Source organism: Schistocerca nitens, chromosome 11 (genome assembly GCF_023898315.1).
Source record: "Schistocerca nitens isolate TAMUIC-IGC-003100 chromosome 11, iqSchNite1.1, whole genome shotgun sequence".
Classification (NCBI taxonomy): domain Eukaryota; kingdom Metazoa; phylum Arthropoda; class Insecta; order Orthoptera; family Acrididae; genus Schistocerca; species Schistocerca nitens.
The window spans coordinates 157,872,974-158,423,714 of record NC_064624.1 but is presented as its reverse complement, the minus strand read 5'-3'; the positions used below and the strand labels follow the sequence as shown (position 1 = coordinate 158,423,714).

The 550,741-nt window shown below is 43.6% G+C and overlaps 3 protein-coding genes and 1 non-coding gene across 6 annotated transcripts; 2 read left to right on the top strand and 2 right to left on the bottom strand.

Moving 5' to 3' along the window:
* The first annotated feature begins 93,531 nt into the window (after positions 1–93,531).
* On the top strand, positions 93,532–502,387 carry LOC126213281 (neprilysin-2-like). Its single transcript, XM_049940942.1, is given in 17 exon segments — positions 93,532–93,839; positions 306,919–307,024; positions 384,240–384,373; positions 398,072–398,200; positions 399,868–400,116; positions 413,671–413,885; positions 421,977–422,153; positions 442,513–442,730; positions 446,794–446,952; positions 454,866–455,009; positions 467,314–467,410; positions 476,910–477,078; positions 480,304–480,422; positions 486,852–486,925; positions 486,927–486,966; positions 490,668–490,849; positions 500,962–502,387. Coding segments are annotated over 15 exon segments (2,238 nt in total). The 5' UTR covers positions 93,532–93,839; positions 306,919–307,024; positions 384,240–384,270; the 3' UTR covers positions 501,125–502,387.
* On the top strand, positions 318,287–318,903 carry LOC126212736 (prostatic spermine-binding protein-like). The gene is made up of 3 exons (XM_049940146.1): positions 318,287–318,377; positions 318,491–318,715; positions 318,764–318,903. Exons 1-3 carry the CDS (start codon positions 318,287–318,289, stop codon positions 318,901–318,903), a joined length of 456 nt encoding a protein of 151 aa, XP_049796103.1.
* On the bottom strand, positions 376,712–376,785 carry Trnan-guu (transfer RNA asparagine (anticodon GUU)). Its single transcript has one exon. It is a non-coding gene; the product is annotated as a tRNA-Asn (tRNA).
* An 11,951-nt stretch (positions 502,388–514,338) lies between the features above and the next one.
* On the bottom strand, positions 514,339–549,046 carry LOC126213277 (putative ankyrin-containing lipoprotein Lxx09580). Of its 3 annotated transcripts, none has more exons than XM_049940939.1 (4): positions 548,943–549,046; positions 521,051–521,624; positions 515,780–515,926; positions 514,339–514,909 (listed from the first exon to the last, which is right to left on the bottom strand). In XM_049940939.1, exons 2-4 carry the CDS (start codon positions 521,455–521,457, stop codon positions 514,423–514,425), a joined length of 1,041 nt encoding a protein of 346 aa, XP_049796896.1. In that variant the 5' UTR covers positions 521,458–521,624; positions 548,943–549,046; the 3' UTR covers positions 514,339–514,422. The 3 variants fall into 3 exon arrangements, with proteins under 3 accessions (XP_049796896.1, XP_049796895.1, XP_049796897.1); XM_049940938.1 differs by lacking the exon at positions 548,943–549,046 and adding an exon at positions 544,028–544,367; XM_049940940.1 differs by lacking the exons at positions 515,780–515,926; positions 548,943–549,046 and adding an exon at positions 544,028–544,368.
* Positions 549,047–550,741: the final 1,695 nt, after the last annotated feature.

Genomic DNA, 550,741 nt, shown 5'->3' with positions numbered 1-550,741 from the left:
GATTTCAATTTTTTCGGTTTTAATCTAATACGTATATGGGTGTTGTATTTCATACTAGAATGTCATGTTCCCAGTTTGGCACAACTTTGCCACAGGAAACACGAAAGAGGCCAAAGACGACTGTCTTCTGGTCAGCTCCTGATCGTTGTCAGGAGGAGGCTAGTTTTTGATTACGCAATGACTTCTATTATTTGGAAAAGAACAACCCGGATTCCTTTTCGCAATCAGTATGAATTTTATGATTACCTAATGGACTTTTAACAATGAACAATAAAAATTGCATTTGCAAATGAAATCATTAATAAATGGAGCAGCTATGAGTTGTATGAAAAACAAGGAACCGCCTTCTGTCTACGACCAGGATGCAGCAGTATTCTCTGCTGTAGTAAAGGCTGATTGATATTTATAAAAATAATACGACATGGAGGTAAGAAAAGTAAAGAATAGAATAAGAATTCTAGTAAACACTCAATATATTCGAATAATTCTCACAAACAATTAGGGCTTATTTATAAACAGTATAACTTACATCATTAATGTTGGTGCGATAAGATTTCAGCCTGTCCTGTGATCGCTTCTTGGTTCACATCTATATCACAAGTTACACTCATTATTTATCTTTCTTTCGGTGCAATTCTTTCATTGTTTAACACTTTTATAACAATAACCTACCGATTTACACTACCGAACATAAATTACTTTAATTTTACCTATTAATAACTGTTGTCTGCACGCTGACAAGACCGCGTTTTTATGGCTCACAATCGACCTTTTTTACCCTGTCACATTACAAGAAGTAGTGCGATAAAATCTGAACATCTACAAAAGTTTTTACCGTCATATTTTTTATTTAGATCGAAGCAGAATGCTCAGTTTAGCTTCTGTTAAAATGCTTCTCTGACTGTGGAGCCAATGTATTAGGTTTAGCGCTAGATGCACATTTTTACGCTTATGTAAATTATGTAAACCAAATGTCTTTCAAAGAATAGGTCTCATCTTATACGTTGATGATTTAATACATAGCCTATCCAAGCTGGTACTGACAGCCCAATAATATTACAGAATCTAGATCTTGTATGTTCACCAAGTACTCAAACTTTGACATGCAGATAACAAACACATATTTCAAAAAGAAAACATACATTGCTTGTAAAATAATGATTATTTAATACTATGTGTCATCCTCAGGTTATGTAGTATTCTGCAGATTCGCATTCATCAAAAAGTGTATGAGCCAGGGGTGGACATTGAACACAGCAGCATCCTCAGATGTCTACAGAAGCTGGTGGGTTTATGGTCCACACCTTATCTCTCATATTTTTTGGTGAATCCTTCTTTGGATAATACTACATAATTTGATGAACCCCAACAAGGGTGAAATGCGTTGATTTAATAATCATTATTTTGCAAACAAGACTGTTTTCTTTTTTAAATAACTTGTAATGGTAGCTGTACCTGCCAGCTAATGGAATGGAAAAGATTTTACATACGTCTCCTTGCCTAAATGATGAAAGCGTCCTCTTGGGTAAAATATTCCGGAGGTAAAATAGTCCCCCATTCGGATCTCTGGGCGGGGACTACTCAAGAGGACGTCGTTATCAGGAGAAAGAAATCTGGCGTTCTACAGTTCGGACCGTGGAATGTCAGATCCCTTAATTGGGCAGGTTGGTTAGAAAGTTTAAAAAGGGAGGAACAGGACTTTTGGTCAGGTGAATACAGGGTTCTAAATACAAAATCAAATAGGAGTAATTCAGGAGTAGGTTTAATAATGAATAAAAAAATAGGAGTGTGGGTAACCTACTACAAACAGTATAATGAATGCATTATTGTGGTCAAGATAGACGCAAAGCCCATGCCTACTACACTAGTACAGGTTTATATGCCAACTAGCTCTGCAGATGATGAAGAAATTGATGAAATGTATGATAAGATAAAAGAAGTTATTCAGATAGTGAAGGGAGACGAAAATTTAATCGTCATGGGTGACTGGAATTCGGTAGTATGAAAAGGGAGAGAAGGAAACATAGTAGGTGAATATGGATTTGGGGTAAGAAATGAAAGAGGAAGCCACCTGGTAAAATTTAGCACAGAGGATAACTTAATCATAGCTAACACTTGGATCAAGAATCATGCAAGAAGGTCGTATACATGGAAGAAGCCTGGAGATACTGGAAGGTATCAGACAGATTATATAATGGTTACACAGAGATTCAGGAACCAGGTTTTAAATTGTAAGATATTTCAAAGCGCAGATGTGGACTCTGACCACAATCTATTGGTTATGAACTGTAGATTAAAAATGCAGAAACTGCAAAAAGGTGGGAATTTAAGGGGGTGGGACCTGGATAAATCGACTAAGCCAGACGTTGTACAGAGTTTCAGGGAGAGCATAAGGGAACAATGGACAGGAATCGGAGAAAGATATCCAGTAGAAGAAGAATGGGTAGCATTGAGGGATGAAGTAGTGAAGGTAGCAGGGGATCAAGTAGGTAAAAGGATGAGGACTAGTAGAAATCCTTGGGTAACAGAAGAAATACTGAATTCAATTGATGAAAGGAGAAAATATTAAATGCAGTAAGTGAAGCAGGCAAAAAGGAATACAAACGTCTCAAAAATGAGATCGACAGGAAATGCAAAATGGCTAAGCAGGGATGGCTAGAGGACAAATGTAAGGATGTAGAGGCTTATCTCACTAGGGGTAAGATAGATACTGCCTATAGGAAAATTAAAGAGACCTTTGGAGAAAAGAGAACCACTTGCATGAATATCAAGAGCTCAGATGGCAACCCAGTTCTAAGCAAAGAAGGGAAAGCAGAAAGGTGGAAGGAGTATATAGAGGGTCTATACGAGGGCGATGTACTTGAGGACAATATTATGGCAATGGAAGAGGATGTAGATGAAGATGAAATGGGAGATATGATACTGCGTGAAGAGTTTGACAGAGCACTGAAAGACTTGAGTCGAAACAAAGCTCCGGGAGTAGACAACATTCCATTAGAACTACTGACAGCCTTGGGAGAGCCAGTCCTGACAAAACTCTACCATCTGGTGAGCAAGATATATGAGACAGGCCAAATACCCTCACACTTTAAGAAGAATACAACAATTCCAATCCCAAAGAAAGCAGGTGTTGACAGAAGTGAAAATTACCGAACTATCAGTTTAATAAGTCATGGCTGCAAAACACTAATGCGAAATCTTTACAGACAAATGGAAAAACTTGTAGAAGCCGACCTCGGGGTAAGATCAGTTTGGATTCCATAGAAATGTCAATACGTGAGGCAGTACTGACCCTACGACTTATCTTAGAAGATAGGTTAAGGAAAGGCAAACCTATGTTTCTAGAATTTGTAGACTTAGAGAAAGCTTTTGACAACGTTGACTGGAATACTCTCTTTCAAATTCTGAATGTGGCAGGGGTAAAATACAGGGGGCAAAAAGCTATTTACAATTTGTACAGAAACCAGATGGCAGTTACAAGAGTCGAGGCACATGAAACGGAAGCAGTGGTTGGGGAGGGAGTGTGACAGGGTTGTAGCCTTTCCCCGATGTTATTCAATGGGCAAGCAGTAAAGGAAACAAAAGAAAATTTCAGAGTAGGTATTAAAATCCATGGAGAAGAAATAAAAACTTTGAGGTTCGCCGATGACATTGTAATTCTGCCAGAGACAGCAAAGGAACTGGAAGAGCAGTTTCAGAGAATGGACAGTGTCTTGAAAGGAGGATATAAGATGAACATCAACAAAAGCAAAACGAGGATAGTAGGATGTAGTCGAGTTAAGTCGGGTGATGCTGAGGTAATTAGATTAGGAAGTGAGACACTTAAAGTAGTAAAGGAGTTTTGCTATTTGGGGACCAAAAGAACTGATGATGGTCGAAGTAGAGAGGATATAAAATATAGACTTGCAATGGCAAGGAAATCGTCTCTGAATAGATTTAAGTGTCAGGAAGTCGTTTCTGAAAGTATTTGTATGGAGTGTAGCCATGTATGTAAGTGAAACATGGACGATAAATAGTTTGGACAAGAAGAGAATAGAAGCTTTCTAAATGTGGTGCTACAGAAGAATGCTGAAGATTAGATGGATAGATTACATAACTAATGAGGAGATACTGAATAGAATGGGGAAGAAAAGGAGTTCGTGGTACTACTTGACTAGAAGAAGGGATCAGTTGGTAGGACACATTCGGAGGCATTAACGGATCATCAATTTGGAATTGGAGGGCAGCGTGGAGGGTAAAAATCGTAGAGGGAGACCAAGAGATGAATACACTAAGCAGATTCAGAAGGATGTAGGCTGTAGTAGGTACTGGGAGATGAAGAAGCTTGCACAGGATAGAGTAGCATGGAGGGCTGCATCAAACCAGTCTCAGGACTAAAGACTACAACAACAACATAGTTGCCTACTTTTTGAACAATAGCATTAGATCACATGACCTTCCTCAGTACATCCGTTGTCTCGCCACTTAAAGGACCTAAGCATTAAATTTTTATTTTTATTTATGCAGTAAAGAAACTCTGCTAGCAAATGAGTGCTTCATAAAGTATTATGAAAACATCACCAATCCTGACCTATACACAGGGTGTTACAAACTTCTAGGACTTGCCGAGAGTAGTAAGTAGATATTATTTTGAATCAGGACCCATATCGAGAAGTGTACCATTTCTGTGCTAAAACCATTTGAAAATTATGTTGTTAAAGCAGCCACTTTTACAAGTAATTGATGTTGCATGACCCAATACATCACTTGTTCTTCAGTTCCACTCATTAATAGCCAAAGAAATTGGTCTTGCAACTGTTGACAGGTTCTCTTCAATCTGCTGCAGTATGGCTTCTTCCAGTCTGGGTCCTTGGAGGACCACAGTCAAGCCTGCTGATGGTGAAATTTACCGTTTCTTGAAGCTGTTAGGTAATTGTGCCAATGTAGGCAACGAGCAGCTCTTCCATCACCGTGAGCTTTAGCTTCAAATGTATGCTCCATCATGTTGCTGTAACACTCACAGGCACATAAATGAGGCTCAAACTAGGTCAGAGATGTTGGATGGACATCATATGTCATATGCCAATCTGACCTAACCTCCCTCCCACCATGACTACACTGTTGTATACCTATCTAACAAACATGTTTTCAAATGTGAACCTGAGTTTCTCCTGGCGTATACAACTTTCAAATAACTTCCAGGAATTCAGCCAGGTAACACTTTCAGCGACCGCCGATATTTCGGCGGGAGAACACCCCGCCATTTTCGAGGCAAACTGCAACGGACAGGCGGCGTACATGCAAATTTAAAACCTCGGTTCTCGGACTGAAGCAGGAAAGATAACACACACACTGAACACTAGTGCCACCAAAGATGACCAAAGTCAGAGCTATCGATAGTGAGACTATGAAATCGCAGGTGAGGTAGCATTGACTCTGTCCCTCTGTTTTTTGACAAGGGAGAGACCCGGATTCCAAACAATGCTTAAACAGAAACCTCCATCCCTGTTAACGAGGTTGCTCGATAATTTAATCTCAACTGCCTCCCTAATGACACTGTCCCAATAGCTGGACGTGCATGCCAATATCTCGGTGTTGTTATATAACATGGGGTGACCAGTATCCAAGCAATGTTCGGCCATAGCAGATCTATTTGGCTGCTGTAATCGTGTGTGCCGTTTATGCTCAGTACATCTGTCCTCCACGGTCCTGATAGTTTGACCAATATATGCCATACCGCAGCTACAGGGAATACGATATACACCCGCCTTACGCAATCCAAGATCATCCTTAATGGAACAAAAAGTGCCCTAATTTTAGATAGATGTCGGAAAACATTTCACATCGTATTTCCGTAAAATACGACCGGTCTTGTTGGATGTGTTTTGTACGTAAGGCAGAAAGGCAGTAGACTTAGGTGTTGACTCAGAATTACCATCAATCACTCGATGTACAGTTGGTCGATAGCGCAACGCACGTTCAATCTGTCTATCACTATAACCATTTTGGCGAAATGTAACTTCAAGATGGGACAGCTCAGCTGGCAAAGTTGCAGCGTTTTGAAACGACATGTGCCCTTTGTACCAAGGTACAAAGTACCCCTTCACACTGAGCCGGATGGTGACAACTATTAGCCTGTAAGTACAAGGCGGTGTGAGTACATTTCCTGTAGACTGCATGTCGCTGAAAGTGTCACCTGGCTGAATTCCCAGAAGTTATTTGAAAAATGTTTTCAAATGGCTATAGCATGTAAACAGTGAGTTTTTGGACATGGGTTCCTATTCAAAATATTATGTACCCACTCTCCTCTACAAGTCCTAGAACTTTGTTATGGCAATTTATGGTTCAAATGGCTCTGAGCACTATGGGACTCAACATCTTAGGTCACAAGTCCCCTAGAACTTAGAACTACTTAAACCTAACTAACCTAAGGACACCACACACACCCATGCCCGAGGCAGGATTCGAACCTGCGACCGTAGCAGTCCCGCGGTTCCGGACTGCAGCGCCAGAACCGCTAGACCACCGCGGCCGGCTATGGCAATTTATGAACACCCTGTATATCTGAATTCTACTGCTATCATCTACTGTAATCTATTATACTTTTCTGTCAACAATCCTGCAGTTTTACCAGAAGACACGGCACATCTATAAGCCCTTCTGTTTGATGTGTATGACACACACAAAAACCTGTGCAGCTACATTGTTAGTGAACATGTGCTTATGTACATTTTTTACTTTGCAGTATTTATCCAAAAGTAGGCATACCAAATATTTTGGGTCCGACCTGCAGCATATTACTTAAGTGTTAACTGTGTACTTAAACATTACACTTTATGTATTCACTTGTATTTCTCCCTAGACATAACATTACTTCTCTCTGTTTTGGTCCTAGCAGATGAAAATTATGGGTTAACAAGGTCAGACATGCAATCTGATGTTTTGAAACCGAGTTCATGTCTAGCAGCATGGTATGAAAATGTAGCAGCACATTCCACAACACTGTTATTTCTGTTTTTGGCTTTAAAAATATATCTTATGTTTGGTGAAGCAATCACTTTATTAGCATTCCTACATTTGACTGTTTTCATGTCGTCTGTAATGCCACCCATTTATTTATTATCATCCCAATGATCACATTTGTGATATAGGATTTGTCATGATAATATTTAAAAACTATATAATATCTTTACAAAATTTGTATCTATGCTGAATTCATATGAATCTATCTTATGTGTAATACAATATACAACTAATAAGTATTTTTATAACATAATTTGTGATGTGCTTGACAGACATATTCACTGATGTAATTTTATTTGTCACATTAACTTAAACATATATTCTTATACAGTTGCGCAGAGATATTCACTTATGCTGTAATAACATTTGTCAAGCATGTGGTTCTTTATATTCTATACAGTTAAGCATTGAAATTCACTTACACTGTAATAACATTTGTCAAGAATGTGATTCTTTATAACAGTTTTAAATTTATCCTCATTTTCCAGCTCTTTGATATGTTTTGGTAGTGCATTAAAAAGTTTGATGCCTTGATGACATACATATTTCTGACTTCGGGTCCTTGTTACAACTTGTATGTGGAGATCTTGACATTGTCATGTATCTTAATTATGTAGTCTGTATTGGTTTGCATTTTGTCCTGATTTCCTTTGATCACTAACAGACATTTTGGAATGTATAATGGGATTGTTAAAATTTTGAATGCTTTGAAGAGGGGCCTACAATGTGTCTGAGGTGGGCTCTGGGTCATTATCTGATTAGCGCGTTTTTGTAATTTGAAAATCTCATTTAGATGACAATTTGTTTTCCCCAGAATACTATCCCATAGGATGCAATGGACTGAAAATAGCCAAAATATACTAATCTGGTACAGTCATTACTACAAACTCTTGAATTTATTCTAAGTAGAAAACATGCTGAATTTAGTTTTAGTGCTAAGCTCACCACATGATCCTTCCAGTTAATCTTCTCATCAATGTGCATACCCAGGAATTTTGCACGCTGTACTCTTTCAAGTTGTTTGCCCTCCATGGTGGGATTTAGGTAGTCCTGTTCTCTTATTTTTCCATATTGCACATAATTGTTTTTTTTCTTTGTTTGCATTCAGTGTTAGTTTGTTAGCACTAAACCATTTTTGTATATCTTGTAGGACATGGTCCACAGTACTGTGCAATGACTGCTTCATATCACTAACTATTAAACTAGTATCATCAGCAAATAACATGATTCTAGATTCTCTCTCTGACACCTGAATATCATTAATGTAAATGAGGAACAGCAAGAGGCCTAATACACTTCCTTGGGCTACTCCTACTGTGACCTCCCTTTGATGTGATCGTAGTTTAATTTTTTGGTTAGTGTTTGGTGCTGTAATTTCAACCACCTGCATCCTCTTTTCCAGATAAGACTCAAACCACTTTTTTACTGGTCCTCTGATACCTATAGCTTCAAGCTTTTCCAAGTGTATGCTGTGGTCAACAGTGTCAAAGGCTTTTGACAAATCTAGATTTATCCCAACTACACTTTATCCCTCTTCCAATTTACTAATTATTTCTTTTGTGTATTCCAGTACAGCTGTTTCGGTACTTCTCCCAGCTTGAAATCCATGATGATTACTGTTTATCAGATTGTGGATATTAAGATAATGTGTGACTCTATTTCATTAGTATCCCTAAAACCTTACAGAAAGTTGGGAGAAGTGAGACAGGTCTGTAGTTTTCTGTTTTAAGCTTATCACCCTTTTTCACAGGTTAACGACTTTAGAAACTTTCAGTTTCTGTGGAAACACGCCCTCAGCCATTGAAAAGTTTGCTATGTGCGCCAATGGTTTCGCTATTTGATTAGCTGTTTTCTTTACTAGTATTATTGGCACCTCATCTACTCCAGCTGACATCTTGGACTTGAGACTTTTAATTACTTTTAAAACTTGCTTTTCATTTGCTGGAGCTGCTATCATACTCCTGGCTGCCTTGGGTGCTTCTATCTTAATCTGCTCGCCAAAATTCCTGCTTAATGTCTGGGGTACATTTAAAAAGTAATTATTTATATTATTAGGCATCTCCTCATCTGTTAGAATAATTTTCTTGTCTTTGATAGGTACCCCGGTTTCTTTTCTCACAATTTCACATGCTATTTTAGTTTTATTTCTGGACTGTTTTATTTCCATATCATTACTTAGTAACTTTGCATTTGCAATTACTCTGCAGTATATTTTCCTATACCTTTTTACATATTCTATAAAATCAGTATCTCAACTCTGAATTCAGTTTTTTAATGGTTTCACATGATTTCTTAATGCCAAGAGTCATCCAAGACCTTGACTTTATGTGTCCAGTAGACTTGATTCTGGTCAGTTTCTTTGGAAAACACATCTCAAAGTTCATCATATAAATCGATGCAAATACACTATATGCCTCATCTGTACTTGTTTGTTTCATAACATCTAACCAATTTTCATTTTCTAGGATACTTATGAACAGATGACAGCTGTCCACAGAGAAGTTTCTTTTGTAAATATTATTTAAACCTTTATCTTCCTTTGACCTTAAATGGATTTCAATGGTGAGAGCATTGTGGTCAGACAATCCTAAATCTATGTTTGTTACCTCTATGTCAATTGTTGACATATTTGAGAAAATGTTATCTATGAGGCTATTGGAGGTGTTTGTTATTCTAGTTGAATTGTTTATATGTGGTGACATGTTGAAACTCTTTAATATGTCCAAAAATTGCCTTTTTTGTTGACTTTCAACTAGAAAGAAATCACCACAACGAATAATCACAGTTTCTTTTTTGTACAAAGTATTTAGCAACAATTCTAATTTATCAAAAAAGACATCTGTATTTCCACATTGTGACCTATACACTGCTATGACTATGACTTTTTTCATCAGGCCTATATAGCTGGACAGCACCTGCTTCAAAAAACTTTTCAATACTTAAGTTCTCTGTTTCACATCTCTTTTTAAATTCTAACTCTTGTCTAAGGTAAATACTGACTCCACCACCTTTTGCAATTTTCCTACTATAAAGATTTGCCAGTTTAAATGGATTAATATGAAAACTACTAATTTCATGGTCCTTACACCAGTGTTCAGTAATACACAAGACATCAGGTTTGGTGTTTCTTACCGCTATTTCAAGTTCATAATATTTGTTCTTGAGGAACTGCACATTTAGAGTCATAGTCTTTAGAACAGGGGAGTGAGCACCGATGGTATTTCTCCTTTCGTTTAGCACTGTTAACTTGCAGTTTTCATTAAGGCTGGATTCCAAAAATCCTGTTGTACCACAGGTTTCTTGTTTCTGTTGCTTTTCCTACTTGAAGTGGATGATGCTGATTGATTGTTTATACTAGTTGTGGCAGCTGATGACATTTTAATATTCACAATAGCAGATGTTTACGTTTTTAGTGCTTCAGCAAATGTTGCTCTTGTTAAGGTTTTCATTTCTTCTGCTTGTGCCCTCATCTGGAGTGGGATTTTAGGGAACTTTTCTATTGATATACAGGTTATTTCTTCTAGTATCTTTTCACCCATCATCTTTTTTCCATAATTGTTCCTGTGCTGTCCATGCCTCGTGAAATGATTTCTCGCTGAGCTGTTTGCATCCACAAAAGTTGTACACTTAAAAGCACAGCAGATCTTCCTAAATTTATTATTTGTTGACGTTATTTCTTTGTTTACACATGATTCCTCGATTAGATCATGTCTATGTGGCACACTTACAACGAGAACCTTTAAATTTAGATCTGACAGCTTTTTTAGAGTTGTCTGAAGTGCCCTTGTCGCTAGTTGGCTTTTATTATTGTATATGTCATTTGCTCCACCTATTAGCACACAGCATGTTCCAGTCTTAACTAAATTTTCACAATTATTTACTATTTCATTGAGGGGAGCACCATGTTTGACAATGTCTGTTACTCTAAATTGGGACTGCCGATCATTTATTATTTGTGCCACACCCTTTGCAAGACTATCACCTAATACACAGACTTGATATTTTTTGTTTTCCAGGTGCCCTCGTTCTGCTGGTTTTATAGTACTCTTTGAAGAAACATTTCTCTCGTTAGAACACACAGATGATCTAGATTCACTTTCACTTGTCTTGTTGTTTGAGTTCACATTTCGTCATGTCATGTCTTTATTACCCGTTTTCCTTTGCACTCTATTTACTGACGATTTCGTACCGTCAGTAAAGTGGCCGAAAACACTCTAGAATGTGGTGCTCAATAGAAATGTTCATTGTTACTGTCACTACACGGTTCCAAAATTTTGTATTCCCATTGCAGATTAATATTAAATGCAAGACTTTCTTTTGCCTATTGCTAAGTAACAAAACAGAAAATGAAGAGAGATTAAATGATCAGAAATGTGTGGACAAGTTGCTTGACATATGAGAACATTATAAACATGTTGCTCCATTGTGTTGCCAAATGGCTAAGTAAAAAGCTGCGGCAGAAATGGTAACCACATCTCACCAAGGATAGCTGAGAAAGGCATGGCCATAAGAATATGGTTAAAAATTCAGTGTCACACATACAGGTTTAAATTTTTAAAAAACCTCACTAGTCATAAAATTCTCAAACTCTGTACATTTTTGCAATCTCTGGACAGAATTAAAAATGAGGACGTTTCAGGACAATCCTCGCCATGTGGTAACTCTATCCATAAGCAAGCGAAAGTTTCATTCTTTCACATGTGTCTGTCTACAACTCAAAACTTCTGGTATTTGGTGAATTGTCAGTTACACTCCAACATCATTTATATTCTGCCAAAACTTTCCATACTATATTTGTATATTGAAATGTATAGCCAGTCTTAGCAAATACAACACATACAAGAAAAAACTGCCATCACTGAATGAAGCTTTAACTTCATGGTACCAAGTATAATGGTGCCATGTGGGCATTCAGAACCTCCCAGCCATCTTGGCTGTCAGAATGAACAAAGATTATGTTGAAAAACATGGGGGGTTTTTACCAGAGAAGAGGAGAATAATGTGGTATATTGGAATCCTGAAAAAAAAAAAGCGATCTACTTCCAGAAAAGAACTTGGTACATTATTTATTGAATGTGCCTCTTACATCAAATGTGACACTAATTTGGTAGGTGACTGCACTGATCTACATTTCACACTCCTCCTCAATTAAATAGTAATTACAAGAAGCTTCCAATAAATTTCACCTCACGGAAATGGTGTGATAGAAAAAAGTGAAATACATAAAGGGGGCAACAACAGTTGTGATAGGACTTACTATGGGATAGAGCAGCGTTCTGGAGGGTGTAGGGATGGTGAAGGGATAGCAGTGTATGGGTGGGGAGAGAGGAACGCTGTCTGGCTGTGTGTGCATGGACTAGAATGCCAACAGGCACAGTGTTGGAAGGCTGTGGGGCAGGGAATTGGGAAGGTGAGGAAACAGCGCAAAAAGAGAAAGGAGGGAGGGGGAAAGATGGTCAGATTTGTTGGCAGAGGGCCCACAAAGAGGGTGGGAGACAAGAATGGGGAGGAGCTGACAGGATAGGTGAAGACTGTTGATTGGAATGTGTGGGGACAGTACATTACTGTAGGCTGATGCTGGGATCATTATGGGAGCAAAGAAAGTGTTTCAAGGATTACTCCTACCTGCACAGTTCAGAAAAGCTGGTGGTGGAAAAGAGTTTGGTGGTGGCCATTCATCGCTATGGACTGCTGACTGGTAGTCACACCAATATAAAAACCTGTGCAGTGGTTGCAGCAGAGTTGGTATATGACATGGCTGCTTTCACAGATGGCCTGAGCCCTGATGTGATAGGATAAACATGTGACAAGACTGGAATAGGAAGTGCTGTATGGATGTGTTGGGTAGGTTTTGCACCTGGGTGTTGCACAGGGATATGATTCTTATGGCAAGGTGTTGGGGTTGGGAGTGGCATGGGGACGGATCAAAGTGTTGTGGAAGTTGTGTGCATGACAGAATACCAGTACATTGCTGATATTCCTACCTGGGGTTCCCACTGTTTGATCTGTCCCAGAAGATAATTCTATAACGCAACAGGAAGGCAAAATATGCAAAGTGAACCAACACTCTTGCATTTGGGCCAATACAATGGGAGACGCTTCTAAGAGCATAGTGTACTGAACTGAGTTTCTTGATTAGTTTATTCATGTGTTGACACCAGTTTGACTTATCCATCTGGAGCCCATGCAATTTTATGTTTTGTGCCTCATTCACTGTAGGACCTTTAATATGTACTTCTGGTGTTGAAAATATTTATTGTTTGTTGAAAATTTCCTAATGTGTGTCTTTGTAAAGTTAAGACTTACACTGGTAGCTGCTGGTATGCAGGTTAAGGTATCATTTGCATTCTGTTTACCAGTGTCGAGTTTGGACTCTTGATTAACATGCTTGTGTCATCAGCAAACATTACAATTTTGAACTGCCCTTTAAAGTCATTGAAGAAGATTACAAAGAAGTGTGGGTCCCATAATGATCTCTGTGACACTTTGCATGTTAAGTTCCCCCATTCTGCTTTCATGCCTGTGGTAGAGTCTGTAGCGAGACCCTCTGCTTGCTGTTACAGACAGCACTGATGGAAATATTGTAAATTGCTCCAGTATAAGTGAAGCAACATCTAGTAATAATTGTAACTAACACTAAAAGGAAAGGTATCCAATGCAAATGTTATTTAAATGGTGGTTACACAAAAACTGTTGCAAAATAAACATAAAATTGATAACTGTTGACTACTCACGAGTGTGTGATGCTTGTGTAACAAAAACGTGTGAAAAAAAAGTATATTATCATTACTAGAAACAGGGATTCAATAATATAAGTGTTGCTGGGTGACAATGAAGCATCACAAATAAAATGTGGTGCTTTAGAATACAAATGCAAAATAGTTTAAAAGTGGATAAGAATAAGTGTTTCAAAACATCTAGTTCATGTATAATCAAGAAATGTTGTCGCATCCTGGACAGAGATCTGAAAACAGGACAGTAACCTGTGACTGCACAACCATGTGGAGAGCTCATGACCCCTTCAGCAGCTGCTAAAATGCCTGAACAAAGAATACAATAAGCAAAACACTGCTAAGTTTTTCTCAGTTAAGGAACTCGGCAAGTTACAGGTAAGGGATGGAATTCAAGTCCATGGCGAGGTGTAGCGTTACAAAAAGACCACCTGAGGCACTCTACTTGATTGCTACTAGCACCTACTCCTCCTCCATCATGCAGCGATTTCTCTTCCAAATTCTTCACTACTGAAGAACTGTGACAAGACAAGCGGTGACTGCAACTGACTCAGGCTCCAAATGACTCAGAGTGACCCTTGGGTCATTACAATGCTGGGTATAAATACTTTCCAGTGATGTGCACTTCATGTGTCACCTCCCAGGGCCCACACACTCGTTTCTCTTCAAGAATATTGAGCTGTGTGTTCAGATCACATGTGCATGATCCTGTGACCTCACAATTTCTTTTCTAGCTACTCCTGGCAAATGTGTCCTGGTGCCGTTGCCATGCAGAGGGTGGCACGCCAGTGTCTCAAGATTCACGTTTGTCCGTATCCTCTTCTTTGAGGGCGGCATGCCTTGGTAGCACTAACAAGTACTAAGACCCATATCACTGTCCGCTGCTTGCTTAAAGGTTTGACTATTCCCTCATAAAATTGATTTTAAGCACTTTTTCCTGCTTTGAATCCCTATTCACAAAACCTGCCATCCCAGTGGGAAAATTCAGCTAATCTTTGCCCTAGAATTACTCCCAAAAATTTCTTCTCCCCCTAGGTTTACTTTTCAAGTATTTCCTTCTTATATACATGCCAATCATTTTGCATATTTTTTTGTAAGCGTTTCCTCTTTGTGTAACATCTTTAACACTGTAACATATAAACTCTCATAGTTCTTGCAAACAAGGTGCACTTCTCTATAACAATACATAATGTTACTCAACCATTTCTTTTTACCATCTCTTCTGCTTCTTACATCTATCATGTTTCATAGCCTTAAGGCTTTATTTACACCAGTATTGCTTTGTATCTGTTCCAAGTACAGAGCTTAACATATCTACATCATACGTTTCTCACTTACACACACCTTGCCACAGAAGTCATCGTTAAAAGTCCTTTGTACTAGTCTAAAACAGTCTTCACAACATTTACAATACCTGCATGTACAACCAATTACTAGTATTATGACTGTACCTGAGCCTGTGTATCCCCATACTTGGTGACAGGTAAGTGATCAGCCACCAAACACAGTTGCCTGTTGGTACTCAATCTCATCTTGGAATGGATCCAATTTATGGCCAGTCATTTTCAAGTCACCCAGCTGTCCCACTTCACATTCAATAGGTAAATTAAAACTGAGGTGGGATATATTTTTCTTTTCCTTGTGTAAAATACAACAATCTAAATCTAAGCTTAAATAAAGTTGATTTCATATTTTTGTATGATGGTTCTAACGGTATGTTCTGACTGGAAAAGTATCTGGGCTCTACAGCCTCCAAATTTGTCTAAAAACTTTAATTTTCCTGTACTTCTAAAGAATATCTCATATGGCTTTCCTCAATTTCAGATTATCATTAAGCTATCATACTTTTGGGGCAACAGAAACCCATTCAGTGCTTTGTATTTGTGTCCACTGACTTTCATCTAGTTTAATTACTTTCTGTGTACAATCCTGTGGTATGTCTCCAGTTGGCTGCAACACTTGCCTCACACAATTCGTGGTCATAAGTCAATAATAATAGAAATATTTGCTTACATATCCTCTGTTTTACACCTGTCCTTTTGCAATCTAACTGGTCGTTACTTAGGCTGGCATACTGTTGTTTAACACTAGCTGTTATTAATATTACCTTTTCTGGAGTAATTCATGTGAACAAGGGTTTTGTAGACTCTATTTCTATTGGTAAAGGACATATTTTATACATATTATTTTACTTGCTATCACCTATTGGAATACTGAAGACACTACTCAAGACATTAACCACTATAAATACATCTAAATCAACTAGTTGCAATAACTGATACCTGTGGTCTTTCTTCATCCCAATGGAAAATCTTTTATCTTTTACATCATTTTTAATCAGCTCTAGGTAATTAGCAGTTTGTATTGGATTGATTATGTGAGCCTCAAGGATTTCCTTCTGGGCATTTACAGTTGATTTTATTTATTTAGATATTTTTTTGCTTGGAGTAATCAATATGATGGTCTTAACAAATAGCTGTGATTGACAAACCAAGATCACTTTCTAACTTGTTAAAGATATCAGTAAGCTGGATAATTCACTCATTCACAGTGATTAGCTTGATGGCCCTTATTCTCCTATTTGTACTAGTTTTAGATTATGTTATATGCTGCCCTAACTTCTTTATGCTCTCTGCAATGACCTCATTTCTTTCTATTGAGCCCACCAATTGATTTATACTGTTAAGGGTTGTTTCCACAATTGTTGGTTGTTCCTTACATAGTTTTAAAAAGCTCATTGCTGTTCTTCCTACATTTCTATTTTGGTTTTGAAATATGGGGCAGGCTCCTCATCTCATGTTACAAACATAACTTTACTGGCCTAACATACGAAGTTCAATACACCTCGCTTGTGTCTGTATAGGTGGCCAATTACTCCTTGGGATCACTCTATTCGACCTATGTGCCATTGTGGTGCCTACCTCATTCTGCTACATTCTCCCTTACCCATGTTAATGAAAGTAGACTTTTGTTCACAAAATATGACAACTTGCTTGGCTATTTATTCAAGCTTATATTTTAAACCCTTAAGATTAATATAACTAACTATACATCAAGTGACTATAGTTAGCTTGTCACACACATCATAATGAAGACCAGGCAGTGATTAAACTTGTCAAGTTATATTTTGTGATGCCTCTCCAGAGCACGTACCTGTCATAGCCAAACCATCATTGTGACCATCATGATGCACATCATCTTTGTAATTTTTCCCTGTTTAAGGCGGATATGCATGTACCTTGATGTAATGCCTTCCTTTTACATTTATACATCGTGATTGTTTATCTCCATTACTGAGTACAGACCTCTCCATTGGCTATCTAATTTATGTAATTGTTCTCTGCATACACGCTCATCGCATATCAGTACTTTATCTCATGGTCTAAAATTTACTGGATGTTGGTGTGTATAATATTGTTATTTATATTTCTCCTTGCAATTTATCTTCTTTTTTGCACATTGGCACATGTACTGCATTTGGTATTTCAGTTCTACGATATAATCATAGTAGTTAAATCACACATCTGTGGGATTCTTTTGCAGTGTTTCTGGTGCACTACACATTTGGCCTAAGAATAATTTGGATGGCATGTGTCTCGTTGAGCTATGTGGTGTGTTGTTATACACAAATACAGTACATGGAATTAAAGTGTACAAATCTGTGTCCTGTTCACAAAATGTTGCAAAGTCTGTGTGAATGTGCACTGAGTTCTTATTAGTACTCCATTAGTTTGCAGGTGATAGGCAGTAAGTACTCTGTATTTTCTCTATGTGTAACAACTTGCAAACACAGTTCACTGTCTCTCCAATTTAACTGTTGCCCATATCACTCAGCAGTACTATGGGAATACCAAACTTCAGTTTTATTTTCCCTACTACTAGATGCACAATGGTATCAGTGTCGTGATACTCTATCAGTTATGCCACTACAAATTTTGTCAACAAGTCTTGGAACCTTAATGAATAGTGGTTTCAATGATTCATGACATTTAAATGACTGACAGTGTCAGTGCCACAAAATTCAAAAACCTATTCAAATGTCATCATCAGCTCAAAAGGCATTTGGGTCTTGACTTGTGCGATTCAAATTTTCTGGAAACTTTCACAGTTTCGAACCTTCCAAAGTATAATACTTTCAAATTCTTTTATAAGTACATGTCTTCCTATTGGAAAATTATGAAATTCTTTCAGAATACTTTCCTTTTCTGCCTTGAATAATTCCTTTGCCAATTTTTCCATATTTAGCTTTTGTGTACCCACCTCACAGGTTTTTCTAATGGTCTTCTCTCTCATTTACCAGTTGTACCTCTCATATTCTGGACAAAGCATCTGCTACCTAGTTTCTTTTCCCTCTTTATACAAAGATTCATGGTCATACTTCCCCAATTTCAGCTGCTATATCATTAATCTTCATGATGGATTGGACACACTACTGATCCATGTCAGTGTCTTTATTGTTAGTACATCCTTCAAACTTTCTACTGAATAGATAAGGTCTTAAATATGTCACTGCCCAACATATGGCTAGAAATTATTGTTCTCTTGTACTGTATCCTTCTTCACAATTATTTGAAGTTCCTGGAAATATAAGCCACTGATAAGCCTATACTAAATTTACCTGGACTGAGTGCAGCCCCATCATGTCCTGGCTTGTGTCTCTTGTTATGATAAATTCTTTACTGAAGTCTGGGTATTGCAATACTGGTGGCATAATTAGGTTTTCCTTTTCTATGCAAATGCTTCTTCCTGTATGGCATCCCAATTGTATGTTGCTCCTTTGTTCAGTAGGCTATACAATGGTTTTGCCACTTCACTAAAATGACAGATAAACCATCCATAGTAGCTCATAAGTCCTAAGTGTGCTTTTAATTGCATTGTGGTCTTTGGTTACAGATAATTCTCTAACACAGACAGTTTAGTGACGTTGAGTATCGACCCAGTGACTGTCACTACGCAACCCAGAAATGACACCTAATTTTCACAGATGCATGCATTTGATTTGCTTGTTCAAGTTCAGTAGTCATATTCTTACATTTTTAAAAGCTTAGTCATGAGTATATTTTCTGTATTGGTAAGTTTTTCCAGTCCTTGCTTTGTTTAACCAGAAGACGTGGTGAACTTCCCTCATGTGTATGTATTTCATTTTGTCTACTTCTCATCTCATTTCAGTTTTAAGATTGTGTAGCTTTGCTTGTGCCGTGTGGTGGTAATTTCACTGTGTGTAATTTTTAGTACCGTCTTGTATAAGTTTTACTTTGTCGGGAAGTGTTCTGTAATATTTGCATTCAAAATAATACAATCACAATGATGGGGATGAATTTCTGAGCCTTTGACTTATTGTCATGGGCAAAATTATTTTTATCTCTATTCTTGTGTGTGTGAATTACATAGTATGTTTGTGTCAACTTCCCACATGAAATTCCCATGCATCCCTAATGTTTGGTTTTTAATTTATCACTGCAACATACCTCAGCAATAAGTATAATAATAGTATAAGTGAGTTAAATAATTAACCTTTAACAAACATAGTGGCAAACATGGAACATAACACCATGGTGCAGTCAATCTCACCTCTTAATTATAGGTGGGTGTAATTTCAACAATTTAAATCCCTTTGAAATTCTCTATTTTGCATATGGCAGAATCTGTAATACAATGTAAATAAACATGAAAATACAAAACATTAACATTAAATAATTATTGATAAACTGGGATTCAGATATGTTTACTGCACATATCATAAACTAATACAATTATATGTTTTTCGTAAGCTAATAACAAAATTAATGCTTCAGTACATTTCATATTTCTTCTTTAACAACTAAAGGATCAAAAAATGTAACGTTTTTAACCTGAAAAGTACCTCATGCAAAATCAGAGCCCTCCAAATCACAGTTTTTCACAACAGTGCTTGCAGACCTGGGAACAGCAATGCATGCATATTGGTCTCTTGCAGATGTAGCAAACATGTGAAGTCTTTCTTTCTTGCTGCCTGGTCAAATTCTGCATGTTTTTCTATTCCTAGGACCTAATTCGGCTTCTACTGCTTCTTCTGCAGGAGCATCAGGGCCTAAAATTCAGCAGGCCATTAGTCGTAACTCCTGTGGAAGTCGTGGGTTCTGAGCTCGCTTTTGCATATGTTTCAGGACAAGACTACAGGCCAGCTCTTTCAGGAAGATACCTCTGCCAACAGGAGCTTCATCTGATCTGCTCTTCTGAAGAACATATTCATTTACTGTGCTGATGTCCAATAAACAGTAGAATAAACACATCAGCCAACGTTGGTTCTTTGACTGCATGAGTATATGGGGCACTTTTTGTTTATTCATCAACACCTCCTTTAGTGGCCTTGTAGTATGATATTATTTCTGGTTTATAAGAAGTCAAATCCTCAGTGAGGCTATGAGGCATGGAAGAGCAAGAAGAACCACTGTACAGAGAGGAACCAACTGGCCTATGCTTATTTGGTTGGAGTGCTTGTGGAACCTCTCTCTTATTCTTTTTTAGAGTTCCAACAAAGTCAGTCCTCTTCCTTAATTCTTCTAGTGCCTGTATTGAGCTGAACCAAATGTCTGCAGTAATGTTGCGATTACTGCCATAGATTGGTTTACACAATTGCAACAGAGGCTTCATTGGTATCATCAGTTTCTTATCATTGTCTGGAAAAGTATTCATCATCAGAACCTTTTCCAGTGTACATATACCCATTATAAAAGTAACTGGTCCTTGCATCACACAAGGACATTATTTTTAAACTGTATTTACCGACTTTCTTTGGCATGTAGACCGCAAATGAGCATTTACTACGACAGGAAAGGAGTTGCTCGTCAGCAGTAGCACATGTGCCTAAACTGAAATATTTTTGGGAATTTTCCACAGTTTTTCTAAGGAGAAAAGAGGCTGCTGTCATTTTGTCAACTTTGAGACTCTTTTATAGTTCAAAAGTCATCAATCTGTAAGTAGGTCAATAACATTAGGAAACAGTTCCTAGACATGACACACTTGAAAATTTCCCAACCTGAACCATCAGTTGCAGATATCTAATTTACATTTTCGTGGTTGGATTTAAAAACAGAAGAATATATCAGAAGTCTTAAAAAAGCCAAATGTTCATCCAAATTCGGGTTCTGTAGTTCAGCTTTGCTTTTGTCAGAGTACTTCTGCCTGATGCAATCTATTTTACCATTTCCCCATAGTAGGATGTGATTGAGAATTGTGTCATCAAAATGAGTCTTTTGGATCTCCTGTAGTCAATGTGGTGGATGGAAATTTCATGATGTTATGGAAAGGAGTTCTAATAGCTTTGGCCCGTTTTTACTCAAGAGGCAATTGTGAACAACATTGCTGGTGCTTTGACCCAAAAGATTTTCAAATAGCTCGTACAAACAGATTATAAACAGCTGATTAAAGAACTCTAAGAAAAGTTGAAATTGTCAAGGCAGCCTAAAAAAATTCATATTTTGATACTAGTACCTCAAAGCTACAATAAGAGAGACAGTGCAAGAATCTGGTGCTTCAGAGAGGAAATTAAAGGCAGAAAATGGTGTATTAGTGCTGCTAACCAACAGGTGTGGCAAGAAGATTCCAGGTGCTGTAAAGGAAAGAATAGTAACATTTTTTAAAAATTAAGATTTTAGCCAAATTTGCAGAAGTAAAAAGGACTGTGTATTACGTTGAATAGATGGAAAGAAAGTTTTGAAGCAAAAATACCTTCTCAATAATTTGAGGAAAAAAAAGAAAAAAAGTTTGCAGTATATTGACTTCAACATGGGACTGAAACTGGATTTTCCAAATTTTGTGAATTGAGTCCAAAATGCATCACTCTGTTTGTACTTTACACCAAAATGTAAAATTGATATTTGCAAACAGTTGAGTTAAAGAAAATTACAAGAGCCTGATTGGCAAAACAGTGTGTGATTTGGAATCTAAAGACAGCGTTCTTCATTGGTGTGAAATCTGTCCAAGTCTGCAAGAGATTTTAGAAAGTAATTTTGAAGACAGTGATCCAGTCGATACCATTGAGTTCACACAGTGGGTGCACACTGATAGAGGTACATTAGAAACGAAGCAGATGACCACTGAGGGTTGTATTGAAGGTCTGATTTCAAAAATTGACAAACTTTCTCCCTCATCATTATATTTTAAAGCACCATCTCAGACCAACTGAGCTAATCGTACTAATGGATTTTTTGGAAAATTATTTGTTTATTGTCCAAAATGCTGCTCAAGATTTTCACTGGAATAACAGCGAAGCAAATTTACACCTATTTGCTGTGTACTTCAGAAATAAAATGGACATTAACAGTGTCAGATGCTGTGTAATAACCGATGGGATGAAGCATGATGTAACCACTGTACATACTTTTATAGTGAAATTAATACAGTGGTGGGTCATTAGACAGTATCAAAACTTTGAAAATTTTCTGAATCTTTGCCACATTCTAAATGATGATGGGATCTCAGCTGAATGGAACTTTTTTACTACAAGCCATGGAAAATCTCCATGTGATGAATTTGGAGGAACTGTAAAGTGCCCAGCAGGAAGAGCGAGTAAGCCTTCAAAGGCCAACTGAGGACCAGATTTTGATAACAACCGATTTGTTTTACTGCACAAAGAATATCAGTGGAATCCAATTCATTTTTGTTTCAAAATAAGAAAGTCAAGCATCAAAAACTCAGCAGCAAGAAAGATTCAAAATGGAATATCCTTCCTTGTTAATTGTCCAACTAGAATAACAAAATAATCTTCCTCATCTATAGATCATGTAGCTACAGATATTGATAGTAAAAAATGTCGTATTGTTGTCCAAATCTGGGCCTACCAGACCACCTCTGCCAGTTCTTAAAAACTAACATTCATGTAGAAACTCCTCCTAAACTGTCTACATACAAAAGAATGTTTTCCAAATCAGCCCTGTACGAGTTTAAATCCCAGCTAGAATATGAAGATTGCAGGGAAGTCTATGCAGAAACCAATGCAAATCAGAAATTTATCAAGTTCATGTCCATTTTTAAACTCTGATTTGGAGAGATGTTTCCCAAAACTCTTTATCAAATTAAAACTACAAAGAGAAATCAATGGGTGACTCCAGGTACCAAAAAATCCTCAGAAACTCTTAGATATCTCAACTCCATAAAAAATTATCAATCTAACCCAGAAGTGCTGCAATTCTACAAATAGTACAGGAAAATATACAGGAAGGTGCTGCTAGCCGCAAAAAACTTTCAAACAACAAAATATTACTTGAAGCTGAAAACAAGAGCAAAGCAGCCTGGAACATCATCAAACAGGAAACATCTAACTCTGCTAAAAAGGACCTCAATTCACATATTAAAAACAAAGATGTACCAGAAGGTAACCCTAAAGAATTAGCTGATTTTGTAAACTCATATTTCAGTAGTATTGCAAAAAAATTACAACAGAAATTTCCAGATACGTATGATTTACCTACTCAGAACCAGCCAACAAACTCAATGGTGCTCTTGCGAACTACAGAAAGGGAAGTGGCACTAGTAGTACACCAACTAAAAAATAAAACTTCACTTGGACTTTATGAAATCCCAGTCTGCGTAATTAAAGAATGTATAGACTACATAAAGGGCCCATTTACAGACATAATTAATGAATCTTTCGAATCTGGATACTTTCCGGAGTACCTAAAACAAACAAAGTTATACCTATCCTTAAAAACGGAGATGTGGAAAATGTAGAGAACTACAGGCCGATTTCTATACTGTCTATCATTTCTAAAATAATAGAAATACTAGTCAAAAAGAGACTGCTAAATTACCTGAATAAATATAACCTTCTTTCCAATGACCAATTTGGTTTTAGGCCCAGAAAAGGCACATAATCTGCTATAGCACAGTTCACTAAAGTAATTTTAAAAGCACTGGACAAAGGTGAAAATGTAAGTGGTATCTTTTTAGACTTGTCCAAGGCCTTTGATACAGTTGACCACAAAATCTTACTTCATAAATTAGGGCAAATAGGAATAAGAGGTGTGACAAAGAAGTGGTTCAAATCGTACTTGGAAAACGGAGTTCAATGAGTTGAGATATCACAAGTTTCAAACAATTCCCCTGTAAAACACCTGTCTGACCCAGAACATGTGAATATAGGCGTCCCACAGAGAAGTTTATTAGGCCCAATATTGTTTCTTATATACATTAACAACTTCCCACAAAGTATCAGACATGGAGAACAAATACTTTTTGCTGATGCCAGCAACATAGTAATAACAGGTGAAAATCCAACACAGCTGTCAGAAAGAGCAAACAAGGCTCTCAATGATGTCCACAACAGGTCATAAAACAATAAAGTAACCCTAAATGTAAAGAAAACTAACTATATTAACTTCCAATTGAACAAGAAACACAATGCCACTAGAATAAAAGTTCATAATAATGAATTAGAATGTGTAACATGTACCAATTTCTTAGGGATGAACGTAGACAGCCAATTGAAATGGACAAACCATGTCAACATTTTGGCAAAGAAATTATCCACAGCATGCTATGCTCTTAGAATCCTTGCACCGGTATGCAATAATACCTGTCTTAAAATAACATATTACGGATATCTATCTACACTCTCCTCAGCTATGGGATCATGTTTTGGGGAACGAGTGACAGTAACATACAAACTGTGTTCAAAGTACAAAAATAGAGCCATAACGATAATAACAAACAGCACCAACAGGGCCCACTGCCTACAATTATTTACAAAGCTAGGAATTCTAACTGTTTCTTGTGGGTATATCTTTCAGAACATAATGTTCATTAAGAAAAATCTCAACATGTCCAACACAAACAGTCTAATACATGACCATGAAACAAGAGGCCGTCGCCACCTCCATCTGGATAGAAAGAACTAGGCAAAGACGCAAGAAGTATATTTTATAATGGGATAAAACTGTATAACAAATTGCCACAGGAAATCAAAGAAATAAATGAGCCCCTCACTTTCAGACAAAAGCTTAAAACCTTCTTAGTAAGTAAAAGTTGTTATGCTGTAAAAGAATATTTAAAATAGATGTAGATTATTAGCAACATGACATTATCACCAAAATATTATGTAATTATAAATGTGTGTATGACTAGTTATAAAAACTACACAAAATATGAGAAATCTGTTTCACTGTAAATGTAAATGTGTGCTCATGTATTATAAACTGCTGACATCCATACAATATTTATTGTTCCACGGATGAATAAATAAATAAAAAATCAGCTGCACAGCATCAGGAACAAGAGATAATCAAAACTTGGGGCCATTAAGTGAAAAGCAAGTTCCAATGATACAAATGTTGTATGACAAATGTTGATCAAAGTCGAACAACAGTTTCTCACAGAAATATTGCAGCCTTACAAACAGGCCAATATATTGCCTGTATTTACAATGGAAAATGGTGGATTGGTAATGTCACTGACATTTCAGTTGAAGAAAATGATGCCTTAGTTGTATGCATGCCAATAGACCTGCACATTCATTCTATTGGCCAACAATGTATGTTTGTAGTATTGCAGATCAACATATTTCTGTCATTCCAGCTCAGCAACAAGAATGGCCCAACATTTTTTACTGTAATTGCTGATAATGAGACATTTCAGCAACTGAATCAACTAACTGAAATATTATAGTTTTGGAACTATGAAGAGTAAGACTAGTAGTGGCAAAGCCACCACAGATCAACGCAAGTATGTGACTGTATTTTTCAATGTACCAAAAATATAAGCTTATTTATTCTTAAATGCTATATCTAAAAGAAATAATACAACTTTTTCTGATTCAGCAAAGTTGTGCCAGAAAAAGTGTATTTGAGTAATTCCTTTTGAGGTATAACATCTTGAAAGTGAGCAAAAATTGACTAATTAAATTTTGTTGTATACTTTGAATGTATATATATATATATATCATTATTTGAGCAATCTAGATGCCACTTGCAGATCTTTTAGACATGCTGACAGGATGCAGATGAGTAAAGAATCAGCTTCAGAAAGTTCTTCTTCCAGTAGATACAAGCCAATGAAGTGTAGTCAAAATTTGTTATGACAAGATTTATGAGCAATTTTGATAGCACGTTATGATAATTTTACTTTTATTTGACCTACAATGGATTATCTGTGTCATTGCTCACTCCTCGAAATATATGTTTTACATGGAAACCCTTTCACATATACATTTATCGCTACTTTTTTGTGCCTGTCATTATTTTCCTCTTGGCTGTTGTTTTCTGAGAGCTAACCAGAGGCTCACCGAACACATTCAAGCAGAGTGTCCCCATTGACCACATTTAAATTGTGGTAAGTAGTACATTGTACATTTTGCTGGTACTAGGAGTGGAGTGGCCTTATACAATTTTTTATCTATTGGGCCTGGGTTTTTTTCCTTTCCAATCCTAGATTTGCTTCTACTGTGCATACCACCCAGCCATTCTTGCACTCCCCCGACATGTGGCCTGGCATTCTGCAATTAAAACATTTCACGGATTTATTCCTTAACTTGTCATGGTACAGTATACCACTAGTTTGTATAGCGAGAGACTGAAAGGTACTTTTTTGAATTTGATTTTTTTTTTGGGGGGGGGGGGGCGCACAATGGCACTTTCTTCTGCAGATGTGATATGTATCACCTCAGATAAGGTGATTTCCCTCATACTAACTAAGGTTTTTATGTACTCATCATAAAACCCCTGTACGAACAGATCTAGACACAGCTTCTCGATTAATTTGTCTCGTCACTGTAAATTGGAAGCCTCTAGTACTCTTGGAGTAGCTTCCTTGAATTGGAACCATAATTAATTAACCCTGGAACACCATTATACTGTCGTTTCTGATTTTCCCTGCTGACTTGCAAACATGTTGCAAGCATATTAATCAGTTGCTGGTCTACTTTGATAATTCTCAACAAATACTGTACAGAAGCCCTGGTGGAGATCTACACTGCTACTCGTGAAGGTCTGCACTGCTTTTTGTCAAGATCTGCATTGCTGTTTGGGAAAACTGGCTCATAGCTACAAGTCTCAAAAGTCTCTACCTCAATTCAGACCGGGTTTTTACAAAAATTCCCTCTTTCGCCTATCCCATTAACTCAGAGGCTACAACGGACTGTAATTGATGGACACTCTCTCAATGAGGGTTACTCTTTAATCAACCTACCCAATTTCCTACAATGCCGATAGTTAATTAACTGCCTCATTTACTGCACAATTGGCCTCAAAAATCTGATTGCCCCTATGTTATGTCCTTCAGAGGCAAGTGGGAATGAGAATTACCTGCAACTGCAGGGCCATGTGGAAAGGTTGTAGGTCCATTAGCAGCTGCTAAATATCTGAATGAGGAAGATAATAACCAAACACTGATAGATTTTTGTCAATTGAGTAACTTGATAGGTTACAGATAAGGGATGGAAGTTAAGTTCTGAGAGAGGTGTAGTGCTTAAAAAATTCCATCTCAGGCTCTCTACCAAATTTCTACTAGCAACTACTCCTACTCCATCACACAACAATGTCACTTCCACATTCTTTGCTACTAAAGAATCGTGATTAGATGTCTGATGGATTGCTACTGACTGTATCTTTGAATGACCCTGAGTGACCCCTGGCTCACTACAATACTCTCCAGTGATGTGTACTTCCTGCATCACCCACTACAGCTGACACCCTCATTTTTCTTGGAAAAGATTCCACTGCTGTGTTCTTGTGATTTGAAGTCTTGTTTGACCTGGCATTTGTCCTGGGACTTGTTGCTGCCCAGGAGGCTGTATGCAGTGCCATTAGAATTGGGTTTGTCTGTACCCACTTCCTTGAAGGCGCCTGCCCCCGCAGCACCAGCAAGTACACGGCCCCGTTTCAGTGTTCAGTGCTTGCTTGAGAGCTTGGCTATTCCCTCCTAAAATTTCCTTTAAGTGGTTTGTTCCCTTTGTTCCCTATTCTTGACAATGTGCTACACCTAAAAAAATAGGAGAGGAGAATTTAGAAACAAATTGTGTAATAATAGTAGGTGAAGAATAATGCTCTAAACATATCTAAAATGTAACTAAAAGAAATGATCCTTCAAAAGTAAACGCAAAAACTGCAAACAGCAGTTCTGCAGTGACACAAAAATGAATATATGACCAAGCTCAAAAACTGAATGAGGGCCATGCACACGATGTTTCAAATTTTGTATCAAAGACTGCTAAAAATATCTTTAGTATCCCAGCTGTTGTTAAGCCTGGGGCAAAGTTCAAAAACGTGATAATCAGCATAGAAAAAGAATGTGCCAATTCTCATAAAAGTGACTGTGTTCTTTTCAAAGTGGACTTTGCATTGAACATTATTAATGATACCAATCCATCTCTAAAAGAAATCGTAGTTATCTTGCAGTCGCTGTCAAATAAAAATGTGATAAGAATGAATCCACCTATGAGACTTGATTTGGTGAACTGGTCTTGCATGATTAGTGAAATTAAAGAAACAAATCCCAGATTAAATTACTTCTGTTCAAAATTTAAAAATCTAAACCTTCTTCATGACAAAATTTATGAGAATGCTAGTTTCCCATGTACAGACAACACCTTGATAGATGTGGTAAGATGAGACATGCACCACATGCACACAAAGCTCGTCATGAAATACTGTCTGAAAATAGCTGTTTACAAAGAAACTATTTTAAAGACACTCTTCGTGATAATGTTAACAGGAGTAATTTCATTATGCATTTGAACATTGGAGGTCGGTCAGAAGGAAAAATCAGCAAGCCTAATAATATGCAAATTGAAACAATTACCAAATGTAATATGTTTAAATGAACAATGGTCTAAAATTGATATTTTTAATTTTCTTTATAAGCTTACAGGCTACAAACTGGCTACAGTTACTATAGAGCAAATGGGTATGCATACACTTGCATACCAGTTCAGCCCTTGGTGGACTATGAAATCAAACAGAATTTTGGCCACCTAAGTGTAGAATTTGCATTTGAAGGTAGCTGTATAGAACTTAAGTTTGTAACATATTAATCATCAGTATATATAACATCCCTGGGTACTATGTAAGCTTGGTATTCTTAGATATTTTAAAATGTTGTTACATAAACTAAAAACTGTGTGCGAATCTAGTCATATGTGCTGAATTCAACATGAATGCAACAACTGGTGACAAATTTGCTTCAATTTGAACAACTGCAAGGACAAATATGGGTTAAATATTAATTTCCACCAATGTACAAACAGTTAGAGCAACTGCTTTTACATGTCTTCATAATATTGTAAGTATGTTCATAGAGACAAAAAAAAAACACACAAAGACAAATTCCAAGCTTTCACAACCCAAGATTGCTTTATCAGGAAAGAGGGAAAACAAACACACACACACACACACAGTAAATGCAAAGATGCTGGGCAGAGATGTCAGCATCCCCGTCCCCGCACCTCCACCCTGACCGACATCTCCGCCCAACCTCCCCACACCCACATATGTCCGCCTGTGTCTGCACATGTGCAGATGGACATGCATGCATGTGCGAGTGCACACCTGTCCCTCCCTCCCCCCCCGCCTCCCCCCCCCCCCCCAAGGCAAGTCCCTCCGCTCCCATGACAGGTGAGCACTCGCACACTCATGCATTCTAGATTTAAGAGTAATCACTCTCAAAATTAAATTCCAGATGTACATCAAAAAGATGTAGAAAGTTCAGTCAAGAAAATGTACAGGTGTTAATTAAAAATTAAACCAATACCATGTGGCTGGTCAGTGAAAACACTTCAACAAAGGACTACTACAATCAAATTTGTGGATGTATTCACTAGATGCTTCCCTTTTGTAAAAGTATTGACTGAGTTTCATAAAAGCAGATCATGGTTTGAAACTGGAATTAGACGGTCTAACATTAAGATGAGGAGTTGCATATGCAGTCAAAAGCTAACCAAAGTCATGAATTTCTTAAGTACATAATCACATACAAAAAAACTTGGCAAAGTAGTTAAACTGGCAAAGTTTACCACAAACAACAGATTGACTTCAAATAGTGATGATGTTGCCACCGAAATGGAGAGATGATGCCCCTCTAGACTAATGATGAATGGCAGAGTTGTTACAGTGCGCAGTGCCAGATTCAAATCCACCAAAGACTTCGTGTATTGCAATAAAAATCCTTGACTGTTCACTACCTAATATGAATCCCAGTATGCCAGAGAAATAGCTCAGGTTTTAAGTTTTCTCATTTATCAATTTCAGAAGAGAAACTCCCCATCGTAACCCCCAACCCACCTGCCTCCACCCTTCCTCAGAGTTAGTGGTAGAATGACCCAGTGGATAGCCCTTCAAAAGCTGAATGTAGATTAAGCATGAAAACTGGAAGAAGGTGTGCTGAACTGTGAAGAAAGAAGCAAAACAGAAACAGTGAAGCAAAATAGGAACAAGCTCAAGATGTGCAACAACAAGTGAACTGCAAGGAGAACAGCATTGCGATTGTGTGCTCATGATGTTGGACTGAAAAGTTGGAGATATGTGTTCAAGTACCTCGTGACCAAGTCTTATTTTTTTCACACAAAATTATGAACTGTCTGTCTGGTTGTTGATGTGTTTCTTCTCCTTCTGTAGTCTTGGCAGTTGCCATGGTTATACAATATGAGTCATGTGAGAAGAATATATTACTGTCACAAGTAAATGATCAATAGTGGGAGCAGGCTAGATGCTGCATAGGCCTCCCACAGAAATGGAAACAACAAATAAACAGCTGTGAAGTAGGTTGCAACAAAGGAATGCAAGAGTCAACACTTCCAAAATGGAACACAAGACTCATAACATGTGATACTCACATAGAAAAAATAAGAGGTACATATGTCTGGAGGCTGCTTCCTTACGCCTCACTGTTACAAATGGACATTGCACCACGACACAGGCACAAATCAGGATACAGTGAGCAGACACATCAATGACTGGATGGACAGCCCATAATTTTATGAAAAAAAAATCAATAAATGTGGTGCATAAGGGAGATATGAACATGGATTTCCACCTTGGAATTCCAACACAGTTACCACATTACCATGACACTGTGGTTGTTTACATCGGCATGATGTTGCACATCTGACTTTCGAGCATTCACTGGATATATTCTGCTTCTTTCTTCACAGTTCACTACATATTCTTCCTCTTTTTATGCTTGATCTGTGCCCAGTTTTTGGCAGCCTATCTATTATCAAAATCATACTGTCCCTACAAAAATTTTAAGTGAGTGTGTTGGGATGAGTTTCGGCTAACAAAGATCGTCTGTCATAGTATTGCACATCCACTGTTCTCATAATCAACCAGTCTTTTGATGGGCTACATTTTACAGATTTATTAAAGTATACTGAAGTTTGACTGTAAAAGTGGAAAAAGCGTGAAATGGGGAACTGTGGACCTATCTCACAGTTACAAATGTTTTTTTTTAAAAAAAACTTTTTAAAAATCTGCATGTGAGCTTCAGTTAATCCCAAGCATTATTTTATACAATCAGTACAGTTTCAGGAAAAGTTGCAGTACATCCACAGAGAAACTGTTGAACTTCACCATGAAACAATCTGCTCAATGTATTAGCAAAATAAGCTACAACAACAAAAGTTTGAAACTGCAAACTGTATCAAACTTGGTGGTGTATTAGTGAATAAAGATATGTCGTGGAGTTATCATGTGGGTAACGTACTGAGCTGATAGAAGAATCACAAATTTATCATAAATGTTGAATGTAATATGACTGATTTAATTGTAAAGGAAACTATTCTATGCCTGTTATGTTTCCATTGTTAGGTATAGAATAATTTTCTCAGTGTTGAGAAGGCCAATCTACTTAAAGCTTTTAGTCTGAGGGAAAAAACTGAGCTGTGATGGGAGCTAAGAAGAAACAGTGTGGACATAAGACTGATTTGAGACAAGATGGAGAGCAAGTTACATATTACCTAGACACAGACTAAAACTATATGTAGAAACACCACATTATATGAGCATGAAATTTATAAACATAATTTGGAAAGATATGTATGACTCAGAACTAGAAAATAGTGAAGGAGAACTGGAAAAATAGGTGAAGAGTAACAGGTATTGTAGTATAGAAAATTTCTTAAATGAAAGTCACATAAAATAATACCTGCCTAAAAGAATAACACCAAATGGATTATAGCAGAGATTATTTTTTAACATGGTAAGTATGCAAAATAATACCTGTCCAAAGAAGTAGCAATGGATATATTATAACCTTAGAGAGGTACACTATATTGTAGGAGATCACCCGCCTGCTTTGACCCGTGACATAGTTGCACTATGCCTTGATATGTGACATCAAGGAGCTGTGATGGATTTGTTTTGGAGTGAAAGTGAAATATTGCTGTGAGGGTATGGTATATGAAGAGGTGGCGTACTCCAGCTGCTTAATTATATGGTGGTGATGTGTTTGGGATGTATGATAATGTGTCATTTGGTGCGCTACAGCCATCATGATGTGCAGTGTCCAAAATTACATGGTGTGCAGAATCTTGTCATATAAAACAGAATATGTCATAAAATGTAAACTGTACTCTTAAGTATCCATGTAACCATTGAGTAAGTTATTCAACATTTTTAATTAAATCGTGGGAGAAAGCTGGTGAATCAGTGTTTATTAATATATTGAATGTGCAACTCTTATCAATAAACATTGATCCATAGACCTTCTCTCACGATTTAATTAAAAATATTGATTGACCTATCTCCTCCCATGGTTTCACTAACAAACACTGATTCAGCTACTTTCTCCCATTTTCCATTTTCTCATGGGTTCTGCTGACTCACCACTGTTAACTGAATTTTTACTCTAGGATTGAACTGTATAGGTAAACTGGGCATTGGGATACTGGCTTTTATGGGGGTATAGAGGGTGGTTATTAGAATCCTGTCTAGTGTTGAGCCATACAGGTGAACTGGAGATTGGGAGGGGTGGAGATGGTTATTGATATCCTGGTCTAAGGTTGAGCTATATAGGTTAACTGGAGGTTTGAGCACTATGATCCTATTGTGTGTTTTGCATGATTTTACTGAACAGTTTTTATTACTGAATTTTTAGTTTGTTCCCACCCAAAACACCATTTTTTGCTTTGGTTCTCCCACCAAGTTCATTGGTTTTAGTCAATATATTGGTTCACATGGTATTTGTATTTTTTCAGGTTACAGTCAATGTTTTGGTCATTATGTTGGATACACTTGAAATATGGCTGTTCAGCGCGGTGATGATGTCACTGGTCAAAGAAGACAGGTGGTATCCCAGTCTCTAGAAATCCCCATTAGATCCCATTTTATTAGTCTGTATCCAGTGTGAGAATTGACAAGTCATCCATCACACAATCTGATTACATGAGATATATTATGTGATGATAAACATTTGATTTCCAACAATCATAACATGAAAGATATGAAATGAAAACTAATGACAATACTTGCAATTAGAGGTCATCAATGCTACAGGAACTTTTAATCTTAGCCAGTTCTTGAGTTTGGTTTTAAATTTTGAAAATCTTTCAAGTATCTTGGTAACTCATTATATGATATTTACCCTATCATGTATGGGCTAGTTATAGTATGGGTAAAACTACTTATTTTCAACAACCATTCTTATGTCTATCTTTGTATTTCTGTACTTGACTGTTGCAGTAAGGTCTGTATCAAGTGTTCAGTTAGTATAAACTCACTAATTGTTCATATTACAACATATATAAGCTCTTGTATAGACTGTCTTGAGTGCTCAGCCCGACAGAATGTCAATCCAAAGGGCCCGGGTTCGATTCCCGGCTGGGTCGGAGGTTTTCTCCGCTCAGGGACTGGGTGTTGTGTTGTCCTAATCATCATCATTTCATCCTCATCAACACGCAAGTCGCCGAAGTGGCATCAAATCGAAAGACTTGCACTGCTGGGAGGCCCTCGTCACACAATATTATATTAGTGGAACATGGTACACATAAAACTTTTAAACGTAACAGCCCATTTAGACTCACTTAGAACATACATTCACCGGATGAATTCCGAATTACACATGCATACAAAAAATGTAACTCGTCTAGAAAAAATTATAACCGCAAAAAAAAAAAAAAAAAAAAAACACTGATTTCATTTACCTCAAAGTGTAGAAGCTCTGTAAATGAAGGGAACAATTAATATGTAAATGCATTATTGTAATTATGTATTTGAGAAATTATACTCAAATACACTCCTGGAAATTGAAATAAGAACACCGTGAATTCATTGTCCCGGGAAGGGGAAACTTTATTGACACATTCCTGGGGTCAGATACATCACATGATCACACTGACAGAACCACAGGCACATAGACACAGGCAACAGAGCATGCACAATGTCGGCACTAGTACAGTGTATATCCACCTTTCGCAGCAATGCAGGCTGCTATTCTCCCATGGAGACGATCGTAGAGATGCTGGATGTAGTCCTGTGGAACGGCTTTCCATGCCATTTCCACCTGGCGCCTCAGCTGGACGTGCAGGCCGCGTGAGACGACGCTTCATCCAGTCCCAAACATGCTCAATGGGGGACAGATCCGGAGATCTTGCTGGCCAGGGTAGTTGACTTACACCTTCTAGAGCACGTTGGGTGGCACGGGATACATGCGGACGTGCATTGTCCTGTTGGAACAGCAAGTTCCATTGCCGGTATAGGAATGGTAGAACGATGGGTTCGATGACGGTTTGGATGTACCGTGCACTATTCAGTGTCCCCTCGACGATCACCAGTGGTGTACGGCCAGTGTAGGAGATCGCTCCCCACACCATGATGCCAGGTGTTGGCCCTGTGTGCCTCGGTCGTATGCAGTCCTGATTGTGGCGCTCACCTGCACGGCGCCAAACACGCATACGACCATCATTGGCACCGAGGCAGAAGCGACTCTCATCGCTGAAGACGACACGTCTCCATTCGTCCCTCCATTCACGCCTGTCGCGACACCACTGGAGGCGGGCTGCACGATGTTGGGGCGTGAGCGGAAGACGGCCTAACGGTGTGCGGGACCGTAGCCCAGCTTCATGGAGACGGTTGCGAATGGTCCTCGCCGATACCCCAGGAGCAACAGTGTCCCTAATTTGCTGGGAAGTGGCGGTGCGGTCCCCTACGGCACTGCGTAGGATCCTACGGTCTTGGCGTGCATCCGTGCGTTGCTGCGGTCCGGTCCCAGGTCGACGGGCACGTGCACCTTCCGCCGACCACTGGCGACAACATCGATGTACTGTGGAGACCTCACGCCCCACGTGTTGAGCAATTCGGCGGTACGTCCACCCGGCCTCCCGCATGCCCACTATACGCCCTCGCTCAAAGTCCGTCAACTGCACATACGGTTCACGTCCACGCTGTCGCGGCATGCTACCAGTGTTAAAGACTGCGATGGAGCTCCGTATGCCACGGCAAACTGGCTGACACTGACGGCGGCGGTGCACAAATGCTGCGCAGCTAGCGCCATTCGACGGCCAACACCGCGGTTCCTGGTGTGTCCGCTGTGCCGTGCGTGTGATCATTGCTTGTACAGCCCTCTCGCAGTGTCCGGAGCAAGTATGGTGGGTCTGACACACCGGTGTCAATGTGTTCTTATTTCCATTTCCAGGAGTGTAGTATCACAAATACGACCGAACACAGAATTGTACTTGCTGTTCTGGAGTAAACATACGTTTATATGTATTTTCAGTTTTTATATGTTAATTTTAATTGTTAGTAAATCAAACAATGTTTCTAAACATTGCTGAGGATTGTTTGGAATATATTACAAATTTTACAAATTTCTGCCAGTTAACTTACAGCAAACACACACGTTCACAAGGGAGGACTTGCAAACCTTTGCAACATTCTACTTTCAAGGCAACAATTTCTACCCGTAATGAAAAGACAAACTTTTGCATGGCAAGAAAACACACTAATAACCAACTACCTGTATAAAACACATAAGCACATTGAGTAAAAGAATTAAAAGGTATTGAATTGGAAAAACACACAACAGTTTTTGCTGACTAGAAACAGTATTTAAAAAAATCCACTACGGTGTACATTAACAACCTTGCTTATATACATAAACACAAATTTACGTAAGTTACAGCTTCCAGATGAGCAGGAATTCGTTACGCAATCGACTAGTTCTTACCACAAGGCAGAAGGAATTTCTCTTCTTTCTTAGAGTACCTTTTACACGTGAGTCTAGTAATACTAGTTATAGCAGGCGAGAGAATGGATCAGGTCTTAGTGCCTTACATTTTAAACAGTACAGTCATTGGTGCCTTAGACTTTCACAGAGATGGCAGAGGCCAACAGTCGAATAAACCCGTAGGTAAGCTGGGAGGGGAATCCGAACCACAGATTTACTCTGACTCCCTCCCCCCCCCCTCCCTGTCGTCCTCAAAACGGGACAAACGGACTACCCTTTCTAATATTACCACCTTCCTGTGGGTGGGCAGATGAGAATGACTGGCATGAAACACCCAAAATATACGGCCGGTATAATTAACAAGACTAAGAAAACTGAATTCAATTAAACATAAAATCTGTTAACAAGCAATACTTAACTTCTGGTGCGTTAAGACTCCCAGGACTGAACCAACGCAGCACCTCCAAATGCTCTGCCAAACCTCCCGCTGGCAGCCGTTTCAACGGACGCAGGAAGGCGCACCGATTTTCAGAACATCCTCGCCGGTCGACAGCATACGAACTGCAGATTAGGCCCCTCGCAGACCCACGCTCAGGAAGATTCCTTTCGCGATGAGCAGTTAATGCCCCAACCACGGAGCCACTGCTCGCGTCGCTTACGCTGACGCCGCGGTCTGCGTGCTGTCCCTCCAGCACCAGCAGAGACGTCGCTTCTTGATGGCCCGACTGCCAACTCTCCACGAGAGCCCATACAGTCACTTCTTAAACCCACGCGAACAGCCCACTTTTCCCCTTTCCCGCTAGAGGGAGACACCGAAGCCTTCAATTGCGACAACGGCGCCACCGCCAGAAAACGGAGGGCGACTGCTTTCCGCTATGCGCTGCGGCGCACATTTCAAAGGTTTTAACTTCACTACGGCTCAGTGCTGACCACACGCCCATCCTATCGGCATCCTCATCTGAGGATCACCCGTTGGTCGGATGGTCCCGGTGGGCCACTTGTGGCCTGATGAAGGAGTGCTTTATCTAAAAAGACCACCTTCGTGACTACTGGGTGTACTGACATCGTCGGTTGCACCACTGCAAGTGTGCCTCTCCCTACTTCTGCGCCACAGGAAGCTGCAGCAATGACCACCATGCTGTCAGTCTGTGTTGCTGCAGACACCACCGCAGCGTCCATGGGGATACTCGTCTTGCTGGAGACATTTCCTTACTCACGTCACACTGTTGTACGCTGCTGCACAGTCAAGTGAACGATACAACTGACCTCTCGAGCGCTACTCGCGTGTGGCTGTGGGGACTTTGAGGTCCTGTACAGCACTGGCTGCATCCTTCCTGCAGCCGTCGATTCCATATTCACATGACAGTCCCTAGATCTCGGCCAACGTTAACGGCAATATCGCAGAAAGATAAAATGTAGTCTGGACAGAACACGATTCTGCTGCTGTCGATTTCTGACACATGCTGGAAGACGTTTCTACTGCTAGCACAAACATTACCACAAGCTCTTCACAATGAGGCTGATATTGTCCTACTCAAGTCTGGATTTATCTTTAAGTAGGAATGGGAGTGAGAGGGCTAGGCCAAGTTCTGGGGGATCGAGCAGTACGGGATCCGACAGAGGTAGCGAGTGGCGCTCCTCAGAATAGGCAACTCTCTCAACCCAAATAGGAGCCCGAGGTACAGGATACAAGATCATGTTTGGGTGCGGAACATCGGAAACCAATGTCGGCCCTGCAATGATCATAAATACCGACTTTTCTTGTCGTCCCAAACCTTAAGTCGGAAGATTGTATATAAAAGGATATACCAAAATTATGGTCACTACGCAACCGGGACACACACACAGATTATATATATATATATATATATATATATATATATATATATATATATATATATATAGTACATGTATACATAAAACTAGAAAAATGTAATAAACCAAGCAACAAGCCCAGAACAGGTAAATCTGCTGCGGGAAAGACTATTAAATGCGCAGCATTATTTTTCCTTTTAAATATTAAGACATAGATAAAGGACTACAACAAGACTATCGTTGGAGCAAAAAGTAGCAGTTGTTACTAACAACAGTAATACTTAGCCGCCAGACCTGCTGCGACCCAGCATATACATACATTAAAAATAAGGGATTTTAAACAGCAATATATACGAGGTGCGGCTAGAAAAAAAACCGGACTGATGCTGGAAAAAACATTTATTTACAATTATTTACAATTTCATGTTATCTCCTTCAATGTACTCTCCTCCTCGGTCTCTACACCGCTCCATACGAATTTTCCACTGTTCATAGCAATGCTGCAGATCATTTTCGGTAAGTCCATACATTACTTCCGTCGCTTTTTCTTTTATGCTTCAACAGTCTCAAATCTAGTTCCTTTCAAAGCTGACTTGACTTTAGGGAAAAGAAAAAAGTCACAGGGGGCCAAATCAGGTGAGTAGGGTGGATGATCTAAGATGGGAATGTTGTGTTTTGCCAAAAACGTCTTCACTGACAACGCACTGTGAGCTGGGGCATTGTCTTGGTGAAGGATCCATGACTTTTTTCTCCACAAATCGTTCCGTTTTCTCCGTACTCGCTCACGTAGGGTAGCCAGGACCCTAATGTAGTAATGCTGATTCACTGTTTGTCCCTCTGGTACCCAATCAATGTGCACAATCCCTTTGATGTCAAAAAAAAAAAAAAAACAATCATCATTGCCTTGAATTTCGATTTTGACATTCGTGCTTTTTTTTGTCGTGGAGAACCAGGAGTTTTCCAATGCATCGATTGGCGTTTAGTTTCGGGATCGTAAGTAAAAAACCACGATTCATCGCAAGTAATAACATTTTGTAAGAAGGTGGGATCACTTTCAATGTTTTCCAGGATGTCAGAACAAATCATTCTTCGGCGTTCCTTCTGTTCAATTGTGAGACACTTTGGAACCATTTTTGAACACACTTTGTTCATGTTGAAACTTTCATGAAGAATCTGGCTAACACTTTCCTTGTCAACTCCTGTTAACTCAGACACTGCTCTGATTGTTAAACGGCGATCTTGTCGAACAAGTTTACCGATTTTTTCAATGTTTGCATCAGTTTTTGCTGACAATGGTCTGCCAGTGCGAGTGTCATCACTGGTGTCTTCGCGGCCATCTTTAAATCGTTTAAACCACTCAAACACTTGTGTTCGCGATAAACAATCATCGCCGTACACTTGTTGTAACATTACAAACGTTTCACTTGCAGATTTTCCTAGTTTGAAACAAAATTTGATGTTAACACGCTGTTCTTTCTGTACACTCGACATTTTCCGACGCACAGACAAAACGTCAACTACTTAAAACAGACGCCACGGGCAGACTGAGTGCAGGAGGCAGATGAAACTCGAGCAGTAGGCGGAGCGAGAGTCACGTGACAGGCCACGCGACTTTCAGCCTTATTGCATTCGTTTTATTGTTTCAGCAGTACTAGTCCGGTTTTTTTCTAGCCACACCTCGTATACAGGGTGGTCGGAAATCACCGTTACAAACTTCTAGGACATGTAGAGGGTAGTGAGTAAAGAACAGTTTGAATAGGAACCCATGTCCGGAATCGTACCGTTTCCGTTCTACGACAGTTTCAATTCAGATGTGTACCTCGTCAACGTCTGCTTAGGGCAAGAGAAAAGTCTCAGAGTTCCCTGCCCTGGTATGCAACAGGGTAGACACGATGACGTGTACTACGTCAAAGTATCCCCAGATGTCACTTATTGTCCGCCCTGCTGTGAGACCGAGTCAATACCTGTGTACCAGCGACAGAGGAAACGTTTGCGGAATGCCCAGACATCCTCCTTGTGTATGGCGAAGCTGGAGGTAACGGGAGAGCTGCTAGTCGGCTGTATCACGAACGTTTACCACACCGTCACACTCCCTCGCACAAACTGTTTGCCCAAGTTACACAACGGCTACGAGAAACGGGTAACTTCACCGTGAGGAGGCAGGACTGTGGTGCTCCCCAGCGACGCCGCACACCCGAATTTGTAGAAGGTCCACTGCGTCGCATTGAAGATAGCCCGGCAACGAGTTCGTGAACAATTGCTCGTGTAGTGGCTGTTAGACACAGTACCGTCTTGGACGCCCTGCATGAGCAAAAATTACATCCATACCACTTACAAAGGCTACACACTATGGGTCCAGTAGACTTTCCACAATGCGTTGCCTTCTGCACACGGTTCTAGGACCGTTGCATCGATGCGCCACTGTTTCCACGTCGAGTTCTCTTCACAGATGAATGTAGGTTGACAAGGGATTGTGCTCTGAATGCTCGAATAACCGTGTCTGGGTGAACGAAAACAATCAACCCACGCATGTTCAGGGATTTCAAGACAGGTTTGTAATTAACGTGTGGGCAGGCATTCTGGATGGTCACGTGATTGGACCATAGAACTTTCCATCAAAGCTCACAGGTCCCGCAAACTTAGTCTTCCTATGACACGTACTGGAGCTGTTCTTGGAAACTGTGCAATTGAACGTCTGTCAGGAAATGTAGTTTTAGCCCGATGGAGCACCACCTCACTTTTCACTGGCTGTCTGGAGACATTTTTCCAACCCATGCATTTTCAGGGATTTCAAGACAGGTTTGGAAATAATGTCTGGGCAGGTATTCTGGACGGTCACGTAAATGGACCATACCCTCTTCCATCAAAGTTCACAGGTCTTGCAAACTTAGTATCCTACGACACGTACTGGAACTGTTCTGGAAACCGTGCCATTGAACGTCTTTCAGGAAATGTGGTTTTAGCACGATGGAGCACCACCTCACTTTTCACTGGCTACCTGGAGACATCTTCCCAACCCACGCATGTTCAGGAATTTCAAGACAGGTTTGGAATTAACGTGTGGGCGGGTATTGTGGACGGTCACGTGATTTGACCAATACCCCCTTCCATCAAAGCTCACAAGTCCCGCAAACTTAGTCTTCCTACGACACGTACTGGAGCTGTTCTTGGAAACTGTGCCATTGAACATCTGTCAGGAAATGTAGTTTTAGCCCGATGGAGCACCACCTCACTTTTCACTGGCTGTCTGGAGACATTTTTCCAACCCATGCATTTTCAGGGATTTCAAGACAGGTTTGGAAATAATGTCTGGGCAGGTATTCTGGACGGTCATGTAAATGGACCATACCCTCTTCCATCAAAGTTCACAGGTCTTGCAAACTTAGTCTTCCTACGACACGTACTGGAACTGTTCTGGAAACCGTGCCATTGAACGTCTTTCAGGAAATGTGATTTTAGCACGATGGAGCACCACCTCACTTTTCACTGGCTGCCTGGAGACATCTTCCCAACCCACGCATGTTCAGGGATTTCAAGACAGGTTTGGAATTAACGTGTGGGCAGGTATTCTGGACGGTCACGTGATTTGACCAATACCCCCTTCCATCAAAGCTCACAGGTCCCGCAAACTTAGTCTTCCTACGACACGTACTGGAGCTGTTCTTGGAAACTGTGCAATTGAACGTCTGTCAGGAAATGTAGTTTTAGCCCGATGGAGCACCACCTCACTTTTCACTGGCTGTCTGGAGACATTTTTCCAACCCATGCATTTTCAGGGATTTCAAGACAGGTTTGGAAATAATGTCTGGGCAGGTATTCTGGACGGTCACGTAAATGGACCATACCCTCTTCCATCAAAGTTCACAGGTCTTGCAAACTTAGTATCCTACGACACGTACTGGAACTGTTCTGGAAACCGTGCCATTGAACGTCTTTCAGGAAATGTGGTTTTAGCACGATGGAGCACCACCTCACTTTTCACTGGCTACCTGGAGACATCTTCCCAACCCACGCATGTTCAGGAATTTCAAGACAGGTTTGGAATTAACGTGTGGGCAGGTATTGTGGACGGTCACGTGATTTGACCAATACCCCCTTCCATCAAAGCTCACAAGTCCCGCAAACTTAGTCTTCCTACGACACGTACTGGAGCTGTTCTTGGAAACTGTGCCATTGAACATCTGTCAGGAAATGTAGTTTTAGCCCGATGGAGCACCACCTCACTTTTCACTGGCTGTCTGGAGACATTTTTCCAACCCATTCATTTTCAGGGATTTCAAGACAGGTTTGGAAATAATGTCTGGGCAGGTATTCTGGACGGTCATGTAAATGGACCATACCCTCTTCCATCAAAGTTCACAGGTCTTGCAAACTTAGTCTTCCTACGACACGTACTGGAACTGTTCTGGAAACCGTGCCATTGAACGTCTTTCAGGAAATGTGATTTTAGCACGATGGAGCACCACCTCACTTTTCACTGGCTGCCTGGAGACATCTTCCCAACCCACGCATGTTCAGGGATTTCAAGACAGGTTTGGAATTAACGTGTGGGCAGGTATTCTGGACGGTCACGTGATTTGACCAATACCCCCTTCCATCAAAGCTCACAGGTCCCGCAAACTTAGTCTTCCTACGACACGTACTGGAGCTGTTCTTGGAAACTGTGCCATTGAACGTCTGTCAGGAAATGTAGTTTTAGCCCGATGGAGCACCACCTCACTTTTCACTGGCTGTCTGGAGACATTTTTCCAACCCATGCATTTTCAGGGATTTCAAGACAGGTTTGGAAATAATGTCTGGGCAGGTATTCTGGACGGTCACGTAAATGGACCATACCCTCTTCCATCAAAGTTCACAGGTCTTACAAACTTAGTCTTCCTACGACACGTACTGGAACTGTTCTGGAAACCGTGCCATTGAACGTCTTTCAGGAAATGTGATTTTAGCACGATGGAGCACCACCTCACTTTTCACTGGCTGCCTGGAGACATCTTCCCAACCCACGCATGTTCAGGGATTTTAAGACAGGTTTGGAATTAACGTGTGGGCAGGTATTCTGGACGGTCACGTGATTTGACCAATACCCCCTTCCATCAAAGCTCACAGGTCCCGCAAACTTAGTCTTCCTACGACACGTACTGGAGCTGTTCTTGGAAACTGTGCCATTGAACGTCTGTCAGGAAATGTAGTTTTAGCCCGATGGAGCACCCCCTCACTTTTCACTGGCTGTCTGGAGACATTTTTCCAACCCATGCATTTTCAGGGATTTCAAGACAGGTTTGGAAATAATGTCTGTGCAGTTATTCTGGACGGTCACGTAAATGGACCATACCCCCTTCCATCAAAGTTCACAGGTCTTGCAAACTTAGTCTTCCTACGACACGTACTGGAACTGTTCTGGAAACCGTGCCATTGAACGTCTTTCAGGAAATGTGGTTTTAGCACGATGGACTACCACTTCAATTTTCACTGGCCATCCGGTGACATCTTCCCAACCCACGCATTTTCAGGGATTCGAAGACAGGTTTGGAATTAACGTGTGGGCAGGTATTCTGGATGGTCACGTGATTGGACCATAGCCCCTTCCATCAAAGCTCACAGGTCCCGCAAACTTGGTCTTCCTATGACACGTACTGGAGCTGTTCTTGGAAACTGTGCAATTGAACGTCTGTCAGGAAATGTGGTTTTAGCACGATGGACTACCACTTCACTTTTCACTGGCCATCCGGAGACATCTTCCCAACCCACGCATTTTCAGGGATTCGAAGACAGGTTTGGAATTGTAACAACTAAAACGGCTTCTGATACCAAATGTAACAGTTGTGTTACTAAATGTGACACTTCTGTCACTAAATGTAACTGGGTTTTCTCTTTTGATGCAATTCAATTGTCAGGATGAGCATTCTAAAGCATTCTGTCAGGGTGAAAATATTAAATAAATTAACTTTTCTCTCTTAACAACATGTGGGCAGGGTGGGTTCTTCCTTGGCTCGGGTATGAGGTCGAATGAAACATCATTTTTACAGAAGATAACTTTAATTGAAGATTTGTACAACTGTATCTTACGGGATGTTCTGGTTCGGAGAGCGGCAGCTGTGTCGTTTGTGAAGTCTTCTGCTGCGGCAGCGGCGGCGGCGGCGGCGGCGGCGGCGGCGTCTGATTACGCGTAGCGGTGTGTATCTCTTGTCGCCGTCTCGCCCAGCTGACTGGAGACGCGCAGCGCGAGGTGGCCCGTTTAATTATTGCGAGCGAAATCGTGCATCGGATGATATCTTGGGTGTCGCGTCCCAGTGTTTCTCTTCTCTAAGCGGCCGCGTGTGTTCTGCGTCGGCCAGCGGAGCGGCGCGGCGGGGGAAGGCAAGTGTGGCGGACTCGAACCACGGACTCCCGCTTGCCAGTCTTCGGCTGTCAGGTCTTCATCCCAGCTCACAGGTGACTACTGATGTGAGGCCGTCTCCTTCCCGTCCTCACGAGTCACCCGGGTATGTAAAAACCAGACTTCAAATACCTTTTAACTTCTGTCTTCTGGAGCCGCGGCTGCTGCTTGCTATTCCATTACAGCGGCGGACTTGGTGCGTCTGTGCATGATGCAGTCTCTTCTTGCATGACGGTCTTCAGCACCGAAACTGACTGAAAACTTCTTCGTCTTCTTCGTCTCTTCTCTCCGTCTCCGTCTTCGTCTCCGTCTCCGTCTTCGTCTTCATCTGACTTCATCTCTCTGGCCCACTGCGTCTCGCGTATTTATTCACTTCAGTTTACTGGAGGTGAACGACTTCACGGTCATTGCCTCGTCTGTCACGTTGAAAAGCTTCTCGAAGAATCTTCTTAACGTCGGTCGTTGGCTCTTGGAATGTAGGTGAGGGCTTTTGATCCCATGTGACGACTGAGAAACACGTGAGCCGGTCATTGCCTCTTCTGTCACGTTGAATAGCTTCTCGAAGAATCTTCTTTACGTCGGTCATTGGCTCTTGGGATGTAGGCGAGGGCCTTTGCTCACATACGACAACTGAGAAACACGTGAGCCGGTCGGGCGATGCCCTGACGGTTGAATCGACAGCGCCCGCTTATGTGGAAGTTGCTGACTTCACGGTCATTATCTCTTCTGTTCTGCTGTTCGGCCCGCTGCTTGCGAGTATGTAACTCTCTAAACTAAACCAAGTTTTTCATTTATATCCTAATTTCTAGTTCACTTTGATTTCACTAATTTATTTACTTAAGTACCACTCAACAGAATTAACGTGTGGGCAGGTATTCTGGATGGTCACGTGATTGGACCATAGCCCCTTCCATCAAAGCTCACAGGTCCCGCAAACTTGGTCTTCCTATGACACGTACTGGAGCTGTTCTTGGAAACTGTGCAATTGAACGTCTGTCAGGAAATGTGGTTTTAGCCCGATGGACTACCACTTCACTTTTCTCTGGCCATCCGGAGACATCTTCCCAACCCACGCATTTTCACGGATTTCAAGACAGGTTTGGAATTAACGTGTGGGCAGGTATTCTGGATGGTCAAGTGATTGGACCATAGCCCCTTCCATCAAAGCTCACAGGTCCCGCAAACTTGGTCTTCCTATGACACGTACTGGAGCTGTTCTTGGAAACTGTGCAATTGAACGTCTGTCAGGAAATGTGGTTTTAGCACGATGGACTACCACTTCACTTTTCACTGGCCGTCCGGAGACATCTTCCCAACCCACGCATTTTCAGGGATTTCAAGACAGGTTTGGAATTAACGTGTGGGCAGGTATTCTGGATGGTCACGTGATTGGACCATAGCCCCTTCCATCAAAGCTCACAGGTCCCGCAAACTTGGTCTTCCTATGACATGTACTGGAGCTGTTCTTGGAAACTGTGCAATTGAACGTCTGTCAGGAAATGTGGTTTTAGCCCGATGGACTACCACTTCACTTTTCTCTGGCCATCCGGAGACATCTTCCCAACCCACGCATTTTCACGGATTTCAAGACAGGTTTGGAATTAACGTGTGGGCAGGTATTCTGGATGGTCAAGTGATTGGACCATAGCCCCTTCCATCAAAGCTCACAGGTCCCGCAAACTTGGTCCTCCTATGACACGTACTGGAGCTGTTCTTGGAAACTGTGCAATTGAACGTCTGTCAGGAAATGTGGTTTTAGCACGATGGACTACCACTTCACTTTTCTCTGGCCATCCGGAGACATCTTCCCAACCCACGCATTTTCACGGATTTCAAGACAGGTTTGGAATTAACGTGTGGGCAGGTATTCTGGATGGTCACGTGATTGGACCATAGCCCCTTCCATCAAAGCTCACAGGTCCCGCAAACTTGGTCTTCCTATGACACGTACTGGAGCTGTTCTTGGAAACTGTGCAATTGAACGTCTGTCAGGAAATGTGGTTTTAGCACGATGGACTACCACTTCACTTTTCACTGGCCATCCGGAGACATCTTCCCAACCCACGCATTTTCAGGGATTCGAAGACAGGTTTGGAATTAACGTGTGGGCAGGTATTCTGGATGGTCACGTGATTGGACCATAGCCCCTTCCATCAAAGCTCACAGGTCCCGCAAACTTGGTCTTCCTATGACATGTACTGGAGCTGTTCTTGGAAACTGTGCAATTGAACGTCTGTCAGGAAATGTGGTTTTAGCCCGATGGACTACCACTTCACTTTTCTCTGGCCATCCGGAGACATCTTCCCAACCCACGCATTTTCACGGATTTCAAGACAGGTTTGGAATTAACGTGTGGGCAGGTATTCTGGATGGTCACGTGATTGGACCATAGCCCCTTCCATCAAAGCTCACAGGTCCCGCAAACTTGGTCTTCCTATGACACGTACTGGAGCTGTTCTTGGAAACTGTGCAATTGAACGTCTGTCAGGAAATGTGGTTTTAGCACGATGGACTACCACTTCACTTTTCACTGGCCGTCCGGAGACATCTTCCCAACCCACGCATTTTCAGGGATTTCAAGACAGGTTTGGAATTAACGTGTGGGCAGGTATTCTGGATGGTCACGTGATTGGACCATAGCCCCTTCCATCAAAGCTCACAGGTCCCGCAAACTTGGTCTTCCTATGACATGTACTGGAGCTGTTCTTGGAAACTGTGCAATTGAACGTCTGTCAGGAAATGTGGTTTTAGCACGATGGACTACCACTTCACTTTTCACTGGCCATCCGGAGACATCTTCCCAACCCACGCATTTTCAGAGATTCGAAGACAGGTTTGGAATTGTAACAACTAAAACGGCTTCTGATACCAAATGTAACAGTTGTGTTACTAAATGTGACACTTCTGTCACTAAATGTAACTGGGTTTTCTCTTTTGATGCAATTCAATTGTCAGGATGAGCATTCTAAAGCATTCTGTCAGGGTGAAAATATTAAATAAATTAACTTTTCTCTCTTAACAACATGTGGGCAGGGTGGGTTCTTCCTTGGCTCGGGTATGAGGTCGAATGAAACATCATTTTTACATAAGATAACTTTTATTGAAGATTTGTACAACTGTATCTTACGGGATGTTCTGGTTCGGAGAGCGGCAGCTGTGTCGTTTGTGAAGTCTTCTGCTGCGGCAGCGGCGGCGGCGGCGGCGGCGGCGTCTGATTACGCGTAGCGGTGTGTATCTCTTGTCGCCGTCTCGCCCAGCTGACTGGAGACGCGCAGCGCGAGGTGGCCCCTTTAATTATTGCGTGCGAAATCGTGCATCGGATGATATCTTGGGTGTCGCGGCCCAGTGTTTCTCTTCTCTAAGCGGCCGCGTGTGTTCTGCGTCAGCCAGCGGAGCGGCGCGGCGGGGGAAGGCCAGTGTGGCGGACTCGAACCACGGACTCCCGCTTGCCAGTCTTCGGCTGTCAGGTCTTCATCCCAGCTCACAGGTGACTACTGATGTGAGGCCGTCTCCTTCCCGTCCTCACGAGTCACCCGGGTATGTAAAAACCAGACTTCAAATACCTTTTAACTTCTGTCTTCTGGCGCCGCGGCTGCTGCTTGCTATTCCATTACAGCGGCGGACTTGGTGCGTCTGTGCATGATGCAGTCTCTTCTTGCATGACGGTCTTCAGCACCGAAACTGACTGAAAACTTATCCGTCTTCTTCGTCTCTTCTCTCCATCTCCATCTTCATCTCCGTCTCCGTCTTCGTCTTCATCTGACTTCATCTCTCTGGCCCACTGCGTCTCGCGTATTTATTCACTTCAGTTTACTGGAGGTGAACGACTTCACGGTCATTGCCTCGTCTGTCGCGTTGAAAAGCTTCTCGAAGAATCTTCTTAACGTCGGTCGTTGGCTCTTGGAATGTAGGTGAGGGCTTTTGATCCCATGTGACGACTGAGAAACACGTGAGCCGGTCATTGCCTCTTCTGTCACGTTGAATAGCTTCTCGAAGAATCTTCTTTACGTCGGTCATTGGCTCTTGGGATGTAGGCGAGGGCCTTTGCTCACATACGACAACTGAGAAACACGTGAGCCGGTCGGGCGATGCCCTGACGGTTGAATCGACAGCGCCCGCTTATGTGGAAGTTGCTGACTTCACGGTCATTGTCTCTTCTGTTCTGCTGTTCGGCCCGCTGCTTGCGAGTATGTAACTCTCAAAACTAAACCAAGTTTTTCATTTATATCCTAATTTCTAGTTCACTTTGATTTCACTAATTTATTTACTTAAGTACCACTCAACAGAATTAACGTGTGGGCAGGTATTCTGGATGGTCACGTGATTGGACCATAGCCCCTTCCATCAAAGCTCACAGGTCCCGCAAACTTGGTCTTCCTATGACACGTACTGGAGCTGTTCTTGGAAACTGTGCAATTGAACGTCTGTCAGGAAATGTGGTTTTAGCACGATGGACTACCACTTCACTTTTCACTGGCCATCCGGAGACATCTTCCCAACCCACGCATTTTCAGGGATTTCAAGACAGGTTTGGAATTAACGTGTGGGCAGGTATTCTGGATGGTCACGTGATTGGACCATAGCCCCTTCCATCAAAGCTCACAGGTCCCGCAAACTTGGTCTTCCTATGACATGTACTGGAGCTGTTCTTGGAAACTGTGCAATTGAACGTCTGTCAGGAAATGTGGTTTTAGCACGATGGACTACCACTTCACTTTTCACTGGCCATCCGGAGACATCTTCCCAACCCACGCATTTTCACGGATTTCAAGACAGGTTTGGAATTAACGTGTGGGCAGGTATTCTGGATGGTCACGTGATTGGACCATAGCCCCTTCCATCAAAGCTCACAGGTCCCGCAAACTTGGTCTTCCTATGACACGTACTGGAGCTGTTCTTGGAAACTGTGCAATTGAACGTCTGTCAGGAAATGTGGTTTTAGCACGATGGACTACCACTTCACTTTTCACTGGCCATCCGGAGACATCTTCCCAACCCACGCATTTTCACGGATTTCAAGACAGGTTTGGAAATAATGTCTGGGCAGGTATTCTGGACGGTCACGTAAATGGACCATACCCTCTTCCATCAAAGTTCACAGGTCTTGCAAACTTAGTCTTCCTACGACACGTACTGGAACTGTTCTGGAAACCGTGCCATTGAATGTCTTTCAGGAAATGTGGTTTTAGCACGATGGAGCACCACCTCACTTTTCACTGGCTGCCTGGAGACATCTTCCCAACCCACGCATGTTCAGGGATTTCAAGACAGGTTTGGAATTAACGTGTGGGCAGGTATTCTGGACGGTCACGTGATTTGACCAATACCCCCTTCCATCAAAGCTCACAGGTCCCGCAAACTTAGTCTTCCTACGACACGTACTGGAGCTGTTCTTGGAAACTGTGCCATTGAACGTCTGTCAGGAAATGTAGTTTTAGCCCGATGGAGCACCACCTCACTTTTCACTGGCCATCCGGAGACATCTTCCCAACCCACGCATTTTCAGGGATTTCAAGACAGGTTTGGAAATAATGTCTGGGCAGGTATTCTGGACGGTCACGTAAATGGACCATACCCTCTTCCATCAAAGTTCACAGGTCCTGCAAACTTAGTCTTCCTACGACATGTACTGGAACTGTTCTTGGAAACCGTGCCATTGAACGGCTTTCAGGAAATGTGGTTTTAGCACGATGGACTACCACTTCACTTTTCACTGGCCATCCGGAGACATCTTCCCAACCCACGCATTTTCACGGATTTCAAGACAGGTTTGGGATTAACGTGTGGGCAGGTTTTCTGGATGGTCACGTGATTGGACCATAGCCCCCTCCATCAAAGCTCACAGGTCCCGCAAACTTGGTCTTCCTATGACACGTACTGGAGCTGTTCTTGGAAACTGTGCAATTGAACGTCTGTCAGGAAATGTGGTTTTAGCACGATGGACTACCACTTCACTTTTCACTGGCCATCCGGAGACATCTTCCCAACCCACGCATTTTCAGGGATTCGAAGACAGGTTTGGAATTGTAACAACTAAAACGGCTTCTGATACCAAATGTAACAGTTGTGTTACTAAATGTGACACTTCTGTCACTAAATGTAACTGGGTTTTCTCTTTTGATGCAATTCAATTGTCAGGATGAGCATTCTAAAGCATTCTGTCAGGGTGAAAATATTAAATAAATTAACTTTTCTCTCTTAACAACATGTGGGCAGGGTGGGTTCTTCCTTGGCTCGGGTATGAGGTCGAATGAAACATCATTTCCACATAAGATAACTTTTATTGAAGATTTGTACAACTGTATCTTACGGGATGTTCTGGTTCGGAGAGCGGCAGCTGTGTCGTTTGTGAAGTCTTCTGCTGCGGCAGCGGCGGCGGCGGCGGCGGCGGCATCTGATTACGCGTAGCGGTGTGTATCTCTTGTCGCCGACTCGCCCAGCTGACTGGAGACGCGCAGCGCGAGGTGGCCCGTTTAATTATTGCGAGCGAAAACGTGCATCGGATGATATCTTGGGTGTCGCGTCCCAGTGTTTCTCTTCTCTAAGCAGCCGCGTGTGTTCTGCGTCGGCCAGTGGAGCGGCGCGGCGGGGGAAGGCCAGTGTGGCGGACTCGAACCACGGACTCCCGCTTGCCAGTCTTCGGCTGTCAGGTCTTCATCCCAGCTCACAGGTGACTACTGATGTGAGGCCGTCTCCTTCCCGTCCTCACGAGTCACCCGGGTATGTAAAAACCAGACTTCAAATACCTTTTAACTTCTGTCTTCTGGCGCCGCGGCTGCTGCTTGCTATTCCATTACAGCGGCGGACTTGGTGCGTCTGTGCATGATGCAGTCTCTTCTTGCATGACGGTCTTCAGCACCGAAACTGACTGAAAACTTCTTCGTCTTCTTCGTCTCTTCTCTCCATCTCCGTCTTCATCTCCGTCTCCGTCTTCGTCTTCATCTGACTTCATCTCTCTGGCCCACTGCGTCTCGCGTATTTATTCACTTCAGTTTACTGGAGGTGAACGACTTCACGGTCATTGCCTCGTCTGTCGCGTTGAAAAGCTTCTCGAAGAATCTTCTTAACGTCGGTCGTTGGCTCTTGGAATGTAGGTGAGGGCTTTTGATCCCATGTGACGACTGAGAAACACGTGAGCCGGTCATTGCCTCTTCTGTCACGTTGAATAGCTTCTCGAAGAATCTTCTTTACGTCGGTCATTGGCTCTTGGGATGTAGGCGAGGGCCTTTGCTCACATACGACAACTGAGAAACACGTGAGCCGGTCGGGCGATGCCCTGACGGTTGAATCGACAGCGCCCGCTTATGTGGAAGTTGCTGACTTCACGATCATTGTCTCTTCTGTTCTGCTGTTCGGCCCGCTGCTTGCGAGTATGTAACTCTCTAAACTAAACCAAGTTTTTCATTTATATCCTAATTTCTAGTTCACTTTGATTTCACTAATTTATTTACTTAAGTACCACTCAACAGAATTAACGTGTGGGCAGGTATTCTGGATGGTCACGTGATTGGACCATAGCCCCTTCCATCAAAGCTCACAGGTCCCGCAAACTTGGTCTTCCTATGACACGTACTGGAGCTGTTCTTGGAAACTGTGCAATTGAACGTCTGTCAGGAAATGTGGTTTTAGCACGATGGACTACCACTTCACTTTTCACTGGCCATCCGGAGACATCTTCCCAACCCACGCATTTTCAGGGATTTCAAGACAGGTTTGGAATTAACGTGTGGGCAGGTATTCTGGATGGTCACGTGATTGGACCATAGCCCCTTCCATCAAAGCTCACAGGTCCCGCAAACTTGGTCTTCCTATGACATGTACTGGAGCTGTTCTTGGAAACTGTGCAATTGAACGTCTGTCAGGAAATGTGGTTTTAGCACGATGGACTACCACTTCACTTTTCACTGGCCATCCGGAGACATCTTCCCAACCCACGCATTTTCACGGATTTCAAGACAGGTTTGGAATTAACGTGTGGGCAGGTATTCTGGATGGTCACGTGATTGGACCATAGCCCCTTCCATCAAAGCTCACAGGTCCCGCAAACTTGGTCTTCCTATGACACGTACTGGAGCTGTTCTTGGAAACTGTGCAATTGAACGTCTGTCAGGAAATGTGGTTTTAGCACGATGGACTACCACTTCACTTTTCACTGGCCATCCGGAGACATCTTCCCAACCCACGCATTTTCACGGATTTCAAGACAGGTTTGGAAATAATGTCTGGGCAGGTATTCTGGACGGTCACGTAAATGGACCATACCCTCTTCCATCAAAGTTCACAGGTCTTGCAAACTTAGTCTTCCTACGACACGTACTGGAACTGTTCTGGAAACCGTGCCATTGAATGTCTTTCAGGAAATGTGGTTTTAGCACGATGGAGCACCACCTCACTTTTCACTGGCTGCCTGGAGACATCTTCCCAACCCACGCATGTTCGGGGATTTCAAGACAGGTTTGGAATTAACGTGTGGGCAGGTATTCTGGACGGTCACGTGATTTGACCAATACCCCCTTCCATCAAAGCTCACAGGTCCCGCAAACTTAGTCTTCCTACGACACGTACTGGAGCTGTTCTTGGAAACTGTGCCATTGAACGTCTGTCAGGAAATGTAGTTTTAGCCCGATGGAGCACCACCTCACTTTTCACTGGCCATCCGGAGACATCTTCCCAACCCACGCATTTTCAGGGATTTCAAGACAGGTTTGGAAATAATGTCTGGGCAGGTATTCTGGACGGTCACGTAAATGGACCATACCCTCTTCCATCAAAGTTCACAGGTCCTGCAAACTTAGTCTTCCTACGACATGTACTGGAACTGTTCTTGGAAACCGTGCCATTGAACGGCTTTCAGGAAATGTGGTTTTAGCACGATGGACTACCACTTCACTTTTCACTGGCCATCCGGAGACATCTTCCCAACCCACGCATTTTCACGGATTTCAAGACAGGTTTGGAATTAACGTGTGGGCAGGTTTTCTGGATGGTCACGTGATTGGACCATAGCCCCCTCCATCAAAGCTCACAGGTCCCGCAAACTTGGTCTTCCTATGACACGTACTGGAGCTGTTCTTGGAAACTGTGCAATTGAACGTCTGTCAGGAAATGTGGTTTTAGCACGATGGACTACCACTTCACTTTTCACTGGCCATCTGGAGACATCTTCCCAACCCACGCATTTTCAGGGATTCGAAGACAGGTTTGGAATTGTAACAACTAAAACGGCTTCTGATACCAAATGTAACAGTTGTGTTACTAAATGTGACACTTCTGTCACTAAATGTAACTGGGTTTTCTCTTTTGATGCAATTCAATTGTCAGGATGAGCATTCTAAAGCATTCTGTCAGGGTGAAAATATTAAATAAATTAACTTTTCTCTCTTAACAACATGTGGGCAGGGTGGGTTCTTCCTTGGCTCGGGTATGAGGTCGAATGAAACATCATTTTTACAGAAGATAACTTTTATTGAAGATTTGTACAACTGTATCTTACGGGATGTTCTGGTTCGGAGAGCGGCAGCTGTGTCGTTTGTGAAGTCTTCCGCTGCGGCAGCGGCGGCGGCGGCGGCGGCGGCGTCTGATTACGCGTAGCGGTGTGTATCTCTTGTCGCTGTCTCGCCCAGCTGACTGGAGACGCGCAGCGCGAGGTGGCCCGTTTAATTATTGCGTGCGAAATCGTGCATCGGATGATATCTTGGGTGTCGCGTCCCAGTGTTTCTCTTCTCTAAGCGGCCGCGTGTGTTCTGCGTCGGCCAGCGGAGCGGCGCGGCGGGGGAAGGCCAGTGTGGCGGGCCCGAACCACGGACTCCCGCTTGCCAGTCTTCGGCTGTCAGGTCTTCATCCCAGCTCACAGGTGACTACTGATGTGAGGCCGTCTCCTTCCCGTCCTCACGAGTCACCCGGATATGTAAAAACCAGACTTCAAATACCTTTTAACTTCTGTCTTCTGGCGCCGCGAATGCTGCTTGCTATTCCATTACAGCGGCGGACTTGGTGCGCCTGTGCATGATGCAGTCTCTTCTTGCATGACGGTCTTCAGCACCGAAACTGACTGAAAACTTCTTCGTCTTCTTCGTCTCTTCTCTCCCTCTCTGTCTTCGTCTCCGTCTCCGTCTTCGTCTTCATCTGACTTCATCTCTCTGGCCCACTGCGTCTCGCGTATTTATTCACTTCAGTTTACTGGAGGTGAACGACTTCACGGTCATTGCCTCGTCTGTCACGTTCAAAAGCTTCTCGAAGAATCTTCTTAACGTCGGTCGTTGGCTCTTGGAATGTAGGTGAGGGCTTTTGATCCCATGTGACGACTGAGAAACACGTGAGCCGGTCATTGCCTCTTCTGTCACGTTGAATAGCTTCTCGAAGAATCTTCTTTACGTCGGTCATTGGCTCTTGGGATGTAGGCGAGGGCCTTTGCTCACATACGACAACTGAGAAACACGTGAGCCGGTCGGGCGATGCCCTGACGGCTGAATCGACAGCGCCCGCTTATGTGGAAGTTGCTGACTTCACGGTCATTGTCTCTTCTGTTCTGCTGTTTGGCCTGCTGCTTGCGAGTATGTAACTCTCTAAACTAAACCAAGTTTTTCATTTATATCCTAATTTCTAGTTCACTTTGATTTCACTAATTTATTTACTTAAGTACCACTCAACAGAATTAACGTGTGGGCAGGTATTCTGGATGGTCACGTGATTGGACCATAGCCCCTTCCATCAAAGCTCACAGGTCCCGCAAACTTGGTCTTCCTATGACACGTACTGGAGCTGTTCTTGGAAACTGTGCAATTGAACGTCTGTCAGGAAATGTGGTTTTAGCACGATGGACTACCACTTCACTTTTCACTGGCCATCCGGAGACATCTTCCCAACCCACGCATTTTCAGGGATTTCAAGACAGGTTTGGAATTAACGTGTGGGCAGGTATTCTGGATGGTCACGTGATTGGACCATAGCCCCTTCCATCAAAGCTCACAGGTCCCGCAAACTTGGTCTTCCTATGACATGTACTGGAGCTGTTCTTGGAAACTGTGCAATTGAACGTCTGTCAGGAAATGTGGTTTTAGCACGATGGACTACCACTTCACTTTTCACTGGCCATCCGGAGACATCTTCCCAACCCACGCATTTTCACGGATTTCAAGACAGGTTTGGAATTAACGTGTGGGCAGGTATTCTGGATGGTCACGTGATTGGACCATAGCCCCTTCCATCAAAGCTCACAGGTCCCGCAAACTTGGTCTTCCTATGACACGTACTGGAGCTGTTCTTGGAAACTGTGCAATTGAACGTCTGTCAGGAAATGTGGTTTTAGCACGATGGACTACCACTTCACTTTTCACTGGCCAACCGGAGACATCTTCCCAACCCACGCATTTTCACGGATTTCAAGACAGGTTTGGAAATAATGTCTGGGCAGGTATTCTGGACGGTCACGTAAATGGACCATACCCTCTTCCATCTAAGTTCACAGGTCTTGCAAACTTAGTCTTCCTACGACACGTACTGGAACTGTTCTGGAAACCGTGCCATTGAACGTCTTTCAGGAAATGTGGTTTTAGCACGATGGAGCACCACCTCACTTTTTACTGGCTGCCTGGAGACATCTTCCCAACCCACGCATGTTCAGGGATTTCAAGACACATTTGGAATTAACGTGTGGGCAGGTATTCTGGACGGTCACGTGATTTGACCAATACCCCCTTCCATCAAAGCTCACAAGTCCCGCAAACTTAGTCTTCCTACGACACGTACTGGAGCTGTTCTTGGAAACTGTGCCATTGAACGTCTGTCAGGAAATGTAGTTTTAGCCCGATGGAGCACCACCTCACTTTTCACTGGCCATCCGGAGACATCTTCCCAACCCACGCATTTTCAGGGATTTCAAGACAGGTTTGGAAATAATGTCTGGGCAGGTATTCTGGACGGTCACGTAAATGGACCATACCCTCTTCCATCAAAGTTCACAGGTCCTACAAACTTAGTCTTCCTATGACATGTACTGGAACTGTTCTTGGAAACCGTGCCATTGAACGTCTTTCAGGAAATGTGGTTTTAGCACGATGGACTACCACTTCACTTTTCACTGGCCATCCGGTGACATCTTCCCAACCCACTCATTTTCAGGGATTCGAAGACAGGTTTGGAATTAACGTGTGGGCAGGTATTCTGGATGGTCACGTGATTGGACCATAGCCCCTTCCATCAAAGCTCACAGGTCCCGCAAACTTGGTCTTCCTATGACACGTACTGGAGCTGTTCTTGGAAACTGTGCAATTGAACGTCTGTCAGGAAATGTGGTTTTAGCACGATGGACTACCACTTCACTTTTCACTGGCCATCCGGAGACATCTTCCCAACCCACGCATTTTCACGGATTTCAAGACAGGTTTGGAATTAACGTGTGGGCACGTATTCTGGATGGTCACGTGATTGGACCATAGCCCCCTCCATCAAAGCTCACAGGTCCCGCAAACTTGGTCTTCCTATGACACGTACTGGAGCTGTTCTTGGAAACTGTGCAATTGAACGTCTGTCAGGAAATGTGGTTTTAGCACGATGGACTACCACTTCACTTTTCACTGGCCATCCGGAGACATCTTCCCAACCCACGCATTTTCAGGGATTCGAAGACAGGTTTGGAATTGTAACAACTAAAACGGCTTCTGATACCAAATGTAACAGTTGTGTTACTAAATGTGACACTTCTGTCACTAAATGTAACTGGGTTTTCTCTTTTGATGCAATTCAATTGTCAGGATGAGCATTCTAAAGCATTCTGTCAGGGTGAAAATATTAAATAAATTAACTTTTCTCTCTTAACAACATGTGGGCAGGGTGGGTTCTTCCTTGGCTCGGGTATGAGGTCGAATGAAACATCATTTTCACATAAGATAACTTTTATTGAAGATTTGTACAACTGTATCTTACGGGATGTTCTGGTTCGGAGAGCGGCAGCTGTGTCGTTTGTGAAGTCTTCTGCTGCGGCAGCGGCGGCGGCGGCGGCGGCGGCGGCGGCGGCGGCGTCTGATTACGCGTAGCGGTGTGTATCTCTTGTCGCCGACTCGCCCAGCTGACTGGAGACGCGCAGCGCGAGGTGGCCCGTTTAATTATTGCGAGCGAAATCGTGCATCGGATGATATCTTGGGTGTCGCGTCCCAGTGTTTCTCTTCTCTAAGCGGCCGCGTGTGTTCTGCGTCGGCCAGGGGAGCGGCGCGGCGGGGGAAGGCCAGTGTGGCGGACTCGAACCACGGACTCCCGCTTGCCAGTCTTCGGCTTTCAGGTCTTCATCCCAGCTCACAGGTGACTACTAATGTGAGGCCGTCTCCTTCCCGTCCTCACGAGTCACCCGGGTATGTAAAAACCAGACTTCAAATACCTTTTAACTTCTGTCTTCTGGCGCCGCGGCTGCTGCTTGCTATTCCATTACAGCGGCGGACTTGGTGCGTCTGTGCATGATGCAGTCTCTTCTTGCATGACGGTCTTCAGCACCGAAACTGACTGAAAACTTCTTCGTCTTCTTCGTCTCTTCTCTCCGTCTCCGTCTCCGTCTCCGTCTTCGTCTTCATCTGACTACATCTCTCTGGCCCACTGCGTCTCGCGTATTTATTCACTTCAGTTTACTGGAGGTGAACGACTTCACGGTCATTGCCTCGTCTGTCACGTTGAAAAGCTTCTCGAAGAATCTTCTTAACGTCGGTCGTTGGCTCTTGGAATGTAGGTGAGGGCTTTTGATCCCATGTGACGACTGAGAAACACGTGAGCCGGTCATTGCCTCTTCTGTCACGTTGAATAGCTTCTCGAAGAATCTTCTTTACGTCGGTCATTGGCTCTTGGGATGTAGGCGAGGGCCTTTGCTCACATACGACAACTGAGAAACACGTGAGCCGGTCGGGCGATGCCCTGACGGCTGAATCGACAGCGTCCGCTTATGTGGAAGTTGCTGACTTCACGGTCATTGTCTCTTCTGCTGTTCGGCCCGCTGCTTGCGAGTATGTAACTCTCTAAACTAAACCAAGTTTTTCATTTATATCCTAATTTCTAGTTCACTTTGATTTCACTAATTTATTTACTTAAGTACCACTCAACATTCCTCCACCCTTCGGAGAAATTCGCCCTCGAATTTACCACTCAACATTCCTCCACCCTACTTTAATAAAGAATGAAGTACAATAAACAAAATTAATACACTAGTGCTGAAAAGTAACTACTGAAGTACACCAGTTAAGAGTGTGGTATCCAGGTAACAGGGATTTGATGAAGTGGTATATTATTATTTGGCTTCTTTTTTCGTCTTAGATAAAAGAAAACTGTACAAAGTAGAAACACCAACACAAAGGTTCCAGCTATACCCGTTCCTAGCATTATAATTTTAGTTTTGTGTTCACCTTTTAATTTTAAAACATGTTGCATCATAACATTGGCATCAATTTTTCCTTGCTGTGAGTTTATGAACATATCTAATGACTTCAGAAGGGAACTGTCAAGGGAGTCATTGAGGTAGGACAGGTTTTGTGTAGGAAATGCTTGCATGGCGTTTTCTGGCCAATAAATTAGAGGGAAGGATGAATTAACATTAGTTGTACCAGTGATTGTTGCGGGTAAATGAAAATTCGCTCCTGAGATGGAACATAACGTGCCGTTAATTATTAGCCCGCTTCCGTGAAGTTCAAAATGTTGTAATGTTGTAGCTACACCGTTCTCGTAACATTGTGCAAAAATATCAGTTGGATTGCTGACTGCATATAACCAATGATTTTCTACTTGCTCGAAAAAACATGATGTGGAAGTTAATATATCGCGTGGGCAATTGATGGCGTCAGATTGTTCGAAAAATAATTGAGATTCACAACTATTGGCATGTAATTGGATTGCGCGAGATGGACATATAATAACTTGTTCGAATGTGCAACTATTTAATTCAGAAGTTGTCATTACCGTGCTCGTATTGGTGGTTTGGGAGATTAAAAATACTTGGTGTGTCCGGAACTGTACAAATTTATTTATTTTGCCCCACTTTACCGGAAATGAGTGTACTCTGTAACAGTCATATATACCCATTTTATCTGTAACCGGGAAAGATATACGAACTCGTATTCTTGCATTATCTGTGTCAACTAGTACTGTAGCTAAGTGGTAATACTGTGGTAAATGTTTCTTATCTGCAGGAAATATTAACTTTAGTGAATCTGGCAATTGTTTTTCAATTTTAACTAATAATGAGATGAATATAACCGGCGATAGTAATGTGGGTGACAAATGTCCCTGTACTGCATAGTGGATGTCTTCCTTTAATTCCTCCGCTGCTAGCCGTGCATCTATCACTTGATCAGTGAGTAGCCTAAGCGATCTTGCTACTGCAAGTTTCTTATCCACAATATCGAGCCTTGTTTGTATGACCTTTAGGTCTTTATTCAGCGTAGCAGTAGTACCTAGAAGATAATCGTTTAATTCTTGGGTGAGGTTCCTGATGACCTTGGTATTAGTAAAAACTGTTTGCTCCAATCCGTTTAATCTTGTCGTGTGCCATTCTATAGTGCCTTTATTTAATTCCGCGGTACTCTCTATGTTCTGTAATGAATTATTTAACTGATTAATATCTTCGTTATGCGCTGTACCGAAAATGGTCTTTAGTAGTTTACCTCCTGCGTCCACCCATCCACGTTTAGCTCGTTTAACGGTCTGCGGAAGTATATCTTGTAACTGACGCAACTGTCCTCTCAACTGTTCGTATGAGTAGTGTAATGTTTTAAATTCACTGGATATTTCTTCAAAAATCTCTGGTGAACTTGTCCTTTCATGTAGCGTATCAAATTCTAATTCAAGGTTCTTAAGTTCATTACGTAAGGCCCATAAATTATACTCTAATGAAATAGTCCACTTGTGGTTGGTCAGAATTACAGTACCCTGTTTTACAAAAATTACACCACTCATCAACTGATTGATCTGTAGTCCGTTATTCGTATTAGTCAATAATGCAATTATGATGAGCAGTACAGTCACAATGTAGTTGTCCATTATGCTAGAGGCGTTACCTGAAAAAGCTAACAACATGGTTATGGACCTACCAACCTAGTGAAAACAAAAACAAAGAAAAGAAGGAATACATTGTTAACTACAAGATCTTCATGTTTCTTAGAAAATAAACCATTATCATGTATTAATTATTTACATTTGTATATTATCCACAGTCTACTAAGATTCCCTTAGGACATTCGTACTCTTGGTCGAAGATTGTATGGTGCCATGTCTGTATGTTGTGCTGGCGTGGCCACTCTTTTTCCTTTACGGGTACTTCCTCCACCCTTCGGAAAAGCAGACACTATTGTTGAAGGAATTACATCTGGAGCGCCCTTGAAAGGTTTTAAACGACTTGCATGCACAATGGTAGTTCGGGTGGGCAGTTGCAATTTAACGTTGACTGGTGACGTGATCTCAATAATTTGATAAGGACCTCTGTAGTTTGTTACAAATTTCTTCGTTTTTCCTCTCGCAATATAAGGAGTTGAAAGCATAACCCACTGACCGATTTTGTAATTTGGATATTTACCTTGGGCATTACCTAATCTTTCCTGTCGTTCCAAAGCCTTTGTATTAGATTTTTGAACCTTTTTCCATACTTCCTTCATCATTCGACTGAAATCTCTTACTGTTTCTCCGACTTTTCCGTTTTTCTGCCTGATTACATCGAAAGGGGACGGCATTTTTCTCCCATAGACCACTTCATAAGGTGACATGCCAGTTGCTTCATGCGTTTTAGCGTTGTATACCGACACGATTATTGGTAAATACGTATCCCAATTAGAATGTTGTTCGTTAATATAATAACTAAGCATCTTGCCAATTGTCCGATGAACTCTTTCTGTGCGTCCGTTGCACTGAGGGTGTAACGGAGTTGTGCGTAATTTACGTATTTTTAGTAAGTGGCAAAGCTGTTTCATTAGTTCAGACATAAAATTAGATCCCTGATCTGTGATAATAGCTTCAGGTACGCCAAATTTAAGTATCCAGTTGTTAACTAAAGCTTGGGCAACTGTATTTGCTTGCTGATCTGGGAGACTCACCATAGCTAGATAGCGTGAAAAGTGATCTATAATTGTAAGGACATACTTATTACCAGCAGGTGTTCTATGATATGGCCCGTGGAGATCCAGTCCACAGATTTGAAACGGACATGAAGCCTCGGGGAGCCTCTGTAAGGGTATTTTTGAACGAGAAAGTTCAGCTCGTTGTGCGCACGCAATGCAATTACGAACGTACTGCGCAACATCCTGCTTTCTGGTTTGCCACCAAAATCGCTCTGCTACACGTCTTTCGGTTGTCCGCTGTCCACCGTGTCCTGCAAGGATATGATCGTGGGCCTCTGCCATTATTTCTTGTCTAAGGTGTTGGGGAACAACCATTCGCGGTCCAAGTTTTGTTTTACGGCATAATACACCATCTTCAAAGCAAAATTGTTTTTGAGTTGCGTATTTTTTGCATTCTGTATCCTCATCTTGTGCCTTTCTCCAGTCCTCAGTATCTCGGCCTGTTGCTTCCAAAAGTGCTATTTTCCGACTTAGACAATCTGCATTTGTGTGTTTTTTGCCTGGTTTATGGATAACTTCGAAATCCATTTCGGAAAGACATAGGGCCCAACGGGTAAGACGACTAGATGGATCCTTTAATCCAAGCAACCATTTTAAAGCTGCGTGGTCTGTAATAACCTTGAATTTCCTACCATACAAGTAGCATTTAAAGTATTTGATACCATAAATAACACTTAACAATTCTTTCTCCGTTGTGGAATAATTTCTTTCTGCTGTTGTTAGTTGTCTCGAAGCGTAGGCTATGGGGTGTTCCGCGCCGTTAATATTCTGACTCAAAACAACTCCTACTGAATGACCACTTGCGTCACAGGATAAAATAAATTCTTTATTATAATCTGGGTAAGCTAATACTGGACTGTGTGTTAACTTATCTTTAAGGGTTTGAAATGCTGATTCACAATCTTCAGACCAATGAAATTTTGCACCCTTTTTCAATAATTGGGTTAAGGGTCGTGCAATTTCAGCAAAATTTTGAACATATTTTCGGTAATACGATGCAAGACCAATGAAACTTTGTACTTCCTTAACGCGTTGTGGTGTTGGGAAGTCCTTAACTGCCGAAATTAATCGAGGATCTGTTTTAATTCCTTTTTCACTAATGACATGCCCTAGGTATGTAACCTCTGTCAATGCAAAAGTACATTTTTCCATATTTAATGTTAATTTAGCTTTTCTAAGTCTCTGAAAAACATTACGCAGACGCACAGCATGTTCATTAATGTCTTTGGAGAATACAATAATATCGTCTAGATATACACAACATTGCTGAGTTTTGAGTCCTCGCAATACTCCATCGAGTAGTCTTTGAAAAGTTGCTGGTGCATTTTTCAAACCGAAAGGCATTCTTTTAAATTGCCAGTGACCTCCAGGGGTAGAAAATGCTGTTTTATGCCTATCTTCAGGTGCAACTTCCAATTGATGATATCCGCTACGTAGATCGATTGTTGAAAAGTATTTACTGTTACCCAAACTGTCAATGCTATCTGTAATGTTTGGAAGAGGATAAACATCTGAGATAGTTTGTTTGTTAAGGTGTCTGTAGTCACAACAAAATCTATATCGTTTCGTACCGTCGGGAGACTTCTTTGGAATAATTACGATATTTGAATTATAAGGCGAATCAGAATATTCTATAATTCCATCTTTTAGATGCTGTTCTATAAATTCATCCAGTACTGGCTGTAAGTGATGCGCAACTCTATAAGGCTTCCTATAAACTGGGGGGCTATTTCCTGTTGGGATCCTATGCTGTGTGATATCTGTTGCTGGCAGTGGACCTTCTGCATTAAATAAATCTTGAAACTCAACTAAAACTGCTTCTATCGTGTCTCTATCATTTCCTTTCAAATGCTCAATCTTCTGGCGTAATGCGGTTTTATAGGCGTCTGGTTTCTGACCATCGTTAGTATCTGACCAAATGAAATCTTCTTCTTCAAAAGTACTGACTGTAGCTACTAATATTCCCTTATACAACTCTTTGTCCTCCACTCCGAAATTGTCAATATGTACCGGTACTTTTCTTTCTCCCTCAACGTCTTGAACCCGTACAACACTTCTACGTACAAAACAATGTGATACATCTAATTCCTCATTTTCCTCTAAAGGCTCTATTAGACACACTGTATCTGTAGGTACTTCGGGGTCAACGGTCATCCATAAAAGTTTTCCTGAGCCAGATGGTATCTGATCCCGCGAATCAACCTTCAAGGACGTTGCACGCAGTATAGTTGATTTCGCCTTCCGGTTAGGGAAATCTTGCGGCAGAGGGCCCTTTGCAGCGGTGTCACCTAGCTGAAACACTATTCCGCTAAGTTCGACAGTTTGCCGTCTGAGGTCGATTTTAGCGTGATGTTTATTCAGGAAATCCAATCCTAGGATCGCGTCGTACCCGTCAGTTACCTTTGTTACCACTTCTACATCTTCCTGAAATTGTACACCGTGAATATAGAAAATCAGTGATGTACATCCTAATGACTTCACTGTACCTCCTCCTACTCCACTCAATCTATACCTTGGAGGGTCATATTTCTTTTCTCCAATACATTCATTACTTACTATTGATACGTTTGCGCCTGTATCCACTAGTATTCTTGCCTCTTTATCCTGTATGGTAGCAGATAACCAGCATTCCGCCTTCACATTCGCCTTAATGGCATGAAATTTTATTGGGAACGCCTGGCGGCGGTTCCGACATTCCCGTTGGAGTTTAACTGATTTCTATTTCCAAAAACTTTCTTAGACCTGCATTCCTTGAATGTGTGACCTATTCTTTGACAATTAGTGCATTGAGGTTGTCTGCAGTTTTTTGCTATATGTCCCTGTCGATCGCACCTAAAACATCGTACTCCTGCTGAAAATACATTTCGCTTCTCCTTGTATCTGGTGGCAATGTCTATTTCTTCGAAAGCTGTCGCCACAGATACAGCTTCTGCTAAATTTTTAGGAAACTCTGCCCTGACACGACGGGACGTTTCAGGAGGTAACCCACGTAAAAATGTATCCAGAGCTCTATTTTCTGCCTCTTGTAAAATAACTTTATTTGCTTCATCACTAGTTGTCAACTGATAGGTGTTAATATTAACTTTTCTAATCCTATCTACAAAACATTCTAACGACTCGTTTTGCCTCTGAGTGATAGTGTTTAACTGTTCCCTATAAAATCTACAGCTGTTCTGTTTCTGAAAACGTTTAAGGAATCCTTTCTTCAATTCCTCAAATGTTAGAGCATTCCTTAATTTTTCATGGTATAAGACGTGTGCTTTAGCCTCTCCTGTCAATCGTAACTTTGTCATTTGTAAGAGCTGTTCATCTGACCATGATCCTAACTTTGCAGCTGCTACTAAATCATCAAAAAAGGCTGTTATGTCCTCGCCAGGTTTACCTGAAAAAGGAGTTACTAAGGCCGCTGCTGAGGAATCTAGGGTGGGAGGGGTGAACTGGTTTGCCTAACCTCACTCAACTGTTTAAATAATGCATTATTATCATTTTTAAGCTCTGCTATCTGATTAACTAAGCTCTGAATAGCTTCATCAGTAGAAACCGCTTGTGGTGCTGACTCTGACTTTGTACGATTTCGTGTCATCATTTTACAAACTATTAGTTACACAATCTTACCACACTGAATAAAAAAGATGTTTAAATATTTTCGACAAACTCTTAAGATCATGAGAGAAAATACACTTCTAAATAAAGAAAATATTACGACTGCTATGCAAACCTCTATCCTTTCACACATTAAACAATACTAACTGTGGACCTTTAGTGACTGTCACTCACACCTCATATTGAGCCAAGGGTTTTTTCTCTGACACCAAATGTAACAACTACAACGGCTTCTGATACCAAATGTAACAGTTGTGTTACTAAATGTGACACTTCTGTCACTAAATGTAACTGGGTTTTCTCTTTTGATGCAATTCAATTGTCAGGATGAGCATTCTAAAGCACTCTGTCAGGGTGAAAATATTAAATAAATTAACTTTTCTCTCTTAACAACATGTGGGCAGGGTGGGTTCTTCCTTGGCTCGGGTATGAGGTCGAATGAAACATCATTTTTACATAAGATAACTTTTATTGAAGATTTGTACAACTGTATCTTACGGGATGTTCTGGTTCGGAGAGCGGCAGCTGTGTCGTTTGTGAAGTCTTCTGCTGCGGCAGCGGCGGCGGCGGCGGCGGCGGCGGCGTCTGATTACGCGTAGCGGTGTGTATCTACCACGGACTCCCGCTTGCCGCTCTTCGGCTGTCAGGTCTTCATCCCAGCTCACAGGTGACTACTGATGTGAGGCCATCTCCTTCCCGTCCTCACGAGTCACCCGGGTATGTAAAAACCAGACTTCAAATACCTTTTAACTTCTGTCTTCTGGCGCCGCGGCTGCTGCTTGCTATTCCATTACAGCGGCGGACTTGGTGCGTCTGTGCATGATGCAGTCTCTTCTTGCATGACGGTCTTCAGCACCGAAACTGACTGAAAACTTCTTCGTCTTCTTCGTCTCTTCTCTCCGTCTCCGTCTTCGTCTCCGTCTCCGTCTTCGTCTTCATCTGACTTCATCTCTCTGGCCCACTGCGTCTCGTGTATTTATTCACGGTCATTGCCTCGTCTGTCACGTTGAAAAGCTTCTCGAAGAATCTTCTTAACGTCGGTCGTTGGCTCTTGGAATGTAGGTGAGGGCTTTTGATCCCATGTGACGACTGAGAAACACGTGAGCCGGTCATTGCCTCTTCTGTCACGTTGAATAGCTTCTCGAAGAATCTTCTTTACGTCTGTCATTGGCTCTTGGGATGTAGGCGAGGGCCTTTGCTCACATACGACAACTGAGAAACACGTGAGCCGGTCGGGCGATGCCCTGACGGTTGAATCGACAGCGCCCGCTTATGTGGAAGTTGCTGACTTCACGGTCATTGTCTCTTCTGTTCTGCTGTTCGGCCCGCTGCTTGCGAGTATGTAACTCTCTAAACTAAACCAAGTTTTTCATTTATATCCTAATTTCTAGTTCACTTTGATTTCACTAATTTATTTACTTAAGTACCACTCAACAGAATTAACGTGTGGGCAGGTATTCTGGATGGTCACGTGATTGGACCATAGCCCCTTCCATCAAAGCTCACAGGTCCCGCAAACTTGGTCTTCCTATGACACGTACTGGAGCTGTTCTTGGAAACTGTGCAATTGAACGTCTGTCAGGAAATGTGGTTTTAGCACGATGGACTACCACTTCACTTTTCACTGGCCATCTGGAGACATCTTCCCAACCCACGCATTTTCAGGGATTTCAAGACAGGTTTGGAATTAACGTGTGGGCAGGCACTCTGGACGGTCATGTGATTGGACCATACCCCCTTCCATCAAAGTTCACAGGTCCCGCAAACTTAGTCTTCCCACGACACGTACTGGACCCGTTCTTGGAAGCTGTGCCATTGAACATCCGTCAGGAAATGTGGTTTTAGGACGATGGAGCACCACCTCACTTTTCACTGGCTGTCTGGAGACATCTCGACAGACAGTATGGTGAAAGATGGATAGGCCGTCGTGATCCAATGGCGTGACCGCCATGATCGCCGGATTTAACCCCTATGGACCACTTCTTGTAGGGTCATATGAAGGTCCTAATTTATGAGACACCTGTAGAGACAGAGGAAGATCTGCTGGCACAAGTTCTGGCCGCTCCACAACACACTGGAGAGACACCAGGTGGGATGGAGAGAGGGTACCATAACATGCTTCAGAGGTTCTATGAGTGTAACAACGTTGGTGGTCGCCACATGGAGCCGCTGTTGTAATGCATCGGTACGTTGCGGCTGGTGCCGTAGGTGCTGGGTTCTTGTTGTTGTCGACTAATGTAAACCATAAGCTGTAAGTTGTAATGCAAATGCGTAAGTAATAACAGAACGAGTCAGTAGTCTTTCCAAATGGATTACAAGAATTGTTTTGGGTCACGCCTAAGTACATCCCCCACGTGGGTGTGGATGAGATAATCATCTGCATTGAAACTGTCGTAGAACGGAAACGATACGTTTCCAGACATGGGTTCCTGTTCAAAGTGTTATGTACTCACTACCCTCTACGTGTTATAGAAGTTTGTAACGGAAATTTCCGACCACCCTGTATAACACAACAGAACGTTTTATGAACTTATTTTTTCATCAAAAACTTTACTTTCCTTGTGGAAAAAGGAAAATGTTAATTGTCATTTTGCATGACTCTTTAGTTGCATAAAATTTTTCTGTCGATTTTGAAGAAGTAAATGATTAAAAAATTTGATTTTTTTTACATGTGATGCTTTGGAATTTTAGGTTCTTAATAAATCATTTACCTTTTCATGATTCGTAACAGACACTGTGAAATGACACCAGCTGTGTAGCACGTGATTTGATTTACAACCCTTGTGCTGAAAAAAATGTGCTAGTGATCAGCTAGCCGATTGCTACATTTTAGACCATACCTCACTGAGATTTAAATACAAGTAAACCTCCAAAAAAAATTTTTTAAATGGTAATGCCACTGATACCTGTCGTCTTTCGCAAGTAAATGCCACTTATTATCAGATAATTCCAAATATACAGGATTTTTTTTTGCTTGGAACTACTAAATATCTTGAAAAAATACGCATGACACGAAAAAAATGTTCCAGGTGACCGTTTTTTTTTTTTTTAATGCGGACATCTGTGTGTGCCAAAACTGCCCATCCATAACCCACCCACCATCCGTGAGGTCAACTTTTTATTTTCGAATAGGAGCCCCCCATTTTTATTGCAAATTCAGATTCCGCGCCAAAAATATGTAGAGTATAGGCCTACCTGCAATATTTTTGTCCATTCATGGTAAATGGCGTTGTCATTGAACAAATTCAATTTCTCCGGTTGTTGTTGTTAATAACCGACTCATTTTATTCTGCTTTACATTTTCGAGAAAAATGTAAACTATTTGTGTTCTAAACAGTTTAAAAAGTTTTTAAAGTTTAATCTAGTTTTACATATTTTATTGTAAAATAAAAGTTTTACGTTAAGACATTTAAAAGTGTGGCAAGTACGTTACTTTTGACATAACATTGTTTTCTGTTCCCTTCAGGGTTGATTGTGGACAATCCCCACACCATTAGGATAATTGATTTCAGTGAGTCCCCTGGAAACTCACCGTCAGGGGTTACTGTTTTCGATATGTTCTTCCTCCCAACAGGCATAACTCTCGCGAAAATTACTGTTCCATCTACGAATGGAAAACATTGTTTCAGATAAACGCTAGGTATTTTTGGCCCGAAATCCGAATCAGCAACAAAAACAGGGGGTTCCCTATTCAAATTAAAAAGTTGATCCACCTTGTGTGATACTATAAAAATTTTCTTCTATTTGAAGTAGGTAAGACACAAGTTCCTCTTCCAAATCTACACCAAATACAAGTTTTCCCCAATTTTCCATTAAAGTATTTTGAGTGGAGAACTTCAGCTGAACTAATTGCTTGTAAATTCGATTACAGGACTTTAAATAATTTAGCCAACTTCAGTGTCAAAAATGGTTCAAATGGCTCTGGCCACTATGGGACTCAACTGCTGTCGTCATCAGTCCCCTAGAACTTAGAACTACTTAAACCTAACTAACCTAAGGACATCACACACATCCATGCCCGAGGCAGGATTCGAACCTGCGACCGTAGCAGTCGCACGGTTCCGGACTGCGCGCCTAGAACCGCGAGACCACCGCGGCCGGCACTTCAGTGTCCATTTAGTTTCATTTCATACTTCTTTCGTTCCATTTCTAGCTTCTTTCCTTTGTGCCATATTTTGATTTCTCGGCATTCTAGAACAAAAGCAGCACAGGTCAGTTATATGGACAAAGTGGTCCAAAATCTTGCTGCAGCCTAAATTTAGACCATATGTAACAGCCCAAATGCAGACAAGTTTTGTAATACGAAATGTCTTTAATTGTGTTTTGCTCTTAATATGTTGTGCTTTACATACCTCCATCCAATGGGGAAATTAATGTGAGAAAAGCACTAATGAAACCGCACTTGAGTTTAACCTTATCTCTTTCCAGTTGTTGCATAAGAGAAGCAACTTCGACGTATTGTCTGTATTAGTCTTTGAATTTCTTGTGATGAATATAATTGAAGTTCTTTATTCAACTGTTGTCGGTTTGTTATCTGGCACTTTTTGAATGAAAATAAGTAAAAATTCAGTGGAGAGAAACGCTCTTCCTTTAAATTTCGGAAGATGTGTGTACTCGTGGCACGTTCTTCAAGGCAATCTGTCACTCACAGCATCAGAAGAAGTTCTTAGGTTAAAACTTGAAATATTCAGTCATTCATAAACTATACAGAGACTAAATACAGAAACAGTTTTCCATTGCTGATTGGGAAATCGGAAACGTGGATTTCAGAGCTCAACTTTTTTCATTAGAGATAAGAACGGGAACTTGATAAATGACAAGGAAAGAATTGTAGGAAGATGGAAAGAATACTTCTCAGAACTGTTGAATCGCCCATATCAAGAAGGGATATTATCTGCAAACACTGCGGAGGAAAGGAAAGATGAAGAAGAATGGGACGTTAGTGAAGAAGACGTGAAAATCGCAATCAAAAGACTCAAACATCAGAATTAATCAAGGATGGAGGTGAGAGCTTAGACTTAGAGATATATAAACTGATCCAGTTGATATGGGAGAAGGAGACACTGCCAGAAGGATGGATATTGGCTATAATATGCCCAATATACAAGAAGGGAAGCAAAATGGAATGTGGTAACTACAGAGGAATCAGCTTGTTGAATGTAACGTATAAAGTTCTGTCCATCATTATCCTCAGAAAATTGCAACTATAGAGAACAACATACAGGAGTACCAAGCTGACTTTCGACCAAATCGTTCGACAATAGATCACATTTTCAATTGTTTGAAAAACATTGGGAATATGATAAAGATATCTACAGCCTGTTCGTCGATTTTCAACGTGCGTATGACAGCATCCACAGGTATAGCCTATACAATGCAATGCAGAACTTCAGAATCCCTGAGAAGCTAGTGAGAATGGTGCAAGCTTGTATGGAAGGGTCGAAGGCAGCAGTACGGAGCCACATCAGAAACATTCAAGATTGAGACAGGCCTCAGACAAGGGGATGCTCTCTCATGTGTTCTGTTCAATGTCATCTTAGAGAAAGTTCTGTAACAAAAGAGTGTAGGCAACAGGAGTGGGCTGGAGTAGAGATGGACGGTAACTTCAATTGTCTCCCATATGCAGATGACATAGTACTATTAAGTGAGTGAAAGCTCGAGTTGAAAGAAATGTAGCAGAAAATGGACAATTATGCAGGGAAGATAGGGCTAAAAGTGAATCGAGACAAAACAAAGTTCATGCAATTAGGAAGAAAAGAGCAGGTAGAATTTATTGAGGTGGATGGCAAGAGGTTCAAGAGAGTACGCAGTTCAAATACTTGTGATCTTGGTTTACCACGGAAAACAACATAAAAATAGCAGTGGGAACGAAATGCATGCATTCCCTCAGAGAGACGCCTGGCTCTAAATCGATCTCAGTGAACACTAAGATGAAACTCTAGAACACAGTGATATGCCCAGCAGTAATGTACAGTTCAGAAACATGGAGCATGGTCAAGCGAGAAAGGGAAAAACTATTAATATTTGAAAGAAGAGTAATGAGGAAAATATGGGGACCAGTTTTAGATAATGGAGAATGAAGGAGGAGGAAAAACGAGGAAATCTAGATTCTGATGCAACAACCAACTATCCTGCAGAAGATAAAGAGCAAAAGAATACAATTGGTGGGTCATGTAGCCTGTATACCAGATGAAAGAAAGGCGAAGATGGCACTAGCCGAGAAACGAAACAACGAACGCCCCATTGGATGACCATGGCAGCGCTGGATGGACGACCTGGCGAAGGACCTAGCAGCCCTGGGAATTGAAGACACCTGGAGGAACCGAGCACAAAACAGGAAGGAATGGAGGCAGTTTGTGGAAGCAGCGCATGGTCTGCAGGGCCTGTGAACGCTGAATATCTGTCTGTCTATATCGATTGGGCACATGAGACAAGATTTCTCCACATAAAGTATTTATTATCTGCTTTTGTTCGAAAGTTCGTTTGTTAAAAGATTGACTACAAAAAGTTTGCAATTTCGTAATCCTATACCTATTTCACATCAGTCCGCTTCATTCACGCAAAAGACCAAATTTCACACAAAAGACCAAGCTTCGATTGTAAATTAAAATAATGTTCACGAAACATACTTTATAGTTTGAATTGATTCTGAATATTTTTTCGAGGTTAAGTACAGCCTTTTACTTGTATTTCTCTTTACATCTACTTTTCCTTCTGGCTGATAAGTACAACTCCAGTTCGTAAATTCACAAAAATTAAAGGAAACTGAGTCACAGTAATTGTTTTTACATTTATCTCTCCCGAGACCGTACTTCACCGTGTCTCACTAACCTGAGTCGCACAGCAGCAAAAAGCGACTATAGTGCGCACAAAATACTGTGGCCACTATATGGGCTAGGGGGAGAGCAGTGGCTGGTGGTGGGGGTAGCGGGCAGGTGCTGTAGGGGAAATGCCGAGCGCTGGAAGGGTTGCGCCGTTCTGAACTGAAGCCTACGTTCGCATTGTTTGTAATTATTAAGTGGAACCCCCCTCCGCACCCACACTTGCACGGTGACCATTCAGAAAGTGCAACTGTCACCTCTGCTTTCGTTAGTATCCAAAAAGAATCCCGCCGAAAATGCAGTGATCTATTTTCTCCTGGCTTGTTAACCATTCATAACTTTCAGAGAGTTGTCCAGAGTAAAAACCCACACATTCCTCTGGCTGCCATGACAAAATTTGCTTCTTTTGCCAAAGCACAACGGAGTTTATACTGTCTCACCTCACTAGAATGTTCTGCAGTCACAGTTGCCAGAGAATTCTGAAACAGAAGATTATTAAGTGAGGAACTAAGGAAAAGTAAAGTCAATAGCTCAGGAAAAAGCACATCCTTGATGCAAAAAAAGTGAGATGTCTTCGCATATGTTGTTCCAAACCCCACAGTATTTCTAATTTCACCAGCAATCGATTGTCCTTATTAATGACGTCTGTCACAGAAAAAGCCTGTAGTTATTGGAATGACAGATGATTAAGTTTTGCACAATAACAATAACGATATGGTAAAATACTCTCTGTGCATATATATGCACAGAGAGTATATATATATAATTGTACAAATTGGTTGTACTATTGGCATATTTGATTTTTTTTTAGGATTTTTACAGCAAATAAATTGTTTTTCACGTTTAGTTCACAAATCTTGTAAATTGTGAGCCATTGGTGTAATGAATTTACGTCTGGTATTCTTGTTTATATTCGTCTTCTTCCACCATAAGTATTTATCTCTTGAACGTGTGTGCAACATCAATTGTTGATCAGACTTACTCTTCTGATGCAGGCCGCTTGTTGACCTGACATTGAGTTAATGCGTGGAAGGAAGGAAAACTTTCGTGGTATTGCACAAAAATGAACTTTGAGACTCAGTATTTTCATATGATTATTATTCAGACTGCGCATTGATTTACAAGAAAAACGTCTTCTCTCCACGAGAACTTAAGACAGTCTCTGTAATAATTGACAAAAAAATTGAAAGGAGTTTTTTTTATCATTTATTATTCGCCTTCTGGCGTAGCAAAATATGTCTTTATCGACGCTTACAGCGGCCGCGATAATAATTATTATCACTGGTTTCAGATTTTTGTCACAGCTTGTAGGGGCTTTTCCTTGTGTACATATACATCTCCTCTTTGTGTACTATTATTTGCCAAAATCTCATTTCGCTATCTCAAACCGTTTATGAAATATGAGGAATGTTGTGCATTTTCCACTCTGCATTTATGCTGGAGCACATGGACCGCAAATGGGTGCAGTGCGTCAGATCAATTTTCTCGAGACTCGTGACAGATAGAGACCTCTACCCAACTCTAAAGAAAATTCAATATGCATCAGACGCAAAAATCATTGTTGTTGTTGTGGTCTTCAGTCCTGAGACTGGTTTAATGCAGCTCTCCATGCTACTCTATCCTGTGCAAGCTTCTTCATCTCCTAGTACCTTCTGCAACCTACATCCGTCTGAATCTGCTTGGTGTATTCATCTCTTGGTCTCCCACTACGATTTTTACCCTCCACGCTGCCCTCCAATGCTAAATTGGTGATCCCTTGATGCCTCAGAACATGTCCTACCAACCGATCCCCTCTTCTAGTCAAGTTGTGCCACAAACTTCTCTTCTCCCCAGTCCTATTCAATACCTCCTCATTAGTTATGTGATCTACCCATCTAATCTTCAGCATTCTTCTGTAGCACCACATTTCGAAAGCTTCTATTCTCTTCTTGTCCAAACTATTTATCGTCCATGTTTCACTTCCATACATGGCTACACTCCATACAAATACTTTCAGAAACGACTTCCTGACACTTAAATCTATACTCGATGTTAACAAATTTCTCTTCTTCAGAAACGCTTTCCTTGCCATTGCCAGTCTACATTTTATATCCTCTCTACTTCGACCATCGTCAGTTATTTTACTCCCCAAATAGCAAAACTCCTTTACTACTTTAAGTGTCTCATTTCCTAATCTAATACCCTCAGCATCTCCCGACTTAATTCGACTACATTCCATTATCCTCGTTTTGCTTTTGTTGATGTTCATCTTATACCCTCCGTTCAACTGCTCTTTGCTGTCTCATGGGGACCCCTATATTTTATTGCAAACTTTTTCGAATTCCGCGCAGTATCTTATTTTCACGTAAGTATCACGATAACTATGACCATTAACGAAATGATTGGCACATCATGATGGACCTGACATATAGCTCTAGAAGTAAAGTAAAAATGAAATTTTTTTACCGAACTGTTTCCGCAAAATTGTATGAAAAAGATTGCAGTGTGCGCGCGCCTTGACTGTCATCGCTGACCGGCCTAAAGGCGGCAAACACTTGTCGGACTCCCCTTCCGAATAAACGAATGGACTCGCCCAGCACTTTTGACGATACCAGGTCACTGTGCATCGGCTACCATGTCCTGCAGGCGAGCTGCAGTGTTGCACAGACTAACTACTCGCGCTCGCAGGCAAAAATAATTGCTGTCCGCTACACGTATCCATTTCTCTTGCGTTAACTCGGTCGCTGCAGCCACATGAAGTCTCTTTTCTACTTATTCCCATTCAATGTGATATACCACACTACTGCTAGATGATTTTTAGGCCAATTACGAAACGACTAAAATAGTTACTATCAAAACTAAAGCTACCGCAAATGCTAAGGTAACCCTTAACACAATGTACTGCACAGAGACGACTTTTCGTAAATACACAAACTACACTCATACTCATAAATTAAGGATAATGCTGATACACGATGAAACAACGCTCTGGTAGGCGGTTTGCGGGTTTAAGTCACCTCGGGGTATGACCATGAGGTGCACTTGACTGCGGTCATCGCACGATGGCATGTCAGAGTACGGTGCAGCGAATAAGTGTTTTAATGGTGACTGTGTGTTGAAAATGGCTCGGAGAACACATATTGATGACGTTATTAGTGGTAGAATAGTAGGGCGACTGGAGGCTGGTCAAACACAGCAGGTCATAGCACGGGCCCTCCATCTGCCACAAAGAGTGATCTCAAGATTATGGCAACGATTCCAGCAGACAGGAAACGAGTCCAGGCGCTACAGTACGGGACATCCACAGTGTACAACACCACAAGAAGACCGATATCTCACCATCAGTGCCCGCAGACGGCCACAGAGTACTGCAGGTAGCCTTGCTCTGGACGTTACCGCAGCCACTGGAACAGCTCTCTCCAGACACACGGTCTACAGACGACTGAACATACACGGTTTATTCACCCAGAGACCCGCAAGGTGCATTCCACTGACCCCTGGTCACAGGAGAGCATGTAAAGCCTGGTGTCAAGAACACAGTACATGGTCGTTGGAACAGTGGTCCCAGGCTATTTTCACGGACGAGCCCAGGTATAGTCTGAACAGTGATTCTTGCCAGGTTTTCATCTGGTTTGAACCAGATACCAACCCCTTAATGCCCTTGAAAGGGACCTGTATGGAGGTCATGGTTTGATGGTGTGGGGTGGGATTGTGATTGGTGCTCGTACATCCCTGCATGTCTTTGACAGAGGAACTGTAACAGGTCAGGTGTATCGGGACATCATTTTGCACCAGTACATTTACCTTTTTAGGGATGCAGTACGTCCCACCTTCCTCCTGATGGATGTTAACTCACTGCCCCACTAAGCTGCCATTGTGGAGGAGTACCTTGAAAAAGAAGATATCAGGTGAATGGAGTGGCCTGCCTGTTCTCCAGGCCTAAGCCTCATCGACCACGTCTGGGATGCTCTCGGTCAATGTATCGCTGCACGTCTTCAAACCCCTACGACACTTCAGGAGCTGTGACAGGCACTGGTGGAAGAATGGGAGGCTATACCCCAGCACCTGCTCGACCACCTGATCCAGAGCATTCCAACTGGTTGTGCGGCCTGAATACATGTGCATGGTGGTCATATCCCATATTGATGTCAAGGTAGATGCACAGGAAACGGTGGCGTTTTGTATCACAAGTGTTTCGTGACGGTTTTGTTAACTTATCACCAATACTGTGGAGTTACAGATCTGTGTCTTGTGTGTTCCCTATGTGCCTATGGTATTAGCGCCAGTTTTGTGTAGTGCCACGTTGTGTGGCACCACATTGTGCAATCATCCTCAATTTATGAGCATGAGTTTATGTCTCGATGAGACAGAGAACTGACTTGGTAGTTTTTCAGTGCAGTTGACGTGTGCTATGCTTAACTATTTCACTGTTTTCTTTGTCGTCTAAAGCATTACTTGTAATCATGCAGGATAATATCTGTACAACAAAACTAAATTGATATGGGTGCAATTCCATCAGCTGGTGGGAATATATCAGGACCAATACCAGGCTGTACACGCACAGCTGCCGTGACAGCTGTAACATCAGGTTCTCAAGTGCACCAGGCCGGGTGGCGGCTGCCCTGCATTCCCCTCAGTGGCCCATTCGACCACAGGCTGCCCACTCCGAGCATTCGTGCCCAAAACGAGCCACGCCTGAGCGCAGTTCGGAAGCAAACAAAGTCCCCAGTACGCAGACCTCTAGTGTGCATGTATTTTTGGACTATGAGTTTGCATGATGTTATGTATTTTCACCAGTGTGTATGTATGTTTGTGTGGTATGTATTTTTGCGTCTAGAAATACGTAAGCTTATGATGTGTGACTTTATGGCTGTGTGATCCTCATATGTGATGTGTGCAATTACCATGATGTACTTCCTGACAAGTGAACGAGTTGTCTTGCTGTGCAGAGTGAGTATCTCATAAAAATATTATTGTATAAATATAGCTCAATTTTAAATTTCTTTTTGCAATCAAAGTTAAGGTTTAATTCCTCATATTTAATAAATTGCTAACATATTTTATCTGCGTTTTTCTGCCAGATTTGAAATTGTCATGTGAAGAGTGGTACTTACCCCATTTGGGGTAAGTAAGCAACAAGAAAGGAAAATATGACGGAGTAAGCTGTCGATTTGGCAACTGTAGAAATAAAATGGCTTTGAGGTGAGGAACTCACTGGCCCACGTTTGGAGCGCATTTTCGTCCGGAAGTCTCTTGAAGGCTGTTCGATAGAGTGTGGAAAATGTGAAAATCTGTGGGGCGAAGATCAGGTGAATAAGGCGGGTGCGGAATGACTTCCCAACCCAACATCTGTGTACCACCTTTTGTCAGTCTAGCTGAATGCGGGCGGGCGTTATCGTGGGGTAACACCACTTCACGCAGTCTTCCAGGTCACTGTTCCCTTGACTGCGTCTGAAAGACATCTCAGTTGTTGGGAATAAGTATCAGCAGACTGGATAGCAATCTGTAGTAGTACACCAAATCGACACTGTCCCACCAGATGCACAGCCAGCCAGAGTGGCCATGCAGTTATAGGCGCTACAGTCTGGAACTGAGCGACCGCTACGGTCGCAGATTCGAATCCTGCCTCGGGCATGGATGTGTGTGATGTCCTTAGGTTAGTTAGGTTTAAGTAATTCTAAGTTCTAAGGGACTGATGACCTCAGAAGTTAAGTCCCACAGTTCTCAGAGTTCGAAACGGTGTGTTACATTGCTTTAATGAAACAAAAAGCAGAAAAATGTGCGAACATGAAAAGAAGACTAAGTCATGGGGAATTCGCTTTAACTAAGGAATTTGATGATGAAAAATTCACGAACTATTTTAGATTAAACCGTGATCAATTCCAAGAAGTGCATGGTCTTATCAAGAATGAAACTGACAGACAGGCATGCAGCGCTTCTATGCTATATTGATATCAAAGACGTGGTTAAATCCATCTATTCCGTTTTTAGTGGTAGATATGGAGGGCTACACGCTAATAGGGAATGATTTTGTAAGGAACCTAGGCATCTTTCTTGATAAACATTAACCAGGACAGAGCACATCACGAAAATTTGCTACAGAGTTTTAACAATGTCAATGTAAAATGTTAAGAAAGACTTACAATGCAACGTACCATTTCGTATGTCCGTTTCCTTGGCCACTTCCTCCCACTTCTCAGCTTTCAGCTTAGTTTTCAAGTAATCTTCATGGCTTGTATCATACAGAACTTTGCGAACACGTATGGCTTCAATTAGCTTTTCCTCCATTTCGAACTACCAACAGCCAGAACCGCCGTGAGCCTCGCAGTAAGGCTGGCCGCAAGATGAGACGCAGGTCCGTGAGGTGACGCAGGGTGACTCACAGCGAATTTTTGCGAACCACACAACTGAGTGGTCCTGCGCCCGTTAGAGCGCAGCGTGACGTGATGCAGTTCCTGCACTCGGTGACCCTGCGGACCGCAGTCTCCTGTACGCAGTTTACTGCGAGGCTCACGGTGGTTCTGGCTGTTGGTAGTTCGAAATGAAGGAAAAGCTAATTGAAGCCGTACATGGTGATGGCAATATTACACTCCTGGAAATTGAAATAAGAACACCGTGAATTCATTGTCCCAGGAAGAGGAAACTTTATTGACACATTCCTGGGGTCAGATACATCACATGATCACACTGACAGAACCACAGGCACATAGACACAGGCAACAGAGCATGCACAATGTCGGCACTAGTACAGTGTATATCCACCTTTCGCAGCAATGCAGGCTGCTATTCTCCCACGGAGACGATCGTAGAGATGCTGGATGTAGTCCTGTGGAACAGCTTGCCATGCCATTTCCACCTGGCGCCTCAGTTGGACCAGCGTTCGTGCTGGACGTGCAGACCGCGTGAGACGACGCTTCATCCAGTCCCAAACATGCTCAATGGGGGACAGATCCGGAGATCTTGCTGGCCAGGGTAGTTGACTTACACCTTCTAGAGCACGTTGGGTGGCACGGGATACATGCGGACGTGCATTGTCCTGTTGGAACAGCAAGTTCCTTTGCCGGTTTAGGAATGGTAGAACGATGGGTTCGATGACGGTTTGGATGTACCGTGCACTATTCAGTGTCCCCTCGACGATCACCAGTGGTGTACGGCCAGTGTAGGAGATCGCTCCCCACACCATGATGCCGGGTGTTGGCCCTGTGTGCCTCGGTCGTATGCAGTCCTGATTGTGGCGCTCACCTGCACGGCACCAAACACGCATACGACCATCATTGGCACCAAGGCAGAAGCGACTCTCATCGCTGAAGACGACACGTCTCCATTCGTCCCTCCATTCACGCCTGTCGCGACACCACTGGAGGCGGGCTGCACGATGTTGGGGCGTGAGCGGAAGACGGCCTAACGGTGTGCGGGACCGTAGCCCAGCTTCATGGAGACGGTTGCGAATGGTCCTCGCCGATACCCCAGGAGCAACAGTGTCCCCTAATTTGCTGGGAAGTGGCGGTGCGATCCCCTACGGCACTGCGTAGGATCCTACGGTCTTGGCGTGCATCCGTGCGTCGCTGCGGTCCGGTCCCAGGTCGACGGGCACGTGCACCTTCCGCCGACCACTGGCGACAACATCGATGTACTGTGGAGACCTCACGCCCCACGTGTTGAGCAATTCGGCGGTACGTCCACCTGGACTCCCGCATGCCCACTATACGCCCTCGCTCAAAGTCCGTCAACTGCACATACGGTTCACGTCCACGCTGTCGCGGCATGCTACCAGTGTTAAAGACTGCGATGGAGCTCCGTATGCCACGGCAAACTGGCTGACACTGACGGCGGCGGTGCACAAATGCTGCGCAGCTAGCGCCATTCGACGGCCAACACCGCGGTTCCTGGTGTGTCCGCTGTGCCGTGCGTGTGATCATTGCTTGTACAGCCCTCTCGCAGTGTCCGGAGCAAGTATGGTGGGTCTGACACACCGGTGTCAATGTGTTCTTTTTTCCATTTCCAGGAGTGTATATTGTATACAGAAGTATAGGCAACTAGCGGACCCGGCTATAATTCCGCAGTTGCCAAGTATGGATGGGAAATGTGTATACATCCTACACTATCGTCAATGGTTTCGACTGGGTGTTATGAGTCAATCACTCAGTCAATCAGGACAGTGCCTTTTATATCATATAAAGACCTCGTATGTTCTCAAATCTATGAAAACAATTAATACAAATAATAGTTACTTAAGAAAGTTGGAGGAAGCGAGAAATATGCTTTTATATTTATATATTTAAAAAATTAAGCCATTGAGTTCACATAAAGACTGTAATACCCTTGGTTACTTCATTTGGGTATACAGTAACCCTAGTTCCAATGCTTTGAAATTTGGACACAACGTTGCACTGGACTACGCGTATGTAACAGTAATATATGAATTTATACAAATTTTATAACAGGGAAACATTGTTACGAAAATTCGTGAAAAATTACATGTATATATCCAGAATGAAATTTTCACTCTCCAGCGGAGTGTACGCTGATATCAAACTTCCTGGCAGATTAAAACTGTGCCCGACCGAGACTCGAACTCGGGACCTTTGCCTTTCGCGGGCAAGTGCTCTACCAACTGAGCTACCGAAGAACGACTCACGGCCGGTACTCACAGCTTTACTTCTGCCAGTACCTCGCCTCCTACCTTCCACACTTTACAGAAGCTCTCCAGCGAAACTTGCAGAACTAGTGTGGTGTCACAGCCAGACACCACACGTGCTAGGTGGTAGCTTAAATCGGCCGCGGTCCTGTAGTACATGTCGGACCCGCGTGTCGCCACTGTGTGATCGCAAACCTAGCGCCACCACAAGGCAGGTCTCGAGAGACTGACTCGAATTCACCCCAGTTGTACGGACGACAGAGCTAGCGACTAGACGTACGAAGCCTTTCTCTCTCATTAGCCGAGAGACAGAATAGCCTTCAGCTAAGTTAATGGCTACGAACTAGCAAGGCGCCATTAGTCTTACAGTGATTGTAATTAGAGTCTCACTTGTGTTCACCATAGAGATGTACAAGAAGAAATTAAAGATAAGTATATGAGAAGCTCCGTTCTTTTCTTCATAGCATTAATTACGTATCCTGTTCCAGTACTTCACGCCCGTCTGCGTTAGTCTCGCGTGCCCGTTAAGCCACCTCTATCTACAAGGTGTTGGCCCAGCTGCCGACACATCACATGGCGACGAGTCTACAACGGATCTTGTGTTTTACTTTGCCCTAATTTCTTTGTGTCATGGCTTCGTCACAATCTCCAGATGTACTGTCCGAATTTTATCGCTTGCAGAATCAGCAGACGCAGGCGTTATTGGATGCTCTTGGACAGCTCGTCCAGGGTCAACGTGCGCTGCACACCGATGCGGCCGCAGCCGCTTCATCGCTACCGCCGCCACACCATGCTGTTGCACCTCAATTCAGACCCTTTGATGCAACCCACGAGACCTGGCAAGAGTGGTCCCGTCAATTCACCTTCCACCTCGCCGCCTACAGAATTCAAGGTAATGAGCGGCAGCCGTTTTTGCTTTCTTGTGTCGGTGTGTCCACCTACCGAGTGATAGTGAAGTTGTTTCCCCGGCGCGACGTAGCAACTCTGTCCTACGAAGAACTTTTGTCTGCTTTAGATGCCTATTTCAAGGAAACAGTAAATGTCGTTGCAAAAAGTTATACGTTCTTTCGTACAAAACGTACGGCCGGTCAGACTAATAGGGAGTGGGTTGCGACATTGCAAGGACTTACTAGGGATTGTGACTTTCAGTGTGAATGTGGCCTCCCTTATTCAGATACTATGGTGCGTGATGCCATTGCACAGAACGTTTCTGATGTTCGCATACGGAAACAGATTTTGAAACTAGTTAATCCCTCCCTTCAACAAGTGATAGACATATTGGACAGGCAAGACACACTTGACTTTGCTCAGGACTCGTTTGAAACTTCGCCAGCAGTGTGTCACATTAACCGGCCCGCCGGGCCCGCTGCACGGGACGCTAGGCGGCCCTCGCGCCCGTCAGCGCAGCAGCAGCCTAGCTCGCAAACACGTGCGCCGCGTAAGCAAGCTAATGCAGTGAAATCATGCCCGCGGTGTGCAACTCGACATTCGCGTGAAAATTGCCCGTCACGCCAAGCTATTTGCTTTTACTGTCATAAGAAAGGACATGTCCAAAGTGTTTGCCAGAAAAAGCTCAGATCAGACACTCACACCAATTCCAGGCCCTTTGCTTCGCGCCTGAATCGAACCAAGGAAACTCAGGCTTGTGAACCTTCGCCCATGGATATTCATGTAGTTCATTCCACCCCGTCCGGTGACAGTGTTCATTCCACAAAAAGTGTGCGTCGACGTCGACGGAAGTCCCGTCACGTCGCACGTGATTCTGTCCCAGTGTCTGTTCCAGTTGCACAACACAGTCGCTTTTGTCGTCAGCAGGACAATAAACTTTTTGTAGACTTAGACTTTGCAGGCAAAGTGATACCATTCCAGCTCGATACCGGAGCTGCAGTTTCATTGCTCAATCACGACACGTACAACCAACTGGGCAAACCTCCGTTGCGTGCCGCCAATGTTCAGCTCAATAGTTACTCAAGCCAGAGAATACCAGTGTTAGGACAGTGCAGCCTTCTTGCAACATACAAGGGACAAACAAAACTGGTGTCATTTTACGTTCTTCGTTCTTCTACTGCAGTGAACTTGTTTGGTTTAGATTTATTTCAGTTGTTTAATTTGTCTATAGTAAATCAGGTCCTCTCAGTGATTCAGACTGTGCCTTCCGCCAGTGTTTCTAGTCTATGTGAAGAATTTGCGGACATTTTTGCACTGGGCCTTGGTTGCGCTAAGAACTATGAAGCACATTTGGAACTGAAAGCAAACGCGCAACCGAAGTTTTTCAGAGCGCGCAATGTTCCCCACGCATTGCGTGATGCGGTCGCCAGAACATTAAACGATTTAGAATCTCAAGGTGTAATTGAACGTGTGCAGGCTTCTCTCTGGGCCTCACCCTTAGTAATTTTGCCAAAGCCTTCCGGAAACTTGCGACTTTGTGTGGACTTCAAGGCAACTGTGAATCCACAACTTGTGACTGCAACTTTTCCTTTGCCCCGCCCGGAAGATCTTTTTGACAAACTGTGCCCGGGAAAATATTTTTCAAAGTTGGACCTAGCAGATGCGTACTTGCAAATACCGGTGGACGAAGAATCCCAGCGCGTCTTGGTGGTAAACACGCATCTTGGTTTGTATCGCTTCAAAAGACTGCCATTCGGGTGTGCGTCCGCACCTGCATTGTTTCAGCAATATTTACAAACTGTTTGTGCGTCGGTCCCTACTGCTGCGAACTATCTGGACGATATTGTGATCTCCGGAAAGACAGAAGCCGAACATTTGCAAAATCTCCGAACATTATTTCAGGTCTTGCGACAAAATGGTCTTCGCTTGAGGAAGGACGAATGTGTGTTTTTTGCTCGGGATTTACCCTACCTGGGCCATGTCCTCAATGCCCAAGGAATACATCCGAGTCCAGAGCACCTCCGTGCCATACAGGATTTGCCGTCACCGCAGAACTTGAAACAGCTGCAGAGAGTGTTGGGGAAAATTAATTACTACCATAAATATGTTCCCCATGCCTCTTCCATTTCAGCTCCGCTTCATCGCTTACGCCGTAAAGGTGTTCCGTTCGTCTGGACGACGGAATGCGAACGCGCCTTTCGCCAGTTGAAATCGGCGCTACTTTCAAATACTTGCCTTACGCCGTTCGATCCCCAGAAACCCCTTTTGTTGATGGTAGATGCATCGGATTTCGGGATCGGTGCTGTGCTTGCGCACAACGATGGATCGCATGATCGCCCTATTGCCTTTGCGTCAAAATTGCTCTCATCTGCGCAAAGAAATTATTCACAGATAGAGAAAGAGGCTTTAGCTCTCGTGTTTGGTGTTACTAAGTTTCACGATTTCTTGTATGGTCGTCACTTTACCATCATCACGGACCACAAACCTTTGACATCACTTTTTCATCCGAACAAGCCGGTACCTCCGCGTACGGCGCAGAAATTCATTCGCTGGTCTCTTTTCCTCTCGCAGTACCGCTACGATATCTTGTATCGGTCCACTGCTAAGCACGGAAACGCTGATGCGTTGTCCCGTTTGCCTGTTGCTGAGGATACAGCGTTCGATTCTTCCGAACTTGCTTGCATGTTCATTGATGCGGAAACCGATGACGTGGTCGAATCGTTTCCGATTGATTTTCGTCGTGTAGCTACGGCCACAGCTGTTGACCCTGTCCTTGCTACTGTTTTGCGTTTTGTTGCTATACAATGGCCCACACTTCATGTCCGCAGAATTTCAGTCCTTCTGCAAGGCCAATGGTATTCAACATCTGACGTCCGCGCCGTTTTCGCCTCAGTCAAACGGTGCCGCGGAACGATTGGTCCGGACTTTCAAGTCACAGATGTTGAAATTGAAAGAGTCGCACTCTCGGGAGGACGCATTATTGCTCTTTCTGTCCTCGTATCGCTCTCAGCCCCGCGATGGTCGCTCGCTGGCTGAGTTGCTCCATGGTCGTTCTCATCGAACCTTGATGTCTTTGCTGCATCCGCCACATCAGGTTCCTGTGCAGCGGCAGACTCCTGCTTTTGCTCCTGGCGACGTTGTATTCTATCGCAACTATCGCGGTTCACGGCGTTGGCTCGCAGGGCGCATTCTTCGCTGCCTCGGTCGCGCGATGTATTTGGTTTTGGGGGCCTCTGGTGAGGTGCGTCGGCATCTCCATCAGCTGCGCCTCTGTCGTCACCCGGGTTCTGCCGCTCCCCATCTGCTTTCAGCGACGGAGCCGTCAGGTCAGCGCCCTGGGGACCCATCTACTGGCTCGCCTCATCCCCAGGTGTTACCGACGCTGCCTTCCATTTTGCCTCATGGCGTCGCGCCGCCGCCGCAGCCGCCGCAGCCGCCTCTGGCGCCGCCCGCAGTGGACGCTTCGCTGCAGCCGCCACGCGCCTCCCTGGGTCCCGCGCCGCCGATCGCTTCCCGTGACCAGCTGTCCTCCGCCATGGAACTCTTGCCCGCTCCGGACCAGATGTCGTCATCACGCGTCGGATTCTCCGACCACATGGAGGTCGACCCTTCGGCCCCTCCTGTCTCTTTACGGGCGCATACACCGCATGTTGACGTGCACCCTGGACTAGGTTTTCAGGCGTTTCCTAGCTCCCCTCGGACCGAATGGCCGGGTGCGGGTGGCACAGCCTCGCCTGTTGTTAGGCTCCCCACCTCATCGCATACGTCAACATGGGGTCCTCCCCACGGCGGGCAGAAGCCTTATCTCACGACTGTTCGCCGATTTGCGGGGGAGGAATGTGGTGTCACAGCCAGACACCACACGTGCTAGGTGGTAGCTTAAATCGGCCGCGGTCCTGTAGTACATGTCGGACCCGCGTGTCGCCACTGTGTGATCGCAAACCTAGCGCCACCACAAGGCAGGTCTCGAGAGACTGACTCGAATTCACCCCAGTTGTACGGACGACAGAGCTAGCGACTAGACGTACGAAGCCTTTCTCTCTCATTAGCCGAGAGACAGAATAGCCTTCAGCTAAGTTAATGGCTACGAACTAGCAAGGCGCCATTAGTCTTACAGTGATTGTAATTAGAGTCTCACTTGTGTTCACCATAGAGATGTACAAGAAGAAATTAAAGATAAGTATATGAGAAGCTCCGTTCTTTTCTTCATAGCATTAATTACGTATCCTGTTCCAGTACTTCACGCCCGTCTGCGTTAGTCTCGCGTGCCTGTTAAGCCACCTCTATCTACAAGGTGTTGGCCCAGCTGCCGACACATCAACTAGCACTCCTGAAAGAAAGGATATTGCGGAGACATGGCTTAGCCACAGCCTGGGGGATGTTTCCAGAATGAAATTTTCACTCTGCAGCGGAGTGTACGCTGATATGAAACTTCCTGGCAGATTAAATCTGTGTGCCCGACCGAGACTCGAACTCGGGACCTTTGCCTTTCGCGGGCAAGTGCTCTACCATGTATATATGTTATATATAATATATTAAAGAAACAGGTACCTAAAAACCAGCCTGTATTAGAATGCAATGTTGTGTCAAAATTTCAAAGCAGTCGGTCAAGAGCTTTTGGAGGTTAGTGGCTATACACAAACCATTTTGATATATGGAGATATATGTTAATCATAATACCTTACCTTAAAAACACAGCTAGTTTCTCCTTGCTTCCAATCGGCCTTGTAGCGTTGCATCCCTGTCTGTCAATTTCATTCCTGATGAGACCATGCACTTCTTGGAATTGATCACGGTTTAATCTAAAATAGTTCGTGAATTTTTCATCATCAAATTCCTTAGTTAAAGCGAATTCCCCATGACTTACTTTTCTTTTCATGTACGCCCTTTTTTTGCTTTTTGTTTCATCAAAGCGATGTATCACACCATTTCGAACTCAAACTCAGAATCGGAATCCGATTCTGAACTTACATCTATTAACACAGCAGAAGTAGTCGCCATCTCTGCCAGAGCCAAAGTTCCTCAGCAAACTGCGTGTTGAAACTGCGATCCAGCTTGCGATGACTGTCGCCGTGACTCACGCTGCCGTGAGGAATTGGGCGTGAGCCCCCCTGCGTCACCTCACGGGCCCGCATCTCATCTTGCAACCCGCCTTACTGCGAGGCTCACGGTGGTTCTGGCTGTTAGTAGTTCGAAATGGAAGAAAAGCTAATTGAAGCCGTACGTGTGCGCAATTTTCTGTATGATAGAAGCCATGAAGATTACTTGAAAACGAAGCTGAAAGCTGAGAAGTGGGAGGAAGTGGCCAAGGAAACGGACATACAAAATGGTACGTTGCATTGCAGGTCTTTGTTAACATTCTACATTGACATTGTTAAAACTCTGTAGCAAATTTTCGTGATGTGCTCTGTCCTGGTTAATGTTTATCAAAAAAGACGCCTAGGTTCCTTACAATATCATTCGTTACTAGCGTGTAGCCCTCCATATCTACCAGTGAAAATGGAATAGATGGATTTCACCACGTCTTTGATATCAATATAGAATCGAAACTGTCGTCAAAGTGATGACACGAAGTTCTATGAGCACTGTTTAAATTGATTTGTTGTTGGATAGTCCTTATGACTAATAGGATTCTGTTTCTGCTACGAAAATACGGTTTCTGTTAATTGATAATAATTAAATTTGCTCACTTCTCGCTATATACAGGGTGCTACAAAAAGGTAGCACACGAATAAAGAAATGTGGACATTACTTGAAAACGAAGCTGAAAGCTGAGAAGTGGGAGGAAGTGGCCAAGGATAACGTTCTACGAATCAGGGCGTGGAATGTCAGAAGCTTGAACGTGGTAGGGAAACTAGAAAATCTGAAAAGGGAAATGCTAAGGCTCAATCTAGATATAGTAGGGGTCAGTGAAGTGAAGTGGAAGGAAGACAAGGATTTCTGGTCAGATGAGTATCGGGTAATGTCAACAGCAGCAGAAAATGGTATAACAGGTGTAGGATTCGTTATGAATAGGAAGGTAGGGCAGAGGGTGTGTTACTGTGAACAGTTCAGTGACAGGGTTGTTCTAATCAGAATCGACAGCAGACCAACACCGACAACGATAGTTCAGGTATACATGCCGACGTCGCAAGCTGAAGATGAACAGATAGAGAAAGTGTATGAGGATATACGGAGATACGGGCCGGGAGATACGGGAAGATTTCAATTAGATTACATCATGGTCAGACAGAGATTCCGAAATCAGATACTGGATTGTAAGGCGTACCCAGGAGCAGATATAGACTCAGATCACAATATAGTAGTGATGAAGAGTAGGCTGAAGTTCAAGACATTAGTCAGGAAGAATCAATACGCAAAGAAGTGGGATACGGAAGTACTAAGGAATGACGAGATACGTTTGAAGTTATCTAACGCTATAGATACAGCAATAAGGGATAGCGCAGTAGGCAGTACAGTTGAAGAGGAATGGACATCTCTAAAAAGGGCCATCACAGAAGTTGGGAAGGAAAACATAGGTACAAAGAAGGTAGCTGCGAAGAAACCATGGCTAACAGAAGAAATACTTCAGTTGATTGATGAAAGGAGGAAGTACAAACATGTTCCGGGAAAATCAGGAATACAGAAATACAAGTCGCTGGGGAATGAAATAAATAGGAAGTGCAGGGAAGCTAAGAAGAAATGGCTGCAGGAAAAATGTGAAGACATCGAAAAAGATATGATTGTCGGAAGGACAGACTCAGTATACAGGAAAGTCAAAACAACCTTTGGTGGCAATAAAAGCAACAGTGGTAACAAGAGTGCAACGGGAATTCCACTGTTAAATGCAGAGGAGAGAGCAGATAGGTGGAAAGAATACATTGAAAGCCTCTATGAGGGTGAAGATTTGTCTGATGTGATAGAAGAAGAAACAGGAGTCGATTTAGAAGAGATAGGGGATCCAGTATTAGAATCGGAATTTAAAAGAGCTTTGGAGGACTTACGGTCAAATAAGGCAGAAGGGATAGATAATATTCCATCAGAATTTCTAAAATCATTGGGGGAAGAGGCAACAAAAAACTATTCACGTTGGTGTGTAGAATATATGAGACTGGCGACATACCATCTGACTTTCGGAAAAGCATCATCCACACAATTCCAAAGACAGCAAGAGCTGACAAGTGCGAGAATTATCGCACAATCAGCTTAACAGCTCATGCATACAAGCTGCTTACAAGAATAATATACAGAAGAATGGAAAAGAAAATTGAGAATGCGCTAGGTGACGATCAGTTTGGCTTTAGGAAAAGTAAGGGGACGAGAGAGGCAATTCTGACGTTACAGCTAATAATGGAAGCAAGGCTAAAGAAAAATCAAGACACTTTCATAGGATTTGTCGACCTGGAAAAAGCGTTCGACAATATAAAATGGTGCAAGCTGTTTGAGATTCTGAAAAAAGTAGGGGTAAGCTATAGGCAGAGACGGTCATATACAATATGTACAACAACCAAGAGGGAATAATAAGAGTCGACGATCAGGAACGAAGTGCTCGTATTAAGAAGGGTGTAAGACAAGGCTGTAGCCTTTCGCCCCTACTCTTCAATCTGTACATCGAGGAAGCAATGATGGAAATAAAAGAAAGGTTCAGGAGTGGAATTAAAATACAAGGTGAAAGGATATCAATGATACGATTCACTGATGACATTGCTATCCTGAGTGAAAGTGAAGAAGAATTAAATGATCTGCTGAAGGGAATGAACAGTTTAATGAGTACACAGTATGGTTTGAGAGTAAATCGGAGAAAGACGAAGGTAGTGAGAAGTAGTAGAAATGAGAACAGCGAGAAACTTAACATCAGGATTGATGGTCATGAAGTCAATGAAGTTAAGGAATTCTGCTACCTAGGCAGTAAAATAACCAATGACGGACAGAACAAGGAGGACATCAAAAGCAGACTCGCTATGGCAAAAAAGGCATTTCTGGCCAAGAGAAGCCTACTAATATCAAATCCCGGCCTTAGTTTGAGGAAGAAATTCCTGAGGATGTACGTCTAGAGTACAGCATTGTATGGTAGTGAAACATGGACTGTGGGAAAACCGGAACAGAAGAGAATCTAAGCATTTGAGATGTGGTGCTATAGACGAATGTTGAAAATTAGGTGGACTGGTGAGGTAAGGAATGAGGAGGTTCTACGCAGAATTGGAGAGAAAAGGAATATGTGGAAAACACTGAAAAGGAGAAGGGACAGGATGATAGGACATCTGCTAAGACATGAGGGAATGACTTCCATGGTACTAGAGGGAGCTGTAGAGGGCAAAAACTGTAGAGGAAGACAGAGATTGGAATACGTCAAGCAAATAATTGAGGACGTAGGTTGCAAGTGCTACTCTGAGATGAAGAGGTTAGCACAGGAAAGGAATTCGTGGCGGGCCACATCAAACCAGTCAGTAGGCTGATGACCAAAAAAATGTGGACATGTGTCCGGAAACGCTTAATTTCTATGTTAGAGCTCATTTTAGTTTCTTCCACCTACACTCAATGGAGCACGTTATCATGATTTCATACGGGATACTCTACCTGTGCTGCTAGAACATGTGCCTTTACATGTACGACACAACATGTGGTTCATGCACGATGGAGCTCCTGCACAGTTCAGTCGAAGTGTTCGTACGCTTCTCAACAACAGATTCTGTGACCGATGGATCGGTAGAGGTGGATCAACTCCATGGCCTCCACGCTCTCCTGACCTCAACCGTCTTGACTTTCATTTATGGGGGCATTTGAGAGCTCTTGTCTACCCAACCCCGGTACCAACTGTAGAGACTCTTCGTGCTCGTATTGTGGACGGCTGTGATACAATACGCCATTCTCCAGGGCTGCATCAGCACATCAGGGATTCCATGCGATGGAGGGTGGATGCACGTATCCTCGCTAACGGAGGACATTTTGAACATTTCCTGTAACAAAGTGTTTGAAGTCACGCTGGTACGTTCTGTTGCTGTGTGTTTCCATTCCATGATTAATGTGATTTGAAGAGAAGTAATAAAAAGAGCTCTAACATGGAAAGTAAGCGTTTCCAGACACATGCCCACATGACATCTTTTCTTTCTTTGTGTGTGAGGAATGTTTCCTGAAAGTTTGGCCATACCTTTTTGTAACACCCTGTATACAGTAGCCCTGGCGACAGCAACGGCTTTTCTCACCAGCTACTCTGCCCCTTCTGACTCACGCCATATGGTCCTCCTCATGCCTTCTTCAGCGTGAGAACCTGTAGCCAGTTTCATCAAAGCGATGTAACACACTGTTTCGAACTCAAACTCAGAATCGGAATGCGATTCTGAACTCATATCTATTAACGCAGCAGAAGTAGTCGCCATCTCTGCCAGAGCCAAAGTTCCTCAGCAATCTGCGTATTGAAACTGCGATCCAACTTGCGATGATTGTCGCCGTGACTGACGCTGCCGTGAGGAATTTGGCGTGAGCCCCCCGCGTCACCTCACGGGCCTGCATCTCATCTTGCGGCCTGCCTTAAAGGCCGGTTCCCACTAGAGCGCGGCAGCGCGGCGTGAGGCAACGGCAGCGGCAAGCGTTTTCTGCTTTGACGCGGCGGCTCGCGGAATTGGCGTTCCCACCTGGAAGCGGCAGACGCTAGCGGTAGCCAATGACGGACAGCCACTGAGGTACGGGGTGGGACCCACCGAAACGACCGGTGTGTTTGAATAACTATATCTTACACCTACGTGAAGGAAAGACGAAGTTGGGTGAAGACATACCAATTATTCATTTTCTGTACAATGTACTCTTTCACATATTTCATTAATCGTGTTTTCTCATTTCAGCATAAACAGATTTCATGACTACCGTTCATGATTGCTCACTATCTCCTAACACATTGAAACAATGTACGATAAAAGAGATTATTCAGATAGTTAAGTGAGACAAAAATTTAAAATGTGATACGGTAGCGGGTACACGAAAACATTAAGAACACAAAGGCTAGGTGGAAGGGATGAAAGTGGAAACCACCTGATAGAATTTCCCACAGAGCATAGTAATCATCGCCAGCACCTTGCTTAAGAATCACAAAAGAATAATATATATTTGGAACAGAGTTTTCGAAACCAGATTTTAAATTGTAAGGCATTTCCTGGTGCAGACGCAAACCTGACTGAAGACAGTCAATAGCAAGAAAAGCGTTCTGAAAAAGAAAATTTGTTCACATCGAATATAAATTCTAATGGTTGGATACTAGTTTACAAAGGTATTTGTGTGGAGTGCAGCCTTGTATGTAAGTGAAACGTGGACGATGAACAGTTCTGTCAAGAAGACAATGGATGCTTTCAAAACGTGGTGATCAATAAGAATGCTGAAGATTAGATAGGAGGATCGTGTGGCTAAAGCAGAGGTACAGAATTAAATAGAGCAGGAAGAGGAAATTAGGGTACAACTTTGACAACAATAGGGGTTACTTGACAGGACGTATTATGGGGTGTCAAAGAGTGAGGACAAAGGGGTTGGGTGATAGTATTCTGATAATAATCTGTTGAAATACTATTCTACTATTTTATCTATTAATGTAAGCAGTGAATTTGCTCTTCCATGCACTCCTCCACAAAACATTTAAACCAAAACTGAAATCAGCTGAACACCAAATCTTTCAACCACTGTCTGACAACTACTGGATTCACTTTCAACATTCTATAACTATCACTGGCTAGCAACACACACATACAGATATAAGGAGAACAAAAATAAACAAACATTAGTTTTCAGCAATAATTCTGCAGGTTGGCAACATGTACATAAACAAACCAGACAGGAAGGGACATGAGGTGAACAAACTGTGGTTACGACCTCAAATCAGAGTTTTCGGTAAAACGTCTACTGCTGGTGACAAGAAAAAAAGAGCGAACATGAAAATGTGCTTATGTTCCATAATCAAAGTTTTAGTTAAACCTCCAGCATGTGACCAGGTGAGGGGAAACGTATATGTACGCCAAAAACTCGATTCACTGTAAGTAATCAGTCATTCACGTAAAAAAAAGATGTGAACTTTTTTATAATCTGCAAGTATCACACTGCCGGGGCGGTGGTCTCGCGGTTCTAGGCGCTCAGTCTGGAACCGCACGACTGCTACGGTCGCAGGTTCGAATCCTGCCTCGGGCATGGATGTGTGTGACGTCCTTAGGTCAGTTAGGTTTAGGTAGTTCTAAGGTCTAGGGGACTAATGACCACAGATGTTAAGTCCCATAGTGCTCAGAGCCATTTGAACCATTTTTGCAAGTATCACATATCAAAACAAACCTGAATCATTCTAGATTACACCGAAGATGCCTTAAATTAAAAGGCGAAATGCGTCTTGAATCAGTAAAGTACACTGGATAAAGAAAAAACAGTTTGTTACTTACCAAAGGAAATAATCAATAGCTGTAGATATTTAGTAAATTACATCTTATGACATCCCAGCAAATTAGTTTCGGTTTAACTTCTCATTCCACATGCTATTAAATACTGTTTAAAAAAATTCATCTATCCCTTCCGAAAAACTGTACTTACTTTCATATTTCGGTAGATAAACAGATTTAGGATATTTATCATGCGACGAAATACGTGACTTTTCACAAGTTATCGTTTGCAAAAAAACAAGTTTCGATTTCTTGAACCGTTTGCGAAATTTGCGGTTGATAGAACCACACGGTTTACGACGAGCAGGACGTACCGGTCGCGTCGCGAGCAACCCGCGCGCGGTCATGGCACAGCCCGTCCGCCGACTTATCATTCAATATCTCGAGAACGGTGATAGCTATCGATCTGCTCTCAGCTTTAAAAACAATTTCGATATGTTGACTAAATTTCATATGCAATAATGTACTACCTAAAATGAACTGTACGCAAAGTCCTCACAATGCGTTTTTACCTCTGCACACTCATTAAAATTTCGCGTAAAGGTTTACGTAAATGCGATACAAGAAGTAACCACGACGAATAACGAAAAGAAATTCGGTCCTTTATCGAGAGAAGATATCGGGCTGTAACATGCCCAAGAATGAAATTTTTCTGCCGAATAGTTTTCTTGGAATCGGATGATAAGTATTTCATAGCTGCCGCCGCATCCGCGCCAGCGGTTCGGCGAAAGTTCTTGTGGCCCGGGGTTCCGTACCTGACGTCACGCTCAGCGCGTTCTGTGATTGGCGGCGCGCACCTGGAGCGCGTCACGCGGCAGCGGAAGCGGTTCGACATGGGCAAACCGCGACGCAGAGCCCGCCGCGCCGTGCCGCTGACGCCGTTTCCATGGCAACCACGCTGCTGACGCGCGGTTTTGACGCGCGGCAGCCCTAGTGGGAACCGGCCTTAAGACCTGCAGTGTCACGTGACGTGACGTAGGCGCCGCGGGCTGTTTTCCTCGTGCGCCACGCTGTCCGCGCTATCTTATCTGCGCGGCTTATCTATGGCTGGCCCTTCTTTCTCCACACGAGCGACAGCTGTCAACACTCGCTGGCGCGCCACTACGCCAGTGCTGCGTCAGCCACACTGCGACACGCCAGTGTATCTGTGCTGGCGTTCCTCAGTCGCCAGTCGCGGCTTTACGTGCAGACGTCTGGGGTTCGCCAGCGTCCAGGGAAACCACTCTCTCCCCTACACTTGCCATTGGCGTCGAGCCGAAGTTTGTGTCGAGTCTTCCGCCCAGCTGCTGGCTAAACAGCCGGTGTCGTGTCGTGTTTGTGTCAACCCACGCGGGATCACACTATCTCTACCTCGCCGCACTGATAACTACTACGCCTAGCCGCTCAGCTCACGGTAAGTACCGACTCGATCCTTATCTGCGCCATCTCCTCTCTTCCTCTTTACTGGCAATCTAATTCTGTCTTTTTCTCTATTAATTGCATTCGCCATATCCCTCTTTACTTATTTCGAGTCCGCAGCTCGTGGTCGTGCGGTAGCGTTCTCGCTTCCCACGCCTGGGTTCCAGGGTTCGATTCCCGGCGGGGTCAGGGATTTTCTCTGCCTCGTGATGACTGGGTGTTGTGTGCTGTCCTTAGGTTAGTTAGGTTTAAGTAGTTCTAAGTTCTAGGGGACTGATGACCATAGATGTTAAGTCCCATAGTGCTCAGAATCATTTGAACTTATTTCGATAGCTGGACATCTGAGCCACATTTATTTATTAATCACTGTTTACCATAATGAGATTTTCACTCTGCAGCGGAGTGTCCGCTGATATGAAACTTCCTGGCAGATTAAAACTGTGTGCGGGACCTTTGCCTTTTGCGGGCAAGTGCTCTACCAACTGAGCTACCCAAGCACGACTCACGCCCCGTCCTCACACCTTTACTTCCTCCAGTACCTCGTCTCCTACCTTCCAAACTTTACAGAAGCTCGAGTCTCGGTCCGGCACACAGTTTTAATCTGGCAGGAAGTTTCATATCAGCGCACACTCCGCTACAGAGTTAAAATCTCATTCTGGAAACATCCCCCAGGCTGTGGCTAAGCCATGTCTCCGCAATATCCTTTCTTTCAGGAGTGCTAGTTCTGCAAGATTCGCAGGAGGGCTTCTGTAAAGTTTGGAAGGTAGGAGTCGAGGTACTGGCAGAAGTAAAGCTGTGAGGACGGGGCGTGAGTCGTGCTTGGGTAGCTCAGTTGGTAGAGCACTTGCCCGCGAAAGGCAAAGGTCTCGAGTTCGAGTCTCGGTCAGGCACACAGTTTTAATCTGCCAGGAAGTTTCACTGTTTACCATGTCCGCCCCTGGTAGCTGAGTGGTCAGCGCGACGGAATGTCATACCTAACGGCCTGGGTTAGATTCCCGGCTGTGTCGGAGATTTTCTCCGCTTAGGGACTGGGTGTTGTGTTGTCCTTATCATTATCATTTCACCCCCATCGACACTTAAGTTGCCAAAGTGGCGTCAACTCGAAAGACTTGCTCCAGGCGAATGGTCTACTGATTACCATCTTCTCTATCATTTATCGCACTTTTCTTCACTAGAAGGACCTCTAAGCCGAATTTCTCCATTAATTACTGTTGATGAACTTCTCTAGCCTTTCTTTTATTCACTTCAGTAGTCCTCGATCTGAACCAATATTTTCTATTGCTCTTTTTTCATTACATTCTCCGTCACGTATAGGCGCAGTAACCGGCGTCTCCAGGAATGTTTAATAACTGCCACACAAACTGATCGGCCCCATGCCTTGTTAATACTCTTAGCGAATACAAGCTGCATGTGGAAAATGCCATTTTGTGACTTTTCTTGCTACTATATTACGACTTGTAACCTCCCGTCCCCTTCCTACTAACAGTTATTGTCCACATTAAACAATGTTCAGTCCAAGTAATTAATAAGCAAAGTCCTCATAAAGATTCTGAGAGGTCTGCTTCTTGAAGCTGAATATCTCACATTTGGTTCTCGTGGTTGGTTCAAGCTAAATAAGTTTGAAGACTGTTGTTGCAGAATTTTTTTTTTACGTAACGATATATTTTCTTACATTTTAGTACATCACACAGTCTTTTGATATTTCACATTAACAAAGCCAAAATTACGTAGTTCGCGCTTATTATATAAAAATACGTGCGATCACATCAGAGGTAAGCTTACGATTCTCTCAATCTGCGGAAGAAAACAATATTCCAAAGGTTTTACAGTTTTTTTAACAAATGAATTCCTGCTAGCAGTTGGCAGTTGTTGTTGTTGTGGCCTTCAGTCCTGAGACTGGTTTGATGCAGATCTCCATGCTACTCTATCGTCTGCAAGCCTCTTCATCTCCCAATACCTACTGCAGCCTACATCCTTCTGAATCTGTTAAGTGTATTCATCTCTCGGTCTCCCTCTACGATTTTTACCCTCCACGCTGCCCTCCGATACTAAATTAGTGATCCCTTGATGCCTCAGAACATGTCCTACCAACCGATCCCTTCTTCTGATCAAGTTGTGCCACAAACTCCTCCCCAATTGTATTCAATACCTCCTCATTAGTTATGTGATATACCCACCTAATCTTCAGCATTCTTCTGTAGCACCACATTTCCAAATGAGTTATGGACATTGAAGAGGAGGTAGATGAAGATGAAATGGGAGATACGATACTGCGTGAAGAGTTTGACAGAGCACTGAAAGACCTGAGTCGAAACAAGGCCCCGGGAGTGGACAACATTCCATTAGAACTACTGACAGCCTTGGGAGAGCCAGTCCTGACAAAACTGTACCATCTGGTCAGCAAGATCTATGAGACAGGCGAAATTCCCTCAGACTTCAAGAAGAATATAATAATTCCAATCCCAAAGAAAGCAGGTGTTGACAGATGTGAAAATTACCGAACTATCAGTTTAATAAGTCACAAAATACTAACGCGAATTCTTTACAGACGAATGGAAAAACTAGTAGAAGCCGACCGCAGGGAACATCAGTTTGGATTCCGTAGAAATGTTGGAACACGTGAGGCAATACTGCCCTACGACTTATCTTAGAAGAAAGATTAAGAAAAGGCAAACCTACGTTTCTAGCATTTGTAGACCTAGAGAAAGCTTTTGACAATGTTAACTGGAATACTCTCTTTCAAATTCTGAAGGTGGCAGGGGTAAAATACAAGGAGCGAAAGGCTATTTACAATTTGTACAGAAACCAGATGGCAGTTATAAGAGTCGAGGGGCATGAAAGGGAAGCAGTGCTTGGGAAAGGAGTGAGACAGGGTTGTAGCCTCTCCCCGATGTTATTCAATCTGTATATTGAGCAAGCAGTAAAGGAAACAAAAGAAAAATTCGGAGTAGGTATTAAAATTCATGGAGAAGAAGTAAAAACTTTGAGGTTCGCCGATGTCATTGTAATTCTGTCAGAGACAGCAAAGGACTTGGAAGAGCAGTTGAACGGAATGGACAGTGTCTTGAGAGGAGGATATAAGATGAACGTCAACAAAAGCAAAACGAGGATAATGGAATGTAGTCAAATTAAATCGGGTGATGCTGAGGGGATTAGATTAGGAAATGAGACACTTAAAGTAGTAAAGGAGTTTTGCTACGAGGGCCGTTCAGAAAGTAACCTCCGGTTGATTTAAAAAAATACACCAAGTTAAATAAAAATATTTTAATATATACATCTTACAACTACATCTTTGCACTATTTTTCTACATAGTCTCCATAGCGATTGAGGCACTTATCGTATCTCTTCACAAGCTTTGAAATTCCTTCTGCATAAAAATCACCCGCTTGTGCCTGGAGCCAGCCTGTGACCGCATCTTTGAGCTCTTCGTCGTCATCAAACTGCTGTGACCCGAGCCATTCTTCAAATGCATGAAGAGGTGATAATCACTTGGCGCCAGGTCTGGGCTGTAAGGTGGATGGTTGATAACGACCCACTTGAAGGACTCGAGAAGGGCCGTTGTTCTGCGAGCAGAGTGAGGACGGGCGTTATCGTGCAAAAAAACGATACCGGAAGTCAGCATACCACGGCGTTTGTTCTGTATAGCCCGTCGTAACTTTTTTATTGTTTCACAGTACACGTCTTGATTAATGGTCGTACCACGTTCCATGAATTCAACCAACAACACCCCTTTGGCATCCCAAAACACCGCTGCCATCAGTTTTCTGGCAGAAAAATCTTGCGAGGCTTTTCTTGGTTTGGTAGGCGAATTTGAATGTGCCCACATCTTTGATTGTTCTTTTGTCTCAGGGTTCACGTAATTAATCCAGGTTTCGTCACCGGTCACGATTCTGTTTAACAATGGTTCTCCTTCGTCCTAATAACGTGACAGAAAGTCTAATGCAGAGGCCATTCTTTGAGTTTTGTGGTGGTCGGTAAGAATTTTGGGCACCCATCGTGCACAGAATATTCTTTGGCTGTAAAAAACCTTATGACAGCACGCACGTCACATTTGGCGGGGTTTTCTATTGCAGCACACATTTCAAACTGCCACAAAAACTAAACTAGCGCAGGTACGACGTTCACTCGACCACGGCTTGATGCCGACTGACCTGTTGAGTGTGTGAACGCACAGATGGCGTCGCTACTCCCCCCACAACCCGCACTGTGACCAATCGGAGATCACTTTCTGAACCGCCCTCGTATTTAGGGAGTAAAATAACTGATGATGGTCGAAGTAGAGAGGATATAAAATGTGGACTGGCAATGGCAAGGAAAGCGTTTCTGAAGAAGAGAAATTTGTTAACATCGAGTATAGATTTAAGTGTCAGGAAGTCGTTTCTGAAAGTATTTGTATGGAGTGTAGCCATGTATGGAAGTGAAACATGGACGATAACCAGTTTGGACAAGAAGAGAATAGAAGCTTTCGAAATGTAGTGCTACAGAAGAATGCTGAAGATAAGGTGGGTAGAACATGTAACTAATGAGGAGGTATTGAATAGGATTGGGGAGAAGAGAAGTTTGTGGCACAACTTGACTAGAAGAAGGGATCGGTTGGTAGGACATGTTTTGAGGCATCAAGGGATCACAAATTTAGCATTGGAGGGCAGCGTGGAGGGTAAAAATCGTAGAGGGAGACCAAGAGATGAATACACTAAGCAGATTCAGAAGGATGTAGGTTGCAGTAGGTACTGGGAGATGAAGAAGCTTGCACAGGATAGAGTAGCATGGAGAGCTGCATCAAACCAGTCTCAGGACTGAAGACCACAACAACAACAACAACATGCATTACCATTGTTAGCAAAGCGATTATCGCCGAGCGTGAACGTGCGTCGTTTTCCTTTCAATTCTTACTCTGAGGGGGATATGCAGGCTGCTGGCATCTTGATGTACAGAATATCTAACAATAAGTCAATACTTAAATATACAGCTTCTAACAACCCTACCACAACAAAGGTCAAAATTTAATAATGATTGTGGTGTTGCTCACGCTGCTAAATACTCCATTTTCGGGCAACAACAAAGTTATTATGTGGCAGGTTTCATTAGAGCACAGTTAATAAAGTCATTTCGTGTAATAATGAATAAACTAGGCACTCATCTTTTTGTGTTTCCCACGCTGGTCTCGTTGTAAAATCATGGCTCAATCGTCGAAAATCTAGGTGGTGATGATTCCAAGCTCGGATGCAAAGAGGCCTAGGTTTTTATTCTGCTATATTCAAAAGTTTTATAGATGTGTTTCACAAACCATTCTTGAAGATCACACTTTTGCAGGACAATGGTGATGTAGAAAAGGTAATCAGCACTCCGAATTTAAGTTACACTTCCTTTTAATTGCTTTTAATGCAATATCACGTAACACACAAAACATCACTTGACAATACAAAACATACTTGAAAACATCTTCCTCACTGTTAAAGTTCACATTTTATAAGCTGACGACAATATGCGTCTTTCCAACATGACGTCCAAGACTTGACTTTCTCAAGGTCCGACTCTTTAACAAACTGCTTGCGCACCCAAATATCAAGAGTTAAAAGTACGTCAAAGATCATAGCGGCAAAAGAAAGAATATACATAAGAATAATATCATTGCAATACAAACATATCGATGTATCAAAGTACCTCTACATTAATTAAATCAAATCTGAATGCTGTCTCGGAAATATGGCAACTACTTTACAGAAACACAGTAGAATATTGCTGGTATCGAGAGGCTGAGTTGAGGTGCCGTAATGGTTACGTAATTCAAGTACCATTATAACTCTAAAACGAGCAGTATATTTACAATGTGCAGCCGATATTTTTAGAGGCAGGTACATCGACATTTTTTCCATCGGCATGTCTTTACGTCGATCCTTTCTCTCGATATATCCACAGTATATAATTATAGTATATTTTTAAATATCGATATTTCGGATACCCAATAGTTTTAAAAATATCAACAGTCCTATACTATATCCACTACTTGCCTTAGCGTTTGTATACCACAGTGGTTTTTGATTATAAAAGTAACTCTGAAAAACGGAGTAAAATATCTTGTACGGTGTATGTCGTATATAAAACAGCAACTAATCAAAAAATACTTTGAGCTGTCAGATTACTGTCAGATTCTCTAGGTTTCCTCCGTCTGATGGTACCATCGCCAAGACGGGTATCACCGCTGTAATTCAGTCTCGCGATAGGAATTACAGTCGGTGTACCTCGATATACTTCCTTTGTTAGACATTTAACTTTTGCTTAATTATCCTCATAGTTTCATCTGAATCTAGGAATTTGACGTAAATCGGGCAAGAACTTCGATATAAATCGGGGAAGTACTTCTCGAGATGTTTGGTAGCAACGTTTCTCCTTTATAAATTTTATATGTTTATTTATATGTTCTCTGTATTAAAAAATATACAGTTTAGGTCCACCCAAATGTTCATTACGGCATGTAGAGTGCCCTCCGCCACACACCGTTGGGTGGCTTGCGGAGTATAAATGTAGATTTAGATGTAGTACATCCCTTTTCCACTGTTGGAAAGCAGCGATCTGAACACTTCCGCATTCTTTGCACTTGTTTTTATAAACATTTGTACGCTTCGGTTCTGTGTTTTTTAATAGCACGAGTTGACTCGTCTAAATCAGTCAGGCAGTAATTACTGTCATGAGTACTTTCTTTCTCTCTGTTTCCAATCTCTTTTCCTGTTTGTATGTTATCCTCTTGCAATGGAGATTTACTGTGATCATTATCCTGCAACGTTTCAGTCCCTGTCTCACAGCTAACACTCAGTTGATTAATTATACAGGGTGATCAAAAAGTCAGTATAAATTTGAAAACTTAATAAACCACGGAATAATGTAGATAGGGAGGTGAAAATTGACACACATGCTTGGAATGACATGGGGTTTTACTAGAAAAAAAAAGTTCACAAAATGTCCGACAGATGGCGCTGGACAGCAAAACTGCCACCTTGACGGGTGAGAGGTGCGCCGATATGTTACAGAATCGCATCATCCGCAGGCTGGCTGATAAACACCTGCTGGAACGTACGATGTTCATGCAGGATGGCGCTCCACCCCATTTTGCTAGACGCGTGAAAGATCTCTTGCGTGCGTCGTTTGGTGGTGATCGTGTGCTCAGCCGCCACTTTTCGTAATGCTCGGCCTCCCAGGTCCCCAGACCTCAGTCCGTGCGATTATTGGCTTTGGGGTTACCTGAAGTCGCAAGTGTATCTTTATCGACCGAGATCTCTAGGGATGCTGAAAGACAACATCCGACGCCAATGCCTCACCATAACTCCAGACATGCTTTACAGTGCTGTTGCACAACATTATTCCTCGATTACAGCTATTGTTGAGGAATGATGGTGGACATATTGAGCATTTCCTGTAAAGAACATGATCTTTGCTTTGTCTTACTTTGTTATGCTAATTATTGCTATTCTGATCAGATGAAGCGCCATCTGTCGGACATTTTTTGAACTTTTGTATTTTTTTGGTTCTAATAAAACCCCATGTCATTCCAAGCACGTGTGTCAATTTGTACCTCTCTATCTACATTCTGTGATTTATTCAGTTTTCAAATTTATACTGACTTTTTGATCACCCGGTATTTTCGAGGTCATCCTCAGAGTTAATGTTTATCAATGCTTCAGGAAGTAAACTTGTTGAAGACAAACCATGTTTAGGAGGGCAGCCAAACATAGGTTCGTACAGAAATATTTTAATTCCAAAATGTACGGCGCTATTCTTCCTCAGCTGCACAAATCTTAATGCACGGCCCACTCTGCGGTGTTGTGCTCCTGCATCCGTGTGGTTACCATATTTTCTGTGTCCTGATTTACTCGCTCTACGCTGTCTTGGCTCTGACTGTGTGGACAATCTTAAAATTAGGCCATAGTTCAGTTAAGCTGCTCATTATTTGGTTAACGAAATCTCTACCATTGTCCGACAGCACATAACAATGTAAAAATGTCAATAATCACATACCTCTTCAGCTGTTTTGGACTTCAGTGGCCTGAGAACAATGAATTTAGTGAGATGGTTCTGGTAAACCACTACGAATTTGTAATCTCCATTTATTTGCGATTGGAAGTCGATGACATGACATCTGGAATTCAGCTGCTTGAACAGGATTGGCTTCTCTACTACTCCTTTTTTCTGACCTTTTTGACAGTCTGCAACCGCGAGACCGCTACGGTCGCAGGTTCGAATGCTGCCTTGGGCATGGATGTGTGTGATGTCGTTAGGTTAGTTAGGCTTAAGTGGTTCTAAGTTCTAGGGGACTTATGACCTCAGAAGTTAAGTCCCATAGTGCTCAGAGCCATTTGGCCTTTTTGCTTTTGTAAACAAGGCACACGCAAACTAAGATAAATTTGGATATCTTTGTATGTTATATTACAGAACTTTGACTTCAAACATTTAATCATTTGGTGGCGTTCACCGTGGCCAGTCATTACACGAGCATTTGCAGAGTATCATACAGTTCTTCGTCATAAACATAGTATTTAATCTTACCTATTTCAATTACAGGTTGCATTAATTTGGTTCCTCCATTCATTTCCAGCACTTCATATCTCTTCAATAACTTGTAGTCGTAGCTGTCCCTCTTTCGTCCAGATTTTAATGATTTAGCCTTGCTGATAAGTGACTCGTGCTTTTCTCTGTCCATGAAGACAGAATTATATCTGTGATTTAACCGTTTCACTCTAAGATGTCTGTAGAACTTCACTGAGTCAGCAGTAGCTGCACTGATGTGAACCATAACTGCATTACTGTCAACCATAACTGCACTGCCATATAACATAACTGATAGGTATTCCTGCTTAAGGGAAGTCTCTCTAACAAAGAAACCACTTTCGACAAAGCTTAAGTATCCGAGTAATGAGGAAATTAGTATATTTCATCAAAATATACAAGGTATTAGAGATAAAGTTATTGAACTGCTTATAGATGTTGACTCTGAAATTATTGGTATATCTGAACACTTCTTAAATAAGGCTTTCTTTACCAGGATACAGGTTGCCTGGCAGCTTTTCTAGGAGCTCTTTGCGGTGTGGGGGAGTAGCCATGTATGTGAAAAACGGTATCCCATTTGAGTCAATTGACATTTCAAAGTACTGCACTGAAAAGGTGTTTGAATGTTGTGCAGTTGTGGTTAAGGAGTTAACCTTCTAACTGTTGTTATTTATAGATCCCCAGACTCCGATTTCACAACATTTTTGCTTAAGCTAGAGGAGGTTCTTGGTTCACTTTATAGGAAATACAAAAAGTTAGTTATATGTGGTGACTTCAATATTAATTGTATAAGTGATTGTGCAAGGAAAAGGATGCTGGTAGACCTCCTTAATTCATTTAATCTTATGCAGACCGTATTCTTTCCAACGAGAGTGCAAGGGAACAGTAGAGCAACCATAGACAACATTTTTGTCCATTCCTCAATACTAGAAGGGCATTCTGTTAGCAAAAAAGTGAATGGCCTTTCAGATCATGATGCACAAGTTTTAACTCTAAAAGATTTTTGTGCTGCAACACATGTTAAATATAGTTATCAACTTTTTAGGAAAACTGATCCAGTTACTGTAGAGACCTTTGTAAACCTTATCAAGCAACAAGAGTGGCAAGATGTTTATAGTGCTGATACAGTAGACGATGAATATAATGCTGTCCTCAAGACTTTTCTCGTGCTCTTTGAAAGTTGCTTTCCGTTAGAATGTTCAAAACAGGGTACTAGCACAAACAGGCAGCCTGGGTGGCTGACTAGAAGGATAAGAATATCCTGTAGAACAAAGTGGCAATTATATCAAAACGTTAAAAACAGTCAAAATCTAAATGCAGCAGCCCATTACAAACAGTATTGTAAGGTGCTTAAAGAAGTTATTAGGAAGGCAAAAAGTATGTGGTATGCAGATAGAATAGCTAAGTCTCAGGATAAAATTAAAACCATATGGTCAGTCGTAAAGGAAGTGGCTGGTCTGCAGAGACAGGTCGTGGATATAGAATTAGTGCGTAGTGGGAATGTCCGTGTTAGTGATAAGTCGCATATATGTACAGTATTTAATAATCACTTTCTGAATATAGCAGGTGAACTAAATAGAAACCTAGTTCCAACAGGGAATCATACAGCGCTCATAGAAAAAAGTGTTCCGAGACTGTTACCTGAAATGCCCCTCCATGATACTGACAAGAGGGAGATTGAGTTAATAATTAAATCACTAAAGACCAAGAACTCTCATGGATATGACGGGGTATCTAGCAGAATACTGAAGTATTGTTCCACATATGTTAGCTCAGTACTTAGCCATATCTGTAACTTTTCCTTTAGGAATGGTCTGTTTCCTGACCAATTAAAGTACTCGCTAGTGAAGCCACTTTATAAAAAGAGAGACAAGGATAATGTTGACAATTATAGACCTATTTCTATGCCATCGGTGTTTGCTAAAGTTATCGAGAAGGTTGTATATACAAGGTTACTGGAGCATTTAAATTCACATAATTTGCTGTCAGATGTACAGTTTGGTTTTAGAAATGGTTTAACAACTGAAAATGCTATAGTCTCTTTTCTCTGTTAGGTTATGGACGGATTAAATAAAAGGTTGCGAACGTTAGGTGTTTTCTTTGATTTAACGAAGGCTTTTGACTGTGTTGACCACAAAATATTACTGCAGAAGTTGGGCCATTATGGAGTAAGGGGAGTAGCTTACAATTGGTTCACCTCTTACTTTAAGAACAAAAAGCAGAAGGTAATTCTCCCCAATATTGAGAGTGGTAGTGATGTTCAGTCCCAATGGGGCACTGTTAAGTGGGGCATTCCCCAAGGGTCGGTGCTGGGGCCACTCCTGTTTCTTATTTATATAAATGATATGCCTTCTGGTATTACAGGTGATTCAAAAATATTTGTGTTTGCTGATGACACCAGCTTGGTAGTGAAGGATCTTGTGTGTAATATTGAAACATTATCAAATGATGTGGTTCATGAAATAAGTTCGTGGCTTGTGGAAAATAAATTAATGCTTAATCACAGTAAGATTCAGTTTTTACAGTTTCTAACTCACAATTCAACAAGAACTGATATTTTGATCAGACACAATGGGAATATCATAAGCGAGACGGAACATTTCAAGTTCCTAGGCGTTCGGATAGATAGTAAGCTGTTGTGGAAAGCCCACGTTCAGGATCTTGTTCAGAAACTAAACGCTGCTTTATTTACCATTAGAACAGTATCTGAAATAAGTGACAGTTCAACACGAAAAGTAGTCTACTTCGCATATTTTCATATGCTTATCTCATACGGTGTTATTTTTTGGGGTAATTCTTCTGATTCAAAAAGGGTATTTTTGGCTCAAAAACGGGCTGTTCGAGCTATATGTGGTGTAAGTTCGAGAACCTCTTGTCGACCCCTATTCAATAGTCTGGGAATTTTGACATTGCCCTCACAGCATGTATTTTCTTTAATGTCGTTTGTTGTTAGCAATATTAGCTTATTCCCAAGAGTTAGCAGCTTTCACTTAGTTAATACTAGGCACAGATCAGATCTGCATGTGGAATGCACTTCCTTGGCTCTTGTGCAGAAAGGAGAAAAGATTCTGCTGCATCCATTTTCAATAAGCTACCACAAGAACTGAAAAATCTTAGCAGTAGCCCAAACACTTAAGTCTAAACTGAAGAGTTTCCTCATGGCTCACTCCCATTCTGTCGAGGAGCTCCTGGAAGAGCTGAAAAATTAGGCAAATTCCAGTGTTACATTGTTAATTTTCTTTATTTAAACTTACAAATTGTCGCCTGAATACGTTTCTTGTATTTCATTTTATCTGTTTCAACTATCGTGTTATAATTTCAGGTAGTGACTCGTTCCATGACCATGGAGACTTCTCCTTAATTTGGTCCCACAGAACAATATGTAAATAAATAAAAAATAAAAAAAAACGAGCTGACGACAATTGCATTCATGCTGACGTGTGGTAGCATTGTTGGACGTACCGTTAATAGCCTGGGAGCAGCGATGGTACACCTCCACTGGTGGACAATGTGCTACTGTACACTTTGCCTAGCCGAGTACAGTGATGGTTCACCTTCACTGGTGGATGTGTTCTTTCCAGTTTATGGTGAGCTCTCACTCATCATTTTAGTGATGGTGTACATCCACTAGGGATGGTTTAGCCTCCCTAATCTTCCACTTCCACTACAATACATATATCATTAGCGCTCATCCTAATGGAACTCTCCATTAATTATTTTTCATGATCTTCTCCATTATTCACTTTACTTATTCTGTTGCACTAACATCAAAACTGTACTTCTTTATTTTTAATCCTTTCTTTCGTTGGACATCTCTAATTCAAAACAGTCTGCAAAAGCCTATATGATAAGGGCAAAAACAGCTGCGAATATCCATCTTTTTTAGAAAACCGCTTGAGTTGTATGAAAATTCGTTTCATTTGACTCACGGCTGGTTTAGTGGCACAAAAAATTTTTCACGTGAACGTGTTTCTCAGGGCATAAAATAAGGAACACTGGGGATATATGGAAGACCCAACATTCGATGTCAGTCAAGAATCAAAATTCAACCGGTGATGAGGCGCTGTGTCGAAAACATAAAAGTTGCAACGTAGAGGATCCTGTCCTAAACACTTGGAGGTGCTGTCCTCCTGGTCTTATGAGATCGAGTTATTCAATAATTCTACCGGTTTTTGTACAGTGGAAATCCAGCACCGGATGTATAACTCACACCCAACGTTTCTCTTTCGAAAAAGTCGACAGTTACACCATCAGGTTACAACAGATTAATTGGGGATATGATCGCTATGTTCTGCTTTTATATTTTCGACTACCGCCTTTTTAGCCGTTAAGTTTTAATTATAAATTGAAGACTAATAGTGGTTCTTCCATATGACCCCCGCGTCGCTTATGTTGTGACCAGAGCTACATGTTGACCTATACATGTGGTTGTAATGACAGGCAACCGCGAGTCCAATAAAAGGATTTTCACACAACTGAAGTGGTTTTCCAATTTCAAAACGATCTGTTAGTTGTTGTTCATATTCCATTTCTTACTTATGTTATTATTAACTTCGTTGGTGAGACAGCAAGGCAAAATTCTCTATTAATTATTATTTGGAATCTTCTCCATTATTAATATTATTTATTTTATTAGTCGGATGTCGAAGCCAAAATTCCCTGTTAACTGTTGTTCGTAAACTTCTCCTCCCCCCCCCCCCCTGAAACATCCTGGAAGATTAAAACTGTGTGCCGGATCGAGACTCGAACTCGGGACCTTTGCCTTTCGCGGGCAATTTACCAACTGAGCTACCCAAGCACGACTCACGCCCCGTCCTCACAGCTTTACTTCTGCCAGTACCTCGCCTCCTACCTTCCAAACTTTACAGAAGCTCTCCTGCGAACCATGCAGAACCAGCACTCCTGGAAGAAAGGATAGAAAGGTAGCTCAGTTGGTAGAGCACTTGCCCGCGAAAGGCAAAGGTCCCGAGTTCGAGTCTCGGTCCGGCAAACAGTTTTAATCTGCCAGTAAGTTTCATTTCACATATTGATCATTTACCTTTCGCACTGAGGTAAGTGAACGAGAATGGTGAGCCTGTTGAACGTTTCCTTTTGTTGTTACTGAACCCGGGAGTCACATGTGCGGGAACCTAGCTGAGGCCGTACCGAAAGTCCTGTCCACAAGTCGCTTTGATACTGCTGACTGTTGAGGACAGTGGTACGCGACAATGAGAGCAATTTGTCAGGAGCCTACACAGGTTCGCAGACACGCGCTAAGTTACGAAATCCGAATACGTATTCTGTGCCTCGTGCAGCACATTCTTTGAATTTAGTCCGCACCACTGCTGCAAGCTGTTGTCACGAGGCATGTTCATTTTTCAATTTAGTGCAAAACATTTGTAATTTTTCCACTGGTTCCACACAACTCTGGGATTATCTGCTTTCTTTCACGAAACCAGGAAGCAAAACAGTTTATCAAAAACACGTTGGTCGGCAGAAGAGGAAGCATGTGTAAGTCCAAATGAAAAATGGAGAGCGTTATAAGTGGCCTCATACATGTTTACCAATAATACCTGTGAGAAGTCACTTGCGTGATATGAGGCTTCAGTTTTAATTAATCAACTCTTTGTCAGCAGAGCCGATACAGTATTCGTGTTGACAGTTTAGAAGGACAGAGAGATTTTATAGCGTAAATGTGAAATTGCAAAGTGTAAATATTGATACCTGAAATAGGCCATGAATTGTGTAAATCGCTTGTAGGGTCTATCAGCTCTATGCGCGGCATGTTTGACTATTATGGAAATAAATGCATGGAGATCGTGATTGATATGGGCTACGAATGCACCTGTCGGATTCCGAATGTGAACTAATTGAGTATTAAAGAACGGTAAAAAATGGTGATCGGATGCTTTTATAGACCACCTGGTTCCGGGTCTCTAGTTGTAGAGCGCTTCAGACAGAACTTGCTGAATATCATTAGCAATTTCCCTGATCATGCCGTTGTAATAGGAGGTGACTTCAGCTTGTCAGGTATAGACTGGGAGTGTTATGCCATCAAAACTGCTTCCAGAGATAAAGAATCGTGTGGCATTGTTCTGGATGTCTTGTCTGAAAATTAACTTGAGCAGATAGTTAGAGAACCAACTCGTGGCAACGAACAGACCTGATCTGTGACGACAGGCCCTACAAGGAATGTTAAGAAAGATAGGAAGATATATTTGCTCAGCAACGGTGACAGGATACAGATTACACCATATCTCAGCAGTCAGCATCAAATATTCGGCGATGAGGACGAAGATGTGGAGAACAAATGGAAAAAATTCAAAGACATCGTTCAATATGCTCTGTACAAGTATGTGCAGAGAGAGATTTTGTTGTTGTTGTTGTGGTCTTCAGTCCTGAGACTGGTTTGATGCAGCTCTCCATGCTACTCTATCCTGTGCAAGCTTCTTCATCTCCCAGTACCTACTGCAGCCTACATCCTTCTGAATCTGCTTAGTGTATTCATCTCTTGGTCTCCCTCTACGATTTTTACCCTCCACGCTGCCCTCCAATACTAAATTGGTGATCCCTTCATGCCTCAGAACATGTCCTACCAACCGATCCCTTCTTCTAGTCAAGTTGCGCCACAGACTCCTCTTCTCCCCAATTCTATTCAACACCTCCTCATTAGTTATGTGATCTACCCATCTAATCTTCAGCATTCTTCTGTAGCACCACATTTCAAAAGCTTCTATTCTCTTCTTGTCCAAACTATTTATCGTCCATGTTTCACTTCCATACAAGGCTACACTCCAAACAAATACTTTCAGAAACGACTTCCTGACACTTAAATCTATACTCGATGTTAACAAATTTCTCTTCTTCAGAAACGCATTCCTTGCCATTGCCAGTCTACATTTTATATCCTCTCTACTTCGACCATCATCAGTTATTTTGCTCCCCAAATAGCAAAACTCCTTTACTACTTTAAGTGTCTCATTTCCCAACCTAATTCCCTCTGCATCGCCCGACTTAATTCGACTACATTGCATTATCCTCGTTTTCTTTGGTTGATGTTCATCTTATATCCTCCTTTCAAGACGCTGTCCATTCCGTTCAACTGCTCTTCCAAGTCCTTTGCTGTCTAGATTTTTAGGGTTGGGAAAGACCCACCATGGTTTAACAGCCGTGTTAGAAAAGCGCTACGTAAACAAAGAGTACTTCATCTCAGATTCAAGAGAAGTAAGTCCTAGCTGGCAAAAAAAAGATGAACGAAGCGAAAATGAGCGTAAAGTGAGCAATGGGAGAAGCATTCAACGATTTTGAAAGTAAGACGTTGTCAACCGACCTGAGTAAAAACCCTAAAAGATTTTGGCGTATGTAAAATCAGTAAGTGGGCCAAAATCATCTATTCATTCTCTCAGCGACCACACCGGAACCGAAACGGAAGATAGCAGAGAGAAGGCTGAAATACTGAATTCGGTTTTCCGAAGTTGTTTCACCACAGAAGATCGTAACACTGTCCCTCCTTTCAATCGTCTTACGAATATCGAAATGGCAGGTACTGATATAAAGGATCGCGGAACTGAAAAGCAGCTACAGTCGCTTAGTAGCGGGAAAGCTTCAGGGCCAGATGAGATACGTGTAAGATTCTATAAAGCTTATGCGAATGAACTTGCTCCTCTTTTAGTAGTAATTTATCGGAGAACGCTTGAGCAACTAAAGGTACCTAACGACTGGAAAAAAGCGCAGCTCATTCCCGTTTTTAAGAAAGGCCGTAAGACAGATCAACACAATTATAGACCTATATCGTTGACGCCAATCTGTTGTAGAATTATGGAACATGTTTTATGCTCAAGAATTATGACGTTCTTGGAAAATGAACAGCTCCTCTATGAAAATCAACATGGACTTCGCAGACAGAGATCCTGCGACACTCAGCTCGCTCTGTTCCTCCATGAGATCCACAGCACAGTAGACAACGGAGCTCAGCTTGATGCCGTGTTCCTTGGTTTCAGTAAGGCATTTGACACCGTCCTGCATTGCCGTTTAATGATAAAATACGAGCTTACGGAGTATCGGAGCAAGCTTGCGATTGGATTCAAGACTTTCTTGCAGATGGAACTCAACACGTCGCTCTTGTTGTTGTTGTTGTGGTCTTCAGTCCTGAGACTGGTTTGATGCAGCTCTCCATGCTACTCTATCCTGTGCAAGCTTCTTCATCTCCCAGTACCCACTGCAACCTACATCCTTCTGAATCTGCTTAGTGTATTCATCTCTTGGTCTCCCTCTACGATTTTTACCCTCCACGCTGCCCTCCAATGCTAAATTTGTGATCCCTTGATGTCTCAAAACATGTCCTACCAACCGATCCCTTCTTCTAGTCAAGTTGTGCCACAAACTTCTCTTCTCCCCAATCCTATTCAATACCTCCTCATTAGTTACGTGATCTACCCACCTTATCTTCAGCATTCTTCTGTAGCACCACATTTCGAAAGCTTCTATTCTCTTCTTGTCCAAACTGGTTATCGTGCATGTTTCACTTCCATACATGGCTACACTCCATACAAATACTTTCAGAAACGACTTCCTGACACTTAAATCTATACTCGATGTTAACAAACTCCTCTTCTTCAGAAACGATTTCCTTGCCATTGCCAGTCTACATTTTATATCCTCTCTACTTCGACCATCATCAGTTATTTTACTCCCTAAATAGCAAAACTCCTTTACTACTTTAAGTGTCTCATTTCCTAATCTAATTCCCTCAGCATCACCCGACTTAATTGGACTACATTCCATTATCCTCGTTTTGCTTTTGTTGATGTGCATCTTATATCCTCCTTTCAAGACACTGTCCATTCCGTTCAACTGCTCTTCCAAGTCCTTTGCTGTCTCTGACAGAATTACAATGTCATCGGCGAACCTCAAAGTTTTTACTTCTTCTCCATGAATTTTAATACCTACTCCGAATTTTTCTTTTGTTTCCTTTACTGCTTGCTCAATATACAGATTGGATAACATCGGGGAGAGACTACAACCCTGTCTCATTCCTTTCCCAACCACTGCTTCCCTTTCATGCCCCTCGACTCTTATAACTGCCATCTGGTTTCTGTACAAATTGTAAATAGCCTTTCGCTCCCTGTATTTTACCCCTGCCACCTTCAGAATTTGAAAGAGAGTATTCCAGTTAACGTTGTCAAAAGCTTTCTCTAAGTCTACAAATGCTAGAACAAAATCGACGGATGTAAAGTTAATATCCGGAGTGCAACAGGGAAGTGTGATAGAACCGTTGCTGTTAAAATATATATAAATGATCTAGTAGAAAGCGTCGGATGCTCTTTAAGGCTATTCACAAATGACGCAGTTGTCTATACCAAAGTAGCAACGCCGGAAGATAGTAGGAATTTGCAGAACGACGTGCAGAGAGTTGATGAATGGTGTAGGCTCTTGCAGTTGACTCTGAACGTAAATAAATGTAACATATTTCGCATACATAGGACAAGAAATGCGCTTCTGTACAGCTACACTATTGATGACAAACCGCTGGAGACAGCGACCTTAAGTGACCGACCACATAAAACGGATAGTGGGAAAAGCAGACACCAGACTCAGATTCATCGGAAGAATCTTAATGAAATGTAACTCATCCACGAAAGAAGTGGCTTATAAGGCGCTTGTTCGCCCGATTTTTGAGTGTTGTTCAACTATCTGAGATCCCCATTACGTAGGACTGATGGAGGAGGCAGATAAGATCCAACGAAGAGCGGCGCGTTTCGTCACGGAATCGTTTAGCTGGCGAGAGAGCGTTACGGAGGTGCTGAACAAACTCGACTGGCAGACGTTACAAAATGGTTCAAATGGCTCTGAGCACTATGGGACTCAACTGCTGTGGTCATAAGTCCCCTAGAACTTAGAACTACTTAAACCTAACTAACCTAAGGACAGCACACAACACCCAGCCATCACGAGGCAGAGAAAATCCCTGACCCCGCCGGGAATCGAACCCGGGAACCCGGGCGTGGGAAGCGAGAACGCTACCGCACGACCACGAGATGCGGGCACAGACGTTACAAGCGAAGCGTTGTGCATCCCGCAGAGGTTTACTATTGAAATTCCGGGACAGCACTTTTCAGGAGTAGTCAGACAACGTATTACTCCACTCCCCCCCCCCCCCCCCCTCCCCACACACACATCTCGCGTATTCTGACCACAAGGAGAAAATTCGAGAAATTAGAGCCAATACCGAGGCTTACCGACAATCATTCTTGTCACGAACTATTCGCGAATGGAACAGGGTTGGAGGGATCAGATAGTGGTACCGAAAGTACCCTCCGCCACACATCATTGGGTGGCTTGCGGAGTGTGATGTAGATGTAAAAGATCAAGGAAACGCAAAGAAGCAGACGTTGAAGATGTTCTTAGAGAGAAATTTAGAGTACACAGAGTTTTTCCCATTGCTCGACAGATTGTACGCTGAAATAGTTGAGGAGGAAGGAAAGTTATAAAACACCGATAGACTCCATCACAGTTTTCAATTAACTTAACAACAGTTCACCAGACGTTATTTCTGGACGCGCAATCGAAATCCAAGCATCATATCAAGCTACTTTAGAACCCTTCTTCCCAGGCCAGTTGTGGATATTTCGCGGCGCTTTTGAAATCTTGTGACTTTAGTGATGTGACGCGAATGGCCTTGCCGCAGTGGTAACACTGGTTTCCGTCGGATCACCGAAGTTAAGCCCTGTTGGGCTGGGCTAGCAGTTGGATGGGTGACCATCTGGTCTGCCGAGCGCTGCTGGCAAGCGGGGTGCACTCAGCCCCTGTGAGGCAAACTGAGGAGCTACTTGACTGACAAGGGAACATCCCCATCGCACCCCCCTCAGATTTAGTTATAAGTTGGCACAGTGGATAGGCCTTGAAAAACTGAACACAGATCAATCGAGAAAACAGGAAGAAGTTGTGTGGAACTATGAAAAAAATAAACAAAATATACAAACTGGCTCGTCCATGCGTAAGATAGGCAACATTAAGGGCAATGTGAGGCGAGGAACGCCGTGGTCCCGTGGTTAGCGTGAACAGCTGCGGAACGAGAGGTCCGTGGTTCAAACCTGCCCTCGACTGAAAATTTTGCTTTCTTTATTTTCGCGAAGTTATGATCTGTCCGTTCGTTCATTGACGTCTCTGTTCACTGTAATAAGTTTAGTGTCTGTGTTTTGCGACCACACCGCAAAACCGTGCGATTAGTTGCCGAAAGGACGTGCCTCTCCAATGGGAACCGAAAACATTTGATCGCAATGTCATAGGTCAACCGATTCCTCCACAGGAAAACACGTCTGATATTTTGTATACGACACTGGTGACAGCATGTGCGTCACATGACAGGAATATGTTGTCGACCCACCTAACTAGTACACTTGGCGAATGGGTGAAAAGATTCTTCTACCTTGCCCGATTTAGGTTTTCTTGTGGATGTAATAATCACTCCAAAAAAAGTGATGAAAACATAAGAGTTTTTCACATAAACTGAAAATAAAAAGTTAAAATTTTCGGTCGAGGGAAGATTGGAATTGAAGACCTCTCGTTCTGCAGCTGTTCACGCTAACCACGGGACCACGGCGCTCCTCGCCTCACATTGCCCTTAATGTTGCCAATCTTACGCATGGACGACCCAGTTTGTATATTTTGCTTATTTTTTCATAGTTCCACACGACTTCTTCCTGTTTTCTCGATTGATCTGTGTTCAGTTTTTCAAGGCCTATCCACTGTGCCAACTTATAACTAAATCTGAGGGGGGTGCGATGGGGATGTTCCCTTGTGAGAAGTAGCGGCTCCGGTCTCGGAAACTGACATACAGCTGGGAGAGCGGTGTGCTGATCATAATGCCCCTCCATATCTGCATCCACTGACGCGTGTGGGCTGAGGATGACACGGCGGCCAGTCGGTGCCTTTGGGCCTTCATGACCTGTGCGGGAGGAGTTCAGTGATGTACCATTCGAAATGAGTATCGTGTTACGGACCATACGACGCACTTTTTTCTTCGAAAAATTGCTTCCAAAATTCAGGTGCGCCTTATACTGGAAATTAATATAACTATGTCCAGTGTTTCATTTAAAATTCCTGCCAGTCTTAAAAAATGGCCACGCATTTTACGGTGCCAGTGAGCTTAAACTGAAAGTGATTAATGTTATAGGTAGCAGTTCAATATTTTTGTTAGTAGCCAGTATCGCCGCGCAGGATTAGCCGAGCGGTCTGAGGCGCTGCAGTCATGGACTGTGCGGCTGACCCCGGCGGAGGTTCGAATCCTCCCTCGCGCATGGGTGTGTGTGTTTGTCCTGAGGATAATTTAGGTTAAGTAGTGTGTAAGCTTAGGGACTGATGACCTTAGCAGTTAAGTCCCATAAGATTTCACACACATTTGAACTATTTGAGCTAGTTGTTGTTGTTGTTGTTGTCTTCAGTCCAGAGACTGGTTTGATGCAGCTCTCCATGCTACTCTATCCTGTGCAAGACTCTTCATCTCCCAGTATGTACAGCAGCCTACATCCTTCTGAATCTGCTTAGTGTATTCATCTCTTGGTCTCCCTCTACGATTTTTACCCTCCACGCTCCCCTCCAATACTAAATTGGTGATCCCTTGATATCTCACAACATGTCCTATCAACCGATCCCTTCTTCTAGTCAAGTTGTGCCACAAACTCCTCTTCTCCCCAATCCTATGCAGTACCTCCTGATTCGCTATGTGATTTACCCATCTAATCTTCAGCATTCTTCTGTAGCACCACATTTCGAAAGCTTCTATTCTCTTCTTGTCCAAACTATTTATCGTCCATGTTTCACTTCCATACATGGTTACAGTCCATACAAATACTTACAGAAACGACTTCCTGACACTTCAATCTATACTCGATGTTAACAAATTTCTCTTCTTTAGAAACGCTCCCCTTGCCATTGCCAGTCTACATTTTATATCCTCTCTACTTCGACAGTAAAGCTGCATGCCCTCGGGAAAAATTACGGCTCTAGTTTCTCCTTGCTTTCAGCCTTTCGCAGTACCGAAACAGCAAGGCCGTTTTGGTTAGTGTTACTAGGCCAGATCAGTCAATCAGCCAGACTGTTCCCCTGCAACTACTGAAAAGGCTGCTGCCCCTCTTCAGAAACCACACGTTTGTCTGGCCTCTCAACAGATACCCCTCCGTTGTGGTTGCACCTACGGTACGGCTATCTGTATCATCGTTGAGGCACGCAAGCCTCCCCACCAACGGCAAGGTCTATGGTTCATGGGCGGGGGGGGGGGGGGGGGGTTGAGCTAGTATCGTAATGGAAAAAATGGAAGGTATTCATATAATGCGGACTATAAATTCAAAGTAATAGCTTTTGCAGCAGAGCGGCATTTCGGCACTCCAGCAACAGAGAATAACCATTCGCCACTGGCGGGCTAGTGAAGAAGAACTGGAAAAAATGGGAAAGACTAAATGTGAAAATAGAGGACTGAATGCAGAATGGTCAAAACTAGAACGTGACTTATAGAAATGGTTTCAAGGACAGCGTCAAAATAGCATTGGAAGTAATACAAAAGAGATCCAAATACACGCTCATAAGCTAGCGTTACAGTAAGACTCGACAGAGTTTAAGGGCAGAGTTGGTTGGTGCTACATGTTCGTGAAGCGTCGTGGACTTGGCATGCAAATCAAAACCAAATTACGTCAGAAAGAGTGTGAAGAGGCAATATTGTCTTTCCATCTCTTTATTATTCAACATCGATAGAAAACCGGTGTGGAACTAGGCCACATAGCTAATATGGACGAAACTGCTGTGACATGTGATGTGCGGAGTAGCAGAATTGTTGCGATAACAGGTGCTAAAACTGTAACTACAGAAACTAGTGGACATGAAGAAAGGCAGTACATTGTTGTCCTTTCATGCTGCGGTGACGGTACTAAACTTAATCCAACGTTCATCTTCAACCGCAACAGAATGCCAAAACCTTCTGGAATACCGTCGACTGCTGCTGTTCACGTACACGGCAAGGGCTGGACGCACGAGGCTGATACGAAATAATGGGTTAACAGAGAGTGAGAGAGAAGGAAAGGTGCTTTACTGAAGAAGAGTAAACTCTTCCTGCTAGATTAGTTTAGTAGTGGTTGAACCGTGATATTAACTTTCAAAATCTTTTCTTAATGAATTTACTTTATTTACTAGCAACAACGTTAACACATTTAATCACACTAGGTGAGCGTGAAAGTAGTTGCCAGGAAGTAACTGATGGAAAATTAAATTACTTTTAACCAATGTGAATTTTATTCCTAAAAGCTTTCTTCAAAAACAGATTTAAAATTATAAGCAGAAAAGCACCCTCGAAATATCAAGTTACAATTTTATTTAGAGGCAGACAGAGCAATATTAACACTACGAGCCTTCGGGCTGAGAAGCTTGCCTGCTTCCTTTCAACACGGCCGTAGTCATGACCGCTCACAACAACCTCTGAAAGACTACACTGGTGCAAATCTGCAAGACACCAGATCACTTTAAACTAAAAAAATTTTAACAACTCACACAAACACGTTAACTATGCACCCTGTAAGAGGGATGGAAATGGTACAAACACTCAAAGTATTTGCCACCGAAAGTGCAATTTTTTTTTAACTCTCACGGTGGAAGGGTGGCAACCTTATAACCTAAAATGACTATTTAAATAAAACCCATAAAATGCAATGCTACATAAAATGTACAAGATGATCTACATTACACATATACCATATGATAGGCAAGATAAAAACATATTTCAAGAATTCGGCCTTTAAGCAATAAATTCGTTAACACCGAATCCGAAAAACATGACAGAGGCAGCTATTAACGTATGGCAGACCGACAGACAGACACTAACTGCCTAACAAATGGGGACGAGAGACGGACGAGCAAGCTGGGGACGAGAGACTGACCAAGAACACAAGTAGAATTTAACAAGTAACTGAAACAACATATCACTAACCAGTGTACCTCTAATAACTGCGATTTCTCGAGAAGACATGGCGCAGCACCCCCAAATCGCTCTCCCGAACCGTCCGCTGCCAGCCGCTCCAACGGACGCAGGAAGGCGCGCCGATCTCCCGTCTCACGGCGTCGCAGCTCGCGCCGGCCAGACCGACGTCGTGGGTTGACTCCTGTTGCTCTCGTGTCGGCCGCGAAGCCACTACCCCTCGCTATACGGCGCTGCCCACTGGACTCACGTGGCGACCTCACATGCGCCGACGCTCAAGACGGACAAAGCATCTCGTGTCTCAGTGCGCGAACGACCAACTGACTGATCAAACCGCCAATGACCGTTGCCCGAGCAACTCGAGCAGACTGGCGGCCTAACGCGCAGACTCAGATGCAGGAACTAAGCCCCGAACGGGCGACCACTCGCTGAGTTCTCTTACTGGCGGAGTGGCAAGACTCTCATTTTCTGGCTTTAAAGTTTGATCCAAACGACAGACATACCTATCACTCTGACGACAGACAGACACTAACTGCCGCACAAATGCGAACGAGAGACAGACCAGCAACTGGTGACGCTAGACTGACCTAGCCTCACTCCGACTCACCCCTTGCCGAGCTCATAGCGCCCCTTAAATGCACGTGAACAGGCTACCTTTCCCCTTTCCCACCAGAGGGAGACACCAACGCTGCGACTGCCACTGTGGCGCCACCGCCAGAAACGGAGGGCGACTGCTTCACACAACGGGCTGCGGCGCGCTCTTCAAAACGGCAATTTTTTACCACGGCTCAGTCGTATGAAAAAATTCTGTGAAAGAGAAACTGAGACATGGAAATTCCGAGCTTGCTGTTTTCCGGGAGGACTTGGTTCACAATTGCAACCTCTTGATGTCTCGATACATAAACCATTTAAAGTGTATACGAGATAGGTGTCGAACAAATGGATGACACATGAGATTTGACATGAATTCACACCGAAGGGAGCTTTAATACGATCTACAATCAAAGCGGTATGTTCGTGGATAAAACATTAATGGTCTAGATTGACAGAAGACATTATTGTTAAATTTTTCAAGAAGTGCGGCATAAGTAGCACTAGATTGGCAGCGAAGTTCGCCTTATACGGGGTGAGTCACCTAACATTACCGCTGGATATATTTCCTAAACCACATCAAATACTGACGAATCGATTCCACAGACCGAACGTGAGGAGAGGGGCTAGTGTAATTGGTTAATACAAACCATAAAAAAATGCACGGAAGTATGTTTTTTAACACAAACCTACGTTTTTTTAAATGGAACCCCGTTAGTTTTGTTAGCACATCTGAACATATAAACAAACACGTAATCAGTGCCGTTTGTTGCATTGTAAAATGTTAATTACATCCGGAAATATTGTAACCTAAAGTTGACGCTTGAGTACCACTCCTCCGCTGTTCGATCGTGTGTATCGGAGAGCACCGAATTACGTAGGGATCCAAAGGGAACGGTGATGGACCTTAGGTACAGAAGAGACTGGAACAGCACATTACGTCCACATGCTAACACCTTCTTATTGGTCTTTTTCACTGACGCACATGTACATGACCATGAGGGCTGAGGTACACGTACATACGTGGTTTCCGTTTTCAATTACGGAGTGGAATAGAGTGTGTCCCGACATGTCAGGCCAATAGATGTTCAATGTGGTGGCATCATTTGCTGCACACAATTGCAATCTCTGCCGTAATGAATGTCGTACACGCCGCAGTACATCTGGTGTAATGTCGCCGCAGGCTGCCACAATACGTTGTTTCATATCCTCTGGGGTTGTAGGCACATCACGGTACACGTTCTCCTTTAACGTACCCCACAGAAGGAAATCCAGAGGTGTAAGATCAGGAGAACGGGCTGGCCAGTTTATGCGTCCTCCACGTCCTATGAAACGCCCGTCGAACATCCTGTCAAAGGTCAGCCTAGTGTTAATTGCGGAATGTGCAGGTGCACCATCATGCTGATACCACATACGTCGACGCGTTTCCAGTGGGACACACTCTATTCCACTTCGTAATTGAAAACGGAAACCACGTGTGTACGTTTACCTTACCCCTCATGGTAATGTACATGTGCGTCAGTGAAAAAGACCAATAAAAAGGTGTTAGCATGTGGACGTAATGTGCTGTTCCAGTCTCTTCTGTACCTAAGGTCCATCACCGTTCCCTTTGGATCCCTACGTAATTCGGTGCTCTCCGATACACACGATCGAACAGCGGAGGAGTGGTACTCAAGCGTCAACTTTAGGTTACAATTTCTCCGGATGTAATTAACATTTTACAATGCAACAAACGGCACTGATTACGCATTTGTTTATATGTTCAGATGTGCTAACAAAACTTACGGGGTTCCATTTAAAAAAACGTTGGTTTGTGTTAAGAAACATACTTCCGTGCATTTTTTTATGGTTTGTTCGGTCTGTGGAATCGATTCGTCAGTATTTGATGTGGTTTACGAAATATATCCAGCGCTAACGTTAGGTATATGAGGAGGACAAGGATGAAGACGAAGAGGAAGGAAAAGAAGCAGGAGGAGAAGAAGAAGAGAGTTGAGACAGCGATTTTGAGGAATTTTAAAGTTCAGTTCAGTTTGATAAACTGAAAGGTTCTTAGTCTCGCTCTGCAATCTAATAATAAAAATAATAATCATGTTGTTTTTTTAAAAAAAAACGCTTAAAAATAAAGTGCGCCTTATGATCTGTAAAAGACGATGAATTTCCACGAATGGAACGGTTACAGGCCACGTTTCAAACAGTGCTCTCATAATGTTTTTTACGAGGGTTCACTGGAAAGTAATGGCTCCACCTTCGTAGCTCTTCAACAGTTGGTATGCGGCAGGTACTGGCTTGTTCCGTAGCCTCTTCTCTACAGCTCCAGTTGGCGGGAAGCCTTAGCATTGAACGGTTGTGTTGTTACAGTGTTAAGTATGGAACCATGCGCAGACGGTCGGCCAACGTGATTTTAGCAACGTGCAGTCATTGAATTCTTGACAGCAGAAGGTGTCACCCCAAAGGACATTCATCAGAGAATGAAAGCAGTTTACGGTGATTGTGTTGATGTGAGTCTGGAATATCGACACAAAGACTCGCTCCACAAAAAGAAATTCAAGACGCAGCCCTCAGCTGGATTAAACATGGCCACAGTCTTCTGGGACGCAGCTGGTGTTATCCGTGTTGATTTCCTCGAACGTGGAACAACAATAAATTCAGAGCGTTACATCACAACGCTGCGAACTCTGAAACGACGACTCAGATAATTGCAGCATCCAAGAAGAAATCTTGGGAAGACTTTGGAAACAGGTTGGAGACTTTGGGTCAAGCTGCTGGAAAACCGTTCTGGAGTGTAATTAGCAGTCTTCGAAAGGGAGGTAAGAAGGAAATGACAAGTATTTTGGACAGGTCAGGAAAACTGCTGGTCAATCCTGTTGATGCCTTGGGCAGATGGAGGGAATATTTTGAAGAGTTGCTGAATGTAGGTGAAAATACGAACAGTAATGTTTCAGATTTCGATGTACAATGGGATAGGAATGATGATGGAAATAGCATCACCTTTGAGGAAGTGGAGAAAATGGTCAATAGATTGCAGTGCAATAAAGCGGCTGGGGTGGATGAAATTAAGTCGGAACTCATCAAATACAGTGGAATGTCAGGTCTTAAATGGCTACACAGGATAATTGGCGTGGGAGTCGGGACAGGTCCAATCAAATTGGACGAAAGCAGTAATCACACCAATATTTAGACATGGAAACAGAAAAGATTGTAACAACTACAGAGGTATCTCTTTAATCAACGTTGTGGGTAAAATCTTCTCAGGTATTGTTGAAAGGAAAGTGCGAGTATTAGTTGAGGACAAATTGGATGAAAATCAGTGTGGGTTTAGGCCTCTTAGAGGTTGTCAGGACCAGATCTTTAGCTTATGGCAAATAATGGAGAAGTGTTACGAGTGGAACAGGGAATTGTATCAATGCTTTATACATCTAGGAAAGTCATATGACCGGGTTCCTAGGAGGAAGTTATTGTTCTATGAGAGTATGGAATAGGAGGCAAGCTTTTGTAAGCAATTAAAGGTCTCTACATAGATAGTCAGGCGTTAGAGTTGACGGTAAATTGAGTTCATGGTTCACAGTAGTTTCACGAGTAAGACAAGGCTGCAACCTGTCTCCATTGTTGTTCATATTATTTATGGATCATATGTTGAAAACAATAGACTGGCTGGGTGAGATTAAGATATGTGAAGACAAAATAAGCACTCTCACATATGCGGATGACTTAGTTGTGATGGCAGATTCGATTGAAAGTTTGCAAAGTGATATTTCAGAGCTAGATCAGAAATGTAAGGACTATGATATGAATATTAGCATCTCCAAAACGAAAGTAATGTCAGTGGGAAAGAAATATAAACGGATTGAGTGCCAAATAGGAGGAACAAAGTTAGAACAGGTGGACGGTTTCAAGTACTTAGGATGCATATTCTCGCAGGATGGCAACATAGTGAAAGAACTGGAAGCGAGGTGTAGCAAAGCTAATGCAGTGAGCGCTGAGCTACGATCTACTCTCTTCTGCAAGAAGGAAGTCAGTACCAAGACTAAGTTATCTGTGCACCGTTCAATCTTTCGACCAACTTTGTTGTATGGGAGCAAAATCTGGGTGGATTCAGGTTATCAATAAGGTTGAGGTTACGGATATGAAAGTAGCTAGGATGATTGCCGGTACTAGTAGAGGGGAACAATGGCAGGAGGGTGTCCACAATGAGGAAATCAAAGAAAAACTGGGAATGAGCTCTATAGGTGTATCAGTCAGGGCGAACAGGCTTAGATGGTGGGGTCATGTTACACGTATGGGAGAAGCAAGGTTACCCAAGAGACTCATGGGTTCAGCAGTAGAGGGTAGGAGGAGTCGGGGCAGACCAAGGAGAAGGTACCTGGATTCGGTTAAGAATGATTTTGAAGTAATAGGCTTAACATCGGAAGAGGCACCAATGTTAGCACTGAATAGGGGATCATGGAGGAACTGTATAAGGGGGACTATGCTCCAGACTGAACGCTGAAAGGCATAATCAGTCTTAAATGATGATGTTGTTGTTGTTGATGATGATGATGATGATGATGATCCCATCCAAACCCAATTAATGAAGGTGGAGGCATTACTTTTCATTCAACCCTCGTATGTACAGCACACAGAAATTGTTCAGCAGATCGCTCGTTTTCGGCTATTAAAAGGCTTAAATCAGACTTGTGCTCTACCCTGTCCGAGGGGAGAGTGAACGCCTTGTGCATTTTCACATCGAGTCTCGAAGGTATGATTAACGACTTTGCTGACATCAAAACCAGATACAGACTTTGCAGACTGATGAGTTTTGTTTATTTCTTCATGATACTTTAAAAAAATTGTGTTGTAATGTCATCTCTTAGCAGAAACCAAAGTAATTAGGGTTTTCCTTCTTCAACTACGTATAAGTGTTTTACATGCATAAGGTCAGTTACCACATTTATAGATTTGTAAAGTAATCAAACATGTAAAACTGTTATCTACATGAGAGTTCGATTTAAATAGGTTACGAGTAGTGAGCTAGAAGAGAATACAGGGTGTATCAAAAAGAATCAACCCATTTTTAAAAAATCATAACTCGTATGTTATTTGATATACGTGCGTGAACAACGTACTGTTGGAGACAGCAAACTTGAGTTTTACGTGGTTCCCGCGAGATAGCAGCAGTGTGCACCCATTTCTGTTGCAGTAAAAATGGTGTCGGGACAACTGAAAGCGTTTTGTGTTCTACCTTTCACGCAGTGCGGGTCAGTAACAACTGTTCAAATGGTTCAAATGGCTCTGAGAACTATGGGACTTAACTTCTGAGGTCGTCAGTCGCCTAGAACTTAGAACTACTTAAACCTAACTAACCTAAAGATATCACACACATCCATGCCTGAGACAGGATTCGAACCTGCGACCGTAGCGGTTTTTCGGGTCCAGACTGTAGCACCTAGAACCGCTCGGCCACTCAGGCCGGCTAACAACTGTTCAGCGTGACTTTCGCACTAGGTGCGGTGTGGATGCTCCTACAGCATAGAGCATTAGAGAAGATGGCGTGAACAATTCCGAGAAACAGGTTATTCGTGTAAAGGCAAATCGCCGGGCCGTTCCCGAGTGTCTGACACAGACGTCGAACGCATCCGCCATAGTTTCACAAGGAGTCCGCAGAAATCCGTTCGCCGTGCAGCTCGACAGCTCAGCATGCCTCCGACGTCCGTCTGGCGTGTGTTGCGTCGACGTTTACACGGGAAACCACGCAAAATTTAGCTACTGCAAACTGTTCGTGAAGGTGACAAACAGCAACGTGTGGAGCTCTGTAATTTCGTTCTTGGCAAGATGGAGGATGACAGTTTTCAGCCACGCTTAGTGTTTAGTTATTGTTGTTGTTGTGGTCTTCAGTCCTGAGACTGGTTTGATGCAGCTCTCCATGCTACTCTATCTTGTCAAGCTTCTTCATCTCCCAGTACCTACTGCAACCTACATCCTTCTGAATCTGCTTAGTGTATTGATCTCTTGGTCTCCCTCTACGATTTTTACCCTCCACGCTGCCCTCCAATGCTAAATTGGTGATCCCTTGATGCCTCAAGACATGTCCTACCAACCGATCCCTTCTTCTAGTCAAGTTGTGCCACAAACTCCTCTTCTCCCCAATCCCATTCAATACCTCCTCATTAGTTACGTGATCTACCCACCTTATCTTCAGCATTCTTCTGTAGCACCACATTTCAAAATCTTCTATTCTCTTCTTGTCCAAACTGGTTATCGTCCATGTTTCACTTCCATACATGGCTACACTCCATACAAATACTTTCAGAAACGACTTCACTTAAATCTATACTCGATGTTAACACATTTCTCTTCTTCAGAAACGATTTCCTTGCCATTGCCAGTCTACATTTTATATCCTCTCTACTTCGACCATCATCAGTTATTTTGCTCCCTAAATAGCAAAACTCCTTTACTACTTTAAGTGTCTCATTTCCTAATCTAATCCCCTCAGCATCACCCGATTTAATTCGACTACATTCCATTATCCTCGTTTTGCTTTTGTTGATGTTCATCTTATATCCTCCTTTCAAGACACTGTCCATTCCGTTCAACTGCTCTTCCAAGTCCTTTGCTGTCTCTGACAGAATTACAATGTCATCGGCGAACCTCAAAGTTTTTATTTCTTCTCCATGAATTTTAATACCTACTCCGAACTTTTCTTTTGTTTCCTTTACTGCTTGCTCAATATACAGATTGAATAACATCGGGGAGAGGCTACAACCCTGTCTCACTCCTTTCCCAACCACTCCTTCCCTTTCATGCCCCTCGACTCTTATAACTGCCATCTGCTTTCTGTACAAATTGTAAATAGCCTTTCGCTCCTTGTATTTTACCCCTGCCACCTTCAGAATTTGAAAGAGAGTATTCCAGTTAACGTTGTCAAAAGCTCTCTCTAAGTCTACAAATGCTAGAAACGTAGGTTTGCCTTTTCTTAATCTTTCTTCTAAGATAAGTCGTAAGGTTAGTATTGCCTCACGTGTTCCAACATTTCTACGGAATCCAAACTGATCTTCCCCGAGGTCCGCTTCTACCAGTTTTTCCATTCGTCTGTAAAGAATTCGGGTTAGTATTTTGCAGCTGTGACTTATTAAACTGATAGTTCGGTAATTTTCACATCTGTCAACACCTGCTTTCTTTGGGATTGGAATTATTGTATTCTTCTTGAAGTCTGTGGGTATTGCGCCTGTCTCATACATCTTGCTCACCAGATGGTAGAGTTTTGTCATGACTGGCTCTCCCAGGGCCATCAGTAGTTCTAATGGAATGTTGTCTACTCCCGGGGCCTTGTTTCGACTCAGGTCTTTCAGTGCTCTGTCAAACTCTTCACGCAGTATCTTATCTCCCATTTCATCTTCATCTACATCCTCTTCCATTTCCATAATATTGTCCTCCAGTACATCGCCCTTGTATAAACCCTCTATATACTCCTTCCACCTTTCTGCCTTCCCTTCTTTGCTTAGAACTGGGTTGCCATCTGAGCTCTTGATATTCATACAAGTGGTTCTCTTCTCTCCGAAGGTCTCTTTAATTTTCCTGTAGGCAGTATCTATCTTACCCCTAGCGGGACAAGCCTCTACATCCTTACATTTGTCCTCTATCCATCCCTGCTTAGCCATTTTGCACTTCCTGTCGATCTCATTTTTGAGACGTTTGTATTCCTTTTTGCCTGCTTCATTTACTGCATTTTTATATTTTCTCCTTTCATCAATTAAATTCAATATTTCTTCTGTTACCCAAGGATTTCTATTAGCCCTCGTCTTTTTACCTACTTGATCGTCTGCTGCCTTCACTACTTCATCTCTCAGAGCTACCCATTCTTCTTCTACTGTATTTCTTTCCCCCATTCCTGTCAATTGTTCCCTTATGCTCTCCCTGAATCTACAACCTCTGGTTCTTTCAGTTTATCCAGGTCCCATCTCCTTAAATTCCCACCTTTTTGCAGTTTCTTCAGTTTCAATCTGCAGTTCATAACCAATAGATTGTGGTCAGAATCCACATCTGCCCCTGGAAATGTCTTACAATTTAAAACCTGGTTCGTAAATCTCTGTCTTACCATTATATAATCTATCTGATACCTTTTAGTATCTCCAGGATTCTTCCAGGTATACAACCTTCTTTTTTTTTAGTGTTGTTTTTAGTGTTTTAGTTTTTTTAGTTTTTCTTTTAGTGTCGAGGCAATATTCCATTTAGACGGAAAGGTGAACGATCATAGTGTGTGTGAGTATATGGGGTATGGAACAACCCCATGATGTTGGACAACATGAAAGGGACTCTCCAAAATTGAATGTGCTTCGTGGAGTTTCACGGGGAAAGGTGTACGGTACAGTTTTCTTTGCCGAGAGCACTGTTACAGGAAGTACATATCTCGGTATGCTTAAAAGTTTTCTTTTCCGACAGTTGGACACTGATTCGAACTACTCCAGTAACTAACAGGATGGGGCACCGCCACACTGGCATCTGGAAGTGCGGGAATTTTTAAATCGGAGGATTACTGAACGATGGATCGGTAGCACTGTCCCAAATGATTCAGCCTTACATTACTGGCCTCCAAGGTCACCGGACCTGACTGTGTGTGATTGTTTCTTGTAGTAGTTTATCAAAGACTCCGTTTATGTGCCTCCTTCAGCAACAGCAGTGAATGAACTGAGACATCGCATAACAGCAGCTGTGGAAGCTGTAGCTCAAGACGCGCTTGCTGCTGTGTGGGAACAGTTTGAATACTGTGTTGACATGTGCCGTGCATCTCAAGGGGGGCATAGTGAACATCTATGAAAAGGTATGATATAAACTTTTTGAGTTTCCCGTTCATCAAAAAACAAAATTCATTTTTTCGTTTGATAGTTTCAAAATTATACACGTGCCAAATCAGATGATTGCTTTTGATACGTCCTGTGTAATGAGAACGCGAGGAACAAAAACCAAAAAAGGCTCGTGTGACGTTTCCTTGTCGGAGGATAGCTTCTCGTTTCGATTTCTGCGGCAGACAACTTCAGCGTGTCACTAAATATTGTAAGTAGGCTGTTTATGTTTTCTTATTGGCAACGTTACGTAGCGCTCTGTATGAAAATCACTGGCTGTGCTGTGTGCAGTCTGTGGCTAGTTTGCATTGTTGTCTGCCATTGTAGTGTTGAGCAGCTGGACGTGAACAGCGCGTAGCGTTGCGCAGTTGGAGGTGAGCCGCCAGCAGTGGTGGATGTGGGGAGAGAGATGGCGGAGTTTTGAAATTTGTAATACTGGATATCATGAACTGCTATGTATATTATGATTTTTCAACACTATTAAGGTAAATACATTGTTTGTTCTCTATCAAAATCTTTCATTTGCTAACTATGCCTATCAGTAGTTAGTGCCTTCAGTAGTTTGAATCTTTTATTTAGCTGGCAGTAGTGGCGCTCGCTGTATTGCAGTAGCTTGAGTAACGAAGATTTTTGTGAGGTAAGTGATTTGTGAAAGGTATAGTTTAATGTTAGTCAGGGCCTTTCTTTTGTAGGGATTATTGAAAGTAAGATTGCGTTGCACTAATAAAATACTGTGTGTCAGTTTAAGCACAGTCATGTATAATTTTTCTAAGGGGACGTTTCAATATCACAACATCGGTTATTGCTTCTGTTTCCACAGGAAAGTCGTGACGTGCCTAGAGGCGTATAGAGACGGCCGTTGCCAGAGTCAGCAGGCTGCAGGCTTCTGAAGACGACGAGGAACTTCTGGTGGACACGGTGGGCGGGTGAGTAGCCGAGCAAAGATTAAGACTTCTTCTTATTCATCTGTAGAAGGTGCTGCACATACGGGCAGTCCCGTTTATTTACTCCTCGCCGAAAAACTTTTTGACCAGGAACAAAATGAAAAAGGAAATGTGTCAAATAATGGTTGTTGTTGTTGTGGTCTTCAGTCCTGAGACTGGCTTGATGCAGCTCTCCATGCTACTCTATCCTGTGCAAGCTTCTTCATCTCCCAGTACCTACTGCAACCTACATCCTTCTGAATCTGCTTACTGTATTCATCTCTTGGTCTCCCTCTACCATTTTTACCCTCCACGCTGCCCTCCAATGCCAAATTTGTGATCCCTTGATGCCTCAGAACATGCCCCACCAACCGGTCCCTTCTTCAAGTCAAGTTGTGCCACAAATTCCTCTTCTCCCCAATTCTATTCAATATCTCCTAATTAGTTATGTGATCTACCCATCTAATTTTCAGCATTCTTCTGTAGCACCGGTTAGCTATCAGGAACGACATTAGCCAGCATCGCTTCCTATCTTGCTTGCTTTCTTTTTCTTTTTTTTTTAGCAAATTAAGATCAGTAGTTCACTACCTCTCTTCAAGACCTATATAATTCACTGGAACGTGACGCCATTAACTTAACACGGTACTGACTTTCTACATCGACATCTACATCCATACTCCGCAAGCCACCTGACGGTGTGTGGCGGAGGGTACCTTGAGTGCCTCTATCGGTTCTCCCTGCTGTTCCATTCTCGTATTGTTCGTGGAAAGAAGGATTGTCGGTATACTTCTGTGTGGGCTCTAATCTCTCTGATTTTATCCTCATGGTCTCTTCGCGAGATATACATAGGAGGGAGCAATATACTGCTTGACTCCTCGGTGAAGGTATGTTCTCGAAACTTCAACAAAAGCCCGTACCGAGCTACTGAGCGTCTCTCCTGAAGAGTCTTCCACTGGAGTTTATACATCATCTCCGTAACGCTTTCGCGATTACTAAATGATCCTGTAACGAAGCGCGCTGCTCTCCATTGGATCTTCTCTATCTCTTCTATCAACCCTATCTGGTACGGATTCCACACTGCTGAGCAGTATTCGAGCAGTGGGCGAACAAGCGTACTGTAACCTGCTTCCTTTGTTTTCGGATTGCATTTCCTTAGGATTCTTCCAATGAACCTCAGTCTGCCATCTGCTTTACCAACGATCAACTTTATATGATCATTACATTTTAAATCACTCCTAATGCGTAGTCCCAGATAATTTATGGAATTAACTGCTTCCAGTTGCTGACCTGCTATTTTGTAGCTAAACGATAAGGGATCTATCTTTCTATGCATTGGCAGCACATTACACTTGTCTACATTGAGATTCAATTGCCATTCCCTGCACCATGCGTCAATTCGCTGCAGATCCTCCTGCATTTCAGTACAATTTTCCATTGTTACAACCTCTCGATATACCACAGTATCATCCGCAAAAAGCCTCAGTGAACTTCCGATGTCATCCACAAGGTCATTTATGTATATTGTGAATAGCAACAGTCCTACGACACTCCCCTGCGGCACACCTGAAATCACTCTTACTTCGGAAGACTTCTCTCCATTGAGAATGACATGCTGCGTCCTGTTATCTAGAAACTCTTCAATCCAATCACTCAATTGGTCTGATAGTCCATATCCTCTTAGTTTGTTCATTAAACGACTGTGGGGAACTGTATCGAACGCCTTGTGGGAGTGAACATACACGGCATCTACATGGAAACCCGTGTCTATGGCCCTCTGAGTGTCGTGGACGAACAGCGCGAGCTGGGTTTCACACGATCGTCTTTTTCGAAACCCATGCTGATTCCTACAGAGTAGATTTCTAGTCTCCAGGAAAGTCATTATACTCGAACATAATACGTGTTCCAAAATTCTACAACTGATCGACGTTGAAGATATAGGTCTATAATTCTGCACATGTGTTCGACGCCCCTTCTTGAAAACGGGGATGACCTGTGCCCTTTTCCAATCCTTTGGAACGCTACGCTCTTCTAGAGACCTACGGTACACCGCTGCAAGAAGGGGGGCAAGTTCCTTCGCGTACTCTGTGTAACGACTTTAACTGATGATTCAGTGAAAATCACTGAGTTTCAAGTATTGCTGTCAGATGTCATAACTTTTGTACCATTTTTCACATTAAGTGAATATCTGTTCAGCTCTCGTTGCTTTTCCGTACCTCAACAAGCAACTAGCCAGAATGAGATACACTGTACAGTCACCTGTCAAAAGTCCTTTTAACCTCTTGCAATGCAGACCGCTAAGGCACTTGCAGGAAGAGCGTCAGTGAGGTCCTGAAAGCTTCTAACAATCCTACCACAACAGAGGTCAAAATTTAATAATGATTGTGGTGTTCCTCACGCTGCTAAATACTGCATCTTCGGGCAACAACGAAGTTATTATGTGGCAGGTGTCATTAGAGCACAGTTAGTAAAGTCCTTTCATGTAATAATGAATAAACTAGGCACTCATCTTTTCGTGTTTCCCACGCTGGTCTCGTTGTAAAATCATGGCTCAACCGTCGAAAACCTAGGTGGTGATGATTACAAGCTCGGATGCAAAGAGGCCTAGGTTTTATTCTGCCATATTCAAAAGTGTTATAGATGTGTTTCACAAAACCATTCTTGAAGGTTAAACCTGTGACAGTTAGCACAATGGTGATGTAAAAAAATAATTACCACTCCTGGAAGGTCCCGGTAGGGGTGTGAAGCCGTGCCGCATCCAGTTTCATGGACAGCTGCGCTGAATTTGTCTGAGTGAACGGACCGATCTAGGTGGTCGCCACAGATTCTAGACTGGGTTTTAATCCGGAGAGTTTGAATGCAGGGACAGTGTGGTAAAGTCATCCTGGTGCTCTTCCAACCAGGCACTGACGCTGCGAGCTGCGTGACGTGTAGCGTTGTCCTGCTGGTAGATGACACCGTGCTGTGGAAAAAAAGACTGCGTGTAGGGGTGAATATGGTCACCGAGGATAGACGCGTACTTGTGTTGAGCCGTCCTGCGTTCTAGACTCGCGAGAACACTCAGCGAGAGCCACAAAAACAGTCCCCAGAGGAGGACGCTCCGATGAATGTTGCAAACGTAACGTTAGCGACAGCCCCAGACTGTGCACAAGTCCCGCCCAATCACCCCCCTCCACACCAATCCATATCCTAAGTCCGCCCATGGTGTGCTGCATGTTCCAACGTCAAAGTTGTTTGTATCACAGATATGCCAGTCATAACAAGGGAGAAAATCAGTAGTTAGTACGAAATACAGTTTTTCCGGTACCATTGTGAAAAGAATTAGAAATATGTTCATTGGATATGCGAGTTGAAAAATCGTCAGTAAGAAAGAAATATAAAAATGGTATCCACACTGTCTTTTTTATTTCATGAGCTTTCATCTGCACTATATCAAAAAATCTGATATTTGTTAACTGCAGTGAGCGAAAATTTCCGTCACCTCGCGTAGTGTAAGAAATTCTGTTGGGAAATATTAATTGGTAGTATCGCCAAGGATGCTGTCCATTATGTCGATTGTCTAAAGTCAATGTTGTGCCTAAACAAGGCAAAGTCGATGTCTTGGTTTGTTTCTGGGTACCTCATTAAGACTAAAGAATATAAGAGTGGGATAATGTAGAAATGCGTAATGCAAGCAGTCAGACATTTATACAGTGACATTCTTCATTAATATTTGCCTGTGTAATGGGTGAATTTTTACTTGTGAACTCTTATGGCTGCTTGCTTATAGCTGACACAAGATTACTTTGAGTTCTTCTTCAGTGTTTGAGAGCTTTAGAGCTGACTATTGTTAAACATATGTACATAATTTCGTCAGTGTCATTCCAACACATCTTGTTGTTGTTGTTGTTGTTGTTGTTGTGGTCTTCAGTCCTGAGACTGGTTTGATGCAGCTCTCCATGCTAATCTATCCTGTGCAAGCTCCTTCATCTCCCAGTACCTACTGCAACCTACATCCTTCTGAATCTGCTTAGTGTATTCATCTCTTGGTCTCCCTCTACAATTTTTACCCTCCACGCTGCCCTCCAATGCTAAATTGGTGATCCCTTGCTGTCTCAGAACATGTCCTACCAACCGATCCCTTCTTCTAGTCAAGTTGTGAAACAAGCTGTTCTTCTCCCCAATTCTATTCAATACCTCCTCATAAGTTATGTGATCTACCCATCTATCTTCAGCATTCTTCTGTAACACCACATTTCGAAAGCTTCTACTCTCTTCTTGTCTAAAGTATTTATCGTCCATGTTTCACTTCCATACATGGCTACAGTCCATACAAATACTTTCAGAAACGACTTCCTGACACTTAAATCTATACTCGATGTTAACAAATTTCTCTTCTTCAGAAACGCTTTCCTTGCCATTGCCAGTCTACATTTTTTATCCTCTCTGCTTCGACCAGCATCAGTTATTTTGCTCCCCAAATAGCAAAACTCCTTTACTACTTTAAGTGTCTCATTTCCTAATCTAATTCGCTCAGCATCACCCGATTTAATTCGACTACATTCCATTATCCTCGTTTTGCTATTGTTGATGTTCATCTTATATCCTCCTTTCTTGACACTGTCCATTCTGTTCAACTGCTCTTCCAAGTCCTTTGCTGTCTCTGACAGAATTAAAATGTCATCGGCTAACCTCAAAGTTTTTATTTCTTCTCCCTGGACTTTGATACCAACTCCAAAATTTTCTTTTGTTTCCTTCACTGCTTGCTCAATATACAGATTGAATAACATCGGGGAGAGGCTACAACCCTGTTTCACTCCCTTCCCAACCACTGCTTCCCTTTCATGCCCCTCGACTCTTATAACTGCAGTCTGGTTTCTGTACAAATTGTAAATAGTCTTTCGCTCCCTGTATCTTACCCCTGCCACCTTTAGAATTTGAAAGAGAGTATTCCAGTCAACATTGTTAAAAGCTTTCTCTAAGTCTACAAATGCTAGAAACGTAGGTTTGCCTTTCCTTAATCTTTCTTCTAATATAAGTCGTGAGGTCAGTATTGCCTCACGTGATCCAACATCTTATCGTACTTTAATGTCTGTTAGATATCAGTTTTGACAGCAGTTGGGCACAACAGTCAAGATTACGTACCTTGTGTATGATACCTTTATTGAGAGTGCTTATCTGTGTTTCATTTTGACAGTATTACACAAACTGCTAAGAAGTACTAACAGCACAACACTGCTAGTATGAACAACCGCGGTAAAACAAAAAACGACGAACAAAAACACGACAGCGACGAGGACTACCATAGAGTAGAAATATCTCTGGAGTGAGCATTCAGAAGAGCAGAATTGATTTTGTGTTGTCAACATACGTTGCCACAATGGTCACGTGATCTCGGCACGCCGTAGATTTGCCGACATTTATCCTATAAATTTTGAATGTTGTCATATCGCTAGTAAAGACAGATTCCCTTCGTAAGTGCTGTGGATTTAGTATAAACGTTTTGCAGGCACCATAGCAGTTTACGTCTGATGTTTGAAATAAATTGGGCTCTTAGCTTTGAAGAGCAAAATGAACGAGCATGACGTCACAGAAGCTTCACGTCAGCATGTATTTACAAATTATTTCATGTCACATCTCGTCAAGCCGCTTAACACAGTACTGAACGGCGAAATTGGGTTTTTGAGTCACCATCCCTAATATGCATAAAATGTTACAGTATAGTATCAGAACTGAGGAGCTAACAACGACAAAATTTGTCAATGGCCGAAGCAAACTTTATAACCTATGTTCTTGATCAATTATGTTTGGTAAATTACTGAGAAGTGAGGCAATGTTTCAAAACATCGACAATTATTTGCTAGGGAAAATATGCACATTCATACACATCAAAGAAAGCTTCAAACGAATTAATGAAGCCTGTTAAACTTATCCATTACGTTTTTTCTTATGTAATTAATAACATCATTACCAACTGTATTTGACTCCTTCATTAAAGCTGACATTTTTGCTTAAAATGTCATATAGTGGAATTTGCTTCGTCTACTTATGTTCTTATACCGGGTGATCAAAAAGTCAGTATAAATTTGAAACCTCAATAAATCATGGAATAATGTAGATAGAGAGCTAAAAATTTACACACATGCTTGGAATGACATGGGGTTTTATTAGAACCAAAAAAAGTATTCCTAGACACGTGAAAGATCCCTTGCTCGGGTCGTTTGGTGATGATCGTGTGCTCAGCCGCCACTTTCTTCATGCTTGGCCTCCCAGGTCCCCAGACCTCAGTACGTGCGATTATTGGCTTTGGGGTTACCTGAAGTCGCAAGTGTATCGTGATCGACCGACATCTCTAGGGATGCTGAAAGACAACATCCGACGCCAATGCCTCACCATAACTCCTGACATGCTTTACAGTGCTGTTCACAACATTATTCCTCGACTACAGCTATTGTTGAGGAATGATGGTGGACATATTGAACATTTCCTGTAAAGAACATCATCTTTGCTTTGTCTTACTCTGTTATGCTAATTATTGCTATTCTGATCAGATGAAGCTCCATCTGTCGGAAATTTTTTGAACTTTTGTATTTTTTTGGTTCTAATAAAACCCCATGTCATTCCAAGCATGTGTGTCAATTTGTATCTCTCTGTCTACATTATTCCGTGATTTATTCAGTTTTCAAATTTATACTGACATTTTGATCACCCGGTACATATACATTGTGGGCGTCAGCGCCGTTGTGTTATCGTAAAACCTAAATAACTTTTCGCCTTCAGATACACGACCTCGGATGTGTACGAAAGTGGAAAAAATATCCCAGTCGTCATGGTACATCTCCAATTTGTCACTAAAACAAAGCGCTATTATAAAATAAAAATTATGAAGATACAACAGTACAAAATCCACTATTATAAGGAGAATGAGCGCGGCGTAAATAGGTTAACTTAAGATGTTAACAGACTGGTACCGTCAAAATTTTCTTCCCGAGAAACCTTGATGTACCGTGAAATGACTTGACGTTCCGTTGACGACCTGTGCGAATGCCTCCATTGGAAAGATATTGTAGAACGTTTCGGTGTTGTGTGACGAGACGTGACGTCACCTGGTGGCGGACGCAAATTGGAGTTAAACAATAGACGTCGTCCCAGGATCACGTGACAATTCCAGTTTAATGTGTGACAACATGTGCAGGACGCAATGCTCACTCCAGAGATATTTCTACTCTGTGAGGACTACCAAAGATCATATTGATGCGCTCTTGGTTGGTGTGCGGGGGGCAGGTGTGGACGGGGCTAAATGGGCGGGGCTTGTGCAAATGTCCGGGACTGGCGCTAACGTTTCCTATGTATTTGCGACGCCAACGGCCATCTGTCCGATGGAGTATAAAACGTGATTCGCCTGGAAAGCGACCTGTCGCCATTCAGTCGACGTCCAGTTGCCGCACTGGCGTCCAAATTCCAGCCTTCACCAACGCTGAACAGCAGTCATCGAGGATGCACGAAGCAGGTGGATGGAGGCCCATATGCACAGTGTTGTTGAAGGGACGCTGTTGCTAGCAGCACGGGTCATCTGGGCCGTCACTAACTCAACAGGTGCACACGTCTGTTCGCCTATAAACATCTACGCAGCCGTTGTCCACCCTCGCCATCTATGGTCCATAGTGCACCACACTTTCTGATAGCCCCATTTTGACATGAGTGGAGCACTTTAACCGTGGCGACACGCAAACACTTTACAGTCTTACCCATTTCGAAAATGCCTCCGCTTAATTAAAACTAAACTCCTCCCGAGCAGGCCATGAGTGTCCAACGGCACCGACCGGCCGCCGAGATGGGGCCCCTCCACGCCCGCACCAATGTGGTGACCAAACCAAAGGTTCTACTGTCACCTCCGTAAACATGTTAGTTATCTAGTAAGTGGATCACAGGATGCTGGGCTGTGAGGTTATCTGTGCGTCTCGGTAAGACTACGCATTAACACGGTCCATCAGGTGATAGATAGTGGACGAAACGCGAGTGAGGTAGAATTTTGGAACACGTATTATGTTCGAGTATAATGACATTTCTGGAGACTAGAAATCTACTCTGTAGGAATCAGCATGGGTTCACGGTCATGTGAAACCCAGCTCGCGCTATTCGTCCACGAGACTCAGAGGGCCATAGACACGGGTTCCCACGTAGATGCCGTGTTTCTTGACTTCCGCAAGGCGTTCGATACAGTTCCCCACAGTCGTTTAATGAACAAAGTAAGAGCATGTGGACTTTCAGACCAATTGTGTAATTGGATTGAAGAGTTCCTAGATAAAAGAACGCAGCATGTCATTCTCAATGGAGAGAAGTCTTCCGAAGTAAGAGTGATTTCAGGTGTGCCACAGGGGAGTGTTGTAGGCCCGTTGCTATTCACAGTATACATAAATGACCTTGTGGATGACATCAGAAGTTCACTGAGGCTTTTTGCAGATGATGCTGTGGTTTATGGAGAGGTTGTAACAATGGAAAGTTGTACTGAAATGTAGGAGGATCTGCAGCGAATTGACGCATGGTGCAGGGAATGGCAATTGAATCTCAATGTAGACAAGTGTAATGTGCTGCGAATAAATAGAAAGAAAGATCCCTTATCATTTATCTACAATATAGCAGGTCAGGAACTGGAAGCAGTTAATGCCATAAATTATTTGCGAGTACGCATTAGGAGTGGTTTAAAATGGAATGAACATATAAAGTTGATCGTCGGTAAAGCAGATGCCAGACTGAGATTCACTGGAGGAATCCTAAGGAAATACATTCCGAAAACGAAGGAAGTAGGTTACAGTACGCTTGTTCGCCCGCTGCTCGAATGCTGCTCAGCAGTGTGGGATCCATATCACATAGGGTTGATAGAAGAGATAGAGAAGATCCAAAGGAGAGCAGCGCGCTTCGTTACAGGATCATTTACTAATCGCGATAGCGTTACGGAGATGACAAACTCCAGTGGAAGACTCTGCAGGAGAGACGCTCAGTAGCTCGGTACGGGCTTTTGTTGAAGTTTCGAGAACATACCTTCACCGAGGAGTCAAGCAGTATATTGCTCCCTCCTACGTATATCTCGCGAAGAGACCGTGAGGATAAAATCAGAGAGATTAGAGCCCACACAGAAGCATACCGACAATCCTTCTTTCCACGAAGAATACGAGACTGGCACAGAAGGGAGAACCGATAGAGGCACTCAAGGTACCCTCCGCCACACACCGTCAGGTGGCTTGCGGAGTGTGGATGTAGATGTAGATGTAGATTTGAAGAGCAGAGGGAAAAAAGTGCCATGGCTCGTGCCGTGGGAAAAAAACCTCTGCGACACTGGGATGGGTAGTAAGAGCGGTTGTGGCTTACTAGCTGCGATAGCTCATGCAAGGTTGGATTTGTTAGTATGGGTATCATGCATCATTACCGTGGCAAACGATGACGATGTATCCCAGTTGCTGCAGCCCCTACATTCCTGGAACAATCAAGATCGTTATACAGTAGTGGGAGATCAGCCATAGATCATCTCACTGTGTGGGGGATGTGTGGAGTTTGTCTGCATGCAGTGTACGGTACGGCTTCCCTGCGTGGTGCCAGTTATTCGGCAGTGTATTTCAGCTGGATATCCAGTAATGGCGGCTGATTAACAGGGGCTCACCTGTACCGTTATGTTTGCGTATGCTTGGCCATAGATGTTAGGTCCTTACAAGTATGTCTTTTGGTCTTTTATGTTTCCATCTATGGTTGTGGTCGTAGTTCCCCAGATTCAGAATAAACGGGTTCTGCGAATGTCTGGAGTTTCTGTATACTCTTGTGGTGAGTTTGTGGATTACCTCCGTGAGAGTCTCAACTCGGTATTCCCGGTGAAGGTCCGCGATGCGTGTGCATCGTGGAGCATTGCTTATGATTTTGAGTACTTTGTTTTGTGTGAGCTGCAGACGATGCAGGCGTGTAGGCGCAGCGTATCCCCAGACAGGAGCTGCGTACGTCATCAGGGGACGGATAAGTGTCATGTACATGGACCTCGACACCCTTCTGTTCAGTGTGCCGCCGTGTCATCTCCTCAGTCCATAGGCGTCATTGAATGCAGATACGTAGGGGCACGTGGCCATATGTCAGTTTACGAGACCAGAGCCGCTACTTGTCAATCAAGCACCCTCAGTCCGAAACCCAAAGATCATACCATTTTGGACGTCAGATAAATCGCCCCATTTCCCCGTTACAACAATGACTGCATTCATTTCTGCGTCCTCTAAACGACGGTCAACCGACGGAACACGTGCGAACTCATGCATTTGCGAACCAAATATAACCGAATGCAGTTTGCTCATAGTCTCCTAGCTTTGATACGAGCCAGGATTCTCGTTCGCTTTTACAGGGTCGATTGTATTCCCATAGATGTTAAATGGGGTTTCACAGGATAGGTGTCGAGGCATAAAGCGATGTACAGTTTCTCCAAAGATGGTTAGTATGTAGAGCTACGCATCAAAGTCGATAGGAGTTCTGTTTGTGGGGATATGTGAAAGCATTTGTGTATGTGAAAAAAAAACATCTGAAACCTTATATAATGCTGACAACGGACTATTGATCTCTACACTCTATCAAATTCTTGACAACACATCGAGTATTTCCTGCAGCCTTATGGTAAACGGAATGCCCCAATGATCCATTCACTATCTGACTGACCAAAACGTCCAGAAAGGACAGACACTCATTTCACTATAATCACTTCACATTTCCAGTTGTGTTTTTTTATTATTTATTATTTTTTCTGTATTTTATTTATTCATTACATATATTTACTGTCGATGCAGGAGCAACAAGGTTGCACAAGGCTGCACACTGTTATGCAGCAGTGTTTATCAAATGGTCTGTGCTAATGATAATGATGGTGATAGTGATGTTAATAATGATGAAGATAATGATGCTGCTGATGATGAAGACAATGGTGATGATCATGAAAATGATCATGAAGACGAAAATGGTGGTGATTTAAAAATGCATATGATGGTAATGATAGTCGTAAAAGTGTAGCAATGATGATGAAAGTTATGGAGGAGATAGTGCTGATAATGGTAAAAATGGAGATTGGAGTATAGCTGTTAGTCTTTTTCATTTGGCTGCACACAACCATTGAGGACTTGATACAGATTTTTGCAGTTGACATCATCAGTGATAATCGTGAGAAGAAGGGAGGAGAAATAGGTGGTTGTGATGATGCTGATATGGTGCCAATGGTATAGGTTATGGTGGCAGTTGTCATGCTGTTAGTAGTGATGATAATGATGATGATAGTGGTGGTGGAAGTAGTGACAGTTATGACACTTGTGGTAACTGTGGTGATGATTATGTTGCTGATAATGATAACAGTAATGGTTAATGTGGCCCGCCCAGTTGGCCGTGCGTTCTAACGCACGGCTTTCCAGCCGGGAAGGAGCGCCTGGTCCCCAGCACCAATCCGCCCGGCGAATTTGTGTCTAGGTGCGGTGAACTGGCCAGTCTGTGGATGGTTTTTAGGCGGTTTTCCATCTTCCTCAGCGAATGCGGGCTGGTTCCCCTTATTCCGCTTCAGTTACACTGTGTCGGCGATTGCTGCACAAACAAGTTCTCCACGTATGCATACACCACCATTACTCTACCATGCAAACAAAGGGGCTACACTCGTCTGGTGTGAGACGTTCCCTGGGGGGGGGGGGTTCACCGGGGGCCGATCCGCACAATAACCCTGGGTTCGGTGTGGGGCGGCGGAGGGGTGAAGTGGACTGCGGTAGTCGTCGTGGGGTTATGGACCACTGCGGCTGCGGCGGGGACGGAGCCTCTCCGTCGTTTCTAGGTCCCCGGTTAACATACAATACAATGGTTAATGTGATGATGGATGGTTGTGGTGGAAATGATGATGCTGATAATAGTGTTGATAGAGATGGTGTTGTTGATGGTAGTGGCAGTATTGCCACTGCTGATATGATTGTAGTAAAGCCTGTCGTGGTGGTAATAGTGATGGTGGTGTTGGTGATGATAGTTGTGAATGTTAAGATTATTGTGTCGATGGTATTGAAGATGAAAGTGCTGATGTTCATGATGATGATGATGATGATGATGATGATGATGATGATGCTTTCTACATGGTGAAGAATGTGGTAATGAAGCAGATGGTGGATTTGATGGTGATCATGATGAGGTTGATGATAGTGGTGATGGAAATATGGGTTACGGTGGCAGTGATAATGATGGTGATAGTAGTAATAGTCGTTATGGTAGTGGTGGTTTTGTTGATGGTCATGGTGGTTAAGATTTCTGTGGTGATGGCATTGTTGTTAATGGTGATGAAGGTATCATGGTGGCTATGGTGATGCTGGTGGTGATCACAGTAATGACTGATAATGATGATGATGCTAGTGGTGGTGATGATGCTACTGATGACGATCAGAAGGAGAGGCTAAGGGAGGAATAAATTGTCCAAGAAACTGATGGCTAAAACACATTTGTCGTTTCGAGAATGAATGAGGAAAGTTGTGGTGGTTGGCTGAAATATTTAGGAGAGCTGTCAGTTGTACCTGAGTAACTCACACGCTACAGCCCTCTACACGGGACGTGTGAGCTTGCAAGATTACCCATGATGCAGCATTTCCGCCGGCGCCTCTCGTGTAGACGGGGCCACTTCGACACAGAAGCGTACAATGGCTACAAGGCGCAACAGGATGAATCCTGTACGTTAGCTAGAAGGCGCAATGGGATGGATCCTATTCTCACGCGTATGCAGATGCTTCGCGCATGCGCAGAAGACCAAGTGGGGAGCACGTGACAAACGGCGCGAATTTCTACGTGAAATGTGTACCTTGCTCCTCCTTAGTGAAACATAGTACAGTTGGTTGTTCGTCTCACAAAAATTAACGTGTGTTTCTGCAGTTTTCGGTAAGTGTTATTTGAAGCTTTATCTCGGTTATACGATTTATCAAAAGCTGCTGCTATTTTAAGCCATTGCTCTTCAGTTGTTTGAGTCTCTAATAAAGTAGAAGAAAAGTTCTCCCTTTTTTTTTTTTTTGATTCGATAATACAAGAAATAAGTACCTTCAAATACTTAACCCTCAAAAACTTACCGACTTCACAGCATACATCTGTATTATCGGTTTTGACAGACTCGAAACTGAAATACGATGCGCAAACGACAAGCTCTTGTAGGATTCGCCAGTCGCCAGAAATCGCAATGTGTTAATCTGGAAAGGACTTAAGTATGACAATTTTCAGCTAGTACAGTTGAACAAACAATCGTATGAAAAAACACACACACAAAATTAAAGTCTTGCTTTCTGCTTGGCGGGATTGCTTCTCTCAAACGGAGTCTCTCAGGCGAATAATCGGCTCAATGAAGGATGACAGCTTGTTGAAACAAGCTGCATGTATTCTCACAAAATTTTAAACTGTAGTGGATCCTCCAGGCTGAGTTTCTTCATCAGCAGGGTATAACACTCGTTCCCCTGGTTCCTTCTCTGAAGCCACAGCCGAATCCAGCAGTTCTATTTTTGCCACGTCTTTATTCCGATTTTTTCTTGATGCTGAAAGCCTCAGCTACGGTAATAAGACCAAGGAGATATCTTCTTCCATCCTTCTGAGTCTTGTCTTCTGAAAGTACGGTATTTAAAACGAGGGCGTTTACACATGTGAGCGACTTATAGTTTCGTATAAACTGCGTATAATATACTTGTCCAATGAATACCCGTTTATCCTCTGCATTTCTTCTTGGTGTAGGAATTTTAGTGGCCAGTGGTGTAATTTTCTTTGGCTTTGAAGCATGAGTTCATCATGAATTCGTGCCACAGGGAGAAACCGTTAATCGATGGTACTATCGGGACGCGTTATAAATATAAGAAATAAGCGGTCTAAAATGGGGAGAGACAATTAGCGGCTTTTCCATCACGATAACGCACCCGCAGATTCATGCCTGTTGGTGTGTGACTGTTGCACAAAAAACGAAATCACTGAGCTGCCTCATCCTTCGTATTCTCCAGATCTGACCCCTGCGGACTTTTTTTTATTCCCAAAGTTGAAACCCCCGCTGAAATGATGAAGATTTGGAATGACAGACGAGATAATAGAAAATTCGCAGACGTCGCTTCGGGCGGTCCAGCCAGAGGCGTACCTAGACTGCTTGTAGGAGTGTAAACGGCGTTGGGAGCAACATCACAGTGACCCTCTAAAGTACAAATAAGTGTAGTGCCCTTAGAAAAAGAATAAAATACCCGGAAGTGAGCTGATCTCGCCGATTCACATGTTGGAAGTTGTCAGCAAACACAGCAAACTCGCAAAGCAGACGACGTGACAAACACGTACCGTATAAACGCTTTTTTGTGGTTACACGTTCTACCGCATGGAGCGCTGCAGCAGACAACGGCTTTCTTGTGAGAGTCGCACGTGTCGTCTAGAATGGGCTTAAGGACACTCCCTGTGAAACTTACAGTTTGGGGTCAGCCGACACTTTTAATAGGTCACAAATGTTAGTAGCAGCATGCACACCACCCAGTAGTGAATAATCCATTATGTCCGATAGTAAAAGCTACACATGTGATTTGCAAGTGCGTGATGTGTTTCCAATTGCCCCTCACAGCAGAACTTTCCTGTCTCGTCTTAGTAAAACCGTGAAGAGGCGTCACACTCGGGTAGCCTGGGCGCAAATTCAGACGCGTATAGCGCGTGTGGCGCGACGCAGCGCAGCGCGTGTTTTTGTAACTCCACTGGTTCAAATGGGGCCGCGCAAACTGCGACGCGACGCGACTGGGACGCGACACGCGACTGCGCCAGGTCGCGCGGCGTTTTGGTTGGGGCACAGTTTCTCGCCTCGTTAGCACCGTGGGAAATTTGAGGCGGGGAGCGGAAAAGTAGCCCGGCCATGTGCTCACATCGGAACGGCGCATATCAGCAGTGGTAGTATTGCCAATACGATAAATTTTGCCTTACTGTATACTAAATTTTATTGTCTTTCGGTAGTGTTTCGTTTTTCGCCAATCAAACGCTCCAGCTTTCTTCGTTAGTACATTATACTTTTATTTTATTTATATCTGTATTGTTTTGTTTGTTTTTCTTCTGTCAAGAAAAATGCATACTTCAGTAACTGGTGAGACATTGGCCGCTGTGATTGTATCATATGCCTCCGCGATGTTTTCAGATCGCAAGAAGGGACAGAGGGTAGTGAATAAGGAAGCAAGGAATATTATAAAATCATGTGATTAAGAAGCAAGGCAGGAAAGTAAAACAAGGTTATCTTCTCGCTGCCTAGTATGCTGACGTATCTGTACAATATCTTAAAAAAATTTAGAAAATGATAATCTCCACAGGTGTGATCCCTTTGTGCTTGTGGTAAAAAGCGTCCAAGATCTGAAGTATAGAAGTCTCACTGTGATTACTTGGATATGGATGTAGTAATACAATACGACACACTGTACTACATGCATGTGAACATCACATTTCCACTGCAAGCTAGAAACAGTCGAAAAGCAGTCACAAATAACAACGTTTTAATTGGTTCGCCGTGATGAGAAAAAGCATTTCAATTGTTGCATGGACATGATCAGCATTAATAAACTAATTATACAACAAGAGGCTACACAAATGAAGAAAAGGGTCGGTATTATTACGAAAGTAGGAATATCCTAAAAGAGTGTTATGATTAGATATATTTGTTGAAGTGTACTGCTGACAAAGGCAGATCTACTTTCATGACAATGATTTTCGAACTCCATCTCACAAGGCACACATGGCTAGCTTGTGCACTCCTGTCGCGCCCAGTATCCTCCGCTGCTGACAATACACTGACCATTGTGTTGTCCGACAGATCAATTGTTTATTTTTCTCAATACCAACTATTTTATTCGCGATCACGCATTGTCAGTTTGGCAAGCCGTAGGTGAGTAAACAGTATCTGGCAAGTGCCTATCATTCCGCCTGAAGGAACGCTCCTCATTACTTTAATACTACTCAGATCAAGAGAAAGAATAAAATCCTTTCGTAAGTTTCCATTCCAGTCGCTCAGTGTTAAAAATACGATGGGTTACGGGGATTCCACCAAAATTGCAACAGAGTTGACAATCTATTTTTGAGTGAGTTGCTAACTTTTTCTCATTCGAAGAAGCATTACCGTCTGTGAGTAACGGCCACATTTCTCTTCGTGACTGGTTTAATTGTACTTCCTTTGTCACAGTGTAATTTGCCAAACTCCTCTCACAGCAGCTATTGAGACAGAATTCCGAAACGGAGGAGCTCATTAAAAATGTAATTGACAATCACAGAGTTCAATAGCTTACGAAAAACCTCACGGTATCGGTTTGCAGTAACATAAAAGAAGAAATTTCCTGTTTATTTTCATACTAGGAAGCTCTTGTTTCGCTAGCTGTAGATAACTCTTAAAAATTACAGGCACGGGAGTGAAATAAATAAAAAGGCAAGTATAAATACTCATATATAGATAAGTACTGATATATAGATAAGAAATTTCCGTGTGTTTAAGAAATCGCGAAACACTCTCCTCCTTGTGTGCTATCATTCGCCAAATTTTCGTTTCGATGTCTCGAGCTGTTTAGGAGATATTAGAGATGTTGCGAGTATTTCAGTATCGCGGGCGTGAGATCGGAAGTGAGCGCGCTACATGGGATCCATTTCCTCGAGATCGGAGGCAGATAGAGACCTCCTCCCAAGTCTAAACAAAAATTCAACATGTTAGCTAAATTTCATACGCAGCAACGTATGGTGTAATACGCACCAAACGCAAAATCACAGTGACCCCTAATTTTCGTTGCAAAACTTTTTGAGTTTTGCGTAGTGTCTTACTAAAATGTGTACATCACAATAAGAATGGTCATTAGCGAGATCATTGGCACTTCCTCACGAAAGCTGACATATAACGCTACAAGTCAGTGAATAGTTTCTGTGAAATCGTTTGAGGAAGATAACAGGTTGCGCGCGCTTCTGTTCAGTCAGCGCAGAGCGTCGCCAGTCGGCGCGTGCGAAGTAGGGTGTGCGCGTCGCAATATGCGCTACACCCGCGCGACTCATGCTGCACATGCGTGTCGCGCTGTAGTGTCGTGTCACGTCACTCTTGCTATCCGCGTCTCAATTTGCGCATAGCCTTTTAACGCGCAAGGCCAGCTGTGCTGGCGAAGTCTGGGAAGGCCCACGCCTGCGTTTTTGCAACTCACGGAGCCGGCGTAATACACCGGAGCCAACAGTACGCGTCATTCTGAGGGTGCCGCTGCGCTGTTCAGAAGCCAACCGGGCCGTCAATTGTTTCTGTTCGAGGCGCCAGGCGACTGTCTTCCCCCCACCCTCGCTCCCCTGCCGCGCCAGCTCCCCCCATTTGACTGCTGTCGCCTTCCCTCACTCACAGAGCCGGCCGATGCCTTTCTATCGCAGTGCTCGACAAAGTCTCTCCGTCGGAAGCAACAGGTGGCAGAAGCGACAATCATATTTGCTGCCATGTTGTGTAGACACGTCTTCGACACACTTATCTAAGATCTTTGACGGCGACAGTACGAATCGTCTGTTGTTGCTCGGCGCGTTGTATAAATTACGTTCCAATCTTCTGGACCGAAAAACCTGTTCCGGAACGCGGTACAAATAAATGGTACGCTGATAAATTGTGATAACGAGGGGAAAGGGCCACGTGTTCGGTAATTTTTTATCGTTTCGAGCATGGAGGAGAGCACGATGGCCGACAGCGTGAAGGAAAGTGTTATAAGGTGAGTATTCTTTTGCGTCTTATGGTTCTCTTTCTCCCACTGTCAGCTGTTTCTTCGTTCCTTTTTTGTAACTATTTTTTACTGAACAGAAAAGTTACACAAATGTGCTTGCACAAATGATGCAGGCCAAACATTTTCCTCGACACCACTGAACCGTGCAAAAATGGCGAAACAGTTGTATTTGCTTCCATTTTCATACCATGGTGATAGACGCGCGATGCGCAACTTACTAGTGGCGTAGACAGATGCGTTTGCAAAATTTTACTCGTATTTTTTTTGTCTATATCGCACTGTGTCTTTGATGTACAGCACAAAACTGTGAACTGTGTGTGACAACCTGTGATCTAAGCAAAAGATTACGCAATAAAATGCTTTTAAAAGTGATAACAGACTGTCTATTGACCACATGTCTTCAGCTGATGTGCATGGAAAATCTACATTCGCTCGTACGTGTTTGCAATGAAAATGATTTAATCAACAAGTGAACGAATTCTTAGGCACAATAACCTTTCCTGAATAGATACTGTACGGTAATTTTCAAGGACTTTATTGAGTGACATCGCATTTACTTGAATAGCTCATAAATGTCTTAAGTGCAAACTCTACATTCGTTTGTGTTTTTAATGAAACTGGTTAAATCGCGATATGAAAGCTTATTTTTAATGCTAAATAAGCATCTGTAAAGAGTTATAGGGATTTTCTAGGAATTTAGAAGGTAATGTTTAATTTATGTATAAACTTTACAAATTTAGTCAATTGATAGATGTGAAAAATATGCATTTGTTCCTACGTGTTCGTGCTTTAGTCGAAGATTGAACCTTCGCTTCTAATCTTTGAAAATCATAGCTGTGAACTTCACGAACTGTCATATTCAGATAGGGTAACTGTTCAGGCAATTGTTGCATTAAGCAGGATATCAAGGGTCCGAGGCCCAGGTAGGAACAAATTTTCACTAGCTGGCATATATTCTGTTGAATTAATGTTGTGTTATTCGTTGTCACTGATTAATCTGTGGAGTTTGCATGAAATGGAGCAGGCGATAAGTTCCACCAGATTTCTACATCTACATCTACATACATACCGGTACTCTGCAATCCACCGTACGGTGCGTGGCGGAGGGTACCTCGTACCACATCTAGCATCTTCTCTCCCTGTTCCACTCCCAAACAGAACAAGGGAAAAATGACTGGCTATATGCCTCTGTACGAGTCCTAATCTCTGTTATCTTATCTTTGTGGTCTTTCCGCGAAATATAAGTTGGCGGCAGTAAAATTGTACTGCAGTCAGCCTCAAATGCTGGTTCTCTAAATTTCCTCAGTACCGGTTCACGAAAAAAACCCCTCCTTTCCTCCAGAGACTCCCACCCGAGTTCCTGAAGCGTTTCCGTAACACTTGCGTGATGATCAAACCCACCAGTAACAAACCTAGCAGCTCGCCTCTGAATTGCTTCTATGTCCTCCCTCAATCCGACCTGATAGGGATCCCAAACGCTCGAGCAGTACTCAAGAATAGGTCGTATTAGTGTTTTGTAAGCGGTCTCCTTTACAGATGAACCACATCTTCCCAAAATTCTACCAATGAACTGCCTTCACCACAACTGCCATTACATGCTTGTCCCACTTCATATCGCTCTGCAATGTTACGCCCAAATATTTAATCGACGTGACTGTGTCAAGCGCTCCACTACTAATGGAGTATTCAAACTTTACGGGATTCTTTTTCCTATTCATCTGCATTAATTTACATTTACCTATATTTAGAGTTAGCTGCCATTCTTTACACCAGTCATAAATCCTGTCCAAGTCATCTCGTATCCTCCTACAGTCACTCAACGACGACACCTTCCCGTACACCACAGCATCATCAACAAACAGCCGCACATTGCTATCCACCCGATCCAAAAGATCATTTATGTAGATTTCTGCACAGAAGACCGTATATTAATTTTTTCTGTATTATTTATTACAATGGAGTTTCATGTCCGAAACGTGTAATGTGATACAACACTTTCTTGAAGCACGTCAACGTAACATGTCATTACTGAGCTAGGATATTAGGAGCCTCTCAGCGTCAAGTTGTGCTTAATTTTAGAGTTCTTTCTGCCAATCACTGATGTCGTCATGGAAAATATAACTGTCACGTTTACTCAGAAGGCATTGTTTCTATAAGTACATATACGTGCTCTCGAACAAACTGTGGAGTACATGGCAGAGGGTACTTAGGTCTGTACTATAAAGAGTTTCTTCCCCTATAAAGGGTATTTCAGTAGTCCTACTGACTTTCATCAAGTGCATCGCTCTGAAAAGTTAATTGCATGAACTAGATTTGAAAAAAGTAAAAACAAAATGTTATCTCAGATCCAGAAGGCCAAAGATATTTTTTTTTAAAATTCGTGAGAAAAATTTTATCAATTTCTTTTCTAACGATTAATTTCGTAATATAAAAATAAAAATTGAGATAGTTAGCTAAAAATCCTCCCAACGAAAGTGCAAGTTTTTCTAATTCATATTTTGATCCTTACAATTAATGAAATCGTAAAAATTATTTACTAGTTTGCGAGCACGACTCTTTGCGACGATAATATGCCTAAAACCGTTACTGTAGGGCTGTTCATTGATATCTAGCCAATTATCGAAACCGCCAGTTTTTGAGAAAATCATTATACCTCGAAAAATAAATAATACTAAATTAGCCAAATAAGCGGCGCGCTGCACTTACAGTAAGTACCAAGTATGGCAACGCGATTGTTAACAAGTTATAGAGAACCCGATTTTTAACAATTTTTCTTCTGTATATCTGGAAACGTAAGAAAGCACTCGATACTTAAAAAAAAGTAATCGATATATCTTTTTAAACCCTACAACTTTATCGTTTCACACTTTTCGAGCGTAGCTATAGTTCTTTACTTATGTAAGAAAAATTGTTTTCGTAATTTTGCGAATTTTTTTGCCCATGTTCGCCATCTTGGGTCGAGGTTCATGAAAAAGAATTGTTGTTTAAAATTGAATTCCCTATACGCTCACGTTTTTTTTTTCTTTTTTGTTTTCAAGCAATAATATTTGCAGATTTAACATTAAACTGTCACTACTATGGCACCGAAACGTACGCTGTTGAATATCTCTGTATTCTTGACTCAATGGTTCTTGGAACTTTTTAGGCAGAATGTCGTGGGATAATTCGCATCCACCTTACAGCATCTGCCTATTATGATTTTTCCACTATTTCTGTGGCTGTTGCAGTAGTTCTGAGGCGCTGTCCCATGAGTCAAAGCAAACAAACCTGTGACCTTTCGTGTCGTCCCTTTTTGTATATGTCCGGTATCCTCTACTACTCCAGCACTACCATGCACTTCATAGGTGACCAGACGGAAAGCATAAAATGCACTCGTTCTCACCTGACATAGACTTCTCATTACAAACAAGACTTTTGAAAATTTCTAACTTAAACATGCAGTAATTTTTCTGAGCCAGCCACGTGTGATGCAAAAGCGTATAGCAGGGATTTCATCGTACTGTTGAATACTGAATACTCCGTTCATCATAAGAATAAACCTGATGTAAACAAACACAACCGCGATGACTGGTCAGAAGCCGTAGCACACGTACACTGGTGTTGTTACGCTCTTGAGAGTAGGTCCTACTTATATACCGGTATCAGATAAATTATTACTAAGTTACGTTAAATGAAACTTTTAAGATATTCAAATCTATTAACAGCCATCAACGTTTTTCTTAACCACGCTTTAGTTACGTAGTTTTTACTTCAAAAATCGTGTACAGTCACAACCTGCAGCATTGTGCTCTGATTGTCGCGGTGTTAATGCGCAGTACAAAAACTGCTGGGCTGCTTCCTGTTCCGTAGTGAAACACTCGTGTGGTATATGGTTAAAAAGTGCTGAGAAATAGGCTGTTCTTAATGTTTTTCACAAATTTATGGAGATAATCGGGTTTGTTGACCCAGACCTGCATGTAATACAGTTGATAAAAATGCCCATTACTTGCGCGTAGCGCAGTCGGTAGTTAAATGTGAAACGTCTCCTTAGAAAAATTTGTGAATTACTGTGCTGGTAAACCCCTTGCGTTATTTGATTTTAAAACAGCTGAGCAAAACTGAACGTACTCATACATTTCTCTCTTTACTTATTCTGAGCATCACTAAACTGACACGCAATATTTTTAGTGCAACGCAATCTGACTTTTAATAATCCCTACAAAAGAATGGCCCTGACTACCAATAACCTATACCTTTCATGAATCGCATTCAGGAGGACGACGGTTCAATCCCACGTCCGGCCATCCTGATTTAGGATTTCCGTGATTTCCCTAAATCGCTCCAGGCAAATGCCAGGATGGTTCCTTTGAAAGGGCACGGCCGACTTCCTTCCCCGTCCTTCCCTAATCCGATGAGACCGAAGACCTCGCTGTCTGGTCTCCAACCAACCATGAATCAGTTACCTCACAAAAATCTTCATTACTCGAACTACTGCAATACAGCGAGCGCCAATACTGCCAGCTAAATAAAAGATTCTAACTACTGATAGGCATAGTTAGCAAATGAAAGATTTTGATAAAGAACAAACAATGTATTTACTTTAATAGTGTTCAAAAAATGGTTCAAATGGCTCTGAGCATTATGGGACTTAACATCTGTGGTCATCAGTCCCCTAGAACGTAGAACTACTTAAACCTAACTAACCTAAGGACATCACACACATCCATGCCCGAGGCAGGATTCGAACCTGCGACCGTAGCAGTCGCGCGGTTCCGGACTGAGCACCTAGAACCGCTAAACCACCGCAGCTGGCTAATAGTGTTCAAAAGTCATTATATATATATATATATATATATATATATATATATATATATATATATATCAGTCCATGATATCCAGTATTACAAATTTCCTCTCTCTAATGGACACACGTCCAGATCGTCCGCTCTTAAAATTCTGCCATCTCTCTCCCCACATCCACCACTGCTGGCGGCTCACCTCCAACTGCGCAACGCTACGCGCTGTTCACATCCAGCTGCCCAACACTACAATAACAAACAACAATGCAAACCAGCCACAGACTGCACACAGCACAGCCAGTGATTTCCATACAGAGCCCTACGTGGCGTTACCAATATAAAAACCTAAACAGCCTACTTACAAATGTAATGTTAACTTAATGCAGTTACAGGCTCGTTGGTTCTGATCTCACCAGTATCAGTTTTTCTCGTTCAATTTGAAATACCTACATATCGTAATTATAAAACTCATCATAATTTTGCTTTACGAATAATGCACGTCTTCTTGTTTCTAATTACGTATTGGACGCGAAATTCCTGTTTCAAATACAAATTCTTAGTTATCGATGTTTTATGAAAGACTGTTCATAAAAGCTGTTTAAATTAAGAAAACACAATCATTTAATTTTTAACCTAAAAGTGAAAAACCAAACCCTCTTTAATTGTTGCAGCGATCAACTCCGAAATGTATTGTGCTACCCTCAACAAACCGAAAAAAAAAGACTTCTGCATGTTCGTCGCCACAAAAATACAAACGAACTTTTCTTTCTCCGGGACAACGCAAGGCCTCACACGCGTCTGTGCACCTGAGACGAGCTCACAAAACTTCACTGGACTGTTCTTTCTCATCTCCACAATACAGCCCGGATATCGCACCTTCCGATTTCTATCCGACGCAATGAAATTTTGGGACAGCCCTTTCCAGGATGAGTGGGACAACATATTACTTTCCTACACATACATCTTTCGTATTGATCACGAGGAAAAAAATCGAGGAATTGTAGTTAATGCGGAGTGTTACACGCAATATACAGAAGAATGGGAAAGAAAATTGAGCATGTGCTACATGACGATCAGTTGGCCTTTTGAAAAGGTAAAGGCACGAGAGAGGAAATTCTGACATTGCGGTTGATAATGGAAGCAAGACTAAAGAAAAATCGAGACTTGTTCACAGGATTTGTCAACTTGGAAAAGGAGTTCGATAATGTTAAATGGTGCAAGATGTTCGAAATTCTGAGAAAGACAGGGGTAAGCTATAGGGAGAGACGGGTATATACAATATGTTCAAGAGCGAAGAGGGAATAATGAAAGTGGACGACCAAGATAGAACTGCTCGGGTTAAAAAGGGTGTAAGACAGTGATGTACTCATTCGCCCCTACTGTTCAATCTGTACATTGAAGAAGCAATGATGGAAATAATAGAAAGGTTCAGGAGTGGAATTAAAATTCAAGGTGAAAGGATATCAATGACACAATTCGCTGATGACATTGCCATCCTAAGTTAAAGTGAAGAAGAATTACATCATCTGCTGAATGGAATTAACAATCGAATGCGTACAGAATATGGATTGAGAGGAAATCGAAGAAAGACGAAAGTAATGAGAAGTAGCAGAAATGAGAACAGCGAGAAACTTAACATCACGATTGATGGTCTCGAGGTAGTTGAAGTTAAGGAACTTTGCTTCCTAGACAGTAAAATAGCTAATGACAGACGGAATAAGGAGGACACCTTGAGCATACTAGCAATGGCGAAAAGGGCATTGCAGGAGTCTACTAGTATCAAACATAGGCCTTAACAGGAGGAAGAAGTTTCTGAGAATGTACTTCTGGAGTACAGCATTGTATGGTAGTGAAACATGGACTGTGGAGAAACCGGAACAGGAGAGAATTGGAGCATTTGAGAAGTGGTGTTCCAGACGAATGTTGAAAATTAGGTGGACTGATAAGGTAAGGAATGAGGAGGTACTACACGGAGTCGGAGAGGAAAGGAATATGTGGAAAACACTGTCAAGGAGAAAGGACAGGACGATAGGATATCTTTTAAGATGTGAGAGAACGACTTGCATGGTACTAGAGGGAGCTGTAGAGGGCAAAAACTGTAGAGGAAGGCAGAGATTGGAATACATCCAGCAAATAATAGAGGACGTACGTTGCAAGTGCTACTCTGAGATGTAGAGATTAGCATAGGAGAGGAATTTGTGGCGGGTCGCATCAAACCAGTTAGAAGACTGAGGACATCCCCCCCCCAAAAAAAAAAGAGGTTCACCGACAATCATTCTTCCCACGCACTATAGCGAGTGGATGGAATAGGGTTGGAGGGATGAGGTAGTGGTACTGAAAGTACCCTCCACCCCACATCATGAGGTGGCTTGCGGAGTATGGCGTAGATGTAGATGAAGGACGCACTCCCCCGAAGCAGTCCATGGATGATAGGCAGGTTACTGATGCGGCAAGACGTCGGTTCCGCGTCGACCGGTGGAGTGAGATGAAGAGCTTAGTGCAGATGAAACTCAGAGGGAGACAATAACGGGCTGTATTGTGGCCAACCAAACATTTCCAATCGAAAACGATGCAGGAGCATCTTCATTGCCCCTGCAGAATGCGGATGAGAATTGTTTTGAAGAAGAAACCGCACGACAGTTATGTAATGCTGGCTGCATAGCTTCAGGCGAAATTTCTCACCAGGCCCTCGTACTTGGCGGGAGACACTTGTTCTAGGTATCTTTATGTGCTCCCTGTGTGCTCACAACTAAAAAGAACAACATAATGCGATCGACGGGCATACTAGAGGCACTGCCCAACACACCTGTGCAAAAATTCATCGGATGTTCACTGTGGTTTTCATTCCGCGACTGATCGTTCCTTACTTTCCGAATAACCCTTGTATTTAACGCCCTCGTATATTAAACTGCATAGAAGTGAAACTTGGGAAAATTTTTCCAACCTACAGCATTCTCCTACCGCTTACTGGGCGCTATGGTTAACACACTGGATTCACATTCGGGAGGACGTCGGTTAAAACCCACACACATGCAGCCAGATCACCGATTATTCTGTGTTTCCTTCCATCCGCAGTGCTGCTCCGTGTCAGGAACGACAACATTTTCGTCCTGGACCCTTACAAAGTGTGTTTATTGTGAACTGACGCACTTCATACTGAGCTGCAGCAGGAGAATGACACAACAATCCGAAATCTCGATCGTGAATAACATACATTTAATGGTAGTACAGTGTTGTCTTTCCTAAATCCAGAGTTAAGTTTTCTGTCAGCTAGATTCACTAATGAAGTCTTTTCGGTTTTTCATTCTATATGTTGACCTCATTTTCGTTCACGATATTTCGGTAACCGATCAATTCCTCCTCTTCAGGAGCTGCAGATTCTGTTGTTATAAACCGTAACGGAGTCTGTTGCACCTTGGAACACTTCCCAGACAACCACCTGCAGCTAGTTTAATATATTTCGCAATCCATTTTGAAATGATAGTATTCACTTTATTCTTTTTAATTTTACTAGTGTTGGACTCGAGAAAATAGCTGTGACCACTTTATTTAATGTGTTATATTATTAATGTAACCGCACAGCGATAATCACTATCTGAAATCAAATTAAGAATAATCAGTAAAAATCAAATTAAGGAGCAGATTTATGAAACGCCGCTTGCAAGTCAAAAATATTTTGAGATACACTACTGGCCATTAAAATTGCAACACCACGAGGATGACGTGCTACAGACGCGAAATTTAACCGACAGGAAGAAGATACTTTGATATGCAAATAATTAGGTTTTCAGAGCATTCACACAAGGTTGGCGCCGGTGGTGACACATACAATGTGCTGACATGAGGAAAGTTTCCAACCGATTTCTCATACACAAACAGCAGTTGACCAGTGGTGCCTGGTGAAACGTTGTTGTGATGCCTCGTGTAAGGAGGAGAAATCCGTACCATCACGTTTCCGACTTTGATAAAGGTCGGATTGTAGCCTATCGCGATTGCGGTTTACCGCATCGCGACATTGATGCTCGTGTTGGTCGAGATCCGATGACTGTTAGCAGAATTGGTTGGTTCAGGAGGGTAATACGGAACGCCGTGCTGGATCCCAACGGCCTCGTATCATTAGCAGTTGAGATGACAGGCATCTTATCCGCATGGCTTTAACGGATCGTGCAGCCACGTCTCGATCCCTGAGTCAACAGATGGGGATGTTTGCAAGACAAGACCCATCTGCACGACCAATTCGGCGAGGTTTGCAGCAGCTCGGACTATCAGCTCGGAGACCGTGGCTGCGGTTACCCTTGACGCTGCATCACAGACAGGAGCGCCTGCGATGCTGTACTCGACGACGAACCTGGGTGCATGAATGGCAAAACATCATTTTTTCGGATGAATCCAGGTTCGGTTACAGCATCACGATGGTCGCATCCGTGTTTGGCGACATCGCGGTGAACGCACATTGGAAGTGTGTATTCGTCATCGCTATACTGGCGTATCACCTGGCGTGAAGGTATGGGGTGCCATTGGTTACACGTCTCGGTCACCTCTCGTTCGCATTGACGGTACTTTGAACAGTGGACGTTACATTTCAGATGTGTTACGACCCGTGGCTCTACCCTTCATTCGATCGCTGCGAAACCATACATTTCAGCATGATAATGCACGACCGCATGTTGCAGGTCCTATACGGGCCTTTCTGGATACAAAAAATATTCGACTGCTGCCCTGGCCAGCACATTCTCCAGATCTCTCACCAACTGAAAACGTCTGGTCAATGGTTGCTGAGCAACTGGTTCGTCAGAATACGCCAGTCACTACTCTTGATGAACTGTGGTATTGTGTTGAAACTGAATGGGCAGCTGTATCTGTACATGCCATACAAACCGTGTTTGACTCAATGCCCAGGCGTATCGAGGCCGTTATTACGGCCAGAGGTGGTTGTTCTGGGTATTGATTTCTCAGGATCTATGCTCCCAAATTGCGTGAAAATGTAATCATGTGTCAGTTCTAGTATAATAGATTTGTCCAATGATTACCTGTTTATGATCTGCATTTCTTCTTGGTGTAGCAATTTTAATGGCCAGTAGTGTAGATGCTCTCGGTAACCAACACAAATTTCCATTTTCAAGGCAGACAAATTTTTTAACCCATTAAAGGAACTCAGTTTATGAAACGTCCCCTTAGAACAATTTATATACGACTGTGCTTAAACTGACACACAATATTTTTAGCGCAACGTAATCTGACTTTCAAAAATCCCTACAAAAGAATGGCCCTGACTAGCATTAACCTATACCTTTCACAAATCACTTACCTCACAAAAATCTTCATTACTCGAACTACTGCAATACAGCGAGCGCCACTACTGCCAGCTAAATAAAAGATTCAAACTACGGAAGGCACTAACTACTGATAGGAATAGTTAGCAAATGAAAGATTTTAATAGAAAACAAACAATGTATTTACCTTAATAGTCATAATATATATAGCAGTTCATGACATCCAGTCTTACAAATTTCAAAACTCCGCCATTTCTCTCCCCACATCCACCACTGCTGGCGGCTCACCTCTAACTGCGCAACGCTACGCGCTGTTCACATCCAGCTGCCGCTGCCCAACACTACAATGGCAGACAACAATGCAAACTAGCCACAGACTGCACACAGCACAGCCAGTGATTTTCATACAGAGCGCTACGTAACGTTGCCAATAAGAAAACATAAATAGCCTACTTACAAGTTCGTGTGCAAATATAACATTTGCGACGGTAAAAGACATTTTTTCCCAAGGTACTAAATGGTGCACGAGCATAGAAGTACACTGAGGCGACTAGAGTCACGGAATGCCCCTTAGTATCACTTCGGACCTGTTCCCCAGCATAGTGCAGCAGCTGGATGTAACGTGGACTCAACAGGTCTCTGGAAGTCCCCTGAGAAAGTACTGAGTCATGCTGCCCCTCTAGCCGTTCACAATTCTGAAAGTGTTGCCGGTGTAGGATTTTATGCACTAGCATATCTCTCCATTATGTCGCATAAATTTCCGACGGGATTAATGCCGGGCAATCTGGGTGTCCAAGCCATTCGAGCGAACTGTCAGAATGTTCTGCAAAGCAATCGCGGACGATTGTGGCCCAGTGAAGTGGCACATTGTCAGCCATAAAAAATCCCATCGTTGTCTGGAAATAACGAACTGTGGATGACAGAAAACTGTCTCCAAGGAGCCGAGCATAACCATTTCCAATCGATGACCCACCCAGTTGGAGCAGAGGACCCGATCCATACTATGTAAACGCAGCCCACACCGTTACAGAGGCACAACTAGCCTCCACAGTGTTAACTTGGCAAATTGCGTCCATGTGGTCTGCACCACACTCGAACCCTTCTATCAGCTCTTACCAACTGAACTCTGGACTCACCTGACCAGGCCACGGTTTCCCAGTCCTCTAGGGTCCAACCGCTCCGGTCACTCGCCCAGGAGAGGCGCTGCATGCAGTGGCGTGCTGTCAGCAACGGCGCTCGCGTCGGTCGTCTGCTGCCGCAGTCCATTGACGCCGAATTTCGGCGCTCTGTCCTAACGTTCGTCGTGCGTCCCACATGGACTTCTGCGGTTATTTCACGCGGTGTTGCTTGTCTGTCAGCAATGACAACTCTCTGCAAAATGCCGCTGCTCTCGGTCGTTAAGTGAAGGCCGCCGGCCTCTGCGTTGCCCGTAGTGAGGAGCACTGACTGAAGTTCGATTTTCTCAGCACAGTCTTGACGATGTGGATCGCGGAATATTGAATTCTCTAACCACTTCCGAAATTATCCCATGTGTGCGAGGTGTGGCTAGAAAAAAACCGGACTAGCACTGGTGAAACAATAAAACGAATGCAATAAGGCTGAAAGTCGCGTGGCCTGTCACGTGACTCTCGCTCCGCCTACTGCTCGAGTTTCATCTGCCTCCTGCACTCAGTCTGCCCGTGGCGTCTGTTTTAAGTAGTTGACGTTTTGTCTGTGCGTCGGAAAATGTTGAGTGTACAGAAATAACAGCGTGTTAACATCAAATTTTGTTTCAAACTAGGAAAATCTGCAAGTGAAACGTTTGTAATGTTACAACAAGTGTACGGCGATGATTGTTTATCGCGAACACAAGTGTTTGAGTGGTTTAAACGATTTAAGGATGGCCGCGAAGACACCAGTGATGACACTCGCACTGGCAGACCATTGTCAGCAAAAACTGATGCAAACATTGAAAAAATCGGTAAACTTGTTCGACAAGATCGCCGTTTAACAATCAGAGCAGTGTCTGAGTTAACAGGAGTTGACAAGGAAAGTGTTAGGCAGATTCTTCAGGAAAGTTTCAACATGAACAAAGTGTGTTCAAAAATGGTTCCAAAGTGTCTCACAATTGAACAGAAGGAACGCCGAAGAATGATTTGTTCTGACATCCTGGAAAACATTGAAAGTGATCCCACCTTCTTACAAAATCTTATTACCTGCGATGAATCGTGGTTTTTTACTTAAGATCCCGAAACTAAACGCCAATCGATGCGTTGGAAAACTCCTGGTTCTCCACGACAAAAAAAGCACGAATGTCAAAATCGAAATTCGAGGCAATGATGATTGTTTTTTTTTTTGACATCAAAGGGATTGTGCACATTGATTGGGTACCAGAGGGACAAACAGTGAATCAGCATTACTACATTAGCGTCCTGGCTACCCTACGTGAGCGAGTACGGAGAAAACGGAACGATTTGTGGAGAAAAAAGTCATGGATCGTTCACCAAGAGAATACCCCAGCTCACAGTGCGTTGTCAGTGAAGACGTTTTTGGCAAAACACAACATTCCCATCTTAGATCGTCCACCCTACTCACCTGATTTGGCCCCCTGTGACTTTTTTCTTTTCCCTAAAGTCAAGTCAGCTTTGAAAGGAACTAGATTTGAGACTGTTGAAGCAGTAAAAGAAAAAGCGACGGAAGTAATGTATGGACTTACCGAAAATGATCTGCAGCATTGCTATGAACAGTGGAAACTTCGTATGGAGCGGTGTAGAGACCGAGGAGGAGAGTACATTGAAGGAGATAACATGAAATTGTAAATAATTGTAAATAAATGTTTTTCCCAGCATCAGTCCGGTTTTTTTCTAGCCGCAGCTCGTATAGCATATTACTCGCCATAAAGTTCCGTAACGGAAGAATTATCAATACATTCCAAAAACCTGTGATGTATAATACAGCAATTAAATGTGTAGAATGCGATGTACACTACTTACAAACGCTGAACAAAACACAACCTCGTGGCTGACAACAGCAAAAAGTATTGTAAATAGCAGATACTGTTTTGTGGGAGTTTCTACTGTGTGTTGCTTCGCCTAATTACAAAATCAGTCATTAGGCTGGAACAGAGACAAGAAAACATCAACTGTTGATATGTTCCAGGTCCAGCAATCTCCCCAACTCGCTGCATGGACTGCAGTCGCTCTGTGAAGACTGGCTATTGCCTTCATTTAAACTGGTTCACCCCGTTTGTGCACTGGGATTACTATTTTACAACGCGGCATTTCCTTTTCCTTCGGGTGACGGTCGCTTTTTCCGAATTATTGGCGCTTCTTTGTCGTCATCTGGTGTGCCAGGTTTTCGCTGCTGCCAGATGATGTATGGCGGGCGCACTGCCTGTATAGAAAGGCCTCGGGCCACTTAGAGCGGTTGGTGTCTCAATTGAGCTGACCGTTGCGGCGCGCTGCTTTAGACGCACTTCATTTTCCCCTGGCGCTTCGTGGAGGTGGCAGGCTGGAAAAGTTCTCAGAACGCTGATGATTCGACGAAACCCTTTATTCTCGCTCTGCTGGACATTTTTCGTACGCGTCTTGTATGCGGTTGCCCTTGAGCGACTGATGGGACGGACCGTCTAAGGCAGCGGTGTCCAACCCGCAGCCCGCGGAACTGTCTCATATGAAAGAAAACTTTTTATTTCGCATGAAACCCCCAAAAGAGCATTTCATCAAGCGTCTTCCGTATCATACCTAGTTACACTACTGGCCATTAAAATTGCTACACCGAGACGAAAATCAGATGATAAATGGGTATTCATTGGAGAAATACAGGGTGATTGAAAAAGAATACCACAACTTTAAAAATGTGTATTTAATGAAAGAAACATAATAATAACCTTCTGTTATACATCATTACAAAGAGTATTTAAAAAGGTTTTTTTTCACTCAAAAACAAGTTCAGAGATGTTCAATATGGCCCCCTCCAGACACACGAGCAATATCAACCCGATACTCCAACTCGTTCCACACTCTCTGTAGCATATCAGGCGTAACAGTTTGGATAGCTGCTGTTATTTCTCGTTTCAAATCATCAATGGTGGCTGGGAGAGGTGGCCGAAACACCATATCCTTAACATACCCCCATAAGAAAAAATCGCAGGGGGTAAGATCAGGGCTTCTTGGAGGCCAGTGATGAAGTGCTCTGTCACAGGCTGCCTGGCGGCCGATCAGTCGCCTCGGGTAGTTGACGTTCAGGTTTCATAACTAACCTTTTTCGTAGGACTCTCCATACAGTTGATTGTGGAATTTGCAGCTCTCTGCTAGCTCTGCGAGTCGATTTTCCTGGGCTGCGAACAAATGCTTGCTGGATGCGTGCTACATTTTCCTCACTCGTTCTCGACCGTCCAGAACTTTTCCCTTTGCACAAACACCCATTCTCTGTAAACTGTTTATACCAACGTTTAATACACCACCTATCAGGAGGTTTAACACCATACTTCGTTCGAAATGCACGCCGAACAACTGTCGTCGATTCACTTCTGCCGTACTCAATAACACAAAAAGCTTTCTGTTGAGCGGTCGCCATCTTAGCATCAACTGACCCTGACGCCTAGTCAACAGCGCCTCAAGCGAACAAATGTACAACTAAATGAAACTTTATAGCTCCCTTAATTCGCTGACAGATAGTGCTTAGCTCTGCCTTTTGTCGTTGCAGAGTTTTAAATTCCTAAAGTTGTGGTATTCTTTTTGAATCACCCTGTATATTATACTAGAACTGACATGTGATTATATTTTCACGCAATTTTGGTGCATAGATCCTGAGAAATCAGTACCCAGAACAATCACTTCTGGCCGTAATAGCGGCCTTGATACGCCTGGGCATTGAGTCAAACACAGCTTGGATGGCGTGTACAGCCGGCCGGTGTGGCCGTGCGGTTCTAGGCGCTTCAGTCTGGAACCGCGTGACTGCTACGGTCGCAGGTTCGAATCCTGGCTCGGACATGGATGTGTATGATGTCCTTAGGTTAGTTAGGTTTAAGTAGTTCTCAGAAGTTGTCCCATAGTGCTCAGAGCCATTTGAACCATACGCCTGGGAATTGAGTCAAACAGAGCTTGGATGGCGTGTACAGGTACAGCTGCCCATAGAGCTTCAACACGATACAAAGTTCATCAAGAGTAGCGACTGGCGTATTGTGATAAGACAGTTGCTCGGCCACCATTGACCAGACTTTTTCAGTTGGTGAGAGATCTGGAGAATGTGCTGGCTAGGGCAGTAGTAGAACATTTTCTGTATCCAGAAAGGCCCGTACAGGACCTGCAACATGCGGTCGTGCATTATCCTGCTTAAGTGCAGGGTTTCACAGGGATCGAATGGAGGGTAGAGCCACGGAACGTCCACTGTTCAAAACGCCGTCAGTGCGAACAAGAAGTGACCGAGACGTGTAACCCATGGCACCCCAGACCATCATGCTGGGTGATACGCCAGTATGGCGATGACGAATACACGCTTCCAATGTGCGTTCACCGCGATGTCGCCAAACACGGATGCGACCATCGTGATGCTGTAAACAGAAGATGGATTCATCTGGAAAAGTGACGTTTTGCTATTCGTGCACCCAGCTTCGTCATTGAGTACAACATGGCAGGCGCTCCTGTCTGTGATTCAGCGTCAAGGGTAACCGTAGCCACGGTCTCGGAGCTGATAGTCCGTGCTGCTGCAAACGTCGTCAAACTCTTCGTTCAGATGGTTGTTGTCTTGCAAACGTCGCCATCTGTTGATCGAGACGTGGCTGCACGATCCGTTACAGCCGTGCGGATGAGATGCCTGTCATCTCGACTGTTAGTGATACGAGGCCGCTGTGATCCAGCACGGCGTTCCGTATTACCCTCCTAAACCCACCGATTCCATATTCTGCTAACAGTCATCGGATCTCGACCAACACGAGCAGCAATGTCGCGATGCGGTAAACCGCAATCGCGATAGGCTACAATCCGACCTTTATCAAAGTACTCATTTCCCCTCCTTACACGAGGTATCACAACAACGTTTCACCAGGCAACGCCGGTCAACTGCTGTTTGTGTGTGAGAAATCGGTTGGAAACTTTCCTAAAGTCAGCACGTTGTAGGTGTCGCCACCGGCACCAACCTTGTGTGAATGCTCTGAGAAGCTTATCATTTGCATATGACAGCATCTTCTTCCTGTCGGTTAAATTTCGCGTCTACAGCACGTCATCTTCGTGGTGTAGCAATTTTAATGGCCAGCAGTGTACAACAGGAATAGTTCACTGCATAGATTGAATTATTGCTAGGTTTTCGTCTATGTATCTCTTTGAAAACAACCACTGCGTTGGATTTATTTTGCAAAGCCCGCGCGTCATCTTGAAGGAAATGAAGTTCGTCTTGGCGATATGCAACCAACAATCAGCGCAACTGGACACGTTAGTTGCGGTGTGCGAGTGAGACGAGAGCCAGACGTAGTGACGGCACGTTCCGTATTTCGTATCACTGCAAACTGACAACAGTATCGGCCGTAAAGTTACGGCCCTTCACGTGCACACGTGGTGCAGATTCGATCCCGATAGGTCTGTCATCACTTCACAATTAATCTCTGATGCATATCGTTAATTTTAGTAGACGTGCTTGTATTTTATGTATTTAATTATTCCTTTCAGATTACGCTGATACAATAGCTCCCTAGTTAGCAATCATATAGAACCGTTCGCTCACCGATAGATCTGTTCCTACAGATTGGAAAATTGCGCAGGTCGCCCCAGTGTTTAAGAAGGGTAGTAGGAGTAATCCATCGAACTACAGACCTATATCATTGACGTCGGTTTGCAGTACGGTTTTGGAGCATATACTGTATTCAAACATTATGAATCACCTCGAAGGGAACGATCTATTGATACGTAATCAGCGCGGTTTCAGAAAACATCGTTCTTGTGCAACGCAGCTAGCTCTTTATTCGCACGAAGTAATGGTCGCTATCGACAGGGGATCTCAAGTTGATTCCGTATTTCTAGATTTCCGGAAAGCTTTTGACACCGTTCCTCACAAGCGACTTCTAATCAAGCTGCGGGCCTATGGGGTATCGTCTCAGTTGTGCGACTGGATTCGTGATTTCCTGTCACGAAGGTCGCAGTTCGTAGTAACAGACTGCAAATCATCGAGTAAAACTGAAGTGATATCAGGTGTTCCCCAGGGAAGCGTCCTGGACCTCTGCTGTTCCCGATCTGTATAAATGACCTGGGTGACAATCTGAGCAGTTCTCTTAGGTTGTTCGCAGATGATGCTGTAATTTACCGTCTAGTAAGGTCATCCGAAGACCAGTATCAGTTGCAAAGCGATTTAGAAAAGATTGCTGTATGGTGTGGCAGGTGGCAGTTGACGCTAAATAACGAAAAGTGTGAGGTGATCCACATGAGTTCCAAGAGAAATCCATACATCAAATGGGCATCTGCCAACTCCGCATTTGTAAACATTGCACTGACTGCAAAACCACGTTCGTGATGAACACTAACCTGTTGATGCTACGTACTGATGTGCTTGATGCTAGTACTGTAGAGCAATGAGTCACATGTCAACACAAGTACCGAAGTCAACATTACCTTCCTTCAATTGGGCCAACTGGCAGCGAATCGAGGAAACTAAAATGAGCTCTAACATGGAAATTAAGCGTTTCCGGACACATGTCTACGTAACATCTTTTCTTTATTTGTGTGTGAGGAATGTTTCCTGAAAGTTTGGCCGTACCTTTTTGTAACACCCTGTAAATGTTCCGGTAGTGAACGATGTCTACGGAGAATGGTGTAGAAGATACAGAAAAAATAGAAGACGTTTCTTAAAATCTTGAAATCGGCTCTCGAATTCGTATTTCAGGTCAGATATGAAAGAAGCGTATTTAATCGCTGCCGCTTGCTCTAACAGTGTAGGAAAATGTGTGAGGTTTTTAGTTCGTAACAGTTATTCCCAAAGCCCAAGATTCATTTGAAATGCAGAAATAAGATCATGCATGACATTACACAGTTGATATTTTCCTTGAAGTCGAGTATTAACATCATTTAGGTAGTTGCTTATAGCGGCTACGAACGCAGATTCGGAAAGCCATTCTTTATCTTCAAACTCAGGGAGTTTCTTTGACTTGCTTTCGAAGAATATTTGTATTTCTTGCTTCAAATAAAATACTCTTTTCAACATTTTCGCAACATTTCAGCCATGTTACTTCTGTATAATACGAAACATTACCATGCTTTGAATCCAAGGACTTCAGAAATTCTTGGAACAGACGGCAGTTCAGTTCTTTCGACTTAATAGAGTGCACTGTTTTCACAACTACCTTCATGATATGGTCCATTTTGAGGGACTTGGCACATAAATTCTTTTGATGGATAATGCAATGAAAGTTTAGCATCGACGTATTGCCAACTTTGCTACCCTCGTTTCCAATCAACTGAACTAAACTTTCGTGTTTCCCAGCCATTGTTGGAGCACCATCCGTTGCTAGCCCCTGTAGGTCGTTAATTTTTAACGAAAAGCGACTTTATGTCGATATAACTCCTTACAACATATCTGGTGACTTCGTGGTACCCTTAAGTGGATACAATGCCGCTAATTCTTCTGTTTTATGAAAATGGGCATCAACACGCCAGTTGGTTGGTATCCGTCATATCTGTGCATTCATCTAAAGTTGGAGAGTAAAAGATAAACTCAGATGCAATATTTTTAAATTATCTTTAATTTTTCTTCCAATGTCGTCCACACGTCTAGTAATACTTTGGCGAGACAGACTTATTTTTGAAAAATCCTTTTTCTTTTCTGGACATACAATTTCAACGACGGTCTCTTAAGCATTCCTTAACCATTTGGCCACCTGAATATGGCTTTGATTCTTTTTGCCAGTATCAGATCTGCTGCATAACTCAGTTTCACACAGCATGTTGACTCTGAATTCGCCCTTGTAAACAACTGTTGTTGCGCAGAAAGTTTCCTTTTCAAGTCGTTTACCTGGTGTTATCGAAATTGGAATTGGAGTGGCGATTATTAAAACAAAGGCTTTTTCCTTGCAACGGGATCTTGTCAGGAAATTTCAATCACCAGTTTCCTCCTCCGATTGCGAAAACATTCTGTTGGCACCCACCTACGTAGGGGAAAATGGTCATCACGATAAAGGAAGAGAAATCGGGGCTCGCACAGAAAAACTTAAGTGCTCGTTTTTCCCGCGCGCCGTTCAAGAGTGGAACGGTAGAGAGACGGTATGAAGGCGGTTTATTGAACCCTCTGCCAGGCACTTCACTGTGAATAGCAGAGTAATCACGTAGATGAAAGTCTTTTCCAGATACTTAAATAACAGATCTCAGTCTCTGAAAAATGCTACTGCTCGCTACTGTGTCTCGAATAAGAATGCCCCAGTGCTTCACAACTGTCTGACTAGCAAGTCAACCAAAGATAAAAACAATCACAGTCAGCGATCTTATTCATTACTCGTGCAGTGCGCTCATGCATCTTTGCCCTGGTACAGTATGGGCTAATTATTTAGAACAGCAGAAAACATACGAATATCTTACAACCTAAAATGTCTTTTACGTTACAGAGGAGACTATTTATTTTAGTTTATGGGAATGAAGTATTCTGGATGACACGTTTCTGTAAGAGTCTACTGGAGTTCCCGGGTACTGGGCGAACATACAGGGTGGCGCACGAAATGTGTTACCATTTTGTTTTTGAATATAAACAATCTGAAAGGAACATATACTACAACGAAGAGCCGTCCATGGAGATTTGTTCTAACTCAGCACATGCTCAATATGTCCACCATTTCGTTTCCTAACTTCCTTCAAACGAACACTGAAGTTAGTGATTACCCTACGGCACATGTCGTCCGTAATTTCACTGCAAGCTTTAAGAATAAGTCTTTTGAGCTCCATTAAATCACGTGGACGTTTCGGGAAAATTTTTTCCTTTAGGTAGCCCCAAAGAAAAAAGTCACATGGATTGAGGTCTGGACTATTGGGGGGCCAATTTTGTCCGTCATTGAAGCGACCTGGAAACCTGGGTGAAATGATCCGCATGTCAAGATGCTCATGTAAAAACTCCAACACAGTGTTTGCAGTATGTGGCCTTGCTCCATCTTGCGTGAACCTCTGCTTGTTGATGAGCAAGGCAGTAGCAAGAAGCTGTGGAATGAAGATATTGTGAAGCATGCTCAAATAACGCTCGCTGTTTCTTCAAAGAAAAAGGGCCAATAAGTCCGTGACTGGAAATTGCTGCCCACGCTGTAATCCTCGGAGCACAATGTTGTCGTTCATGAAGCACTTGTGGGTTTTCAGTGGCCCAAAAGCGTACATTTTCTTTGTTAACCACACCGTCTAAATGAAAGTGCGCCTCGTCTGAAAACCAAACGTTGTTGAGAGTTTCTTCCCTATCCTCCGCCCACTGAGCAAACGGTAGTCTCTGCTGCTTGTGTTCTTCAGAGAGCTTCTGTGCACAGGACATCTTGTATGGGTACATACGGAGGTCACTTTTAAGAATGCGTTGAACGGAGCGTCTGGATATTCCCAGTTGCACTGCTGCCTTTCTACACGATTTCCCGGGACTTCTCTGTACAGCAACTCGTACCACTTCAATTTTCTCCGGCGAACAAACAGCCTTAGGCCGAGGGCGCTTCGCTTCCAATACTGTTCCTTCCTGTACAAATTAATCGTACAACCTGTGGATGATCTTCTTGCAAGGGACCCATCGTGTGTTAAACTGTTGTCGAAAACGCCTCTGAGTCACAACAAAGCTTTTCGTTTCATGAAAAAGTACCACAGTTGCCGAGCATTGCCGTGTCGTCAGTCTTCCATCGTCAGCCATTGCTGCTTACTAGTCTCCTAGCGGCAGTATCGTGAATCACACGTAATTTCGTAACTCAATTGTTTTTCCAAGCTCTGCTGGTACTGCTGTAGAGATCGCAGCGGGATATCTAATGTGCGTCGTAAATTGTGAAAGGAACGATTGGTAAACATTTCGTACGCCACCCTGTAAGTTAGGCCAGTGGAAAAATGTTGCTGTCGGAGCGCAAAAAAACCGAATATGTTGCTGTTTATTTTAAAAAACTCTGACTAGTGCTGCGTCATTTTGCCTTCCTCAGCACCTATAAAAATTTTCTCAACAATTTTGCCATGTGAAAAAATTCGCCCATGTGTAATATGCAACTCTCAAACTCCCACAAGCTCCCATAACTGTAACTCGCTCATACCCATTCACTCCCGCATGCCCATTCGTCCCAACTCACTGTCTTTATCTCCTTGTGCATCTCCGACTGTCGCTTTCTTCTCTCTCACACCCACAACCCGCATCATTCTCTCCTCATCCTACTGTCTCCTCTCACTCTCACCGTCTCCCTCTTGCTCTCTCTTACCGCTGCTATCTCATTCCTTTCTTGCCTCTCCCTTCCTCTTTTTCATTGTCATTGTCATTATCCCTGGCTCTCACCCAAGCCCACTTTCTCTTTATCCCTCCAGCTTTGCACTGTCTCCTCGACCGTTTTGTAGCACTGTTCTGTCATTGTCATGTTCCTCTGCCACTGTGTCCCTCTCTCAACTGCCTTTGTCTCCTTCGCTCTTTCTAAAACTCAGCCACTGCCTACTATCTTCCAGTGTTCATTACTTTACCTTTTGCCACTGCCATGTCTCCTTCTCTCTCACCACAGAAAAGCGTGCATATGTTTGTGTACCAAAATGTTTGGGAACTTTTTAAAAGTACTGGTGAAGGCAGCTGGTACCCCTACGTTTTTAGTCAGTCTTTTAACTAAACAGGAACATAGTATTTTTTGTTCACAGATGCATTTTCTGCTGGTTCTCTTCTTTTTCCCACCACAGCAGGGAGGGTTCCATAAGTACGAAGACGAGCAGTGCAAACTGTCGCCGTGTGTGGGCAGGCATTATCTTGCTGAAATGAAAGCCGAGAGCAGCTTGCCACGACGGGCAACGAAATGCAGTGTAGAATATTGTCGACGTACCACTGTGCTGCAAGGGTGCCTCGGATGGCAACCTAAGCTGTCCTGCTATGTAATGAAATGACACCCAGACTATCACTACTGCTTGTCAGACCGTACACCAGGTGATAGCTTGGTATTCCAGCACTCCTTGGGACGTCTCCAGACATGTCTTCGTCGTGGAGTCTCATTGATTGGAGTGTAATTGTCTTCAGTGACTAGTCCCGCATCCAAGTGAGACGCGATGGCTGGCAAAGAAGTGTCTGAAGACGCCCTGAACAGTGGTGGGATACCAAGCTGACTGTCAGCCACTGTACAGCCCGACAACCGGGAGTTGTGATTTTTTTTTTTAATTTATTTACACATCAAGTTCCGTAGGACCAAACTGAGGAGCAAATCTCCAAGGTGATGGAATGTGTCAGTACATGAAATTACAACATAAAAGTAATAACAGATAAAAATAAATGTTCATGGCCCTGAAAAAAGTCAATCTATAAGTTTCAGTAAACGCTATCAGCAATACAATAAGAATCATTTTAATTTTTCAAGGAACTCCTCGACAGAATAGAAGGAGTGACCTACGAGGAAACTCTTCAGTTTCGATTTGAAAGCACGTGGATTACTGCTAAGATTTTTGAATTCGAGTGGCAGCTTATTGAAAATGGATGCAGCAGTATACTGCACACCCTTTTGCACTAGAGTTAAGGAAGTCCGATCCAAATGCAGTTTTGATTTCTGCCGAGTATTAACCGAGTGAAAGCTGCTTGTTCTTGGTAACAAGAAACGACAACAAGGAATATACATACTGAGAGGCCAATCTCAAAATATCCAGACTCGTGAACAGAGGTCGACAAGAGGTTCGTGAACTCACACTAATTATTGCCCGAACCGCCTGTTTCTGAGCCAAAAATATCCTTGTAGAATGGGGAGAGTTACTCCAAAATATAATACCATATGACATAAGGGAATGAAAATAAGCAATGTAGACTAATTTTCGTGTCCAAGTATCACTCACTTCTGATACCGTTAGAATAGTGAAAATGGCGGTATTAAGTCTTTGAACACGGTCCTGAGCGTATGCTTTCCATGACAGCCTACTATCTATCTGAACACCAAGAAATCTGAACTGTTCAATCAACCATATGCCTGTTCTGTGAAATTAAAACGTCAGGTTTTCTTGAATTGTATGTTAGAAACTGTAAAAACCGAGTCTTACTGTGATTTAACGTTAGTTCATTTTCTTCAAGCCATGAACTTAGGCAATGTACTGCACTGTTAAAACTGAGCCAATGTTGCACACAACATCCTTTACTATCAAGCTAGTGTCATCAGCAAACAGAAATATTTTAGAATTACCTGTAATACTAGAGGGCATATCATTTATATAAATAAGGAACAGGAGCGGCCCCAACACTGATCCCTGGGGCACCCCCCCACTTGACAGTACCCCACTCAGATCTCACATCACAGCCGTTATCAACATTGTCAATAATGACCTTTTGCTGCCTGTTGCTAAAGTAAGAGGTGAACCAATTGTGAGCTACTCCCAGTATTCCGTAATCGTCCAACTTCTGGAGCAATATTTTGTGATCAACACAATCAAATGCCTTGGTTAAATCAAAAAATACGCCATGCGTTCGAAACTTTTTATTTAGCCTATCCAGTACCTCACAGAGAAAAGAGAATATAGCATTCAGAATTAGATTTTCACTCTGCAGCGGAGTGTGCGCTGATACGAAACTTCCTGGAAGATTAAAACTGTGTGCCGGACCGAGACTCGAACTCGGGACCTTTGCCTTTCGCAGGCAAGTGCTCTACCAACTGAGCTACCCAAGCACGACTCACACCCCGTCCTCACAGCTTTACTTCTGCCAGTACCTCGTCTCCTACTTTCCAAACTTTACAGAAGCTCTCCTGCGAACCTTGCAGAACTAGCACTCCTGGAAGAAAGGATATTGCGGAGACATGGCTTAGCCACAGCCTGGGGGATGTTTCCAGAATGATATTTTCATTCTGCAGCGGAGTGTGCGCTGATATGAAACTTCCTGGCAGATTAAAACTGTGTGTCGGACCGAGACTCGAACTCGGGACCTTTGCCTTTCGCGGGAAAGTCCTCTACCAACTGAGCTACCGAAGCACGACTCACGCTCCGTCCTCACAGCTTTACTTCTGCCAGTACCTCGTCTCCTACGTTCTGTAAAGTTTTGAAGGTAGATGACGAGGTAATGGCAGAAGTAAAGCTGTGAGGACGGGGCGTGAGTCGTGCTTGGGTAGCTCAGTGCCGGCTCGGTAGCTCAGCGTGTTCGGTCGGAGGGTTACCTACCCTCTGTAACAAAAAACTGAGTGAACAGATCAACGAAGAACGTAAATGGGTGTCATCAGACGTCCGCCCCAAACATATTCAACGAACATTATAGAACAAAATGATATAAAAAAAAAATAATGTTGGTAGATCACTTGCCCGCGAAAGGCAAAGGTCCCGAGTACGAGTCTCGGTCCGGCACACAGTTTTAATCTGCCGGGAAGTTTTCATAGAATATAGCATTTTCAGTTGTTAAACGACTTCTAAAGCCGAACTGTACATTTGATAGCAAATCGTATGATTTAAAATGATGAATTATCCTTACATACGCAGCCTTTTCAATAACTTTTGCAAACACTGATGGCATAGAAATAGGTCTGGAATTATCTACATTATCCCTTTCTCCCTTTTGTAGGGGGCTGCTATTTCATACCACAGGCCGGCCTCTTTGTTTGACAACCGCAGCACCCTTGCAGGACAGGGCTACGTCGACGGTATTCGACGTCCCGTTTTGTTCCAGACAAGCCATGCCATTATTACATTTAAGCAAGACACTGCCTGCCTGCACAAGGCGAAAGTTTCTACAGCTTGTATTCCTGTTTGCCAAACCGTACCTTCGTCAACAATGTAGTTGGATCTCTCTCCAACTCAGAACGTTGGGAGAATTATAGACAGGGTGTGCTGTGTCAAAACGCACGGGTTACGTTCGCCCTTACTAGTGCTGAGCATCCTACACGGTAACTTAATAATAACACCTGGTGGTTATTGTAAATATACGTGTACGATGTACTAAGAAAAAAATGTTGTAGATGAGCCGCGAGCGTCGACGAAAAAACAGGTGTTGAGCGCGCGCGACTTCAGCGATGCAGCAACTCGCCATCGTTGGGTCCAGATACGCTGCCGGAGCGACTCGCAGTAGCCGGCCGCTGTCGTAGACAACAGACAGCAGCAACGAATAATTAATTAACTGTCAAAAGCTGGCGTGCGACACTGCGTTTTTGTTCGTTTTAAATGGTTCCTATGAGGAAGCCGCCTGGTATAATTTTGTGCAGAGCATAACTTAACCATAGCTAACACTTGGTTCAAGAATCATGAAAGAAGGCTGCATACATGGAAGAACCCTGGAGATACTAAAAGGTTTCAGATAGATTATATAATGGTAAGACAGAGATTTAGGAACCAGGTTTTAAATTGTAAAACATTTCCAGGGGCAGATGTGGACTCTGGCCACAATCTATTGGTTATGAACTGTAGATTAAAACTGAAGAAACTGCGAAAAGGCGGGAGTTTAACGAGGTGGGACCTGGATAAACTGAAGGGAGGTTGTACAGAGTTTCAGGGAGAGCATAAGGGAACAATTGACAGGAATGGGGGAAAGATACAGTAGAAGAAGAATGGATAGATTTGAGGGGTGAAATAGTGAAGGCAGCAGAGGATCAAATAGGTAAAAAGACGAGGGCTAGGCGAAACCCTTGGGTAACAGAAGAAATATTGAATTTAATTGATGAAAGGAGAAAATATAAAAATGCAGTAAATGAAGCAGGCAAAAAGGAATACAAACGTCTCAAAAATGAGATCGACAGGAAGTGCAAAATGGCTAAGCAGGGATGGCTAGAGGACATATGTAAGGATGTAGAGGCTTATCTCACTAGGGGTAAGACAGATACTGCCTACAGGAAAACTAAAGAGACCTTTCTCCAAAGGAGAACCACTTGCATGAACATCAAGAGCTTTGATGGAAACCCAGTTCTAAGCAAAGAAGGGAAAACAGAAAGGTGGAAGGGGTATATAGAGGGTCTATACAAGAGCGATGTACTTGAGGACAATATTATGGAAATGGAAGAGGATGTAGATGAAGATGAAATGGGAGATACGATATTGCGTGAAGAGTTTGACAGAGCACTGAGAGACCTGACTCGAAACAAGGCCCCTGGAGTAGACAACATTCCATTAGAACTATTGACAGCCTTGGGAGAGCCAGTCCTGACTAAACCCTACCATCTGGTGAGCAAGATGTATGAGACAGGCGAAATACCCTCAGACTTCAAGAAGAATGTAATAATTCCAATCCCAAAGAAAGCAGGTGTTGACAGATGTGAAAATTACCGAACTATCAGTTTAATAAGTCACAGCTGCAAAATAATAACGCGAATTCTTTACAGACGAATGGAAAAACCGATAGAAGCGGACCTCGGGGAAGATCAGTTTGGATTCCGCAGAAATGTTGGAACACGTGAGGCAATACTGACCCTACGACATATCTTAGAAGAAAGATTAAGGAAAAGCAAACCTACGTTTCCAGCATTTGTAGACTTAGAGAAAGCTTTTGACAATGTTGATTGGAATACTCTCTTTCAAATTCTGAAGGTGGCAGGGGTAAAATACAGGGGGCGAAAGGCTATTTAGAGTTTGTACAGAAAGCAGATGGCAGTTATAAGAGTTGAGGGGTATGAAAGGGAAGCAGTGGTTGGGAAGGGAGTGAGACAGGGTTGTAGCCTGTCCCCGATGTTATTCAATTTGTATATTGAGCAAGCAATAAAGGAAACAAAAGAAACGTTCGGAGTAGGTATTGAAATCCATGGAGAAGAAGTAAAAACTTTGAGGTTCGCCGATGACATTGTAATTCTGTCAGAGACAGAGAAGGACTTGGAAGAGCAGTTGAACCGAATGGACAGTGTCTTGAAAGGAGGGTATAAGATGAACATCAACAAAAGCAAAACGAGGATAATGGAATGTAATCGAATTAAATCGGGTGATGCTGAGGGAATTAGATTAGGAAATGAGACATTTAAAGTAGTAAAGGAGTTTTGCTATTTGGGGAGCAAAATAACTGATGATGGTCGAAGTAGAGAGGATATAAAATGTAGACTGGCAATGGCAAGGAAAACGTTTCTGAAGAAGAGAAATTTGTTAACATCGAGTATTGATTTAAGTGCCAGGAAGTCGTTTCTGAAAGTATTTGTATGAAGCGTAGCCATGTATGGAAGTGAAACGTGGACGATAAATAGTTTAGACAAGAAGAGAATAGAAGCTTTCGAAATGTGGTACTACAGAAGAATGCTGAAGATTAGATGGGTAGATCACATAACTAATGAGGAGGTATTGTATATAATTGGGGAGAAGAGAAGTTTGTGGCACAACTTGACTAGAAGAAGGGATCGGTTGGTAGGACATGTTCTGAGACATCGAGGGGTCACCAATTTAGTATTGGAGGGCAGCGTGAAGGGTAAAAATCGTAGAGAGAGACCAAGAGATGAATACACTAAGCAGATTCAGAAGGATGTAGGTTGCACAGGATAGAGTAGCATGGAGAGCTGCATCAAACGAGTCTCAGGACTGAAGACCACAACAACAACATGGTATGACATAAAGGGTCAAATGGGGTCAAATGGTTCTGAGCACTATGGGACTTAACATCTGTGGTCATCAGTCCCCTAGAACTTAGAACTACTTAAACCTAACTAACCTAAGGACATCACACACATCCATGCCCGAGGCAGGATTCGAACCTGCGACCGTAGCAGTCGCGCGGTTCCGGACTGCGCGCCTAGAACCGCTAGACCACGGCGGCCGGCATGACATAAAGAGTTAGTTAGTTCCTATGCAGGCCTCTCACCGACTAAGTGCACATATCGGTGTGCGTCTAGGTCTGGTAGTAGTTTGGTACCGCAGCTGGCGGTTAACGCGAGAAGGAATGGAGTTTTGATTGGTAGTACCAGCACTTTAATTTGGGTACACTTCGCGGAGGCAGCGTGGCTATTTAGTCTCTTAGGACCCTGCTCATATACGTGGCTGTGACGGTTGTTTCCTCTCAACGCTGAGCAACAGAATATTCAGAGATTCTGTCGGATTTTGTGAATAGTCGCTAGTGATACGCTGGTTTTGGCGAATTTAGGTACACGAGCTACCAATCGATTGTCGTCTTGTGGACAGTTTCGGTCGCAAAGTTTGCTGTGGTAAATCCAGCGTGAGCCTGGTTAGAGAGACAAATAGATTTGTAGATGTTGAGTTGTTGGGAATCCGTGGAACCGATGTCCTGTCCGTGTTGTGCGATTAGTGGTCGCGGCTCGCCCAGAGGTAATTGGGTTGTTAGCCGTTTTGTTGAAGTGGTTTGGTAGTGGTTGGTGTGTGTGTGTCGAGAAGGGAATGCCTCGAACACATGTTCGTAGTTGTTGTTTAAATACCCCTATCTAACAGCGGCCCGAGAGTTGGTTCGAATAAATACGAACTGTTTCACCATATTGTGATAGAGTGCACCAGTAGTTGAGTGGATAAGAGACGAGAAAATAAAGAAACCATTATACAAGCAGCAAGCAGCTAAACAAAAACTTGAATGCTCAGGAAGCAAAGGCAGTTGCACTAGCGGTACAAGAAAGATCGGGACAATGACGACAGGCAAAAGTTAGTAGAGATTCGTGTTGCTGTAAAAAGAGCGATGCGCGAAGCATTCAACCACTACCACCGTCATACTTTAGCAAAAGATCTTGCTGAAAACCCAAGGAAATTCTGGTCTTACGTAAAATCGGTAAGCGGGTCGAAGGCTTCCATCCAGTCACTCACTGATCAGTCTGGCCTGGCAACGGAAGACAGCAAAACGAAAGCTGAAATTTTAAATTTAGCATTTGAGGAATCTTTCACGCAGGAGGATCGTACAAACATACCGCCGTTCGAGTATCGTACAGATTCCCGTATGGAGGACATAGTGATAGATATCCCTAGGATTGTGAAGCAGCTGAATGGGTTGAAAATAAATAAATCGCCAGGTCCTGATGGGATTCCAATTCGGTTTTACAGAGGCAGTTTGCATTGGCTCCTTACTTAGCTTGCATTTATCGCGAATCTCTTGCCCAACGTAAAGTCCCCAGCGACTGGAAAAAAGCGCACGTGACGCCTGTACATAAGAAGGGTAGAAGGACGGATCCTCAAAATTACAAACCAATATCCTTAACATCGGTTTGTTGCAGGATTCTCGAACATATTCTCAGTTCGAATATAATGAATTTCCTTGAGACAGAGAAGTTGCTGTCCATGCATCAGCACGGCTTTAGAGAGCATCGCTCCTGCGAAACGCAACTCGCCCTTTTTTCACATGATATCTTGCGAACCGCGGATGAAGGGTACCAGACGGATGCCATATTCCTTGACTTCCGGAAAGCGTTTGTCTCGGTGCCCCACTGCAGACTCCTAACTAAGGTACGAGCATATGGGATTATTTCCCAAATATGAAAGAGGAAGCCGCCTTGTAGAATTTTGCACACAGCATAACTTAATCATAGCTAACACTTGGTTCAAGAATCATAAAAGAAGGTTGTATACCTGGAAGAATCCTGGAGATACTAATAGGTATCAGATAGATTATATAATGGTAAGACAGAGATTTAGGAACCAGGTTTTAAATTGTAAGTCATTTCCAGGGGCAGATGTGGATTCTGACCACAATCTATTGGTTATGAACTGCAGATTGAAACTGAAGAAACTGCAAAAAGGTGGGAATTTAAGGAGATGGGACCTGGATAAACTGAAAGAACCAGAGGTTGTAGAGAGTTTCAGGGAGAGCATAAGGGAACAATTGACAGGAATGGGGGAAAGAAATACAGTAGAAGAAGAATGGGTAGCTCTGAGGGATGAAGTAGTGAAGGCAGCAGACGATCAAGTAGGTAAAAAGACGAGGGCTAATAGAAATCCTTGGGTAACAGAAGAAATATTGAATTTAATTGATGAAAGGAGAAAATATAAAAATGCAGTAAATGAAGCAGGCAAAAGGGAATACAAACGTCTCAAAAATGAGATCGACAGAAAGTGCAAAATGGCTAAGCAGGGATGGCTAGAGGACAAATGTAAGGATGTAGAGGCTTGTCTCACTAGGGGTAAGATAGATACTGCCTACAGGAAAATTAAAGAGACCTTTGGAGATAAGAGAACCACTTGTATGAATATCAAGAGCTCAGATGGCAACCCAGTTCTAAGCAAAGAAGGGAAGGCAGAAAGGTGGAAGGAGTATATAGAGGGTTTATACAAGGGCGATGTACTTGAGGACAATATTATGGAAATGGAAGAGGATGTAGATGAAGATGAAATGGGAGATAAGATACTGCGTGAAGAGTTTGACACAGCACTGAAAGACCTGAGTCGAAACAAGGCCCCGGGAGTAGACAACATTCCATTAGAACTACTGATGGCCTTGGGAGAGCCAGTCATGACAAAACTCTACCATCTGGTGAGCAAGATGTATGAGACAGGCGAAATACCCACATACTTCAAGAAGAATATAATAATTCCAATACCAAAGAAAGCAGGTGTTGAAAGATGTGAAAATTACCGAACTATCAGTTTAATAAGTCACAGCTGCAAAATACTAACGCGAATTCTTTACAGACGAATGGAAAAACTGGTAGAAGCGGACCTCGGGGAAGATCAGTTTGGATTCCGTAGAAATGTTGGAACACGTGAGGCAATACTAACCTTACGACTTATCTTAGAAGAAAGATTAAGAAAAGGCAAACCTACGTTTCTAGCATTTGTAGACTTAGAGAAAGCTTTTGACAACGTTAACTGGAATACTCTCTTTCAAATTCTGAAGGTGGCAGGGGTAAAATACAGGGAGCGAAAGGCTATTTACAATTTGTACAGAAACCAGATGGCAGTTATAAGAGTCGAGGGACATGAAAGGGAAGCAGTGGTTGGGAAAGGAGTGAGACAGGGTTGTAGCCTCTCCCCGATGTTATTGAATCTGTATATTGAGCAAGCAATAAAGGAAACAAAAGAAAAATTCGGAGTAGGTATTAAAATTCATGGAGAAGAAGTAAAAACTTTGAGGTTCGCCGATGACATTGTAATTCTGTCAGAGACAGCAAAGGACTTGGAAGAGCAGTTGAACGGAATGGACAGTGTCGTGAAAGGAGGATATAAGATGAACATCAACAAAAACAAAACGAGGATAATGGAATGTAGTCAAATTAAATCGGGTGATGCTGAGGGGATTAGATTAGGAAATGAGACACTTAAAGTAGTAAAGGAGTTTTGCTATTTAGGGAGTAAAATAACTGATGATGGTCGAAGTAGAGAGGATATAAAATGTAGACTGGCAATGGCAAGGAAATCGTTTCTGAAGAAGAGAAATTTGTTAACATCGAGTATAGATTTAAGTGTCAGGAGGTCGTTTCTGAAAGTATTTGTATGGAATGTAGCCATGTATGGAAGTGAAACATGGACGATAACCAGTTTGGACAAGAAGAGAATAGAAGCTTTCGAAATGTGGTGCTACAGAAAAATGCTGAAGATAAGGTGGGTAGGTCACGTAACTAATGAGGAGGTATTGAATAGGATTGGGGAGAAGAGAAGTTTGTGGCACAACTTGACTAGAAGAAGGGATCGGTTGGTAGGACATGTTTTGAGGCATCAAGGGATCACAAATTTAGCCTTGGAGGGCAGCGTGGAGGGTAAAAATCGTAGAGGGAGACCAAGAGATAAATACACTAAGCAGATTCAGAAGGATGTAGGTTGCAGTAGGTACTGGGAGATGAAGAAGCTTGCACAGGATAGAGTAGCATGGAGAGCTGTATCAAACCAGTCTCAGGACTGAAGACCACAACAACAACAACATGAGAGTGGCTCGAAGACTTCTTAAGTAATAGAACCCAGTACGTTATCCTCGATGCTGAGTCTTCATCGGAGGTGAGGGTATCATCTGGAGTGCCCCAGGGAAGTGTGGTAGGTCCGATGCTGTTTTCTATCTACATAAGTGATCTTTTGGATAGGGTGAATAGCAATGTGCGGCTGTTTGCTGATGATGCTGTTGTGGTGTACGGAAAGGTGTCGTCGTTGAGTGACTGTAGGAGGATACAAGATGACTTGGACAGGATTTGTGACTGATGTAAAGAATGGCAGCTAACTCTACATATAGATAAATGTAAATTAATGCAGATGAATAGGAAAAAGAATCCCGTAATGTTTGAATACTCCATTAGGAGTGTAGCGCTTGAAACAGTCACGTCGATTAAACATCTGGGCGTAACATTGCAGAGTGATATGAAGTGGGACAAGCATGTAATGGCAGTTGTGGGGAAGGCGGATAGTCGTCTTCGGTTCATTGGTAGAATTTTGGGAGGATGTGGTTCACCTGTAAAGGAGACCGCTTATAAAACTCTAATACGACCTATTCTCGAGTACTGCTCGAGCGTTTGGGATCCCTATCTGGTCGGATTGAGGGAGGACATAGAAGCAATTCAGAGGCGGGCTGCTAGATTTGTTACTGGTAGGTTTGATCATCACTCGAGTGTTACGGAAATGCTTCAGGAACTCGGGTGGGAGTCTCTAGAATAAAGGAGGCATTCTTTTCGTGAATCGCTACTGAGGAAATTTAGAGAACCAGCATTTGAGGCTGACTGCAGTACAATTTTACTGCCGCCAACTTACATTTCACGGAAAGACCACAAAGATAAGAGAGATTACGGCTCGTACAGAGGCATATAGGTAGTCATTTTTCCCTCGTTCTGTTTGGGAGTGGAACAGGGAGAGAAGATGCTAGTTGTGGTACGACGTACCCTCCGCCACGCAACGTATGGTGGATTGCGGAGTATGTATGTAGATGTATAATGTAGATGTATAATGTAGATGTAGAGTAGCCAAAGTGACGAGTGACCGAATTCAAGTATGGAACTTAGCGGGTCGCGTATTCTCAACGCCTGACGAGGTTCATAATTGTTTTAAATTGTTACTTAAGTTGAGATTTAAAGTGGCGGTGGCACTTAGGGTTTTTGTTTAATTTTTTTATTATTGAATTTCTGTGTTGTGGGGATGGCACTCTCTCATTGACGTGAATGAAATTGTATTGAAATACCTAGAGAATATATTCAAGTTTTCTTGGGTTAACATAAACCTTACGTGTACTTAATTAAAATCTGGTGTGAGTGTATATATATATTACGGGAAAAGAAAAGAGCGAATTCCAGAGATCTTAATACCGCGTTGCAGGACAGAAGTATACGCTGGCATTTGTAAGTTGGCCTAATCAAAAGTTCATTGATTGAGTGGAACCACGATGAACCTAGGGGGGATAGATATTATAAAAAGTTAAAACGTTTTCATTGATGGAAAGAGTGTCTAAGTAAATGCAAGTAGAAATGAAGTTGTCGTAATTTAATACGGAAAGGTCAACGATTACACCAAGGACAAATATTATTAAATCTGTGAAGTACGTGACGTTGTATTATTTACATAGCAACGCTGGGCTAAGTGGAAAGAGATTTAGTGGTAGCATAAACTATTTAAATTCTTATCGATATTGGTGGAAGCGCCTTAATACAAACCGGTCATAACACGACGGTATATGGAATAGGAGTTTTATAAGTAATTAAAAGTTACGAGTCTTTTCCAGAGATAATATACAGCGTTGCGTGAATTTCGTTGTGTGGGAGAACAATTGCAAGCTAGTTGGGGCATTTATCTCGACATAATATAAACAAATACTGTAAAGAGATTTGATACTTGGATTCGACCGGTAGCTTAGATAACGAGAGTTGTTATCTAAATAGGTCTATCTCGTAATTACTGCTTGATATTGGTGATCATTGTTATTAGAATGTTTGGATGTGTCTATCGGTAGTGTAATCGTGTCATTGTTCGATCTCGACGTTGTGTAAACTAAGGGTGCTGTCTTTCATTATTCGATATTCGAGCCGGCTGCATAGTCAGCGGTTGAGGTTGCCGCTGTAATAATTATACTAAGAGGGATCTGTCTTCAATTTGTTCGTTGAGAGTGCGATTACGGTACGAGCTAGACTTCGAGCAGTTGCCAGGCGCTCAGCTACGAATGGAATCTTCTGAAATCTACACTACTGGCCATTAAAATTGCTATACCACGAAGATGACGTGCTACAGACGCGAAATTTAATCGACAGGAAGAAGATGCTGTGATATGCAAATGATTAGCTTTTCAGAGCGTTCACACAAGGTTTTGCCGGCCGGAGTGGCCGTGCGGTTCTAGGCGCTACAGTCTGGAGCCGGGCGACCGCTACGGTCGCAGGTTCGAATCCTGCCACGGGCATGGATGTGTGTGATGTCCTTGGGTTAGTTAGGTTTAATTACTTCTATGTTCTAGGCGACTGATGACCTCAGACGTTAAGTCGCACAGTGCTCAGAACCACCAACCACACAAGGTTTGCGCCAGTGGCGACACCTACAACGTGCTGACATGAGGAAAGTTTCCAATCGATTTCTCATACACAGACAGCAGTTGACCGGCGTTGCCTGGTGAAACGTTGTTGTGATACCTCGTGTAAGGAGGGGAAATGCGTACCATCACGCTTCCGACTTTGATAAAGGTCGGATTGTAGCCTATAGTGATTGCGGTATCGCGACACTGATCCTCGCTTTGGTCGATATCCAATCACTGTTAGCAGAATATGGAATCGGTGGGTTAAGGAGGGTAATACGGAACGCCGTCCTGGATCCCAACGGCCTCGTATGACTAGCAGTCGAGATGAGAGGCATCTTATCCGCACGGCTGTAACGGATCGTACAGCCACGTCTCGATCCCTGAGTCAACAGATGGGGACTTTTGCAAGACAACAACCATCTGCACGAACAGTTCGACGAGGTTTGCAGCAGCACGGACTATCAGCTCGGAGACCGTTGCTGCGGTTACCCTTGACGCTGCATCACAGACAGGAGCGCCTGCGGTGGTGTACTCGACGATGAACCTGGGTGCACAAATGGCAGAACGTCATTTTTTCGGATGAATCCATCTTCTGTTTACGGCATCATAATGGTCGCAACCGTATTTGGCGACATAGCGGTGAACGCACATTGGAAGCGTGTATTCGTCATCGCCATACTGGCGTATCACCCCGCGTGATGGTATGGAGTTCCATTGGTTACACGTCTCGGTCACCTCTCGTTCGCATTGACCGTACTTTGAACAGTGGACGTTACATTTCAGATGTGTTATGACCCGTGGCTCTACCCTTCACCCGATCCCTGCGAAACCCTACATTTCAGCAGGATAATGCACGACTGCATGTTGCAGGTCCTGTATCCGACTTTCTGGTTTCAGAAAATGTTCGACTGCCGCCCTGGCCAGCACATTCAGCAGATCTCTCACCAATTGAAAACATCTGATCAATGCAACTGTCTCGTCACAATACGCCAGTCACTACTCTTGATGAACTGTGGTACCGTGTTGAAGCTGCACGGGCAGCTGTACCTGTACACGCGATCCAAGCTCTGTTTGACTCAATTCCCAGGCGTATCAAGGCCGCTATTACGGCCATAGGTGGTTGTTCTGGGTACTGATTTCTCAGGATCTGTGCACCCAAATTGCGTGAAAATGTAATCACATGTCAGTTCTAGTACAATATATTTGTCCAATGAATACCCGTTTATCATCTGCATTTCTTCTTGGTGTAGCAATTTTAATGCCGAGTAGTGTAATAGCGTTCTACAGCCCTAACATCGACTGTAAAATTAAACTGTACCAAATTAAAGCTGTAGTGGTCGATTGGTTCGCCCAAGTATTTTGCGCGGCAGGAAGCCATACATTGACGGCATAGCGACGTTGGTACAGTACGATCCATTGTCGTTTTAAGTTCGATCTTGGGTACCGCCAGTCGGCGCGTTACAAGGGCCCTCCCATCAGCTCGGGATTTTGACAATCTAACGCACCAATCGGACAGAATTTGGCACGATGTCCCCCAGGAGGACGAACAAGAACTTTAATCAATCAGTGTAAAGCCGAATAACTGCTTGCATTAGGGCCAGAGATGGGCCATTGACGTGCTCAATTTCTGAAGCTCTTTCTCTTGAACGAGTCGTCCCATTTTTCTGAAAGTATAAAAATGTTTTTTTTTCTGTACTTGTACAGCGCATCTACCGATTTCCGTCCCATTCGGATGATCCCTTCGTGGAGCGTCCCTTTTTTTTATTTTTAATCTTACGGTGTATTTAACATATTAACTCATATGTCAAATAATCTGAATTTTGAACCTGTTTCATACACGGGAGTTCGGTTCGTTAAAGAATCGGGTCTTTACTAGTATACACTCCTTACTGTGGCGGTTGCCAGAATCACTACCAGCTGGCATTCAATCTCGCCACAGGCGGTGGTCGTAACGTTAGTGCTACTATGACTGCATGTCAGAGACACAGGTTCAACTCTGAGGGCTTCGAACCCACGACTTTTAGGTTAGTACTTTTTCAGGCAGGGGTGTAAATCAATTATTATGGCCTCTGTTTGGCAAAGATACTGTAGTTCTTATTTTTACTTTTTTGCGACTTTTCCTCGTTTCTCGTCCTTTTTCAGGCTTCCGTGCCTCAGTCTGCAAAATTTGAACACATACATGATCGCTTTTGTGTCTACCTACCATTCAGTGTCTCTGTCTGTCTGTCCGACTGTTAAGAAAGCTTTTTCTGAAGATAGAATTACGTATCAAGTTAAAATTTATGTCACGTATTAAAATCTAGGTTCCCTTGCCGGTGTGTCACTTCAGCCAAAAGATACAGCATGTATCTCATATGCTTTGATACTCGAAAACTAGCTCATCAAATGCGTGGGTACTTGCCGTTGACCTAGAATCATGAAATTTGGAGAGAAGCAAGGTCTCGGAGTACAAGTAAAGTAAACAATCTGAAACTTGTTAAACTTCAATTATATCACATAACATATCTTTTGCTACTTGAAAATATACTGCATTCATCATAACAGACGAAACTTACTGGATGCAAGGTGTAGTCATTTTTATGTTTTACTAGGTAAATAATATATATATATATATATATATATATATATAATCTTTGTTTCTCTGGATGTTCTGGAAAATATATATATATATATATATATATATATATATATATATATATATATATATATATATATATATATATAGAGAGAGAGAGAGAGAGAGAGAGAGAGAGAGAGAGGGGGGGGGGAGGGTGATTCACGTAGATATGCAAATATTTTAATATGTTATTCTACCAATAAAACTAAAGAGAAAAGTTCATAATAAACAGGGGTCCGCAAGCTAATAAAAGATTTTGCCTAAAATTAAGAAACTGGCATATGAAGCCACCGCATAACTGTAGGAGGTTAAAGTAAAGGACGATTTCCATTTATTTTGTTGTTATTGGTCTGGTGAATCAAATAAAACATGTCCCGGACGTGTATTTGCAGTAATTTCCCAGAACATCCAGAGAAACAACGATTATTATAGAAAAAATTGATACTTTCCCATTAAGAATTGTGAAACTGAAACGAGCGACAAAATCTGTTCATACGCGTGCAGTTAAATGCATTGAACTCGGTGGAGAAATTTTCGAACATTTATTGTAAATGTATCGTGAAATTGTATGTACACTGTACAATTTCCTTAATACTGAGCTTTGTTTTTTTTTCCGGTTTAACATGAATACATGTGTGCTGTGGTATTAATAAAAGTAGATTATCTGACGCATTCTACAGTTTCAGTTAACGGTATTACAATCATTTTTCCAAAATAAAATTCTCTACAATTTCTGTTGAAAACTTAGTGCAGGTGTCTAGAATTTAAAAAAACAAATTCGGCCAAGTAGGTAATAAAGTAAAAATATAACGAAATTACTTCTTTGGTTCTCTGGATGTTCTGGAAAACTCCTGCAGATACACATCTAGGACACGTTTTATAAGATTCACCAGATCTGTAACAACAAAATAAATTGAAATCGTGCTTTATTTTAACCTCGTACAGTTTTGCGATAGCTACAAGTTGGCGTAGTTGCTAAATTTCAGGCAAACTAAAGATTTGTTTAAATAAACTTTTTTCTTTAGTTTTACTTGTAGAATAACATATTAAAATATTTGCATATTTTCATGAATCATCGTCCCCTCCTCGTTTCTGTTGGTATGTGCAGGCTTGTCAGAGGAACTAGTGTTGATATTTTGATACGGTCTTTGAATCCTGGGACCAGTCTTTTGCCAGTATCGACATCGATGACGGGCAGAAATCGTTGAGGTTATCGAGACCCAGGACGAATGAACTACACAACTGGCCATTAAAATTGCTACACCAAGAAGAAATGCAGATGATACACTGGTATTCATTGGACAAATATATTATACTAGAACTGACATGTAAGTAAATATCACGCAATTTGAGTGCATAGATCCTGAGAAATCAGTACCCAGAACAACCACCTCTGGCCGTAATAAAGGCCTTCATACGCCTGGGCATTGAGTCAGAGCTCGGATGGCGTGTACAGGTACAGCTGCCCATGCAGCTTCAACACGATACGACAGTTCATCAAGAGTAGTGACTGGCGTATCGTGACGAGCCAGTTTGCTCGGCCACCATTGACAGACGTTTTCAATTGGTGAGAGGTCTGGAGAATGTGCTGGCCAGGGCAACAGTCTAACATTTTCTGTATCCAGAAAGTCCCTTACTGGACCTGCAACATGCGGTATGCATTATCCTACTGAAATGTAGGGTTTCGCAGGGATCGAATGAAGGGTAGAGCCACGGGTCGTAACACATCTGAAATGTAACGTCCACAGTTCAAAGTGCCGCCAATGCGAACAAGAGGTGACCGAGACGTGTAACGAATTGGACCCCATACCATCACGCTGGGTGATACGCCAGTATGGCGATGACGAATACACGCTTCCAATGTGCGTTCACCACGATGTCGCCAAATACGGATGCGACCATTATGATGCCGTAAACAGAACCTGGATTCATCCGAAAAAATGACGTTTTGGCATTCGTGCACCCAGGTTCGACGTCGAGTACAACACCATCGAAGGCGCTCCTGTCTGTGATACAGCCTCAGGGGTAACCGCAGCCACGGTCTCCGAGCTGATAGTCCGTGCTGCTGCAAACGTCGTCGAACTGTTCGTGAAGATGGTTGTTGTCTTGCAAACGTCCCCATCTGTTGATTCAGGGATCGAGACGTGGCTGCACGATCTGTTACAGCCATGCAGATAAGATGCCTGTCATCTCGACTGCTAGTGATAGGAGGCCGTTGGGATCCAGCACGGCGTTCCGTATTACCCTCCTGAACCCACCGATTCCATATTCTGCTAACAGTCATCGGATCTCGACCAACGCGAACAGCAGTGTCGCGATACGATAAACCGCAATTGCGATATGCTACAATCCGACCTTTATCAAAGTCGGAAACGTGATGGTTCGCATTTCTCCTCCTTACACGAGGCATCACAACAACGTTTCACCAGGCAAAGCCGGTCAACTGCTGTTTGTGTATGAGAAATCGGTTGGAAACTTTCCTCATGTCAACACGTTGTCGGTGTAGGCGCCAACCTTGTGTGAATGCTGTGAAAAGCTAATCATTTGCATATCACAACATCGTCTGCCCGTCGGTTAAATTTCGCGTCTGTAGCACGTCATCTTGGTGTTGTAGCAATTTTAATGGCCAGTAGTGTATATATGTACGTAATTCAGTTTGTACAGAATCCTAGGTGAGGAGTCGTACTCGCAACTGGTCAAGTTTTGCCTGTCAGGCACGAGAGGAACAGGTGCCTATCAAGCCTCTAGAAGGGACATGACGAGCAGTTACCCACCGTACTGGCTTGCCTGCCTTAGGATGACATCGCGTTTTCTGGAAGTCGCTGCGAGTAATTCCCTCCTGCTGTTCGACCTTCGCGCTTGTTCTCTACCTTGGGCCTGAGAAGACGCTGGGAAAGCTCGTGGCAGGCAGCACTGCGACTGAGCTTTTCTCTGAAATGGCTCTGAGCACTATGCGACTCAACTGCTGAGGTCATTAGTCCCCTAGAACTTAGAACTAGTTAAACCTAACTAACCTAAGAACATCACAAACATCCATGCCCGAGGCAGGATTCGAACCTGCGACCGTAGCGGTCTTGCGGTTCCACACTGTAGCGCCTTTAACCGCACGGCCACTTCGGCAGGCTGAGCTTTGCTGACGCTAAGGGAACCTTAAGGGGATGTTAACGATGGTCACCTTCCAAGCCCTGTAGACGCATGAAATTTCTCTCTCTCTCTCTCTTTGTTCGGCGCTACAGTCCTCGTACAAACTCGGCCTACTTTGTCACCTGTCCCCATTCGTCTCTGCCCACTACTTTCCTACTCCAGTTACTGATTCCCAGTGCTCTGACGTCTTAATCCAAACCTTCAAGCCACCTCCTCCTTGCTCTTCCTCTCCTCCTCCTCTTCTCGGGCTTTCCTATAAACACCTTTCTTAACAGTCGGTACTGCCAGAAGTAAAGCTGTGAGTACCGGGCGTGAGTCGTGCTTCGGTAGCTCAGATGGTAGAGCACTTGCCCGCGAAAGGCAAAGGTCCCGAGTTCGAGTCTCGGTCGGGCACACAGTTTTAATCTGCCAGGAAGTTTCATATCAGCGCACACTCCGCTGCAGAGTGACAATCTCATTCTGGAAACATCCCCCAGGCTGTGGCTAAGCCATGTCTCCGCAGTATCCTTTCTTTCAGGAGTGCTAGTTCTGCAAGTTTCGCGGGAGAGCTTCTGTCAAGTTTGGGAGGTAGGAGACGAGGTACTGGCAGAAGTAAAGCTGTGAGGACGGGGCGTGGGTCGTGCTTCGGTAGCTCAGATGGTAGAGCACTTGCCCGCGAAAGGCAAAGGTCCCGAGTTCGAGTCTCGGTCGGGCACACAGTTTTAATCTGCCAGGAAGTTTCATATCAGCGCACACTCCGCTGCAGAGTGAAAATCTCATTCTGGAAACACACAAGTGTTACGGACATGCTTCAGGAACTCGAATGGGAATTCCTAGAGGCAAGGCGACATTCTTTTCGAGAAACACTACTGAGAAAATTTAGAGAACCGGCATTAGAAGCTGACTGCGGAAATATTCTTCTGCCGCCAGCATACATTGTGTACCGTGGTACTACTCAGTTCTTTAGGGAATAAAAAATTTCAGTCTCACGACAGTTATTTAAAGAAAATAGGAACCCCGGGATCACTGGTGATGGACAAGCCTGTGATTGTTTTACAATTTTAATTTGACTCAAAGCAGACTTTATTATAAACTTCAATTCGGACATCTGTCCTCCTACTGATGCAATATGCAAATCTTCACTTTAATTGAATTACATAAACACGAATAAGAATCATATTTTGCGTCCGCAACTAAAATCATAGGTATTAGGCACGGTGTATAATCAATCATAAACAATCGCACTTGTTTAACAATGTCTCAAAAGACTAATAACACTATACACTTACAACCCAAAGTTACACAGCCACATAATGCCACAACTTCATTAGAAAACAGATAAACCTTAACAAAAGCCGGCCGAAGTGGCCGTGCGGTTAAAGGCGCTGCAGTCTGGAACCGCAAGACCGCTACGGTCGCAGGTTCGAATCCTGCCTCGGGCATGGATGTTTGTGATGTCCTTAGGTTAGTTAGGTTTAACTAGTTCTAAGTTCTAGGGGACTAATGACCTCAGCAGTTGAGTCCCATAGTGCTCAGAGCCATTTGAACCATTTGAACCTTAACAAAACTGAACTGCCCACATTAAGGTCCACAGTCAAACATGCTTATACTAAAAATGCAAAGTGGGCCAATCAAGGTCGCAAAACTGACGGACAGGAATAATAACAAGTTGCACATTCTTTAAAGGTACACAAATGATTAACGTAAGTGTTATATAAGAACGTCTAGTAATAACTCAACCAATAAAATGACTTACGGAAACACCAATATTAACAAGGTGGCCCCACTTAACTAACGGACATAATGACTCGGAATGATTCCCAAATTGCACTTAACTTTAGAGAACAGCTTTAAGGCCCACAGCAGTGTTTGGAAGCAATAACGCTACGGCCGGCAGGCAATACGAGCGTTCACTCCCCACGGCTTGTACACAGGCTTACATAGCAGGCGGACTATATTTATATATAGTCCGACCTGCGCCACAATGAGCGGTCCTGACAAGAATCCGTAACCGCACCGAGCCCAGGGAAGCAGCAGACTTCAGAAATGGCCTGCAGCACAAATAGATTGCAGTGAAGACAAGGTCAAACCACAGCCACACTGGAATATACAGGGTGTTACAAAAAGGTACGGCCAACCTTTCAGGAAACATTCCTCACACACAAAGAAAGAAAATATGTTATGTGGACATGTGTCCGGAAACGCTTACTTTCCATGTTAGGGCTCATTTTATTACTTCTCTTCAAATCACACTAATCATGGAATGGAAACACACAGCAACAGAACGTACCAGCGTGACTTCAAACAGAAAATGTTCAAAATGTCCTCCGTTAGCGAGGATACATACATCCACCCTCCGTCGCACGGAATCCCTGATGCGCTGATGCAGCCCTGCAGAATGGCGTATTGCATCGCAGCCGTCCACAATACGAGCACGAAGAGTCTCTACATTTGGTACCGGGGTTGCGTAGACAAGAGCTTTCAAATGCCCCAATAAGTGAAAGTCAAGACGGTTGAGGTCAGGAGAGCGTGGAGGCCACGGAATTGGTCCGCCTCTACCAATCCGTCGGTCACCGAATCTGTTGTTGAGAAGCGTACGAACACTTCGACTGAAATGTGCAGGAGCTCCATCGTGCACGAACCGCATGTTGTGTCGTACTTGTAAAGGCACATGTTCTAGCAGCACAGGTAGAGTATCCCGTATGAAATCATGATAACGTGCTCCATTGAGCGTAGGTGGAAGAACATGGGGCCCAAGAAAGACATCACCAACAATGCCTGCCCAAACGTTTACAGAAAATCTGTGTCGATGACGTGATTGCACAATTGCGTGCGGATTCTCGTCAGCCCACACATGTTGATTGTGAAAATTTACAATTTGATCACGTTGGAATGAATCCTCATCCGTAAAGAGAACGTTTGCACTGAAATGAGGATTGGCACATTGTCGGATGAACCATTCGCAGAAGTGTACCCGTGGAGGCCAATCAGCTGCTGATAGTGCCTGCACACGCTGTACATGGTACGGAAACAACTGCTTCTCTCGTAGCACTCTCCATACAGTGACGTGGTCAACGTTACCTTGTACAGCAGCAACTTCTCTGACGCTGACATTAGGGTTATCGTCAACTGCGCGAAGAATTGCCTCGTCCATTGCAGGTGTCCTCGTCGTTCTAGGTCTTCCCCAGTCGCGAGTCATAGGCTGGAATGTTCCGTGCTCGCTAAGACGCCGATCAATTGCTCCGAACGTCTTCCTGTCGGGACACCTTCGTTCTGGAAATCTGTCTCGATACAAACGTACCGCGCCACGGTTATTGCCCCGTGCTAATCCACACATCAAATGGGCATCTGCCAACTCCGCATTTGTAAACATTTCACTGACTGCAAAACCACGTTCGTGATGAACACTAACCTGTTGATGCTACGTACTGATGTGCTCGATGCTAGTACTGTAGAGCAATGAGTCGCATGTCAACACAAGCACCGAAGTCAACATTACCTTCCTTCAATTGGGCCAACTGGCGTTGAATCGAGGAAGTACATACTGACGAAACTAAAATGAGCTCTAACATGGAAATTAAGCGTTTCCGGACACATGTCGACATAACATCTTTTCTTCATTTGTGTGTGAGGAATGTTTCCTGAAAGTTTGGCCGTACCTTTTTGTAACACCCTGCATAATAATCATGCCTGCAAATTCTTATGGAGCAATGCTCTAACATTACCCGTCTCCCAGTAAATTAGCAGGAAACTTAGAAATCACTACCAATTGCCTAAAGGCACTTTCAACATTTAATAAACTTACCAAATCCTGCCGCAACAAATGATTAAACCATTAACTCTATGGCTGCCGGGCGCGTACACAAGGGCAACCAAATGGTTCAAATGGCTCTGAGCACTATGGGACTCAACATCTAAGGTCATCAGTCCCCTAGAACTTAGAACTACTTAAACCTAAGGACATCACACACATGCATGCCCGAGGCAGGATTCGAACCTGCGACCGTAGCGGTCGCGCGGTTCCAGACTGTAGCGCCTAGAACCGCTCGGCCACCCCGACCGGCGGTGCATTATCGTCCTGAAATATGGGATCACTATCGGAGACAACATTTTAATCGTGGGGTGCAAGTCATCACGTAAAGTGTTCACATAATCTTTGGCTGTTACGCGGCCTTTTAGAGTAATGATGGAACCGGCAAAACACCGTGATATGTCTGCGCACACCATCACACTTCCATCTCCATGCTGAACCGCTGGAATGAAGCAATCGGGATTCTGGGCTTCATTTGGCGTAAACCCGTCCCGATGTTGGAAGTAATGAAAACGTTGACTTGCCGGACAACATGACGTGTTTCCACTGATCACCCATCCAGGATTTATGCTCCTGGCACCGTGTTTTACGCTTCTTTGCGTTGGTTGTCGCGACTAATGGTTTCGGTATAGCAGCTCTTCCACGAATATTCACTTTATGGAGTTCTCGGTGGACAGTGTCGATAGATACGGGGTGTCGAAGACGGCTATTGAGCTCTGTAGTCACTTAGGCCGCCATAGTTTAGTGTTGTTTTTACACAATTCGTGTTAGCGTACGACGATCTCCGTCATTTATTTTTGATTTGTGGCCGGTCGCTGTGGCCGAGCGGTTCTAGGCGCTACAGTCTGGCACCGCGCGACCGCTACGGTCGCAGGTTCGATTCCTGCCTCGGATATGGATGTGTGTGATGTCCTTATGTTGGTTACGTTTAAGTAGTTCTAAATTCTAGGGGACTGATGACCTCAGATGTTAAGTCCCATAGTGCTGAGAGCCATTTGAACCATACGTAACTTGGAGCTTGCAAATTACGAGCTGGGAAGCTGTTCAGCGTGAGACGACGAACCCACCACAATTTTTCACGTCAAGGCGCCCAATGATCGGCGCTGTACATCCGGCGCGCGACAGAAGACAAGGGCGGCGAGCATGGCGAGGCCCATGCACCACGGTTATTGACGTCCGCTTGTTTCCAACACAAGTTGGCTCGTTGAACGCCGACCGGAGACTCTCCCGTCAGAAGTTCACCGCGAAAACCCGCCAGGGGGAGCAGTCAAAGATAGCAGGGCAGACGAATATCGATATCAGCGATGCAAGTTCTGACAACCCTAGCACAACAAAGGTCAGCATTTAATAACGATTGTGGTGTTGCTCACGCTGCTAAATACTGCATTTTCGCGTAACAAAAGTCATATTATGTGGCAGGTGTCATTAGAGCACAGTTAATAGTCATTTTATGTAATAATGAAAAAAAAACTAGGCATCTTTTCGTGTTCCCCACGCTGGTCTCGTCGTAAAATCATGGCTCAATCGTTGAAAAGCTAGGTGGTTATGATTCCAAGCTCGGATGCAAAGAGGCCTAGGTTTTATTCTGCTATATTCAAAAGTTTCGTAGATGCGCTTCTCAGACCATTCTTGGAGACTACACTTTTGCTGGACAATGGTGATGTAATAAAAAAATAATCAGCACTCCGAAATTAAGTTACACTTCCTTTTAATTGCTTTTATTGCAATATCACGCGACACACTAAACATCACTTCACAATACAAAACATACCTGAAAACATGTTCCTCACAGTCACTGTTAAAGTTCACATTTTATAAGTTGACGACAATATTCGTCTTTCCAACATGGCGTCCACGACTTGACTTTCTCAAGATCCGACTCTCTAACAAGTGTAAGTAGGCTGTTTAGGTTTTTTTTTATTGTTAACGCCACCTCTGTTTGAAAATCACTGGCTGTGCTGTGTGCAGTCTGTGGCTGCTTTGCATTGTTGTAATACTCGCCATTGTAGTGTTAGGCAGCTGGCTGTGAACAGCGCGTAGCGTTGCGCAGTTGGAGGTGAGCCGCCAGCAGTGGTGGATGTGGGGAGAGAGATGGCGGAGTTTTGTAATTTGTCATGAACTGCTATATATATGATGATATCAAGGTAAATACATTGTTTGTTCTCTATTAATATCTTTCATTTGCTGCATTAATTGCAATAATAATATGTTAGTGTCTGGAATCGGTTCCTCTATGCTTTTCGGCAGTGCATTTGCACCGGCAACATTCACATTTTGACTAGCAGAAATTGTGTCTTGACTTATTTGAGAAAACGGTGATGACCCAAAACCTGAATCGACAGTATTTGCGAAATTGTGTCCTGTCATTTCGGATTCCTGAGGCGAGCTGTTGCCGACCGATCGATCGATAATGCTTCCCTGTTCTCTAATTGTTTCATTGTCTACACCATTGTTTGCCGCCCGCTCCATTTCCCTATGCACAATTACCAAATTACTACTTTGAACATCAGTTAATTCATTACTCTGCGGCGCTAACACACTGCTTTCGTTTTCACTGCCATTTCGCAGTTTACTTTGGAGCCTAGTATTACGTTTTTCACACGCCATTATTGTCACAGTATTTCACACGACAACACAGAAAAACACAATTTGAAGAGCAAAAATAAGAGAACACATTAACATAACACTGAAAATAATATCTAGTTAATTGCAGCTGCGAAATACTTGGTGCAAATCTACATGCATGACACAACTGTTTTACTGTACAACAATGAAAAACTACAACTACAATGGAAATTCTCTCTATAATTACGCGCTGGCGATAAACAAAAGCTACACTAATTACACAAACTACAAGAAAAAAATCAGAAGATTCCAGTGAGGTATCCTCGGCTAAGGGTCGACATATGAAACGTCCCCTTTTAGAAAAATTATACAAGACTGTGCGTAACCTGACACACAATATTTATAGCGCAACGCAATCTGACTTTCAAGATTCCCTACAAAAGAATGGCCCTGACTAACATTAAACTATACCTTTCACAAATCACTTACCTCACAAAAATCTTCGCTGCTCAAGCTACTGCAATACAGCGAGCGCCACTACTGCCAGCTAAATAAAAGATAGAAACTATGGAAGGCACTAACTACTGATAGGGATAGTTAGCAAATGAAAGATATTAATAGAGAACAAACAATGTATTTACCTTGATATCATCATATATATAGCAGTTCATGACAAATTACAAAACTCCGCCATCTCTCTCCCCACATCCACCACTGCTGGCGGCTCACCTCCAACTGCGCAACGCAACGCGCTGTTCACAGCCAGCTGCCTAACACTACAATGGCGAGTATTACAACAATGCAAAGCAGCCACAGGCTGCACACAGCACAGCCAGTGATTTTCAAACAGAGGTGGCGTTAACAATAAAAAAAACCTAAACAGCCTACTTACACAAGTTAACAACTAACAAACAACCGCTTACGCGCCCAAAAATCAGAGTTTCAAGTACGTCAAAGATCATAGTGACAAAAGAAGGAATACACATAAGAATAATATCATTGCAATATAAACATATCGATGTATCACAAATGAAATCAAATCTGAATGTTGTCTCAGAAATACGTCAACTACTTTGCAGAAACACAGTAGAATATTACTGGTATCGAGAGGTTTAGGTGAGGTGCCATAATGGTTGCGTAATTCAAGTACCATTACAAAGTGAAGCACCCTAGCGCCAGCCGTCACGGGTCACATTGCGCATAAGAACCACGAAGGTAAGATACGAGAAATTAGGTCTCCTACGGGGGCACACAGACAGTCGTTGAAACACACTCTGTTTGCGAGTGGAACAGGGGAGAGAATCACTAGTCGTGGTACAGGCTACCCTCCGCCACGCACCGTACGGTGACTCGTGGAGTATCTGTGCAGATGTACACTCCTGGAAATGGAAAAAAGAACACATTGACACCGGTGTGTCAGACCCACCATACTTGCTCCGGACACTGCGAGAGGGCTGTACAAGCAATGATCACACGCACGGCACAGCGGACACACCAGGAACCGCGGTGTTGGCCGTCGAATGGCGCTAGCTGCGCAGCATTTGTGCACCGCCGCCGTCAGTGGCAGCCAGTTTGCCATGGCATACGGAGCTCCATCGCAGTCTTTAACACTGGTAGCATGCCGCGACAGCGTGGACGTGAACCGTATGTGCAGTTGACGGACTTTGAGCGAGGGCGTATAGTGGGCATGCGGGAGGCCGGGTGGACGTACCGCCGAATCGCTCAACACGTGGGGCGTGAGGTCTCCACAGTACATCGATGTTGTCGCCAGTGGTCGGCGGAAGGTGCACGTGCCCGTCGACCTGGGACCGGACGGCAGCGACGCACGGATGCACGCCAAGACCGTAGGATCCTACGCAGTGCCGTAGGGGACCGCACCGCCACTTCCCAGCAAATTAGGGACACTGTTGCTCCTGGGGTATCGGCGAGGACCATTTGCAACCGTCTCCATGAAGCTGGGCTACGGTCCCGCACACCGTTAGGCCGTCTTCCGCTCACGCCCCAACATCGTGCAGCCCGCCTCCAGTGGTGTCTCGACAGGCGTGAATGGAGGGACGAATGGAGACGTGTCGTCTTCAGCGGTGAGAGTCGCTTCGGCCTTGGTGCCAATAATGGTCGTATGCGTGTTTGGCGCCGTGCAGGTGAGCGCCACAATCAGGACTGCATACGACCGAGGCACACAGGGCCAACACCCGGCATCATGGTGTGGGGAGCGATCTCCTACACTGGCCGTACACCACTGGTGATCGTCGAGGGACACTGAATAGTGCACGGTACATCCAAACCATCTTCGAACCCATCGTTCTACCATTCCTAGACCGGCAAGGGAACCTGCTGTTCCAACAGGACAATGCACGTCCGCATGTATCCCGTGCCACGCAACGTGCTCTAGAAGGTGTAAGTCAACTACCCTGGCCAGCAAGATCTCCGGATCTGTCCCCCATTGAGCATGTTTGGGACTGGATGAAGCGTCGTCTCACGCGGTCTGCACGTCCAGCACGAACGCTGGTCCAACTGAGGCGCCAGGTGGAAATGGCATGGCAAGCCGTTCCACAGGACTACATCCAGCATCTCTACGATCGTCTCCATGGGAGAACAGCAGCCTGCATTGCTGCGAAAGGTGGATATACACTGTACTAGTGCCGACATTGTGCATGCTCTGTTGCCTGTGTCTATGTGCCTGTGGTTCTGTCAGTGTGATCATGTGATGTATCTGACCCCAGGAATGTGTCAATAAAGTTTCCCCTTCCCGGGACAATGAATTCACGGTGTTCTTATTTCAATTTCCAGGAGTGTAGATATTCCGTACTGGTTGCACGGAGGACGTATTGATAGCAGAGTGCACAGTCCTGTCAATTAATGCGACCACCGCGTGTGTTCGACGTCGACGTGCAGTCAGACTGACCGACAGCGAGTGGCAGCACTAGCAGTGGAGGGTACACAAGGCGCGTCGGGGGACGCGGAAAGCAGTGCAGTCTTCGTCGCAGTGGGGAAACGGGGCGGTTTATCTGACGTGCACAACGGCGTGACCGTTGGCCGAGGGTGGACGCATTTCCGAAACGGCTGAGTCTGTACACTGTGTAAACTTTAAGATGGCAGACCTCTCCCTAGTCCTGAATCGGTAGAAGTCGGTAAACGTCGGGAGGCTTCGGCAGGCACGCAGTTTCGACTGCTGCCAACATTACGTAGCTGACTGTGTTGTACAAGGTGGCCATTGTCGTCTGCTTCGTTATTGCTTTGCGCTGTACTGTTCTGCGCGTTTTTATTGTGCAGTTGTGCTAAACATTATCAAACTGAGTGAAGAGGCAGTTGCTTTTTTTTTTTAACCCGTTTGCGAAACGTGTTGCGAAACGTGTTGCGAATAGTGTTAGTAGTGAAGAAATAATAGAACAGAACGTCATGCCTGACGCGGCACTTTTTCTCGATGTTTACCACGTCAAATCTCCTGAATTATACGTCGTAAAGAGACACAAATTTGCCGGCGCATTCACAGATATATGTGGATACTGTATGCGAAATATATTGCGATTAGAGTTAGTAGTAACGAAATAATACATTAAAACGTCATGCCTACTGCGGCAGATTTACGGTATGTACTGAGAAAATGTAGTAAGCGACAACCTTTTTCCCCTTTCATTATTTTGTGGGGGTTGTCAGCGAGAAAAATTTTCGTAAAGGTTTGAAATTGTATGTAACGTTTGTTGCTGGTCGCTAAGTGCTCTCGTTCTCAAATAGTGGATGCATAAATCTGGGTATTTTCCTGCGGTGGCATCTCACTGTTTATGACGTCATATCTCCTCAAGAATGTGTCTTATTTCTTTTTTTTTTTTTCGGCTAGGAACCTTCGTGGGCGTACGGAGAACAAATCACCAAAATTTCATCGCAATCGGATGAATGGTTTGGGAACGCACAGAGGGGAGACATACATACATTAATTTTTGTATATAGAGATTGACAGTTACGTTATACTATATGACCTGTTTAGGTTTATTTAAATTTTATAATTAATAGTTTAACATTGCGGGGAATGAAATAAAATGGAAAAAAATGTGAGCAGTGGGAATCGATCCCGAGTCCGCTGCAGCACAAGCCTTTACTTTTTTTTTTTTTAAATCTCATTTTGTTTGCTTTTGTTCGTTATATCTGCTCGGGGCGGACGTCGTAAGACATCCGTATAAGTTCGGTGTTGATCGATGAATTCAGTTTTTTTCACTACAGAGGGCAGCTAACCCTCTGAACGAACACGCTGAGCTACCGTGCCGGCTGTTACTTAATCAATTGCGCTACGCCTGCTACAGTGACCCAACGATTGAAACATTGTTCATTACTCTTTTCGGGCATTCGGAGAACAACTCACCAAAGTTTCATTGCAATCGGATGAATGGTTTGTGAGCGCATAGTAGACAAACATACATACATTCATTTTTATATATATAGATTTTAATGTACATGACGATTTCAGTTTCGTTTACGAACAACATTTAAAGCGAGTTTTACTTCGAAGCCTTTCGTCTGCTTTCGTGTGAGCATGACGCGCAATTTGTAGTGCCAGCACTGCAACTGGTAGGCGTGCCTTGTCCCCCCCCCCCCAACGGCTCCCCTCCCCTCACCAACCATTACTTGCTTCCTTCTCTCCCCGCACTTCCCTCTCAACTCTGCCGTCTTACAGTTAACACACTGTAAACTGTTTGTGTACGACCGTGGTTAAAGACTAGCGTTCTTGGTGGGACGGCGCTGTGCAAAGCAGGCGCCCAAGTATCTGTGGTGCAGCACGGGCTGCGGGTTACCAGCGTGAGCGAGGGCTGCCTAGGTGTGTAGCTATTGGCTAACAGACGTGCCACTGCGAACAAACCACGGCCCAGATCAACCTAGGGGCTAGTTAGTTACTTAGTCACATGTTCCACTGATCAGTCTCACGCTAACCGTTATGATCTGGGACGTGTCAAGTGCAGAGAAGAAAAAGTTTAAAGTTTTTATAACTTACCCTACTCCCTTAAATGGCACAAAATTCATATATTATACGTATAGAGTTTCCAATCCCAAAGAAAGCAGGTGATGACAGATGTGAAAATTACCGAACTATCAGTTTAATAAGTCACAGCTGCAAAATACTAACGCGAATTCTTTACAGACGAATGGAAAAACTAGTGTAGAGGGATAATGAGGAAGGAGAGGTATATACAGATTTTCCGAAGTCTTTATTAGCAATTTCTCCAATGTGGTAGGTGCGGAAAGCGATGACATCACGATCGACGAAACTCTCCAGGCCACCAACTGCGGGAACACCAGATCCACCTCTTACAATGGCTACTGTAAGCCATCCATTGCCGTGCGTAAATGTATCATTCACGTCTATACTGAAATTTAGTCTGCAACCACGAAACATACAAGATCCTTCGAGCAGTTCACTGGCAGAAATGTTCTTCAACTTGTTACTCTTCTTGTCAGCAGCAGATGTTGTCATTTCAATATTCTCGATAGTTTTGTAAACGGTTTGACGGTATAATGAGGAAGGAGAGGTATATACAGATTTTCCGAAGTCTTTATTAGCAATTTCTCCAATGTGGTAGGTGCGGAAAGCGATGACATCACGATCGACGAAACTCTCCAGGCCACCAACTGCGGGAACACCAGATCCACCTCTTACAATGGCTACTGTAAGCCATCCATTGCCGTGCGTAAATGTATCATTCACGTCTATACTGAAATTTAGTCTGCAACCACGAAACATACAAGATCCTTCGAGCAGTTCACTGGCAGAAATGTTCTTCAACTTGTTACTCTTCTTGTCAGCAGCAGATGTTGTCATTTCAATATTCTCGATAGTTTTGTAAACGGTTTGACGGTATAATGAGGAAGGAGAGGTATATACAGATTTTCCGAAGTCTTTATTAGCAATTTCTCCAATGTGGTAGGTGCGGAAAGCGATGACATCACGATCGACGAAACTCTCCAGGCCACCAACTGCGGGAACACCAGATCCACCTCTTACAATGGCTACTGTAAGCCATCCATTGCCGTGCGTAAATGTATCATTCACGTCTATACTGAAATTTAGTCTGCAACCACGAAACATACAAGATCCTTCGAGCAGTTCACTGGCAGAAATGTTCTTCAACTTGTTACTCTTCTTGTCAGCAGCAGAAGTCGTCATTTCGATGTTCTCGATAGTTTTGTAGACAGTTTGACGAGAACGTCGACGATATCTTCTGTAAGGCATCGTGGCAGCGTATATACAGATTTTCCGAAGTCTTTATTAGCAATTTCTCCAATGTGGTAGGTGCGGAAAGCGATGACATCACGATCGACGAAACTCTCCAGGCCACCAACTGCGGCAACACCAGATCCACCTCTTACAATGGCTACTGTAAGCCATCCATTGCCGTGCGTAAATGTATCATTCACGTCTATACTGAAATTTAGTCTGCAACCACGAAACATACAAGATCCTTCGAGCAGTTCACTGGCAGAAATGTTCTTCAACTTGTTACTCTTCTTGTCAGCAGCAGATGTTGTCATTTCAATATTCTCGATAGTTTTGTAAACGGTTTGACGGTATAATGAGGAAGGAGAGGTATATACAGATTTTCCGAAGTCTTTATTAGCAATTTCTCCAATGTGGTAGGTGCGGAAAGCGATGACATCACGATCGACGAAACTCTCCAGGCCACCAACTGCGGGAACACCAGATCCACCTCTTACAATGGCTACTGTAAGCCATCCATTGCCGTGCGTAAATGTATCATTCACGTCTATACTGAAATTTAGTCTGCAACCACGAAACATACAAGATCCTTCGAGCAGTTCACTGGCAGAAATGTTCTTCAACTTGTTACTCTTCTTGTCAGCAGCAGATGTTGTCATTTCAATATTCTCGATAGTTTTGTAAACGGTTTGACGGTATAATGAGGAAGGAGAGGTATATACAGATTTTCCGAAGTCTTTATTAGCAATTTTTCCAATGTGGTAGGTGCGGAAAGCGATGACATCACGATCGACGAAACTCTCCAGGCCACCAACTGCGGGAACACCAGATCCACCTCTTACAATGGCTACTGTAAGCCATCCATTGCCGTGCGTAAATGTATCATTCACGTCTATACTGAAATTTAGTCTGCAACCACGAAACATACAAGATCCTTCGAGCAGTTCACTGGCAGAAATGTTCTTCAACTTGTTACTCTTCTTGTCAGCAGCAGATGTTGTCATTTCAATATTCTCGATAGTTTTGTAAACGGTTTGACGGTATAATGAGGAAGGAGAGGTATATACAGATTTTCCGAAGTCTTTATTAGCAATTTCTCCAATGTGGTAGGTGCGGAAAGCGATGACATCACGATCGACGAAACTCTCCAGGCCACCAACTGCGGGAACACCAGATCCACCTCTTACAATGGCTACTGTAAGCCATCCATTGCCGTGCGTAAATGTATCATTCACGTCTATACTGAAATTTAGTCTGCAACCACGAAACATACAAGATCCTTCGAGCAGTTCACTGGCAGAAATGTTCTTCAACTTGTTACTCTTCTTGTCAGCAGCAGAAGTCGTCATTTCGATGTTCTCGATAGTTTTGTAGACAGTTTGACGAGAACGTCGACGATATCTTCTGTAAGGCATCGTGGCAGCGTTCAATGCAGTTGCCTGTGCAGCAGCAGCAGCGTGAATGAGCAGGCTGTGCCCTGTTCGCTCGCTTTCATACGCGCAGAGCGCGTGACCTTGATTCGGACTTAGCCGATTTCACAGTGCCAGCCGCGCGTTATCCCGGACGCGAGCACTAGTCACACTAGAGTGCTCGCCGATTTCACAGTGCCAGCCGCGCGTTATCCCGGACGCGAGCACTAGTCACACTAGAGTGCTCGCGTCTCAGTTTGACCAGATCCACCAGATCCACCTCTTACAATGGCTACTGTAAGCCATCCATTGCCGTGCGTACACGTATCATTCACGTCTATACTGAAATTTAGTCTGCAACCACGAAACATACAAGATCCTTCGAGCAGTTCACTGGCAGAAATGTTCTTCAACTTGTTACTCTTCTAGTCAGCAGCAGAAGTCGTCATTTCGATGTTCTCGATAGTTTTGTAGACAGTTTGACGAGAACGTCGACGATATCTTCTGTAAGGCATCGTGGCAGCGTTCAATGCAGTTGCCTGTGCAGCAGCAGCAGCGCGAATGAGCAGGCTGTGCCCTGTTCGCTCGCTTTCATACGCGCAGAGCGCGTGACCTTGATTCGGACTTAGCCGATTTCACAGTGCCAGCCGCGCGTTATCCCGGACGCGAGCACTAGTCACACTAGAGTGCTCGCCGATTTCACAGTGCCAGCCGCGCGTTATCCCGGACGCGAGCACTAGTCACACTAGAGTGCTCGCGTCTCAGTTTGACCAGATCCACCAGATCCACCTCTTACAATGGCTACTGTAAGCCATCCATTGCCGTGCGTACATGTATCATTCACGTCTATACTGAAATTTAGTCTGCAACCACGAAACATACAAGGTCCTTCGAGCAGTTCACTGGCAGAAATGTTCTTCAACTTGTTACTCTTCTTGTCAGCAGCAGAAGTCGTCATTTCGATGTTCTCGATAGTTTTGTAGACAGTTTGACGAGAACGTCGACGATATCTTCTGTAAGGCATCGTGGCAGCGTATATACAGATTTTCCGAAGTCTTTATTAGCAATTGCTCCAATGTGGTAGGTGCGGAAAGCGATGACATCACGATCGACGAAACTCTCCAGGCCACCAACTGCGGGAACACCAGATCCACCTCTTACAATGGCTACTGTAAGCCATCCATTGCCGTGCGTAAATGTATCATTCACGTCTATACTGAAATTTAGTCTGCAACCACGAAACATACAAGATCCTTCGAGCAGTTCACTGGCAGAAATGTTCTTCAACTTGTTACTCTTCTTGTCAGCAGCAGAAGTCGTCATTTCGATGTTCTCGATAGTTTTGTAGACAGTTTGACGAGAACGTCGACGATATCTTCTGTAAGGCATCGTGGCAGCGTTCAATGCAGTTGCCTGTGCAGCAGCAGCAGCGCGAATGAGCAGGCTGTGCCCTGTTCGCTCGCTTTCATACGCGCAGAGCGCGTGACCTTGATTCGGACTTAGCCGATTTCACAGTGCCAGCCGCGCATTATCCCGGACGCGAGCACTAGTCACACTAGAGTGCTCGCCGATTTCACAGTGCCAGCCGCGCGTTATCCCGGACGCGAGCACTAGTCACACTAGAGTGCTCGCGTCTCAGTTTGACCAGATCCACCAGATCCACCTCTTACAATGGCTACTGTAAGCCATCCATTGCCGTGCGTAAATGTATCATTCACGTCTATACTGAAATTTAGTCTGCAACCACGAAACATACAAGGTCCTTCGAGCAGTTCACTGGCAGAAATGTTCTTCAACTTGTTACTCTTCTTGTCAGCAGCAGAAGTCGTCATTTCGATGTTCTCGATAGTTTTGTAGACAGTTTGACGAGAACGTCGACGATATCTTCTGTAAGGCATCGTGGCAGCGTATATACAGATTTTCCGAAGTCTTTATTAGCAATTTCTCCAATGTGGTAGGTGCGGAAAGCGATGACATCACGATCGACGAAACTCTCCAGGCCACCAACTGCGGGAACACCAGATCCACCTCTTACAATGGCTACTGTAAGCCATCCATTGCCGTGCGTAAATGTATCATTCACGTCTATACTGAAATTTAGTCTGCAACCACGAAACATACAAGATCCTTCGAGCAGTTCACTGGCAGAAATGTTCTTCAACTTGTTACTCTTCTTGTCAGCAGCAGAAGTCGTCATTTCGATGTTCTCGATAGTTTTGTAGACAGTTTGACGAGAACGTCGACGATATCTTCTGTAAGGCATCGTGGCAGCGTATATACAGATTTTCCGAAGTCTTTATTAGCAATTTCTCCAATGTGGTAGGTGCGGAAAGCGATGACATCACGATCGACGAAACTCTCCAGGCCACCAACTGCGGGAACACCAGATCCACCTCTTACAATGGCTACTGTAAGCCATCCATTGCCGTGCGTAAATGTATCATTCACGTCTATACTGAAATTTAGTCTGCAACCACGAAACATACAAGATCCTTCGAGCAGTTCACTGGCAGAAATGTTCTTCAACTTGTTACTCTTCTTGTCAGCAGCAGAAGTCGTCATTTCGATGTTCTCGATAGTTTTGTAGACAGTTTGACGAGAACGTCGACGATATCTTCTGTAAGGCATCGTGGCAGCGTATATACAGATTTTCCGAAGTCTTTATTAGCAATTTCTCCAATGTGGTAGGTGCGGAAAGCGATGACATCACGATCGACGAAACTCTCCAGGCCACCAACTGCGGGAACACCAGATCCACCTCTTACAATGGCTACTGTAAGCCATCCATTGCCGTGCGTAAATGTATCATTCACGTCTATACTGAAATTTAGTCTGCAACCACGAAACATACAAGATCCTTCGAGCAGTTCACTGGCAGAAATGTTCTTCAACTTGTTACTCTTCTTGTCAGCAGCAGAAGTCGTCATTTCGATGTTCTCGATAGTTTTGTAGACAGTTTGACGAGAACGTCGACGATATCTTCTGTAAGGCATCGTGGCAGCGTATATACAGATTTTCCGAAGTCTTTATTAGCAATTTCTCCAATGTGGTAGGTGCGGAAAGCGATGACATCACGATCGACGAAACTCTCCAGGCCACCAACTGCGGGAACACCAGATCCACCTCTTACAATGGCTACTGTAAGCCATCCATTGCCGTGCGTAAATGTATCATTCACGTCTATACTGAAATTTAGTCTGCAACCACGAAACATACAAGATCCTTCGAGCAGTTCACTGGCAGAAATGTTCTTCAACTTGTTACTCTTCTTGTCAGCAGCAGAAGTCGTCATTTCGATGTTCTCGATAGTTTTGTAGACAGTTTGACGAGAACGTCGACGATATCTTCTGTAAGGCATCGTGGCAGCGTATATACAGATTTTCCGAAGTCTTTATTAGCAATTTCTCCAATGTGGTAGGTGCGGAAAGCGATGACATCACGATCGACGAAACTCTCCAGGCCACCAACTGCGGGAACACCAGATCCACCTCTTACAATGGCTACTGTAAGCCATCCATTGCCGTGCGTAAATGTATCATTCACGTCTATACTGAAATTTAGTCTGCAACCACGAAACATACAAGATCCTTCGAGCAGTTCACTGGCAGAAATGTTCTTCAACTTGTTACTCTTCTTGTCAGCAGCAGAAGTCGTCATTTCGATGTTCTCGATAGTTTTGTAGACAGTTTGACGAGAACGTCGACGATATCTTCTGTAAGGCATCGTGGCAGCGTATATACAGATTTTCCGAAGTCTTTATTAGCAATTTCTCCAATGTGGTAGGTGCGGAAAGCGATGACATCACGATCGACGAAACTCTCCAGGCCACCAACTGCGGGAACACCAGATCCACCTCTTACAATGGCTACTGTAAGCCATCCATTGCCGTGCGTAAATGTATCATTCACGTCTATACTGAAATTTAGTCTGCAACCACGAAACATACAAGATCCTTCGAGCAGTTCACTGGCAGAAATGTTCTTCAACTTGTTACTCTTCTTGTCAGCAGCAGAAGTCGTCATTTCGATGTTCTCGATAGTTTTGTAGACAGTTTGACGAGAACGTCGACGATATCTTCTGTAAGGCATCGTGGCAGCGTTCAATGCAGTTGCCTGTGCAGCAGCAGCAGCGCGAATGAGCAGGCTGTGCCCTGTTCGCTCGCTTTCATACGCGCAGAGCGCGTGACCTTGATTCGGACTTAGCCGATTTCACAGTGCCAGCCGCGCGTTATCCCGGACGCGAGCACTAGTCACACTAGAGTGCTCGCCGATTTCACAGTGCCAGCCGCGCGTTATCCCGGACGCGAGCACTAGTCACACTAGAGTGCTCGCGTCTCAGTTTGACCAGATCCACCAGATCCACCTCTTACAATGGCTACTGTAAGCCATCCATTGCCGTGCGTAAATGTATCATTCACGTCTATACTGAAATTTAGTCTGCAACCACGAAACATACAAGGTCCTTCGAGCAGTTCACTGGCAGAAATGTTCTTCAACTTGTTACTCTTCTTGTCAGCAGCAGAAGTCGTCATTTCGATGTTCTCGATAGTTTTGTAGACAGTTTGACGAGAACGTCGACGATATCTTCTGTAAGGCATCCAATGTGGTAGACTTCGGAAAATCTGTATATACCTCTCCTTCCTCACTATCCCTCTACGTTACAGATCACTTTATTTATAAAAATATACAATACAGTCTCCCACAAACTTTACATATTCACAACATCCTTTACCTTTAATCCAAATATATACAGATTCATTAACATTAATCTTACGTCTACTTCTTGTGTAGAGGGATAATGAGGAAGGAGAGGTATATACAGATTTTCCGAAGTCTTTATTAGCAATTTCTCCAATGTGGTAGGTGCGGAAAGCGATGACAACACGATCGACGAAACTCTCCAGGCCAACAACTGCGGGAACACCAGATCCACCTCTTACAATGGCTACTGTAAGCCATCCATTGCCGTGCGTAAATGTATCATTCACGTCTATACTGAAATTTAGTCTGCAACCACGAAACATAGAAGGTCCTTCGAGCAGTTCACTGGCAGAAATGTGCTTCAACTTGTTACTCTTCTTGTCAGCAGCAGATGTTGTTATTTCAATATTCTCGATAGTTTTGTAAACGGTTTGACGGTATAATGAGGAAGGAGAGGTATATACAGATTTTCCGAAGTCTTTATTAGCAATTTCTCCAATGTGGTAGGTGCGGAAAGCGATGACATCACGATCGACGAAACTCTCCAGGCCACCAACTGCGGGAACACCAGATCCACCTCTTACAATGGCTACTGTAAGCCATCCATTGCCGTGCGTAAATGTATTATTCACGTCTATACTGAAATTTAGTCTGCAACCACGATACATACAAGATCCTTCGAGCAGTTCACTGGCAGAAATGTTCTTCAAATTGTTACTCTTCTTGTCAGCAGCAGAAGTCGTCATTTCGATGTTCTCGATAGTTTTGTAGACAGTTTGACGAGAACGTCGACGATATCTTCTGTAAGGCATCGTGGCAGCGTATATACAGATTTTCCGAAGTCTTTATTAGCAATTTCTCCAATGTGGTAGGTGCGGAAAGCGATGACATCACGATCGACGAAACTCTCCAGGCCACCAACTGCGGGAACACCAGATCCACCTCTTACAATGGCTACTGTAAGCCATCCACTGCCATGCGTAAATGTATCATTCACGTCTATACTGAAATTTAGTCTGCAACCACGAAACATACAAGATCCTTCGAGAAGTTCACTGGCAGAAATGTTCTTCAACTTGTTACTCTTCTTGTCAGCAGCAGAAGTCGTCATTTCGATGTTCTCGATAGTTTTGTAGACAGTTTGACGAGAACGTCGACGATATCTTCTGTAAGGCATCGTGGCAGCGTTCAATGCAGTTGCCTGTGCAGCAGCAGCAGCGCGAATGAGCAGGCTGTGCCCTGTTCGCTCGCTTTCATACGCGCAGAGCGCGTGACCTTGATTCGGACTTAGCCGATTTCACAGTGCCAGCCGCGCGTTATCCCGGACGCGAGCACTAGTCACACTAGAGTGCTCGCCGATTTCACAGTGCCAGCCGCGCGTTATCCCGGACGCGAGCACTAGTCACACTAGAGTGCTCGCGTCTCAGTTTGACCAGATCCACCAGATCCACCTCTTACAATGGCTACTGTAAGCCATCCATTGCCGTGCGTAAATGTATTATTCACGTCTATACTGAAATTTAGTCTGCAACCACGAAACATACAAGATCCTTCGAGCAGTTCACTGGCAGAAATGTTCTTCAACTTGTTACTCTTCTTGTCAGCAGCAGAAGTCGTCATTTCGATGTTCTCGATAGTTTTGTAGACAGTTTGACGAGAACGTTGACGATATCTTCTGTAAGGCATCGTGGCAGCGTATATACAGATTTTCCGAAGTCTTTATTAGCAATTTCTCCAATGTGGTAGGTGCGGAAAGCGATGACATCACGATCGACGAAACTCTCCAGGCCACCAACTGCGGGAACACCAGATCCACCTCTTACAATGGCTACTGTAAGCCATCCACTGCCATGCGTAAATGTATCATTCACGTCTATACTGAAATTTAGTCTGCAACCACGAAACATACAAGATCCTTCGAGCAGTTCACTGGCAGAAATGTTCTTCAACTTGTTACTCTTCTTGTCAGCAGCAGAAGTCGTCATTTCGATGTTCTCGATAGTTTTGTAGACAGTTTGACGAGAACGTCGACGATATCTTCTGTAAGGCATCGTGGCAGCGTTCAATGCAGTTGCCTGTGCAGCAGCAGCAGCGCGAATGAGCAGGCTGTGCCCTGTTCGCTCGCTTTCATACGCGCAGAGCGCGTGACCTTGATTCGGACTTAGCCGATTTCACAGTGCCAGCCGCGCGTTATCCCGGACGCGAGCACTAGTCACACTAGAGTGCTCGCCGATTTCACAGTGCCAGCCGCGCGTTATCCCGGACGCGAGCACTAGTCACACTAGAGTGCTCGCGTCTCAGTTTGACCAGATCCACCAGATCCACCTCTTACAATGGCTACTGTAAGCCATCCATTGCCGTGCGTAAATGTATCATTCACGTCTATACTGAAACTTAGTCTGCAACCACGAAACATACAAGGTCCTTCGAGCAGTTCACTGTCAGAAATGTTCTTCAACTTGTTACTCTTCTTGTCAGCAGCAGAAGTCGTCATTTCGATGTTCTCGATAGTTTTGTAGACAGTTTGACGAGAACGTCGACGATATCTTCTGTAAGGCATCGTGGCAGCGTATATACAGATTTTCCGAAGTCTTTATTAGCAATTTCTCCAATGTGGTAGGTGCGGAAAGCGATGACATCACGATCGACGAAACTCTCCAGGCCACCAACTGCGGGAACACCAGATCCACCTCTTACAATGGCTACTGTAAGCCATCCATTGCCGTGCGTAAATGTATCATTCACGTCTATACTGAAATTTAGTCTGCAACCACGAAACATACAAGATCCTTCGAGCAGTTCACTGGCAGAAATGTTCTTCAACTTGTTACTCTTCTTGTCAGCAGCAGAAGTCGTCATTTCGATGTTCTCGATAGTTTTGTAGACAGTTTGACGAGAACGTCGACGATATCTTCTGTAAGGAATCGTGGCAGCGTTCAATGCAGTTGCCTGTGCAGCAGCAGCAGCGCGAATGAGCAGGCTGTGCCCTGTTCGCTCGCTTTCATACGCGCAGAGCGCGTGACCTTGATTCGGACTTAGCCGATTTCACAGTGCCAGCCGCGCGTTATCCCGGACGCGAGCACTAGTCACACTAGAGTGCTCGCCGATTTCACAGTGCCAGCCGCGCGTTATCCCGGACGCGAGCACTAGTCACACTAGAGTGCTCGCGTCTCAGTTTGACCAGATCCACCAGATCCACCTCTTACAATGGCTACTGTAAGCCATCCATTGCCGTGCGTAAATGTATCATTCACGTCTATACTGAAACTTAGTCTGCAACCACGAAACATACAAGGTCCTTCGAGCAGTTCACTGTCAGAAATGTTCTTCAACTTGTTACTCTTCTTGTCAGCAGCAGAAGTCGTCATTTCGATGTTCTCGATAGTTTTGTAGACAGTTTGACGAGAACGTCGACGATATCTTCTGTAAGGCATCGTGTCAGCGTATATACAAATTTTCCGAAGTCTTTATTAGCAATTTCTCCAATGTGGTAGGTGCGGAAAGCGATGACATCACGATCGACGAAACTCTCCAGGCCACCAACTGCGGGAACACCAGATCCACCTCTTACAATGGCTACTGTAAGCCATCCATTGCCGTGCGTAAATGTATCATTCACGTCTATACTGAAATTTAGTCTGCAACCACGAAACATACAAGATCCTTCGAGCAGTTCACTGGCAGAAATGTTCTTCAACTTGTTACTCTTCTTGTCAGCAGCAGAAGTCGTCATTTCGATGTTCTCGATAGTTTTGTAGACAGTTTGACGAGAACGTCGACGATATCTTCTGTAAGGCATCGTGGCAGCGTATATACAGATTTTCCGAAGTCTTTATTAGCAATTTCTCCAATGTGGTAGGTGCGGAAAGCGATGACATCACGATCGACGAAACTCTCCAGGCCACCAACTGCGGGAACACCAGATCCACCTCTTACAATGGCTACTGTAAGCCATCCATTGCCGTGCGTAAATGTATCATTCACGTCTATACTGAAATTTAGTCTGCAACCATGAAACATACAAGATCCTTCGAGCAGTTCACTGGCAGAAATGTTCTTCAACTTGTTACTCTTCTTGTCAGCAGCAGAAGTCGTCATTTCGATGTTCTCGATAGTTTTGTAGACAGTTTGACGAGAACGTCGACGATATCTTCTGTAAGGCATCGTGGCAGCGTATATACAGATTTTCCGAAGTCTTTATTAGCAATTTCTCCAATGTGGTAGGTGCGGAAAGCGATGACATCACGATCGACGAAACTCTCCAGGCCACCAACTGCGGGAACACCAGATCCACCTCTTACAATGGCTACTGTAAGCCATCCATTGCCGTGCGTAAATGTATCATTCACGTCTGTACTGAAATTTAGTCTGCAACCACGAAACATACAAGATCCTTCGAGCAGTTCACTGGCAGAAATGTTCTTCAACTTGTTACTCTTCTTGTCAGCAGCAGAAGTCGTCATTTCGATGTTCTCGATAGTTTTGTAGACAGTTTGACGAGAACGTCGACGATATCTTCTGTAAGGCATCGTGGCAGCGTTCAATGCAGTTGCCTGTGCAGCAGCAGCAGCGTGAATGAGCAGGCTGTGCCCTGTTCGCTCGCTTTCATACGCGCAGAGCGCGTGACCTTGATTCGGACATAGCCGATTTCACAGTGCCAGCCGCGCGTTATCCCGGACGCGAGCACTAGTCACACTAGAGTGCTCGCCGATTTCACAGTGCCAGCCGCGCGTTATCCCGGACGCGAGCACTAGTCACACTAGAGTGCTCGCGTCTCAGTTTGACCAGATCCACCAGATCCACCTCTTACAATGGCTACTGTAAGCCATCCATTGCCGTGCGTACATGTATCATTCACATCTATACTGAAATTTAGTCTGCAACCACGAAACATACAAGATCCTTCGAGCAGTTCACTGGCAGAAATGTTCTTCAACTTGTTACTCTTCTTGTCAGCAGCAGAAGTCGTCATTTCGATGTTCTCGATAGTTTTGTAGACAGTTTGACGAGAACGTCGACGATATCTTCTGTAAGGCATCCAATGTGGTAGACTTCGGAAAATCTGTATATACCTCTCCTTCCTCACTATCCCTCTATGTTACAGATCACTTTATTTATAAAAATATACAATACAGTCTCCCACAAACTTTACATATTCACAACATCCTTTACCTTTAATCCAAATATATACAGATTCATTAACATTAATCTTACGTCTACTTCTTGTGTAGAGGGATAATGAGGAAGGAGAGGTATATACAGATTTTCCGAAGTCTTTATTAGCAATTTCTCCAATGTGGTAGGTGCGGAAAGCGATGACATCACGATCGACGAAACTCTCCAGGCCACCAACTGCGGGAACACCAGATCCACCTCTTACAATGGCTACTGTAAGCCATCCATTGCCGTGCGTAAATGTATTATTCACGTCTATACTGAAATTTAGTCTGCAACCACGATACATACAAGATCCTTCGAGCAGTTCACTGGCAGAAATGTTCTTCAACTTGTTACTCTTCTTGTCAGCAGCAGAAGTCGTCATTTCGATGTTCTCGATAGTTTTGTAGACAGTTTGACGAGAACGTCGACGATATCTTCTGTAAGGCATCGTGGCAGCGTATATACAGATTTTCCGAAGTCTTTATTAGCAATTTCTCCAATGTGGTAGGTGCGGAAAGCGATGACATCACGATCGACGAAACTCTCCAGGCCACCAACTGCGGGAACACCAGATCCACCTCTTACAATGGCTACTGTAAGCCATCCATTGCCGTGCGTAAATGTATCATTCACGTCTATACTGAAATTTAGTCTGCAACCACGAAACATAGAAGGTCCTTCGAGCAGTTCACTGGCAGAAATGTGCTTCAACTTGTTACTCTTCTTGTCAGCAGCAGATGTTGTTATTTCAATATTCTCGATAGTTTTGTAAACGGTTTGACGGTATAATGAGGAAGGAGAGGTATATACAGATTTTCTGAAGTCTTTATTAGCAATTTCTCCAATGTGGTAGGTGCGGAAAGCGATGACATCACGATCGACGAAACTCTCCAGGCCACCAACTGCGGGAACACCAGATCCACCTCTTACAATGGCTACTGTAAGCCATCCATTGCCGTGCGTAAATGTATTATTCACGTCTATACTGAAATTTAGTCTGCAACCACGATACATACAAGATCCTTCGAGCAGTTCACTGGCAGAAATGTTCTTCAACTTGTTACTCTTCTTGTCAGCAGCAGAAGTCGTCATTTCGATGTTCTCGATAGTTTTGTAGACAGTTTGACGAGAACGTCGACGATATCTTCTGTAAGGCATCGTGGCAGCGTATATACAGATTTTCCGAAGTCTTTATTAGCAATTTCTCCAATGTGGTAGGTGCGGAAAGCGATGACATCACGATCGACGAAACTCTCCAGGCCACCAACTGCGGGAACACCAGATCCACCTCTTACAATGGCTACTGTAAGCCATCCATTGCCGTGCGTAAATGTATCATTCACGTCTATACTGAAATTTAGTCTGCAACCACGAAACATACAAGATCCTTCGAGCAGTTCACTGGCAGAAATGTTCTTCAACTTGTTACTCTTCTTGTCAGCAGCAGAAGTCGTCATTTCGATGTTCTCGATAGTTTTGTAGACAGTTTGACGAGAACGTCGACGATATCTTCTGTAAGGCATCGTGGCAGCGTTCAATGCAGTTGCCTGTGCAGCAGCAGCAGCGCGAATGAGCAGGCTGTGCCCTGTTCGCTCGCTTTCATACGCGCAGAGCGCGTGACCTTGATTCGGACTTAGCCGATTTCACAGTGCCAGCCGCGCGTTATCCCGGACGCGAGCACTAGTCACACTAGAGTGCTCGCCGATTTCACAGTGCCAGCCGCACGTTATCCCGGACGCGAGCACTAGTCACACTAGAGTGCTCGCGTCTCAGTTTGACCAGATCCACCAGATCCACCTCTTACAATGGCTACTGTAAGCCATCCATTGCCGTGCGTAAATGTATCATTCACGTCTATACTGAAACTTAGTCTGCAACCACGAAACATACAAGGTCCTTCGAGCAGTTCACTGTCAGAAATGTTCTTCAACTTGTTACTCTTCTTGTCAGCAGCAGAAGTCGTCATTTCGATGTTCTCGATAGTTTTGTAGACAGTTTGACGAGAACGTCGACGATATCTTCTGTAAGGCATCGTGGCAGCGTATATACAGATTTTCCGAAGTCTTTATTAGCAATTTCTCCAATGTGGTAGGTGCGGAAAGCGATGACATCACGATCGACGAAACTCTCCAGGCCACCAACTGCGGGAACACCAGATCCACCTCTTACAATGGCTACTGTAAGCCATCCATTGCCGTGCGTAAATGTATTATTCACGTCTATACTGAAATTTAGTCTGCAACCACGAAACATACAAGATCCTTCGAGCAGTTCACTGGCAGAAATGTTCTTCAACTTGTTACTCTTCTTGTCAGCAGCAGAAGTCGTCATTTCGATGTTCTCGATAGTTTTGTAGACAGTTTGACGAGAACGTCGACGATATCTTCTGTAAGGCATCGTGGCAGCGTATATACAGATTTTCCGAAGTCTTTATTAGCAATTTCTCCAATGTGGTAGGTGCGGAAAGCGATGACATCACGATCGACGAAACTCTCCAGGCCACCAACTGCGGGAACACCAGATCCACCTCTTACAATGGCTACTGTAAGCCATCCACTGCCATGCGTAAATGTATCATTCACGTCTATACTGAAATTTAGTCTGCAACCACGAAACATACAAGATCCTTCGAGCAGTTCACTGGCAGAAATGTTCTTCAACTTGTTACTCTTCTTGTCAGCAGCAGAAGTCGTCATTTCGATGTTCTCGATAGTTTTGTAGACAGTTTGACGAGAACGTCGACGATATCTTCTGTAAGGCATCGTGGCAGCGTATATACAGATTTTCCGAAGTCTTTATTAGCAATTTCTCCAATGTGGTAGGTGCGGAAAGCGATGACATCACGATCGACGAAACTCTCCAGGCCACCAACTGCGGGAACACCAGATCCACCTCTTACAATGGCTACTGTAAGCCATCCATTGCCGTGCGTAAATGTATCATTCACGTCTATACTGAAATTTAGTCTGCAACCACGAAACATACAAGGTCCTTCGAGCAGTTCACTGTCAGAAATGTTCTTCAACTTGTTACTCTTCTTGTCAGCAGCAGAAGTCGTCATTTCGATGTTCTCGGTAGTTTTGTAGACAGTTTGACGAGAACGTCGACGATATCTTCTGTAAGGCATCGTGGCAGCGTATATACAGATTTTCCGAAGTCTTTATTAGCAATTTCTCCAATGTGGTAGGTGCGGAAAGCGATGACATCACGATCGACGAAACTCTCCAGGCCACCAACTGCGGGAACACCAGATCCACCTCTTACAATGGCTACTGTAAGCCATCCATTGCCGTGCGTAAATGTATCATTCACGTCTATACTGAAATTTAGTCTGCAACCACGAAACATACAAGATCCTTCGAGCAGTTCACTGGCAGAAATGTTCTTCAACTTGTTACTCTTCTTGTCAGCAGCAGAAGTCGTCATTTCGATGTTCTCGATAGTTTTGTAGACAGTTTGACGAGAACGTCGACGATATCTTCTGTAAGGCATCGTGGCAGCGTTCAATGCAGTTGCCTGTGCAGCAGCAGCAGCGCGAATGAGCAGGCTGTGCCCTGTTCGCTCGCTTTCATACGCGCAGAGCGCGTGACCTTGATTCGGACTTAGCCGATTTCACAGTGCCAGCCGCGCGTTATCCCGGACGCGAGCACTAGTCACACTAGAGTGCTCGCCGATTTCACAGTGCCAGCCGCGCGTTATCCCGGACGCGAGCACTAGTCACACTAGAGTGCTCGCGTCTCAGTTTGACCAGATCCACCAGATCCACCTCTTACAATGGCTACTGTAAGCCATCCATTGCCGTGCGTAAATGTATCATTCACGTCTATACTGAAACTTAGTCTGCAACCACGAAACATACAAGGTCCTTCGAGCAGTTCACTGTCAGAAATGTTCTTCAACTTGTTACTCTTCTTGTCAGCAGCAGAAGTCGTCATTTCGATGTTCTCGATAGTTTTGTAGACAGTTTGACGAGAAGGTCGACGATATCTTCTGTAAGGCATCGTGGCAGCGTATATACAGATTTTCCGAAGTCTTTATTAGCAATTTCTCCAATGTGGTAGGTGCGGAAAGCGATGACATCACGATCGACGAAACTCTCCAGGCCACCAACTGCGGGAACACCAGATCCACCTCTTACAATGGCTACTGTAGGCCATCCATTGCCGTGCGTAAATGTATTATTCACGTCTATACTGAAATTTAGTCTGCAACCACGAAACATACAAGATCCTTCGAGCAGTTAACTGGCAGAAATGTTCTTCAACTTGTTACTCTTCTTGTCAGCAGCAGAAGTCGTCATTTCGATGTTCTCGATAGTTTTGTAGACAGTTTGACGAGAACGTCGAAGATATCTTCTGTATGGCATCGTGGCAGCGTATATACAGATTTTCCGAAGTCTTTATTAGCAATTTCTCCAATGTGGTAGGTGCGGAAAGCGATGACATCACGATCGACGAAACTCTCCAGGCCACCAACTGCGGGAACACCAGATCCACCTCTTACAATGGCTACTGTAAGCCATCCACTGCCATGCGTAAATGTATCATTCACGTCTATACTGAAATTTAGTCTGCAACCACGAAACATACAAGATCCTTCGAGCAGTTCACTGGCAGAAATGTTCTTCAACTTGTTACTCTTCTTGTCAGCAGCAGAAGTCGTCATTTCGATGTTCTCGATAGTTTTGTAGACAGTTTGACGAGAACGTCGACGATATCTTCTGTAAGGCATCGTGGCAGCGTATATACAGATTTTCCGAAGTCTTTATTAGCAATTTCTCCAATGTGGTAGGTGCGGAAAGCGATGACATCACGATCGACGAAACTCTCCAGGCCACCAACTGCGGGAACACCAGATCCACCTCTTACAATGGCTACTGTAAGCCATCCATTGAAATTTAGTCTGCAACCACGAAACATACAAGGTCCTTCGAGCAGTTCACTGTCAGAAATGTTCTTCAACTTGTTACTCTTCTTGTCAGCAGCAGAAGTCGTCATTTCGATGTTCTCGGTAGTTTTGTAGACAGTTTGACGAGAACGTCGACGATATCTTCTGTAAGGCATCGTGGCAGCGTATATACAGATTTTCCGAAGTCTTTATTAGCAATTTCTCCAATGTGGTAGGTGCGGAAAGCGATGACATCACGATCGACGAAACTCTCCAGGCCACCAACTGCGGGAACACCAGATCCACCTCTTACAATGGCTACTGTAAGCCATCCATTGCCGTGCGTAAATGTATCATTCACGTCTATACTGAAATTTAGTCTGCAACCACGAAACATACAAGATCCTTCGAGCAGTTCACTGGCAGAAATGTTCTTCAACTTGTTACTCTTCTTGTCAGCAGCAGAAGTCGTCATTTCGATGTTCTCGATAGTTTTGTAGACAGTTTGACGAGAACGTCGACGATATCTTCTGTAAGGCATCGTGGCAGCGTTCAATGCAGTTGCCTGTGCAGCAGCAGCAGCGCGAATGAGCAGGCTGTGCCCTGTTCGCTCGCTTTCATACGCGCAGAGCGCGTGACCTTGATTCGGACTTAGCCGATTTCACAGTGCCAGCCGCGCGTTATCCCGGACGCGAGCACTAGTCACACTAGAGTGCTCGCCGATTTCACAGTGCCACCCGCGCGTTATCCCGGACGCGAGCACTTGTCACACTAGAGTGCTCGCGTCTCAGTTTGACCAGATCCACCAGATCCACCTCTTACAATGGCTACTGTAAGCCATCCATTGCCGTGCGTAAATGTATCATTCACGTCTATACTGAAACTTAGTCTGCAACCACGAAACATACAAGGTCCTTCGAGCAGTTCACTGTCAGAAATGTTCTTCAACTTGTTACTCTTCTTGTCAGCAGCAGAAGTCGTCATTTCGATGTTCTCGATAGTTTTGTAGACAGTTTGACGAGAAGGTCGACGATATCTTCTGTAAGGCATCGTGGCAGCGTATATACAGATTTTCCGAAGTCTTTATTAGCAATTTCTCCAATGTGGTAGGTGCGGAAAGCGATGACATCACGATCGACGAAACTCTCCAGGCCACCAACTGCGGGAACACCAGATCCACCTCTTACAATGGCTACTGTAAGCCATCCATTGCCGTGCGTAAATGTATTATTCACGTCTATACTGAAATTTAGTCTGCAACCACGAAACATACAAGATCCTTCGAGCAGTTCACTGGCAGAAATGTTCTTCAACTTGTTACTCTTCTTGTCAGCAGCAGAAGTCGTCATTTCGATGTTCTCGATAGTTTTGTAGACAGTTTGACGAGAACGTCGACGATATCTTCTGTAAGGCATCGTGGCAGCGTATATACAGATTTTCCGAAGTCTTTATTAGCAATTTCTCCAATGTGGTAGGTGCGGAAAGCGATGACATCACGATCGACGAAACTCTCCAGGCCACCAACTGCGGGAACACCAGATCCACCTCTTACAATGGCTACTGTAAGCCATCCACTGCCATGCGTAAATGTATCATTCACGTCTATACTGAAATTTAGTCTGCAACCACGAAACATACAAGATCCTTCGAGCAGTTCACTGGCAGAAATGTTCTTCAACTTGTTACTCTTCTTGTCAGCAGCAGAAGTCGTCATTTCGATGTTCTCGATAGTTTTGTAGACAGTTTGACGAGAACGTCGACGATATCTTCTGTAAGGCATCGTGGCAGCGTTCAATGCAGTTGCCTGTGCAGCAGCAGCAGCGCGAATGAGCAGGCTGTGCCCTGTTCGCTCGCTTTCATACGCGCAGAGCGCGTGACCTTGATTCGGACTTAGCCGATTTCACAGTGCCAGCCGCGCGTTATCCCGGACGCGAGCACTAGTCACACTAGAGTGCTCGCCGATTTCACAGTGCCAGCCGCGCGTTATCCCGGACGCGAGCACTAGTCACACTAGAGTGCTCGCGTCTCAGTTTGACCAGATCCACCAGATCCACCTCTTACAATGGCTACTGTAAGCCATCCATTGCCGTGCGTAAATGTATCATTCACGTCTATACTGAAACTTAGTCTGCAACCACGAAACATACAAGGTCCTTCGAGCAGTTCACTGTCAGAAATGTTCTTCAACTTGTTACTCTTCTTGTCAGCAGCAGAAGTCGTCATTTCGATGTTCTCGATAGTTTTGTAGACAGTTTGACGAGAACGTCGACGATATCTTCTGTAAGGCATCGTGGCAGCGTATATACAGATTTTCCGAAGTCTTTATTAGCAATTTCTCCAATGTGGTAGGTGCGGAAAGCGATGACATCACGATCGACGAAACTCTCCAGGCCACCAACTGCGGGAACACCAGATCCACCTCTTACAATGGCTACTGTAAGCCATCCATTGCCGTGCGTAAATGTATCATTCACGTCTATACTGAAATTTAGTCTGCAACCACGAAACATACAAGATCCTTCGAGCAGTTCACTGGCAGAAATGTTCTTCAACTTGTTACTCTTCTTGTCAGCAGCAGAAGTCGTCATTTCGATGTTCTCGATAGTTTTGTAGACAGTTTGACGAGAACGTCGACGATATCTTCTGTAAGGAATCGTGGCAGCGTTCAATGCAGTTGCCTGTGCAGCAGCAGCAGCGCGAATGAGCAGGCTGTGCCCTGTTCGCTCGCTTTCATACGCGCAGAGCGCGTGACCTTGATTCGGACTTAGCCGATTTCACAGTGCCAGCCGCGCGTTATCCCGGACGCGAGCACTAGTCACACTAGAGTGCTCGCCGATTTCACAGTGCCAGCCGCGCGTTATCCCGGACGCGAGCACTAGTCACACTAGAGTGCTCGCGTCTCAGTTTGACCAGATCCACCAGATCCACCTCTTACAATGGCTACTGTAAGCCATCCATTGCCGTGCGTAAATGTATCATTCACGTCTATACTGAAACTTAGTCTGCAACCACGAAACATACAAGGTCCTTCGAGCAGTTCACTGTCAGAAATGTTCTTCAACTTGTTACTCTTCTTGTCAGCAGCAGAAGTCGTCATTTCGATGTTCTCGATAGTTTTGTAGACAGTTTGACGAGAACGTCGACGATATCTTCTGTAAGGCATCGTGTCAGCGTATATACAGATTTTCCGAAGTCTTTATTAGCAATTTCTCCAATGTGGTAGGTGCGGAAAGCGATGACATCACGATCGACGAAACTCTCCAGGCCACCAACTGCGGGAACACCAGATCCACCTCTTACAATGGCTACTGTAAGCCATCCATTGCCGTGCGTAAATGTATCATTCACGTCTATACTGAAATTTAGTCTGCAACCACGAAACATACAAGATCCTTCGAGCAGTTCACTGGCAGAAATGTTCTTCAACTTGTTACTCTTCTTGTCAGCAGCAGAAGTCGTCATTTCGATGTTCTCGATAGTTTTGTAGACAGTTTGACGAGAACGTCGACGATATCTTCTGTAAGGCATCGTGGCAGCGTTCAATGCAGTTGCCTGTGCAGCAGCAGCAGCGCGAATGAGCAGGCTGTGCCCTGTTCGCTCGCTTTCATACGCGCAGAGCGCGTGACCTTGATTCGGACTTAGCCGATTTCACAGTGCCAGCCGCGCGTTATCCCGGACGCGAGCACTAGTCACACTAGAGTGCTCGCCGATTTCACAGTGCCAGCCGCGCGTTATCCCGGACGCGAGCACTAGTCACACTAGAGTGCTCGCGTCTCAGTTTGACCAGATCCACCAGATCCACCTCTTACAATGGCTACTGTAAGCCATCCATTGCCGTGCGTAAATGTATCATTCACGTCTATACTGAAACTTAGTCTGCAACCACGAAACATACAAGGTCCTTCGAGCAGTTCACTGTCAGAAATGTTCTTCAACTTGTTACTCTTCTTGTCAGCAGCAGAAGTCGTCATTTCGATGTTCTCGATAGTTTTGTAGACAGTTTGACGAGAACGTCGACGATATCTTCTGTAAGGCATCGTGGCAGCGTATATACAGATTTTCCGAAGTCTTTATTAGCAATTTCTCCAATGTGGTAGGTGCGGAAAGCGATGACATCACGATCGACGAAACTCTCCAGGCCACCAACTGCGGGAACACCAGATCCACCTCTTACAATGGCTACTGTAAGCCATCCATTGCCGTGCGTAAATGTATCATTCACGTCTATACTGAAATTTAGTCTGCAACCACGAAACATACAAGATCCTTCGAGCAGTTCACTGGCAGAAATGTTCTTCAACTTGTTACTCTTCTTGTCAGCAGCAGAAGTCGTCATTTCGATGTTCTCGATAGTTTTGTAGACAGTTTGACGAGAACGTCGACGATATCTTCTGTAAGGAATCGTGGCAGCGTTCAATGCAGTTGCCTGTGCAGCAGCAGCAGCGCGAATGAGCAGGCTGTGCCCTGTTCGCTCGCTTTCATACGCGCAGAGCGCGTGACCTTGATTCGGACTTAGCCGATTTCACAGTGCCAGCCGCGCGTTATCCCGGACGCGAGCACTAGTCACACTAGAGTGCTCGCCGATTTCACAGTGCCAGCCGCGCGTTATCCCGGACGCGAGCACTAGTCACACTAGAGTGCTCGCGTCTCAGTTTGACCAGATCCACCAGATCCACCTCTTACAATGGCTACTGTAAGCCATCCATTGCCGTGCGTAAATGTATCACTCACGTCTATACTGAAACTTAGTCTGCAACCACGAAACATACAAGGTCCTTCGAGCAGTTCACTGTCAGAAATGTTCTTCAACTTGTTACTCTTCTTGTCAGCAGCAGAAGTCGTCATTTCGATGTTCTCGATAGTTTTGTAGACAGTTTGACGAGAACGTCGACGATATCTTCTGTAAGGCATCGTGTCAGCGTATATACAGATTTTCCGAAGTCTTTATTAGCAATTTCTCCAATGTGGTAGGTGCGGAAAGCGATGACATCACGATCGACGAAACTCTCCAGGCCACCAACTGCGGGAACACCAGATCCACCTCTTACAATGGCTACTGTAAGCCATCCATTGCCGTGCGTAAATGTATCATTCACGTCTATACTGAAATTTAGTCTGCAACCACGAAACATACAAGATCCTTCGAGCAGTTCACTGGCAGAAATGTTCTTCAACTTGTTACTCTTCTTGTCAGCAGCAGAAGTCGTCATTTCGATGTTCTCGATAGTTTTGTAGACAGTTTGACGAGAACGTCGACGATATCTTCTGTAAGGCATCGTGGCAGCGTATATACAGATTTTCCGAAGTCTTTATTAGCAATTTCTCCAATGTGGTAGGTGCGGAAAGCGATGACATCACGATCGACGAAACTCTCCAGGCCACCAACTGCGGGAACACCAGATCCACCTCTTACAATGGCTACTGTAAGCCATCCATTGCCGTGCGTAAATGTATCATTCACGTCTATACTGAAATTTAGTCTGCAACCACGAAACATACAAGATCCTTCGAGCAGTTCACTGGCAGAAATGTTCTTCAACTTGTTACTCTTCTTGTCAGCAGCAGAAGTCGTCATTTCGATGTTCTCGATAGTTTTGTAGACAGTTTGACGAGAACGTCGACGATATCTTCTGTAAGGCATCGTGGCAGCGTTCAATGCAGTTGCCTGTGCAGCAGCAGCAGCGTGAATGAGCAGGCTGTGCCCTGTTCGCTCGCTTTCATACGCGCAGAGCGCGTGACCTTGATTCGGACATAGCCGATTTCACAGTGCCAGCCGCGCGTTATCCCGGACGCGAGCACTAGTCACACTAGAGTGCTCGCCGATTTCACAGTGCCAGCCGCGCGTTATCCCGGACGCGAGCACTAGTCACACTAGAGTGCTCGCGTCTCAGTTTGACCAGATCCACCAGATCCACCTCTTACAATGGCTACTGTAAGCCATCCATTGCCGTGCGTACATGTATCATTCACGTCTATACTGAAATTTAGTCTGCAACCACGAAACATACAAGATCCTTCGAGCAGTTCACTGGCAGAAATGTTCTTCAACTTGTTACTCTTCTTGTCAGCAGCAGAAGTCGTCATTTCGATGTTCTCGATAGTTTTGTAGACAGTTTGACGAGAACGTCGACGATATCTTCTGTAAGGCATCCAATGTGGTAGACTTCGGAAAATCTGTATATACCTCTCCTTCCTCACTATCCCTCTATGTTACAGATCACTTTATTTATAAAAATATACAATACAGTCTCCCACAAACTTTACATATTCACAACATCCTTTACCTTTAATCCAAATATATACAGATTCATTAACATTAATCTTACGTCTACTTCTTGTGTAGAGGGATAATGAGGAAGGAGAGGTATATACAGATTTTCCGAAGTCTTTATTAGCAATTTCTCCAATGTGGTAGGTGCGGAAAGCGATGACATCACGATCGACGAAACTCTCCAGGCCACCAACTGCGGGAACACCAGATCCACCTCTTACAATGGCTACTGTAAGCCATCCATTGCCGTGCGTAAATGTATCATTCACGTCTATACTGAAATTTAGTCTGCAACCACGAAACATACAAGGTCCTTCGAGCAGTTCACTGGCAGAAACGTTCTTCAACTTGTTACTCTTCTTGTCAGCAGCAGAAGTCGTCATTTCGATGTTCTCGATAGTTTTGTAGACAGTTTGACGAGAACGTCGACGATATCTTCTGTAAGGCATCGTAGCAGCGTATATACAGATTTTCCGAAGTCTTTATTAGCAATTTCTCCAATGTGGTAGGTGCGGAAAGCGATGACATCACGATCGACGAAACTCTCCAGGCCACCAACTGCGGGAACACCAGATCCACCTCTTACAATGGCTACTGTAAGCCATCCATTGCCGTGCGTAAATGTATTATTCACGTCTATACTGAAATTTAGTCTGCAACCACGAAACATACAAGGTCCTTCGAGCAGTTCACTGGCAGAAACGTTCTTCAACTTGTTACTCTTCTTGTCAGCAGCAGAAGTCGTCATTTCGATGTTCTCGATAGTTTTGTAGACAGTTTGACGAGAACGTCGACGATATCTTCTGTAAGGCATCGTAGCAGCGTATATACAGATTTTCCGAAGTCTTTATTAGCAATTTCTCCAATGTGGTAGGTGCGGAAAGCGATGACATCACGATCGACGAAACTCTCCAGGCCACCAACTGCGGGAACACCAGATCCACCTCTTACAATGGCTACTGTAAGCCATCCATTGCCGTGCGTAAATGTATTATTCACGTATATACTGAAATTTAGTCTGCAACCACGAAACATACAAGGTCCTTCGAGCAGTTCACTGGCAGAAATGTTCTTCAACTTGTTACTCTTCTTGTCAGCAGCAGAAGTCGTCATTTCGATGTTCTCGATAGTTTTGTAGACAGTTTGACGAGAACGTCGACGATATCTTCTGTAAGGCATCGTGGCAGCGTATATACAGATTTTCCGAAGTCTTTATTAGCAATTTCTCCAATGTGGTAGGTGCGGAAAGCGATGACATCACGATCGACGAAACTCTCCAGGCCACCAACTGCGGGAACACCAGATCCACCTCTTACAATGGCTACTGTAAGCCATCCATTGCCGTGCGTAAATGTATTATTCACGACTATACTGAAATTTAGTCTGCAACCACGAAACATACAAGATCCTTCGAGCACTTCACTGGCAGAAATGTTCTTCAACTTGTTACTCTTCTTGTCAGCAGCAGAAGTCGTCATTTCGATGTTCTCGATAGTTTTGTAGACAGTTTGACGAGAACGTCGACGATATCTTCTGTAAGGCATCGTGGCAGCGTATATACAGATTTTCCGAAGTCTTTATTAGCAATTTCTCCAATGTGGTAGGTGCGGAAAGCGATGACATCACGATCGACGAAACTCTCCAGGCCACCAACTGCGGGAACACCAGATCCACCTCTTACAATGGCTACTGTAAGCCATCCATTGCCATGCGTAAATGTATCATTCACGTCTATACTGAAATTTAGTCTGCAACCACGAAACATACAAGATCCTTCGAGCAGTTCACTGGCAGAAATGTTCTTCAACTTGTTACTCTTCTTGTCAGCAGCAGAAGTCGTCATTTCGATGTTCTCGATAGTTTTGTAGACAGTTTGACGAGAACGTCGACGATATCTTCTGTAAGGCATCGTGGCAGCGTTCAATGCAGTTGCCTGTGCAGCAGCAGCAGCGCGAATGAGCAGGCTGTGCCCTGTTCGCTCGCTTTCATACGCGCAGAGCGCGTGACCTTGATTCGGACTTAGCCGATTTCACAGTGCCAGCCGCGCGTTATCCCGGACGCGAGCACTAGTCACACTAGAGTGCTCGCCGATTTCACAGTGCCAGCCGCGCGTTATCCCGGACGCGAGCACTAGTCACACTAGAGTGCTCGCGTCTCAGTTTGACCAGATCCACCAGATCCACCTCTTACAATGGCTACTGTAAGCCATCCATTGCCGTGCGTAAATGTATCATTCACGTCTATACTGAAACTTAGTCTGCAACCACGAAACATACAAGGTCCTTCGAGCAGTTCACTGTCAGAAATGTTCTTCAACTTGTTACTCTTCTTGTCAGCAGCAGAAGTCGTCATTTCGATGTTCTCGATAGTTTTGTAGACAGTTTGACGAGAACGTCGACGATATCTTCTGTAAGGCATCGTGGCAGCGTATATACAGATTTTCCGAAGTCTTTATTAGCAATTTCTCCAATGTGGTAGGTGCGGAAAGCGATGACATCACGATCGACGAAACTCTCCAGGCCACCAACTGCGGGAACACCAGATCCACCTCTTACAATTGCTACTGTAAGCCATCCATTGCCGTGCGTAAATGTATCATTCACGTCTATACTGAAATTTAGTCTGCAACCACGAAACATACAAGATCCTTCGAGCAGTTCACTGGCAGAAATGTTCTTCAACTTGTTACTCTTCTTGTCAGCAGCAGAAGTCGTCATTTCGATGTTCTCGATAGTTTTGTAGACAGTTTGACGAGAACGTCGACGATATCTTCTGTAAGGAATCGTGGCAGCGTTCAATGCAGTTGCCTGTGCAGCAGCAGCAGCGCGAATGAGCAGGCTGTGCCCTGTTCGCTCGCTTTCATACGCGCAGAGCGCATGACCTTGATTCGGACTTAGCCGATTTCACAGTGCCAGCCGCGCGTTATCCCGGCCGCGAGCACTAGTCACACTAGAGTGCTCGCCGATTTCACAGTGCCAGCCGCGCGTTATCCCGGACGCGAGCACTAGTCACACTAGAGTGCTCGCGTCTCAGTTTGACCAGATCCACCAGATCCACCTCTTACAATGGCTACTGTAAGCCATCCATTGCCGTGCGTAAATGTATCATTCACGTCTATACTGAAACTTAGTCTGCAACCACGAAACATACAAGGTCCTTCGAGCAGTTCACTGTCAGAAATGTTCTTCAACTTGTTACTCTTCTTGTCAGCAGCAGAAGTCGTCATTTCGATGTTCTCGATAGTTTTGTAGACAGTTTGACGAGAACGTCGACGATATCTTCTGTAAGGCATCGTGTCAGCGTATATACAGATTTTCCGAAGTCTTTATTAGCAATTTCTCCAATGTGGTAGGTGCGGAAAGCGATGACATCACGATCGACGAAACTCTCCAGGCCACCAACTGCGGGAACACCAGATCCACCTCTTACAATGGCTACTGTAAGCCATCCATTGCCGTGCGTAAATGTATCATTCACGTCTATACTGAAATTTAGTCTGCAACCACGAAACATACAAGATCCTTCGAGCAGTTAACTGGCAGAAATGTTCTTCAACTTGTTACTCTTCTTGTCAGCAGCAGAAGTCGTCATTTCGATGTTCTCGATAGTTTTGTAGACAGTTTGACGAGAACGTCGACGATATCTTCTGTAAGGCATCGTGGCAGCGTATATACAGATTTTCCGAAGTCTTTATTAGCAATTTCTCCAATGTGGTAGGTGCGGAAAGCGATGACATCACGATCGACGAAACTCTCCAGGCCACCAACTGTGGGAACACCAGATCCACCTCTTACAATGGCTACTGTAAGCCATCCATTGCCGTGCGTAAATGTATCATTCACGTCTATACTGAAATTTAGTCTGCAACCACGAAACATACAAGATCCTTCGAGCAGTTCACTGGCAGAAATGTTCTTCAACTTGTTACTCTTCTTGTCAGCAGCAGAAGTCGTCATTTCGATGTTCTCGATAGTTTTGTAGACAGTTTGACGAGAACGTCGACGATATCTTCTGTAAGGCATCGTGGCAGCGTATATACAGATTTTCCGAAGTCTTTATTAGCAATTTCTCCAATGTGGTAGGTGCGGAAAGCGATGACATCACGATCGACGAAACTCTCCAGGCCACCAACTGCGGGAACACCAGATCCACCTCTTACAATGGCTACTGTAAGCCATCCATTGCCGTGCGTAAATGTATCATTCACGTCTATACAGAAATTTAGTCTGCAACCACGAAACATACAAGATCCTTCGAGCAGTTCACTGGCAGAAATGTTCTTCAACTTGTTACTCTTCTTGTCAGCAGCAGAAGTCGTCATTTCGATGTTCTCGATAGTTTTGTAGACAGTTTGACGAGAACGTCGACGATATCTTCTGTAAGGCATCGTGGCAGCGTTCAATGCAGTTGCCTGTGCAGCAGCAGCAGCGTGAATGAGCAGGCTGTGCCCTGTTCGCTCGCTTTCATACGCGCAGAGCGCGTGACCTTGATTCGGACATAGCCGATTTCACAGTGCCAGCCGCGCGTTATCCCGGACGCGAGCACTAGTCACACTAGAGTGCTCGCCGATTTCACAGTGCCAGCCGCGCGTTATCCCGGACGCGAGCACTAGTCACACTAGAGTGTTCGCGTCTCAGTTTGACCAGATCCACCAGATCCACCTCTTACAATGGCTACTGTAAGCCATCCATTGCCGTGCGTACATGTATCATTCACGTCTATACTGAAATTTAGTCTGCAACCACGAAACATACAAGATCCTTCGAGCAGTTCACTGGCAGAAATGTTCTTCAACTTGTTACTCTTCTTGTCAGCAGCAGAAGTCGTCATTTCGATGTTCTCGATAGTTTTGTAGACAGTTTGACGAGAACGTCGACGATATCTTCTGTAAGGCATCCAATGTGGTAGACTTCGGAAAATCTGTATATACGTCTCCTTCCTCACTATCCCTCTATGTTACAGATCACTTTATTTATAAAAATATACAATACAGTCTCCCACAAACTTTACATATTCACAACATCCTTTACCTTTAATCCAAATATATACAGATTCATTAACATTAATCTTACGTCTACTTCTTGTGTAGAGGGATAATGAGGAAGGAGAGGTATATACAGATTTTCCGAAGTCTTTATTAGCAATTTCTCCAATGTGGTAGGTGCGGAAAGCGATGACATCACGATCGACGAATCTCTCCAGGCCACCAACTGCGGGAACACCAGATCCACCTCTTACAATGGCTACTGTAAGCCATCCATTGCCGTGCGTAAATGTATCATTCACGTCTATACTGAAATTTAGTCTGCAACCACGAAACATACCCCGCATCTCGTGGTCGTGCGGTAGCGTTCTCGCTTCCCACGCCCGGGTTCCCGGGTTCGATTCCCGGCGGGGTCAGGGATTTTCTCTGCCTCGTGATGGCTGGGTGTTGTGTGCTGTCCTTAGGTTAGTTAGGTTTAAGTAGTTCTAAGTTCTAGGGGACTGATGACCATAGATGTTAAGTCCCATAGTGCTCAGAGCCATTTGAACCATTTTGAACGAAACATACAAGGTCCTTCGAGCAGTTCACTGGCAGAAACGTTCTTCAACTTGTTACTCTTCTTGTCAGCAGCAGAAGTCGTCATTTCGATGTTCTCGATAGTTTTGTAGACAGTTTGACGAGAACGTCGACGATATCTTCTGTAAGGCATCGTAGCAGCGTATATACAGATTTTCCGAAGTCTTTATTAGCAATTTCTCCAATGTGGTAGGTGCGGAAAGCGATGACATCACGATCGACGAAACTCTCCAGGCCACCAACTGCGGGAACACCAGATCCACCTCTTACAATGGCTACTGTAAGCCATCCATTGCCATGCGTAAATGTATCATTCACGTCTATACTGAAATTTAGTCTGCAACCACGAAACATACAAGATCCTTCGAGCAGTTCACTGGCAGAAATGTTCTTCAACTTGTTACTCTTCTTGTCAGCAGCAGAAGTCGTCATTTCGATGTTCTCGATAGTTTTGTATACAGTTTGACGAGAACGTCGACGATATCTTCTGTAAGGCATCGTGGCAGCGTTCAATGCAGTTGCCTGTGCAGCAGCAGCAGCGCGAATGAGCAGGCTGTGCCCTGTTCGCTCGCTTTCATACGCGCAGAGCGCGTGACCTTGATTCGGACTTATCCGATTTCACAGTGCCAGCCGCGCGTTATCCCGGACGCGAGCACTAGTCACACTAGAGTGCTCGCCGATTTCACAGTGCCAGCCGCGCGTTATCCCGGACGCGAGCACTAGTCACACTAGAGTGCTCGCGTCTCAGTTTGACCAGATCCACCAGATCCACCTCTTACAATGGCTACTGTAAGCCATCCATTGCCGTGCGTAAATGTATCATTCACGTCTATACTGAAACTTAGTCTGCAACCACGAAACATACAAGGTCCTTCGAGCAGTTCACTGTCAGAAATGTTCTTCAACTTGTTACTCTTCTTGTCAGCAGCAGAAGTCGTCATTTCGATGTTCTCGATAGTTTTGTAGACAGTTTGACGAGAACGTCGACGATATCTTCTGTAAGGCATCGTGGCAGCGTATATACAGATTTTCCGAAGTCTTTATTAGCAATTTCTCCAATGTGGTAGGTGCGGAAAGCGATGACATCACGATCGACGAAACTCTCCAGGCCACCAACTGTGGGAACACCAGATCCACCTCTTACAATGGCTACTGTAAGCCATCCATTGCCGTGCGTAAATGTATCATTCACGTCTATACTGAAATTTAGTCTGCAACCACGAAACATACAAGATCCTTCGAGCAGTTCACTGGCAGAAATGTTCTTCAACTTGTTACTCTTCTTGTCAGCAGCAGAAGTCGTCATTTCGATGTTCTCGATAGTTTTGTAGACAGTTTGACGAGAACGTCGACGATATCTTCTGTAAGGCATCGTGGCAGCGTATATACAGATTTTCCGAAGTCTTTATTAGCAATTTCTCCAATGTGGTAGGTGCGGAAAGCGATGACATCACGATCGACGAAACTCTCCAGGCCACCAACTGCGGGAACACCAGATCCACCTCTTACAATGGCTACTGTAAGCCATCCATTGCCGTGCGTAAATGTATCATTCACGTCTATACTGAAATTTAGTCTGCAACCACGAAACATACAAGATCCTTCGAGCAGTTCACTGGCAGAAATGTTCTTCAACTTGTTACTCTTCTTGTCAGCAGCAGAAGTCGTCATTTCGATGTTCTCGATAGTTTTGTAGACAGTTTGACGAGAACGTCGACGATATCTTCTGTAAGGCATCGTGGCAGCGTATATACAGATTTTCCGAAGTCTTTATTAGCAATTTCTCCAATGTGGTAGGTGCGGAAAGCGATGACATCACGATCGACGAAACTCTCCAGGCCACCAACTGCGGGAACACCAGATCCACCTCTTACAATGGCTACTGTAAGCCATCCATTGCCGTGCGTAAATGTATCATTCACGTCTATACTGAAATTTAGTCTGCAACCACGAAACATACAAGATCCTTCGAGCAGTTCACTGGCAGAAATGTTCTTCAACTTGTTACTCTTCTTGTCAGCAGCAGAAGTCGTCATTTCGATGTTCTCGATAGTTTTGTAGACAGTTTGACGAGAACGTCGACGATATCTTCTGTAAGGCATCGTGGCAGCGTATATACAGATTTTCCGAAGTCTTTATTAGCAATTTCTCCAATGTGGTAGGTGCGGAAAGCGATGACATCACGATCGACGAAACTCTCCAGGCCACCAACTGCGGGAACACCAGATCCACCTCTTACAATGGCTACTGTAAGCCATCCATTGCCATGCGTAAATGTATCATTCACGTCTATACTGAAATTTAGTCTGCAACCACGAAACATACAAGATCCTTCGAGCAGTTCACTGGCAGAAATGTTCTTCAACTTGTTACTCTTCTTGTCAGCAGCAGAAGTCGTCATTTCGATGTTCTCGATAGTTTTGTAGACAGTTTGACGAGAACGTCGACGATATCTTCTGTAAGGCATCGTGGCAGCGTATATACAGATTTTCCGAAGTCTTTATTAGCAATTTCTCCAATGTGGTAGGTGCGGAAAGCGATGACATCACGATCGACGAAACTCTCCAGGCCACCAACTGCGGGAACACCAGATCCACCTCTTACAATGGCTACTGTAAGCCATCCATTGCCGTGCGTAAATGTATCATTCACGTCTATACTGAAATTTAGTCTGCAACCACGAAACATACAAGATCCTTCGAGCAGTTCACTGGCAGAAATGTTCTTCAACTTGTTACTCTTCTTGTCAGCAGCAGAAGTCGTCATTTCGATGTTCTCGATAGTTTTGTAGACAGTTTGACGAGAACGTCGACGATATCTTCTGTAAGGCATCGTGGCAGCGTATATACAGATTTTCCGAAGTCTTTATTAGCAATTTCTCCAATGTGGTAGGTGCGGAAAGCGATGACATCACGATCGACGAAACTCTCCAGGCCACCAACTGCGGGAACACCAGATCCACCTCTTACAATGGCTACTGTAAGCCATCCATTGCCGTGCGTAAATGTATCATTCACGTCTATACTGAAATTTAGTCTGCAACCACGAAACATACAAGATCCTTCGAGCAGTTCACTGGCAGAAATGTTCTTCAACTTGTTACTCTTCTTGTCAGCAGCAGAAGTCGTCATTTCGATGTTCTCGATAGTTTTGTAGACAGTTTGACGAGAACGTCGACGATATCTTCTGTAAGGCATCGTGGCAGCGTATATACAGATTTTCCGAAGTCTTTATTAGCAATTTCTCCAATGTGGTAGGTGCGGAAAGCGATGACATCACGATCGACGAAACTCTCCAGGCCACCAACTGCGGGAACACCAGATCCACCTCTTACAATGGCTACTGTAAGCCATCCATTGCCGTGCGTAAATGTATCATTCACGTCTATACTGAAATTTAGTCTGCAACCACGAAACATACAAGATCCTTCGAGCAGTTCACTGGCAGAAATGTTCTTCAACTTGTTACTCTTCTTGTCAGCAGCAGAAGTCGTCATTTCGATGTTCTCGATAGTTTTGTAGACAGTTTGACGAGAACGTCGACGATATCTTCTGTAAGGCATCGTGGCAGCGTATATACAGATTTTCCGAAGTCTTTATTAGCAATTTCTCCAATGTGGTAGGTGCGGAAAGCGATGACATCACGATCGACGAAACTCTCCAGGCCACCAACTGCGGGAACACCAGATCCACCTCTTACAATGGCTACTGTAAGCCATCCATTGCCGTGCGTAAATGTATCATTCACGTCTATACTGAAATTTAGTCTGCAACCACGAAACATACAAGATCCTTCGAGCAGTTCACTGGCAGAAATGTTCTTCAACTTGTTACTCTTCTTGTCAGCAGCAGAAGTCGTCATTTCGATGTTCTCGATAGTTTTGTAGACAGTTTGACGAGAACGTCGACGATATCTTCTGTAAGGCATCGTGGCAGCGTATATACAGATTTTCCGAAGTCTTTATTAGCAATTTCTGCAATGTGGTAGGTGCGGAAAGCGATGACATCACGATCGACGAAACTCTCCAGGCCACCAACTGCGGGAACACCAGATCCACCTCTTACAATGGCTACTGTAAGCCATCCATTGCCGTGCGTAAATGTATCATTCACGTCTATACTGAAATTTAGTCTGCAACCACGAAACATACAAGATCCTTCGAGCAGTTCACTGGCAGAAATGTTCTTCAACTTGTTACTCTTCTTGTCAGCAGCAGAAGTCGTCATTTCGATGTTCTCGATAGTTTTGTAGACAGTTTGACGAGAACGTCGACGATATCTTCTGTAAGGCATCGTGTCAGCGTATATACAGATTTTCCGAAGTCTTTATTAGCAATTTCTCCAATGTGGTAGGTGCGGAAAGCGATGACATCACGATCGACGAAACTCTCCAGGCCACCAACTGCGGGAACACCAGATCCACCTCTTACAATGGCTACTGTAAGCCATCCATTGCCGTGCGTAAATGTATCATTCACGTCTATACTGAAACTTAGTCTGCAACCACGAAACATACAAGGTCCTTCGAGCAGTTCACTGGCAGAAATGTTCTTCAACTTGTTACTCTTCTTGTCAGCAGCAGAAGTCGTCATTTCGATGTTCTCGATAGTTTTGTAGACAGTTTGACGAGAACGTCGACGATATCTTCTGTAAGGCATCGTGGCAGCGTATATACAGATTTTCCGAAGTCTTTATTAGCAATTTCTCCAATGTGGTAGGTGCGGAAAGCGATGACATCACGATCGACGAAACTCTCCAGGCCACCAACTGCGGGAACACCAGATCCACCTCTTACAATGGCTACTGTAAGCCATCCATTGCCGTGCGTAAATGTATCATTCACGTCTATACTGAAATTTAGTCTGCAACCACGAAACATACAAGATCCTTCGAGCAGTTCACTGGCAGAAATGTTCTTCAACTTGTTACTCTTCTTGTCAGCAGCAGAAGTCGTCATTTCGATGTTCTCGATAGTTTTGTAGACAGTTTGACGAGAACGTCGACGATATCTTCTGTAAGGCATCGTGGCAGCGTATATACAGATTTTCCGAAGTCTTTATTAGCAATTTCTCCAATGTGGTAGGTGCGGAAAGCGATGACATCACGATCGACGAAACTCTCCAGGCCACCAACTGCGGGAACACCAGATCCACCTCTTACAATGGCTACTGTAAGCCATCCATTGCCATGCGTAAATGTATCATTCACGTCTATACTGAAATTTAGTCTGCAACTACGAAACATACAAGATCCTTCGAGCAGTTCACTGGCAGAAATGTTCTTCAACTTGTTACTCTTCTTGTCAGCAGCAGAAGTCGTCATTTCGATGTTCTCGATAGTTTTGTAGACAGTTTGACGAGAACGTCGACGATATCTTCTGTAAGGCATCGTGGCAGCGTTCAATGCAGTTGCCTGTGCAGCAGCAGCAGCGCGAATGAGCAGGCTGTGCCCTGTTCGCTCGCTTTCATACGCGCAGAGCGCGTGACCTTGATTCGGACTTAGCCGATTTCACAGTGCCAGCCGCGCATTATCCCGGACGCGAGCACTAGTCACACTAGAGTGCTCGCCGATTTCACAGTGCCAGCCGCGCGTTATCCCGGACGCGAGCACTAGTCACACTAGAGTGCTCGCGTCTCAGTTTGACCAGATCCACCAGATCCACCTCTTACAATGGCTACTGTAAGCCATCCATTGCCGTGCGTAAATGTATCATTCACGTCTATACTGAAATTTAGTCTGCAACCACGAAACATACAAGATCCTTCGAGCAGTTCACTGGCAGAAATGTTCTTCAACTTGTTACTCTTCTTGTCAGCAGCAGAAGTCGTCATTTCGATGTTCTCGATAGTTTTGTAGACAGTTTGACGAGAACGTCGACGATATCTTCTGTAAGGCATCGTGGCAGCGTATATACAGATTTTCCGAAGTCTTTATTAGCAATTTCTCCAATGTGGTAGGTGCGGAAAGCGATGACATCACGATCGACGAAACTCTCCAGGCCACCAACTGCGGGAACACCAGATCCACCTCTTACAATGGCTACTGTAAGCCATCCATTGCCGTGCGTAAATGTATCATTCACGTCTATACTGAAATTTAGTCTGCAACCACGAAACATACAAGATCCTTCGAGCAGTTCACTGGCAGAAATGTTCTTCAACTTGTTACTCTTCTTGTCAGCAGCAGAAGTCGTCATTTCGATGTTCTCGATAGTTTTGTAAACAGTTTGACGAGAACGTCGACGATATCTTCTGTAAGGCATCTTGGCAGCGTATATACAGATTTTCCGAAGTCTTTATTAGCAATTTCTCCAATGTGGTAGGTGCGGAAAGCGATGACATCACGATCGACGAAACTCTCCAGGCCACCAACTGCGGGAACACCAGATCCACCTCTTACAATGGCTACTGTAAGCCATCCATTGCCGTGTGTAAATGTATCATTCACGTCTATACTGAAATTTAGTCTGCAACCACGAAACATACAAGATCCTTCGAGCAGTTCACTGGCAGAAATGTTCTTCAACTTGTTACTCTTCTTGTCAGCAGCAGAAGTCGTCATTTCGATGTTCTCGATAGTTTTGTAGACAGTTTGACGAGAACGTCGACGATATCTTCTGTAAGGCATCGTGGCAGCGTATATACAGATTTTCCGAAGTCTTTATTAGCAATTTCTCCAATGTGGTAGGTGCGGAAAGCGATGACATCACGATCGACGAAACTCTCCAGGCCACCAACTGCGGGAACACCAGATCCACCTCTTACAATGGCTACTGTAAGCCATCCATTGCCGTGTGTAAATGTATCATTCACGTCTATACTGAAATTTTGTCTGCAACCACGAAACATACAAGATCCTTCGAGCAGTTCACTGGCAGAAATGTTCTTCAACTTGTTACTCTTCTTGTCAGCAGCAGAAGTCGTCATTTCGATGTTCTCGATAGTTTTGTAGACAGTTTGACGAGAACGTCGACGATATCTTCTGTAAGGCATCGTGGCAGCGTATATACAGATTTTCCGAAGTCTTTATTAGCAATTTCTCCAATGTGGTAGGTGCGGAAAGCGATGACATCACGATCGACGAAACTCTCCAGGCCACCAACTGCGGGAACACCAGATCCACCTCTTACAATGGCTACTGTAAGCCATCCATTGCCGTGCGTAAATGTATCATTCACGTCTATACTGAAATTTAGTCTGCAACCACGAAACATACAAGATCCTTCGAGCAGTTCACTGGCAGAAATGTTCTTCAACTTGTTACTCTTCTTGTCAGCAGCAGAAGTCGTCATTTCGATGTTCTCGATAGTTTTGTAGACAGTTTGACGAGAACGTCGACGATATCTTCTGTAAGGCATCGTGGCAGCGTATATACAGATTTTCCGAAGTCTTTATTAGCAATTTCTCCAATGTGGTAGGTGCGGAAAGCGATGACATCACGATCGACGAAACTCTCCAGGCCACCAACTGCGGGAACACCAGATCCACCTCTTACAATGGCTACTGTAAGCCATCCATTGCCGTGCGTAAATGTATCATTCACGTCTATACTGAAATTTAGTCTGCAACCACGAAACATACAAGATCCTTCGAGCAGTTCACTGGCAGAAATGTTCTTCAACTTGTTACTCTTCTTGTCAGCAGCAGAAGTCGTCATTTCGATGTTCTCGATAGTTTTGTAGACAGTTTGACGAGAACGTCGACGATATCTTCTGTAAGGCATCGTGGCAGCGTATATACAGATTTTCCGAAGTCTTTATTAGCAATTTCTCCAATGTGGTAGGTGCGGAAAGCGATGACATCACGATCGACGAAACTCTCCAGGCCACCAACTGCGGGAACACCAGATCCACCTCTTACAATGGCTACTGTAAGCCATCCATTGCCGTGCGTAAATGTATCATTCACGTCTATACTGAAATTTAGTCTGCAACCACGAAACATACAAGATCCTTCGAGCAGTTCACTGGCAGAAATGTTCTTCAACTTGTTACTCTTCTTGTCAGCAGCAGAAGTCGTCATTTCGATGTTCTCGATAGTTTTGTAGACAGTTTGACGAGAACGTCGACGATAACTTCTGTAAGGCATCGTGGCAGCGTATATACAGATTTTCCGAAGTCTTTATTAGCAATTTCTCCAATGTGGTAGGTGCGGAAAGCGATGACATCACGATCGACGAAACTCTCCAGGCCACCAACTGCGGGAACACCAGATTCACCTCTTACAATGGCTACTGTAAGCCATCCATTGCCGTGCGTAAATGTATCATTCACGTCTATACTGAAACTTAGTCTGCAACCACGAAACATACAAGGTCCTTCGAGCAGTTCACTGGCAGAAATGTTCTTCAACTTGTTACTCTTCTTGTCAGCAGCAGAAGTCGTCATTTCGATGTTCTCGATAGTTTTGTAGACAGTTTGACGAGAACGTCGACGATATCTTCTGTAAGGCATCGTGGCAGCGTATATACAGATTTTCCGAAGTCTTTATTAGCAATTTCTCCAATGTGGTAGGTGCGGAAAGCGATGACATCACGATCGACGAAACTCTCCAGGCCACCAACTGCGGGAACACCAGATCCACCTCTTACAATGGCTACTGTAAGCCATCCATTGCCGTGCGTAAATGTATCATTCACGTCTATACTGAAATTTAGTCTGCAACCACGAAACATACAAGATCCTTCGAGCAGTTCACTGGCAGAAATGTTCTTCAACTTGTTACTCTTCTTGTCAGCAGCAGAAGTCGTCATTTCGATGTTCTCGATAGTTTTGTAGACAGTTTGACGAGAACGTCGACGATATCTTCTGTAAGGCATCGTGGCAGCGTATATACAGATTTTCCGAAGTCTTTATTAGCAATTTCTCCAATGTGGTAGGTGCGGAAAGCGATGACATCACGATCGACGAAACTCTCCAGGCCACCAACTGCGGGAACACCAGATCCACCTCTTACAATGGCTACTGTAAGCCATCCATTGCCGTGCGTAAATGTATCATTCACGTCTATACTGAAATTTAGTCTGCAACCACGAAACATACAAGATCCTTCGAGCAGTTCACTGGCAGAAATGTTCTTCAACTTGTTACTCTTCTTGTCAGCAGCAGAAGTCGTCATTTCGATGTTCTCGATAGTTTTGTAGACAGTTTGACGAGAACGTCGACGATATCTTCTGTAAGGCATCGTGGCAGCGTTCAATGCAGTTGCCTGTGCAGCAGCAGCAGCGCGAATGAGCAGGCTGTGCCCTGTTCGCTCGCTTTCATACGCGCAGAGCGCGTGACCTTGATTCGGACTTAGCCGATTTCACAGTGCCAGCCGCGCATTATCCCGGACGCGAGCACTAGTCACACTAGAGTGCTCGCCGATTTCACAGTGCCAGCCGCGCGTTATCCCGGACGCGAGCACTAGTCACACTAGAGTGCTCGCGTCTCAGTTTGACCAGATCCACCAGATCCACCTCTTACAATGGCTACTGTAAGCCATCCATTGCCGTGCGTAAATGTATCATTCACGTCTATACTGAAATTTAGTCTGCAACCACGAAACATACAAGATCCTTCGAGCAGTTCACTGGCAGAAATGTTCTTCAACTTGTTACTCTTCTTGTCAGCAGCAGAAGTCGTCATTTCGATGTTCTCGATAGTTTTGTAGACAGTTTGACGAGAACGTCGACGATATCTTCTGTAAGGCATCGTGGCAGCGTATATACAGATTTTCCGAAGTCTTTATTAGCAATTTCTCCAATGTGGTAGGTGCGGAAAGCGATGACATCACGATCGACGAAACTCTCCAGGCCACCAACTGCGGGAACACCAGATCCACCTCTTACAATGGCTACTGTAAGCCATCCATTGCCGTGCGTAAATGTATCATTCACGTCTATACTGAAATTTAGTCTGCAACCACGAAACATACAAGATCCTTCGAGCAGTTCACTGGCAGAAATGTTCTTCAACTTGTTACTCTTCTTGTCAGCAGCAGAAGTCGTCATTTCGATGTTCTCGATAGTTTTGTAGACAGTTTGACGAGAACGTCGACGATATCTTCTGTAAGGCATCGTGGCAGCGTATATACAGATTTTCCGAAGTCTTTATTAGCAATTTCTCCAATGTGGTAGGTGCGGAAAGCGATGACATCACGATCGACGAAACTCTCCAGGCCACCAACTGCGGGAACACCAGATCCACCTCTTACAATGGCTACTGTAAGCCATCCATTGCCGTGCGTAAATGTATCATTCACGTCTATACTGAAATTTAGTCTGCAACCACGAAACATACAAGATCCTTCGAGCAGTTCACTGGCAGAAATGTTCTTCAACTTGTTACTCTTTTTGTCAGCAGCAGAAGTCGTCATTTCGATGTTCTCGATAGTTTTGTAGACAGTTTGACGAGAACGTCGACGATATCTTCTTATCTTAGTGTATGTTTCGTGGTTGCAGACTAAATTTCAGTATAGACGTGAATGATACATTTACGCACGGCAATGGATGGCTTACAGTAGCCGTTGTAAGAGGTGGATCTGGTGTTCCTGCAGTTGGTGGCCTGGAGAGTTTCGTCGATCGTGATGTCATCGCTTTCCGCACCTACCACATTGGAGAAATTGCTAATAAAGACTTCGGAAAATCTGTATATACCTCTCCTTCCTCACTATCCCTCTACACTAGAAATAGACGTAAGATTAATGTTAATGAATCTGTATATATTTGGATTAAAGGTAAAGGATGTTGTGAATATGTAAAGTTTGTGGGAGATTGTATTGTATATTTTTATAAATAAAGTGATCTGTAGCGTAGCCCAAATATCTGTAGCGTAGCTGAGAACCTGTAAGCGTACATCTAGGATCTGTCGGCATAGAGTATGTAACAGCATGTTCCATGTTAAAGTTCTTATCAGTTTGACCTTTGACCCCATCGCGCGAGGCTGTTTACGCAATCGTGGCAGCGCGCCAGCCGCACACTGGGCTGACAAACTGCGTGTGAGATCGCTCTCTAAGTTTTCATATATTTTTAGGTTCCAGATACATATTTTAACGGTTTTTGTGATAATATTTACTATATAAGTGACGTATTAGTGGTTTCTTCATTCAGCTCTGCCTTTCTTCTGTTGTGACGTGATATTTGTGAGTGTTTCGTATCGAGCAACTTAACCTCTTGCCTGTGTTTACATTCCGCGCTGACCAGTTGCAGCTGTAGCGGCGCATCGAAAGCTAAGTACTAATTAATTGTTTGTGCATAGTGATTTATTTAGGAACTTTAGTAGTCTTCAACCGGTGTTCGTGGTGTTTTCTGGTGAAATAATTTCAGAAGAACCTTTTGGGAACTGTTTACAGCTCGTTACTGTGTGATTAGACGTTTGATTCTCTTTCTGTATTAGTCTTTTGTTATATTCACATTTGTTGTTTATTAATACTGTTAATAATAGTAGTTACTTCCCTTGTAGAGTAAGTTTGTGATTATTGTAGTCAGGTTTTTAGCATCTTCTTATTGTAGTAGCGGAACTTAGAAAAAGTAAAATTTTACCATGAGTGAGAAGTGTGGGCTTTGCCGTAGGTTCGTGAGTAGTGGATTGCGGTGTGACACTTGTTCGAAGTATTTTCACTGGGGGGAATGCAGTGGGGAAGCCAGTGGGCATTCTGGTGAGATCCTCTCCTGGAACTGCAGGTTATGTAGCAAGAGTAAAGTGATAGAGGAGCAGGAGCGTAAGATCTGTGCCCTTCAGGTGCAGTTGAAAAACGCACAGGAGGAGCTAGATAGGATGAGGAGGGAGAAGGGGGTTGGGGAATGGGAGCTGGCTGTTGGCAAGAGATCTGCTAGGAGAAGAAGATTTTCAGATAGTTTTACTATTGGTGTTTACAATAGATATGACCAACTGTCAGAGTCTAGTGGAGAGGAATCTCTAGTAGCTGTAGATGTAGGAAGTATGCAGCAGACCTCAGTAGTTACTGTGCCTAGAACAGTTGCAAAGTCGAAGAGGAAGAAGAAGGTTCTGCTGTTAGGTAGTTCACATGGCAGAGGTGTAGGCCAGCAGTTGCAGGAAGTGCTGGGAAGTGAGTACCAGGTCACCAGCATTGTGAAGCCTAATGCAGGGTTGGCTCAGGTGACTGTTAACATAGGGGGGTTATGTAGGGATTTTACTAAAGAGGATCAGGTAGTGATTGTGGGTGGGGCTGGTAATAGTATTAGTAGGGATGGGGAGTATAACATAGATGGTGACCTGGAAAAGATAGCCACTCAGACTGGCAACACGAATGTGCATTTCGCGGAACTGTTTCAGCGTCACGATCGGCCTCATCTTAATACAGCCGTCAGGCGTAATAACATGAGACTTGGAGGTGCGCTGATGACAGAAAGCATGGGTCACATTTCAGTGGTGTCGGTGGAGTCTATCAGCAGGACGGGTTTCACTAGACACGGCCTGCACCTCAACAGGTATGGGAAGGGGAGGTTGGCAAAGCTTATAGGTGACAGCATAGGTGGGGGTGGTGGGATCACTCATGGGAAAATTCCTGCAGTAGTGTGTGTTAGAGCTGCACCTTTTTTAGACTGAAGTCAGCTGATAGGTATTCCTGCTTAAGGGAAGTCTCTCTAACAAGGGAATCACTTTTGACAAAGCTTAGGTATCCGAGTAATAAGGGAATTAGTATATTTCATCAAAATATACAAGGTATTAGGGATAAAGTTAGTGAACTGCTTATAGATGTTGACTCTGAAATTATTGGTATATCTGAACACTTCTTAAATAAGGAGATAATTCAGAGGCTTCCTTTACCAGGATACAGGTTGGCTGGCTGCTTTTCGAGGAGCTCTTTGCGGTGTGGGGGAGTAGCCATGTATGTGAAAAACGGCATCGCATTTGAGTCAATTGATGTTTCAAAGTACTGCACTGAAAAGGTGTTTGAATGTTGTGCAGGTGTGGTTAAATTTAACGGAGTTAAACTTGTAACTGTTGTTATTTATAGATCCCCAGACTCCGATTTCACAGCATTTTTGCTAAAGCTAGAGGAGGTTCTTGGTTCACTTTATAGGAAATACAAAAAGTTAGTTATATGTGGTGACTTCAATATTAATTGTATAAGTGATTGTGCAAGGAAGAGGATGCTGGTAGACCTCTTTAATTCATATAATCTTATGCAAACCGTATTCTTTCCAACGAGAGTGCAAGGGAACAGTAGAACAACCATAGACAACATTTTTGTTCATTCCTCATTACTAGAAGGGCATTCTGTTAGAAAAAAGGTGAATGGCCTTTCAGATCATGATGCGCAAATTTTTACTTTAAAGGATTTTTATGCTGCAACTCGTGTTAAATATAGTCATCAGCTGTTCAGGAAAGCTGATCCGGTTGCTGTAGAGACCTTTGTAAACCTTATAAAGGAACAAGAGTGGCAAGATGTTTATAGCGCTGAGACAGTAAACGATAAATATAATGCTTTTCTAAAGACCTTTCTCATGCTCTTTGAAAGTTGCTTTCCGTTACAACGTTTAAAACAGGGTACTATCACAAACAGGCAGCCTGGGTGGCTGACTAGAGGGATAAGAATATCTTGTAGAACAAAGTGGCAATTATATCAAAACGTTAGAAACAGTCAAAATCTAAATGCAGCAGCCCATTACAAACAGTATTGTAAGGTGCTTAAAAATGTTATTAGGAAGGCAAAAAGTATGTGGTATGCAGATAGAATAGCTAAGTCTCAGGATAAAATTAAAACCATATGGTCAGTCGTAAAGGAAGTTGCTGGTCTGCAGAGACAGGTCGAGGATATAGAATCAGTGCGTAGTGGGAATGTCCGTGTTACTGATAAGTCGCATATATGTACAGTATTTAATAATCACTTTCTGAATATAGCAGGTGAACTAAATAGAAACCTAATTCCAAGAGGGAATCATATAGCGCTCTTAGAAAAAAGTGTTCCGAGACTGTTACCTGAAATGCTCCTCCATGATACTGACAAGAGGGAGATTGAGTTAATAATTAAATCACTAAAGACCAAGAACTCTCATGGATATGACGGGGTATCTAGCAGAATACTGAAGTATTGTTCTATGTATGTTAGCCCAGTACTTAGCCATATCTGTAACTTTTCCTTTAGGAGTGGTCGGTTTCCTGATCGATTAAAATACTCGGTAGTGAAGCCACTTTATAAAAAGGGAGACATTGATAATGTTGACAATTTTAGACCTATTTCTATGCCATCGGTGTTTGCTAAAGTTATCGAGAAGGTTGTATATACAAGGTTACTGGAGCATTTAAATTCACATAATTTGCTGTCAAATGTTCAGTTTGGTTTTAGAAATGGTTTAACAACTGAAAATGCTATATTCTCTTTTCTCTGTGAGGTTTTCGACGGATTAAATAAAAGGTTGCGAACGCTAGGTGTTTTCTTTGATTTAACGAAGGCTTTTGACTGTGTTGACCACAAAATATTACTGCAGAAGTTGGACCATTATGGAGTAAGGGGAGTAGCTTACAATTGGTTCGCCTCTTACTTTAAGAACAGAAAGCAGAGGGTAATTATCCGCAATATTAAGAGTGGTAGTGATGTTCAGTCCCAATGGGGCACTGTTAAGTGGGGTGTTCCCCAAGGGTCGGTGCTGGGGCCACTGCTGTTTCTTATTTATATAAATGATATGCCTTCTAGTATTACAGGTGATTCAAAAATATTTCTGTTTGCTGATGACACCAGCTTGATAGTGAAGGATCTTGTGTGTAATATTGAAACAGTAACAAATAATTTAGTTCATGAAATAAGTTCGTGGCTTGTGGAAAATAATTTGATGCTAAATCACAGTAAGACTCAGTTTTTACAGTTTCTAACTCACAATTCAACAAGAACTGACATTTTAATCAGACAGAATGGGCATGTTATAAGCGAGACGGAACAGTTCAAGTTCCTAGGCGTACGGATAGATAGTAAGCTGTTGTGGAAAGCCCATGTTCAGGATCTTGTTCAGAAACTAAATGCTGCTTTATTTACCATTAGAACAGTATCTGAAATAAGTGACACTTCAACACGAAAAGTAGTCTACTTCGCATATTTTCATACGCTTATGTCGTATGGTATTATTTTTTGGGGTAATTCTTCTGATTCAAAAAGGGTATTTTTGGCTCAAAAACGGGCTGTTCGAGCTATATGTGGTGTAAGTTCGAGAACCTCTTGTCGACCCCTATTCAAAAATCTGGGAATTCTGACATTGCCCTCACAGTATATATTTTCTTTAATGTCGTTTGTTGTTAGCAATATTAGCCTATTCCCAAGAGTTAGCAGCTTTCACTCAGTTAATACTAGGCAGAAATCAAATCTGCATGTAGAATGCAGTTCCTTGACTCTTGTGCAGAAAGGAGTGCAGTATTCTGCTGCATCCATTTTCAATAAGCTACCACAAGAACTCAAAAATCTTAGCAGTAGCCCAAACTCTTCTAAGTCTAAACTGAAGAGTTTCCTCATGGCTCACTCCTTCTATTCTGTCGAGGAGCTCCTGGAAGAGCTAAAAAATTAAGTAAATTCCAGTGTTACATTGTTGATTGTCTTCATTTAAACTTATGACTTGTCACCTGAATATTTTTTTTTCTATATTTCATTTTATCTGTTTCTAATATCGTGTTATAATTTCATGTATTGACTCGTTCCATGACCATGGAGATTTCTCCTTAATTTGGTCCCACGGAACAATAAATAAATAAATAAAAAGTAGAAGCCGACCTCGGGGAAGATCAGTTTGGATTCCGTAGAAGTATTCGAACACGTGAGGCAATACTGACCCTACGACTTATCTTAGAAGCTAGATTAACGAAAGGCAAACCTACGTTTCTAGCATTTGTAGACTTAGAGAAAGCTTTTGACAATGTTGACTGGAATACTCTCTTTCAGATTCTGAAGGTGGCAGAGGTAAAATACAGGGAACGAAAGGCTATTTACAATTTGTACAAAAACCAAAGGGCAGTTATAAGAGTTGAGGGGCATGAAGGGGAAGCAGTGGTTGGGAAGGGAGTGAGACAGGGTTGTAGCGTCTCCCCGATGTTATTCAATCTGTATATTGAGCGAGCAGTGAAGGAAACAAAAGAAAAATTCGGAATAGGTATTAAAATCCATGGAGAAGAAATAAAAACCTTGTGGTTCGCCGATGACATTGTAATTCTGTCAGAGACAGCAAAGGACTTGGAAGAGCAGTTCAACGGAATGGATAGCGTCTTGAAAGGGGGATCTAAGATGAACATCAACAAAAGCAAAACGAGGATAATGGAATGTAGTCGAATTAAGTCGGGAGATGCTGAGGGAATTAGATTAGGAACTGAGACACTTAAAGTAGTAAAGGAGTTTTGGTATTTGGGGAGCAAAATAACTGATGATGGTCGAAGTAGAGAGAATATAAAATGTAGACTGGCAATGGCAAGGAAAGCCTTTCTGAAGAAGAGAAATTTGTTAACATCGAGTATAGATTTAAGTGTGAGGAAGTCGTTTCTGAGGGTATTTGTATGGAGTATAGCCATGGTAGATCACATAACTAATGAGGAGGTATTGAATAGAACTGGAGAGGAGTTAATGGCACAACTTAACTAGAAGAAGGGATCGGTTGGTCGGGCATATTCTGAGGCATCAAGGGATCACTAATTTAGTATCGGAGGGCAGCGTGGAGGGTAAAAATCGTAGAGGGAGACCAAGAGATGAATACACTAAGCAGATTCAGAAGGATGTAGGTTGCAGTAGGTACTGGGAGATGAAGCAGCTTGCACAGGATAGAGTAGCATGGAGAGCTGCATCAAACCAGTCTCTGGACTAAAGACCACAACAGTATGGCATCAGAGAGTAAAAGTATGCAAAGTACATCTGCACCTACATTGTTACTCTGCAATTTACACCTAAGTGCCTGGCAGAGGGTTCATCGAACCATTTTCATACTACTTCCCTACCATTCCGCTCTCGAATGGCGATTGGAAAAGAATCTTTCCACTCTCGAATGGCTCGTGGGAAAAAGTAACACCTAAATCTTTTCGTTCGAGCTCTGATTTCTCTTATTTTTCTCCGATGATCATTTCTACTTACGTAGGTGGGTGTCAACAAAATATTTTCGCATTCGGAAGAGAAAGTTGCTGATCGAAATTTCGTAAATAGATCTCGCCGCCAAGAAAACCGCCTTTGTTTCAGTGACTGCCACCCCAACTCGCGTCTCATATCAGTGACACTCTCACCCCTATTGCGCGATAACACGAAACGAGCTGCCCTTCTTTGCACATTTTCGATGTCCTCCGTCAATCCTACCTGTTAAGGATCCGATGCCGTGCAGCAATATTCCAGCAGAGGACGGACAAGTGTAGTGTAGGCTGTGTCTTTAGTGGGTTTGTCGTATCTTCTAAGCGTTCTGCCAACAAGGCGCAGTCTTTGTTTCTTCTTCCCTACAGTATTATCTATGTGGTCTGTCCAGTTTAAGATGCCCCTAATTGCAATTCCTAGGTATTTAGTCGAATTGACTAGCCCTTAGATTTGTGCGATTTATCGAATACCCAAAATTTATTGGCTTTCTTTTAGGAACCATGTCTTTTCTTCGTTTAGTGCTAATTGCCGCTTTTCGCACCATACATAAATTCCGTCTAGATCATTTTGTAATTTAAATGGATCATCTGATGATTTTACTAGACGGTAAATTACAGTGTCGTCTGCAAACAATCTATGGGGGCTGCTCAGATTATCACCTACATCATTTATATAAATCAGGAACAGCAGAAGGCCTAGGACACTACCTTGCTGAACGCAAGGTATCACTTCTACTCGATGATTTACCGTCTATCACTACGAATTGGTGATGACTGGGTGTTGTGTGATGTCCTTAGGTTAGTTAGGTTTAAGTAGTTCTAAGTTCTAGGGGACTGATGACCATAGATGTTGTAACCTCTCCGCACGAATGTTAATATAATTAAATGAAATAGAGCCAAGCGTAAATTCCCCGCAAAATTGATAAATGAAAATTGACCAAAAACCCACACAATAATACTAATTAAATAATGAACCATGAACGAAATGTAACCTCCTAACAGAAATAATAATACTTGGTAAATTTTATAAGGGCAGCAGCGCTGACCTTCGGCCCAGTATTCTGAATAAAAAAGGAAACATTCTTACCTCAATAAAAACTGCATCTATATCTGCTCTTAATTATACATTGTTCGACACAGCTTCGTGCAATGCTGGCCTATATACTTTTTTTTTCATTCTTGGAAGCAATGATAATGCTTGGAAAAATACTTTAAATTGAAATGAATACTTTTGTTTAAAAAAGTTACTTTATAAAAAAATTATTATTCGGGCATTTTTTTGAACAAATTAATTACAATTAACATACATTATTAATTATGCGCAAGGCTGCTTCGTTACCTTCTACAACAATACTCATCGTCCAGAATCCTGACCAGAGTCGCGAGCACAGCACACCGCCGACGCATGCCGACTCCCGCAGACTACTGCTGTCCACTCGCTACTAAAGCCGACCGACTACTGTATCCGTCTGACTACAACTTCAGACAGACCACTACTGCAGACACGCGCAGACTAGCGCAGACTCGCGACAAGCAACAACTAACAATAAACTACTCTCTGGTCAGAGATTATGTCATGCTTCGGCCATCGCCGGCGAAGCATACCCCTTACAATGTTAAGTCCCATAGTGCTCAGATCCATTTGAACCATTTTTATTACTTTATTACTATATCTTCGTCGTTTACCAGCCATGGCTGGTCACTGCGTCACAAATACAACGTTTATCAACTAACATTTATACAACACCATATACAAAATTTATATTACAAATAAAAGAAAATATTTATGCAGTGCACAAAAACATACAGAACATAGAGAAAATGAAATATAACTAAACAGGAAAGTAAAACTTCATAGCAGCAAATGAAAATACCATAAAGCAAAATGTTTACAAGACCATGTAGAACACACACATAAAGTTTCATTTTGGCAAAATATGTACTTTAAGTAAAACACTAAATTAAATGTGCACTTAACTGAGAACATAAAAAGAAGATTAAATTTAGGCAAAATTATATATAAAACATAACAATATTTATTATTTTGTCCATTCACTGGAACCACTGTTGAAAAACTCTTCCAAGGAATATAGGGGATATTGTTTCAAGTCCTGAGCAATTATTTTCCGAAATAATTCAGGTGGCAGGGATTTCACTTCTGGAGGCAGTTGATTGTACATTTTTAGAGCGACTGTTGGAAAGCTGTCTTGTGTGCTTGATAGGCGACACCTTGGCACTTCAATGTTCCTCTTACAGCGAGTGTCATGATTATGTATTTCTTGTCTTATGCTAAAATTCCTTTGATTTTCTTTTATGTAAATGAGGCAGAAAAACACATACTGGCTAAAAACAGTCATTATGCCTAGCCTGGTGAAAACAGGCTCACAGTGGTCCAGTCTTTTGCTAGAGGATATGATCCTGATGGCTTTTTTTTTTTTTTTTTTTTTTAATAGCAACACGTCTTTGCTGTCTGAGGAGTGTCCCCACAGCTACGAACTACGAACTGTGACCTCACTGAGAGGACATAACGAATACAGTCACGCAATTGAGACGATACTCCATATCCACACAATTTGATTAACAGTCGCTTTTGAGGAACGGTATCAAAAGCCATCTTGAAACCTCGGAATATGGAATCGATCTGAGATCGCTTGTCGACAGCACTCATTACATCATGGGAATAAAGAACTAGCTTTGCCGCACAAGAACGATATTTTCTGAATATGTTTTGGTTATTTATCAATAAGTCATTTTCTTCAATGTGATTTATAATGTTCGATTGCAGTTGTTGTTGTTGTTGTGGTCTTCAGTTCTGAGACTGGTTTGATGCAGCTCTCCATGCTACTCTATCCTGTGCAAGCTTCTTCATCTCCCAGTACCTACTGCAACCTACATCCTTCTGAATCTGCTTAGTGTATTCATCTCTTGGTCTCCCTCTACGATTTTTACCCTCGACGCTGCCCTCCAATGCTAAATTTGTGACCCCTTGATGCCTCAAAACATGTCCTACCAACCGATCCCTTCTTCTAGTCAAGTTGTGCCACAAACTTCTCTTCTCCCCAATCCTATTCAATATCTCCTCATTAGTTACGTGATCTACCCACCTTATCTTAAGCATTCTTCTGTAGCACCAAATTTCGAAAGCTTCTATTCTCTTCTTGTCCAAACTGGTTATCGTCCATGTTTCACTTCAATACATGGCTACACTCCATACAAATACTTTCAGAAACGACTTCCTGACACTTAAATCTATACTCGATGTTAACAAATTTCTCTTCTTCAGAAACGATTTCCTTGCCATTGCCAGTCTACATTTTATATCCTCTCTACTTCGACCATCATCAGTTATTTTGCTCCCTAAATAGCAAAACTCCTTTACTACTTTAAGTGTCTCATTTCCTAATCTAATCCCCTCAGCATCACCCGATTTAATTTGACTACATTCCATTATCCTCGTTTTGCTTTTGTTGATGTTCATCTTATACCCTCCTTTCAAGACACTGTCCATTCCATTTAACTGCTCTTCCAAGTCCTTTGCTGTCTCTGACAGAATTACAATGTCATCGGCGAACCTCAAACTTTTTACTTCTTCTCCATGAATTTTAATACCTACTCCGAATTTTTCTTTTGTTTCCTTTACTGCTTGCTCAATATACAGATTGAATAACATCGGGGATAAGCTACAACACTGTCTCACTCCTTTCCCAACCACTGCTTCTCTTTCATGCCCCTGGACTCTTATAACTGCCATCTGGTTTCTGTACAAATTGTAAATAGCCTTTCGCTCTCTGTATTTTACCCATGCCACCTTCAGAATTTGAAAGAGAGTATTCCAGTTAACGTTGTCAAAAGCTCTCTCTAAGTCTACAAATGCTAGAAACGTAGGTTTGCCTTTTCTTAATCTTTCTTCTAAGATAAGTCGTAAGGTTAGTATTACCTCACGTGTTCCAACATTTCTGCGGAATCCAAACTGGTCTTCCCCGAGGTCCGCTTCTACCAGTTTTTCCATTCGTCTGTAAAGAATTCGCGTTAGTATTTTGCAGCTGTGACTTATTAAACTGCTAGTTCGGCAATTTTCACATCTGTCAACACCTGCTTTCTTTGGGATTGGAATTATTATATTCTTCTTGAAGTCTGTGGGTATTTCGCCTGTCTCATACATCTTGCTCACCAGATGGTAGAGTTTTGTCATGACTGGCTCTCCCAAAGCCATCAGTAGTTCTAATGGAATGTTGTCTACTCCCGGGGCCTTGTTTCGACTCAGGTCTTTCAGTGCTCTGTCAAACTCTTCACGCAGTGTCTTATCTCCCATTTCATCTTCATCTACATCCTCTTCCATTTCCATAATATTGTCCTCGAGTACATCGCCCTTGTATAAACCCTCTATATACTCCTTCCACCTTTCTGCCTTCCCTTCTTTGCTTAGAACTGGGTTGCCATCTAAGCTCTTGATATTCATACAAGTGGTTCTCTTCTCTCCAAAGGTCTCTTTAATTTTCCTGTAGGCAGTATCTATCTTACCCCTTGTGAGACAAGCCTCTACATCCTTACATTTGTCCTCTAGCCATCCCTGCTTGGCCATTTTGCACTTCCTGTCGATCTCATTTTTGAGACGTTGGTATTCCATTTTGGCTGCTTCATTTACTGCATTTTTATATTTTCTTCTTTCATCAATTAAATTCAATATTTCTTCTGTTACCCAAGGATTTCTATTAGCCCTCGTCTTTTTACCTACTTGATCCTCTGCTGCCTTCACTACTTCATCCCTCAGAGCTACCCATTCTTCTTCTACTGTATTTCTTTCCCCCATTCCTGTCAATTGTTCCCTTATGCTCTCCCTGAAACTCTCTACAACCTCTGGTTCTTTCAGTTTATCCAGGTCCCATCTCCTTAAATTCCCACCTTTTTGCAGTTTCTTCAGTTTCAATCTGCAGTTCATAACCAATAGATTGTGGTCAGAATCCACATCTGCCCCTGGAAATGTCTTACAATTTAAAACCTGGTTCCTAAATCTCTGTCTTACCATTATATAATCTATCTGATACCTATTAGTATCTCCAGGATTCTTCCAGGTATACAACCTTCTTTTATGATTCTTGAACCAAGTGTTAGCTATGATTAAGTTATGCTCTGTGCAAAATTCTACAAGGCGGCTTCCTCTTTCATTTAATCCCCCAAATCCATATTCACCTACTATGTTTCCTTCTCTCCCTTTTCCTACTGACGAATTCCAGTCACCCATGACTATTAAATTTTCGTCTCCCTTCACTACCTGAATAATTTCTTTTATCTCGTCATACATTTCATCAATTTCTTCATCATCTGCAGAGCTAGTTGGCATATAAACTTGTACTACTGTAGTAGGCATGGGCTTCGTGTCTATCTTGGCCACAATAATGCGTTCACTATGCTGTTGGTAGTAGCTAACCCGCACTCCTATTTTTTTATTCATTATTAAACCTACTCCTGCATTACCCCTATTTGATTTTGTATTTATAACCCTGTAATCACCTGACCAAAAGTCTTGTTCCTCCTGCCAACGAACTTCACTAATTCCCACTATATCTAACTTTAACCTATCCATTTCCCTTTTTAAATTTTCCAACCTACCTGCCCGATTAAGGGATCTGACATTCCACGCGCCGATCCGTAGAACGCCAGTTTTCTTTCTTCTGATAACGACATCCTCTTGAGTAGTCCCCGCCCGGAGATCCGAATGGGGGACTATTTTACCTCCGGAATATTTTACCCAAGAGGACGCCATCATCATTTAATCATACAGTAAAGCTGCATGCCCTCGGGAAAAATTACGGCTGTAGTTTCCCCTTGCTCTCAGCCGTTCGCAGTACCAGCACAGCAAGGTCGTTTTGGTTAATGTTACAAGGCCAAATCAGTCAATCATCCAGACTGTTGCCCCTGCAACTACTGAAAAGGCTGCTGCCCCTCTTCAGGAACCACATGTTTGTCTGGCCTCTCAACAGATACCCCTCCGTTGTGGTTGCACCTACGGTACGGCCATCTGTATCGCTGAGGCACGCAAGCCTCCCCACCAACGGCAAGGTCCATGGTTCATCGGGGGTCGAGTGCAGTATACGCTCCAAAATCCTACTGCAGATTGAGGCCAATGATATGGGTCTGTAATTCAAAGGGTTACACCTATTTCCTTTCTTGAATGTTGGTGTGACCTGTGCTGCTTTCCAGTCTTTAGGAACGGACCTTTCGTCAACTGAGCGGTTGTATATGATCGCTAAGAAAGGCGCTATCGTGTCTCCATGCCCTGAAAAGAACCGGACTGGTATACCATCTGGACCGGAAGACTTGCCTTTCTTAAGTGATTTGAGTCGTTTCGCAACACCTGAGATACCTAGTTTTATGTCTCTCATGCTAACAGCTGTTCTGGTTTCGAATTCTGGAATATTTACTTCGTCTTCTTCCGTGAAGGAATTATGGCACCATCATCGGTAACATTTCCATCGCTATCGCGCAGTGACGGTATTGACTGTTTTCTGCCACTGGTGTAGTTCACATACGACCAGAATCTCTTTGGGTTTTCTACCATATTTTTGAGACAATATTTCATTTAATTGTCGGCCGCGGTGGCCTAGCGGATTTAGCTGCTTCAGTCGAGAACCGCGTGACTGCTACGGTAAGTTCGAATTCTGCATCGGGCATGGATGTTTGTGATCTCCATAGTTTGCGTATGCTTAATTAGTTCTACACTACTGATCATTAAAATTGCTACACCACGAAGATGACGTGCTACAGATGCGAAATTTAACCGACGGGGAGAAGATGCTGTGATCTGCAAATGATTAGCTTTTCAGAGCAGTCACACAAAGTTGGCGCCGGTGGCGACACCTACAACGTGCCGACATGAGGAAATTTTCCAACCGATTTCTCATACACAAACAGCAGTTGACCGGCGTTGTTGGTGAAACGTTGTTGTGATGCCTCGTGTAAGAAGCAGAAATGCGTACCATCACGTTTCCGACTTTGATAAAGGTCGGATTGTAGCCTATCGCGATTGCGGTTTACCGTATCGCGACATTGCTGATCGCGTTGGTCGAGATCCAATGACTGTTAGCAGAATATGGAATCGTTGGGTTCAGGAGCGTAATACGGAACGCCGTGCTGGATCCCGACGGCCTCGTATCACTAGCAGTCGAGATGACAGGCATCTTATCCGCACGGCTGTAACGGAACGTGCAGCCACGTCTCGATCCCTGAGTCAACAGATGAGGACGTTTGCAAGACAACAACCATCTGCACGAACAGTTCGACGACGTTTGCAACAGCACGGACTATCAGCTCGGAGACCGTGGCTGCGGTCACCCATGACGCTGCATCACAGACAGGAGCACCTGCGATGGTGTACTCGACGACGAACCTGGGTGCACGAATGGCAAAACGTCATTTTTTCGGATGAATCCAGGTTCTGTTTACAGCATAATGATGGTCGCATTCGTGTTTGGCGACATGGCGGTGAACGCACTTTGGAAGCGTGTATTCGTTATCGCCATACTGGCGTATCACTCGGCGTGATGGTATTGGGTGCCATTGGTTACAGGTCTGGGTCATCTCTTGTTCGCATTGACGGCACTTTGAACAGTGGACGTTACATTTCAGATGTGTTACGACCCGTGGTTCGAATGGTTCAAATGGGTCTGAGCACTATGGGACTTATCATCTATGGTCATCAGTCCTCTAGAACTTAGAACTACTGAAACCTAACTAACCTAAGGACAGCACACAACACCCAGTCATCACGAGGCAGAGAAAATCCCTGACCCAGCCGGGAACCGAACCCGGGAACCCGAGCGTGGGAAGCGAGAACGCTACCGCACGACAACGAGCTGCGGACTTACGATCCGTGGCTCTACCCTTCGTTCGATCCCTGCAAAACCCTACATTTCAGCAGGATAATGCACGTCCGCAAGTTACGGGCGCTGTACGGGCGTTTCTGGATACGGAAAATGTTCGACTGCTGCCCTGACCAGCACATTCTCCAGATCTCTCACCAATTGAAAACGTCTGGTAAATGGTGGCCGAGCAACTGGCTCGTCACAATACGCCAGTCACTACTCTTGATGAACTGTGGTATTGTGTTAAAGCTGCGTGGGCAGCTGTACCTGTACACGCCATCTGAGCTCTGTTTGACTCAATGCCCAGGCGTATCAAGGCCGTTATTACAGCCAGAGTTGGTTGTTCTGGGTACTGATTTCTCAGGATCTATGCACCCAAATTGCGTGAAAATGTAATTACAAGTCAGTTCTAGTATAATGTATTTGTCCAATGGATACCCGTTTATCATCTGCATTTTTTATTGGTGTAGCAATTTTAATGGCCAGTAGTGTAAGTTGTATTGGACTGATGACCCCAGATGTTAAGTCCCATAGTCCTCAGAGCCATTTGAATCATTTCATTTATTTCATAGAAATAAATATTGGCACAGAATCGTCGTTTGACAATTTACTCATACGTCTAGTAAGAACACGCATATGTTTTGTCAATGAAGAAATTTATAGACAGATCAGTGGCTGTAGCAGCCCAGGGCCGGTTTATTGTCATTTTCCATTGCCACGCTAAACTAATCCGAACTGCCGTGTCGTGCCGCGGTGCTGACCGGATCCCTCTCCTCTCATCTCCACTCCTCTCTGGTGTTGCAGGAAGCCCACGTGGTGGCGCCGCCGCACCGCCATGGAGCGCGGGCTGACGCTGCTGGCGACAGTGGCGCTCCTGGCGGCCGTCGTGCTCGCCGTCTCGCTGGGCGCGCTCCTCGCCAGGTGGCAGCACCAGTCAGGTATGGCCGCCAGAACCAAAACCACCCACGCTGCAGCCCAGATCTCGCACCTTCCAACTTCCTGTTTTGCCCAGTGAAGGATACACTCCACAGGAAGCAGTGCATAGATTATGCGGAGGTTATTGATACAGCGGGACGTCGACCTGTTGAGTGGCACAATGCGGGTGTACAGGCACTCCCAGTAAGCTGCAGAAGGGTGGAGAATAATATGGTGTATTCCAATCCTAAAAAAAACCTGCTGTGAGAAAAAAAAAGTGTTCAGTTACTTATTGGACGTCCCTCATACATTTTTTTTTGCATAAATCTAGGCTATAGGTTTTGTAATTTAACCAGTGAACCACGATAATGTGATTGTCACACATAAAATTTCACAATACACTAACAGACAGAAAATCGCAACTCCACGAAGGAGTTGTGGAACATAAACGAAACTTGGTAGACGCAATGACGTCTGTTAAAATTTCAGCCCATTGCCATAAGAAGCCAACAGTTTTGCCCCAGTGGTAACACTGATTCCCGTTAGATCATCAAAGTTAAACGTTGTCGGGCTGGGCTAGCACTCTGATGGGTGACCATCTGGTCTGCCGAACGCTGTTGGCAAGTGGGGTGCACTCCGCCCTTGTGAGGCAAACTGAGGAGCTCTGGTCTCGCAAACTGACATACGCCCGGGAGAGCGGTGTGCTGACTATATGCCCCTCGATATCCGCATCCAGTGACGACTGTAGGGTGAGGATGACACGGCGGCCGGTTGGTACCGTTGGGTCTTCCAAGGCGTGTTCGGACAGAGTTTAGTTTTTATTGCCATAAGAGTGGCGCACATAGGTTTGCTTTAAATACACACTATAACTGTCGTGAAGGTTGGTCACCATTGAGACTGGATGTAGTGAGTTGTGTCATTCAAGAATGCCTTTAAAGTGACACAGACGCCATTATCAATACGTCACTGAGTCAGAACGAGGTGGTGTAATGGGGCTATGTGTTCCTTTTGCGATAACTGCAGAAAAACTTGGCAGCAATGTAGCCACTGTACGCGACTGCTGGCAGCGGCGGTCACCAGAATGTACGGGCACAAGAAGGCCGGGCTCCAGGCGGCCACGTAGCTCTACCGAGAGGGAAGAGCACTGTGTTCGGCATATGGCTCTGGGGCATCGTACTGCATCTCCAGCAGCAGTATGAGCAGCAGTTGGCACCACAGGGACACAACGAACTGTTGCAAATAGGTTACTTCAAGGACAGTTCTGAGCCAGATGCCACTGACGCCAAACCACAGCCATATGCGATTTTAGTGGTGTCAAGCAAGAGCTCATTCGGGGGCAGGTTGGAGGTCTGTTGTGTTTTCTAACGAAAGCTGGTTCTACCTCGGTGCCACTGATGGCCGTGTGTCAGTTAGAAAGGGGTCAGTTGAGGGTCTGTAACCAGCCTATCTGCGTGCTACACACACTGGAGTTTTGGTCTGGGGTGCGACTTCCTATGACAGCAGGAGCACTTCCTTGGTTATTCCCCGACTGCAACATTGCACGTAAATCGGCTTATTCGACCTGTTGTCCTGCCGTTCATAAACGGTACTCCAGGGTCTGTTCTCCAACAGGATAACGCTCGCCCACATAACGCTGTTTTAACCCAACATGCTCTGCATAGTGTCGACATGTTGCCTTGGCTTGCTTTATATCCAGATGTGTCTCCAGTCGAGCACAAATGGGACGTAATGGGGCGACAACTTGTAATGCCACAACGAACCATAGCCAAGGCGTAGCAGTTGAATAAGTGAACGGTCATGCCATCTGTTGGATGGTTGCGCAAACAAAAGCACAGGTGCTTCCGCCTGGCGGCAGTCAAATGAAATAGTGCTACGAGTAAGACAGTATCTGAATAGTGCTGCGCTCAGACGAAATAAAGAAGCATTAAACTAGGATAATATTATTACGTATAGTAAAAAATATTAATTTTCCTGGAAATTGTAATAAGAACACCGTGAATTCATTGTCCCAGGAAGGGGAAACTTTATTGACACATTCCTGGGGTCAGATACATCACATGATCACACTGACAGAACCACAGGCACATAGACACAGGCAACAGAGCATGCACAATATCGGCACTAGTACAGTGTATATCCACCTTTCGCAGCAATGCAGGCTGCTATTCTCCCATGGAGACGATCGTAGAGATGCTGGATGTAATCCTGTGGAACGGCTTGCCATGCCATTTCCACCTGGCGCCTCAGTTGGACCAGCGTTCGTGCTGGACGTGCAGACCGCGTGAGACGACGCTTCATCCAGTCCCAAACATGCTCAATGGGGGACGGAGCCGGAGATCTTGCTGGCCAGGGTAGTTGACTTACACCTTCTAGAGCACGTTGGGTGGCACGGGATACATGCGGACGTGCGTTGTCCTGTTGGAACAGCAAGTTCCCTTGCCGGTCTAGGAATGGTAGAACGATGGGTTCGATGACGGTTTGGATGTACTGTGCACTATTCAGTGTCCCCTCGACGATCACCAGTGGTGTACGGCCAGTGTAGGAGATCGCTCCCCACACCATGATGCCGGGTATTGGCCCTGTGTGCCTCGGTCGTATGCAGTCCTGATTGTGGCGCTCACCTGCACGGCGCCAAACACGCATACGACCATCATTGGCACCAAGGCAGAAGCGACTCTCATCGCTGAAGACGACACGTCTCCATTCGTCCCTCCATTCACGCCTGTCGCGACACCACTGGAGGCGGGCTGCACGATGTTGGGGCGTGAGCGGAAGACGGCCTAACGGTGTGCGGGACCGTAGCCCAGCTTCGTGGAGACGGTTGCGAATGGTCCTCGCCGATACCCCAGGAGCAACAGTGTCCCTAATTTGCTGGGAAGTGGCGGTGCGGTCCCCTACGGCACTGCGTAGGATCCTACGGTCTTGGCGTGCATCCGTGCGTCGCTGCGGTCCGGTCCCAGGTCGACGGGCACGTGCACCTTCCGCCGACCACTGGCGACAACATCGATGTACTGTGGAGACCTCACGCCCCACGTGTTGAGCAATTCGGCGGTACGTCCACCCGGCCTCCCGCATGCCCACTATACGCCCTCGCTCAAAGTCCGTCAACTGCACATACGGTTCACGTCCACGCTGTCGCGGCATGCTACCAGTGTTAAAGACTGCGATGGAGCTCCGTATGCCACGGCAAACTGGCTGCCACTGACGGCGGCGGTGCACAAATGCTGCGCAGCTAGCGCCATTCGACGGCCAACACCGCGGTTCCTGGTGTGTCCGCTGTGCCGTGCGTGTGATCATTGCTTGTACAGCCCTCTCGCAGTGTCCGGAGCAAGTATGGTGGGTCTGACACACCAGTGTCAATGTGTTCTTTTTTCCATTTCCAGGAGTGTATATATATATATATATATATATATATATATATATATATATATATATATATATATAAAATGACTGTAATTGAATATGGTAATGTTATGTCCATTTGTAAATAGAGAACTTAGCATAGTGTAAATTAATGTTTAAATGTGAGGGAAATCCCCGAGAATGCGGACAATGCAGGTTGGCGCGTGAATTTGGCAGTAGAGAGAGATGTGTTCTGGAACTGTTCAGATGCAGAACAGAGATTACGCGGCGCGAAAGTGACGGTTTTAGTACAGTACGGTGACGTTGCTTATAGACAGTTAAAAGTTAGCTTACAACAAACACGAACTGGATTTATGGTGTGTCAGCAAGCCAAATGGACAATGAGGCTTGCAGGATGCAACATTTCGACGGAGACGGCTTTTGAGCGATATTGTTGCTGTTCCCGCTCAAAAAGCACATGGCACGCCTTTTGGAAGTCTGCATAGTTTACAACGGACTGCAGCGACCAGCAGCAAGGTATGAAGTGACCAATGTCTGCAGCTAATGTTGCAATGTGATCTTACTACCATATGGGATCCATTGATGAGCTCACGCCTGCACAAGCAATGAAGTAGTAGTTACCGTATGACAGTGTTTTTATGAACAGTGCATTTTATACCGCCGCCATATCAAGTACATTTATCCGTAGCGAATCAGTTTATGTATTTATCAAGTTCTCTACAGTGCAATGTCTGATTGAAATAGTAAGTTTGTGATTCAAAGTGTGATGTGCGTACTGTAAGACCTTCGGTACACACACCATCAGATTATTTGACTTGTCGCTCTAACGAAGTAGGCGAGTGTCAGCAATATGTCTCGTGGTCTTGTCGTGGCGTGTTTATCTTCTGCCGTTAGGTCATGCCCGCATCTCGTGGTCGTGCGGTAGCGTTCTCGCTTCCCACGCCCAGGTTCCCGGGTTCGATTCCCGGCGGGGTCAGGGATTTTCTCTGCCTCGTGATGGCTGGGTGTTGTGTGATGTCCTTAGGTTAGTTAGGTTTAAGTAGTTCTAAGTTCTAGAGGACTGATGACCATAGATGTTAAGTCCCATAGTGCTCAGAGCCGTTAGGTCAGACGATAGAAATGCCACTTGCACGCTTAGAGTAGCAGATTGACAGTGACCAACTTTAAACAGAACTTGATTAATTTTCACACACATTTATTAAAATAATAAAAAGCATAGACATTACGCTGCTACGGTCGCAGGTTCGAATCCTGCCTCGGACATGGATGTGTGTGATGTCCTTAGGTTAGTTAGGTTTAAGTCGTTCTAAGTTCTAGGGGACTGATGACCACAGATGTTAAGTCCCATAGTGCTCAGAGCCATTTGAACCATAGACATTACGTAACTTGATTCTGGATGCTGTTTACAATTGACCATCTGAAGTTCCTTTGGTCTTGGTATGTTAATCTTTTTCTCACATATCTCTGATACTTGACAAAGTGTCTATTCATTTATCTTCATGGCTATGTACAGGAATATGGTAATCTTTTTAGGCGCAGACTGAAACTTGACTATAGACTGGTACAGACTAATTCAGACTCGTACAGACTGGTGCAGACAAATGCAGACTGACTTATCGGAGGTCTGTGCACTCGTTATAATACCTGGCGCGTTCAGGTATCACTGCGCGAGTGTGATCCGCGAGGAGAAAAGGTTCTACGTTAGCAGCAATCTCATTGGCTGCATTACATATTAATACGTGGATCGGCAGAAACAGAATTTGGTCCGTCTCTAAGGCAGCGCCATCTCGTAGTGCGGAGACGGACGAGCGCTGCGCCTGCGCTGTTGTGCTTAGCGGGGCGCGCTCTAGTGGGCAAGTTGTGTACGCGCTGACTACGTGGAACTATGTACACAACACAAAGTGCATTCCACGAGTGTCATCAATTATTTACAGAAAATAGTTCATTATTATCCCAAATCCATCACTGTGTGTGCATCAATACCAGTAAAAAGGCTATATTACGTGAGTATCGGCGTATTAATGCGACAAGAGGATATAATCGAAGTTAACGCCGAAAATTTCCAACAAACACCGGATTATACAACTGACAGAAGACGCCAGGTACTGTGCCACATTAATTACAGTTCAACTCGATGTGGTGGCTTTTCCGTAGATTATCAACGTAAAAACTCATTCAGTTTCATTAGAACAAAATGATTCTAAAGTAATGTTTTTAACATCTCTAGTAACCATCAGTTCTATAGTGTTCATTGATTATTCAATTAAAGAATTTATTACCACCACAGTACTCATTGTACCTCCAGTACAATGCAAATTCAGTAACATTAAAATCATTACTGACAGTTGGTGTAGATCAATCTAAGTTACAGCAAGTTCAAGTGTTTATCATCTACATCTACATCTACATTTATACTCCGCAAGCCACCCAACGGTGTGTGGCGGAGTGCACTTTACGTGCCACTGTCATTACCTCCCTTTTCTGTTCCAGTCGCATATGGTTCACGGGAAGAACGACTGTCTGAAAGCCTCCGTGCGCGCTTGAATCTCTCTGATTTTACATTCGTGATCTCCTCGGGAGGTATAAGTAGGGGGAAGCAATATATTCGATACCTCATCCAGAAACGCACCCTCTCGAAACTTGGCGAGCAAGCTACACCGCGATGCAGAGCGCATCTCTTGCTGAGTCTGCCACTCGAGTTTGCTAAACATCTCCGTAACGCTATCACGGTTACCAAATAAACCTGTGACGAAACGCGCCGCTCTTCTTTGGATCTTCTCTATCTCCTCCGTCAACCCAATCTGGTACGGATCCCACACTGATGAGCAATACTCAAGTATAGGTCGAACGAGTGTTTTGTAAGCCACCTCCTTTGTTGATGGACTACATTTTCTAAGGACTCTTCCATTGAATCTCAACCTGGTACCCGCCTTACCAACAATTAATTTTATGTGATCATTCCACTTCAAATCGTTCCGCACGCATACTCCCAGATATTTTACAGAAGTGACTGCTACCAGTGTTTGTTCCGCTATCATATAATCATACAATAAAGGATCGTTCTTTCTATGTATTCTATGTATCGTATGTGTGTATATTGTGTTGCGTAAATGTTGTTCGCCTGCTAGCCGTGATTAACGTACACCAGTTAGTGCATTCTGTTCAGTAACTTCAAAGAGGTTATTTTTGTTAGTGAAAATCAGAATTCATTTAACATTCGATTTCTTGTATGGCATCGCCAATATTTATTCAGTGATTCCGTGTAGTAGTCTGAACTACATAGCAAAGCTATTCAGGCTTATTACACGCGATAGCCGCTTCCCAGACGTCCGATGCCGCATGGTCTAAAAATATTACAGTACATTCGGATAGCGGCATCGCAAACTCCAGCGTCATTCAAAAACAGCAAGAACCGTCCCTATACTGACCGATCATGTGCAACAAGCATGGAACTCCATCCCACAAACTGACAACCGACACCTGAACAACACAATGTATATACGTTTGCTTGCTTGCATTCAACATTCTGGCGGCTACGCCGGTTCTTAATATACCAGCATTTCACATTTGCTGATGGCCTATCTCGCGCCTGCGTTAACCTGTGATCTTGCAGTTTTGATTACTTAAATGTGTCACGAAGACAAATGTTTTCCCGAAATTTCATAACTCTGCATTATTTACTTTTGGCGTCACGATTTTTTCCCGTCAATGTACATCAAAAAGTCAGTCTCTGCATTACTTGTGCACTGTTACAGCGGACATGAGAGACATCCACCTATCGTTCAGTCTTATGAAGTTTCATACAAAACTGCTGCAGAGGAGGCATTAACGCCAGCATATTCTGTATGCAGATGCGGATGCAATGAGATCTGGGAACGGCAGCGACATAGTGGAAACTGTATGGATGACGTCAGTGACTTAGTTTGTAGCAGTTTAATACTATCTTTTCCCCGCAGTTTTCTTAAAACTGCCCAGCTTCAATGGTTAAATCTCTAGCAATAGAGGTATAAAAAGTCTCTAACTACTGTGGGATACTTTTCGTACAATTAGACTTTAACATTATATCCTCACAGTGTCTCAAAAAGCGTCGAACAGTGCCGACTGAGTGTTCGTGACAATATATGGAAACTCGTTGATGGAAGGATATGGTAATGTGTAAGCGAAGAGAATCAGTGACATGTAGGCATTGCGACGGCAAGGGCACGGTTTGCCCCGTCATAGTCACGCCACGGACGTGTGTGAACACCGTCATTTAAATTCCTACAACAATACTTCCAACAACGTGCGTGAAATCACGGGCCATTCACTGCATTGTTGCGTCATGCATGTGTGTAAACCCATGTCCGGTCAGTGATTCTGTGTTGTATCGTAGGGCTGTGTCTGCTTTCTTTTAGTTACTGCTTCATCACGTGCATATGAATGCTTGGTTCCGGACGGGGTCCTGCCGTAAAAGGCGAAGCAGTGAAGTTATTACGAAGGAACGTGTACGATAGATTCTGTAAGTAATGACATTGTTAATAAGTCAGTGCCCAGTCCAAGTAGTAGCAAAATAGCAAAGAAAGATATTTTCGTAAATATAACTCGACCTTTTTTTTAAGAAAAAAAAAAAAACGCGCTGGTTCTTGTATTCTGGTGCCGAGAAAGAGCCTTGCCTGTGTGTGTGTGTGTGTGTGTGTGTGTGTTACGAATCGTTATCCAACGAATGCGTGAAACAATCAAAACTTGAAAGATATCCATCAACTAATTCTGAACGTGTAGGAAATTCTCTCGATTTCTTTAAAAATCAAGGGGAAAAAAATCTGTGACTAAATCCATTATGGAAAAAGTCTCCAAAACAGAACATACTAAACACCAGAGTTTCTTATGAGCTACCTTTGTTACTTGCAAAGGTGTCAACTCACACCCTGGCAGAAGAACGTATTGTACCCGTAGCAAATGTAATAAGTAATGCATTGTTTGATGGAAAATCAACACAAAAAATAAGTGAGATTCCGTTATCAAATACAACTGTGAAGTGGAGAATTTATGAAATGTCAGAAAACGTGAAAAAAGCTGTCATTACAGCATTGAAACAAAGCGAACATATTACGCCACAGCTTGATGTACTTACAGACGTTGCTGGCTTGGCTAATGGTCGTTTTGAGTTGAATCGCAGTATTGAAGAAGAACCGTTGTTCTGACAGACACTGGCGAGGAGGTTTTCAAACCTGTCGACAAATTTATGAAAGAAACTAGCTGGGTACCTACCGTTGCCCGGATGTGTATTCCTATTTCAGTCTTCTGTAGTCCATCTCCCCTTCCCCCGTCTCTTGCGCACCCCCACTCCCTCCTTTCTGTTCATCTTCTCCTCCACCCTCCTTCTACCCATCTCATCTTCCCACTCTCCTCTTCATCTCCTCCTCTTTCCTTTCCGTGTTCACCTCCACCTCTTCTCTTTCTCTGGCTATCGCCTCCTCTTTCATCTCCTTCTCTGTCCTCTTTGCCTCTCTCTTCTTCCCCCATCCCTGTCCGTCTCCTCATCTCTCCTTTCTCTGTCCACCTCCTCCTTTCCCATCTGTACGTTTCCCCCTCCCCTGCCTTCATCCATATCTCTCCTCCTATCTGTGCCTATCCCCTCCTTCGCCCTTGCTGTGTGTCCATCTCCTTGGTCTCCCCTCTCTCTCCTCTTTATCACACTCACCCCAACAGGAGGCTTGTAGTTCTTATCCTGACAATATGTCTTTCCAGGTTGTACCTAATATGTGCACGAAATTTTATAATCATTCCAGCAGTTTAGGATGGACGTTTTACCCATGGCATTGCCCACATATGAACATGACAGGTCTATTTCACCCATGATAATATTCTTCTCGGGTATGCAGCTGGATCATAACGTCTCCGTGACACAATATTTCCGCGGTTCAACTGGCCGCCATGTTCAGGTGAGAGTGCTGGTGCACGATCTCGCCGGAACTGACTTCCTAGCGTTTTTTTTTTTTTCTTTGTTGTGATTTTTATCACCTTACATAAGGCGGGCTGTCAGCAGCAGAGTACCCCACTCTTCAGCCTTGAGTTGGACAATAAGTAATACATAGGGCACAGAGAATACAATCAAAACGGCGGGCAAAAAAATGCAGACACTAAAAAAACAAAAAACGTGGAGGCGTTCACGCTGGACGAGAAAACATCACTGACACTGGTTGACACGGCGCACATAACACGGATGATGGCGACGGTACACGTGAACAGTGGCGGCATGACGGCGAACAAACACTAAACACAAACGAAGGCACACACATGAGACACTGATGGCGATGATCTCCGGCGCGCGAATGTTCACTGTGCGTGTGCGAGTCCGGGGACCTGCCAAGAGAGGAGGAGGAGGAAGGGGAGTGGGAGAGCGAGAGGGGAGAGCAGAGATGCCACGGGCAGGGGAGATAGGGGGAGGTAGGAAGGGGGAGGGGAAGCCCGGGGGAAGAGGAGTGGAGGGAGGGGATGGGGGAAAAGGAAAGAGAAGGGAAGAGAAGGGAGGGGAGGGAGGGTGCCTAAAGGAAAGGACACCGGAAGTGGGGGGTGGGGCAGGGACAAAGTTGATAGGAGGGGTAGATGGAGGGGAGGAGGGCATCATCAGGGAGGGGGAGCTGGCGGAAGCCACCTCGGGAGAGGGTAAGGAGGGTGGAGAGATGGAGACCGGGTGGGACGTGGGAACACAGGCGCGGCAGCGGGTGGGGGTGGGAGAGGATAGGTGAGACAAGCGGATGAGGAGGATCGAGTTTGCGGGAGGTGTACAGGATCCGCATCCTTTCAAGAAAAAGGAGGAGGTGGGGGAAGGGGATGAGATCATACAGGATCCATGTGGGGGAGGGGAGGCGGATGCAATAGGCGAGGCAGAGAGCATGGCGTTCAAGGATTTGGAGGGATTTATAAAAGGAAGGGAGCGGAGATCCAGGCCAGATGGGTGTAACAAAGGATAGGGCGGATGAGGGATTTATAGGTGTGGAGGATGGTGGAGGGGTCCAGACCCCACGTACGGCCGGAGAGGAGCTTGAGGAGACGGAGTCGGGAACGTGCCTCGGCTTGGATTGTCCGGAGGTGGGGAGTCCAGGAGAGGCGACGGTCGAGGGTGACGCCAAGGTACTTAAGGGTGGGAGTGAGGGCGATAGGACGGCCATAGATGGTGAGATAGAAATCAAGGAGGCGGAAGGAAGGGGTGGTTTTGCCTACAATGATCGCCTGGGTTTTGGAGGGATTGACCTTGAGCAACCACTGGTTGCACCAAGCGGTGAACCATTCAAGATGGGATTGGAGAAGGTGTTGGGAGCGCTGCAGGGTGGAGGCAAGGGCAAGGAAGGCGGTGTCATCGGCAAACTGGAGAAGGTGGACGGGGGGTGACGGCGGCGGCATGTCCGCCGTGTACAAAAGGTACAGAAGGGGGGAGAGGACGGAGCCTTGGGGCACACCGGCGGAGGGGAAAAAGGTGTAGGAATCTATGTTATGGATGGTGACGTAGGAAGGACGGTGGGAGAGAAAGGAGCCGATCAGACGGACGTAGTTAATGCGAAGGGCGGAGGCTTGGAGCTTGAAGAGGAGACCGGAATGCCATACGCGGTCATAAGCTCGTTCGAGGTCCAGGGAGAGGAAGATTGCTTCCTAGCGCAAGCGGCGGCCCCTATATAGGCCGCAGAAGACCCACAACGCGTGCGCGAGAAGGTGCCGTAACTGCCCTCTAGCGCAGTAAACATACCGCGCCGCAAGTGGTGGAAATAGGCGAAATCGACATATCGCTGTCAAAAATTAAAAAAAAAATTTTATTCCGACGATCGAAGTACAGACCGTTGTTTTTTTAATGTCAGATAACACCGGGTCCCAAGTCTTACTTAAAAGATAACCCTTGTCTCTATTAATAAGATGGTTGCCCCTGCATCTCGCTATTGGGATTGTGTTTTAAAAGAATCCATAGAGATTCATTTATCTGACAAAAGATAACCCTTGTCTTTATTAATAAGATTGTCAGGAGACAAGGGTTATCTTTTAAGTAAGACTTGGGACCCGGTGTTATCTGACATTAAACAACAACGGTCTGTGTTTCGATCGTCGGAATAAAAAAAAATTTTAATTTTTGACAACGATATGTCGATTTCGCCTATTTCCACCACTTGCGGCGCGGTATGTTTACTGCGCTAGAGGGCAGTTACGGCATGTTCTCGCGCACACGTTGTGGGTCTTCTGCGGCCTATATAGGGCCCGCCGCTTGCGCTAGGAAGTCAGTTCCGACGAGATCGTGCACCAGCGCTCTCACCTGAAGATGGCGGCCAGTTGGATCGCGGAAATATTGTGTCATGAAGACGTTATGATCCGGCTGCGTACCTGAGAAGAATATTATCAGTTATTACGCCGGGAAAGCCTTCGTAGTATTTCACCCATATTTAATTTCATGCTTATTTGTACACGTATTTCACCTAAATCTCTTGCGAATTTTGCCCAGCAGTTTCGTTTTCACGCAGCTCAATGTTTATGATGCCATATTTCCTGAATTGCCAACGGCCTTGCTGCAGTGGTAACACTGGTTCCCGTCAGATCAAGTTAGCGCTGTCAGACTGGGTTAGCACTTGGACGGGTGGCCATCCGGTCTACCGAGCGCTGTTGGCAAGTGGGCTGCACTCAGGCCTTGTGAGGTGAACTGAGGAGCTACTTGATTGAGAAGTAGCGGCTCCGGTCTCGTAAACTGACATACGGCAGGGAGAGTAATCTGCTGACCACGTGCCCCTCCATATCCGCCGCATCCAGTGACGCCTCTGGGCTGAGGATGACACGGCGGCCGGTCGGTACATGTCCAGCACATAGGTTGGTTGCAGATCCTCAAATGGCCTCCTCCTAACCAAAACACGGCGGTGACCGGCAGCGAGGCAGAACTAACTTTCATCAGAAAACACAACAGACCTTCACCCTGCCCTCGAACGAGTTCTCCGGGTCAGTGGAATGCACGCTGTCTCAGAGCTGTCCTCGGAGTAACGGATGTGTAACAGTTAGTTGTATCAGTGTGGTGCTAACTGCTGCTCAAACTGCTGCTACAGATGCAGTACGATGTTCCAGACCCATACGCTGAACACGATGATCTTCCCTCTCGGTAGTACCACGTGGCATTCCGGAGCCCAGTTTTCTTGCGACCGTACATCCTCGTCAACACCGCTGCCAGTATCCGTGCACAGTGCCTTCATTCCTGCCGAGTCTTTCTGGAATATCGCAGAAGGAACATCCAGCTTCTAGTAGCCCTATTACACCACCTCGTTCAAACTCAGTGACGTACTGATAATGGCGTCTTTGTCGCCTTAAAGGTATTGTGGACTAGCATCCACTGACCATATCTAATCTCAAACGTAACTAACGCTCACGACCATTAATGCGTGCATTTGAAGCAAACCTAATTTGCATCCTTATAGTTGCTACTATGAGACTGTCGCAAAATTTGAGTAGACATCATACACTCCTGGAAATTGAAATAAGAACACCGTGAATTCATTGTCCCAGGAAGGGGAAACTTTATTGACACATTCCTGGGGTCAGATACATCACATGATCACACTGACAGAACCACAGGCACATAGACACAGGCAACAGAGCATGCACAATGTCGGCACTAGTACAGTGTATATCCACCTTTCGCAGCAATGCAGGCTGCTATTCTCCCATGGAGACGATCGTAGAGATGCTGGATGTAGTCCTGTGGAACGGCTTGCCATGCCATTTCCACCTGGCGCCTCAGTTGGACCAGCGTTCGTGCTGGACGTGCAGACCGCGTGAGACGACGCTTCATCCAGTCCCAAACATGCTCAATGGGGGACAGATCCGGAGATCTTGCTGGCCAGGGTAGTTGACTTACACCTTCTAGAGCACGTTGGGTGGCACGGGATACATGCGGACGTGCATTGTCCTGTTGGAACAGCAAGTTCCCTTGCCGGTCTAGGAATGGTAGAACGGTGGGTTCGATGACGGTTTGGATGTACCGTGCACTATTCAGTGTCCCCTCGACGATCACCAGTGGTGTACGGCCAGTGTAGGAGATAGCTCCCCACACCATGATGCCGGGTATTGGCCCTGTGTGCCTCGGTCGTATGCAGTCCTGATTGTGGCGCTCACCTGCACGGCGCCAAACACGCATACGACCATCATTGGCACCAAGGCAGAAGCGACTCTCATCGCTGAAGACGACACGTCTCCATTCGTCCCTCCATTCACGCCTGTCGCGACACCACTGGAGGCGGGCTGCACGATGTTGGGGCGTGAGCGGAAGACGGCCTAACGGTGTGCGGGACCGTAGCCCAGCTTCGTGGAGACGGTTGCGAATGGTCCTCGCCGATACCCCAGGAGCAACAGTGTCCCTAATTTGCTGGGAAGTGGCGGTGCGGTCCCCTACGGCACTGCGTAGGATCCTACGGTCTTGGCGTGCATCCGTGCGTCGCTGCGGTCCGGTCCCAGGTCGACGGGCACGTGCACCTTCCGCCGACCACTGGCGACAACATCGATGTACTGTGGAGACCTCACGCCCCACGTGTTGAGCAATTCGGCGGTACGTCCACCCGGCCTCCCGCATGCCCACTATACGCCCTCGCTCAAAGTCCGTCAACTGCACATACGGTTCACGTCCACGCTGTCGCGGCATGCTACCAGTGTTAAAGACTGCGATGGAGCTCCGTATGCCACGGCAAACTGGCTGCCACTGACGGCGGCGGTGCACAAATGCTGCGCAGCTAGCGCCATTCGACGGCCAACACCGCGGTTCCTGGTGTGTCCGCTGTGCCGTGCGTGTGATCATTGCTTGTACAGCCCTCTCGCAGTGTCCGGAGCAAGTATGGTGGGTCTGACACACCGGTGTCAATGTGTTCTTTTTTCCATTTCCAGGAGTGTATTTGAGATGGAGAAACATGCCTACCAACTTTATGTCACATACCTCCTTCTTGGTGCTGCAAAATTTTATTTTCCAGCAGTGTATACTCCCCCACACCACAGCACCATGTGACGTGTTGTGTATATTCTGTGCCAGTACTGCATTCCCCGTGTCCTTTTCCAGTCTCCCACGACGTGTGGGAAGGGCGATACGGAACGGCACTGGTGGGTGTGAGCACTCTTTTCCCTGATCACACTGACAGCAGTAACCAGCTGAGCACAGGGTTTTGACACCGTGCCCGCCTCGGTAGACCGACACAGCCACTCAGTCGTAGGCCGGCCGGTGTGGCCGAGCGGGTCTAGATGCGTCAGTCTGGAACCGCGCGACCGCTACGGTCGCAGGTTCGAATCCTGCCTCGGGCATGGATGTGTGTGATGTCCTTAGGTTAGTTAGGTTTATATAGTTCTAAGTTCTAGGGGACTCATGACCTCAGATGTTAAGTCCCATAGTGCTCAGAGCCATTTGAACCACTCAGTCGATGACCGATGGTATTACTGAAATGTGCGATACTTCGGTAGCATTGCAGCAAGGGGTCTATTTGACAGCTGGGGCGTCTGCGTACGAACACACCCGACCTGTTAGCCAGCAAGCAAGAAGCATCAGATCGCCGAGCACTGTGGAGACTCCAGAGACGTGCTGAGCGAGCTGGTCACAGGCGACAATGTGACAACAGTTGACCACTGAGGACCGTGGATTTGACTCCCATCTCTTGCCTCTGTTGTAGACTGGATTAAGTAAATGAATGAACTGAGTATCATCGGATTCATTGTCACCTACCCACTGGAGCACCCCGAAGCTATACGGATCATTGATTCTTTCACGCTTACCAAACGAATCTATGAAGAAACTCACTGTTCTCACTTGGACGTTCTCACTTTTCTCTGTCAAGCCTAATAGATAAGAGTAATGGACTGAGGAGCAATGCTCAGGCATCAGTCGAACGAGGATTTCGAAAGGTACCTCACTTGTAGGTGGACCACACTTCCTGAGCTTTTTTTCCAGTTGACCCTAGTGTGGCATCTGCCTTTCCTAAGATTATTTTTGTGCACTCTTTTCACTTTAAGCCGCTCCATACGCCTACTCCCGGGTGTTTAATCCATTTCACTGTTTCCAGTCATTGTTCAACAGTCGCGTAATCATTCGACACTGCGCCTTTTGCTTGTTTGTGCCCAACATGGCATAGTTGTTTATGTTGAGCGTCAAGTGCCAATCTCTGGACCGTTGGTCCTCTGCAGGTCTTCGTGCATTTCGTGACGATTCTCTAGCGTTGCGACGCTCTATATGCAACATCGTCAGTCACAAACAGCGTCATAGAGCTTCTGACGTTCTCCTCTAGGTCATCTATATGTAGCGTCAACAGTAATGGCCCTGTAACACTCCGTGTGGGTACACCTGAAATTACTTTCAAGATTCTCTGAATTAAGAATAAACATGCTGTGTTCCATTTGCTGGGAACATCTCACTCCAGTCACAAAACCAGTGTGATATTCACTATGCCCGTAGGTGGTCCCATAATGTCTTTGCATTTGCAATTGCTTGAAACTGTTGCCTGTGTCTCCATCTGAGAGCAGACGTCGTTATGTCATGGTCTGTAAAGACCTGTCATTAGTCTTAATGTCACTACCAACATCCACCTTCCAGTTTGCAACTTTTCTAACGCTTGCACTTCCCTGCCTGTTGCCGTGTAGAGTCACTGATGCCAGTGGCGATGGAGTCTAGAGGGAACGTGTCTGCAGCAGACACACAGGGGCCAGAATCGCAGTCCGGCACTCAGAGCCTGCAGGACCTCTGCCTCACGCCGGGATGTGTCCACGCAGGTTAGTACCGCTGCTCTCCTCACTCACTGTCTACAGTTCTACAGTTGGTAGTGCCACGTGCCCAGCAATGAGAGCAAACACATTTTCCAATAACTGTACCTGGCGACAGCAGTGAGATAGAGTAGCTGTGATACACAGTGAGAAGGGGAAGCACATGAAAGGGATGGAGAGTGGGGTTGTGAGAAGTAAGGGAAATTGTGTGTGTGTGTGTGTGTGTGTGTGTGTGTGTGTGTGAGAGAGAGAGAGAGAGAGAGAGTGAGAGAGAGAGAGAGAGACGGAGAAAAGGAAGGAGAAGAAAAGGGGGGAAGAGTGAGATTGAGAGAGAGAGGAGGGGTGGGGGTGGGTGTAGTTGATTTGAGAGAGATAAAGGATTTGTATGTGTGTGAGAGAAAGGTAGAGATAGAGAAAAAGAGAGAGATTGTGTTTGAAAGTGAGAGGAAGTGTGAAAGTATTTGAAAGGGAGAGAGACTAAAAAAGTGTGTGTGTGTTCTTGTAGGTGTGTGTGTGTGTGTGTGTGTGTGTGTGTGTGTGTGTGAGAGAGAGAGAGAGAGAGAGAGAGAGAGAGAGAGAGAGAGAGAGAGACAGACAGAGAGAGAGAAGGAGGGGGGAGAAAGGAAAGGAGAAGGGGGAGCGAGAGAGAGAGAGAGAGAGAGAGAGAGAGAGAGAGAGGAGGGGTGGGGGTAAATGTAATTGATTTGAGAGAGGTAAAGTCTTTGTATGTGTATGAGAGAAAGGGAGAGATAGAGAAAAAGAGAGAGAAATAGGGTGTGTCCTGTGTTTGCAAGTAAGAGGAAGTGTGAAAGTATTTGAAAGGGAGAGAGACTAAAGAAGTGTGTGCGTATGTGTGCTTGTATGTGTGAGTGTTGTGTGTGTGTGTGTGTGTGTGTGTGTGTGTGTGTGTGTGTGTGTGTAAGAGAAAGAAAGATAATATTATATCCTGAAGGTAGATGTAGAGCTACATGTCACCATAACTTTTTAGTGTGTGCCAAAGCAGTCCCCAAACCCCATGGACCTGTCACCTGATGTAGCACGAAAACAACCAGCAGTGAAAATAAAGGTACTGATTGAACGCATGCTATTCGAGGGCAGTCAAATGAAAACTGAACATCCCCAACAATGGGATCATGGAATGGTTCCATCCAAAAGTAATCACCAAACACATTAAGACATTTATCCCACTGGGAGACGAGACGACTGATTCCTGTTTCATAGAACACAGTCAGCTGCTGACAGATCCGCAACTGCACCCACTCTTTTACTTCCTCACCCGACTGAAACCAATGATGATGGATGTCTTACATCAGGTCACCAAAGATGTGAAAATCACCCACTGAAATATCCGGGCTCTACAGAGGACGTTTCAGAAGACGTCAGTCTCAGCCAGACAAGGAAGTGCAAGACTGGCTGCAGTTGTGGATCCGTGAGTACTGGACCGCATTCTATGAAACAGGAATTGTCTTAATTCATGTGGTGACTACTTTCGAATGGAACGTTCCGTGGTCCCATTGTTGCGGGTAATCGGTATCCATTTAACTGCCCCAGTGCAGAAGCAGCCTTCTAATTATTAAATTAGTGTGAATCTCTCATGGTATATGTTGCCCCTCAGGATAATGAATCTCTTTAAAACATCTGTTGCTCCAGTCAGTAAGTCTTTCTAAAGCACTGCGTTGTCAGTGAACGACCTGTGGTGTGGTGTCTGCCCCGACAGCGTCCGAGGTGCTCGACTATCTGGACCCGTCAGTGGACCCCTGTGAGGACTTCTACCAGTACGCGTGCGGCAACTACCTGCTCACCACCGACATCCCAGATGACAAATCTTCGGTGAGCACCTTCTCGGCTATTGAGGACCAGCTCCACGAGAAGCTGCGCACTGCCGTAGGAGAGGAGGAGCCTGGAGCAGCCGTTCCCAGGAGCTTACAGCTGGTTCACGAGCTCTACAGCGCCTGCATGAACAAGAGTGAGTTGTAGAGCTCAGAAATAAGAGTTCGTACAAGCCTAATGTTGCGGGCTGTATACTTCACAAATCAGTGTGCCACTGTTACATCAATGCTGTATCACCTTCCTTCCTCGAATATCGACAAGTGCGAAAAATGTGGCTCTGCAGTTGCTTCATGTTCGTCGACTCACTCTCCCTTACTGAAGTGTGTAGGAATGTAAGGCTAGTCGTAACATAGTGCAGATGTTGAGTAAACTATCTTGCTGTTGTAAACTAGCATAGACGAGGGGAAATGACCGATTGTTAGGATCAAATGGCCCTTAATGAAGCTGTGGTTTTGGATACTGAGGAGCGTGGCAGGTGAAAATTAAGTGCTGCAGCATATACAACCACAACAGGCTGAGTGATGTCTGGAATAAGTTCTGTGGCATTGTCTACACCTGAAAATACATACAAATTTCGTCCAATACAAACAAAATTGTTGTATTCTTATTTATTCCACCTTGTAATCTTAGCCTTCTACACATCACCATTAAATTTCTCTTAGTTCATTATTTTCAAAAGCTTCGAGAGGCGTAAGATATATAGAAAAGAAATACTTGTCACTTATCTTCGTTTTCTCTTCTTGGTGTTGGTTCCAGTTTTGCGTCTTGGGATACATTCTTACCCCTGAAATTTTGACTTTGTGGGTTCCAGACGACTAAATAACTGTTGAAGATTTGCCTGCATCACTCTTGAATTTTATCTTTGTCACATTTTTCCGTATCACTCCGTTTTTACGATTTCCACTTAATATTCCAAATTACATTGTTAGTGTCGATCATATAAATACGTCTGTCTCCATCAGAGGCATGCCAAATACTCTTACCAACATTGTGGGGAACTCATAATATTCCAAAGAGTTTAAAAAGCGAAAGAGCTTACCAACTTTCTTGACAAAAGTAGAATTATCACCAGGTTATAACATTATTTTATTTATAACTCCAGAAATAAATTTAATAATTACCATTAGATTGTGCAATTAACAATATGAATTTTAAGTATGCCAGATATTTCTAAAAAAAATAATTTTAGCTGCATCGCTTGTAACAACTTAATTTCATTTTATACATTTTAGTCTGAAATTTAACGCATCGTATACGACATCAAATGTATCGGCTACTTCTGTTAACAAAAAGGTAATGATAGAGGAGGGTGTCTCATTACAATATCCCCCTCACAAAATTTGGAAACAAGGTGTCACACCATTTTGTGACAGACTATAAGGTTTGCAAATGCTGTACAAAATAACACTCTTTCGCTGGTGCCTCCAGAGTCTAAGTCCGTTATCAGTGCGTTACGTAACGTTCCCTATATAAGCCGGCAGTGCACGCCAGCAAAACCATTCTGCTGTGAGCTCTTTGTGCAACAGCATTGAAGCACTATGCCATGTCGTCATGTCTATCGTCAACGCCACCACTGCATGCCTGTCTACAAACGCATAATTAGTCTGGAAAATAAGATTGGAACAAATGGCACTGCACTGACTTAATTTCTCACTGGATGTTGCAACTGGAGCAGCTGGCAGCGGGTAGTTTACACTCGCTATTGTCCGCTGTGAAAACGCTTCGCTACCTGGATTAGAATCTTTCGCCGACCGAGATGTCATCGCTTACATCTCCCATGAGGCACCGCCTTATCGTAGCACTGTCCGTGTGGGCGGGAGAGTTTGTGTGCTCCAAGGAAGCTGAGAGCTACATCGGCGGTAGTGTAGCTACTGGCAGGTCCAATCTAGTCGGGCAGGTCTCAGCAGAGGAGCCAGACAAAGTGTGCCTCACAACGACTCGTCTTAGATCCTATATCCTATATATCCTATTCCCTACTCTCTCCTCAGTTACCATTTCTTTTCTTTCTCTAATTACCTTGACACACCACTGCCTTGTGGTTGGTCTCGGGAGGGATGAAGGCTAGGGGAGAAAAACCTGAAAGAAAATCTGGAGTGGGGCCCCAAAGGCGGTTGGAAGGCGTACTACTTCCCCTTCCGGCAGCTCCTGCAATGGAAGTGATACCAGACGTATTGGCTTGCCTTTCCTCTGGATATTACCATTTAGGTCGAGAGTGAGATCGTGATGATTGCGCAACTCACGAGTATTCATAATTATCGCTCAGGCTTGTAGCATCCTGGAGAGGACACTTCAGCGACGTCCAAGGACTTCGGCACAACACGGGAAGAGGCAGTTACCGGTTATAAGCTCTGTCTGATTGGCGTAAGACTCGAGTGCCAGGAGCCATTTCCGACGGTGGGAGAGATCATTGCATCCCGTTGGACAGCTTCCGCCCGCCTCAAGCTGTGCAGCCTCCAGCCAATAAGGTGCTGTCCCGCCACTATCCGCCTGCTTCAAGGGGTGTGTGGAGCTTAGAAGTAATCTTCGACAAGCGGGTTGATATAGTACACCTACCAACAACAAAAATGAAATAATAAATAAATCACTATTTCGTATTGCCACCTGGAAAGTTAGGACCATGTGTCCAAGGTACATTGACCATCCGGTGGAACAGAGCGAATTATTGCCTTGAAAATATGCTCCCCAAGTGGCACTGTCAACTTCCTAAACGTGTACGCTCCCACCTTATCATCCAGCATGGAAGAGAAGGATCTGTTTTATGATTTACTCAGCGACAGAATAGCCAAGGTACTTAGCACTGAGACACTGTATATTCTAGGGGACTTTAATGTTAGAGTGGGATCAGATAACGACATATGGCCGAATTGCCTGGGACATCATGGGGTGGGAAAAATGAATGAAAATGGCCAGAGAATGCTTGAAGTTTGCTGCTTTTATGGATTCTGCATTACAAACACATATTTCCAGCTTGAGGATCAGCACAAGGTGTCTTGGAGACACCTGCGCTCTCATCACTGGCATCAACTTGACTTAGTCATAGCTAGGTGTACTGGTCTCAAAAATGTGCTACTGACACAAAGTTATCATAGTGCTCTAGGCGCTCAGTCCGGAACCGCGGTTAGGTTTAAGTAGTTCTAAGTTCTAGGCGACTGATGACCACAGATGTTAAGTCCCATAGTGCTCAGAGCCATTTGAACCATTTATCATAGAGCTGATTGCAACACTGACCACGCACGCCCTGGTGGCGTGCACATTGAGGCTCACTCCTAAGAAATGTCACTACGCTAAACCGAGAGGTCATCCCCGTATCAACAGATCGTGTTCATGACACACAAAGAAAGCAGGATTTTGCCAGTAATTTTGAAAGTGCTTTCCCAGGAAACGTGCAAGCTGAAAGGAATGTTGATAAGAAGTGGACAAAACTCTCGGGTTCAATCTAGAACTCAGCAGTATTGGCCTATGGAAGAAAAGGAAAAAGAAATAAGGATTGGTACGAGCAAAATTTGGAAGAAATGGAACCAGTCACTGAGGCTAAACGGAAAGCTCTGCTTGCTTACAAAAGAAACCCAAATGAAAGAACTCGAGATGACCTACGAAAAGCAAAAGAACAGAGCACAGCAAACATCCAGGAGATTCGCAAATAACTGCTGGCTGAGTTTATGTGCAGGTATACAGAAAGCGGCCGATTTTGGGGATGCTAAGGCAATGTACGATGGTATTAAGAAAGCAGTTGGACCAATTGCTAGAAAAACAGCTCCTCTGAAGTCCAAGACGGGTGAAGTCATTACTGATGAAGGCAAACAAATGGAACGCTGGGTTGAACACTACCTCGAGTTGTATGCAGCCGAGAATGAAGTTAGCAAGGATGCATGTGACGCCATCAAACAAATGCCAGTTATGGAAGAACTAGATGCAGTGCCTACTATGGAAGAACTTAGTAGAGAAATAGATTCTCTTGCTAACGGAAAGGCCCCGGGTGAAGATGGGATCCCTGCAGAGGTTATTAAGTATAACAAGTCTGTTCTTCTCAAACATTTATATTCACTTATCACAACCAGCTGGGAAGAAGGTTATGTCCTGATGAGTATGCGGAATTGTGGGATAGTTACTCTATGTAAACAGAAAGAGAGCAGAAGTGACTGTAACAATTACCGAGGCATTTCATTACTAAGTGTAGCCGGGAAAGCTTATGCAAGAGTCATCCTAATGCGATTACAGATCTTAGCTTCCAGAATCTACCCAGAATCTCAGTGTGGCTTCAGGCTTGGCCGATCAACTGTAGATATGATCTTCTCCTTAAGACAGCTACAAGAGAAATGTCGTGAGCAGCAGAGGCTACTTTATATTGCTTTCATTGACCTTGTTAAAGCGTTTGATTTAGTGAGCAGAAATGGGCTTTTCAAACTGCTGCAGAAGATTGGATGTCCACCTAAACTACTACAAATAATTGTCTCTTTCCATGAGAAAACACAAGCAACAATCTGCTTCAACGGTAAAACATCAGAAGCATTCCCTGTTAATAGCGGTGTGAAACAGGGGTGTGTGTTAGCTCCTACATTATTTGGGATTTTCTTTTTCCTTCTCCTCACAAGGGAACCTCCCCATCGCATCCCCCTCAGATTTAGTTATAAGTTGGCACAGTGGATAGGCCTTGAAAAACTGAACACAGATCAATCGAGAAAACAGGAAGAAGTTATGTGGAAATGTGAAAAAATAAGCAAAATATACAAATTGAGTAGTCCATGCGCAAGATATGCAACATCAAGGACAATATGAGCTCAGCAGCGCTGCGGTCCCGTGGTTAGCTTGAGCAGCTGCTGAACAAAAGGTCCTTGGTTCAAGTCTTCCCTCGAGTAAAAAGTTTAATTTATTATTTTCAGACAATTATCAAAGTTCAGGCACTCACACATAATCAACTTCGCTCTCCAAAATTCCAGGACATGTTCAGATATCCTGGGACATATGCAGAATTTGACGGTCTATACCCGGAAAAATTTGAAAACGTTAAAAACATATGTTTTTACAGAGCACAGGGAAAACTGTGCGACTGTGAAACTGTTGCATTCATTTGTTCCAGTTTATGTGACAAACTCTTATGTTTTCATCGCTTTTTTGGGAGTGATTATCACATCCACAAGAAAACCTAAATCGGGCAAGGTAGAAGAAACTTTTTAGCCATTCACCAAGTGTGCAAGTTAGGTGGGCCGACAACAAATTCCTGTCATGTGACGCACATGCCGTCACCAGTGTCGTATAGAATATATCAGACGTGTTTTCCTGTGGAGGAATCGGTTGACCTATGACCTTTCGATCAAATGTTTTGGGTTCCCATTGGAGAGGCACGTCCTTTCGTCTACTAATCGCACGTTTTTGCGGTGCGGTCGCAAAACAAAGACGCTAAACTTATTACAGTGAACAGAGACTTCAATGAACGAACTGACTGATCATAACTTTGCGAAAACGAGGAACGTAAACTCTTCACTAGAGGGGAGACTTGAACCAAGGACCTTTCGTTCCGCAGCTGCTAACGCTAACCACGGGACCACGGCGCTCCTGTGCTGATTCTTTCTTGATGTTGCCTATGTTGCGCATGGGCTACTCAGTTTGTATATTTTGCTCATTTTTTCACAGTTCCACACAACTTGTTCCTGTTTTCTCGATTGATCTGTGTTCAGTTTTTCAAGGCCTATCCACTGTGTCAACTTATAACTAAATCTGAGGGGGGTGCGATGGGGAGGTTCCCTTGTCAGATTTGCCTTTGAAGACTGTGAGGAGGGAGTGTATTTACATACAAGGTCTGATGGAAATCTTTTCAACATTGCTCGCCTCAAGGCCAAGACCAAAGTAAATACAGTTGTTATCCGTGAGTTGTTATATGCGGACGATGCAGCTCTAGTAGCGAACACAGAAGATGAGCTGCGCTATATAATCAACAAATTATCAAATGCCTGTGAAAAATTTGGTCTACTCATGAGCCTTCAAAAGACTAAGATCATGGCGCAGAGCACTACCAACCTTCCATCCATCAGCATTGATGACAATCCTCTCCCAGTAGTTGATGACTTTACCTACTTGGGATCCACAATATGTAGCAACTTGTCCATGGACACTGAAATTACTAACAGAATCGCAAAGGCATCATCTGTCAAGGCTAGATTGAAAAACAGAGTATGGAACAACGGACTGCTTACCACAAAAACTAAATTAAAAGTCTACAACGCTTATGTTATAAGCTGTGAGACATGGGCAACTCTTTCTAGGCATGAATCTCAACAGCTTCCATATCCGCTGTGTCCGGAAGATCCTTGAGATCTCTTGGAGAGATAGAGTACCCAACACCGAAGTCTTTCATCGTGCAAGCACAACCAGCATCTTTGCACTCCAGAGTCATCGACGTCTAACAAGGGGAGACCGCCAATTGTGAAATTCAGATTCGATTCATACTGCGCATAATAAAAGCTCATGGCCAGAGGTGTAATGTGGCAAAGCACCAAGATGCACTTCTCAGCCGTTGTCGAGAAAATCGACAGTTAAAAGAAGCCGTTGCCGTGAAATACTCTCTACGATTAATAATTTTCTACAGCGTCGTGGCGCAGCGGTAAGCGCTCGGGTTCGTAATCCAAAGGTTGCCGGATCGAATCTCGCGCCATGCAATTTTTTTTTATTATTAGTTTTTTGTAATTCAAATATATAAACTATTAATGAATTGCTTATGCATGTTGGTGAAGGCGGATCGCTCTCCAATTGTACCGCCTCCATTTTTCCGTTTGTTTAACAGGATGTACCAAAGCTCTCCAATCCGCACTGATTTTCGACGATGTTATAAGTTGCGCTAGGGACCGCATCTACCTTCTTTCGAAGTTAGCAGGCAACTACGCTGTTATGCGGCGGCTCGTTTCGGCCCATTCAACATCTGTCCTTCAAGTCCAACGAGCGAGTAACGGAGTTTATATTTCATACCTGCCACAGCAAATTTGTGTTCGTGGGGTCTCTTTTCTAATTCGAACGTTTGACTTACGCTTTACTTATTCGTTTCGGAATATCGTTTCTACGTCTTCCGGTAACTATACATGGTTAACATTATGAAGACCATTAATAATATTTGTGAAATACAACTTTGTTTGCGGAAAACATAATGATGTTCGAAGTCGCCAGTTTTTCCACGACAAACGACTTTCAACAACTTATTATATGCATAATTGTTGCAACTGATTGCCGGGAATTATATATATATATATATATATATATATATATATATATATATATGTGTGTGTGTGTGTGTGTGTGTGTGTGTGTATACACACATTTGAATTACAAAAAACTAATAATAAAACGCACACTGATCTGTATTTGCACGCAGACAGCTGCCACCACCCTTCACAGAGGAATGGGGTACTTAAAACTCTAGTACATAGGGCGCGCACTATCTCTGACGCAATATATATATATATATATATATATATATATATATATATATATGTGTGTGTGTGTGTGTGTGTGTGTGTGTGTGTGTATACACACACATTTGAATTACAAAAAACTAATAATAAAACGCACACTGATCTGTATTTGCACTCAGACACCTGCCACCACCCTTCACAGAGGAATGGGGTACTTAAAACTCTAGTACATAGGGCGCGCACTATCTCTGACGCAATATATATATATATATATATATATATATATATATATATATATGTGTGTGTGTGTGTGTGTGTGTGTGTGTATACACACACATTTGAATTACAAAAAACTAATAATAAAACGCACACTGATCTGTATTTGCACGCAGACAGCTGCCACCACCCTTCACAGAGGAATGGGGTACTTAAAACTCTAGTACATAGGGCGCGCACTATCTCTGACGCAGTATATATATATATATATATATATATATATATGTGTGTGTGTGTGTGTGTGTGTGTGTGTATACACACATTTGAATTACAAAAAACTAATAATAAAACGCACACTGATCTGTATTTGCACGCAGACAGCTGCCACCACCCTTCACAGAGGAATGGGGTACTTAAAACTCTAGTACATAGGGCGCGCACTATCTCTGACGCAGTATATATATATATATATATATATATATATATATATATGTGTGTGTGTGTGTGTGTGTGTGTGTATACACACATTTGAATTACAAAAAACTAATAATAAAACGCACACTGATCTGTATTTGCACGCAGACAGCTGCCACCACCCTTCACAGAGGAATGGGGTACTTAAAACTCTAGTACATAGGGCGCGCACTATCTCTGACGCAGTATATATATATGTGTGTGTGTGTGTGTGTGTGTATACACACATTTGAATTACAAAAAACTAATAATAAAACGCACACTGATCTGTATTTGCACGCAGACAGCTGCCACCACCCTTCACAGAGGAATGGGGTACTTAAAACTCTAGTACATAGGGCGCGCACTATCTCTGACGCAGTATATATATATATATATATATATATATATATATATATATATGTGTGTGTGTGTGTGTGTATACACACACATTTGAATTACAAAAAACTAATAATAAAACGCACACTGATCTGTATTTGCACGCAGACAGCTGCCACCACCCTTCACAGAGGAATGGGGTACTTAAAACTCTAGTACATAGGGCGCGCACTATCTCTGACGCAATATATATATATATATATATATATATATATATGTGTGTGTGTGTGTGTGTGTGTGTGTGTGTGTGTGTGTGTGTGTGTGTGTGTGTATACACACACATTTGAATTACAAAAAACTAATAATAAAACGCACACTGATCTGTATTTGCACGCAGACAGCTGCCACCACCCTTCACAGAGGAATGGGGTACTTAAAACTCTAGTACATAGGGCGCGCACTATCTCTGACGCAATATATATATATATATATATATATATATATATATATATATGTGTGTGTGTGTGTGTGTGTGTGTGTGTGTGTGTGTGTGTGTGTGTATACACACACATTTGAATTACAAAAAACTAATAATAAAACGCACACTGATCTGTATTTGCACGCAGACAGCTGCCACCACCCTTCACAGAGGAATGGGGTACTTAAAACTCTAGTACATAGGGCGCGCACTATCTCTGACGCAATATATATATATATATATATATATATATATATATATATATATATATATATGTGTGTGTGTGTGTGTGTGTGTGTGTGTGTGTGTATACACACACATTTGAATTACAAAAAACTAATAATAAAACGCACACTGATCTGTATTTGCACTCAGACACCTGCCACCACCCTTCACAGAGGAATGGGGTACTTAAAACTCTAGTACATAGGGCGCGCACTATCTCTGACGCAATATATATATATATATATATATATATATATATATATATGTGTGTGTGTGTGTGTGTGTGTGTGTGTGTATACACACACATTTGAATTACAAAAAACTAATAATAAAACGCACACTGATCTGTATTTGCACGCAGACAGCTGCCACCACCCTTCACAGAGGAATGGGGTACTTAAAACTCTAGTACATAGGGCGCGCACTATCTCTGACGCAGAGAGTCTACCCCAGGAATTGGAACATCTGAGAACTGTATTTCGAAAAAATGGGTACTCAGAGTGGCAGATTCAACGTGCTCTCCGCCCAACCACTACAGCACAACCTGTGGATATGGATGAAATCACGAGGGAGGAGGTAGGCACTGCGTTTATCCCATATACAGGCGCACTCTCGGGGAAAGTCGCCCGCATTTTGAAGAAACACCGGGTCGGAACTGTGTTTTGTCCTCCGGATAAAACTCGTGCACTGGTGGGGAGCGCCAAAGATGACCTCGGTTTGAGGAAGGCCGGCGTGTACCAGATTCCGTGTCAATGTGGCAAGTCGTATATTGGTCAGACGATGCGTACCGTCGAGGATCGATGCCGTGAACACCAGAGGCACACTCGACTGATGTATCCGAGCAAGTCGGCGGTCGCTGAACATTGTTTGTCGGAAAATCACGCTATGGAGTACGAACGCACGAGGATTCTGGTACAGACGTCGAGATACTGGGACAGCGTTGTTAGAGAGGCCATCGAAATTCGCACCAATGACGACCTCATAAATCGTGACTGTGGCTATAATCTTAGCAAGGCTTGGGAACCAGCGATTGGGTTAATCGAGAGTAAATCGAGCAAATGTATAGTTGTGACGACCACGGCGGACGGAGCCATCACACCGACGTCATCTCAGACGCCGTCGCAATCTGTTCCGTGGCGCGGGGCGCGGACGGCGGAGTGAGCGCGCCGCGGGCGGAGGGTATTTAAATCGGCCGCCGCCGCGACCGAACCCAGTTCCACCTGAGCAGCCATAGTGTACGGATCTCCGTGTCGGCACGTTCACAGGAACTCAGTCCGTCAGTTCACCTGATGATGGCGACATGTATGATCGCCGAAATATTGTGCCCGTTGGACACTGTAGACCGGCAGTACACCCGTGGATATTTTGATTATCAAATACGCCGGGAGAAACTCAAGAATCACATCATTCAGCTTTACGGGGAGGAGATGTATCGCAGCATGAAGAAATTTGAAAAGTTGCGCCACCGTAGATGTCGTTTGCTAAGTACTCTTGCCTTTCTAAAGAGATGTCGTTCCGAGAACGTTGTTCCAAATTTTGCTAAGGTTATGCATCACATCGATTCTGCAGCAGCTAAGAGAATCAAGAAACGAGCCAGCCTCGCATTGGTACGTGAGAGAGTGCAATTCACCCGCCGGAGCCTTGAGTTTATCTCACAGGAATTACTCAAACTACATTTGCAACTGGCTAGTAATTTCACTTCTTTTTCCTGGGATTGGATTGATGGTGTCACCTGGGTTGCAGCTGATTCCGCCCATAAGAAGGCAACGGGGCGTCAAACAGCTAAGTTCTCACGTCTCCTTGACAAACCATCTCTGCAGGTTCCGGGCAAGACTGTCATCAATTTGAGTGGCATGGTGTTGAGTGATGATGCGGTCTCGGTTTTGCAGAAAGGTCTCAACTTCGCTCCCACCCCCAAGTTCACTCCGGTCGCAGAAATTGTTAGTGCTGTTGAACAGGTTGCAGCTCGACTTCCGCCTGAATCAGCTGAGGAAATACGTCGTGAAACTTGTCGTGCGTTGACGAAATCCAAGCCGATGAAGTCAAATATCACTAGTAAAGAGAGGGCGGCCATTCGTGATCTGAGGGAGCGCTCTGAAATTGTTGTCTTACCGGCCGACAAAGGCATGGTACAGTTGTTGTCTCCCATAAGGACTACACTGATAAGATGCAGAGCCTGCTAAATGACGATTCCTACCGGAAGATCAGCGTTGACCCTACAAAGAAGGTGGACAACAAGACGAGGTCGCTTCTCAAGGACGCAGATTTACCGTAGGGTGACGCTAAGAAATTGTTACCCCAAGGTCCGGTACCGCCTAGACTATATGGACTCCCGAAGGTTCACAAAGAGGGGGTACCATTACGCCCCATTGTCAGCAACATCAGGGCACCTACATATTTGTTGGCCAAATACCTGACGGGAATATTAAGTCCTTACGTGGGTAAATGCCCTCATCACATCCGTAATTCCGTGGATTTTGTTAAACGCCTTGATAGCTTCACGTTGGGTGAGTCAGATATCATGGTGAGTTTTGACGTCGTTTCCTTGTTCAGGAGGGTACCCCTGCGAGAGTCACTAGAATTGATTAGTCAGAGGTTTGACGAGAAGACCACTGAACTTTTTAGGCATGTCTTGACTTCCACGTATTTTCTTTTTAATGGAGAATACTACGAACAGACGGAGGGAGTCGCCATGGGTAGCCCACTCTCACCGGTGGTAGCGAATTTGTACATGGAGAACTTCGAGGAGGAAGCCCTGTCGTCATCCGAATGGAAACCTACTTGCTTTTTCCGTTACGTGGACGACACTTTCGTCATCTGGCCACATGGTATGGATAAACTCCTTGACTTCCTTACACATCTAAACTCCATACACTCCAACATCAAATTCACTATGGAGACTGAAACGGAGGGTAAACTACCTTTCCTTGACGTCTTGGTCAAGAGAAGGCCTGACGGCACCCTAGGCCATGGGGTGTATCGGAAGACAACGCACACTGATCCGTATTTGCACTCAGACAGCTGCCACCACCCTTCGCAGAGGAATGGGGTACTTAAAACTCTAGTACATAGGGCGCGCACTATCTCTGACGCAGAGAGTCTACCGCAGGAATTGGAACATCTGAGAACTGTATTTCGAAAAAATGGGTACTCAGAGTGGCAGATTCAACGTGCTCTCCGCCCAACCACTGCAGCACAACCTGTTGAGATGGATGAAATCACGAGGGAGGAGGTAGGCACTGCGTTTATCCCATATACAGGCGCACTCTCGGGAAAATCGCCCGCATTTTGAAGAAACACCGGGTCGGAACTGTGTTTTGTCCTCCGAATAAAACTCGTGCACTGGTGGGGAGCGCCAAAGATGACCTCGGTTTGAGGAAGGCCGGCGTGTACCAGATTCCGTGTCAATGTGGCAAGTCGTATATTGGTCAGACGATGCGTACCGTCGAGGATCGATGCCGTGAACACCAGAGGCACACTCGACTGATGTATCCGAGCAAGTCGGCGGTCGCTGAACATTGTTTGTCGGAAAATCACGCTATGGAGTATGAACGCACGAGGATTCTGGTACAGACGTCGAGATACTGGGACAGCGTTGTTAGAGAGGCCATCGAAATTCGCACCAATGACGACCTCATAAACCGTGACTGTGGCTATAATCTTAGCAAGGCTTGGCAACCAGCGATTGGGTTAATCGAGAGTAAATCGAGCAAATGTATAGTTGTGACGACCACGACGGACAGAGCCATCACACCGACGTCATCTCAGACGCCGTCGCAATCTGTTCCACCGCGCGACCGCGGCGCGGGGCGCGGACGGCGGAGTGAGCGCGCCGCGGGCGGAGGGTATTTAAATCGGCCGCCGCCGCGACCGAACCCAGTTCCACCTGAGCAGCCATAGTGTACGGATCTCCGTGCCGGCACGTTCACAGGAGCTCAGTCCGTCAGTTCACCTGATGATGGTGACATGTATGATCGCCGAAATATTGTGCCCGTTGGACACTGTAGACCGGCAGTACACCCGTGGATATTTTGATTAATAATAAAAAAAATTGCATGGCGCGAGATTCGATCCGGCAACCTTCGGATTACGAACCCGAGCGCTTACCGCTGCGCCACGACGCTGTAGAAAATTATTAATCGTAGAGAGTATTTTACCGCAACGGTTTCTTTTAACTGCCGATTTTCTCGACAACGGCTGAGAAGTGCATCTTGGTGCTTTGCCACATTACACCTCTGGCCATGAGCTTTTATTATGCACAGTATGAATCCAATCTGAATTTCACAATTGGCGGCCTCCCCTTGTAAGATGGTTGGGACATGTCAGGCGCATGTATCCTGAACGGATACCGAAACAGCTGCTGTACGGCGAACTTCAGGAGGGTGTGAGGCCGGTGGGACGACCGCGTCTTCGTTTCAAGGATGTCTGCAAGAGAGACCTGACTAAGATCAGAATCAATCCAAGTCGCTGGGAAAGCACTGCAGATGACCGTGTCAAGTGGGGAGTAACTGTGCGCGACGGCGTCAAGCTCTCAGAGGACGAACGCACACAGGAACAAATCAGGAAGAGGACAAAGCGGAGAGACAGAGCGGCTTCTGTTCGAAGTCCCTCAGCTTTCACACGTCCAAACTGCAGTAGGGACTGCCACTCTCGAGTGGGACTTCTTAGCCACAGCAGACGCTGCAGACTCTGAACCAAGCATGCTACACCATCATCTCTCAAGGATGGACGGATGCCTTTAAAATATAGAAGTATCTGATACATAACGTATTACAGAAAACATGAGATAAATATCTACTCTACAACACATAATCTATACATATATCAGGATATGATATTGACATTTTCAGACCTGTGGAACATACCGTCACAAGACAAATAATACTAGGTCAAAACTACAACATTACACCACTAATTATAGAAATAATTACAGAGACAAGGTAAATTACTAGAATTACAATATTTAAGTTTAATCCATGCAATCAAACCTTCAAAATCTGCAAAACAGAAAAGAAAAATTTCAGAGCCTAAGTATACGACGAGTGAGCTGACTCGAAAAACTCACGATGACTGGTACAGACCGGAATAATATACTCAATCATGAGTAGGAATCAATCAGCCACGTAAGCTGTAGTATTTAAGGATATGCTGACTCATGAGAGAACAAAATAATGGAAAAATATTAGGGCCAGAGTTTACGATGTGGGGACTGACCCATGAATCCAAACCACACCAGGTACAAACCAGCAAAATATGTTTCGACACAACAAAATTAATAACGTCCATAATCATATCCATAAGTTCAATTCTATGCAAAGAGTAATACAGATAAACAGAGTAATAGTTAGCTTTGAATGAAGATACAAGCTTGAGAACCAAAATCAGTGTATGAAAGCAGACATGTATACATCATGTTATATTGTCCGTACTAGTAAATGTCTTCCACACTATTTACTAATTGTCCATACAACCCAACCTATGTACACTAAAACCTAGAAGATTCATTTACAAAAGATAAAAAAATACATACTGATTTAAAGTTACTTAATGTATTGGAAAGTCGATCTCCCAACTTGAGGGAAAAAAACCACATGCATTTATGCTGAATAACACTGTCTTTAGCACTCTTGGCTAACAATTCACAAATATCGTTCACAACACAACACAGAACCAAAAAAATACAAAAGTTCAAAAAATGTCCGACAGATGGCGCTTCATCTGATCGGAATAACAATAATTAGCATAACAAAGTAAGACAAAGCAAAGATGATGTTCTTTACAGGAAATGCTCAATATGTCCACCATTATTCCTCAACAATAGCTGTAGTCGAGGAATAATGTTGTGAACAGCACTGTAAAGCCTGTCCAGAGTTATGGTTAGGCATTGGCGTCGGATGTTGTCTTTCAGCCTCCCTAGAGATGTCAGTTAATCACGATACACTTGCGACTTCAGGTAACCCCAAAGCCAATAATCGCACGGACTGAGGTCTGGGGACATGGGAGGCCGAGCGTGACACAACACAACACTGAACACACCATCATCACCAAACGACGCGCACAAGAGACCTTTCACGCGTCTAGCAATATGGGGTGGAGCGCCATCCTGCATGAACATCGTACGTTCCGGCAGGTGTTTATCAGCCAGGCTGGGGATGATGCGATTCTGTAACATATCGGCGTACCTCTCACCCGTCACGGTAGCAGTTACAAAACCAGAATCACGCATTTCCTCGAAGAAAAAAGGCCCGATAACAGTAGATGTGGTAAATCCAACCCATACCATGACTTTCTAGTCGTGCAATAGAGTTTCCACGACAGTTCTAGGATTGTCGGTAGCCCAAATTCTGCAGTTGTGGGCGTTGACAGACCCTCGGACCGTGAAATGAGCTTCGTCGGTCCACAACACGTTACTCTACCAATCGTCATCTTCCGCCATCTTTTGAAACGCCCACACCGCAAATGCACTCCGCTTCACTAAATCGCCAGGTAACAGTTCATGATGCCGATGGATTTTGTACGGATAGCATCGGAGGGTACGCCTCAGTGCCAACCAAACAGTGTATTGAATGCCGGTGCGACGTGCGACTGCACGGGGGCGGACTTCCCCGTGCATAGACGAACTCGCTACAGCCTCCATTTCTTCCTGAACTGTCTCAGCAGCATTACGCCTTGTGCTCGGTCGGCCACTACGGGGTCTATCGTCTAAACAACCCGTGGCTTCGAACTTCGAAATCATTCTCGCCACAGCTGCATTTGTCAACGGACCTTTACTCGTTCGAATCCGCTTCCTATGGCGATATGATCGTAATGCTGAACTAGCACATTCCCCATTCTGATAATACAGCTTCACTAAAAGCGCCTTTTCAGGCAACGTCAACATGCTGCGACTGCTGGTGCAACTGATTCTCTCTCTCATTACAGCTCCTTTTATACATGATTGTCATGCGCAGTCACTGACGTTTTGCTGTCCAGTGCCATCTGTCGGACATTTTGTGAACTTTGGGTTTTTTGTTGTTGTAGTAAAACGACATGTCATTCCAAGCATGTGTTGTCAATTTTTACGTCTCTATCTACATTATTCCGTGGTTTATTAAGTTTTCAAATTTATACTGACTTTTTGATCACCCGGTATTTTGAACACCTCCTGTCCTTACAAGGCTATCTGGAACATCAGCTTCCCCTGAGCTCAGGTAGGGCAGCACCTCTATATATCATGAGGGCAACCTCTCTCAAGAGAGAGAGGGGGTGGTTGCATGTGGAATACCTCCTATGGATACTCTGGTAGCCTTGCCTGGTAGTCACTTGGCACAACTGCTCTAGATATGATGACAGACATCTTTCCTAACCTCTTGAAACATCTATACGTACTGCAATAGCTGTCGTTATGGGACCAGTAGGAATACCTCGACAGCTGTCCTAGGAGGTGCCAATTGGAACACCTTGTCTAGTTACATTGCAGTCTTTCTATGGAGGAACACTCCGAAATTCCTTCACCAGGGAAGACGAATGGAATATTGCAGAATTTGAAACACGAACAGCAGCTAGCATGAGTTTCTTAGAAGTAGATATCTTAGGGATTGCGAAGCAACTCAAATCGCTTGATACGGGCAAGTCTTCAGGTCCAGATTGTATACCGATTAGCTTCCTTTCAGATTACGCTGATACAATAGCTCCCTGCTTAGCAATCATATACAACCGCTCGCTCACCGATAGATCTGTACCTACAGATTGGAAAATTGCGCAGGTCGCACCAGTGTTTAAGAAGGGTAGTAGGACTAATCCATCGAACTACAGACCTATATCATTGACATCGGTTTGCAGTAGGGTTTTGGAGCATATACTGTATTCAAACATTATGAATCACCTCGAAGGGAACGATCTATTGATTCGTAATCATCATGGTTTCAGAAAACATCGTTCTTGTGCAACGCAGCTAGCTCTTTATTAGCACGAAGTAATGGCCGCTACCGACAGGGGATCTCAAGTTGATTCCGCATTTCTAGATTTCCGGAAAGCTTTCGACACTGTTCCTCACAAGCGACTTCTAATCAAGCTGCGGGCCTACGGGGTATCGTCTCAGTTGTGCGACTGGATTCGTGGTTTCCTGCCAGAAAGGTCGCAGTTCGTAGTAATAGACGGCAAATCATCGAGTAAAACTGAAGTGATATCAGGTGTTCCCCAGGGAAGCGTCCTGGGACCTCTGCTGTTCCTGATCAATATAAATGACCTTGGTGACAATCTGAGCAGTTCTCTTAGGTTGTTCGCAGATGGTGCTGTAATTTACCGTCTAGTAAGGTCATCCGAAGACCAGTATCAGTTGCAAAGCGATTTATAATATATTACTGTATGGTGTGGCAGGTGGCAGTTGACGCTAAATAACGAAAAGTGTGAGGTGATCCACACGAGTTCCAAAAGAAGTCCGTTGGAATTCGATTACTCGATAAATAGTACAATTCTCAACGCTGTCAATTCAACTAAGTACCTGGGTCTTAAAATTACGAACAACTACAGTTGGAAAGACCACATAGATAATTTTGTTGGGAAGGCGAGCCAAAGGTTGCGTTTCATTGGCAGGACACTTAGAAGATGCAACAAGTCCAGTAAAGAGACAGCTTACACTACACTCGTTCGTCCTCTGTTAGAATATTGCTGCGCGGTGTGGGATCCTTACCAGGTGGGATTGACGGAGGACATCGAAAGGGTGGAAAAAAGGGCAGCTCGTTTTGTATTATCACGTAGTAGGGGAGAGAGTGTGGCAGATATGATACGCGAATTGGGATGGAAGTCATTAAAGCAAAGACGTTTTTCGTCGCGGCGAGAGCTACTTACGAAATTTCAGTCACCAACTTTCTCTTCCGAATCCGAAAATATTTTGTTGAGCCCAACCTACAGAGGTAGGAATGATCATCAAAATAAAATAAGAGAAATCAGAGCTCGAACAGAAAGGTTGAGGCGTTCGTTTTTCCCGCGCGCTGTTCGGGAGTGGAATGGTAGAGGGATAGTATGATTGTGGTTCGATGAACCCTCTGCCAAGCACTAAAATGTGAATTGCAGAGTAATCTTGTAGATGTAGATGTAGACATATTGTGGTTATAGAAATTTACTGTGTGTGGTGGTTTAGAGTAAGAATTGGATGGCGTCTCATATAGATACTGCCCATTTCCTGACATGTTCATTGATGCCATTTGGTATTTACATTTACTGGGATCAGTACCACTGTTTGATCCTAGTGTTCCAAACTCTCCCTATACATATGAAGTTTTCCAAGAGGTGGTCAGTAGCTAAGTCTCAGATGTGAGTTCTGGAGCAGGGAAGGGGCCCTGTGCAGCACGTCCAGTCGGCTGACGATCCCCCTGCGGCTGCCCTCAGCGCTGATCGAGTCCCGCGGCCTGGCGCCGCTCCAGAGGCTCCTGAAGGAGGACCTGGGCGGCTGGCCCGTCGTGGAGGGCGACTCGTGGGACGAGGCGGGCTTCGACTGGCTGCGCAGCATCTGCCGCTTCCGCAGGGCTGGCCACAGCACCGACTACTTCCTCAAATTCTCCGTGGCCACAGACTACAGAAACTCCACTCGCCGCTCCATCGTTGTAAGTACTGCCATGCTCGCAGTCCAGTGGCTATGTAGCATTAGGGTTAGGATTTCGGTTCAACCAGCATAGTAAACGTAAACTGTATAGCGGTATGCATTTTTCACACTCGAATTTATAATTCTGCATCTACATCTACATTTATACACCGCAAGCCAGCCAACGGTGTGTGGCGGAGGGCACTTTACGTGCCACTGTCATTACCCCCCTTTCCTGTTCCAGTCGCGCATGGTTCGCGGGAAGAACGACTGCCGGAAAGCCTCCGTGTGCGCTCGAATCTCTCTAATTTTATATTCGTGATCTCCTCGGGCGGTATAAGTAGGGGGAAGCAATATATTCGATACCTCATCCAGAAACGCACCCTCTCGAAACCTGGACAGCAAGCTACACCGCGATGCAGAGCGCCTCTCTTGCAGAGTCTGCCACTTGAGTTTGCTAAACATCTCCGTAACGCTATCACGGTTGCCAAATAACCCTGTGACGAAACGCGCCGCTCTTCTTCGGATCTTCTCTATCTCCTCTGTCGACCCGACCTGGTACGGATCCCACACTGATGAGCAATACTCAAGTATAGGTCGAACGAGTGTTTTGTAAGCCACCTCCTTTGTTGATGGACTACATTTTCTAAGGACTCTCCCAATTAATCTCAACCTGGTACCCGCCTTACCAACAATTAATATTATATGATCATTTCACTTCAAATCGTTCCGCACGCATACTCGCAGATATTTTACAGAACTGCTATCAGTGTTTGTTCCGCTATCATATAATCATACAATAAAGGATCCTTCTTTCTATGTATTCGCATTACATCACATTTGTGTATGTTAAGGGTCAGTTGCCACTCCCTGCACCAAGTGCCTATCCGCTGCAGATCTTCCTGCATTTCGCTACAATTTTCTAATGCTGCAACTTCTCTGTATACTACAGCATCATCCGCGAAAAGCCGCATGCAAATTCCGACACTATCTACTAGGTCATTTATATATATTGTGAAAAGCAATGGTCCCATAACACTCCACTGTGGCACGCCAGAGGTTACTTTAACGTCTGTAGACGTGTCTCCATTGAGAACAACATGCTGTTTTCTGTTTCCTAAAAACTCTTCAATCCAGCCACACAGCTGGTCTGATATTCCGTAGGCTCTTACTTTGATTATCAGGCGACAGTGCGGAACTGTATCAAACGCCTTCCGGAAGTCAAGGAAAATGGCATTTACCTGGGAGCCTGTACCTAATATTTTCTGGGTCTCATAAACAAATAAAGCGAGTCGGGTCTCACACGATCGCTGATTCCGGAATCCATGTTGATTCCTACATAGTAGATTCTGGGTTTCCAAACACGACATGATACTCGAGCAAAAAACATGTTCTAAAATTCTACAACAGATCGCCGTTAGAAATATAGGTCTATAGTTTTGCGCATCTGCTCAACGACCCTTCTCGAAAACTGGGACTACCTGTGCTCTTTTCCAATCATTTGGAACCTTCCGTTCCTCTAGAGACTTGCGGTACACGGCTGTTAGAAGGGGGGCAAGTTCTTTCGCGTACTCTGTGTAGTATCGAATTGGTATCCCGTCAGGTCCAGTGGACTTTCCTCTGTTGAGTGATTCCAGTTGCTTTTCTATTCCTTGGACACTTATTTCGATGTCAGCCATTTTTTCGTTTGCGCGAGGATTTAGAGAAGGAACTGCAGTGCGGTCTTCCTCTGTGAAACAGCTTTGGAAAAAGGTGTTTAGTATTTCAGCTTTACGTGTGTCATTCTCTGTTTCAATGCCATCATCATCCCCGATTGTCTGGATATGCTGTTTCGAGCCACTTACTGATTTAACATAAGACCAGAACTTCCTAGGATTTTCTGTCAAGTCGGTACATAGAATTTTACTTTCGAATTCACTGAACGCTTCACGCATAGCCCTCCTTACGCTAACTTTGACATGGTTTAGCTTCTGTTTGTCTGAGAGGTTTTGGCTGCGTTTAAACTTGGAGTGAAGCTCTCTTTGCTTTCGCAGTAGTTTCCTAACTTTGTTGTTGAACCACGGTGGGTTTTTCACGTCCCTCACAGTTTTACTCGGCACGTACCTGTCTAAAACACATTTTACGATTGCCTTGAACTTTTTCCATAAACACTCAACATTGTCAGTGTCGGAACAGAAATTTTCGTTTTGATCTGTTAGGTAGTCTGAAATCTGCCTTCTATTACTCTTGCTAAACAGATAAACCTTCCTCCCTTTTTTTATATTCCTATTAACTTCCATATTCAGGGATGCTGCAACGGCCTTATGATCGCTGATTCCCTGTTCTGCACTTACAGAGTCGAAAAGTTCGGGTCTGTTTGTTATCAGTAGGTCCAAGATATTATCTCCACGAGTCGGTTCTCTGTTTAATTGCTCGAGGTAATTTTCGGATAGTGCACTCAGTATAATGTTAAACACTTTCCGTTACTCTCCACTCATTCCACTGTGGAAACTAGTATTTTCCAGTGATCAAAACAGACTCCTAAAGAAGCCTTCGCCGCTGCCATGGAATCATGGCGTCAGCGTTGTGAAAAATATGTACGTCTGCAGGGCGATTAAGTCGAGAAGTAACGCCAGTTTCATCGATTTCGGTTGAGTAGTTAATTAGAAAAAAAATCGGAGGCCTTAGAACTTGAATGCACCTCGTACATCCACCGTGCGCGTGTCTGACTATCAGTCGTTCCTCGCCAGGTGACAGTGTTACGCCTGGACGGGCCTATGTCGATAGTTCAAATGGTTCAAATGGCTCTGAGCACTATGGTACTTAACTTCTGAGGTCATCAGTCGCCTAGAACTTAGAACTAATTAAACATAACTAAGGACATCACACACATCCATGCCCGAGGCAGGATTCGAACCTGCGACCGTAGCGGTCGCTCGGTTCCAGACTGTAGCGCCTAGAACCGCACGGCCACACCGGCCGGCATATCGATAGTAGGTCGGTGGTCACGATGTTCTGGCTGATCAGTTGCTCGTCGGACATTTAAGGCAAAATTCTCTATTAATCATTGCAAAAAATCTTTTCCGATGCTTAATTTATTTATTTCGTTAGTCAGCGAAGCCAAAATCCCCTATTAACCATTCTTAATGGTATTCTCCACTGTTTTATTAATTTCCTTAGTCAGCTACCAAAGGCGAAATTCTCTGTTATCTATTGTTCGTAATCTTCCTCACTATTTACGTTGTTGCTCGCCCATTTAGGCGAAAGATCTCTACTAATTGCTGTGGACGATATATTTATTTCGTTAGTGATCTAAGCCAAAATACTCTATTAGTTATTTTTAATGGTACTCTGCTGTATTCATTTTATTGACTTCGTTTGTCAGTTGCTAGAGCCGAAAGTGTTGTAAGTGGGCTGTTTAGGTTTCTATGTTGGTGACGCCGCGTAGTGCTCTGTGTGAAAATCACTGAATGCGCGGTGCGCAGTCTGTGGCTGGTTGGCATTGTTGGAATATTCGCTAGTGTATTGTTGGGCAGCTGGATGTGAACAGCGCGTAGCGTTCTGCAGTCAGCGTTGCCAATTTAGCGACTTTGTCGCTAGAAATGGCGACTTTTGCCTTCGTCTTAGCGACAAAAAAACCTTTTTAGCGACAAAAATTATTCAGCGACTTATATGGCGACTTTTGGAGTACTGACGACTCAAAACTATTTTGGGCCAGTATTTTCATTAACAAAACTAAGATTTTAACTATGGAAATTGTCTGAGTCAAGTTTGTCTGAAGAAAATAAAGTTTATTTGAAGAAGAGATGCATTCAGTTTAGCCTGAAACTCATACAAGAAATTCAACAAAGACTGCCAAGTAAAGTTACGACCCTGAAAAAAATGTCAATGCTGAGTGTTGAAGATACACTAAAAGTGAATAAAAACAATGCTGTAGCGGATGTAGCCAAAGAACTGGGTTTTAGTAGCGATTTCATAGACTGTATGTTGCAAGAATGGCATAATATCAACTTCATTAGGTGGAATAACACTACTAACACTGTTTTATTTTGGAGTGAGGTTTTGCAGTATGAAAATGCCACAGGGGAGAATCCTTTTTCTTTGATTTCACAGCTAGCAATGACTGTTCTATGCCTATAGCATTAAAATGCAGAAATGGAAATTCAGTTCTATGAGCATAAAAACTAAACAACGTAACAGATTATCGTTAAAGACAATTAATGCTTTGATCATATTGAGAGACCAGCTGAAGAAACAAAATAAAGATTGTGCATCTTTTGACATACCGTCAGACGTATTGGAGCTTGTTGGAACGAACAAAAGTTACCCTTTTGCGACAAAACCAGTCGAACTGCATCATCTGTTGAGCGACGTTCAACCCTCTACATCAACTACAGTTCTGTCAGAGCATGAAACAGAAGAGTTATTCGATCTTCTGAGTGACGACGATGAATAGCTGACATACCGGTATGTATATATTTTGTAACTTAACTTGTTTTCTTGCTTTCTTTTGTTACAAATATAGTTGTATATTTCTAGTATATTTGACTACTGTGATTGAAACAACAATTTATGTGTTGCGTCAATTATGATAACAAGTTTAATTAAACGTTAGCGTATTTTATATATATGTTGTTGCAAGCGATGCGTCATTTAATTAAGACAATATAGCAATTACGTATGAGAGTTTTTATTAATATTTTACTCCCCCCCCCCTTCCTCCGCTGGCTTATTGCACCATTCACAGTACGAAATTTTCAGTACACCCCTAGTAAAATCAGTTTTAGCGACTTTCTAGCGACTTTTGATATTGAATCTAGCGACTCGGGTTTTTTAGAGTTGGCAACACTGTCTGCAGTCGGAGGTGAGCCGCCAGCAGTGGTGGATGTGGGGAGAGAGATGGCGGAGTTTTGAGAACGGACGTTTGTAACGAAGTTTGTAAGACTGGATGTCCTGAACTAATTATATATATATAAATTCTGAACACTATTAACGTAAATACATCGTTTGTTCTCTATCAGTAGTTAGTGCCCTCAGTAGTTAGAATCTTTTATTTAGCTGGCAGTATTGGCGCTCGCTGTATTGCAGTAGTTCGAGTAACGAAGATTTTTGTGAGGTAAGTGATTTATGAAAGGGATACGTTATTGTTAGTCGGGACCACTCTTTTGTAGGGATTATCGAAAGTCAGATTGCATTGCGCTAAAGATATTGTGTGTCAGTTTAGTAATGATCAGAATAAGTAAAGAGAGGAATGTCCGAGTACGTTCAGCTTTACTCAGCTGTTTCAGTATCAAATAAAGTAGACGTTTATCAGCACAGTCATTCTCAATCCTTCAAAGGGGAAGTTTCAGTGTCCATGACATATTAATCATAATCTTATCCGTTATTTGTTTTGTAAGCTGTCCATCTAACCCAAAATTCTCTGTTATTCACTCTTCAGTGTCTTTGCGTTACCTCTTTCGTTATTCGTCCACTTTAGCCAGAATTCCATATTAATCATTGCTGACGATCTTGTCCATTATTTGTTTTATTTAATTCATTATGCGGGTATTGAAGCCGAAATTCTGATTAACTATTGTTCACAATCTTGTCCGTCAAAGCAGTTGGCCAGCGGAATACTTCAGTTTGAGCTCAGGCTACCCTCGCCTCTCAGTGCCGCGAGAATTCTCCAGGAGGGAGACTGTAGCCTGAACGGTAGGACCTCTTCTCCAGCAGGGCACGTGCAGTAGGACAGGGACACGCAAATCGCCAGTCTTGTCAACTCTTCAAAACGAAATAAGCTAAATGAGTTTACAAAATGAGGACAGAAGAAAATATGAAATAATATGTGCATTTTTATTTTTGCAATAATTCCACTGTGCAACAAACTAGCATCGGTTTGAAGCTTCCTGGCAGATTAAAACTGTGTGCCAGACCGAGACTCGAACTCGGGAGACGAGGTACTGTCAGAATTAAAGCTCTGAGGACGGGGAGTGAGTCGTGCTTGAGTAGCTCTGTTGGTAGAGCACTTGCCCGCGATAGGCAAAAGCCCCGAGTTCGAGTCTCGGTCAGGCACACAGTTTTAATCTGCCAGGAAGTTTCATACCAGCGCACACTCCGCTGCAGAGTGAAAATCTCATTCTGGAAACATCCCCCAGGCTGTGACTAAGCCATGTCCCCACAATATCCTTTCTTTCAGGAGTGCTAGTTCTGCAGGTTAGCAGGAGAGCTTCTGTAAAGTTTGGAAGGTAGGAGACGAGATACTGGCAGAAGTAAAGCTGTGAGGACCGGGCGTGAGTCGTGCTTCGGTAGCTCAGTTGGTAGAGCACTTGCCCGCGAAAGGCAAAGGTCCCGAGTTCGAGTCTCGGTCGGGCACACAGTTTCAATCTGCCAGGAAGTTTCATATCAGCGCACACTCCGCTGCAGAGTGAAAATCTCATTCTGGAAACATCCCCCAGGCTGTGGCTAAGCCATGTCTCCGCAATATCCTTTCTTTCAGGAGTGCTAGTTCTGCAAGGTTCGCAGGAGAGCTTCTGTAAAGTTTGGAAGGTAGGAGACGAGGTACTGGCAGAAGTAAATCTGTGAGTACCGGGCGTGAGTCGTGCTTCGGTAGCTCAGTTGGTAGAGCACTTGCCCGCGTAAGGCCAAGGTCCCGAGTTCGAGTCTCGGTCCGGCACACAGTTTAGCTGGCACGGTAGTTCAGCGTGTTCGGTCAGAGAGCTGGTTAGCCTCTGTAGTAACAAAACTGAGTGGAAGGATCAACCACCGAACTTGAACAGGATGTCTTGCGACGTCCGCAACGACCAAATACAACGATCAATAAAGAACAAAAAAAAAAAAAAAAAAGATGGTTGGTAGAGCACGTGCCCGCGAAAGGCAAAGGTCCCAAGTTCGAGTCTCGGTCGGGCACACAGTTTTAATCTGCCAGGAAGTTTCATATCAGCGCACACTACGCTGCAGAGTGAAAATCTCATTCTGGAAACATCCCCCAGGCTGTGGCTAAGCCATGTCTCCGCAATATCATTTCTTTCAGGAGTGCTAGTTCTGCAAGGTTCGCAGGAGAGCTTCTGTAAAGTTTGGAAGGTAGGAGACGAGGTACTGGCAGAAGTAAATCTGTGAGTACCGGGCGTGAGTCGTGCTTCGGTAGCTCAGTTGGTAGAGCACTTGCCCGCGAAAGGCAAAGGTCCCGAGTTCGAGTCTCGGTCGGGCACACAGTTTTAATCTGCCAGGAAGTTTTATATCGTTGACGTCAATATGTTGTAGAATATGGAACACGGTTTGTGCTCAAGAATTATGACGTTCTTGGAAAATGAACATCTCCTCTATAAAAATCAACGTGGATTCCGCAAACAAAGATCCTGCGAAACTCAGCTCGCTCTGTTCCTCCATGAGATCCACAGCTCAGTGGACAACGGCGCTCGGGTTGATGCCGTGTTCCTTGGTTTCAGTAAGGGATTTGACACCGTGCCGCATTGCCGTTTAATGATAAAATACGAGCTTACGGAGTATCGGAGCAGATCTGCGATTGGATTCAAGACTTTCTTGCAGACAGAACTCAACACGTCGTTCTTAACGGAACAAAATCGACAGATGTAAAGGTAATATCTGGAGTACCACAGGGAAGTGTGATAGGACCGTTGCTGTTTAGGATAGATATATAAATGACCTGGTAGAAACCGTCGGATGCTCTTTAAGGCTATTCGCAAATGATGCAGTTGTGTATACCAAAGTAGCAACGCCAGAAGATAGTAGGAATTTGCAGAACGACGTGCAGAGAATTGATGAATGGTGCAGGCTCTGGCAGTTGACTCTGAACATATTACGCATACATAGGACAAGAAATGCGCTACTGTACAGCTACACTATTGATGACAAACTGCTGGAGACAGCTTCGGCCGTAAAATATCTAGAAGTATCTGCCAGGAAGGTCGCAGTTCGTAGTAATAGACGGCAAATCATCGAGTAAAACTGAAGTGATATCAGGTGTTCCCCAGGGAAGCGTCCTGGGACCTCTGCTGTTCCTGATCTATATAAATGACCTGGGTGACAATCTGAGCAGTTCTCTTAGGTTGTTCGCTGATGATGCTGTAATTTACCGTCTCGTAAGACCAGTATCAGTTGCAAAGCGATTTAGAAAAGATTGCTGTATGGTGTGGCAGGTGGCAGTAGACGCTAAATAACGAAAAGTGTGAGGTGATCCACACGAGTTCCAAAAGAAATCCGTTGGAATTCGATTACTCGATAAATAGTACAATTCTCAACGCTGTCAATTCAACTAAGTACCTGGGTGTTAAAATTACGAACAACTTCAGTTGAAAAGACCACATACATAATATTGTGGGGAAGGCGAGCCAAAGGATGCGTTTCATTGACAGGGCACTTAGACGACGCAAACAAGTCCACTGAAGAGACAGCTTACACTACACTCGTTCGTCCTCTGTTAGAATATTGCTGCGCGGTGTGGGATCCTTACCAGGTGGGATTGACGGAGGACATCGAAAGGGTGCAAAAAAGGGCAGCTCGTTTTGTATTATCACGTAATAGGGGAGAGAGTGTGGGAGATATGATACGCGAGTTGGGATGGAAGTCATTAAAGCAAAGACGTTTTTCGTCGCGGCGAGATCTATTTACGAAATTTCAGTCACCAACTTTCTCTCCCGAATGCGAAAATATTTTGTTGAGCCCAACCTACATAGGTAGTAATGATCATCAAAATAAAATAAGAGAAATCAGAGCTCGAACAGAAAGGTTTAGGTGTTCGTTTTTCCCGCGCGCTCTTCGGGAGTGGAATGGTAGAGAGATAGTATGATTGTGGTTCGATGAACCCTCTGCCAAGCACTTAAATGTGAATTGCAGAGTAGTCATGTAGATGTAGAACTGTGCACAGCGACCTTAAGTGGAATGACCATATAAAACAGATAGTGGGGAAAAGCACACACCAGACTCAGATTCATCGGAAGAATCTTAAGGAAATGTAACTCCTCCACGAAAGAAGTGGCTTATAAGGCGCATGTTCGCCCGATTCTTGAGTATTGTTCATCCATCTGGGATCCCTATCAGGTAGGACTGATAGAAGAGACGGAGAAGATCGAACGAAGAGCGGGGCGTTTCGTCACGGGATCGTTTAGCTGGCGATAGGGCGTTACGGAGATGATAAGCAAACTCCACTGGCAGACGTTACAAGAGAAACATCTCGCGTATTGTGACCACAAGGAGAAAATTCGAGAAATTAGAGCCTATACCGAGGCTTACCGACAATCATTCTTGCCACCAACTATTCGGAGTGGAATAGGGTTGGAGAGATCAGATAGTGGTACCGAAAGTACCCTCCGCCACACATCATTAGGTGGCTTGCGGAGTATGATGTAGATGTAAAAGATCAAGGAAACGCAAAGAAGCAGACGTTGAAGAAGTTCTTGTGACTGCTAGGGAGAAATTTAGAGTATACAGATTTTTCCCATTACTCGACAGATTGTACAATGAATTAGTTGAGGAGGAAGGAAAGTTATAAAACACCGATAGACTCCTTCACAGTTTTCAGTTAACAATATGAAACTTCCTGGAAGATTAAAACTGTGTGCCCGACCGAGACTCGAACTCGGGACCTTTGCCTTTCGCGGGCAAGTGCTCTACCATCTGAGCTACCCAAGCACGACTCACGCCCCGTCCTCACAGCTTTACTTCTGCCAGTACCTCGCCTCCTACCTTTCCAAGTCTACAGAAGCCTTCCTGCGAACCTGCAGAACTAGCACTCCTGAAAGAAAGGATACTGCGGAGACATGGCTTAGCCACAGCCTGGGGGATGTTTCCAGAATGAGATTTTCACTCTGCAGTGGAGTGTGCGCTAATATGAAACTTCGCAGGAGAGCTCTTACGGTGGAAGGGTGGCAACCTTATAACCTAAAATGACTGTTTAAATAAAACCCATAAAATGCAGACCTACATAAAATGTACAACATGATCTACATTACACATATACCACCTCGCAAGATGATAGGCAAGATAAAAACATGTTTCAAGAATTCGGCCTTTAAGCAATAAATTCGTTAACACCGAATTCGACAAACATGACAGAGGCAGCTATTAGCGTATGGCAGACAGACAGACGCAAACTGCCTAACAAATGCGGACGAGAGACAGACGAGCAAGCTGGGGACGAGAGACTGACCAAGAACACAAGTAGAATTTAACAAGTAAATGAAACAACATATCTCCAATCACTTGTAATAAACTGCGATTTCTGGCGAAGACCTAGCGCAGCATCCCCAACGCTCTCCTGAACCGTCCGCTGCCAGCCGCTTCAACGGACGCAGGAAGGCGCGCCGATCTCCCGTCTCACGGCGTCGCAGCTCGCACCGGCCAGACCGACGTCGTGGTTTGACTCCTGTTGCTCTCGTGTCGGCCGCGAAGCCACTACCCCTCGCTATACGGCGCGGCCCACTGGACTCACGTGGCGACCTCACGTGTGCCGACGCTCAAGACGGACAAGTCATCTCGTGTCTCAGTGCGCGACCGACCAACCGATCGATCCAACCGCCAATGACCGTTGTCTGAGCAAACTCGAGCAGGCTGGCGGCCCAACTGATACTAGCACTCCGGACGACCGACAGACACTGACTGCCTCACACTGACCCAGCTGTCTCGCCGAGACTGTCAGACTGACCCCAGACTCACTCCGACTGACCGTCTCAGACTCACTAACTGCCGAGCTCATAGCGCCCCTTAAATGCACGTGGAACAGGCAACCTTTCCCCTTTCCCACCAGAGGGAGACACCAAAGCTGCGATTGCCACAGCGGCGCCACCGCCAGAAACGGAGGGCGACTGCTTCACACTACGCGCTGCGACGCGCTCTTCAAAGCAGCAGTTTTGTTATCACGGCTCAGTCGTATGAAAAAAATTCTGTGAAAGAGAAACTGAGACATGGAAATTCCGAGCTTGCTGTTTTCCGGGAGGACTTGGTTCACAATTGCAACCTCTTGATGTCTCGATAAACAAACCATTTAAAGTGTATACGAGATAGGTGTGGAACAAATGGATGACGCATGAAACTTGACACGAATTCACACCGAAGGGGGCTTTAAAACGACCTACAATCAAAGCGGTATGTTCGTGGATAAAACATCCATGGTCTAGAGTGACAGAAGACATTATTGTTAACTTTTTCAAGAAGTGCGGCATAAGTAGCACTAGATGGGCAGCGAAGTTCGCCTTATACAGGGTGAATCACCTAACATTACCGCTGGATATATTTCGTAAACCACATCAAATACTGACGAATCGATTTCACAGACCGAACGTGAGGAGAGGGGCTAGTGTAATTGGTTAATACAAACCATAAAAAAATGCACGGAAGTATGTTTTTTAACTCAAACCTAGGTTTTTGAAATGGAACCCCGTTAGTTTTGTTAGCACATCTGAACATATAAACAAATACGTAATCAGTGCCGTTTGTTGCATTGTAAAATGTTAATTACATCCGGAGATATTGTAACCTAAAGTTGACGCTTGAGTACCACTCCTCCGCTGTTCGATCGTGTGTATCGGAGAGCACCGAATTACGTAGGGATCCAAAGGGAACGGTGATGGACCTTAGGTACAGAAGAGACTGGAACAGCACATTACGTCCACATGCTAACACCTTTTTATTGGTCTTTTTCACTGACGCACATGTACATTACCATGAGGGGTGAGGTACACGTACACACGTGGTTTCCGTTTTCAATTACGGAGTGGAATAGAGTTGTTACAGTGTAAAGTATGGAGCCCTGCGCAGACGGTCGGTCATGCGATTTAAGCAATGTGCAGTCACTGAATTCTTGACAGCAGAAGGTGTCACCCCAAAGGAGATTCATCAGAGAATGAAAGCAGTTTACGTTGATTGTGTTGATGTGAGTCTATGGAATATCGACACAAAGACTCGCTCCAGAAAAAGAAATTCAAGACGCAGCTCTCAGCTGGAATAATCATGGCCACAGTTTTCTGGGACGCAGCTGGTGTTATCCGTGTTGATTTCCTCGAACGTGGAACAACAATAAATTCAGAGCGTTACATCACAACGCTGCGAACTCTGAAACGACGGCTCAGATAATTGCAGCATCCATGAAGAAATCTTGGGAAGACTTTGGAAACAGGTTGGAGACTTTGGGTCAAGCTGCTGGAAAACTATTCTGGAGTGTAATTAGCAGTCTTCGAAAGGGAGGTAAGAAGGAAATGACAAGTATTTTGGACAGGTCAGGAAAACTGCTGGTGAATCCTGTGGATGCCTTGGGCAGGTGGAGGGAATATTTTGAAGAGTTGCTCAATGTAGGTGAAAATACGATCAGTAATGTTTCAGATTTCGATGTACAATGGGATAGGAATGATGATGGAAATAGGATCACATTTGAGGAAGTGGAGAAAATGGTCAATAGATTGCAGTGCAATAAAGCGGCTGGGGTAGATGAAATTAAGTCGGAACTCATCAAATACAGTGGAATGTCAGGTCTTAAATGGCTACACAAGATAATTGAAATGGCCTGGGAGTCGGGACAGGTCCAATCAGACTGGACGAAAGCAGTAATCACACCAATATTTAAACATGGAAACAGAAAAGATTGTAACAACTACAGAGGTATCTCTTTAATAAACGTTGTGGGTAAAATCTTCTGAGGCATTGTTGAAAGGAAAGTGCGAGTATTAGTTGAGGACAAATTGGATGAAAATCAGTGTGGGTTTAGGCCTCTTAGAGGTTGTCAGGACCAGATTTTTAGCTTACGGCAAATAATGGAGAAGTGTTACGAGTGGAACAGGGAATTGTATCTATGCTTTATAGATCTAGGAAACTCATATGACCGGGTTCCTAGGCGGAAGTTATTGTTCTACGAGATTATGGAATAGGAGGCAAGCTTTTGTAAGCAATTAAAGGTCTTTACATAGATAGTCAGGCAACAGTTACAGTTGACGGTAAATTGAGTTCATGGTTCACAGTAGTTTCACGAGTAAGACATGGCTGCAACCTGTCTCCACTGTTGTTCGTATTATTTATGGATCGTATGTTGAAAACAATAGACTGGCTGGGTGAGATTAAGATATGTGAACACAAAATAAGCAGTCTCACATATGCGGATGACTTAGTTGTGATGGCAGATTCGATTGAAAGTTTGCAAAGTAATATTTCAGAGCTAGATCAGAAATATAAGGACTATGATATGAATATTAGCATCTCCAAAACGAAAGTAATGTCAGTGGGAAAGAGATGTAAACGGATTGAGTGCCAAATAGGAGGACCAAAGTTAGAACAGGTGGACGGTTTCAAGTACTTAGGATGTATATTCTCGCAGGTTGGCAACATAGTGAAAGAACTGGAAGCGAGGTGTAGCAAAGCTAATGCAGTGAGCGCTCAGCTACGATCTACTCTCTTCTGCAAGAAGGAAGCAGTACCAAGACTAAGTTATCTGTGCACCGTTCAATCTTTCGACCAACTTTGTTGTATGGGAGCGAAAGCTGGGTGGATTCAGATTACCTTATCAACAAGGTTGAGGTTACGGATATGAAAGTAGCAAGGATGATTGCAGGTACTAGTAGATGGGAACAATGGCAGGAGGGTGTCCACAATGAGGAAATCAAAGAAAAACTGGGAATGAGCTCTATAGATGTAGCAGTGAGGGCGAACAGGCTTAGATGGTGGGGTCATGTTACACGCATGGGAGAAGCAAGGTTACCAAAGAGACTCATGGGTTCAGCAGTAGAGGGTAGGAGGAGTCGGGGCAGACCAAGGAGAAGGTACCGAGATTCGGTTAAGAATGATTTTGAAGTAATAGGTTTAACATCAGAAGAGGCACCAATGTTAGCACTGAATAGGGGATCATGGAGGAATTGTATAAGGGGGACTATGCTCCAGACTGAACGCTGAAGGGCATAATCAGTCTTACAGTCTTAAATGATGATGTTGATGATGATGATCCCATCCAAACCCAGTTAACGAAGGTGGAGGCATTACTTTTCATTCAACGCTCGTATGTACGGCACACAGAAATTGTTCAGCAGATCGCTCATTTTCGGCTATTAAAAGGCTTAAATCGGACTTGTGCTCTATCCTGTCTGAGGGGAGAGTGAACGCCTTGTGCATTTTCACATCGAGTCTCGAAGATATGATTAACGACTTTGCTGACATCGAAACCTGATACAGGCTTTGCTGACTGATGAGTTTTGTTTATTTCTTCGTGATACTTTTAAGCAATCGTGTTGTAATGTCATCTCTTATAAGGGAACTTCCCCATCGCACCCCCCTCAGATTTAGTTATAAGTTGGCACAGTGGATAGACCTTGAAAAACTGAACACAGATCAATCGAGAAAACAGGAAGAAGTTGTGTGGAACTATGAAAAAATAAGCAAAATATACAAATTGAGTAGTCCATTCGCAACGTAAGCAACATTAAGGGTACTGTGAACACAGGAGCGTCGTGGTCCCGTGGTTAGCGTGAGCATCTGCGGAGCGAAAGGTCCTTGGTTCAAGTCTTCCCTCGAGTGAAGAGTTTATTTTTTTTTATTTTCAGACAATTACCAGAGTTCAGGCACTCACACATAATCAACTTCGCTCTCCAAAATTCCAGGACGTGTTCAGATTTGCTTGGACATATGCAGGATTTGACGGTCTACACACGGAAAAATTTGGAAACGTTAAAAACATATGTTTTGACAGAGCACAGAGAAAACTGTGCGATTGTGAAACTGTTGCATTCATTTGTTGCAGTTTATGTGACAAACTCTTATGTTTTCATCACTGTTTTGGAAGTGATTATCACATCCACAAGAAAACCTAAATCGAGCAAGGTAGAAGAATCTTTTTACCCATTCGCCAAGTGTGCAAGTTAGGTGGGTCGACAACAAATTCCTGTCATGTGACGCACATGCCGTCAAGAGTGTCGTATAGGGTATATCAGACGTGTTTTCCTGTGGAGGAAACGGTTGACCTATGACCTTGCGATCAAATGTTTTCGGTTCCCATTGGAGAGGCACGTCTTTTCGTCTACTAATTGCACGGTTTTGCGGTGCGGTCGCAACACACAGACACTAAACTTATTACAGTGAACAGAGACGTCAATGAACGAACGGACAGATCATAACTTTGCAAAAATAAAGTAAGTAAACTTTCCGCTCGAGGGAAGACTTGAACCAAGGACCTCTCGCTCCGCAGATGCTCACACTAACCACGGGACCACGGCGCTCCTGTGTTCACAGTACTCTTAATGTTGCGTATCTTGCACATGGACTACTGAGTTTGTATATTTTGCTTATTTTTTCATAGTTCCACACAACTTCTTCCTGTTTTCTCGATTGATCTGTGTTCAGTTTTTCAAGGTCTATCCACCAAAGTAATTAGGGTTTTCGTTGTTCAATTATAAGTGTTTTACATGCATAAGGTCAGTTACCACATTTATACATTTGTAAAGTAATCAAACATATAAAACTGTTATCTACATGGGAGTTCGATTTAAATAGGTTACCGGTAGTGAGCTAGAAGAGAATACAGCGGGTATCAAAAAGAATTAACCCATTTAAATAAAATCATAACTCGTATGTTATTTGATATACGTGCGTGAACAACGTACAGTTGGAGACAGCAAACTTGAGTTTTCACGTGGTTCCCGCGAGATAGAAGCAGTGTGCACCCATTTCTGTTGTAGTAAAAATGGTGTCGGGACAACAGAAAGCGTTTTATGTTCTACCTTTCGCGCAGTGCGGGTCAGTAACAACTGTTCAAGTGGTCCAAATGGCGCTGAGCACTATGGGACGTAACTTCTGAGGTCATCAGTCCCATGGAACTTAGAACTACTTAAACCTAACTAACCTAAGGACATCACACACATCCATGCCCGAGGCAGGATTGGAACCTGCGACCGTAGCGGTCGCGCGGTTCCAGGCTGAAGCGCCTAGAACCGCTCGGCCACCCAGGCCGGCTAACAACTATTCAGCGTGACTTTCGCACTAGGTGCGGTGTGAATCCTCCTACAGCATAGAGCATTAGAGAAGATGGCGTGAACAATTCCGAGAAACAGGTTATTCGTGTAGAGGCAAATCGCCGGGCCGTCCCCGAGTGTCTGACACAGACGTCTAACGCATCCGACATGGTTTCACAAGGAGTCCACAGAAATCCGTTCGCCGTGCAGCTCGACAGCTCAACATGGCGCCGATGTCCGTCTGGCGTGTGTTGCGTCTACGTTTACTCAAGAAACGTTGCAAAATTTAGCTACTGCAAGCTCTTCGTGAAGGTGACAAACAACAACGTGTGCAGTTCTGTAAATTCGTTCTTGGCAAGATGGAGGATGACAGTTTTCTGCCACGCTTAGTGTTCAGTGACGAGGCAATACTCCATTTAGATGGAAAGGCGAACGATCATAGTGTGAGAATATGGGGGTATGGAACAACCCCATGATGTTGGACAACATGAAAGGGACTCTCCAAAATTGAATGTGTTTCGTGGAGTTTCACGGGGAAAGGTGTACGGTCCATTTTTCTTGGCCGAGAGCACTGTTACAGGAAGCACATATCTCGATATGCTTGACAACTTTCTTTTCCCACAGTTGGACACTGATTCGAACGACTCCAGTAACTAACAGGATGGGGCACCGCCACACTGGCACCTCGAAGTGCGGGAATTTTTAAATCGGAGGATTACTGAACGATGGATCCGTCGCACTGGACTAAATGATTCACATTACTGGCCTCCAAGGTCACCGGACCTGACTGTGTGTGATTATTTCTTGTGGTGGTTTATAAAAGACTCTGTTTATGTGCCTCCTTCAGCAACAACAGTGAATGAACTGAGACATCGCATAAAAGCAGCTGTGGAAGCTGTAGATCAAGACGCGCTTGCTGCTGTGTGGGAACAGTTTGAATACTGTGTTGACATGTGCCGTGCATCTCAAGGGGGGCATAGTGAACATCTGTGAAGAGGTATGATATAAACTTTTTGAGTTTCCTGTTCATGAAAAAACAAACTTCATTTTGTTCATACAATGTAAGCTTTCACGGCCGATATTGTCTTCACTTAAAACTTCCGGGCTGATAGGCCGTGGTCGAAGTATAAAACTCTCCCCTGACGTTTCGTCTCCGACTGCGGGAGACATCCTCGGAGGTAAAGCGGCGAACTGCGAACAGAACTCGAGGAGGCGCTGATTATATAGGCAGTACAGAGGGCGCCACTGTCGATCACGTGGCGTCGGCTATGAGATTGTCTCTGGTAATGCCAACATTCTCGATTGAAAGTAATCGATCGTCACGCTTGCGGTGCAACGCTGACATCCAAATTTTATCCAGTTTAACACCTTCGTCTTTCCTGTTAAAATTATTACGATGTTTATCGATCTCGATTGCCTCTCTATACAAGCGTGCATAACAATCCGAGGTTTTTGATATGACGCTCGTCTCGCTGAATTTTATTTCATGATCACCTTCCTGGTAAACATGTTCCGCTACGGCCGATTTATCCGTGTGACCCAGGCGGCAGTTCCTCTTATGTTCAACAAGACGGGTGTACCGATGTAAACCTGTCCACAACTACAAGGAATTTTATATACCCCCGGTGTAGCCACCAGAAAAATAAAAGAATTTTTAAGGTCGGCAAAAGATGCACGGCCCCCTTTGGCTACACCGGGGGTATATAAAATTCCTTGTAGTTGTGGACAGGTTTACATCGGTACCACAAAGAGAAGTGTGAACACCCGTCTTGTTGAACATAAGAGGAACTGCCGCCTGGGTCACACGGATAAATCGGCCGTAGCGGAACATGTTTACCAGGAAGGTGATCATGAAATAAAATTCAGCGAGACGAGCGTCATATCAAAAACCTCGCATTGTTATGCACGCTTGTATAGAGAGGCAATCGAGATCGATAAACATCGTAATAATTTTAACAGGAAAGACGAAGGTGTCAAACTGGATAAAATTTGGATGTCAGCGTTGCACCGCAAGCGTGACGATCGATTACTTTCAATCGAGAATGTTGGCATTACCAGAGACAATCTCATAGCCGACGCCACGTGATCGACAGTGGCGCCCTCTGTACTGCCTATATAATCAGCGCTTCCTCGAGTTCTGTTCGCAGTTCGCCGCTTTACCTCCGAGGATGTCTCCCGCAGTCGGAGACGAAACGTCAGGGGAGAGTTTTGTACCTCGACCACGGCCTATGAGCCCGGAAGTTTTAAGTGAAGAAACTTCATTTTCTACGTTTGATAGTTTCAGAATTATAGACGTGCCAAATCGGATGATTCCTTTTGATATGTCCTGTGTAATGAGGCCGCGAGAAACAAAAATCAAAAAAAGGCTCGTTTGACGTTTCCTTGTCGGAGGATAGCTTCTCGTTTCTATTTCTGCGGCAGACAACTTCAGTGTGTCACTAAATATCACAACATCGGTTATTGCTTCTGTTTCCCCAGGAACGTCGCGACGTGCCTAGAGGCGTATCGAGACGGCCGTTGCCAGAGTCAGCAGGCTGGAGGGTTCTGAAGACGACGAGGAACTTCTGGTGGACACCGTGGGCGGGTGAGTAGACCAGCAAAGATTAAGACTTGATCTTATTCATCTGTAGAAGGTTCTGCACATACGGGCAGTCCCGTTTATTTACTCCTCGCCGAAAAACTTTTTGACCAGGAACAAAGTGAAAAAGGAAATGTGTCAGTCAAATAATGGTTGTTGTTGTTGTGGTCTTCAGTCCTGAGACTGGTTTGATGCAGCTCTCCATGCTACTCTATCCTCTGCAAGCTTCTTCATCTCCCAGTACTTACTGCAACCAACATCCTTCTGAATCTGCTTAGTGTATGCATCTCTTGGTCTCCCTCTAGGATTTTTACCCTCCACGCTGCCCTCCAATACTAAATGGGTGATCCCTTGATGCCTCAGAACATGTCCTATCAACCGATCCCTTCTTCTAGTCAAGTTGTGCCACAAACTCCCCTTCCCCCCAATCCTATTCACTACCTCCTCATTAGTTACGCGATCTACAACATCTAATCTTCAGCATTCTTCTGTAGCACCGGAGCACCGGTTAGCTATCAGGAACGACATTAGCCAGCATCGTTGCCTATCTTGCTTCCTTTTTTTTTTTTTTTTTTTTGGCTAATTAAGATCGGCAGTTCACTTTCTCTCTTCAAGATCTATATAATTCACTGGAACGTGACGCCATTAACTTAACACAGTACTGACTTTCTACATCTACATCTACGTCTACATCCATACTCCGCAAGCCACCTGACGGTGTGTGGCGGAGGGTACCTTGAGTACCTCTATCGGTTCTCCCTTCTATTCCAGTCTCATATTGTTCGTGGAAAGAAAGCTAGTCGGTATGCCTCTGTGTGAGCTCTAATCTCTCTGATTTTATCCTCATGGTCTCTTCGCGAGATATACGTAAGAGGGACCAATATACTGCTTGACTCTTCGGTGAAGGTATGTTCTCGAAACTTCAACAAAAGCCCGTACCGAGCTACTGACCGTCTCTCCTGCTGAGTCTTCCACTGGAGTTTATCTATTATCTCCGTAACGCTTTCGCGATTACTAAATGATCCTGTAACGAAGCGCGCTGCTTTCCGTTGGATCTTCTCTATCTCTTCTATCAACCCTATCTGGTACGGATCCCACACTGCTGAGCAACATTCAAGCAGTGGGCGAACAAGCGAACTTTGTTTTCGGATTGCATTTTCGTAGGATTCTTCCAATGAATCTCAGTCTGGCATCTGCTTTACCGACGATCAACTTTATATGATCATTCCATTTTAAATCACTCCTAATGCCTACTCCCAGATAATTTATGGAATTAACTGCTTCCAGTTGCTGACCTGCTATTTTGAAGCTAAATGATAAGGGATCTATCTTTCTATGTATTCACAGCACATTACACTTGTCTACATTGAGATTCAATTGCCATTCCCTGCACCATGCGTCAATTCGCTGCAGATCCTCCTGCATTTCAGTACAATTTTCCAGTGTTACAGCCTGTCGATATACCACAGCATCATCCGCAAAAAGCCTCAGTGAACTTCCGATTTCATCCACAAGGTCATTTATGTATATTGTGAATAGCAACGGTGCTACGACACTCCCCTGCGGCACACCTGAAATCACTCTTACTTCGGAAGACTTCTCTCCATTGAGAATGACATGGTGCGTTCTGTTATCTAGGAACTCTTCAATCCATTTACACAATTGGTCTGATAGTCCATATGCTCTTACTTTGTTCATTAAACGACTGTGGGGAACTGTATCGAACGCCTTGTGGAAGTCAAGAAACACGGCATCTACCTGGGAACCCGTGTCTATGGCCCTCTGAGTCTCGTGGACGAATAGCGCGAGCTGGGTTTCACACGACCGTCTTTTTCGAAACCCATGCTGATTCCTACAGAGTAGATGTCTAGTCTCCGGGAAAGTCATTATACTCGAACATAATACGTGTTTCAAAATTCTACAACTGATAGACGTTAGAGATATAGGTCTATAGTTCTGCACATCTGTTCGACGTTCCTTCTTGAAAACGGGGATGACCTGTGCCCTTTTCCAATCCTTTGGAACGCTACGGTCTTCTGAGACCTACGGTACACCGCTGCAAGAAGGGGGGCAAGTTCCTTCGCATACTCTGTGTAACGACTTTAACTGATGATTAAGTGAAAATCACGGAGTTTCAAGTATTGCTGACAGATGTCTTAACTTTTGTACCATTTTTCACATTAAGTGAATATCTGTGAAGCTCTCGTTGCTTTTCCGTACCTCAACAAGCAACTAGCCAGAATGAGATACACAGTACAGTCACCTGTCAAAAGTCCTTTTAACCTCTTGCAGTGCAGACCGCTAAGGCACTTGCAGGAAGAGCGTCAGTGAGGTCCTGAAAGCTTCTAACAATCCTACCACAACAGAGGTCAAAATTTAATAATGATTGTGGTGTTCCTCACGCTGCTAAATACTGCATCTTCGGGCAACAACGAAGTTATTATGTGGCAGGTGTCATTAGAGCACAGTTAGTAAAGTCCTTTCATGTAATAATGAATAAACTAGTCACTCATCTTTTCGTGTTTCCCACGCTGGTCTCGTTGTAAAATCATGGCTCAACCGTCGAAAACCTAGGTGGTGATGATTACAAGCTCGGATGCAAAGAGGCCTAGGTTTTTATTCTGCCATATTCAAAAGTTTTATAGATGTGTTTCACAAACCATTCTTGAAGATTAAACCTTTGACAGTTAGCACAATGGTGATGTAAAAAAATAATCAGCACTCCTGGAAGGTCCCGGTAGGGGTGTGAAGCCGTGCCGCATCCAGTTTCCTGGCCAGCTGCGCTGGATTTCTCTGAGTGAACGGCCCGATCTAGGTGGTCGCCACAGATTCTAGACTGGGTTTAAATCCGGAGTTTGAATACAGGGGCAGTGTGGTAAAGTCATCCTGGTGCTCTTCCAACCAGGCACTGACGCTGCGAGCTGCGTGACGTGTAGCGTTGTCCTGCTGGTAGATGACACCGTGCTGTGGAAAAAAAGACTGCGTGTAGGGGTGAATATGGTCACCGAGGATAGACGCGTACTTGTGTTGAGCCGTCCTGCGTTCTAGACTCGCGAGAACACTCAGCGAGAGCCACAAAGTCCCCAGAGGAGGACGCTCCGACGAATGTTGCAAACGTAACGTTAGCGACAGCCCCAGACGGTGCACAAGTCCCGCCCAATCACCCCCCTCCACACCAATCCATATCCTAAGCTCCGCCCATGGTGTGCCGCATGTACCAACGTCAAAGTTGTTTGTATCACAGATATGCCAGTCATAACAAGGGAGAAAATCAGTAGTTAGTACGAAATACAGTTTTTCCGGTACCATTGTGAAAAGAATTAGAAATATGTTCATTGGATATGCGAGTTGAAAAATCGTCAGTAAGAAAGAAATATAAAAATGGTATCCACACTGTCTTTTTTATTTCATGAGCTTTCATCTGCACTATATCAAAAAATTTGATATTTGTTAACTGCAGTGGGCGAAAATTTCCGTCACCTCGCGTTGTGTAAGAAATTCTGTTGGGAAATATTAATTGGTAGTATCGCCAAGGATGCTGACCATTATCTCGATTGTCTAAAGTCAATGTTGTGCCTAAACAAGGCAAAGTCGATGTCTTGGTTTGTTTCTGGGTACCTCATTAAGACTAAAGAATATAAGAGTGGGATAATGTAGAAATGCGTAATGCAAGCAGTCAGACATTTATACAGTGACATTCTTCATTAATATTTGCCTGTGTAATGGGTGAATTTTTACTTGTGAACTCTTATGACTGCTTGCTTATAGCTGACACGAGATTACTTTGAGTTCTTCTTCAGTGTTTGAGAGCTTTAGAGCTGACTATTGTTAAACATATGTACATAATTTCGTCAGTGTCATTCCAACACATCTTGTTGTTGTTGTTGTTGTTGTGGTCTTCAGTCCTGAGACTGGTTTGATGCAGCTCTCCATGCTAATCTATCCTGTGCAAGCTCCTTCATCTCCCAGTACCTACTGCATCCTACATCCTTCTGAATCTGCTTAGTGTATTCATCTCTTGGTCTCCCTCTACAATTTTTACCCTCCACGCTGCCCTCCAATGCTAAATTGGTGATCCCTTGCTGTCTCAGAACATGTCCTATCAACCGATCCCTTCTTCTAGTCAAGTTGTGAAACAAGCTGTTCTTCTCCCCAATTCTATTCAATACCTCCTCATAAGTTATGTGATCTACCCATCTAATCTTCAGCATTCTTCTGTAACACCACATTCCGAAAGCTTCTACTCTCTTCTTGTCTAAAGTATTTATCCTCCATGTTTCACTTCCATACATGGCTACAGTCCATACAAATACTTTCAGAAACGACTTCCTGACACTTAATTCTATACTCGAACAAATTTCTCTTCTTCAGAAACGCTTTCCTAGCCATTGCCAGTCTACATTTTATATCTTCTCTACTTCGACCATCATCAGTTATTTTGCTCCCCAAATAGCAAAACTCCTTCACTACTTTAAGTGTCTCATTTCCTAATCTAATTCGCTCAGCATCATCCGATTTAATTCGACTACATTCCATTATCCTCGTTTTGCTATTGTTGATGTTCATCTTATATCCTCCTTTCAAGACACTGTCCATTCTGTTCAACTGCTCTTCCAAGTCCTTTGCTGTCTCTGACAGAATTAAAATGTCATCGGCTAACCTCAAAGTTTTTATTTCTTCTCCCTGGACTTTGATACCAACTCCAAAATTTTCTTTTGTTTCCTTCACTGCTTGCTCAATATACAGATTGAATAACATCGGGGAGAGGCTACAACCCTGTCTCACTCCCTTCCCAACCACTGCTTCCCTTTCATGCCCCTCGACTCTTATAACTGCAGTCTGGTTTCTATACAAATTGTAAATAGTCTTTCGCTCCCTGTATTTTACCCCTGCCACCTTTAGAATTTGAAAGAGAGTATTCCAGTCAACATTGTTAAAAGCTTTCTCTAAGTCTACAAATGCTAGAAACATAGGTTTGCCTTTCCTTAATCTTTCCTCTAATATAAGTCGTGAGGTCAGTATTGCCTCACGTGATCCAACATCTTATCGTACTTTAATGTCTGTTAGATATCAGTTTTGACAGCAGTTGGGCACAACAGTTAAGATTAGGTACCTTGTGTATGATAACTTTATTGAGAGTGCTTATCTGTGTTTCATTTTGACAGTATTACACAAACTGCTAAGAAGTACTAACAGCACAACACTGCTGGTATGAACAACCGCGGTAAAACAAAAAACGACGAACAAAAACACTACAGCGACGAGGACTACCATAGAGTAGAAATATCTCTGGAGTGAGCATACAGAAGCGCAGAATTGGTTTTGTGTTGTCAACATACGTTGCCACAATGGTCACGTGATCTCGGGACGCCGTAGATTTGCCCGACATTTATCCTATAAATTTTGAATGTTGTCATATCGCTAGTAAAGACAGATTCCATTCGTAAGTGCTGTGGATTTAGTATAAACGTTTTGCAGGCACCATAGCAGTTTACGTCTGATATTTGAAATAAATTGGGCTCTTAGCTTTGAAGAGCAAAATGAACGAGCATGACGTCACAGAAGCTTCACGTCAGCATGTATTTACAAATTATTTCATGTCACATCTCGTCAAGCCGCTTAACACAGTACTGAACGGCGAAATTGGGTTTTTGAGTCACCATCCCTAATATGCATAAAATGTTACAGTATAGTATCAGAACTGAGGAGCTAACAACGACAAAATTTGTCAATGGCCGAAGCAAACTTTATAACCTATGTTCTTGATCAATTATTTTTGGTAAATTACTGAGAAGTGAGGCAACGTTTCAAAACATCGACAATTATTTGCTAGGGAAAATATGCACATTCATACACATCAAAGAAAGCTTCAAACGAATTAATGAAGCGTGTTAAACTTATCCATTACGTTTTTTCTTATGTAATTAATAACATCATTACCAACTGTATTTGACTCCTTCATTAAAGCTGACTTTTTTGCTTAAAATGTCATATAGTGGAATTTGCTTCGTCTACTTATGTTCTTATACCGGGTGATCAAAAAGTCAGTATAAATTTGAAACCTTAATAAATCACGGAATAATGTAGATAGAGAGCTAAAAATTTACACACATGCTTGGAATGACATGGGGTTTTATTAGAACCAAAAAAAGTATTCCTAGACACGTGAAAGATCCATTGCTCGGGAGACTAGAAATCTACTCTGTAGGAATCAGCATGGGTTTCGAAAAAGACGGTCATGTGAAACCCAGCTCGCGCTATTCATCCACGAGACTCAGAGGGCCATAGACACGGGTTCACAAGTAGATGCCGTGTTCCTTGACTTCCGCAAGGCGTTTGATACAGTTCCCCACAGTCGTTTAATGAACAAAGTAAGAGCATATGGACTATCAGACCAATTGTATGATTCGATTGAAGAGTTCCTAGATAACAGAACGCAGCATGTCATCCTCAATGCAGAGAAGTCTTCCGAAGTAAATTTCAGGTGTGCCGCAGGGGAGTGTCGATCAGTTTGGCTTTAGGAAAAGTAAAGGGACGAGAGAGGCAATTCTGACGTTACGGCTAATAATGGAAGCAAGGCTAAAGAAAAATCAAGACACTTTCATAGGATTTGTCGACCTGGAAAAAGCGTTCGACAATATAAAATGGTGCAAGCTGTTCGAGATTCTGAAAAAAGTAGGGGTTAGCTATAGGGAGAGACGGGTCATATACAATATGTACAACAACCAAGAGGGAATAATAAGAGTGGACGATCAAGAATGAAGTGCTCGTATTACGAAGGGTGTAAGACAAGGCTGTAGCCTTTCGCCCCTACTCTTCAATCTGTACATCGAGGAAGCAATGATGGAAATAAAAGAAAGATTCAGGAGTGGAATTAAAATACAAGGTGAAATGATATCAATGATACGATTCGCTGATGACATTGCTATCCTGAGTGAAAGTGAAGAAGAATTAAATTATCTGCTGAATGGAATGAACAGTCTAATGAGTACACAGTATGGTTTGAGAGTAAATCGGAGAAAGACGAAGGTAATGAGAAGTAGTAGAAATGAGAACAGCGAGAAACTTAACATCAGGATTGATGGTCACGAAGTCAATGGAGTTAAGGAATTCTGCTACCTAGGCAGTAAAATAACCAATGACGGACGGAGCAAGGAGGACATCAAAAGCAGACTCGGTATGGCAAAAAAGGCATTTCTGGCCAAGAGAAGTCTACTAATATCAAATACCGGCCTTAATTTGAGGAATAATGTTGAAAATTAGGTGGACTGATAAGGTAAGGAATGAGGAGGTTCTACGCAGAATCGGAGAGGAAAGGAATATGTGGAAAACACTGATAAGGAGGATGATAGGACATCTGCTAAGACATGAGGGAATGACTTCCATGGTACTAGAGGGAGCTGTAGAGGGCAAAAACTGTAGAGGAAGACAGAGATTGGAATACGTCAAGCAAATAATTGATGACATAGGTTGCAAGTGCTACTCTGAGATGAAGAGGTTAGCACAGGAAAGGAATTTGTGGCGGGCCGCATCAAACCAGTCAGTAGACTGATCACAAAAAAAAAAAAAAAAAAAAAAAACCGCATTGGGAGTGATTTAAAATGGAATGATCATATAAAGTTGATCGTTGGTAAAGCAGATGCCAGACTGAGATTCATTGGAAAAATCCAAAGGAAATGCAAAACGAAAACAAAGAAAGTAGGTTACAGTACACTTGTTCGCCCGCTGCTTGAATACTGCTCAGCAGTGTGGGATCCGTACCACATAGGGTTGATAGAAGAGATAGAGAAGATCCAGCGGAGAGCAGCGCGCTTCGTTACAGGATCATTTAGTGATCGCGAAAGCGTTACGGAGATGATGGATAAACTCCAGTGGAAGACTCTGCAGGAGAGACGCTCAGTAGCTCGGTACGGGCTTTTGTTGAAGTTTCGAGAACATACCTTCACCGAAGAGTCAAGCAGTATATTGCTCCCTCCTACGTATATCTCGCGAAGAGACCATGAGGATACAATCAGAGAGATTAGGGCCCACACAGAGGCATACCGACAATCCTTCTTTCCACGAACACTACGAGACTGGAATAGGAGGGAGAACCGATAGAGGTACTCAAGGTACCCTCCGCCACACACCTTCAGGTTGCTTGCGGAGTATGGATGTAGATATAGATGTAGATGTAGATGTAGATGTAGATTTGAAGAGCAGAGGGAAAGAAGTGCCGTGGCTCGTGCCGTGGGAAAAAAACCTCTGCGACAGTGGGATTGGTAGTAAGAGCAGTAGTGGCTTACTAGCTGCGATAGTTCGTGCAAGGTTGGATTTGTTAGTATGGGAATCATGCATCGTTTACCGTGGCAAGCGATGGCACTGTATCCCAGTTGCTGGAGCCGCTACATTCCTGGAACAATCGAGATCGTTATACAGTAGTGGGAGATCGGTCATAGATCATCTCACTGTGTGGGGGATGTGTGGAGCTTGTTTGCATGCAGTGTACGGTACGGCTTCCCTGCGTGGTGCCAGTTATTCGACAGTGCATTCCAGCTGGATATCCAGTAATGGCGTCTGATTAACAGGGGCTCACCTGTACCGTTATGTTTGCGTATGCTTGGCCAAAGATGTTAGGTCCTTACAAGTATGTGTTTTGGTCTTTTATGTTTCGATCTATGATTATGGTCGTAGTTCCCCAGATTCAGAATAAACGGGTTCTGCGAATGTCTGGAGTTTCTGTATACTCTTGTGGTGAGTTTGTGGATTGCCTCCGTGATAGTCTCAAGTCGGTATTCCCGGTGAAGGTCTGCGATACGTGTGTGTCGGGGAGCATTGCTTATGAATTTGAGTACTTTGTTTTGTATGAGCTGCAGACGGCGCAGGCGTGTAGGTGCAGCGTATCCCCAAACAGGAGCTGCGTACGTCATCAGGGGACGGATAAGTGTCATGTACATGGACCTCGACACCCTTCTGTTCAGTGTGCTGCCTTGTCATCCTCAGCCCACAGGAGTCACTGGTTGCTGTCATGGAGAGGCATGTGGTCAGCACACCGCTCTCCCGGCCACATGTCACTTTACGAGACCAGAGCCGCTACTTCTCAATCAAGCACACTCGGTCCAAAACCCAATGATCATACCATTTTGGACGTCAGATAAATCGCCCCCTTTCCCCATTACAACAACGACTGCATTCATTTCTGCGTCCCCTAAATGACGGTCAACCTACGGAAAACGTGCGAACTCATGTGGCTGCGAACCAAATATAACCAAGTGCAGTTTGCTCGCACTCTCCTAGCTTTGATACGAGCCAGGCTTCTAGTTCGCTTTTACAGGGTCCATCGTATTCCCATCGATGTTAAATGAAGCTTCACAGGCTAGGTGTCCAGGCATACCGGGATGTGCAGTTTCCCCCAGAGATGGTTAGAATGTAGAGGTACGGATTAAAGTCGATTGGAGTTCTGTTTGTGGGGATATGTGAAAGCATTTGTGTATGTGAAAAAAAAATCAGAAACCTTGTATAATGCTGACAACGGATTATTGATCTCTACGCTCAAAAACCTTATCAAATTCTTCACAACACATCGAGTATTACCTGCAGCCTTATGGTAAACTGTCCGACTGAGCAAAACGTCCAGAACAGACACTCATTTCACTATAATCACTTCGCATTTCCAGCTGTGTTTTTTATTATTTTTTATTTTATTTTATTGTATTTCATTTATTTATTACATACATTTACTGTCGATGCAGGAGCAACAAAGTTGCACATGGCTGCAGTGTTTATCAAATGCTCTGTGCTAATGATAATGATGCTGATAGTGATGTTAATAATGATGAAGATAATGATGGTGCTGCTGATGAAGACAATGGTGATGATCATGACAATGATCATGAAGATGAAAATGGTGGTGATTTAATAATGCTAATGATGGTAATGGTAGTCGTAAAAGTGTAGCAATGATGATGAAAGTTATGGAGGAGATAGTGCTGACAATGACAAAAATGGGGATTGGAGTATAGCTGTTAGTCTTTTTCATTTGGCTACATACAACCATAGACAACTTAATACAGATTTTTGCAGTTTACATCATCAGTGATAGTCGTGAGAAGAAGGAAGAGGAGGAGAAGTAGGTGGTTATGATGATGCTGATATGGTGCCAATGGTATAGGTTATGGTGGCGGTTGTGATGCAGTTAGTAGTGATGATAGGGATGATAGTGGTAGTGGAGGTAGTGATGATTATGACACTTGTGATAATCGTGGTGTGGTGTGCGTACTGTAAGACCTTCGGTACACACACCATCAGATTATTTGACTTGTCGCTCTAACGAAGTAGGCGAGTGTCAGCAATATGTCTCGTGGTCTTATCGTGGCGTGTTTATCTTCTGCTGTTAGGTCAGACAATAGAGATGCCACTTGCACGCTTATAGTAGCAGATTGACGGTGACCAACTTTAAACAGAACTTGATTAATTTTCACACATATTTATTAAAATAATAAAAAGTATAGAAATTACTTGATTCTGGATGCTGTTTACAATTGACAATCTGAAGTTCCTTTGGTCTTGGTACGTTAATCTTATTCTCACATATCTCTGATACATGACAAAGTGTCTATACATTTCTTCATGGCTATGTACAGGGATATGGTAATGTTATTAGGCGCAGACTGAAACTTGACTATAGAGTGGTACAGACTAATTCAGACTGGTACAGACTGGTGCAGACAAATGCAGACTGGTGCAGGCAAATGCAGACTGACTAATCGAAGGTCTGTACACTCGTTATAATACCTCGCGGATTCAGGGATCACTGCACAAGTGTGATCCGCGAGGAGAAAAGGTTCTACGTTAGCAGCAATCGCATTGGCTGTGAGACATATTAACACACGGATCGGCGGAAGCAGAATTTGGTCCGTCTCTAAGACAGCGCCATCTCGTAGTGCGGAGACGGTCGAGCGCTGTGCCTGCGCTGTTGTGCTTAGCGGGGCTCTAGTGGGAAAGTTGTGTACGCGCTGACTATGCAGAACTATGGTTCAAATGGCTCTGAGCACTATGGGACTCAACTGCTGTGGTCATAAGTCCCCTAGAACTTAGAACTACTTAAACCTAACTAACCTAAGGACAGCACACAACACCCAGCCATCACGAGGCAGAGAAAATCCCTGACCCCGCCGGGAATCGAACCCGGGAACCCGGGCGTGGGAAGCGAGAACGCTACCGCACAACCACGAGATGCGGGCTGCAGAACTATGTACACAACACGTGGTGATGATTATGTTGCCGATAATGATAACAGTAATGGTTAATGTGATGATGGATTGTTATGGTGGAAATGATGATGCTGATAATAGTGTTGATAGAGATGGTGGTGTTGATGGTATTGGCACTGCTGATATGGTTGTAGTAAAGCTTGTGGTGGAGATAATAGTGATGGTGGTGTTGGTGGTGATAGTTATGATTCTTAAGATTATTGTGTCGATGCTACTGAAGGTTCTGATGTTCATGATGATGATGATGATGATGATGATGATGATGATGGCAATGGTAGCTTTATAGGTGGTGAAGAATGTGGTAATGAAGCCGATGATGGATTTGATGGTGATCATGATGAGGTTGAGGATAGTGATGATGGAAATATAGGTTATGGTGGCAGTGATAATGATGGTGATAGTAGTAATGCTCATTTTGGTAGTGGTGGTTTCGTTGATGGTCATGGTGATTAAGATTTCTGTGGTGATGGTATTGCTGTTAATGGTGATGAAGATAGCATGGTGACTATGGTGATGCTGGTGGTGATCACAGTAATGATTGATAATGGTGATGTTGCTGCTGATGATGATGATGCTAGTGGTGGTGATGATGCTACAGGCAACGATCAGATGGAGAGGCAAAGGAAGGAATAAATCGTCCACGAAACTGATGGCTAAAAACGCATTTGTTGTTCCGAGAATGAATGAGGAAAGTTGTGGTGGTTGGCTGAAATATTTAGGAGAGCTGTCAGTTGTACCTGAGTAACTCACACGCTACAACCCTCTACACAGGACGTGTGGGCTTGGAAGATTACCCGTGATGGAGCATTTCCGCAGCCGCCTATTGTGTAGAGATTCAGGCGTACGATGGATAGAAGGCGCAATAGGATGGATCCGATTCTCAAGCGTATGCAGGTGCTTCGTGCAAGCGCAGACGACCAAGTGGGAAGCAGAAGTGACTAACGGCGCGAATTTCTATGAGAATTGTGTACCTCGCTCCTGCTCAGTGAAACATAGTACAGCTGGTTGTTCGTCTCACAAAAATTAAAGTGTGAAATATCTGCAGTTTTCGGTATTATTTGAAGCTTTGTCTCAGTTATGCTATTTATCAGAAGAACTGGCATTTTAAGCCAATCGTCTTTAGTTGTTTGAGCCTCTAAGAAAGTAGAAAAAAGGTTCTCACTTTTCTTTTCTTTGTTTGATTCGGTAATACAGGAAGTAAGTACCACCAAATGCTTATTCCTCAAAGAGTTACGGAATTCACAGCAAACCTGTGTATTATCGGTTTAGACAGACTCGAAACTGAAATGCGATGCGCAAACGATGAGCTCGCCAGTCGCCAGAAATCGCAATGTAACCGTTAATCTGGGAAGGACTAAAGTATGACAATTTTCAGCTAGTACAGTTGAACAAACAATCGTATGAAGAAATACACACACAAAATTAAAGTCTTGCTTTCTGCTTGGCGGAATTGCTTCCCTCAAACGGTGTCTCAGGCGAATAATGGGCTCAATGAAGGGTGACAGCTTGTTGAAACAAGCTGCATATATTCTCACAAAATTTTAAACTGTAGTGGATCCTCCAGGCTCAGTTTCTTCATCAATAGGGTATAACATTCGTTTCCCTGGTTTCTTCTACGAAGCCACAGCGGAATCCAGCAGTTCTATTTTTGCCACGTCTTTCTTCCGATTTTTTCATGATGCTGAAAGCCGCAACTACGGTAATAAGACCAAGGAGATATTTTCTTCCATCCTTCTGAGTCTTGTCTTCTGACAGTATTTAGACGACTTTTATAACGAGTGCGTTTACACATGTGAGCGACATATAGTTTCGTATAAACTGCGAGGAAACAATTAAATGCAACATCATAGTGACCGTCTGAAGTACAAATAATTGTAGTGGCCTCAGAAAAAGAATAAAATACCCGAAAGTGAGCTAAACTCGCCGATTCACGTGCTGGAAGTTGTCAACAAACACAGCAAACTCGCAAAGCAGACGACGTGACAGACACGTACTGTATAAATGCTTTTTTGTTGTTAGACGTTCTACCGCATAGAGTGCTGCAGTAGACAACGACTTTCTTGTGAGAGTCGCACGTGTACTCTAAAACAGGCTTAAGGACACTGCCTGTGAAACTTACGAGTCTGGGTCAGCCAACAATTTTAATAGGTCACAAATGTTAATAGCAGCATGCACTCCACCCAATAGTGAATAATCCATTATGTCCGATAGTAAAAGTTACACATGTGATCTGCAAGTGCGTGATGTGTTTCCAATTGCCCCCTCACAGCAGAACTTTCCTGTCTCGTCTTACAAGGAGACGGCACGACCGTGGGGTCGGGGATTTGTCCGAAATTTTGTGTGGTGAAAGAGGACCCCCTAACACCTCACGTGGTTAAAGTATTAGGACGCACTACTCGGAAAATCCCGGGAAAAATCGATACAAAATTTCTTAGGTGCCGTATCAGAATAAAATGTTAGCCCGTTGCCGGGCCGCCGTTTGGCCTACATGGTTAGCGCTCGGACCCTTATGCCAGAGGTCTCGGCTTCGATTCCTCCTCCGGCACTTTTTTTATTCTGTTGCTTGCAAAATTGCAGCGCATTGTTACAGGAGAATCGTGAAATTAATTCCCGGGAAGATTCATTCTATAATTCGCCATCAATTATCGTCACCAATATTCCGAGACATGAATCAATATTCCTGGTTTGCCTCAAAATTATCAGGAACTCAAAACATTTTCGTAAATGTTAATGGGGCATGTTTTTGTACAGATTTATTGCAAACGCCCTGTGATTGTAAAAAATCCGCTTTTATATGTTGCGCAAGATGTCGCAAAAATTATTGCTTTGTTTGTTTTTACGATAATTGCCACTCCGGTTCTTGTTTATAATTATTATATGTATAAAAATTGAATGTTTCCCAATCGACTTTGTTATTCTGATTAAAAACCCAATGTTTCTCCTCATATACTTTACAATGAAAAATGGAAAACCCACCGCCATGAATTGTGTTGTTGGACAAAAAGAAAATAATTTTTATTCAATAAAGTAACTAATTTGTTAAAGATAATGTAGGTTTGGGAAAATTTCTGAATAATAGGTGGAATAACAAAAGAAAAGGAAACAGAAGAAAAAAAAAAGTGCCAGCGGAGGAATCGAACCCGAGACCTCTGGTGTAAGAGCCCGAGCCCTAAACATCTAGGACAGACGGCGGTTCGGCAACGCACTAACATTTCATACTCATACGGCACCTAAGAAACTTTGGGTCGATTTTTCCCGGGATTTTCCTGGTGGTGCGTCCTAATATTTTAACCACGTGAGGTGTTAGGGGTCCTCTTTCACCACACAACATTTTGGACAAATCCCCGACCCCACGGTCGTGCAGTCTCCTTGTTAGTAAAACCCGCCCTTGAAGAGGCGTCACACTCGGCTAACGCGCGTGGCCAGCTGGGCTGACGAAGTCTGGAAAGGCCCGCACCTGCGTTTTTGCAACTCACGGAGCCAGCGTAATACACCGGAGCCAGCAGTGAGCGTCATTCCGGAGGTCCCGCTGCGCTGTTCAGAAGCCAACCGAGCCGTCAACTGTTTCTGTTAGAGGCGCCAGGCGACTGTCTTCCCCCCACCCTCGCACCCCTGCCGCGCCAGCTCCCCCCATTTGACTGCTGTAGCCTTCCCTCACTCACAGAGCCGGACGATGCCTTTCTATCGCAGTGCTCGACAAACTCTCTCCGTCGGAAGCAACAGGTGCCAGAAGTGACAATCATATTTGCTGCCACGTTGTGTAGACACGTCTTCGACACACGTATCTAAAGATCTTTGACGGCGACAGTACGAATCGTCTGTTGTTGCTCGGCGCGTTGTATAAATTACGTTCCAATCCTCTGGACCGAAAAATCTGTTCCGGAACGCGGTACAAATAAATGCTACGCTGATAAATTGTGATAACGAGGGGAAAGGGCCACGTGTTCGGTAATTTTTTATCGTTTGAAGCATGGAGGAGAACACGATGATCAACAGCGTCAAGCAAACTGTTATAAGGTGAGTATTCTTTTGTGTCTTATGGTTTCTCTTCCTCCCACCGTCAGCTGTTTCTTCGTTCCGTTTTTGTTACTTAATTTTTTACTCAACAGAGAAGTTACACGAATGTGCTTGCACGAATGATGCAGGCCAAACATTTTGCTCGACACCACTGAACCGTGCAAAAATGGCGAAACAGTTGTATTTGCTTCCATTTTCATTCCACGGTGATAGAGGCGCGATGCGCAACTAACTAGTGGCGTTGACGGATGCGTTTGCAAAACTTTACTCGTAATTTTTTATGTCTACATCGCACTGTGTCTTTGATGTACAGCACAAAACTGTGAACTGTGTGTGACAACCTGTGATCTAAGCAAAAGATTACGCATTAAAATGCTTTTAAAAGTGATAACAGACTGTCCATTGACCACATGTCTTCAGCTGATGTGCATGGAAAATCTACATTCCCACGTACGTGTTTGCAATGAAAATGATTTAATGAACAAGTGAACGAATTTTTAGGCACAATAACCTTTCCTGAATAGATACTGTACAGTAATTTTCAAGGACTTTATTGAGTGGCATCGTCTTTATTTGAATAGCTCATAAATGTCTCAAGTGCAAACTCTACATTCGTTTATAAGTGTTTTTAATGAAATTGGTTAAATCGCGATATGAAAGCTTATTTTTAATGCTACATAAACATCTGTAAATAGTTATAGGGATTTTCTAGGACTATAGAAGGTAATGATTAATTTATGTATAAAGTTTACAAGTTTAGTCAATTGATAGATGTGAAAAATATGCATTTGTTCGTATGTGTTCGTGCTTTGGTCGAAGATTGAACCTTCGCTTCTAATCTTTGAAAATCATAACGGTGGACTTCACGAACTGTCATGTTCAGATAGGGTAACTGTTTAAGGCGATTGTTGCATTAAGCAAGATATCAAGAGTCCGAGACCCAGGTAGGAACAAATTTTCACTAGCCGGCATATATTCTGTTCAATTAATGTTGTGTTATTCGTTGTCACTGATTAATCTGTGGAGTTTGCATGAAATGGAGCAGGTGATAAGTTCCACCAGATTTCTACATCTACAGCTACATACATACCGGTACTCTGCAATCCACCGTACGGTGCGTGGCGGAGGGTACCTCGTACCACAACTAGCATCTTCTCTCCCTGTTCCACTCCCAAACAGAACAAGGGAAAAATGACTGGCTATATGCCTCTGTACGAGTCCTAATCTCTGTTATCTTATCTTTGTGGTCTTTCCGCGAAATATAAGTTGGCGGCAGTAAAATTGTACTGCAGTCAACCTCAAATGCTGGTTCTCTAAATTTCCTCAGTAACGATACACGAAAACAACGCCTCCTTTCCTCCAGAGACTCCCACCCGAGTTCCTGAAGCATTTCCGTAACACTCGCGTGATGATGAAACCTACCAGTGACAAACCTAGCAGCCCGCCTCTGAATTGCTGCTATGTCCTCCCTCAATCCGACCTGATAGGTATCCCAAACGCTCGAGCAGTACTCAAGAATAGGTCGTATTAGTGTTTTATAAGCGGTCTCCTTTACAGATAAACCAAATCTTCCCAAAATTCTACCAATGAACCGAAGACCACTATCTGCCTTCCCCACAACTGCCATTACATGCTTGTCCCACTTCATATCGCTCTGCAATGTTACGCCCAAATATTTAATTGATGTGACTGTGTCAAGCGCTACACTACTAATGGATTATTCAAACTTTACGGGATTCTTTTTCCTATTCATCTGCATTAATTTACACTTACCTATATTTAGAGTTAGCTGCCATTCTTTACACCAGTCATAAATCCTGTCCAAGTCATCTTGTATCCTCCTACAGTCACTCAACGACGACACCTTCCCGTACACCACAGCATCATCAACAAACAGCCGCACATTGCTATCCACCCGATCCAAAAGACCATTTATGTAGATTTCTGCACAGAAGACCGTATATTAATTTTTTCTGTATTATTTATTACAATGGAGTTTCATGTCCGAAACGTGTAATGTGATACAACACTTTCTTGAAGCACGTCAACGTAACATGTCATTACTGAGCTAGGATATTAGGAGCCTCTCAGCGTCAAGTTGTGCTTAATTTTAGAGTTCTTTCTGCCAATCACTGATGTCGTCATGGAAAATATAACTGTCACGTTTACTCAGAAGGCATTGTTTCTATAAGTACATATACGTGCTCTCGAACAAACTGTGGAGCACATGGCAGAGGGTACTTAGGTCTGTACTATAAAGAGTTTCTTCCCCTATAAAGGGTATTTCAGTAGGCCTACTGGCTTTCATCAAGTGCATCGCTCTGAAAAGTTAATTGCATGAACTAGATTTGAAAAAAATAAAAAAAATGTTATCTCAGATCCAGAAGGCCAAAGATATTTTTTTTAAAATTCGTGAGAAAAATTTTATCAATTTCTTTTCTAACGATTAATTTCGTAATATAAAAATAAAAATGGAGATAGTTAGCTAAAAATCCTCCTAACGAAAGTGCAAGTTTTTCGAAATCATATTTTGATCCTTACAATTAATGAAATCGTAAAAATTATTTACTAGTTTGCGAGCACGACTCTTTGCGACGATAATATGCCTAAAACCGTTACTGTAGGGCTGTTCATTGATATCTAGCCAATTATCGAAACCGCCAGTTTTTGAGAAAATCATTATACCTCGAAAAATAAATAATACTAAATTAGCCAAATAAGCGGCGCGCTGCACTTACAGTAAGTACCAAGTATGGCAACGCGATTGTTAACAAGTTATAGAGAACCCGATTTTTAACGATTTTTCTTCTGTATATCTGGAAACGTAAGAAAGCACTCGATACTTAAAAAAAAGTAATCGATATATCTTTTTAAACCCTACAACTTTATCGTTTCACACTTTTCAAGCGTAGCTATAGTTCTTTACTTATGTAAGAAAAATTGTTTTCGTAATTTTGCGAATTTTTTTGCCCATGTTCGCCATCTTGGATCGAGGTTCATGAAAAAGAATTGTCGTTTAAAATTGAATTCCCTATACGCTCACGTTTTTTTTTCTTTTTTGTTTTCAAGCAATAATATTTGCAGATTTAACATTAAACCGTCACTACTATGGCACCGAAACGTACGCTGTTGAATATCTCTGTATTCTTGACTCAATGGTTCTTGGAACTTTTTAGGCAGAATGTCGTGGGATAATTCGCATCCACCTTACAGCATCTGCCAATTATGATTTTTCCACTATTTCTGTGGCTGTTGCAGCAGTTCTGAGGCGCTGTCCCATGAGTCAAAGCAAACAACCCTGTGACCTTTCGTGTTGCCCCTTTTTGTATATGTCCGGTATCCTCTACTACTCCAGAACTACCATGCACTTCATAGGTGACCAGACGGAAAGCATAAAATGCACTCGTTCTCACCTGACATAGAATTCTAATTACAAACAAGACTTTTGAAAATTTCTAACTTAATCATACAGTAATTTTTCTGAGCCAGCCACGTGTGATGCAAAAGCGTATAGCAGGGATTTCATCGTACTGTTGAATACTGAATACTCCGTTCATCATAAGAATAAACCTGATGTAAACAAACACAACCGCGATGACTGGTCAGAAGCCGTAGCACACGTACACTGGTGTTGTTACGCTCTTGAGAGTAGGTCCTACTTATATACCGGTATCAGATAAATTATTACTAAGTTACGTTAAATGAAACTTTTAAGATATTCAAATCTATTAACAGCCATCAACGTTTTTCTTAACCACGCTTTAGTTACGTAGTTTTTACTTCAAAAATCGTGTACAGTCACAACCTGCAGCATTGTGCTCTGATTGTCGCGGTGTTAATGCGCAGTACAAAAACTGCTGGACTGCTTCCTGTTCCGTAGTGAAACACTCGTGTGGTATATGGTTAAAAAGTGCTGAGAAATAGGCTGTTCTTAATGTTTTTCACAAATTTATGGAGATAATCGGGTTTGTTGTCCCAGACCTGCATGTAATGCAGTTGATAAAAATGCCCATTACTTGCGCGTAGCGCAGTCGGTAGTTAAATGTGAAACGTCTCCTTAGAAAAATTTGTGAATTACTGTGCTGGTAAACCCCTTGCGTTATTTGATTTTAAAACAGCTGAGCAAAACTGAACGTACTCATACATTTCTCTCTTTACTTATTCTGAGCATCACTAAACTGACACGCAATATTTTTAGTGCAACGCAATCTGACTTTTAATAATCCCTACAAAAGAATGGCCCTGACTAACAATAACCTATACCTTTCATGAATCGCATTCAGGAGGACGACGGTTCAATCCCACGTCCGGCCATCCTGATTTAGGATTTCCGTGATTTCCCTAAATCGCTCCAGGCAAATGCCAGGATGGTTCCTTTGAAAGGGCACGGCCGACTTCCTTCCCCGTCCTTCCCTAATCCGATGAGACCGAAGACCTCGCTGTCTGGTCTCCAACCAACCATGAATCAGTTACCTCACAAAAATCTTCATTACTCGAACTACTGCAATACAGCGAGCGCCAATACTGCCAGCTAAATAAAAGATTCTAACTACTGATAGGCATAGTTAGCAAATGAAAGATTTTGATAAAGAACAAACAATGTATTTACTTTAATAGTGTTCAAAAAATGGTTCAAATGGCTCTGAGCATTATGGGACTTAACATCTGTGGTCATCAGTCCCCTAGAACGTAGAACTACTTAAACCTAACTAACCTAAGGACATCACACACATCCATGCCCGAGGCAGGATTCGAACCTGCGACCGTAGCAGTCGCGCGGTTCCGGACTGAGCACCTAGAACCGCTAAACCACCGCAGCTGGCTAATAGTGTTCAAAAGTCATTTTATATATATATATATATATATATATATATATATATATATATATATATATATATATATATCAGTCCATGATATCCAGTATTACAAATTTCCTCTCTCTAATGGACACACGTCCAGATCGTCCGCTCTTAAAATTCTGCCATCTCTCTCCCCACATCCACCACTGCTGGCGGCTCACCTCCAACTGCGCAACGCTACGCGCTGTTCACATCCAGCTGCCCAACACTACAATAACAAACAACAATGCAAACCAGCCACAGACTGCACACAGCACAGCCAGTGATTTCCATACAGAGCCCTACGTGGCGTTACCAATATAAAAACCTAAACAGCCTACTTACAAAATGTAATGTTAACTTAATGCAGTTACAGGCTCGTTGGTTCTGATCTCACCAGTATCAGTTTTTCTCGTTCAATTTGAAATACCTACATATCGTAATTATAAAACTCATCATAATTTTGCTTTACGAATAATGCACGTCTTCTTGTTTCTAATTACGTATTGGACGCGAAATTCCTGTTTCAAATACAAATTCTTAGTTATCGATGTTTTATGAAAGACTGTTCATAAAAGCTGTTTAAATTAAGAAAACACAATCATTTAATTTTTAACCTAAAAGTGAAAAACCAAACCCTCTTTAATTGTTGCAGCGATCAACTCCGAAATGTATTGTGCTACCCTCAACAAACCGAAAAAAAAAGACTTCTGCATGTTCGTCGCCACAAAAATACAAACGAACTTTTCTTTCTCCGGGACAACGCAAGGCCTCACACGCGTCTGTGCACCTGAGACGAGCTCACAAAACTTCACTGGACTGTTCTTTCTCATCTCCACAATACAGCCCGGATATCGCACCTTCCGATTTCTATCCGACGCAATGAAATTTTGGGACAGCCCTTTCCAGGATGAGTGGGACAACATATTACTTTCCTACACATACATCTTTCGTATTGATCACGAGGAAAAAAATCGAGGAATTGTAGTTAATGCGGAGTGTTACACGCAATATACAGAAGAATGGGAAAGAAAATTGAGCATGTGCTACATGACGATCAGTTGGCCTTTTGAAAAGGTAAAGGCACGAGAGAGGAAATTCTGACATTGCGGTTGATAATGGAAGCAAGACTAAAGAAAAATCAAGACTTGTTCACAGGATTTGTCAACTTGGAAAAGGAGTTCGATAATGTTAAATGGTGCAAGATGTTCGAAATTCTGAGAAAGACAGGGGTAAGCTATAGGGAGAGACGGGTATATACAATATGTTCAAGAGCGAAGAGGGAATAATGAAAGTGGACGACCAAGATAGAACTGCTCGGGTTAAAAAGGGTGTAAGACAGTGATGTACTCATTCGCCCCTACTGTTCAATCTGTACATTGAAGAAGCAATGATGGAAATAATAGAAAGGTTCAGGAGTGGAATTAAAATTCAAGGTGAAAGGATATCAATGACACAATTCGCTGATGACATTGCCATCCTAAGTTAAAGTGAAGAAGAATTACATCATCTGCTGAATGGAATTAACAATCGAATGCGTACAGAATATGGATTGAGAGGAAATCGAAGAAAGACGAAAGTAATGAGAAGTAGCAGAAATGAGAACAGCGAGAAACTTAACATCACGATTGATGGTCTCGAGGTAGTTGAAGTTAAGGAACTTTGCTTCCTAGACAGTAAAATAGCTAATGACAGACGGAATAAGGAGGACACCTTGAGCATACTAGCAATGGCGAAAAGGGCATTGCAGGAGTCTACTAGTATCAAACATAGGCCTTAACAGGAGGAAGAAGTTTCTGAGAATGTACTTCTGGAGTACAGCATTGTATGGTAGTGAAACATGGACTGTGGAGAAACCGGAACAGGAGAGAATTGGAGCATTTGAGAAGTGGTGTTCCAGACGAATGTTGAAAATTAGGTGGACTGATAAGGTAAGGAATGAGGAGGTACTACACGGAGTCGGAGAGGAAAGGAATATGTGGAAAACACTGTCAAGGAGAAAGGACAGGACGATAGGATATCTTTTAAGATGTGAGAGAACGACTTGCATGGTACTAGAGGGAGCTGTAGAGGGCAAAAACTGTAGAGGAAGGCAGAGATTGGAATACATCCAGCAAATAATAGAGGACGTACGTTGCAAGTGCTACTCTGAGATGTAGAGATTAGCATAGGAGAGGAATTTGTGGCGGGTCGCATCAAACCAGTTAGAAGACTGAGGACATCCCCCCCCCCCCAAAAAAAAGAGGTTCACCGACAATCATTCTTCCCACGCACTATAGCGAGTGGATGGAATAGGGTTGGAGGGATGAGGTAGTGGTACTGAAAGTACCCTCCACCCCACATCATGAGGTGGCTTGCGGAGTATGGCGTAGATGTAGATGAAGGACGCACTCCCCCGAAGCAGTCCATGGATGATAGGCAGGTTACTGATGCGGCAAGACGTCGGTTCCGCGTCGACCGGTGGAGTGAGATGAAGAGCTTAGTGCAGATGAAACTCAGAGGGAGACAATAACGGGCTGTATTGTGGCCAACCAAACATTTCCAATCGAAAACGATGCAGGAGCATCTTCATTGCCCCTGCAGAATGCGGATGAGAATTGTTTTGAAGAAGAAACCGCACGACAGTTATGTAATGCTGGCTGCATAGCTTCAGGCGAAATTTCTCACCAGGCCCTCGTACTTGGCGGGAGACACTTGTTCTAGGTATCTTTATGTGCTCCCTGTGTGCTCACAACTAAAAAGAACAACATAATGCGATCGACGGGCATACTAGAGGCACTGCCCAACACACCGCCCGCATCTCGTGGTCGTGCGGTAGCGTTCTCGCTTCCCACGCCCGGGTTCCCGGGTTCGATTCCCGGCGGGGTCAGGGATTTTCTCTGCCTCGTGATGGCTGGGTGTTGTGTGCTGTCCTTAGGTTAGTTAGGTTTAAGTAGTTCTAAGTTCTAGGGGACTTATGACCACAGCAGTTGAGTCCCATAGTGCTCAGAGCCATTTTTGAACCCAACACACCTGTGCAAAAATTCATCGGATGTTCACTGTGGTTTTCATTCCGCGACTGATCGTTCCTTACTTTCCGAATAACCCTTGTATTTAACGCCCTCGTATATTAAACTGCATAGAAGTGAAACTTGGGAAAATTTTTCCAACCTACAGCATTCTCCTACCGCTTACTGGGCGCTATGGTTAACACACTGGATTCACATTCGGGAGGACGTCGGTTAAAACCCACACACATGCAGCCAGATCACCGATTATTCTGTGTTTCCTTCCATCCGCAGTGCTGCTCCGTGTCAGGAACGACAACATTTTCGTCCTGGACCCTTACAAAGTGTGTTTATTGTGAACTGACGCACTTCATACTGAGCTGCAGCAGGAGAATGACACAACAATCCGAAATCTCGATCGTGAATAACATACATTTAATGGTAGTACAGTGTTGTCTTTCCTAAATCCAGAGTTAAGTTTTCTGTCAGCTAGATTCACTAATGAAGTCTTTTCGGTTTTTCATTCTATATGTTGACCTCATTTTCGTTCACGATATTTCGGTAACCGATCAATTCCTCCTCTTCAGGAGCTGCAGATTCTGTTGTTATAAACCGTAACGGAGTCTGTTGCACCTTGGAACACTTCCCAGACAACCACCTGCAGCTAGTTTAATATATTTCGCAATCCATTTTGAAATGATAGTATTCACTTTATTCTTTTTAATTTTACTAGTGTTGGACTCGAGAAAATAGCTGTGACCACTTTATTTAATGTGTTATATTATTAATGTAACCGCACAGCGATAATCACTATCTGAAATCAAATTAAGAATAATCAGTAAAAATCAAATTAAGGAGCAGATTTATGAAACGCCGCTTGCAAGTCAAAAATATTTTGAGATACACTACTGGCCATTAAAATTGCAACACCACGAGGATGACGTGCTACAGACGCGAAATTTAACCGACAGGAAGAAGATACTTTGATATGCAAATAATTAGGTTTTCAGAGCATTCACACAAGGTTGGCGCCGGTGGTGACACATACAATGTGCTGACATGAGGAAAGTTTCCAACCGATTTCTCATACACAAACAGCAGTTGACCGGTGGTGCCTGGTGAAACGTTGTTGTGATGCCTCGTGTAAGGAGGAGAAATCCGTACCATCACGTTTCCGACTTTGATAAAGGTCGGATTGTAGCCTATCGCGATTGCGGTTTACCGCATCGCGACATTGATGCTCGTGTTGGTCGAGATCCGATGACTGTTAGCAGAATTGGTTGGTTCAGGAGGGTAATACGGAACGCCGTGCTGGATCCCAACGGCCTCGTATCATTAGCAGTTGAGATGACAGGCATCTTATCCGCATGGCTTTAACGGATCGTGCAGCCACGTCTCGATCCCTGAGTCAACAGATGGGGATGTTTGCAAGACAAGACCCATCTGCACGACCAATTCGGCGAGGTTTGCAGCAGCTCGGACTATCAGCTCGGAGACCGTGGCTGCGGTTACCCTTGACGCTGCATCACAGACAGGAGCGCCTGCGATGCTGTACTCGACGACGAACCTGGGTGCATGAATGGCAAAACATCATTTTTTCGGATGAATCCAGGTTCGGTTACAGCATCACGATGGTCGCATCCGTGTTTGGCGACATCGCGGTGAACGCACATTGGAAGTGTGTATTCGTCATCGCTATACTGGCGTATCACCTGGCGTGAAGGTATGGGGTGCCATTGGTTACACGTCTCGGTCACCTCTCGTTCGCATTGACGGTACTTTGAACAGTGGACGTTACATTTCAGATGTGTTACGACCCGTGGCTCTACCCTTCATTCGATCGCTGCGAAACCATACATTTCAGCATGATAATGCACGACCGCATGTTGCAGGTCCTATACGGGCCTTTCTGGATACAAAAAATATTCGACTGCTGCCCTGGCCAGCACATTCTCCAGATCTCTCACCAACTGAAAACGTCTGGTCAATGGTTGCTGAGCAACTGGTTCGTCAGAATACGCCAGTCACTACTCTTGATGAACTGTGGTATTGTGTTGAAACTGAATGGGCAGCTGTATCTGTACATGCCATACAAACCGTGTTTGACTCAATGCCCAGGCGTATCGAGGCCGTTATTACGGCCAGAGGTGGTTGTTCTGGGTATTGATTTCTCAGGATCTATGCTCCCAAATTGCGTGAAAATGTAATCATGTGTCAGTTCTAGTATAATAGATTTGTCCAATGATTACCTGTTTATGATCTGCATTTCTTCTTGGTGTAGCAATTTTAATGGCCAGTAGTGTAGATGCTCTCGGTAACCAACACAAATTTCCATTTTCAAGGCAGACAAATTTTTTAACCCATTAAAGGAACTCAGTTTATGAAACGTCCCCTTAGAACAATTTATATACGACTGTGCTTAAACTGACACACAATATTTTTAGCGCAACGTAATCTGACTTTCAAAAATCCCTACAAAAGAATGGCCCTGACTAGCATTAACCTATACCTTTCACAAATCACTTACCTCACAAAAATCTTCATTACTCGAACTACTGCAATACAGCGAGCGCCACTACTGCCAGCTAAATAAAAGATTCAAACTACGGAAGGCACTAACTACTGATAGGAATAGTTAGCAAATGAAAGATTTTAATAGAAAACAAACAATGTATTTACCTTAATAGTCATAATATATATAGCAGTTCATGACATCCAGTCTTACAAATTTCAAAACTCCGCCATTTCTCTCCCCACATCCACCACTGCTGGCGGCTCACCTCTAACTGCGCAACGCTACGCGCTGTTCACATCCAGCTGCCGCTGCCCAACACTACAATGGCAGACAACAATGCAAACTAGCCACAGACTGCACACAGCACAGCCAGTGATTTTCATACAGAGCGCTACGTAACGTTGCCAATAAGAAAACATAAATAGCCTACTTACAAGTTCGTGTGCAAATATAACATTTGCGACGGTAAAAGACATTTTTTCCCAAGGTACTAAATGGTGCACGAGCATAGAAGTACACTGAGGCGACTAGAGTCACGGAATGCCCCTTAGTATCACTTCGGACCTGTTCCCCAGCATAGTGCAGCAGCTGGATGTAACGTGGACTCAACAGGTCTCTGGAAGTCCCCTGAGAAAGTACTGAGTCATGCTGCCCCTCTAGCCGTTCACAATTCTGAAAGTGTTGCCGGTGTAGGATTTTATGCACTAGCATATCTCTCCATTATGTCGCATAAATTTCCGACGGGATTAATGCCGGGCAATCTGGGTGTCCAAGCCATTCGAGCGAACTGTCAGAATGTTCTGCAAAGCAATCGCGGACGATTGTGGCCCAGTGAAGTGGCACATTGTCAGCCATAAAAAATCCCATCGTCGTCTGGAAATAACGAACTGTGGATGACAGAAAACTGTCTCCAAGGAGCCGAGCATAACCATTTCCAATCGATGACCCACCCAGTTGGAGCAGAGGACCCGATCCATACTATGTAAACGCAGCCCACACCGTTACAGAGGCACAACTAGCCTCCACAGTGTTAACTTGGCAAATTGCGTCCATGTGGTCTGCACCACACTCGAACCCTTCTATCAGCTCTTACCAACTGAACTCTGGACTCACCTGACCAGGCCACGGTTTCCCAGTCCTCTAGGGTCCAACCGCTCCGGTCACTCGCCCAGGAGAGGCGCTGCATGCAGTGGCGTGCTGTCAGCAACGGCGCTCGCGTCGGTCGTCTGCTGCCGCAGTCCATTGACGCCGAATTTCGGCGCTCTGTCCTAACGTTCGTCGTGCGTCCCACATGGACTTCTGCGGTTATTTCACGCGGTGTTGCTTGTCTGTCAGCAATGACAACTCTCTGCAAAATGCCGCTGCTGTCGGTCGTTAAGTGAAGGCCGCCGGCCTCTGCGTTGCCCGTAGTGAGGAGCACTGACTGAAGTTTGATTTTCTCAGCACAGTCTTGACGATGTGGATCGCGGAATATTGGATTCTCTAACCATTTCCGAAATTATCCCATGTCTATATCTCCAATCACTATTCCGTGTACAAAGTCTGTTAATTTCCGTCTTGCGGCCACAACCATTTCAGAAACCCTTTCACATGAATCAACTGAGCACAAATGACAGCTCTGACATTATTAGTGCCACCTGTAAGCGTGCGTACCGCTGTCCCATGTGTTGTTTTCACCTCACTGTTTGGTTTAACTCTCTACATACACTCCTGGAAATTGATATGAACACCGTGAATTCATTGTCCCAGGAAGGGGAAACTTTATTGACACATTCCTGGGGTCAGATACATCACATGATCACACTGACAGAACCACAGGCACATAGACACAGGCAACAGAGCGTGCACAATGTCGGCACTAGTACAGTGTATATCCACCTTTCGCAGCAATGCAGGCTGCTATTCTCCCATGGAGACGATCGTAGAGATGCTGGATGTAGTCCTGTGGAACAGGCTTGCCATGCCATTTCCACCTGGCGCCTCAGTTGGACCAGCGTTCGTGCTGGACGTGCAGACCGCGTGAGACGACGCTTCATCCAGTCCCAAACATGCTCAATGGGGGACAGATCCGGAGATCTTGCTGGCCAGGGTAGTTGACTTACACCTTCTAGAGCACGTTGGGTGGCACGGGATACATGCGGACGTGCATTGTCCTGTTGGAACAGCAAGTTCCCTTGCCGGTCTAGGAATGGTAGAACGATGGGTTCGATGACGGTTTGGATGTACCGTGCACTATTCAGTGTCCCCTCGACGATCACCAGTGGTGTACGGCCAGTGTAGGAGATCGCTCCCCACACTGTGATGCCGGGTGTTGGCCCTGTGTGCCTCGGTCGTATGCAGTCCCGATTGTGGCGCTCACCTGCACGGCGCCAAACACGCATACGACCATCATTGGCACCGAGGCAGAAGCGACTCTCATCGCTGAAGACGACACGTCTCCATTCGTCCCTCCATTCACGCCTGTCGCGACACCACTGGAGGCGGGCTGCACGATGTTGGGGCGTGAGCGGAAGACGGCCTAACGGTGTGCGGGACCGTAGCCCAGCTTCATGGAGACGGTTGCGAATGGTCCTCGCCGATACCCCAGGAGCAACAGTGTCCCTAATTTGCTGGGAAGTGGCGGTGCGGTCCCCTACGGCACTGCGTAGGATCCTACGGTCTTGGCGTGCATCCGTGCGTCGCTGCGGTCCGGTCCCAGGTCGACGGGCACGTGCACCTTCCGCCGACCACTGGCGACAACATCGATATACTGTGGAGACCTCACGCCCCACGTGTTGAGCAATTCGGCGGTACGTCCACCAGGCCTCCCGCATGCCCACTATACGCCCTCGCTCAAAGTCCGTCAACTGCACATACGGTTCACGTCCACGCTGTCGCGGCATGCTACCAGTGTTAAAGACTGCGATGGAGCTCCGTATGCCACGGCAAACTGGCTGACACTGACGGCGGCGGTGCACAAATGCTGCGCAGCTAGCGCCATTCGACGGCCAACACCGCGGTTCCTGGTGTGTCCGCTGTGCCGTGCGTGTGATCATTGCTTGTACAGCCCTCTCGCAGTGTCCGGAGCAAGTATGGTGGGTCTGACACACCGGTGTCAATGTGTTCTTTTTTCCATTTCCAGGAGTGTATTACATAAATTGTTTTAGAAGTATATAGCATATTACTCGCCATAAAGTTCCGTAACCGAAGAATTATCAATACATTCCAAAAAGCTGTGATGTATAATACAGCACTGAAATGTGTAGAATGCGAAGTACACTATTTACAAGCGCTGAACAAAACACAACCTCGTGGCTGACAACAGCAAAAAGTATTGTAAATAGCAGATACTGTTTTGTGGGAGTTTCTACTGTGTGTTGCTTCGTCTAATTCCAAAATCAGTCATTATGCTGGACCAGAGACAAGAAAACATCAATTGTTGATATGTTCCAGGTCCAGCAATCTCCCCAACTCGCTGCATGGACTGCAATCGCTCTGTGAAGACTGGCTATTGCCTTCATTTAAATTGGTTCACCCCGTTTGTGCACTGGGATTACTATTTTACAACGCGGCATTTCCTTTTCCTTCGGGTGACGGTCGCTTTTTCCGAATTAGTGGTGCTTCTTTGTCGTCATCTGGTGTGCCAGGTTTTCGCTGCTGCCAGCTAATGTATGGCGGGCGCACTGCGTGTCTAGAAAGGCCTCGGGCCACTTAGAGCGGTTGGTGTCTCAATTGCGCTGACCGTTGCGGCGCGCTGCTTGAGACGCACTTCATTTTCTCCTGGCGCTTCGTGGAGGTGGCAGGCTGGAAAAGTTCTCAGAACGCTGATGATTCGACGAAACCCTTTATTCTCGCTCTGCTGGACTTTTTTCGTACGCGTCTTGTATGCGGTTGCCCTTGAGCGACTGATGGGACGGACCGTCTAAGGCAGCGGTGTCCAACCCGCGGCCCGCGGAACTGTCTCATATGAAAGAAAACTTTTTATTTCGCATGAAACCCCCAAAAGAGCATTTCATCAAGCGTCTTCCGTATCATACCTAGTTACACTACTGGCCATTAAAATTGCTACACCAAGACGAAAATCAGATGATAAATGGGTATTCACTGGAGAAAAATATTATACTAGAACTGACATGTGATTATATTTTCACGCAATTTTGGTGCATAGATCCTGAGAAATCAGTACCCAGAACAAGCACTTCTGGCCGTAATAACGGCCTTGATACGCCTGGGCATTGAGTCAAACACAGCTTGGATGGCGTGTACAGCCGGCCGGTGTGGCCGTGCGGTTCTAGGCCCTTCAGTCTGGAACCGCGTGACTGCTACGGTCGCAGGTTCGAATCCTGGCTCGGGCATGGATGTGTATGATGTCCTTAGGTTAGTTAGGTTTAAGTAGTTCTAAATTCTAGGGGACTGATGACCTCAGAAGTTGTCCCATAGTGCTCAGACCCATTTGAACAATACGCCTGGGAATTGAGTTAGAGCTTGGATGGCGTGTACAGGTACAGCTGCCCATGCAGCGTCAACACGATACAAAGTTCATCAAGAGTAGCGACTGGCGTATTGTGATAAGACAGTTGCTCGGCCACCATTGACCAGACGTTTTCAGTTGGTGAGAGATCTGGAGAATGTGCTGGCCAGGGCAGCAGTCGAACATTTTCTGTATCCAGAAAGGCCCGTACAGGACCTGCAACATGCGGTCGTGCATTATCCTGCTGAAATGCAGGGTTTCACAGGGATCGAATGGAGGGTAGAGCCACGGAACGTCCACTGTTCAAAACGCCGTCAGTGCGAACAAGAGGTGACCGAGACGTGTAACCAATGGCACCCCATACCATCAAGCCGGGTGATACGCCAGTATTGCGATGACGAATACACGCTTCCAATGTGCGTTCACCGCGATGTCGCCAAACACGGATGCGACCATCGTGATGCTGTAAACAGAAGATGCATTCATGCGAAAAAGTGACGTTTTGCTATTCCTGCACCCAGCTTCGTCGTCGAGTACACCATGGCAGGCGCTCCTGCCTGTGATGCAGCGTCAAGGGTAACCGCATCCACGGTCTCCGAGCTGATAGTCCATGCTGCTTCAAACGTCGTCATACTCTTCGTGCAGATGGTTGTTGTCTTGCAAACGTCGCCATCTGTTGATCGAGACGTGGCTGCACGATCCGTTACAGCCGTGTGGATGAGATGCCTGTCATCTCGACTGCTAGTGATACGAGGCCGTTGTGATCCAGCACGGCGTTCCGTATTACCCTCCTAAACCCACCGATTCCATATTCTGCTAACAGTCATCGGATCTCGACCAACACGAGCAGCAATGTCGCGATGCGGTAAACCGCAATCGCGATAGGCTACAATCCGACCTTTATCAAAGTACTCATTTCCCCTCCTTACACGAGGTATCACAACAACGTTTCACCAGGCAACGCCGGTCAACTGCTGTTTGTGTGTGAGAAATCGGTTGGAAACTTTCCTAAAGTCAGCACGTTGTAGGTGTCGCCACCGGCACCAACCTTGTGTGAATGCTCTGAGAAGCTTATCATTTGCATATGACAGCATCTTCTTCCTGTCGGTTAAATTTCGCGTCTACAGCACGTCATCTTCGTGGTGTAGCAATTTTAATGGCCAGCAGTGTACAACAGGAATAGTTCACTGCATAGATTGAATTATTGCTAGGTTTTCGTCTATGTATCTCTTTGAAAACAACCACTGCGTTGGATTTATTTTGCAAAGCCCGCGCGTCATCTTGAAGGAAATGAAGTTCGTCTTGGCGATATGCAACCAACAATCAGCGCAACTGGACACGTTAGTTGCGGTGTGCGAGTGAGACGAGAGCCAGACGTAGTGACGGCACGTTCCGTATTTCGTATCACTGCAAACTGACAACAGTATCGGCCGTAAAGTTACGGCCCTTCACGTGCACACGTGGTGCAGATTCGATCCCGATAGGTCTGTCATCACTTCACAATTAATCTCTGATGCATATCGTTAATTTTAGTAGACGTGCTTGTATTTTATGTATTTAATTATTCCTTTCAGATTACGCTGATACAATAGCTCCCTAGTTAGCAATCATATAGAACCGTTCGCTCACCGATAGATCTGTTCCTACAGATTGGAAAATTGCGCAGGTCGCCCCAGTGTTTAAGAAGGGTAGTAGGAGTAATCCATCGAACTACAGACCTATATCATTGACGTCGGTTTGCAGTACGGTTTTGGAGCATATACTGTATTCAAACATTATGAATCACCTCGAAGGGAACGATCTATTGATACGTAATCAGCGCGGTTTCAGAAAACATCGTTCTTGTGCAACGCAGCTAGCTCTTTATTCGCACGAAGTAATGGTCGCTATCGACAGGGGATCTCAAGTTGATTCCGTATTTCTAGATTTCCGAAAAGCTTTTGACACCGTTCCTCACAAGCGACTTCTAATCAAGCTGCGGGCCTATGGGGTATCGTCTCAGTTGTGCGACTGGATTCGTGATTTCCTGTCACGAAGGTCGCAGTTCGTAGTAACAGACGGCAAATCATCGAGTAAAACTGAAGTGATATCAGGTGTTCCCCAGGGAAGCGTCCTGGGACCTCTGCTGTTCCCGATCTGTATAAATGACCTGGGTGACAATCTGAGCAGTTCTCTTAGGTTGTTCGCAGATGATGCTGTAATTTACCGTCTAGTAAGGTCATCCGAAGACCAGTATCAGTTGCAAAGCGATTTAGAAAAGATTGCTGTATGGTGTGGCAGGTGGCAGTTGACGCTAAATAACGAAAAGTGTGAGGTGATCCACATGAGTTCCAAGAGAAATCCATACATCAAATGGGCATCTGCCAACTCCGCATTTGTAAACATTGCACTGACTGCAAAACCACGTTCGTGATGAACACTAACCTGTTGATGCTACGTACTGATGTGCTTGATGCTAGTACTGTAGAGCAATGAGTCACATGTCAACACAAGTACCGAAGTCAACATTACCTTCCTTCAATTGGGCCAACTGGCAGCGAATCGAGGAAACTAAAATGAGCTCTAACATGGAAATTAAGCGTTTCCGGACACATGTCTACGTAACATCTTTTCTTTATTTGTGTGTGAGGAATGTTTCCTGAAAGTTTGGCCGTACCTTTTTGTAACACCCTGTAAATGTTCCGGTAGTGAACGATGTCTACGGAGAATGGTGTAGAAGATACAGAAAAAATAGAAGACGTTTCTTAAAATCTTGAAATCGGCTCTCGAATTCGTATTTCAGGTCAGATATGAAAGAAGCGTATTTAATCGCTGCCGCTTGCTCTAACAGTGTAGGAAAATGTGTGAGGTTTTTAGTTCGTAACAGTTATTCCCAAAGCCCAAGATTCATTTGAAATGCAGAAATAAGATCATTCATGACATTACACAGTTGATATTTTCCTTGAAGTCGAGTATTAACATCATTTAGGTAGTTGCTTATAGCGGCTACGAACGCAGATTCGGAAAGCCATTCTTTATCTTCAAACTCAGGGAGTTTCTTTGACTTGCTTTCGAAGAATATTTGTATTTCTTGCTTCAAATAAAATACTCTTTTCAACATTTTCGCAACATTTCAGCCATGTTACTTCTGTATAATACGAAACATTACCATGCTTTGAATCCAAGGACTTCAGAAATTCTTGGAACAGACGGCAGTTCTTTCGACTTAATAGAGTGCACTGTTTTCACAACTACCTTCATGATATGGTCCATTTTGAGGGACTTGGCACATAAATTCTTTTGATGGATAATGCAATGAAAGTTTAGCATCAACGTATTGCCAATTTTGCGGGCCTCGTTTCCAATCAACTGAACTAAACTTTCGTGTTTTCCAGCCATTGTTGGAGCACCATCCGTTGTTAGCCACTGTAGGTTGTTAATTTTTAACGAAAAGCGACGTAATGTCGATATAACTCCTTACAACAAATCTCGTGACTTCGTGGTACCCTTAAGTGGATACAATGCCGCTAATTCTTCTCTTTTATGAAAATGGGCATCAACACCTCTCACATAAATCGCCACTTGGGTGGTATTCGTCATATCTGTGCATTCATCCGAAGTTAGAGAGTACAAGATAAACTCAGATGCAATATTTTTAAATTATCTTTAATTTTACTTCCAATGTCGTCCATACGACTAGTAATACAGGGCTATTACAAATGATTGAAGCGATTTCATAAATTCACTGCAGCTCCATTCATTGACATATGGTCACGACACACTACAGATACGTAGAAAAACTCATAAAGTTTTGTTCGGCTGAAGCCGCACTTCAGGTTTCTGCTGCCAGAGCGCTCGAGAGCGCAGTGAGACAAAATGGCGACAGAAGCCGAGAAAGCGTATGTCGTGCTTGAAATGCACTCACATCAGTCAGTCATAACAGTGCAACGACACTTTAGGACGAAGTTCAACAAAGATCCACCAACTGCTAACTCCATTCGGCGATGGTATGCACAGTTTAAAGCTTCTGGATGCCTCTGTAAGGGGAAATGAACGGGTCGCCCTGCAGTGAGCGGAGAAACTGTTGAACGCGTGCGGGCAAGTTTCACGCGTAGCCCGCGGAAGTCGACGAATAAAGCAAGCAGGGAGCTAAACGTACCACAGCCGACGGTTTGGAAAATCTTACGGAAAAGGCTAAAGCAAAAGCCTTACCGTTTACAATTGCTACAAGCCCTGACACCCGATGACAAAGTCAAACGCTTTGAATTTTCGGCGCGGTTGCAACAGCTCATGGAAGAGGATGCGTTCAGTGCGAAACTTGTTTTCAGTGATGAAGCAACATTTTTTCTTAATAGTGAAGTGAACACACACAATGTGCGAATCTGGGCGGTAGAGAATCCTCACGCATTCGTGCAGCAAATTCGCAATTCACCAAAAGTTAACGTGTTTTGTGCAATCTCACGGTTTAAAGTTTACGGCCCCTTTTTCTTCTGCGAAAAAAACGTTACAGGACACGTGTATCTGGACATGCTGGAAAATTGGCTCATGCCACAGCTAGAGACCGACAGGGCTGACGTCATCTTTCAACAGGATGGTGCTCCACCGCACCTCCATCATGATGTTCGGCATTTCTTAAACAGGAGATTGGAAAACCGATGGATCGGTCGTGGTGGAGATCATGATCAGCAATTCATGTCATGGCCTCCACGCTCTCCCGACTTAACCCCATGCGATTTCTTTCTGTGGGGTTATGTGAAAGATTCAGTGTTTAAACCTCCTCTACCAAGAAACGTGCCAGAACTGCGAGCTCGCATCAACGATACTTTCGAACTCATTGATGGGGACATGCTGCGCTGAGTGTGGGAGGAACTTGATTATCGGCTTGATGTCTGCCGAATCACTAAACGGGCACATGTCGAACATTTGTGAATGCCTAAAAAAACTTTTTGAGTTTTTGTATGTGTGTGCAAGGCATTGTGAAAATATCTCAAATAATAAAGTTATTGTAGAGCTGTGAAATCGCTTCAATCATTTGTAATAACCCTGTACTTTGGCGAGACAGACTTATTTTTGAATAATCCTTTTTCTCTTCTGAACGTACAATTTCAACGACGGTCTCTAAGCATTCCTTAACCATTTCGCCACCTGAATATGGCTTTGATTCTTTTTGCCAGTATCTGATCTACTGCTTAACTCGCTTTCACAAAGCATGTTGACTCTGAATTCGCCCTTGTAAACAACTGTTGTCGCGCAGAAAGTTTCCTTTTCAAGTCGTTTACCTGGTATTGTCGAAATTGGAATTGGAGTGGCGATTAGTAAAACAAAGGCTTTTTCGTTGCAACGGGATCTTCTCAGGAAATTCCAATCACCAGTTTCCTCCTCCGATTGCGAAAACATTCTATTGGCACCAACCTATGTAGGGAAAAATGGTCATCACGATAAAAGAAGAGAAATCGGGGCTCGCACAGAAAAACTTAAGTGCTCGTTTGTCCCGCGCGCCGTTCGAGAGTGGAACGGTAGAGAGACAGTATGAAGGCGGTTTATTGAACCCTCTGCCAGGCACTTCACTGTGAATAGCAGAGTAATCACGTAGATGTAGATGAAAGTCTTTTCCAGATACTCAAGTAACAGATCTCAATCTCTGAAAAACGCTACTGCTCGCTACTGTGACTCGAATATGAATGCCCCAGTGCTTCACAACTGTCTGACCAGGCCCCCACAACCGCGCGAGTGGTCGACTGTGAAGAGCGGACAAATTGAATAGCTGGCCGGCGGCCAATAGAGTGGTAAACTGACGCGCGGAGTTCGAATGTTTATACATGGCTTTTGGTTATGAAATGCCTTCCCTTGAGTTAGGTCACAAACATAATGCCTCATTTAAATACTTTATTACAATATACTTTTTAATTTACGAACAAACAGCAGCTAGTCACTGTTTATGAATTTATCTTACATACTACATGGAATCTGCCGTAGCTAAAAGTTATGTCCTGGACCCCTAGCATTTTTCTTAGTTCATTTACGATAGATGTACGCAAAATGCATCAAAATACTCGAAGATTTGTCCACTATATTAATAGATATTTTCTGACTCTACCTTGCTTTAGATTTTATGACGAGAAGCGCGTTATATATGGCATAGTGCTTTGGCAACTCACGACCAAATTATCAAGTTTCAACCTAATCTAGACCATGAAAACACTACCGATCAGCCAACTTTCTTCAAAATGATCAGAACATATAAAATGGTATTCTGTCGGTCGGAAATCTTGCCTCCTGACAGCGTGTAACCATTTTTGTAACAGCTGTAGTTTTGAGAAAGGAAACCTGCAAATAGATGTACAGACATTAAGCTAATACCGTGTTACAAAAACATTTATTAAACAAGTGCACTGACATACAAAACAACTTAAAATATCCACATACTTGTGAAATGTAATATTCGTTCCTTTCTCGAATTTATTTGTACAATTAATCGCTGCACAACTCCTCACCATTGTACTTCTTTTGATTGGAACGTACAGACAGTAGAATTACGAGTAACAAATACTGTATGTACGCCCCAACAAATATACAACCTTGAATCTGGGTCTTCATAAACAACAATACTACACAACACATCAGACTACAACCACTATAATGGCGTCCAGCCGAAGGTTCAAATTATCCCGCGACTGCAGCGCCATCAGTGAGTCTAGTTATTTTTTACAAGGTTTTTGTGTCTGACTAGCAAGTCAACCAAAGACAAAAACAATCACAGTCAGCGATTTTATTCACTATTCGTGCAGTACACTCATGCATCTTTGCCCCGGTACAGTATGGGCTAATTATTTAGAACAGCAGAAAACATACGAATATCTTACAACCTAAAATGTCTTTTACGTTACAGAGGAGACTATTTATTTTAGTTTATGGGAACGAAGTATTCTGGATGCCACGATTCTGTAAGAGCCTACTGGAGTTCCCGGGTACTGGGCGAACATACAGGGTGGCGCACGAAATGTGTTACCATTTTGTTTGTGAATATAAACTTTATTGTCAATACAATCTGAAAGGAACATATACTACAATGAAGAGCCGTCCATGGAGATTTGTTCTAACTCAGCATATGCTCAATATGTCCACCATTTCGTTTCCAAACTTCCTTCAAACAAACACTGAAGTTAGTGATTACGCTACGGCACATGTCTTCCATAATTTCACTGCAAGCTTGAAGAATAAGTCTTCTGAGCTCCATTAAATCACGTGGTCCATTAAATCACGTGGACGTTTCGGGAAATTTTTTTACTTTAGGTACCCCGAAAGGAAAACGTCACATGGATTGAGGTCTGAACTATTGGGGGTCCAATTTTCTCCGTCATTGAAGCGACCTGGAAACCTGAGTGAAATGATCCGCATGTCGAAATGCTCGTGTAAAAACTCCAACACAGTGTTTGCAGCATGTGGCCTTGCTCCATCTTGCATGAACCACTGTTGTTGAAGGGCAAGACAGCAGCAAGAAGCTGTGGAATGAAGCTATTGCGAATCATGCTCAAATAACGCTCGCTGTTCACAGTTTCCTCAAAAAAAAAAAAAAAAAAAAAAAAAAAAAAAAAAAAAAAAAAAAAAAAAAGAGGCCAGTAAGTCCGTGACTGGAAATTGCTGCCCACGCTGTAATCCTCGGAGCATAATGTTGTCGTTCATGATGCACTTGTGGGTTTTCAGTGGCGCAAAAGCGAACATTTTGTTTGTTAACTACACCGTCTATAGGAAAATGTGCCTCATCTGAAAATCAAACGTTGTTGAGAGTTTCTTCCCTATCCTCCGCCCACTGAGCAAACAGTAGTCTCTGCTGCTTGTGTTCTTCAGTGAGCTTCTGTGCACAGGTCATCTTGTATGGGTACATACGGAGGTCACTTTTAAGAATGCGTTGAACGGAGCGTCTGGATATTCCCAGTTGCACTGCTGCCTTTCGACACGATTTCTCGGGACTTCTCTGTACAGCAACTCGTACCACTTCAATTTTCTCCGGCGAACAAACAGCCTTAGGCCGAGGGCGCTTCGCTTCCAATACTGTTCCTTCCTGTACAAATTAATCGTACAACCTGTGGATGGTCTTCTTGCAAGGGACCCATCGTGTGTTAAACTGTTGTCGAAAACGCCTCTGAGTCACAACAAAGCTTTTCGTTTCATTAAAAAGTAACACAGTTGCCGAGCGTTGCTGTGTCGTCAGTCTTCCATCGTCAGCCATTGCTGCTTACTAGCCTCCTAGCGGCAGTATCGTGAAACACGTAATTTCGTAACTCAATTGTTTTTCCAAACTCTGCTGGTACTGCTGTAGAGATCGCAGTGGGATATCGAATGTGCGTCGTAAATTGTGAAAGGAACGATTGGTAAACATTTCGTACGCCACCCTGTAAGTTAGGCCAGTGGAAAAATGCTGCTGTCGGAGCACAAAAAAACCGAATATGTTGCTGTTTATTTTAAAAAACTCTGACCGGAAAGTGCTGCCTCATTCTGCCTTCCTCAGCACCTATAAAAATTTTCTCAACAATTTTGCCATGTGAAAAAATTCGCCCATGTGTAATATGCAACTCTCAAACTCCCACAAGCTCCCATAACTGTAACTCGCTCATACCCATTCACTCCCGCATGCCCATTCGTCCCAACTCACTGTCTTTATCTCCTTGTGCCTCTCCGACTGTCGCTTTCTCCTCTCTCACACCCACAACCCGCTTCATTCTCTCCTCATCCTACTGTCTCCTCTCACTCTCACCGTCTCCCTCTTGCTCTCTCTTACCGCTGCTATCTCATTCCTTTCTTGCCTCTCCCTTCCTCTTTTTCATTGTCATTGTCATTATCCCTGGCTCTCACCCAAGCCCACTTTCTCTTTATCCCTCCAGCTTTGCACTGTCTCCTCGACCGTTTTGTAGCACTGTTCTGTCATTGTCATGTTCCTCTGCCACTGTGTCCCTCTCTCAACTGCCTTTGTCTCCTTCGCTCTTTCTAAAACTCAGCCACTGCCTACTATCTTCCAGTGTTCATTACTTTACCTTTTGCCACTGCCATGTCTCCTTCTCTCTCACCACAGAAAAGCGTGCATATGTTTGTGTACCAAAATGTTTGGGAACTTTTTAAAAGTACTGGTGAAGGCAGCTGGTACCCCTACGTTTTTAGTCAGTCTTTTAACTAAACAGGAACATAGTATTTTTTGTTCACAGATGCATTTTCTGCTGGTTCTCTTCTTTTTCCCACCACAGCAGGGAGGGTTCCATAAGTACGAAGACGAGCAGTGCAAACTGTCGCCGTGTGTGGGCGGGCATTATCTTGCTGAAATGAAAGCCGAGAGCAGCTTGCCACGACGGGCAACGAAATGCAGTGTAGAATATTGTCGACGTACCACTGTGCTGCAAGGGTGCCTCGGATGGCAACCTAAGCTGTCCTGCTATGTAATGAAATGACACGCAGACTATCACTACTGCTTGTCAGACCGTACACCAGGTGATAGCTTGGTATTCCAGCACTCCTTGGGACGTCTCCAGACATGTCTTCGTCGTGGAGTCTCATTGATTGGAGTGTAATTGTCTTCAGTGACTAGTCCCGCATCCAAGTGAGATGCGATGGCTGGCAAAGAAGTGTCTGAAGACGCCCTGAACAGTGGTGGGATACCAAGCTGACTGTCAGCCACTGTACAGCCCGACAACCGGGATTTGTGATTTTTTATTTAAATTTATTTACACATCAAGTTCCGTAGGACCAAACTGAGGAGCAAATCTCCAAGGTGATGGAATGTGTCAGTACATGAAATTACAACATAAAAGTAATAACAGATAAAAATAAATGTTCATGGCCCTGAAAAAAGTCAGTCTATAAGTTTCAGTAAACGCTATCAGCAATACAATAAGAATCATTTTAATTTTTCAAGGAACTCCTCGACAGAATAGAAGGAGTGACCTACGAGGAAACTCTTCAGTTTCGATTTGAAAGCGCGTGGATTACTGCTAAGATTTTTGAATTCGAGTGGCAGCTTATTGAAAATGGATGCAGCAGTATACTGCACACCTTTTTGCACTAGAGTTACGGAAGTCCGATCCAAATGCAGGTTTGATTTCTGCCGAGTATTAACCGAGTCAAAGCTGCTTGTTCTTGGTAACAAGAAACGACAACAAGGAATATACATACTGAGAGGCCAATCTCAAAATATCCAGACTCGTGAACAGAGGTCGACAAGAGGTTCGACTAATTATTGCCCGAACCGCCCGTTTCTGAGCCAAAAATATCCTTGTAGAATGGGGAGAGTTACTCCAAAATATAATACCATATGACATAAGCGAATGAAAATAAGCAAAGTAGACTAATTTTCGTGTCCAAGTATCACTCACTTCTGATACCGTTTGAATAGTAAAAATGGCAGTATTAAGTCTTTGAACACGGTCCTGAGCGTGTGCTTTCCATGACAGCTTACTATCTATCTGAACACCAAGAAATCTGAACTGTTCAATTAACCATATGCCTGTTCTGTGAAATTAAAACGTCAGGTTTTCTTGAATTGTATGTTAGAAACTGTAAAAACCGACTCTTACTGTGATTTAACGTTAGTTCATTTTCTTCAAGCAATGAACTTAGGCAATGTAGTGCACTGTTAAAACTGAGCCAATGTTGCACACAACATCCTTTACTATCAAGCTAGTGTCATCAGCAAACAGAAATATTTTAGAATTACCTGTAATACTAGAGGGCATATCATTTATATAAATAAGGAACAGGAGCGGCCCCAACACTGATCCCTGGGGCACCCCCCACTTGACAGTACCCCACTCAGATCTCACATCACAGCCGTTATCAACATTGTCAATAATGACCTTTTGCTGCCTGTTGCTAAAGTAAGAGGTGAACCAATTGTGAGCTACTCCCAGTATTCCGTAATCGTCCAACTTCTGGAGCAATATTTTGTGATCAACACAATCAAATGCCTTGGTTAAATCAAAAAATACGCCAGGCGTTCGAAACTTTTTATTTAGCCCATCCAGTACCTCACAGAGAAAAGAGAATATAGCATTCAGAATTAGATTTTCACTCTGCAGCGGAGTGTGCGCTGATATGAAACTTCCTGGCAGATTAAAACTGTGTGTCGGACCGAGACTCGAACTCGGGACCTTTGCCTTTCGCGGGAAAGTCCTCTACCAACTGAGCTACCCAAGCACGACTCACGCTCCGTCCTCACAGCTTTACTTCTGCCAGTACCTCGTCTCCTACGTTCTGTAAAGTTTTGAAGGTAGATGACGAGGTAATGGCAGAAGTAAAGCTGTGAGGACAGGCGTGAGTCGTGCTTGGGTAGCTCAGTGCCGGCTCGGTAGCTCAGCGTGTTCGGTCGGAGGGTTACCTACCCTCTGTAACAAAAAACTGAGTGAACAGATCAACGAAGAACGTAAATGGGTGTCATCAGACGTCCGCCCCAAACATATTCAACGAACATTATAGAACAAAATGAGATCAAAAAAAAAAAAAAAAATAATGTTGGTAGATCACTTGCCCGCGAAAGGCAAAGGTCCCGAGTTCGAGTCTCGGTCCGGCACACAGTTTTAATCTGCCGGGAAGTTTTCATAGAATATAGCATTTTCAGTTGTTAAACGACTTCTAAAGCCGAACTGTACATTTGATAGCAAATCGTATGATTTAAAATGATCAATTATCCTTACATACGCAGCCTTTTCAATAACTTTTGCAAACACTGATGGCATAGAAATAGGTCTGGAATTATCTACATTATCCCTTTCTCCCTTTTTGTAGGGGGCTGCTATTTCATACCACAGGACGGCCTCTTTGTTTGACAACCGCAGCACCCTTGCAGGACAGGGCTACGTCGACGGTATTCGACGTCCCGTTTTGTTCCAGACAAGCCATGCCATTATTACATTTCAGCAAAATACTGCCTGCCTGCACACGGCGAAAGTTTCTACTGCTTGTATTCCTGTTTGCCAAACCGTACCTTCGTCAACAATGTAGTTGGATCTCTCTCCAACTCAGAACGTTGGGAGAATTATAGACAGGGTGTGCTGTGTCAAAACGCACGGGTTACGTTCGCCCTTACTAGTGCTGAGCATCCTACACGGTAACTTAATAATAACACCTGGTGGTTATTGTAAATATACGTGTACGATGTACTACGAAAAAAAATGTTGTAGATGAGCCGCGAGCGTCGACGAAAAAACAGGTGTTGAGCGCGCGCGACTTCAGCGATGCAGCAACTCGCCATCGTAGGGTCCAGATATGCTGCCGGAGCGACTCGCAGTAGCCGGCCGCTGTCGTAGACAACAGACAGCAGCAACGAATAATTAATTAACTGTCAAAAGCTGGCGTGCGACACTGCGTTTTTGTTCGTTTTAAATGGTTCCTATGAGGAAGCCGCCTGGTATAATTTTGTGCAGAGCATAACTTAATCATAGCTAACGCTTGGTTCAAGAATCATGAAAGAAGGCTGCACACATGGAAGAACCCTGGAGATACTAAAAGGTTTCAGATAGATTATATAATGGTAAGACAGAGATTTAGGAACCAGGTTTTAAATTGTAAGACATTTCCAGGGGCAGATGTGGACTCTGGCCACAATCTATTGGTTATGAACTGTAGATTAAAACTGAAGAAACTGCGAAAAGGCGGGAGTTTAACGAGGTGGGACCTGGATAAATCGACTAAACCAGAGGTTGTACAGAGTTTCAGGGAGAGCATAAGAGAACAATTGACAGGAATGGGGGAAAGATACAGTAGAAGAAGAATGGATAGATTTGAGGGGTGAAATAGTGAAGGCAGCAGAGGATCAAATAGGTAAAAAGACGAGGGCTAGGCGAAACCCTTGGGTAACAGAAGAAATATTGAATTTAATTGATGAAAGGAGAAAATATAAAAATGCAGTAAATGAAGCAGGCAAAAAGGAATACAAACGTCTCAAAAATGATATCGACAGGAAGTGCAAAATGGCTAAGCAGGGATGGCTAGAGGACATATGTAAGGATGTAGAGGCTTATCTCACTAGGGGTAAGATAGATACTGCCTACAGGAAAACTAAAGACACCTTTCTCCAAAGGAGAACCACTTGCATGAATATCAAGAGCTTTGATGGAAACCCAGTTCTAAGCAAAGAAGCGAAAGCAGAAAGGTGGAAGGGGTATATAGAGGGTCTATACAAGAGCGATGTACTTGAGGACAATATTATGGAAATGTAAGAGGATGTAGATGAAGATGAAATGGGAGATACGATACTGCGTGAAGAGTTTGACAGAGCACTGAAAGACCTGACTCGAAACAAGGCCCCAGAGTAGACAACATTCCATTGGAACTATTGACAGCCTTGGGAGAGCCAGTCCTGACAAAACTCTACCATCTGGTGAGAAAGATGTATGAAACAGGCGAAATACCCTCAGACTTCAAGAAGAATGTAATAATTCCAATCCCAACGAAAGCAGGTGTTGACAGATGTGAAAATTACCGAACTATCAGTTTAACAAGTCACAGCTGCAAAATAATAACGCGAATTCTTTACAGACGAATGGAAAAACTGATAGAAGCGGACCTCGGGGAAGATCAGTTTGGATTCCGCACAAATGTTGGAACACGTGAGGCAATACTGACCCTACGACTTATCTTAGAAGAAAGATTAAGGAAAGGCAAACCTACGTTTCCAGCATTTGTAGACTTAGAGAAAGCTTTTGAGAATGTTGATTGGAATACTCTCTTTCAAATTCTGAAGGTGACAGGGGTAAAATACAGGGAGCGAAAGGCTATTTACAATTTGTACAGAAAGCAGATGGCAGTTATAAGAGTCGAGGGTATGAAAGGGAAGCAGTGGTTGGGAAGGGAGTGAGACAGGGTTGTAGCCTGTCCCCGATGTTATTCAATCTGTATATTGAGCAAGCAGTAAAGGAAACAAAAGAAAGATTCGGAGTAGGTATTAAAATTCATGGAGAAGAAATAAAAATTTTGAGGTTCGCCGATGAGATTGTAATTCTGTCAGAGACAGAAAAGGACTTGGAAGAGCAGTTGAACCGAATGGACAGTGTCTTGAAAGGAGGGTATAAGATGAACATCAACAAAAGCAAAACGAGGAAAATGGAATGTAGTAGAATTAAGTCGGGGGATGCAGAGGGAATTAGATTAGGAAATGAGACATTTAAAGCAGTAAAGGAGTTTTGCTATTTGGGGAGCAAAATAACTGATGATGGTCGAAGTAGAGAGGATATAAAATGTAGACTGGCAATGGCAAGGAAGACGTTTCTGAAGAAGAAAAATTTGTTAACATCGAGTATTGATTTAAGTGCCAGCAAGTCGTTTCTGAAAGTATTTGTATGAAGTGTACCATGTATCGAAGTGAAACATGGACGATAAATAGTTTAGACAAGAAGAGAATAGAAGCTTTCGAAATGTGGTACTACAGAAGAATGCTGAAGATTAGATGGGTAGATCACATAACTAATGAGGAGGTATTGTATATAATTGGGGAGAAGAGAAGTTTGTGGCACAACTTGACTAGAAGAAGGGATCGGTTGGTAGGACATGTTCTGAGACATCGAGGGGTCACCAATTTAGTATTGGAGGGCAGCGTGGAGGGTAAAAATCGTAGAGAGAGACCAAGAGATGAATACACTAAGCAGATTCAGAAGGATGTAGGTTGCACAGGATAGAGTAGCATGGAGAGCTGCATCAAACGAGTCTCAGGACTGAAGACCACAACAACAACATGGTATGACATAAAGGGTCAAATGGGGTCAAATGGTTCTGAGCACTATGGGACTTAACATCTGTGGTCATCAGTCGCCTAGAACTTAGAACTACTTAAACCTAACTAACCTAAGGACATCACACACATCCATGCCCGAGGCAGGATTCGAACCTGCGACCGTAGCAGTCGCGCGGTTCCGGACTGCGCGCCTAGAACCGCTAGACCACGGCGGCCGGCATGACATAAAGAGTTAGTTAGTTCCTATGCAGGCCTCTCACCGACTAAGTGCACATATCGGTGTGCGTCTAGGTCTGGTAGTAGTTTGGTACCGCAGCTGGCGGTTAACGCGAGAAGGAATGGAGTTTTGATTGGTAGTACCAGCACTTTAATTTGGGTACACTTCGCGGAGGCAGCGTGGCTATTTAGTCTGTTAGGCCCCTGCTCATATACGTGGTCGTGACGGTTGTTTCCTCTCAACGCTGAGCAACAGAATATTCAGAGATTCTGTCGGATTTTGTGAATAGTCGCTAGTGATACGCTGGTTTTGGCGAATTTAGGTGCACGAGCTACCAATCGATTGTCGTCTTGTGGACAGTTTCGGTCGCAAAGTTTGCTGTGGTAAATCCAGCGTGAGCCTGGTTAGAGTGACAAATAGATTTGTAGATGTTGAGTTGTTGGGAATCCGTGGAACCGATATCCTGTCCGTGTTGTGCGATTAGTGGTCGCGGCTCGCCCAGAGGTAATTGGGTTGTCAGCCGTTTTGTTGAAGTGGTTTGGTAGTGGTTGGTGTGTGTGTGTCGAGAAGGGAATGCCTCGAACACATGTTCGTAGTTGTTGTTTAAATACCCCTATCTAACAGCGGCCCGAGAGTTGGTTCGAATAAATACGAACTGTTTGACCATATTGTGATAGAGTGCACCAGTAGTTGAGTGGATAAGAGACGAGAAAATAAAGAAACCATGTTACAAGCAGCAAGCAGCTAAACGAAAACTTGAATGCTCAGGAAGCAAAGGCAGTTGCACTAGCGGTACAAGAAAGATCGGGACAATGACGACAGGCAAAAGTTAGTAGAGATTCGTGTTGCTGTAAAAAGAGCGGTGCGCGAAGCATTCAACCACTACCACCGTCATACTTTAGCAAAAGATCTTGCTGAAAACCCAAGGAAATTCTGGTCTTACGTAAAATCGGTAAGCGGGTCGAAGGCTTCCATCCAGTCACTCACTGATCAGTCTGGCGTGGCAACGGAAGACAGCAAAACGAAAGCTGAAATTTTAAATTTAGCATTTGAGGAATCTTTCACGCAGGAGGATCGTACAAACATACCGCCGTTCGAGTATCGTACAGATTCCCGTATGGAGGACATAGTGATAGATATCCCTAGGATTGTGAAGCAGCTGAATGGGTTGAAAATAAATAAATCGCCAGGTCCTGATGGGATTCCAATTCGGTTTTACAGAGAGTACTCTATTGCATTGGCTCCTTACTTAGCTTGCATTTATCGCGAATCTCTTGCCCAACGTAAAGTCCCCAGCGACTGGAAAAAAGCACACGTGACGCCTGTACATAAGAAGGGTAGAAGGACGGATCCTCAAAATTACAAACCAATATCCTTAACATCGGTTTGTTGCAGGATTCTCGAACATATTCTCAGTTCGAATATAATGAATTTCCTTGAGACAGAGAAGTTGCTGTCCATGCATCAGCACGGCTTTAGAGAGCATCGCTCCTGCGAAACGCAACTCGCCCTTTTTTCACATGATATCTTGCGAACCGCGGATGAAGGGTACCAGACGGATGCCATATTCCTTGACTTCCGGAAAGCGTTTGTCTCGGTGCCCCACTGCAGACTCCTAACTAAGGTACGAGCATATGGGATTATTTCCCAAATATGAAAGAGGAAGCCGCCTTGTAGAATTTTGCACACAGCATAACTTAATCATAGCTAACACTTGGTTCAAGAATCATAAAAGAAGGTTGTATACCTGGAAGAATCCTGGAGATACTAATAGGTATCAGATAGATTATATAATGGTAAGACAGAGATTTAGGAACCAGGTTTTAAATTGTAAGTCATTTCCAGGGGCAGATGTGGATTCTGACCACAATCTATTGGTTATGAACTGCAGATTGAAACTGAAGAAACTGCAAAAAGGTGGGAATTTAAGGAGATGGGACCTGGATAAACTGAAAGAACCAGAGGTTGTAGAGAGTTTCAGGGAGAGCATAAGGGAACAATTGACAGGAATTGGGGAAAGAAATACAGTAGAAGAAGAATGGGTAGCTCTGAGGGATGAAGTAGTGAAGGCAGCAGACGATCAAGTAGGTAAAAAGACGAGGGCTAATAGAAATCCTTGGGTAACAGAAGAAATATTGAATTTAATTGATGAAAGGAGAAAATATAAAAATGCAGTAAATGAAGCAGGCAAAAGGGAATACAAACGTCTCAAAAATGAGATCGACAGAAAGTGCAAAATGGCTAAGCAGGGATGGCTAGAGGACAAATGTAAGGATGTAGAGGCTTGTCTCACTAGGGGTAAGATAGATACTGCCTACAGGAAAATTAAAGAGACCTTTGGAGATAAGAGAACCACTTGTATGAATATCAAGAGCTCAGATGGCAACCCAGTTCTAAGCAAAGAAGGGAAGGCAGAAAGGTGGAAGGAGTATATAGAGGGTTTATACAAGGGCGATGTACTTGAGGACAATATTATGGAAATGGAAGAGGATGTAGATGAAGATGAAATGGGAGATAAGATACTGCGTGAAGAGTTTGACAGAGCACTGAAAGACCTGAGTCGAAACAAGGCCCCGGGAGTAGACAACATTCCATTAGAACTACTGATGGCCTTGGGAGAGCCAGTCATGACAAAACTCTACCATCTGGTGAGCAAGATGTATGAGACAGGCGAAATACCCACATACTTCAAGAAGAATATAATAATTCCAATCCCAAAGAAAGCAGGTGTTGAAAGATGTGAAAATTACCGAACTATCAGTTTAATAAGTCACAGCTGCAAAATACTAACGCGAATTCTTTACAGACGAATGGAAAAACTAGTAGAAGCGGACCTCGGGGAAGATCAGTTTGGATTCCGTAGAAATGTTGGAACACGTGAGGCAATACTAACCTTACGACTTATCTTAGAAGAAAGATTAAGAAAAGGCAAACCTACGTTTCTAGCATTTGTAGACTTAGAGAAAGCTTTTGACAACGTTAACTGGAATACTCTCTTTCAAATTCTGAAGGTGGCAGGGGTAAAATACAGGGAGCGAAAGGCTATTTACAATTCGTACAGAAACCAGATGGCAGTTATAAGAGTCGAGGGACATGAAAGGGAAGCAGTGGTTGGGAAAGGAGTGAGACAGGGTTGTAGCCTCTCCCCGATGTTATTCAATCTGTATATTGAGCAAGCAATAAAGGAAACAAAAGAAAAATTCGGAGTAGGTATTAAAATTCATGGAGAAGAAGTAAAAACTTTGAGGTTCGCCGATGACATTGTAATTCTGTCAGAGACAGCAAAGGACTTGGAAGAGCAGTTGAACGGAATGGACAGTGTCGTGAAAGGAGGATATAAGATGAACATCAACAAAAGCAAAACGAGGATAATGGAATGTAGTCAAATTAAATCGGGTGATGCTGAGGGGATTAGATTAGGAAATGAGACACTTAAAGTAGTAAAGGAGTTTTGCTATTTAGGGAGTAAAATAACTGATGATGGTCGAAGTAGAGAGGATATAAAATGTAGACTGGCAATGGCAAGGAAATCGTTTCTGAAGAAGAGAAATTTGTTAACATCGAGTATAGATTTAAGTGTCAGGAGGTCGTTTCTGAAAGTATTTGTATGGAATGTAGCCATGTATGGAAGTGAAACATGGACGATAACCAGTTTGGACAAGAAGAGAATAGAAGCTTTCGAAATGTGGTGCTACAGAAAAATGCTGAAGATAAGGTGGGTAGGTCACGTAACTAATGAGGAGGTATTGAATAGGATTGGGGAGAAGAGAAGTTTGTGGCACAACTTGACTAGAAGAAGGGATCGGTTGGTAGGACATGTTTTGAGGCACCAAGGGATCACAAATTTAGCCTTGGAGGGCAGCGTGGAGGGTAAAAATCGTAGAGGGAGACCAAGAGATAAATACACTAAGCAGATTCAGAAGGATGTAGGTTGCAGTAGGTACTGGGAGATGAAGAAGCTTGCACAGGATAGAGTAGCATGGAGAGCTGTATCAAACCAGTCTCAGGACTGAAGACCACAACAACAACAACATGAGAGTGGCTCGAAGACTTCTTAAGTAATAGAACCCAGTACGTTGTCCTCGATGCTGAGTCTTCATCGGAGGTGAGGGTATCATCTGGAGTGCCCCAGGGAAGTGTGGTAGGTCCGATGCTGTTTTCTATCTACATAAGTGATCTTTTGGATAGGGTGAATAGCAATGTGCGGCTGTTTGCTGATGATGCTGTTGTGGTGTACGGAAAGGTGTCGTCGTTGAGTGACTGTAGGAGGATACAAGATGACTTGGACAGGATTTGTGACTGATGTAAAGAATGGCAGCTAACTCTACATATAGATAAATGTAAATTAATGCAGATGAATAGGAAAAAGAATCCCGTAATGTTTGAATACTCCATTAGGAGTGTAGCGCTTGAAACAGTCACGTCGATTAAACATCTGGGCGTAACATTGCAGAGTGATATGAAGTGGGACAAGCATGTAATGGCAGTTGTGGGGAAGGCGGATAGTCGTCTTCGGTTCATTGGTAGAATTTTGGGAGGATGTGGTTCACCTGTAAAGGAGACCGCTTATAAAACTCTAATACGACCTATTCTCGAGTACTGCTCGAGCGTTTGGGATCCCTATCTGGTCGGATTGAGGGAGGACATAGAAGCAATTCAGAGGCGGGCTGCTAGATTTGTTACTGGTAGGTTTGATCATCACTCGAGTGTTACGGAAATGCTTCAGGAACTCGGGTGGGAGTCTCTAGAATAAAGGAGGCATTCTTTTCGTGAATCGCTACTGAGGAAATTTAGAGAACCAGCATTTGAGGCTGACTGCAGTACAATTTTACTGCCGCCAACTTACATTTCACGGAAAGACCACAAAGATAAGAGAGATTACGGCTCGTACAGAGGCATATAGGTAGTCATTTTTCCCTCGTTCTGTTTGGGAGTGGAACAGGGAGAGAAGATGCTAGTTGTGGTACGACGTACCCTCCGCCACGCAACGTATGGTGGATTGCGGAGTATGTATGTAGATGTATAATGTAGATGTATAATGTAGATGTAGAGTAGCCAAAGTGACGAGTGACCGAATTCAAGTATGGAACTTAGCGGGTCGCGTATTCTCAACGCCTGACGAGGTTCATAATTGTTTTAAATTGTTACTTAAGTTGAGATTTAAAGTGGCGGTGGCACTTAGGGTTTTTGTTTAATTTTTTTATTATTGAATTTCTGTGTTGTGGGGATGGCACTCTCTCATTGACGTGAATGAAATTGTATTGAAATACCTAGAGAATATATTCAAGTTTTCTTGGGTTAACATAAACCTTACGTGTACTTAATTAAAATCTGGTGTGAGTGTATATATATATTACGGGAAAAGAAAAGAGCGAATTCCAGAGATCTTAATACCGCGTTGCAGGACAGAAGTATACGCTGGCATTTGTAAGTTGGCCTAATCAAAAGTTCATTGATTGAGTGGAACCACGATGAACCTAGGGGGGATAGATATTATAAAAAGTTAAAACGTTTTCATTGATGGAAAGAGTGTCTAAGTAAATGCAAGTAGAAATGAAGTTGTCGTAATTTAATACGGAAAGGTCAACGATTACACCAAGGAAAAATATTATTAAATCTGTGAAGTACGTGACGTTGTATTATTTACATAGCAACGCTGGGCTAAGTGGAAAGAGATTTAGTGGTAGCATAAACTATTTAAATTCTTATCGATATTGGTGGAAGCGCCTTAATACAAACCGGTCATAACACGACGGTATATGGAATAGGAGTTTTATAAGTAATTAAAAGTTACGAGTCTTTTCCAGAGATAATATACAGCGTTGCGTGAATTTCGTTGTGTGGGAGAACAATTGCAAGCTAGTTGGGGCATTTATCTCGACATAATATAAACAAATACTGTAAAGAGATTTGATACTTGGATTCGACCGGTAGCTTAGATAACGAGAGTTGTTATCTAAATAGGTCTATCTCGTAATTACTGCTTGATATTGGTGATCATTGTTATTAGAATGTTTGGATGTGTCTATCGGTAGTGTAATCGTGTCATTGTTCGATCTCGACGTTGTGTAAACTAAGGGTGCTGTCTTTCATTATTCGATATTCGAGCCGGCTGCATAGTCAGCGGTTGAGGTTGCCGCTGTAATAATTATACTAAGAGGGATCTGTCTTCAATTTGTTCGTTGAGAGTGCGATTACGGTACGAGCTAGACTTCGAGCAGTTGCCAGGCGCTCAGCTACGAATGGAATCTTCTGAAATCTACACTACTGGCCATTAAAATTGCTATACCACGAAGATGACGTGCTACAGACGCGAAATTTAATCGACAGGAAGAAGATGCTGTGATATGCAAATGATTAGCTTTTCAGAGCGTTCACACAAGGTTTTGCCGGCCGGAGTGGCCGTGCGGTTCTAGGCGCTACAGTCTGGAGCCGGGCGACCGCTACGGTCGCAGGTTCGAATCCTGCCACGGGCATGGATGTGTGTGATGTCCTTGGGTTAGTTAGGTTTAATTAGTTCTATGTTCTAGGCGACTGATGACCTCAGACGTTAAGTCGCACAGTGCTCAGAACCACCAACCTACAACGTGCTGACATGGGGAAAGTTTCCAATCGATTTCTCATACACAAACAGCAATTGACCGGCGTTGCCTGGTGAAGCGTTGTTGTGATGACTCGTGTAAGGAGGAGAAATGCGTGCCATCACGTTTCCGACCTTGATAAAGGTCGCATTGTAGCCTATCGTGATTGCGGTATCGCGACACTGATCCTCGCGTTGGTCGAGATCCGATGACTGTTAGCAGAATATGGAATCAGTGGGTTTAGGAGGGTAATACGGAACGCCGTGCTAGATCACTAGCAGTCGAGATGACAGGCATCTTATCCGCACGGCTGTAACGGATCGTACAGCCACGTCTCGATCCCTGAGTTAACAGATGGGGACTTTTGCAAGACAACAACCATCTGCACGAACAGTTCGACGACGTTTCCAGCAGCACGGACTATCAGCTCGGAGACCGTTGCTGCGGTTACCCTTGACGCTGCATCACAGACAGGAGCGCCTGCGATGGTGTACTCAACGACGAACCTGGGTGCACGAATGGCAGAACGTCATTTTTTCTGATGAATCCAGGTTCTGTTTACGGCATCATAATGGTCGCAACCGTATTTGGCGACATCGCGGTGAACGCACATTGGAAGCGTGTATTCGTCATCGCCATACTGGCGTATCACCCCGCGTGGTGGTATGGAGTTCCATTGGTTACACGTCTCGGTCACCTCTCGTTCGCATTGACGGTACTTTGGACAGTGGACGTTACATTTCAGATGTGTTATGACCCGTGGCTCTACCCTTCACCCGATCCCTGCGAAACCCTACATTTCAGTAGGATAATGCACGACCGCATGTTGCAGGTCCTGTATCCGACTTTCTGGTTTCAGAAAATGTTCGACTGCCGCCCTGGCCAGCACATTCAGCAGATCTCTCACCAATTGAAAACATCTGATCAATGCAACTGTCTCGTCACAATACGCCAGTCACTACTCTTGATGAACTGTGGTACCGTGTTGAAGCTGCACGGGCAGCTGTACCTGTACACGCCATCCAAGCTCTGTTTGACTCAATGCCCAGGCGTATCAAGGCCGTAATTACGGCCAGAGGTGGTTGTTCTGGGTACTGATTTCTCAGGATCTGTGCACCCAAATTGCGTGATAATGTAATCACATGTCAGTTCTAGTACAATATATTTGTCCAATGAATACCCGTTTATCATCTGCATTTCTTCTTGGTGTAGCAATTTTAATGCCGAGTAGTGTAATAGCGTTCCACAGCCCTAACATCGACTGTAAAATTAAACTGTTACCAAATTAAAGCTGTAGTGGTCGATTGGTTCGCCCAAGTATTTTGCGCGGCAGGAAGCCATACATTGACGGCATAGCGACGTTGTTACAGTACGATCCATTGTCGTTTTAAGTTCGATCTTGGGTACCGCCAGTCGGCGCGTTACAAGGGCCCTCCCATCAGCTCGGGATTTTGACAATCTAACGCACCAATCGGACAGAATTTGGCACGATGTCCCCCAGGAGGACGAACAAGAACTTTAGTCAATCAGTGTAAAGCCGAATAACTGCTTGCATTAGGGCCAGAGATGGGCCATTGACGTGCTCAATTTCTGAAGCTCTTTCTCTTGAACGAGTCGTCCCATTTTTCTGAAAGTATAAAAATGTTTTTTTTTCTGTACTTGTACAGCGCATCTACCGATTTCCGTCCCATTCGGATGATCCCTTCGTGGAGCGTCCTTTTTTTTTTTTTTTTAATCTTACGGTGTATTTAACATATTAACTCATATGTCAAATAATCTGAATTTTGAACCTGTTTCATACACGGGAGTTCGGTTCGTTAAAGAATCGGGTCTTTACTAGTATACGCTCCTTACTGTGGCGGTTGCCAGAATCACTACCAGCTGGCATTCAATCTCGCCACAGGCGGTGGTCGTAACGTTAGTGCTACTATGACTGCATGTCAGAGACACAGGTTCAACTCTGAGGGCTTCGAACCCACGACTTTTAGGTTAGTACTTTTTCAGGCAGGGGTGTAAATCAATTATTATGGCCTCTGTTTGGCAAAGATACTGTAGTTCTTATTTTTACTTTTTTGTGACTTTTCCTCGTTTCTCGTCCTTTTTCAGGCTTCCGTGCCTCAGTCTGCAAAATTTGAACACATACATGATCGCTTTTGTGTCTACCTACCATTCAGTGTCTCTGTCTGTCTGTCCGACTGTTAAGAAAGCTTTTTCTGAAGATAGAATTACGTATCAAGTTAAAATTTATGTCACGTATTAAAATCTAGGGTCCCTTGCCGGTGTGTCACTTCAGCCAAAAGATACAGCATGTATCTCATATGCTTTGATACTCGAAAACTAGCTCATCAAATGCGTGGGTACTTGCCGTTGACCTAGAATCATGAAATTTGGAGAGAAGCAAGGTCTCGGAGTACAAGTAAAGTAAACAATCTGAAACTTGTTAAACTTCAATTATATCACATAACATATCTTTTGCTACTTGAAAATATACTGCATTCATCATAACAGACGAAACTTACTGGATGCAAGGTGTAGTCATTTTTATACTAGGTAAATAATATATATATATATATATATATATATATATATATATAATCTTTGTTTCTCTGGATGTTCTGGAAAATATATATATATATAGAGAGAGAGGGGGGAGGGTGATTCACGTAGATATGCAAATATTTTAATATGTTATTCTACCAATAAAACTAAAGAGAAAAGTTCATAATAAACAGGGGTCCGCAAGCTAATAAAAGGTTTTGCCTAAAATTAAGAAACTGGCATATGAAGCCACCGCATAACTGTAGGAGGTTAAAGTAAAGGACGATTTCCATTTATTTTGTTGTTATTGGTCTGGTGAATCAAATAAAACATGTCCCGGACGTGTATTTGCAGTAATTTCCCAGAACATCCAGAGAAACAACGATTATTATAGAAAAAAGTTGATACTTTCCCATTAAGAATTGTGAAACTGAAACGAGCGACAAAATCTGTTCATACACGTGCAGTTAAATGCATTGAACTCGGTGGAGAAATTTTCGAACATTTATTGTAAATGTATCGTGAAATTGTATGTACACTGTACAATTTCCTTAATACTGAGCTTTGTTTTTTTCCGGTTTAACATGAATACATGTGTGCTGTGGTATTAATAAAAGTAGATTATCTGACGCATTCTACAGTTTCAGTTAACGGTATTACAATCATTTTTCCAAAATAAAATTCTCTACAATTTCTGTTGAAAACTTAGTGCAGGTGTCTAAAATTTAAAAAAACAAATTCGGCCAAGTAGGTAATAAAGTAAAAATATAACGAAATTACTTCTTTGGTTCTCTGGATGTTCTGGAAAACTCCTGCAGATACACATCTAGGACACGTTTTATAAGATTCACCAGATCTGTAACAACAAAATAAATTGAAATCGTGCTTTATTTTAACCTCGTACAGTTTTGCGATAGCTACAAGTTGGCGTAGTTGCTAAATTTCAGGCAAACTAAAGATTTGTTTAAATAAACTTTTTTCTTTAGTTTTACTTGTAGAATAACATATTAAAATATTTGCATATTTTCATGAATCACCGTCCCCTCCTCGTTTCTGTTGGTATGTGCAGGCTTGTCAGAGGAACTAGTGTTGATATTTTGATACGGTCTTTGAATCCTGGGACCAGTCTTTTGCCAGTATCGACATCGATGACGGGCAGAAATCATTGAGGTTATCGAGACCCAGGACGAATGAACTACACAACTGGCCATTAAAATTGCTACACCAAGAAGAAATGCAGATGATACACTGGTATTCATTGGACAAATATATTATACTAGAACTGACATGTAAGTAAATATCACGCAATTTGAGTGCATAGATCCTGAGAAATCAGTACCCAGAATAACCACCTCTGGCCGTAATAAAGGCCTTCATACGCCTGGGCATTGAGTCAGAGCTCGGATGGCGTGTACAGGTACAGCTGCCCATGCAGCTTCAACACGATACGACAGTTCATCAAGAGTAGTGACTGGCGTATTGTGACGAGCCAGTTTGCTCGGCCACCATTGACAGACGTTTTCAATTGGTGAGAGGTCTGGAGAATGTGCTGGCCAGGGCAGCAGTCGAACATTTTCTGTATCCAGAAAGTCCCTTACTGGACCTGCAACATGCGGTATGCATTATCCTACTGAAATGTAGGGTTTCGCAGGGATCGAATGAAGGGTAGAGCCACAGGTCGTAACACATCTGAAATGTAACGTCCACTGTTCAAAGTGCCGCCAATGCGAACAAGAGGTGACCGAGACGTGTAACCAATTGGACCCCATACCATCACGCCAGGTGATACGCCAGTATGGCGATGACGAATACACGCTTCCAATGTGCGTTCACCACGATGTCCCCAAATACGGATGTGACCATCGTGATGCTGTAAACAGTACCTGGATTCATCCGAAAAAATGACGTTTTGGCATTCGTGCACCCAGGTTCGACGTAGAGTACAACACCATCGCGAGCCGCTCCTGTCTGTGATGCAGCGTCAAGGGTAGCCGCAGCCACGGTCTCCGAGCTGATAGTCCGTGCTGCTGCAAACGTCGTCGAACTGTTCGTGCAGACGGTTGTTGTCTTGCAAACGTCCCCATCTGTTGACTCAGGGATCGAGACGTGGCTGCACGATACGTTACAACCGTGCGGATAAGATGCCTGTCATCTCGACTGCTAGTGATACGAGGCCGTTGGGATCCAGCACGGCGTTCCGTATTACCCTCCTGAACCCACCGATTCCATATTCTGCTAACAGTCATCGGATCTCGACCAACGCGAACAGCAGTGTCGCGATACGATAAACCGCAATTGCGATATGCTACAATCCGACCTTTATCAAAGTCGGAAACGTGATGGTTCGCATTTCTCCTCCTTACACGAGGCATCACAACAACGTTTCACCAGGCAACGCCGGTCAACTGCTGTTTGTGTATGAGAAATCGGTTGGAAACTTTCCTCATGTCAACACGTTGTAGGTGTAGGCGCCAACCTTGTGTGAATGCTGTGAAAAGCTAATCATTTGCATATCACAGCATCGTCTGCCCGTCGGTTAAATTTCGCGTCTGTAGCACGTCATCTTGGTGTTGTAGCAATTTTAATGGCCAGTAGTGTATATATGTACGTAACTCAGTTTGTACAGAATCCTAGGTGAGGAGTCGTACTCGCAACTGGTCAAGTTTTGCCTGTCAGGCACGAGAGGAACAGGTGCCTATCAAGCCTCTAGAAGGGACATGACGAGCAGTTACCCACCGTACTGGCTTGCCTGCCTTAGGATGACATCGCGTTTTCTGGAAGTCGCTGCGAGTAATTCCCTCCTGCTGTTCGACCTTCCCGCTTGTTCTCTACCTTGGGCCTGAGAAGACGCTGGGAAAGCTCGTGGCAGGCAGCACTGCGACTGAGCTTTGCTCTGAAATGGCTCTGAGCACTATGCGACTCAACTGCTGAGGTCATTAGTCCCCTAGAACTTAGAACTAGTTAAACCTAACTAACCTAAGGACATCACAAACATCCATGCCCGAGGCAGGATTCGAACCTGCGACCGTAGCGGTCTTGCGGTTCCAGACTGTAGCGCCTTTAACCGCACGGCCACTTCGGCCGGCTGAGCTTTGCTGACGCTAAGGGAACCTTAAGGGGATGTTAACGATGGTCACCTTCCAAGCCCTGTAGACGCATGAAATTTCTCTCTCTCTCTTGGTTCGGCGCTACAGTCCTCGTACAAACTCGGCCTACTTTGTCACCTGTCCCCATTCGTCTCTGCCCACTACTTTCCTACTCCAGTTACTGATTCCCAGTGCTCTGACGTCTTAATCCAAACCTTCAAGCCACCTTCTCCTTGCTCTTCCTCTCCTCCTCCTCTTCTCGGGCTTTCCTATAAACACCTTTCTTAACAGTCGGTACTGCCAGAAGTAAAGCTGTGAGTACCGGGCGTGAGTCGTGCTTCGGTAGCTCAGATGGTAGAGCACTTGCCCGCGAAAGGCAAAGGTCCCGAGTTCGAGTCTCGGTCGGGCACACAGTTTTAATCTGCCAGGAAGTTTCATATCAGCGCACACTCCGCTGCAGAGTGACAATCTCATTCTGGAAACATCCCCCAGGCTGTGGCTAAGCCATGTCTCCGCAGTATCCTTTCTTTCAGGAGTGCTAGTTCTGCAAGGTTCGCGGGAGAGCTTCTGTCAAGTTTGGGAGGTAGGAGACGAGGTACTGGCAGAAGTAAAGCTGTGAGGACGGGGCGTGAGTCGTGCTTCGGTAGCTCAGATGGTAGAGCACTTGCCCGCGAAAGGCAAAGGTCCCGAGTTCGAGTCTCGGTCGGGCACACAGTTTTAATCTGCCAGGAAGTTTCATATCAGCGCACACTCCGCTGCAGAGTGACAATCTCATTCTGGAAACATCCCCCAGGCTGTGGCTAAGCCATGTCTCCGCAGTATCCTTTCTTTCAGGAGTGCTAGTTCTGCAAGGTTCGCGGGAGAGCTTCTGTCAAGTTTGGGAGGTAGGAGACGAGGTGCTGGCAGAAGTAAAGCTGTGAGGACGGGGCGTGAGTCGTGCTTCGGTAGCTCAGATGGTAGAGCACTTGCCCGCGAAAGGCAAAGGTCCCGAGTTCGAGTCTCGGTCGGGCACACAGTTTTAATCTGCCAGGAAGTTTCATATCAGCGCACACTCCGCTGCAGAGTGACAATCTCATTCTGGAAACATCCCCCAGGCTGTGGCTAAGCCATGTCTCCGCAGTATCCTTTCTTTCAGGAGTGCTAGTTCTGCAAGGTTCGCGGGAGAGCTTCTGTCAAGTTTGGGAGGTAGGAGACGAGGTACTGGCACAAGTAAAGCTGTGAGGACGGGGCGTGAGTCGTGCTTCGGTAGCTCAGATGGTAGAGCACTTGCCCGCGAAAGGCAAAGGTCCCGAGTTCGAGTCTCGGTCGGGCACACAGTTTTAATCTGCCAGGAAGTTTCATATCAGCGCACACTCCGCTGCAGAGTGACAATCTCATTCTGGAAACATCCCCCAGGCTGTGGCTAAGCCATGTCTCCGCAGTATCCTTTCTTTCAGGAGTGCTAGTTCTGCAAGGTTCGCGGGAGAGCTTCTGTCAAGTTTGGGAGGTAGGAGACGAGGTACTGGCAGAAGTAAAGCTGTGAGGACGGGGCGTGAGTCGTGCTTCGGTAGCTCAGATGGTAGAGCACTTGCCCGCGAAAGGCAAAGGTCCCGAGTTCGAGTCTCGGTCGGGCACACAGTTTTAATCTGCCAGGAAGTTTCATATCAGCGCACACTCCGCTGCAGAGTGACAATCTCATTCTGGAAACATCCCCCAGGCTGTGGCTAAGCCATGTCTCCGCAGTATCCTTTCTTTCAGGAGTGCTAGTTCTGCAAGGTTCGCGGGAGAGCTTCTGTCAAGTTTGGGAGGTAGGAGACGAGGTACTGGCAGAAGTAAAGCTGTGAGGACGGGGCGTGAGTCGTGCTTCGGTAGCTCAGATGGTAGAGCACTTGCCCGCGAAAGGCAAAGGTCCCGAGTTCGAGTCTCGGTCGGGCACACAGTTTTAATCTGCCAGGAAGTTTCAGATCAGCGCACACTCCGCTGCAGAGTGAAAATCTCATTCTGGAAACACACAAGTGTTACGGACATGCTTCAGGAACTCGAATGGGAATTCCTAGAGGCAAGGCGACATTCTTTTCGAGAAACACTACTGAGAAAATTTAGAGAACCGGCATTAGAAGCTGACTGCGGAAATATTCTTCTGCCGCCAGCATACATTGTGTACCGTGGTACTACTCAGTTCTTTAGGGAATAAAAAATTTCAGTCTCACGACAGTTATTTAAAGAAAATAGGAACCCCGGGATCACTGGTGATGGACAAGCCTGTGATTGTTTTACAATTTTAATTTGACTCAAAGCAGACTTTATTATAAACTTCAATTCGGACATCTGTCCTCCTACTGATGCAATATGCAAATCTTCACTTTAATTGAATTACATAAACACGAATAAGAATCATATTTTGCGTCCGCAACTAAAATCATAGGTATTAGGCACGGTGTATAATCAATCATAAACAATCGCACTTGTTTAACAATGTCTCAAAAGACTAATAACACTATACACTTACAACCCAAAGTTACACAGCCACATAATGCCACAACTTCATTAGAAAACAGATAAACCTTAACAAAACTGAACTGCCCACATTAAGGTCCACAGTCAAACATGCTTATACTAAAAATGCAAAGTGGGCCAATCAAGGTCGCAAAACTGACGGACAGGAATAATAACAAGTTGCACATTCTTTAAAGGTACACAAATGATTAACGTAAGTGTTATATAAGAACGTCTAGTAATAACTCAACCAATAAAATGACTTACGGAAACACCAATATTAACAAGGTGGCCCCACTTAACTAACGGACATAATGACTCGGAATGATTCCCAAATTGCACTTAACTTTAGAGAACAGCTTTAAGGCCCACAGCAGTGTTTGCAAGCAATAACGCTACGGCCGGCAGGCAATACGAGCGTTCACTCCCCACGGCTTGTGCACGGGCTTACATAGCAGGCGGTATATATTTATATATAGTCCGACCTGCGCCACAATGAGCGGTCCTGACAAGAATCCGTAACCACACCGAGCCCAGGGAAGGAGCAGACTTCAGAAATGGCCTGCAGCACAAATAGATTGCAGTGAAGACAAGGTCAAACCACAGCCACACTGGAATATACCGGGTGTTACAAAAAGGTACGGCCAAACTTTCAGGAAACATTCCTCACACACAAAGAAAGAAAATATGTTATGTGGACATGTGTCCGGAACCGCTTACTTTCCATGTTAGAGCTCATTTTATTACTTCTCTTCAAATCACACTAATCATGGAATGGAAACACACAGCAACAGAACGTACCAGCGTGACTTCAAACACTTTGTTACAGAAAATGTTCAAAATGTCCTCCGTTAGCGAGGATACATACATCCACCCTCCGTCGCTCGGAATCCCTGATGCGCTGATGCAGCCCTGCAGAATGGCGTATTGCATCGCAGCCGTCCACAATACGAGCACGAAGAGTCTCTACATTTGGTACCGGGGTTGCGTAGACAAGAGCTTTCAAATGCCCCAATAAGTGAAAGTCAAGACGGTTGAGGTCAGGAGAGCGTGGAGGCCACGGAATTGGTCCGCCTCTACCAATCCGTCGGTCACCGAATCTGTTGTTGAGAAGCGTACGAACACTTCGACTGAAATGTGCAGGAGCTCCATCGTGCACGAACCGCATGTTGTGTCGTACTTGTAAAGGCACATGTTCTAGCAGCACAGGTAGAGTATCCCGTATGAAATCATGATAACGTGCTCCATTGAGCGTAGGTGGAAGAACATGGGGCCCAAGAAAGACATCACCAACAATGCCTGCCCAAACGTTTACAGAAAATCTGTGTCGATGACGTGATTGCACAATTGCGTGCGGATTCTCGTCAGCCCACACATGTCGATTGTGAAAATTTACAATTTGATCACGTTGGAATGAATCCTCATCCGTAAAGAGAACGTTTGCACTGAAATGAGGATTGGCACTTTGTCGGATGAACCATTCGCAGAAGTGTACCCGTGGAGGCCAATCAGCTGCTGATAGTGCCTGCACACGCTGTACATGGTACGGAAACAACTGCTTCTCTCGTAGCACTCTCCATACAGTGACGTGGTCAACGTTACCTTGTACAGCAGCAACTTCTCTGACGCTGACATTAGGGTTATCGTCAACTGCGCGAAGAATTGCCTCGTCCATTGCAGGTGTCCTCGTCGTTCTAGGTCTTCCCCAGTCGCGAGTCATAGGCTGGAATGTTCCGTGCTCGCTAAGACGCCGATCAATTGCTCCGAACGTCTTCCTGTCGGGACACCTTCGTTCTGGAAATCTGTCTCGATACAAACGTACCGCGCCACGGTTATTGCCCCGTGCTAATCCACACATCAAATGGGCATCTGCCAACTCCGCATTTGTAAACATTTCACTGACTGCAAAACCACGTTCGTGATGAACACTAACCTGTTGATGCTACGTACTGATGTGCTCGATGCTAGTACTGTAGAGCAATGAGTCGCATGTCAACACAAGCACTGAAGTCAACATTACCTTCCTTCAATTGGGCCAACTGGCGTTGAATCGAGGAAGTACATACTGACGAAACTAAAATGAGCTCTAACATGGAAATTAAGCGTTTCCGGACACATGTCCACATAACATCTTTTCTTCATTTGTGTGTGAGGAATGTTTCCTGAAAGTTTGGCCGTACCTTTTTGTAACACCCTGCGTAATAATCATGCCTGCAAATTCTTATGGAGCAATGCTCTAACATTACCCGTCTCCCAGTAAATTAGCAGGAAACTTAGAAATCACTACCAATTGCCTAAAGGCACTTTCAACATTTAATAAACTTACCAAATCCTGCCGCAACAAATGATTAAACCATTAACTCTATGGCTGCCGGGCGCGTGCACAAGGGCAACCAAATGGTTCAAATGGCTCTGAGCACTATGGGACTCAACATCTAAGGTCATCAGTCCCCTAGAACAGAACTACTAAACCTAACTAACCTAAGGACATCACACACATGCATGCCCGAGGCAGGATTCGAACCTGCGACCGTAGCGGTCGCGCGGTTCCAGACTGTAGCGCCTAGAACCGCTCGGCCACCCCGACCGGCGGTGCATTATCGTCCTGAAATATGGGATCACTATCAGAGACAACATTTTAATCGTGGGGTGCAAGTCATCACGTAAAGTGTTCACATAATCTTTGGCTGTAACGCGGCCTTTTAGAGTAATGATGGAACCGGCAAAACACCGTGATATGTCTGCCCACACCATCACACTTCCACCTCCATGCTGAACCGCTGGAATGAAGCAATCGGGATTCTGGGTTTCATTTGGCGTAAACCCGTCCCGATGTTGGAAATAATGCAAACGTTGACTTGCCGGGCAACATGACGTGTTTCCACTGATCACCCATCCAGGATTTATGCTCCTGGCACCGTGTTTTACGCTTCTTTGCATTGGTTGTCGCGACTAATGGTTTCGGTATAGCAGCTCTTCCACGAATATTCGCTTTATGGAGTTCTCGGTGGACAGTGTCGATAGATACGGGGTGTCGAAGACGGCTATTGAGCTCTGTAGTCACTTAGGCCGCCATAGTTTAGTTTTGTTTTTACACAATTCGTGTTAGCGTACGACGATCTCCGTCATTTATTTTTGATTTGTGGCCGGTCGCTGTGGCCGAGCGGTTCTAGGCGCTTCAGTCTGGCACCGCGCGACCGCTACGGTCGCAGGTTCGATTCCTGCCTCGGATATGGATGTGTGTGATGTCCTTAGGTTGGTTACGTTTAAGTAGTTCTAAATTCTAGGGGACTGATGACCTCAGATGTTAAGTCCCATAGTGCTGAGAGCCATTTGAACCATACGTAACTTGGAGCTTGCAAATTACGAGCTGGGAAGCTGTTCAGCGTGAGACGACGAACCCACCACAATTTTTCACGTCAAGGCGCCCAATGATCGGCACTGTACATCCGGCGCGCGACAAAAGACAAGGGCGGCGAGCATGGCGAGGCCCATGCACCACGGTTATTGACGTCCGCTTGTTTCCAACACAAGTTGGCTCGTTGAACGCCGACCGGAGACTCTCCCGTCAGAAGTTCACCGCGAAAACCCGCCGGGGGGGAGCAGTCAAAGATAGCAGGGCAGACGAATATCGATATCAGCGATGCAAGTTCTGACAACCCTAGCACAACAAAGGTCAGCATTTAATAACGATTGTGGTGTTGCTCACGCTGCTAAATACTGCATTTTCGCGCAACAACAGTGATATTATGTGGCAGGTGTCATTAGAGCACAGTTAATAGTCATTTCATGTAATAATGAAAAAAAACTAGGCATCTTTTCGTGTTTCCCACGCTGGTCTCGTCGTAAAATCATGGCTCAATCGTTGAAAAGCTAGGTGTTTATGATTCCAAGCTCGGATGCAAAGAGGCCTAGGTTTTATTCTGCTATATTCAAAAGTTTCGTAGATGCGCTTCTCAGACCATTCTTGGAGACTACACTTTTGCTGGACAATGGTGATGTAATAAAAAAATAATCAGCACTCCGAAATTAAGTTACACTTCCTTTTAATTGCTTTTATTGCAATATCACGCGACACACTAAACATCACTTCACAATACAAAACATACTTGAAAACATGTTCCTCACAGTCACTGTTAAAGTTCACATTTTATAAGTTGACGACAATATTCGTCTTTCCAACATGACGTCCACGACTTGACTTTCTCAAGATCCGACTCTCTAACAAGTGTAAGTAGGCTGTTTAGGTTTTTTTATTGTTAACGCCACCTCTGTTTGAAAATCACTGGCTGTGCTGTGTGCAGTCTGTGGCTGCTTTGCATTGTTGTAATACTCGCCATTGTAGTGTTGGGCAGCGGCAGCTGGCTGTGAACAGCGCGTTGCGTTGCGCAGTTGGAGGTGAGCCGCCAGCAGTGGTGGATGTGGGGAGAGAGATGGCGGAGTTTTGTAATTTGTCATGAACTGCTATTTATATATGATGATATCAAGGTAAATACATTGTTTGTTCTCTATTAATATCTTTCATTTGCTAACTATCCCTATCAGTAGTTAGTGCCTTCCATAGTTTGTATCTTTTATTTAGCTGGCAGTGTGGCGCTCGCTGTATTGCAGTAGCTTGAGCAGCGAAGATTTTTGTGAGGTAAGTGATTTGTGAAAGGTATAGTTTAATGTTAGTCAGGGCCATTCTTTTGTAGGGAATCTTGAAAGTCAGATTGCGTTGCGCTATAAATATTGTGTGTCAGGTTAAGCACAGTCTTGTATAATTTTTCTAAAAGGGGACGTTTCATATGTCGACCCTTAGCCGAGGATACCTCACTGGAATCTTCTGATTTTTTTCTTGTAGTTTGTGTAATTAGTGTAGCTTTTGTTTATCGCCAGCGCGTAATTATAGAGAGAATTTCCATTGTAGTTGTAGTTTTTCATTGTTGTACAGGAGAACAGTTGTGTCATGCATGTAGATTTGCACCAAGTATTTCGCAGCTGCAATTAACTAGATATTATTTTCACTGTTATGTTAATGTGTTCTCTTATTTTTGCTCTTCAAATTGTGTTTTTCTGTGTTGTCGTGTGAAATACTGTGACAATAATGGCGTGTGAAAAACGTAATACTGGGCCCCAAAGTAAACTGCGAAATGACAGTGAAAACGAAAGCAGTGTGTTAGCGCCGCAGAGTAATGAATTAACTAGTGTTCAAAGTAGTAATTTGGTAATTGTGCATAGGGAAATGGAGCGGGCGGCAAACAATGGTGTAGACAATGAAACAATTAGAGAACAGGGAAGCATTATCGATCGATCGGTCGGCAACAGCTCGCCTCAGGAATCCGAAATGACAGGACACAATTTCGCAAATACTGTCGATTCAAGTTTTGGGTCATCACCGTTTTCTCAAATAAGTCAAGACACAATTTCTGCTAGTCAAAATGTGAATGTTGCCGGTGCAAATGCACTGCCGAAAAGCATAGAGGAACCGATTCCAGACACTAACACATTATTATTGCAATTAATGCAGCAAATGAAAGATATTAATAGAGAACAAACAATGTATTTACCTTGATATCATCATATATATAGCAGTTCATGACAAATTACAAAACTCCGCCATCTCTCTCCCCACATCCACCACTGCTGGCGGCTCACCTCCAACTGCGCAACGCAACGCGCTGTTCACAGCCAGCTGCCTAACACTACAATGGCGAGTATTACAACAATGCAAAGCAGCCACAGGCTGCACACAGCACAGCCAGTGATTTTCAAACAGAGGTGGCGTTAACAATAAAAAAAACCTAAACAGCCTACTTACACAAGTTAACAACTAACAAACAACCGCTTACGCGCCCAAAAATCAGAGTTTCAAGTACGTCAAAGATCATAGTGACAGAAGAAGGAATACACATAAGAATAATATCATTGCAATATAAACATATCGATGTATCACAAATGAAATCAAATCTGAATGTTGTCTCAGAAATACGTCAACTACTTTGCAGAAACACAGTAGAATATTACTGGTATCGAGAGGTTTAGGTGAGGTGCCATAATGGTTGCGTAATTCAAGTACCATTACAAAGTGAAGCACCCCAGCGCCAGCCGTCACGGGTCACATTGCGCATAAGAACCACGAAGGTAAGATACGAGAAATTAGGTCTCCTACGGGGGCACACAGACAGTCGTTAAAACTCACTCTGTTTGCGAGTGGAACAGGGGAGAGAATCACTAGTCGTGGTACAGGCTACCCTCCGCCACGCACCGTACGGTGACTCGTGGAGTATCTGTGCAGATGTACACTCCTGGAAATGGAAAAAAGAACACATTGACACCGGTGTGTCAGACCCACCATACTTGCTCCGGACACTGCGAGAGGGCTGTACAAGCAATGATCACACGCACGGCACAGCGGACACACCAGGGACCGCGGTGTTGGCCGTCGAATGGCGCTAGCTGCGCAGCATTTGTGCACCGCCGCCGTCAGTGTCAGCCAGTTTGCCGTGGCATACGGAGCTCCATCGCAGTCTTTAACACTGGTAGCATGCCGCGACAGCGTGGATGTGAACCGTATGTGCGGTTGACGGACTTTGAGCGAGGGCGTATAGTGGGCATGCGGGAGGCCGGGTGGACGTACCGCCGAATTGCTCAACACGTGGGGCGTGAGGTCTCCACAGTACATCGATGTTGTCGCCAGTGGTCGGCGGAAGGTGCACGTGCCCGTCGACCTGGGACCGGACGGCAGCGACGCACGGATGCACGCCAAGACCGTAGGATCCTACGCAGTGCCGTAGGGGACCGCACCGCCACTTCCCAGCAAATTAGGGACACTGTTGCTCCTGGGGTATCGGCGAGGACCATTCGCAACCGTCTCCATGAAGCTGGGCTACGGTCCCGCACACCGTTAGGCCATCTTCCGCTCACGCCCCAACATCGTGCAGCCCGCCTCCAGTGGTGTCGCGACAGGCGTGAATCGAGGGACGAATGGAGACGTGTCGTCTTCAGCGGTGAGAGTCGCTTCGGCCTTGGTGCCAATGATGGTCGTATGCGTGTTTGGCGCCGTGCAGGTGAGCGCCACAATCAGGACTGCATACGACCGAGGCACACAGGGCCAACACCCGGCATCATGGTGTGGGGAGCGATCTCCTACACTGGCCGTACACCACTGGTGATCGTCGAGGGACACTGAATAGTGCACGGTACATCCAAACCGTCATCGAACCCATCGTTCTACCATTCCTAGACCGGCAAGGGAACTTGCTGTTCCAACAGGACAATGCACGTCCGCATGTATCCCGTGCCACCCAACGTGCTGTAGAAGGTGTAAGTCAACTACCGTGGCCAGCAAGATCTCCGGATCTGTCCCCTATTGAGCATGTTTCGGACTGGATGAAGCGTCGTCTCACGCGGTCTGCACGTCCAGCACGAACGCTGGTCCAACTGAGGCGCCAGGTGGAAATGGCATGGCAAGCCGTTCCACAGGACTACATCCAGCATCTCTACGATCGTCTCCATGGGAGAATAGCAGCCTGCATTGCTGCGAAAGGTGGATATACACTGTACTAGTGCCGACATTGTGCATGCTCTGTTGCCTGTGTCTATGTGCCTGTGGTTCTGTCAGTGTGATCATGTGATGTATCTGACCCCAGGAATGTGTCAATATAGTTTCCCCTTCCCGGGACAATGAATTCACGGTGTTCTTATTTCAATTTCCAGGAGTGTAGATATTCCGTACTGGTTGCACGGAAGACGTATTGATAGCAGAGTGCACGGTCCTGTCAATTAATGCGACCACCGCGTGTGTTCGACGTCGACGTGCAGTCAGACTGACAGACAGCGAGTGGCAGCACTAGCAGTGGAGGGTACACAAGGCGCGTCGGGGGACGCGGAAAGCAGTGCAGTCTTCGTCGCAGTGGGGAAACGGAGCGGTTTATCTGACGTGCACAACGGCGTGACCGTTGGCTTTCGGGCCGAGGGTGGACGCATTTCCGAAACGGCTGAGTCTGTACACTGTGTAAACTTTTAGGTGGCAGACCTCTCCTTAGTTCTGAATCGGTAGAAGTCGGTAAACGTCGGGAGGCTTCGGTAGGCACGCAGTTTTGACTGCTGCCAACATTACGTAGCTGACTGTGTTGTACAACGTAGCCATTGTCGTCTGCTTCGTTATTGCTTTGCGCTGTACTGCTCTGCGCGTTTTTATTGTGCAGTTGTGCTAAACATTATCAAACTGAGTGAAGAGGCGCCGGCCGAAGTGGCCGTGCGGTTAAAGGCGCTGCAGTCTGGAACCGCAAGACCGCTACGGTCGCAGGTTCGAATCCTGCCTCCGGCATGGATGTTTGTGATGTCCTTAGGTTAGTTAGGTTTAACTAGTTCTAAGTTCTAGGGGACTAATGACCTCAGCAGTTGAGTCCCATAGTGCTCAGAGCCATTTGAACCATTTTGAAGAGGCAGTTGCTTTTTTTTTTAACCCGTTTGCGAAACGTGTTGCGAATAGTGTTAGTAGTGAAGAAATAATAGAACAGAACGTCATGCCTGACGCGGCACTTTTTCTCGATGTTTACCACGTCAAATCTCCTGAATTATACGTCGTAAAGAGACACAAATTTGCCGGCGCATTTACTGATATATGTGGATACTGTATGCGAAATATGTTGCGATTAGAGTTAATAGTAACGAAATAATACATTAAAACGTCATGCCTACTGCGGCAGATTTACGGTATGTACTGAGAAAATGTAGTAAGCGACAACCTTTTTCCCCTTTCATTATTTTGTGGGGGTTGTCAGCGAGAAAAATTTTCGTAAAGGTTTGAAATTGTATGTAACGTTTGTTGCTAGTCGCTAAGTGCTCTCATTCTCAAATAGTGGATGCATAAATCTGGGTATTTTCCTGCGGTGGCATCTCACTGTTTATGACGTCATATCTCCTCAAGAATGTGTCTTATTTCTTTTTTTTTCGGCTAGGAACATTCGTGGGCGTACGGAGAACAAATCACCAAAATTTCATCGCAATCGGATGAATGGTTTGGGAACGCACAGAGGGCAGACATACATACATTAATTTTTGTATATAGAGATTGACAGTTACGTTATACTATATGACCTGTTTAGGTTTATTTAAATTTTATAATTAATAGTTTAACATTGCGGGGAATGAAATAAAATGGAAAAAAAATTGCGAGCAGTGGGAATCAATTCCGAGTCCGCTGCATGACAAGCCTTTACTTAATCAATTGCGCTACGCATGTTACAGTAACCAAACGCTTGAAACATTGTCTATTACGCTTTTCGGGCGTTCGGAGAACAACTCAGCAAAGTTTCATTGCAATCGGATGAATGGTCTGTGAGCGCATAGTAGACAAATATATATATATATATATATATATATATATATATATATATATATATATATATATATATATATATATTAATGTACATGACGATTTCAGTTCCGTTTACGAACAACATTTAAAGCGAGTTTTACTTCCAAGCCCTTCGTCTGCTTTCGTGTAAGCATGTCGCGCAATTTGTAGTGCCAGCACTGCAACTGGTAGGCGTCCCTTGTCCCCCCCCCCCCTCCCCCCAACGGCTCCACTCCCCTCCCCTCGCCAGTCAATGCTTGCTTCCTCCTCTCCCCGCACTCCCCACACAACTCTGCCGTCTTACAGTTAACACACTGTACCCTGTTTGTGTACGACCGTGGTTAAAGACGTCGCTCGGCCAACAGCGGCCTACTGCAGACCGACACCTAAGAGACACGAAATACAAATCGACATCGAGAGACAGGCCCTGTCATATGGCACTCGCGGCGTATACGCTGAAATTGAATGTAAATAATAAGTCTTTTGTAGTGGGCGTCGCTCTACTGCAGTGTCACACATGACGAATAAATAGGAAAATAGTGGAACGTCTGTGTAGGGCCATGTTTTTACCTACAGTGTCACTTGGCTGAATGTGTATAAGGCTCTGTGGCATCACTCAAACACAGCCAAATTGTCACACTAGCTGTATATCTCTAACAAAGTCGACGTATGTCCTCACCTCGGTGACGGTTAAAACCATTTCGCCCCCAGGTGGGCTCGAACCACCAACCTTTCGGTTAACAGCCGAACGCGCTAACCGATTGCGCCACGTAGGCCTTGACTTTGGCTCACTTGTGCTCTGTATATCAACGCAATTCGTATACCTTCTGCAGGAATCTCGCATAATGATAGCATCTGCATACACCTCTTCACATGGGTAACGTGCATGCACACCGTAGCTAGGCTCATAAACGAATGACATCGCCAAGCATGGCATTATACTACAAAATGCATACAAACCACTGTTCTGCCTATACATTCAGAAAACCTCTGAGGCCAGTAGAATACTTGTCATAGGTTGTAGAACATCCCTTTCATTCAGTGTACTGCCATGTATTAGATGCTGCTCGAGATAGCTCCGCTCCTTGCAGGAAGGTTAAAAAAATGAATACCTTCTGTGAGGTTCGAACTTGGTGGGACGGCGCTGTGCAAAGCAGGCGCCGGGGTATCTGTGGTGCAGCACGGGCTGCAGGTTACAGGCGTGAGCGAGGGCTGCCAAGGTGTGTAGCTATTGGCTAACAGACGCGCCACTGCGAACAAACCACGGCCCAGATCAACCTAGGGGCTAGTTAGTTACTTAGTCACATGTTCCACTGATCAGTCTCACACTAACCGTTATGATCTGGGACGTGTCAAGTGCATCACACATGAACGAAATTTTTTTTAAGAAAAGGAAAAGCTTAAAGTTTTTATTACTTACCCTACTCCCTTAAATGGCACAAAATGCATATATTATACGTATAGAGATTGAGATGTTTATATTTTCCCACCCCCGCGTTACAAATGTTTTGAGTGAAATGCCTAGTCGATGCGCTGTTGTTTCCACGTCAATTCTACCAACATTAAGAGTTGTTTAGTTCTCGGGGTTCTGTAAAATTCCTGGATTCGTGTCTCGTCGCTGTGCAGCCTATGAAAAGGATTGCGGAAGACTCCCAAATAAATTCCAAAGTACAGTGCAGTTTTAATACCAATGTATTTCCAGGACTCTGGGTGTCCGAGCCTGGTGAACTGTACCGGTTACGTCACATCTACCCAAAGTTGACATCAAACGACACAGAGTTCACAACAATCAACAAACGAGTGAGCCTACAATACATTTGCTCGCAGCCCTAGCCAAAAAACGAGTGCCCCAAGGCGCCTGCGTGACCTCTATTTATACTTTTATTAACAATTACCTACAATGAAAATTACAATTTTATGTAAAATCACAATTAAAAGTTAAACCGAATATGAGGTATACATTGCTAAAAATTTACAATCTCAGTGCTGAACAAGGTGAACCTATTTTCAACTTAGTTACGAGTTAATATAACATTTTCTGGCTAATTATGTTACAGGTAACAATTACATTTCTAAATTTGTTTGTAACAAATCAACTAGTGCCTGAATTTTAGTGCTAACATATATTGGAGATTCAATTAACGTGCTTCATTTAAATGTTCTATTTAAATTATTGTAGTTATTTTATAATGATAGGTTTACTGGTACATCCTGACCATGTGCTACATTTCTTTCGATTAGTTGCAGTATTAATTTCACATTTATATTATGTTTCTCACATAAGAACAATGTTAATCAGCAAAGCATCGTTTTCGAATTATATGTATACTGAAATCGTGGTTATTTTCGTATGTAATTTGGAAACTGGTCACTTTACAATTGGACAATTAGGACTGGTGTTTATCTTTAATGCTCTCCGAGGGGTTCTGATAGGTAGCAATGAGATACAGTAATATTTCATATTTACTCCTATTCACGAATTCATCTATGGTATAGAAGGAGTTGTCAAGGACATGTGATTTCAATTTATTTTTAAAACTGTTATTGCTGCTGTCTGTCAGACATTTTCTTTCATCTGGTAACTTTTCGAAAAGCTCTACACTAGCATATTTTCCCCCTTCTGTGCCAAAGATAGGTTAAGTAGAGGATAGTGTAATTCATTTTTTTCTTTTGGTATTATAATCATTTTGAAACTGGTCAGTGCTGTTGAGAGCAAATTCCATTTCTGAGTCAATGTACTGTCAGGCTATTGTAACAATTCCTGACCTCTTAAAGAGATGCCTAGGTGATGTGCGACTATGAGCCTCAGACATTATTCTAACCACTTTCCTTTCAGCCGTGGATACTTTAACAAATAAAAATAAAATAATAATATAATAATAATAAATTGTAAAAATAATCATAATAACTGTTTGGATAAGTAATTGAGAGATTAAAGTTTATTTCGTCTTTAAGATTGGAATTGAATTTCTTAATGTTTCATAAAATCTTACGTAGCATTGTTCATTGAGGTCACACAATAAAGTAAATGCAATTTACGCCGTGAATTTATCGAGCTTCGCACGTCCGAAGATGTACGGAACGTAGCCAGGGCTCATTATATATTTCTTGTAGACGAAGTCTGATATCTGACCTCAGCTTCAATCATGACAATGGGGTGACTAGAACTACGGAAACAGAGAAAAGTATACGATTAAATAAAACATATATTCATTTCATTATATACATTACCATATGAATGACACATAAAATTCTAGGTAAATAATTGCAGATAATTCACAAATGAGAGCGACTTATTAATTCTGCGCCTCTTTTCTGCAAATAAGTATCTATATGGTAAAATGTGGAGCCACACAAAATATTACATCCTTCTAGGACAACGAATGACATAAGAGAGCTGTTGACTACTGGCTGCGACAAGAGACCGGTGTTAATTACCTTTTTTTTTGTCTTAAAAAATCGATGCATGTAATCTAAGATCAGTAAATTAAATGTCGTCTGTGCTCGAGTGCAAATGGTTCCTTAAAATACCTTTTGCCCAAGTGTTCAGTTACCCCAAAATATTATTCTGCATTTTGAGCAAGCAGTAAAGAAAACGAAAGAAAAATTAGGAGTAGGAATTAAAATCCATGGAGAAGAAATAAAAACTTTGAGGTTCGCCGGTGACATTGTAATTCTGTCAGATACAGCAAAGGACCTGGAAGAGCAGCTGAACGGAATGGACAGTGTCTTGAAAGGAGGGTATAAGATGAACATCAACAAAAGCAAAACGAGGATAATGGAATGTACTCGAATTAAGTCAGGTGCTGCTGAGGGAATCAGATTAGGAAATGAGACACTTAAAGTAGTAAAGGAGTTTTGCTATTTGGGGAGCAAAATAACTGATGATGGTCGAAGTAGAGAGGATATAAAATGTAGACTGGCAATGGCAAGGAAATCATTTCTGAAGAAGAGAAATTTGTTAACATCGAGTATAGATATGTCAGGAAATCGTTTCCGAAGGCATTTGTATGGAGTGTAGTCATGCATGGAAGTGAAACGTCGACGATAAATGGTTTAGACAAGAAGAGAATAGAAGCTTTTGAAATGTGGTGCTACAGAAGAATGCTGAAGATTAGATGGGTAGATCACATAACTAATGAGGAGGTATAGAATAGAACTGGAGAGATGGCACAACTTAACTAGAAGAAGGGATCGGTTGGTAGGGCATATTCTGAGGCATAAAGGGATCACTAATTTAGTATTGGAGGGCAGCGTGGAGGGTAAAAATCGTAGAGGGAGACCAAGAGATGAATACACTAAGCAGATTCAGAAGGATGTAGGTTGCAGTAGGTACTGGGAGATGAAGAAGCTTGCACAGGATATAGTAGCATGGAGAGCTGCATCAAACCAGTCTCTGGACTAAAGACCACAACAGCATGGCATCAGAGAGTAAAAGTATGCAAAGTAAATCTACAACTACATATACATGGTTACTCTGCAATTCACACTTAAGTGCCTGACAGAGGGTTCATGGAACCATTTTCATACTACTTCTCTACCATTCCACTCTCGAATGGCGCGTGGGAAAAAGGAACACCTAAATCTTTCCGTTCGAGCTCTGATTTCTCTTATTTTATTACGATGATCATTTCTCCCTACGTAGGTGGGTGTCAACAAAATATTTTCGAATTTCCGAAGAGAAAGTTGGTGATTGAAATTTCATAAATAGATCTCGCCGCAAAGAAAACCGCCTTTGTTTCAGTGACTGCCACCCCAACTCGCGTATCATATCAGTGACCTTCTTTGCACATTTTCGATGTCCTCCGTCAATTCCACCTGGTAAGGATCCCATACCGCACAGCAATATTCCAGCAGAGGACGGACAAGTGTAATGTAGGCTGTGTCTTTAGTAGGTTTGTCGCATCTTCTAAGGGTTCTGCCAACATAGCGCAGTCTTTGTTTCGCCTTCCCCACAATATTATCTATGAGGTCTTTCCAATTAAGTTGCTCGTAATTGTAATTTCTAGGTATTTAGTCGAATTGACAGCCCTTAGATTTGTCCGATGTATCGTATACCCAAAATTTATCGGATTTGTTTGAGTGCCCATGTTGATAACCTCGCACATTTCTTCATTTAGTGCTAATCGCCACTTTTCGCACCATGCAGAAATTCCGTCTATATTTTGTAATTGAAATTGATGATCTGATGATTTTACTAGACGGTAAATTACAGCATCATCTGCAAACAATCTAAGGGGCCTGCTCAGGTTATCACCTACATCATTTATATAAATCAGGAACAGCAGAGGGCCTATGACACTACCTTGGGGAACGCCAGGTATGACTTCTGTTCTGCTCGATGATTTACCGTCTATCACTACGAACTGTGACCTCACTGGGAGGAAATCACGAATCCAGTGACACAACTGAGACGATACTCGATATCCATGCAATTTGATTAATAGTCGCTTTTGAGGAACGGTATCAAAAGCCTTCTGGAAATCTACGAATATGGAATCGAACTGAGATCCCTTGTCAACAGCACTCATTACATCATGGGAGTAAAGAACTAGCTTTGTTGCGCAAGAACGATGTTTTCTGAATCCGTGTTGGTTATGTATCAATAAGTCATTTTCTTCAATGTGATTCATAATGTTCGAGTGCAGTATATGCTCCAAAATCCTACTGCAAATTGAGACCAGTGATCTGGGTCTGTAATTCAATGGGTTACTCTTATTTCCTTTCTTGAATATTGGTGTGACCTGTGCTACTCTCCAGTCTTTAGGAACAGAACTTTCGTCAAGTGAGCGGTTGTATATGATTGCTAAGAAAGGCGCTATCGTGTCTCCATGCCCTGAAAAGAACCTGATTGGTATACCATCTGGACCGGAAGACTTGCCTTTCTTAAATGATTTGAGTCGTTTCGGAGTAACTGAGATATCTACTTTTGTGTCACTCATGCTAACAAAAAAATGGTTCAAATGGCTCTGAGCACTATGGGACTCAACTGCTGAGGTCATTAGTCCCCTAGAACTTAGAACTACTTAAACCTAACTAACCTAAGGACATCACAAACATCCATGCCCGAGGCAGGATTCGAACCTGCGACCGTAGCGGTCTTGCGGTTCCAGACTGCAGCGCCTTTAACCGCATGGCCACTTCGGCCGGCACTCATGCTAACAGCTGTTCTGGTTTCGCATTCTGGAATATTTACTTCGTCTTCTTCCGTGAAGGAATTACGGAAAACTGTATTTAGTAACTCCGCTTTAGAGGCACCATCATCGGTAACATTTCCATCGCTATTGTGCAGTGATGGTATTGGCTGTTTTTTGCTTCTGGTGTACTTTACATACGACCAGAATCTGTTTGGATTTTCTACCATTTTTTTGAGACAATATTTCTTTTATTTGCCAGCCGCGGTGACCTAGCGGTTCTAGGTGCTTCAGTCCGGAACTGCGTGACTGCTACGCTCGCAGGTTCGAATCCTGCCTCGGGTGTGGATGTATGTAATGGCCGTAGGTTGCTTAGGCTTAATTAGTTCTACACTACTGGCCATTAAAATTGCTACACCACGAAAATGACGCGCTACAGACGCGAAATTTAACCGACAGGAAGAAGATGCTGTGATATGCAAATGATTAGCTTTTCACACAAGGTTGGCACCGGTGGTGACACCTACAACGTGCTGACATGAGGAAATTTTCCAACCGATTTCTCATACTCAAACAGCAGTTGACCGGCGTTGTCTGGTGAAACGTTGTTGTGATGCCTCGTGTAAGAAGCAGAAATGCGTACCGTCACGTTTCCGACTTTGATGAAGGTCGGATTGTAGCCTATCGCGATTGCGGTTTACCGTATCGCGACATTGCTGATCGCGTTGGTCGAGATCCAATGACTGTTAGCAGAATATGGAATCGTTGGGTTCAGGAGGGTAATACGGAACGCCGTGCTGGATCCCGACGGCCTCGTACACTAGCAGTCGAGATGACAGGCATCTTATCCGCACGGCTGTAACGGAACGTGCAGCCACGTCTCGATCCCTGAGTCAACAGATGGGGACGTTTGCAAGACAACAACCATCTGCACGAACAGTTCGACGACGTTTACAACAGCACGGACTATCAGCTCGGAGACCATGGCTGCGGTTACCCTTGACGCTGCATCACAGACAGGAGCATCACAGACAGGAGGTGTACTCGACGACGAACCTGGGTGCACGAATGGCAAAACGTCATTTTTCCTTATGAATCCAGGTTCTGCTTACAGCATCATGATGATCGCATCCGTGTTTGGCGACATGGCGGTGAACACACTTTGGAAGCGTGTATTCGTTATCGCCATACTGGCGTATCACCCGGCGTAATGGTATGGGGTGCCATTGGTTACAGGTCTGGATCACCTTTTGTTCGCATTGACGGCACTTTGAACAGTGGACGTTACATTTCAGATGTGTTACGACCCGTGGCTCTACCCTTCGTTCGATGCCTGCAAAACCCTAAATTTCAGCACGATAATGCACGTCCGCATGTTGCAGGTGCTGTACGGGCCTTTCTGGATACAGAAAATGTTCGACTGCTGCCCTGACCAGCACATTCTCCAGATCTCTCACCAACTGAAAATGTCTGGTAAATGGTGGCCGAGCAACTGGCTCGTCACAATACGCCAGTCACTACTCTTGATGAACTGAGGTATTATGTTAAAGCTGCGTGGGCAGCTGTACCTGTACACGCCATCTGAGCTATGTTTGACTCAATGCCCAGGCGTATCAAGGTCGTTATTACAGCCAGAGTTGGTTGTTCTGGGTACTGATTTCTCGGGATCTATGCACCCAAATTGCGTGAAAATTTAATTAAATGTCAGTTCTAGTATAATGTATTTGTCCAATGGATACCCGTTTATCATCTGCATTTTTTCTTGGTGTAGCAATTTTAATGGCCAGTAGTGTAAGTTCTATTGGACTGATGACCTCAGATGTTAAGTCCCATAGTCCTCAGAGGCATTTGAATCATTGCATTTATTTCATAGAAATAAATATTGGCACAGAATCGTCGTTTGACAATTTACTCATACGTCTAGTAAGAACACGCATATGTTTGTCAATGAAGAAATTTGTCAGTGGCCGTAGCAGCGCAGGGCCGGTTTATTGTCATTTTCCATTGCCACGCTAAACTAATCCGAACTGCCGTGTCGTGCCGCGGTGCTGACCGGATCCCTCTCCTCTCATCTCCTCTCCTCTCTGGTGTTGCAGGAAGCCCACGTGGTGGCGCCGCCGCACCGCCATGGAGCGCGGGCTGACGCTGCTGGCGACAGTGGCGCTCCTGGCGGCCGTCGCGCTCGCCGTCTCGCTGGGCGCGCTCCTCGCCAGGTGGCAGCACCAGTCAGGTATGGCCGCCAGAACCAAAACCACCCACGCTGCAGCCCAGATCTCGCACCTTCCAACTTCCTGTTTTGCCCAGTGAAGGATACACTCCACAGGAAGCAGTGCATGGATTATGCGGAGGTTATTGATGCAGCAGGACGTCGACCTGTTGAGTGGCACCATGCGGGTGTACAGGCACTCCCAGTAAGCTGCAGAAGGGTGGAGAATAATATGGTGTATTCCAATCCTAAAAAAAACCTGCTGTGAGAAAAAAAAAGTGTTTAGTTACTTATTGGACGTCCCTCATACTTTTTTTTGCATAAATCTAGGCTATAGGTTTTGTAATTTAATGTGATTGTCACACATAAAATTTCAGAATACACTAACAGACAGAAAATCGCAACTCCACGAAGGAGTTGTGGAACATAAACGAAACTTGGTAGACGCAATGATGTCTGTTAAAATTTCAGCCCATTGCCATAAGAAGCCAACAGCTTTGCCGCAGTGGTAACACTGATTCCTGTTAGATCATCAAAGTTAAACGCTGTCGGGCTGGGCTGGCACTTTGATGGGTGACCATCCGGTCTGCCGAACGCTGTTTGCAAGTGGGGTGCACTCCGTCCTTGTGAGGCAAACTGAGGAGCTCTGGTCTCGTAAACTGACATACGCCCGGGAGAGCAGTGTGCTGACCATATGCCCCTCGATATCCGAATCCAGTGACGACTGTAGGGTGAGGATGACATGGCGGCCGGTTGGTACCGTTGGGTCTTCCAAGGCCTGTTCGGATGGAGTTTAGTTTTTATTGCCATAAGAGTGGCGCACATAGGTTTGCTTTAAATACACACTATAACTGTCGTGAAGGTTGGTCACCATTGAGACTGGATGTAGTGAGTTGTGTCATTCAAGAATGCCTTTAAAGTGACACAGACGCCATTATGAATACGTCACTGAGTCAGAACGAGGTGGTGTAATGGGGCTATGAGAATCTGGATGTTCCTTTTGCGATAACTGCAGAAAGACTTGGCAGCAATGTAGCCACTGTACGCGACTGCTGGCAGCGGCGGTCACCAGAATGTACGGGCACAAGAAGACCGGGCTCCGGACGGCCACGTAGCTCTACCGAGAGGGAAGAGCACTGTGTTCGGCATATGGCTCTGGGGCATCGTACTGCTTCTCCAGCAGCAGTATGTGCAGCAGTTGGCATCACAGGGACACAACGAACTGTTACAAATAGGTTACTTCAAGGACAGCTCTGAGCCAGATGCCACTGACGCCAAACCACAGCCACATGCGATTTTAGTGGTGTCAAGCAAGAGCTCATTCGGGGGCAGGTTGGAGGTCTGTTGTGTTTTCTAACGAAAGCTGGTTCTACCTCGGTGCCACTGATGGCCGTGTGTCAGTTAGAAAGGGGCCAGTTGAGGGTCTGTAACCAGCCTATCTGCGTGCTACACACACTGGACCTACACCTGGAGTTATGGTCTGGGGTGCGACTTCCTATGACAGCAGGAACACTTTCGTGGTTATTCCCTGACTGCAAAATTGCACGTAAATCGGTTTATTCGACCTGTTGTCCTGCCGTTCATAAACGGTACTCCAGGGTCTGTTCTCCAACAGGATAACGCTCGCCCACATAACGCTGTTTTAACCCAACATGCTCTGCATAGTGTCGACACATTGCCTTGGCTTGCTTTATGTCCAGATGTGTCTCCAGTCGAGCACATATAGGACACAATGGGGCGACAACTTGTAATGCCACAATGAAGCATAGCCAAGGCGTAGCAGTTGAATAAGTGAAGGGTCATGCCATCTGTTGGATGGTTGCGCAAACAAAAGCACTGGTGCTTCTGCCTGGCAGCAGTCGAATGAAATAGTGCTACGAGTAAGACAGTATCTGAATAATGCTGCGCTCGGATGACAAAACAAAGAAGCATTAAACTAGGATAATATTATTACATATAGTAAAATATATTAATTTAATATCACTTTAAAATGTATTATATATATATATATATATATATATATATATATATATATATATATATATACTCCTGGAAATGGAAAAAAGAACACATTGACACCGGTGTGTCAGACACACCATACTTGCTCCGGACACTGCGAGAGGGCTGTACAAGCAATGATCACACGCACGGCACAGCGGACACACCAGGAACCGCGGTGTTGGCCGTCGAATGGCGCTAGCTGCGCAGCATTTGTGCACCGCCGCCGTCAGTGTGAGCCAGTTTGCCGTGGCATACGGAGCTCCATCGCAGTCTTTAACACTGGTAGCATGCCGCGACAGCGTGGACGTGAACCGTATGTGCAGTTGACGGACTTTGAGCGAGGGCGTATAGTGGGCATGCGGGAGGCCGGGTGGACGTACCGCCGAATTGCTCAACACGTGGGGCGTGAGGTCTCCACAGTACATCGATGTTGTCGCCAGTGGTCAGCGGAAGGTGCACGTGCCCGTCGACCTGGGACCGGACCGCAGCGACGCACGGATGCACGCCAAGACCGTAGGATCCTACGCAGTGCCGTAGGGGACCGCACCGCCACTTCCCAGCAAATTAGGGACACTGTTGCTCCTGGGGTATCGGCGAGGACCATTCGCAACCGTCTCCATGAAGCTGGGCTACGGTCCCGCACACCGTTAGGCCGTCTTCCGCTCACGCACCAACATCGTGCAGCCCGCCTCCAGTGGTGTCGCGACAGGCGTGAATCGAGGGACGAATGGAGACGTCTCGTCTTCAGCGATGAGAGTCGCTTCTGCCTTGGTGCCAATGATGGTCATATGCGTGTTTGGCGCCGTGCAGGTGAGCGCCACAATCAGGACTGCATACGACCGAGGCACACAGGGCCAACACCCGGCATCATGGTGTGGGGAGCGATCTCCTACACTGGCCGTACACCACTGGTGATCGTCGAGGGGACACTGAATAGTGCACGGTACATCCAAACCATCATCGAACCCATCGTTCTACCATTCCTAGACCGGCAAGGGAACTTGCTGTTCCAACAGGACAATGCACGTCCGCATGTATCCCGTGCCACCCAACGTGCTCTAGAAGGTGTAAGTCAACTACCCTGGCCAGCAAGATCTCCGGATCTGTCCCCCATTGAGCATGTTTGGGACTGGATGAAGCGTCGTCTCACGCGGTCTGCACGTCCAGCACGAACGCTGGTCCAACTGAGGCGCCAGGTGGAAATGGCATGGCAAGCCGTTCCACAGGACTACATCCAGCATCTATACGATCGTCTCCATGGGAGAATAGCAGCCTGCATTGCTGCGAAAGGTGGATAGACACTGTACTAGTGCCGACATTGTGCATGCTCTGTTGCCTGTGTCTATGTGCCTGTGGTTCTGTCAGTGTGATCATGTGATGTATCTGACGCCAGGAATGTGTCAATAAAGTTTCCCCTTCCTGGGACAATGAATTCACGGTGTTCTTATTTCAATTTCCAGGAGTGTATATATATATAATGACTGTAATTGAATATGGTAATGTTATGTCCATTTGTAAATAGAGAACTTAGCATAGTGTAAATTAATGTATAAATGTGAGGGAAATCCCCGAGAATGCGGACAATGTCGGTTGGCGCCTGAATTTGGCAGTAGAGAGAGATGTGTTCTGGAACTCCTCGGATGCAGAACAGAGATTACGCAGTGCGAAAGTGACGGTTTTAGTACAGTACGGTGACGTTGCTTATAGACAGTTAAAAGTTAGCTTACAACAAACACGAACTGGATTTATGGTGTGTCAGCAAGTCAAATGGACAATAAGGCTTGCAGGATGCAACATTTCGACGGAGACGGCTTTTGAGCGATATAGTTGCTGTTCCCGCTCAAAAAGCACATGGCACGCCTTTTGGAAGTCTGCATAGTTTACAACGGACTGCAGCGACCAGCAGCAAGGTATGAAGTGACCAATGTCTGCAGCTAATGTTGCAATGTGATCTTACTACCATATGGGATCCATTGATGAGCTCACGCCTGCACAAGCAATGAACTAGTAGTTACCGTATGACAGTGTTTTTATGAACAGTGCATTTTATACCGCCGCCATAACAAGTACATTTATCCGTAGCGAATCAGTTTATGTATTTATCAAGTTCTCTACAGTGCAATGTCTGATTGAAATAGTAAGTTTGTGATTCAAAGTGTGATGTGCGTACTGTAAGACCTTCAGTACGCACACCATCAGATTATTTGGCTTGTCGCTCAAACGAAGTAGGCGAGAGTCAACAATATGTCTCGTGGTCTTATCGTGGCGTGTTTATCTTCTGCCGTTAGGTCAGACGATAGAGATGCCACTTGCACGCTAAATGCCACTTGCACGCTTAGAGTAGCAGATTGACAGTGACCAACTTTAAACAGAACTTGATTAATTTTCACACACATTTATTAAAATAATAAAAAGCATAGACATTACGCTGCTACGGTCGCAGTTTCGAATCCTGCCTCGGACATGGATGTGTGTGATGTCCTTAGGTTAGTTAGGTTTAAGTCGTTCTAAGTTCTAGGGGACTGATGACCACGGATGTTAAGTCCCATAGTGCTCAGAGCCATTTGAACCATAGACATTACGTAACTTGATTCTGGATGCTGTTTACAATTGACCATCTGAAGTTCCTTTGGTCTTGGTATGTTGATCTTATTCTCACATATCTCTGATACTTGACAAAGTGTCTATTCATTTATCTTCATGGCTATGTACAGGAATATGGTAATCTTTTTAGGCGCAGACTGAAACTTGACTATAGACTGGTACAGACTAATTCAGACTCGTACAGACTGGTGCAGACAAATGCAGACTGACTTATCGGAGGCCTGTACACTCGTTATAATACCTGGCGCGTTCAGGTATCACTGCGCGAGTGTGATCCGCGAGGAGAAAAGGTTCTACGTTAGCAGCAATCTCATTGGCTGCATTACATATTAATACGTGGATCGGCAGAAACAGAATTTGGTCCGTCTCTAAGGCAGCGCCATCTCGTAGTGCGGAGATGGACGAGCGCTGCGCCTGCGCTGTTGTGCTTAGCGGGGCGCGCTCTAGTGGGCAAGTTGTGTACGCGCTGACTACGTACACAACACAAAGTGCATTCCACGAGTGTCATCAATTATTTACAGAAAATAGTTCATTATTATCCCAAATCCATCACTGTGCGTGCAGCAATACCAGTAAAAAGGCTATATTACGTGAGTATCGGCGTATTAATGCGACAAGAGGATATAATCGAAGTTAACGCCGAAAATTTCCAACAAACACCGGATTATACAACTGACAGAAGACGCCAGGTACTGTGCCACATTAATTACAGCTCAACTCGATGTGGTGGCTTTTCAGTAGATTATCAACGTAAAAACTCATTCAGTTTCATTAGAACAAAATGATTCTAAAGTAATGTTTTTAACATCTCTAGTAACCATCAGTTCTATAGTGTTCATTGATTATTCAATTAAAGAATTTATTGCCACCACAGTACTCATTGTACCTCCAGTACAATGCAAATTCAGTAACATTAAAATCATTACTGACAGTTGGTGTAGATCAATCTAAGTTACAGCAAGTTCAAGTGTTTATCATCTACATCTACATTTATACTCCGCAAGCCACCCAACGGTGTGTGGCGGAGGGCACTTTACGTGCCACTGTCATTACCTCCCTTTTCTGTTCCAGTTTCATATGGTTCGCGGGAAGAACGACTGTCTGAAAGCCTCCGTGCGCGCTCGAATCTCTCTAATTTTACATTCGTGATCTCCTCGGGAGGTATAAGTAGGGGGAAGCAATATATTCAATACCTCATCCAGAAACGCACCCTCTCGAAACCTGGCGAGCAAGCTACACCGCGATGCAGAGCGCCTCTCTTGCAGAGTCTGCCACTTGAGTTTATTAAACATCTCCGTAACGCTATCACGGTTACCAAATAATCCTGTGACGAAACGCGCCGCTCTTCTTTGGATCTTCTCTATCTCCTCCGTCAACCCGATCTGGTACCGATCCCACACTGATGAGCAATACTCAAGTATAGGTCGAACGAGTGTTTTGTAAGCCACCTCCTTTGTTGATGGACTACATTTTCTAAGGACTCTTCCAATGAACCTGGTACCCGCCTTACCAACAATTAATTTTATGTGATCATTCCACTTCAAATCGTTCCGCACGCATACTCCCAGATATTTTACAGAAGTGACTGCTACCAGTGTTTGTTCCGCTATCATATAATCATACAATAAAGGATCGTTCTTTCTATGTATTCTATGTATCGTATGTGTGTATATTGTGTTGCGTAAATGTTGTTCGCCTGCTAGGCGTGATTAACGTACACCAGTTAGTGCATTCTGTTCAGTAACTTCAAAGAGGTTATTTTTGTTAGTGAAAATCAGAATTCATTTAACATTCGATTTCTTGTATGCCATCGCCAATATTTATTCAGTAATTCCGTGTAGTAGTCTGAACTACATAGCAAAGCTATTCAGGCTTATTACACGCGATAGCCGCTTCCCAGACGTCCGATGCCGCATGGTCTAAAAATATTACAGTACATTCGGATAGCGGCATCGCAAACTCCAGCGTCATTCAAAAACAGCAAGAACCGTCCCTATACTGGCCGATCATGTGCAACAAGCATGGAACTCCATCCCACAAACTGACAACCGACACCTGAACAACACAATGTATGCACGTTTGCTTGCTTGCATTCAACATTCTGGCGGCTACGCCGGTTCTTAATGTACCAGCATTTCACATTTGCTGATGGCCTATCTCGCGCCTGCGTTAACCTGTGATCTTGCAGTTTTGATCACTTAAATATGTCACGTAGACAAACGTTTTCCCCAAATTTCATAACTCTGCATTAATTACGTTTGGCGTCACGATTTTTTCCCCTCAATGTACATCAAAAAGTCAGTCTCTGCATTACTTGTGCACTGTTACAGCGGACATGAGAGACATCCACGTATCGTTCAGTCTTATGAAGTTTCATACAAAACTGCTGCAGAGGAGGCATTAACGCCAGCATATTCTGTATGCAGATGCGGATTCAATGAGATCTGGGAACGGCAGCGACATACTGGAAACTGTATGGATGACGTCAGTGACTTAGTTTGTAGCAGTTTAATACTATCTTCTCCCCGCAATTTTCTTAAAACTGCCCAGCTTCAATGGTTAAATCTCTAGCAATAGAGGTATAAAAAGTCTCTAACTACTGTGGGATACTTTTCGTACAATTAGACTTTAACATTATATCCTCACAGTGCGTCAAAAAGCGTCGAACAGTGCCGACAGAATGTTCGTGACAATATATGGAAACTCGTTGATGGAAGGATATGGTAATGTGTAAGCGAAGAGAATCAGTGACATGTAGGCATTGCGACGGCAAGGGCACGGTTTGCCCCGTCATAGTCACGCCACGGACGTGTGTGAACACCGTCATTTAAATTCCTACAACAATACTTCCAACAACGTGCGTGAAATCACGGGCCATTCACTGCATTGTTGCGTCACTTATGTGTGTAAACCCATGTCCGGTCAGTGATTCTGTGTTGTATCGTAGGGCTGTGTCTGCTTTTTTTTAGTTACTGCTTCATCACGTGCATATGAATGCTTGGTTCCGGACGGGGTCTTGCCGTAAAAGGCGAAGCAGTGCAGTTACGAAGGAACGTGTACGATAGATTCTGTAAGTAATGACATTGTTAGTAAGTCAGTGTCCAGTCCAAGTAGTAGCAAAATAGCAAAGAAAGATATTTTCGGAAATATGACCCGACATTTTTAAAAAACGCTCTCGTTCGTGTATTCTGGTGCTGAGGAAGAGCCTTGTGTGTGTGTGTGTGTGTGTGCGCGTGTGTGTGTGTGTGTGTGTGTGTGTGTGTGTGTGTGTGTGTGTTACGGATCGTTATGCAACGAATGCGTGAAACAATCAAAACTTGAAAGGCATTCGTCAACTGTTCCTGAATATGTAGGAAATTCTCTCGATTTCTTTAAAAATCAAGGCAAAAAAAAAAATCCTAAGACTAAATCCGCCATGGAAAAAGTCTCCAAAACAGAACATATTAAACACCAGAGTTTCTTATGAGCTACCTTTGTTAATTGCAAGGATGACAGCTCACACCCTGGCAGAACAACCTATTATACCCGTAGCAAATGTAACAAGTAATACATTGTTTGATGGAAAATCAACACAAAAAATAAGTGAGATTCCGTTATCAAATACAACTGTGAAGTGGAGAATTTATGAAATGTCAGAAAATGTGAAAAAAGCTGTCATTACAGCATTGAAACAAAGCGAACATATTACGCCACAGCTTGATGTACTTACAGACGTTGCTGGCCAGGCTAATGGTCGTTTTGAGTTGAATCGCAGTATTGAAGAAGAACCGTTGTTCTGACAGACACTGGCGAGGAGGCTTTCAAACCTGTCGACAAATTTATGAAAGAAACTAGCTGGGTACCTACCGTTGCCCGGATGTGTATTCCTATTTCAGTCTTCTGTAGTCCATCTCCCCTTCCCCTGTCTCTTGCGCACCCCCACTCCCTCCTTTCTGTTCATCTTCTCCTCCACCCTCCTTCTACCCATCTCATCTTCCCACTCTCCTCTTCATCTCCTCCTCTTTCCTTTCCGTGTTCACCTCCACCTCTTCTCTTTCTCTGGCTATCGCCTCCCCTTTCTCTATCCATTTTCGCCTCCTCTTTCATCTCCTTCTCTGTCCTCTTTGCCTCTCTCTTCTTCCCCCATCCCTGTCCGTCTCCTCATCTCTCCTTTCTCTGTCCACCTCCTCCTTTCCCATCTGTACGTTTCCCCCTCCCCTGCCTTCATCCATATCTCTCCTCCTATCTGTGCCTATCCCCTCCTTCGCCCTTGCTGTGTGTCCATCTCCTTGGTCTCCCCTCTCTCTCCTCTTTATCACACTCACCCCAACACGAGGCTTGTAGTTCTTATCCTGACAATATGTCTTTCCAGGTTGTACCTAATATGTGCACGAAATTTTATAATCATTCCAGCAGTTTAGGATGGACGTTTTACCCATGGCATTGCCCACATATGAACATGACAGGTCTATTTCACCCATGATAATATTCTTCTCGGGTATGCAGCTGGATCATAACGTCTCCGTGACACAATATTTCCGCGGTTCAACTGGCCGCCATGTTCAGGTGAGAGTGCTGGTGCACGATCTCGCCGGAACTGACTTCCTAGCGTTTTTTTTTTTCTTTGTTGTGATTTTTATCACCTTACACAAGGCGGGCTGTCAGCAGCAGAGTACCCCACTCTTCAGCCTTGAGTTGGACAATAAGTAATACATAGGGCACAGAGAATACAATCAAAACGGCGGGCAAAAACTGTAGACACTAAAATACAAAAAACGTGGAGGCGTTCACGCTGGACGAGAAAACATCACTGACACTGGTTGACACGGCGCACATAACACGGATGATGGCGACGGTACACGTGAACAGTGGCGGCATGACGGCGAACAAACACTAAACACAAACGAAGGCACACACATGAGACACTGATGGCGATGATCTCCGGCGCGCGAATGTTCACTGTGCGTGTGCGAGTCCGGGGACCTGCCAAGAGAGGAGGAGGAGGAAGGGGAGTGGGAGAGCAAGAGGGGAGAGCAGAGATGCCACGGGCACGGGAGATAGGGGGAGGTAGGAAGGGGGAGGGGAAGCCCGGGGGAAGAGGAGTGGAGGGAGGGGATGGGGGAAAAGGAAAGAGAAGGGAAGGGAAGAGAAGGGAGGGGAGGGAGGGTGCCTAAAGGAAAGGACACCGGAAGTGGGGGGTGGGGCAGGGACAAAGTTGATAGGAGGGGTAGATGGAGGGGAGGAGGGCATCATCAGGGAGGGGGAGCTGGCGGAAGCCACCTCGGGAGAGGGTAAGGAGGGTGGAGAGATGGAGACCGGGTGGGACGTGGGAACACAGGCGCGGCAGCGGGTGGGGGTGGGAGAGGATAGGTGAGACAAGCGGATGAGGAGGATCGAGTTTGCGGGAGGTGTACAGGATCCGCATCCTTTCAAGAAAAAGGAGGAGGTGGGGGAAGGGGATGAGATCATACAGGATCCATGTGGGGGAGGGGAGGCGGATGCAATAGGCGAGGCAGAGAGCATGGCGTTCAAGGATTTGGAGGGATTTATAAAAGGAAGGGGGCGGAGATCCAGGCCAGATGGGTGTAACAAAGGATAGGGCGGATGAGGGATTTATAGGTGTGGACGACGGTGGAGGGGTCCAGACCCCACGTACGGCCGGAGAGGAGCTCGAGGAGACGGAGTCAGGAACGTGCCTTGGCTTGGATTGTCCGGAGGTGGGGAGTCCAGGAGAGGCGACGGTCGAGGGTGACGCCAAGGTACTTAAGGGTGGGAGTGAGGGCGATAGGACGGCCATAGATGGTGAGATAGAAATCAAGGAGGCGGAAGGAAGGGGTGGTTTTGCCTACAAAGATCGCCTGGGTTTTGGAGGGATTGACCTTGAGCAACCACTGGTTGCACCAAGCGGTGAACCATTCAAGATGGGATTGGAGAAGGTGTTGGGAGCGCTGCAGGGTGGAGGCAAGGGCAAGGAAGGCGGTGTCATCGGCAAACTGGAGAAGGTGGACGGGGGGTGACGGCGGCGGCATGTCCGCCGTGTACAAAAGGTACAGAAGGGGGGAGAGGACGGAGCCTTGGGGCACACCGGCGGAGGGGAAAAAGGTGTAGGAATCTATGTTATGGATGGTGACGTAGGAAGGACGGTGGGAGAGAAAGGAGCCGATCAGACGGACGTAGTTAATGGGAAGGGCGGAGGTTTGGAGCTTGAAGAGGAGACCGGAATGCCATACGCGGTCATAAGCTCGTTCGAGGTCCAGGGAGAGGAAGATTGCTTCCTAGCGCAAGCGGCGGCCCCTATATAGGCCGCAGAAGACCCACAACGCGTGCGCTAGAAGGTGCCGTAACTGCCCTCTAGCGCAGTAAACATACCGCGCCGCAAGTGGTGGAAATAGCGAAATCGACATATCGCTGTCAAAAATTAAAAATTTTTTTTATTCCGACGATCGAAACACAGACCGTTGTTTTTTTAATGTCAGATAACACCGGGTCCCAAGTCTTACTTAAAAGATAACCCTTGTCTCTATTAATAAGATGGTTGCCCCTGCATCTCGCTATTGGGATTGTGTTTTAAAAGAATCCATAGAGATTCATTTATCTGACAAAAGATAACCCTTGTCTTTATTAATAAGATTGTCAGGAGACAAGGGTTATCTTTTAAGTAAGACTTGGGACCCGGTGTTATCTGACATTAAACAACAACGGTCTGTGTTTCGATCGTCGGAATAAAAAAAAAAAATTTAATTTTTGACAAGGATATGTCGATTTCGCCTATTTCCACCACTTGCGGCGCGGTATGTTTACTGCGCTAGAGGGCAGTTACGGCACCTTCTCGCGCACGCGTTGTGGGTCTTCTGCGGCCTATATAGGGGCCGCCGCTTGCGCTAGGAAGTCAGTTCCGTCGAGATCGTGCACCAGCACTCTCACCTGAAGATGGCGGCCAGTTGGATCGCGGAAATATTGTGTCATGAAGACGTTATGATCCGGCTGCGTACCTGAGAAGAATATTATCAATTATTACGCCGGGAAAGCCTTCGTAGTATTTCACCCATATTTAACTAATTTCATGCTTATTTGTACACGTATTTCACCTAAATCTCTTGCGAATTTTGCCCAGCAGTTTCGTTCTCACGGAGCTCAATGTTTATGATGCCATATTTCCTGAACTGCCAACGGCCTTGCCGCAGTGGTAACACCTGTTCCCGTCAGATCAAGTTAGCGCTGTCGGCCTGGGCTAGCACTTGGACGGGTGACCATCCGGTCTACCGAGGGCTGTTGGTAAGTGGGCTGCACTCAGGCCTTGTGAGGCGAACTGAGGAGTTACTTGATTGAGAAGTAACGGCTCCGGTCTCGTAAACTGACATACGGCCGGGAGAGTAATCTGCTGACCACATGCCCCTCCATATCCGCCGCATGCAGTGACGCCTGTGGACTGAGGATGACACGGCGGCCGGTCGGTGCATGTCCAGCACATAGACAGGTTGGTTGCAGGTCCTCAACTGGCCTCCTCCTAACCAAAACACGGCGGTGACCGGCAGCGAGGCAGAACTAACATTCATCAGAAAACACAACAGACCTTCACCCTGCCCTCGAACGAGTTCTCCGGGTCAGTGGAACGCACGCTGTCTCAGAGCTGTTCTCGGAGTAACTGATATGTAACAGTTCGTTGTATCAGTGTGGTGCTAACTGCTGCTCAAACTGCTGCTGCAGATGCAGTACGATGTTCCAGACCCATACACTGAACACGATGCCGGCCGAAGTGGCCGTGCGGTTAAAGGCACTGCAGTCTGGCACCGCAAGACCGCTACGGTCGCAGGTTCGAATCCTGCCTCGGGCATGGATGTGTGTGATGTCCTTAGGTTAGTTAGGTTTATATAGTTCTACGTTCTAGGGGACTCATGACCTCAGATGTTAAGTCCCATAGTGCTCAGAGCGATTTGAACCACTCAGTCGATGACCGCTGGTATTACTGAAATGTGCGATACTTCGGTAGCATTGCAGGAAGGGGTTTACGTGACAGATGGGGCGTCTGCTTACGAACACATCCGACCTGTTAGCCAGCAGGCGGGAAGCATCAGATCGGCGTGCACTGTGGAGACTCCAGAGATGTGCTGAGCGAGCTGGTCACAGGCGACAACGTGACAACAGTTGACCACCGAGGACCGTGGATTTGACTCCCATCTCCTGCCTCTGTTGTAGACTGGATTAAATAAATAAATGAACTGAGTATCATCGGATTCATTCTCACCTACCCACTAGAGCACCCCGAAGCTATATGGATTGTTCATTCTTTCACGCTTACTAAACGAACATATGAAGAAACTTACTGCTCTCACTTGGACGTTCTCACTTTTCTCTGTCAATCCTACGAGATAAGTGTAATGGACTGAGGAGAAATGCTCAGGCATCGGTCGAACGAGGATTTCGAAAGGTACCTCATTTGTAGGTGGACCACACTTCCTGAACTTTTTTCCAGTTGACCTCAGACCAAAGATTATTTTTGTGCACTCTTTACACTTTAAGCCGCTCCATACGCCTACTCCCGGGTGTTTAATCCATTTCACTGTTTCCAGTCATTGTTGAACAGTCGCGTAATCATTCGACACTGCGCCTTTCGCTTGTTTATGCCCAATACGGCATAGTTGTTTATGTTGAGCGTCAAGTGCCAATCTCTGGACCGTTGGTCCTCTGTAGGTCTTCGTGCATTTCGCGACGATTCTTTAGCATTGCGACGTTCAATATGCAACATCATCAGCCATAAACAGCGTCATAGAGACTGCCGTTGTCCTCTAAGTCATCTATATGTAGCGTCAACAGTAATGTCCCTGTAACCGTGTGGGTACACCTGAAATTACTTTGAAGATTCTCTGAATTAAGAATAAACATGCTGTGTTCCATTTGCTGGGAACATCTCACTCCAGTCACAAAACCAGTGTGATATTCACTATGCCTGTAGGTGGTCCCATAATGTCTTTGCATTTGCAATTGCTTGAAACTGTTGCCTGTGTGTCCATCTGAGAGCAGACGTCGTTATGTCATGGTCTGTAAAGACCTGTCATTAGTCTTAATGTCACTACCAACATCCACCTTCCAGTTTGCAACTTTTCTAACGCTTGCACTTCCCTGCCTGTTGCCGTGTAGAGTCACTGATGCCAGTGGCGATGGAGTCCAGAGGGAACGTGTCTGCAGCAGACACACAGCGGCCAGAATCGCAGTCCGGCACTCAGAGCCTGCAGGACCTCTGCCTCACGCCGGGATGTGTCCACGCAGGTTAGTACCGCTGCTCTCCTCACTCACTGTCTACAGTTCTACAGTTGGTAGCGCCACGTGCCCAGCAATGAGAGCAAACACATTTTCCAATTACTGCACCTGGCAACAGCAGTGAGATAGAGTAGCTGTGATACACAGTGAGAAGGGGAAGCACATGAAAGGGATGGAGAGTGGGGTTGTGAGAAGTAAGGGAAATTGTGTGTGTGTGTGTGTGTGAGAGAGAGAGAGAGAGAGAGAGAGAGAGAGAGAGAGAGAGAGAGAGTGAGTGAGTGAGTGAGAGAGAGAGAGAGAGACGGAGAAAAGGAAGGAGAAGAAAAGGGGGGAAGAGTGAGATTGAGAGAGAGAGGAGGGGTGGGGGTGGGTGTAGTTGATTTGAGAGAGATAAAGGATTTGTATGTGTGTGAGAGAAAGGTAGAGATAGAGAAAAAGAGAGAGATATAGTCTGTGTTTGAAAGTGAGAGGAAGTGTGAAAGTATTTGAAAAGGAGAGAGACTAAAAAAGTGTGTGTGTGTTCTTGTAGGTGTGTGTGTGTGTGAGAGAGAGAGAGAGAGAGAGAGAGAGACAGAGAGAGAGAAGGGGGGGGAGAAAGGAAAAGAGAAGGGGGAGGGAGAGAGAGAGAGAGAGAGAGAGAGAGAGAGAGGAGGGGTGGGGGTAAATGTAATTGATTTGAGAGAGGTAAAGGCTTTGTATGTGTATGAGAGAAAGGGAGAGATAGAGAAAAAGAGAGAGAAATAGGGTGTGTCCTGTGTTTGCAAGTAAGAGGAAGTGTGAAAGTATTTGAAAGGGAGAGAGAGACTAAAGAAGTGTGTGCGTATGTGTGCTTGTATGTGTGAGTGTTGTGTGTGTGTGTGCGTGTGTGTGTGTGTGTGTAAGAGAAAGAAAGATAATATTATATCCTGAAGGTAGATGTAGAGCTACATGTCACCATAACTTTTTAGTGTGTGCCAAAGCAGTCCCCAAACCCCATGGACCTGTGACCTGATGTAGCACGAAAACAACCAGCAGTGAAAATAAAGGTACTGATTGAACGCATGCTATTCGAGGGCAGTCAAATGAAAACTGAACATCCCCAACAATGGGACCATGGAATGGTTCCATTCAAAAGTAATCACCAAACACATTAAGACATTTCTCCCACTGGGAGACGAGACGACTGATTCCTGTTTCATAGAACACAGTCAGCTGCTGACAGATCCGCAACTGCACCCACTCTTGCACTTCCTCACCCGACTGAAACCGATGATGATGGATGTCTTACATCAGGTCACCAAAGATGTGAAAATCACCCACTGAAATATCCGGGCTCTACAGAGGACGTTTCAGAAGACGTCAGTCTCAGCCAGACAAGGAAGTGCAAGACTGGCTGCAGTTGTGGATCCGTGAGTACTGGACCGCATTCTATGGAACAGGAATTGTCTTAATTCATGTGGTGACTACTTTCGAATGGAACGTTCCGTGGTCCCATTGTTGCGGGTAATCGGTATCCATTTAACTGCCCCAGTGCAGAAACAGCCTTCTAATTATTAAATTAGTGTGAATCTCTCATGTTTTATGTTTCCCCTCAGGATAATGAATCTCTTTAAAACATCTGCTGCTCCAGTCAGTAAGTCTTTCTAAAGCACTGTGTTGTCAGTGAACGACCTGTGGTGTGGTGTCTGCCCCGACAGCGTCCGAGGTGCTCGATTATCTGGACCCGTCAGTGGACCCCTGTGAGGACTTCTACCAGTACGCGTGCGGCAACTACCTGCTCACCACCGACATCCCAGATGATAAATCTTCGGTGAGCACCTTCTCGGCTATTGAGGACCAGCTCCACGAGAAGCTGCGCTCTGCCGTAGGAGAGGAGGAGCCTGGAGCAGCCGTCCCCAGGAGCTTACAGCTGGTTCACGAGCTCTACAGCGCCTGCATGAACAAGAGTGAGTTATACAGCTCAGAAATAAGAGTTCGTACAAGCCTAATGTTGCGGGCTGTATGCTTCACAAATCAGTGTGCCACTGTTACATCAATGCTGTATCACCTTCCTTCCTCGAATATTGACAAGCGCGAAAAATGTGGCTCTGCAGTCGCTTCATGTTCGTCGACTCACTCTCCTTTACTGAAGTGTGCAGGAGTGTAAGGCTAGTCGTGACGTAGTCCAGATGTTGAGTAGGCTATCTTGCTGTTGTAAACTAGCATAGACGAGGGGAAATGAGCGATTGTTAGGATCAAATGGCCCTTAATGAAGCTGTGTTTTTGGATACTGAGGAGCGTGGCAGGTGAAAATTAAGTGCTGCAGCATATACAATCACAACAGGCTGAGTGATGTCTGGAATAAGTTCTGTGGCATAGTCTATACCTGAAAATACATACAAATTTCGCCCAATACAGACAAAATTGCTGTATTCTTATTCATTCCACCTTGTAATCTCAGCCTTCCACACATCACCATTAAATTTCTCTTAGTCCATTATTTTCAAAAGCTTCGAGAGGCGTAAGATATATACAAAATAAATACTTGTTACTTATCTTTCTTTTCTCTTCTTGGTGTTGGTTCCAGTTCTGCGTCTTGGGATACATTCTTACCCCTGAAATTTTGACTTTGTGGGTTCCAGATGACTAAATAACTGTTGAAGATTTGCCTGCATTACTCTTGAATTTTACCTTTGTCACATTTTTCCATATCACTCCGTTTTTACGATTTCCACTTAATATTCCAAATTATACTGTTAGTGTCGATCATATAAATACGTCTGTCTCCATCACAGGCATGCCCACTACTCCTACTAACATTCCAAAGAGTTTAAAAAGCGAAAGAGCTTACCAACTTTCTTGACAAAAGTAGAATTATCACCAGGTTATAACATTATTTTATTTATAACTCCAGAAATAAATTTAATAATTACCATTAGATTGTGCAATTAACAATATGAATTTTAAGTATGCCAGATATTTCTAAAAAAATAATTTTAGCTGCATCGCTTGTAACAGCTTAATTTCATTTTATACATTTTAGTCTGAAATTTAACGCATCGTATACGACATCAAATGTATCGGCTACTTCTGTTAACAAAAAGGTAATGATGAGGGTGTCTCATTACAATATCCCCCTCACAAAATTTGCAAACAGGGTGATACAGCATTTTGTGACAGGCTATAAGGTTTGCAAATGCTGTACAAAATATGTAAGCGGGCAGTGCACGCCAGCAGAGCCATTCTGCTGTGAGCTCTATGTGCAACAGCATTGAAGCACTATGCCATGTCGTCGTGTCTATCGTCAACGCCACCACCGCATGCCTGTCTACAAACACATAATTAGTCTGGAAAATAAGCTTGGAACAAATGGCACTGCACAATCTGTTATTCTCAATTGACCTATATTCCTTCGTGGTTGTCGACTTAATTTCTCACTGGATGTTGCAACTGGAGCAGCTGGCAGCGGGTAGTTTACACTCGCTATTGTCCGCTGTGAAAACGCTTCGCTACCTGGATTAGAATCTTTCGCCGACCGAGATGTCATCGCTTACATCTCCCATGAGGCACCGCCTTATCGTAGCACTGTCCGTGTGTGCTCCAAGGAAGCTGAGAGCTGTATCGGCGGTAGCGTAGCTACTGGCAGGTCCAATCTAGTCGGGCAGATCTCAGCAGAGGAGCCAGACAAAGTGTGCCTCACAACGACTCGTCTTAGATCCTATATCCTATATATCCTATTCCCTACTCTCTCCTCAGTTACCATTTCTTTTCTTTCTCTAATTACCTTGACACACCACTGCCTTGTGGTTGGTCTCGGGAGGGATGAAGGCTAAGGGAGAAAACCCTGAAAGAAAATCTGGAGTGGGGCCCCAAAGGCGGTTTGGAAGGCGTACTACGTCCCCTTCCGGCAGCTCCTGCAATCGAAGTGATACCAGACGTATTGGCTTGCCTTTCCTCTGGATATTACCATTTAGGTCGAGAGGGAGATCGTGATGATTGGGCAACTCACGAGTATTCATATTTATCGCTCAGGCTTGTAGCATCCTGGAGAGGACACTTCAGCGACGTCCAAGGACTTCGGCACAACACGGGAAGAGGCAGTTACCGGTTATAAGCTCTGTCTGATTGGCGTAAGACTGAAGTGCCAGGAGCCATTTCCGACGATGGGAGAGATTATTGCATCCCGTTGGACAGCTTCCGCCCGCCTCAAGCTGTGCAGCCTCCAGCCAATAAGGTGCTGTCCCGCCACTATCCGCCTGCTTCAAGGGGCGTGTGGAGCTTAGAAGTAATCTTCGACAAGCGGGTTGATATAGTACACCTACCAACAACAAAAATGAAATAATAAAGAAATGACTATTTCGTATTGCCACCTGGAAAGTTAGGACCATGTGTCCAAGGTACATTGACTATCCGGTGGAACAGAGCGAATTATTGCCTTGAAAATATGCTCCCCAAGTGGCACTGTCAACTTCCTAAACGTGTACGCTCCCACCTTATCATCCAGCATGGAAGAGAAGGATCTGTTTTATGATTTACTCAGCGACAGGATAGCCAAGGTACTTAGCACCGAGACACTGTATATTCTAGGGGACTTTAATGTTAGAGCTGGATCAGATAACGACATATGGCCGAATTGCCTGGGACATCATGGGGTGGGAAAAATGAATGAAAATGGCCAGAGAATGCTCGAAGTTTGCTGCTTTTATGGACTCTGTATTACAAACACATATTTCCAGCTTGAGGATCAGCACAAGGTGTCTTGGAGACACCTGCGCTCTCATCACTGGCATCAACTTGACTTAGTCATAGCTAGGTGTACTGGTCTCAAAAATGTGCTACTGACACAAAGTTATCATAGTGCTCTAGGCGCTCAGTCCGGAACCGCGGTTAGGTTTAAGTAGTTCTAAGTTCTAGGCGACTGATGACCACAGATGTTAAGTCCCATAGTGCTCAGAGCCATTTGAACCATTTATCATAGAGCTGATTGCAACACTGACCACGCACGCCCTGGTGGCGTGCACATTGAGGCTCACTCCTAAGAAATGTCACCACGCTAAACCGATGGGTCATCCCCGTATAAACACAGATCGTGTTCATGACACACAAAGAAAGCAGGATTTTGCCAGTAATTTTGAAAGTGCTTTCCCAGGAAACGTGCAAGCTGAAAGGAATGTTGATAAGAAATGGGCAAAACTCTCGGGTTCAATCTAGAACTCAGCAGTATTGGCCTATGGAATAAAAGGAAAAAGAAATAAGGATTGGTACGAGCAAAATTTGGAAGAAATGGAACCAGTCACTGAGGCTAAACGGAAAGCCCTGCTTGCTTACAAAAGAAACCCAAATGAAAGAACTCGAGATGACCTACGAAAAGCAAAAGAACAGAGCACAGCAAACATCCAGGAGATTCGCAAATAACTACTGGCTGAGTTTATGTGCAGGTATACAGAAAGCGGCCGATTTTGGGGATGCTAAGGCAATGTACGATGGTATTAAGAAAGCAGTTGGACCAATTGCTAGAAAAACAGCTCCTCTGAAGTCCAAGACGGGTGAAGTCATTACTGATGAAGGCAAACAAATGGAACGGTGAGTTGAACACTACCTCGAGTTGTATGCAGCCGAGAATGAAGTTAGCAAGGATGCATGTGACGCCATCAAACAAATGCCAGTTATGGAAGAACTAGATGCAATGCCTACTATGGAAGAACTTAGTAGAGAAATAGATTCTCTTGCTAACGGAAAGGCCCCAGGTGAAGATGGGATCCCTGCAGAGGTTATTAAGTATAACAAGTCTGTTCTTCTCAAACATTTATATTCACTTATCACAACCAGCTGGGAAGAAGGTTATGTCCTGATGAGTATGCGGAATTGTGGGATAGTTACTCTATGTAAACAGAAAGAGAACAGAAGTGACTGTAACAATTACCGAGGCATTTCATTACTAAGTGTAGCCGGGAAAGCTTATGCAAGAGTCATCCTAATGCGATTACGAATATTAGCTTCCAGAATCTACCCAGAATCTCAGTGTGTCTTCAGGCCCGGCCGATCAACCGTAGATATGATCTTCTCCTTAAGACAGCTACAAGAGAAATGTCGTGAGCAGCAGAGGCTACTTTATATTGCTTTCATTGACCTTGTTAAAGCGTTTGATTTAGTGAGCAGAAATGGGCTTTTCAAACTGCTGCAGAAGATTGGATGTCCACATAAACTACTACAAATAATTGTCTCTTTCCATGAGAAAACACAAGCAACAATCTGCTTCAACGGTAAAACATCAGAAGCATTCCCTGTTAATAGCGGTGTGAAACAGGGGTGTGTGTTAGCTCCTACATTATTTGGGATTTTCTTTTTCCTTCTCCTCACAAGGGAACCTCCCCATCGCATCCCCCTCAGATTTAGTTATAAGTTGGCACAGTGGATAGGCCTTGAAAAACTGAACACAGATCAATCGAGAAAACAGGAAGTTATGTGGAAATGTGAAAAAATAAGCAAAATATACAAATTGAGTAGTCCATGCGCAAGATATGCAACATCAAGGACAATATGAGCTCAGCAGCGCTGCGGTCCCGTGGTTAGCTTGAGCAGCTGCTGAACAAAAGGTCCTTGGTTCAAGTCTTCCCTCGAGTAAAAAGTTTAATTTATTATTTTCAGACAATTATCAAAGTTCAGGCACTCACACATAATCAACTTCGCTCTCCAAAATTCCAGGACATGTTCAGATATCCTGGGACATATGTAGAATTTGACGGTCTATACCCGGAAAAATTTGAAAACGTTAAAAACATATGTTTTTACAGAGCACAGGGAAAACTGTGCGACTGTGAAACTGTTGCATTCATTTGTTGCAGTTTATGTGACAAACTCTTATGTTTTCATCGCTTTTTTGGCTGTGATTATCACATCCACAAGAAAACCTAAATCGGGCAAGGTAGAAGAAACTTTTTAGCCATTCGCCAAGTGTGCAAGTTAGGTGGGTCGACAACATATTCCTGTCATGTGACGCACATGCCGTCAACAGTGTCGTATAGAAAATATCAGACGTGTTTTCCCGTGGAGGAATCGGTTGACCTATGACCTTTCGATCAAATGTTTTCGGTTCCCATTGGAGAGGCACGTCCTTTCGTCTACTAATCGCACGTTTTTGCGGTGCGGTCGCAAAACAAAGACGCTAAACTTATTACAGTGAACAGAGACTTCAATGAACGAACTGACTGATCATAACTTTGCGAAAACGAGGAACGTAAACTCTTCACTAGAGGGGAGACTTGAACCAAGGACCTTTCGTTCCGCAGCTGCTAACGCTAACCACGGGACCACGGCGCTCCTGTGCTGATTCTTTCTTGATGTTGCCTATGTTGCGCATGGGCTACTCAGTTTGTATATTTTGCTCATTTTTTCACAGTTCCACACAACTTGTTCCTGTTTTCTCGATTGATCTGTGTTCAGTTTTTCAAGGCCTATCCACTGTGTCAACTTATAACTAAATCTGAGGGGGGTGCGATGGGGAGGTTCCCTTGTCAGATTTGCCTTTGAAGACTGTGAGGAGGGAGTGTATTTACATACGAGGTCTGATGGAAATCTTTTCAACATTGCTCGCCTCAAGGCCAAGACCAAAGTAAATACAGTTGTTATCCGTGAGTTGTTATATGCGGACGATGCAGCTCTAGTAGCGAACACAGAAGATGAGCTGCGGTATATAATCAACAAATTATCAAATGCCTGTGAAAAATTTGGTCTACTCATGAGCCTTCAAAAGACTAAGATCATGGCGCAGAGCACTACCAACCTTCCATCCATCAGCATTGATGACAATCCTCTCCCAGTAGTTGATGACTTTACCTACTTGGGATCCACAATATGTAGCAACTTGTCCATGGACACTGAAATTACTAACAGAATCGCAAAGGCATCATCTGTCAAGGCTAGATTGAAAAACAGAGTATGGAACAACGGACTGCTTACCACAAAAACTAAATTAAAAGTCTACAACGCTTATGTTATAAGCTGTGAGACATGGGCAACTCTTTCTAGGCATGAATCTCAACAGCTTCCATCTCCGCTGTGTCCGGAAGATCCTTCAGATCTCTTGGAGAGATAGAGTACCCAACACCGAAGTCTTTCATCGTGCAAGCACAACCAGCATCTTTGCACTCCAGAGTCATCGACGTCTAACAAGGGGAGACCGCCAATTGTGAAATTCAGATTCGATTCATACTGCGCATAATAAAAGCTCATGGCCAGAGGTGTAATGTGGCAAAGCACCAAGATGCACTTCTCAGCCGTTGTCGAGAAAATCGACAGTTAAAAGAAGCCGTTGCCGTGAAATACTCTCTACGATTAATAATTTTCTACAGCGTCGTGGCGCAGCGGTAAGCGCTCGGGTTCGTAATCCGAAGGTTGCCGGATCGAATCTCGCGCCATGCAATTTTTTTTATTATTAGTTTTTTGTAATTCAAATATATAAACTATTAATGAATTGCTTATGCATGATGCATGTTGGTGAAGGCGGATCGCTCTCCAATTGTACCGCCTCCATTTTTCCGTTTGTTTAACAGGATGTACCAAAGCTCTCCAATCCGCACTGATTTTCGACGATGTTATAAGTTGCGCTAGGGACCGCATCTACCTTCTTTCGAAGTTAGCAGGCAACTACGCTGTTATGCGGCGGCTCGTTTCGGCCCATTCAACATCTGTCCTTCAAGTCCAACGAGCGAGTAACGGAGTTTATATTTCATACCTGCCACAGCAAATTTGTGTTCGTGGGGTCTCTATTCTAATTCGAACGTTTGACTTACGCTATACTTATTCGTTTCGGAATATCGTTTCTACGTCTTCCGGTAACTATACATGGTTAACATTATGAAGACCATTAATAATATTTGTGAAATACAACTTTGTTTGCGGAAAACGTAATGATGTTCGAAGTCGCCAGTTTTTCCACGACAAACGACTTTCAACAACTTATTATATGCATAATTGTTGCAACTGATTGCCGGGAATTATATATATATATATATATATATATATATATATATCTGTGTGTGTGTGTGTGTGTGTGTGTGTGTGTGTGTGTGTATACACACACATTTGAATTACAAAAAACTAATAATAAAACGCACACTGATCTGTATTTGCACGCAGACAGCTGCCACCACCCTTCACAGAGGAATGGGGTACTTAAAACTCTAGTACATAGGGCGCGCACTATCTCTGACGCAGAGAGTCTACCCCAGGAATTGGAACATCTGAGAATTGTATTTCGAAAAAATGGGTACTCAGAGTGGCAGATTCAACGTGCTCTCCGCCCAACCACTACAGCACAACCTGTGGATATGGATGAAATCACGAGGGAGGAGGTAGGCACTGCGTTTATCCCATATACAGGCGCACTCTCGGGAAAGATCGCCCGCATTTTGAAGAAACACCGGGTCGGAACGGTGTTTTGTCCTCCGAATAAAACTCGTGCACTGGTGGGGAGCGCCAAAGATGACCTCGGTTTGAGGAAGGCCGGCGTGTACCAGATTCCGTGTCAATGTGGCAAGTCGTATATTGGTCAGACGATGCGTACCGTCGAGGATCGATGCCGTGAACACCAGAGGCACACTCGACTGATGTATCCGAGCAAGTCGGCGGTCGCTGAACATTGTTTGTCGGAAAATCACGCTATGGAGTACGAACGCACGAGGATTCTGGTACAGACGTCGAGATACTGGGACAGCGTTGTTAGAGAGGCCATCGAAATTCGCACCGATGACGACCTCATAAATCGTGACTGTGGCTATAATCTTAGCGAGGCTTGGGAACCAGCGATTGGGTTAATCGAGAGTAAATCGAGCAAACGTATAGTTGTGACGACCACGGCGGACAGAGCCATCACACCGACGTCATCTCAGACGCCGTCGCAATCTGTTCCACCGCGCGACCGTGGCGCGGGGCGCGGACGGCGGAGTGAGCGCGCCGCGGGCGGAGGGTATTTAAATCGGCCGCCGCCGCGACCGAACCCAGTTCCACCTGAGCAGCCATAGTGTACGGATCTCCGTGCCGGCACGTTCACAGGAGCTCAGTCCGTCAGTTCACCTGATGATGGCGACATCTATGATCGCCGAAATATTGTGCCCGTTAGACACTGTAGACCGGCAGTACACCCGTGGATATTTTGATTAATAATAAAAAAAATTGCATGGCGCGAGATTCGATCCGGCAACCTTCGGATTACGAACCCGAGCGCTTACCGCTGCGCCACAACGCTGTAGAAAATTATTAATCGTAGAGAGTATTTTACCGCAACGGTTTCTTTTAACTGCCGATTTTCTCGACATCGGCTGAGAAGTGCATCTTGGTGCTTTGCCACATTACACCTCTGGCCATGAGCTTTTATTATGCACAGTATGAATCCAATCTGAATTTCACAATTGGCGGCTTCCCCTTGTAAGATGGTTGGGACATGTCAGGTGCATGTATCCTGAACGGATACCGAAACAGCTGCTGTACGGCGAACTTCAGGAGAGTGTGAGGCCGGTGGGACGACCGCGTCTTCATTTCAAGGATGTCTGCAAGAGAGACCTGACTAAGATCAGAATCAATCCAAGTCGCTGGGAAAGCACTGCAGATGACCGTGTCAAGTGGGGAGTAACTGTGCGCGACGGCGTCAAGCTCTCAGAGGACGAACGCACACAGGAACAAATCGGGAAGAGGACAAAGCGGAGAGACAGAGCGGCTTCTGTTCGAAGTCCCTCAGCTTTCACATGTCCAAACTGCAGAGGGACTGCCACTCTCGAGTGGGACTTCTTAGCCACAGCAGACGCTGCAGACTCTGAACCAAGCATGCTACACCATCATCCCTCAAGGATGGACGGATGCCTTTAAAATATAGAAGTATCTGATACATAACGTATTACAGAAAACATAAGATAAATATCTACTCTGCAAGTCATAATCTATACATATATCAGGATATGATATTGACATTTTCAGACCTGTGGAACATACCGTCACAAGACAAATAATACTAGGTCAAAACTACAACATTACACCACTAATTATAGAAATAATTACAGAGACAAGGTAAATTACTAGAATTACAATATTTAAGTTTAATCCATGCAATCAAACCTTCAAAATCTGCAAAACAGAAAAGAAAAATTTCAGAGCCTAAGTATACGACGAGTGAGCTGACTCGAAAAACTCACAATGACTGGTACAGACCGGAATAATATACTCAATCATGAGTAGGAATCAATCAGCCACGTAAGCTGTAGTATTTAAGGATATGCTGACTCATGAGAGAACAAAATAATGGAAAAATATTAGGGCCAGAGTTTACGATGTGGGGACTGACCCATGAATCCAAACCACACCTGGTACAAACCAGCAAAATATGTTTCGATACAACAAAATTAATAACGTCCATAATCATAGCAATAAGTTCAATTCTATGCAAAGAGTAATACAGGTAAACAGAGTCATAATTAGCTTTGAATGAAGACACAATCCAGTAGCTTGAGAATCAAAATCAGTGTATGAAAGCAGACATACATACATCATGTTATATTGTCTGTACTAGTAAATGTCTTCCACGCTATTTACTAATTGTCCATAAAACCTAACCTATGTACATTAAAACCTAGAAGATCAATTTACAAATGATAAAAAAATACATACTGATTTAAAGTTACTTACTGTATTGGAAAGTCGATCTCCCAACGTGAGGAAAAAAAAACACATGCATTTATGCTGAATAACACTGTCTTTACCACTCTTGGCTAACAATTCACAAATATCGTTCACAACACAGAACCAAAAAAATACAAAAGTTCAAAAAATGTCCGACAGATGGTGCTTCATCTGATCGGAATAGCAATAATTAGCATAACAAAGTAACGCAAAGCAAAGATGATGTTCTTTACAGGAAATGCTCAATATGTCCACCATCATTCCTCAAGAATAGCTGTAGTCGAGGAATAATGTTGTGAACAGCAGTGTACAGCATGTCCAGAGTTATGGTTAGGCATTGGCGTCGGATGTTGTCTTTCAGCATCCCTAGAGATGTCCGTTGATCACGATACACTTGCGACTTCAAGTAAACCCCAAAGCCAATAATCGCACGGACTGAGGTCTGGGGACCTGGGAGGCCAAGCATGGCGAAAGTGGCGGCTGAGCACACGATCATCACCAAACGACGCACGCTAGAGATCTTTCACGCGTCTAGCAATATGGGGTGGAGCGCCATCCTGCATAAACATCGTACGTTCCAGCAGGTGTTTATCAGCCAGGCTGGGGATGATGCGATTCTGTAACATATCGGCGTACCTCTCACCCGTCACGGTAGCAGTTACAAAACCAGAATCACGCATTTCCTCGAAGAAAAAATGCCCAATAACAGTAGATCTGGTAAATCCAACCCATACCATGACTTTCTAGTCGTGCAATAGAGTTTCCATGACAGTTCTAGGATTGTCGGTAGCCCAAATTCTGCAGTTGTGGGCGTTGACAGACCCTCGGAGCGTGAAATGAGCTTCGTCGGTCCACAACACGTTACTCAACCAATCGTCATCTTCCGCCATCTTTTGAAACGCCCACACCGCGAATGCCCTTCGCTTCACTAAATCGCCAGGTAACAGTTCACGATGCCGACGGATTTTGTACGGATAGCATCGGAGGGTACGCCTAAGTGCCAACCAAACAGTAGTGTATGGAATGCCGGTGCGACGTGCGACTGCACGAGCGCTGACTTCCCCGTGCATAGACGAACCCGCAACAGTCTCCATTTCTTCCTGAACTGTCTCAGCAGCATTACGCCTTGTGCTCGGTCGGCCACTACGGGGTATATCGTCTAAACAACTCGTGGCTTCGAACTTCGAAATCATTTTCGCCACAGCTGCATTTGTCCACGGACCTTTACTCGTTCGAATCCCCTTCCTATGGCGATAGGATCGTAACTCTAAACTAGCACATTCCCCATTCTGATAATACAGCTTCACTAAAAGCGCCTTTTCAGGTAACGTCAACATGCTGCGACTGCTGGTGCAACTGATTCTCTCTCTCATTACAGCTCCTTTTATGCATGATTATCATGCGCAGTCACAGACGTTTTTCTGTCCAGCGCCATCTGTCTGACATTTTGTGAACTTTGTTTTTTTTTGTTGTTGTAATAAAACGTGATGTCATTCCAAGCATGTGTGTCAATTTTTACCTCTCTATCTACATTATTCCGTGGTTTATTAAGTTTTCAAATTTCTACTGACTTTTTGATCACCTGGTACCTTGAACACCTCCTGTCCTTACAAGGCTATCTGGACCACCATCTGCGGATACCATGTCAGCTTCCCCTCAGCTCAGGTAGGGCACCACCTCTATATATCACGAGAGCAACCTCTCTCAAGAGAGAGAGATGGTGGTTGCATGTGGAATACATCCTATGGATACTCTGGTAGCCTTCCCTGGTAGTCACTTGGCACAACTGCTCTAGATATGATGACAGACATCTTTCCTAACCTCTTCAAACATCTATACGTACTGCAATAGCTGTCATTATGGGACCAGTAGGAATACCTCTCCAACTTACCTCGATAGCTGTCCTAGGAGGCGCCAGTTGGAACACCTTGTCTAGTTACATTGCAATCTTTCTATGGAGGAACACTCCAAAATTCCTCCACCAGCGAAGACGAATGGAATATTCCAGAATTTGAAACACGAACAGCTGCTAGCATGAGTTTCTTAGAAGTAGATACCTTAGGGGTTGCGAAGCAACTCAAATCGCTTGATACGGGCAAGTCTTCAGGTCCAGGTTGTATACCAATTAGGTTTCTTTCAGATTACGCTGACACAATAGCTCCATACTTAGCAATCACATACAACCGCTCGCTCACCGATAGATCTGTACCTACAGATTGGAAAATTGCGCAGGTCGCAGCAGTGTTTAAGAAGGGTAGTAGGAGTAATCCATCGAACTACAGACCTATATCATTGACGTTGGTTTGCAGTAAGGTTTTGGAGCATATACTGTATTCAAACATTATGAATCACCTCGAAGGGAACGATCTATTGATACGTAATCAGCATGGTTTCAGAAAACATCGTTCTTGTGCAACGCAGCATGCTCTTTATTCGCACGAAGTATTGGCCGCTATCGACAGGGGATCTCAAGTTGATTCCGTATTTCTAGATTTCCGGAAAGCTTTTGACACCGTTCCTCACAAGCGACTTCTAATCAAGCTGCGGGCCTATGGGGTATCGTCTCAGTTGTGCGACTGGATTCGTGATTTCCTGTCAGGAAGGTCGCAGTTCGTAGTAATAGGCGGCAAATCATCGAGTAAAACTGAAGTGATATCAGGTGTTCCCCAGGGAAGCGTCCTGGGACCTCTGCTGTTCCTGATCTATATAAATGACCTGGGTGACAATCTGAGCAGTTCTCGTAGGTTGTTCGCAGATGATGCTGTAATTTACCGTCTAGTAACGTCATCCGAAGACCAGTATCAGTTGCAAATCGATTTAGAAAAGATTGCTGTATGGTGTGGCAGGTGGCAGTTGACGCTAAATAACGAAAAGTGTGAGGTGATCCACACGAGTTCCAAAAGAAATACGTCGGAATTCGATTACTCGATACATAGTACAATTCTCAAAGCTGTCAATTCAACTAAGTACCTGGGTGTTAAAATTACGAACAACTTCAGTTGGAAAGACCACATAGATAATATTGTGGGGAAGGCGAGCCAAAGGTTGCGTTTCTTTGGCAGGACACTTGGAAGATGCAACAAGTCCACTAAAGAGACAGCTTACACTACACTCGTTCGTCCTCTGTTAGAATATTGCTGCGCGGTGTGGGATCCTTACCAGGTGGGATTGACGGAGGACATCGAAAGGGTGCAAAAAAGGGCAGCTCGTTTTGTATTATCACGTAATAGGGGAGAGAGTGTGGCAGATATGATACGCGAGCTGGGATGGAAGTCAGTAAAGCAAAGACGTTTTTCGTCACGGCGAGATCTATTTACGAAATTTCAGTCGCCAACTTTCTCTTCTGAATGCGAAAATATTTTGTTGAACCCAACCTACATAGGTTGGAATGATCATCAAAATGAAATAAGAGGAATCAGAGCTCGAACAGAAAGGTTTAGGCGTTCGTTTTTCCCGCGCGCTGTTCGGGAGTGGAATGGTAGAGAGATAGTATGATTGTGGTTCGATGAACCCTCTGCCAAGCACTTAAATGTGAATTGCAGAGTAATCTTGTAGATGTAGACATATTGTGGTTATAGAAATTTACTGTGTGTGGTGGTTTAGAGTAAGAATTGAATGGCCTCTCATATGGAGACTGCCCATTTCCTGACATGTTCATTGATATCATTTGGTACTTACATTTACTGGGATCAGTACCATTGTTTGATCCTAGTGTTCCAAACTCTCCCTATACATATGAAGTTTTCCAAGAGGTGGTCAGTAGCTAAGTCTCAGATGTGAGTTCTGGAGCAGGGAAGGGGCCCTGTGCAGCACGTCCAGTCGGCTGACGATCCCCCTGCGGCTGCCCTCAGCGCTGATCGAGTCCCGCGGCCTGGCGCCGCTCCAGAGGCTCCTGAAGGAGGACCTGGGCGGCTGGCCCGTCGTGGAGGGCGACTCGTGGGACGAGGCGGGCTTCGACTGGCTGCGCAGCATCTACCGCTTCCGCAGGGCTGGCCACAGCACCGACTACTTCCTCAAATTCTCCGTGGGCACAGACTACAGAAACTCCACGCGCCGCTCCATCATTGTAAGTACTGCCATGCTCGCAGTCCAGTGGCTATGTAGCATTAGGGTTAGGATTTTGGTTCAACCTGCATAGTAAACGTAAATTCTATAGCGGTATGTATTTTTCACACTCGAAGTTATAATTGTGTGAGCCATACCTGCAAGGCTTATGGACTAATCATCTACATCTCCATCTCCATCTGTATCTATACTGTGCGAAAGAACAGTGATGTGCATGACAGAGGATACAACCCACTGTACCATTTATTGGGGTTTCTTCCCATTCCATTCATGTATGGAGCATGAGAAGAATAGGATTGAATGCCTCAGTGGGTGCAGTATTTATTCTGATCTTATCCTCATGATCCCTATGTGAGCAGTACATGAGGGGTTGTAGCATATCCCTAGAATCATCATTTAAAGCTGGGTTTTGAATCTTTGTTAACAAATTTTCTCAGGATATTTTACGTCTGTTTTCAATTCAGTTCCTTCAGTGTCTCTGTGTTACACCTCCATGGTTCAACCAACCTTTGACCATTCATGCTGCCCTTATCTCTATACGTTCAATAACCCCTGTTAGTCTTGTTTGGTATGGGTCCTACACACTTGAGTAACATTCTAGAGCCAGCCACATGAGAGTTTTGTAAGCAAGCTCCTTTGCAAAGTTATTGAAATTTCCCAGTATTCTACCAATAAACCAAAGTCAACCACCTGCTTTACCCACGACTCAACCGTTGTGATCATTCCATTTCTAATCCCTACCCAGTGTTACACCCAGGTACTTGTACGAGCTGGTCGATTCCGACAGTGATTCATTGATATTATAGTTATAGGACACTACATTTTCTTCTGTTTGTGGTGTGCGCTATTTTACATTCTGAACATTTAAGGGGCTCGGGAACGCCCTATACTTGCAATGTTAAAATAACGCTTATAAATTACATCTTTCCTCACAAAGTATTTGAGGTAGGAAGTTGAACTTTTTACAGATTATTTATTGGAATATGGGCTACAACTTAACACAGGGATTTTACAAAATTTTAGTTCAGTTATTAAAGATGATTTTTTTTTCAATTGTAATAAAAATTTACAACATTTTTTTGCAATTTTTTATTTATATATACAAAAATATACAGTTTTTTGGAAAAAGGCTGTGTTAAATTATGCAGAAGGTACTGTGTAACATTTACTGAAAGTTTGAAACAAATATGTTTGGAAGATCCTTAGAAAACATGTAATTAGTATGACAAAATAAAAGTTTTGGGAATCGAGCGACAAAGATTGGATTAACTTTTTAGTGCATTCCAGGTCCATAGGATGGATTATCTTCATCCTCTGCAAACTCCTCCTCCAGCTTCCTCTTGTTCCTCTTCCTGTTTACTCTTGCTTGTATTTCTAGACTCTTTACAGCCCTGTCTGCAGCCCGAAGGCGTTCCTTGTCTGAAGCAAGCATCGCTCGTTGTTGTGTTCGTAGATTTTGCTACCATTTTCTTCAGTTGCAGTTACTGCAACACTGTTCCAAAAGGTGGTCATGTATGAACACTTATCACATTTCAGTTGTATTTCACTAGCAAGTCCTACGTGCTTTATTATGGAGAGTTGCAGACCAACTTCACTACAATGAATACATCTTACACAGTTTGAAAAAATTCCTTTGAGAACCGACATATCAAATATTTCATTCACATCCGATTCGCCCATAAAACATTCATAGTTTTCACTCATTGAACCAAGCTTCTTCTGTGAAGTACTTTCTTTCCCACTTTGACTGCTATGGGCAGGTGTACTTGAGAGGTTAGGTTCACTCACTTGGTTATCGTCTTTATTGTTTACAGTAATAACACATACCTTTGGCTTTCCAACATTTCTCCTATCCTTAAAAGCCTTCAGAGGATTTCTAATAACTTTACTTTTACTCATTATTATACTTCAACAAAACAGAGACTCAAGAAACAGAATTAATTACGAATATTTTCGAGATAACGACAGAGTAAATAAACATGAAACAATCGACAATCACACCAGCGATATATATTGAACCATCACAGGTTAGCCACAACACATACTTTATCTCACATCACTAAAATGTCCTGATGAACACGGACGTTAATAATAACACCATTTGACAGCAGTTTAACAGTGCCACAGTGGGTCACGCCCATGTAGAACACATTTCAAAAAATTTTTAAAAATAGTTGTAGTCTTCGGAATTGAATGAATTACATATCTATTAAAAGGTAATAGTCTGCAGATTCAGAAAACGCAAAAAAGTAAAAATTGAACTTTTCATGATTTTGGGCCTTTCCGGAGCCCCTTAAAGATAGTTGCCAGTCTTTGCACCAATTTGAAATCTTATCAAGATCTGACTGAAAATTTATGCAGCTTCCTTCAAACAGTACTTCGTTATAAATAACTGCATCATCTGCAAAAAGTTTGAGGTTACTATTAATATTGTCTGCCAGGTCATTAATACACATTATGAACGGCAAGGGTCCCAACACACTTCCCTCGGGTACACCCAAAGTTACTTCTACATCTGACGATGACTCTCCATCCGAGATAACACACTGCGCCCTCTCTACCGAAAAGTTCTCAATCCAGTTGCAAATTTCACTTGATATACTATATGGTCAAACTTTTGACAATAAGCGTAGCTTTTGTACTGAGTCAAATGCTTTTTGGAAATCAATAAATACTGCATCTAAGTGACTGCCTTGATCCAAAGCCTTCGGTATTTTATGTGACAAAAGTGCAAGTTGGGTTTCACATGATCGATGTTTTTGCAATTCACCGTGATTGGCATTGAGGAGGTCATGCTGTTCATGATACCTCATTATGTTCGAGCTCAGCACATGTTCTAAGATTTTACAGCAAATCGACGTCAGGGATATTGGACGGTAGTTTTGTGGATCCGTTCTACTTCCCTTCTTGTAAACAGGTCTGATCTTTGCTTTTGTACAAGAACTGGGCACTTTTTTTTCCGGAGGGATCTGCAACAGATCATAATTAGCAGATGGGATAACTCAGGCGCAAATTCAGTACAGTATCTGACAGGGATCCCATCAGACCCTGGGGCTTTGTTCGTTTCTAATGATTTAGGCTGCTTCTCGACGCCACTGGCACTAATACTTATTTCATTCACCTTTGTAGTAGCACAAGGATTGAATTGGGGCAATTATGCTGGGTTTTCCTTTGGAAAGGAGCATTTGAAAACGGAATTAAGTATTTCAGCTTTTGCCCTGATACCCTCAATTTTAAGTCTTGCCTCCTTCGCTAAGGGCTGGATACAAACTTTTGTACCACAAACAGCCTTTACATATGTCCATCGAAACTTCTATCAACCCCTTAAGGTGTAGCAGATATATAATTCGTGTTCCTGTAATTATCCTGCCACATGTAAATCAAGAAACATAGTTACAGCATCTACACTGTTTCTTTCAAGGGCAAAATCTTTTAAAACAATTTAACAACACTGCACATCCATGTTAAATATAATTATATGTTTATTATGATGGTGTATTTTCTGAATTAGGACTAAGACTGTTCACTTAATGTGATGCTGGATACAGGTATTCTGACGCTTTCAGAACATGTGTCCAAGAGGTTTTTCGGGATTTGCGTATGTAGCAGTCAATATGTAGCTACAGACACCCTACGTTTAATGTAATTAGAGGATATGATACTATACTCTTGTTATCAAATAAAACATAAATTCTGCAGGTTAATTATACGAATAATATCTAGTATGAATTCTCAGCAAATGAAAAAGTATAAATTTAAAGGGCTTAATAATACCAAACTACGTGTGTTGGTGAACACTACTGGGCATTAAAATTGCTACACCACGAAGATGACGTGCTACAGACGCGAAATTTAACCGTCAGGAAGAAGATGCTGTGATGTGCAAATGATTAGCTTTTCAGAGCATTCACACAAGGTTGGCGCCGGTGGCGACGCCTACAACGTGCTGACATGAGGAAAGTTTCCAACAGATTTCTCATACACAAACAGCAGTTGACCGGCATTGCCTGGTGAAACGTTGTTATGATGCTTCGTGTAAGGAGGAGAAATGCGTACCATCATGTTTCCGACTTTGATAAAGGTCGGATTGTAGCCTATCGCCATTGCGGTTTATCGTAACGCGACATGGCTGCTCGCGTTGGTCGAGATCCAATGACTGTTAGCTGTTGGCAGAATATGGAATAGGTGGGTTCAGGAGCGTAATACGGAACGCCGTGCTGGATCCCAACGGCCTCGTATCACTAGCAGTCGAGATGACAGGCATCTTATCCGCATGGCTGTAACGGATCGTGCAGCCACGTCTCGATCCCTCAGTCAACAGATGGGGACGTTTGCAAGACAACAACCGTCTGCACGAACAGTTCGACGACGTTTGCAGCAGCACGGACTATCAGCTCGGAGACCACGGCTGCGGTTACCCTTGACGCTGCATCACAGACAGGAGCGCCTGTGATGGTGTACTCAACGACGAACCTGGGTCCACCAATGGCAAAACGTCATTTTTTCCGACGAATCCAGGTTCTCTTTAAAGCATCGTGACGGTCACTTCCGTGTTTGGCGACATGGCGGTGAACGCACTTTGGAAGCGTGTATTCGTTATCGCCATACTGGCGTATCACCCGGCGTGCTGGTATGGGGTGCCATCAGTTATATGTCTCGGTCACCTCTTGTTCGCATTGACGGCACTTTGAATAGTGGACGTTACATTTCAGATGTGTTACGACCCGTGGCACTACCCTTCATTCGATCCCTGCAAAACCCTACGTTTCAGCAGGATAATGCACGACCGCATGTTGCAGGTCCTGTACGGCCTTTCTGGATACAGAAAATGTTCGACTGCTGCCCTGGCCAGCACATTCTCCGGATCTCTCACCAATTGAAAACGTGTGGTCAATGGTGGCCGAGCAACTGGCTCGTCACAATACGCCAGTCTCTACTGTTGATGAACTGTGGTATCGTGTTGAAGCTGCATGGGCAGCTGTACCTGCACACACCATCCGAGCTCTGTTTGACTCAAGGCCCAGGCGTATCGAGGCCGTTATTACGGCCAGAGGCGGTTGTTCCGGGTACTGATTTCTCAGGATCTATGCACCCAAATTGCGTGAAAATGTAATCACATGCCAGTTCTGGCATAATATATTTGTCCAATGAATACCCGTTTATCATCTGCATTTCTTCTTGACGTAGCAATTTTAATGGCCAGTAGTGTAAACAAAGTGTGTTTGTGTGTTGGAAAATCGTATTTTCTGAGGTTCCTTGCTGCCAGCTTTAGGAAGCATCTAAAGAAAATTGTGAGTCATGTGACTGAAGGAAGGAACGAGGGGAGGAAGATTGGATTTAATGTCGCGTCAGCATCGAGGTCATTAGAGACGGAGCGCAAGCTCGCATTGTGTCAAGGATGGGGAAGGAAATCAGCTGTGCCCTTTCACAGGAACCATCGCGGCATTTGCGTGGAGCGATTTAGGGATATCATGGGAAACCTAAATCTGGATCACCGGACGCAGGTTCGTACCATAGTCCTCCCAAATGCGGGTCCAGCGTGCCGACCACTGTGCCACCTCGCTTGGTACGCAATCGAAATGTCGTGCAAGTACGGTGCGGATTACTGACAGAGAAAACACGATTTTCCAAGATGACAACACCTCGCCAGGAAAGCCTGAAAACCTGCAAAGTATGTATATAACTCGAAAAGCTAATAATTCAGTGCAAGTAAGCCATGTTTTGAATATATTAGAGGAAGCAGAAACTGTTGGATATAAAAAAAGGAAATGCACAGTTCACATTGAATAATCAACTAGGATTAAAGCACAATGGCATTCTGGCTAACTTTAATTGTTTACTTGGTTACGTATTAGTATTTAATTAAATTAAGTATTATTTTGGCTTGTAAAGAGAGTGACCTGACAGTTATAAGTACAAAATGTCATATTATACACACAACAGTTTCCATTCCACCAGGCACTTAGTCCATCTTGATCGCTTATGGGGCCGCTTCTAGGGTTCTAGACGAATACGTATAGAGCCAACATTAACATGAAGATACAGCAGTGAACCAGCCAGCAGCAGCAGCAACTACTATAATACAATTTAATGGCGTCAACCCAATTCTCTACATCAAGTGCTAACAAGCTTCGTATATTGGAGTAATGTAGTGCGAATATAGGAATATCAACGACTGGGCGATCATTATAACATATACAGATGGATGTAGTACCGCGTCCATGGGGTATAAACGGGCATTGCACTGACGGATCTGTCATTTGCATACAGGTGATTCATGTGAAAAGGTTTGCAACATTATTATGGTCACATGGCAGGAATTACCAGACTTTCAGAGTGGAATGCTAGTGGGAGCTAGACACAGGGGACATTTCATTTGGGAAATCGTTACGGAATTCAATGCTCCGCGATCCACAGTGTCAAGAGTGTGTCGAGAATACCAAATTTCAGGCATGACCTCCCACCACTGACAATGCAGTGGCCGACAGCCTTCACTTAACGACCGAGAGCAGTGGCGTCAGTGCTAACAGACAAGCAACACTGTGTGACATAACAGCAAAAACAATGTGAGACCTACGACGAATGTATCCATTAGGACAGCGCGGTGAAATTTGGCATTAATGAGCTGTGGCAGCAGACTAACTATACGAGTGCCATTCCTAACACAAAGTCGCCTGCGGCGCCTTTTCTGGACTCGTGACCATTACGATTGGACCCTAAACGATTGGAGAACTGTGGCCTGCTCAGGTGAGTCAAGATTTCAGTTGGTAAGAGCTGATGGTAGTGTTCGAATGAGCCGCAGACCCTACGAAAGTCGAAAGTTGTCGAAAAGGCGCTATGTAAGTTGGTAGTGGCTCCATAATCGTGTGGGCTGTGTTGACATGGAATGGACTGGGTCCTTTGGTCCTTCTAAACCGATCATTGAGTGGACGTGGTTATTTTCTGCTACCTGGAGACTATCTGCAGCCATTCGTGGAATTCATGTTCTCAAACAGCAACGCCATGTCACCGAGCCGCAATTGTGATTGGTTTGAAGAACATTCTGGACAATTTGAGAAAATGATTTGGTCACGCAGATCGCCCAGCATGAATCACCTCGAACGTTTATGGGACATAACTGAGAGGTCAATTCATGCACAAAATCCAGCATTGGCAGCACTTTCACAATTATAAAGAGCTGTAGAGGCAGCATGGCTCTACATTTCTGCTGGGGACTTCCAACGACTTGCTGAATCCATGCCATGTCGAGTTGCTGCGCTGTGCCGGTCAAAAGGGTATCAGACACAATATTGGGAGGTATCCCATGACCACTGTCACCTCAGGGTATGCAGACAAATCTCGAGACAAGCGTTTATAGCTACATGACCAACCCTCCAACAATTTTAATGAAATTAATGGATCGTATCTTTGTAACTCTTAGTTTGCCAATGAAATGTAGACCATATTTACTGAACAACATTACTAGGAGTGCTGGGTACACCTATGACCTTTCAACATTGTGTGTGTATTTTAGATATCACCTTTAATAATTTTAATGATACACAAAGTTGAGACATTGTGTATTACTCTTTACTATGTTGGTTGTACATGATCATTGGCCATGAAACTGGTTGTGAGTCAATAAAACAATTTTATCTGGTGACAGCGGAAGTGTTCTTACCCTCATGCCTTTCAACAGCTGTGGGTGCCCATAACATGAAATACTTTTTTTTAATGCTGAACACATAGTAATGTTTTTATAAAGAACAAAGAATCATTAGATCTAACAAACAAATCAAAGAAAATTAAATTAGAGAAAGTTAAAATTTGGACTAAGGTAATCTACATAAGGAATCAAAACGATCATAGAAATAGTTTACACTGTCTGTGTCATTATTGTTCTCTGTATTCCTTTCTAACAATGTCACCATCCCCCCGCCCTCTTGTCCACCTCACTCCCTCTCTCTCTCTTTCTCTCTCTCTCCATGAATCTCTGGCTCTTCTTTTCACACCCTCTTCCTCCCTGTCTCTTCCTCTCTCCCACTATCCTTTCACCACCACTTCTTTTGCTGCAGCTACTATACATGCTGACCTTTTCTTTCTGTTTCCACAGCTGGACCAGGCATCGCTGGGGCTGAGCCGCGAATTTCTGGTGAAGGGTCCCTCGGATAAACTCGTGGATGCCTACTACCAGTACCAGGTGGACCTGGCAGTTCTTCTGGGTGCCGACAGGACTCGGGCTGAGCACGAGCTCAGACAGTCCCTCGAGTTTGAGACAGCTCTGGCCAACGTGAGTATGAGGTGGAGGGTACAGTTTGCATTACTGCCACGCCATCTTTAGTGTATTCTCCGATCAGAACAAGACTTCTAAGAGTCGCAATTAATATTGACGTTATAATATGGTAGGTTAGAAAATGATGGCCACGTGAGAAGTTGGGTCCTTCCATTGGAATCTCGAATTATATCACTCTTCATTTTAGGAACACAGATGCAGAACCTCAACGCTATGGATGTGTTGTCCGAGCAATGTGCACTCCAGAGAGGCACATGAAACTTTGAATCGTATTACATATATTCATTCACAGATAGAACTACAAGTGTAGATAAGTTAGTCGTGCAGCATGCTGCTCTGTGGACAGTGATGTGTGATGGCGGCAGGAGGCAGTAAATTCAAATGCATGTCAGTGCAGGGATGCTGTATAAGTTTAGACAGCACAGACAGCGATGATGCAGCTCTTGTATGAAAAGAGCCACTTGTGCTTACTGTAGTCTAAAGGTAGTGTCTTTGGCTAGTAATCAAACCGTACTTCTTCCCAGATTTTATTCCAGCCAGTTCTTAAATTTTTTTTGTAAAAATCAACACAAATGGGTTGCCAAAGACTTAAAATGTAAGGAGTCAGCCTCGCTCAGCCAACAGGCTTGTCAAAGAGGTTAGAGGAATTGGCAGACTTTAGAGACACCCTCCAGTTCCTGATGTGAGAAACTGCCAGCAAAAACGGAAGAATCAGCATTGATCAATGGCAGAAGGCTATGGAGATCACTGCGTCAAAGAAAAATAATATTTGAGCAGATGATACATGATCTGTAAATTAGAAAAAAAGTGTCATGATGGTTTCTCCATTGACAAAACCTTCTGCGTTAGACCCATATTTGAATCTCTGGGAGACAGCTGTAAATGGGGAGGGAGGTGATCGAAAAAAAAACATTGAGTAATCAGTGTAAGGGGAACACTCTATGATTCGAGGCATGGAATGTGGTAGGGAAGGTAGAAAACCTGAGAGGGAAACATAAAGAATAAATCGAGAGTTAGTGGGTGTAAGTGTAATGAAACCAAAAGAAGCTGGGGCCTTCTGATCAGATGAATGTTGGATAATTTCAGCAGTATCAGAAGAAGATATATCAGAAGTAGGATTTGTTATTAATAGGAAGGCTGAGTGTAGAGTGCGTTACTGTGAACCGTACACTGATAGGATTACACTCATCAGAATTGGCAGCAAACAAATAGTAACAACAATACTTCAGGTACACAAGCCAGTCTCACAATGAGAAGATGGAGTATATGAAAACACTGAAAAAGTAACGCAACCGGTATATGGAGATGAAACTCTAATAGGCATCACGGATTATAATTCTGTGGTACAAAAAGGAACAGAAGACAGACTTGTGCGGGAGTATGGCCTTGTCAGCAGAAATTACGGGGGACAAATGATGCCTGAGTTCTGCAATAAATTTCATCCAGTAACAGCTAATTCATTGTTCAAGATTCACAAGAGGAGCTGGTATACTTGGAAAATGCACAGAGACATGGGAAGATAACATAAATTACATAGCACTGAGGCAGAGATTCCGAAATCAGACACTCGACTGTAAGGAGTACCCAGAAGCACATACCGAGTAAGAGTAAAATTTGGTAATAATGAAGAGTGGACTGAAGCTGATGAATGACCGATGTACATCTGAAGTGTTTAGAGGCTGTAGGTACTGTGTTGATTAACATCTCAATAGTCAATTCAATTAGAGGTACCTCAGAAAATGAACAGACAATTATAGGTACAAGGAAGGTAACTATGGAGACTCTTTGGGTAACAATTATGTCGATTGAAGACAGAAGAAAGTAGTAAAGTATTCAGCAGCAGACACGAATGTACCAATATAACTCAATAGTTACTTAAAAATATTAATAGTCTCGGTCACAATAACATATAATGACAACATGCTAATTTGCGGTTTTGACTGACTATAAACCATCCCCAGAACATACAGACTGAAAATCAGTGCCAAAGAACAATTTTGCCATATCATCTTTTGTAAGCGTAATTTGTGGGTCGACTAGCAGGTCGATGCGAAAGTGGCCCGACAGTGCAGGGTCGCCGTGTCGGAAGTCTCCATGCGCTGCTGCTGGCAGTGAGGGCAAATTGGTTATGACTCCGGATTGTGGGAGAGTTTTATGCCATTACAACAGTTAGGCAATTAGGCTTCATTTCTGTTTGGTATTGAGCCAGAATCAACAACATAACATCTTCACAGGCAATAGTAAAAGCACCCGGAAGACACGGTCAGACATCTGAAGAAGACACGATCAGAAGTCAATGTAACTTGGTACGTGCACACATTGTCGGTGAGTATGTACATGACTGGAGCTGCAGTTCTCTGTGACAGCTTGAGCAGCCACAACAAGTGCAGCTGTGCTGGTCGTGTTTAGTGCTGTTACTGGGACTCCAGGGGCACGCAAGGAGCCGACCGGGATCAGACGTCGAGTGAGCGCTGAGGAGGACAAGGAATTGTAAGTGGCCGACAGAGTTTGAAAGGCACCATTGCGGGTCTCCAGTCAGCTGGCTGGTCGAATCCTGCAGTATGCAGATTTGTGGGGCATTCGGATGTGACCGTGGCACAGTGGTGGACTGCACGCGAACGTGGAGGCGGGCGCACTCGTCCTTAAATTTCCAGCCTACCACGTCTGTCCACCACAGCAGAGGATCGCTGTGTCGTCCATGGAGCACATCGTAATCTCTTCGTATCTGTGCCCATCACCTGAGAACAAGTAATAGACTCCATAGAATATTGCGTGTCATCCTCGTAGTCTCGATCAGAGACTTGGACGGTGATAATACCGGAGCACAAACAGCTGCATTTGGAGCGGTGCTGCGACTGGGACACTGACGGACAGAGTCGGTGCCGGTGGCCTGCGCTGCCGCGAATCCCCGCCACTGCTCGCTGCTGCAGGGTCGAACTTGGCATGGCTGTAAGAGGTGCATTCAAGTTCTAAGGCCTCCGATCTTTTTTCTCCGGACTGGAAAGAGATAGAAACATGCACATTGTTTTAAAATGAGGCCACGTTCATTGTCTATACGTCTCAGAGATGGCAGCACCGTACGGCAGATGGAATTTTACCGCCAGCGGCGAGAATAAGAACTGTTTTAAATACTTAAAATGGCGACGTTTTCCTTACTTGAACAGCGTGCAATCATTCGTTTTCTGAATTTGCGTGGTGTGAAACCAATTGAAATTCATTGACAGTTAAAGGAGACATGTGGTGATGGAGTTATGGATGTGTCGAAAGTGCGTTTGTGGGTGCGACAGTTTAATGAAGGCAGATCATTGTGTGACAACAAACCGAAACAACCTCGGGCTCACACAAGCCGGTCTGACGACATGATCGAGAAAGTGGAGAGAATTGTTTTGGGGGATCGCCGAATGACTGTTGAACAGAACGCCTGCAGAGTTGGCATTTCTGTGGGTTCTGTGCACACAATCCTGCATGACGACCTGAAAATGCGAAAAGTGTCATCCAGGTGGGTGCCACGAATGCTGACAGACGACCACACGGCTGCCCGTGTGGCATGTTGCCGAGCAATGTTGGCGCGCAACGACAGCACGAATGGGACTTTCTTTTCATCGGTTGTGACAATGGATGAGACGTGGATGCCATTTTTCAATCCAGAAACAAAGCGCCAGTCAGCTCAATGGAAGCACACAGATTCACCGCCACCAAAAAAATTTCGGGTAACCGCCAGTGCTGAAAAAATGATGGTGTCCGTGTTCTGGGACAGCGAGGGCGTAATCCTTACCCATTGCGTTCCAAAGGGCACTACGGTAACAGGTGCATCCTACGAAAATGTTTTGAAGAACAAATTCCTTCCTGCACTGCAACAAAAACGTCCGGGAAGGGCTGCGCGTGTGCTGTTTCACCGAGACAACGCACCCGCACATCGAGCTAACGTTACGCAACAGTTTCTTCGTGATAACAACTTTGAAGTGATTCCTCGTGCTCCCTAATCACCTGACCTGGCTCGTAGTGACTTTTGGCTTTTTCCAACAATGAAAGACACTCTCCGTGGCCGCACATTCACCAGCCATGCTGCTATTTCCTCAGCGATTTTCCAGTGGTCAAAACAGACTCCTAAAGAAGTCTTCGCCGCTGCCATGGAACCATGGCGTCAGCGTTGTGAAAAATGTGTACGTCTGCAGGGCGATTACCTCGAGAAGTAACGCCAGTTTCATCGATTTCGGGTGAGTAGTTAATTAGAAAAAAAATCGGAGGCCTTAGATCTTGAATGCACCTCGTATGTAGCCTTCTTCTTCTCCGTGCCTAACTTCCCCTCACCTAACTTCTTGCTACCAGTTCTGCTACAAGCTCAGAACCCGCAAGCAAACTGGCTGTCGTGCAACAGATTTGGAACCTGGATCACAGAATATTGTACAGTGGTAGAATTATGGTCCTTAGTCTAAAGGAATTACAATTGTATCCTAGACGAGAAAACCCCAACTGCTATGAAACACTATGTGACCAAAAGTGTCCGGACATCCGCAAAAACATGCATTTTTCGTATTAGGTTCATTGTGCTGCCACCTACTGCCAGGTACTCCATATCAGCGACCTCAGTAGCCATTAGACACCGTGGGAGCAGAATGGGCCCCTCCGCAGAACTCACGGACTTCGAATGTAGTCAGGTGATAGGGTGTCACTTGTGTCACACGCGTGCAGGCGAGATTTCCACACTCCAAAACATCCCTAGGCCCTAGGCCCACTGTTTCCGATGTGATAGTGAAGTGGAAATGTGAAGGGACACGTACAGCACAAAAGCGTACAGGCCGAACTCGTCTGTTGCCTAACAAAGACTGCAGACAGCTGAAGAGGGTCGTAATATGTAATACGCAAACATCTGTCCAGACCATCACGCAGGAATTCCAAACTGCACCAGGATTCAAGTACTGTGATAGTTGGGCGGGAGGTGAGAAAACTTGGATCTCATGGTCGAGCGGCTGCTCATAAGCCACACATCACGCCGGTAAATGCCAAACGTCGCCTCGCTTGGTGTAAGGAGCGCAAACATTGCACAACTGAACAGTGGAAAAATGTTGTGAGGAGTGACGAATCACGGTATACAATATGGCCATCCGATGGCAGGTTGTGAGTATGGTGAATGGACAGTGAACGTCATCTGCCAGTGTGTGTAGTGCCAACACTAAAATTCGGAGACGGTGGTGGTATGGTATGGTGGTGTTTTTAATGGAGGAGGCTTGCACCCTATGTTGATTTGCGGGGCACTATGACAGCAGAGGCCTACACTGATGTTTTAAGCACCTTCTTGTTTCCCACCGTTGAAGAGCAATTAGGGGATTGCAATTGCATCTTTCAACACAATCGAGCACCTGGTCATAATGCATGACCTCGCATTCGGGAGGACGACGGTTCAATCCCGCGTCCGGCCATCCTGATTTAGGTTTCCCGTGATTTCCCTAAATTGCTCCAGGCAAATGGCGGGATGGTTCCTTTGAAAGGGCACAGCCAGCTTCCTTCCCTGTCCTTTCCTAATCCAATGAGACCGATGACCTCCCAGTTTGGTCTCTTCCCCCAAACAACCCCGTAATGCATGACCTGTAGCAGAGTGGTTACACGATAATAACACCTGTGTAATGGACTGGCCTGCACGGACTCCTGACCTGACTCCTATAGAACACCTTTGGGGTGTTTTGGAACGCCGACTTCGTGCCAGGCCTCACCGACCGACATCGATACCCCTCCTCAGTGCAGCACTCCGTGGAGAATGGGCTGCCATTCCCCAAGGAATTCTTCAGCACCTGATTGAACGTATGTCCGTGACAGTGGAAGCTGTCATCAAGGCTAACGGTGGGCTAGCATCATACTGAATTCCAGCATTAGCGATGGAGGGTGCCACGAACTTGTAAGTCATTTTCAGCCAGTAGTGTATCTGACAGTTGTCGCTAGTAGTCTCCAATGATCTTGTTGTCCTCCTCCTCACCATCAAGTAGTTGCTGTTCTAAATAGCATTTGATACGAGTGCAACAGTTACGTCTTTACCTGTGATTTCTTGTACTTTAGGTACTGGAGCTATGCACGCCTCTACTTAAAAATAATAGTTCAATATAGTCATAAGGCCGAGCTGCAGACGTCTTCCTTCATCCCCACAACTAATTCATTGTAAATAATAACCTCTAGCGGTGATCCTGTTGTTAAATAGACTATGTATTGGCTAGAGCTGCAATGTAATAAAATACGCAGAAATACGAAATAAAAGTTAAATGAACAATTTAATAACACAGGTTCTAATTTAATGTCTGTAATTGATGTGGATGGCAGAGACTTATATTGAATAATGTTTATTTGAGAAACGACAACTCAAATAAACAAGAAGTGGATCTACAATATTCATTTAAAATACAGACAGAAAGGAAAATACCCTTATCAAATGCAGTAAAGTTATGCTGAGAGTGTAGGAAGAAAGGTAGCAATATCTCCAAACTAAATTTTAGTCAAAGATACCTGAATCTAAGTCCATTTCATAATCACAGTACACGAAATATTCACCAGCTCAAACAGCTCACAGTTAAACATGATGAGTCACACATGTAACACAAATAATAATAATTCGTACTCCGTCTATCCTCAGTTCCGTAATACGAGCAGAGAGAGTCCTACTCTGGAGCACATTCGGACCTCTGAAGATATAAAGTTCCTTCAGAGGTCGACGTACGATGGCGGCCGTCCACCGCCCAGAATCGAACACGTCCTCGATCGATTGCTACTCGTACTGCAATCAGGTTGCAAGGGATCCATCCCACGAACATAGATATTAGTATGCGACACCCAGGTCGATAGCAGACAGGAGTCGATTGTCGAGCGGTGCAGAAGGCAGTGAGACTAGTGTCGAGTGAGCAGTAGTGCAGGAGAGACAGGCAAGAATGGGGGTCGAGTGAGAAATACAAAGTAAATTCACCGGAGTATGACAAATGAGCGCGTCCCCCTGATCGTCGTGGGGTTGACCCTCATCGGTACCGATTCGCGAGTGATATAAAACCAAGTGATAAGTGCCGAATTATACACTCCTGGAAATGGAAAAAAGAACACATTGACACCGGTGTGTCAGACCCACCATACTTGCTCCGGACACTGCGAGAGGGCTGTACAAGCAATGATCACACGCACGGCACAGCGGACACACCAGGAACCGCGGTGTTGGCCGTCGAATGGCGCTAGCTGCGCAGCATTTGTGCACCGCCGCCGTCACTGTCAGCCAGTTTGCCGTGGCATACGGAGCTCCATCGCAGTCTTTAACACTGGTAGCATGCCGCGACAGCGTGGACGTGAACCGTATGTGCAGTTGACGGACTTTGAGCGAGGGCGTATAGTGGGCATGCGGGAGGCCGGGTGGACGTACCGCCGAATTGCTCAACACGTGGGGCGTGAGGTCTCCACAGTACATCGATGTTGTCGCCAGTGGTCGGCGGAAGGTGCACGTGCCCGTCGACCTGGGACCGGACCGCAGCGACGCACGGATGCACGCCAAGACCGTAGGATCCTACGCAGTGCCGTAGGGGACCGCACCGCCACTTCCCAGCAAATTAGGGACACTGTTGCTCCTGGGGTATCGGCGAGGACCATTCGCAACCGTCTCCACGAAGCTGGGCTACGGTCCCGCACACCGTTAGGCCGTCTTCCGCTCACGCCCCAACATCGTGCAGCCCGCCTCCAGTGGTGTCGCGACAGGCGTGAATGGAGGGACGAATGGAGACGTGTCGTCTTCAGCGATGAGAGTCGCTTCTGCCTCGGTACCAATGATGGTCGTATGCGTGTTTGGCGCCGTGCAGGTGAGCGCCACAATCAGGACTGCATACGACCGAGGCACACAGGGCCAACACCCGGCATCGTGGTGTGGGGAGCGATCTCCTACACTGGCCGTACACCACTGGTGACCGTCGAGGGGACACTGAATAGTGCACGGTACATCCAAACCGTCATCGAACCCATCGTTCTACCATTCCTAGACCGGCAAGGGAACTTGCTGTTCCAACAGGACAATGCACGTCCGCATGTATCCCGTGCCACCCAACGTGCTCTAGAAGGTGTAAGTCAACTACCCTGGTCAGCAAGATCTCCGGATCTGTCCCCCATTCAGCATGTTTGGGACTGGATGAAGCGTCGTCTCACGCGGTCTGCACGTCCAGCACGAACGCTGGTCCAACTGAGGCGCCAGGTGGAAATGGCATGGCAAGCCGTTCCACAGGACTACATCCAGCATCTCTACGATCGTCTCCATGGGAGAATAGCAGCCTGCATTGCTGCGAAAGGTGGATATACACTGTACTAGTGCCGACATTGTGCATGCTCTGTTGCCTGTGTGTGTGGTTCTGTCAGTGTGATCATGTGATGTATCTGACCCCAGGAATGTGTCAATAAAGTTTCCCCTTCCTGGGACAATGAATTCACGGTGTTCTTATTTCAATTTCCAGGAGTGTATGTTTCGCCTCAACCGCGTCGGCCAGCAACAACCATGGATTGCAGTGAGCATTGTTGTGAATGTTGACCATCATCATTGCGTGTGACGAAGTACTTAAAATCAGCAACCAATAAAAAGATGTAACCGTAATTAAACGTGTAAGGCGAAGGTAGCAACTGCCTCAGGAATTGTGTGTTAGGAGAAAATACATATCGGTTTGTACATCGCAACCTTTATGGACTTTAATAATAGACAAACTTCAGTCATTAACTATTCCATCTCAGGATAGCCGCAGTGGTTGAAATACCCCCGAAGCCACAGCATAAAAACCGATAGCCTTACATCCATTAAGCACACGGTCATATAACCATAATAAACAACTGTTTGGCGGCTTCGGTAAATCACGCAAAACCTAATAAAGGACAAAACGGGGGTGTTTCAAGGTCTGCATCCTCCCAGAACTCGAGTAAATGGCCAGAATTGCTCCCGCGAGCTCTTCACTCGAAAAGTCCCAACCTCCACTTGACTCTTCTAGTGTTCGGCTACTGTCTGCTTTCCCAGTGGCTAAAGGCCGTCACCACCAAGAATAGATTACATCATTCTCATGTTCCACAGACATCTTTTGACTCAACCAGACCACTTCTTGGACTAAACTAAGGTATTACAAGAATATTGAAAGGGAGTTGGAATGCCCTATCCCAACAATGTTAAATTTAGTGAACTGGCTTCCCTGTATTTCAGGAACCACTGTACCCATAGACATTAAACTGTGTGTTCTGAGTCTACTGAACTACAATAAAGGAATTTCAGGCATTGCTTTCAGAAAAAAAATTTTTTAATTACACAGTTTCTTTTTTTACGTTATTCTAAATAATTTCTGCCTGTGTATGTATATGTGCGGATGGATGTGTGTGTGTGTGTGTGTGTGTGTGCGAGTGTATACCTGTCCTTTTTCCCCCTAAGGTAAGTCTTTCCGCTCCCGGGATTGGAATGACTCCTTACCCTCTCCCTTAAAACCCACATCCTTTCGTCTTTCCCTCTTTCCACATGAAGCAACCTTGGGTTGCGAAAGCTTGAAATTTGTGTGTGTGTTTGTGTGTTTTTTGTTGTGTCTATCAACATACCATCGCTTTCTCGTTTGGTAAGTTACAGAATCTTTGTTTTTTATACATATTTTTCCCACGTGGAATGTTTCCCTATAATATATATATATATATATATATATATATATATAGGGAAACATTCCACGTGGGAAATATATATATATATATATATATATATATATATATATATATCAAAAGATTAAAAAACAGCCGACCAGTTGCAAAGGATAAAGTAATCTTTACCTAGGTTTCAATAGATATAAATCTATCTTCTTCAGAAGACGGCCTGGGGACAATGAACATCATAATTTATATCCAAGGTAAGATACATGAGTCAAGAATAAAGTATAACATATATTAGGAAAATCTTGTATTACAACATGTGAGAAGGATTGCTGATACTTACAATATTACAGTAACATGGAGTGAAGTATCTTAGTCATTTTTGCAAACATTTACATAACTCAGTTGATCCAAATAAAACATAGCCCTGAGTACAGGGTTTGTCAAACATATAGAAATTAAGAACATAGTAGTTGAAGAGCGCATGGGCGACTGAGTAAAATCGGCCAGCGTAGTAGCACTGCGGCCAGGGCAGGTGGCGCTCAGGTCGCAAACTATTTGCCGATTGGCGTACTGAAGTAACATGTGAGGTATCAATATTAAATGCATCCTTAGATAGAGTTACAAAATAAATAAAATCATGTACCACTCCCGTTGTGACATACTGTTATAGGCGCAATCACGTAGAACATTCATCAAAAACAGGACAGGTGGCGCTTCCGCCATGAGTAATATGTAGTGGCATATACAGCCAGAATATAACGGTTATATTACCATAATAGTGAAACACATAGGATGTATATAAGTAACAAATTTTAGAAAATCGTAATGGCTCTTAAGTCATAATTATGAAACCTGGGCTATAATCCAGTTAATACATATGTTAGAATGAAAAAATTATTACATGAAGGCCCGTATATTGGCAGCCATACATCGTGAGAAAAATATATTACATAACAGGCAGTGAGCTAAAAGATAAGAAAGTGCATTATAGCTTCCTGAGGAAATGGAGTACTGAGGTTACTAGCATTTATGTTATATATTAAACAGTACGGGTTTGAAGCCTTCGAAAAATTGTCTACAGGCAAGGTTCAGCTGATCATTAAGTATATTGCCGTCTTTGAGCTCAAGATGTTTGAAAATAAATAGCTCTTCCCACACATCTAGTCTCCGTCCTTTGACTTGTCTGTGTAGGATAACCGTGTCTTCTAACTGTTTTGGCGTATGGCCGGCTATCAAGAGGTGTTCAGCAAAAGTAGAGTTGCGAAAATTTATTCCTTTTTTACCTAATAGATGCTCTTTATATCGTGTTTTCACAGCTCTGCCTGTTTGACCAATGTAATATGAGGGGCAGTTAATACAGGTTAGTTTGTAAATACCTGAATTAGAAAACCAATCCCTGGCAATCTCTACTGACTGTACAAGATTTCTTTTTAAACTGTTGTTTGTAGAGAAAGAGACGTTACAGTTATATTTTTTATTTAGAAGACGTTTGATCCTATACGATATGTTACCCAAGAAGGGGATGGAAATAAATTTTTTAGTTTCTATGGTGTCTGTGGGGAGGTTATTTCTCAAAGTCGAGCAATTTTGGGAAATTTTCTTATTAAGCAGGTAATCGATCATATTCTGGTTGTACCCATTATTGACCGCAATAGCTTTGATGACATTCAATTCCTTTTTTTGGGCCGCTGGTGATAAAGGAGTGGTTACCATTCGATGAATGGCGGAATGAAAAAATGCCAGTTTATGAGCTTTTGGATGAGTTGAGTCAGCAGGAATAATATTATCTGAATATGTTTCTTTGCGAAAGATATTGAAATGGAAGGTATTATCTTGTATAGAAATTGTTAAATCTAGAAATTTTAGTTCGCGTTTATCATTTTGAAGTTCTTTAGTGAAGGAAATTTTTTCATGTAAACCGTTGAAAGTGTTAAAGAGAAGCACTAAATCATAATCTGTGCCGTCAAAAGCAATGAAAATATCATCAACATAACGTGCATAATAGCGGATTTTTTGGCGTAATTCTGAACTAGAATTGAAGAATTTTGTTTCCAGGGCGTTGATGAAAATCTCTGCTAGAATACCGGCAAGTGGGCTACCCATTGCTAAACCATCTGGCTGTACATACATTTTCCCATTAAATGTGAAATAATTGTATTTTAAAACGACCTTAAGCAAATTAATGAGTTCCGCAATCTGTGTTTCACTTAATTTTTTATGCTTGAGAAGATTCTCTTTTACAAGGTCTATAGTTTCATTGACCGGGATATTTGTGTAAAGGCTGACGATATCAAAGGACACCAGTCTAGTGTCAGGTGTACAAAGTAAAATACTGATATATATATATATATATATATATATATATATATATAATCATTTTATTAAGAAAATTGCAAATTTTTAATGATATAAAAATCCAAAAATTTGAAAAAAAATTCCGTTCTAACTCCCCTTAAATTAAGAATTGGTATTAACTGTTGGTGGCACTCAGAACATTCACAAAAATTATAAGAAAAGGTTATTCCACAAATAAATAAGCCAGTATTTTTGTGCATGTGTGCCTGTGATAACTGATAACAAATTGCCATTAAATATTGTTTAAACAGTTATTTAGATGTGCTTGTCAAAAGTGTTTATTGGCACTCTTTTACAAAGGTGGTGTCAGCTGACATACGAACCGACTGCTTCATATATTACCATAATTTTGTATTATCGATTGTAATTAATACTTAAATAAGTTACATCTGAACAAGTAAACTGTTCATTAAATAAATACACAAGAATGACAAAATGGGAGGTATCCACGCTGTATTCCTTCACTGCGTGATTGTGGAGGATACGGTGTTCCGACACATTTGTGTAATAAAAAAGACATAAAAGGCTTATAAGTTAATAAATAAAATAGATCCAGATGAGTGGCTTTCCCGTACAATAGCCATCGTGCAATGCTATCACCTGAGATATCGTACGTTGAAACTGCATGAAAATTGTAAAAGTTATTTATTGAGAGGTTCATTGTGAAAATGTTTATTCATTGTGGATTACTAACGTTTGTTGTTTGAAAGATATTGAAATTATTGTTGTGTCATTGGATATGCCTCATTTATCTGAGATTACAGGTTTATTCAGCTTTGCTTTAATACTTGACACTACCTGTAACTTCTTACAGATTCTAGAAGAGATGTAAGAAGCCTTCTTTCAGTTTGTCACAAAGCCCGAAATTGTTGTCATTCTGCACTGTGCCACTTGAGATGATCGTCGCCAAAACTCTCGTGTTTGGGATTTACCCTCGTCCAGCCACACTACCCCTCTCTGCACCCAGCTGGCCGGTAATGGACGTGACTTGCCACCCTCACCCCTGGAGCCACACAGCTAGCCCTCAGCCAGCCCTTAGCCACACGAGCCAATTCACCTCCGCTCGTACCCACTTCACGTGGCCAAATCGCTCGCCTACATAAGCCTAGTGTTACAGTATCAATCCATAATTTTCACCAGCACCCATTCACTTTTTCTAATAAATACGTTAGCTTGTAACTTGATTTCTATTGTTAAACTAATTCCTCAAAATTCTTTTACAAATTTTGCTTAAAAATTTAATAGTTGAATGTTTGGAACATTAATTTAATGTAAGAATTCATTTGACACCAGTATATAATTATTTTATACATCGAGTAAAGTTCACCCTCCCGTAGTCTGCGACCCCTCTTGGCAACCCGTATGTTCACAGAATAGAATGGAACAGCAAATTCCAATGGCCACCTCTTCCGTGGAATGGGGAAGGGAAGAACAGGACAGCCAGCCAGTCAACATATTTTAGAATTTTTGTGTAAAATTTTATTTCAAAAATAGCGGAAATGTCTATGAAACACTTCTCCAGGTACAGTCCTTACGTTTGTAGAGTGCCTGTAAGACAGTGAGAACTTTAGAGACAGCACCGTACCACCCTTTCTGTCTTTGTTGACAGGGTACGCTTCCCAGCACTACACCCAATAAACCGGGCACATACGACGATGTGTCTAATCGGCAGGATGTGTGACAGAGGGCAGCAAAGTACAGTTAACACTCTCTTCTGTTTGAGTTTTCTTACAGAGCAGACAGCTTCGTGCCATTCGCCCGCTACTTCCCTGCTTCCACAATCTTTCAGACCGGTTGACAACTGTACAGTGTGATCCCAGGCGAGACATTCTGTACTGTTATTTCACATTATATATTCAGTAGTTCATTATTCTGATTTGAAAACCTCCCTTCTGGCACACTCCTCTTACTTCTTGGGATTCCCAACAATTGCTGTTTTCTCAATGCGTTTGAGTGGAGCTCACGACACTATGTTTGCATGTGCAGCAACAAAGTGTTGAACTCCTCCATATTGGTATGCGTTGGGAAACTTTGTGAGAAAATTTTAGATCTCATCATAGCAAAAGCATTACACTGTGAACACAGATGTTGTAGTATTAGTATTGGAAGAGAGAAGTGATCACAGCAATCTAATCATGAAGATTTCAAACAGTGGGTACCATTTGGTCACTGAAAATGTTGAAATTAACATGGTGGGTTATGTTCGATGTAAGCTCAATGAGTGGACCGTGTCGTCATGGTATGACAAGCACCTCGAAACCTCACACAAGCGTGTATAGCCTGAATGACCTACTCCACACACTATGTGTTAAGCCTCCATTAGGCTGTCATGACCCACCAACGCCTCCCCTCATTCGGGAAGATGTAAATTTGCCACTCATCAGACCGCACTACACGTCTGTCCAGTTTCTGTGCTGCTTGGCCAATTGAAGACATATGGTTTTAAGTGCCACTGTGACCAGTGGCCTTTCGTGGGGTTCCCAACTCCAAATGTCCATTGTCTGGAGTTTCCTTTGTAGCATTTGCTTAGTAACTGGTTGGGGTGATCTGCATTCACTGATAACAGCAACTGCTATTTGGTTTGAAACCGACTGCCAATGACAAGGTGAGAACTCATCTCCGATTAGAATGTGAGGATCTTTTACTAGCTCCAGATGTACGATATTTCCGAACCGGGGCAAAAACTTGATAATGAACTGTGGCCCAAACCCCCCTCCCCCCACCTCCTCCATGTGATATAGAGAGTCAAAAATTAAAAAAAAAAGTCGTTTTGTCAAAAATATGTTCATTTTGTAGCACAAAAGCTTCTGAAGAAATGTAAGAAATGTTATTTGGTCTTTAAGTGTGCCAAAGTGCAGTGCCACTCCTCTTCACACAGTGCACAGTGTTCTTCTGTCGCACGTCACTGTATTTCGATCTGTGGAATTCAGACGTGTATATTTTGTACTGGAAGCCATCAAGCTTAATTCAGGGCATTGGAAATTAAAATGTCTTATGATGCCTTTTCTACTCCCAGTCAGCCTATTTGACGTTCTACCCCCCTTGGAAAAAAAACTCGCAATCAGCCTACTGGATGGGACTATTTGTAACTGGCAGAATAAATAATCTTCAGAACAGTGTCACTTTTGTGTGACATAAAATCAAATATACAAAACATGAAAGCAGTAAAGAGTAGAGACAAGCAAGACAGTGCACATTTCTTCAATCTTTAGGACCCAGCATTTTTTCTCTCTCTAATATTGCTACAGCTGTACATTGCGTGCTTCCCTTTCTGCAAAAGAATTTATTACCTCATCAAAGTTCATCAAACGTCTAGCTAAAGGAAAAATCAAAATGTCACTGTCTGATACTGAAAATGCTGTTAATATGAATAGTACCCAAGACTGGTACGATTTCTCGATTTGATTACGTCTGTTTTGTCAGTGTCTGCTAGATAAAACAAATTAAGCCTTTCTAATATTGCAGCAGTTATAACACATGTTAAATAAGCGAGATTGTCTTGGCACAAATGGTCGTTTTTATCTACATCATTTACATAAACAACACGATAAAATGTAATTTACAGAGTCTCAATACCAAACGCCTATTTGGCCTACTACAAGCAAAAATTATTATATTAGAAAATAGTTTCACATTTCATTTATACCCTCCAATTTCTCAAGCATGAGGTCAAAAAGTAGTAGTACGAAATTTTTTGTATGAATTTGAAGTCATGTTATTCTTACTTATAATTTGTGTGATATCCCTGTTTCTTCTCCTTCATCATTCTAACAAACAACTGTATCATCACTAATTCTGTCACTATTCCTGCCACTGTCAAAACTTATTCTCCAGCTAACATCTCTAACAATGCCTGAATCACCAGTCTGTTGTCCTGTGTTTATTCTCCGGTTAGGCTTATTACGTGTTCATACAACACGTTTCCCGCACTATTCTGAGTATAAAACTTAAGTAGCTGCTGACTGGGGCCGTACAATTGGCCCTTAGTAGTGTGGCGGTGTGGCAAAAATGATCTGTCAAAATTTCAGTTTCTTGGATACACCGAGAAGACTGATATGTAACCTTTCTTAGCTGTTATTTCTGGTAGTCGTTTATTTCCACTCTGGTAGTCTGAATCTATGGATTTCGCTAATAATTATAACAATGCTGATAATTCACACACCCAGTCAACAACATAAATATGAAAAGCGATAGGCATAGTAGAGATACCAAATACACTATGCATGCATTCAAAAATCAACTTATGATTCTTTCAGAAATCAGCTTAGAATATGTTCAAAAACCAACAGGAATGCCTTTTAAAATCGTATGAATAATCGATAGATGAATGTGCACTAGATGCTAGTTGCTTTGTGAAATAAGGTTTTTTTCTTTAAAGAACATGAATTTGGCGCTCCATCAAAATTGCCACCTGGGGCAGATACCCCAGTTAGCCCCATGCCCCCCCGCCCCCACACCCACCCACCAACCCACCCCTTTATCCAGGCCTGTCTTTTACCAACCACAGTTCTTATGCCATGTTATGTGTCTGCAAGTGGTGTACCATTTCTTGTAGACACGTTGGACACTCTGCATTGCTACACCAACCAATCAAGCAACTTAATTCACAGTGTAGTCATGGGCACGTGCAAACACAATAGCTCCTTTCTGGCATTCTGTCACACCTCTACGTCGACCCATCTCACTGCACTGATTCCGTACAAATGACTGGGACATATAGTCTACTTCACTGCCGTGACTGAGATTGGTGTTGAAGGGTCATACGCCATCATACTACAAAATTGTACGCTATCTACATTGCTCCAAAGTGACCAGTGGCCTCTTTTGAGCGGGTGAGTAGTATTTCCTCCATCTAAGCCGTTCTGATCAATTAGTCTTACAACTCCTTTGTGACCTGTGACAGAATGACAATGTAATCAGGAAACTAATATCTTTTATTTCTTCCTCCTCAACTTTAATATTACGTTTCGAAATTTTCTCACAATTTCATTTAGTGAAACTTCCTGGCAGATTAAAACTGTGTGCCGGACCGAGACTCGAACTCGGGACCTTTGCCTTTCGCGGACAAGTGCTCTACCAACTGAGCTACCCAAGCACGAATCACGCCCCGTCCCCACAGCTTTACTTCTGCCAGTACCTCGTCTCTTACCTTCCAAACTTTAGAGAAGCTCTCCTGCGAACCTTGCAGAACTAGCACTCCTGAAAGAAAGGATGTTGCGGAGACATGGATTAGCCACAGCCTGGGGGATGTTTCCAGAAAGAGATTTTCACTCTGCAGCGGAGTGTGCGCTGATATGAAACTTCCTGGCAGATTAAAACTGTGTGCCGGACCGAGACTCGAACTCGGGACTTTTGCCTTTCGCGGGCAAGTGCTATACCGACTGAGCTACCCAAGCACAACTCACGCCCCGTCCTCACAGCTTTACTTCTGCCAGTACCTCGTCTCCTACCTTCCACGTGAGTCGTGCTTGGGTAGCTCAGCTGGTAGAGCACTTGCCCGCGAAAGGCAAAGCTCCCGAGTTCGAGTCTCGGTCCGGCTCACAGTTTTAATCTGCCAGGATGTTTCATATCAGCTCACACTCCGCTGCAGAGTGAAAATCTCATTCTTGAATTTCATTTAGTGCTTGCTCAGTGCAGAGACTGAATTAACCTTGCAAGAGACAACATCCCTGTCTATTTACCATTTCATTTACTGCTTCCCTTTTGCCGCCTTTGAACTTATAATGACAGTTTTGTTTCTGTGTGAGTCCTAGGAGTGTTTAGCTCCCTATTTTTAGTCTTGCTGCTTTCGGAATTTGAATGAGTGTGTTCATCAACTTTGTCAAAAACTTTCTCTAAATTTATTAATGTAGGTTTACGTTTTTTCATTACATTTTCCAAGATAAACAATTGGGTCCTAATTGCCCCTTGTTTTCCTGTGCTGCTCTGCCGGCCGCTGTGGCCGAGCAGTTCTAGGCTCTTCAGTCGGGAACGACGCTGCTGCTACAGTTGCAGGTTCGAATCTTGCCTTGGGCATGGATGTGTGTGATGTCCTTAGGTTAGTTAGGTTTAAGTAGTTCTGAGTCTAGGAGACTGATGACCTCAGATGTTAAGTCCCATAGTGCTTAGAGCCATTTGAACCATTTTTGCACTGATCCAGAAGCCAAACTGACCATCTAGCAGGTTGTCTTTTGCTAGTCTTTCCATCTTTCTCTAGGTGATTCCTTTCTAAAGTTATAACTTACCATTGTTTTGGTGATCTCCGACCTGACACATTATGCTGCCTTTGAAATTGGGATTATTACATTATTTGTGAAGTCTGAGGCTATTTACCTTGTCTTATATACCTTGTAAATCAGGTGGAATTGTTTTCCCAAGGCTGGCTCTCCCAAGGATTTCAATAATTCTGTGAAGGGATGTCGCCCACTCCAAGAGGTTTTGTTTTGATTTTGTCAGTCCTTTGTCAATTCTTTCTCGAGTAGTATGTCTTCCATGTCATCTTCATCTACTTTCTCCTCCATTCGTGTAATATTCTCTTCATTTCCTTCGTATGGTGATTCCACTTCTCACAGCTTCTCCGCTTTCCAGTCAGCTTGCCATCTGAATTCTTGATATTCACACAGCTCCTTCTCTTTTCACCAAAGGTCTCTAATTTTCGTTTAGGTGATATCTGCTTCCCGGTCCATCTGTGCTTTTCAGTCTTGCAGTTCTCCTCTAGACATTCCTTATTAGCCATTTTATGTTTTGCCTAATACATTTTTTTATATTCCTCTATTAGGTAGAGCATGCGTGGGGCAATTGGAGTCAGAAGAATTTGTAACAAAGAACGGACTTAAGCAGGGAGATGCCCTGTCTCCGCTTCTTTTTAATTTAGTCCTAGAATATATTGTACGAATGGCAGCAGATAATTCAGAGGGTGTGGAGTTAAATGGAAATATTAAGATATTAGGGTATGCAGATGATCTAAACATCATTAGCGATGGTAAAGAATCTGTAACAGCAAATGTGAATACGTTAATCAAGGCTAGCGAAGATGTAGGTCTAAGGATAAGTGAAGACAAAACTAAATACCTGGTTCCTACTAGAATGCCAACAGCAGTAGATCAGGAAATGTTAAGAGTTGGAGACATGCAGTTTGAAAAAGTGAACACATTTAAGTGTCTAGGCGTGGACATCACTTCCAGAAATGAGATTCAATCCGAACTGAAGAAGAGATTACGGGCTGGCAATGCATGGTACTTGTCACTGAATACATTATTTTCATCACGGATATTGTGTAGGAATTTAAAGATTAGAATATACAAAAGTATTATTCTACCAGTTATGCTGTATGGGTGTGAGACTTGGTCTCTCACTGTGCAAAATGAAAAGCCGTTTTGAGTATTTGAAAACAAAATTCTGAGGAAAATTTTCGGAGCAAAAAGGGATGACATTAGCGGAGAGTGGCGAAAACTGCATAACGAATAGGTTCACGAACTCTATTCAAGCCCTGACATAATCAGCATTATTAAATCACATAGGCTGCGATGGGCGGGTCACGTAGCTCGAATGGATGAGGGCAGGGCAGCGCGCAAAGTACTGGTAGGGTACTTAGAGGGAAAACGTCCTGTGGGGAGACCGAAGCGTAGATGGGAGGACAATGTGGAGGCTGATTTGAGGAGCCTAGGTATTGAAGGTGAATGGAAGGAAATAGCCCAAGACAGGGACAGATGGCGAAAATACGTGGCTGTTGTAATGGACTCTTGAGTCCGGTATGACCAGTGAATGAGTGAGTGATTCCTGTATTCACTTTTGCGAGCATCGTTTACTGCAGTTTTGTGTTTTTTCATTTTGTCAATCAGGTTCAATATCTCGGGCGTTATCCAGTGATTTTTACTTGTCGTTTTGTTCATTCCATCCTCTGCTGTTTTCAGTATTTCATATCTCAAAACCACCCATCTGACTTCCATTGTTTTCCTTTCCCAGGTTCAAAAATGGTTCAAATCGCTCTGAGCACTATGGGACTTAACAGCTATGGTCATCAGTCCCCTAGAACTTAGAACTACTTAAACCTAACTAACCTAAGGACATTACACACATCCATGCCCGAGGCAGGATTCGAACCTGTGATCGTAGCAGTCCCGCGGTTCTGGACTGAAGCGCCTAGAACCGCACGGCCACCACGGCCGGCCTTTCGCAGGTTTCACTCGTTATCTAATGCACCCTCTCAAACTTTCAACAGTCAGTCACTCTTTTAAATTATCCAGGCTCCATCTCCTTAATTCCCTACATTCCTGCAATTTTTTTCAGTTTTCATCTGCATTTCATGATCGATTTCGTATTGAAATCAGGCTGTTTTTCTTGAAGTCTGATAGAATGGGCCACACACAAGGTCGATGGTCACGACACAGCCGCCACTGTTCCACAGATCTCGCTGCCACAAGAGGCGCGACGCAACGTGACGCAGCTGTACAACCCGCGCACTGTAGAGCAGCTGCAGAACGACTACCCGTCGGTACCGTGGCTGGAGTACCTCACGGCACTGCTACCCCCGCCCGTGGCCGTCACCAGCGATGAGGTGGTCATCGTCTCGGCACCGTCCTACCTCAAGAGCCTCGAGGTCCTGCTCGGCCACACCCCCAAGAGGTACGTTGCGGCCAGGGCGTCGGCAGGCTGCCCGAGCTCTGCTTCCACATCCGAGTAAATACTCGGCAAGCCATTGTACAGTACACAGCAGAGGGTACGTTATATCTGTATTAGCAATTTATTTTTCATTTGTGTATTGGGCGACAGGAGAATGACTGTCTAAATATCTCTGCATGCACCCTGATCTCTGTCATAAACGCGAGGTGTGTGGTAGTGACAGCACTTGCCTAAATTTATACAAAAGGGTTTCACAAGAATTACTTTGCCTTTCCTCTGAAGATTCCTACTTAACTTCCCTGAAAATACACTAAAGGCCATTAAAATTGCTACACTAAGAAGAAATGCAGATGATAAACGGGTATTCATTGGACAAATATATTATACTAGAACTGACATGTGATAACATGTTCACGCAATTTGGGTGCATAGATCCTGAGAAATCAGTACCCACAACAACCACCTCTGGCCGTAATAATGGCCTTGATACGCTCGGGCATTGAGTCAAACAGAGCTCGGATGGCGTGTGCAGGTACAGCTGCCCATGCCGCTTCAACACGATACCACAGTTCATCAAGAGTAGTGACTGGTGTATTGTGACGAGCCAGGTGCTCAGCCACCATTGACCAGACGTTTTCAGTTGGTGAGAGATCTGGAGAATGTGCTGGCCAGGCAAGCAGTCGAACATTTTCTGTATCCAGAAAGGCCCGTACAGGACCTGCAATATGCGGTCGTACATTATCCTGCTGAAATGTAGGGGTTGACAGGGATTGAATGAAGGGCAGAGCCACGGAATGTAACGTCCACTGTTCAAAGTGCCGTCAATGTGAACAAGTGGTGACCGAGAAGTGTAACCAATGGCACCTCATACCATCACACCGAATGATACGCCTGTATGGCGATGACGAATACACGCTTCCAGTGTGTGTTCACCGTGATGTCGTCAAACACGGATTGATGGTCACGAAGTCAATGAAGTTAAGGAATTCTGCTACCTAGGCAGTAAAATAACCAATGACGGACGGAGCAAGGAGGACATCAAAAGCAGACTCGCTATGGCAAAAAAGGCATTTCTGGCCAAGAGAAGTCTACTAATATCAAATACCGGCCTTAATTTGAGGAAGAAATTTCTGAGGATGTACGTCTGGAGTACAGCATTGTATGGAAGTGAAACATGGACTGTTGGAAAACCGGGACAGAAGGGAATCGAAGCATTTGAGATGTGGTGCTATAGACGAATGTTGAAAATTAGGTGGACTGATAAGGTAAGGAATGAGGAGGTTCTACGCAGAATCGGAGAGGAAAGGAATATGTGGAAAACACTAATAAGGAGAAGGGACAGGATGATAGGACATCTGCTAAGACATGAGGGAATGACTTCCATGGTACTAGAGGGAGCTGTAGAGGGAAAAAACTGTAGAGGAAGACAGAGATTGGAATACGTCAAGCAAATAATTGAGGACGTAGGTTGCAAGTGCTACTCTGAGTCTGAGATGAAGAGGTTAGCACAGGAAAGGAATTCGTGGCGGGCCGCATCAAACCAGTCAGTAGACTGATGACCAAAAAAAAAAAAAAAAAAAAAAACAGCAGCAGGAAGAGAATGCTGGTGAGAATAAGATTCTCCAGTTGCCTGAGCACTATTGTATTTGCACCACGAATTTTCTCCTGATGAACACAATCCATGACATGGCTTATCATCAGTAGAGGACTTACGGAAGAATATGGCCCAAACATCTCTCTTCATTGCCTCCAGATTTTCTTTATTTCTCATAATTGCCTGCCCATAGTACACCTGCAAGTTTTCTATTTCAGTTTTAGTTAACTGCCCCTGTCCGATCAACAATTTTACAAACAATTGCACAAACAGCAGAAACTAGAGAATACTGACCATTGCATTCCAAGGATAGCCATCACACTCTGGAGTAAAAAAAATCCCTAACATTCAATATAGGGAATATGAAGATCTAAAATATATGCAGAAAAGTGGACGTGGCACATAAACACACGTGGTAGGAAAATTCTCTTTCAATGCTCGAAAAAAAATTTTTTAGCAAAATCCTTTTCAGAGTACTTAAATAAAACCTTAATCTATCAAAATATGATGAAAACCGAAACTCCATTTTTTTCGATTTTCGTGAGAAGATCCCGTCGCAACGAAAAACGCCTTTGTTTTAATGATTGCCACTCCAATTCACGTATCATGTCTGTGTCACAATCTCCTCTGTTCAGCAATAATACAAAACGAGCTGCCCTTCTTTGTACTTTTTCGATATCATCCGTCAGTCCCACCTGATACGGATCCCACACCGCACAGCAGTACTCCAGAATAGGGCGGACAAGCGTGGTGTAAGCAGTCTCTTTAGTAGACCTGTTGCACCGTCTAAGTGTTCTGCCAGTGAATCACAGTCTTTCGTTTGCTCTACCCACATCTATGTGATCGTTGCAGTTTAGGTTATTTGTAATTGTAATCCCTAAATATTTAGTTAAATTTACAGCCTTCAGATTTGTGTGACTTATCGCGTAATCGAAATTTAGCGGATTTCTGTCAGTACTCCCGCGAATAGCTTCACATTTTCTTTATTCAGGGTCAATTACAATTTTTTGCACTATCAGATATCTTACCTATATCATTTCGCAATTCGTTTTGATCATCTGATGACCTTACGATACCATAAATGTCAGCATCAACTGCAAACAATCTAAGAGGGCTACTCACGTTGTCTCTTGTGTCGTTAATAAAGATCGGGAACAACAGAGTACCTAGGGAAACGCCGGATATTACTTCTGTTTTATTCAATGACTTTCCATCTATTACTACGAACTGTGACCTTTCTGATAGGAAATCACGATTCCCGTCGCGCAACTGACGCGATATTCCATAGGCACGCAGTTTGGTTAGAAGACGATTTTGAGGAACTATTTTGAAAGCCTTCTGGAAATCTTAAAATATGGAACCAATTTCACATCCCCTGTCGATACCACTCATTACTTCATAAGTACCCTACCGCATATCGTCGTTAGTGACATGGGCCTGTAATTCAGCGGAATACTCCTATTTCCCTTTTTGGGTATTGGTGTGACTAGAGAAATTTTCCAGTCTTTAGGTACGGATCTTCCTGTGAGCGAGTAGTTGTATATAATTGATAAATATGGAGCTATTTTATCAGCATAGTCCGAGAGGAACCTGTCTATTATACAATCTGGACCAGAGGCCTTGCCATTAAATGATTTAAGCTGCTTCGTTACACCGAAGGTATCTACTTCTATGTTTCTCATCTTGGCAGTTGTTCTTGATTGGAATTCAGGAACATTTACTTCATCTTCTTTGGTGAAGGAGTTTCGGAACACCGTGTTTAATAATTCTCCTTTAGTGGCATTGTCATCAGTGACTTCACAGTTGTAATTGCGCAGTGAAGGTATTGATCGCGTGTTGCCGCCGGTGTGCTTAATGTATGACCAGAATCTCTTTGGGTTTTCTGCCAGATTCCAAGACAGTGTTTTGTTGTGGAAATTATTAAAAGCATATCGCATTGAAGTACGCACGTAGTGAAAATGTTGGCAGTTCCAGATTTCGACGGTTGGGGTGCTGCTGCAGACGTGTATACGATAAGTGGTTCTCGTAAAACTGGCCTTACATGCCGGGAGAAACTCGTTTTACTGTGTTTTCCTTCTTTCATAGAATTTGATAATGTGATAGTCTCCATACTGAAAACACTTTCACAGCAGTGAACGCCGCGAATCTGTGTGCCAGGCTGTGCTTATAGGGCGCCAGGGAGCTAGTAATGTGTGTGGGTGTGGGTGTGTGTGTTGGTGTGTGTGTGGGGGTGTGTGTGTGGGGGGGGGGGAGGTGTGTGGGTGTGTGTGTGGGGTGTGTGTGTGTGTGTGTGTGTGTGTGTGCGGGGGTGTAGGTGTGTGTGTGTGTGTGTGTGTGTGTGGGTGGGTGGGTGGGTGGGTGGGTGGGTGGGTGGGGGGGGGTTGGGTGTGTGGGTGGGTGTGGGTGTGAGTGTGTGGGTGTGGGAGTGTGTGTGGATGGGTGGGTGCGAGTAAACAGTGTTGTGTCCCGCAGGGTGATGGCCAACTACGTGATGTGGCGGGCGGCAGAGGCCTCGGTCCCCTACACGACGGAGGAGCTGCGCAGCCGCCAGCTCGAGTACGAGTCCACTGTGTCTGGAAAGACGGAGCGGGAGCCCCGCTGGAGGGAATGCATCGACATCGTCGCCGATCGGTGAGTGTCACACAGCTTCATCGGCACACTGCGTCCTACCAAAGTTTATTTTTTGTGCACGTAATCGAGCACCTGTCACTAGACACCCAAACCGACAACGCCAGTGGATTTTGTAAGGTGCCTCTTACGCGAGGAAGACATTCTTACCAGTTTTAATAAATTATTGTCTCTTATTGATGTATTCACGATAGTTAGGAAGTGCTGTAGTCCGTAGCCGGCCGTGAATCTGAGAGCATTTCCGACGCTGGCTGACTAGGTGACGAAGAGACCATATGTCGCGCGTAGTTGGGTGGGGCTCGGTGTTGGACCGTTACAACAAGCGTCAGCCTGGAAAATACACATGGCGTTAAGTACCGCCATCTTGGCGCCAAAGTCACCGATTTGATTTATTTATATTTAATAATTAAAGTCATGTATGACAACATGAATACTAGGACGAGCCTCTGGATGTTCAAAACTATTTATCATAATTTTGCCTCGTTAAAATTCACACCCGTTCATTAACAAATGCATATCTTAGTAAGCACGAACTTGATCGGAAATCCACGAACTGTGACGAAACTACGAGGGGCGTTCAGAAAGTAAGCTCCGATCGGTCGCGAAATGGAAACGATTATGAAAATCCGATAAAGCTTTGCACAGATGTGTTGGGTAGTGTATTAGTATAACCCCAGTTAGCATCACGTCGCTATTCTCATTTCTGAGCTCGCAGTGAGTGCGTAAAGATGTCTAGAAAATAGTGTCTGCCGCCAAGTACGAGGGCCTGGTGAGAAATTTCGCCTGAAGCTATGCAGCTAACATTACATAACTGTCGTGCTGTTTCTTCTTCAAGACAATTCTCAGCCGCATTCTGCATCGTTTTCAAATGGAAATGTGAGATTACCCACAATACAGTCCGCAATTGTCTCCCCCTGGGTTTCATCTCTGGTCACATGAACCGCTGTCTTTGAAGACAACATTTTGACACAGACAACGAGGTGTAGGCCAGCGTGGAGAATTGGCGGAAAGCACTGGCGGCTGCCTTCTATGATGAGGCTATTGAAAAGTTGGTACAACGCTATGACAAAAGTCTAAGTCAGAACGGCGACTACGTAGAGAAGTAGCTGAAAGGTGTAGCTAATTGTTACAAGTAAAACATTTCTGATGTTCACTGTGGTTTCAATTTGGCAATCAATCGGAGCTTACTTTCTGAACAGGCCTCGTAGTAAGAGATACGGACTGCGCACCAAAGTCGGCAGTCTTCGTTAAGAGCTCTTCGTGTCTTGTTCGATGGTAGCTGTGCTCTCGGTTACAAGTAGTTTGTGACACGAGTGTTTCATTATTGACCTAATAGGAATAAAAGTGATATTACGGCATTCTGAATGTTAATTTCGAGTAAATAGATACCCCAAAGTTGATCGAGAGCAGTTTCAGATAATTAGCTTCCACCGACAGAGACATCCAATGCGCCAATGAAGAATCTGCACGGGACGACATTTACGAGAGCTGCACAGGTAGGAGGAAATCCGACGACACGACCCACCGAGGCGGATCGAGCAAGGTCCGACTTACACTCGCAAATTCCGGGTGGAAATGCAGATCAGTCGTACTGTACGTCACATGTACCACCCTCTACGGACTCGAGGCTAAGCTGAGTAATAACAGTATCAGTTTAGAAGCGAGGGGACCTTGCAATTTCCGTACCTCATTTAATATTGTCTTGTCCGGGTTTCCAGCTCCAGAGCATTGTCGTCGTCATCGTCACTGTTCTTCTTGTTGCTGCTGTGGTCGTAAGTCCAAAGACTGATTCGATGCAGCTGTCCACAGTACTCTGCCCTACGCAAGCCCCTTCATCTCAGCTTAACTTTCCCAACTTACATCCATGCGAAGATGTTTACTGTATTTTAGACTTGTTCTCGGAAGGGTTTGGGTGCCGAATCCACAGAATCTGCCAACGACGGCACGAAAAAAGTGCAGGTACCAATGGCTGAACAAGTTTATCTATCAAAGATTAATATGATGTATATTCCGATGTGGACTGAAACAAAACCTAAAATAACTCACTTCTTGAAATAGAACAATAACACGCTCTAAGACAAATAAATGATGCACCACTGAGGAATTATCAGAACGGGACATAAACTGGTAGATGTGATGTGCATCTGCATGCAAGCGAATGATTAGTTTCATAAAAAATGGATGATTCATTCAAGAGGAAGAGCTTCAGAAATTGAGCAAGTCATTAACGGGTTGGTCCACCTCTGGCCTTTATACAAAGTAATTATTGGGCTCGACACTGATCGATACAGTTGTCCGGTGTCTTCCCGAGGGATATCGTCCCAAATTATGGAGCATTACATCCTCAAAGTCCCGAGCTGGTCGGAGGGTCCTGACCGTAATGCTCGAAGTGTTCTCGATTGGGGGGAGATCCGGCAACCTCGCTGGTTGAGGTACGGTTTGGCAAGCATGAAGAGGAGCAGTAGAGTGTCTCGCCATTGGCAGGTGGGCATTACCATGCTGAAATGTAAGCCCAGGATGGCTCGCCACGAAGGGGAACAAAACGGACCGTTGAATATCATCGACGTACCTGCTACGAAATGAAACGACACCCCAGACCATCAGTAGTGGTCGTCAGGCCGTACAGCGGGCGACAGTGACCCACCACAGTCCGGCGGGCTTCCAGACACATCACGGCTGGTCGTTGGGGCTCAGTTCGAAACGGCACCAACGTTAATGAGAATTCTACTCCAGTGAGTGAGATTCCAGGCTGACTATGCCCAACGCCATTACAGACAGTCGTGTCCGTGTAAAGAGGTCGGTGGTAAATGGAGCAAGGGGCACCGTGAGCGCAGCCCCCTCTCTGTGAGCTGTCTGCTAGTGACCCCTGTGCTCACTGAAGAACCTGTTACACATCGGATTGGTGATAATGGCGAATCCAGGGCTGTGAGTGCCCCTCTGACAATAGCCCGGTCCTCTCATTCTGTCGTCTCTGTACGTGACCCCTTTCTTCTCGACGATGTCGTCGGCCGCAGTTCACCCATTCCTGCCGGCATTGTCGTATAGTGGTATCACTCCTGTTTAAATGTCGAGCAATTGGCCGATTACTCCGACTGGATTCTTTGAGACAAACTAAGTGTCCTCTCTCGAATGCTGATATACCAGCTGATCAAAAAGTCAGTATAAAATTGAAAACTGAATAAATCACGGAATAATGTAGATAGAGAGGTACAAATAGACAGACATGCTTGGAATTACATGGGGTTTTATTAGAACCAAAAAAATACAAACGTTCAAAAAATGTCCGACAGATGGCGCTTCATCTGATCAGAATAGCAATAATTAACATAAGAAAGTAAGACAAAGCAAAGAAGATGTTCTTTACAGGAAATGCTCAATATGTCCACCATCATTCCGCAACAATAGCTGTAGTCGAGGAATAATGTTGTGAACAGCACTGTAAAGCATCTCCAGAGTTACGGTGAGGCATTGGCGTCAGATGTTGTCTTTCAGCATCCCTAGAGATGTCAGTCGATCACGATACACTTGCGACTTCAGGTAACCCCAAAGCCAATAATCGCACGGATTGAGATCTGGGGACCTGGGAGGCCAAGCATGACGAAAGTGGCGGCTGAGCACACGAGCATCACCAAACGACGCGCGCAAGAGATCTTTCACGCGTCTAGCAATACTTTTTTTTTTGTTCTAATAAAACCCCATGTCATTCCAAGCATGTGTGTCAATTTTTACCTCTCTATCTACATTATTCCGTGGTTTATTAAGTTTTCAAATTTATACTGACTTTTTCATCACCCAGTATGTGTGTATTCCTCACACACCTGTCTGTAAGGCGCAGTTGCTCTCCAATTGACTACATGGAATGAAATTTGCAAAGACTTTGCGCCCCGGTATCGACATGTGCCACAATCACCACACTTGCCAGCTGCTCAGTGAATTTGCGTTGCAGCGTCACATGCTCATCCGTTGGCCATCAAAGTTTACACTTTCACATTCTATGTCAATACCTATACGAATATTAGCTTCTTTTTTTTACCCTTTTGGAGTACAGCATCAGTGTGTCTCTTCTTTCTCGTAGAGTGTACTTCCGGTGGCTGAACGCCAGTTAGATTGTCACTGAGTCTGTGCTCATTAAATACAAACTTCGTAAAAGTTAGATTCTTACAGTGAAACTCCTCATAGTAGTTCCAACTGACTGAAAAAAGTCCCGTAGGGTGCATAAAGTACCAACTGAATGAACAAAATTTAAGTCGTGTAGGGAACAAAGTCCTTGCATCACAAATTTGGACGCGAGTGGCAGTGACGCTGTGGAGGTGGCTCCCGAGGGAGAATCCTCGTTAAGGGTATCCATGCGGAATTCTCGCCCGGCCCAGGAAACTCACTTGGAGCAAACAGAGCTGCCCCAGCCCGAGTGCTGCCCTATATACCACGTGGCTCTAGGATAGAGCTGGGCCTATTTTCGATCACATCTCTTGCAGAAGGGAACAGGTCCAGCCTCCAGCGGCAGTCGGGTCGCGTCCTGGTCCACGGAAAATGTGTGGCTTATGTCTTACAGAAAATTGTCTCCTTTAAGTTAGGCATCCTTGAAGCACCGATTTGATGCCGGTTGCTGACATCATAAATGTTAAGCCTCAATATAGAGGATTGTTCACAAAACCGTAATTAATTATTATCAGTGGTTAATGCTAATCTTTTCTCGAGAATGATTTTCGACAAATTATTGTTTACTTTTATTTCAGAAAGAGTGGAAACGCATATCTTAAATGGACAGTAAGCTCAAACTAACCATTAAAAGTTTTTACATCGATTAATTTTCTTGATTTTTAATTTGCTCTTTACATCTGAGGAAGTCCATTGTGATGGTGTGCTCTTGTACCAAACTAATACCGAATATCATTGACAGATATAACATCTTCTTGTCATTTACCTATCATAGAAACTTCGTAAAATTATGTAGTTGTAGACAAACTTGCTCATTTATGGACGATGATGGAACACAAAATTCAGCACCTCTAACCATTGTGGGAAATTTTCAAATTTCCAAAATCTGTACCATCACAGTCTGCGTTTACAACTTCTACCTCCCTCCACACTTCCCTTCATTACCAAACTGAAGATTCCTTGCTGCCTCAAGATCTGCCCTGTCAAATGAGCCTTTATTTTAATCATGTTGTGCCAACGATTTCCTTTTTCCTCATTTTGATTCAGTACCTTCCCATTAATTAGTGGATGTGTTCACTTAATCTCCTGCATTTCTTCTGTAGCACTAAGTTTCGGAAGCCTCCATTCACTTCTTGTCTGAACTACTAACTGTGCAAGTTTCATTTCCATACAAACCTACGCTTCAGACAAATACCTTCAGAAAACACTTCATTACCCTTAAACTTACATTCAAAGTTAACTAATTCCTCTTCTCACAAGGGAACCTTCCCATCGCACCCCCCTCAGATTTAGTTATAAAAGGGCACAGTGGATAGGCCTTGAAAAACTGAACACAGATCAATTGACAAAACAGGAAGAAGTTGTGTGGAATTATGAAAAAATAAGCAAAATATACAAACTGAGTAGTCCATGCGGAAGATAGGCAACATTAAGGGTAGTGTGAGCTCAGTAGTGCCCTGGTCCCGTGGTTAGTGTGAGCAGCTGCCGAGCGAGAGGTCCTTGTTTCAAGTGTTCCTTCGAATGGAAATTTTAACTTTTTTATTTTCAGTTTATGTGACAAACTCTTATGTTTTCATCACTTCTTTGGGAGTGATTATCACATCCACAAGAAAACCTAAATCGGGCAAGGTAGAAGAATCTTTTTACCCATTCGCCAAGTGTACAAGTTAGATGGGTCGACAGCATATTCCTGTCATGTGAAGCACATGCCGTCACCAGTGTCGTATAGAATATATCAGACGTGATTTCCTGTGGAGGAATCGGTTGACCTATGACCTTGCGATCAAATGTTTTCGGTTCCCATCGGAGAGGCACGTCCTTTCGTCTACTAATCGCACGGTTTTGCGGTGCGGTCGCAAAACACAGACACTAAACTTATTACAGTGATCAGAGACGTCAATGAACGAACGGACAGATCATAACTTTGCGAAAATAAAGAAAATAAACTTTTCACTCGAGGAAAGACTTGAACCAAGGACCTCTCGTTCGGTGGCTGCTCACGCTAACTACGGGACCACGGCACCACTGAGCTAAAATTCTCCTTGATGTTACCTATCTTGCGCATGGACTACTCAGTTTGTATATTTTGCTTATTTTTTCATAGTTCCACAAAACTTCTTCCTGTTTTCTAGATTTATGTGTGTTCAGTTTTTCAAGGCCTATCCACTGTGCCAACTCATAACTAAATCTGAGGGGGGTGCAATGGGGAGGTTCCCTTGTCAGAAACGCTCATGGTTTTTTCTTGCTGTTGTCAGTTTCAATTTTACATCCTCTCTACATTGTCCATCATCAGTTATTTTGCTGCCTAAATAGCAAAACTGATCTACTGCTGTCCATTTCCATAATTCCATCTTGTGTAAATGAAATGGGACTACAGCTGGTCGAAGACTTAAAGAAAATGCGTGCCAATAGCTGTAATTTTGTTTCATAATTTTACTTAGCTACCAATTTTGGTGCCTCATTGGCACCATCTTCAGGACTCTATAAGAACTTGCTAGACAAGTCATCTAAATGCATGTGCTATGATAGGAATCACTGTATCCAACTGGTTTCCGTAGACTTCTTCTCAGTAGATGTGGGCCCTTCATACATCTAATGACAATTTTCGTTAGATATATGAAGAGGATACTCGTTCTTTCAGACATGTCCGAAAGAACAGATACTCACTTCACATAGATAGGGCTTGCCAGCCAATGATCTTCTTCAGTGTGGATGGATTCACATTGCTCAAATTCTTACAGGAATCCGTAGATTGACTGCTGCGAGTAATGAGTATAGTGGGCAGGAGAACTACAAATGTAGTGTGTGGACAGTAAGTTGGAAGTGTGGGTGTCACGGTGGGCATGCCAGAGATAAGTTCCTGTAGTCGCACTATCCTCTGTATCCTTAATGGCTCAGTTGGATAGAGTGTCTGCCATGTAAGCAAGAGATCCTGGGTTCGAGGTCCGGTCGGGGCACACGTTTTCAGCTGTCCCCATTGATATTCATCAATGCCTGTAAGCAGCTGATGGTCTGGATTTCACTGTAATTTCACTGTCGTTAGAGGTGTGACGGGTCCACATCTTCCTAGAAGTAGTCCACGGAAACCACCAAAACTGGTGGTGGAATAAAATTACGGCTGTTGGTATCTGATGTCTTCGAGGCTGTTGTTAAGGTCTAATTTGCTGCCTAATTACCAGAGAATTGGCCTATTTAATGTGACTACATTCCATTATACTTGTTTTCTTTGACTGCTATTCATCTTACAGTCTGTATCCGTTCCAATCAGCAACTATTGCAAGTTTGCCATCCGACAGAATCCTTGCATCAGTGGCAAACATCAAAGTTTTCATTTCTTCTCCCTGAGCTTTAATTTCCAAATTTCTCCTCTCTTTCAGACAGAATGGCAGTGCCAGTGGCAAAACTTAATATTTTTATTTCTTCTCCTTGAATTTAAATTTTCTTTCCAAATTTCATCTCGGTTATCTCTATTGTGTGCTCAGTGTACAAACTAAATAACGCCGTACATCAGGGAGAGGCTACAACACTGTCTCACTCCCTTCTCAACTGCTGCCTCCCTTTCATGTCCCTCAACTCCTACAACTGCAATTTGATTTCTACACACAATTCTGGGGTTTTTTATATGACCGTATTGTAGACATACAGTTGTATTAAAAAACCGCACCCGTAGTGGTGTTCCACAGTAGTTCCCTTGTATTTCTGCTGGCCGTGTCACATTTGGAGTGGTTGGTGCTAGAGTGAATTGTCTCATGTTCCAGCCTGTATCTGTCTGTGGGCTCGATATTCGTGCGAAAGTACTTCAGCAAGCACGCCAAGAAGGTGGCACTCGAGATGGTGGACGACATCCGCCAGGAGTTCTTGCACATCCTGCAGGAGCTGGACTGGATGGATGAGGGAACCAGGTACGTCTCAGCCAATGAGTCTGTAAAAAGCAGTTTTAGTAGAGTAGTGTCCCATCTGAAAATAAGTACGCTGACAGAAATGGAAAGTGTTACTCCCTGAAGGGCCCTGATATACCCAGCTAAAGCCCGGTTTACACCGGAGGGAGTGGAAGTGAATACAAGCGAACGAGCATTTGCAGATTTTTCGCACTGTCCGCTACTATTCGCTCGTATCTGTGAACAAACATTTACAGTGGCGGGGACGGGAGGGAGCGCAAGATAAAGAGCACAGCCTGTGAAGTCTGTGTTATTGTGTATGGCACTAACACCACTGTGCTACATTTTGAAACTTTTGGTTAGTTGTTCCGTAACTGCCAAGAGATGTTTAAAGTATTTTTTGTTACAATTCCAAATCTGATGTTTTTCTTTTTTTGTATTGTGTCACATTCTTGTAAAAATCAAGCTGGAGTTTCTTAGTAGAAATCAATTTTTTTTTCGAACAGGAACATTTTTAATTGCATTAGAAACAAATTATTAGTTTTGTGAAACTGTACAGAACCACTACAAACTGTGTTAGAGTACACTGAACGCCACGAAGTAATAGGCTTGGGAACTGAGTACTCTTTTTGAAGTCTGTAACTGGTAATGCGAGATGTGAGCAAAAGCAACACCCTCTGTCCATCCACATACAGACGGTGGCGGGACCTCGGCTGTTCAGTACAGAAAATCGAATCAAAACACTCTTCAGCCGTCAATATTTTCAGTTGTTATTTTCTTTGAGCCACCAGGTACAGCAATATATTATGCCACCTTCAGGCTCCTCGAACAACGTGCAGGAAGATTCTTACCTCTGCTCCAGTCAAAACAGGAACCAGTATTCAATGACCGGTATCCGCATATCTTTGACACAGTGATTCCTCCAAATATCACTTGCCGACCAAATCATGTCAGTACACAATAGTTGAGCAGATGGCTGATGGGGAAGGACTGCCGATGTTACATGTAATACAGCAAAAAGACAGAGTTAACTGCTACACACTGTAAGAGCTCGGGGTCCAACCCCCGTTGCGGTAGGATGACACCATACACACACATCAAAAAAAGTTTTGCATCGCCCCAGTTCCCAGAACTCCTGAAAATATACATTGGCTGTGGATACTGTATCAGAGACACAGTCCCGTTGACTGTTCAGAGATGTCACTAAACCTGCCCAAAGATGTAAACAACCATGCATGAGCAGCGTCTATTGTTCCAGTTATTACGCCAGGAAGAAGGTACATGGCTCGTGATCATGCCTAGACAGTCAATACCACTGCATTCCTCTTCTTATAATTGCCACATGGTTTTTTTCCACATTTCACATCACTAGGAACTGAACTTCTACAAAAGTTGAAGATGCTCGTAAGTGTGTTGCACGGTACGTTGTGCTGAGAAATAAATTTTATGAAAAACTTTCGATACACTGCACCATTTCTGAGTTCATTAACATTAAAATTAGGCAGTTAGGTCAATTCATGTGCAAATTCGAGCGGCTCGCCAGAGATGGTGTCAACAAACGTTTGGTTCCCTAAAACCAAATAAGAGGGTGATACAAAAATTGGACACAGGACGGTAGAAAGGATCAAACCCGAACCAAAGGCCTGCTGTTTCTGTAGCAAATTTGATTGTATTTGATGTAGGGGTTGTGGGGGAGATCCTAGACATATACGCACACAGCTGTGTGTATATAACAGATTATGCAGAAACAGACAATATAGACTACTTGAGTGATTTTGAAAAAGCTAATATTGATAAGATTACGCTACAATTGAAGATGATTTCGAAAACAAGTTTGAAGGAGGACGATGAAAGTGAAATTGACAGAGCCTAGTCTATCACAGAATGGTTAAAATTAATGTAGGTTAATCATTTTGTGTCAATTCATTTTCAGATTTTACAAGTGTATACCTGTGTGCATTAGAATTGTTTTGATTTGGGAGAAGGAGAGCTGAAATGTATGTGTTTTGTTTATTGTAATGTGTAACAAAAAGTATATTAAGCGGATTATAGATTTTTGGACTCAAAGATCATAGAGCAAAGAATATATACGGTCATCCATCTTTTTTGCTGAAGAGTCTGCTACTGACATACTGGGGCAGCACCTCAGGCCGTGTACATACCTGTCTTATTATTAACTAGCTTACCAGGTGTACCTGGCCACGATTTGCTGTGGTTCAGTCTGCTTAAAAGGAAAGAAAGAGTGGGAATCAGATATACGTCCTAATCCCGTTCTCTCCCCAGCCTCTTGCATCTCCTCCTCTCCCCTCTCTTTGCCCATCCCCTCCCCCTCACCCTCCTTCTCCCCTCCTTCTCCTCCTGTTCTTCCTCCTGTGCCCTGACTCTGTCCATGAACACCCCCCTCTCTCTGCGTCCATCTCCTCCTTCCCGTTTCTGTAGTACTATTCTAAACATAAAGCAATAATGTTCACGAAATCATCTTAAGCCTAAACACAACTTGCCTGTTTGCTAGCAATATTTCACTATTCTATCTATTATATATATCAGTGGTTCCCAACAAGTGGTCCGCAGACCCCCAGGGGTCTGCAAGCTATCCCAGAGGGGTCCGCAAGGTGCTATTAGAATAAAAAATATATTAAATATATTTTCACATTAACAGAATCTTCCGTCGGTTCTTGGTAGAACTACATTATAATAAATGAAAAGCCTCAGTTTGCTTTTGTTCTACAATATTGCAGAACAAAAGCAAACTGGTGCTTTTCATTTATTAAATATATTTCGTATGATAACAGATTTTTTTTGTTTCGGTCACTTCCTGCATGAGCAGAGCTTTAGCGAACGCTAACTTCTGTGTGTAGTGTCTTCCTAGAGCCAACTGACACTAGCACACTCTATTTTTTGTAAGGAGTTTGTTATACTAAACACCCAGATTTGCGGACAAAGATTTTGAGCAATAATCAAAAATTTAACAATAACAATGATGGCTAAACTGGAAAAGTTTTAAGCTCAATATTTTTCAGATTATGAATATGTCAATTTTTTTTTTCTAAGTACCAAAAATAGAAAACGTATAAAAAGAATTTAGCTTTTTTAGGTAATTGATACTGTGATATGACGAGGTACCAATCATGCTCGATGACGGGGTCCTCGAGAAAATTTTGTTGGGAACCCCTAATATGTATAATTATACATTAAAAAGTATGTATCCAAACATTTATTACAGTAATGAGTAAAAACTGGAAGTAAATCAGTAAGGTACATTTTGAGATTTTTGATAACAATGTTTTCCCCTTGTACCTTGTATATTGCACACAAACACTGAATATATATGTGTGTAATATACATTGAGTTTTTACTCATTATTGTAATAAACATTTACACCCATACTTTTTAATATATAAATATATACGTAAGAAAGATACAATAGTGAAACATTGCTAGCAATAAATTCAGTTTGAGCACTGAAAGGAAACTGTAATTTCTCCCTATACCTATCATTGGTTACCTGAAACTACACACACACACACACACACACACACACTAAAAAGTATACATATATTAAAAATTACATACCTAAAAACATGCCCATATTAGAATGCAACTTTGTGTCAAAATTCCAAAGCAATCAGTGAATAACTTCCTATTTGGTCTAATGAATGACAGTTTGCTATAACTGTGGAGAAACGTAAGTTGATGCAGGGGTTGGGAAAGACAATCATGTAATGGTCGGATACATTATTAGTGGTGTGGTGTTTTAAGTATCTATATTCCAATTACAATTACTTGATAGCTGACGTCTGCCACTTGCCATAACATTGTTGCCACATCGGCTGTCGGCTACCGCTCGGTTATTATAGGTGACACACAGATGGGGTGGGGCATTTTGTAGATGCTGTTAATGCGCAATGCAGAGCAATGCTAGAAGCAGCCGCTGCAAGGTTACGACAGAAATGAGAGTTGCTGTGTCAACAGCTAATTTTAAGTGACCGATGACTGAGATGCGGCAGATGATGGGCTTTGTAGCCCTGAACTGAAACTCGTGTCCTAACCTATCCACAACATGCTATGTATCTGTGAAAACAGCTGTCAACAACCAGCGGCAGAATTAAAATCTCGATCGCTTCGTTCACGGTGATTAAAGCTGACCTCTGCGAGCAAACTGAAGATGGAAAAAATTCAGTTTCAGCGCTAAAAGCAGACTGTAATTTCTCGCTGTCATTGGTTACCTAAACTGTCTTCACAGTGGCTACACGAGCTGCCACGCTACCAGTCCTGGTTGGCGCTTGGTTGCAGATTGTAGGAGACACAGGCCGGTTACAAACGAAAAAAAAAATAATAGGAAGAAAAATAAGAGCAAATAAAAGAGTCAATACAATGGTGGAAATGATGCGGTAAATTATTAGAAATCTTAAAAAAATTGCATTTAAATGAACTAATTCAATAACAATAATAATCAAAGTCTTTATATCTAGAAATTAAAAAAAAAATTCACTGCATTGTGTTAATCCCTGTGTTACATTGTTAATAGTGTTTATATAAACTTATAGCTTGTCGTCTTTTTACAATTTATAAACATTTTGTTTCATCAGTTATTATGTTGCTATTGTAATTTAATGTACTGACACATTGTATGACCACGGAGGTTCGCTCCTCAATTTGGGCTTACGGGACTAGCTACATAGAATAACAAAAATAAATTTGATGAGGTTGGATTCTGTGGCTGTCTACCTGCAACCCTAATACGCTAACCACTGTGCTATGCCAACACCCTGGTTTAGGCTGTTAAATTTATACCCGTGGTGACTGGGTCGTAACTATGAAATGCAGCCTTCAAAACTTTGGCGTCACTCAGTGTCGTGTGAAACTTACCTGTAGTAAGGCAATCCCTGTGATCATAAATACCGTATATGTTACAGGTCAATCGAGTCTTGCGGAAGGCGCCAGTAATGTTTGGTTAATGATGTGTATGAAATGTGTGTACATCATTATCATCATAGTCTGTATTTTTAGTCTGGTTATCATGTGGTATGAAACAAAATAAAAGGGCCACACCCAGACATGAACATATGTCCAAAGGAACATTGCATTGTAATCCGGAATAACACGGGCACTGCAGTATCGTATCTATCTGCCGACACCGGGCAAGCGACAGGAATATACCGGGTGATCAAAAAGTCAGTATAAATTTGAAAACTGAATAAATCATGGAATAATGTATATAGAGAGGTACAAATTGACACACATGCTTGGAATGACATGGGGTTTTATTAGAACCAAAAAATTCAAAAGTTCAAAAAATGTCCGACAGATGGCGCTTCATCTGATCAGAATAGCAATAATTAGGATAGCAAAGTAAGACAAAGCAAAGATGATGTTCTTTACAGGAAATGCTCGATATGTCCACCATCATTCCTCAACAATACCTGTAGTCGAGGAATAACGTTGTGAACAGCACTGTAAAGCATGTCCGGAGTTACGGTGAGGCATTGGCGTCGGATGTTGTCTTTCAGCGTACCTAGAGATGTCGGTCGATCACAATACACTTGCGACTTCAGGTAACCCCAAAGCCGATAATCGCACGGACTGAGGTCTGGGGACCTGGGAGGCCAAGCATGACGAAAGTGGCGGCTGAGCACACGATCATCACCAAACGACGCGTGCAACAGATCTTTCACGCATCTAGCAATACTTTTATTTTTTTTTGTTCTAGTAATACCCCATGTCATTCCAAGCATATGTGTCAATTTTTACCTCTCTATCTACATTATTCCGTGGTTTATTAAGTTTTCAAATTTTTACTGACTTTTTGATCACTCGGTATGTAATGGATGTACGAGTACAGGCTGTAGACACACGTTTCTTGACGTATGGAAGGTTTAGACTGGCCGTGAGTCGTGCTCAGATGGCCTAATGTTAAGGCGACCACTTCTGAGAAACAGGAAATCCGGGTTTGAGTCCCGTCCGGTTCAAATTTTCATTATTGTCATTCGATTATGCAGCTGACGGTTGTCCATACTCCCAACTGCGAATACATTTCAATTAATTCGCAATGGTTGTAGTCACCACGGTGCTAACCGCTACGGTCGCAGGTTCGAATCCTGCCTCGGGCACGGATGTGTGTGATGTCCTTAGGTTAGTTAGGTTTAAGTAGTTCTGAGTTCTAGGGGACTGATGACCTCAGAAGTTCAGTCCCATAGTGCTCAGAGCCATTTGAAGCATTTCACCACAGTGCCTGCTCCTTCGAGCACATGTGCATGTCGAATGAAGCATTGAATTGTAATTCGGAATAAAACACGCACTGCACTATTGTGCTGTAAATGTTGTGACAGTCTGGCAATGGCGAACGGTTCGTGCATAATGTTGAATGCTCTGGTTGGAGGAAACCGGCTGCGATGCGTGAAGTGTCAACTACCAAGTAATTTTAATCAGACTATAGGCATAATGTTTGCAGGGTGCAGGAAAAAGAACGAGTACTTACGGTCAGTTGCACGCAAGGCAAACGGTTGACTTCGAATTTTTGACGGGCGCTGATAACCTCACCGTTGTGCGCCCTAAAACACTAATCATCGAATTTTTGAGGGAATTCTAGGAGAGTGTAGCTCATCTACGAAGAATACAATTCACATGCGAAGAATACCGCATACAGAGTCTGCCTGCTTAGTTGGGTGGTAATGTGCTCGCCTCCCACGCAAGTGGGCCCGGGTTCGAATCCCAGCCGGGTCAGAGATTCCCTCAGCTTGGGGACTGGCTGTTGTGTTGTTCTCCCAATCATTTCACCCTCATCACCAGCGCGTAAACCGCCCAGTGTGGCGTCGAATGAAACAAGACTCACAACCGGCTGCCGAACTTCCCCGAATAGGGGGCCTCCCGGCCAACAGTGACGTACGCTCATTTCCTTTTACCACATACAGAAAACTAATGCGACCCTGTCTGGAGTACTTCTCAACCGCTTGGGATCCCCATCCGAACGTATTAAAGGAAGACGTGGAAGTAATTCGAAGGAGTGTTACTAGATTTGTTAGTGGTAGTTTAGATTGGATTGGGTGTAAAACTATTGAAACTCAAATGGAAATCTGTGGAGGAAAGAAGGCTTTCTTTCCGTGAAATTATATTGAAAAATATAAGTAGTGGCCGTTCTTTTGGACCTGTCTGAAACATTAGACACCACATATACAGGGTGAGTCACCTAACATTACCGCTGGATATATTTCGTAAACCACATCAAATACTGACGAATTGATTCCACAGACCGAACGTGAAGAGAGGGGCTAGTGTAATTGGTTAATACAAACCATAAAAAAAATGCACGGAAGTATGTTTTTTAACACAAACCTACGTTTTTTTAAATGGAACCCCGTCAGCTTTGTTAGCACATCTGAACATATAAACAAATACGTAATCAGTGCCGTTTGTTGCATTGTAAAATGTCAATTACATCCGGAGATGTAACCTAAAGTTGACGCTTGAGTACCACTCCTCCGCTGTTAGATCGTGTGTATGGGAGAGCACCGAATTACGTAGGGGTCCAAAGGGAACGGTGATGGACCTTAGCTACAGAAGAGACTGGAACAGCACATTACGTCCACACGCTAACACCCTTTTATTGGTCTTTTTCAGTGACGCACATGTACATTACCATGAGGGGTGAGGTACACGTACACACGTGGTTTCCGTCTTCAATTACGGAGTGGAATAGAGTGTGTCCCGACATGTCAGGCCAATAGATGTTCAATGTGGTGGCCATCATTTGCTACACACAATTGCAGTCTCTGGCGTAATGAATGTCGTACACGCTGCAGTACACCTGGTGTAATGTCGCCGGAGGCTGCCACAATACGTTGTTTCATATCCTCTGGGGTTGTAGGCACATCACGGTACACATTCTCCTTTAACGTACCCCACAGAAAGAAGTCCAGAGGTGTAAGATCAGGAGAACGGGCTGGCCAATTAATGAGTCCTCCACGTCCTATGAAACGCCCGTCGAACATCCTGTCAAGGGTCAGCCTAGTGTTAATTGCGGAATGTGCTGGTGCACCATCATGCTGATACCACATACGTCGACGCGTTTCCAGTGGGACATTTTCGAGCAACGTTGGCAGATCATTCTGTAGAAACGCGATGTATGTTGCAGCTGTTTGGGCCCCTGCAATGAAGTGAGGACCAATGAGGTGCTCGCCAATGATTCCGCACCATACATTTACAGTCCACGGTCGCTGTCGCTCTACCTGTCTGAGCCAGCGAGGATTGTCCACGGACCAGTAATGCATGTTCCGCAGATTCACTGCCCCATGGTTTGTGAAACCCGCTTCATCGGTAAACAGGTAGAACTGCAACGCATTCTCTGTTAATGCCCATTGACAGAGTTGCCCTCGATGATTAAAGTCATCACCATGTAATTGCTGATGTAGCGACACATGAAACGGGTGAAAGCGGTGACGATGCAGTATGCGCATGACACTACTTTGACTCAGTCCACCGGCTCTCGCAATGTCCCGTGTACTCATGTGTGGGTTCATGGCAACAGCAGCTAACACACCAACTGCACCCACTTCTCCTGTGACGGGCCTGTTACGGACCCGTTTGCGTGCTACGACCATACCTGTTGCATACAGTTGGCGGTAGATGTTTGGAATGTGCGGCACGTTGGATGCTCTCTGTCCGGGTACCGTTCTGCATACACCCTGCAGGCTTCAGCTGCATTTCGTCGACACTCGCCATAGATGAGTATCATCTCCGCCTTTTCAGAGTTCGAATACACCATGGTCACAGTTCCTACAACACTACACTATCACAGACGTCTGGTAAGACGGTGTACTACTGTTGGTCTGCGTGCGGAGACGAATGCAGAATAACAATAGTAGCAAGCGCTACATGCGGACACTGCGACAGCTAGACCAAACCACAACAGTGCACTACAGCCACACTCGTAAACACGGTCGTCATCGTAAACATGTCCCTGCAGATGCTGCTCGCCGACCGTGGCCCGTGTTTGTTACAATACGCAACTGAACGTCCGAGGTTTCAAGCGTCAACTTTAGGTTACAATATCTCCGGATGTAATTAACATTTTACAATGCAACAAACGGCACTGATTACATATTTGTTTATATGTTCAGATGTGCTAACAAAACTAACGTGGTTCCATTTAAAAAAACGTAGGTTTGTGTTAAACAACATACTTCCGTGCATTTTTGTATGGTTTGTATTAAACAATTACACTAGCCCCTCTGCTCACGTTCGGTCTGTGGAATCGGTTCGTCAGTATTTGATGTGGTTTACGAAATATATCCAGCGGTAACGTTAGGTGACTCACCCTGTATATTTATGGAGGACTTCGAGGAGAAGGCGCTTGAATCTGCTGACTTGAAACTCGCGGTATTCTGGAGGTACGTTGATGATACCTTTGTAGTTTGTACCCATGGTGAAGATAACGTGCAAGACTTCTTAAGAAAGTTCACAGTGGAAACTGAAAAGGAGGGATGCTTTCCATTCTTGAATGTTCTGGTTCAGTGCAGAGAGGATGGCACTTTGGGACATGAAGTATATCGTAAGCTGACGCACAAGGATTTGTATTTACGTGCAAATAGCTGCCACCATCCTGCCCAGACGGTGAGTGTTCTCCGAACTTTGACCCACAGAGCGCATATTATTTCTGACGAAAGCCGTCTGTAAGATGAACTTTCCCACTTACAAAGAGTGTTTGAAGACAATTGATACTCCCCACAGAAAATAAAGAATGCACTGAAAATGAAACCTAAAGAGATCACAAAGAAAACAGAAGCAGACGAAGAAACCTTTAAATCGATGGCGTTCCTGCCGTATGTGGGTAGCCTCTCATCAAAAATAGGATGGATTCTCAGCAGACACAAAGTAAAAGTGATTTTTGGTCCTCCACCCAAGACAGCTGCACTCGTGGGCTCCGTCAAAGATGATTCGCTGCTCCGAAAGTCTGGAGTTTACAAAATTCCATGTGAATGTGGTCTTTCTTCCATCGGACAAACAACTTGTGCTGTCCAAGAAAGATGTACAGAACGCCGGAGGTACACACGACTTATACAAGCTAACAAGTCGGCAGTGGCAGAGCACTGTATTGACACTGGTCACAGTATGTTGTATCACAATGTCGAAATTTTGGCAGCTACATCATCTTTTTGGGACTCGATAGTGAAGGAGGCAATTGAAATTCAGTTGACGACGAATTTAATTAATAGTTATAGTCGTTTCAACCTTGATAAATCATGGAATCCAGCACTTGCTGTAATAAACTCAAAAAGACGTCGTCACAATGCAGCTCAGAATGATACATCGACATGCCAACACAGATCGACTGCTGAGTCATAGATGTAACTCGCGCATTGTGCACATCTCTGCCGCCGACCAACGTCTCTGGCGCATTTGCATCTGTGGCCGCATGCACAGTTGTGCGGTACACGAGTATAAATACACGAATCGAGCACTGGAGCGGCATTCTTGCGGCTCACTCTGAAGATGGCTGAACGTTATACAGCCGAAATATTAGAAGAAGAAGGACAATTCTTGCGGCTGCACACCCGAAGCTCAATGGAACAGTCTTTGCACTGCCAAAACCTGAAGAGTCACACCACATTCACAGGGTGTTACAAAAAGGTACGGCCAAACTTTCAGGAAACATTCCTCACACACAAAGAAAGAAAATATGTTATGTGGACATGTGTCCGGAAACGCTTACTTTCCATGTTAGAGCTCATTTTATTACTTCTCTTCAAATCAAATTAATCTTGAATGGAAACACAAAGCAACAGAACGTACCAGCGTGACTTCAAACACTTTTTTACAGGAAATCTTCAAAATGTCCTCCGTTAGCGAGGATACGTGCATCCACCCTCCGTCGCACGGAATCCCTGATGCGCTGATGCAGCCCTGGAGAATGGCGTGTTGTATCACAGCCGTCCACAATACGAGCACGAAGAGTCTCTACATTTGGTACCGGGGTTGCGTAGACAAGAGCTTTCAAATGCCCACATAAATGAAAGTCGAGAGGGTTGAGGTCAGGAGAGCGTGGAGGCCACGGAATTGGTCCGCCTCTACCGATCCGTCGGTCATCGAATCTGTTGTTGAGAAGCATACGAACACTTCGACTGAAATGTGCAGGAGCTCCATCGTGCACGAACCACATGTTGTGTCGTACTTGTAAAGGCACATGTTCTAGCAGCACAGGTAGAGTATCCCGTATGAAATCATGATAACGTGCTCCATTGAGCGTAGGTGGACGAAACTAAAATGAGCTCTAACACGGAATTTAAGCATTTTCGGACAGATGTCCACCTAACATCTTTTCTTTATTTGTGTGTGAGTAATGTTTCCTGAAAGTTTGGCTGTACCTTTTTGTAACACCCTATATAGTTAAGGCGAGACAGCCAGTAATCCCTTCAGTGCAGGTGCATACCGGGTTCAAACGTGATTGGGCGAGATGGCGCGAGTAATGAGGATAATGGGCAAGGTGGACTACATCTGTAATGCGTGGACAAGTTGAGAACTTGGGTCTGATGGGAGGTGTGCTAGGGTAGTCCCTGCATGTGTGGCGACCACTGTATCCAGATGGCGCAGCGGTCAGTCCGCCTGTCTGGTAAGCGGGTGACCCGGGTTCTAATCCTGAGCCCGCATCTCGTGGTCGTGCGGTAGCGTTCTCGCTTCCCACGCCCGGGTTCCCGGGTTCGATTCCCGGCGGGGTCAGGGATTTTCTCTGCCTCGTGATGGCTGGGTGTTGTGTGCTGTCCTTAGGTTAGTTAGGTTTAAGTAGTTCTAAGTTCTAGGGGACTGATGACCATAGATGTTAAGTCCCATAGTGCTCAGAGCCCTTTGAACCATTTTTTCTAATCCTGACCAGCACAAATTTTCAACTATTCCCATTGGTTTAAATCAGTGCCCACTCGCAGCTAATCTCATTAAATCATTTGCGTCTGTTGAGAAACTTTAGACAAGGCTCACTTTCGACAGACTCCAGAACGCTCCTCCTGCAGCCGACATACTTCTGGTGTCAGAACCGCGAAGACGACATAAGAGAAATTGAGGCTTGTACGGAATTGTGTAGACAGTCGTTTCTTCCTTGCTGTGTTCGGTAGTGAAATAGAAAAAATAAATAAATAGCATAGTACAAGGTACCCTCTGCTGTGCGCTGAATGCTGGATTGCTGAGCATGTGTTTGGATGAAGGCGTTTAGATTTTAGATCCATCTTCTCACTCTCATTCTGAAATGTTTTACCCGTTCATTGCTGATGGAAGCACCCCCACAAAGACCTTAGCAGATCCCAGCAGTGTGCGATGTGGTGTGGCGTGATCTGATGTGCAGGAAGAAGGCGCTCGAGAAAGCTGAGTCCGTGGCCGCCCACGTCGCGTACCCTGAGGAGCTGCTGGACGACACGGAGCTCGACAAGTTCTACGAGAAGGTGAGCCGTGGCAGATGCATTTGCAAACACGTGCGTTGCTCCTGACAGCGATCGTAATAGCTAGAGCCAAACTCACACACCACTGCGCTCTGTCCTTTTGGACCATTACACCCATCTGGATTCCTGTCACAGTCCGAGATGTTCGGGCCCCAATGGCAAGGTATTAACAAACAAGAATTCAGAGGTGTATTCAAAAAAATTATAGGTATTTTTTTCTTAAATAATTCTATTTCTTAGTCTACATCAGTGGTCGGCAAACTGTGGCTCGTGAACCACACATGGCTCTTTGGCATCTTCAGTGTGGCTCTTCTATAAAGTAGCACATGTGGGCTCGCACGTACAGTGTGAACAAAATTTTGTGGCGGACAGACAGAAGTAGGTTCTGGGCTTGGGCGAGTGCTGTTTGTCAGAAGTGGCGTTAAGCGTTGGTCTACGTAACTCGGACCACTTCCACTCGCTGCCACCCTCATCGCTTTCTCTGCTCGTGACAGTGTCTTCCAAAGTGGGAGATGAATAATGCTTCTAAATCAGGCGCGTGCTGAATTTCATGCACTGCAAAGTAGTGGAAGAAATACCTATTCTGATGAAGATTGTGGAACTGTTCCTCATGAAGAGTGCAAAAATTGTGTCGATTAGGTGAAAGAAGTTTATTATATTAATAATGAATCACTTGGAAGTGATTTAATCGTAACTATGAATCAGAAATAAGTTCAACAGATGATGATAGGGACAAATAAATATAAGCTTGTCCAATAATAAATAAAAATACTTGTAGCTAAGACTGTGTTTATCATCCATGTTTCAGTTCCATATGTGGCTACGCTCCATACAAATACTTTCAGAAAAGACTTCCCAGCACTAAAATATATATTCGACATTACCAAATTTCTTTTCATCACACTTTTCTCGTCATTGGCAGCCTACAGGTTATATCTTCCGTACCGCCAACCTACGCTTTATATCCTCTGTTATTTTGGCCATCATCAACTATTTTTCTGCCCAAATAGCAAAGCTCACTTCAAGTGTCTCGTTTCCTAATCTGACTCCCTCAGCAACACCTGACTTAATTTAGCAACATTCCATCATCCTCATTTTCCTTTTGTTGATATTCATCTTATACCCATCTTTCAAGACACTGCCCATTCAGTTCAACTGCTCTTACATGTCATTCACTGCCTTTGACCAAGTTACAATGTCATCGGCAAACCTCAAAGTTTTCACTTCTTCTCCCTGAACTCCAAATTTTTCTTTGGTTTCCCTAACTGCTTGCTCTATGTGCAGATTGAATGACACTATAAGCTACAACCCTGTCTCACTCCCTTCTCAATCGCTGCTTCCCTTTCGTGCCTCTCCACTCTTATGACGGCCATCTGGTTTCTGTACAAATTGTAAATAGCCATTCACTCCCTGTACTTCACCCCTGCTACCTTCAGATTTTCAAAGAGAATATTCCACTCAACATAATCAAAGGCCAGTCCACAAATAATATAAACGTAGGTTTGGCATTCCACAACCCACCTTCTAATATAAGTTATAAGGTCATTATTACCTCGCATGTGCCCACATTTCTCTGGACTCCAAAGTGATCTTCTCCAAGGTTAGCATTACTCAGTTTTTTCATTCTTCTGCAAAGAATTCGTGTTAGCATTTTGTAACGAAGACTTATTAAACTGATAGTCTGATAGTATGCACACCTGTCAACACCTGATTTCTTTGGGAGTGGAATTACTACACTCTGCTTGAATTCTCAGGATATTTTGCATATCTCATACATCTTGCACGATAGATGGAACAGTTTTGTCATGGCTGGCTCTCCCGAGGCTACCAGTGTTTCTAACAGAATGTTGTCTACCCCTGTGTCCTAGGTCTCTCGGTGCTCTGTCAAGTTCTTCTCGCAGTATCATGTCTCCCATCTCATCTTCATCTACATCCTCGTTCATTTCTGTAATAATGGCTGCAAGTTCATCTTCCTTGTACAGACACTCTATATACTGCTTCCACCTTTCAGCTTTCCCTTCTTTGCTTATGATAGCTTTTCCATTCGAGCTTTTGATATTCATATAGCTGTTTCTCTTTTCTCCAAAGACCTCTTTAATTTTGCTGTACGTGGCATCTGTCTTTCTGCTAGTCATATATGCTTCTACATCTTTACGGTTTTCCTGTAGCCATTCCTGCTTAGCCATTTTGCACTTCCTTTCAAACGCATCTTTTTAGACGTTTGTACTCCCTTTCGCCTGCTTGATGTGCTGCATTTTTATATTTTTTCCTTTATTATTAAAATCACTGTCTCCTGTTTTATCCAAGGATTTATACTGGGGTTTGTTTCTTTATCTATTTGGTACTCTGCTACCTTGACTATTTCATCTCTGAAAGCTACCCAGTCATTTTTCTACTGTATTCCTTTCCCTTATTGTGGTCAGTCATTTCCCAATGCTCCCTCTGAAACTCACAACAACCTTTGGTTCTTTCAACTTATCCAGGTCCCATCTCATTGATTTCCCACCGTTTTTGCAATTTCTTCTGTTTTAATCTAGTTGATGACCAGTACATTGTGGTCAGAGTCCACATCTGGCCCCTGGAAATGTCTCATAATTTGAAATCGGGTTCCAAAATCTCTGTCTCACCAGTATATAATGAATCTGAAACCTTCCAGTGTATCCAGGTGTCTCTCTCACGTATACTACCTTCTTTCACGATTCTTAAATCACATCTTAGCGACGATTACATTGTGCTCTGTGCAAAATCTACCAGGGGCTTCCTCTTTCATTCCTTTCCCCCAGTGCATATTCACCAACAATTTTTCCAACTCTTCTGTTTCCTACTATTGAATCGTAGTCCCCAATCAGAAATTTTCGTCTCACTTAACTATCTGAAAAATTTGTTTTACCTCATCATACATTTCTTCAATCTCTTCTTCATCTGCGGAGATCGTTGGCGTATAAACTTTTACTACTGTGGAAAATAAGGGCTTTGTGTCTCTCTTGGCTGCAGTAATGCATTCACTATGCTGTTCATAGTAGCTTACCCGCATTTCTGTTTTCGTATTCATTATTAAAACTATTTCTGCCTTACTCCTGTTTGATTATGTATCGATAACCCTGAATTCTCCTGACCAGCCACCAAACTCCAGTAATTTTCACCATGTCTGACTTTAATATCTCGATTAAATTTTCTAACCAACTTGCCCGACTAAGAGTCTGAACATTCCATGCTCCGATACCTTGAATGCCAGTTCTGTTTTTCGTGATGACGACGTCCTCCTGGGTAGTCCTCGCCTAGATATCTGAACGGGGGACTATTTTATCTCCAGAATATTTCACCCTAGAGGATCCAACCATCATTTCACCATAGAGTAGAGTTGGGAAGAATTACAGCTGTAATCTCCCCTTGGTTTCAGCTGTTCGCAGTACCAGCACAACCAGGCCATTTCGGTTGGTGATACAAGCCAGATCAGTCAGTCGTCCAGACTGCTGCCCCCCCTTCCCCCCCCCCCCCACCAACTACTGAAAGGGCTGCTGCCTCTCTTCAGCAACCACACATTTTTCAGGTGTCTCAAATGCCTTGCAGAATTGTTCCATACTTAACAATCATATACAGCCGCTCGCTCAATGAAAAATCTGTATGGAAAAATTGCAAAGTAGCACAGGTCACACCAATATTTAAAAAAAAAGCAATAATCCACTAAGTTATAGGTCCATATCATTAATTTCAAATTTTGAACATGTATTGTATTAGAACATGAATTACCTTGAAGAGCACAGTCTATTGACACACAGTGTAATCTACCCGTCCCTCCTTTGTTGCTGCAACTGTCTTTATGGTTAAATCTTTTCATAAGATTCGAGAGGAGTAAGATTTGCAATAAACTTTTTACTTATCTACTTTTCTCACACATTTTGCTCCAGTTCTTCATGTCTAGGGGTCTGAGTCTTGAAGATGAAATTTCCGCATTTTAGGTTCTCATGGTCCAATTGATCTAAATGAAATTGAAGAATGCCTGTGCACAATTTTTTTCGATACAATGGAGGATCAACAGCTCGAAGAAACCATTCTGAGGTATTCACCGCCAGTCACAGTCAGTGATGCCAATAACAAATCTCTCCTCTATCCCATAATTTTTTTACATTCTCCTTAAAAAAACAAAATTTTATTTACATTTCACCTTTAAATTACTGTTATTTTTAAAAAGAAAAAGAAAAGAATGACTGACGAAAACTGTAAGACGTACAACATGTTTTACATCAGGTAATAGGTCTTTAATTCTGCAATGAAATAAATAAATAAACAGGTAAAATCCACACTGAAGATTCTAGACCCGTTCCCCATCACGGCCAGGAGTCCGTGCATCTCCACTGAGCACTGTATCCAGATGGCACAGCGGTTAACAGGACTGCCAAGTAAGCAGGAGATCTCGGGTGCAAGTCCTGGTCGGGCACACATTTTTTGCTGGTCGGCAGCAACTCCGCATAAAGTCTGGATGCAGTTCACATCGTCAGTTTCTTCCCTGCCCTTTCCATTCCTTTCTCCCCCCCCTCCCCCCCTCCCCCCCACTTTCAGTATACATAAAATGTATCACAGCTGCGGATTGCATGTGGTGTCTGCTCTTTAAGATATGTCATTGTAGATCCAACAGTCTCTTAACTCATTTATCCTTACATGGTATAGATCCTTCCTTTAAGTGCATACTTCTTTTAAAATCTTTAAGTATCATCATTTTAAAACTAAGTAGCTATTACACTGTTATTTTGGCATCTCAATATAAACATTCTATTCATCAGTTTTGAATTACTCATGAATGCATATGCTTTGTAAAATATTGCTTCCAATGCCGTGGTATCATTTCATATTTGTCCTGATTACAGATTCCATAAAGACACAAATACTTTCCAGTTTGAAACACTCCTCTGAAGATTAAAGGATATATCTACATGATCAAGATTTTAAATGATTCTCTTGTATGAATGTGAACACCAAACTGATGGGTAGCTCAAGAATAAAACTTGCACATACTGTCAATGAGCGAAAGCAACAAAGGGAAAACTGAGGTTTGTTGGAAGGCAAAACATCAGAACTACTTGAAATCAGAAGCGGAGTCTGGAAAGGGCGTTTACTCTCTGGTGTACTCTTTGTTTTGGAGAAAACCATTACAGAAGGGGAAAGTGCATTGCAAAATGCTGTAACAAATCATCGAATAAAACTAGGAATAAGAAAAAAGACGGTATCGAGTGCCTTGCCTTTGCAACGAAGGCATAGAATGGGGTATCACTCAAATAAAGCTCCTTGGGAAAAGTAGGCTTGAAAATCTTGGCATCCAGAATATAATGCACTGCAAATATTGTAGGTGCCCCCGAATAATTGAAAACTTATTTCGGAAAATTAACAAATTTCTAACCTTTGAACACCACAAATAATTCATTTAAACCAATTGACTGACCAAAGCAACAAACAGTGCGACTTCCCAGAAGATGAAGGTGGCTTATCAACATTCTCCAAAGACGTTGGCCATAAAAAAGATCAGTCCCCATTAAAGCCAAAATTGTACACAATAAAATAAGTATAAAGCCATAAGTGCATTGCCACCCATAAGGAAATGGAGGAGCAACAAAGAACTCGAAAAAGTTTCCCAAATTCTCAGACACAATCTGGAGAAGGAGGACCGATTTCTTTGAACATGTGAAAAGGATCCAGGATCGCTGATTAACTAAAAGAACTTTCAGTATTTATTTATTTATTTTTATTTTGCTTTTTTTTATGTAAGCATATAGCGTCAAAAGAGTGGAACTGTCAATCTACTTTCACACCATAACTGAATTTTTATTTTCAGTATATTTACGTCGTTTACCATCGTATCAAAACAGTGTCAGTTATAAGGCAGTTTGCCAGCGGCGTAATACAGATGTCACATCAATCTAGACTTAGTTGACACTGGCAGTAAATACCGAGGCAGTCTGTCGTGAATAAGGATTAGTATTTATAAGTGGCTATTTGGTGCATCTTTCTAATAATCATGTTATTACCAGAATTTCCAATATTTCAACAACAAAGAGAACAAAACTAATTGGATTAAATGTACCCAAAAAAGCTTAAGACAGATGAACATGGGTCAAGAGGAAATTCAAAACTGAGAGAATTTCAGAAGCGAAACAAAAAGAATGATTTTCCAGGAAAAGAGTAGAACAAAAACGGTAGCATAGAGAGAGAGAGAGACTACTGGGAAGGTCGAAAAAGGAACGTAATTGGAAAGTACAGCTTCTCTAAGTAACTGTGTTGCTTGATCCAATGTTGGCAGCATCTGATGTAAGAAGGAAAAGAAGAAAAAACACCATTTATTTCAAGTGACTGTGTTATTTGGAAAGATCTCATTATTAGTAAAAAAAACTTTATCTGGTCGTATTGGGCACATGTGGTTCAGATCACTCGGTTTAAGTTTACCATCAGTGTATGCATCTGATACTCCACCGTTAAGCCTGCTCTGATGACAGCCTTAAATGACACAGCCTCTTGGGAAACTTTGGTGAAGCTCTGAAGAACAGGCCTGAAAAATACTACTCTGTGTAACACATGGATGATTGTTTCTTTTCTGAATCTCTGTTACTCGGTTAGGAACTGTACCACACGATGTTCTTGTGACATTTAATGTGGGTTGATGGGTAAACCACATGAGAATGGTAGCCTCAGTCTCATGAAACACTTTCAAGGAACATACGTCATTGTGTTGCACTCTACTAGACATATGGATGTGGCGAATTTTTTGTCCATGGTTAAGGTGTCTGAAGCAAGGCTTAACACCTGCCTGTTTGGGGTACTCTGTGGTTCTTTAAGAATCTTTATTTCTTCATCAACATCAAATTCCCCTTTGTCCCCTTCAAAGTATCTCCCTCAGATATAATACACTTGTGGCAGCATATTTCACAATCTTGGAAAAACTTTTCTTTATGGTGTTCAGCTCCTTCAGCGATTCTGTTTTTTATTTCATCGGTGGTGGCAACATGACGTCCTATCACGGTTCCCTTCAGCCTTGGGAATAGAAGGAAGCCGCATGGGGTCAAGTCCGAAGAGTTCAATGGCTGAGGCAACATAATGGTTTTGTTTTTTGCCAAAAAACTCATGAATCAGCATTGAAGTGTGAGTGGGAGCATTATATAATGATGCAATTTTCACGAGTGGCCACAATTCTGGTTGGTTTCCCCGGATTGCTACACGCAAACGATGCATAACTTTTAGGTAGTATTCCTTATTGACCGTATGACCAGAAGGCAGGAACTAATGATGCTCTATCCCATTCTCATTGGAGAAAACAGTGAGAAGAACCTTCACATGTTATTGGACATCTCGAATTTTTTTCGTTCTTGGCTGTTTAGCCATTTTCCATTGGGAGAACTGGGCATTGGTGTGGTCCCGTACACCAATGTTTCGTAACATGTTACAACTTTCTTTAGAAGTTCTGGTTCGTTGTCGACTTATTCAGCAATTCCTGAACAATGTCTGCCAGATGTCAGTTTTGATCGAAATTCAACAGTTTCGGAACAAACTTTGGTGCTACGCGTTTCTGCCCAAAATGTTCGAAAAAAATTGCTTTTGCGTGAGCCAAAGAATATTCCGATATAATCAGTTGCTCCCGATGAAGACAGTGGAGGTAATCGTCGAAAGCTTGAGGTTTTACCCCGAACTGAGGTGGCAAAAAGTCCGAGAGTGTATTATACCTACATCAGCAACCTCTCTGATTACCTCTTTCTTTCATTCTTCCTCGCTGATGTCAGTATTTGATGTGCTAGAGCATCCAGGGCAGTTGTCGTGTTCAATGTCTTCTCCACCCTCTTGAAAACTTTTATGCTGCTCATAAATTCTTGTCTTACTCATAGTAGATTAGCTAAAATCCGCAGTGAACATTTCGAATGAGGTAGTGCACTTTTTTCCATTTTCCAAGCAAAATTTGATGCAAAGTCTTTGACCCACCTTTTTCTAAAGTAAAAACTAGCTGAGCACTGTGAAACATTTATAATCTTTTTCACTGGCATCAGTAAACTGAACATTCAAAACAACTGAAAATGAAAACATACATCAGAAGCATGAGTACCAAGAAGATAAAAAAGTTTGAAAAATACTGTGTATAAATTTAACAATCCTGTTACTTTTTGATCATTTCTCCAATCTTACAAACCTCCCAACTATAGATCACAATTGTCAGATTTCCTTTACCCAAAATGGAGTTTCATTATTGCAACATACTAGTTCTCCATTCGTCATCACAGGTGAAAACAAGGTGATGTGGGCTGGTTGTAATACACATATATTACAAGCGGATATTGCAGGTGAACATGTACCTTTCAGGCAAGCACTGCAAGTGTTCTTTCCATTGCTGGGCTGTTTGCAGCGAATATTTGAGTTTTCTTTGAGGATGGCAGCAGTCACAGGACAGTGACAACAAGGCTGGGCAGTTCTGGTGCTCGAGAGCCCCAGAGTACGACTGTCGTATCGTGGTTGGCCATCTGTACACCTCAGTATCAGTCTGGAATGTCAGCTGTTTCATACACAATCTGCCAGTGTGGCCTCCAGACCACTGCTTGCTGTGCCATTTTCTACAGTTCCCCTACATGGCTCATGAGATAAACATAAACACAACTCACTCTGTGCCACTGACCACAAACTGTGCAACTATTCCAGTTTTTCGTTCAAAATGCCACTGCTTGGGGTCTAAGGATGTGCTGCTCTAGTCCAGTTTTGCAAATACCACTCTGGACGCCACACGTTAACAAAATTCTCGTTTGAAACTCCTTGTTACTTCGTTTGACATTTCCTACTGAGCTAACAAGAGGCTAACTCATGCCAACGGACAGATAGACTAACTGACTTACTCCAGGTGAGTGTTGTGCATGCCGTGCAGAAAGACTGTAGGACTGATGTGATTGACACAAGCTGGACACACCAGACAGTTCAGTCGGCGAGTGTTACTGTCTCACAACCCTCGATCCTCAATGTTAATGTCGTATATTCTCATACGGATATGGTGCACCGATCTGTGGGGAAAGTGTAGTTCAAACTGCTCAGTTCAGAGACTTTCAAGTTTGGGAAACACAATTCTAAACTTCTGTCTGGGCATATGAAGTCTTGGTCTCTCTGTTACCAGAAACCTAAACTGTCCCACTGGTGGGTTCACCAGTTTAAACTGTGACCAAACCACCTTTCCATCACATATATGCTGGGATTTCTAAAGAGTTGCTAGGGAGTGAGTGTCTGACCATCGTATGTTCCATATACCCTACAGGAAACCTTTAGATCAGTTACTTTGGTGTAGTCTCGAACTGTGTCAGGAAACTACTGTATACCAATACCCAACCTTGACAGACTGAGCTGTGACCAAACAGATTTCTTCCACCCTATACTGCCAACAATTGGCAGTCCCATGGTCTTCCCTCGAGCATCATACACCTGTTTCCTTGTAAGCTACATTTCTGCTAATAACTCACCACGTGTATTACTTGAGACTGTAACCTTGTAGCTAGATGTCAGCCCATCCCTGTACTTGGAGAGCATGCTCAACGTGACCAAGTTCCAGACCAACTACTCCTTCAGCCAATTGCGGCAGCCTGTCAACAAGACCGACTGGATCAACCACGGCTATGCAGCCTTGGTCAATGCCTACTACAACCCCTTCAAGAACTCTATAGGTGAGTATGCTGCGCCGTAACAGCTGATCGAACCTAGGACGGCAAGTGTCAGGCGATCCAAATGGTAGCTATTGTGAGTGATCGACAGCTCTCATTTCTAAGATTCATTGCTGTAATTATTGCATGGTTCTGCATGGCACGGTAATGGGTATGATTTTTTGTTTACATATTTCGTCATCTACTGAAGAAGTTGCCCCCCCCCCCCGCCCCCCTCAGTCATGTCAATCTCTTAGATCTTTCCAGCCAAGAAGCGAGCGGTAAGTGAGAAATATGACTCAAAAGGGAACTTACATGGTGACCCTCTTTGATTTTTTCCACACACATAGGATTGGAAAGTCAGTGCCCAGACATAAGTTTCCTAAAGTAGTAGGACACAATTCTCAAAAACATTTGAAACAATCACCTCTCAAGATCAGAAGGTTTGAGAGCTCTGATATGTTCACAACATTTCAGACATATTAAGGCAATCTGGACGATAAATAGTTTGGACAAGAAGAGAATAGAAGCTTTCGAAATGTGGTGCTACAGAAGAATGCTGAAGATTAGATGGGTATATCACATAACTAATGAGGAGGTATTGAATAGAATTGGGGAGGAGTTTGTGGCACAACTTGACAAGAAGAAGGGATCGGTTGGTAGGACATGTTCTGAGGCATCAAGGGATCACAAATTTAGCATTGGAGGGCAGCGTGGAGGGTAAAAATCGTAGAGGGAGACCAAGAGATGAATACACAAGCAGACTCAGAAGGATGTAGGTTGCAGTAAGTACTGGGAGATGAAGAATCTTGCACAAGATAGGGTAGCATGGAGAGCTGCATCAAACCGGACGCAGGACTGAAGACCACAACAACAACAACAAGGTAATCTGTGGTATCTAAGTGCATAGCATACAAGTGTTGTAAAAGTGAAGTCATTTGTTCAAATAACGTCTGTAACAGTTTTTCTTTTACTTTTATTTGAAATCTATGTTTAATATTGAATGCAAATATCAGTTAACAAACATGGTATCACAATTTATTAATAAAAACGATTTGTTTTTATTTATAATTCATGTTTTTTATTTAAAATTTTGTACACATACAAGAGTCTCTATGTTAATGTAAAAATTATACTCATCAGTTACACCTGTGAATCTTCAGAAAAACTATTTTATTTTCTATTTGACATTTCACATTGTTGTGCCGTATTTTCATTTCTTTTGATTTGTTGTATTTTCATAGGATTATTAATTAAAAGTAAAAATATTTTTAATTATTTCTCATAAAAAGTTATCGTTCATTATTTATTAATACACATTTACATGAGTTAATAAATATGAAATTTTTTGATAAACTTGCTACTGATGAGAACTGTAGCAGCTTCACAGTTACAAGACACTGACACCAAATATGCAGTGCCAGAGGCTCTTTCAATAAGCTGGAAATGTTATGTACTTAACAGGACTCAAATATTTTCATCTTCAAAGACAATTTTTTTTAATTGCATTTTACTGCTTTAGGAAGTTTATAAGTTGATGTCCAGACACTGACCTTCAAATCCTTTAAGTGTGAAGAAAACTGAAGAACGTCATTTTTAATATCGTCTTGTTAATACTAGAAGACAGTTACTGTGGGGATAAGACGTCTGTTGCACCCTTATTTGTGGGGGTACGTATGAGGAAACTGTGCCTTGTAAACACAGTTTGAAAGGAAACATGTAGGATCAACCACATTAAGACAAAGCACCTATTTAACGTATTTCAGATGTATGTGACACACCTTCATTTTCAGCAATATCTTCATGAGAATCTCCACATGGAAATCATTGACAAGTTTTCATCCATGAAAACTCTCCACAGTTGTGTCATTATTGCATAAAGGCAAAAACAAATAATAAGTCAGTAAAAATTTCATGGTTGCTTCCTTTGTAATCGTATTGTCTTCTTCAGCTGTAGCCCTTAAGTATCTGTGCTTCACATGAATATCTATCACTTCTATCACTACCAGCATTCAAGCTCAGTATATATTTAAACCAGTCGTCTAATTGAAGTATAGATGCTGATGGGCTATGGGTTCAAGAACACTACATGAGCTTTTTGCTCTCTAGGAAATTCATTATATTCAAACTCAGAATATGCTCTAGAATTCTGCAGCAAACCGATGTTAAGGATACTGGCCTGTAATTTTGTGGGTCTGTCCTTTTGCGCTTGTTATGTACAGGAGTCACCTCTGCTTTTTCCAGTCGCTCGGCACTTTGCACCAGTCGAGAGATTTGCGATAATTGTAAACTAAGTAAGGGGACAATGAAGTAGAGTACTCATTGTAAAACTGAATTGGGATTCTGTCCGGACCTGGCGACATATTTGTTTTCAGCACCTTCAGTTGTTTCTCTATGTCAGGGATGCTTATTAGTGCGTCAGCCATATGGAACTCCATGCAATGTCAAATGATGCTTGTTATTTCTCTCAAATGGAATTTCCGTAATTATTGCATGTCACCAGCTGTGACTTACGGCAGTTTAAAGGTGAGAACTATTCAAAAACTAATTGTTACCCAGCAAGCGACAGGGAGATGCTTGTTGCCAGCTACTGGCAAAGACAGGGAGACCAGCAGACGTATCAGGGGGATACAGAGAGGGGGAGAGAGACATGGTGTGGTGACTGTGGTGATGAGAATGAGATGGTGGTGAGTGAGGCATCTAGTCAGGACCATGAGGGCAGATGGAGTGAAGAAGTTCTCTACTGGACTGTCGGAGGTGGGGAAGGCAGAGGCAATGACTCGGTGAGATATGATGGGATGACACCTCAAAATTGTGCTGGAGCGATAGGGATGCATGTATACGTGGATAATTCTGGGGAAATGGGCATATCCAGCAGTGGGAATCAAATGATTGATGTTGTTATTGTTGATAGTTATGATGAAGATGATGATGATGTCAGCTACTGTCAGCAACGTTCCATATGTTTCAGTCACTCTCCAGAGTCACAGTAATGCATTCCACCAACCAACTCGAAGCATCTGTAAGTCGACATACACTGCTTTGGACGTGTTTCTGCAAACTTTATTCACATTATAATTTCCCATGGTGCCACATGATCATGTATTCAGTGATCTTTTCGTATATTTGAGGCTTGTTATTGGAGTAAGAGAAATGAATGTTAGTTAGTAACTATCACTTATTGATGGAGAAAATTTTGACCAGAGCAGCAATACGTGCAGTGATGGAAGTGTGTGTGATCTTCCGCAGGGATTCCAGCAGGTATCCTACAGGGTGTGTTCTTCAGCGCCGACCGTCCCAAGTACATGAACTATGGCGGCATCGGCTCCACCATCGGCCACGAGATCACACACGGCTTTGACGATGAGGTACCTAATTTTTTATATGCATTTTATACTACAAACTTTAAAGGGACATAACTGTTTAAATGTTTCAAAATGCATGTTTGTGCACTGCACAATGTGTAGAAAAGTACTATACCGTGACTACAGTACAGCTGGAATCAGTCAACTCACAAAAACACTAACGTGTAAGAATTTGTGGTAGTGATCACAAATGCTCAGCCATAGGCAAATAAAGTGATAGACATCGGTTCATTTGATGAGCACTAAGGAAATGCACTCATTCTACAAAAGATATTGCTTACAAAATACTTGTGCAACCCATCTATAATACACTACATACTCATGTGTATCGGTCCTATAAACATCATGAAGACAAAATCAGAGTAATTACAGCACATACAGAAGCGTTTAAGCAGTAATTTTCCCACACTCAATATGTTAATGGAAGGGGAAGAAAGCCAAGTATGAGTTAAAATGTGAAGTACCCTTTGCCATGCACTTCACAATGGTTTCCAGTGTGAGCAACTCTTTGTTATGACTGAAATGCAACAGTATAAGAAAAACAACTGCGTTGTCTTCATCCAGAGACTTTACAGCATGTGCTGGAACATTGCGACATCATTAACTTCTATTCCATGACAACACAACTTTACAACATCACCGATGCTGAACTTTCGTTTCAGCAGCTTGCTGCCAGGAAATCAATTGCTTAAGAAGGAAAATCATTTGCTGAAATTCATCCGATACGGAGACCTCAGGAACAGGCCATCTTAGATTTTTTGTTTATTATTAAAATTAAACATGAAAAAGTGAATTGTAAGATGACTATGGAAAATAAAGTAACATTTAGTAGAAAACTGCGAAATATCTTGGTGTGAAATGAACAATTTAATACCCATTCATTACATCAAAACTAGAAAAAAGTACAGATGATATGGGCTCTAAAATGAATATCTTGCTAGGTATGAGCAGTTGTTTATCTACGATACTATGAAATATATCTGTTCTGTTGCAAGCACTTTGACTTCCATATTTTGGAAGGAGAAGGAGGTAGTGTTGACGAATGCACGAAAAACATGTCTGGTAAATGATGGCTCCAAAATACTTAGCTTAAGAACTGTCAACTCTTCCTCGTCATCGTTCCTGTGAAACACACCTTTTGTACTGAATTAGTGCTCATAATTCTTAATGTATGTATTTAGAGCCCATATTTACTCAACAGTTTTTCTTATTTTGGTGTAAGCAGTCTGTCTTTAAACACTGTGGAAGGAATTTAGTTACACCCAGAGTAAAAATAAAAATCGTCATTTTCATTAAAAATTGTGATTTTATTCACTTATTTTTTAATTTGGTGATATACAAGTCAAATAGAAAGAAAGAAGAATCAATTATTGTCAGTAAGAATTGAACCAGTGACTGCAGTTGCGATACTAGCACACTGCTTGCCGAGGTACAGAGAGCTCTGTTGAAAGTGGTCTAAATGTTGCGTACTTAACAGCAGTCAGAAACAGTAAATGTCGATGTGGGGAGTGTTTTTGACAAGTGCGTTATACTGCCTTAGGGCAGGTCTGGCATCCGACATGAGGTTCACAGTGATTGCCCTCGAATTGCCTCCATGGTAGGCAGTAACGACAGAATTGGAGAATTCATTGCATATGATACTGTAAATTCCAAGAAAAGCTGCAATTAGATGTAGTGCAATGTCGGAAATGGTTCAATGCTTGGGTTCTTCAAAATTTTGTGCCTGTTTGTTCTAGTATTTACTCCGTCAAACACCATAAATCTCAGAGATGAATGGTCACTCAAAGTTTCCTTCTGAAATTTCAAAATGAAGGACACATTTTCACGAGAACTGTCACAGGGTGTGAAAGCTGCTTCCATCATAATGAGCATGATACAAAATGGTTTCTGTACTGATGAAACACACGTAATTATACGTTTAGTTTCGATAATGATTTGCCGGCCGGAGTGGCTGAGCAGTTCTAGGCACTACAGTCTGGAACTGTGCGAGTGCTATGGTCGCAGGTTCGAATCCTGCCTCGGGCATTCGGGCATGGATGTGTGTGATGTCCTTAGGTTAGCTCAGCTCCGAAACATATACCCTGTACCTTGCATTCCACTGACCCCAAACCACCGCCATCTGCGACTTCACTGGTGTCAAGCGAGAGCTCGTTGGAGGGGGAAGTGGACATCTCTTGTGTTTTCTGATGAAAACTGGTTCTGCCTCAGTCCCAGTGATGGCTGTATGTTGCTTACATGGATACTGATTGACGGCCTGCAACCAACATGTCTGCATGCTAGACGCACCAGACCTACTCCTGGAGTTGTTGTCTGGAGTGCGATTTAATAGGACAGCTGGAGCCCTCTCCTGCTTCTCCTGTGCACGCTGACTACAAACCTGTACGTCATTCTGGTGATTCGACCTACTGTGCTGCCATTCATGAACAGCATTCCACAGGGTGTTTTCAAAAGGACAACGCTCGCCAACATTCCACTGTTGTAACCCAGCATGCTCTACAGAGTGTCAACATGTTGCCTTGCTGTGCTCGATCAGCAGACCTGTCTCCAATCGAGCACATATACGACATCATCGGATGACAACTCCAGCGTCATCCACAAGCAGCATCCACCATCAATGTATCTACCGACCAAGGCATGGAACTCCATCACACAAACTGACATCTGGTACCTGTACAAGAAAATTCATGCAAGTTTGAATGCTTGTATTCAACATTCTGTTTGCTACGCCAATTATGAATGTACCAGCATATCACATTTGCAATGGCTTATCTCACGCTTACATTAACCTGTGATCATACAGTCTTAATCACTTAAATATGTTACTTAGACAAATGTATCCTCAAAATTTCATTACTCTACAATAACTACTTTTTTATGCTGAGACTTTTTTCCATCAATGTACAAGGCAGTTCCAGAATGAATTTTTGTGGCAGTGTGTGCACTGGTATGAAACTTCCTGGCACATTAAAACTGCCTGCTGTATACAGACTCGAAACCAGAGCCTTTGCCTTTCACAGGCAAGTGCTCTAGCAACTGAGCTACCAGACACAGCTCACGAACCAGCCTCACAGCTTTACCTCTGCCGGTGTCTCATCCCTTGCCTTTGCACACTCTGCTGCAGAGTGAAAATTCATGCTGGAAAACAATCTCCCAGCCTGTAGCTAATTCACATCTCTGCAGTAACCTTTCTTTCAGGAATACTAGTTACACAAGTTGCGTAGGAGTAAACTAGATACGTACAAGAATTAGAGAACATTTCTTCTTTGTTTCTTTTTTCAGATTACTGGTTGGAGAATGTATTAGATGACTTGGATGTAACTTAAATTATACATTAAAAATTAGGCTAGATGCTGTGAAAACTAAGTAAACAAAAATAAAAAATGAGTTGTTTTTGTGTTAATTTATATGTATAAATTAATAGTCATTTTTACTAGAATATTTGTTTTGTTATATATTACCTTGCAAAAGATCCTAAAAAGTCTTCAGTTTATGATGATCTGCATATTTCTTTTGCCTGGTGATGCTGAAAAGTAGTTGAAAGTGTGTAGTTTTGTAACCTTGAAGAGTAGTTGAAACTAGGCAGTTGAAACTATATGCCCCATTTTGTATCTATTATAATTTGTTTGCAACTGTCAGCTTCTACTGCCTTGCCTGTTTAACATATAGTTTTAACCAACATGTGTTTTCTACAGTTACAAAAAAAAAAGAAAGAAAGAAATACAGATAACTTGAATGTATGGAAATAACACCATCATATTTAGTCTGTGGTTCTACCACAACATTCACCAAGTGGGGTGCAAAGATCGAACTACACTCATCATCAAGTGCATCATAGCCTGTCAAATACACGAACACTGTCAATTTTTTTACATATTTTGTTAAACAATGCAAACATTGTAGACATGGAAATAACATTGTGAATTTTATTTGAGGTTATGTTGTGTCTTGCTTTGCAGCACATGGAGTGGAAATATTGAACTTCAAATGGTTCAAATGGCTCTGAGCACTATGGGACTCAACTTCTCAGGTCATTAGTCCCCTAGAACTTAGAACTACTTAAACCTAACTAACCTAAGGACATCACACACATCCATGCCCGAGGCAGGATTCGAACCTGCGACCGTAGTAGTTTCATGGTTCCGGACTGCGTGCCTAGAACCGCGAGACCACCGCGGCCGTATTGAACTTCACTAGCCAGACATATGAGATACAGAAAACAACATTGCTGTGTGTGTGTGTGTGTGTGTGTGTGTGTGTGTGTTGGCTTACAAACTCTCTGATTAGACTGCTTCCAAGAACGTGACATGGCTTAACAAGGAGTCATTTGTATTTTTTACTGACATGGAACAATAACAAAAACATCAAATCAGAATTGGATTTTGGTGCCAAGTGGGGAGGTGCAGACAACAAGACATAGTCTGTGGAGGACACACCTCCATTTTTGGTGACTGGTAAAATACAGAGTTAGGAATCAGGAGCTCTAAGTATGTGTTTCTTGGCTTAGCTGTCTCACTGGCCTATTTCCCACAAACTGATGTAGCTTGCTTAAGAGGGAAGAAAATAGTGGGGAGGAAGAGGATGGGGAAGGCCAGGAGAGGGTGAGCTCAGAGATCGAACTTTAGCGATTTTTGCTCTAAACAGGGGTATGGAGAACGAACTAGAGTTGTAACATCTTTGGCGGCAGAGATTGAACAAGCAGAACAAGCTGGCCACCGAATGGTGTACTGACAGCTGCACACCTCCCTAACTAGCTGTGGCAGTGACTGACCGCAGCGCTACAAACTGGAGGCCACATAAACTCAGTGTACTGACTCAGAAAATAGGTATCTCGCCTAATTTACCCCTACATTTATCTGACAAGAAACCATTTTCTTCTCTCCATTTCACTTTGCTCACTCCTACTATGTCTAGATTGTATCTTTCTCTTTTCACCTTTCCTAGTTTTTCCTATCACTTTCAGCCTTCTGACATTCCACACTCTGGCTTGTAGAATGTTGCCCTTTTTGCTGGTTATTCAATGTTTTTCTCCTGATTACCTCCCCCTTGACAGTTACTTCCAATAGATGTGAATGGCAGACTAACCCACTGTCTTTTGCCAATGGGGAGACCATCATGGCACTTTTTCAATTACAGTCAACATGTCCTGTGGATAAACATTAAGTGTCTTTAATGCGGTAGTTAACATTGCATTTTGCATTGTCAAGCCGTTGATCATTGCTGATTCTTCCACCTTTTAGGGAGAGTTTCCCACAACAAGGACAAGAGTGTCTCTCTAACTCTGTCCGCTCCTCCACTCACTTTGACAATGCCTTGTTTAAGATGGAGAAGCCTTCAACCGCCATTGCTGATGGTTTTCATTCTAAATCTAGCCAATTTCTGGGATCTAATTCAAGATCCAGGACATTTTATTACTAATCACTCTTAGACCACAGTGAATGACACTGAGATAAATTGGAAGATGTCCACAGGAACTGTAATCTGTCCACAAAGGAAGCTAGCAAATCCTCGTTTGACCAATGCTTTAGTACTGCTACTCATTCTGGAATTCATACCAGATCCCATTGATAGAGGAACTGGAGGATGTACGAAGAAGAGCAGCACGTTTCGTCACAGGTTTCTTTAGGAAGAGAGTGCCACAGAGATGCTTGTAAAGCGCCAGTGGCATATTGTTCAAGAGAGATTCTGTGCATCATGGCGTGGTTTACTGTTAAAATTTCGCTACCTTATGTTCTCACAAATATATTGTTTCATCCTACAAGTGCATTGTGGAAAGGCCATGAAGGTAAAATAAGACATTATTTTGAAGAAAGGGCAACTGCAGTCAAAATCCCACATTGTGAATAAAATCTTCCACTCTGGCTATTAAAATACTATTACTAAAAATTCATTACCGGTTTTGCATCAAAAGAGATCCATCTCTAGGTGACAGGTTTTCTAAATAGCCATGGCATGCAAAGTAATTGCTTAGAGTCAAGTCCCATTGTTCATATTGAAGGCAGAAACAAATATCACGCTGAAAGCTCTAGCCCGTTCTGTCGTCTGAATCACTTTAATCGTGGACTACCACTTTTAGCCTGCTATCTGTTTCTGTCTTGATGATGAATGATGGGATTTGGCTCTAAGTAATTACTCTGCTGTGTCATAACTGCTTACAAAACCCATCATCTAAAGATGCATCTCTGTTGATGTGAAGTTGGCAGTGACATTTTATTAAAAGTATTTTAACAGTCAGTGTGAAAGATTTTATTCAGCATGTAAAATATGAGAGATTCGAACTCATGTGGAAGCTTGTCAACCATTCCTCCTATGCACCATTCAGGAATGGAATGGAAAGCAAGTACGGGAGTAATGTCGGTAGCTGAAACACTAAAAAAAAAAGTTGCACTATAATTAATTTGTTTTACGTACCTCTAATGCATCAAAACTCTCCAGGGCCGTCAGTTTGACAAGGACGGGAACCTTGTGGACTGGTGGGATCCTGTGACCCGTGACAAGTACCTGAAGAAGGCAGTATGGAAACTTCACCGACGAACAGGCGGGCATGCACGTGAGTACACCTGCTGTGTTGACTGACCACCTTCTTCTCCAAAATATTACTTACCCTGCTCTTCTTGGAAAAAAGTAGCCACACTGCTCCCAGTTTTGAAATCAACTATGTGAGCCTCAGTTTCTCCTATTTGACTAATCATAATTTCAATGAAGATTCACATCATCTAGCACATTTGAGTAATCACCATTCTAATGGAGAGTCCATTTAATCTGCCACTGATGGCTGCTCCATTTGGCTAATCGTTTTGAAGAATATGCATCGTATCGTCCACATTTGCAGCCCCATTTGACTAACCATTTCAATGAGAGTGGATTTAACCTGGCACAGTCGACTGCCCCATCTGAGTAATCAACAGTCTGGTGAAGATGCCATCTGGCACATTTTACTACCCTATATGAGTATCCACCGCTCTAATCAAGATACATCTCGTCTGTCATATTTGACTGCCCCTGATGAAGTACAGCTCATCCGTTGCTTTTAAGTTTACCATCGATTAATCACCATTCTGGTGGAGATGCGTATTATCTGTGACATTTGACTGCCCCATTTTACTAATAATTTGTGTGGAGATGGATGTCACCTGACATATTTCTTTGCGCCCTTTGACAAATCAACATTTACGTAAATGCAAACACCACTCATGCATTAGGCCTTAGGCCACATCCAGTTGGCCAACTGCTGCCTACAGCAAGATACGAGGACTGATCTATGATCATAGGCCATATAATCGGCATGTTGCCAAACCCTTCAGCCCTTATTGGTGTTAGATCAATCCTGATGGTACCACATCTTGCTTATACAAGAAGCTGCTCATTTCATCTCAGAAGGCTGAGTAGACACCGTACCAGACCTCCCTAGCTCAGAAAGAATCTGAGATTCTAACATGGGTCCTTCAATACAGAAGATTGCATTGCAACCATTAAGCTACAGAGGTGGTGACCATTTACTGTGAAAATGTCTTTTACGTGACACATTCACCTGCCCCTTTTGACCAATCATCATACTTCTGAAGATGAATGTCATCTATCATTCTTCAGTAGTCTTATTTCTGTAATCATCATTGTAATGAGGTGCATCTCATCTGAGGCAATTTACAAATTTAATGTGAACAAACCACTGTAATGTTGCATCATTTACAATCTGTTCTTCGGTATACACTGCTGGGAAAAAAATTGGTACACCCAGAAAGGCGACATCAGTTTTGATCTGATGGAGGCATACATGTTTTCAGCATCACCCGCCAAAAGATAGCATAATGGCATAGCTACCAGAATGTCATCTGTGTCTACCCTTTAATGGGGAATTCACACAGCCAGAAGCCTCAGTGCAATGCAAATGTGTGAAGCAAGCAGGCAACCATGGAGATGCCTAATGCTTCCTACAGGCGACTGAGCGAGTTTGAGAGGGGTCAAACTGTGGCCTCCAGAGTGACGGGATGGTTATTTCGGAGAACTGCCTCACAAGTTCGACATGCTGCACCAGTTGTGCAATGGCACTGGTATCGGTGGTCAGCTGAACATTCTCACGTCCGTGGACAAGGTTCTGGACGTCCACACAGCACGAGTGCCCACCAGCATCGACGAATGGTGCAGCGTAACAGATCGTACAGCTACCACGGCACAGATAAGAGGGCTTGTCAGCCAAGACGTGTCAACACAGACTGTTTTGATCTGGTTATTAACAGTGGGACTAGAGGCACACACACCTCCAGCTTGTCTTCCAGTCACGTCACTGCATTGATCTGCACGCCTTGACTGGTGCTGTCAGAGGATCACTTGGAAGACAGAATGACGCGCCGTAGTCTTCAGTGATGAACGAGATTCTGCCTGCACACAGCTGAAGTAATAAGTGCTATCGACAGGGGATGTCAGATTGATTCCATATTTTTAGATTTCCAGAAGCCTTTTGACACCGTTCCTCATAAGCGTCTTCTAACCAAATTGCGTGTCTACGGAGTATCGCCTCAGTTGCGCGACTGGATCCGTTCGTAGTAATAGGCGGAAAGTCATCGAGTAAAACAGAGGTAATATCCGGCGTTCCCCAAGGAAGTGTTATAGGCCCTCTATTGTTCCTGACACAGGAGACATTCTGTGTAGCCGTCTTAGATTCTTTGCAGATAATGCTGCCATTTACCGTCTTGTAAAGTCATCCGATGATCAAAACAACTTGCAAAATGATTTAGATAAGATATCTGTATGGAGCGAAAAGTGGCAATTGAACCTGAATAAAGAAAAGTGTGAAGTTATTCACATGAGTACTAAAAGAAATCAGCTAAATTTCGATTGTGCGATAAGTCACACAAATCTGAAGGCTGTAAATTCAGCTAAATACTTAGCGATTACAATTATACATAACCTACATTGGAACAATCACATAGATAAAATTGTGGGTAGAGCATGCGATTCATTGGCAAAACACGTAGAAGGTGCAACAGGTCTACCAAAGAGACTGCTTACGCCACGCTTGTCCGCCCTATCCTTGAGTATTGCTGTGCGTTGTGGGATCCGCATCAGGCGGGACTGACGGATGACATCGAAAACGTACAAAGAAGGGCAGCTCGTTTTGCATTGTCACGAAATAGGGGAGATAGTGTCACAGACATGATACGTGAATTGGAGTGGGAATCATCGAAACAAAGGCGTTTTTCGTTTCGACGAGATCTTCTCACGAAATTTCAATCACCAGTTTTCTCCTCCGATTGTGAAAACATCTGTTGCCACGCACCTACATAGGGATAAATGATCATCACGATAGAATAAGAGAAATCAGGGCTCGTACAGAAAAAATTAAGTGCTCGTTTTTCCCGCGTGCCGTTCTAGAGTTGAACAGTAGAGAGACAGCTTGAAAGTGGTTCATTGAACCTTCTGCCAGGTACTTTATTGTGAATAGCAGGGTAATCACTTAGATGTAGCTGTAGACGTTCGCACGTACGATGTAGACCTGGTGAGCACTGTCTCTCAGTGTGTATTCGTCCGAGAGAAACTGGCCCCACCCGAGGCCTCATGGTCTGGGGTGTGATAGGGTACGACTCTCGTTCACCTCGGTGTTTCTGGAGGTGACGCTAACCAGCACTCGGTACATGCAGAATATTGTGGACTTATTCTTCTGCCATTCTTGCAACAGGAACGTGATATGCTGTTCCGACAGGAACACTGCCTGTGAAACTCATAGTTCTCTGCAATATGTGCACCAACTTTCCCGTACAGCACAATCTCCAACCTTACCTCCAACCCGGCACGTGCGGGATATGTTGGGGCGAGAAGCGACTTGTGTGACTTGTCAACCGACAACTCTTACAGAATTACATAATCAGGTCGATTGGGTATGGGATAACGTATCCCAGGACAGTATTTGCCATCTGTACAATCGACTGGGTGCCAGAGTCAGCATCTGCATTGCCGACCGTAGAGGCTACACCCACGTGATATGGGTGCATCATCATGGGTACCTCAGAACTGCTTGTGCTGTTGATCTCTGAATGTAATTGTATCGTGCACTCCATATGCACTGTTGCATCAATAAATGTTGAGTGAATTAGAAACCTATAAAAGGGTGTACTAATTTTTTCCCAGCAATCTATATGTTGATGGAAATAATAGAACGTGCATGCTGTTTTATAGCAATCAGTTCCCACAGTCCAATGCATGGGTGACCATCATGTGCATGATACCGACTGATGGTATAGGATTGTGTTGCAGCTGAATGGGATCAACACGCAGGGTGAGAACATCGCGGACAACGGTGGCATCAAGGAGGCGTACCGCGCCTACCTCGCCGTGGAGCGCCGCACCGGCCAATCAGAGCCGAGGCTGCCAGCGCTGGCCGGCCTCTCCCCGCGGCAGATGTTCTGGCTGTCCGCCGCGCAGACCTGGTGCAAGAAGTCAGTAGTGGCTGCCTCATCCTCGCACTCCCTGTGTGCATTCTGTGTGCCCGTTAGTTTTGCAGTACTGGTGCTTTGTGGCAACGAAATGTGGGGTCACCACAAATGGTTGACGCAGATTCACTAGGTAGTGAGGACACAGCATGTTATCTTCTACATCTAAACACAAACTCCGCAAACCACCACACGGTGCGTGGTGGAGGGTACCTTTTCCCCTTCCTCTTCTGCTATATTCCTTCACGCCAGCCCAATTTACCTTATCGGATCTTCGTGGTCCTTACGCGAAATGAACATTGGCAGCAGTAGAAACATACGGCAGACAGCATTAAGTGTTGGTTCCCTAAACTTTCTCAGTGGTTCCTTGCAGATAGAACATCTTCCCCTCCAGGGATTCCCATTGGAGTTCTCAAAGGATCTCCATAATACTTGCATGCTAATCGAAAATATCGGCAACAAATCTAGCAGCACTCCTTTGAATTGTTTCGATGTCTTCCTTTAATCTGACATGGTGTGGATCCCATACACTCGACCAGCACTCAGGTACGGGTTGCACTAGCATTTCATATGCAGTCTCCTTTATAGACGAGCTACACTTCCCTTAAATTCTCCCAATAAGATGAAATCCAGTATTCGCCTTCCTTCTACCGATGAACCGAGCGAGGTGGCGCAGTGGTTAGACACTGGACTCACATTCGGGAGCACGACGGTTCAATCCCGCGTCCGACAATCCTGATTTAGGTTTTCCGTGATTTCCCTAAATCGCTCCAGGCAAATGCTGGGATGGTTCCTTTGAAAGGTCACGGCCGACTTCCTTCCCCATCCTTACCTAATCCGATGAGACCGATGACCTCGCTGTCTGGTCTCCTTCCCCAAACAACCCAACCCCCCAACCCATTCTACCGATCCAACGAGCTCATTCCATTTCGTATCACTTTGCAATACTGCGATCAGAAATTTAACTGACACTACTGTGTCTAGCATTTGTAGACTTAGAGAAAGCTTTTGACAACGTTAACTGGAATACTCTCTTTCAAATTCTGAAGGTGGCAGGGGTAAAATACAGGGAGCGAAAGGCTATTTACAATTTGTACAGAAACCAGATGGCAGTTATAAGAGTCGAGGGGCATGAAAGGGAAGCAGTGGTTGGGAAAGGAGTGAGACAGGGTTGTAGCCTCTCCCCGATATTATTCAATCTGTATATTGAGCAAGCAGTAAAGGAAACAAAAGAAAAATTCGGAGTAGGTATTAAAATTCATGGAGAAGAAGTAAAAACTTTGAGGTTCGCCGATGACATTGTAATTCTGTCAGAGACAGCAAAGGACTTGGAAGAGCAGTTGAACGGATTGGACAGTGTCTTGAAAGGAGGATATAAGATGAACATCAACAAAAGCAAAACGAGGATAATGGAATGTAGTCAAATTAAATCGGGTGATGCTGAGGAGATTAGATTAGGAAATGAGACACTTAAAGTAGTAAAGGAGTTTTGCTATTTAGGGAGTAAAATAACCGATGATGGTCGAAGTAGAGAGCATATAAAATGTAGATTGGCAATGGCAAGGAAATCGTTTCTGAAGAAGAGAAATTAGTTAACATCGAGTATAGATTTAAGTGTCAGGAAGTCGGTTCTGAAAGTATTTGTATGGAGTGTAGCCATGTATGGAAGTGAAACATGGACGATAACCAGTTTGGACAAGAAGAGAATAGAAGCTTTCGAAATGTGGTGCTACAGAAGAATGCTGAAGATAAGGTGGGTAGATCACGTAACTAATGAGGAGGTATTGAATAGGATTGGGGAGAAGAGAAGTTCGTGGCACAACTTGACTAGAAGAAGGGATCGGTTGGTAGGACATGTTTTGAGGCATCAAGGGATCACAAATTTAGCATTGGAGGGCAGCGTGGAGGGTAAAAATCGTAGAGGGAGACCAAGAGATGAATACACTAAGCAGATTCAGAAGGATGTAGGTTGCAGTAGGTACTGGGAGATGAAGAAGCTTGCACAGGATAGAATAGCATGGAGAGCTGCATCAAACCAGTCTCAGGACTGAAGACCACAACAACAACTGTGTCAAGCAGGCAACTGCTAATGCAAGCAGGCCACTACTAATGGTGTATTCAAACATTACAGGATTGTTTTTTCCCTCTCACCGGTATCAGCTTATAGTTTTATACATCTACAGCAAGCTGCCACTCTTCACACGAACTAGAGATTTTGTCTAAGTAGGCTCATGTTCTCCTGCAGTCACTCCACTTGAGCACCTTACCGTACGTCACACCATCATCAGCAAATAACTGCAGATTTCTGCCCACCCTGTCAGCCAAATCGCTTATGTGTATAGAGGACAACAGCGGTCGTATCACACTTCCTCAGGGCACTCCTGAGGATACCCTCCTCTCTGATGAATACCCGCCGTCGTAGACAACATACCGGGTTCTGTTTTTTAAGAAGCCTTCGGGCCACTCACATAGAAAAAAAATGGTTCAAATGGCTCTGAGCACTATGGAACTTAACATCTGTGGTCATTAGTCCCCTAGAACTTAGAAATACATAAACCTAACTAACCTAAGGACATCACACACAGCCATGCCCGGGACATCTAAATAGATCTATTGCACGAGCTTTGGGCAGCCACTACTTTTGAACATGTTTTCTGAAAACTGTCTTGAACAGCCAGTTAGACACAAAATGGAAATATTTTAGACCTTGCTGTTATAAACAGGTCTGACCTTGAAACTTCCTGGCAGATTAAAACTTCATGCCAGATCAACACTTGAATTTGGGGCCTTTGCATACCAGCTGGTGGAGCACTTGCCTGTGAAACACTAGCCCCAAGTTCGAGTCTCGGTCCAGCATACAGTTTTTATGTGCCAGGAAGTATCATATCAGTGCATACTATGCTGCAGAGTGAAAATTCCATTCAGGTCTGAACCTATCAAATGTGTTCGTATAGAGACTGTAATTAGTAATCACGATGTCATCACAGCAACAATCACTACTACAGTTATTAAATCCACCAAGAAGGCTAGCAGATTATTTATGACAGAAAGAGCAGATAACCAGTCGTTAGAAAAAAAATGGTTCAAATGGCTCTGAGCACTATGGGACTCAACTGCAGAGGTCATTAGTCCCCTAGAACTTAGAACTAGTTAAACCTAACTAACCTAAGGACATCACAAACAACCATGCCCGAGGCAGGATTCGAACCTGCGACCGTAGCGGTCACGCGGTTCCAGACTGAAGCGCCTAGAACCGCTGTGTGCTGGATCGAGACTCGAACTCGGGATCTTTGCCTTTCACGGGCAAGTGCTCTACCATCTGAGCTACCCAAGCACGACTCACGCCCCATCCTCACAGCTTTACTTCTGCCAGTATCTGGTCTCCTACCTTCCAAACTTTAGAGGAGCTCTCCTGCAGAACTTGCAGAACTAGCACTCCTGAAAGAATGGATATTGTGGAGACATGGCTTAACCACAGCCTGGGGGATGTTTCCAGAATGATTCGACAATTTTTACAGCAGAATCTGGTGAGCGGCAAAGACATCTGATAGTTTAGTTTACATAGGCTTGCCACTTTCGTCCAGAGAACTTCACAGTCAGACTCAGTTTCAACCTCCACAGACACAATATTTTTGTTGACAGCAATGAATTATCCTCCTCTTATGGCGTCCAGTCCTCCCTGTCTTGGATGGACGGTCATCAACAGGTGAAAAAGTAATGAGAGTCATGCCCCAGTTGATCGTTGATGTTCTATTTGTATATTAATGACAGGGCAGACAAAATAAATAGTAACCTTAGACCTTTTTAAGATAATGCCGTTCGTTAACTATGACACAGAACATTCTGAAAGTTCCAATGAGTCACAATAGAGATATGTCAAGAAGCAGATGTGAGACGTGAATCTAGGAATATTCCACGGTCTCGTACATATCTTTCCAGTGGGGACCTCAGATCCAGATTCAACTATTTACAGAGAGGATAGAGGCGTTTAAGCAGACATTCTTGCTGCATTCCGCTTGCTAATGAAATAGGATGAAACCGTCACATACGGTACAGTGGGAATGTACCCTCTGCCATGCAATTCATGGTGTATATGTGCAACACAGGTTTATTCACGGGTAACGTCTAGATTTCAGAAGATAACTGCTGAAAACTGTAAGATATATAGAAAACAGATACTGAACAGTAGATGGAGACTGTCACCAAGTTTGTAACTCGCATTAGAGGTGTGCATCACTTACGATGTGGCAAACTGTTGTTTTCTCCACCTGCAGGAGCGAACAAATTTGATGTGACGAGTTGAAGTGGATGATTTTTGTACGTGTTCTGACACTCCTACTCTCTAGTGCAACTATGCAATGAGATGTACTACAGATAGAAACTTGGAGACGTGTCCTGCCCACTTATATGTGTCATTCTCAGGGCTGTGTAACTCAGTCGATGCGAACGGAGCCCTTCCTTGTAGATTCATCTTGTCGTCCTTCTGTCTGGCTGTCACAGACATTTTTTCTCAGGAACTGGTACAAATAGGAAATTTAAATTTATATCATACACCGATGCCTGTAGTGCCTTAGCATAGTAATACAGTGGAGCTTCTAAGTCATTGCAGTCAAAGGATGCAGTCATTTATTTCACATATTTTAATACAAACTCACTCATCAGTACCTATAGGGTATTTCCTGCTGGCCTAGAATCATGAAATTTGGCGATAAGCAGGGTTTCACAGTACACTCAAAGAAAAAAAAACCCTAAAATGGTTAATTTTGGTTATATACACTCCTGGAAATGGAAAAAAGAACACATTGACACCGGTGTGTCAGACCCACCATACTTGCTCCGGACACTGCGAGAGGGCTGTACAAGCAATGATCACACGCACGGCACAGCGGACACACCAGGAACCGCGGTGTTGGCCGTCGAATGGCGCTAGCTGCGCAGCATTTGTGCACCGCCGCCGTCAGTGTCAGCCAGTTTGCCGTGGCATACGGAGCTCCATCGCAGTCTTTAACACTGGTAGCATGCCGCGACAGCGTGGACGTGAACCGTATGTGCAGTTGACGGACTTTGAGCGAGGGCGTATAGTGGGCATGCGGGAGGCCAGGTGGACGTACCGCCGAATTGCTCAACACGTGGGGCGTGAGGTCTCCACAGTACATCGATGTTGTCGCCAGTGGTCGGCGGAAGGTGCACGTGCCCGTCGACCTGGGACCGGACCGCAGCGACGCACGGATGCACGCCAAGACCGTAGGATCCTACGCAGTGCCGTAGGGGACCGCACCGCCACTTCCCAGCAAATTAGGGACACTGTTGCTCCTGGGGTATCGGCGAGGACCATTCGCAACCGTCTCCATGAAGCTGGGCTACGGTCCCGCACACCGTTAGGCCGTCTTCCGCTCACGCCCCAACATCGTGCAGCCCGCCTCCAGTGGTGTCGCGACAGGCGTGAATGGAGGGACGAATGGAGACGTGTCGTCTTCAGCGATGAGAGTCGCTTCTGCCTTGGTGCCAATGATGGTCGTATGCGTGTTTGGCGCCGTGCAGGTGAGCGCCACAATCAGGACTGCATACGACCGAGGCACACAGGGCCAACACCCGGCATCATGGTGTGGGGAGCGATCTCCTACACTGGCCGTACACCACTGGTGATCGTCGAGGGGACACTGAATAGTGCACGGTCCATCCAAACCGTCATCGAACCCATCGTTCTACCATTCCTAGACCGGCAAGGGAACTTGCTGTTCCAACAGGACAATGCACGTCCGCATGTATCCCGTGCCACCCAACGTGCTCTAGAAGGTGTAAGTCAACTACCCTGACCAGCAAGATCTCCGGATCTGTCCCCCATTGAGCATGTTTGGGACTGGACGAAGCGTCGTCTCACGCGGTCTCCACGTCCAGCACGAACGCTGGTCCAACTGAGGCGCCAGGTGGAAATGGCATGGCAAGCCGTTCCACAGGACTACATCCAGCATCTCTACGATCGTCTCCATGGGAGAATAGCAGCCTGCATTGCTGCGAAAGGTGGATATACACTGTACTAGTGCCGACATTGTGCATGCTCTGTTGCCTGTGTCTATGTGCCTGTGGTTCTGTCAGTGTGATCATGTGATGTATCTGACCCCAGGAATGTGTCAATAAAGTTTCCCCTTCCTGGGACAATGAATTCACGGTGTTCTTATTTCAATTTCCAGGAGTGTATCTCACAAAAAAATGATTTCTTTTGTCATTTGTTATCCGGTGCCAGACTTGAAATTAAAACAGTCAGTAGCTGTGCATGTAGGCTGAGTGGGTCGCAATGGTAAAAGTCAAACGTCGGGTGAGGAATGAATTTGTTGCTCGTATGGCATGTTTAGGAATTTATCCAGCGTCATATAGCCGGGAGGGATTCCTGCATGTAGATAATGGTTTCTCCATATTAACGTGCAGTAATCACTCCCAGATATCTGATGACGGATTAATTCTGAAATGCATCATATGGGCAATAAAGTCATTCCTTGTCTATAATGGTCATCTTGCCTTCTGCAAGACTTTATGTAACATTTCTGTTATTGAAATCAAAACATGCTTGTTAGTCTCGGATTCCCTGGGACTGATATCTCGCCATTACCAGTGTCAATAACATTCAAAAATATTCGAGATTCTCAATTCTCAGAATGGATGAACTGTCTACATATACATAGTTAGGTTTTTACAGAACAGTCAGTGCGTGAATCCTACTCGCAACTGGCCAGTCTTTTTCTGTACACTTTGTAGTTTTCTTGCACTCACCTTTTGAAGCTCCAGAGGTATTTACATATAACAGTGTATATTGTTGTGAGGTATGTGGTAAATGTTGTGGAGGAAGGCCGAAGACGGGCTGCAGAAAACAAGTTCTTGTGGCTGTAGGGCCCAGTATAGGGAAGGGGAAAAACGGCTGGCTAAAACCAGTACCACTATTTTAGGTCTGAATAACAGGTATTATCAGGTATTTCTTTGGTCTCAGTTATAATAGGTGTTTTTTGTTATTTAATGTTAACCTAGTAAACAAACTGAAATATCAGCAAGAAATAGCAACCGTGCCAAAATTTAAATGATTTTTTTTTGTAAAATTTGCATTGGTCAGAAATATTGCATTGTCATACAAAACGTGAAAGTGATAAGTGCTATTTTGATAATAATGCCGACAGAAACCAGCAACAAACACGTGGCATAACAATCGGTACAGCACTGCTGAGACAATAGCATCCCTGTCGCTGTGCGCCGTGCCTTAAGGCACGCGGTGTACGTACTGTGTGCAAAGCTTGGTCCCCTACCTGGCCTGTACGGCAGTTCCTCTGCAGAGTGGCACCAAGCCTAGTCTGGAGATATTTTTATGATGTAGAAGTGAAAGATTAAATATTTGTCTGTCATTTCTATGAACTAATAATAGTAAGCAAACTGAGGTACCAGTAAAAAATTAAAAACTCACAGACAATTCGTTAAGAGTATACAATAAAACTAGAAAGAACTGGTAACTGATGTAGCACATGTATCTACATAATGTGCCCTTCTTTGCCTGTAGTCCTTGAAAATGGACAAATTAACAAGGAAAAAAGACATCTTCAAGCTCAGTTTTCACTCTAGCACTGACTATTCGTAATGTCCAAATAGTGGTACAATCCCTGAACACACGTGACTTTTGGGTAGAGTTTTAAAAAATTACAATCAGTTGGCGGATAAAGGTGATTTTTTTATAGACTAGTATTCTACCACTTATAACGTTTCGAGAAAAGTAGTGAACAGACTAAGTTCTCTTTTCTTTACCTATGTATCTAATTTAATGTTTCAATCCTATGTATCTCGAAATTGAGAGAGTCAAAATTTTTCAGTCTTCCTTCGATTTCCATGTTTATTACAGGAGATAATAGAAAAAACCAGAAATTCGGTTATTTCAGAAATCAGTTTTTTGAGCAGTTTTAACAGTCAGATTAAATTGACACAGAAAAGATTATATAGCCAAAAACTGGTTGTTTCAGCGATAACTGGCATCCCTAGCTTAGCAGTTGCTCAGAGATGGAGAGGCCTGCACAGGGTACACTGGTGTGGAGAACTACATTGAACCCACTTTTAGACTGCAGAGAAAAACAACACATGTATGTTTTGTCTGGGTGCATGTGTGTGTGTGTGTGTGTGTGTGTGTGTGTGTGTGTGTGTGTGTGTGTGTAAACGTGTTTTTCAGTGTGCATGTATGTTTGAGATTGTACACTCCTGGAAATTGAAATAAGAACACCGTGAATTCATTGTCCCAGGAAGGGGAAACTTTATTGACACATTCCTGGGGTCAGATACATGATCACACTGACAGAACCACAGGCACATAGACACAGGCAACAGAGCATGCACAATGTCGGCACTAGTACAGTGTATATCCACCTTTCGCAGCAATGCAGGCTGCTATTCTCCCATGGAGACGATGGTAGAGATGCTGGAGGTAGTCCTGTGGAACGGCTTTCCATGCCATTTCCACCTGGCGCCTCAGTTGGACCAGCGTTCGTGCTGGACGTGCAGACCGCGTGAGACGACGCTTCATCCAGTCCCAAACATGCTCAATGGGGGACAGATCCGGAGATCTTGCTGGCCAGGGTAGTTGACTTACACCTTCTAGAGCACGTTGGGTGGCACGGGATACATGCGGACGTGCATTGTCCTGTTGGAACAGCAAGTTCCCTTGCCGGTCTAGGAATGGTAGAACGTTGGGTTCGATGACGGTTTGGATGTACCGTGCACTATTCAGTGTCCCCTCGACGATCACCAGTGGTGTACGGCCAGTGTAGGAGATCGCTCCCTACACCATGATGCCGGGTGTTGGCCCTGTGTGCCTCGGTCGTATGCAGTCCTGATTGTGGCGCTCACCTGCACGGCGCCAAACACGCATACGACCATCATTGGCACCAAGGCAGAAGCGACTCTCATCGCTGAAGACGACACGACTCCATTCGTCCCTCCATTCACGCCTGTCGCGACACCACTGGAGGTGGGCTGCACGATGTTGGGGCGTGAGCGGAAGTCGGCCTAACGGTGTGCGGGGCCGTAGCCCAGCTTCATGGAGACGGTTGCGAATGGTCCTCGCCGATACCCCAGGAGCAACAGTGTCCCTAATTTGCTGGGAAGTGGCGGTGCGGTCCCCTACGGCACTGCGTAGGATCCTACGGTCTTGGCGTGCATCCGTGCGTCGCTGCGGTCCGGTCCCAGGTCGACGGGCACGTGCACCTTCCGCCGACCACTGGCGACAACATCGATGTACTGTGGAGACCTCACGCCCCACGTGTTGAGCAATTCGGCGGTACGTCCACCCGGCCTCCCGCATGCCCACTATACGCCCTCGCTCAAAGTCCGTCAACTGCACATACGGTTCACGTCCACGCTGTCGCGGCATGCTACCAGTGTTAAAGACTGTGATGGGGCTCCGTATGCCACGGCAAACTGGCTGACACTGACGGCGGCGGTGCACAAATGCTGCGCAGCTAGCGCCATTCGACGGCCAACACCGCGGTTCCTGGTGTGTCCGCTGTGCCGTGCGTGTGATCATTGCTTGTACAGCCCTCTCGCAGTGTCCGGAGCAAGTATGGTGGGTCTGACACACCGGTGTCAATGTGTTCTTTTTTCCATTTCCAGGAGTGTATATATGTCTTTTTGTGTGTATGTATGTCTGTTTGTGTGTAAACACAGTGTGCATGTGTGTTTACACTGTATGTGTTTATGTTTGCATGGTGTTCAGGTGTATTTACTGGACTTATCTTTTGTGCTCTGGGTATTTACTATACACAGTATTAATTTATATTTGTATCATGTATGTATGTGTTACACACATACATCATAAGCTTGCCAACAGCTGGAATACCTGTCTTGCCATGCAAAGTAACTATGTTCTAAAAATATTTATAAATTTAGTTCTGTAAGTATTTTTGTCATGGAAGTTGTAGTTAAAAGTCCTCTTGTTTAAGGAATTGCTACAATCTTTCTTTTTTTTTAAGTTTGGTACCAGTATTTGAGTTGTCACCAATCTCATCTGAACAGTGATACTTTGTTGCCCTCATTTTTGGCAGTTAAATAACAAGGCATGAAAATAAGTTACAGTATCTGCTTCGATGCATTCACAGGTACCGCACCGAGAAGTTGCAACAAGAAATTACGACCGGAGTGCACTCCCCTGACCGCTTCCGTGTGCTGGGCCCGTTCGCCAACCGTCCCGAATTTGCTGAAGACTTCAGCTGTCCGCTCGGCTCCGGCATGAATCCTGAAAAGAAGTGCCAGGTGTGGTAGAGAGCACTGGTGGGGATGCCGAACTGCCAGGGGCAGATCGCTGACTGACGGGTGTGGCTGCAGGCTGTGACAACAGAAGTGAACCTGCATGCAGTCAGCCGCTGACCAACACTCCAGCTGTGGAGCTCTGTTTCTGGGCGATCCTCACTGACTGGGCTCTGACATGTTATATGGAAGGCCGCAGCCTCGAAAGAGACTGGCAGGCACATCTTGCAAAGCACCCAGAGAAGACAGTCTGGGTGCTGCAGTTTCAGCACATCACAGTCAAATTTGCCAACTGTGTGTGGAGTGTGTGACAGCATGCATTTGCATCCTAGAAACCTGCTCCTCTTTAGGGTGGATAAATAAATCTTTGTGCAGAAGCAGTTAGTTTTATCTTAAATTTTAGTCAATAACTTCAGATACGGTTTTCTTTCTTACAAATAATGCGTATTCATTTCGCTTGGATAATGTCACATGGAAAAAATGTCCCCCATAACAACTGGTAAAAATAAGAGGAAAGAGAAAATTTATTGGATAAAACCTAGGGAAGCTATCATTTTACCAATTTAAACTCTACAACGAGTGAAACAAATTGTCTAGTTGGTGAAAAGTGAGGTTTACTGCAATACTGGGATATGACACAAGCAGATGAGGAAAGAGCTAATGAGGTAGTTTCACTTAATGAAGCTGTGACAATGTGTGACTCTTCAAATGGCTCTGAGCACTATGGGACTTAACAGCTGCGGTCATCAGTCCCCTAGAACTTAGAACTACTTAAACCTAACTAACCTAAGGACATCACACACATCCATGCCCGAGGCAGGATTCGAACCTGCGACCGTAGCAGTCGCGCGGTTCCGGACTGAGCGCCTAGAACCGCGAGACCATGTGTGACTCTTCAAGGCGACGTACAGAGCACATGTCTGTCCTTCGTTTTTGCCCTAATTAGCATGAAGGCGAAACAAAACTGACAACAGCCTCCATCTGACAGTCACCGGAGAAGTGATTGACAGCCTAGAAACTGTTTCATCCAATAAGCAGAGCAATCTATTGAGTTATTGTTGAAGAAGTATATGCCATGAAGTTTACTAGATGCTGACCAATATCTGATAATATATAACAAAAGCCTCATGATGACTGTCATTAAAGTAGTCTGTCACTTGAAATTATGGAAGCAATCAGCAACACTAAAGTAAGTATTGCATAACTGATATCATCATTTGCGAAAATGCTGTAAAAGGTGATAAATGTTAGTTTCAAGACAGCAGTGGCATGTCTGCCTCACAACCAGTCATCCAGGAAGATGGAAAATAATAATAGTAATAATAATAATAATAATAATAATAATAAAAAGTTAAGATCTATTAACTCAAAGTTGGATTGCTCTTACACATCACATATACTCCCATACAGATATAAAAATTTCTAAATGTGCTGAGTTGTGTAACAAATAGTACACACACTGTGGAAATCAGAGAGAAATACTATAAGCAAAACGAACATGGAGCAATAGTTCTACAAGAGGCAGAGGTATCCAAAGTTTCCCAGTCGTATATGGAAGATCATATCCCACATATTGAGCCTTCACGTGACACTGAGCAGTACATTCTCTCTCTCTCTCTCTCTCTCTCTCTTTCTCTCTCTCTCTCTCTCTTTTCCTCTCTCATTCTCCCCTCCCCTGCTTCCCCCCCCCCCTTCCCCACACACACTATTTTGTAACAGAGACATCATACACACCGTCAGTGTATCAGCCTGCAGAAGTTTGGGTCTGTCATTTAAAATTCTCCTGGCATTCAAAACATATCAAATGTATGCAGAAACTCCATGTTTCAAATATTTCGACCATCCAAATTGTCAGAAGACGATGAAAGATCATGTTTTTAATTGAAAGTGAATTTAACTGCAGACTGATTACAAAAATAGTTACATAATTGGCATAATTTTGTTACCTCTACTTTCGAAAGCTATGTAAATCTAGTGATCATCACTGAGTATTGCATGGCTGAGGGTATCTGCAACCAGTACCAGTGGTTCCCCATCCTGTTTCCTTTGTATATGGAGTGACGGAAATCAGTCTGATGGTACACCATGGTGTGCACCTTGCTCTCTTTTAGCATCTTCTTATGGAGTGTACACAAGACATACAATGATGGCAGCAGAAATTTTGCACTGCCTTCTTCCAGTACCAGTTCTGTAATTTACAGAAAAGGGTTTTTGTAGTACAGTAGATTATGATTTAAGTTCCTTGAGTATCTTAGCGCTTTTGTATGGATTTCCATAGCCAGCTACAATTCCACAAGCATGTCTACTCGGTTTTTTCGTGTTGTATGCTGTCACGTCCGCTTCATAAGGATACCAAACACTGGATCATTACTAAAGAATTGGTTGCATTACTGTTTTGTGCATAATTCTTTCCTTTCTTTATGGTGATAGCATCGAACAATTTTGCTGCATAATTAACAATTAATTTTTATTGGATTTTCCATCATAAGTTGAATAATCTATCCCATCAGTTCCAATAATACTGAAGTTCATGTATAATTGGACATGATTAGGATGAACCCAACCATCTCCAATATTTATATTACTCTCTGTGTTCTTGTTGGAGAGATTCAAATTATTTTTAGTCTTCTCATTCACAGGGAATGAGTAAAACTGATAACTCTCGACTTTGTTCATGATTTATTAAGAACAAATAATATTAAGAAATTTCTAAAATAATTGTTACACAAGCACCATTAAAGTCGATCAAATTATCATTTTCGTCAGTTATAGTAATTTCTATGGATACATGTGGTTGTTACTATTTTGAAAAGTGCAAGACTTACAAATTTCTATAAATATTACTGTTTTTCCTTCCTTTATTAAATGTTTGCAAAATATCACCTGTAATTTGTTTAAAAAGGCAGACGAAATAGAAGAGTAAAGGAACAATAAAAGGAAGTGTTTAAAAATGGAAAAAAACAGCCAAGAACAGAGTACGAAAAATTTAGAAAAGATCAACCTGTTATCGATGCTATCCAACAAGTGAAACAGGGAATCGAAGGACTAGGTTATAATGTTCTGAAAGAGATTGAGGAAAAGAGAGAAGTTGAAAAGCAAATGATTCCATATCATCATCATGAAGATTTTAATGATATTCCTGGTAAATATGACTAAACACTAAGTGAATCAGAAATTCGAGATGCATTGAATAAATATGAAAAAGAGAAAAAATCTCAAGGTGCTATAAAGAATAGCAATGTTAAGAAAATAAATATAAGTGCAAGAATGCTAGAAAATATAAACCATAGTGAAGATACTACTTTTGTATTAAGGCCTGATGGTGCCTTTAAATATATAGGAAGATTACCAGCAACATTTGAATGAGACAAAATTAACATTTGGTGAAAAGACATATGAAGGAATCGATGACTTAATGTATCTTTTGACTAAAAATAATATTAATATGAATTATATGGATGAGAAATTCGATTCAGTTGATTTATCAAATTATAATGATGTATTGCATAATACAGGAGCAATATATTCTGAAAATAATCCAAATAGTCAAAGCGAGTGGCGGAATCAAATATAAAAGTTTGATAAAAGAAATTGTTAATGACTATTTTCCAAAGTTTAGAAGACCAACTATACATTCTTCAGAAATAAGTTCACCTGAACGCAGTTCGGCTGTTACTGAGAAAAAAGGCGAAGGCTTAATAAAAAAAGTATACAGAAAAACCAATTGAATATATCTGGATGAATGATGTCCATCAATTAATTGACAGATTAACTGTGATACATGGGGAAGAATTAGCTGGGAATAAAAATTACCATAATGAAAAAGTTGGAATAATACAAATGTTGACAATTAAATTTAGTGATTTCGTCATCAACAATCCAAAAGGAGTTCCATATTTGATTTGAATTTTGAGTAATCTTCCTCATACATTTTGGAAGAGCGAAAACATGGTAAAGGTTTAGTGTATTGGGTTTTAAATAATGTACCAATGGCTCTGAGCACTATGGGACTTAACATCAGAGGTCATCACTCACCTTGAACTTAGAACTACTTAAACCATCCATGCCTGAGGTAGGATTCGAACCTGCGACCGTAGCAGTCGCGCGGTTCCCGACTGAAGCGCCTAGAGCTGTTCGGCCACACCGGCTGGCAATATACCAATGCCTGAGACGCATCTACCCAGTTCTGAACACTGCGGGCCATTCACTAAAATAATACAGCCACAAATATTTTATAGCTGCATTCACTACATCAAATGCAAGACTCGGATTATATGATATGTTAGATAAACTAGGAGAATCTGTTATATATTTTGATATCGATACTGTAGTATATATTGATGATGGTGAAAATACTGTGGAAACAGGCTGTATGTTAGGCGAATGGACTGATGAATTGGGAAATAAATGGATTACAGATTGGGTTTCGACCAGTCCAAAAATTTATTATTATGAGAAAACTGATAAAAAGACAGAGATGAAGATAAACAGCTTCACTCTAAATTACAAGAATATTCAAAAGTTGAATGGTGAACTGATGATAGGGCTAATACAGGGTGAAGTGAAAGAAAAGATACAACTAGAGTACAATCAGAGATGTTGATACTAAAAATTTTGTCAACAAACAGGTTAAGAAAGAAGTTCATTTCAGTATGATAAGAGAGTGATTCTAGAAAACTTTGATACAGTGTCTTATGGTTATTGAAATAATTTATCAATATCTTGTAACGTAAATACAAAATTCATACCACATTTCTTATAGAAATAGAAAAAATTAACTAGTTTCCTTTTGCTGTATTCTCTGTCATCTAACTTTTTGGTTATAGAGTGATAAACTTTTAAAAATGACGAATAGGCTTAAATGTAATTTTGTTGGTAAATATATTTGTAGGTAAGTTATGCTTTGCTATTGTTTTTACAGTTGTAAAAAAGAGAGAATCTGAATTTTCTATTTTATTCCACAATTCTATATAATATTCTTCTACATTATGGCACCAACTTCTCAAAAGTTCTTTAGTTAAAGACAGTTTAAAATATTCACTGTAGACATTACATTCAACTCATCTCTCTCATGGCTTTTTATGTCTATCGACAAAAATGTCAAATTGAAATATTTCCCATAGATTAGTCATATTTATAAGTTTAAAATTTTAATCTTGTTAAATTTTTAATCTAAATAAATGGAGGCTCTACTGAAGAAGCTAAATAATGCTAGAAATTCTAATTTGTTTAAAAAATTTGTGAGCTTGATGTAAATGAGTGGTATAACATTACTGATTGTGAACGTTTAAAAATTAGATATGGAGAGAAAATTTCTTTCGAGCTTGATGATAAATTTAAAATTATTTTGCCAGAAAGGTTCAATAAAATAATAGATAACTGGGACTTCCAACTTTTTAAAGATGGTGACATTAAACTAAAATATAAAGGGATGAAGAAGAATAAAAATAATGAGAACGAATTTCACAATGTTGAGTTCAAAATGTAGCTTTTCAGAGATTTTTTATTTTCATTTTGTGGGCTGTAGAATTTGATATATGATTTGCAGCATAGAGTTTTGATTGAAAATTTTTGGCAAAGTATTGTCCGCCACTGACCGCCGCATGCACGAGAAATGTTGGAATGAGATCGCTAAATCTGTGGTAGTAGTATGTGGGTGCGTTGAGTCTGCTCACAGGGAATGTTTTTTAAGTAGCTTTTGGGATGGAGTAGTAAGAGGGCGTATTGGGCTTGCTCACAGATAATCTTGCTTCGCAAGATGACCTACGAGTGCACCCAATCCGCCCATTTACTATTTAGTTATAGTACATATGGTTCCTGATAGCAGTTTCTGATGTCAGGGACGATTTACACAGAATGCAGGTTAGCATGCTACTTACAGGCACTGCTTGAACGTCTGGCCATTGATCTGTATACACACAGTACATTGCCAGGCCACTGATTATCATTGCCATTTGAAGATTCCTGGCGTGTCCACAACTGAAACGGCAATGCTAACAACGAGATCTTCTTCTGTTTCCACAGCAGTTTGATAAATGACTTGTATTGTATTGTATGTTAACCTGGGACGTAGAAACGACGGAGAGGCCCCATCCCTGCCACAGCCGCAGTGGTCCGCGACCCCACGATGACTACCGCAGTCCACTTCACCCCTCCGCCACCCCACACCGAACCCAGGGTTATTGAGCAGTTCGGCCCCCGGTGGATCCCCCAGGGAACGTCTCACACCAGACGAGTGTAACCCCTATGTTTGGATGGTAGAGTAATCGTGTTGTACGCATATGTGGAGAACTTGTTTGCACAGCAATCGCCGACATAGTGTAACTGAGGTGGAATAAGGGGAACCAGCCCGCATTCGCCGAGGCAGATGGAAAACCGCCTAAGAACCATCTACAAACTGGCCAGTTTACTGGACCTCGAGACAACTCCGCCAGGCGGATTTGTGCTGGAAACCAGGCGCTCCTTCCCACCTGGAAAGCTGTGTGCTAGACCACTTCATTTGATCTCAGAGGAAGAAATCCGGACACATGAAGTCAGGTGACTGGATGGCCAGAACACAATGCCACCTGGTCCGATCTGTCAGTTCCTCAAGGTGGCTCTCAGCTGATTCTTCACAGCAATGCTGAAATGGGCTGGTGCCCCACCACACTGGAAGTAAATCTTTAGTGCATGATTTAGATATATATCCTGTGCTGGGGTAAGCTGGCGCCAACACACCATGGAGCATAGAGGTTGCGAGAAGATCGACAGAGGCCAAAAACGGACTCACAGGAAACGCACTGCCAACATCCTCTCCGCCGTCACTATTTAGGATCCCCGCAGCATCACACCAAATAAGTTCCAGTGTCAACAGTTGCAGCCCAGTTGGGCATTGCAATACAATAGATTCACTGCTAACTCACAGACATGCAACACATAGGAAACATGGAAGTGTACACAGCGGACTTTGCACTTCACCAGCAGTGAGGCTAATGTGGACTAATACAGAGATATTGAACCACAACGACTATATTAGGATAAGGAACTTTCTATTTCTATGAATAAAGAACCCAGTTAATATATGCATGCAGTTAATGTTATAGAAAGAGGATACCGGCCACCAACAACATTCTCTCCTTGCTTCCCATGGTACAGCTCTACAGAGACAATGAGACAACATAAAATGTCCTTCAGTGATTCTGAAGCGATATCTCCAACAGTTGAGGTGGAATAGTAGAGTGTACAGCCTAACCAAACTCCCTCTGAGAATGTAGGTCTATGTATTAACAGTAAATCACTGTCGATGGGTGCGAGGTCTAGTAGTGGATTCACACGTGCCCAAACATGCGAACTGTGGATGTTGAAACAGCGTTCATGAGGTCTCGGCTGGAAACAATGGGTGCACAGCAGTCTGTTGTAAAAACCATGGTGCGAACTGTATGCACTGGGGAAGATCAAGAGCTAGTGCTGCCACATGCTAAAAATGGAAACAATGTGGCTGCTGGTCATCTAACACATTCCACACAAGGCCATGTCTACCACCAAGCATGGGTGCAGTAGGTCATGTACTTGTAGATGGAGTGCCTTCAGCATGTCACAGAATCTCGTCTTCCACATTGGAAGCTCTCACTATTCAGTTTTGACCTGTATCCTGCATATTTGCAAGGAAAGTACAGGGTGTTTCAAAATTGACCGGTATATTTGAAACGGCAATAAAAACTAAACGAGCAGCGATAGAAATACACCGTTTGTTGCAATATGCTTGGGACAACAGTACATTTTCAGGCAGACAAACTTTCGAAATTACAGTACTTACAATTTTCAACAACAGATGGCGCCGTGGTCTGGGAAACTCTATAGTACGATATTTTCCACATATCCACCATGCGTAGCAATAATATGGCGTAGTCTCTGAATGAAATTACCCGAAACCTTTGACAACGTGTCTGGCGGAATGGCTTCACATGCAGATGAGATGTACTGCTTCAGCTGTTCAATTGTTTCGGGATTCTGGCGGTACACCTGGTCTTTCAAGTGTCCCCACAGAAAGAAGTCACAGGGGTTCATGTCTGGCGAATAGGGAGGCCAATCCACGCCGCCTCCTGTATGTTTCGGATAGCCCAAAGCAATCACACGATCATCGAAATATTCATTCAGGACATTAAAGACGTCAGCCGTGCGATGTGGCCGGGCACCATCTTGCATAAACCACGAGGTGTTCGCAGTGTCGTCTAAGGCAGTTTGTACCGCCACAAATTCACGAAGAATGTCCAGATAGCGTGATGCAGTAATCGTTTCGGATCTGAAAAATGGGCCAATGATTCCTTTGGAAGAAATGGCGGCCCAGACCAGTACTTTTTGAGGATGCAGGGACGATGGGACTGCAACATGGGGCTTTTCGGTTCCCCATATGCGCCAGGTCTGTTTATTGACGAAGCCGTCCAAGTAAAAATAAGCTTCGTCAGTAAACCAAATGCTGCCCACATGCATATCGCCGACATCAATCCTGTGCACTATATCGTTAGCGAATGTCTCTCGTGCAGCAATGGTAGCGGCGCTGAGGGGTTACCGCGTTTGAATTTTGTACGGATAGAGGTGTAAACTCTGGCGCACGAGACGATACGTGGACGTTGGCGTCATTTGGACCGCAGCTGCAACACGGCGAACGGAAACCCGAGGCCGCTGTCGGATCACCTGCTGCACTAGCTGCACGTTGCCCTCTGTGGTTGCCGTACGCGGTCGCCCTACCTTTCCAGCACGTTCATCCGTCACGTTCCCAGTCCGTTGAAATTTTTCAAACAGATCCTTTATTGTATCGCTTTTCGGTCCTTTGGTTGCATTAAACCTCCGTTGAAAACTTCGTCTTGTTGCAACAACACTGTGTTCTAGGCGGTGGAATTCCAACACCAGAAAAATCCTCTGTTCTAAGGAATAAACCATGTTGTCTACAGCACACTTGCACGTTGTGAACAGCACACGCTTACGGCAGAAAGACGACGTACAGAATGGCGCACCCACAGACTGCGTTGTCTTCTATATCTTTCACATGACATGCAGCGCCATCTGTTGTTGAAAATTGTAAGTACTGTAATTTCGAAAGTTTGTCCGCCTGAAAATGTACTGTTGTCCCAAGCATATTGCAACAAACGGTGTATTTCTATCGCTGCTCGTTTAGTTTTTATTGCCGTTTCAAATATATCGGTCATTTTTGAAACACCCTGTATCTGTTTCACGTAGCAGGCTATGCAGATGTCTGGTGATGTGCAACCTTTGGTTGGGAAAGCATTGTCCATACTCTCACTGCAGATCATCCATTTTCATTCACCATATCAGCCACTTCAGCATACATAAACCACTCCCTGTTCACTGTAGTTGTCACAAGGTGGCAATGGTTGCGAATGAATCAGTGTGTTTGCAAATAAGTCATAATATTCATCACAGGGCAGTGATGCTTGCAAATGAATCTGTGTTTCCAAGCAGGCTTCAGAGCCAGCCATCCATACACAGAGCACTTTTGAATGTCAGTAAAGACAAACCCAGACATCGATAGTGACAGCTGCGTATCCCAGCACAACTAACAAAACCTTTCCTATTATTACAAGCTGACTTCAAAGACCATATTTTCATTACAAAAATACATTTGTTCTCCACCTCCTGTATTAATTTGAACCAGTAGTTCAAGATATTGTCTTTTTACAGATATTGTACTCTAAATAAATTTGGGCTTTACCAAAAAATTCTTAATGCATCATGAGCATGAAAAATATAAATTCAGATATCATCAGTAGGCTGAAAGAGTGAATTATGCATTGGAACAATATTGTGTTGTTTCCTCAAAGTGAACTGCTAGTATGCCATTTGCGTGTAACCAACATATGCCTCCCTTGAACAAATTATATCATGAGCAGATTGTTGGGTGACATTCGTGGGCTTCGAGCGAGTTATTTGGCAAACAAAGGGAAGCCCCAGTAGTAGTTTTAGCAGAGCCACTGTATGTTAGGTTTGATACATAATATTTTAAGTGGGTTTGCTTGATAAGACGTTAATGTGCAGGTCACTACATGTGAGTACATTGTAGATTGCTTCCTGTAAGACTAAACATTGAGAGGCACCCACTTGCCTTTCTCATACTGTGGCATCATGCAGTCAGGCCTGCAAGATGAGTGGTTTGCCAAGCGAGTGGATTCTTCCTTAATTTATCAAGTAACATGAATTCTCGTATCTTACTATTTAGTTACAAATTATCCTCCTGTATGAATAATACGCAACGGAAACACGCATCTGACTATCAGTGATTTATAGAACTCTGACTGTACACTACGCACTGGCAATACTACATTTACTTTTTGTCTTTGATTTAACGGCTTTTATATAAATTCGGGACATTACGATAACATACAATTTAATGAAAAAGGCCACCAATCTCTTTCTATTCACTATCTGATTTATTCCTAAACACACAAATTCTACAACCTACACCAATATCACATGAGAAATTCCGCCCAGTGGGCATGGCTTTACGTTAGTGAATCTCTATACTATGGTCTCGTAATCTATTTACCGCAACAGTGCACTTCCTGGATAGGATGGTGGATCTTTTATTGTATCTCACACTTCGACTCTCACAATCATCCTCACGAAACTTTCCTCCAGATCGAGCGATACAGAAGGAACAAGCATAACCCACAAATCTTTCGAAACTACCTTGCTACTCCCATGCAAAACACACATACCCAAATTACAAGACATACACAACACAACAATATGAAATATTACACAAAGAACGGTTACAACTTCATCACTTTCCGCTTTCCCACTTCAATCAATATTTATCCCAGTTTCACACGACACTGCCCCACTTTGTAATTCTACTTTCCTACTGTGAACTCTGGAGATAAACGCACGTCTTCCTGTGCAATGCAAGCCAAGTGGCATTGCTGGAAAAACGGCTGACTCACCTTGATTCTCTCTCAGAGTTTAAATTTAGCGTCACACGGAATGATATTTCTTAAATACTTCAACTTATGGTACACACGCTATTTCTTAAATATTTCAGCTTATTGTACACACGCTAGTATCTCAACTTATAACTACACGTGGGCTCATTGTGACCGTTGGTTTACTACAATCCCCTTAAAATTACCTGCCTCACTTTGTAATTTTCCCCACAAAAGGTCCTGTGAAAGAGAAATTATTAATTCTAACTACTCTTAAATATTCCACATCCATACCATGCCTCCACTCTTTCATTACGGAGCACAACAAAAAAACAGGTCTTTACAGCAGAAGGTTCAGCGGCAGAGTGCTGAAACATGGCCGTATTCCGGTTCTCTCGCACCTCTGTCGAAGTGGGAGAAGCGCCTTGCTACCCTATTGGTCAGCCACATTTCAGACGCTCAAAGCTCTGGTAAAATTTTCATCTCTTTGGTCTCACCAAAGGTAGCCAAAGGATCGACTCAAAGATGATCATATATTCCCATTCACTATCTGTGGTTAGCAGACGACCATACATTCATTCCTTTCACAGATCTCACCAAACTGGATGTAGGGATTTATTTTGAGGGAGTGCACATGTGATCAATTAAATAAATAAATTGTCATTCTTTCCCACATTGGTATCCGGCTTCGCTGTATTCATTGAAATTGAGTTACTTTTACACAAAAAATGTGTTGTTCTGACAAAAATATCGAAGTATTTCGTACCTATTTTCAATGTTGGGCGGTACTGTACCCTTTCAACATGATTATTGTGTGACATTAACAGGAGTCCCTTGGCAGATTCCATCTAATGTTAATCTGCCTTGTCATGTTAAGAGATGGACCAAGTTGAGCCTCACCCCAGGCAATGCTTTGAATCTGTTCAAATTGGTTAATGTAGAGCCCACATTTGAGATGCAGAGTCATATCAAGATTCAGCTATATTCTAAAAGATTTTGGAACCCTAAGTTTTACTAAATCTACATTTCAACAAAATTTTCAACCATTTCGTAAAAGTTCAAATAGTAATTCTCAATACAATTATTTTGTTGTCATTTGTGCAAGTTACCGTATTTTTACATATATGGTGTCCAAACTAAATTCTCAATTCAGTTTGAGTGAGAAAAATATAAATTCAGATTTGTCATATTCTTGGAAAATAAATGTGTAATATAAGTCAAACTGTGTGTGAATTGGCCAAGCCCACCATGTATTTTCTCCTAATTGTATTCACAGATGTTTTTGGGGGGTGGGTTACTTTTGTACTGGTTTATCACATTCCCCTATCAATTGTTCAGTTCATCTGAGCTGTAGTTCCCCAGACTGCCACCTGTGGCAGTGGGTGTGCTGTCAGCAGCAGTGTCTGCCTGGCCTGAGTTACCATGCAGTAGGCTTTGTGGCAGCACCTGCAAACCCTGTTCCAACATACCACCAGGCTGAGAGAAAAATTAATTCACTGAATATTGTGGCAGTGTGGAAAGTGGGAAAATTTGCTGCAGCATTCTATACTGTGAGAGTGAAGGTCGATGTTTCCTGACCAATGCTAGTATGTTTTGTAACAGCAGCATTACACCTGTGTGACAAAAGAATGATTTGAGGTGGTTCCTGAATTATTTTCATTACATTAACTGGTAATATGATTGCAGGTGGTTGGCCCACGTGTGGTGTAAATATTACTACCAGTGTCACACTGTAATTAAACACTCACACTCTTGCATCATCTGTATTGCAGACACAAATAAAATCGGTCTAATGTCAGAACCAAAGCTGAATTCCAGTTATAGACCGTACATTGGAATTTTATGGGTATGATGCAATTTACACTAATTTAAGATATCACCATAAGTGCTCTTACCAAGTAAAGATCTAGAAACATCAAACAACTGACAGGAATGCAGCATCAGGCATCTTCAAAAACTGTTGCTTTTTTCCCATTTGTGCCTTGAAAATGATTGGGTGTTCAGCTATAGACATATTGCAAGTTGTCGAAGACGTCACTGAGCAACATTCACGTGACTCGTCTGAAGATTTTATAAGCTGGAGTAAACTCATATTTCAGACAGAGAACTGTTGTCTATATGTAGTAAAGGGAGTATTCATCAATTGTTTTTCAGCTTTGTGAAGATTGCAAGAGAAATATTTTTTCAGACTGTTTCCTCAAAGAAACATTACTTACATTTGTTTACAGATATGTCCCATTGTCAGGCTTGTTGATGTGTTACTGAGCATTTATATGTACCACATAATGATAGGTATAAATCAACAACAACAGATTAATATTTGGAATTCTTTATTTGCAAAAACCGAAAAGATGTATAGCAAAGTTTTGTTTCGTGCCACGTATGTTCGTCAGACTGCTACCTTTGTGACAGTATCTGTATCAGCTCCTGTCGGTTGTCCCGTGTAGCACAGTCGAGGGCAGTGTCCCCACGCTCATCCCTGGCCTCAGTGTCAGCCCCTGCCTCAAAAAGAGCGGCCACCACCTCCGAGTTACCGTGGTCTACTGCCCAGTGCAGAGGCGTCATCCCTTCACGGTCTCTGGTGTTGAGGTCAGCACGGGAAGCCACCAGCAGCCTCACCACATCTGTGTGGTCACATATGGCAGCCAAGTGTAGTGGCGTGTGCTGCCATTTGGTCCTGGCATCAACCTCTGCCCCACCATCGATCAAGCACCTCACTGCCTCCACGTGCCCGCGTTCTGCTGCACAGTGGAGGGCTGTCCTATTGCCCTCCTCCACTGCCCCCACATCTGCACCTGCTTTGAGCAGCAGTCGAAGCTTCTCCACTGACCCCTGCTCAGCTGCCTGGATCAGCCTTCTGCCCTTCTCTTCTTCAGAAAGGCCCCTGCACAAAACATTGAGATTCTTACTTAACTATAATCACACAAACTAAATGAAGAAAACTTTCATACATGTGAAACAGCAGTTATGAACATGCAGCTGTTCGCAGAGAAATTACATATCTAGAAATCTCTGTTCTGTTATACAGAGCAATCGGTGTATAAAGTACAGATGTGTAGCAGCATTTTCTCCTCAAAGTTTTCAACTAATTAACAGTAAAAATTGCTATATTCCACCTCATAAGTAATTCAGTTCTCACATTTTATCATAATTCATTCCAGATAGTGAGTTCCTCTGCCCCAGGGTGCTACTGTTAACCAGATGACCTCCACTGAAATGTACACTTAAGGCAGGTACTACTGGCATTTTATGTGTAGTAACACAAGAAACTAATCACATCTCTGGTTATTTGCAGATAATTTTCTCAGGTGGCAGCATAAATTACAGTCTAGTTATTTGTAAATTCTATGGCACACTGTCACCAAACAGATATTATTACTGCCTCACATGAAATCAGAGTCAGTTGCTCGGAATATATCAACTGTAACGATGACACTCTGCAATACCCTTCCACACACACTATGCATGTGTGGTGCATGCATGCACACACAAACATCCACTAAAAGGTGCAGCCACCAAAACAAACATGCACACCAGCACATCATCTCACATATAGCACATAAGCCTACACTACTATACACACTCAAAAACTATAAAAATAGTTTTCATGGGAACTCTCAGGTCTGCTTTAACAAAAAATTACAAAAGTTTCATAAAAAGGAAAATTCGGTTTTTTTACTGTAACACTTGTTTAGTGCACCAATAAATGTTGCTATGATCGTGGATATTCTATATATGTAGATACGCAACTCACCGCATGTGAGAGATGGCAGCATTATCAAACTGAGAACCGTGGCGGGGAGGCGTCGGTAGTGTAGCTGTGACAGGAGTCTCGCCGTGGATGCTGTGGGGCTGATTGTGAGTCCCAGGGGTGGGCCCGCCCTCTGCAGTGGTCGGCACCCTGCGCAGAGACACACTGTGTGGACAATCAGATTCACATATGGGATGCTTACCACACTCAGCACAGCTAAGGGATTACTGAGAAAGATGATAGGGCAGCCCCTTGACAACAAGATTAAGTGTAAGTTAACAGGAATGACTTACCGGTAAATTAATCAGTTTCTACGCCACTTCTCCTGCATTCCCCATAGTTTTCTCTTACCATGTAAAACAACAAATTGTCCAAAAGGAGACACAAACTAAAGGTAAATACAAAGGAAAACAATACCGCTGGACTGACGGGAAATACTGATGCAGACGTCAGAGTACATTGTAGAAATAATCACACAAATTAGAAGGGCATTAATCAGGCTGTCTGAAGCCTCTAAAGGTACTTAAATGTGCCACTGTGATCATCAGACAGTCTGCAATGCATTTGTTGTTCATGTGTCAGGGACTGGGCTATAAGAGTAGCAGACAATGAACAGGAGAACAGAAGGTTTTGAACTTAGAAGGGAAGGTTATGCAGAGAAGATAGCAGTGCAGAAACATGACAATTCATGAGAGAATGGGGCTAAGCCAATAGGTAATTTAACTGACATAGGAAATATTATCATGGATATTTAAATGTTGTCCAATAAACAGAGTTGATATGCAAGGGAAAATGAGCACTTTCATTTAATAGGATTGCAATTCGAATGCTGAATGAATGAGTGGGGAAGATCAGTAAAATGAAACTATATAAATGCTGTAAAATCTTACATCAGATCATAGGTTGACAGTGCAAAAACTTAAAAATTTGATTTTATTGGTGTAGCCAGTTTAATCATAGTTATCATATTTGGAATGTAATAGTTCCTGGTGAGTGAAGCATCCAATGTAAATGAAAATAACGACAAAGAAGCTTCATAATGCAATGGACAAAGCACATTTCTGTAAAGATTTAGGAACCAGGAAGTAGTTAAAGTCAGCTGGCTGTGACTTCGGCCTGTGAGGAGATTTGGAACCTAACGTCTTGAAGCTGAATGATATTCACTAGAGAGAGAGAAAGAGAGAGGAGAAGAAGAAGATGGAAACATAATGTAGTAAGTGTAGGTACCAACTTATTACACAAACAACATCTAACTTTCTACAGCCATGAAACTAATCTGAATTAGAACTTTTATAATAAATTGACATTATGACAAGCAGATGGACAGTTCCCATGGAATAGTATGTGAAGCGTGAGCAAATGAAGAATGCGACGGTGAGGAATCACAAGAAGTACCCTATTAAAATTAGTGGAAGCATTTCCAAAATTTACTTCTGAGTAAAACAGGTGAAATTATAATCATTTAGGGCTACATATAATATCTCACTAGTAGGATTTCTTGAAAAGAAGGCTTTTTCAAATATTAATTGTAATGTTCAATTAAGTTGAACAAAAGTTATGGACTTTAATGTCATACACCGATATGGGTAACTTTCTCAAATGGATACCAATAAAAATAGTAAAATTCACAGAAAGTGTGAAATCCAATAATGTTTGTCTGAAAAAGAAACTCATCCTGGCCTACAACATCAAGACTTCAGCAGAACTAATGCTGGTACCTCACATCAGACAATATAGAGCAATATTATGGATCCAACAAGAAATTAACAGTAAACTATTTTATAAGGAAAAATCAAACGCCTTATGGAAAAACAATAGCCTACTGACAAAAATAACAACATATTATCTACTTTCAGTTTTCATAAAAACACTGTCAATATGACTATTTCCTCGAGGAAATAAAGATATATTCACATGCATACACCAACACTACAAATTTACTGAATGAAAAACATGACCTAAATCACAAAAAGTACATAGAAAACTTTATTCACATTATAAATTAAGAAAAACAGGTAAAGTAATAGGTCAGAAACACTAAATAACACATATATGTAGTAACAGCAATAAAAGCATGAAGAGTATACAAAGGGTCATAACACCATGGAAACATCATAATTCAGAGACAATAACAAATTATTATAAGAAATTAAAAATATTACAAATATCTCAAATACAATTTAAATTAATTCCAGACAAAAACATAGTTACAAAAATACCTATAAAATAATAAGAAACAACCGAATTTCCGCACATCACTTATTTATAATGGTAACTATGCAAACATGTAATATTGCTGATCCATTGTCATCCAAGCTGTCAAGAAAAGAAATAGCACATATAAAAACTGGCTAAAGTCAAATATTTGTCTCCAGTGTACATCTAAGGAGAAACTAATAAATCTAAAAAAGGCAGGACATTGGAGCAACGATATTACATGTAAGGTGAAAACACCTAACGATGTATTATAACTTTTTCTGATCATACTTACATGTCATTTTATTAAGATCATCGCTTAGTTATGCATTTACAGGCCACGTGATGATGGCAGTATGCCGAAATGGGCTCATTGTGAATGATTTATAAAATAAAAATCATTTAAAGAGCAGTGTAGTTGGCTGATATTCTTAACAAAAAAATAAATTTTCCTGTGGTGCAGATGACATTCCAGAGAAAGTAATTAAAGACAGCAAATATATTGTTCCTCTTACTGTTGACATAATTAATGCTTCTTTCAGCACTGGTACATTCTCTAGAGAACTTAAGGAATCAATAACAAAATCATTATATAAAAACTGATCCTGCAGATCTTTATCAAATATTCTTGTTTCTCAAAAAATTTTGAAAGAATAATGTACAAAAGACTCTAAGCTTTTTTGAACAAAAGTGGAATATTTGCCAATGAACAAGTAGTTTTAGAAAAAATTAGATTAACTGAAACTACTACAAATAACTTCCTAAAACTTTTTCTAAATTCCATTGATTGCGGTGAAGTGAACTGTGGATTGTTTTTCGTTTTATCTAAGGTATTTGACAGTATTGATCATAAAACTTTGCTTGACAAAATATACTGCTATGGAGTCTGTGGCACTGCTCATATGTGGTTAAAATAATACTTATCTGATAGATACCAAAATGTAGAAATAGTTCATGAAGGCAATTCCTACTTTTCTGGATACGAGGAATCTACTCAAGTACCACAAGGATTGGTGTTGGGATGCCTACTGTTCTTGATATTAATAAATTACTTACCAAGTTGTTTAACACAAGTTGATGCTATACTGTGTACTGACAATAATAATCTCTTTGTTAACACTCAGAATGTGACTGACTTACACAAAAAATAGGAATAACAACTGAAGAAGTAGTTAAATGGTTTAAAAATAATAGCCTATTTGTTAATGAGAAGAAAACGTTAAGGATGAGTTTCAGGCATAAGTCAAATAAAGTAATCCCTAATATAATAGTGAAGTTAGGCAAACAGAAAACACTACAAACTTCAAATACTAAATTTTTGGGAATTTGGTTAGACGAGCCTCTTGAATGTTATAAACATAAAGAATAGCTCAATAAAAAAATTAAGTAAATACTGTTACATATTTAGAATGCTCAAAAATTCCTGCAGTGGAGAAACAGTGATGAGTCCTGATTATGCATTCATGGATGGTCTACTGCGATATGGTGTCTTATTTTTGGGTACTTCAAATCTAGAAAAATAGCCTATACTGTTCCAAAATGAACAAGAAGAATTATAAAGTGGTTGCACCTTGGGAATCTAGGGATATATTCAGATAACAGAAAGGTGTGACTCTCCATCTATATATACCTATGAAAGCATAAGCATTTTAAAATCCCAGATGTTTGCTTTGAACAATAATTACCATAACTATGAAACTAGAAACAAAACTATCTTTCATAAAGAAGTACATAAGAAAGTCCAGAATCGTAAAAGAGCAATATATCATACCAAAAAATTTTAGTGCCTTTCCTTTAAGAATTAAAAAGATATCAAAGCTCCACATTATACTTATATGTGGAAGCTTTTACAGTGGTGATCAGTACATGAATTTTTTGTATTCGAGAACATCCATAAATTAAGTTAAATATAGCCATGTGCCACTGGATTTAATGTAAACTTATAATTTGTGTGATTTATGGCTATCTGTATGATTTCTATCTGTATCTGTATGATGTCTTTCTGTTTATGTATTTAATTGTCTGTATGATATGTATACAGACACTATTACGTAAGTTCTTTTGTATTAACATATGCCAAGTCCTATTTCACTGAATATGATAAAATGGATGGCCCATAAATACCAAATGTCAGAATTTCTCAGTCTGACTGTGATGTACTCAGCTTGACATCATCATGTGTCTTTAGTTCTTTTCACAGTATTCCTCCTCCTCTTGTGATTCTTGAACAGAGTACTGGCTATTACTAGCTGAAATTCATTGTATAACTCAATTAGTGTCCCTGCTCTCTCACTCTTACTGCCAAGCCCACATTCTCCCACAACCCTTTATTCTGTTCCTTCCCCTACAACTGCACTCCAATACGTCATGCAAATTAGATTTTCATCTTCATTTGCATACTAAATATTCCAGTCAGTATTCCCATATACTTTTCCTGTCGTTCCATTGTCTTCTTGCAACATCAGCATGCATACCTGAACTATGGTTGTAAGCATCCATTTGCTTTTGAATTTGATGAGAACTACCCTATCACTGAACCATTCACAGTAGCACATTCTCTGCCCTATTTCCATACTCACGATGAACTCTACTCCTATTATAACACTTTCTGCTGCTGTTGACATTACCCTCTATTCGTCTTTTTCTTTCCATTTCAGTTCAATGACCCCCATTATATCTAGATTGAACCCTTGCATTTCCCATTTATGATTTTCTAGCTTTCCTACCACATTAAAACTTCTGTTAAACGGCAGAAAACACTGCAGTGCAGGGTAGCTGCATGGTGTAATGAGACATCTTGCCACAGTGCGTGTGGCTCTCCCTGTTGGAGATTCGAGTCCTATCTCGGGCATGGGTGTGTGTGTTGTCCATAGCGTATAAGTTAGTTTAAGTGAGATTAAGTAGTGTGTAAGCTTAGGGACCGATGACCTAAGCTGTTTGGTCCCGTAAGATCTTACCACAAATTTACAAAACACTCTAGGCTTGAAAACACACACACACACACACACACACACACACACACACACACACACACACGCGCACTGTGAAAAACAGACATGTAGCCTGCCTCATGCTTACTTGGTTTCTTCTGATGGCTCAGCCAGCAGTCGACTCACTTCAATCAACTCTCGAGGCTCGTTACGCATTGCGTCTGCCCAGCCCTGCGTCGCCATCACCCCTAAGTTGGCCTTTATGAAGGCGACGGCCGCTGACGTGAGGTTTCGGCACGAATGCCTCACGGCGAGCACCGCTGTTGCCGCTGCGGTCTCCACAGCCAACTGAGCGACCAGCTGCTTCTCACACTCACCCTTCAGGGCCAACAAGCCGTAGCTGTCTGCAGCAGCCAACAGCTGGGCGGCCATGCTGGGCACCTGTGGTGCCTGAAGAGTGTACATGTAGGCCAGCAGGAGGCTCAGCACTGGGCCCTCCACGTCTGTGATGGAGATCTCGCCACTGCCGGCCTCCAGGGTGTCGTGCTGGAGCATGGCGGCAAACACTGGGCTCCTGGCAGCCAGGACCTCCCTGTGTGCTGCCAGTCACGTATCGCCCGCCAGCAGTGTCACCATAGAGCCATCTCCTCCGTCAAGAAGAGCGGCCAGGTTCACAGTCACCGAGTCCTCGACTTTGATACCAGTTGCCATGGTCGTTGGTCCTGAAACGTGGTATCACTGAACAGCTCATTGCTCTAACACAGCATCCTCAACACTTCACAAGGCAAAGGCAGACCTGGTAAATGTTGTCCATCAAAAGTCAATTAAACCCAATTATATCCTTGCTCTACCACACAGATGCCACTAGAGAATAGCTGCAAATCTTCAACAACAAAGTATCAACATTACCCTTATTGCTTTAACGTTCTTATTTTGGACAACATCTCGAAAGAAGGAGTGGAGATCCCTTTTATTTATTTTATGTCTAAAATGCAGCATCACTTAATGATGAAGTGTTTCAAAATGGAGTTCTCGTGCAGTATAAATGAAACCTGAAACAACTACACACATGCTTTGCTGAACTACTTATAATCTTTCCATGTACTTAGAAAAACAGTGATGTTTTCCAACTGCAACTGGGTTACACTGCTCTTACTGGCTTTACACTGCCATGCTGTAGAGCTAACATATCAGCTGCTCCTAAGGGAAACTCCCACAGTCCTGTGACAACTCCTTGTTGACACTCAACACTTTCCAACAGGACAACACCCAACCATGCACAGGACAAAATTTTTATGCAGGGATAGACAAAATTCCATCCATTCAACTAACCTACACTATGTGATCAAAAGTATCCAGCATCCCCCCAAAACATACGTTTTTCATATTAGGTGCATTGTGCTGCCACCTACTGCCAGGTACTCCATATCAAGTGCCTCAATAGTCATTAGACATCATGAGAGAGCAGATGGGGTGATGTGCGGAACTCACAGACTTCGAACGTGGTCAGGTAACTGGGTGTCACTTGTGTCATACGTCTGTACGCGAGATTTACACATTCATAAACATCCATAGGTCCACTGTTTCTGATGTGATAGTAGAGTGGAAACGTGAAGGGTCACGTACAGCACAAAAGTGTGCAGGCCGACCTCGTCTCTTGACTGACAGAGACCGCCGACAGTTGAAGGGGGTCATAATGTGTAACAGGCAGACATGTATCCAGACCATCGCACAGGAATTACAAACTACATCAGGATCCATTGCAACTACTATGACAGTTGGGTGGGAGGTGAAAAAACTAGCATTTGATGTTCGAGCGGCAGCTCATAAGGCACACATTACGCCGGTAAATGCCAAATGATGCCTCAATCGGTATGAGGAGCGTAAACATTGGATGACTGAACAGTGGAAAAATATTGTGTGGAGTGACGAATCACGGTACACAATGTGGCAATCCGATGGCGGGGTGTGGGTATGGCGAATGCCCGGTGAACGTCATCTGTCAGCATGTCTAGTGCCATCAGTAAAATTCGGAGGCGGAGGTGTTATGGTGTGGTCGTGGTTTTCATGGAGGGCGCTAGCACCCGTTGTTGTTTTGCATGGCATTATCGCAGCCTAGGCCTACATTGATGTTTTAACCACCTTCTTGCTTTCCATTGTTGAAGAGCAATTCGGGGATGGCGACTGTATCTTTCAATACGATCAAGCACCTGTTCATACTGTACGGCCTGTGGCGCAGTGGTTACACGAGAGTAACATCTCTGCAATGGACTGGCCTGCACAGAGTCCTGACATGAATCCTATAGAGCACCTTTGGGATGTTTTGGAACGCCGACTTCGTGCCAGGCCTCACTGATTGACATCGATACCTCTCCTCAGTGCAGCACTCTGTGAAGAATGGGTTGCCATTTCCCAAGAAAGCTTCCAGCATCTGATTGAATGTATGCCTGCGAGAGTGGAAGCTGTCATCAAGGCTAATGGTGGGCCAACAGCACATTGAATTCCAGCATTAGCGATAGAAGGCGCCACGAACTTTGTAAGTCATTTTCAGCCAGGTGTCCGGATAATTTTGACCACATAGTGTTTGGTGTCACCGCCAGACACCACACTTGCTAGGTGGTAGCTTTAAATAGGCCGCGGTCCATTAGTACATGTCGGACCCGCGTGTCGCCACTGTCAGGATCGCAGATCGAGCGCCACCACATGGCAGGTCTCGAGAGACTTACTAGCACTCGCCCCAGTTGTACGACGACTTTGCTAGCGACTACACTGACGAAGCCTTTCTCTCATTTGCCGACAGACAGTTAGAATAGCCTTCAGCTAAGTCCATGTCTACGACCTAGCAAGGTGCCATTAGCCTTAGATAGCTTGTATCTAAAGAGTCTCACTTGTATCGCCACAATCTCCAGATGTCTCATCAAGAACGATGTATACAAAGGATGGATTAAAGTTAAGTATTCGAGAAGCTACGTACTTTTCTTTATAGCATTCATTACGTATCCTGTTTCAGACCTCACTCCATCCTTCGTGAGTTAGCGCGTGCATCTTGGCCGCCTCTTTCAATTAGTGTGCGTAGTGTTGGCAAGTCTGCCGACACTACATAGTGTATGTGCTGTCGTTTTGGAACTGATCTCACATTACCAAAGTATTCTAGATGATACTGACAAGAGGATATTTTTGTTGATGATACTGCCCCATTAAAACACCTAATTCTGGCTCAAGAAATTCTTAATTACAGGGGAAATAAGTCCTACATTTTTGTGATTATTTAGTTTCAAAAACAAGGTAGCTGCTCTCCTCACACTGTTGTTACAAAGAGTCACAACATCACCATTCCCTCTGGGTAAGTTACCAAGGAACCTATATTCCTATATTGTACTGGTATGACTCACTACTAACTGTTCTGGGCAGTCAGCAACGGTTGTTTTAAATTGGCACATGCTTGTTCATTTCCAACTCAGCAATGATTTAGAAGAAAGTCGCAAACTAAAATATACCACAGAACCATGCCAAAAGTTTGCTGTAATCTTAGAATGACCTCTTGGTATTACTCGCTGCATCACCAGGGTTCCTGCAGAAGTCTTTAAAAAATGTTTAGTTTAATGTTTGTACCTGTATTTATAACATATTGTACACAGTTAACACTGAGAAAATAGATATGTTTTTGCTTTCTTTGTTAACATACGGATCTCTCCTGTTAATGGTGGAATTATCACTGTAATATCCCTTCACTCTTAAATATATTTTTCCTGTGGAATAAATGAATTATTAAACAACTACTAATTTACAAGGCTGCGACAAAATTTATGCACTCACCACAAAAATTCTACCACTGACCACCCTAAAAATTTCCCAAATGCAAAATGGTTCACTGAGGGGTCTCTTTAGAAACGTAAAATGATAACTATTCAAATAATGTGACTCATCCACTTCATCCAACTTATCAATCTGCCTCAAGCTACTGCTGTGATGAAAAGTGTTGGAAACAACCACAGGAAAATAAATGTTAGTTTTAAATAAGTATTTGTTCATTCATTTTATGTTTTTCAGAATCTCTGTTTTCAGATGGGTAATATACACTGTAGGAAGAAGAAATGCTACAGGAAGAAACTTATATCGGATTCTGTGTCAGAGAACTTGCAGTGAAACACAGATTGGATGGAAATGTAAGTGACACGACTTTAGTGCTTTGTTAAATCACAGGTCCAACTGATTTGTGAGGCATGATACAGACCAACAATCCCATAATGGAAGAAACAGTTCCTTGAGTCTCTCCATGTGTAGGCGATTGTACTTGAAGTGACGTTGCCTCTTCTATTAAGAGTGGAACTGCAATATCTATCCCAGTGTGACACAGATTTCAAGATGGTTCTATCACTTACATGTTTCACAGAAACAAGTGTGTGGCTCATTTGGATGCAGCAGCTGATATCCTGGTTTCTAACTTTGATGCCATTTAGAAACTGTTTCCTGAGCTGTGCCAAAGGTGCAGTACTGTTAAATTAGAACATGTTCCTCTCGTCATTTTTTGCATCGTTTTATGATTTCTGTTTCCATCCAGGATTGTAGTTACACGAAGACATCTCGTGTCGGTATCAGACAAATTGTTCATCATCTTAGTTCTGAACTGACAGACTGACCTCTCTCACCGCCTCGTCCCTAGTTCCCACAGCGCCACAGAGTGACCTGTGCTGAAATCCATTGTAGCTGCAACAGTGCATCTAAGAGGGAGTACACAACAGAAATTCCGATTTGTGGCTGCTACCTAATTGTGGGAGTATTTCTGGCAAAGTGCCCAGTGCTTATACCTTCCAAGTGACAAGCCTACCAAATAATTTCTTGTCAGTTGAATGGATGTGTATCAATGAAAGCAACACAAATGTAATTCCAATTAAAAGAATAACTTTGTTTCCTTATGGCAATCCTACACTTTCGGCAGGTTATACACTACTGGCCATTAAAATTGCTACACCACGAAGATGACGTGCTACAGACGAGAAATTTAACCGACAGGAAGAAGATACTGTGATGTGCAAATGATTAGCTTTTCAGAGCATTCACACAAGGTTGGCGCCGGTGGCGACACCTAAAACGTGCTGACATGAGGAAAGTTTCCAACCTATTTCTCATACACAAACAGCAGTTGACCAGCGTTTCCTGGTGAAACGTTGTTGTGATGCCTCGTGTAAGGAGGAGAAATGCGTACCATCACGTTTCCGACTTTGATAAAGGTCGGATTGTAGCCTATCGCGATTTCGGTTTATCGTATCGCGACATTGCTGCTCGCGTTGGTCGAGATCCAAAGACTGTTATCAGAATATGGAATCGGTGGGTTCAGGAGGGTAATACGGAACACCGTACTGGATCCCAACGGCCTCGTATCACTAGCAGTCTAGATGACAGGCATCTTATCCGCACGGCTGTAACGGATCGTACAGCCACGTCTCGATCCCTGAGTCAACAGATGGGAACGTCTGCAAGGCAACAACCATCTGCACGAACAGTTCGACGACGTTTGCAGCAGCACGGACTGTCAGCTCGGACACCACGGCTGCGGTTACCCTTGACGCTGCATCACAGACAGGAGCGCCTGCGATGGTGCACTCAATGACGAACCTGGGTGCACGAATGGCATAACGTGATTTTTTTTCGGATGAATGCAGGTTCTGTTTACAGCATCACGATGATCGCATCCGTGTTTGGCGACATCGCGGTGGACGCACATTGGAAGCGTGTATTCGTCATCGCCATACTGGTGTATCACCCGGCGTGATGGTATGGGGTGCCATTGGTTACACGTCTCGGTCACCTCTTGTTCGCATTGACGGCGCTTTGAACGCTGGACGTTTCATTACAGATGTGTTACGACCCGTGGCTCTACCCTTCATTCGATCCCTGCGAAACCCTACATTTAAGCAGGATAATGCATGACCGCATGTTGCAGGTCCTGTACGGGCCTTTCTGGATACAGACCATGTTCGACTGCTGCCCTGGCGAGCACATTCTCCAGATCTCTCACCAATTGAAAACGACTGGTCAATGGTGGCCGAGCAACTGGCTCGTCACAATACGCCAGGCACTACTCTTGATGAACTGTGGTATCGTGTTGAAGCTGCAGCGGCAGCTGTACCTGCACACACCATCCGAGCTCTGTTTGACTCAATACCCAGGCGTATCGAGGCCGTTGTTACAGCCAGAAGTGACTGCTCTGGGTACTGATTTCTCAGGATCTATGCACCCAAATTGCGTGAAAATGTAATCGCATGTCAGTTCTAGTGTAATATATTTGTGCAATGAATACCCGTCTGTCATCTGCATTTCTTCTTGGTGTAGCAATTCTAATGGCCAGTAGTGTAATAATGGGCTCTTCTGTGTCCAAAGCACACAACTTCTTTTCATCTTCGCTAGTGGAGAAAAATGACCAAATGGGTCATGTGGGTAACAGAGACCCACAGAGCTGTTCCATCACCAGCGCTGCCACGCTCTGTCACACCGTACTGGTCTGTCCCGTGTCAGCTGGCTGCCTGGTGGGGACCCTGTGTGTCTCTTCGCCAATAGCAGCCAGAGGGGACAGCCGGGTTCCGGGCAGCAATGACACCTTGCAGCAGGTGTCAGGGGGGTCGTCTAGGTCTGGCTGCATGTTGGAGGAGGTGACACAGGCTGTCCCACCACCAGGTATGCCACTGCTGTCCCCTGTCAGGCAGCAGCTTGGTGGGGACCCTGGGTGTCCCCTGGCCAGCAGCATGCAAAAACCAATATTAGGTGAGTAGGTCATTAGTGATTACTCTGATGTTTGCAGCAAACACTTTTTGCCTTCTCCATTGTACAGGCAGCTGATACTATTCTATGTGGTGTGTACATAAATGCTTTTTTTGAAGTCTTGGATAAAAATTAGCAGTTGAGTAGTGTAAGAGGACGAACTGTAGCCTGTTCCAAAGTAGCTGTTTTTGTCCCCACCTACATAATACAAAAAGTAATGTAGACGTAATTCCCGTAAACATGACTGGGTAGATCAGCGCCAGTCACATGACGTGTTGCCACTATACCTCGCAGTTGTGGCCTGCAACCACTGTTTCTGCCTGGTTGGGTGTAGCCTGAGTCGCTCCACATCCCTAAAGGTAACCCTCTCCAACTTACAGAGTTGGGTTGTTTTGGGGGGAAGAGACCAAACAGCGAGGTCATCGGTCTCATCGGATTAGGGAAGAACAGGGAAGGAAGTCGGCCGTGCCGTTTCAAAGGAACCATCCCGGCATTTGCCTGGAGCGATATAGGGAAATCACGGAAAACCTAAATCAGGATGGCCGGACGCGGGATTGAACCGTCGTCCTCCCGAATGCGAGTCCAGTGTGCTAGCCACTGCGCCACCTCGCTCGGTTCCAACTTACGGAACACTATGTGCCAGTGGATATTTGACTGAAAAAAAGTATGAATGACTCCATCAACCAAAATTGGAACCGTTTTTAGGGCTTGTATCTCAATTGATAAAATCTGAACCCTTATAGGATAAGACTGTTGTCCATCTGTCAGTTCCTCCAACTATTAAAAAGCCTTTAACTCAGGAACCGGTATACGTATCAAGTTGAAATATTTGTCACATACTGAGGTTCACGGTCTCTCGGCGGTGTAAAACATCGAAGCTTCTAAACTAATGCAGTCAAATGATACGCCCATTTATGTCGCATATTTTGGTAGTCACAAACTCACTCATCAAAACCTGTACTGTAGTTCCCGTTGACACAGAATCATGCAATTTGTCAAGAAGCACGGTTTCGCAGTAAAAGTAAAGGTAAAAATCCCGAATTGTTCATTTATAATTACAACACACGAAAAAAAATTTTCACTTGTTATTCGGCTTCGAACTTAAAACATTCGCGAGAGTCTTGGACTTCCTGGGATTGGTATCCCACCAGTATCAATGTAGGTAACAGGCAAAAATCGTCGAGATACCCAGAATAGATGAACTGTCTACACACATGATTATGTTTGTGTGGAACCCTACTCACACCTGGCCAATTATTTTTGTACTCAGTGACATAACGGGTTCTGTGGTGCACCGCTTTCGCCTGTTCTGCATCTACATGGCAACTCTGCATATAAAAAAAAAAATGTTCAAATGGCTCTGAGCACTATGGGACTTAACATCTATGGTCATCAGTCGTCTAGAACTTAGAACTACTTAATCCTAACTAACCTAAGGACATCACACACACCCAGTCATCACGAGGCAGAGAAAATCCCTGACCCCGCCGGGAATCGAACCCGGGAACCCGGGCGCGGGAAGCGAGAACGCTACCGCACGACCACGAGCTGCGGACTCTGCATATCACATTTAAGTGCCTGGCAGAGGGTTCATCGAATCACCTTCACAATTCTCTATCATTCCAATCTCGTATAGTGCACGGAAAGAACGAACACCTATATCTTTCCGTACAAGCTCTGATTTCCCTTATTCTATCGTGGTGATCGTTCCTCCCTATGTAGGTCGGTGCCAACAAAAAATTTTCGCATTCGCAGGAGAAAGTTGGTGATTGGAATTTCGTGAGAAGATTCCGTCGCAACGAAAAACGCTTTTCTTTTAATAATTTCCAGCCCAAAATCCTCTATCATTTCTGTGACACTCTCTCCCATATTTGGCGTTAACACAAAACGTGCTGCCTTTCTCTGAACTTTTTCGATGTACTCCGTCAGTCCCATCTGGTAAGGATCCCACACCGCGCAGCAGTATTCTAAAAGAGGACGGACAAGCATAATGTAGGCAGTCTCCTAAGTAGGTATGTTACAATTTGTGAGTGTCCTGCCAATAAAACGCAGTCTTTGGTTAGCCTTCACCGCAAAATTTTCTACGCGTTCCTTCCAATTTAAGTTGTTCGTAACTGTAATACCTAGGTATTTAGCTGAATTTACGGCTTTTAGATTAGACTGATTTATCGTGTAACCGAAGTTTAACGAGTTCCTTCTAGCATTCATGTGGATGACCTCACACTTTTCGTTATTTAGGGTCAACTGTCACTTTCCGCACCATTCAAATATCTTTTCGATATCGTTTTGCAGTTTGTTTTGATCTTCTGATGACTTTATTAGTCGATAAACGACAGCGGCATCTGCAAACAACCGAAAACGGCTGCTCAGATTGTCTCCAAAATCGTTTATATAGATAAGGAACAGCAAAGGGCCTATAACACTACCTTCGGGAACGCCAGAAATCACTTCTGTTTTACTCGATGACTTTCCGTCAATTACTACGAACTGTCACCTATCTGACAAGGAATCACATATCGAGTCACATAACTGAGACGATATTCCATAAGCACGCAATTTCACTACAAGCTGCTGGTGTGGTACAGTGTCAAAAGCCTTCTGGAAATTCAGGAATACGGAATCGATCTGAAATCCCTTGTCAATAGCACTTAACACTTCACGTGAATAGAGACATAGTTGTGTTTCACAGAAACGATGTTTTCTAAACCTATGTTGAATGTCTGTCAATAGACCGTTTCCTTCGAGGTAATTCATAATGTTCGAACACAATATATGTTCTAAAATCCTGCTGCATATCGACATTAACGATATGGGCCTGTAATTTTGTGGATTACTCCAACTACCTCCCTTGAATATTATATTGGTGTGACCTGTGCTACTTTCCAGAGTTTGGGTAGCGATCTTTCGTCGAGCGAACGGTTGTATATGATTGTTAAGTATGGAGTTAATGCATCGGCATAGTCCGAAAGGAGCCTAATTGTTATACAATCTGGACCAGAAGACTTGCTTTTATTAAGTGATTAAATTGTTTCACAACTCCGAGGATATTTACTTCTACGTTACTAATGTTGCCAGCTGTCCTCGATTCGAATTCTGGAATATTTACTTCGTCTTCTTTTGTGAAGGCATTTCGGAAGGCTGTGTTTAGTAACTCTGCTTTGGCAGCACTGTCTTCGATAGTATCTCCCTTGCTATCGCGCAGAGAAGCACTTTGATTGTTTCTTGCCGCTAACATACTTCACATACGACCAGAATCTCTTTGTATTTTCTGCAAGGTTTCGAGACAAAGTTTCGTTGTGGAAACTGGTATAGGCGTCTCGCATTGAACTCCACGCTAAGTTTCGAGTTTGTGTAAAGGATCGCCAATCTCGGGGATTTTGCGTCTGTTTAAATTTGGCACGTTTGTTTCGTTGTTTCTGAAACAGTGTTCTGACCCGTTTTGTGTACCAAGGGGGATCAGCTCCGTCGTTTGTTAATTTATTTGGTATAAATCTATCAATTGCTGCCGATACTACACTCCTGGAAATGGAAAAAAGAACACATTGACACCGGTGTGTCAGACCCACCATACTTGCTCCGGACACTGCGAGAGGGCTGTACAAGCAATGATCACACGCACGGCACAGCGGACACACCAGGAACCGCGGTGTTGGCCGTCGAATGGCGCTAGCTGCGCAGCATTTGTGCACCGCCGCCGTCAGTGTCAGCCAGTTTGCCGTGGCATACGGAGCTCCATCGCAGTCTTTAACACTGGTAGCATGCCGCGACAGCGTGGACGTGAACCGTATGTGCAGTTGACGGACTTTGAGCGAGGGCGTATAGTGGGCATGCGGGAGGCCGGGTGGACGTACCGCCGAATTGCTCAACACGTGGGGCGTGAGGTCTCCACAGTACATCGATGTTGTCGCCAGTGGTCGGCGGAAGGTGCACGTGCCCGTCGACCTGGGACCGGACCGCAGCGACGCACGGATGCACGCCAAGACCGTAGGATCCTACGCAGTGCCGTAGGGGACCGCACCGCCACTTCCCAGCAAATTAGGGACACTGTTGCTCCTGGGGTATCGGCGAGGACCATTCGCAACCGTCTCCATGAAGCTGGGCTACGGTCCCGCACACCGTTAGGCCGTCTTCCGCTCACGCCCCAACATCGTGCAGCCCGCCTCCAGTGGTGTCGCGACAGGCGTGAATGGAGGGACGAATGGAGACGTGTCGTCTTCAGCGATGAGAGTCGCTTCTGCCTCGGTGCCAATGATGGTCGTATGCGTGTTTGGCGCCGTGCAGGTGAGCGCCACAATCAGGACTGCATACGACCGAGGCACACAGGGCCAACACCCGGCATCACGGTGTGGGGTGCGATCTCCTACACTGGCCGTACACCACTGGTGATCGTCGAGGGGACACTGAATAGTGCACGGTACATCCAAACCGTCATCGAACCCATCGTTCTACCATTCCTAGACCGGCAAGGGAACTTGCTGTTCCAACAGGACAATGCACGTCCGCATGTATCCCGTGCCATCCAACGTGCTCTAGAAGGTGTAAGTCAACTACCCTGGCCAGCAAGATCTCCGGATCTGTCCCCCATTGAGCATGTTTGGGACTGGATGAAGCGTCGTCTCACGCGGTCTGCACGTCCAGCACGAACGCTGGTCCAACTGAGGCGCCAGGTGGAAATGGCATGGCAAGCCGTTCCACAGGACTACATCCAGCATCTCTACGATCGTCTCCGTGGGAGAATAGCAGCCTGCATTGCTGCGAAAGGTGGATATACACTGTACTAGTGCCGACATTGTGCATGCTCTGTTGCCTGTGTCTATGTGCCTGTGGTTCTGTCAGTGTGATCATGTGATGTATCTGACCCCAGGAATGTGTCAATAAAGTTTCCCCTTCCTGGGACAATGAATTCACGGTGTTCTTATTTCAATTTCCAGGAGTGTATTTCTTTGAATTTAAGCCACATCTGGTCTACACTTACATTGTTAATTTGGAATGAGTGGAGATTGTCTCTCAGGAAGACGTCAAGTGATTTTTTATCTATTTTTTATCTATCTTCTCAGTGATCACAGGCCCTGTAGACCACGCGCTGCATCAACGATCTGCTTCCACCGCCTTCTATCTCTCGCAGCCTCTCTCCACCCTGCGGAAATTCCTAATGCTGCGATGTCCTTCTCTGTCATCTTTCCACCTTGTACGAGGTCGGCCCAATGGTCTTGTGGCCTGGAGAGTTCCTTCAAATGCTTTCTTGATGATCCTGTTGTTTTCTATTGTGGCCACATGTCCAGCCGATTGCAGTCTCCTACTTTTTAATTTCTGAATGATAGTGGGTTGCTTCATTAACTGATAAATTTCTTTCTTCTTTCGAATTCAACATGCACCATTCTCCAACACAGGCCCCAGATTTTTCTCATTACTTTTCTTTCGAAAACATTGTTTTTTTCTTTCTGAACCGTACAGTACTATGGGGCAGACAATAGTGCTGTATATCTTCATCTTTGTGGTGATTGACAAAGCTTTACTTTTGAGTGGGTTGGTTAGTGAGTTACAGACATCTTGACCCAGAGGCTATTCTTTCATTTATATCCATTGTTATGATATTTTTATTGTTGGAACGTGATCCAAGGTATTTAAACTGAGAACTTTTCTGAATTTAGAAAGTTGATCAATTTCAAAGTAAGGATTTGGGTTTATGACTCGACGTATTTCCATATATTCGGTTTTCTCTTGGTTAATCAAAAGCCCGATTTTGCTGGTACTGTGCCTGACAGATCTGTACATGTCTTTCAGTTCTTCTTCAGTTTCACTCAGCAACACTACATCATCTGCATAAGCCAGGAGTTTTACTTCACTGTGTTCGAATCGGAGACCATTGTATAGATGTAAAGTACTCTCCCGAACCACTTTTTCTAATGCAAGACTGAAGAGGACACATGAAAGAGCGTCTCCCTGTAGTAAGTCTGTTTTAATTGGAAAGGTGGGGGATATGGATCCTCTGAACTTCACTGCTGCCTGGGAGCCATCCATGCATAGTTGTATCATCCTAATGATTTTACTGGGTATACTAAATTCTCGTAACGTGTTGTAGAGGCTACTTGTGTGGATGCTGTCGTAGGCTCGCTGGAAGTCAATGAAGAGGATTTGGGGATTACAGTATTCAATCTCCATATGACAAGCCTGTGTCCACTAATCTCTGAATCGGTTTTGATGCTCGTCATTAGCTCAGAAGACGTGATACGAAAGCACTGCTGCAGTTGTTCCCTGGTGCTATGTATGAACGACCTTTTCAAATAATTTACTTGTCTTAGACGAAGTAGGCGGTCAAAATAAGCGTACATTGATTCCGACAAATGATTTTCCACGCAGTAATGTATTTTAATAAATACATATTAATTGTATCAGGAGTCCGGAAACGTTAATTACTTGCAAACGCATTGCCTTTACAAAATCAGATTCCTTATTTGTACTCCCCTAATTTAATGTTATCGTTAGATGTACATAGCATTAACATTCCATTGACCTAAGTACTCAGTTCCTTTGTTTTTCTTGTGTGATTTAGCATTCCTGTCCTCACGCTAGCCAGCAGGCATGAACCTATTATAAGCGTCTTTCGCATACAAAGAAAGGCGGCACGATGACATCCATTCTTATGCTCTGAACCATACAGTAAACTTGTCGTCACAACAGATACGATGTTTATGCGGGACACAACACTAGGAATTAGCTAATCTCTGAAACAGATTTTCGTTGTTGTGTTTTCATGTTGGTCCGAATCATTTTGCTAGCTCGAGCAAATATCGGTGTTCTGGACGTCAGCAGCTTTGCACGCATAGTCTCTGGAAACTATCTGACTTCGATTGAGCAAATTTATGATTGCAGTCGTATTATTATTTCTTAAAGAGAGAGAGAGAATGGTTACCTTAGAAACGCCAACGAAGCCTAAAGGAAGAGGCGGAGTCTGCACGGAAAGGTATGTTCAAACATCGTATCCACGGCAACAAATGTGTTCCAAACTGTTTCATTAACCATCGTAACTACGCATGTTGTAGAAAAATTACGAACTAGTAACTGGAAGAGGATTATTCTACCCGAAACTTTTGGAGTCCAGGTAAGGCTAGAAAACTTCAAACTAAATATACAGGGTGAAAAGTATTTAAACCGACGAACTCTGGGAGGTTGTAGGGGACATCAAAACAAATATTTTTCCATGACATTTTTTTCCTATGAGGAGTATTTAAACCGTTAGAGGAAGATATCTCTGGTGGCAAATTAATTAAACCAAAAAACACTTTTCCATTTTTTTTAATGACCAATAGACAACACATTAACACGACCCAATTTCAATGACAGTAGATTTTCAAAAATTCCTCCATTGACACGTAAACAAAGGTTACACCATCGTATCATGTTCTGTTTGACACGGACAAAAACCACAGGAATATCCTGAATTGTTCCTGCTGCTGCTACTACCCGGGCAACCAGATCCTCTTCTGATGCAACAGGAGTTGCGTAAACAAGGTTGCGCATCTCTCCCCCACACAAAAAAGTCCAGAGGGGACATATCTGGGGATCGAGCGGGCCACGGTACAGGACCACCTATGCCAATCCACGTTTCTGGGAACCGTCGGTCCAGGAATCGACGCACACGACGGCTGAAATGTGCCGGCGCCCCGTCATGTTGGAACCACACGCGTTGTCTTGTAGGCAGCGGGACGTCTTCGAGCAATTCTGACAATGCTCTGGCGGGAAAATTGTAACAGTGCCGGCCATTTAATGGCCTACGTAGCAGATACGGCCCAATTAAACAGTCTCCAACAATACCGACCCACACATTAACAAAGAACCGCACTTGATGAGCGCTAGTAACTGTGGCATGTGGGTTATCCTCACTCCAAACATGCGAATTGCGCATGTTGAAGACTCCATCACGCCCGAACGTTTCTTCATCGGTAAACAACATAGAGGATGGAAAAGTAGGATGCATTTCACACTGTTCCAGGTACCACTGCGAAAACTGTGCTCTGGGTGGACAATCAACTGGTTCCAGGTTGTGGACACGCTGTAAGTGAAATGGACGTAACAATTGCTCTCGAAGGACTGTTCTTACATTCGCCTCATTTGTCCCCATGTTACGTGCAATTGCACGAGTGCTGATTGAAGGATCCCGCTCCACATGCTGCACGGCAGCTTCCCCAAATTGCAGCGTTCTTACTAAATGACCCGGTCTCACGCAGACATTGGTACACAGCAGCAAATGTCGTATGATGCGGGATACGGCCATTAGTTTATTATTATTGATAAACCCGCTGTGCAGCTCGTCCGTTGTGGTGCGCTACGTAGTACGCACCAACCATATCAGTGTACTCGGTCCAGGTGTATCGCTCCATTAGTAAACAGAGACAATGCACTGCTACGCTGGTGGACAGCAGTTTCCTACAACTGAAGAGCGTAATACAGCCTCTAACAACTGAAGATCGTAATACGGTCTCTAACAACTGAAGAGCGTAATACGGCCTCCACCTGTTTAAATAATCCTCATAGGAAAAAATTACATTAGGGAAAAGTATTTGTTTTGATGTCCCCTACAACCTCCCAGATTTTGTCGGTTTAAATACTTTTCACCCTGTATACTAACGGTCTGCCACTTGGAGAACACTACGTGAAGCAGCTCTCAAAACAATGAGAGGATCTAACCGAACTGTTACAGCTGATAACTGGTTCACATCTGTAAAGTTAGCTGACGATCTGCTGAAGGAGAAACTCACTCTCGTTGGTACTTTAAGACACAATAAGCGAGACAGAGATTCAGGAACCAGGTTTAAATTGTAAGACTTTTCCAGGGGCAGATGTGGACTCTGACCACAATCTATTGGTTATGAACTGTAGATCAAAACTGAAGAAACTGCAAAAAGGTGGAAATTTGAGGAGATGAGACCTGGGTACACTGAAAGAACCAGAGGTTATAGAGAGCTTCAGGGAGACCATTAGGGAACGATTGACGGGGAAAGAAATACTGTAGAAGAAGAATGGGTAGCTTTGAGAGACGAAATAGTGAAGGTAGGATCAAGTAGGTAAAACACGAGGGCTAATAGAAATCCTTGGGTAACAGAGGAGATATTGAATTTAATTGATGTAAGGAGAAAATATAAAAATGCAGTAAATGAAGCACACAAAAACGAATACAAACGTCTCAAAAATGAGTTCGACAGGAAGTGTAAAATGGCTTAGCAGGGATGGCTAGAGAACAAATGTAAGGATGTAGAGGCTTATCTCACGAGGGGTAAGATAGATATTGTGTACAGAAAAATTAAAGAGACCTTTGCAGAAAAGAGAAGCACTTGCATGAATATCAAGAGCTCAGATGGAAACCCAGTTCTAAGCAAAGAAGGGAAAGCAGAAAAGTGAAAGGAGTATATAGACGGTTTATACAAGGGCGATGTATTTGAGGACAATATTATGGAAATGGAAGAGGATGTAGATGAAGATGAAATGGGAGATACGATACTGCGTGAAGAGTTTGACAGAGCACTGAAAGACCTGAGTCGAAGCAAGGCCCCGGGAGTAGACAACATTCCATTAGAACTCCTGACAGCCTTGGGAGAGCCAGTCCTGACAAAACTCTACCATCTGGTGAGCAAGATGTATGAGACGGGCGAAATACCTTCAGACTTCAAGAAGAATATAATAATTACAATCCCAAAGAAAGCAGGTGTTCACAGATTACCAAACTATCAGTTTAATAAGTCATGGCTGCAAAATACTAACACGAATTCTTTACTGACGAATGGAAAAACTGGTAGAAGCCGACCTCACAGAAAGAATTGATACCAAAAAAAAAAATCGCGTTTCTTGTGTATTACAGTAAAAGTCATCAAAATGAAGCAGACTCACACACACAGACAACATCAAAAGAAATGGCTTAACACACATCAAAAAAACGCACTTGAAAATGGGATTATTTCTCGAAACGCGTCGTGCGAATAGTAAAATAAAGAAAAATCGTGACTGGTAGCAGAAGATTTATTTATTTATAAACAAACCTATTGTTCTCATTGTTATCAAAAACTACTGTTTGTGTGATTATAGACTGTGGCCTATATTGTTTTTGGTGATAATTAATAAATAATAAAATGTGTTACCAAATTTTGCTTACTTTTTGTTATGTCGTAAAAATTACGAATGTTTGTAACATTAGATAATTGAAAAACGTTTGTGTTCTAGTGTTAAAGGCTGCATTGTTGCCACATTCCTTCAAAGAAACAGTCGAAATTTTTTAGCGGGTCTCAGGTGTCTATAAAAATTAACGCAGATGCTTTGGAAGCTATTGGTAACTATTTTTTCGGAGAAGACTTGAACAAACAATTCGATGCTGCGAAATTTGACGAAGTTACCGCGTCAACAAGAATTGCAATTCATTATCATTTGTATGATTTCGTTAATTTAGGGGAGTACATTTCAGACAGTTGTAACAATACACTTATAAATCACGGTCTATTGTTTACGTCTGTTCCTGTGCTGCATCAATGGTCTGAACCTAACGTGGTGTATATGAGTCGTAAGAAACGTCTTGAGCGTCTTCTCACTGATGTTGATTGATATGATTATCCAGTTACAGAAAGCCGCAACGACAATTACCGCATTCAGATCGTGAGGCATTGGATCGTAAAAAGGTCTAGAAATTAGAGTAAAAACGAAAGTTAAGTGCTTTATACCGCATTCGGTTGACGAAACGAAAGGGATGTATTTTCAAACGCCACTCGCCTAACCAACTGCTTAAGATATATTTTTTAACAATAAAATGACCTTTTACGATGTTCATGCCCTGGTTTATCATCAGGATACTTCCCCAGAATTGAAAGTTTTGCCACAAATCAGCGCACGCTCGCTTGGTTGTGACGTCAGTTCAGTTTCATCAGCCTCCATTTCCAAGTTCTCTGCCATGCAACGATGATACACCAATAAAAGACTTTTCACACGTAACTGTAAATCTGACATTACCTTCCGGTGGAAACTGCTAACACAAATGTAAATATCCGTTGATGTCATTCGCAAGCTACGATATTTCGTGCGAAAGAACGGAGGAAGATTTTTGGAACCTAGGAAATATAACTGAAGAAACGCTGTTTATTCCAGATCTTTCCGACCGGTTACGCTCGACTGGTTAAAGAATTGTTGAAAATGCTTCAAGAGTCGAAATGAGTGACAAAATTAGAGAATTGTGTGAGAGTAAATGGCACCTTATTTTCGAATGGAGAAAAGTACAGGTAGAAATGACAACATATTCTTTTTCGACTGTTCAACACGGCGTTTCCAAGAAGTTGCGGCGCGGCGGGTAACCGAACCGTATTTACGTCTCTAATTCTTCATTTTACATACTATTTGCGAAGATGGATGGGGCATGATGTACTCGGCACAATGCTGTCCTCGTACACGTAGCAACCCTCTCTCCACGCGGGAAGCTCTGAATTCTGATTGGTTGTTGATCTGAATGACCAATCAGAACGGTCTTCACATTCACACAATTCAATCCCCCTCCCTCGACAGGCATCTGGTCTGCTCATTGCTCCCTCCACTATGTCTTAGCAGGTACTATGTAGGTGGTGGAAAACAGCGATGAAGAAATCCTCATCTAATACCTATCTAACAGAGGCCACAAAACCACTTAAAAATTAGTCCCTGAAAGTTCAAGACAGATATCGGGTGTTGGATTTCTGCCTTCATGCAGGACGATGTTTAACATTCTATTCGACTATTTATTGCCACTAGGACTCATGTAATGGCTGCCAAGTCCGTATTTACGTCTGTACTCATATTGTCTCTGCAAGTTAACTGTTAAAAAGACGAGCTACAAGTCACAGCCACAATTTTGCAAGTTCGACGTGAATATTATTCACGATCTAAAGAGTCACTGACTCACAATTTTACACGACTTAAACTTTTGGTTGATTCAACTGCGTTCCTTTATAGAAGTGCTCGCTTTGCTACTCTGTCGCGAATGTGAAACACGTCATTCGACCAAAATATTTCGCACGTGGTTATTTTTCACACGAAAGCACATAAAATTGCCAAACGTTTACCAAAATGCTTCCTACTCATGTCGCTTTCTGTTAGCGGAAACCGAACCGAATTTACGTCTCTAATTCTTCATTTTACATACTATTTGCGAAGATGGATGGGGCATGATGTACTCGGCACAATGCTGTCCTCGTACGCGTAGCAACCCTCTCTCCGCGCGGGAAGCTCTGAATTCTGATTGGTTGTTGATCTGAATGACCAATCAGAACGGTCTTTCTAGATGATTCTCGCGGCAAAATCCTCTCTTATCCTATCACAATTTACGTACGCAAAACTACAGTTCAGTCGTTAGATTTAATTATAGACCTAATACAGTAGCCGGCTGTGGTGGCCGTGCGGTTCTAGGCGATGCAGTTCGGAACCGCGGGACTGCTGCGGTCGCAGGTTCGAATCCTGCCTCGGGCATGGATGTGTGTGATGTCCTTAGGTTAGTTAGGTTTAAGTAGTTCTAGGTTCTAGGGGACTGATGACCTAAGATGTTGAGTCCCATAGCGCTCAGAGCCATTTGAACCTAATACAGTATGAAATAATTCCAAAAATTAAATAACAAGCTTATTCTGTTTCTATCTTCTTTCGTGGCTGTCACACGACTCGTGGTTCTTCCCAGGAATTTTTCCGACAGTATGGGTTTCAGATAGATCTCATATATCTCCATAAAAAAAAAAGCATTTCGATTTTTCATATGTCCCTCATTCACTCTCTGAATCACTCCCACGCACTCACACAATAAAACATAACTGAATATTAGTTTTAAAAGGTTCCAGCATTACGTCAAATAAAAATTACAAATGGTATAAAATGAAAGATTCTAGTTAATTGAATTTTAGGAGTTGAACTTTTCATAATAGCTCCATACGATGTTGAAACTTAATCTATTGCCGTTCCTAGACCAGTTTCGAAATACCAGAATGGTTTTTGTGATTTTTTTGGTAAAATTTTCAATGTTCCAAATTATGATAAGTAACGAAAGAAAATTTGGACAGTATCATTTTAGCAATGACAATAAGCAATGTGTACAATTTGAGCAAAATCGGAGAATATAACTATTGCAGTTTATTTAGGTTCATTGGTAGCACAAATATTCGTAGCGTTCTAGCTGCAGGCTGAATCACTGCCGCATAGAGATGGGTCGAACTCGTTCATTCCCGTGAAGTACTTCATTCATTTCACTCTTTGCCGTGAAGCGTTCAAATGAAGTAGTTCATTCATGAAGTACGGAAGCCTGGCGGAGTTGCCCAGTTCGCCGCTCAGCCGCGGCTACGCTCGCTTCGCCTCGCTCGTACAATAAAGGTTCGTAATACTTCATAATTTTACCAACAGATGGCCGAACTATGCAGTAACGTGCACGCAACGTTTTACGCTCTTACAGCGTCTGAGTTACCTTAAATAGAGCATGGTCGAGGGGGACAAAGGAAAGATAAACAAAGAAGCCTGTCACATACAAAGAGGGTATTACATTTAATCTAGCTCGACATTTTCTCATGAAGCGCTCAAAAAAGTCTTTATCTACCAAATGAAAGATTATTTGTTGTATTCGTGGAGTGAAAACTAGGGCTACCAACGAAATGGAGTCCAATTTTATGTTCCTTTTAAAATTTAATCCAAAATAGAATGAGTATGTTTACCACCGTCACAAAGTCTATATACCTACGTTAAGTAATTATTCAGAAGTTTTCCTGTAGATTTTATTTTTGTTGAAAATAATAACCCTCCTTCAAACGTAAGCTGTCACCTGTAGTCATTGGTACAATTTCAGGTAAAATCCCTCTTTCAGTGTTATTAACAAACCTTTTATTTTCATGTTGGCTGTGCGTGCTCACACAGCCAGCCTCTTCGTTTGTATCTTTAATATTCATTTGTCTGCAAGCGCTGCCAACGGTAGGCTACCCGTAGACGCGAAGTATAGCTGCACAAATAGTCACGGGTAATGTTGTCAGCCCTGCAGGAAGCAGCTGACGCTGCCTCCCTCTCACCCCTCACCTCCACAACCCCTCCTAACCCTATCGTTCCCTACAAACACCGCGCGATTCGTCGACAGGCAGTAGAGGGAGGACTGAAGTGAAGGGAGAAAGAGTGACGTAGAGCCGATGTAGTGGGAGAGGGAGAGGGGAAGCGAGCGAGTGAACTAGAAAAAAGTGAGGAGTGTGCTATCTGTGAAGAGTTTGAAGTGCAAGTTCATTGAAATTGAGTGGTTAGTGCACACTTCACTGGAGTGAAGCGTTCATCTGAACGACTCATTCACGAGCTCCCCATCACTACTGCCGCAGGCACCTTCTGACGCAGGTGCGTCAGCTGCGTTCTCACTACAGAGGAAAAAACAACGGACCTGCAGCAGCTACTGCAACAGTGACTGCCAAAGCAACCAGAAACAAGCACAGCTCCATACTTTACAGCACCTTTAATAACACGGAATAACTTGCTACGTTACAAAGTCGTCTAATCTCACAGCTATGCTAGGAGGCAGAGTAGGGTCTCGTTGCCATGTGTTCAGATTGTACCCCAGTACTGCTTGCACATGCGCAGAGGGTGACCAGACAGCAGGTGGACTTGAACAGGCGTGCCATGAACTTGGTTACGAGAGATGCGAAATAAGGAAGCGTCGAACAGGAAAAGGGAGGCATCTCACTAGTAGAGAAACCACGTTTGCTAGAACCAGAACCGAAATGCGTGCAATTTGTAACATACATATTCAAAATATGTGACGAATAAGACCTAACGTAATCAATTACGATTTTTTTGACGAAAGTATATTCACAACAGTTCATTTCAGTACGTCCGTAGCTGGTGGTTTCGCGGTCGCGTTCTCGTTTCCTGAGCACGGGGTCAGGGATTTTCACCTGCCCCGAGGTGACTGGGTGCTGTTGTGTCGTCTTCATCATCATCATTCATCCCCATTATGGTCGGAGGAAGGCAATGGCAAAACCGCCTCCAGTAGGACCTTGCCTAGTACGGCGGTACGGGACTTATGCATGGTTCCTCTATGCTCTGTCAAGGAGTATGGGACTTTCTCATCATCATTTCAGTACGCTTTCTGCAGAAAAATTTTCCGTTTCGATGTGGAACAATACTTTAAAACAATACGAAGCGTACTGAAATGATGATGAGGAAGTCCCATACTCCTTGACAGAGCACAGGGGAACGATGCGGGGGACCCGCACCGCCGGACTAGGCAAGGTCCTAGTGGAGCTGTTTTGGCGTCGCCTTCCTCCGACCGTAATGGGGGTGAATGATGACGATGAAGACGACACACCAACACCTTTTATTTTAATCTTGTAACGTAATAAACTTTTATTTACAAGTTAACAAACAGATTGGTAGATCAAAGCTAGGTTTAGGTTTCACACATACAATATTAGTATCTTTTTCTATAGTCTTTCTTGTATTTTCTTTATGCTTTGGTTCTGTCTGATAAGCAAATTTGGTTTCTAATTATGTAGTTGGTAATAGTTGTTAGTTTTCTAGCCTGATTATTTCGGCGCTGCGGTTTTTTGTTTCTTAGTTCTAGTTCTGTATGCACTTTTTAGTGCTGTACTTTTTTTTACAGAATATCTGATGATATTTATGAGATTAATTTTGAGAATGAGATTTTCACTCTGCAGCGGAGTGTGTGCTGATATGAAACTTCCTGGCATATTAAAACTGTGTGCCCGACCAAGACTCGAATTCGGGACCTTTGCCTTTCGCGGGCAATTGCTCTACCATCTGAGCTACCGAAGCATGACTCACGCCCCGTCCTCACAACTTTACTTCTGCCAGTATCTCGTCTCCTACCTTCCAAACTTTACAGAAGCTCTCCTGCTGTGAGCTGTGAGTACCGGGCGTGAGTCATGCTTCGGTAGCTCAGATGGTAGAGCACTTGCCCGCGAAAGGCAAAGGTCCCGAATTCGAGTCTTGGTCGGGCACACAGTTTTAATATGCCAGGAAGTTTCAGATTAATTTTGATTCGTTCGAAATGATGGCGTCCTTTAAATTGGTTTGAACCTAGTGACTATGACATACTTCTATGGGTGCACTCAACAAACAATGTATATACATATAAATGAATAGTGATTTTAGGGAGAGGTATTATTTAATTGTGTTTGGGGGAGAGAGAGAGATAGAGGGGTCAAGTAGAGGGAGTGGGAGAAAGAGAGAGAGAGAGAGAGAGAGAGAGAGAGAGAGAGAGAGAAAGTGAGAGGAAATCATTTAATATATGATAAATAAAACATCACAAATCGTCATGTTGCATTGAGTCACAATTGTTTATGATTTTCACGATTATTGAAATGAATGTTAGTTGTATTGGTGCGGTACTTACATAAACGCCTTTTGGACACGCAGAAAATCTCCAGTATTTAAATACTTTCCCTATTTGTGTGCCCAGTCACCTCGAGGCAGGTGAAAAATCCCTGACCCCGCCGGGAATCGAACGCCGAACCCCGTGTTCGAAAAGCGAGAACGCTACCGCGAAACCACGAGCTGTGGATGTACTGAAATGAACTGTTGTGTATATACTTTCGTCAACCAAATCGTAATTTGTTACGGTAGGTCTTGTTCGTCACGTATTTTGAATAAAACTAAGAGCAAAACATCTACAAAATTAACAGTGAACTGGAGTCTGCTGCAAAAATGAATAAATAACCACCTGTACGTCTACTGCTCAAGGCACTGTGCAGTGTTCGGCGAACTGCACTCACGTCAAAGACGCCACTACGCCCCGCCGTCGCTGTAGAGCGGTTGTTGCCCCTCTCCCTTCCCCTCCTTCTCCGCCCCCCCCCCCCCCCCTGCAGCACTACAGACAGCCGGTTCCAACCAGTCTGGCCGCGTGACGTCACCTCCCAGCCTCATCTGTTTTGCCTGCACTGTGCGGGCGGCCGCTTCTAGCTAACAGACCACACTTGCTGTCCTATAATCTGAGCCCAACTGACAGACATGTTTTTCGCCAAAGTACAGGGTGACACAGAATAACGCGAATGTTTGAAATGAGTAGCGGCACCCATAGGCAGGTGGCAGCACTGCGGGTTCGTGACAGTTGGCGAGTAAACAGCCCGCCATTTCAGTAATCATGGATCAGTGGAACGGACAACAGCGTGCGTTAGCCAAAAAAATGTTTTATAAAACGAATGGTAGTTTGGTAGCGGCGCACAGGAAGACCTGAACATGAGGCTGTTGACATCGTTGTCACAACAAACACAACTGGTCATTGCAATTTGCCATATTCTTCTGGCCAGGGGACAGATGACGATACAATCACTCCCCAGCTTCCTGTTTTTTCTGAATCCTGTGGAATTCAAGGTGGGATTGACCAACATTCTTCAGTGTTTGATTGTTTCACGTACTTTTTCGATGAAGAACTGGTGAGACTGGTCAAACGAGAGACAAACCGCTACGCTAGAATGACAGTAGAGACACTAAGTGCTACAGGAAAACAGTAGTTAACCCTAGGACGCCTAAGGGGGGGGGGGGGGGGGTTCGATGAACCCACAATTTTTTTGTGTCGCCTTCTTTTGCCCAAGTAACTTTCATACTACATATTCACTTTGAATTATTGTTTGTTGGCTATTTTATGACACGTTAGTGTCAATATATTTTATAGAAAATTCCTGCTTTGAAAGAAAAAATAAATAAACTTTATGGGTCCAAGAAACCCCCCCCCCCCCCCTTTGGCTTCCATGCTACAGAAAATTTCCCTTAGTAGGATTTCATTTCTCTCATCTCTACAACAATGCAAGTTAGTTTCTTGTTGGTTGTAGACTTGGCCTCTGTTTCTATGTTTCGATACAGTGTACAGATACGTGGAACTGTTTCAGTGTTTCGGAACGGCTGTGGTTCACTGTTTCGAAACAGTGGTGTTTCATTCCACCCCTGTCTCGGGTAACTGGACCAGATTCGGTCTCGAGCCAGACACAGAAACCGTATCGCTGTTTCAAAATAAGGCTGTTTCAGTCCACCAGTGCTTGGAACGGACTAATTGTATCGAAACAGTGATGTTTCATTCCCCTCTGTGTCGGACGAGATTCGGGCTCGGCACAGGTACTGAAACACATTTAACATACCACTTCACGAAACACTTTCAAGAGTGTCGAAATCTTTTTGACAAGCAATAGCATGAAGCTTAAGATATCCGAAAATAAAGCTTCGTTTCTAGCTGACTGTCACATTCCCAAATGGCGTAACATCTGCTTTATAAACACTAACACAGCAATAAAACAACGCATACTATTCACATTCAAAATAATAAATGTGTGAAAATCATTCAGTTAAATTACACTTTTTCATAACATACGCTTCTCTGTTCATGTACAGTAATCATATTAAGAAACGTAAGTAAGCCTACAACATTTTTAATAAAAAAAAAGGCGGAGAGTGACAGTTATTATACATATACATAAATTTGATGTAGGTATAATTGCAAGTAATCTGTTTGACATATCACTGATAGTGTAATGGTGAACGGGAAGGACTAGGAAGCATGGTGAATTTATAGTAACGGTTCGAAACACCTTGAAAGACAAAATTTTTTTGTTATATTTTGTTATTTATTCGAATTATTTGGCGTTATTTGTGGGTCTATAGTCACTGTGCCTATTATCCACAATGATTCCCTTGTGTGCATGGAAATTAGCAGGATGGGTATATTACCCATACTAAGGGAATGTGGGAATCCCAGTAGCATATCTGTTGTTTCTGCAGTTTGCTCCCACCTCCAGTTCCGTTCGTGGTGGTTCTTCTGTCTTCAGCTATGGCTGTCCTCAGCCAATTGAAAAGTATGAAAGTCACACGACACGAAAGCGGCGCATTTGCTGCAGAAATACGAAACTGCCAAGACGCCCAAGTGATAGTTTCATACTTTCTGCGATAAGATTAGCGATCTCGCACCTCATTTGTGTTTATATGGACATACTTATACAGTAGACATTCAAGATGATAAAATGTGTGGGTTTATTAGATTACAAAACACAAACTGTTTCATTGTTTCGAAACAGCGTATCGAAACATTACATTGTACTGTTTCATTTGTTTCGAAACAGTTACGTGTTTCAGTTTGCCCATCTGTAGTTGGTTGGTATTCTTTATATTCATAACAATCAGTTTACTTTCAGAGGAAGTGATTGTTGATGTCAGTCAGCTGTTATTTATCTTGTAAACTTGCAGTGAGTTAGTACAGTTCCCAACACGTAGGCCTCCAGTAACTTTGGTGTCCTACACAGCAAAAACGAAACCAAGTAAAAACTTACTGACTTTGTCAACAATGCACCAAGATAAAGGCAATGTTGTAGGAGATGAAAAGGAACAAAAAAATGTTGTAGTTTAGTCTCAAAAAGATACAAGAAGAAAATTTGTTCGACTGTCATACCAGAGGAATACTCTAACAAACTTTTTTATCATTGAGAGACAAAGAACTAATTTCGAGATTCTTTTATTACTTCTAGTATTAACTACCTTTTTGTTCTGATGTGCTGGCGTAAAGACGTACTGTATAGTTTCATGTCTATGTGTGTGTTAAATGATGAAAAATGTGTTTTATAATTTCTGTCAAGATCAAGCCTAAATCCCATACCAATGGAGTACAAATTATTCTGTTAATTCGAGAAGGCGAATTTTAGATGGAGGCGACGACCTTCACGACGGCGCTGCTCAACAATAGAGGTACGTGATTGCGCTCACTACTCTCCTTTGGTGGCCGCTAAGATTAATTTCGACGAGTTTTTGCCGAGACATTCAGAACCTGCAATCTTCCTTTTCGTATTCTTTTACCCAGGCCACGGGGAATGATATAAAGTACGTGCCTCTACCCTGATTGTACGTTCGCAATCTCCGAGTGTGTTACGACGTAATTATTTTACACAAAAAAGATTAACATCGATCTTTCTCATCAGATCGCAACCACTCGTACGCGTGTGTACGTACCCTCTGAATGTGTCTAATCAGTCGTGCGCATTGTTCTAAAGCTTTTCTGTTAATATTCTGTGGATTGCATCTCCGCTTAATTTTTGTTTATGCCGCAAATCGCACTTCACGCGAAGTATTTATTACGCAAGTTTCAGGCTCCATTTAATGTCAAAAAAATTCCGAAGTTCGGCTGACTAAGCAAACCGCTACAATAATTTCGTATCTCTACAACTACAATAACAAAAACAATAACAGAGAGGGTACGTTACAGAGAGAAGAATAAAACAGAGATAAATGAATATTATAATTCCACTAACGGTGGAATTGATACCATTGATCAAATGGCGCGTATGTACACCTGCAAGAAGGGACCAAAGAGATGGCCTCTATCTGTATTTTATTCTCTCATCGACATTTGTGCTGTCAATGCAACCACCATATTCATCCAGCAACATCCAAGATGGAATGAAAAGAAACACAACAAACGGAAACTTTTATCTTCAGCAAGCTGGGATGGAACTAGTGAAACTGCTGGTGAAGATTCAAATGGCTCGGAGCACTATGGGACTTAACATCTATGTTCATCAGTCCCCTAGAACATACAACTACGTAAACCTACCTAACTTAAGGACATCACACAACACCCAGTCACCACGAGGCACAGAAAATCCCTGACCCCGCCGGGAATCGAACCCGGGCGCGGGAAGCAAGAACGCTACCGCACGACCGCGAGCTGCGGACGCAGGTGAAGAAAGGGGTGCGAATGCAAGAGGGTTATCTAACCAAATTGTTCAACCAATGGAGACTATTCTACAAAAGAAAATCAAAGAAGTCACAACAGAAGCACGTCAGCCTCCTGCAGGGAAAGGTCGGTGCCATACTTGTGTAAGAGAAGCTAAAACAAAGAAGCAGAAGTACAACACTCTGAGTAAACCAAAACAGTATTGTGTACAGTGGCATAAACATGTGTGTAACACACATTCAAAAAAATGGTGAAGTGTGTCTCTTGCCTTGAAGTTGAGGTCTCAGAGTAGTCTATTGTTTATGAACACATCTGTATTTTGTACTTTAATATGTCAATTTTTTATTCACTCAATCTAATATTTATAACAATTAACAACATTTATAAACCGATGCCTTAGTTAAACAACAACAGTTAAAATACATAAACCATTTTTCGTCAGTAAACTTATTTAATACCTGTGGGCTCCCCGAGGCCCCCCCCCCCCCCCCCCTTACGCATCCAAGTTAGTAAAAAAGGCTTGGGCGTCCTAGGGTTAAGTACCTGGATGTCTGACTTTATAATATTGTGTCTTTCAAAACAGGCTCAGCGATCGTACCTGCTGTACTCTCGAACACACGTCTGCCCTGTTGCGTAGACGGAAGTCGGCGACGCACACACTGTCTGGCACGTCTCGCGAACGACTGCCCGACACGAACCAGCGCGGCAGCAGCTCTGACGTCACGCGGAACCCTCCCTCCCCCCCCCCCCCCCCCCGGGCCCACCGAATCCTGGCGGTAAGCCAACGGCGCGAGCCGTGACCTTCGCGTCTTGTTGCAGCCTTTCTCCACGAACGACTTCCTGCGACTGACATACAATACGCACACGATGCACGGACAGTATCAAGAAGGATATGAAATTAATCAAGCCAAGCTAAAGTTTTCCGGGCACAAAAACGTGCAGTAAGAGTTATATGTGGTGTGAACTCAAGAACATCCTGCAGAAGCCTCTTTAGGGATACTAACTACTGCTTCCCGACATATTTATTCCTTAATGAAATTTGTCATTAAAAATATATCACTTTTTTAAACCAACAGCTCGATTCATCCAATCAATACTAGAAATAAGAATAATCTTCACATGGAATAAAAGTCACTTAGTCTTGTACAAAAAGGTGTGCATAATTCACGAACACACATTTTCAATAACTTGCCAGCAGCCATAAAAAGCTTAACAACCAATATGAAATTCACTTTAAGAGAAACCTAAAGGATTCACTGGTGGCCAACTCCTTCTACTCCATTGATGAATTTCGCAGTAAAACCAACTGATTTGTATAATACAACTTCTGCACAATTTCAGTGCAGTAATGTGTTCATTATACAGGGTGAGTCACCTAACGTTACCGCTGGATTTATTTCGTAAACCACATCAAATACTGACGAATCGATTCCACAGAACGAACGTGAGGAGAGGGGCTAGTGTAATTGGTTAATACAAACAATAAAAAAATGCACGAAAGTATGTTTTTTAACACAAACCTACGTTTTTTTTAAATGGAACCCCGTTAGTTTTGTTAGCACATCTGAACATATAAACAAATACGTAATCAGTGCCGTTTGTTGGATTGTAAAATGTTAATTACATCCGGAGATATTGTAACCTAAAGTTGACGCTTGAGTACCACTCCTCCGCTGTTCGATCGTGTGTATCGGAGAGCACCGAATTACGTAGGGATCCAAAGGGAACGGTGATGGACCTTAGGTACAGAAGAGACTGGAACAGCACATTACGTCCACATGCTAAAACCTTTTTATTACTCTTTTTCACTGACGCACATGTACATTACAATGAGGGGTGAGGTACACGAACACACGTGGTTTCCGTTTTCAATTACGGAGTGGAATAGAGTGTGTCCCGACATGTCAGGCCAATTGATGTTCAATGTGGTGGCCATCATTTCCTGCACACAATTGCAATCTCTGGCGTAATGAATGTCGTACACGCCGCAGTACATCTGGTGTAATGTCGCCGCAGGCTGCCACAATACGTTGTTTCATATCCTCTGGGGTTGTAGGCACATCACGGTACACATTCTCCTTTAACGTGCCCCACACAAAGAAGTCCAGAGGTTAAGATCAGCAGAACGGGTTGACCAATTTATGCGTCCTCCACGTCCTACGAAACGCCCGTCGAACGTGTACCTCACCTCTCATGGTAATGTACATGTGCGTCAGTGAAAAAGACCAATAAAAAGGTGTTAGCATGTGGACGTGATGTGCTGTTCCAGTCTCTTCTGTACCTAAGGTCCATCACCGTTCCCTTTGAATCCCTACGTAATTCGGTGCTCTCCGATACACACGATCGAACAGCGGAAGAGTGGTACTCAAGCGTCAACTTTAGGTTACAATATCTCCG

Excerpts from the sequence above, each read along its gene's own strand:
- LOC126212736 (XM_049940146.1), top strand. The coding sequence starts at position 318,287 with ATGATAACAGTAATGGTTAATGTGATGATGGATTGTTATGGTGGAAAT. Across the intron at positions 318,378-318,490 it reads TAGAGATGGTGGTGTTGATG|GTTCTGATGTTCATGATGAT; the intron begins GTATTGGCACTG and ends ATGCTACTGAAG. Across the intron at positions 318,716-318,763 it reads TGGTTTCGTTGATGGTCATG|ATAGCATGGTGACTATGGTG; the intron begins GTGATTAAGATT and ends ATGGTGATGAAG.
- LOC126213277 (XM_049940939.1), bottom strand. The coding sequence starts at position 521,457 with ATGCTCCAGCACGACACCCTGGAGGCCGGCAGTGGCGAGATCTCCATC. Across the intron at positions 515,927-521,050 it reads GAGCCATCAGAAGAAACCAA|GGTGCCGACCACTGCAGAGG; the intron begins GTAAGCATGAGG and ends GTCTCTGCGCAG. Across the intron at positions 514,910-515,779 it reads GCTGCCATCTCTCACATGCG|GGGCCTTTCTGAAGAAGAGA; the intron begins GTGAGTTGCGTA and ends TGTTTTGTGCAG.